This window comes from Molossus molossus, unplaced genomic scaffold (genome assembly GCF_014108415.1).
Source record: "Molossus molossus isolate mMolMol1 unplaced genomic scaffold, mMolMol1.p scaffold_m16_p_4, whole genome shotgun sequence".
Classification (NCBI taxonomy): Eukaryota; Metazoa; Chordata; class Mammalia; order Chiroptera; family Molossidae; genus Molossus; species Molossus molossus.
Genome location: NW_023425377.1, coordinates 15,771,953 through 16,348,668, shown reverse-complemented (window position 1 = coordinate 16,348,668; position 576,716 = coordinate 15,771,953). Strand labels below are relative to the sequence as shown.

General features: G+C 43.4%; 1 protein-coding gene across 3 annotated transcripts; it reads right to left on the bottom strand.

The window, feature by feature from the left end:
* Positions 1-164,491: 164,491 nt before the first annotated feature.
* On the bottom strand, positions 164,492-541,631 carry EBF1 (EBF transcription factor 1). Of its 3 annotated transcripts, none has more exons than XM_036282000.1 (16): positions 541,204-541,631; positions 538,884-539,040; positions 538,262-538,325; positions 537,547-537,602; positions 526,901-526,974; positions 516,649-516,717; positions 304,910-304,991; positions 288,777-288,918; positions 262,637-262,767; positions 243,369-243,495; positions 197,351-197,439; positions 179,604-179,669; positions 178,500-178,677; positions 177,748-177,927; positions 174,149-174,343; positions 164,492-166,733 (listed from the first exon to the last, which is right to left on the bottom strand). In XM_036282000.1, exons 1-16 carry the CDS (start codon positions 541,335-541,337, stop codon positions 166,702-166,704), a joined length of 1,776 nt encoding a protein of 591 aa, XP_036137893.1. In that variant the 5' UTR covers positions 541,338-541,631; the 3' UTR covers positions 164,492-166,701. The 3 variants fall into 3 exon arrangements, with proteins under 3 accessions (XP_036137893.1, XP_036137892.1, XP_036137894.1); XM_036281999.1 differs by having other exon boundaries at positions 262,637-262,770; positions 541,204-541,364; XM_036282001.1 differs by having other exon boundaries at positions 288,801-288,918; positions 541,204-541,364.
* Positions 541,632-576,716: the final 35,085 nt, after the last annotated feature.

Here is a 576,716-nt window from a genome sequence, read left to right as displayed (position 1 = left end):
TTCCTGGACAAGTATTCTCCATCATTCCTAGGTATGGAAATTACTGGTACTAAGAATACCTGTCATTTTAGTCACTGTATCCCCAGCTCCTAAAACAATGCCTATTATGTAGTTGGCACTCCATAAATATTTGTTGAAGAAATGAATAGATGCCAAGTGTGCATTTATATCCCTAACCAGCTGGCCTTATCCTTCTTTGAGCTCCTAGCTCCTAACACAGTACATGATTTTGGTCCATCTAAACAACCAATGTGAGCTATTTCTGTAATTCCTGCATAGATGGGCCGTGGTGAACCGTAAATCATAAAGAGGAGCAGCCCAAGGCTAAGTTTTCCTTTGGGGTCACACGAGGGCAATGGATGCTGTGAAGGAGTGGGGGAGAATCAGTTATCCCCGCTCCTTAAGGTCCCAGTGTTACCTTGGCTGGCAGTACTGTCCCATGGTTCATCGGGATTTCCTCCCTAGGACCCCCTCCCTGACTTAACCTCTGCTGTGCAGTGAGATCCTATTCATGTACCCACTTCCACTTTTCATCTCAGGCAATATTTGCATGTTGGCAGAAACTTTACCCGTGCATGGCTTTTGTCCAGAGAAGAAGTCCTGGTAGTGGGGACCTCAGAGATTACAACAAGCCAGCAGTAGAGATATGTTATGCTTTTACTTAAATCCCGTCAATGTAGCATCGTCCCGTTCTACCAACACAAAGAGAGAGTCATTTCCTCAGTCACTGTGGTGGTAGTTCTGTTATTGGAGGGAGAAGAGACTCTCACGGAAGAAACCAGACTAACCTAATTAAAAAAAAAAGCAAGCTCTTAAAGAACCCCTTAAGCTGCCCCCCTTCCCTTCCACCACTGTTTCAAATCAGTATTCTTAGTAGCTTCATTTCAGAAGAGTTCCACCATTCTTACGATTTTTTATGAGGAAAAGTAATCCCACTTGGGGAAAAAAAAAAAGGAAATGTAGCTAGTATATTTGAAGAGTATATTTTATTTATTGAGTTTTTTTAAACATACATTTTTTAACAGAATTTTTGTGGAGGTTATGTGTAGGTGGTATCAGCCCTTGTGTGCAGCATGGAAATGAGGGCAGTTTTCCTCATTCAGGATGGCAGTCGCTGACGAGCGGAATTCAGTGCATGTGGTTTTCCTTTGTGTGATGCTTACATGTGGAGCATTAACAGTTTTTATGTACATGTCATGCTCCGTGTCCCCTTATGTGGCTCTGGAAGGAGCTCTGGTCCCAGGGGCAGGAGCTGCGGGGTTTAATCCAGGCTCTGTCTCAAACTTTCCTGGAGGCCTTGGGCAAATCAATAGATGTTTCAAAACTTCAGTTTCCTAGTTTAAAAGAAAAAAAAGATATTGTTGTAGTTTACAGAATGAAAGCAATGGAGTTTGAACATCTTGGATTCCAGCTATACTCTTACAAGCTACGGGATCCTGAGAAACTCATTTAACATCCCTGATCCCTTTATAAAGCCGAGATAATGACAGCAGCTATCTGACAAGTTTACATATTAAGAGACATCATCTTTGGACTCCTGCCTCAAGGTTGACTCTAACAGAGTATGGCAGGTAAAAACTTCCACTATAAAACTGGAGAGAAAAGGGATAAATTACAAAACCCCACTTTGGAAAACAAAGAGCTATAGAAGCAACAGGAACTACATTTAAAAAAACCCCACAAAAAACAAAAGCCAAAAAAGGAAGATCTCTTTGTAGGAAATCTAATCATCCCTAGTAGTTTTCTTAACTGGAGGCGTTTATAAATTGTAGGATTAGCCTAAGGATTGGATTTAAACCAAATTGAAGGATTTTATGGAGGAGAGATAAATTAGCAGAGGTTTTGGCAGTTGAGAGCTGACAAGATAAATTAGAAAATAGAGGATCTCCAAATGCAAGGGAAGCTTGCTGAATTCTAGGAAGATGTGGGAGACGGGGGGCTGGGTGAGAAAGGAAAATTGAAAACTCCCACACTCTTGCTGGGAGTTGTTTTTGTAATCAGTTATGATAGTTTATCTGGAGCTCAGAGGATTCCCAGGATGTGGACCTTTAAGTTTTAAAACCAAAAGAGTTTCAGGCAAATACAAATGAATGTGGACCTTTATGTTTTAAAACCAAAAGAATTTCAGGCAAATACAAATGATTTGGAGTTTAGGAGAAAAAGTCCCACTGGGGGTGGGGGTGGGGTGACAAAAAATAGGCAACCAATCTCTTGCTCAAGATATTTGCTAAATATTTAATTTGCATAAGGTGTAGAGCTAAAGAACTAGATTTGAAATATGCAAAGATTACACTTTCAGAGTTGAGGAGATTGAGACATCAAAGTTCCCAAAAGTCTAAGAGGACCATGCCTGAGGAGCCAAAGATGGAATAAGTCTTAACTAAAACAACAACCCCATCACAACTGAACTGATCTCTGACAGAATTATAGTGATCAGCTTCTCTTGTCTGTCAACCAGAGGAAAGTAGAACCCCTCTTGGTAGAGAATATTGTATGGAGATTCTAAGGTTTCTCTCAATGTTTAGTACATAATTAAAATTACTAGAAAGAAAAGAGGCAAGGAATGTGAGCAATAATCAAGAAAAAACAACCAATAGAAATAGACCTGCAGATAATCTAGGTATTGGAGTTTGCAGATAAGGAGTTTAAAGTAGCTATGAGTAATATGCTAAGAATAATAGATGGGAAAATTGTCAAAATAGATGAAAATATGAAAAATATTTGAAATTCAACCAAGAATTATAGTATATAAAAATAATCAAACGGATATCCTAGAACTGCAAAACAATATACAAACAAGTGTCTGGACATAGTAGAAGACATAATATCAAAGACTGGTTAATAGACAATATCAAAATTGAAGCATAAAGGGAAAAAAAATGGAAAGAACAAAAGCCATATGGCAACAATAAAAGGATATAATACATTTTAGAGTTCCAAAAAGATAGAAAACATTGAGGCAGAAGCAAATATTTGAAGATAATGGTCAATAACTTCCAAAACTGATAAAAACTGTTAACCCACAGATTAAAGAAGCTCAATGAACTTTAAGTAGGATAAAAGCAAACTACATAGGCAAATCTTATTTAAGCTGTTAAAAATTAAAAACCAGGAAAATCATAAAAAACATCTAGAAGAAAAAAACATATTACTGTCAAAGAAGAAATAACTACATTAAAAAAGAATTATTGGAGCCAGAAGACAACAAAATTATATCGTTAAAGTGATGAGAGGAAAACACATTTGCCAATCAGTATTTCTATACCTAACAAAAATATTCTTCAATAATGAATGAGAAAGAAAGACCTTTTTAGACAAACTAAATATGAGAGAATTCACTATAAGCAAATAGACATTACAAAAAGTATTGTAGGAAAATATTCAGGCTGAAAGAAGATGATGCCTAGTAAAAGTAGGGGAAATGAAGAGCACTAAAAAGGTAAATAGATGGGTAAATGTAAACAAATATTAACTGCTTTGAGCAACAATAATAAAACAGTCTTGTGGTGTTTATAATATCATAAAGATAAAAAGACATATGTCAATAATGGCACACAGGGTAGAAGGACAAAAATGTTGTGAAACTAATGTTTCTTTTGTTATTTAGGAAGTAGTCACAGTACTGACTTGGCATAGTCTATTAAATTCAGGGTTGCATATTGAAATCTCTAAGATAATTACTAAAAATAAAATACAACCATATACAACTTTAAAAGGTAACCAAGAAGAAAATATTGAATTAAAAAAAAATACTTGAGGAATCCAAAGAAAGCAGGAATACAGAAATATAGGATATATGTGAAAAAAGAAAAAAGAAACTAAGTCAGTGGGTATCATAGTTACACTCAAGGTAAGTGAATTAAATACACTTTAAAAAATGAATTTTTTATAAAGACCTGACCCTATACCATTTATAAGAGATACAAGTTAAATATAAAATCACAGATATGTAGAAAGTAAAAGGATAGAAAGAAGGTGTATCATAAAAATAGTAACACAGAAATGTTGGTATGGCTCTATTTACATTGAGCAGAATATCTTACTGGAATATAACAATTACTTAAGTTGTTAGCTCAAGTTATTAAGAGAGAGAAATGTTATAAAAATCAGAAATCTAATGATTTGGGATTTTATAACACCAAATTATAAAACTCTTAAAATTTTGTACTATTTCTTTCAAGCTACTTTTCAGAATCTACCACAAAAATTTTGTTTTATTTGCTCACGTAAAATTTTTAACTGATTATATGCATGTTGTCATGACACACATCACAATTAAACCAAGGCTATATATGTGCATAAATATTTTCAACTTGGATTCCCTTAAATGTACCAGGGAGGGCTATGAAGTACCAACATGTTTAAAATTCAGGCAGCTGTGAAATACCAGAATTTAGAGTGTTAATCTTTTTATTTATTTATTATTGTTGGAAGTATTACAGATGTCTCCCTTTTTTTCCCATTGACCTCCTCCTTCCTGCCCTCCCCCCTCCCCCCACTTTCCCCAACCTAATGTCTGTGTCCATTAGTTGTGCATATATGCATATAAGTTCTTTGGTTTATCTCTTCTCACCCTTCCCATCCCCCACCCCTCTGAGGTTTGTTAGTCTATTCTCTGTTTCCATGATGCTGTATCTCTTTTGGTTGACAGCTCATTTTGTTCATTATGTTCCATAAATAAGTGAGATCTTGATTAAATCCTCTATGTCCATAGACAGTGAAACTTAAAACCATAAGAGAGTTTAGATCTCTGCAGGCATTTGCTTATTTAACAAATGAAGGAAAGATAACCCACAAAGAGTAAAAAGGAGAAAGGGTAGATCCATGGCCTCCTGATTCATTGTCCAATATTCTTTTAACTTCAGTATCCTGAAGACCTCTATAAAGCTCATTTAATAAGTATTTTTGAACATTCACTGTATGAAAGGCACAGATACCATTACTGGGTATAAAATAAAAGCAAGACCCTGCCATCAATAGGCTAGCTGCAGTCTAACAGAACAAAGACCTTACATTTAAATAAAATTATTATTATTTTATAAATCATTTAACGAGTGAAACACGTAGGGAACTCTTAAAAGGGTAGGATTCAACCTAATGTCATTTTCATGAAAGACTCCCAAGGAAGGGGATCAGAGTTCACCAGGAAAAGAAGAGAGAGAAGAATAATATTCCGGGAAAGAAGAGGAAGTGTGATGAGTGAGAAAGGAAGGAGTTTGGAACCTTGGGGCCTGGTGGAAAGGCACTGTAGCTGGAGTCCAGAGAACGTGTGCATGTGGGAAGGAAACTCAGGAAGAGAGGTAAAACATGACTTGAGATTGTGGGGTAGAAATTATGGACCAGATCACGGAGAACCGTATAGGGATTGCTAAGGATCTTGGAACTTACTTGGAGAACAATTAGGTACCACTAAAGAAGATGAAGTGTTCAGATTTATGATGGTTAAAAAAAAAAGAACTCTGATTTTCAAGTCTAAATGTAAGATTCACGAGGACAGAGACAATATTTTTCTGGTACACCATCAAATCCTTGAACCCTAGAGTGCCCGCACATGGACACTCAATAAATATTTGGTAAAAGAATGCAAGGTGGATGGATGGATGGAGGGATGGAAGGATGGAAGAAAGGATGGAGGGATGGAAGGAGGGATGGAGGAGAGGAATAATATGGAAAATTGGTTGAGGAAGAGTATAGTGACTGTCCAGGTAAAAGATAAAGTTTATTAAACCAGGTAGGAGTAGGTTTAAAGAAAGATCTTAAATTCTCCAATGGACATTTTCGGCCTTTCTGCAGAGAGCAAAGTGAACACAGTCCAATCTCTCTTTGAAGGCTGAGGAATTGATGGGGGCTAAGCGTACCCCAGCAGAACCATTTGCAAAGAAAATCAAGGTGCTTATCTAATTAATTTATTTTGGAGTGAGGTGCCTGTCCTTGTTATCACTCTGTTCACTTAAAATTTTTGGTTTTTCTTCTCATAAATTACCATAGTTCATGATTCTAAGATGTAAGTATTTTCACAACTTAACGTCTCAGAAATCGGGATATGTCTTACTGTTGGTAGTGCCGGCCTGGAGCAGCTGCAAGCGGGTGGTTTACCTGGGGTTCCGGGGCCAGCAGTGGGCGAGTGAACAAGGAAGGAGAGAGTGGCAGGACGAGGTAGTGTTTTGAATGGCCAAGGGCGTAGGTACCCCGTGACTCACCCTGGACCTTCTGTAAAGAGCCTTCTAAGATGTCCCTCAGAATCATCTGCTTGAGGACATTGTCCACTGTTGCTTGTCGGTTGCCCCACGGGGCATGACCTCCCTATACCTTCCATCGTGATATGCAAGTACCCAAACCACAGGCATCTCACACTGCAGCGTCGGAGAAACTCTGAGCATAAAGCAAGAAAGAAATTGGCCAGAGACTGAACAGAATGGTTGCATGTCACGTGGTGTACCAGAGCCATCTGTGGTTTATGGTTTAACTGTGGTTGTTTTGTTCTTTCTTAGCACTATGTACAATAATGTTGTCTCTTATAATTGACGACACCTTAGATTGAATGGGACATGGTAGACCATTGACCTTGCTAAGAGTAATCTTGTCGAGGTGAGATGTGAATAAGCAACCTTTGCAAAACTAAATTAAGCTATGGGTGTCTACAAGGCAGAGCTTACAATCCTTCTATCTCTTGGATCCTTAACTATATCCCTATCCCTAACCCCTCTATCCTTACCCCTCATTGGAACTGTACAAGAAAGTTTCACAGGAAAAGAACAAGTACAATGATAGACTGATATTCTGTCTTAGAGTGGTATGGGGGAGCAGTTTTCATGTTTATTCTTAAAGGCTTGAATCCTTTTTTTAAACAAAGTACAGTGATACCTCGGTTCTCGAACATAATTCGTTCCAGGAGGACGGTCGAGAACCGAATTGTTCGAGAACCGAAGCAATGAAACCCAATAGGAAAGCGTGACTCCACAAAGCGTGACTCTCTCTCTGCACTCACACTGATGACGCAAGCAAGGCGCGCTGGGCCGAATGAACGCCATTCGGCTCAACTCGGCTCATCTCGGAAGTTCGAGTTCCAAATATTTGTTCGGATTCCGAGACAAAAGTTTCTCGAATCTCCTGGTCGAATACCGATTTGGTCGAAAACCGAGGCGTTCGAGAACTGAGGTATCACTGTATTTTCCAGAACTCTATGTCTGCTCAAAATAGATACAAAGAGAGATGTACTGGTCGAAGCAGGATTTGAGGGGTCCCAGGACCCCACAGCTAACATGATGCCTTATCCCCTCTGTGGACCCTTAGAGTTCCAGCAACAGGATGAGGAACCTGTGATTCATGGGAAACTTGCTCCCCCAACCCTCAGGTCATTTACTTAGTGTCCATATACTCTTATTTTAGACACAAGTATAATAGGTTTGATTATTTGATTTTCTAGCTTATAACAGATTTATAAGCAATAAATGACAGAGAAGGGATAGCTGTTCAAGGCTGGCACAGAATTGAAACTGAAAGCTAGGATTTTAACTGCAAAACTGCAGAAAGCAGCTTTTTTTTTTTTAAAGGACAATATTCAGGAATATTTAGCATGTGAGCAATAATCTAACCCACCTTCATAGTTTGTGAAGGTGTCCGAGTACTAGTGGGAACACGGAGGAGATATTTAGGACTGTAAGATTTTATCACATCCTCTACTTGGTATAATTCTTTAAGTACCCAAGTATAGAATATGTAATCATTTTTACCAAAAACAGCTTAATTCAAATAGATTTCATATACAACTTGTCAAGTTTTGGCTAGGCAGAACATTTGCGTATTAGTATTCTTTCATCACTAAGTGGTAGATAGTGCAACTAAAACTACTCTACAGAGAAAGGCGGTAGTTGAAAGTCAGAAAGCTTCAGGTGGAGTTTGATCTAGTAGCTTCCTCATGTTATCTAGGACCTGATTTCTTTCTGTTCTGTTTTGCTTTCCATGTTTCCTGTTGGGCTGGCCCACTTCATCACAAGATGGTTGGTTGGTTCCTCAGTCATGTCAATAGTGGTGGGGAGGAGGGCACTGAAGGGAGGGAGAGAGAAAGGAGTTAGTTTTTCTTCCTCAATCTTTAAGAAAGAGTTCTCAGTCAGACTGGGAAAACACAGTTCACGTGCCCATTCTTGATATAATAATTGTAGCAGTAGGGATGAAATTATATTAATTATTTTGGCAGTCAGGGTCCACCTCTTAAGCTAAAGATGGTGTTAAGTCCCATGGTGACATACACGGAGAAATAGATGCCCGGGGTGGTAAAGGACCATCACCACACTATTGCTTCTCAAGCTAAGTATGGATCAATCGGACTCTAAGCTGGCAAAACCAGAAAGCATCTCTCTCTCTTGTTCGTCACCATAGCCCCAGCATGAGGTGCACGGCCTACCCTCAGAGAACCTTAATCAATATTTATTTGTTGCTGAATGAACAAATGAATTTTTTTCTGTTTGGAGAAATGCACAATTTAATTGCTGTGCCTCTTGCTGCTCCCTGGTTGCCACTGTAGAAGCATCATGATCGCACAGAAGCATTTTCTCCTGAGATGTTTAGCACTGTTTCCAGAGCAAAGAGGATGAAATCGTTTGGCATAAGGCAAGATTAAGTCGATCGCTTATTCTCCTGATTATGGGTATCTAAAGGAAGATAGAGGAGACAGAGAAGGGAAGAGGAGGGAGAGAAAGAGAAGGAGAGAAGAAAATAAAAGGAAGGAAGCAAAAAATAAAGGAAGAGAAGGAAAGAGGAAGAAAGGAAGGGAAAAAGGAAAGAGGGAAGGGAGGGAGGAAGGAAGGAAGCTATAACTAGAGTCTGGTCCCAGGACAAAGGTACTTTGAGATGGTGGTTATTCTATGACATCATTTCGCTAAATGTGTGTCTCATATGTGTTTTTTTTTTTCTTCCTTGATAGAGTAAATGTCAAGCCTTGTTTGAGGCTTTGCAATTTACTGAACAGCTATGAGAATGTGGATAGCAAGTTATAAATCACCCAGTCACTTGGGTGTGGATAAAAGTCTTTAGCCAAATACCTGAGTGTCCACTTCATAATGGGAAAAATAAGGCTATTTGAAAACACGACCCAGACCCAAACTATAGTGCTTTTTTCTTTCTTTCTTTCTTTCTTAGAAGACTGCCTGACATGTTTATATGCACATATTAGAATTGTATCCAAGGGGAAAGAAAAACAATTGACTTTCTGACTTTATAGTCTGTCATTGACTTTTAGGGTATTTCATGAAATGAAGTAATAACTTCAAGATCAAGGGCATTTTCCTTTGGGTCTTCATCAATTATTTCACTTTCTCTTGGCAAAGGCCTCCACCCAGTTCTTCCGAAATATCAACCACCGGGCTGACACTGCACTGGAAAATCTTACTCTCTCTCTCTCTGCCTTCCTGAATGTGTGTTTCGTGCATTAAATTGTTTTAATCACTTCAGTTTTTGCTAGAATTTGGCAATTGGTACATTGCTGCATTGTGTGTTCCCAATTTAATGCTTTTAGAACGTACTCAAGTAAGTTCCAATACACTTAGTCATTGCTATTCAAATGGGAGAACCATATTTCAAGGGACAGAGCTCAGGGAGAGAGATGAGGTGAGTAGTGGGTAATAAGAGAAAACCATCTATCAAGACACATTGGAGGCTGAAACAGATGGTGAGGAAAGGCCCCCAAGTCCACTCCCCCTGGCCTCCGAGGGCCTATCAGTTTTATTTCCAGCAAACATACACCTTGGCTGGCTTCCCCTTATAGCTTCTGGCTGATCTTTCCTATTTTAAGTTCTTGGAGAAGCAGGAAACTAACTTGTTTCTCAGACCCAAACTCATGAAAAAGGCAGCCCCGTGGGGAGAATAAAGGCCGATCTCAGGAGCCCAAGCAGGTGCTGACATGTGTAGAGGGAGGGTTGGCTGAGCACCCATCCTTGGCACTGGTTTCCGATGGGTGTTAATAGAGCCAGGACAAAGGAACAGTTGAAGGCAGAGACACTTGCAGTAGATACAGCTTGTCTTCTTCACCCCACTTTTATGACCCTCCAGGTGCCCAGGCATTCTGTGACCCCATGAAGACTCGAGTTTCAATGTTGAACTTCTCTCTTTCTTTGGGAACTTTACCCAGCTTTTAGCATCCAAGTTCTCATATATAAAGTGGACAGGATGATACTGACTTCTCAAGAATGGTGTGTGGTTTACACAAGACAATGTGTGTAAGGAACCTCACAGAGCCAGCGGTTCTCTCCATCCTGGCCTTTCTTACAAGGTCTGGGGAGTTAACAATGAGCTTAAAAGCAGGGGCTGGGTCCGGCCAGTGTGGCTCAGTGGTTGAGCATTGACCCATGCACCAAGAGGCCGCCGGTTCAATTCCTGGTCAGGGCACATGCCCAGGTTGTGGGCCTGATCCCCAGTGGGGGGCATGCAGGAGGCGGCCAATCAATGTTCTCTCTCATCGATGTTTCTATCTCTCTCTCCCTCTCATTTCCTCTCTCTCTAAAATCAATACAGGAAAAAAAATTTTAAAGAGGGGGTGGGCATCCATAACTGGGTTCTAGGACCCAAAGTTTGAAAAGTAACCCTCAGCAGCACGTAGACTAAAACTGGAGCGATGCGGAGCAGCAGGGCCCCGCGCAAGGCTGACATGCAGACTCGTGATGCGTTCCATATTTTAAAAAGAGGAAAAAAAGTCATCCCGCAGGCAACTCAGCAATTTGTATCAAATCAGCAGTGTGAGTCATCAGAGCAATGCCATTTTTAGGAACTTGTCCTCAAGAGACATTCACCTAAGTGTGCACCCACATCCCATTGTCTATACTGACAAAGAATCACAAACCACCTGGATGACCACCCGAGGCCCCTGGCTAAATGGGGTACATCCACAGAGTGAAATAGCATCAGCGTCTAGAAAGGATGTGGTAATCCTATTGTTATGGATGCTAACATTTGTCTGTGTCCCGTGGTAAATTAAAAAATGAGCTTACAAGTCAGCATGCACTTACAAGTCAGTGTGCTTGCAGATGTGAATGTATCGGTAGCTGTATCCATACCCGTAGTTATGCAGATTCAGAGGATACAGAGATATTTGAAAGAATGTGAAACAGGATTTTTTACATTGTTTTATCTCTGAAGAGTGACATAGGAGGGCAGATTCTGCTTTTGTCTTTGTACTTTTCTACCCTGTGTGATTTTTTACAAAACAATGGTCTGCCCTGGCTGGTTTGGCTCAGCAGTTAGAGCATCGGCCTGTGGACCAATGAGTTGCGGGTTCAATTCCGGTCAAGGGCACGTACCTCGGTTGCGATTCCTCCCCGGCCCTGGTTGGGGTGGTGCGGGAGGCAGCCACTCAGTGTGTCTCTCTCATGTCAATGGTTCTCTCTCTCTCTCTCTCTCTCTTTCTTCTCTCTCTCCCTCTCACTCTGTCTGAACAAAAGTGGAAAAATGTCCTTGGGTGAGGATTAAAAAATAAAATAAAATAAAATAAAATAAAATAAAATAAAATAAAATAAAATAAAATAAAATAAAATAAAAAGCAATGGACCTATGCCGTATTTATCCCAAATTCTAAGGCTATGTGTCCCCCGAACATTTCTGTGCCAGTTTGAAACCCTGAACAGAGAGATTTCTATCTCAGTCTGCGCTGAACTGCTGTAATGACCTAGTAGCTGATTGTTTTCCCACTAGACTGAAATCTCCAAGATCAGGGTTTCCCCTTTCCCCCAGTCCCCAGTGCCACAAGCCACTGCAAGAGCTGATACTCAGAGAATGTTTTCAGTGTGTAAAGCCAGAGGTCTGGTGACCTGGAAGCTATTCCAGAGTGTCATTGCCGGGCAGTGAGGTCATGCTCGACACCTTCTCCAGAGATGGCTCCTCCTGAAACAAAACCAGAACGGTCTCGGAGGTTTCTTCTATTCCCGACCTTGTCATTCTGAAACTGAACTTGTCCGGCCCTCACAACTCTAACGGAATCAAACACGACAACCTACACAGATCAGCACTGTGGGCTCCCAAATGCTATAAAAATGCAATGTGGGATTACACATTAAAAAACCCAATACCAGCAGCACGAGTGACCCACCGATGGCAACACAGAGAGAGCACATTCCAGTCGGATCGAAATACTTTGAAATCGCCCTTCACCCGCCCCTCCCCTCACCACTGGGCCTTAGTTCCCTGTGGAGTTACCACCAATGCTCAGTTTGGGGTTAAAGCTGGACCTGACCTGGATTTGCTCTGAGTGGCCCATGCCCTAGATTGAAATGTTGAAGGACTTGGAAGGAGACAGTTGCGTTTTCAACAACGGCTTCCCAGCAACTGGGGAATTAATGCCAGCCAGGCAGTGATTTCCCAGTGGTTGGGTTTGTAGCAAACACCTTCAACTTTTATGTGTGGCCTGTTTGAAGTAGAAAATTGTTGTTAGACTCTCCAACGTTGTTTGAGGTGTCACTCATCCTTCCCTTTTGTGTCGGGGCGAGAATGCGAAGCTCAGAGCTGGAACGTGCGGTGCCTAGCACCCCCAGGCAGGTCTCGGGCAGGCCCGGCTGAGCCGGCTCCCAGGGATCACAGGCTGTCAGTGCCTGCGACCCGGATCCACGTGTAGCCTGATGTCCCATACGCCCCTGCAGGAGCTCTGCGCCCCGGGAAGAGGCGGGTCCCGGCCGGCAGCCTGCCATGCAAATGCTCACCTCCAGCCTTTTTATTCAATGTAAAATCTGCACTCCTGGGAGGTCGCTCTTCAGAGAGGCCGCAGCGTGGGCAAAAATAATAACGATAGCAAAGCAATAATAATAGTAATAATAATACCAGCAGCAACCCCTTATTTAGCATTGATTATAAGCCAAACACTTTACATAAAATGGTCTTGTTTGATTGTCTCAATAACCCCATTGGATAGATGCAATATGTCTGTTTTACAGATGAGGCAGTGGAGGCCAAGTGAGGTGAAATGAATTAACCAATTCCTAAGTTGGAATTTGAATCCTGGAGTGTGACTCTAGAACCTGGGCTCTTTGTCATTGTCACCCCCGGGAAAGCACAGCCGGGGGAGCAGATGCCCTCCAGTCCTGCCTCTGCCACCTACTGACTGCGTGATGTTGATCAGGTGTTTTTACCTTAAAGCTAAGGCATCTTCATCTATGAAATGGGTTCATACTGTTCCTCTTCAGGGTTGCTGAGAGAATCAGAGTTAACATATGTCAGATGCCTAACCAATGAATGGTAGCCACTATCATTGACCTCTAGTCATTCATTCTGACCTTTTTTTTTTTTTTTCTAGATCATGCCTCCTCACAGTCATTTCTGGCTTCTTCCTCTTAACCTTGTATTGCTCAGCAGAGGTTTTATATTTATCCCCAGGACAGACAGAAGGGCTATGAGGAGTCCAGAGGCCTAAAGCTTAGGTGTTCCTCTGCCAATAACCCTGGAAGAACCACATATCCCAAGAATAGTGGGCCTAGGGAGACTGGGAGCAATCTGTCTCTCACAGATGTCTACCGGTGTGGGATAAGGTAGCAAATCAATTCCTGGACTTCGAGGTTGGGGTTTAAATTCTGGCTCTTCCATGCTCTTGGGGAAGCAAATAGCTGTTACTGTAACACAGCGCCTTGGTGCCAATTCCAGTGCCTTGCTAGTTTGACAGTCCTATTATAGAGCTTGGGGACCTAAAAATGACACTTCCCAGACTCCCTTGCAGTTAGGGTATCCACAGGAGACGTGAAGGTAGCCTTGGGCAATGGGAGATGGTAGCTATGGTCAGGGGGAGCAGATAGATCTTTGTTGGGAAGGAGACTCTCTCCTCTTCACACAGTGTGGCCTCATTTCCAGTATCCAGCCCCTTGTGTCAGTCATGCTGATTGATGGACAGCGGAAGCCTCTCTTCTGAATGTGTCTGTCCCTGGCTAGTAGGACCCGAACCCAGTTCTCTAGCCCTGTAGGAGTTTCTGTACGATACCTAATATCTTCTAACAAACCTCTCCCCCCTGAACCAGCCATCATGGCTTCTGTTTTTGGCAACCAAGAATCTTGATTGACACCATAGAAATGTTGCCAGTAACTTACCCATTTCCTCTTCTGCCAAACAGTGACAGTAGAAAGACTGCCTCAGGTGAAACCCTGCATGTCAAATACGTATCCCAGTCGGTGATACAGAGGAGAAATCACAGAACTTACAGGATAGCAGCGAGGACAGGCAAGCAAACAGGAAGATGTGACTAGGTGTGCGACAAAGCCAGGGACAGTGGGACTCACACAGAACCTTGAAGCGCAAAGGAAGAGCACCACACACAGGCCGGCTGGTCAGGAAAGGCTTTTTGGAAGAAACAAAACAAAACAAAACAAAACAAAACAAAACAAAACAAAACAAAACAAAAAACAGTGTTTAGGTTGAGACCTGAAATATGACTCTAGGACAGCCCTGGGGAGGGAGGGATGGTGTGGGGGGGCCTGCCCATTGCAGAAGGGAGGAACAGATGATGTGGAGGCCCATAGAGAGGAGACCACGCCTGGCTGGGGAGCTGAGAGCTGTTTGTTGTGACTGGAGTGGAGAGCGCAAGGAAGAGATTAGGACCGGGTGTAGGTAGACACAGCATGAAAAACAGCCTTGAGGGGTTTGGAGTTCACCGGGCTTTTCCCAACATACCCCTTGAAAATCACTAGTTTGTGGCATTCTTAATTTTGCTCCCTCAAGCCACTCTTTTAGAAGACTACAGAAACTCAATCCAACCAGACTAGAAGCTTCCAGAGGGTGGACCATATATTTTATACCTTCCAAAGGCAAATCTTGCCTGTGTAGTGTCTCGACACACAGTTGGCAATTGTACTTGGTGTTAAATAGAGTTTAATGTAGCATGTACTTTTGCCCACAGTGTTTTGTGAAGGAGCAAATGGCTTTCTCTTTGGTAAGGACTTGTGGGTCCCACCCAACACGCATCTGGGCAGTTTGTTCCCTTGAACGAGCATGGACTTGGTGCAGTGAGAGCTGTTTACAAAGTGAAGGGCTTATGGGCAGGCTCCCTCTCTCTTTGACCTTGTTTGTTTTTTCTGTCCAACTATGACATTAATTATTTCCTAACCACTTGAGCTATTTTTTTTAGCCTAGAAATGATGCCATAATTTTGAAAGAGTCATGTGCAGATTTTTTGTTTGTTTTTGTTTTGTATTTGACTCCTAAGACTTGTATTTCATAAGATGGTATGATTGCAGGGGGAGGGCTAGTCTGGAATCACCCAGGCTATTGTCCTGTGGACTTTTGGGGACATCCTGGGAGGACTTTGTAGGTTCCTCAGGAAGAATTTAAACTGAAATTAAGACACATTTGGTGGATACTTAAAATGCTGTCATTTTTGAGGCTAAGTAGAAAGCAAACACTTTGGGCTCTAATAGTGTGCTAGCGCCGGCTCAGAACAGCTTAGGAAAACCAATGATTAAGTACTCAGGAATTTTTCAAGCCTGTTGTCAAACCATGGGTAGCTTGAAATCATCTACGGTGGGAGTATTTACACCATTGAAATTGGCAAATGTTATAAATCAGGGCTTCTTCCTTCCCTTCCCATCTACCCCTCAGAGCTGGCTTCTCTGCACACCACTGGGTCTAGCCCACCTAGAGGAATCGTGGTTTGTATATCCAGACAAAAATCCTCTGCTTAGAAGCACTAGGGGAAAGTATATGATGGTTTAAATTCCATGTGGGCAAGAACCATGTGTGTTTCCTGAGAATACATCCTGTGCCAGAGCATAGCCCAGGGTCTGTGACATAGTAAGTGCTCAGTAAACATTTACTGAATGGATGCAGTACTGGTGGGCTGCTAGGCACCTTTGCAGCAGCATCAGGCCAGCCTGGACCAGTCTCCTATAGGAAGCCTTCCTGAGCCACACATTCTGCAGAGTTGCTCAGGAAACTGGACTGTCACTCTTTCATCATACCGTGTCATTTCCTTTTAAAAGACAATTGTAACTCTACCGGTACATTCGGCAACCACCACCAACTTTAAGCTCTCAGAGGCAGGATTTTTTTGGTTCCATGCTTTTATCATAGCAGATACTCAATAAAATTACACAACTGAAAAAGAAGGATGAATAATAATCTTGGATGAGGGCACGACACTTTGTGGTTTCCAGAGTATTTGATGGGTGTTGTGTGGTTGTTGCCATGATACCCCTGTGCATAGGCAGACGAGAACAAGTAACCTTCCCAGCTGCCAAAACGGTGCCTGGCACGTTGGAGGGACTATTTGTTGACTAGTCATTCCATTTTACAGATGAAGAAACAAGCTTGAGGGAGATACCTGACATCGTTCATTTTTGGATAGTATCCCCTCTACTTACACTATACTGCGTCTGTCAATAGTCCCTTAACTTTTAAAAATGCCTTAATACATATCCTCGCATTGATTTTCATAACAGCTCTATCAGGTTGGCGGTTGTGTTTATTCACGTTGTAGGGGTGATAACACTGTGACACAGAACGTTTTAGAAACATGCTTAGAATATACAAGGACTCAAGGATAAAGCCAGTATTACATCGACGTGTCTAAGAATTCCTGTTTGACGCTAGAGTGTGTACTGTATTGCAGTTAACTCATTCATTCCTTCAGAGGGAGAGAGATCACAGCATGCTAACACAGAGCACTGTGCCATAGCACGCACAGAAACGCGCCCTGAGTGTCGTCATGGGCCCCCCAAGCTGCTTTTCCCGTGAAACACCTGAAAACACGCTGATGATCAGAATCTTTGCTTTGCTCCCTAAGTCACTTGCAGATTCAAGTTGAAGTTTCAAATATAAAATTATAGGAAATTACCTACTTTCTCCTTTGTAAATGGAATTTAGATTTTTTTTTTTTAATCACCTGAGAAGGTGCTGATTCTCCATGAACATGGAACTTCCATGAGTTTTCCTTCCCTCGGACTCTAACATTTCAAAATGGCCACAACACCTCCCGCATGAATCCCGAGAAGGATACGGAATGAAGCATGATGACTTTTAAATTTGTGTTGTAAAACTCCGATGTTATTTCCAGCACAGTGCCTCATTTCCGATGGGAAGCACGCTGCCAGCTCCCCACTCTTTCTGCGGACGATATCCCCAACTCATTTCATGACAGCCACCAGACACCCCTCGCTGCATGCATGATGTCGGTGGGCCATGTGCGGGGAAATCATCTTGGAAATGGGAGCTAGTTCACATTTCTAAAACATGTTTTTTCATTCTTGCCTTTCCCTTTTGACCTTCCTGAGGATGCATGTGGGTGTTAAATTGTTACCAAAGGGAGGGGCTGTTGTAGCTACAGTGGGATCTGCACACACCAAGACACACTTTCCCACACACAGGACTTGGCTCGGTGACACGGTAATGGAATGCTGAGTGGAAAGATGCAGGGTGTGTTTGATCTGCGGAGAAATCCAGCCAGTAGAGCGTCCATCATTTTTATTTAAACAGCCAGATGAGCATTGGAGCTAGAAGGCAACGTGTGCGAGAGGAGTGGGTGTCGCCGGCAAATATTTTCCCTTTGTTTAAAAAATTATTATAAACATCATATAGTCTGTTTATAAACATTTAAATCATAAAAAGCAATATAAAGTGAAAAGTAGAAGTCTCCTTTTTGCCCCATCTCATCTCACTCCTAAGAGTGCCCATTAAATAGTTTGATGTTTGTATGCATAGAATTTTTTTTCCTGTGAGCTCAAGAGCCACGTATTGAGATTCTATAATATGTATTAGTCATCTCATTGGAGGGTGAGAGTTTGGTCCGAAGATGTGTCCTACATAGGTTTTATTCTACAACCTGCATAAAAAAAAAAAAAAAAAATTTGTTCTGGGTATTTTTTAAAAATGTGTTTTTATTGATTTTAGAGAGAAAGGAAGGGAGAGGGAAAGAGAGATGCAAACCTCAATGAGAGAGAACATCGACTGGCTGCCTCCTGCATGTCTACCCTCGGGGATCAAGCCCTCAACCCGGGCATGTGCCCCGACCGGGAATTGAACCGGCAATCTTCTGGTGCACAAGTTAATGTTCAACCACTGTGCCACACCAGCTGGGCTGTTCTAGGTATTTTTTCTGTCTGGGTAGACTTCTAGACGTTGCCCATTCTTTTAAAGGGCTGTATGATGTTTCATTGCATTGACTGTGCCTTATTTATTATTTTTTAAAATGGATCCTCTATTGTTGATCACTTCGATAATTCTAATTGTTCTCTATTTCTCACAGAGTCACTTTGAGTCTCTGTCTTTACACAGTAGAGTTGGATTTCTCTAAGACCGTTTCCTGGGAGTGGGATTGTTGGAGGGAGCAGATTATTAATACTTGTAATTCTAAGGGAGAATGTCTGTGTTTAAAAAAAAGAGAGAAGAATTTTCGTTGAGCGACACACAGAAAGACTTGGTTGCATACAAGACAAGACAAGTTCTAAGATGTGTTCCTATTACAGTGTTCGCAATACTGGGTACTCCCTAGATTAACTTGGGGGAAGAGGAGTTTTCTGAAACAAAGCAGTAACTTTTGTCTAAACATTACCCTGAAAATTACATCAGAATCTCTGATGTTAGAGCTAAAGTGTGTGTACGTATTTTTTAAAGCTCCTTAGGCCAGATTGGGAGCAACTGCTCTAGTGAAAATACCCCCAACACAGTAATGAATATGGCATTGTTGTTGTTCGATGCCTGTTTACATATATATGTCATGCTCAAACACACATGTATGTTTTACATAATTCGGACAATAGGATTTTCTACTTCTTGTTTGACTGCTGGGTACATTTGGCCTTAGTTGCTATCAGCTAGCCTGGAAATATAGCATGTGTCATGGACAGTTCTGCATACAAATAGGGACCAGGAGGATGATCAAAGAGACAAATGAGAACTTTAATGGGGACATGGTGAGAAATCCTAGATGTGATTGAAGAGAAGAGAAAAGGCCCATTAAGCAACTGCGCAGAGTAATTTTTAGACTGAAAAATTGTAGACAGTCCTGTATAAACAGAATCCATATAGGGCATTAACTACCAAGGTAAATGACCCTTTGTCATATTCTCTTACAGTTCTTCAACTTACAGAGTGTGGTTGGCAGATGGTGGTGGGATTCCGGGTATCTGAATACGCGTGTATAGAGGGAGAGAGGTGTCTGGTGCTGGATGGGAGCTGCTACTTAAAAGTACTGTGTACACTTATAATATCTATAATGTCCTTTGAAATATATGAATCCCATCATGTGCATTGTGCTGTGTGACCCTCCCATCAATCTATTATTCAGAAGAAGAAACTGAGGCTGAGAGAGAAGTGATGAGACCAAGACCACAATGGTAGACCATCTCTCTCTACAGGAGAGAGATGGAATAACATTTTATTTCTAATTTATGTCTTAGTTGAATTAGCACCTAGGGTTTCTGATTTCTATTTTATATTCTTTGTGCGAATATACAGATGTCAGCAGGGGTGAACAATAGAGAATGGTGTGGACTGTGGCAATTAGGAAAGAACATATCCTGTCTAAAGGTATTTAAATTTAAAATTTTTAGAATTCCGTGAAAACAACAACAACCCTTGGGCCAGATTCAACAAAAATATGTGACTCGAATTTTAGAAAAATCTAGATTTTGTGTAATTGAAAACTAGCGGAAAGACCTACCTTTGAAGGTGACAGCAATATAGAATTTTTTTAAATTTCAAAAATATATATTAAAACATTTATTTGTAATACTACTTTTCACCAGTATTTTCTTTGTGAGAAGATCTTGACAGTGCTGAGCATGGTTTTGTCAACTCCGGTATTTTCAGGAACATAACTTCAGGGGTGGTCCAGGAATTGCAATTTATTGACTAGAGAAGGAGCACATTATGACCCATTTCATCACAAGTTTGGATTGTTTTCCCAATTAGTCAGTAATCATCTCTCTGAGAAAGCACAGTCCCGTATATTGGGACAAGGAACCAGTAATCAGGGAAGTTCTGGGGACCGGGGCGGGGGGCAGACTGAGGTTGTAAACACCTGGGTAGGCAGAATGATGCGGCATCACCGCAGTCAAAGAGGCAAAGCAGGGAGCCAATGAATGCAGCCTACGCCCAAGGCCTGAACTATGCATTGAGTTATTTTAACCTTATATATAAAGAAAGCACTTTATTTTTTTTTCCCTTAGTATTTTCTCAGCCATCCTGTGAATTCCATGGGGAAGGTAGCATTAGTTCTAATTTTTAGATTAATTGCAGAAAATGGTTCCATAACTGCCCAAGGGTCAGAGTACAACATTATAGCACAGCTGAGACCAGAACTCAGGACTCTGTCCAGAAATCCTTGTCTCTACATCTCATACCTCCTACTGCACACCTGCAGGGGGTGGGGGTGCTATGGTGGGGTCTGCCTGGTACCAAACTCTTCTATAAACAAGACCTGTCTTCAGGTTCACATTTAGGGTGTTGAAGAGGAAGAGGAAGGAACTACTTCAATTCAGCAGGTAGAAAGAAAAATGACAAATGAGCTGAAGTTCTCTGAGTGAGAAGAGAAATTCATTTCTCCCTGACTGTTGGGGAGGAAGGAGGGGAGGGTAACAACATGGGTGTGGGTGTGGACATGGATCTCATATTATGTTGTTAACGAAAGCTGTTTGTAATCTTTGAGACTGTTTCAGGAATGAGATCCATGCCAGAATGCTAGGGGCAAATAAATATTTTAATATTTTTTTTTAAACAGCAAGTTCTGGGAACTATAGACAGAAACTTAATTTTAACTACACTTGACCATAATTCTAGGACAGGCTGTTGACTAGAGAAGCTTTGGAGCCTGAACAAAGATTGTGGTGAATTATGAGAGCAAGCGTTGGTTCACTAACAATGAAGCAGACAAAACTAACCAATTTCCTTTTTTTTTTTTTTTTTTTTAAAGTATTACCACATTGAGAGATCATGGGTCATAAATCAAGTCGATCTGAATTTCAGTAAAAATTTTTTAGAATTGCTTTTTGGAAAATCTGGTGGACTGCATACCAAGTATTCATTTCGATACATTTTTAATTCGTTGAGTAATTAGTGGTCTCAAATGAATCAATGGCCCCCAAATTGGATTCCATTTGGGCTGGACGTTGGACTAGTCACTGCATCAGCATCAATGGTGAAGTTCAGTACGTGCGGTCACTGGGTCCACTCCAATACTATTCAAGTGAAAATGATCTTGGTCAGCCTAGATCTCTGCACTGGTCCCACTTGATTCTACCGTTGACTCAATCCTACTGAGAGTGTTAGCATGTATTTACATAAATATGTGCCTATCACATTTTCAGATGAAGGAAAACCTGAGGGGCCTACTGATAGGATATTATAGAGAATTAATTGATGCATCAAAAATGACTCATACGATTTTAAATGAAAAATAAAAAGAAATACCTGTCTGGGGCAAGCGGAGGGGATGGGCTTCCCAGACTCTGTGTGGAGAGGGAAGAGGTACATGCTATGGGCTCTCAGCCCTTCCAGCCATCCTTAGGTAGCCCAGTGTCTTAAAGCAGAAATCTCAGCGAGCGCTTTCCGCCGAAGGTCAGCTGCATGACCCTGGGCAAAGAGGAAGGATGTTTGGGGAGAAAGCAGCATGGTGGCGAAGAAGAATGATAGAGACGGAAAGAGTACAGGAAGGCAGAAAAAATACAGATTTTAGCAGCTGGCTCAAGTCTGCCATTTTGAAAAAGGAGATTAACTGCACGGAACTTGAGAGAAGTGTTTTATACATTACTGCCTTTCCAAAAACTCATCGTGAGAATGTAACATAATTTCTCAAGAATTTTAGAGTTAAAATGTTACATTTTTGATTGCTACACAGAACCATTGGGCCACGTGGGGTCTCAGCCCAGGTTTATGTTATTATTGCAGGTAACAAAGCTAACTTCCATGAGCGCATGGAAATGGGAGCACCCAGCATTACATCCAGCCCTCATTTCCTCATCTTCTCCTCTTGGACCATCTCTTTCATTTCCGTGAGTTTAGCTACCAAGAAATATACCTGTGACTATTAATCCTTTTGCTCTGTTCCAAACCCCTCTCCTGAGTTCCAGCTGGGAATTCCAACTGTCCACTGGAGACTTAAAATTCCAGCCACCTCAAGCTGAACACATACAATGAGAAAAAAATGATAATTTTATATACTTGGGCGGGAAAGCCGTAGAGAAAGAAGCACTGTTTTTTTAACTGCAAAATGAGAAACCCCAGTAATGAGATCTCTAAGCCTCTTTTTAACTCTAACATTTTACAATAAAACGGGATTGTTTTATTCTTCATTGTTCCGAAAGGGCCAAGGCAAAAGTTGCAAAGAGGCAGGTTTAGATTTCAGGTTAAATACGTAGGACATTTCCAATAGAGCTGTCTCTGAAGAAGTGAGTCCACCATCAGGTGAGGTAATTAATTCAGACCAGCTGTGGAAATACTGTGGGATGGATTTCGCCTTGCAAAGAGTATTATGATGACTACTGATGTCCCTTTGGACTCTAAAAGTTTTATATAAATAAATATGAATATATATGAACATGTATAATTTAAACTTTTTTTCACATAGTTATAATTATGCAAATTTCTCATATTAACCTATCCCCCCTGTATGGTAAATTTTATAAATTCCTATTTATCTCGTTAATTTTTTCCCTTTCTGCAATTAAAAATTATATATACTATATGTTCTATCGCATTAAATCTTTCAGCTACTTTGTTTCTAAATATTTTTACAATTCTACACACCAAAGTAGTTTCTCTTATCAAGTTCATTCCCTCCAAAAGTTACCAGCAGAGTTGTTTTGCGGTCCCTTCTGCAGCCACCTTTGGCACCATGGCGAGGAGGGAAGGACATCGTGCTAACCAGTGCAATCTTGTCCCAAGTAACCTTGGTCACAGGATCTCATTAATCACAATCTATTTTCTATAGCAATGAACTTGTACATTCAATAAAAAGCAATTGCTGTTAGCAAGAGTGAAACCCCAGGAGATGGAGCAGGAGAGCAGTATTTTTTCTACTAGCTAGAAGACCCAAGTTCTGTGGGAAGAAAATACAGTAGAGAAAGTGTAATAGAAAAAATGATACCTTCCTGAGAGAGGGCTCTGGCAGGTAACAGAGCATGTTGGCTGTTGCGGGGGAGGGCGGGGTGTGCTTTCTATGTTTTTTGAGGTAAGGGAAACAGGGATGTTCAGAGCTCTGGTGATTGGTCCAGTTTGTCACATGGCAGCATCTTACCCTAACAGTGCAATGGAAAGCAACCATTATAATAGTAACAACTGGTAGCATTTATTGTATCTACTCTGTGCCACACTGTTTTAAGTATCATGAGTGCTTTATCTCATTTAATCCCCACAATAACTCTCTCAGGTCAATCTTAACATCACCATTTCTCAGGTGAGTGAACCACAGCTTCATGGTTTGTCCATTATCACAGCTAGTAGGTCTCTGACTCCGGGGCCCACACTTCCAGCCAGTTGTTTATATTGCCTTCCAAATCCTGTGCTCCAGTTTATCTCCAGCTACAGAACAGTCATCGGTCACTGGAGAAAAATCACTATTTTAAAAGTCATTATCTCTCTTTGAAATTCAACTGGAGGTTTTACAATTTCAAGTCAAAACTCAAGAACTCACGAAAGGGATTGAAAAATGTCAGTAGGAAGAGACCAGAAAAAGTATAGTTGTGAAACATGGCCTCTGGCCCAAAAGCTTAGAGCCTTGTTAAACCATATGCAGTCTGAGTGGAAACTGGATTTTGTGGTCCAAACTGGAAGAATTCGTAAACAGTTTGAATTGAGCTTTATTAGGGAAATTGTTGTAATGTCCCATAAAGGGCTGTATGGGAATTTGTCCTCTGTACATACTGGCTGGGTAGACATTGGCTGGATGCACTGATGGATCATCTTAGATGATGGGAGGAAAGGTTGTACTTCAGGTTGACTTCAAAGTAGGACTGTACTTCAGGTTGACTCCAAAGCAGGATTTGGATAGGTGTAGAAACTGGAGTGAGGCTTGGAGTTGATTCATTTGCATCTGACTTAGAACAGGGGTGTGAATCTCAGTTTGTCTACTGACTAGCTGTGTACTTTGGGGCAAGTCATTGATTTCTCTACGCATCCTTTTCTTCAACCTTAAATTCATGATTATAATTTTGATTCTGTTGAAAGAATAAAAGGAAGTGCTGTTCCTCCCTAGATCTTGTCATGGCTGAGTTGTCGTCATTCAGGTCTCAGATCATATCAGCTCCTCAGAAAGGACTTCCCAGCCTCCTCGTGTGAGCTCCTCACTCCGGTCCACACCAGTGTCTGTTTCCTTGCCCTGTTTTATATTATTCAGATATTTGTCGTTGTCTGTACCAAACATACTTATATATTTGTTTATATGTTTATTGGCCTGTCTCACTAAATAGAATGGAAGGTTGGGGACTTTGTCTTTTGTTCACAGTCATGTCCCCAGTGCTTAGAACAGTGACCGCCGCAGAGTAGGTGCCCAGTGAATGTTGATCTGATATGTGCTTGAAGGAACGAGCACATGGTAGCCACCATAAAAATGCCAAGAGTCTCTAATTCAGAGCATCATTTGAGGGATTGCAGGAAATGAGAATTTTACAATGTGATTCTGACATGGAACTAGTTTTCAGAAAGATTACATGGTAAAAATTTCCTCTGCCTTCAAGCAACTTTCAGTCTTCAAGGACAGATAATACCACTGCTTTGGGAAAGAAAGAAAAACATCTGCTCCAGTTTGCTCACCGTAGGCCCAAACTTGGATTCTTTCACCCTTCCTGAATTGCAAAGAAAAAAAGAAAGAGCTGCTTTAAAGGAAAGAAGGAGAGAGAGGAATAAGTGTGCGTTAAAACACCCCTCCGCAGCAGTCTGTTAGAATAATGATAAAGAAATAACAATGAAAATGCAGAAGAAACAGATGTATCTGCCAGAAGTTAAATACACATCTGTGAAGAATGCTCTTCTCATATGCAGGGTCAGAAAAATATGTACAAATGTAGCACCTCACTGATTGACAGAGAAACCTCGGTCCTGGCACAGGGACTCTTGTTTTCTTGACAGCACTTTGTTTTAAAGCTGGAGGCAGAGAAACGTCTTATGCATGTCCTTACACTGGAAGGCCTTTTGTTCAGGACACTTATACCATTTGCAGTAATGATGTGCACAGCAGTTTCAGCTGTCTGCATATGCATTTTTATGTTTTTTTATGACAGCTCTGCGTACTGAACTAAAAGGCCATTTAGAACTGTCAGGTACTGACAAGCATTACCCTTTACATTTACAATTCTGTTAGTGTGCGTTGTCAGGTGGGCTCACCAGCCTGCAGAAAAGTGATTTTCTTTGAAACCTATGTATGACTTTAATTTAATACAGCAGCCTCAAAAAAAAAAAAAAAAAAAAAAAAAAAAAAGTAACAAATAATAAAAAAAAATAAAGACAGTGAGCCCAAGAGAGCTTTATTAAGTATTCTTTTTCCATTAATCTCCTACTTTTTTGTTGTTATAACAGCCTTCCCCTTTTCCTCATCTTCTTTCTTCCTCTTCCTCTTCCTTCTTTCCTCTCCATCCTGGTGCTCTGTGGAACCCTTCATGTCATGGAAGGAAGGACGTCAGCCTAGGGAAACGACTTGACCTGCCTGAGCTGAGCTATCTTTTACTTTTCATATGGCCTGAGGTTCATTTTCCGTCGAACCAGTTTTTGAAAGATGTTTGACTCAGCCTAGAGCTGGGCGAATATTCAGGACCTCGATTGGGGGGTGGACGGGCATGGGAAAGCCACTCAGTCCAACTAATGACTTATTCTCTGTTATCACTACCACCTGACTTTGGGAGTCCCTTTCCCTCCCCTGCAAACGCTCACTTCAGCAGTTTCGAGAGCCTGTCCTGTAAAAGAGACTGACACGTGCCCTCGAAGGGGCATGAAAAGCGATGGGAACCGGTGGTCACGCACTGTTGGGTTTCACAGCCCAGCTGGGGTGGCTGGCCATGTGTGCACGAAACAGAAGTTTCAACTCAAACCAGGCTGGACTGAAACGCGGACATGTATGTGCCGACCTGAAACAGACTTTTCAAAATGCCACGAAGCTTCCCCAAGCTCTCTCGCTTGCCTGACTAGGTTTGCCTCAGGGCTGTCGGGAGCCCACGAGAGGTGTAGGTGTAGCGGGGAAGCTGAGTTGCAAACAGGTAGCGGTTTTATAGAGATATTTCTGATAAACTGTTTAAAGGGATCACAGGATAAAAAGGGCTTGAAATCTCTTTCTTGTACCCTAATTTTGTATTCTTTATCTCATAAAGGATTCCCATCTTGTATAAGCCTCAGGTCCCATAATCCTAGACCTGCCTCTGGGGTTCATGAAGTATCAATCCACGTGGTTTGATCATCAAGGTAGATTTTCTTTAAGAGGTTTGTCTTAACTTAGCCCTTAATAAAGCATGGGGTTTAGGCAGGTAGACAGAGGAGGTTGGCCGCCATCAGTGAACAGAGAGCGCATCAGGAACATGTTGATCTATAGGTTCTATTCTGAGGACCTATGTTTTTGACACAGAGACATTTTTTAACTTTCTGAACTGAGACATGCGTGAAGCACAGCATGCACTGATCTTAGGTGTGTGGCTTGATGCATTTTTCTGTACATTAAACCATGGAACCCCACCCAGATCAAGACGTGGTAATGTCCATCTCTCCCGAAGATTGCTGGTTTCTGAGTATGCAATGCATAATCCTTTCTACCAAGTTCTTCAGAAAGGCAGGCCAGCGTACCCGGAGAGGGCTGCATCTGGTGTCAGATCATTCTTTATGTTGACCTACCAACGCCATGGCAGTTCAGAAACAGAATGCCAGCCAGAGGGTGGGGAGTCATCCCCCCACCCCCACCCCGCTTCTTTCTTCATCCGAAGAAGCGGGAACACCCACCCTGACAGCAATGTCCGGCTTTATGTATGAGTGGCCAAAACATGTCGTCTGGTATTTAGATGGCAACTTGGAATTCCATTCGTACCTGCAGGTCCCCCGTTGGGGTCGTAACTTTGGGTTAAGCATGGCCCTTCTGTTAGGTTCTTAGAAAAACCGTATTGGCTGCATTGAGTCTGCGAGGCGCGTCGCATCAAGTTCCAACACCTTTCTTTACATTTGCTACCCAGCAGCTGTCTTCTCTGGCGAAGAGGTGGAATGAGGCCCACAGCTCGTGGAGAAGGGAGGGGAGGAGAGTGCTGATGGGGAGCAGAGAGCATGAGGGGTGCGCCTGAGTCACCGGAGACTCAGCTCCGCCGTCACCCAGGCTGCGAGCCCTTCCCGGAGGAGAAAAGGTAAAAAGGAAAACGAAATCCATACAGTATACTCCCCCTCGGCCCCTCCTCCTCTGTCTCCTCTGAGTCACTAACCTCAGATGCCCTGCGGGAACCAATTACAGTATTCTAATGAGTGCGGTTCCAATAACCGCATTTGGCGGGCGGGTTACCTCCTCTTCCACATGCTGACCGCCGGGGCTCATCTCAGATCCCCTGTCCCAGCGACAGAGCCGCCCGCCTGGTGCCTGCTCCTGGCTGAGCATCTCCGCAGAGTCACGGGGACAGAGGGCCACAAGGGCGGCCATGGGAATACTCCTGTCTGCAGAATGCAGGGGACTCTGGGCCAAGCCTGCAGGGAAATAAACTAACCAGCTTGGGGGCTTCTGACAGACTTGGTGCCCCTGCTCGAAATACTCTTTGGGGACTGAAATGAAAAGTCACTTTTAAAAACAGCCCCGGTGACCTAGATATGCATTTAGAGCAGGGGTGAAGTGCAGTGGTCAGGAGCTTGAGCGTGGGGCTTAGGAAGGCTTACCTGAGATTAACGTCTCTGTCACTGTCTGGCTGCTTGACCCCCAGCAAGTTCCTTCATTCCGGAAATGAGCCTCAACCTCACCATCTGTCAAATGGGAATAATAATCGTCCCTACCTTGTAGGATGGCTGTAAATGTTTAAACACTGATGCATGCAAAATGCTTAGTAATTTTTTCTTGGCTCGCGGGTGAAAATGGACCTATTGTTATTCTAGTACAGCTTGACCTGATAAAGATGGAAAGAAATATAAAGAACATGGATTCTTGTCATTCGCTGGCGAAGCCCTGCTCCTTTTCACTGGCTCTGCCCAAGCCTGGTCCCGGGACTACTCAGCACTATGGTGTTCTCCTCTGTCCTCTGCACCATTACAAAGCGTGGGGTAGCTCTCCATGTATTTGGAGGTAAACTCTCCCAGACATAGCAACTGGGGAAGTGTGTCTTTATTCACGACATACACGCATGTGTGATATGAAAGTATGATGCTGCAGAACATGGCCTTGACCACTTTCTTCCCCAAGTGACGAGGGTGGGGCAGAATGGAGATAATTCCGCATTTAACTCTGAATACTCCTGATTGTCCAGATCTTTTATTTTATTTATTTATTTATTTATTTTTCAATATTTTTTTCTTTATTGATTTTAGAGAGAGAGGAAGGGAGAGGGAGAGAGAGAGAGAAGCATTGATGAGAGAGAACATCGATGGGTCGCCTCCTGCATGTCCCTCACTGGGGATTTGGCCCACAACCTGGGCATGTGCCCTGACCGGGAATCGAATCAACGACCTCTTGGTGCCTGGGTCGATGCTCAGCCAGTGAGCCAAACTGGCCAGGTTGTCCAAATCTTTTAAAACAACACTATATTCTGGCATTTCTTGTGCAGTTAAAAAAAGAAGTCATAAAGATGTGTTTATGTGGATCAAAGTTAAAGGTTGTGGTATGGTTGCGGTTGGGGGTCCTAGAAGTTCTGCATACCTGGCAGCAACCTCACCCCACCACTGAGCCGCTCCACACCTCCTGCTTCTGACCCCCAGAGCAAAACAAGCACCCGCGTCACTCTGCCGCTTGTCACAACTCCTTTCTGTCTTGTGGGTTCACAGGAGACTATGTGACTAAAGCCTCTGACCCTCTACCCACTGATCAAAAGGATTTTGGAATTTTATCGGTCTTTGAGAGATTTTCCAGAGAGAGAGGGAGAGAGATTCTATATTGCTTGCACAGAAACTCCAGATTTACAAACAGAATTTGGAAAGTGACTATTGCTTTTGTACGGTCAGTTGAAAATGCACGGAAACATTTCTTTAACTATTTGGCTCCCTTACCCATGGACACATCTGCTTCCTGCTCGTTAGTCCCAGGAAGGAGACCGGGCGGCAGTATTGGTCAGTGCTGGCCATCAAGGATCAATACCGAATGCAGATCCACGTCTCCAGGGCCAGGCCAAGTCAATGAGGACTAGGAGGGAAGGGTCTGCAGAAATCGGATGGGAACTGCCCACAGCACTTCATCTTTCAGTTTGCAATTTTACATTCAAAGTCGGTGGAGAAATCAGCATTTGTTTTACAGAGTTTGTGTTCCATCTGGCCCTTTAAGTATTTAAGACCACCGGCCTGTGGACGGGAGAGGAGACCAAATCCACAGAGCCTTGGTGTGACTAAGACGGGTGCACTGGGGGTCAGAAGGCTGAGGAGAAGCTGCCGAGCCTGGATGAGTCTCCGAGCCGGCTGGGAGTGAAGCAGAGACTGGCCTCTCCCTTCCCACCCTCCAGTGGCCCTGCCTCCCAGACCCGGCGGCTGTGCACACAGGCTGTTCCCTGAGCCTCCTACACTTTTCCCGATTCATTGCCTCACTGACTCCTGCTCTCCCTTCAGATGTCAGCTCCTAAGTTCCCTGCTTAGGAACATCACCCTTGACCTACACAAATACCCGCCGTTATAAATTGTTCCCCTGTTAACTTTTTTCTCATAGATCCAGATTATTTCCCTTCATAGCACTTATCAGTCACAATTTATAATCACATATTAGTTTGTCAGGTGAATTTATTGAATGTCTGTCTTCCCAAGACTGACTTTCTGAGTACAGGACTCTTAATTGTTTTATCTTCCTGTTTAGTGCTTAGCAGTGCCTGGCATATACTAGATGCTCAATAAATACTTGATAGACGAAAGGATAAATGAGCCAAGCGAATGAATCAATCAATTGCTGTAGGTATTTTACCACAAATGCCTATGTCTTTACTTCCTCTGCTTTATCTCCTTGAAAGATCTTCTTCTTCTCCATTGATCAAATGCTCCTCGGACTCCAAACCCAATAAGTAAACCCAGATGGTGATACTGTTGATGATCTTAAACACCTCTGGACCCTGTACTGAGAATTCGATGACACGTGATCTTATTCAATCTTCAAAACTCTATTGTTATTGTCAAATATCAAAGGGCAGGCACTCAGAGATCTTCCAGGAATGCAACCTGCATGTCAGAGCTGCAGGTGTGCCGGGGTTGGGACCGTGAGGACCGTGGCCTGGCTCTTTGTGACTTGCACGCGGGCTCTCAGGTGCATCTGTGTTTTAAGCCGAAGGCAGTGGCTGCGGCTCCCTCGCTATTGTAATTCTCTGCCGCGCTCTGGGACTGCGGGCTTCTGCCGAGGCGGGAAGAGCAGAGGCAGGTTTGTTATTGCTTTCCTGATGCTCTCGGTTACTCGGTCCTGTGGGGTTATGGGTAGGGAAGAAACCGGGGATGCGGGGTAGCCCTAGCCTATTAAGATATAAGCTGGGTGATGGAGAAAGTAGTTTGATTTGTGAGGCAGTAAAGTCATTATTCTCAGCCCCTCATTCATGCACCCCCACCTCCACCTCTACCACCAGCTCCTCAGTGCAGAGGGAAGGGGCACGGGTTCCTCAGAGAGCAGTCTGCTGTGCATACGCCTGTGGACTGCAGCATCCACACTGAGAGGCCAGCTTCTCATCTCTAGAGTGGACATAAGAATAGTTCGTGCCTGGTCGGTGTGGCTCAGTGGGTGAGCGTCGACCCATGCACCAAGAGGTCGCAGGTGTGATACCTGGTCAGGGCACATGCCCAGGTTGTGGGCCCGATCCCCAGTGGGGGGCATGCAGGAGGCAGCCAGTCGATGCTATCTCTCATTGATGTTTTTATCTCTCTCTCCCTCTCCTCTCTCTCTCTCTCTTTCTAATATCAATAAAGAAGAAGAAGAAAAAAGAATAGTTCACATCTCATAAAGTTTCATGAGGGTTCAGTGAAATAGTGTGTGCCAAACCTTCGCATAGTACCTGGTACAACACCGCAGTTCAACAGGCACTAGTTATTATTTGGGTTGTGTGCTTACCAAATGCCTAACGTCAAGCATCAGCCTAAATTCAAACTCAGATCTGTCGGATTCCTGTATTCTCGGGGAATCACCCCCGATCAATGACAGGACTGTTTGCCTGCACTGTGAGCAGAGACGGGAAAAGGGAAGATTAATTAAGGAAGAGTCGTAGAAAAAGAATTCATTGAATATCGAATGAATGTAATATTAACATACGTAATTACTTCTCAACTTCAGAAGCTATATCAAAGATAAAAATCATGTCAACTTCAATCTTTTTCTCATTGTAGATTCAGACCATTACATTAATGACTAACTTTCTGATCTGTATAATTTTCTTTTGGAAAGAGACCTTTTTTTTTTTTTTTTTTTTGAGCTAAGCGCAGAATCCCAGTCCAAGGCACACCCTGGATGTGAGGGAGGCAGAGGAACCTCTCTGTTGAGGCCACGCCCCTCCCCTCCTACTGCTGTGATTGTCAGTGGGTCCACTCCCTTTGGGAGGAAACAAAGGCAATTAATCACTTGACAGCCAAGCCATGCCTTTGGCTGGGCTGTGCGGTTGGCTCCCAGGACTTCATTGGAAGCTTGGAGCCCAGGGTGAGTGACCCCATCAGTGTCCGTGGTTCAGAGACTGCTGCAGTGATTGTCCGCCACTGGGCACTGGCCTGTGCGTGGAGAAGAGGTCCCCAAGTATCTCGTGACTAGGCCTTTGCTCATTTTAAACACTCCCCCAGCTTCCCCACCGTGGCCACCTGGCCTGAACCTTCACCTGAGTGACCAAGGACAGGATTTGTGGGCACCGTAGTGTGGAGCCCTCCCCCTGGGACGATGCTAGTGCCTCCTCTTGAGAGCGAAGACATGAGAGCGGTCCTGGGCATTTTCACCATACAGGACGGAAGCATGGCACCCTTCTGGGTTCTCCCCCCTTTCGGGACATCAGGGGAGAGTTGGCCAAGGGGGAGGACCCCACATCTCAACGCCATGTTAAGGAGCGGACGTATGTCAGAATCGCTGCCAAACGGAACCAGAAGTTGTGTTTTGTGTTGAAACAATGAACAGAACGGGAGGTAAAGAAGATAGCTGGGTTTTTGGTTTTTTTTTTTCATTTTTATTTTACTTTCTCTTCCCTTTGGGGCTCCTCCCTCCTCCCAACACCCTTGCCTCTCCCTACTTCTTGAGCGTCCAGGCCTGTCGCAGCAGCTGCTCCGAGTCCCCCTTCCCGAAGTCGTGTCTTTTCTCCGCGTTCCTCTGCCCGTGCCCGTGCCAGGTGCGAGCCCTCTGCCTGTCCTCGGGTCCCCTCCTCCTGTTCGCTGACTCAGCCGGCGTAGCGTGGGGACATCACTTTCTCTTTGTTTGTCCGTCCCCCATCACAAAAAGTGCTGACGAGTTGAAGATGGGCCGACGTGTCACTGGGGCCACACAAAGGAAAGTCCACAGAAGACTGCGATGTTCTAGGACGTGGTTTGACCTGGGAGGCAGGAAAAGCAGCTGCAGCGGAGGTTTCTGGGGCAGCCGTGTGACTCCGCTGGGGAGAGGGATGCCCTGAACCCTGAACCCTGAGGTGTTCTGCGCAGAGAAGATAAAGAGTCCTTCCCCCTAAATCAAGTCTATCCCTGACCTGGGGTAACAGTAAAACATGGAGACCCATGTACTGTATGTCCAAATATTGAAGTTATATCTTCAGTTAACTATTAAACTACTTTCTTCTCTGCATTTGACAAATACACCTTTAAAACAGCCCATAAGGCACATTCTAATTCAGAAGTTTGGACTCCTTGGCATTAACATGAGAACACAGACTAAAAGGAGAGCTGACTCCTGTGCCTGGTCCCAGTCCTGTCCCTTCTTTTCATCCACCCAGTGCAGGGCCTCATGGACACGAGAGATACCTTGGTCGTAGTCTGTTACCCCAACAGGCCTCGTGGTACATATATTTCCACAGGCGAACAAACTGGATCAGCCTTCCCAGGTTCTGCAGGCCAGCTCAGTAATCTGGGCAGAAAACTCCAGGGTCCTCGGTTCTAGAGTATGGTCTAGAAAGGGGGTACGGTGTGGGCTCTAGATGGGCACATCCCCATGGCCCTGTGGGCATACGGTGTGGGCTCTAGATGGGCACATCCCCATGGCCCTGTGGGCACGGTTTAAGGAGGCACCTTCTAAAGCTCAGAGCCTGGGGCAGGATTCTTCTTACCCAAGATGAGTGACGGTACCAACCTAAAGGGCAGACAGTCCCTGTGACACGCGTGCATTTGCGAACAAGCGCTTCTCACACGCGTCGGATGCTCTAAGCTGTTTAACTCCAGAGCTTTGACTTAATGGTGGCGAGTGAGTCTTCTGGGCAAAGGGTGGGGAGGCAAATGAGTCACAAGAAGAGAGCTGACTCTTCCCGGGCAGCACTGACCAACACCTGGTGGGCACTTAATAAAGGACGTGCTGCTGGGATCGTAAAGGGTTTCACAGATGAGAGAGTGGCCACTGGCGAAAATGTCAGGTGCTCCCAGTAGATGAGAGAAATTTGGATTGATTTGTAAACTTTAAGAAGAACCTGCCTATTAGAGATGAAGCTAGAACCTGTTTCTGCACCCAAAGCATCCATGGCCGTACCCAGAGTCCAGAGAACATGGGCATGACACTATGGAATCAAATATTTTTAATAGCCTAGTGTTGCTGTTGACGTGGGGGGCAGGACTGTTCCTTGCTGTGGGGACAGGCCCGTGCACCGTAGGGTGTTCGGCTCATGCTTGGCTTCTACCCACGAGATGCCAGTAGCATCGCCCACCCCGGTTGTGTCTCCAGACATGGCCAAGTGTTCCTGGGGAATAGACCGCCCCGGGGTAAGAACCCCTGTTCTGAAAGGATTCATGTCCGGAGAGTGTGGCATCGTCTGCACCCAGCCGCAGTCGCCACCGAGCAGAAATCACAGCAGGCTTCGGTTGCACCCAGATTTATTGCCAAAGGAAAATGGGAGTCGGGGGAAGCCACAGTAGTGTCGTCGTTTGCTTTGTTTCATCAGTCTCTACGGTAGTATAGCAAATGGCGATTTTAAGCTAAAAAGGATGGAAGGAGTAACGACGTCGAAACCTCTTAGAACTCTCCTCATTTCCGTTCCTGGTATTTTTAGTGCTTGGGAAGGACCAGAGTGAATGCGGGAAACGCAGGACGAGATAAACACAGGATGAGAAAGGGGAAGCCAAAGGCATCTCTCGTTCCAGCCTCGTGGAAGCTCTTTTAGGGAATAGAGGAAAGGGGTATGTGACACAGAGGCAGGCCCCCATTTCCGTGGGTGTCCTCTAGGCCTTTTCCTCCTGGTCCTCCTAGCTCTGCTCCTTTGCACAGCAAAACAGGACGTTGGGGCCCAGCAGTATGCTCCTGTGTGCGCGTCACGGGGCTCGGGCCTCGGGAAGTTCCAGCCTGTGTGGCTATGAATGTTAGTTTGTACCCCAAGCCCCCCTCCCCCAGGATGCAATTAGGCATATTTACTTGTGTTGCAAAGGCAAAAATTATCTATGCTTGAGAACACACAATTTTGCCTCTTTCCCACTTTTTTGGAGCAGGAAAGGATTGCTTCTTGCTAAGTGAGCTTCCAGAATCTTTTGTTGTTGAGAATCTAGTTAGTAAAATTAAAGAAGGAGTTAATTAAAACTATATAATAAAGAGCAAGAGCGGGTAGGGAATAGAAGAGCTATATTGACTTTGAATCCATGAGAATGCTTGAGAGAAGAAGAGGAGAGAGAGAGATTTGGGGAAATAGCGGGCATATAGGGGGAGTGTACTATTGGTGGCCCCAAATATTTTTAATTTAAAAAATGTTTTTGGGCAACCTGCTTGGGTGCCTCCCTGCTGCAGGGAGTCTGTCTATTTTTTTTAAGTAAAACTTTCCTTTCGCTTGAAAAAAAAATGTTTTTAACTTAAAATTTTAATTTAAAACATATTTTCATCATATAATAAGACTACTTGGAGTAAATAATGGGCATTCTTTAAAATAAAAGTTTAGCTATAGAATTGAGTTTTTATTTATTTTTTTCTTTATTGATTTTAGAGTGAGAGGAAGGGAGAGAGAGAGAGAGAAACATCAATGAGAGAGATCATCAATTGGCCACCTCTTGCATATCCCTCATTAGGGAGTTGGCCCACAACCTGGGCATGTGCCCTGACCAGGAATCAAACCGGCAACCTCTTGGTGCATGGGTCGACGCTCAACCACTGAGCCACACCGGCCGGGCCAGAATTGAGATTTTAAATTTAAATAACGTGGTGCCAAGACTGAGCCATGTGGGCTCAGGGCTAAGTCATGGGCTACACTTGGAAGTGCCTTGAGTAAGTTCCAGTCAAATTGATCCTCACACCTACTGTGAAGCCACTATCTTATATCTAGTTCCTCTCTTGATCTGGTGCTTTGACAAGCAGCCCAAGGAAAGATTTGTCAATCAGTACGCTATCCACCATATCATTAATTAAATACAAATTAAGTAAATGACTATCGTGATGGTAGCAGGTGTGATTCTGGTGCAACAAACGAGCTCAGTCTTGTCTGTAAATAATGTGTTAATAAGTACATGTGATCACCCACTCAAAAACTAAGTGTGTGTAGTCAGAGGAACCTGGTATTTTCATAACAACAGAACATATTCCAAAATTGTGCATAAGGATTTGTAGAATTTCCCAACCGGATTAGACTGGTGTCTGTAATGGGAATAACTTCGTTAGAACGCCTCCAGTCTTCACAATTTTTGGACATCTCTTAAATAACAGGATTCGGAAAAATGTTTATTACATTTTGTACTTTCCCTGCTAAATCTGATATGGCTCCAGCAATGAACAACACATCTTTCTAACATAATGACTCAGGCTTGGAGTCAACAACACGATTTCAGGAGCAGGCCAGGCAGGTGAGAGAATGCCTTGGTTGGATGCATGCCTCCACCGGGGTTCCGGCCCAATGCCACATTAAAGTCCCTCACGGATCCTTCAAGTGGCCGTGGGAAGGAGCCTTCTGTTTACTTCTGCCTCTGGGTCTGGGGACATGTTATATTCCATTAGCAGCCTCTCTGATTTTTTCATTTAAAGCCCTTCCCTTGCCTTGGATATTGGCTAACATTTTCCACTGGTCAGAAACTTTGTTTATACAGCTGATCAAGTTAACAGTTCATCTCCTCTGCTCTGTAGGCACTCCAATTCTACCGTCATCGTAACTAGGATTGGCTGTTTTACTTGGCAGAATGATTTTGGTAATACAAGATAACCAAATTGGATTGGTGATCGATCAGTTTGTTCAGTACTCATCCCACTAAATCAGACCAACTGGGCTCCAAACGGTTGAACTGTTACTGCTGGAGAGAGACCATGTGAATCAGAGTTTAGAGACCTCAGGGAATTTCATAAAATCTTACTCTGCAACCAGATGATTGCCCCGTAATATAGAATGTACAGCAAAGACCCATCCATTTCAGCGTCTTTTGATGGCAATAGCTAGTTTTCTGTGATGCTTAGATGAGAAATACCACCCTTGGTAAGCATTGCCTTTGCAAACCCCTGGACTCAGGGAGAAGTCCAGAGAAGCCTAAATGCTGCTGCTCCAAATTGGTTAATAGCTGCTCATTTTGCTGTTTTCATTTCTGTGTGAAATGCTGACTTGGAAAGAATTGGAGGCTCATCATAATGTTTGCAGTGATGCACACAGGAGATTGAGTGTTGCTTCCCAGATAAGTAAACCCAGTTTTTAAGAATCTTTTGTTTGAAGGGAAAAGATGAATTAAAAAAAAAAAAAAAAGAACACTTGACAGGGACCTCACAGGTTGTTACAGAAGACGTAATGGAGAATTTATCAATAAACCCTAAAGTGTGGGTGTTGTTGTTGTTTTCGAAAATAGAAATAAAATCCCAAGTGTTAGAGAGGGCTTTGCCACCGGTTTGTTATGTGGCATATAGTATCTCATTTTGCACTTCTTCTCCAGTAGAATAAAAGTACTAATTATGGGCCTAGCTACATCCCCAGAGTTATCATGAGAACTAAGGACGATATTGTAGGTGGAGGCACTTGGTGAAATCTAAAAAGGAATTAAATGCACGAACTGCAAACAATTCTCCCCGAACTGTGAGATGCGTCGATAGTGGAAGAGATGGGCTTCGGCAGTGTTCAGCGGCGCACTTTAGGAAATGAACATCGGACAGTGTTGAACTAGTGAGAAAGACCATCCTTTTCCAGTTCTCGGTCACCCTTTCTGATGCCTAGAAGAGGCAGGTCTTCCTTCGGGGCTAGTCGATCTCCACCACCTCTTGCATACTTGCTTATCTCCCTTTCCTTAAAGAGAGAGCAGACCCCAGGCCCGGAGCCTTGAACAGGCAGCTGGATGTATCTAGCTAGATTTTAATAGCATGGTTTAGTTTTTCTTGCTTGTGTATTTTTATGGTAAACTACTTAATGGCAAGGGTAATGCTTTTCCATTAATAGCAGTCATAGAAAATTTTATTTCCATGCAACTTCATCTAAGTGGGATAAGAAGAGCTATTTTAAAGAAAAATATTAACTAATAGTCAAGTGATAAGCGAATTTGACAAACATTGTGAAAGTGAGATGAACATATTTGAAGTTTGGGAATGTAGGCACTAATCAGCGTACTGCATTGGCCAAGACCTAAAGTGTCTGTCTTCGAGATAGGTAATAGTTAACTCTCCTTACTTTTATTTATTTGTTTGTTTGTTTGTATTCATTTGAGAGAGAGAGAAAGAGGCATCAATTGGTTGTTCCACTTATTCATGTACCCATTGGTTGATTCCTGTATGTGCTGGGAATTGAACCCACAACCTTGGTTTACTGGGATGATGCTCTAACCAACTGAGCTACTCAGCCAGTGCAACAGCTAACTCTTTTTATGTTGCTGTAGTTCAAACCTTACCTTCCTTCAACAATTCTTACGAAGAAACACTGAGGGGAAAAAGGAAGGAAATTGGGACCTTCAGCTGCCATTTTAACTTCAGCTCATAGACCCTTCCATTGAGGGTATCTGGGCACTGGGATCCCACTTGAATCTTCTAAACTTTTCAACATTAAACATTGGCAGTGTTGACTGTGCTGAAGAGACAGCCCCCTCCCCTAGAGTCCAGTTTGTCTCATTAACCGTGGGGAACGAGCCAGGCACAGATATTAACCTGGCACATCCGGACACACACATGTAGTCGATCAACCTCATTCAGAACGGGCTTCAACACTTGGATGAAATACATCCTGTTCCACCCTCTAGGGACCACGTGAATCCACACACAAGTATAATTTTGAAGAAGTTGTGGGTAAGTTAATCCCTTGTGATGACTGTTTTCTCACCATTTTTCTGTTCTCTCTCTCTATCTCTCTCTGTTTCTGTATCTCTCTCTCTCTCTCTCTCTCTCTCTCTCTCTCTCTCTCTCCCTTCCTCCCTCCCGTCTCTCTGTCTCTCTCGATTGAGAAGGAAGTAGAAAAATCTTCAAACAGTTGTGCCAGAACAAGAAGGGCATTCTCTGGCCTGGAAAATTTGTTGGTAGGTTTTAAAAATACTATTTCAGAAAATTTATGGATGAGCTCAATTTAGAAAAAGTGGAGAAAGCACATGATGACATTCAGGCAGCTCGGGAGTCTATTTTTTCCCCCCATATAATGTTGTGCTGAATAAAATCCCAAAGTAATGATTTCCACTTGTTTATAAATAATTCTTGCTTGAAGTGAGGGAGTCAAGAAGAAGAAATTAGAATAAAAACACCACTAGGATCATCTTTATTTCTTTGAAACATGTTCAATTCCAGCCCAGGAAAAATAACTGAACCCCTTATCCCAATATCCAACGCTGCCTCTCTTGTGAACTGTTTTTTTTTGTGTGCTTTTTTTTAATTGGTGTATCTTTTCTGCTATCATTTTCCAGGCTGTGTTTCTATAATTACTGTTGCCGTGTAGGTATTTGACACTTTAATAACGTGTTCTCGCACTTGAAGGAGAACACACCCTCTGTACCATTCTCCTTGCCTGGGTGTGCAGAGCTCAGCGCAGATGTCCGTTGCTGTTACGAAAGGGCTGCGGAGGGCTGGCTTCAGGCGGAGCTGGAGGCGCGCGCCAATGATGTCATATGGTGTCAGTGCCCAGTTAGAACACTAATAGACACGCTTTTTTTTATGATTTTTAATTTTTTTTGGTTTTAATTATTCCCATGCATACTTCAGTGTTCTCATTATGGAAAGCCAGAATTAGAATTGCTCCCCCCACCCCTTTTTGGCTTAAACTGGACAGGGAATTTTTTTTATAGTCTGATGTTAGGAGTATCAGGAATATCTTAAAACAAACAAATAAAACGAAACACAACAAAACCTCTCCTAAAGCCTAATCACTAATGACTGAACGTATATTTATTGATGTCTGGTGTGCCATGGGTTTCCAATACATTTGTATTGCAAGAATTAATTGAATAAATAAACTAACACTACGTTTCTATTTTGTTGCTGCTGTGGTTCAGTTCAATTCGATGCCTTTTTCTATGTCTTAGGACCTGGGACCATTTATATTTATGGTACCTGAAGGAGATGAAATAGTGGCTCATTTGCAAGATGGCTATTTAATCTTTTAACGTTGGTGTTCTTCCCACATTATTGTTGTCGTGAGTTTAACTTATGTAGAGACAGTGGACCTAAAGTTTTTGGAGATTTTATTTTTGGGTTGTTTGATTGACTAGAACAGGGGCCAGCCAACGTGGTCCCACATGCCAACGAAACCTGCTCCATGTTTTTGTAAATAAAGCTTTATTAGAATACAGCCACGCCTGTTAGTTTACGAGACTTTGGGCTCCACCGTAACGAGGTTGAGCGGTCACTTCAGAGACCAGATAGCCTGCCAAGCCACTATGTGGTCTTTCACAGAAACAATTAGCTGACCCTTGGACTAGAGTAAAGGGAGTTTTAGAGGTATATATGGAGTTAGAATACTGTCGCATCCCTCAATTCTATTTAAGGTGTTTGTTCAAAGTTTGCCTTTCTGTTGACTCAAAGATAGATGTGTTTGCCTTTATAAAGCCTTAATATAGCATGGAAGATAGTAAGATATCAGTTTATGAATATTAATTAACCTTACTCCCATGTTCAGTAGTAATGAAAGTAATAATAATTGTGACACTACACAGCCTTTTGTGACAGAGGATCATCTTTCCCTGACTGGTGAGGTACAATCTGCACTCATACAAGTCACCGACCACCCTGTGCATCGCCAGGAGACCAAATGTATGAATGTCGCAAAGGAAGTCAGTTTGTACCTGCCTTTCCCCAGATGGCTCCATTTCCAATAGCAGCACCAAAGGGACTCAGGAAGATTTGGAAATTGCCTTGTTTCCCGGAGCTCAGTACAAAGACTGCATAGACAGCGTGGCACTGCCCGGGAAGAAGAGCAAAGTGTGGTGGTCACCATGGGACCGCCCGTCACAGACCTGCTGGCTGACGGCGAGCTCAGCTCTGGGAGGGGCGGTCGTGTGGAGGAGGGTGCCTCAGTTTTGTCCGTTGCTCCCCAGCCATGACGCTCAGGCTGTGTGATGCCTCTGGGCAAGGGAGTCTGAATCCTCATGGCGGCATCTTCAACCTTGTGGAGTGCATCACGTAGGCACAGCCCTGGAAAGAAAGGACAGGAATTTGGTCAAAGTAGCCAGCACCTCATTCAAGAAAAGAGAGTCATGATTAATGACCATCTTCTCTGTGTCTATTATATGCCAAGCTCCGACCTAATTAAATCTGCCTCATAACTAATAATGGCAGCTCATTGAGTCCTCCCCACAATCCAGCAGTATATGGTTATCCACATTTGAAGAAGTGGAAACTGAGGCTCAGAGAGGTTAAGTAATTAGGCCAAGGTGACACAGCTGGTAAGTGGCAGAGTAAGAATTAGGCTCTAAAGACATTGTTCTTTAAAATGCAACATGAGGGATTTTTGCAGAGGATTGGGTTTCATGAGTGGATGACGTCATTTGACCCCTGACCTGGAGTTGTTCAATATAAAAACCACCTCTTCAAGGAAGTTATATTAGACGACCTCAAGCAGAAAGAATGTTTGCTGTGTTAAGTCTAGGTGCATTCTCCCCGTCTACCTGACTCGGCTGTCCTGGGACACCGGCTGTGCCCCAGGGTGTGATGAGCCTTGCCCACCAGGAGTCGGCCTGACCTCCTGACCGAGAAGCACAGACTGGACTGCCTGCTTTTGACTATGCAAGAGCTCAGGTCAGGGGAGCATGTTCAGCAATTTCCAGCTTTTCAAATGATGCTACAGCAGCCCCAGGTCTCTGACCCAAATGCAAGACTTCCTAAGCCTCTTCAAAGCTCTCCCTGAAAACCTGTGGGTCTGCTCCCCCCGCCAGCTGTAGGGAATGTTGGCAGGGCATCTGAAGGGGGAAGGGAATTAGAATTATAAGTGCTCCAGGCCAGGGGAAAACATACATGCATCATGTGTTAGACGGACATGCACGCATCATACACACTTCACGCACATCACGTGTTAGATGGACAGGCACTCCCACATACATGTTAGATGGACACTCACATCACACACGCACACATCATGTGTTAGATGGATACACATGCATGAGCTATGTGGACATGCACACATCACGTGTAAGATGGACACATGTACACGTGTTAGATGGACACACACACACATACACACTCCACGTTAGATGTAGGAGATGGAGCACTGGCCTTGGAGCGTGAGTTCACAGAGCGGGCAGTGCGCACAATATCCCACAAGGCTGTGGCCTGTGGCTCGTTCCTTGATCTTCAGGCCTCTTACCTATATCCTGGGTCTTGGGAAAGATTTTCAGAAGAGCGCCCAGAATCTTTTTGGGTTTCTGGGAGAAATCATAAAGGAAGCTGGTGATTTTCCTTTGAAAATCTCCTAATCTCCAGGATTGAGATTTTTTTCCAGAAGGAAGGGACACAGGCCGTCCCTCCCCAAATCATTACCATTATGTATCACAATGCACAGTGACCCTTATCAGCAATGAGTAGCCCATATTTAAAGATCACTCTGTGCCAGGCAGTGCGCCCAACGTCTTCCATGCATCGTCTTACTCAATCATCCCAAAGACACTCGGAGTGAAGCACCATTGTTCTGTTCATGTTAGAGAGACTTTTTGAGGCCCAGGCTGCACTGGCCAGCACAGCGGTCACACGTGCCTTTTGAGCACCTCAGATACGCCGTGAATGTAAAATATACACAGGATTTCGAAGACTTAGTACAAAAGGGAAAAAAAGAATGCAAAATAGCTTATTAATACATTTTTAATATCAGTTACTTATTGAAAGGAGAACATATTGACAATATCCGATTAAACAAAATAGATTATTACAATTACTTTTTTATTTACTTTTCCTAATGTGGCTACTAGGAAGTTAGAAATAACGTGGGCATCCCACGTGTGTGGTGTGTGCTCTGATGCTACTGGACAGCTCTGGTCCAGGGCAGAGCTCCGCACACCACAGGCCTCGGGCCCGGCTCAGCCCACGGCCTGGTCCTGTAGGGCTTACAAGCTAAGCACGATGGAATGATGGTTACATTTCTAAGAGTTGTAAAATTAAAATAAAAACAATACATGACAGAGACTGTAGGTGGCCTGCAAAGCTGAAAGTATGTGCTCCCAGCCCTTTACAGAAGAGGCTTGCTGGCTGACTCCCGGCCTGGATAACTAAGTGACGGACAGGCCTCGAGCCCAGCACCCCCGGCGCCCCGGTCCGAGCTTGATCCGCTCAGAACACCAGCTGTGCACCAGATGCCAGACACTGCATGAAGTCTGTAGACACACTGCCTCATTTAATCCTGAGATTAAGTAATATTAATGAATAATTTTACTAATAATGTTATAATATTGCATAAGATTAGTAATGTTATTATATGCGTTACACAGATGAGCAAGTCTAAGCTAATAGAGATTCAATAACACAGCTGATCGGTGATGGGATTTGGGTTAATATCCACTTCTCGCTGAACGGTACAACTGTAGGCCCCTTGATACGCCATTCAGTCAGGGCCGCCTCATCATTGACCAGAGCTGATGCCAACTCCCTGAGTGTTCCGTCGGCGGTGGTTTGGTCTTCCCCGGCATAATCTAATCTCGGGATCCACAAACTATGGCCCGTCGGTCAGATTTGATTCCACTGTGTGTTGTTCGGTTGTTTGTTGTTATCAATAAAGTTGTACTGGAACACAACCCTGCTCTTTGTTTACACATTGTCTGTGGGTGGTTTCTATACTAGGAATTGACTGATTGCAGCAGAAACCACGCATCCCAGAAAGACAAAACACTTACAATTTGGGCCCTTACAAAGAAAGTCTGTGGACCCCTCATCTAACTGGCTTAGGACTGGGGCCACATTTGACCTGCAGTGCAGTGCCAGGCACAGTGTGAGCTTGGCAAGGGCCCATTAAGGTGGAGTGAGGGAGGGAGTGATGGACAGGCCGGGGGAGCACACTTTCCCCTCTCCCTCCGAGCCCAGAGCCCGCCGCCTCGTGAGTGCAGAGCCCTCAGCACCCTGAGGCGTTGCCATCTCTGATCGCTGGGGTTGGGATTCTCCATATGCTTTCCCCACTTCCTTCCCAAATACTTACTTGACCAGGAACATGTGGATTAGATTTCACTTAAAATACACAGGGACTTTAAAATGAGAGGAAAACATGTTTGGCAAAAGCGACGATGCTTTGCAAACCACCTGAGGCGTTCTCGTGTTCGCACCGGAGCCGAGTGCCACTGTGTGCCACTGTCCGCCACGGAGAAATGTTTCCACCAAGCCCCCACGGTTTCAGGGCAATGGGGACTCTTCACACTCATGTGAGACCAACAGGGGTGTTGGCCCCACGGTGGCTTGGGGAGGGAGCTGGCAACCCGCCGGATGGGAAACCAGCGTGGCGATTCAGGAACACTCGGGGAGGCCACGGCAGGAAGCGGTCCACGGGCTGCCGTGTGCCATCTCCAAACCGGGTAGTAGCAGCTGCCGCGACCGAGTTTCCTATGTGCCCGGCACGTTTCTCAGTACCTTCTGCCCTTCAGCTCAATTACTTTTCCCAACAACTATGTGACAGGGGTCCTGTTACCGTCTGCATTTCAGTCCGAGGAAACTGAGAAGTAAGCAGCTGCCTCATTTCCCCCAAGGCCACACCACTCGGAAGTGGCAGAGCCAGGCTGAAACCTGGACCCGGGACGAGCTAACTCCAAGGCCTGTGCCCGCTGTTCTTACTCTGCACCGGACGGTCCGTAAGTCCCACCAGCTGTGTTTCCCACGCCTCGGGAGCTGTAACCGTGCTGGGCACCTGGTACTCCCTCGGGAATTACTCATTTCCTAATTTATAGATTTAAAAAAAATATGTATTTAAACCTACTGTATGCCAGGCACCGTGGTAGGTGACAGGCATTCAGTGGTGATCTAAGACAGATGGTTAGAAATAAAAGTGATTAATAAGAAAAAGAAGGCACACCAGATGTCTCTGTGTCGCGAGGGTTGCAAACGCATGGACGTCCTGTGCTCTTTCTTCCCTTTGCTGGGCCTTACGGGGCGGACAGCTGACGTTGCTGTCTTCTTCCTCACCCTCGCTCTGCCCCTCTCCCCCTCTCCAAAAAGTCCCAGCCTCAGAAACAGGCTACATATTGTGAAAAGGATTCCTTAAACCACAGGAGTGATGTAACTTTAGGCCTGTTTCTTCTCTCTCACACACACATAATATTGGATATGAGTGAGATTTTTAAAAATTGGTTTTCAAATGTGATGAAAAGGGTGTCCTTTTCACCAGAACAAAACAACTCCTAACACTGAAGCCTCCTTCCTGATATGGTTGGTTTCCAACGATGAGGAAATCGGTGCCTGGGGCCACAGCCTCCGACCGAGTGCAGGGACAGAGGGGAGCCGTGGATACAAAGCCCTTCGAGGTGCAGAACGAGGCTGGAGGGTCCCGGTGGGCCCCGGAGGCTGCAGCTCGAGACGCGGCCTGTATTTGGATGGGCAACAGCCCAGAGGGCTCGCTCGCAATCCAGCTGATATGACAGGGTTTTTGCCATGGAAAGTGTTCGCATTGGAGCGTTTCTCAGCTAGTCACTGGCCATCAATTACTTAAGAGTCAGATCTTGGCCAGAGGCCCCCGTTCCACAAAGTGTGTCATTCTGTGTTCACAGAAATGGAGTTTACAGTCCTGCCGCTAAATTAAAACTGGTGCTTCCAAATTAAAAGCAGACAGGACAGATGTGCAGGGAAGAAACGGAGACTCACATCTTTTGTGAATCAGCTAATCACGGTGCCAGAACTTGAAATCAGCTTTTCCTGTAGAGGCTTCAACTGCACCACACCTATGTAAACCGCATTAAATGAGGTGGAATTAACATTTTACCAGAGATTTCTCTCATGCTGCCATCTGGAGAAGGATGAAGGGCTCGGTGAAGCCCTGGATCCCAAGGACTCTGCAACGTGGGAACACGGGGTCGGCACCTGGGGGTGACCACATCTCGTCTGTCCCCCCATCGAGCAATTTGGAGCCATTTAGGCCATGAGAGAGTGGATGAAAAGCACCTGGAGACAGGCGGGCCACTCCTAGTGACAGAGGGCTCAAGCAGGACCCCGCAGCTTTGGGCTCTAGTCCTCAGGAGACTGCCCTGTTAATCTATCTGCGATGGAAACATTAGCTTTAATTTATCGAGCACTTAGTATATAAAATTTGAAAACCTTCACTATGATCATGAGACGCCTGCTTAAAAGCCTTCAGTCACTTCCCATTGCCCTAGCGACAGAAACCAGTGTCCTCTTTTGGGTCCCTAAGGCCTTTAGGTCTGATCCCCCTCGTCACCAGAGGCCACTTCTCCTGCTATCTCCACGTTCCAGACACGTTGAGTTTCCTCCACGTGCCATGTTCTCGTCCACTTCTACATGTTCCCTCTCTGCATGTTTTCCCGGCACCTTCCATTTTTAACATCTTTATTGATAAATAATTCACATGCCATAGAGTCACCCATTTAAAGTGTATAATTCAGTGGTTTCTAGTATATTCACAAAGTTGTGCAAACGTCACCTCAATATACTTTAAAACATTTTTGTCACCCCCCCCCGAAAAGAAATTCCTTGTCCATTAGTAATCATTTCACAATCCCCCCAACCTCCTCCTACCTCCAGCCTTTGGCAATCACCAATGTACTTTGTGACTCTATTCTGCTTTCTGTTGTGAGCATTTCATGCAAATAGAATTACCAGTATGTGGTGTGTGTGTGTGTGTGTGTGCGTGTGTGTGTGTGTGTGTGTGTATTTCATTACTTACCATTTTTTTCAAGGTTCATCCATGTTGTACTATATATTCATGTTTTGTTCTTACTGTCAAATAATATTCCATTGTATGAAAATACCACATTTTGTTTTCTAGTTAATCAGTTGATGGAAGTTTGAGTTATCTCCCCTTTTTGGCTGTTATGAATAAGGTTACTGTGAACCTTCACATACAAGCTTTTGGGTGGATATGTTTTCACCCTTGGGCATATACATAGGAGCGGAATTGCTGTGTCATACTGTAACTCTGCATTTACCATTCTGAGGCAACCATCATTTTTTTGACCCAGGTTTAATTACTACTCATTTTTAAGCCTCAACAAAAGTATAATTTCCTCACAGAGGAATTCCTATTCCTTCATTCCCTCCTGAGTGGGATGCTTCAGTTATATACCTTGCATAACTTACTGTATATTTTCCTTCATTGTCTATCCTCATTAGTTGTTATATTTAATGGCATAATGATTTTATATATGTTTGTCTCTCCTACTAGACTATGTTAGATGGCTTTTTTAGCTCATCACTGCATCCCCAGAGCTTATGCAAAGGCACTGTGGTAGCCTTCAAGATGGCCTCCAATGGTCCTACCTCCTGGTATTCAGACATTCATACTCTTATGTAATACAGTCCCCTTAAAGGTGACTTCTTTCGACAAATAGAATAAGGTCCAACAGACAGTATTTTATTTGAAGAGCTAGTCTCTCTCATCACTTTCTCTGGGGGACAATAGTTGTTGCCTCATGAGAACACCATCCAGAAACCCACTTGGCAAAGAACCAGGGTCTCTTTCCAAAAGCCATGTGAGTGAATCATCTTGGACACATCTTGGAATCATCTTGACAGGTCTACCAGTCCCAGGCAAGCCTTCAGATGACTGCAACCCAGTCCATGTCTTAATGGCAACCTCATTAAGAATCCTGAACCCAAACCACGCCAGATAATTTCTTGAATTCCTAACCCATAGGAACTGCGAGATGATCAATGTTTACTATTTTAAGCTCATAAGTTTAGAAAGGGTAGTTTATTACACAGCAATAGAAAATGGGTATATGTATAGTGGCTGGAACATATGAAGAGGTCAGTAAATGATGAATGAATGAATGAATGAATGAATGAATAAATGAATACCTTAGGTTTCTCAAAAGTAAAAATATTAAGGCCTTTCAGATGTAACACTCTAAATGTGAACTCATCATCTTCCCCACAAACCTGCTCTTCCTCGTGTTCTTTTCTCAGTGATGGATGTCACCAGATCCAAGGCAGAAGTCTGCTCATCTCTTACCCTCTCTTTGCTCCTACATCATTCATGTTTAGCCCCTCTTTTCTTTTTCCGGGGTCATACCCTCCTCACTGACTTTCCTCCCTCTACTTCTGCATCAACTCTTTATTTTATTTTATTTTATTTTTGTTACAGATGTCTCTCCTTTCTTCCCCCACTGCATCAACTCTTTAAAAATAAGCCAACTTATTTTTCATGACCCTCATTCACAACCAAACCAACAAACCCTGCTTGCCCAGTCCTCCCTGATGCAGTGTATGCTTTTCTCTGGAACGTCTAGATTTCATCACCCTCCACTGGTGTCTTTAGCAAATAAGCTTCCTCTCTTCCTGGAGCCCATCATGACTTTCCATCTGCTGTTCCCTTTACTGGAACACTCTTCTCTCCACCATCCCTTGAAATGGCAAACTCCCAATTCTACAGAAGAAAGAAAGGAAGAAAGACTTTGAAAAGCTCCGCTTATTGAACACTTCCTAGATTTAAGTGTTTGTGCCAGAATCTCATTTAATGCCCATGTCGGCCCTAAATGGTACAATGCTGACCTGTCTTTTACTGGTGAGGAAACTGGGGGCCAAAGAAATGAGAAATAAAATCAGACCCATGTGACACTAAATTAGAAAAAAAAATAACCACAAAACACACCACCCTTCCACCTGGCACAGTACTTGCCTCACCCTCCAAGGGAAGGGAATCTTTAGCCGTTCTGAGGCCTGAAGCAAGATGAGTCTCCAGCCCAGACAGTGTGGCTCAGGGGATTGAGCATCATCCATGGACAGAGAGGTCCAGGTTCAGTTCCTGGTCAGGGCACAAAACTGGGTTATGGGCTTGATCCCCAGTAGGGGGCGTGCAGGAGGCAGCCGATTGATGTTCTCTCTCACACCGATGTTTCTCTCTCTTCCTTTTGCTCTAAAAATCAATAAAAACATATTTTTGAAATATCGTTTAAGAAGATGAGGGATCCACTACATAGACCCCTACCATTTCATTTTCAGCATTTTGCTGTCTAATTATTGACTTATTTTTGACATTTTTTTCATTGAGATGAAGTTTATGTAGGATACAACAAACCCCTTAAAAGCACACGACTCAGTGACATGGAACACATTCACAATGTTGTACAACCATCACTTCCACCAAGGTCTAACATACAGGGTGGGGCAAATGCAGGTTTACAGCTGTGAGTATGCGAAACAGAGTTAATTCTTGCATTATTATTTATTATTATTGTATTATTTGCCCTACGGACAACCATCAACCTACTTTCGCCCCACCCTGTATATGAATTTATTTTAGACCTTGAGTGCACAGAGCCGACTTAGTTCTGCTTCTCTGTTTAAGGCACATTAACAGCATCATCAGGGCAGGGCTCTGTCTTTAAATCACTTATTTATGATTCTCTTTTATGCCCCATCCTGGAAGCCCTGCCCCTCCCCCATCACACTAACATGTCTGATGATTATCTCATTGTGTACTCATGCCTTGTTTTATAAAACCCTCATGCATTTTCCAACTTTGATCTTCCTTTTCCCCCCTCAACATTAAAGAGGAAGCTTGACTTTTGTAGAAAAAATGTACTAAATAGTCAAGAATCCTTTGTTCTAAACCAGGGGTCTTCAAACTATGGCCCGAGGACCAAATCCAGCCCTCAGCCTGCTCTGTAGATAAAGTCTATTGGAAGACAGCCATGGTCGTAGGCTCATGTGTTGTCCGTGGCTGTTTTCCCTCCAGAAGGGGAGAGTTGAGTTGTGGCACACACCTGCCATCTTGCCCTTTATCGAGAAGGGTGGCCACGCCCTGCTCGAACCCACAGTCTGTCACCTGGAACTCTTTGTCTAATAAGTAGGCAAATCTTTCCACCTCCTGGGCCTTGATGTCTAGTTCCTAAAACTGAGGCCATGGTACGACAGCTATCGTTTTTAGTTCTCTTTTTAATTTGCTATTTTACTTTCTCTCTGCCCTATGCAGTAGCACCCATTTTTCAAACAGAACATGGATGGAAGACCCAGCGTGGGAAACACAAAGGTGAACGAGCTGGGAGCAGCAGGTTCTGCTTGGCTGGCCTCCCTCACCTGTGTCTCCGTTAGCCTCTGACATGCCCGGGCCCTGGCGACCTCAGAGAAAACCAACCCACCTTGGGGATACTTTCAAGGCCAATGCCCTCTGTGGCATCCTGCTGTTGTGTGGTCATATGGAAAGTGATCGGTTTGGGAATGAGTTTAAATTCCAACTCCAACATTTGCTGTGTGGCTTGGGCCAGTCACTTCAACCTCTCTGAGCCTCAGTGTCCTCATCTACATAAGACCATGGGGATAAACAATCTTTTTTAAAAAAAAATTTTATTTCCTTTATTGATTTTAGAGAGAGAGGAGGGGGGGGGGAGAGAGAGAAACATCGATGAGAGAGAACATGGATTGGCTGCCTCCTGCATGCCCCCCACTGGGGATCAAGCCCACAACCTGGGCATGTGTCCTGACTGGGAATTGAACCGGTGACCTCTTAGTGCATGGGTCGATGCTCAACCACTGAGCCACAGTGGCCAGACAGGATAAACGATCTTGACATCACAGGCTGACTGTGAGGGTTTAAGGTGATATTTCTAAAATACCTGCCACAGGAGTTCGCACTCAATGGATGGGAGCTACAAAACATAAAGAATGCTACCACGCAAGGGAATCTACTTGATGCCTTCTTCATGTGTGTGTGTTGGCCTGGGATCCTCACTTAGAGTTTAAGTTCCTGGAGTTCAGTGATCATTTGACTCAATGCTTTTTGGATATTGCCACTGAGATGGGAAAGATCAGCCTTTGTTTTTGGATGGAAGTCTGCTATTTATGTGCTGGGACTTCAAAATACGTCCCCTGTGGCTGGATGAGTGCTTGACCTCCACCATCTAAGATAGTGCCTCTTCCTCCATAGGCTGTCCCAGACAGGAAGAACAGGCTAAGCCATTGTTTTCTGCAAGGGTTCAGCTGTAGTTATAGTTTTAAATCTATAAAGTTTAAGTCATTGAAGGAAAAAAGCATAAACAAGGCTTAGGAAAGGCCTACCCTGTGTTCACTTGCAAGAATACACAGAAGTCAACCTCAGAGAGGGGGAAGGGCTCTTGACAGGGAGTCACCCTGAGTTGAGTCTGCCCTCCTTTCATACAGGCGTTGCAGCTCGAGGCAGACCCCTAACCTCTCCATACTTCAGTTTGCTCATCCGAACAAGGCTGAGAATTCGGACTGAGCTCCCAGGGTCATTGTGAGCATCAATGCCTGGTCCATGACCTGGCACAGGGCGGGCACTCAAAGCTTCCTAGATGAATCAGTACAGTGTCACAATCGATATGAAGAGATCACTTAGAATTATCATGTGACACTGAATCTGTTACTTGGTGGAATGCCATAGTAAGAGGCATCAGTGAACTGGGCATCCACTTGAGGGTCCTGGGTACCCTGGGGCACTGGAAGAGAAAAAGGAAATGCAGAAAGGTAGGGACTCATTGATAAAGGTGAGAGACAAGCTACGAAGAGAACCTGGAACTGACCACAGATCATGGTCGTAAGTGACCAGTGGTTTGATCGAGTCAGAATTACACTGCGTCAAGCACGACGGGCATTGAGTCAAAGTTATGCCATCGCCAGAGCACACAGCGGCACTCACCAGTGCCGGGAACCGTGCTAAGCATCTGTACACATTGTCATTTAATCTTTTTACAACAGTGGAATTCAGGCACTTAGCCACATTTACAGTAATAACTGTTTCTGGGAGAGAGAGGTGCACGGCCCCAGCTCCGGTGGGTGGAAATCCTGTGAGCCTCGTCTGTTCCCAGGAGGTAAGAGCCACGCCGCTCCCTTCACCTTCTTTTTCACTGACTGCCACCACGACCTGGACAGCCACAGGTGCGCAGGGCAAGGCCCGGTCCCAGGTCCCCGCGTTTCCTGACCGAGAAGAAACCCTTCCCCCTGTGTGAGTGAGAAATCGACTTCTGTTCTACCACTACACTTAGCTGCTGCTTGCAGAGGGGATGGATAGTTGAGAAGCGAGGAACGTGCCCATGATCACAAAACTCAGACCTGGCAGAAGCATGATTCAAACCCAGGGCTGTCTGGTTTCACGGTCTGTGGACGTGACCACTGTTCTTTGCACTCTGCTTTGCAGCGTTGGTCCAGGCTGATCTGCACTGAGCACCGTGCGCCCTTCCCTGGTTTCCCACTCACTGTCCACACACAGAACGTGGCTTTGCAGCCACCGTGCGGGTGTGGGAGCAGGCTGGCCGGCCTGTGCTCACGTCCCCGTTCACAGGGAGGCCGCAGATGCTCTGGCCGGACAGCAGCACAGCCTTTCCTCCGGCAGCACTTGCCACCACCGAGCTCCCGTGTGCAGGGCCTGCGGAGCTCAGACTGCCGGGGGCGGTCCCTGGAGAGACCAGGAGTCCCGCTATCGACAGGCGGATTGACTTGCCAAAGCACAGTGTCGGAGCCTCAGGGCACTCTCTGACTCATTTCCTTCCGCAGTCTATAATGCTGCCAGGGTTTAGAGAGACAACGGAAAGTCAGGCACAGCCCTACCCGGCTGGGTAACCAGGAGCGGACCTTGGCTCAAAGGGAAAGAAACTAAAGAGATGACAACAGTAGGTAACATCTGGGGGCACGTGGACCAGGCCGTTGACGCCGCTCGGCGGGCATCACGTCATGGACTTCTCACTGCAGAGCCCAGGGAGGGGTCTGATCTGATTTTATAGGGCAGAAAACTGAGATTCAGAGCCCTCAGGTGACCTATCCAAAGCCAGAGGTCTTGGAGTTTGAAATTATATTGGATTCCTCTGGCTCCAGGAATCTTAATTTGCTGGACTCTTTCAATGTTGGTTTGCATGGTCAATGCTTGTCTATGCGGGTTCACTGGACAGTTTTGCCATAATGAAGAGTCTGCTGGGGTTCTTACCTCGCACAGAGCGTAGGTAGATGTTCATTTATTTCATCCTCACGGAAGCTTTGTGAGGTAGGGAGCATGTCTCTCATGTCCTAGTCAAGAACACAGGGACGTACCCGACGTCACCCAGTGAGCGGCAGAGGCAGGATTGAAAACCCGGCTGTTCTGAAACTTGGTTGGATATCTTCCAGTGACCCCAGCCTCCCTTCGTGGGAACCCAAGATTGTTAAGTGGCCAAGAAACACGCTTAGACGTGGGGCCACCTTGGACCTGCGTCCTCGCTCACAGCTCAAGAGCCGTGAGCACCTGTAACTATACAAAGTCTTTCTGAGCTCAGGTTTCCTTCGCCTTAAAGCGGGAAGAACAACAGCAACGCCCACCTCAGGGTTATTGTGAGGATCTGGTGTAGGTAAAGCGGTGTTCGATGGATAGACGCTATTGTTTTGCCTGGACTATAAGATCGCTTCCTCTGGCTGTTCCGATCTGAGAAGATGGCCTGGAAACAGCCCATCCTGGCGAGGGCGGCGCCTGAGACCCCTACAGCTCCTGTGTGTTTCATCCTTGAGGTTTCCAGGGAGCCGAACTGTGCTCGGTGCCAACTGTGTGGGAGAGAGCACCAGCGGGCTCCCTCTGCTCCAGCTCCTGGCCCCTCGGGAGGACAGGGCAGGTCCGGGCTGCGTTCGAGACCCTACCTGCCCACGATGGTCCACGGTCCAGGCCTGCGGGAGCCCGGGAGCTGCTGTCCCTGTCAGCAGCTTCGGCTGCTTCCCTGATAACAGTGTTATTCTCTCTGGTCTTCTGGGAGTCCCACCAGCATCATTAATCAAAGCACCGCCTTGCTTACTCGCACTGAAGTATCCTCACCGCCTCATCAATCATAAAAGCAGCAAAGGGTACGCTTTGGATTTCTAAGGGAAGCTCCAGACAGCACCAGAGGGAAAGAAGTGTGGGGGCGGGGGAGCTTAATTATCAGCTGGTCCTTGGCCCATCACTCACGCTGGAAATGTCTTTACAGCTTTATTTGGGTTGCGTCTCTTTTTAAATCCCAGTAAACAGCCGTTAAGCTGAAAACCCTCATTGCTCGGCACAGGGAGCCCCACTGGTTTTCGAGCTATTATTTTAATAAGGCCTATTTTACAATTAAGGCACCATGGGCTTTAAATTACATATAAAATAAAATGTGGAAATTGAAGCATTAAGTGTGTGACGGCCGTTAGAGAAACAGCAGGCAACTCTTTGTGGTAAAATGCTGTCTGGTGTAAAGCGGACGGAACGGAAGGCTGGGTTATGTGCACCATGATAATAAACACACACGCAAACACACGCACACACACGCACACACACGCGCACACACGCACACACCCAAGAAAGTCCTGCTCGCTCTTCTCCAGGAAGGATGTGGGGGCATGCCTGAAGGGGCCTAAATACTAACAACAACAATAATAATAATGCTACGCATAGTATTAATACCAGCAGCTAACTCTCCGGCACGTACCGGAATATGCCCCGCACCACTGAGAACTTTCTCACGCACTGTGTCATCCTCTCAACAGGTGTGAGAGGGAGGTGCCGTTCTTGTCCACATGACGAAGAAGGAAATGGCAGCTTGGAGTGGGGGTGACCTCCCCGAAGCTTCCGTGCTGGCCCGGGACAGGGCCCGGAGTGAAACCCAGGTCCACCTCACGCCGGACCCCGTGGTCGTCGTCACTCTGCTTCAAGCCCAGACCTTCTGTCCTAGCAACTCACATTTTTGACCGTCGATTCTGGGCACTGGGCAGTTGGCAGACGAAAGCAGCCTGGGCCTTGCCCTGTGGCGTTGGCTATTCAGCAGCAGGTGCAAAGGACAAAAGGAACCGTTGTGCGTGGGTGTGTGGCCGGGTACACGGTGTCGCCGGGGACAGCGGGCTGTGGTGTTGGGGAGAAGGCGGGAAGAGCTCTGAGAGGAGGCGGTGTCGACGCTAAAGCAAAGGACTGAGGACGGAGGAGGACCCACTGTGGGGTGAGCCACGGCCTGCGGCACAGCCTGGCAGCCGGTAGCAGGGAGCTGAGGGAGACAGTGAGGCTGGGGGTCGTGAGAGGAGAAGGGGAGGAGAAGGAGGCGAGCGGGGTCCGCCCGATCTGACAGCATAAGGAGAAGGCTTTATTCTAAGTCTTGGGAGAGGCCAGGCAAGGGAGACTCAGGCTCCAATTCCAAACGCACTACTGGGGCCGCTAGTGGACGGAGGGGGAGTAAGGAGACAGGTCAGGAGGTTCCTGCAGTAGCCACGGAGGCCCAGCGAGCCTTCCCTGGAGGTGGAGTCGGGGTGTGTTCCAGCCTTGTTTTGGAGGTCGAAAGAGCAGGGCAGAGTCAAGCACCCAAGCCCCGCAGTTGCCATCGGACTCTGTGGTACTGTCATCTGGTCCCTGTCCTCTCAGAGGAGTTCTGTCCATCCCTCGAGCAAAGCTTCATGTTCCAACTGTCTGCCCCCCTTCCTGCAGTCTCCATGGATTTGCTAAAGAGCTTTTCGGGTCTTGCCAGCCACCAACTCCTCCCTCTGGTTAAAAACAAACAAACACCAAACATGTGTGTTGAAGCTCCCACCCAGGCCTGCCGCCCTCCCATGGCTGGCAGTTGAGTGCGGAGAGGTTCAAAGGTTTGGAGGGTTCTTCTGCATGGAAGTCAGACCTGCGAGTGTGGACAGCTGTCAGCAGAGGGTGATGCCACACACACTCGTGTGTCTTTGCAGAGCATCGGAGCCCATGGGCAGGAGGCTTCCACAGAACAGAACCTCGGGTGAGCAGGGGCATCTTCCCCAGGGTCCAGGGATACTATGGTGCCAGTCCCTTATCCCCACCCAGAAATGAACCTCCTCTTCGAAGAACAGAGGGCGTGACCAGCTGTGTCATAGACTTGGAAGCTCGTCACTTTATGCCCACAGAATCCAGCTCCTGGGTGGTACTGAGTCAAATTCATTAACATCCGACAGCTGTGCAGTGGCTTATGGAAAATGACTTGTAGCTTCATGTCTGATTCCCAGCTGGCACGGCCACGAGGGGTCCTGGGGTGCGGTGAAGGACGTTCGGAAAGGGGCGGGCCTCTCGCGCGCTGCATCCCAGCGCTCACAGCACGGGGGAGCTCGGAACCTTCACTGCGGGGGTCTCTCCCGAGCCCTGGAAGTATGTCGGGAAGATTCTCAGCCTGGGGAGTTGTTGGCGAGGTTCGCCTTCCGTAGGCTGCATCTTCCATTTTCTGAGAACTGATTCTCTCACCCCTCCACCCACGTGCTTCCTGTGGGACAGACCTCATCTCTGCCCTGGCTTCAGCTAGTGGAAGACCAGTCAGACTCCCTGGCCTAGGAAAATGGAAATGAGATCGAGGTCTCAGTGGGGCTGGGCTCTTGAACAGAGGGACTAGAATCTCACCAGCTGGGGAAATCAGGTTTTGCCTCAGGTAGCGCTCGGGACATTCTGTTTCCCGCAGCAGACGAGGCCCAGACCCCGGTGGCTGAGCACCATGAGTGTGCGTTTCTCCTTCATGCAGCAGGGGTGCCACAGGGCCTTCGGGTCACCAGAGCAAGAAAAGAGAGGGTCACAAGGGATGTTTTTCAGGGTCAGACCTTACTTCACTTCTATGATCATTCCACTGGCCAGGATGAAATGAGATGGTCCAAACACAACGACACGAGACGGAGAATCGGAGGACATGCAGTCTTTGCAGGAAATGTGAGTGAGCAGGTATCATTGCTTCAGCACATACATGCACCTGCAAACAAAGCAAGCCTGTCCCCGCAGAGAGGAGGAAACAAAGTAACTCCATGCTACAAACAGCACCCCTATCATGAGCTCCCATTGTGGCCGGAGGTAGCTCAAGGGGCCAGGTCAGGCCCAAGTCCTCACAAGGATAAAAAGATGAAGTTCATAAATGACCTTGAGGACACAGGTGCTCTGGTGCTGTGGGGGTTTGTCGGCTCAGGTTTGAAACGATGAAAGTTTTTACACCCGCAGCTGAGAAAGCACCCTCCGACGCGATCACGGGCTTGTTGGAAAGAGCATCCTGTCCTTTTGTAAAGGTCGTGTTCTTTTGCGTTTCAGACGAAGGCTTGTGGAGCAGGAAGGAAGCCCGAGTCCGGGAGCAGAGCAAAGGAGACAGGTGCACCAGGGCAGTTCTCTGCACAGGGGGAACGCGTGGCGTCCTGGGTGTTGATTTCACTGGCGTCAGGAGAACCTCACAGGCTCCTTCCGCTCCTCCCTGACACCTGATCCTGAGAACTTCGTTTATCCCTGTGGCCTCCATCTTTGCAAATCTCCCCACCTCATCTCGCACGCGGAATTCCAGGGCTGTGCTTCCTGGCAGTCCCCAGGCCCACTCCCGTCTGTCTCTTTCTGACCTGCTACACCGATCGCTCTCCCCCAATGCGCCTGGCCTCTCTTCCTCATGGAAAATTCCTCTTTTCTCTAGCCTCCTTCAAAGCCTTCCTGGCGTGGCCAAAGATGATCACTCCTGGGACACCTTCACCTCCGTTACTGCTCTGTCTTGTGACTATGCTTCTCCGTCAGCCTCCCCTGCACCTGCCCACTTCCCAAACCTCGGCCTGGGCGCTCCTTGAAGGCAGGGTTTGCGTCTTACCTGTAGTCCAACGCTTGGGGAATGATCAACTATCCAACACACAGGAAGTGCTCAATTAAAAAAAAATTGATTACATAAATGAACGAGCAAATGAATGAATGAATGAAACTGTAAAACTAGTTACCTCTAAGAAGGATCATCAGTCATGTCTTAGCAAATATGTAAGTAAGTGTGAATCAATTGTTTTGAGCTTTTGGATTCATGAAGGTAGTTTTTGTTACTGCTGCTAGAAACATTTATTCTCTCTCTCTCTCTCTCTCTCTCGCTCTCTCTCTCTCTCTTTCTCTTTCTCTTTCTCTCTGTCTCTGCCCCATGGATTGCTCTGGCTTTCAGACCCTCCTCTGACCTGTCAGAATCTACTAGCTCCAACTTAAAACTGTTCTACTCTCCTTTGCAGGACTGTTGACTGTTGTCTCTTGCTCCTAAACATGCACACACAAACTCACTGACATACCTAACAGTGTTAGAACACTAATTTCATTAGGAAAGGACCACACTTGTCATGACCATCAGCTCCCGAGTGCCTAGGACAGTGTCTGGCACATAGTAGTATCTCAATAAATACTTGCTGAATAAATAAAAAAATTAACAAATTAGTAAATATGTCAAAGAATAAAGTAGCCCGGGGTTCAGATAGCATTTTCCCTCTGTTATGAGTGGGCGATAAATTGGTTTTATCTCCATTAAAACTCGAATCAGTCGGGCCACTCTGTCGAGAAGAATTCAGGTTGAGTTCAGCGGGAAAAGAGGACTGTGATTGATTAGTTATGTCTGTCTGTGGGAAAGGAGGAGAAAGTGGTGATGCATCTTTCATTCCTGAACTAGAGACAAGTCCGGGTAATACATAAGTAATACTTGATTTTGTGGTTTTAGGCTGCAGAAATCCGTGTAAAGTGGTAAGAAATAAAGCCTGGGATGATGAGAATCTTGAAACAGATCACCTTGAGAGCTTCTCTGCGATCTTCATTAGTGCCTTTTATCAAATATTTTCAGTATTTCTTCTGCTAAATCCACGGTAGGATCGCATCTGCTCTGGCCGCTTCAAACTGGGTGTGATCATAAGACTTGCATTGTCCGGCCAGTGTGGCTCAGTGGTTGAGCGTCGACCCAGGCACCAAGAGGTCACCAGTTCGATTCCCAGTCAGGGCACATGCCCAGGTTGTGGGCTCAAGTCGGGGGCATGCAGGAGGTGGCCAGTTGATGTTCTCTCTCATTGAAGTTTCTATCTCGCTCTCCCTCTCACTTCCTCTCTCTCTCAAATCAATAAAGAAAAAAAAATTATAGAAAAGACTTGCCTTGGCCAAGGAAATGTGAATGGAGGTGGCCCCCTTTGTGCAAAAGCCTCTAAGGACCAAGGTATGGTTTGCGTTTCTTGGCCTCTCCTATAGCAACCAACTCCAGATGGTAGGTCCTCTTTAGCTTGAATCCCTGACTGAAGATAGCATGGAGCGGGGCGGTCTCCAGCTGACCTGCTGTCCACATAGAGCACGAACAAGAAAGCAGCCTTTGTTAACATTATCAGCCACTGAAATGGTGGGTTTAGTTATTGCTACAGTACAACTGAGCCCTTCCTAACTGATGCATTCTCCAGCTTGGAATTTCTATGTCACAGGGCAGGATAGAGATGAGGCTAGTGGCTAAGGACCAGTTACTTGGCGAAGCACCCCCTTCCCTAAACCAGCTTCTGTTCATCTGAAATATACAGGAAGAGACTCAACAGAGGGAGAAATGAAAGCTCCGCCTCCCAGTGCTCCTCCCCAGTAACCTCGTGCTCCAGCTGAACCAAGCAACGCACCGTTCTCTGTGATCACCCCAGGCTTTCTCGTTTCAAGCCTTCGTGTCCACTGTCCTCCCCCTTAGAAAACCTTCCTGTCGCCTTGTGTCCAAGTTGCCCCGGCTCCCAAGGACCAGCTAAAATGCTGACTCCTTCATATGTATCTTCCCACCAGCTCGGTGTGAAGCGCCTAGGACAGTGTCTGGCACATAGTACTATCTCAATAAATACTTGCTGAATAAATGGAAGAGTCAACGAATCAATAAATATGTAAAAGAATAAAGCAGTCTGGGTTTTAGATAGCATTTTCCCTCTGTTATGAATGGGTGATAAACTGGTTTTATCTTGATTGAAACTCTAGTCTCCCTCTTCCAAACTCTCAGAGTTCTTTCTCATTCTCTCCCTTATTATTCTTTCCATTGTCTAGCATACCCGTTTATCGCACAAGTATGTGAAAGCATAGAGAGGAGGAAGTGGGAAGAGAAGGAAGGAAATTCAGGGAACTGTGTGTGACGCAGTGGAAATAATATTTGCAAATTTGGGGGCTTCCTTCTAAAAACTTCTCATTCTCGTCACCTGTGCGATGCCCACTTTTCCTGTGCCTCAGAGCTGCCTTCTGTTAACAACTCTTCTGATTCGTGAGGGTGGGTTATTGCTCAGGGGAGATGCATTCTCGCTAACAGGTGAAGGGATCTCTGATCCATCCCGTTTAACGTAACGCACACTTCCGTTGGCCTTCCCTTCATCCCTTGGTGGCTCGTGGTGGCAATTCTTGGTCTCCGGGATACACTATTTGAAAAATGATAACCTTAACTTCTTTAATGGCCCCTTTGGAAAGACACAAACCAAATTTCACTGCCCAGTGCAAAATGAAAGTTCTGGGTCTCTTGCTCAAAAGTTATTGAGAACTTCACGACGGCAACAGCAGAGCATGAAACCAAGGGCAAGGCCCTTCCAGCCATGGGCCCAGGTAACCGCACAGGCAACACACCCGTGAAGTCAGCCCCTGTGTGATGCGGGAGGTGAGTTTTCAGTGCCTCCAAGTCCTACAGTGTCAGTGCCAGTCTACTGTAGTTATCTAGAGATCCCCTCCAAACTGGGGGCACCTCCGTCTCCCTCCTCTCGGGTACGAGGCATGTCCTCCCCATTGCAGGAAGGCACTGACCTCCAGGGTTCACTTGTCTCAGGGGTCCGACAAACTACAGGGGTGTTGCCGGCTGGGTTTTGCTCTCTGCAGAGAAAATGGGATGCATTCTAGCATCAAAGCAGTGGCCTTCTTCAGCCTCTTCCAGCTGCCTTTTGAGGTGCTGCTATAGGTTGAATGTTTATGTCCCCCCAGAATGTATAGGTTAAAACCTAATCATCAGAGTGGTGATCATAGGGGGTGATTTGTTCATGAGCGTGGAGTCGTCATGAATGGAACTGGTTTCTTACCAAAGAGACCCCAGAGAGCTCCCCCACCCCTCTGAACTCGGGCCCCCACCAGTGCCTCGGCCGGGATGTCCCAGCCTCCAGAACTGCAGACGTACGTTTCTGTAGATCACAAGCCACTCACTCTGTGGAATCTCGCAGCCCAAATGGACTGAGACTGAGCCCAGGAAGAGCTGTGATTTGTCCTTTTTCCTTTAACAGTTTGCCCGTGTTCACCTGCGGGAGCACTTCCCTGTTTCTTCACAGAGTTGAAACTCGGCCCACATCTCCTAAGAACTGTGGAATTGATGGCCTGCGAGTATGTTTTATTTTATCTTAAAAAAACTTTTTTTGTTCCTACTTAAATCAAAGGGAGGTTGAGAATACGTTTAGCTTATGTTGTCTAACTGCGCTCCAGTTCAATTCCACATCAAGGTAACAGAAAGTGTGGCGTGTTCTCCGGGAGGGCAGGCCAGCAGGGGTCCCCAGCATGGCTCTGCGATGCTCTGTGATCCACTCCCAGCCTTGGAGAGCACTCCGCACAGGGGAGGTCTGGCCTGCTCCTGTTCACATTCCCGGAACACCAAAAGATGGTGACAGGACCTGCGCGTCTTCTTGCTATTGTCCTTGCCCTGCCTTTGACAAAGCGAGCCGGCGAGTTTGGTAAGTGAGTGCACAGGGCAGATGAGGTCAGGGTGGTGGCTTCAGTCCCCATGGGGTCGGGATGCTCTAGTTGGCTGCACTGTTCATTGTCGTCTTGCCTGCAGTGGGTAGACAGCATCCCTTCTTCTGGTGTTTGGGTTGTATCAGTTGTTGGACTTTGTTTATTATCATTCCTGGAACAAACCACGCGCCGATTTTCAACTGGGTGTGCCATACGTGTGCAACTGCGGACCACTGGGACGGCAGTGCGATGGGGCCAGCTCCCAGCCCTTCCCTACCCCGCATTCAGAGATGCAGCCTAGCATCGGCCAGGGTGAGGACATTGACACCACAGAAGTCAGCAAGCACTACAGTCCGGGCCTTGTTTGTTTGTTCTCAGAGAACCAACTTGTCAATCCGTCACACATCTTAGATGAGAGACGTGTGACTCATTTGTTTAATTATTCATCCATTATTTCATCCATGACACAGTCAAATACACTTATTGGTACCTATTTTACCTCCCACACCAGGGCATTTTCAAGAGTAAAGGGGATGCTATTAAGAATTACACCAGGACTTGCCCTGGCCAGTTTGTCTTAGCGGAAGAGTGTCGGCCCATGAAACAATCAGTCGTGGGTTTGATTCTGGCCAAGGGCACGCACCTCAGTTGCGGTTCATCCCTGGCCCTGGTGGGGTCACGTGGGAGGCAACCGAGGTCGATGTATCCCTCTCACGTGAATGTTCCCCCTCCCCCTCTCTCCCTCCCACTCTATCTGAAGATAAATGGAAAAATATCCAGGACAACTGAGGGTAAATGCAGATTGTCTTGGGCCCACTGTGTGTTGCCTCCAGGCATTGTGCTCATCATCGGGAACACAACAATCAGACAAGAGACATGTCTCCATCCTTCTCACATTACAGCCTAGTGGGCTAAAAGAATCTATCAACAGACAGCATTGCTTACTGCTTTGTCTCTCATGAATAAAATCAAGAGGTTTAAATCGAATACTATACGGACAGCTATGTAAAAAACTGGCTTTGTCTTACTCATCTAACTTCAAGAAATTTTGTGTGGCGACTACATAATTGGACTGTCTTACAAAACAAACCACCCAAACACAACCATGTTCGACCAGGTCACTCTGAGGCTGTTGTCACGGGAACACTCAAGTCCTGAGGGTACTTGGAAGAGCTTTGACGATAGTCAGTTTGCATCCTTATGATGCTGATTTACCTTTTGAAATGGACCGAAAGTTGTTTGGCATTAAGTGTGATGAAGGAAGGAAGTGACCAAGCCGGAGAGAACACTTTGTGTGAAAACAGGGTGGAATCATAGGTCCTGAGATGAAGTCTCCTGTGTGTTTGGCTCAAGAGGCCAATAGACACCTTACAAAGTGAAGTTGCACTCAATTCATGTGAATAAACAGTCTTAATGATGGAAATCACCCCAAGAGCTGTTGGCCGCATCTGACACGGTTCGGGTATCGGAGAGAAGAAATGCTGGTGGTCTGATGTCACAGACCCACAGGACGCTTACTGCTGATCTAGTGCAAGCATTGAGACGGCTAATCAAGTCAAATGCCCTATGGCTAATCCTAAAAGGTTGCCAGGGAGAGAGAGCCACCGCTGGCTTACTGATCTTTAGAAGGTGCTGCTCCTCACACAAATTCCCACTAGTGGGGGCTGAGCTCCAGCCCGGCTCCTGTCCCCTATCCATTCAATGGACAGAGAGCGATGGGCAGCCGGGGGAGTCACGGGACCCCTCTTTCCTTGGAAGGTACGGCCTGGCAGGGAGGGAGCGGCTTTGTCACACAACTCACCGATGAAAGGATGGCTTCCACCTGTACTGAATGCCTCAGGAGGAAAGCACAGGGCTCTGAGACAGAGATCAGCCTCCGGAGGGAGACAGGTTCGAGCCAGCACCTGATGGGAAGTCACTGGTCAGAGGGACAGGACAAACAATGTGTGGGAAGAAGGCAGCCTGTGCCGAAACCCAGAGGCTCACGCTAGGATCAGGGAATTATTCTGATTGGGGTCTCACATCACCAAAGTCCTCTTCTGGTGAGAGGGGAAAGGGGAAAGGTCAAGTCTAGAGGCCAGGTGTCTTGACTCGTATCTCCTTCAGCACATTTCCCAGCACCTTCTTGTCACTCCTTGAATTCCAGGTGTGTCCGGAGTATGTAGAGAACCTAAGAGCTGGGGTGATCAACAGGTGTTGCCCTCGAGGTTAGAATTTGGTGCTTGTACACACATATATACATATAGAAGCACATATGCATATACACATATGAATAAACACACACTTCTATTTACATATACATACACAGAGGTATGGCCATGCACGAACACACCTGTATGTATTTCCGTTGTTATTTGTAAGTGTGGCTCTTTATCTACATTATATGAGGCAGCAGGTAGAATACTAGAAAGAGCACTGACTTCACCCCATCCCTATCGGCACGAATCTCTACGTCGCTCCACGCCTCCGCTTTCTTACGTGTAAAATAGGAACAAACGACAAGTCTCACAGTCCGAATCATGCATTGGTTCTAGCGAGGGGCCCATCAGATGGTCACTATGAACGCATTGCGAACACAGGATACATTCTCATATTGTTCTGAAGCAGCCCGAAAGGTAGACGATGCTTAGAGAGGCCTCTCGGGCAGTGAAACTAGGACTTTGCCGCATTCTTTGGCTGTTACTCTGAAAATTCTTCATCTCCACGTGGCCACAGGATGCAAGGTTCAGAGATCCAGCACCACGAGCACGGCCCACCGGGCCAGGCCCAGAGCCTTCCAGGCGGTGCTCAGGGTCGTGAGCTACAGAATCAGGAAAATCTGGAAGGGCTGTCCCAGCTTCATTACTTCCCAGCTCTGTTGCCCTTAGAAAAGCTGTTGAGTCTCCCTGAGCCTCATTTCCCTCATTTGTAAAACAGAGATACTAATGTTTCGCCCAGACTCGTGGGGAGGAGAGACTGTTTCTGGAGCCCCCGGGCTCCCGTCCGATGGCAGGAAGCCCCGCAGGCTGCAGGTGGCAGGGCGGTGCTTTGCTCCCAGCGTCGGCCCCATGCACCGAAAACCCAGAAGTCTCAAGCATGTGTCTGGACGTCACGCGTCTGTCATTCTGCGAACCTGAAAGACTTTTGGGGGGTTCTATTTATATTTTCAGCCTGTCTCATGTCGTCTTGGGGCTGACTCCATCATTTGTTCATTCAACAAACATTTATTGAGCACCTACTAGGTGCCAGACAGCGTTCTAGGCCCACGTCCCTGATCCTAGGCACCATGACCAAGAGAAACAAACCGCCGCTCTGGCAGGGGAAGACAGACAATTCACGATGACCACGGCACATTAGTGACTTCTGCAGTGTGTCTGAAAGTGATCGACAGTGCTGTGGGGAATGAAAGATCAATGCAGTGGTCCAATGGTCACAGGTTTTCATTATGCGAGGTGAGTTCTAAAGACCTGCTCACAACACACTTGGCCATACGGCATGGTGCACTTCGAAGTGTGTTAAGAGAGCGGGTCTCATGCTGAGGGCTCTTACCACACAAAGCAAACAAGACCAAAGGGGCACGAGGCGGTGATGGTGTCATGGGTGTTTGCACAAGTCCAAAGTCATCAAACTGTGCACATTAAATATGTACAGTGTTTTGTATCTCAATTATATATATACATAATGTATTTTATATTACATTTATATAAAATAAATATACCAGTTATATATAACATTGTTTTAAAGGAGTAGTGTATTGTTATCAGGAATGCCGAGGGTAGGGCGACAGGTGTACCTTTTGTACCTTTATTTGGAGTGGTCAGCGTGATCGGAAAGAGACCGTCTCAGCAAAGACCTACGGAAGGTGAGGGAGGGAGCCGGGTGGAGGGAGGGGCAGAGAGACTCCAGGCAGAGGGAGCAGGAGCATGGCTGGCATGGCTGGCACGGCTGGAGGGAGAATAAGGAAGTCAGTGGTTGCAGCGGGGTGAGGAGAGGAGGTTCAAGAGTTAATGGAAGGCCCGGTCATTGAGAGCTTTGTCGGCATTGCTTAGGGAGAATGGATTTTACCCTGAATTTATTCATTTGAGAAGTAGGTACTGTATTAGGTTTCTGTTTCACAGATGGCCATGTGCTAGGAGCCATGGCGGCCAGGAAAACGTCAGAGGCAAATAGAAGTAATCTGTCGGTCCCTTTGCTATCGGACAATCAAGGACTACTCTTAATGCATCTTGTTTTCTCTTTTTGGTTTACCTGTTCCATACATACAACCCTTCCTGTGATGGTTGTCAGGACCCAGCAGTGAGAAAAATCAGACAGGGTCCCTAGCCACATGGGCTTTTAGGCTTGCACAGATTCTCCTCGTCTTGCACCACTGACATTTTAGGCATGTGATCTTGTGTTGGGGGTGGGGGCTGTCCTGTGCATTGTAGGGTATTAGCAGCTTCCCTGCCCTTTACCGACTGGATGATAGTCACACCTCTCCCACTGGTGACAACCAAAAATGTCTCCCAACCTTGTAGATGTCCCCGAGTGGGATGGGCGACATCAGTCCCAGACAGGAAAGATGCAGTGGACTTTTGTCCTTATTTTTGGTTGGTAGCAGTGACCTATTTTTTTTTATTTTTTTTATCCTCACCTGAGGACATTTTTTTTTTTTTTGCATTTATCTTCAGATAGAGCGGGAAGGAGAGAGAGAGAGAGAAACATCGATGTGAGAGAGATACATCGATTGGTTGCCACCCACAGAACCCCAACCAGGCCAGGGATGAATTGCAGCTGAGGTACGTGCCCTTAGTGAGAACCGAATCAGGACTCCCTGGTCCGTGGGCCGATGCTCTAACTGCTGAGCCAAACCAGCCAGGGCAGCGAAATCTTTTTTTTAACTTTTTTTCTTTATTGATTTTAGAGAGAGAGAGAGATGGAAACATCGATGAGAGAGAACATTGATTGGCCTCCTCCTGCATGCCCCACAATGGGGATCTGGCTCACAACGTGGGCATGTGCCCTGACCAGTAATCAAACCGGTGACCACTGGAGCCACACCTGCCGGGCTGAGCTAAACCTTTTTTTTCTGCTATTTGGAATCCTCCACCTTATCAGATTTGGAGGCAAGCGGAGTCTGTCTCCTTCTACAGAGTCTGAAAATGCCAGAAACTTGCTGTCCAGAGTCCCCTTGACAGTGAAGGCTTGCACCTTGGTCTGGCCAATCATGCACCTACCCGTGGTTTGTACTCAAAGACAGAGCTGCGAAGAAGCAGGGCCTGTGGAAAGTTCTTTGGTAGTGATGGTGGGCAGAGCAAGATGTAGTTCCCAGGAAAGTAGAGAAGGATAGTCCCCAAGACAGCCCGATCCAGAGCACAGTCCCAGAGCGGAGCTGAGTCCCAGAGGAGGCGCCCGCTGCTCATGCCTTCCTGTGACCAGTTGGGGTCATCTTTCAGGCTGATCGCTTCTGAATGGGGTTCTACTGGTGGCTTACCCTACATCCTTCTGATAAATTCTTTTTCTGCATCAGTCAGTCCCATTTAGTCTCTGTTGCTTGCCACCCAAACTTTGCCTGAGACAGAAGATAAGACACTGAATAATCAGTAGCTGATTTCTGAAGACAGAGACTGAAGGGGTTGGTGCCCACGCCTTGGGCAGAATGAGCTCTTTTTGAGTATTGCCGTTTGAATGTTCTTGTGCATTTTGATATTTCAGCATCCTGCCCTCATGGCCTTTGGGTTTTTTAAGATGAGAAAACAATCAAAAGTCTTAAGTGTTCAGAGACACTGCCTCAAGCTTTTCCCGGAGAGACTAATAATTGGGGGGCAGGTGGCATTTGTCACAGGTGGGGACTTGGGCTGCAAACGGAAGCCTCAGACAGCTCGCCCTCGAATCCCACCCACCACAAGCCCCAAACTTTCCTCATACTTCAAAATGGTGGCAGCAGTTTTTATTAGATTATTCTGGTGGTTGGGTTTGGACCAGTCAGGTGACCTTTATGATCTAAGATCATCTTGGTATCTCTGCTTGTTGATTACTGTGTTTGAATTTGGCCCTTCTTCAACCAGAGTCTGTGAGAGAATTAAATCCTGATGTCTTAACACATCCTTTGTATATAATGAGAGAGAGGAGAGATTTATCAAACGACAAGGATGATAAAAAATAGACATTAAAAGCTAATTCTGAGCACACCCTGTGCCAGGGACTGTTCTAAGTACTGCACAGGCACAATTTTTCTTCGAACCTTCACTTTGATGGTATGAAACAGGCACTATTATTATACCCATTTTATAGATGGGAAAACCGAGTTACTGACTAGTTCCCTAACTTGCCCAAGGTCACACAGTCAGTGATGGGCAGAGCTGGGAGATTAATGATTGATTGATTTAGAAGCACCCAACCTTTCAATAAGGTGATGAAATCTTCTGGTCTTGGAGCTTGAGTTCCAACGCTAGTCTTTCTCCTTACCAGCTATGAGATCTTACTTTTAACTCTAGTTTCTCATTGTTAAAGTAAAAGTAAATAATAGTGTCTAACCTCATAGGGATATGAAAAGATTAAGTGAGTTAGTAAATGTAAAACTTAGAATGATGCATGGCCCTGAGTAAGCATTCAATACATGTTAATTAATATTATTAATATTATTATTAGTTCTCTGTGTGCAATTCAGGCAGACTGATTCCAGAGCCTGTGCTCTAGTTATGACCCTGTATTGTTCTTTGTACTAGACTCTGTGTCCTCAGTTCCTGAATGGAATGACTGCCACATTAAGCAGTCAATAACTACTAGATGAATAAAGGAAGGAACAAGTGCATGAATAGCCCTGGCTGGTTTGGCTCAGCAGTTAGAGTGTTGGCTTGCGGACCAATGAGTCGCAGGTTCTATTCCAGCCAAGGAATCAGTTGCGGTTCGTGCCTGGCCCTGGTGGGGTTGTGTGGGAGGCAACCAGTTGGTGTGGCTCTATCACATCGATGTTTCTCTCTGTCTCTGTCTCTTTCTCTCTCTCTCTCCCTCCCTCCCACTCTATCTGATAATGAGTAGAAAAATATCCTTGGGTGAGGAATAAACAAAAACAAATGCTTGAATAGCTGAATGGGTTAGTGAAGATGCTGAAAACTGGGTCTGATCTCCTGTGTGGAGTTAGCTATCATCAAGGTATTAAGAACTGTGCCTCCCTTCAAAGGAAAGTGACCAGCTTGTCTATGCTGGAGCAAACCACAGGCTTGCGGACCTCCACGCCTCCGGAACACTGGCTCTTCTCACACTTTCTCTTGGCTTCTCCTCTTGTGCCCAACCCCCTCCCGCCCAGCCTGCGCTGTGAATTTCATGGCCATAGCTTATGCCAGTAAAAAGCCTTTCATGTTCTGCTAATGTGGCATTTGTTTGGTAATATGCAGGAGAGAGCATTAAAAATAAATCCAGAAATGGCATCTTATAAATTTGGATTTTCTGTTCTCGTAATTTATAGGAGTTCATGTTAGAGAGCACTGTCTTATGCATAAATACAATTTCTCTGTGAGCTGATGATGGAATTTATATCAAAGGAGTTCGAGCATATACTTCATGAACTCAGCATCCATGATTATAAGCTATTTCATGTATAACTGGAGACAAATGATCTCTCCCCGTTTGTCTTAACTTAAAATGCAGTTGGTTTGCTTGAAAGCATTTCCGAGGCCCGGGGGTGGGGGCAGGGAACCCGAGATTTATACACCTTTAATATAATCAATTCTAAACATATCTTTAGACAAATAATTTAAAAATCTATGCATCATGAAACACCTCTATTAATTTCAGAATACACAGTTTGGTGAATTTTTATGTGATTGTGGGTTTATGTATTTAGGGAGATTTAAAAAAAAAAAAATTCCATCCTCTCTTTCCTTCTTCCTCAGAAAGAAATTTTAACAGGAACGTTTTGAAATAAAATCCCACAAGGAAACAATCCCCTTAGACAATTAAACTGGGAGAAGTTCCCCCGAAGGCAGACCAAAAAAAAATAATAATAACCCAAAAAATAATTGCCGCGCTGGGTTTCTGCTGAGTCTTGGCTGGGCAGAAGCCACGGCGGTGGGCACACACACGTGGAGCGTGCGCACAAACACACACACAGAGCAAGTGCATCCCTCCACGGAGCAGGCTCAGAACACTCTTACGTGGAACCATTAGACCTGCGGCAATGATTTGGAGACTGGAGGCAATATAAAACAACAATCAGGTCATTTACAAGGTTCACCAAATATTAACCTCCTATCCAATTCTCCCCGCAACCTTTCAGAGCCCTAATGTGAATCAGACCAGCTCCCATGTCACTTCCCCATCCTCCGGAATGGGGGTGGCAGCAGTGGGTGAGTGGGGGGAGCTGGTACACACTTGTTAGAAATACTTTAAGGAGCTGTGTTTATACCAAGATAATGATGCGGTTTGTTGTTGTTTCCAGTGCCAGGAAGATTGTTTAATTGCCCTCCCTTTCCTTAGGGGAAACTCAAAGGTTAACTCGTCCAAGAAAGTGGGGTTTGCATTTGCCCCGCAGATAACAGAACTACTCCAGCTGTGGTCCGGGGTGTGGAAACTGTGGTTTGAGGCCAGGTGGCTGAGTGTTTTGGCAGGGAGGCCCGGAGTCGGGGTTTTGTGCTAGGGAACTGCTTGGACGGGAGTCACGCGGATTGCGTGTCATGCCCACTTCGGAGCAAACTCAGACCGTCACAGTTGCGCTCAGATTTGTTTTTAACCTCGTGTCCTAATTATTTTGAGCATTCTAAAGGAGATCCTAGATCAGACCGTGACCTATACTTCTTCACTTCTCATATTTTTAGCAGCCACTTTTGGGCCCTTACCAAGTGCCAGACATCACAGTTGACATGCGCTCTAGTTCTAGTCAATCCTTACAGCCACCCCTGGAGGAGAGTGCTGCTAACACCCTCACGCCACACGAGGACACACCTCTCCCAGGCCGGTCTCACTGGCTGGGAGCTGGGGGCAGGCCTGGCCTGGCCGCCTGTGCTCCGGGGCACCGTGAGCCCTCCGTGTGAAGAGGGCAGTAGCCGTCCACGCCTCGGTACTTCCTGCAGGTTTTTCTCTCCCGTGCCAAGGAGGCAGAGGCGCCGACCTAGTTTGAGCCCTGTCGCAGAGAACCGTCCCGTCAAATCGTCCGTGACCATCAAGACTCAATGGGGGGAAGTCATCCCGAAGGAAGCCCCTCCGTTTGAAACTGGCTTTAATTCATTCTCTTCTTGCTGTGACCAAGTTTTCCTCCCCCCTCTAAAGGCGGATCATACCTTCCAACTGAAGCCCTGGGAGAACGTCAGTGCAACTTCCAGTTTGAAACGAGGCCAGGTGAAGACATCAACAACAGCAACAACAACAACAACTCCGGTCTCTCTGGGTCTCTCTGGAAAGGGTGTTATCACCACTTTACTGGAAGCAGCGGTGACACTTCTTGTCAGTCAAGACCCTTCATCTTGCCATTCATTAGGCTTCTTTGACTGCATTTCTTTCTTTGTGGCGTGGAAGAGGGGGGCCAAATTCTTCAGCACATATAGTGTTAGAATGAACAGTCCTGCTTGAACGTTGGAATGGTGTTTTAACGTGAGGACCGGGGTATGTAGTCAGGAGACCCAATTTTAACAGCAGGGCTGTTATTTTAACAATAGGTTACCAGATCCATTGGGCAATCCGACTAAAAGCCCATATTTATTTCCCTAATTTTATAAACATTTAATAGGTCCTTATTAAACACATCAGCCAGCATGATTTAATAACACAATCAGTCTAGAAGTTTAAGAAAATTGAAAACAGGATTTGAATGTAATGCAGCCACAATTACTGGAGATTATAGGGAATCATTCCCACATGTCTCCAGTGGAGAGCTGCTAATCTCTGTTTGCGTGGAGGTGATTTCCTCTGGAACCCTGCCCAGCCTTCAACAGCACTAGCGCTGAACAAATTAGATTTGAAAGTCCCCAATTTTATGACGAAGGTAATATACTCTGTGAATTTAGAGAAACACTGAGTTCCTATTTTCACTGGCTCTCAAATGCTGGACAGGGACCTTGGTTTCATTTAGTTTGGCTCCACTTGGGATATGGTCATAGGTTTGAAGGGGTCAGCATATGTTTCTGTGTGTCTTTCATAGATACTCCAACTTCCCTCCACCCATACTGCTGAGGTATTTGCATCATGGCTCGATGCATGACGACAGATCTCAGAAATGTACCGCAATTAAACCTGGAAGAGAGCCTGCCGCTTGGGGCCTGGGGACCTGAGCTCCTTCCTCCACACTTTGGAGCCCCAGCCCATTCTCTGTCTTCTGCTTATGGGCCCTCCGCTTGGCTTTACTTATGCTCAGAGAGAGGCGACCTGGTTAAACTAGGCCTAGCTTTTCTCTCTTTCTTAGGCAGCTTCTAGTAAAAGTGTGGATTCTTTGCCAGGAGGCTGGATTTCCTGGCTCTGGGTAAACCAGCAAGGACCAGCAGGCTACAGACAGAAGTTCTAGGGGTTGCGGCATTAGGGGCAACGATGAAAATACGTTCCCTACTAGTCAGACAGTCTCTGCCTTGATGTTCTCTTCCCATCCTGTCTAGTACTTTTCTAGAACTAGAATGACTGCCCATTACTGGGCCTGTACTGTAGGCCTGCACGCTATCGTATTAATGACTCGAAACCTCATCATAACCCCGTATGGTCAGCATCACCACGTACGTTTTACCAGGAAGGAAACAGATTTTGTCAATTCTTACACCTCGCTATGGTCTCAGCAAAGGAAGGGTTCGAAGCCAGAGATCTTTGATTTGCAAAGCTCCTGTTCTTCCTTGTCATTGGGAGCTCGCCTCCGACTTCGGTGAAGATAAGGGCTTGACCGCAAGCCTTGTGTGGGCCTGGAGAGAAAACGCAGGTTTTCCTGATCATCTTCCTACTCAGTCCCGGAGTTCTGGTTTCATTCACTCGGTTTCTCTCTGGCTCTGTCTATTGATGATGATCCTTTTAGCTTTTGAGGAGACAGACGCAGCAAGAGGGGGAAGAACCAAAGGACAAGAGGAAGAGTTTGGGGGCGAAGGTTTAGGAGCAGCGCTCGGCAGATTGCAGAGAACGAGAGGAAATGAGCTTTCAAAGTTCTCGGGTGAAGATTTATTGACCAGCAGCCACGCGCCACGCACTGTTCTGGGCACCTCTCTCGTGTTTCCCTTCATTCTAATCCTCCCAGTTCTGTGAGGGAGCTCTGTCCTGAGTCAATCCTTTCTTACGCACGTGAAGTCATTTGTTCAAAGTCACCCAGCTAGTAAGTGGGATTTACACCCAGGCTTTCGGGGTCCAGCGCCCCCTCACCACTCGGCGGAGGTGGTAGTGTAGCAGGCAGTCCCTTCGGGCGAGGAAAGCAGGGAGGAACTCGCGTCACTCCCAGGTTCATGTGCGTTTGCTGAACTGTATGTGTTTGGCCGTCAGTGGAGTCCTTGCTTACAGACCTCAGTAGCCTTGTCTAAGCAAAGTGGGATGAACACACGCTACTTAGGAGTGTTTGCATCCTGAGCCCACACCCTTCTCCCCACCACACACGCGCGCGCGCGCGCACACACACACACACTCACATTTATGTGATACAACTCACAGCACATACAAATCCATTACTGTATATTAAGGTTATATGTGCTGACTATTAAAATAGAGTGGAATAAAATTAAACCCCTCAGGCAATCAAGAATACCAGAATCCTACATCCCCACCATTCTAGCCAGGGATTTGGTTGCCTGAAGGTCAAAAGTGTGAACACCCAGACTTCTGCTTGTAGACTTTCCCTTTGTCCTTTCCTTCGGGGATTCTGTAGAGTCGACTGCACCAAGCCAAAGGGTCTGCTCTGAACGTGCTGGGCACGGGGGGCCTTGCCTCCTTGCAGATTTGAGGTCACCTCCCACCAAATCCTCAGTGTCACAACACGTGAAGGTTTTCAAAGTGTCCCAAACACCTCCTTTGACTGGGGTCCTTTACACCAACTCTGGAGGCAGCCAGTCTATGGCCTGGCCCCATGAGGGGTCCCATTAATGCCACCATTTCATCAACAGCCGCTCCAGCCCAGAGGTGAGCCTCAGCTCACTCAGAATGTGCTGGGCTTAAGAGAGAACCTCAAAACTCCCCTGAAGTATAGTTTCTGGGCCACGTAGAATTAGCGTCTTCTTTTAAATTTTTACTTTTACTGTGAATGGCTCAAATGGTGTCTAGAGCCATCGCACACGGCAGCCTGAGCATTTAACTACTTATCAAAAGAAATACAAATAAATCCAGTTGAACTCGGAGAACGAATCCAATTAAATAAACAGCAGATTGGCTTTTCCGTTTCCAAAAGACAGTGTCTTCTGGAGTATTGGGCCATTCCATCATATTTTATTTAATCCAAGTTCTCCAGGGCAGACCTCCCACCAAATCCTCAGCGCTCGTTCTAATTAGGTCGTGTTGCTGAGTGGTGGCAGGATGTGACCTCTCCGGACTCCACCCGCCCAACTCCAGTCCTCACCCTGCCAACCACTCGCTCTGTGTCCTTGGGCAAGTTCACTTAATCTCTGTGCACGGGTGTCCCCATCTCTAAAATGGGGACAATAGTGGAATCCACCTCCCAAGGTGGCTGTGAGGATGAAATCAGTTAATTCACGTCAGGCACTTAGAACAGTGCCTGGCAGCTGTTCGGGGTTCAATCAATGTTATCTCCTGTGCCCTTAAGTGGGGAAAGGCCTCAATCAAGATGGACAAGATGTAGATTTGGTTTCAAAACAAATAGCGTCAGTGGAGTGTTACGTAGTGGACCAAGAACGCGGTTCCTGAATCAGCCAAACCCGAGTGTGCGCCCTGGTTCTGCCTTGCTTAGGAGCTGTCATCCAGGTAACTTCTCTGAGCCTCAGTTTCCTCGCTTGAGGAGGACGGCGATGCCTACGTTAGGAGCTCAGCGGATGCAGTGTGCATGGGGCTGCCGTGGGCAGACCAAGCCCGGCCGACAACTCCTGTCCCTGTGTTGTTTCCATTGAGGATGGAGCGCGGGGCCCAGGCCCATCCAGCGTCTGATAGGAACCTGTAAAAATAACATTCCTGTGGCAATTCCCCCTAAAACGCAGTGACCCGAGAACATTTCAAGCGTTTTATTTTCACGTCTGCTCCAATAAATGAAAACAATTTAAAGAAGCAAAATGTCAGGGCCAAAAATTTTCAAAGAGATTTCTTTTTTTTTTTTTCTTTTTTTTTTTTTACCTCTAGCTTGAAAGCAAACAGTAACTTCTAAGCAAGCAAACAAAAGGGCCTTTTATGCATATCTGATTAGCTCATTTCCTTTGATTTGGGGGAGTGATGTCATCGGGGCCCAGCTGTTGGTATGCTGCAAATGATTTCCCTTCCTCGTGTTTCAGCGAGCCATTCCTGCCCCTAATGGAATTACTCTGAGTGGAACCCAGCATTTTTCATGGTTCACCTCCTCTCTCAGCTGATGCCCGGGACGCCTCTGGAAAGAGTGAGGAAGGCAGCGCGGCATCTGGACGCCTGGAGAACAACAATTTCATGTAGACCCTTCTCACGCACGCGCAGCCCTGTGCGCCGTCTCCAGGGCCTTCGCTGCTTCTAGATTCGTCCTAGAAAATATAGTGAGGGCCTGGGGGCGCTGCATGGAAGGGTCCGGGTCCCCAGGAGCAGGCATGGCCCGCCCCTTTGGGCCTCAGCGCTTACCCCCGAGCTGGCATGTTAGTCAACAGGGCAGGCACAGAGCCCTGGCTTCCCGCTCCGCTGGCCCCAGTCCCCGCAGCCCCGCGCCCGTGAGCTCAGTGCCAGAGGCTCTGTGCGCCTGTTCCTTACGGGTCCTCACAAGGAGCACAGGTACGGGGGCCTGTGTGAATACGGGGTACATGGAAAACCGTACTTGACATTCACGTTTGCCGTGAACCTAAAACTGCTCTAAACGGTCGAGTCTGTGGTTAAACCTCTTGAGCACACTCCGTGAGAACGGGCCTGGGAAGGGCTCCGAACCCTCCGTGGCCTGGTAGTTACTACCTGCTGCTTCTCCTTCTCTGGTAGACCAGTCGGTAGCTACAGGGCTAGGCTCTTCTGCTGGCCGAGGGCTTTCCAACCCAGCCACTGCGGACATTCTGGGCCACTGGAGTCTGAGTTGTAGGGGTGGGGGTGTCTATGAAATGTAGGAGCATCTCAGAATCCCTGGTCTTTCTCCACTACATGCCTGTAGCACCCCCCCACACACACACACACACACTCACTCAGTTGTAACAACCAGAAATATCTCTAGACATCGCCAAATGTGTCTCGAGGGACAACATTGCTGCCGGTTGAGACCACTGTGCTAGGTTAGGGAAAAAACACAAATGCGTGCACGCCATGGCTCCCTTCACTGCCACGGTGAAGGGACTCGTCTCTCTAGTACTCAAACCCGTCACTCAGATCGATCTCACGAGCACAGCTGGCTCACCTCACCCCTGCTCCTGACCTCTGGCTCCCACATCGGGAACGCACCAGCTGCCCCCTCCTCTTGCCCCTCCCTTCCTGGCTCCAGCTCCCACCTCCTTCAATAAGAAACCCTCCTGAATTCGTGCGTCCTGGCTCCTCTTCTCTTCCCAGCTCCCAGTTTGCTCAGCACAGCACCTCACTCTGCCTGGGCCCTGGGCCCTGCTTGCCTTAGAGACAAGGGGCTTTAGAGCAGGAAGGGACGATGTAAGTCATGTGACCTGGTGGCCTTCTGGAGCCGAAAGGACTTGTCCAAGGTCACAGTGCTGGTTGATAGCAGACCTGCATTTGTAACCCCTGGAGTGAGTCACCCCAGGAGTTGGTCCCTGGGTCCAGCCTGCGCCTTCGTTCACAAAGCAGCTCCAGTTACAGACTGGGTGGCAGGTGCAGACTCATCGCTCTTCAGAGGTATTCACGAGCTACTGGCCTTCCCAGGGATGCTCAGTCTAAAGACTTTTCTGCTGGGTTCCCTGCTTGCACCAAACCCTATAGTGTAATGGTCAGAGAAATGGTGCAGGAAGCAGTTTTCCAACCCGAACCTACATCAAAATTACCTGGGAAACTTTTTTAAAAACAGACTGCTGGGCCCCACCCTCAGCGTTTCTGATTCTGGGTTGGGGGGGGAGGGGGCTGGCATTCCTAGGCCGTAGTGTCATTGCCGGTCTCAGCTTCACTCAGAGGGCCTGACAGAGAGTGATGAAGAACGTGGACTTCAGAACGAGATAACTCTGGGTTTGAGCTCCTGCCTTACAACATTAGACAAACGACCCAATCTCTCTCAGCCTCAGTTTTCTCATTCGTGAAATCAAGATAATAATAATTAAAAGTGCTCTTAAAAATGTACTATGCTTTTTCATTAAACATGATATCCTTCATTTCTTACCAATTCTCAGCATGTGTTCTGCCCAGAGGTGTGAAAAACGGCCCATTTCCTTCTATGTGTTTAAACCGGGGGCTTAGGAGGAAATCACAGGGGAGCTGAGCTCCAGGGAACGTATTTCGTTTGCTATGAGACTCTGCGGAAATTGCTTGATTTCTCAGCCATTTCTGTAAAATGGGCAAGATGGCCCTTCTCTGACTTTCCTCAACCCCCAGGTCCCATTGGGCAGGTCAGAGGAGAGTCATGAGTGCTTTAAAAAGTGTTACTTGAGCCCTGGTCCATGTGGCTCGGTTGGTTGGGTAACATCCTGTGCACCCAGCTGGATTCCCAGTCAGGGCAAATGCTTGAGTTGTAGGTTCGATCCCCAGTAGGGGGCGTGTGGGAGGCACCCAGTTGATGTTTGTCTCTCACATGGATGCTTCTCTCTCTCTTTATCTCTTTCTCTCTCTCTCTAAAAGTCAATAAAAAATCTTCGTAAAAAAAGCATTACTTGATAATATACTGCTTACTCAAGTTCATTTTTGACTTGGAGGCTCACTGGTGATCACCCTTTGTTTCTTTCCAATTCCTGCATGCTTTCCTTCCAACAGGCACTGGCTCCCTTTCTGCCTTGTCTCTTTTACCTAATTGCTACTTAACTACAAGCAATTTGCTTTGAAACTCACCTGCCTAATGAGTGCTGCCTCGCTGTCTCTTCTCTCCAAGCAGGGTAAACGTTCTTGGAGGAAATGAGCTACGCTTTCCATTTCTTTCGAATTCCCCCCAAGTACCTGGGACCATTCTAGGAACAGTCAACAGACAAAAGTTGGTTGAATATACAGTTTGCATAGTATTGATATCAAAGCTTTAACCAGGACCTGGGAAAATAACTTCCTTCATCTTGTTATTTAAAATATAGGTCTTTTCATCTTCAGTTTGTTGCTTATTGTGTGTTAGGGATTGGTCTCTGACAAAATCCTGACACTTGAATTGAGTGCCAACAGCAGGACTCTAGGGTGACTCTATAAGCCACACACTTCTTTGGTTTTTTTTTATCCTCACCTGAGGCTATCTTTCCATTTATCTTTAGATAGAGTGGGAGGGAGGGAGAGAGAGAGAGAGACATCGATGTGAGAGGGACACATAGACTGGTTGCCTCCCACATGACCCCAACCAGGGCTGGGAACCGAATCACAACGGAGGTACATGCCCTTGACTGGAATCAAATCTGTGACTCTCTGGTCCATGAGCCGATGCTCCAACTGCTGAGTCAAACCATCCAGGGCCTCCTCTGGTATTTTATTAAAAGTTATTTGGGGGGAATCCTAGTCATAGGAAACTGAAACATGGCTGTCTTTCAATCATCATATCACTTAGTGACTAAAATGATAAAAGCATTATGCTGAGTCAGTTGCCCAGTCTTCCCAACTTAAATGGACAAACATTAAACTCTTCAAATAATATAACCCTGAGAGTAACGGGGAGAGGAATGGAAAGGAGGGAGTTGAGAAATGAGATGAGGGCATCTGGTCCTGGGTTGCTCATTGGTGTCCCACTGAAGTGTAGCCATGAAATAAGTAACGGGCCGGATAGAGTACATGAGGTTCAACTAGTATTCTCTCTCTTCCCCAAAGTGCCTTCTTTTAAGAGAACAGTGATTCTCCAAAGACAGGTTTTTCCAGGGTGGAGTTGGGGAGAAGAGAGCCCTGATTCCAGGCATCTGTGGAATCTTCACGGAGTCTGAACTCTTCCGATATTCTGGATGGGATTCCTTGTTTACTTTTTCTTGCTAGTATGTGTCACTTCAGGAACATCAGCCCACCACTTTTCATTGCATTCCCCACTCACTCGTTATTGCCACATCCTCAAAGAGGACTTGGCAGACAAATCTCATTCCACTACCAGCTGTGAGGAATGACGCTCTTCAGTAGGGGGAGTGACCCCTAAAGGAGGCAGCTGGATGGCGGTGACAGAACAGTGGATTTGCAAGGGGTGGCTTGTCTCGCCTGCGATGCCCTTGGGTCCTCAGTTTGGCCCATCAGCTCTCAACCATGGGTCATAACACACATGTACAGATGTCGCTTCAAGACACATGTAGCTAAGCACTGGTGGGTGATTTTGTCTTTATACACTTGAGTGGAGTCAAAGACGTCTTGGGACAAAAGTCACTCTCATGTGTGTGCTAATGTGCTGTCTGGGGTGGGGTTCAATATTTGTACCTACATATGCCTATGGGGGTGACATTGAACGTGTCATGTTGAAAGTGATTTTAAAAGACTGAGAAACATTACATTAGATGTTTGTGTCCCATCCCTGTGGCCTCTGCCGTTCTTTGGGGGATGCAAACGGAGACCATAAAGATAGTTCCCAAGTTCCCAGACCACAGAAAATTGTCTGTACTCAAACCCCTCTTGTGGAGGAAAGGAACGTTTGGAGTGGTCCTTCCTCCTGATGCCTCCATCTTCATTTCCCAGGTGGCGGCTGATTAACTCTCCCATCATACATGTGTCCAGTGTCCAGTAATGGGCAGTCTCTGATGTGTGAACGATTTTAATTGTGGGCCCAGATGTTACTTTCAGGAGTAATTTGTCTGTAATTTGAGGAGGTGGTCTCACACAGATCAATTGAGAAGAAGAAAATTATAGTGACGCGTTGAAAGCAATCACTGCTCAGGACAAAGAGGTGATTGAACTGTTTCTGCCAGGTAGGCAGGATGTCCCATGAATTTAAAAGAAAAGCATGCTGTGAGCACTCCCCTTTGTAAACATCTATGTCAGCCAGACCCTCACCTCTCAGGGCATCAGCAAAGAACCAATCTGAGCCCTCAAGAAGGAAGTGGCTGTGTTTTGTCTGAGATAGGAAACACTTGAAGCTAAGTTCTCCTTCAAATTTTGCCCAAGCCAAACTAAAAATGTTAAGTTGTTGAACTGCAGACATTTGTTCCTAATTTGTTATTTTATTGATGATGATGATGATGATGATGATGATGATGATGATGTTGCTGTATCTGTGGGTTTTTTTGCCACAAATTGACATAGCTCAAATTGCCGTGAGCAGTGGCGCAAAGAAGAAGCTTTCAATAAAGTTGACGGCATCAACGTAGACCAGGGTGGATGTGGCTTTACCTATGGCTTGATGCAGGGCTCAGATGATGTTACCAGGGCCTTGTCTCCTCTCTCCATTTCCCTTGGTGCTTGGCTCCTTTGTTGGGCTCCACACACTCACAGGACGGCCGCAGCAGTCCCTGACCCACATTCTCTGATTTGGTTCCCAGAAGGAAAAATGGAGGGTCTCTTTCCAGGACTCCTAGCCAAAGACCCACTGCTCCGACTGGGTCAAAGGCTCGTCTCCAAGCCAATCCCTTCACTGTGGTCGAGGGTGGAGATGTAGCACAGTGAGGACTTATGCCTACCACATGCACGTGCCTTGCCCCAGAAGTTCATGGGTTAGGAGTTGCTGAAACATACCTATGATAAATATCCACTCACTACTATTGCCATATATTGAGAGCTATGTACCAGACATTATCTTATATTCTCCCCACAGCCTCTCATTCATACATTCATTCAGAAAACATTTGTTGAAGTCCTATTGTAAAGACCAAAAACACATGGCCACCACTCACAGTTTAGAAAGGAATGTATTATGAGGTAGGTAAAAACCATCTACATTTTACAGATGGGACTACTGGGGCTTCCCAGAGAGATTTCCTACAGCCCTACAATTGCTAAACGAGAAATGGAGATCCAAACCCAAATCTTAGTTTCCATAGCTCATGTCCTTAACTGCTATGCCGGTGTAGTTGCTTTGGGGTATAACCTGCGACAGACTAATGTATGTTTACCTCTGACCGTGGCCCCACCCCCATCACAAAGATCATTTCATGATGAAGAGGAGAGTGACAGAATAGAAAAGATTCAAGGAATATGTATCCTCCCATTCTACTCTCTACCCAGGAGTCAATATCAAATTCTTCTGGCTTCTTCATGATAAGTGACTACAGACTGACTGACTAATTTTTGTGAATGTGCTTTCATTTAACACTATGTCTCCTGGATGCTTTAGAAATAAACCAGTTTGATCTCAGATATTTGGTCTTGCGGGAGCAGCTTTGAACTCCTTTGGCAAAGTCAGGATTTTCGATCCTCTCTGGCTGCCAAGAGTTCAGCAGGCTGCCTTACGCTACGCACGGGGAAACGGAAGCTCAGAGAGGTTAGGAGACTTGTCCAAGGTCTCTCAGCTAGTAAGAACTAGAGCAGGAGCTTAAACCACCTATTATTTAAGCTCATACACTAGTTTGCCAAACTGCTGTCATCCTTCATGAGTTTCTGATCATATACTTACCAACTTAATTTCAATATCTACAGTTAACAATGTTTGTCAGTGTTAGTGAGGACATCTTTTTCAGAGGCACATTTCAATAGACATAAAACTACTCGAAGTTTAAAAATCCATAGACAAATCCCCTAAAAATGTCTCCTGTACCATCAACAGCCATGACTGACAGGGAGAAACATGGTCTATGCTAATGGAACTGCCTTACCAGTTAGTTTGTCATAGTTTCAGGACCAAGGCTTCGGCTGAGAGGCGGACAATAGGCAATTTCCGTGGAAAGTTTTTATTTTTTATTTTTTCTTTCCAGGAAGAGACACACGTGTATCAGCTGAATGGGGATGTGGTCATTTTCAGTTCCTTCCCGTCCAGCGCCAGTGTTGACCTTCCCAGTCACAGTCACGTCCCCATGCTCTGCTCACTTCCTGTCTTTGCTTGTGGGTGAAACATACCTGCTACTGAAAGGCGAACCCAACTTTTCAAGCCCCGCAAATGTTTGATGCCTTTTATTGTTTTGCAATTTGCATGCGCTTTTGTGATGTATTTCCTTGGTACCTATCAAACTGCATTATTAGTATTTCTTAAATTTTTTAAAAAATAGTTTTTATTGATTTTTAGAGAGAGAGGAAGAGGGAGAGAGAGATAGAAACATTGATGAGAGAGAAACATCGATTGGCTGCCTCCTGCACACCCCTCACTGGGGATTGAGCCTGAAACACCGGTATGTGCCCTGACTGGGAATCGAACCTGCAAACTCTTGGTACATGGGTCAATGCTCAGCCACTGAGCCACACCGGCCGAGCTCAAACTACATTATTGTTCACATTGAGAAATATCTATTTTGGAGAGAGACTTCAACCATGAAGCTATGGTAACCTTCACTTTATTTTGTTATAATTATGGTTGGCTCCCCATAAATTATTCTACTGGATTTTGAACTTCTGATAAGCTTATAAGCCACTTAAGGAGGAAATTCAGATCCCGAAGTGCATATTTACTCCTGGTTACTTGGGAGGAAGCATTAGGCAAACTACCTAGTACCTCTCTGTTGGAACACAGAGAATAGGAGGAAGGGAAAAGACCTTATTGCATTTGAGCACATTTCTTTACAAAAATTCAGGCTCTTAGAGGCGGCTCATTTGTTTTACCATTTAACAATGAAATTGAGGAAGTCTGTGTTTGTCCTCAGCTATTTTTGGCTGCCATGATGCTCAGGGAGACTGGGGATATTGAATGCTAGTGTGCCTTCTTGAGGGAAAAACTTGGCATGTTTTTGTTTTTCCTCATGAGAGAATCTATCAGATTTCAAAATAACACTTCAACTTTTCCCCAACTCCAAGGTAGAGCATTGACCAGATTACTGATGCCATTGTTCACTCCAGAGAGTTTAGATCCTTTCTCCTGATGTGCTAAACTTCACATGTGCTGCAGTCAGAATCATCTGAGATGCGTTTAACAAATGCTGATGCTCAGGCCCAGGCTGGCCAATCAAATCAGGATCTGTGAGGCTGGACTTCGTGCACACTTTGGGAAGTTCACCAGATGCCTAGTGTGCACGCAGGGTGGAGAAGCCTCTTCCATAGCCCCGGCTCCAGGGTTTTGGTACTGTCCTTATCAGATGAAGCTGGGCAGGTCTGGGGTTGAATCCCTCTCCACTTACCAGCTATGACATAGGGCTATTCGTTTAACATGTCTAAGCCTGAGCTTTTTATCTATAAAATAGAGATGATAATGGCTTCGTGTGGAGTTGTTTCCTTTCTTCCTTCCTTCCTTCCTTCCTTCCTTCCTTCCTTCCTTCCTTCCTTCCTTCCCTCCTTCCTTCCTTCCTTCCTTCCCTCCTTCCTCCCTACCTCCATTTCTTCCTTCTCTTCTCCAGGACTGAAATTATGCAATTCCCAGAGATAGCCATGAACGGATTCATTAAGCCTGGACGGCGACCTTTGAAATAGATGCTGTTATGATGGTTCACTTTACATAGGAGGAAACAGAGCCACTGGAAAGTTGAATAAATATGCTCACATTTACACAATAAGTGACAGAATCGGGATTGAGAAATAAACAAATGTATCTTCCTAATAAGGTTGTTAGAAGGACTAATGAGCTAATGCAGGTAAAACGTTTAACATGGTGGGCTTCCCAAAGGAGTTTCTGGTGCTTAACCTGGTTTTGAATCCCTGTTTTGCTACTGAAAAAATGTCTTTTGTACTCCCCCTACAGCGTGGACTCTAAGTAAATACTGCTCTGTATATCAAGGGCATCTTGCCTTCATTCATATAGTTCTGTTTGCCTCCAAATCAGGTAGTTTTTTGGAGCTCGTCTGAGTCATCTTTGCCTTCCTATTAAGAAAAGTCATATTGATTATCTGCTGGTTGATTAAAATTGATCAGAGAAGTTACTCCAATCCAGCATGCTTTATTAAAGACTTGCAGATCCAAATGCTAACACTCAACTATCTAAACTGAATTAAAGACCCCCCCACACAGAGGATGTTCAGGAGGCTCAAGGGTTTATAAAATACAGGCGTCCCTGCCACTTCGCGCTTTGACTTTTGCGGCTTCACTCTATCGCGGTTTCTTCAAATACATTAAAAAAGTGGATCAAGACAGTGAAAATGATACAGCATGTGCTCGGTTGTCGGAGTCAATTACACACCCCTGTATGACAATTAAAATTAAGATTACTGTACATATGTATTCGAGCACCCCAGGACTCCTTCAGTGCCAGGTGTAACTGCTAGAGTCTGGAACGGATTAACCGCAATAAACGAGGAACGACTGTACTGCAAACTTCCATTTTGAGAAGCCTTCTGAATTTTCAGGTGGCAACCCATTGCCAGATTAATTGAATACCTAGTTAAAGACAAATGATCACAGATCCCTCTGGTAGCCCTAGAACAGTACCTGGGCCCCATTCCAAAGATTCTAATAAAGTGGATCTAAGGAATATGTATCTTCAAAATGCAATGCAAGATAAATAAATCAATACAATGGGATGTTAGTCATAGGAAAGAAGCACATGTTACAAAATTGATGAACCCTGGAAACATTATGCTAAGTGAAATAGTCAGTCACAAACACTACATATTGTATGATTCTATTTATATAAATGCCCTAAATAGGCTAATCTATAGAGACATAAAATGGATTAGTGGTTGTTTAGGGCTGAGAGGTATTGGGGGAAATGGGAATGCTAGCTAGATGATATGGGATTTCTTTTGGGGGTTATGAAAATGTTCTAAATTGATTGCGGTAATGATTGCACAACTCTATGAATACACTAGAAACTGTCAAATTGAATACTTGGGTGAACTGTATGATATGTGAATTACATCACAATAAATCTATTATATTAAAATTAAAAGCAATCCAGATGACACTGCTTTGGTGAAATTTGGGGACCAAATCTCAGCCCCAACTTCAATTAGAATCAGCTGAGGATCTTTCATTAACTACCAGTATCCATCTCCCACCACCAGAGATTCTGCTTCGGTTGAGATGAGAGCACCATTTTTAAAAAGGTTCCCACATGAGTTGAATATGCCCTTTAGGCTGAGAATTTCTGGAATAGGTGAACTTGAAGTTTCCCTCCTCCATTGGGTCGCTGTTAGTGTCTTCCCAAGCATCTAATTCTGTCTTAGTGTTTAAGAGTATAAGCCCTAGATCGTATACCTGCATTGACCAAGCTCTGCTTTTCATAAGCTGTGTGACATTGAGTGAGCTAGTTAACCTCTCTGAGCCTTGATTTCCTCATCTGTAAAACAGAAGTAACGATAGCACCTATCTCATAGAGCTTTTGTGAGGATTAAATGATGTGCGTAAATGATTTAATCTCATGCCTGGCATATAGTAGGAACTTCGTGTGAAAGACGATGATAATGACGATGACGACGACCACACTGACAGTGGTGATGATTCTTCTGCGAGGAGGAGAAATGTAAATTTGGATGCTGGAGGGCTGGGTATTTTATATGATGAACTATGGCCAAAGGCAGATCAAGTTCATATGGAGTGTGTTTTGGTGACAAAGACTGGTGGGTAAATGAGTCAGTGGCAGCGAGAAATACTCTTATTTGAATACTATAGGATTAAAAAATGAACAGCTACATTTTTTTCTCATTGTAATGACCCTGTTATAAGTTGACATTTAGATGGGACTAAGCATAAACATCGTAAGTCTTTCCACTGGCTGTGTTAACCCCACCCCCACAAAAAAAGTTTTTGCTCCTGATGTCTGGGGAAGATGGGGGAAGGCGTCTGAGAAAGTTCTCCATTAGGGGTGGGTATATTTTTAAACTGGCAGTGTTTAAAAATATGAATAGATAGATGATAGATACATGATAGATAGATAGATAGATAGATAGATAGATAGATAGATAGATAGATATAGATAGATAGATAGATATTCAAACCGACATGGAAAGCCACCAAGCATGAGAAAGCAAGATAATTTGAGCCTTCTGGGAGCATGTGGAACAAATAATGACACAAACTTTCAGAGACTTTATTTTCGAACTCCAGAAAACAAGAAAGATTGATGATGCTTAATCTGCCAGAGGGTCAGTTCCCTGCTGGTGCTGTTTTAATCCCCCCCCTTCCCCCCTGGCCCCACACCGACTTAAAAATGAAATCAGAACCCAGTATACTGCTGGTGCACTTCTGGAAGATTTGGCGTTGGCATTGTTTTTCTGACCGGTTTACTGATTAGTGTTTATTCCTAGTCGTCTGTGGCTGGAAACATGACCCAAGGAGGAGGAAGACCAGGGCAACAGCATGCAGTGACATCGTTAGAATTACTCACCATGTTTTCATCAGGCATCACTCAGCCCACCTCCGCCACCACAGCAGATGCCTTCACAAGCCCAGTCCCAGGCACTGGCAACCGGGCAAAGCAGGGCTCCCTTAGCACTTGGCGAGATTCCCGCCCCTTTGCCCGGTATCTGCAGCCCAGTGCTTGGCCAGCAGTGCCGGTGGGACGGGCGGAGGGAATCGGGGTCTGCTGCCTCTGACAGCCATGCTCTGATGTCACCACGGTAGGAAAGAAAGCTGCAGTGAGTAAGGACATGGGCACACTTGGGCACACAGGCAAGGTGTTGGGGGAATATCCAACAGTGCATTTTAAGTGATGATGCCTCTTTGAGTGATTTAACCCTCAGAACTCAGGTTTTCCGAAGATATGTATTCGTTCTTAGTAACGCTGCAAATGTTCATTGAGTACCTACAATGCATCAGCTCCTTTGTGTTAGAAGGAAGGCAGTAGATGAACAAGAGTATGAATTCATTATGCAGACAAATGATTAAAATGCATCTACATCTAAATCAGTGACTTTGTAATAGTCCCTGTTGTTGTGGGCACTTAGGAGAAACTCTTAGACTGGGTTTTACTTTCCCCAATAGATAGGATTACATCATTGCTTACTAAGCCCAAAGCCTAAATATTGCTGACTTTGCTGATTTTGTAGTTCCTTTTTCTGGAAGTATGTCTTTTAATAGTTAATTTTTCTTCTCTCCTTCCAAAAGTAAGAAATTGCTATTCTTAAATTCATTTGGAAAATCATCCATCATCTTATAACCCCAAAACAACCTTTCTTAGCTTGGGGGCATAGAATGGGGAATTTTTAGATCATAAAAAAATATAAATATATATTAATCTTAGCCTAGTAGATCTTCTTAATACAGTACAGATTCAACTGCCTAAAACAAAGACAGAGGCACAGTATTCTAATGGAAGGAGTCTTTTCTTTTTTACTTTAAATTATTTTTTATTTTTCAATTACGGTTGACATACATTATATTAGTTTCAGGTATACAACCCAGCAATTAGTCATTGTATAGTTTGCTAAGTGATCACCCTGATAAATCTAGTACCCACCTGGCACCAGACATAGTTATTACAATATTATTGACCAGATTCCCTACGCTGTACTTCACATCCCTGTGAATGTTCTGTAACTACCAATTTATGCTTCTAAATTCTTTCCCCTTTTTCACCCATCTCCCCAACCTCTTTCCCATCTGGCAACTGTCAAAATGTTCTCTGTATCTGTGAGTCTGTTTCTGTTCTGTTTGTTTGTTTGTTTTGTTTTTCAGATTTCACATAGAGGTGAAATCACATGGCATGTGTCTTGCTTGTCTGATTTATTTCACTCTGCAAAAATACCCTCTGCAAAATAACCCATCCATGTTGTTGCAGATGGCAAGATTTCATTCTTTTTCTTTTAATGGATGAGTCACATTTCTATGAACCACTTCTTCTTTATCCGTCCATCTATTTATTGATGGACACTTAGGTTGCTCCCATTGCTTGGCTATTGTGAATAATGCTGCAATGAATGTATGGATGGATATGCCTTTTCAATTCAGTGTTTTCGGTTTTTTCATATAAATACCCAGAAGTGGAATTGCTGGGTTCTTCTTTGTCTCTCATGATATAGCCTTTGTTTTAAAGTCTATTTTTTGTTTGTTTTCATTTTCATGAAATAGCCTTTTCTATCCCTTTACTTTCAATCTGTATCTTTTGATTTGAAGTGAGACTCTTGCAGACAGCATCTGTACTGGTCTTGTTACCAGGTTAGGAAAGTTTTCCGTCATTATTTTCTCACATAGAAACCTATGTGAGAAAGTTCTTGCTCTCTCTCTTCTCCTTCTGGTACCCCAACGATGCAAATGTTGGTACGCTTGAAATTGTCCCAGAGGCTCCTTATGCTATTCTCGTATTTCGGATTCTTTCTTATTTGTGCTGTTCTGGTTGGGTATTTTCTGTTTCCTTGTCTTCCAAATCTCTGATTGGATCCTCGTCTTCATCTGCTCCGTCATTGATTCCCTATAATGTGTTTTTCATGTCAGTGCATGTATTCCCCATTTCTGACTGTTTTGTTTTTGATTTCCAGGCCCGTTCTTATGTTTCCTATCACTTTAAGTTCTCACTAAGTTCATCTACTCTTCCCTAAGTTCACTGAACATTCTTAGAACCAGTGTTTTGAACTCTGTATCTGGTAGATGGCGAGTCTCCATTTTGTTTAGTTCTTTTTCTGGAAGTTTGTTCTATTCTTTCATTTGGGACATTCCTTTGTCTCCTAATGTTGGCTGCCTCCCTGTGTTCGCTTCTATGTATTAGGTAGAGCTGTCATGTCTCCTGGGCTTGGTAGAGTGGCCCAATGTAGTAGGTGTCCTGTGGGGCCCAGTGGCACAGTCTACCTGATTACCCAAGCTGGGCACTTTGGGTGCTCCCCAGTGTGGACTGTGTCTGCCCTCCTCTCATAGTTGACCCTTGATTGTTGTTGGCACCTCAAACAGAGGGATTACCCCCAGGCCAATCGGCTCAGGGAATTGTATCCACTGTGGAGGATCAGCTGTGCAGGGGTCGACCCCAATGGGCAGGATTTCAGCAAGGCTCTGGTTCTCAATGAGTCCACCCTTTAGTATGTTGCTTGTGAAGGTGGTTGGGTGGTGCTTCATTGTGGTCTGGAGCTGTCCACTGGGTGCACTGGTTCTGGGGCCTCCCAGGAGATGCAGGCCAAGGTCAGCTGCCACTTGTGTCCTGGCTGGGCCACCTGGCGTGAGCTACAAAGCGATCTGCAGATCTATTTGTGCTGGGCTTGGAGGGGCCCAGGAGAGGCCAAGCTGCACACCAAAGCCAGCTGCCACTAGTGCAGGGCCTGGGGCCTCTTAGCAAAAGGTAAGGACATGCCGAGGCCGGTGCTGCCTGTCTGAGAGATTTTAGGAAAAGCCAGAAAATTCATTTCCTCCACATATGTCCCTGGTGCCTTTCGAGCTGCTGTCCCGGGGACGGAGCTCAGAGCGAGTGAGTCCTTTAGCGGGTAAGTCCATGCGAGGGCCCTGTAAGAGGAACACCTGGGATTCCAGCCGCCCTTAGTCTCCCTCAGCCACAGTCCCTGCTGGTCTTCACCGCCAGAAGTTATGGGGACCTCGCTCCTGGTGCTGTTACCCTGGGCTGGGGGACCTGGCATGGGGCGGGGACCCCTTGCTCCTCAGAGGAGATATCACTCCTGGGTTTATCTACCACACATGGGTATGGACCAGCCTGCTCCTCATCTTTGTTCCTCCTACTAGTCTCCACGTGGCTTCTTTTTTCTGTCCTTAGTTGTAGGATTTCTGTTCAGCTAGATTTAAGGAGGTTCTGAATGATGGTTGTTCCATAGTTTAGTTGTAATTTTGATGTGGTTGTGGAAGGATTAGAGTACCGCATTTACCTACATCACCGTCTTGACCAGAACCCCAGTGGAAGGATTCTTCAGGGAATGGTGGTTTCTTCTCCAGGTGAAATCTTCTGCGTTAATTTAACATTTCTGCCAAACTGGTAGGGTATGAGAAAATTAGAAAATGTTAGGGGATGTTTTATTTGATGTTTTACAAGCATGTTTGTTTAGAGGTTCACAAATACCCTTTCACCCATGAAGAGGATCCTAGTGTCTAAGAGAGCTGTAGCTGAGTGGTGAGGATGGGTTTTACTTAGTATTTTTTATCAGGTGTCTTTTATATGCCAGTAATTAGGCGAGGAGACTACAAAGCAGTGTTATGGTTTTTAGTTTGGGGAGCAAAGACCTTAAGCCAGTAATAGTACTCATGGGTACCTGCTATATAGAGAAATATAGATTTTATGAGATCACATCGGAAGGGCCCTAGTTTGTTCTAAGTGATGAAAGAAGTCTTCCATAATCATGCAATGTGAAGGCAAGAGGTTCTCAGTCTGGTTTGTTAGAATGGTCTCCACCATGGACCAATCAGGTTTGGACTTGTATTCCAACTGTTCCACATATCTACCCTGCACCAGGGCCGTTCTGTACCTTGCTGAGATGTTTGGTGCTATGAGTGTGATTACATAGTGAATCTGGAAAAATTAGATACTTATGCAGTCAATTAGCAATCTAACTGAACCTTCCTCAGGAGAGAATGCCACTTCAAGAGATGGTTTGCTGGAGCCCCACCTTCAGCATTTGATGTATGGTATTGCTTTGGACCCAGAGAAAGGGATACCAGGAATTCCAGGACGTAGGCATCAATGGCTACAAAAAGCATCAGATAGGTTCTCTGAGTGGTTGTGGCCAAAAGACGTCTCATAATTTATGCAATGTACACTGGGAGATGTCTGATGTGAAGTCGACAGCTGAAATCGAATGAATAATTCAGCATGCGGATCAATCGCATCATCTCACTTGCTATGTTATTGCTATTTTTACGTAATTGCAAAGTGAAAAATGAATTGATGTCATAAATAAACAACTGTCATTTGATATGAATTAGACCCCAGCATCTTAGGGGTATCCTATTTTCAGGTTCCACTCTGAAGCTTTTTATACAATTAAAAATGTGCCCTTATTAAAATACGGGAAGAAATATCTGCACATGTTGTCTCAGTGCCAATGTTGACAGAAAAATAATCTAGAAGGATGGAGCATCAGATGTCTTCTTCAAAGGCAGTTCTTTGCTGGTCCTGTTCTGGAAGGCATTGCCCATATATGGTATGATGATGCGGTTGTCCATGCCACCAAAACAAAGCCCTAAGCATAATTCCTTACCTGTTAGTTTTTAAAGTAGGTAGATCTGAATGGACACAGTCTAAAATCCTGCTTTCCGACTCCATGTATCTTTCTTTGATTGAGTAAATGATAATTAATAATAGTTCCTTGTCATATTCATTTTATGCCTCTTTATAGAAAAATACAAAATATGTCTGGTCAATCTCGTGTCTTAGGCAGTAACAACTGTCATGACATTGTCGCAATGTTACAACCAGCATTTGTTCATAATGGCACAAAAAAGAATAATTGTGCAATTATTGGCATTTCCATTTATAAAGGTTTTAATCAAAGCCTTGCCTCCCTTGATCAGAAAATCGTTTTTTGAAAGTGTGAACAACATTTGTTTTCTGGGTGTGAAATATAAGATTTCTAAAGTTTAAGCTTACTATAAATACTAGAAACACATAATTATTAGCCTTTGATCAAAAGACAAGCTCTAACTTTGTTTCATTTTGAAAATAGGTGTTATCAATAAAGTTCATGACTCTTCTAGCATATTATCAACTATATCTACCCTTAACAGGATAGTTTTATATCTTTAAACATCTTATCTGTGTAACTCTTTGAACTTCATTTGAACATCTATTAGATCCACACCGGTATTTGCTGTTTTAGAATAGAAATTCGCTCAAGGTCAGATAGGCTATCTGAATAGTGTATCTTGTCTAACAGTATACTAGGTGATGGTAGAAGTAATAGTAGCAAGGCAACTGCAGATTATCTATGATTTAGAGAGCACAGCCTCTTCTCTGTCTTTTCAGATAACCACACTTCTCTTTTGTTCATTCTCAGAATTGAAAGCACAGTGGGATTTTTAAAGCCAAATATAATTTAAAATAAACTCTTGCATCCTCCTTTCCCAGCTAAGATCTGGGAATGGACAAGACCTAAGTTGGAAAGAATTAGACCTTTTGAACTCTTTGGGGGAAAAAGTGTAGAGAGTTTAAAGGCTTCTGATGTTTCTCATCCGGGCTGGCTTTTTATCACTGAGATGCTGGTGTTCTCGACTGTGTCCTTAAATACAATTGAGCATGCTTATGCAGCCAACTGTCATTTCATAGGAAAAATCAAACTCAATTTGGTGAGATTTATGGAGAAGAATGAATCTAATCTGGGGTGGAATTGACAAAGCACAGCAATTAAAACAAATACGACGTGGTGTCCTGCACATACCAATATAACGTCGAAAGATGATGGCTTTTGGAGAAATACAACGGTGTTAGCTCAGAGGTGACAAAACATATTCTGTTTTCCTTCTCTCTTGGTAGAGCGTCCATCCAGAAGGGAAATGCATCTCAATTATGTCCCAGTGATCAGGGAGGACAGACAGCCTTCTGCCAACACTGAATGGCAGAGGATGTCAGTGATACTGACTGAGCAAATTGGATTCTTGGAACTGATAGATTCAACACTGCACATTCAAAGGAATACCATGACTTTGTCAAGTTCATGTTTATCTGATCCTGTATTTGCAGAAGCTTGGTGTTGGTTTTTCTCAGGATCAACCAGAATGATTTTTGAGTTGGATGGATGGATAAATGGACCCATAGCCAGGGAGTCCCTAGCATGTCGCCAATCACCCAGATTGCGCTATGAATGGCGCCCCCTTGCGTAAGAGTGCAGGACCTTCACAAGAGCAGCCCTGAAAGTTACACTCATTTGTATCTTTTCCATTTGTCATTTAGCCAATCACTCAGCCTCCCTCTGTGCAAGAATCCAAAAGGAAAAAAGTGTTTACAGTAAAATTGTTTCCAATCTTAAGGCAACAAAAAAAATTGATCAATATGCCCATTCTACAGATGAGTTCACCCATCGTAGGTGCTCAGTAAGCATTTGTTGGATGCATGATTTCATGCTGTATGTGTTGGTGAAATCTTTCTCCGCGTTTAGCTGTCCTGTGACATCGCGAGTCATATCTGTCATGTTCATCTCTCGACCCTAGGTGCTGGACTCAGAGAGTGGCTAACACTGAGCAGGCATCCAATTAATACTTGCTGAATGAATTTATAAGTTACAAACCATTGCTTAACAAGGTATACGCTACTAGCATTCCTACTTTTCATATGTGGAAACTGAGTTCTAAGAAGGGAAGTGAGGACTGATGTACCCGTCCTCTGGTCTGGCTGCCTGAACTCAGTCAGACCACGAGAGGGTTAAACTCTTGAGCACCTGCCTCTCTTTTGGACCATGTATAACCCATCACTTTTAACAAATTTGTTTGTATTCTTGCACTAAGGGATGCTGAGAGAAATGGCCAGATAAAACTTAACATTTTATTTATCAGAGAGATATCTGGAGTATATGTAAGTAGCCAATTTACAAAGACTGGGAGAGATTTCTCAGTTCTCATCGCTGGGAACCATTGACTACTTCTGAGTAGTCGAATTCTGTTGGTTTTTGTTTTGTTTTGTTTGATCTGGTTTTGTTTTTTGTTTTTTTTTAGGGGGGTTGTTTTGTTTTTATTTTTGAACAGACTTTACATTTTAGGAAAAATTTAGAATCACAGCAAAATGGAGAGGAAGGTATAGAGATTTCCCGTCCCTGCACGTGCACAGGCCTGACCCACTGTCTACATCCCTCACCAGAGAGGGGAGTTTGCTAAACTGAAGGTTCTATGTTGACATGCCATCATCTCTAGCCCAAAGCTTCCATTAGAATTCACTCTTGGTGGTGTACATTCTCCTGGTTGGAACAAATGTATAATGACATGTATCCACCATTATATTATGATACAGAGTTTCATTGCCCTAAAAGTCTTCTGTTCTGCCCAGCTGGAGTGGCTCAGTGGATTGAGTGTCATCCCATGGACTGGGGTTCCAGTCAGATTCCCAGTCAGGGCACATGCCCAGGTTTCAGGCTCCATCCCCAGTGGGGGGCATGCAGGAGGCAGCTGATCAATGTTTCTCTCTCCCATTGATGTATCTATCTCTCTCTCCCTTCCTGTCTCTACAATCAATAAAACATTTTTTAAAAATCCTGTTTTTCATGTATTCATCCCTCCCTCCCCACCCCGAATGACCAGAGTACCACTGATCTTTTTACTGTCTCCATAATTTTGTTTTTCCAGAATGTCATGGGATATGTAGCCTCCTCAAATTAGCTTCTTTCACTTAGTAATACGTATTTAAATTTCCTGCATGTCTTTTCATGTCTTGATCATTCCTTTTTTATTTTTTTGGACTAAATGCACCATACCTTATTCACCCCTTCACCTCCTGATGGACACCTCAGTCACTTCCAAGTTTTGGCAATTATGAGGAAAGCTGATGTAAATGTCTGCGTGCAGGTGTTTGGGTAGACATATGTTTTCCGCTCCTTTGGATAAATCCCAAGCAGTGTGATTGTTGGAGCCTCTAAGAGTAGGTATCATTTTATAGGACTAGTGGGCTTTTTGTCGATGATCAATGTGTATTGTGGAACTGATGGCGATTCCCTTTTTGCTTCGTCCACTGGGGAAGTCAAAGCCAGTGTTGAGGCCAACTTCAGTCAATGCGCATCAGTGTGCTGTTCACTTCTGACACTTTCTAACTCGGTCTTTGTTTTCTCAGGATGTTTTTATTTTTATTTTTTTTACTCTTCCTGCACTTTATCATGCGATCATTACATGTTACAGGCCATCATTAATTTTATAAACCGGAAATAAGAATCTGAGGACTCCAGTAGAGGCGACCGTGTGGGTGGCTAAGAGACTGAGACCTGGTTCCAAAGCCAGCTTAGCTCTGCTATTGACCTAGTTGTGTGACCTTGACTCAGTTTCTCAACCCCCACTTCTTCATTTACAAAACGATGTAATTTCTACCTCAAGGAATTGTTGTCAGATTAAAGGAAATAATCTCTCCCAGAGCCCCAGATACCTAGTACATGTTATTTTATTACTTTTTTGTTTCAGTTGCACCCACCCCTCCTACCCCATTCACCTGCTCAGTGCTCTAGAGGAGGTTCTAGAGGTTCTCGCAAACTCCACACTACTGACATTCGGGGTCCGATCACTCTTTGCTGTGGTATTGTCCTGGGCATTGTAGGATGTTGAGCAGCATCCATGGAGTCTAACCATTAAATACCACTAGCGCCCCCTTAGTTGTGAAAACAAATAAAATGTCTCCAGACATTGCTAAAGGTTCCACGGGGGCAAAATCACCCCCTACTGAGAAGCACTGCCGTAGAAGTCTCCAGTTGTCCTCAGCTCACGGGGGACACTTTCCCTCCAGCGAGTCTGTGTCAGATCACATCTACCCAGACCGATCCACACGTTGTTGGGTTCTTACAGTTCTTCAGTGCAAACGGAGTGGCCCACGTAGAGTCCCATTCTTCACTAATCGAGGAGTAGACGTGTATTGAGCAGCAGCTATGGCTTTTGCCCTGCCTCAAGGGAACCCATGTTTGCAAACCACGAGGACACATCCCGGTGATGCTGAAAGCCGACGACATGCAGACTTGCCCGGCCTGCACGGTACTTCTGGGATAAAAATGCAAGACACACTTTGACACAGAATTTTTTTTCTTGGTGGGGGGTTGACATTCCAACATATGTGAAATTTTACACATTTTACACATAAAATGATAAGTAGGTACAAGTGTAATGAAGCAACAATTGGCAAAGAGTAAATTACATGGAATTAGAAAATGCTGAGAAAAACTAGAATGTATGACAACTGTCAGAGGAAAAAGTGACTCATTTTTCTAGAAACAGGCAGATCTCCTGGTGCACACTGAGGCAGTGATCACTGACAAGGGGGTCCCGGTGAAGTCCGTCCTGATTCCATTTCCATTTTAACGTGGGGCTATCACGTGCTAAGCGATGGGGGATGATGCTTAAAGTAACGGAGCCTGAGTGTTTTCTGTACACAAACTGAGAACTGTGGGGGGGACTGGACAAGGCAAAGAATGTCCCCTTTAATAAAGAAAAACACACTCTGAAAACGAACAAACGAAAACAAGCACGAGCTGTGGACCCCTGCTGATCTTGGGGACTTTTTCCATGACCAGCACTGGAGCAAAAGAAACTCGGACAGAGCCGAATAAGCTTTGGAGGGAGACTTCCAAAACGAATGGCGATGATAGGAAATGTATGAGTTAATGATAGATGGGAGAAAACCTTGGCAGTGTTTCTCCTCCTTTTTATTAAAAAATAAATCAGGGAAACGTGACTGTGGCAAAGCTCTCCTCCCTGCACGCCCCGCTCCGTGTTCCGGGCTACTCGCCCGCACGTCCGTGAAACCACCCCTTTCGTGGGCAATAATTCAGAGTCGTGCTGCATTTATTGTTTCATCGAGATTAATGCTGCTAATCACTGACAGTGTTTCATTGTGAAGGTCTCCTCCTGACCACCACTGTGCTTTATGAAGACCCCGTTTCCAAATCCAAGTGTCTCTCAAGTACGGTGAGCGTGAGTGGGGACTTGTTAGTTTTTCCTTTTATTGGTGACATTGTGGGGTGAGGGGATGGACGATGGCAGGAAAATGAGAGGGAAGACAAACTGCTTTTAGAGGAAGGGCTGGCATTGATGATCTTACATCCAGTGCTACCAGTGAAGTCACACATGACCCACCCTCCCTGCATACAAATCCGTTTGCCCTCAAATCTAAAGAGCTGCACACCCCAGTGCAGGGACTAGGTGAGAAGGCATTAATACAAACCAGAAATTCATCCTCGATGTGTTTTCTGAAGCTCAACTTTGTACAGTCCCACGAAAAACACAAAGATACTTCCCCAGTGTGCATAATAGGGTCATTTTAAGGACACATTTGTTGGACTTCACTCTCTTGGCATCTGGTCAGAGCAGCGAACAAAAGTCATTTGTCTCTTACCTTCTGATCACCCCCGTGGCCCCCCTCCTCACAGCAAATCCCTAGCAAATTCCACTTGTTGAGTGTTCTCCTATTAGCATAGTGGTGTGTTTTAATTTGGAGAAGGAGCATGTGTTTCCTATAAGAAAGTTGTTTTAGGTCTTTAAATGTCTCTGTCAAACACTTTCTTTTTGTTTGGAGAAATAATTACAGATCAGTACTGTTGAAACCAAAACATCAGAGAAATTGCCTGTCCCAGTGTTTCTAATTTGGTGGATGTCTACTCAGTGAATGACAAAAGTTTAGCTTGGCCGAGCCAAGAAAAACACATCCAGTTTGACCATTGCAAATGCTGACTTGGTTAGAAGGGATGACAATCAATGCACTTGGGTTGTTTTCCTCATCTCCCAGCGAAAGAACTTGCCTTCTACAAGGGCACATCTGTTCCTGCAACTCCAGTCATGGCAGATAGCGGGTGAAACTGATGTGGCCCATGGTTGGCTCTGGATGCTATTCCCCCCCTTCTTAGAAGGCATCTCATCTTGGCCCAGAGAAACTCAGGACCAGGATGGTGACATCTCAGCTGATGTCTCCTCCCTGTCAACATGTCAGCCTAGACTTTCTCCAATCCCAGGTCTGGATGTGCTTTTGTCATAACCATCATGGCTTGATTAGCTAAAGTAAGAAATCTATAATTTTGAAAGACTTGCACCTAGTAGCATTTAATAGGTGGCGTATTCATGGGATAAAGCTGGTAGGGATATACACATGCGCACACACATACGTATGTTTACGACACTTTCTTTAGAACAGAGAAGTATAAAGTAGAGCAGGGAGCGGGCCAGAGGGAGGGAGCCGATGGTGAGTTAGGCTTTCCCTGCTTCTCCCAGCACAGTTCCTCCCCTCGCTGGTGTGTCAGAGGATCGAATCCCACATGAGGTTTCATGTCAAGGAAAGTTTCCGTTGCCAAAAATCATAAAAGTTGAAAAACCACTTTCAAGTCACATAATGAAACAGTGAGTGGACTGTGAGACGAACAGTTCAGAGCTGTGCACAACAGCATGGGCGAATCTTAGTACAGTTCCTCTTACAGAAAGTGCAAAATCAGGCAGAACAAGTCTGTTGTTAGAATTCAAGACGGTGGTTATTCATCCTGGGGAACGGAGATTAGAAGAAGGCAGCAGTAAGAGGCAGAGCCTCTGGGGTTCTGGAGACGTTCTGTTTCCTGGTCTCAGCCCTGGCTACATGGGTGTGGTCCGTTTATTAAAATTGATTGAGCATCATATATGTGTACTCTTCATATGTATATTTTCAATAAAAATGGTGAACACATACACACAGCCCCAAATTGACTACTGAGGTAAGATAGACGTCTGTTTCAGAAGTCTGCTGAGATGAGGAAGGTTTAAAGATCTGCTAGGAACAGGAAGGTGGAAAGAAATGTAGAGACTTGGTGGTCTAAAACGAAGGCATGGCTCGCTAGTGCGTATGTGCCTGGGGCTGCGATGTCTGCCCTCTGCATCGAGCCTCTGATATACCCGATCTCGGAGGCCCATTCTCATTCATACTTTTGAACCCCAAACACACATCTTTAAGATCCACAGAAGATGTTCAACAAACATGTGTTGCTCTATGGTTATGTGCTAGACAAATAGGACATTCAAGCAGATTAACACATACACACACACACACATAATCCTCCACTTAAAAATCATGCATTACAATTTTGGCTTATTACAGCAACGATTCGGGAAACAGCCTAAATGTTCCACAATATGAGATTGTTTAATTAATTCAATTATCTTAGATCCATACAATGCTATGCTAACAGTCATTAGAAATGATGTTTCATAAGAATATTTCAAGAACATGTAAAATGCTCCCAGTATGAGTGGTGATAAAACATACTTTACAATGTGCTAGCCAGATACAGTTGACCCTTGAACAACATTGGTAGGAACTGTGCGGGTCCACTTATACACAGATTTTCTAATAACCGTCTGTCCTGTTTTGGTCTGATCCATGGCTGGGAGTCGACGGATGCAGGATGCTGCCTGGATGTACTGATGTATGTACTGATGTATGTACTGATGTATGTACTGATGTATGTACTGATGTATGTACTGATCTATGCTATTTTACACAGGGGACGTAAGCATTTGTGGATTTTGGTATCTGCAGGGGTTCCGGACCCAATCTCCCCCTACTGATGGACAACTGAACTTTTGGGGGGTCAGAAGTTATACATGGATTTTTGGAGGGGTTTGCTCCTAACCCCCATGTTGTTCAAGGGTCGACTGCACAGTTAAAAAAAAAAAGAAAGAAAGAAAAAACAAAACTTGGAAGGATGTGCACCGAGAGGTTATTATCTGGGCATGAGACCATGGGTAGTTTGTATTTCCTTCCTTATGTGAAGTTGCTAAAGTTTTCATTTGGAGCATGTGTGTTGTTTTTTGTAGTAAAGAAAATCTACATTTTTTAAAAAACATGAGGGTCACCTCGTCTAGGAAAGGAAAACATGGTATACATACAAAAGGAGGAATTCACATTCCAGGGGACACAGAAGTGGTGACATTGAATCTTGTGGACACACCGAAGGAGCAAAGATCCAAGGCATCCCCCGTGGTGGGACCCGGCTGAGCTGGACTTCTGGGTCAGCAACAGCAGTGCTTTCTGCTGAGAACCACCTCAGGGATTCCGTACCTTACCCTGCGGCAACCTCCTGATGTGCCGGTGGCGTGTCTCCTTTGCTGCTGCTGTTTGGACGAGACCCTGTTGGTACAGAGAAAATAGCTTACCGTAGATCCCACGACTAGTGAGTTTCACAGCCGGTGTTAGCAACACCCACATCTGTGTGATGCTGACTTGCTTCCCCCCTTCGCCTTCTTCCTTCGAAGCAGAAGCAGATTCAGAAAAGGTTCCTTTTCTTTGTCCTCAGTCAGGGTGTATATTTGGGGGTGGGGAGAGGTGGTGGTGACCAAAAAAATGGAACCAGTCAAGCAAATAGCATTCCCTCCGCCTGAGAGCCTGTTTGCCTTATAGGAAGTTACGGGTCAGGAAAACATGGGAAAGTTCTTTCTCTGTCTAATTCAGCGCAGGAAATCATGACGCAGAGGCTCTGTTGCCTCTTTCAGAATACAGTGTGATGTGACACTTTGGGTCTGACACTTAAACATGCACAGCCCCATTGAGGGGGGTTGTTGATAGCGATCACCTGCTGAACGGTCTGCACTCGGTTACCTGATTGGAGATGCTCTGCTCTCGGGTGGCCGGAGTTCATCCTCCAGGTTTCTACAAGAACGTGCCAGGCCTGTTGGTCAGATACTTTGCTGGAGCTCCAAACCGAAGGGTCTTGAAGAGGTGCAGTGAGTTTATGCAGGTAATAAATCTAAATCCATCAAAAATAAGTTCTTTACCTCTCTGGGGTGGATAATGGGAGAGCTATATACAATGCATTCGCTCTTATGCATCACCCATCTGGAAGAAAACATCAAAACTCTATCCCAGCAATTGTGGCTCAGTGGCCTAAGTGTCATCCTAAGGATGGAGAGGTCCTGGTTCGATTCCTGGTCAGGGCATATGCCTGGGTTGCAGGCTCAATCCCCAGTACAGGAGGCAGCCAATCGATGTTTCTCTCTCACATCAATGTTTCTATCTCTCTCTCCCTTCTTCTCTTACTAAAACAACAACAACAAAAATTTTCAATAAAAACATATTTTTTAAAAAAGAATAAAAGCTCTGAATATTACTAGACCAGTAGTAAATTAGACCAGATCAGATATTACATCTTAACTTGTGTTTAAGAATAAACTTTCAGCTTTATTCCATTGTCAAGGAACCTCTCACGTGTGTTGTCTAGGTAGGCCAGACTGACGCTTTCGTGCCTGTTGTTTACTAAATTGCAATGTCAGAATAATAAATGCTGTGGTTGGAGTATGTGTGAGTCTCATTTCTCTTTGGGAATTCTGTTCTTCAAGGGTTTTCCTCGTCAACATTGCAGATAAAACACTACATCACGCTCTTCAGTGAAAGAGACACTTTCTCCTTCAAGATGCCTGTTCAGCTGTTCCACAGCTGAAGAGCTGGGAAGACTTAAATTGCATTCTTTTTCCTGCCATTAAAAGGGGATGGGGGAAGGAGGGGAGACGAGAAACTTGCATCTGGTTCAATTTCTTTGCCAAATTCTTCATTTAATTGTTTTGTAATTTGAAGAAAACCGCAAATGACAAGATGAAATTGCTAGGAATATAAATACAGAATTTAATTGTTCATGTCAGGATTTCAATTCCCAAACCATGGTAATCCGAGTCAGTTTTCAGACCAACAAACAAGAAAAGCATCGGAGGCTGCCTGTTGAGTTTGCTGAGCCCTCCTGCTCCCACCTCCCCAAGCCTCCCAACCCCTCCCAAGTTCACATGATGTCCTGCGAGTAGGAAGAGAGAAGGAAGAGGGGAAATGGACTCTTCTTACATCTGTGGATTTGATCCCAACAGCTGGGATCCAAGACAAGTGTCCTCAAGTGCAACCATTCCATCCCTGTCCAAAATAAACTAGCACCAAAATGCTGAACACTTCACCGCTCAGCCTCTACAAGTTCAGAGCATCCTTGACAGCAACGAGGTTTCTCCTGAGGAGGTGCCTTTGCTTTGATTTATGACGTAATCTTTCCTAGACCAAGAGGCAACTTAGTCTTGGAATTTTCCAGGATTTCAAATTAGAAAATGTGTGTTACTTTCAGCCACCAAGCCAAGTGTCTTTCTCTTGTTCCATTGCCTGGAATGGTGTTGCCATCTACAGTACATGCTTAATTACTATTTGTTGAATTTATTTGTCTGATGAACATAGAATGAGCCCTAGGATTTCACAGTAGACAAGCTCCTCAATTCCCTATTCTGTGATCTTTTCAAATCTTATGGGTTCTTCAAATTCTAGCCTACTGGATCGGTATCTCATTCCCTCAAAACTCTGGTGTTGCCCTGGCTGGGTGGCTCAGTTGGTTAGAGCATCATCTCAATATGCCAAGGTTGCAGGTTCAGCCTCTAGTCAGGACACATACAGGAATCAACCAATGAGTGCATGGATGGGTGGAGCAGCGGATCAATGTCTCCCCTCTCCCCCTCTCCCCCACTCCCCCCCCCTTCCTCTCTCAAATTAACAACAATAATAACAAAACTCTGGTTTGGGCTACATTAAAATCTAACAAAGTAATTGAGACTAAGATTCTATTGACTTAGAATGGTTTAAATTGCCATCCAATCCAGATAATTTTCTTTATACCAGCCTAATTTGTACTCAGAAATCTGCAGGCCAAGTATAGAACCAAAGGGAGACTATGTTGGGGGTTGGAAGAACCTCTGTACAGTGTCTACAGGCCAGTTGATTGCTTTCTTTGACTCTGAACCTTGAAAGCAGGGATTTGTTTCTAATCTCATTTCAAGAATCTATTTTATAAGATGGTTTGTGGGAGTGATTGGTTATGCTATACAGTGAAGCAATTTACTGTAGATGTATTCATAAAGTCATAGAACAAAAAATGAAATGAGTCACAAGAGAGAAAAATCTAGAGTTACTGAAGTCATGAGCATGATTAGGGAAATATATTATGAAAGGTACTTATTTATCCAGAAGATCCTTGTGAGATTTTAAAGGAAAGTGAATTCTATATACATACTTTAAAATACTTTTGTCAATAACATAATAGATATGACACATTACTTAAAGAGATATCGAAGAGTCTCTCTCTTATATGTATATATTTATGTATGTATGTATGTATGTATACACATTTTTTTGCCTCAAGAAAACTACGTTCACATTTTTTCTCTTTCTGATAATAGTGAAAAATCCAGGTAAATCTTAATTACCCATTCAATGTAGTTATATTAGTGGTTCTCAGTTGTGTTTACATTGAATCCCACTAATCTATCAAAAATCTTGGTTTCCTCATGATGGAGGCAAAAAAAAAAAGACCTTTATTTTTTCTCAGTAAGAAAAATTTTGTTTTGATGGCTGCCCTGTTATGTTTTTCACAAACTTTAACCTTTATTGATATCAAATACTGGAATGAATTTAATACTCAAATAAAAATGTGTTACATATTCTTGAGTTGCACCTTAATGCTTTCAAAGATTTTCTGTAAAATCTCATCATAGGGGTTGTGTATGATAATGTCAGTTTAGTAGTTAAGGTAAGTCAAAGATTACAAACTTTGGTGAGAGGCCACTTTTTTGGTTCTCAGTTCATCGCTGTATACCATTATATTGAGAACCATTGCTTTAAGAGATGTTAAAAACACTTCCTCCATGAAGCCTTTCCATATTAAACCCATTAACCACCCTTCCTGAGAAGTCTTCAGATAGAGAATAGAATTGGTGTACATTTGGTGATATGCTTCCCTGGTGGGGCAGTAGTCATCTTGAAGTGCCTTGATGACCACAGCGCCCTCTACTCTCATGTTATTCCGGAAGCAGCCTGCTCTCTTCTCTTTCCATCGGCTCGGACACCAGCAGCCATTTCTGTAATGAATAACTATATTCTCACTGGCGGATTGGGTCAAAGCTGGGCGTAACATGAACGGTCAAGCAATTCTCTTTTCTAGAAATCTATGGCTAGCACCGAGAGAAAATTGAGTCCAATTTTCTACAATTCAATGTGTAGACTCAAGCTGGGAGAGGCCACATTCAGCCATGTGCGCCATGTGCACCATGTGTACCAGAGATGCAGAGCAAGTGGAGAAGGAAACAGGAACCTAGGGACAAAAGTGAGGAGAAAGGGAGAGATGGAGGGAGTTCCCTTCAACTTCCTTGTTCTAGCTGCAAATCTAATCAATTCCTGCCCTTAATCTCATAATACATTCTATATATCATAATAAATTATTACTTTTTTTTACCTTAACCTAGCCAGGAATCAGTGTTTACTACCTGCCTCCTTCGTGTCCCAGTGAATTTAGGTGGTGTATCTTGGGGAGGTTTAGAAAATATTTTTAGCCTGATCTCCCCCATTTGACTGCATGTTCTTCTTGGACCAGGCGCTAAGCCTCCTGCTTCTTTTGGATGCTCCCATCGCTTGGTTCAGGATCTCTCTTCAGCCTGTGCTGCCAACTGTCCTGTGGGTGAGAGACGGAATTGAGGTTAAGTCTAAGGGATTTCTCTCCACGTCCTAATCTCTCTGGGAACCACCTCAGTGCTTCCCAGCTTCCCAGTTTTCTTGGGGGAGGATTAAAAAACTATCCTCTACTTGATGTTCTCATGCTTCTCACTAATACATTTGTATATGAACATATTATATATAATTTTAACCAGGACATTGGGGGGAATCTTTCGGCGGATATCTTCAGTGCCAGCTGCCAATTTTTGAAGCTTTGATTTGAATGGATTTAGTTACATTATGTATGAAAGCCAGCTTTCATTTATTATAGCTCAGAGTTTATAGTTTGACTTTTAATTGGCTTTAATATTGGTATTTGGAGAAATTGCACCCTTGGCTTTAGAAGACAAGTATTGCAACCCGCCTATCCCTGCTGTCAGCCGTTGACCTTTGACTGCTGTTGTTACCGTGATGCCTACATTTTTTCCAGTGTGTTGGAACTCATGGATTCTGCCTTTTTTTAAAAACTTAGTTCCGTATCTTAAAGCTATTCATTCTCTCTTTAATGAGCAATCGTGTTTAGCAATCTAGATTAGTAATTCTTAAACTGTATAATGCATCAAAATCGCCTGAAGTCTTTATTAAAACACAGTTTTCTGGCTCCCACTCCAGAGTTTCTGATGTCTGAGGTGGGTCCTAATCACTTGTATTTCTTATCTGTTCCAAAGCGATGCTGTTGCTGCCGATAGAGCCTGCAGTTTGAGAAGCGCTGTGTTAGAGCATGAAGAGGTGCTCTTGGCTTTCTTCAGGTGTTACTCAAGTCACCAACTCTTGATCTTCTCCAACCACTAAACTACTAGCATCATTATGCAAAATCCACCTGGCTGAATTTTGTTGAAAATCCTTGGAATTTATTAGGGTTTTCCAGAGAAACAGAACCAATAGGGTGGATATATAGATGGATACAGATGTAGGTGTAGGTATAGGTATAGGTATAGGTATAGGTATAGGTATAGGTGGAGGTGGAGGTGGAGGTGGAGGTGGAGGTGGAGGTGGAGGTGGAGGTGGATATAGATATAGATATAGATATAGATATAGATATAGATATATAGATATATAGATATAAGGAATTGGCTCACGTGATTATGAAGGCGAAGGAGTCCCAAAATCTGCAGTTGGCAGTGTGGATACCCAGGAGAGCCAATAGTATAGTTCTGATTTGAATCTGAAGGCCTGAGAACCAGAAGAGCTGATGGTATATGTTCCAGTCCAAGTGCAAGAGAAAACCAATGTCCCAGCTCAAGCAGTCAAGACAGAAGTAGTTCTCTCTTATTCAGCCTTTTTGTTCTATTCAGGTCTTCAATTGGTTGAATGAAGCCCACCCCCATTGGAGGGGACAATCTGCTTTACTCTATCCATTCAAAAGTTAACCTAGTCCAAAAAACTCAAAGACACAGCCAGAATAATGTTGGGCCAAATGTCTAGGCACCCCATGGTGTGGTCAAGTTGACCCAAAATTCACCATCACAAGAGCCATTGTTTTTGCTTATTTGAGTCTTAAAGTCAGAACTATATGATTCATTCTCAGTAGTACTTCCTACTTGTAGCATTTGATATCATTCAAAATTATAGTTCATGAAAAATATAGTAAGGTAGTTATCAAAATAGAAATCTTTGTATTGAGGAAAAATAAAGAACTGTTTGTTTCTTTCATGATGAAACCAAAACTTCTTGTGTTTATTGTAGACATTGTTATGTTGATTATAACCAATTCAAGGCTGTTATGAGGATTATATCATTGTGCTTCACATGCAATATGCTATATTTTCTTAAATAGGAAAGAAAAGTGTGGAGTTGTTTCTAGTTTATCAGGAATTGCACTAACCCTCAACCTACTATATTTATGACCTTTACCAAGCCATTGTTGAATTGTCTATTTAAATACTTGTATTCCTCATTCCGTGGGGGTGGAGAAGGCTTTTGGGGGTCAAATTATGTTATGAGTGTGAATATCATGGGTGTAATGGAAGACAAAAGGCTGAGTTCCACTGCCTCAAAAGGCCAGTTACCACTTCTCTTCCTTTGGATTTCACCAGCTATGAATAGGAATCATAACTTATTCTGGGTGATCAGTATGTTCCCATCATGGTCATGACAGGGTTGCTGGGCAACATGAAATTACAAGTAATGGGTCTTATCATTATGATAAAAGACTTAGAAGTAGATGGAGTCCCAAGCACTGCAATCTAGAGCCATTACCTTGTCAAAGAGATGATAGACCTGGGATCTGTAAGTTAAGATTGAGGCTAGGGAGATGAAGAATCAGGAAAGTGAATTGGAAGTTGTCAATATCCACATCAGGTAAACTGATGCTGAAGAACATGCGAGGCAATATTCTAGGTGCAGCAGTCAATCCAATTCTAAAGTGAGCAAGAAAGGCTTCAATAAGGTCTAATCATTCACTCACTTACTCATTCATTCACTCACTCATTCATTCATTCAGCAAAGAGGTATTGAGTGTCCTATGTGTCAGGCACTGTACTGAGCAATGGAGATCATGAGATGAACAAGCTAAATATGGTCCTGCCTATCCAGAACTTACATAGTAGCACAGAAGACATGTCAGGAAGGCTCAATAATCCAGTTAATAATTTTATTTTATTTCTGCTGTGATTAGTGAGAAATATAGAAGTTTGGACAGTCAGGATAGTCTTCTGGAGGAAGCAAATCTGTTTAAGTTCAGGCCTAAAGGAATGAGAAGAAATTAGTTTTGGAGGAGAGGGCTGAAGGGAAGAGAAAAATGATGGGAGAGTGCTCCAGGTGGAGGAGACAGCAGGTAAGAAGTGCCTGAGGCAGGAGTAGGAAGGTGGGGGTGAATGGATACACGGGCTGGATTTCAGCCCCATTCACCCCCACAACCAGGAATACCAACACAGAATCATGGGTACTGTATATAATAGAGAATTCATTGTTCTCATTTTACTTGACCTTTCAGTTTTATTTCATACCAGTTTACCACTGCCTTCTTCTTTAAATGCTGTGTGCCCCAGGCTTCCATGACCCCACACTGCATTTATCTTCCTTTCACTTACACTAGTTGTTCCTTCTCGGCTGCCTTCCATTGATGGCATGTCCTGAGGCTTAGTCTTCAGTCCTCTCCTTTATTACTCACATACTCCGTTGGTGATCTTTTTCGGACCCAGGGCTTTGAATTGCAGTATGGTGATGAGGTCTTTATTATTATACCCAGCCCTGACTTCTCCTCTGAGCCCCACGTTCTTGAGTCCTATGACTTACGTGACATCTCTACTTATGTATATAATACACAGCATCTTATACATAGCATGAATCAAACACACCTTTTTATTCCCCCCAAACCTGGCCTGTTCCTCTCCTATCTCCCCGTTTCAGGAAATGGCACTTCATTCATATAGTTGTTTGGGTAAAAAACCTAGGAGTTATATCTGATTCCTCTTTTTTTTTTTCTTTACTCAACAGTCGCTCCATCAGCAAGTCTCATAAACTCTACGTATAAGATATATTTAAAAATTGTAGCACTTCTCATTATCTCTGCTTCTTTTATGTTAGTCCATGTCACCATCACCTTGTATCTGGACAGAGGCAAAGCACTTCCCTGGTCTACCTGCTTCTACCTGTCCTTCAAAATTCATATTCCATGGAAGTCAGAAGATTCTTTTCCTTGCCTATAACTCTAATGAATTCCTATTTCAACCAAAATAAAATCCTTAGCATAGTCTACAATATCACATTTGGTTTGTCCCCTGACGACCTGCCTACAGCTTTCAGCTCCTCCTTTTGTTCTTCTTACCCACTAGGGTCAAGTCACACTGGTGTCTTTCTGTTTATTAAACTCACTGTGCTTATTCCCATCTCAGGGTTTTTAAACCTGCTCTCCTTTCAGGAAACACAGTTCCCCCAAATATGCTGACCCATGTCACCACTCAAACCATTGCTCAGGGAAGTAGCCCCACCCTCCCCATGGTCAAGCACTGTTTCAAGACTTCCTCTCATTCTCTTTGTAGGCTTATCACAATGGGAAATTCTTTGATTTTATTTGTTTGCTTCTCTGCATGTCCTTTAGAATATAAGATTCCTGAAGGCAGAGACTTGGTCTAATTAGTAACTCCAACCCCTAGAAAATTACCTTGCACATAATAGGGGGTCAACAAATAATTAGGAGTGAGTGAAGGATTGAATTTTTGCTACCTGAAATGTTACAATCAAGACTCAATACATTCAATTCCCAGACAAATGAACAGATGAATGTCTATATCATATCTAGATTGTCAAGTATGCAAAAGTAGGTCATTTCTAGGCCTAGGACCATGCCTGTATTGTAAACTTAAGAAAGGGTTGAGAGTACAACTTGTACTACTTGAAGTCAGTAGCTTGTTGGAACGGAGGATATTGAAAAAAACATGGCCTCTTTAGTCAAAGGACCTGGATTTTAATCCAATCTTCAGTTTTTGCTGTGCCAATTTATAAACCTTTCTTACGCTCTATCATTAACTATATGATGGAAATTATGCCATCTGCCTGCAGGTCTGTACTATGAATTAGCCACGTGTACCAAAGTGCATCATAAAATCTGGCACATGGTAGATGTTCAGTAAACCATGTCGGGCATGGCAGTGGTACTGACATGGCTGTCACTGACTGAAGCTAGGGGAGGACTATGTCTAACCTGGTCACTTTTCCTCCTTGCCTGTGCATTTGCTGGTCTTGATTTATATTTTCCATTTCATGGCCCTTCTGTCCCTCAAAGCTTTACTTCAGACTAACTCTCTCATGTCTTTCATCCTATGCTCTAGTCTGTCTCTACATTCTCATCACCTATTCATGGAGGTATACACTCATTTACTTGTACATTCAATATACTCATCAAATATTTATCGAGTGCTTACTTTATGCCAGATTTTAGGCTTCCGCAACAGACAGTACCGCTTGAAGTCATCATACTGAGTCAATCACTTAAGCTCTTATGTAAATAAGGGTCAAGATTAGTGCATTTAAAGGGTAGGAGCCAAGCCTTATGGCTTAGTACCTAGATATAACAAATAATAAATAATAAATATTGAATGACCTGGAAGACTGCCTGGTGTAATAGAGAGTATAGGAGACATGGAGCTAGGTGGACCTGGGTTCCAATCCTGGTGACCTGTGTGACCTCAAACAGATCTCCTCCACTTTCTCTCTCCTCCCAGCAGCACTGCCGCCTTTCTCATGCTCTGTGGTTCAGTTCCGCAACACCTCCTCCAGCATCTTACTCCAGAGTTCTCTGGTCTTCTAGAAGCCGGGCTGTTTTAGCACTTATCACATCTGGGATTATATGTCTGTCTCCACACTCCATTTTTCAGCTCCCCGAGGAATAGGCATCCTCTTTGTGTTTCTAGCTTGTCTGTAACATAGCACAGTAGTCAGTGAATGTCTAACCTGATTCCAGTGACATTTTCTCACCATCCTTTGTGCATTGCCCATTCCGTGTGCACATTCTTCATTTGTCTCAGCATATCGGTTGTTCTAGAAACGTCGCTGAGACGTTTGAGTGTTTGACCTCCCTACCTAAAGTCTCAGCTGTCCAAGGGCAGGGCTGCCATCTTCCCCTCCTGTTTATCGCTCCTGCTGACCTGTGCTCTGCTCCGGGCTGTGTAAATGTCCCCTGCCCATGTTGTTGACTAAGTGTTGAGCAAGTAACTCTCCAAATGTTAAATCCGTTGAGGAGGTCAGCAAAATCCCTATTTTGCCATTTTCCTTGTTCTTTGAGGACAAAAGAATCCCCCTAGACTGACTTCTGTGCTGTTCTCTTGCATCAACCCCAGATGACCTCCTTGAAGGCACAGCCTCTGTAGGTAAAAGGTATTTGTTCTTCTTTATGAATGTCGGTCTCTTGCCATTCATGGTAAATAGACAAGTTCTCAGTCTCTTGACATTCGTAGCAAATAGACAAATCCCTCAGTAAATGACAATGGTCCCAGCATCACATTAAAAACTCATGGGGATAAACACTTAGGGGTAGTTGTGGTTCAGACTCAACTTTCAAAGGCTTTTTAATGTGCTTACCTACCCAAAAAAATGTATACTGTCACTGGTTACAGCTTCAACGGCAGCATTTTTAGAGCTCTCATCTATATTTAAACTTGCCCTTGCTTAGTCAGGAGCTGAGATGTTGCCTGCCAGCACTTCCAAACAGCAAGAGAAACACAGCAGCTTCCCGTGTAGCAGGCACAGCTCACGAGGCCTATTTCTGCGGTGCTCACCACCGCATTGTTTTGCCAGATGAGGCTGACCTCTTGCACCATTGGACTTGCCCCTTCGATCACTTTTCTCCCAATCCTCAACAAACTCAAGGGCCTTGGGCCTCCCAGTGGGTCATTTAAGCAACAATCTATTCATTATTCATTCTTGAATTAACAAATATGTATTGGGTAATTACTGTGACTTGAGCACCGGCTACTATTTCAGAAGTAGATTGGTTTAATGGTAAAAGAGCACAAACTCTTACCAAATTACCTGGGTTCAGGACCCAGATGTCCCATTGATTAGCTGTAGAACTTTGGGGCAGCTTACTTAACCTTTCTGTTCCTCAGTTTGTCTGTTACGCACAGGAGGATAGCTTCTTCGTGACTTGTTGTGAAAATTGAGTTAACATCTAAAGTGCTTAGAACTGGTTAATAAGGGCAGCTGTTAGTATTACTGCTGTCCCTATCCCTGAACAAGGTCCTGGAGATGCAATGATGAACAAACTTGTTAACAATCTTGCTCGGAGCCCTGGCTGGTGTGGCTCAGTTGGTTGAGCATCCTCCCATGCACTGAGAGGTCTCTGGTTTGATTAGCTGATGGATGTTTCTCTCTCTCTCTCATCAATGTTTCTCTCTCTCTCTCTCTCTCTCTCTCTCACCCTCTCCCTCTCCATTACTCTCTCTCTAAAAAAATTTTAAAAAGATTTTTTTAAGTTCTTGCCCTGGCAGGTTTGGCTCAGCAGTTAGAGCATCGGCCTGTGGTCTAGAAAAACCCAGGTTTGGTTCCCACTAAGGGCACGTACCTTGGTTGCAGTTTGTCCCTGGCCCTGGTTGGGTCATGTGGGTGGTAACCACTCGATGTGTCCCTTTCACATCGATGTTTCTCTCTCTCTCTCCCCCTCCCACTTTATCTGAACAAAAAGTGGAAAAGTGTCCTTGGGTGAGGATAAAAAAAAAATTAAGTTCTTGCTTGGGGTCTAATGAGAGAAATTAGTAAAATAAATATGCACTTGATTATAGACAGTAATCACAAGTTGAGATAAGCATATATCAGAAACGAACGCAGGAAAGGAATGTGAGGCTTAGTAACAAAAGAACCCGTCCTGATCGGGAGGATTAAGTCTGTGTTCTACATCATCTGGAAGCGTATACCAAGGTCGCACGGGTGCAGACAGGGAGCGGCAGGCCAGGAGAGAACAGAGCAGAAGAGCTATAAATGGTCTTTCAAGCCATGTTAAAGATTTTAGTCTTTATTCATTTGAGAATAGAAATTGATTGAGGAAATTTATACAGGTGGGGACCTGGTATTTTATTTGTTTGAAACCAGTACTCTGGTTGCATCTTAGAAAATGGATTAGAGAGAGATACCAGAAAATAGATAGGATGAGACTGCTTAAGGGACAATTTTAATGAACCAAGCAGAAGAGGAAGGTTGCTTAGATTACAACAGTGTAGGTAGAAATGGAGATAAATAGACTGGATTCTTCTCATGTTTCCTGGTATCTCCTACCCTTGGAATGCCAGCTGATGGGTGATGGAGCGCTTTATTTTTGTAAACCCTCTACTAGACTCTATTACCAGGTCCCCTAATGGGAGGCACAGGCTACCGACTGACGTTAAAACGTTCAGAAATTATTTGCTAGATGCATGGGATCTTCTGGTAGTGCCGAGAAGCCAAAAAGTAGTAGATACAAAGTCAAGGAGAAGAGAGGGAAGGAAATGTTGAAAGAAATTATGAATTCTGTTGTCATGAAATAAAGATAGATGTGTTCCAACGAAGTGTGTTAGCCATGACTTTTCCGAGGACGGATGAGTTTTATAGGAGGTGCACAGTACTTTGGCACCTCCAGTGGAAAAGTTCATCTTCCTGGACATGGTGAGACTTTGCTCTTGCACGAAAGCAGATCTTGGCTAAAGTTTCACAGGCCTGTGTTGACAGTGTTCAGAGGAAACTTTCAAAGACGGGGGTTTGGAATACGGGGTCTTTGCCAGAGTGTCTTATGTAGGAAGAACACTTGGCATCAGATTAGATCTTCCCATTTACTACCAGGAAATGGAGACAGGATAACAACTCTTACAATACCAGATCCTGAAATGACAAAAGGTAGAAAGGGCAAATAGCTTAAATCTGGTTGAGCACTATTGTCAGCTAGGTTCTTTATTTACGTGGTGCTTGTTCAATATTCATGACAACATTGGGGGTATTTGGTGCTGTCCTTATTATTTATGGAAAAAACTTAAGCTCGGAAGAGTTAAATGACTTGTGCAAGGTGACTAAGCCTAGAAATGCAGATACCATTTGAACCCGCTGCCATGTGGTCTCCACACTCATTCTCTCTACTACCTCTATGTTTATGACATTGTTTGCCCAGTCTTCGTGGCTTACCTGGGCTTCTCTGTAAGGGCTTTCCTCCTCATTCCTCTTTAGAAAACATAAACAGCTCCCTTTGGGAGTGGTGAGAAAGCAAGGCAAGTAAGAAGGGAAATCAACAACCCTACTACTTTTTTGTTCCTCCAGCACCAGAGTTTAAGGCTGCATGACAAAATACTGAAAGAAGGAAGAGAAAGCTATTTTATAAGAAAGCAACAGTGAAATGGGTTGGAAACGTCATCTATGGGTAATATTTCATAGCCTTGAAATTGGTACCAGGTGCTACTTTATGGGGGTCTGATGGATGAATCAAGGGGAGCATTACGCTTTAAATGGGGTACACCATTCCTTTTCTTGCGTTATGGTCTTTACCATGTGTCCCCTATGCCCTCCTGGGCCTAGCTTCATTGTGATAACCTTCTTCTCATCGGGGTCATTACTAGTGGTTTGCTCACTGGGATATTAGTTGGATTATGTGGAGTTGCCAACATTCTCTGGAAGGAACTAACGGTTTGACTCACAGGCAAATGCCATAATCAGATCTCTAACGGCTGTAGCAAGGATGTGTTGGCAAGTTATATTGGAATTCTAGGATGAATTAAAAAATACACATATATTTCATTCCTTGGGTCTGAATTTCAACCCTGGACCCTTTTCTTTTTATCTTTTTTCTGTCCTGTATTAATAAGGAGATATTTTTCTCTTCCTCTGCTTCTATAAATCACATACACAATTTTAGCCTTTTCACTCTCTAATCTGCATTATTGTGGTTGTTTTTAAATCAACTTATTTTTTCAAATTTTTGGTTTCTTCTTAAACATACGAGACATGAAATTGGTAGTAGTTTATTTGCCTGCATGCATTAGTACAAAATCGTAAGTATTCTTCCCGTTTACCATCTAAATATACCTCCCATCAGATGAGTGATATATGTACTACATTAGAGAAATTTCTTATATGGTGAAAAGAGACTAATTTATAGTCCAGGTAGCTGCAGTCATGTTGTTCCCCCTTTCTCACATCTGTCTTTCCATCTGCAAAATGAAAAGACTACTGTGTACCACCTAGAACTGTTATGAGGAATCAGTGAAAAAACCAGTTGTAGCAAAAATGTATTCAGTTCCTCCTGTGTACCAGAGACCAAACCACGCCCTTGACGTACATGTTTTCCTATTTAGTCCTGACAATGATCCGATGAGGGAAAGACTACAATTACTTCTGTTTTATGAATGAAGACTCTAAGGCTTTGAGCTGTTATGTAACATGCCTGAGGTTCTCCTTCATCAAGTGGTAGAGTGAGAATTGACTACACAGCCCGTGCTCCTGACCTCTACACCATCGGTGCACATGGCACCAATAAGTACTCAATAGCCATATACTCCTCCCCCTGATTTTGGAGATACTAACTCATGCTGTTCTATCATGGGTGCTAGATTCTTGCTGGCCAGAGTTGCCTTCTTCTCCCCCATGACCACCAGCGCTATATAATGGAGCTGATGCTCATAGCTATTTGGAGATGACTTCACTGAAGGCTCTAGGATCCCAATGAAATCACCTCTTACACCCCCCTTGAGGAAAATGATTTTTGCATCTCTCTAGTGACTCTGGGACAGGCTGGTTGTAAACAGAAACTACACATGCCTGAAGGACTCACCAGCTTACGGGGTCTGAAAGTATAGTTTCCTAGTTTTCCCTTTAGCCAAAGACTCCAACCTCCGAAACGAAGCCTTTTGTGGATGTTTTCTGTTGCGCACACTTCCAGATGAATTAGGAACTGAGGTTTAGTTTTCATTGGGAAGTGAGGAAAGATTGCATTTGAGTGCTTGGTGTCTGGGGAAGGACAAAGGCCAATACTGAGGTGAGGAAAGGGCATGCCTAGAGGAGACCTTGCTTCTTTCATAATGTTGTATGCATCTCTTCCTTGCTCGGGCTATCTTCACTCACTTGATATAACTAGTTATTAACTAACCTCTTATGTTTTATTATTTGATCTGATGCAAGCTATTGGCCCTCTTCCTAGGAAACCATGCCCATGCAGACACATGAATTGGCACACGGTTACAGGAATTACATGGACCCTCCTAAGAATCTGTGGCCCTTCCCCTAACCAGGTTAATAACTCCATGAGTTAGAGAGACTTGATGAGGTAATCCCCCCAGGGAAAGATGGCAATCTTTTGGGGGATATCTTATATGATATAGAAAACTTGGTGTTGCCCTGGCTGGTTTGGCTCTGTGGTTAGAGTGTCAACCTACAGACCAAGGGGTCGCGGGTTCAATTCCAGTCAAGGGCACGTACCTGGGTTGCAGTTCCATCTCTGGCCCCAGTTGGAGTCGTGCGGGAGGCAACCAATCGATGTGTCTCTCTCACATAGCTGTCTGTCTCTCTCCTCCCTCCCCTTTCTCCCACTCTAAAAAATTAGTGGGAAAATATCCTTGGGTGAGGATTAACAAAACAAAAAACCAACAAACAACAACAACAAACACAGACAACTTGGTGTTTGTTTCTTGGGAAGTGGAGTTGTTAGGAAGCACCCTAAATCAACAGCCTTTTATTAATGAAGGCATTGCGAGAACCCTTGAATGTCTCGCTTTAGACGATACACTGATATTTTATTATAGCATTTACATGAGAAGAAAAGATAAAAAGAGACAGAGAGATAGCCTAGCAATCATCATAATTAAACATAAAAAATCTGACCACTTAAAAATAACTTTCCCCTGTATATTGGTACACAACATAGAAATAATAACAATGGTAAAAGGAAGAACTTAAGTAGCTCTTACAAAGTGCCAGGAATTAGTCCACGTGATTTAACCAATATGTGTGATCTTGTTACCCTTTCCTCCATGAAGACTGTATGAAGGGGGAAATATTTTCTTATTTCTAGATGGACAGAATCCAGGGTGGGAGGGAGATTTAGAAGATTAAAAAGACTGAAGAGTTTGCATTGTTATTATTGAGTTAATTCTCATATTGATAGGGTCCTAAAGGGATCCCCTTAACTGGACACTCAGCAAAGGTGGCCAAGAGTTTATAACTCTTCCAAGCTCATGTCAGTGGTAGTAAGTGGGTTAACCTTCCAGGGCCCAGCCTTTCCAGAGGTATCTTGAGGAGCCAATGCCTTGCTTACCCCATTGTTCTCTAGGAAAACTCTTGTTTTCCACCTCAGTTGGTATGTTGCAAACACTGTCTCCCGGAGACATTGGGGGGCCGTGGGGAATGGAATGTTGCCCATGAGCCAGATGTTTATAAACCTTAGCTCTGAAATGTGGCACAATACCACAAACTGTCAAGTTGTGTAAAAACTAAAGCAAAGACAAAAACAGAATGTAATATTTACCAGATGAGAGTTTCTGTGCGTGTGTGTAATCTTGCTGGAATTTTGGGAGGATCCAACTCTTAGACACTTTAAAATGGGCCTTGTGTCCCACCCCATCCTAACCTCACCCTTCACCCCCACTTTCTCCCTCCTGCACAGGGAAAGGAGAAAGTTACGGAAGTGAAAGTCTTTGTCCCAACAAACAATGAGCTTGATACAGCCCTAGGCTATCAGCTATACATTGAAAGACGTACAAGATGTTTTTTGGCCCATCTCATGAGAGGGTGAGTCCCGAAAATATTATTTCTGGAACAATTTTCAGAAGTAATGCTAAACAGTGGGATGTTGTGTTCTGGCGATTTTTATTCAGCAGCAGTGGTTAAACAGATATGTAAGTTGCATGTTCATTAGCTTGTCCGAAGTTCTAGTGCCCATAAAAACAAAACGAGATTCAGATGAGAATTTCCAGGCATGTGCAAGAAAATCTTTTTCTCTACGAGGATCGATGCGCTTCCAGTGTGTGTGTACTCTGACACGAGCAGCCTGAAGAAACCAACAGAAGATTATCTGTTGAAAGGAATTTAATTTGGAAAGAGTCAGAATGGAAAGAGGGAGGGGAATTTTAAATACATTTGGAACCCACACCTTCTGAAGAAGCATCAGGTTATTTTGGTTGTAACTTGGAAAAGGAGTTTGACAGGTTACATCACGGGTGCTTACCCCCGCTGGGTCTTCTTTCTGTTGAGAAAGGAAATGAGCATCTGAGCCAGTGGCTGCCTTAGGACATGGTCGTGAGTGCTGAGTTTCGGCCCCCAGGCCTGCACTGTCGCCTGTCTTCCATCACAGCTGTCTAGATCAGAGTAGACTCATGAGCCAGTCCCTGGATTAGATGATGACTAATCCAATTCTCTCCTCCTCTTGAAAATCTGAACTAAGAGGCCCAGTCCCTGAGATCAGACAATGGCAGGTCCCTAAATCAAAAGGTCACATTTAGATGGGAATGGAGTGGCCTTTTTAGCCAGTTGCAGAGTGGAGGATTAGCAGAGAAAGCCAATGTGCACAGAGAAGTGGAAAGTTCGGTCAGCTACAGAGAGACAGGGATACAAGAAGACGTTCCCAGGAAGAGAAATGTGGTAAGCGTAGATGCCTAGCAAAGGGATGGTTTTCCACTTCCAATCCATGTGAGGCCCAGAAACAGGTCAGTCTCCTTTGTTGGACCATTTGAGCTAGCTTAGGTAGGGGGTGCCTTTCTGCCACTAGAATTCATGGGGCTCTTTCTTAAGTAGGTACCAGTCTCCAAAAACACTCTGACTGTGACGTTCAGTTCCAGTGCCATAAAACCCAACACCAGAAAAAAAATGGCCAATTATTTCACTTATATTCAAATTAAGAAAATTTAAAGTTAAATGCTTACTTACAGAGACGAGGATTTTGTTGTTGTTTACTTGGCTTCTTTTTTTTTTTTTTTTTTTTTTTTTTTTTAGAAGAGTCTCTTACACCCTTGTGTGATGCTTGGGGTACAAGGAACCGTTGTAAGAGCTGGATTTGCTGGGCAGAGCGTGACTGTGCCTGGCATAAATCTACACATAAAAATTGTGTACGGAATGGAATGTGTGTCATGACACATGAGAGGTGAGAGTAGGGTGGGTTTACAGATAAAACTGCTAATAGCTACATCCCAAGTCTACCGTAGATGGTTGATTTCAATTATTTTTATCCAGCTGTGTTGAAGTAAGTGAAACTGTAAGTGTTAATAGCAAATTAAATGAAATAGATACTGTACATGTGCATTATGGGAACTATAAACTCCGTATCTTTAGCAGAAGATTCTATAGGAGGAGAAAAAGATCCCCATGGTGTGCTAGCGGATAATTTGAAAGAAACTTCCTTACTTTCGAGTCCCGCTCTTGACTAATGGAGGCTCTGATGACAAAAGATCATGCTGCCACTTTGGGAGGTCAAGATTCGAGTTTCAAGTTGCAATTAAAATGGATTTCTGCATCACCAACCCTTCCTACCCCGTATCCAGCATTCCCTTCTCTAACCTGGTCCCTGGATTCCTCATTCTTGATGGGGATGCATAAGTCTTTTTGCAATTTCGCACACACATTAACAATGAATACTGTTGGTTGACGTTTATTATGTGCCGGGACCTTGCAAAGCATTTTATGTTTTATCTCTTTAAGAGTCACAGCCACCCCAGTGATGGACAATTTCCTGATTTCTCTTTTCCGAGTGAGGAAAGTGATGCTCCCCAAGGTCAGGTTACGTGCCCAAAGTCACACACCTGTAAGTAGCAGAGCTGGGACCCCCTTTCCCCCCACCCCCAATCTGACTGCACAGGCCATGTTGTAAACAACTCAGCTCTTCCAATGACACAGTTGTGCGCTTGAATCTTGAAGGAGCCCCTTTTGGGGTCGCCTCTGATATTAGATATTTTCCTGTGAATGACAAGAACCTGCTGTGGATGATCTGAGAAAACTCTAGTTCTCAGCCTGGGCAGTATAATTGTTCACGTGCCCACTGCCATGAGATGATCTTGAGACTATTTTTCTCTATATAAAGACAACGTCACTTCTATAGTATTATCTATGGTGTCACACTGAGTTAACATGTAATAAATACTTTATAATTTTTAACTAAAAAGGCTATTCAACTATATATCCATGAATATACATACCTTTAACCTTGAGGTCGAGACTGTCTTATTGCAAACTCCCATTTCAAGGGGCCTAGGACAGACCTCCTCCTGCTTGCTCCTGTGTGCAAGCAAGTTGCAAACTGTATCGTGCCCTGGCCGGTTTGGCTCAGCAGTTGGAGCATTGGCCTGCGGACCAGAGGGTCCCGGGTTTGGTTCCTGCTAGGGGCACGTACCAAAAAAAAAAAAAAAAAAAAAAAACCAGTATCGTAACACAAATTCCTCTAAACAAACATAGAATACTTTGGATTTACCTGCTTTTCTTTGGGGAGTTTCTTAGGAGAGAGATTTATTTAGAATAAATTGAGGCTATTTTTGGAGACCCACTTTCCTGAGAAACAAAAGTTCTCACATTCTGGTTGCTTCCAGTTCATTTATAACCTTATACTGGTTTTTTGTTTGTTTGTTTGTTTGTTTGTTTGTTTTTTCTCCATTATTATTATCTTAAATGTAATATCAGGATAAAAATTAATCTTTAAAACTTCTCCCTGAAGAAATGAGGTGCAGGGCAGTGGGGAAGAAGGGAGCAGTCCTCACTGAGAGCTGCACACTGGCCTTGGAGGGAAAGCTGGTTACTGTTTGCCCCCCGGCTGGTCCCCGGGAAGACAAAAGGGCATGCGTACTGCATCCTTCTGACTGAGCCTGTTGCTTCTGCTGCTGTGCCCCGAAATAGAAACGGCAGTCACCGTGATGCGAGTAAATATTTGCTTAATATAACAGATTGTTCTATTTGGGCTCCTTGGGCTGTGTGTGTGATTTCTCTTTTTCCCTTTGAAAATAAGCTGACATGGGACATAAAGGAAATGTAATAATGTCCACGGGAAGTATAGTGCGAGGATGACAAAGGAGCCGAAATAGCAGTTAAGGAAAAGAGAAATCATTTGATGTTCCCAAGGTACTATTAATAGGGCTCCAGGCGAGGAAGGGGTGCGTGCCCAGAGCTCTCAGACTCCCTCAGCCCTTCTCCAGCTTTGGGCACCCCTGTTGGATCCCCTTGCCTGGCTGGCGCGGAGTCGAAGCCCACAGGGTTACTCCGCTTGGAAACCCTCTCTCACGCCTGCAGAGAAGGGTGGGGTCAACGAGCGAGGCCGGGAATGGAAGCCACGGCACACCACTCGACCAGGTCCACGGCCAAGGCGCTTACCCCATTCCCCATACGTGCTGAACCCCACCGATCTCGTCTCTCCTCACCTCTTTTTTTTTTTTTTTTCCTGTTTCTTATTTTCTTTCTTCTTCAAAGCGAAAGCTTCATCTGATCTGGCAGAGAATGACAAACCTCCAAAGTGGGCATTTTGTATTCCAAAGACAAATGCTATCCTGGGGGCAGCCAGCCGGGCCTGGATGCACACAGAGAGAGTGATCCAGTTATACTGTGACAATGCCCGGTAAGGGGAGAGCTTGGGAAAGGTCTCCCGTCAATGGCTGCGTGGTTTTCTCTCTTCTGGGGAGAGTCCGAGTCAGCAGGTGGGATTCTCCCCTTGCCCACTACAAAGGCTCGGACATTAGTTAAGATTGCAGACCTCACCCTTATCAGCATGGTCAGAATACAGTAATGCTAGCTCCTCCTTTGTCTTCCCAAACACGAAACCCTGTCCCAGTGAAGGCAATAGGGACCCCTTTGTGATTTCCGGGCCTGGATTGAGTTTAAGACGCTTCTCTGAATGCAAAGCACATTCCAGCCTGGAGCCACCTTACACCCAAGGCCGCCTTGTGTTCGAGTGGGACTCGGGGCCGGGCAGGGGGGAGATTGAAGGTTCCTGCTAAGACTGTTGGAGAGGAAAAGTTTTGCTTTTTATTTTGTTTTTGTTTTATTTGGCCCACCACTCCCTGAATGGCCTTGGAGAGAGCAGGAAGTAGAAGAACAGGGTCCACTTGTTTAAGACACTGGAACAGTGGGCTAGGATGGGCCATGAAACACAGCAACGGGGGGTGTGTGCAGTGCTGTGAAAGCTAGTGTGGAAACACATATTATATCATGTGCAGGGAAGAGAAACAGACCATGAACTATGGTGTATCATACCTCTTTCTTAAAAAAAAAAATAGTATGTCTGTGTGTACTTTGGGGGGAAAAAAAAGATGTCTGTAAGGAAATAGACCAAAATGTTAACAACGGTTGTCTTGGAATGGGAGATTTAGGTGGTTTTACATTTTCTCTCTTTGCTTGTTTATAGTTTCTCCATTTTTTCCGAGCAAGTTCAAGCTTTTACGTATGTATATTTTCATTTGAAATGAAAAAGCTAAAAAGTAAGGTATCAAAGGAAAAATAAATACGCAAAGTCTCCCAAGCTCAGGTCCTGTCCCTGCCTCGTTCCGGCTGGGGACCTGCGACAGCCCCCCTGTGCCAGTCTCACACCCTCCGGTTCCCGCTTACAAACCGGTGATCACAGGGCGGTGAGAATTCAGCGATTTACGACCCATGACCGCGCTTTGGGAAGGGTATTCCTTCTGTGCGTGTGCAGTTGCGCTTACCAATGTTTGGCCTCCTTCTCTGCTGGGAAAGCCGAGTCCTGTCTTAAGAATTTTCTGTAAGCCCGGTGTGGCTCAGTGGTTGAGCATCCACCCATGCACCAAGAGGTCGCCGGTTCAATTCCCAGCCAGGGCACATGCCCAGATTTCGGGCCCAATCCCCAGAGGAGAGCATGCAGGAGGCAGCCAGTCGATGTTCTCTCTCATCGATGTTTCTGTCTCTCTCTCTTCCTTCCTCTCTCTCTATTATCAATAAAAAAGAAAAAAAAAAATTCTGTAAGCCTTGTATGTAGCGTAAGGGGTGGTGGTTGTGTGCTCCCCACGGGAACCCCCGCCTTCCATCTGGTGTGTCCTCTGTGATGGTGGCCGTGGTAGGTGTGTGGAGTTGCCTCCTGCACAGCTAATCCGAGAAAAAATAGGACTGTGTGCAAACAGATCCGAGACAGATCTGTGGCCTCAACGGAGCTCCTGTAACTCAGAGTGAACCACCTGTGAGACCAGGCACAGAACCAGGTGGAACCTCAGCTTCCTCCTGGGAGACCGGGAAAGAGCACAGTCCTCCCTCTGGCTTAGCTCAAGCCCTGGTGAGAGAAGGGTGACGTGGAGCTTAGCGAGCCTGGCACAGAGCGAGGGCTCAGTAAATGCCAGCCGCTGCTGCAATTAATCCACCGAACAGGCCCTGCTCGTGACATTCCGTGCTGATTGGAGGTGACAGTTATTTTTTACAAACTATTCGGTAATAGTGAGAGTAGTTGTAATGTGGATCCATTAATGCCTGGATAGCATGAGAAGGTAACGCCCAACGGGTTGCATTCTTTATGCAAACTTGCTCGTCATTTTGGTTTGAAATGCAACAGACTTGAGCCTCGGGATGGTTTCAAGGCTTGATTATATTCTTCCCAAGAGTGTTTTCTTTGCCCAACCCAAGAGACGTGGGGAGAAAGATCAGAGAGAGCAGGGCTATTGCAGCAATGAATAAATAAGGCTGTAATCTGAAAACTCGTCCCGCCCAGTGCTGCAGGGCTTGCAACTCATTTTATAGCTTTGCCCCGACTGCCATGTCAGGGGCCCGTCATGCCTTGGCATTCACTGCGCGCACTGAGGAAGCAGGGAGGAGGCCAAGAGGCTCCCCTCTGAGCCCGAGAATCCGTTTGGGTCCTGGATCCTCTGTCTCTTAGTGCTCTGTCCCCGTGAAACCTCTCAGCTGTCATAAGAATGATAAACGATATATTTAAAGAGTGTAGCATAATATTTACGTATAATAGATGATGTATTTTTGTTATTATCAACATCACTCCTATCACAAAGCTGAATTAGGACCAGTGGGGAGGAGAGTCCTTCTGCATCCTGTGCTGGACAAAAAGCTCCTAGTGGTGGGCTCCGCTCTGATCACCCGAGTCAGGGGGCTCTAACCCACGTGCTTCGGGGAAAGATGAGAGCAGCCCATGCTGGGTCGCATCACGGTTGTCTGAGCCAGGGAGGCTTAGTCTAAAATTGAGAGGACAAGAGACCTCCTTACAAAGAATAATAATGAGAGTAACAGTAACAGTATTATTTATCATGTATTATATGCCAGACCCCATTCTAAATTCATGGCCAATAGTAAGTTTTTTAACCTTCAAAACAATTATTTAAGGTATAGCATGATCCCCATTTTACAGATAAGTAAATTGGGTCCCAGGGAGGTTAAGAAATTGTCCTAGACACACAGCTAGTAAGTTTGGGAAATGAGCTTCAAAGCTGAGCCATCCTACTCCTATGTCCATGTTCTGCCCCTTTGGGCCACATCCATTTCCAGGGTCTAATGAGGTGGTCAGGAGGAAAGAGAAATTAAACATCCACTATTACTGCAGAAGGTCAAATAGGACCAGCAATAGAAAATTCAGGGAGAGAGAGTTCATCTCAATATAGGGAAGGTTAACAGTCGGCAGTAATTCAAAGATTGGCTATCACGCGAGGTAGTGAGTTTTCTGTTACTAGAAGTATTCAAGTAGTTGTTGGACCACCATCCATAATGGGAAATGTTTGAGGAGATTCTAGTTATCTGGAAAAGGGTTTCACGAAATAAACCTCGAGTCCTCTTACAGCATTGAGATTCTCCTGTGCCAATCCAACACATTGTAGTTGTTAAATAAGAATTCTACTAAATGAATTCACCTACTCCATGAACACATCAAAGATTACTCAACATGTACAAAGCAAAAATGACCTGTTCTTCCAGATTCCTAACATGCTTAGTGACTTTAGATATGTCAGTCAATAATAAAGGTTATCCTCATATTGTGATTTTATATTTGACTGTTGTCTTTGCTATAATTGAACTTTAAAATCCTTGCCCACAGAGATAATGCCTTGCCAAGTATAAATCATGTCCATAGAAACACAATTCTGTCCCAGGTGAATATTCCAGACGCTGCCAAGATGTCTTAGGTCAAAGAGCCATCCTGAATCACTCATTTATGCATTTATCAAAAGTTAACAGTTTTGCTTAAATTCAGCTTTACCATGTGCCAAGAGGAGACATTTTCTATCTGGGAGTTCCCTGAATACTGCTGATCCACAGGGCCACTGTGCACAGACCGGCGGTTCTCAAGTGTGGTCCCTGGTACAGGAGCGTCAGCATCTTCCAGGAGCTTGTTAGAAAAGCAAACCCTCAGGCCCCACCTTAGGCCTGACTCAGAAACTCCGAATCAAGGGTGGGGCCCAACATGTATTAAAAAGTCTTCCAAATAATTCTGCTGCACACCCAGGTTCTGTCCTCTCTAAAAACCAGGCACCCAGATAGGATTCAGCCTAGTAAATTGCGTACGTACACACACACGTACACACACACACTCACACACACACACCACCTTGAATGAGAAAAGGCTCCCTGTCCATGCACCCTTCCCAGCATTCACCCAGTGTGGGAAGGGCAAAGGGTCCGTGGGGTCAGCATCTGGAACAGTAACACCCGATAAGAGGTTCATACCTGCCGGCCCTGCAGGCAGGCCAGGTGTCCCCTCTGATGATGGAATGACACCAAGAATTTTCCTTGTTCTCACAGGGGTTAATGGCAATCTGTGGCTGATTTCCAGGGGACATTCCTGAGCCTCCAAGGACAGCCCTAAGACTTGGGCTGGGAGTCTCTGGACAAACCAAGGAAATAGAAAGTGAAAACAAACATGATCGTTTATTTTCCTAACTTGCCAGTTGCTAACGGAACTTGCTCAACGCACCATGAAATGATTCACTGAGGTCTCTGTACGATTCCCAAGTGCAGCTGGCTAATGTGAAAGAATCTTGTTCTTGGTCTTTCAGGCCGTAGACTCTTCCCGGCCATGCCCCTTTGTAATTTATCGGGAAGGCCCGTGTCTGCTTTGTGCATCAGCACTGGGAAGCCCGCTGTCCACTGGGCACAGCAGATAAGAGGCTCTCGGGGCAAATGAACTGCCATGAATCTAGGACATTCCTCCTCATCTCCGGGGCCTCAACCCCAGCCCAGGTCATCATCCGCACCAATGGAAAACTGCAAATCTCCAAAATAGTTTCCCTGGATATCAACCTTAATTCTCTTCCGTTGGACCTCCACACCCAGCCGGAGGAAATTAAAAAACAGTAACAGCATATCTGATCACGTTAACCATATGCTTACAAGAATATCTTCACTATATCTTCACTTGTATACTTTCAAGAATATCTTCCCACTATCACTAGAATAAAACACACGCTCCTTCTTATGGCCACCAGCCTTGCACGTGGCCTCCCCACGCTGTGGCTCATCCTACAACAGCCACAACGCCCTCCCTCCTTGTTTTCAGTGCATGCCCATTGGTTTGTCCTTTGCCACCTCAGGGCCTTGGGACCATCTGCAGCTCTCACGTCTGCTCTCCCCCCAGCTATGTTCAGTTCATTCTTGGGGTCTCATGGGAGCTGCCCTTCCTCAGGGAACCTTCCCTCAACCCCATGAGGGCTCAGACCCTAGGTCAAGCCCTTCTGTGACCGTCAAAACAGCCCCTGGATGATTCCACATAATCATTACGAGAATGGCAAGAAAGTGAGCAGTGTCATATGTCCTTTCTGCGTGGGACACAGGTTCCCAGAGCAGCGGCACCACGCTCTGGTCACACTGCGCTCACAGCACCTGGCTAGCATGGCGCAGAGAGAGGCCCGTCAGTCCCCGGCACAGCTCGCGGTGGAGAGTGAGCGCTCAGCAGTGGACTGCGTCTCTGTTAGGGTTTGAGATTCCTGGAGTAAGGTAAGTGAAGGGAGAGAGGTGGATGACACCCGGGATAGAGACCATCCCGCACAGAAAAGCTTGAATTCAGACACATTTTTAGGCAAAGGACTCACAGCGCAGAGGCCACCAGATGAAAAGGCATCATTTGAGGGGACCCGCACATGGCGTTACAGCATGAGCTTAGCTTTCCGAATGGGGGGGAAGGAGCAGTGAACACACACACGCGCACGCGTGGAGACAGGACGTTCAGCTGCAGGCACCTTCGCCCAGACACGCCACCCGCAAGGGGCCTGCATCACACAGCGTGATCTGGGTCCAACACAGAGCTGTGTCTGAATCACCTAAGGCAGCGATTTTCAACCTTTTTCATCTCATGGCACCCATAAGCTAATTACTAAAATCTGCGGCCCAGCAAAAAATATATTTTGTGCCAATCTGACAAAAACAAAATCGGTATAATTTTGGTTCATGCATACCAACGTCTATTGTGTTCTCTGTTGTCATGTTCTTATTTGATATTCTAAGAGTGATCAGTACCCTGACTCAATAGTCAGGTATTGCATGTTTTAAAAATTCTTGCGGCGCCCGAGTGTTCCGTGGCACACTGGTTGAGTAAGGGCGGCCAGGGAAGCCCGTTTGTTCTCTCCGCCCCAATTTTTTCTACTTAATACCTCAGTGTCGGAAATTCTACCATTAGGTGGTATTTCTTTGGGATAAAAGTACTGCCCTTTCTATGTAGTCTCTTTAAACAGAAAATGTTCAAGATGACATCTAATTAAGTGTAAAATAACCTGCCTAATATTCTGCATCTTGATCATCTGAGTTGCACACATATATTTATTGCACACATATATTTATTGGTCCATCTGCAGGGAATGCACACTTAAGATTTTTGCATTTATTTTTTGGAAAGTTTACATAAAAAAAAACACTATTGCTGAAATATTTAAGAGAAACTGTGCAAATGTGACTTACTTTGAAATGTGTAAAAGAATAGATGAATTGATGGATAGATAGAGGGATAGATATATGATAAAATCGGAAATAGTAAACATTAATGGTGTAATCTAGATAATCTAGATGGTCTGCAAATTATGTTCACTGTAAAATTACTTCGACTTAGCTGTAGGAAAAGTTTCCCAGTAAATAATGGGGACAAGGAAGAAAACAACCTACCCAAGTTCCTATTAGAGAGCTTCATATCCAGTGGTCACTCAATGGATGGCAGCTGTTCCTTGGTTCGTGAGAGGCCTAGTGGAGTGGTCTCTAGCCTTGGATGCTCTTTAGAATCAATGGGGAAGCTTTTCTGAAGTACAGACGCGTGGGCTCCCTCCCAAAATTCTGATTAAGTTGGTCTAGAACGGAGCCCAGGCATCAGCATTGTTTAGGTTGACCTCAGGTGATCCTTTTAGGCAGACAGGATCCGGGGCCACTCTGGCATGAAGTTGTTGACCATATTGCCTTCCTCCAATGGCTGACTTGAAGGGCACACTTTGCCTAGGGTTGGGCCCAGGCCCCCACAGAGAAAGTAATAGGAGGGAGTTTCTCTACCAACCAAGACCTGAGATCAGACCAGGGCCCACTCACTGGTATAATTCAGCGTTCTGCCTCCCCCCCTACCCAGGCTGTGGCTTCCCTGTGTACGACTCAAGGAGAACAGAAAAGGTAAAAAAATCACATCAGATATAAGATCTTTTATAGTGGTAAAAGACTAAAACAATCCTTGTTATTTTTAACTTTGAAAAACAGATATAATAGCATCCGTGAAGGGGAAAATCTTCTCTTCTGTTAACTTTTATTCACCTTCATTTAATTTTTAAATATGTAGTAAACATGATTGTAAGGCTTCTCATTAACTGGGGTATCTTACAGTCATAATTTTTGATACACAACATTACTTACCAATTAGCCTGTCTTGTTCGTTTAAATTTCTTTGCTCATATTTTAATGGGAGCTAATGATGCCTTTGTTGACTTATTTAATGTTATGTAAATGTGGCTATAAACTGTGAAGGGTTTAAACAGAAGCACTATTTTTGCTTACTCTTCAGATTTTGGAGTGTGTAGAATCCCCAGGAAACACACACATCAACACAATGAATGCAGGGTATGGAGGAGGCCAAATAATAATAGTAATTTTTAACACAAGCAGTGAAGGATGTTTAGAGTGTGAGATTTTTATTTTCCTCTGGGTTAATTGTTTATTTGGGTATAAAGGGAGTTTTAAAGTTAACTTCAGTAAGTTTTTCTTTTGTCTGCTCCCATAATCATGACATTGGCCAATCAAACTCCGTTGTCTAAACTCAGGCAGGTACAGCTGGGCTTAGAAGGGGCTCTGGTTGGGCTTCATGAACCTTGTTCTCAACAAAGTTCCATTGTCTCTTTTGACCAGCACATAAATATTTGAATGAATGAATGAATGAATGAATGAACGGAAACCTTATAATTTCAACATACATATAGATGACTCTTCCAAGACTGTGGCTTCTCAATACTGTGACCTCCCCTTCTCCAACGATCTAGTCCATTCCCCCACCTCAGCCACGTGCTCCTTTTCCGTACTTCAAACTTCGCCATGAGCTGTGACCAAACAGCATTTGATTTCAGTGCTGCGCACCTTACTCTCTTCTCGCCACTTGTTATTTTCCAGCTTACTTTCTCCAGCGTCTCAACTCCAGCCGTCCTTCCACCCCACCAGGGGCCCTGATCCCTGACCCTATCCCTTTTGTCTGTTCTTGACCACCTCAAGTCCTCTGTCCTCCCTCCCAGCTTCAGTTCCTTAGTAAATCATAATCATCGCGGACTGGCCTGCATCCTTGATTCTCTTGCTGAACGTAGCAGGTAAAACCACAACTCTGGTTTAGTCCCACTCTCTTGCTACCCTGCACTCGCACCCCAGCAGCTGAATGTTGGTGGAGGAAATGGTCTCCCCATGCTGAATGGACTCACTTTAGAGCTGTGACCACCAATGTTCCGTGATTCCTTTCGCTGCCAGACTATACTTCTCGTCTATTTGGCTGCCATTCTCTCTTATTACTCACTATGGGTTGAATTGGGTCCCCTGCCCAAATTCATATGTTGATTTCCTAATCCCCAGGACCTCAGCCTGTGTCTCTATTTGGTAACAGGGTTGTTACAGATTAATTCGTGAGCTATGATTAGGTCATGAGGGTGGGCCATAATCCACTATGACTGGTGCTCTTATAAAAAAGGGAAGGTGGGTGGAGACATATCCAGGGAGCACTCCGTGTGACGATGAAGTTCAGAGACTGGAAGGATGCTTCTACCAGCCGCGGAACCCCAAAGATGGCCAGCAAACCACCGGAAACTAGGGGAGAAGCCTGGAGAGGTTCTCCCTCACAGCCCTTGTCACCAAGCCTGCTGACACCCGATCTCCTAGGACTTCGACCTCCGACAGTGTCAGACAATGAGTTGGGTTGTCCAGGCCACCCAGTTTGTGGCACTTTGTTATGCAGATAAATGTCACTCTTATACCGTCTCTAACCTCAACCCTTCCGCGTCTCTTCCCCATCCTCACTCTCGACTGATGACTCTGCTTCATCCTTCACTGGGGAGAACAGAAGCAGCCAGGAGCCCCCCCATACTCAGCTCTCTAGGAGTACCACGAACGTGCTCCTCTCTGCGAAAGCCCGTCTGATGTCCTAGATGCTATCTCCTCACCTCTCTCCTTTCGTCCATTTTTCTCCTCTCTAGTACATCAGTCCTATAGGAATACAAACCTATTAAGAAATTGAAATTCTAACAACGGCTTACAGGCCTTTCCTGATCTGTCTCTCCCGTGGCCTCGCTGACCTCACCTCCGCTCCTCTTGCTCATTCATCTCCAGTTACTCTTCTCAACAGGTGCTCTTCAATGTGCTTGGCCCACTCCCACCCCAGGGCCTTTGTACCAGCTGCCCCTCCGCCAGGAAAACCCTTCTCCCAAGTATCTTCACAGCTAATTCCCGGGAGCATGTTCATCGCACCTTTACTCGAGTCTTCTCTTCCCAGTCAGACCCTGTTGAAGGTTGCAATGGACTCCGGCACAGGTCCTAATCAACTTTGTTGGTCTCTTTTTTACTGCCCCTCCCCCCAGTACTTACCAATTTCTCTTATGAGATGTATTACCCTCCCGGGGCTGTCGTCAAAAAGTACCAGAGACTGAGTGTTTAACCAACAAACATTTATTTTCTCAGTTCTGGCAGCTAGAAGGTCAAGATCCGGTGTCCACAGGTTTGGTTTCTTTTCTTTTCTTTTTTTTTTTTAATCCTCACCCGAGGACATTTTTTCACTTTTTGTTCAGATAGGGAGGGAGAGAGAGAGAGAGAAACATCGATGTGAAAGGGACACATCGAGTGGCTGCCACCCGCACAACCCAACCAGGGCCGGGGACAAACTGCAACTGAGGTACGTGCCCTTAGCGGGAACCGAACCCGGGTCTCTCCGGACCACAGGCCGACGCTCTAACCACTGAGCCAAACCGGCCAGGGCTGTTTGTTTGTTTTAACACTTGGAACTTAGAAGCATCCCTCTCCATAAATGTAATCTAACGGCCGTCCTGACTATATGTATTTTGTTACTCAATGCCTCCTTCCTTTTTGTTTTCACGGTATTGGAGCAGTTGCTAAAGGTCTTCCAGGAGGAACTAGAGCCCAACCTGGTCAGGACGAGAACCAGAGCAGTCTGTGTGCAGTACAGTGCAAAGGACACCGCTACACTGGATGCCAGTATTCACCTAATGAATCGCAATGAAGAAAGGGTTGCTTAGAAAAGACTCTAAGTGACTCAGTTCTCGTGTCTCACTTCCAATGAGAATGGTCTTCAGAACTGTGTTTTGAACACATTATTACAGATTTAAATATTTTAATATTCATTTATTCTAATTTCCCTTTTGATAGGTACCGGCTCCCTGTCTACATTTCATCAGCTCTGACTAGTGACACCACTCTATTTAATATCTTCCTTGGCCAAGTTTCCTGTGAATTGGGAACTAGATTTTCGCTGCTGAAGGAGGTTTCAGCAGCTCCTTTGTGGTTCAACATTCGAAACGCAGATACTGATCTAACACCCTTTCACGAGGAATTACTCAACCTGGAGCTGATGTAAAAGTCCCGGGATATGATCTGTCGGAGATATTGTCAATATCTGCCTGAACTCACAACCTAGCTCCATTTTCAGTTGTGTTTGGAGTTGAAATAGAGATCTCTATTCTTACGTGTCCGTTCGGAGTGTGTTGAGACAGTGGTCATGTCTGCACGCAGGGAAGGAGTCCTGAAAGGGAACGTGGATTTCCCGTGCGGGTAGTGCTGGTCCAGCAAGCACCATCCGCTCTCAAATGACTCCTCCGTGGCCCCGTGAGGCCTGCGTTCCCTCATCTCTGCCAGGTCCAGAATCAAGTCCCCTTTAGCATCCCTGGCGATGCGGATGTCATCTGGGAGGAGTGACTTATGCCCTTTAGGTATGTTAACACATAGGAGTCACGGAGAAAATGGGCGTAGGAATGGGCGGTCTTGATGGAGAAAGGCCATCAGGGACAGAAGCCAGAGGCTTGCTGATAAGGGGGGCATGCGAATGGTCCTACAGGGACCAAAGGCCCAGGAGTGGACACTGAGTTCTTGGGCATGAGGAGTTACTAGTAGACCTGGTGGGAGGGAAATGGAGGGGAGGGGAATTCATGTCCAAGTTTGTCTGTGTCACAACTGTACTAAGGGCCAGTCTTCCTTCCACACGCTTCGTACTAAACATGGGCTTTGCTACCCCAGATGCCCGCTTCACCGCCCTCTCGTCCACACTCAGGACAGCTCGAACGTCAGCGTTTTAGAGAGGCCTTCCCGGCTGCCCCCTAAAATGGCAGTCCCCAAAGTGTGTGTCTTATCTTCGGTTGTCGTTAACAAAACACAATAAACTGGGTGGCTTCCACAGCAGAAATGAATTTGTTCACAGATCCGGAGGCTGGAAGTCGGAGATCAGGGTGTCAGCCCGATGGGTGCTGGCGAGCGCTCTCCCGTTTCCAGATGACTGCCTCGCTGTGTTCTCGTGTGGGGAGATGGAGGCGGGTGGAGGCCGGGAGACAGACGGAGATGGAGGCCACGGAGATGGAGGCCACGGAGATGGAGGCCACGGAGATGGAGGCCACAGAGCTCGTATCTGTCAGAGATGGCTTTAAAACAAAGAGCGTCTTCACCCTGAACTACGACACTGAACTCCCTCAGTACCATGGAGGTCACAGGATTTGAATCTAAAGAATGACTGTGGCTAAGTCTGTGAAGGATTGACCTTTTAGTTCTAAATTCTTTTAGAAGATTCATGAAGCTTCAAGAAGCAAAATGGGAGAGAAGGTGAGTACTGTGGAGCGAGGAAGAGGACGTGGAGTGAGAGAAAGGGACAGAGGAGCTACCAGAGGGGAGAGGGCTGCAGTCACCTTCCAGGACACTCCAGGGGCCATGCCAACACTCACCCTCATGGCTTACGGCGAACCCCGGGCCCTCCGGAGCTTTGCTCCATCTGCCAGGTGGACAGGATGACGCAGTGGGAGAAAGCATTTGTTCTGAGACAGCACACATATAAGTTCTCACTGTGACCCATGTAAGCCATGTGACCATGGGTGAGGTCTTAACTCACTAATCTTTTATCATGTATAAATTAGGGATGATGATACTTCCAAGGTTATTGCGAATGTTAAGTTAAACCATGTCTATGCAGCACTATCCTTGGCATATACGGCGTGGGTGTTCAACAAATTTAGTTTCTCCCTTAACCCTTAAGGACATTAATACACATCTACGTTGAGAGTAGGGACAGAGGATTTAGGCTGAGAGAGGAGAGGGAAGGAGAGGTGGTTTCTCCAGGTTAGTGGTTCCCAACCCTCTAGAGCTGCTGGTGACCCCAAAACTGAGAGAGGACCAGTGATCACTAAGCATTCATTTCTTTGCCCCTGCTCCCAGATGGTCCCTGTTTCCAAGGAGATCTAGAGGGGAGGATGCTTGCTTGATCTATGAGCCAGACACCTGAATCCAGCATCCTCACCGCCCGCTGCAGAACGTCCCTCTCACTCTTCACAGATTTGAATGGAGCTCTGTGACCCTTTGAAGTGATAAGTAAAAATCACGTGTGCCCGAGTGTGTGCTCAGGGGAACTTTTGTCGTAAGCAAGTCAATCTACTTTTTCATGCCCTTCTGGGAGCTTGTGACTCAAAAGTATTAAAGACGCTAATTTTCCACCTATGTCCACCAAGTGATCTCCTACTCTTAACCACCATCCTTGGCTCCATTCTCAACCATCGGCACCACAAACTCAGCACAGCCTCTTCTCCTTGCTGTGCCACTGTCCCTCACTCCGTATAATCTCTTCTGGTTCACGCTTCCACGTTACCCATCCTTTCTCCATCTCCCTCCCCCCAGCATCCGATCAACCACCAGGCCTGGCGGTTCTCTCTGGGAAGTTTTCCTTGAGCTGGTCCCTTTCTCTCTGTCCTAAACACGATTTCCCCAGGGCAGGCCTTTAGCATCTCCCACCCCGAAGTGCACAACAGCCTCCTTCCTAGTCTTTCTGCTTCCGCCCTCAGTCTGTCTTTCCTGTCGGGGCCAGACCCTGCCATCCAAACCACAGGGCCTGGCCACATCTCTACCCTGTTCACACAACTTCCAAGGCTTCTGGGACAAAGGCCTATTTCTTTGCAAGGCAAACAAGACCCTGTCTGGGCCAGCAATCCTCCGTACTTCAGCCCCATTCTTCCCGAGACTCCTAGCCCATGCCATCCTCCAGTTAACTGCGTGACTCAGGGTGACCCCTACACAACTGCTGCTTCGTGCCTTTTGGAATCCTGTCCTTTTTGCTTAGAATGACTGGCCCTCTGTTCTTTCTTCAAGAGTCTGTTTGTTCATCTCCTCCTAGAAGCTCCCCTGACTCCTCACCTGCCACCTTCCTCTCTCTCCACCCGGGTGGACCATGCAGCTTTGAGTTGCCAGGGCTCTCTGTGCACCGGTATTGCCTGGACCAGCCTTAGTATATGAAGTTGTCTATTGCATGTTTATTTTACTTTGTCCTTACCTGGGGACACTTTTTGCATTCATCTTCAGATAGAGTGAGAGGGAGGAAGAGAGAGAGAGAAACATCGACATGAGAGAGACACACTGACTGTTTGCCACCCACACGAAACCAACCAGGGCTGGGGAGAAACTGGAAAATTAAAGTGTTTAATATTTTTAAGTCACAAACTCCCAGAAGGACATGAAAAACTAGATTGACTTGCTTACAACAAACTGAGGTACGTGCCCTTAGCGGGAACCGAACCCCAGTCTCTCTGGACCACAAGCCAACGCTCTAACCGCTGAGCCGAACAGGCCAGGGCTCTATTGCATGTTTGTGCACCCCATGAACGGGTCAGCTCCTAAACAACCTCATCCATCTTATACCCCCGTGCCTGTCACGTGGCCGGCCCTCAGCAGTGCCTGTAGAATTGAAGGTAGGTACATACAAAGAAGGTACTTGTGCTTGGAAGTCATCAGATTTCCATATTTGACAGTGCAGATAAGTGAACTCAAACAGTAGCGTAGTTATGATTTTAATTTATGTACTGATACTTAAAATGTTACATATTTTCTGTTTTTCTATATCTTTTCTTTTTTTTGTGGTATAGAACTTTTTCTTTGTACATTACAGGTAAAGTACAATGCTATATTAGCTTCAGGGGTACCGCCTCATTATTCGACATTTATGTCACTTACAAAGGGATCACCCTGATAAATCTAGTAGCCATCCGACTCTATATAATTATTACAGTATTATTGACTCTGTTCCCTACACTGTACTTTACATCCCCATGACTATTCTGTAACTACCAATTTATACTTCTAAATCCCTTCACCTTTTCACCAACCCCTCAAACTTTCTCCCATCTGACAACCGTGGAAATGTTCTCTGTTTCTGTGAGTCTGTTTCTGTTCTGTGTGTTGGTTCATTTTGTTTCTTAGATTCCACATAGAAGTGAAATCATATGGCATTTGTGTTCCTCTGTCTGGCTCGTTTCACTTAACATAATAGCCTCTAGGTCCTTTCATGTTTCTGCAGATGCCAAGATTTTATTCTTTTTCATGGATGAGTGATATTCCATTGTTGATATGCACCACTCCTTCTTTATCCATTCATCTACTGATGGGCACTTAGGTTGCTTCCATATCTTAGTTATTTATTATAAATAATGTGGCAATAAACATGCAGTTGTACAATATATGTCTTTTTGATTTAATGTTTTGTGTTTCTTTGAATAAATACCCAGAAGTGGAGTTGCTGGGTCTTTGTCTCTTATTATAGCCTTTGTTTTAAAGTCTGTTTTGTCCGGTATAAGTATTGCTACCCCAGCTTTTGTTTTGTTTTGTCTCCATTTTCATGAAATAGCTTTTTGTCTCCCTTTACTTTCAATCTGTGTGTGTCTTTCAATCTGAAGTGAGTCTCTGGTAAACAGCTTATGTAAGGGTCTTGTTTTGTTATCCGTTCAGTCTTCATTTATCTTTTGATTAGAACTTTTAATCCATTTGAAATTAAAGTAATTGTTCATAGAGGCGTATTTATTGCCATTTTGTTATTAATATTTTGGATCTTTATTTTTTCCTCTCTCTTCTTAAAGAAGACCCTTTAACATTTCTTGTAATACTGGTTTGGTGGTGACGAACTTCTTTATCTGTCCTTCAGTTCTAAAGGATAGCTTTGCTGGGTAGAGTAATCTTGATTATAGGTCCTTGCTTTTAAACACTTTGGATATTTCATCGTAGTCCCTTCTGGCCTGCAAAGTCTCTGTTGAGAAATCAACTGAGCTCCCTTGTAGATAACTGATTTTCTCTTGCTGCTTTTAAGATTCTCTCTTTCTTTAACTTTTGACATTTTAATTACAATGTGTTTTGGTGTGGGCTTCTGTGGGTTCATCTTCTTTAGGACTCTCTGTACTTCCTGGGCTTGTCTGTCTGTCTCCTTTACCAGGTTAGGGAAATTTCCTGTCACTGTTTTTTTCAAATCGTTTTTCAATTTCTTGCTCCCTCTCTTCTCCTTCTGGCACCCCCATGATGCAAATGTTGGTACACTTGAAGTTGTCCCAGAGGTTCTTTACACTATCCTCATTTGTTGAATTCTTCTTCTTCCCTTTTTTTTTTCTTGCTGTTCTGATTGGGTGTTTTTTGCTTCCTTATATTCCAAATCTCTGATTTGATCCTCTGCTTCATCTACTCTACTATTGATTCCCTGCCATTTATTTTTCATTTAAATTAGTGTGTCCTTCATTTCTGACTAGTTCTTTTTTACAGTTTCCATGACCTTTTTTATTCTGTTGAATTTCTCACTAAGTTCCCTGAGCAATTTTATAATCATTGTTTTGAACTTTGTATCTGGTAGATGGCTTGTCTCTGTTTTGTTTAGTTCGTTCTTTTTCTGAAGTTTTGTTCTATTCTTTCATTTGGGACATGTTTCTTTGTCTCCCCATTTGGCTGCCTCCCTGCATTTGTTTCTATGTATTAGATAGAGCTGCTACATCTCTGACTTGGTAGAGTGGCCTAATATAGTAGGTGTCCTAAGAGGCCCAGTGGCACAGCCTCCCTGGTCACCTGAGCTGGGTGCTCCAGGTGTACCCCCTGTGTGGGCTGTGTGCACTGTCTGTTGTAATTGAGCCTTGATTGCTGTTGGTGTCACTGGGAGGGGTTGATCCCCCCAGGTGGTAAGCTGTAAGAACCAGCTGCAACTGCAGTGGAGGAGCTGTTGTGTAGGAGCTGACCCCACAGGGCCGAACTCTCTTCAGTGGGGCTTTGGTGCCTGTCAAGTCTTCCCCTTGAGTATGCTACTTGTGGAGGTGGTTGGGTTGTAACCCAGCATGATCTGAAGCTGTCTACTAAGTGCACTGGCTCGGGGGCCTCCCGGGAGGTGCTGGCCAAGGTCAACCACTGCCTCTGTCCTGGCTGGAGCCACCTGGCATGAGCTACAGAGTGATGTGCAGATGGCTGCTACTTGTGCTGGGCTTGGCAGTGCCCAAGAGAGGCCAAGCTGGGAACCGAGGGCAGTTAACACTGGTATCAGGCCTGGGGCCATTTAACAAGAGGTACAGGGTATGCAGAGGCCAGATGCTGCTGGTTTGAGAGATTTTAGAAAAGTCCAAAGCATGAGCCAAGACAGGCTATTTGTATGGAAAAGCCACTGGAAACGGCTTGGGTTGGGCCTGCAAGTTTTGTGGGGCGGGGTCTTCGGGAATCACCAGGGTGGGGTGAACAGTGTGAGCCAGGTTGATGGAGACTCAGATATGGCACCCGCCTGCTGGTTCTGTGGAGGAAGGGCCCCACAAAGGAGCAAAGGAATAATGGCCTCCCCCAGCACTTGTGTCTGAGAGAAAGCTGCCCCTCCAGCCCTCACCCCGATGCTAGACAATCTGCTTCCTCCCCATATGTCCCTGGTGCCTTTGGAGCTGCTGCTCTAGCACTTGAACTCGAGCGAGTGAGTCTAAGTCCACATACGGGTCCACCATCTCACTCAGCCACAGTCCCTGCTGGTTTGCACAGCCAGGAGTTATGGGGCCTTCTCTTCTGGTCATCGGAACCCTGGGCTGGGGGCATGGTATGGGGCTGGGACCCATGCTCCCTAGGGGGCCTCTGCAGCTGAGAAGCCTCCTGATTTTTATCCACCGCACCTGGGCGTGGGACCAGCCCATTCTGATCTCCACCCCTCCCTACCAGTCTCAATGTGTCGTCTTCTGTATACCCTTAGTTAAGGACCTCTGTTCAGCTAGATTTCAGGCAGTTTCGAATGATGATTGTTTTGTAAGGTAGTTGTAATTTTAATGTGGTTGTAAGAGGTTTTGAGTACTGTGTTTACCTACCTAGCCACCTTGACCAGACCTCCTGTTTTCCTAGTTCTTAATACCTGCATTAATATCTTCCACGTACACTGATATGAAATGCAGACATATCTATTAACAAAAACCTCTTTGAGAAATAGCAATCACACGCATACCTCACGAACCAATATCATTCCGTGACATTGCTGGTACCACATTTTGTTCCTTGGCACTTTATACTCAGTAAGAATCTGTTCACATAATTGATAGCAGTCTTCTAGAAATGATATCCCAGGCTCATCTGGACAGGCCAAATTCTGACGTCAAAGCACAATTCTAAATCGGAAGGTGAAAGTTTAGAGTTGGTCTGTGAGATGCTCTCTGAAACCTATATGACCAAGGCATTAGCAGCACTGGACAAAGGTCCACTGTAGAAAAACGATTCTCAATGATGGATGGGCTTTTGGAGAGCCCACGATCCCCAAGATGAACACGCAATTCTATTGGTAGGGCCATCTCACAGAAGGTGTTCACAGTGCTTGTCATATGCTCAAAGGGGATCTCTGATACCCAGTTCATGAGGCATTTAAGAAAGCTCTAGATCCTTTTCATGTGATACCTTGTTCTGTTTATGAGTATTAATCCCGGGTGATGGTGGTGGTGGTGGTGGTGAGGGGATGAGGGGGTGGGTACCAAGTTGAAGCAATCTGTTCTTCATTGACCAGCTTATGGCTCATAAGTGAGTAATCAACATAATCTAAATACTCTAAAATGAAATATTCTTCTGGGCTCAACAAAATGCTTGTTAGGTTGAAACCAATCAGTAGGAAATGACTGGTGTTTGTTAGTGTTTGAGAGGAGAGACCAGATTCTTTGCACATTAGCATTCTGGTTGGTGCCAACATAAACCTCCAGACCTCCAAGTCACAGAATGTGTTATTGTTTTCATATGACTGAATCTGGGACCGCTTGTTAGTCCTATTTCCATCGCTCACTTGAAAAACGGAGCTCCATGTTTCCATAGACTCTGGTGACAGAAGAAGCAAAACAATCCTTCTGCAGGCTGAACACTCAGGGAAGGACATTTTCCCTCCAGTTGGTGGAGTCCTGGCTATTGTTTTCATTTAATCACGGAGTTGGGAGGGACACATGGCCCAAATCCTGATGTGACAGTCATGTAAGCCGAGAAGCTTAACACATGGAGCTCAGCCCACACAGCAAGGGGCCATGCCTGCTTGTGAAGGAAGCTCCCCCAGGGAGACATGATAGTTTGGGCCTGTTGGGCATTATTCTGAGAGTGCCATATGATCTTATTTCTTTAGTATACTCTTTCCTATGTAACATCAATTTTCCAGGACCTCAGAGTATGCTATTTCTGTATGCAGCATCTTTGGATTCTTGGGCTTTAGGAAGAGAAGTGGTAATACAATCTCCCTGTTAAAATAACGGGGCTCTCCGAGTCCCACTGCGCTTCCGGAAATGATGGCTCCAAAGGAACAGGGCCAAGGCTCCAGGCATCTGTCTGCTGCTGCCTTCCCCTTGCCAGCAAGGGAAGCATTGGGTTCAAGCAGAGAAGTCCCCCAAACTAGAGTGTGCACCCCAGCCCTCCACTTGCTAACTGTACCCCTGAGCATGTTGCCTCGCCTCCTTCAGTCTTAGTTGCATCATCTGCAATGTGGTCCAATCAGTCTCTCTGTCTCAGGATAGTGGTGGCAATTACATTTTAAAAAGGCAGAGTGACGTCAGTGAAAATGGAGTTTTTAGACTTTCAAAAATCATCTTCTCCACAAAACGATGAGAAAACTGGCAAAAATGATCAGAGTCCTTTTTTTTTTAGAGCTCTGGAAATTAACCCAAGGCTTATAGTAATCCAGGGAACATTGTTTTTTTTTTGTTTTTTTTTTAATGACAGCATCTCAGCAAGAACTGAGGTTTTGTGGCATTTTAGGTTTTCCTACTCCCAGACCACACCCACCCACCCACCCAGCTCTTCACTGGCCTTGAAGGCCTACAGCCCACATAAATGGTGAAAACCAATGTCCTAGCAGCAACTGCAAAGGACACTCTGACCTTGGAGCGCCTTCAAACCTCATTCCCATTATTTGATTTGTCTGGTGGTTCCCTCGAAGGACCTCCCTTGGGAGGTTGCCTTTTTTTAACCTGAATGGGTGCTTGCCTTGTGGAAAGCCTTTTCTAAAGGGCATTTGCCAAAAACAAATCGAGGTAGTTGATTAACATCATGACTTCCAGAAGAGTCAGATAACAGTTAAACAAGAAGGCTTACCCCTCCTCTACCTACGGAGAAGGAATCAACTGGTACAACCACTTTGGAAAACTATTTGGCAGTATACGTTCAAGTCAAATGTACCATGCCTATGACACAGCAATTCCGTCCCTAGGTACATATCCAACAAATATGTGTGCATATGTTCCCAAAATGACATGTTCTAGAATATTCACAGCAGCACTGTTTATAGTAAACCTAAACTGTGTATAAACACTATTTATACACAAATCCCCATCAAGAGTAGAATGCATAAATTGTGATATGTTCACACAGTGGAATATTCTACAATGAGAATAAACAAACTGTAGCCAGACACAGTAAATTGGAGGTATCATAGACATGTTGTATGGAAGAAACTAGACACAAAAGACTGTATACTGTATGATTTCAATTAAATAAAATTAAAAACAAATAAAACCATTCTTTGCTTTTAAAAGTCATAATAATGCAGTTGGAAAATTGTCAATGCTGGATATGATTTTTTTCCCCTCTAATGACTGGAAGAGGGAGGAGAGGAATTCTGGAGACACAGAAATACTGTTTCTTGACCTGGATGCTGATTACGTAGGTTTATAATTTCTGAAAATGCATCATACCATATACATATGATGTGTGTGCTTTTCTGTATGTGCTTATGCATAGATACTCCATTCAAAAGTCCTTGAATACAAAGAAAAAAGCAAATACAAGAATATCTGTAATCCCATTAACCCCAAATGATTATGGTTAATATTTTAGACTATGTTCCTCTACTCAATGGCTATGCGTATCTATATATGTATTTTTTTCTCTTACAAAAATTATTGCACTATATTTTCTGTTTCATAATCTGCTTTTCTTGTAGCAACAGGCTACAACCGCCTTATTATGTCAATATATAATATTATCACAGGAACATATTCAATCTTGTGACTATAACTCAACAAGTCCCCTATTGTTGGACACGATGGTTGTTTCTAGCTTCGCCTTTTATGTGAATTGCTAAAAAATGAATCATCATATTTGTCTCTATTTTTTTTTTTAATTTTAAGAGTTGAATTGCTGGTGAAGAGGAATAAAATTGTGAAGTTTTTGTTTGTTTGTTTTTTAAAGCCCTAAGTGCATATTTTAAAATCATCCTCTACCAAAGTTGTGCTGAAACTGTACTCCAATCAAATGTTATGGAAGGCCCATTCCCTTGCCAAGACTGGGATTGGGATTGTTGTTCATATTTTCCATTTGACTGGGCCAAATAAATTATATCAATTTATTTTTGTAATTTTTATTACTGCAAGAGTTGAACATTGTTAGCATATGTGCAACAGCCGTTTATATTTCTTATTTTGTGAATTGCATGTTCATGTCCTTTATATATACTTAGAATATCAACCCTTTGTCCACTGTACAGTTCGAGTATATTTTCTTTTTTTTTTTTTTTTATCCTCACCCGAGGACATTTTTCCATTTTTTGTTCAGGTAGAGTGGGAGGGAGAGAGAGGAACAGAGAAAGAGAGAAACATCGATGTGAAAGGAACACATCGAGTGGCTGCCACCCGCATGACCAACCAGGGCCGGGGACAAACTGCAACCGAGGTTCGTGCCCTTAGCGGGAACCGAACCCGGGTCTCTCCAGACCGCAGGCCGACGCTCTAACCGCTGAGCCAAACCGGCCAGGGCTCAAGTATTATTTTCCAATCTGTTGTTTATTTGTTGATTTCTTTATACCATTTTTTGTCATGCAAGCCAAATCTATTATGACTTTGCTATAAAGAATTTATTTATTACACACTTAAATTTCTCATCTGTCTGGACTATACATTGGTATATGGAGTAAAATGAGAATATAACTTTGTTTTCTAGCAAATAACCATTTCTCTTCATTTATTGAATAATCCTTTCTAAGGCTGGCCTATTTTAGGAAGCATTTCCTTTTTTCAAGGACTAAGGAAGAGAAGTTTGAAGATAAGATTAGCAAACCCTAAAATTCAAAGGAGTAGGTCTGTCTGAAGATTTAATATTGTGTTTAACATACTTGAAACATAGTTTTGCTTGTTGGCATTCCAAGTTGATTACAAACTCTTTAGTTCCTTTACTCTTTGTCTGTTTAGGATATTAACTCTTTTCTTCCAGTATATACATCAAACTATGTTTCAACTGACCTCCTTCTTCCTGCTTGAGGCATAGTAACTATTGGCAACATTCCTTGGCTCTGAGTATAGATAAATTTGAACATGCCAAAGCAAATACAGGAAGTCCTATTGTTTATTTCCTTTCAAAATGGAATGCCAGCCATGTGCCAAGTCTGTGCTGGGTGCTGGGCGTACAGTGGCAAAGGAGGCATATTTCATCCTGCCCGCCCTGAATTCACACATGGGCATACTGATATATTGATTGGGTTCTTTCTATTTTTAGCTATAATTGTATTATTTTATCAGATATATGAAGTGCATATATGTACATATGCAGACATATATAATATATAGGAGGTACTGACAACAGTAACACACACTTCTTAGAATTCATAACTAGTTACCACATAACAGGATGAACATGCTGACCATCATGTATTCTCCCAATTTAGGAATATGTTTGAGCACAGCCTTAAAAGTGATCATTATATCCACAGCTTTCTTATTTGTTGATCGTGAATCATAGTCATCAGCTCTTGGTCCAAATCATTCAGTGAAACTATTGGGCTAGGTGCAGCTCCTTTATTGCAAGGTTGGTAATGAAACACAAAGAGAAGGAGGAGGAGATGAAGGGGAAGGCAAAGGCGAGCAGAAGGAGGAGAAAGAGAAACGGAGGAAAAAAGAAAACCTCAAGCTAGGTGTGCAGAAAAGGAGATACACTCATTCACGCAGATGAAACGTTCATCATGGTCAGGCTCGTGGATTCAAATAATACCAGGAATCTATTTTTATTTTATTTTTTCATTTTAGCCCTGTTTTCTTCACCCTTGGCTTTTCTTTCAGACAAAAGCTTCCCAAATGGTAGCAAAGGTGGCTATCACCTGCTCCAGGTTTTAACCTTCTAGCTTGACAATATCCCCAGGAAATAAGAGCACTTCTTTCCCACTAGCCAATGCCCACTGGCCAGCAGGGGCCCCGTGTACATCCCCGCACCAGTCACCGGGGCTGGAGAAGAAAGGGATGCTCCCAGTGGGTGGGTCTGTGCCCTCCCATACCGTGGCCTGGAAGGAGACATGGCATTGGTTCTGTTGATAGTTCTGCTGCCAGGAGGAGGAGGTTTGAGGGCAAAGCACATACCCTAAACATTCAGAATAGTTGAATCGGGTTATCTTGCCTCCCTGTCCCCAAACTGCAAAGTACTACCTATAGTACAGAAGAAGAACAGCTCTCTTATAAAGGGATTTTTGAAAATGACGACTTCTTTCTTGTGAGGAGAGACAGGCCTTCTACTTCCTTCTTAGCTACTAACATTGGGAAACTTGTAACATTGTTTCCTGGCATTTTGTTTTGCCATATGCCACCGACTGTCACATTTCACAAGGTAAGAAACATGTTATTTCTTTGTTTATTTTGTCAGTCCTTGGTATTCTCTGGAGAGATATTATATATCTAAATTTCAGTGGGATAAATTTAATTTGTTTGTCTTATTGTCTCTAGATTCACCTAACTTCTTACTTTTCACAGGCAAAGGTTTTCCTTTTTCCTTACTGGGCTAACAGGTGACTGCCTTAGATTCTGGAAAATACAGATGTCCGAGCCTATCATGTTAGAAGGAAGTTGCCCTAGAAATGTTCTCTCTGGCCCGATCTTGTGTGGAAGTTGCTCTATCAATACAGTTATTCAGCGACTCTGTAGGCCATGGCCTTGTGCTTTGGAGTCTTCTGTCACTCCAGCCCCCTGTGTCTGCAGGTCTCTTCTTATCTTCCCGACAGCAAACACCCAGCTTCGTACAGCAAAAGTTACCTTGCGTGTGTGTATTGTACGTCTGAGGTTGGGGTTTGAAATATTTGTCTTCCCAAGTTATTTGCCTGATTTTTATGGGTTCCCTTCTGGTCAACAATGGGGGTCATTTGGGGCATCCTGCTTATGTTACAGAAGAGGGAAGCAGTGGACCAGCTGGAGGCTTTACTGGGTGAGTCACTGGTGTTTTTATAAAGACATTTGCTTCCTATCACTTAAAGCATAAGGAAGTTTAGATGCTATGCTTTAGGCTTGTTTAAGTTATTCTTATCTTTAGGCTGCCTTATTATGTATTTGTCAGTTATACCCTATGGAAATCCTTCTCAGCCCACTATATAAAAACATCCTACATAGGTATATGGTACTAAGCACGTACAGTTCTCATCACAATGAAACACATTAAAGTCTCCACCAACTACCTGTCTTCTAATTATCTGGCGCTACTTCCCCCGTTTCCAAAGCTTGGTTCCCCAAGGCACACTCCAAGGACCCCTTGTTCTGGAGGATACGATGAGTCTTACCAAACAGGGGTCAGGGCTCCGGGCTCCTTATTCCACATATTTGGAAAAGGCCAGACGAAACCACATTAACCTCTGTTATGTCAAAAGGATCATTATTCCTCAGATCACTCCGCGTGTTTCCCACACTTACGGGAGCGTGAGGCGGGTCTGACCATCTCCTGGACATACCGCCCCGGGAGGTCAGCCTGGGCGGGGCTGAACTGCATGCCCCGATCAACATGCCCTTGATTCGTCCTCACAGCCTGCTCTCTTCCTTCCAGAAGGGCTCCCCCGGCTCCTCCGGGGCATCGGGGAGTGAAAATAGAGCCCCGTGGCTCATAACCTCACAACTGCGTACCGGGGACTCGCCTCTTTTGAAGCCCACAAGCTTCTCCTGGACCGCCTCTAAAAATATGGACTTCGCCTAAAAGATGAGGGCGCAGTCTGTGTAAGCACTGACAGACCTTTAACCCTCACGACTATGCCATTAGATCTGAATTAGTAAACGAGTATTTTGATGAAATCCCATCCTCCTTTGTCTCACCTGTAGGTCATGACCAACCGGAGGGAGAAAATCACTTACAAGATCCACCAGAGATAATTTGGCCCTCATCCCCCTGGTCTTGTGTGGGCGGCAGGGGGTGCTTCGGGTTTTGTCATAGAGTGAATTCTTAATTCAGTCATTTCTTACTGAGAAGAGTTTCTTATATGATCTAAATTGAGATAGGAATTAGGAAAAAGACAAAAACACCTGACATGATTCCTGCCCCCCAGGGGAAGGGAAGACTACAGCCAATGAAGGCTTGGAGCCAATATGAGAGGGCAGACTGTTGAGACCACACTGCCCGCACAGGAGACTCTCAGGGGTTAGTCCAGAATCGCATTGGAGTTTCCAGTTTGTGGAAGTTTGTCAGGACATGCGGGGACGAGGGGACGCCGAGTGGAAGGTCTGACGCACTCACCAGGTCACAGAGTGGTTCCTTCACAGGAGCCCTGCCAAGCTCCAGCCCGAAATAGCCGCCTCGGCCAAGTGACCAGCACGCCTGAACTGGACATGTTAGGGAACTAGCAAACGGGGGCACCGGACCTGAACCGCGAGAATGCCGTCGGGCCAGGGCGTGCTTCTGCAGAGCAAGTGTGGATGGCTGGGAAGAGGGGAAGAGTATCTGGCTTATGTCGTAAAACATGCAAGTGCAAACGGACCCTGAAATGTTAGTAGAGTTAGGAAGTCAGAACTGGGACGTCCCAGCAGAGGGCTGACAGGAAATGAGGGAGGCCTGGACCGGACGAGGCTGACTGTGACCTCGGGAAAGCCCCCGGAGCGCCTCCTCTGACCTCAGGCCAAGTCCATCGAGGCTTCTCCGAGAGAGAGCTCCTGCCCCACCCGGTCCGCACCCCACCTTCCAATGTGCTTCCGCCCCACGGGGTGTGCAGCTCACACACTGCACCCGCGGGTCGTGTCTGAGGGAGGCAGTCGGCACAGTTAGCACCACAGACAGTGCAATCACTATCACACCTTTCACAGATGGCAGTCACGTGTCCACCAGGAACAAGACCAGTGTCTTATTCATTTTGTGACCCATGGAAGTAAGGCATTGTGAAGGAAGAGGTGTCATTTTCTAATGTTCACAAAGGAACCCCATGGCCAGTTGGCAGTGTCTGGGAGCTGAGTGTCCGAATCATGGACACATCCGGGGGGAGCAGCAGCCTGGACTCTGCGGGCTCATCCGAGAACATGAAGGGAAGCGAGAGCAGCCTTTTGCCTTCACGCTCAGGTTGAGAATACTCCTAAAAAGCGTGGGGGATCAAGCACGCTGTGGAGTTATCATGCCTCAATCATCCACGCCACACATGAACAAGCATTCTGTCTCATCTTACCCATTACCATTTCACACGCACCAACCTTGACCCAAATGTGCCTTTCTCCTTCCTTTAAATGTAGCACAACTCCGGCATTCTTCTGTTCTCTGCTTAGGTGACAGGGAACCTCATAGCAAGAGTGACTTCTAGAACTCCGCAGTAGCCTGTTGCCTGCACACCTTTAAATGGACACTTGCTTGTCACCTTACCCTCTGCCAGCAGCTCTGTTTACCACGGGGCACCTTTGCATGGGAGGACCACTGAGCGGGCTCCAGGTCCACTCTCCAAAAGCAGATACACTAAGTGGCCAATCTGACAGGTGATCAAGTTGCCCGGATCTCTCAGATAAATACCTCACACCAGTCTAGAAGAGTCAGCCAGGCCACTGTGCTACAGGCTTTCGGCAGAGACCAGCCACGTCCAGTCTGGCCTGTGCCCCTCTTATATCCTAGATTAGGGGCAGGGCGCATATTGTGAGCCCAGGTTGATATAGATGATAAGGGAAGGTTCTCACCCAAAGCTTTCTTTGAGTCTCATCCACCGCATTTTCGTCATCTCTGAATTCAGTGACTTGTTAAACTAGCTTGATTAAATGTGGGTTTTGTGTGGAATTCAAATCTCAGACGTCTCAACCATGCAGGCACAAAGGATTTCTATGCCTCTTAAATGCAGTGCTATGCTCTCTTGCTTTTTTTATTTTTTTGGTGGGCTCGATTTTTTTCTCCAAATGATGGCTTTATATGCATGTCCATTTTCACCTGTCTATGAAAAATAAAACAACTCCTCAAAGGCTGTAGGAGTCATCTCCTGCAACATGAATCCTGTAAACTTTATAATTTGACACACTGGTTGTTCAGCATTGCTCATTTAGCACATTGGTCTTTGTTCACGTGAAGCCACTTGCGCTGAGAGCTGTCTGGCCCCTGGATCCCAAGACACAGAGGTTCTAGTGCCTTCTGCACAGGAAAATGAGACCCTTCCCGGGAAGAGCTCTGCTGTGAGGGGCTGGGGGACATGGCAGGAATGGGGGGTGCCACCTCTGCAACATGGTCCCTGTGGCTCACCACTCGTGTTCCCAGCCTCTGACACAGGTCCTGCTCTGCTTTCCTGGGTCACTTCTAGCACCGGCTGCTGTCCAGAAACTTCTCCGTTCTCAGTGTCTGGGGGCCTCTGCAGCCAGTCGGAGCCCCTTAACTGCAGGTCTGCGAGCTGATTTGTAATGGTGCTTTCGGGGGTATCCCTCCTGCGTCCTTTACAGTTCCTTTTTACTGCTGGGTGTCCAGGGGCTGAGCTCTCTTCTGGCTCTTGCTTGTTTCTTGTCTACGGGGGGAGTCTGCAGCTGGGACCAAGGAGTCGAGGAGTCTGGGTAAGGTCGTCTCTACGCCAGCTCAAGAATGAAAGTGCAGCAAAGCCACCAGTCCCTGGTGGCGGGAGTCACGCTCACTGATCTAGAGCTCTGGCTGTTAGGTCGTCGCCGTAACTGTTATATACAAATTATCATTTTCCAAGGCATCAAGAGACAACATGTAATTTCCTGTAAACTTCGATCAAATAATTGCACCTTTGATAGTCCTGAACATACCTGAAGACTTTATGGGACTTTAAAAGTCCTTTACTTCCATGAATTTTTAGTTTAATGTGAATGTGTGGAAATTGTTAAGGGAGAGTTTTAATGAATGGGATATTGGTTATAGATAGAGATGTGTAATGTGCTAATTTTCCTAAAGGTATTGATTCTTCCAGATCTCTGGTCTGTTGTGTTTGCGGTCAAGGGCGGTTTGTAGGAGAGAATCCGGGCAGGAAGGAAGAAATTCTGATTTCTCCCCCGAGTTTCAGCATCGTCCAGTTTCAGGCCCTTGCTTTGCCTATCTGGGTCACGCGCATCAAGGCTGTTATTTCGCTGAGTAAACTTGGAGCCACTCCTGTCTTCTGAGGGGGAAATGCAGCATCTTTCTGGAGTTGAAAGGCCTGCTCATGTCCTCGGGAGAAGCCCCCACCAGGCGGGCCTTACAGTTAGTCCCCGGATGGCTTGGCCGCGAGTTACCGTCCCTCTCCAGAAGCCAGACAGGCCTGAGCGTGGACGGAGCCCTCCAGACCCCAGCCCAGCCTTCGGGTGCGTTCCCAGCAAAGCCGGGCGCCTGGCTCCCGTTGGCAGGCTGGGCCGCTGCCGGCAGAGAGGGCTGGGAGAGGGTGTGATTAGCTCTAAATGAAGTTCTGAACCACTGGTACATGAAATGAAACTCTTCTCTTCCTCTTTCTCGCTCCTTCCCCTTTCTTTAACCTGAGCTTCTGATGTAAGTGGCTCTCATTTACTTTCCCCGAGAAAACAAAGCAAAATAAGAGGGGGACCGGCAGAGAGGAAAACAGCCCTGCGCGGGGTGCAGCGCTGCGGCTCCTTCCGCAGCTTCCATGGTGTCAGTGTTAATTCCCAAGCAGTCAAAGCCGCCGCTAATTTATTTACAGAACAATCTCCTTGCCCAGGAGCTGGGCTGGTGAGGCAGCGTTTCCAGGCTCCAGCTTTGTTTGTTGACAGGCTGATTTCCCACAAGGCCATTTCCACCTGTGTTTCTGTTGTTTTTAGTGCATGTCTTCCTTTCTTCTCCCCCGCCACCGCCTCCCCAATGGCTGCTGAAGGCCCCTCTCATCTCCGGTCTCTCTCATCCCCTTTCTCCCTGCAGCCCCAAGGACTCCTGGCAGGCCTTGTAGTCACTCTGCACTTACCCAGAGTCTCTGCTGCAAAAGTCCCAGGGGGCACTGCATTGCTTTCTTTCTTTTTCCCTTTTTTTATTTTTTGTTTCAAGGACAAGATTCAAAAGCGCCTGCTGCACACAGGTTGTAGGGTGCACCCTCAGATGCGCCTTCAAATAGGGGCTGAGCAATTTGAATATTTGTGTTCCTGGAAAGCAGCCTATAAAACTGTCCCCCAAAGCCTATTAAACTCTGCAAAATCGCTCAGCTTTGAGGGCTTCATTACGGAGTCCAATTTGGGGCCGTGGCACCTCTCTGCCACAGGACTCATCTGCAAAGATGCCTACCATTGAAACTGTGGAGTGGCTGGTGTGGCCCCGGCTTGTTGCATATCAGAGGGTGGGAGGGCAGGGGGCCGCTTCCCCTGAGCAGTGCGTGCCTGCCGTGCGCCAGAGCCAGGCAGGCAATAGATTGAGATGTTCAGAGCACATTTCTCATGCGTGCCCGTGTGCCTGCCGCTCTGCCATTTTCTAGCTCATCTGCGGGCAGTGCGGGAAAGGAAGTCATGCTTTAAAGCTAGTGATGGTGCCACACGGGTACAGAGTGGGAAACGGGTATCGGCCAGCGCATCTCCCCGATTCCATATTTGCTGAATCGGTAAGAAAGACTGAGACCAGAAAAGACATCATTGCAGCTACATGACCAGCACCAAATGTCGCCACCTCGGACCTAGGTGGCACTTGATGATTCAATGGCAGAGGTAGACTTTTGCCTGGATAGTGTGACTTGCCCTGATTTCTCAGCCTCGGCATAGTATGTACAAAGCATTTTGTGCATCTTCTTTTGCAACTGTTTTTCTGGATTCAGAGATTTTTTATTAGTTTGTTTGTGTTTAAAAGTGCTGTGTTTAAAACACCCATTTGCAGAAGGAAGGAGGCTGGACGGAAAAGCACAAAGCCGTGTCCACTTGGAACCATGCAGTTATGCCGTGGGGTAATCTGGGAAATTACAAGGTCCTAGAGGCCTAGCAAAGGGAATTTTGTTCTCTTTGGTGGTTGAACAGAGACTCTAAGAATAAGAAGAGTCTAAGAAATGGCCTGTGGTTTCCAGCCCCCGGTAATTATGTAATCTCGACAGAGAAAAAAGAAGTTTCTCTTACTAACAGAATCTGCTTTGCCCTCTCCCTCCCCCGCCCCCAACTCCAGCATCCTCTTTATTCAGACTGTTTTCTCCCAGGTCTCCGAGATCTGTTTGCGTACCAGGGATGTGGGACTCCCCGAGTTGGAAGGTTCAGCCATTTCTTAGTTCTCATTCCTGAGCAATCCGTGACCAAAAGTGCTTCCATTTATTCTGAAAGCGGAAACAATGTCATTCCGTTGCCTGCATGCATAACTCCCAGATGCCTGAAACAATTTTGCTCAAACTTCCTACCAATTCACCTTCAGGCTGAGACTACACAGGGAAAGTCTGGGCCCCAAAGGACAATTTTTTGGAGAAGTCGGGAGCAAAGAGAGGCAGAGCAGAGTGATGAAACTCATCTGACGATTGTCACCTGCCCTCTTTCCATCTCCGGTCTCATTCCTCCTTGTCCCCTGGGGACACCTCGCTTCCCTCTCCTCTCAATAATGTTAGCAGTTCCTCATGCCCTTGCTCGTCCTCTGGGATGAAGCAAAGGTTTTAAACCTGTAAACTGTATACATTTTCTCTAAAACCAACTTGAAACTCAGTCTAAATTGGACGGAGAGGCTTCTGGGGCGGGAGTGGCAGCCGTGAGCCCGGGCTCCTGCGAGGGGGCAGCCGGCGCTGCTGGGGCCGCAGCCTGAAGCGGGCTAGGAGCGCTGATGGCTGGAGACGGGAGTTCTTGTGCATGTGTACATGACCACGGCTCCCCTGCACACCAAGAATGGGGAGGAGGCCAGGTGTTTCCTCCCCCACCCATGAGACATGCAACTCAGAGTCTGTGTTCAGAAGCGGAGCCTCGTAGGAAATCAGCACAGACCCTATGGAAATGGGCTCAGCAGCTCTATGGTCCACACGCTCAGATATGCAAGAATCGGAGCGGGCTCTTTTCCTAACCAAGTTTTGGTTCCGCTTCCCATTCCACTGAGGCGGAGACCGAATCTCCGACAAGTTGGGGTTTCATTAGATCTGCCTCTCCGAGGGTGAGTTTTAGTTCCCAGACCTTTGGGAGGTCAGCTCCCTGACCCTCCATCTGTGTCTTTCCTGAGCTGCTGTGGCCTGTGTGGTCCTCAGATGCAAACCAGGATGGTTGTTTCGGGCTCACCCCTCAGCCCTGCACACTCACCGGTCTGCTCATGCCACCCACAGGGGTGTTGTTCCGGGACCAGATCCCTGGCCAGGGCATGGAAGTCCCCACCGGGCTGCCTAGCCCCTTCTGCCCCATTCTCCACTGGCCGTGCTCTGTCCAGGGGTCTTGGAGCACCCCGAGGAAGCAGAGCTCTTCTTTGGAACCCCCCACATTTCTGCCTCACCTCATTCCCTCCACCTCTCCCTTTCCTCCAGCCCAGAGGAACTTTCTGATCACCAGGGAAAGCCCATCATTCCAGAGCCTCCTTGCCGTACCGATGATGCCGCCCCAAACATTCTGAGTGCCTGCGCCCCTCTGGTTCTCTGAGGCTTTGGAGCACACAAGCCTATGAGAAACTTCCTTTTTCTTTGCTTCGTGTCCTGTCCTGGGCATTTTAAGAATTTGTGACGTGGACTGTTGTGGGGGAATATATACAGAAGGGGAAATCTGGAAGAAAAAGAAGACTATGCAGCTACTATTCACTGAGCTTAATTAACCTATGCTTTTTTTAGAGAGTGTTCAAATAACTTTTCTATCGGGAGTCAGTGACACCAGCGCACCTCGTTAATGCTGGCGACCAGGACCTTCTTACTAAGCTGGTGCCTGCAACAGTCTTTCGGGTCACTCACAGGACCAGTCAGAGTCTGTGAATTATCGCTGTGATTAAAAGTAGGAGCTTTGGAAGAGATAAACCACAGAACTTATATGCATGTATGCGTAACCAGTGGACATAGACAACAATGCCGGGGTGGATTGGGAGGAGGGTGTCAATGGGGGGAAAGAAGAAGCATCTGTAACAAAAATAAATTAGTGAAACAAATCTTTAAAATAAGAAATAAAATAAAAGCATGAGCCTTGGAATCATACTCAGGTCTGTAGTCACCTAACAGCTCAGAGGCTTTAAACAAATTTAAAAACAACTTTTCTACGCTTCCAGGTCTTCATGTAGGAACGGCATTCGTGTTGTTAGGAGGTATCAATGCACTTATATGTGCAAAACACCTAGCACATGGTAAGTATTCATCTTTCCTTTTCCTGTTTGAGTATTCGTTATGTGTCTGTGCATCACCACTGAGCAGATTTCTGCTTCCAAGAGAAGAGCTGTCTGCTCTGCTCAGACAGTTGCATGGAACTCGATGAGGTGGTAACTTAGAGCTAAAATTAAAGGGGGCAGAGAGAGAAATGTTGGTCCTCTCACTGGGTGAGCGGAGAAATTGAGAGGAGGAATGGTAGATGCGTTTTCTAAGTGAATTTGTCTTCAGTCTATAGCCAATATATTTTACGTTGGGAATGATGAAAATCCACGTGGAGCCAGGGGGCCTGTTCAGTAAACTTTGGTGGTTGAACTTCTAATGTTTTTTTCCCTGAGCTCCCTAGAAGCCAGAGTAAAAAGGGAAACACATTATATACTTCACTCGATTAAAAGGGAGAGACATATGAAAAATGTCATGGGTGATGTAAGGGAAGTGAGAACTTCTTTATCACCTTGACTTTACTTTTATGTTTTCAGTCTGTGGACTGGGGAGATTAAAAGAAGTTGGACAGGGAGAGGGAGGAAGGGTAGAGAATTAAGTTTCTCTTTCTAAAATGAATAGAGGCTGGCTCAGAAAAATTCTCCCTAGAGCTAGAGCTTGGTATATACAAGGGAACACACTCACACGAGTGCACACACACAGTGACTAGCTGAGCAGAACCTCAGAAATCTCCCGAACACTTTGGGGGCTCTGGCTTGCCTCCTGACCTCCACCGCAGCCTTCAGCATCTTTGTGCTAGAGGTGGTGCCTCTGGGAATCCCCTGTCCATCAACATGCAGTACCCACGAGTCCTAGGAATCAAGTTATAGCTCTTACCTCTCTTGGGCAGTGCTGTGTCTCAGTGTCTCTATGTAAAATAGTAACCCCTGCTCTTCCGTTCTCAAGATAAGCTCATCTTCATTCCTCCGGCAGATGCTGCCTCGTGGTTCTGTTGTCCCAGGCACCGTAATGTGAGCTAGTGAGCAGAACAGCCGGCGTCGGCATTCGAATGGGAGGTACCAGGAAACAGAGGAATAAAATGATCCGAGCTGGGGCTAAGTACTGAAAGAAAGAAACACACGGGCTTGAGGTAGGGCGCGTCTGGATTGGAAACGCTGGGATTCGGGAGATGCAGGGATAGTCCATTTGAGAAAGTGACCTGTGAGCTAAGACCTAAAGGATAAGAAGGTACCAGACATGCAAAGAGGAAGAAAAAGAGGTCCTCCTGGACAGAGGGACAAGCAGATGCTGAGGGCCGGCTGTGGGAAGAGCTGGCATGTGGCTGGACCATTGAGAGCGAATGGGAGACGGCGGGAGATGAACTGGGAGAGGGGACGAGGCTCTTATCACGGACAGCTTTGTGGCCGGGAGAGCAGGTGTTTCCTTCTGCGGGTTTTAAGATAGGGTATTGCGTGGGCAGATCTGTGATTTAAGAAGCCCACACTCGCTGCTGCTAATGGGGAACAGAATAGGAAGGGACATGGAAAGGCAGTCGGGAAGGGCCAACATCGCTTGACTCCTCCAGGGAGGCTCAGCCCAGCCGGGGGCCGAGCTCGGGGAAGGCGAAGCCTGGGTTTACCTGTGTGCTAACGTCTCCTGATCTTGCCAAGGAATTCTCTCCATATACTACTGGGCACATCATTCAACTGATCTCAAAGATGAGGACCTGCATGGGCTTTCTAAAAATGACTTTTTAATATTTCCTGGATGTTATAGTGTGAGAACTCCTCAAAAAGAAGAGGCCATTTGTCTTTTTTTTTTTCCTATATTGATATTAGAGAGAGAGAGAGAGAGAGAAACATCAATGAGAGAGAACACTGATTGGCCGCCTCCTGCGTGCCCCCCACTGGGGACCGGGCCCACAACCTGGGCATGTGCCCTGACCGCGAATTGAACAGGCGACCTCTTGGTGCCTGGGTCCATGCTCAACCACTGAGCCACACCGGGCTAGGCCCTTTGTCTTTTTATCCCATGCTTCAGCTTTAAAAATCCCCTTGACAGACTTGTTTTCACTGCCCAGAGAGAGAAGCACAGAAGGGGCGTGAGAACAGGGGTGCAGATGGGGCCCAGTGCCGGCTGTGGCTTTGCTGTGTGGCACCAGGTAAGACACTCCCGGCCCTGAGTCCCATCCCGTCTGGCGAATGAGGGCATCGGAACATTCGTGAAGGCCATCCTTTTGGCTCCTGGGGGTCTATGACTCTTTGGTTGTGGGTCAGAGCAAAGACCAAGAAGTTGAGCATGAGCCACTGAGTGTTCTTCTGAGTGTGTACCCGGTGGGAGGTAGCTTAGCGGTTCTCTGACTATGATTTTTCTGACCCTCTCTCTGAAATCCCATTATGAGATTTAACATGTCGAGAACCTTCTTTGGGAGCAGGTCACTTCCAACCCTTTCCTTCCCTCTCCTGAATTCCCCGAACAAGTTGTCCGCGGGCCACGCAGCCATCGCTCTGCGGAGGTGCAGCCTGGGTTCCGCCGCCAGCTCGCCAGCTCCTCCCCGCCTGTGCTAACTAACAGGGCTCCACATGCTAGTTTCTTCCCTCCGAGATCCCTCCAGGATAACATGATCAATGGCATGAGTTCCCTGGCTGTTCCCACGGCCCACAAATCAAGCTCTTAATAGCCCAATAAAATCATGAGATTCAGGGTAAAAAAGTGATTGCATTGCTCAGATGCTAATGAGACACATATATCTGCAACAGCTGATTAAAGACTGTGGAAAGAAGGTCTCGGAACAACATGCGCGGTGGCTAATTTACAAAAGTGTAGAGCATTCCAGATAACAGGACCAGGCACCTTCACTTCAAAGGAAGGTGTCCAAGCGCAGAGATGCTGGGACGCGTGTGATGGAGTGAGGAAGAGCAAGATGGCCGAGTGATTGATTCCCCCCCAGGGACCTTTGTCTGCCAGGTCATAGCCACAAACACACCAGGCTGGAGGCCGAGTGTCTCCAATATATTTCCAGAATGCCCTGTGCAGTTGAAAATAAACAACCCCTAAGTTGTGTGATTACATAATGATAGCCACAGTCATCCACCTGTCTATCAAAGGAGCCCTATTTGGGTTTGAACTCCTTTCCCCTGGGCCCATGGAGCGTGAGCTTGGAGTCTTTGAAATTCCTAGCAGGCCTGGGCTAAGTGCGCTGGGGTGGAACGGAGTCCCTTTGCTTAGTAATCCATTAGCTAATGGGTGTGAGCCTGTCAGTTTTCTATTTATGCCTTAAACTCGGAAGGTTCACCTGCTGTGCGTGAGACGGCACTTGACAAAAAAGAGTGATAGTTGAAATAAAATAAATATCGAGCCTTGCGAGATCTGATGGGTGTTGCATAAAACACAGCGGGCTCCGTGGAAAGGTAAAGGTGAGCCAGCTGCTGCAAGCTGACCCCTGGCGTCCTGGGAAGACGGAGCCAGCAGAACTCTATGTCCAGTCCTGAGGTGCCCACTACAGGAAGGAGAACTGTTTGTTTGAGAGCTGTCTCCTAGCGCTTCCCACCCCCACACAATATTCATTAACCATCTACCTGAGTCTCTTGGGAGATGATCAGTGAATTTCTGAGTCCACCCCTTCAGGGCTCCCTTTTAAATCGAGCTCCTTATGCAAGACCTGACCTACCCAAGGCGCTGCGTGGTCTGGGTCTTGCCATCTATCTGGCCTCGTCTTTCGCTTCTCTTCCCCCTGTTCCAACCACACTGATTCTTTCAGGTAATGGCACATGATATTCGCGCTCTCTTCAATGTTCTTTCTTGACTTAAGGATCCTGCGTGCTAGTTTCTCAGGGGAAGTAGTTATGGATGGCCCGAACATAGGTCTGTGACTGGATGATCTCTGGGTTGCCTGTCGCCCTACGTAGCCTTCCTACAATTTAACCTACTGTCTTTAGTCACATAGATGTCTGATTAAGGTTTGCCCCTCCCACTAGGTGGAAGTCTCCTTGAAGGCAAAGACTACTCTGGTTTCGCTCACCTTGGTTTTTCTAGCACCGGGCATAGTACCTGTTGAATGAATAGACGAACCAGCTCAATCTTGAGAGACCTCTATGGGCAGAAAAAGCAGAGGTACACTGAGGGCTACTGAGAAACTAAGCTTGGCCTTTCTTGGGTCTTACTCCTCATAGTTGAGGTTTATTGTCGGGTGCCTAGTTTTAACCTCATTCATTCCCATCATTATCCCCAATAACTGTTATTTTGCCCTATATCGACAGCCTCACTGACAGTGAAAACACTAGCGATACTGGAATTAGCACCATGGTCCTCTTGCTCATCCTAGTCCAGGCAAGAGGCTTTGTCCCCTGGATTGCTGGCTCTCCTGAGCCATTGCACTTAGACACGATCCCACTCGCTGCCTTTGTCCAGAAATTACTCATTTAGACCTCGTCTTGGCATTCCCACTGGGATGCAACTATCTCAGACCGAAAGTGCTCTTCACACTAATTTTATCAGTATTTTGAAGAATGATTGAAGGCAGAAACTAAATGTCTTCATACTCTCTCCAATGCAATCGCAGCTTGTGAGAACGACAGAATCTTTGCGAAAGGGGGACCTTTCCATCACAGGGCATCTGTGCACCCTTGCTGTGAGCAGGGACAGTTCCAGGGGCTTGGATGGAGCAGTAGGTGAGAATGTCACCAATCCGGAAAGGTGACCCCTCTGGAAAGAGAAAAGGGCTGGGAAAAAAACAGGAAATGGTGGTGTCAGAGGAAGGAGCTGCTTGGATTGGGTGTTCAGTGTCAGGTCCGCGTGGTCCGCATTCTGTCCCAGAAAAGGAATGGCTGAGTCAGCTGTCTCCACACTGATGCTGTCAGACCAAAGCCATTCCGAGTAAGCCCTGCAGCCTTCAGTCACACGGTCTCTGTTCGGATCCCACTGGCCCGGGCAAGTAGCGCGGCTAACCCAGCACCACTGCATCGGGGAACAGACCCACACTCTGCTGCCCCGAAGCAGGTTCTTCCACAGTCGCTCTCATGAAGGGGCGAGGGAAGGCTTTCTCCTCTGCGGTGGTGGACCTTCCCAGCCGGCCCCTGCCTTCCGGTGGCTTGGACAGACTGTCACCTCTCCCAGCCGCCGTCGGTCCAGGATGGCGACACAACTGCCAACACGACTCTCCGAATCTGAGAGGGTTGTTTCCGTGTTGAATTCCAGTGTGTTCTACACACTGAATTCCTACTCATAATTCTTTTCAAAAATGCCTTTCTCTCTCAAGTTCATTTTGGATCTGAATTTGGGCGCCTCGGGCTCTGTGTGAGGCTCTGTGTGATCTCTCTAAACAGACCCTCTTCAGCTGAAGGAATCGGCTTAATCGTTCGTTCATTCTTTATTTTTTTAATTTTTTTATTTTTTTTATCTTTTCAACCCAACCAGGGCCAGGGACAAACTACAACCGAGGTACATGCCCTTAGCAGGAACCGAACCCGGGTCTCTGGACCGCAGGCCGACGCTCCAACCGCTGAGCCAAGCTGGCCAGGGTTCATTCTTTGTTTTTTTTAATGAATTTATTTATTTTTGTTACAGATGTTTCTCCCCCCCTATCCCACCCCAGCACGGCTGTCTATATCCACGGGGTGCGCATATTTGCATATAAGTTCTTTGGTTTATCTCATCTCTTCCCCTCCCTCCTGCTCCGAAGTGTGTCAGTCTGGACCCCCTCTCGTGCCTCGGGGTCTATTCACAAAGGCTGTGGCGGCCACACCCTTGATTCAGACCCTGCTCCTGGCTGTATCTCAACGTCCTTGCCTTGGTTTTGGTCTCAGGCTACACTTTGCTACGGTTTAGGGTGCCTTACTGGAGGGGGAGTCAGAGAGGAAAACCATCATTTTCAACCCCGCGCAGCCCAGGTTTTCTGAGTCCTCTGGAGTCTCCGTTTCGTTTGTACAACAGGCTGCTCCTTTCTGCGCGTCTCCCTTTCACGTAGCAGCTTATCAACGCAGCTACCCATAGCCGGCCCTTCTCGAAATCTGAGTTCAGTAGGCACACGCCTGCCTTTCCCGACATCAGAGGCACTTCTACTAAATGGTTGACCTTTGCTTAGCTCAGGTCACAGTTGTCCTAACCTATCGTTTTCCCACCACAGTTTACACTCAACAATATTCTGTATCCCTTCCAGGTGTACCCACCACTGCCTTTTAAGATAATCTTTTCCAGGTAAGAGCCAAGCCCAGCTTCACCGTCACATGAGGCCCCTGCACGCGTCATGGGAGCGGGGGCTCCATGGGCCACAGCAGGTGCGCGGCCGGCCCGGCCTCAGGGAGATGCGGACGGAGACAGCGCCCCGCTGAGGTCCCTCCCTGGGCTCTCCTCAGCGTGGAATCACACGTTTGCTTGATTCATTTGCTTTTGCACCGGGTGATTACCCATGTCCAGCTCTTCTTACACCAGCTCCGAGGGCAAAGACCAGCATATACCAACCGCTTCGATACCTGAGGGAGTGGGTGCCGCAGGGATAAGTCAGTGCAAGAGAGTGCTCGTTCTGAATACAGTCAGGCTCCTCCCGTCCGCCCATAACTCCGTTCACCCTACGCGAGGTCGCCCAAGGCGTGTCCCTGGACCTGTTGATTTTATAGGTTTTTGAACTCTGGGGGCTTAGCAGGATCATGTGTCAAGAAATGGATGCCAACATATCGGAAGTATTTCTCTACTCGTCCTTGTGCCCCAGGTCCCTGCCTCCACTCGCACCCTCAGCTGCAGTGCCGGGCCCTCGAGTCTGCTTCCCGAGGCACCGGGCAGGGCTCGGAACGTCTCTGTCTGGAGCTGGCGGCTGCTTCTCCGGTACTGACGTGTAGAGAGAGCTGGTTCAGGCACAGGTATCGCTGGGCTCGTGCATCAGCCACCATCACCTCGTGGTTTGATGTGGGGGCGGTGGGGGAAGTTCTCTCTTGGTCAGTGAGGACCCCTTCCCTTGGACTGACCCCCTGGATGTCAGGGTTACAGCAGGGTTTGCTGTTAAGAAAGAGAAAGGATTTGAGCCCTGGCCGGTTTGGCTCAGCGGTTAGAGCGTCGGCCTGCAGTCCAGAGAGACCTGGGTTCGGTTCCCGCTAAGGGCATGTACCTTGGCTGCAGTTTGTCCCCGGCTCTGGTTGGGTCGTGTGGGTGGCGGCCACTCGATGTGTCCCTTTCACATCGATGTTTCTCTCTCTTCCTCTCTCTCCTTCCCGCTCTATCCGAGTAAAAAAAAAAATGGAAAAAATGTCCTCGGGTGAGGATAAAAAACAAAAAAAAGAAAGAGAAAGGACTTGAAAGAATTTTATTTTTTCAAATCAAGAATGTCATTATATGTTGTATATAATATTAAGAAACATGGAACAACCTAATATCTATCCGTTTTCTATCAGTTTAATATATTATTATGAGTAGTATCATATATCTCTGTATCTGTGACCTACGTATCTGTTCACACACACACAGAGGAATCACCGTGTCTAATATTGACACAGTAGCTCATATGTGCCAGACATTGGATGATAACTCAGTGTGTGGCTTTTTAAACATTGTCTTCCTAGATACCTTTAAAAATCAATAGTCTTATTGTCACTTCTTTTGAACAGCTGAGGAACTGAGAATTAGAGAATTTGAGTTTCTTGTTTTGAAGTCATTTTCAGTACATACTGATTATTGGGTTAATCCATTCCATATATACGCTAACTATTGTGTCCATATGTCTAAAATAGATGGCTTTCAAGGTCCAACGGGGACCCTCTGTCCTCACACAAGGCTGGTGAGCTATTCGTTTTCAGCTGGGGATAATTACCCCCCTATACATGACCATTATGAGAATTTAACAAATTTCTCTAAAGTTGGTAGATGATCTCCTCGCATGGGAGAAGGCCCCCAACGGAATGCCAGTCACCATCAGTGCCATCTCCCTGTTGATCTCTACCTGCATCTTCCCGGTCCGCCTTTAGGTTCAGCTCCCGCCCCCGAGGGTGTGCCCCGGGATCCCGTGCTCGTGGGGGGAAGGTGGGGGCTCAGCGTTGGCCTTCCCAGTTGGGCACCCCGCGCTGCGGTGCTGTCTAACACATGAAGTGTGGGGCAGCAGTGTTTGCCTTTGACTCTAGAGAGCAGTATTGGGGGTCCCTGACCTGTGCAACGGCTTTTAAAGGACTGAAGAGAAGCCGAGCAGGACCCTAGAATTCCAGGCCATAAACCCATGGGGCGGGTAGGAATAAAGGTAGAGAGGAGGGGAGGGGCTACCCAGCTGGGAATTGGAATCACCAGGGTAAGGCTCTGCTTGGAGCGCCAGCGATGACCCCAACACTGCTCAGGACGGTTGCACAGACAGAGAAAAGGGGAATGAGGACAGAAAGCAGAAGAAAGGGAGCCGTCAGAAGAGGGAATGAACGGAGGAGGAGGAGCGTGCGATGGTGGAGGAGGCGGGGTCTGAGCAAGGTGAGTGAGAAGAAGTAGAGGAAAGAGAAGTGTAACGGATGCGGCTGTGGACTGGAAATTTAGATTCTTTTTAATCTCCCCAAGGGATCTGAATAAAGAATGCGGTTTGGGTGTTGAAGTAAGCTTAACTTTGTGCAGAGAGATGCTCTCAGATATATTGGGGTTACAGTAGCGTTTATCTTGGTGTGAAATTCTGTGTATGTGATGGTTTGATTCATGTCTGTGTCCTCCTCAGGCACTGGTGGGGGAAGGAAATGGGTCTATTTGGGACACCCTGTTACCCCAGCCCCTAGCGTCGTGCCTGGCACATAGGCAGCCCTCGGTAAGAGCGTCTTGAATAAACAGATGTGGTAGAGAAGATACGGAAGTGGCCTGGTTCTAATTCACCTTCCCTTGTTACCTTCATCCTATGGCCACGACTGTCCTGGCGGAATCCCACCCACATCTGTGTTATTGAGAGAATGTTACCATTTGCCAGCTCCGCTGTGGAGCCGAACAGCGCAGCTCCCTGTGCCAGACATTCCCTGCCGAGAGCCGGCCTCCAGGCCTGGGCTTCAGGACTCTGGGGCTCCGGCGGCCCCTCATCCTTTTTTTTTTTTTTTTTTAATCCTCACCCGAGGATATTTTTCCATTTTTTATATAGACAGAGTGGGAGGGAGAGAGAGGAAGGGAGAGAGAGAAACATCGACGTGAAGGGACACATCGAGTGGCTGCCACCCGCACGACCAACCAGGGCCGGGGACAAACTGCAACCGAGGTACATGCCCTTAGCGGGAACCGAACCCGGGTCTCTCCGGACCGCAGGCCGACGCTCTAACCGCTGAGCCAAACTGGCCAGGGCCGGCCCCTCGTTCTTAATATAAAATGTGGAAATTCTCCAATCAGTGGGGGAAAGCATCTAAGTAGATAAAAATCAGCTCCACTGTAGCATAACTCTCCAGAGAGAAGAGATAAAACTGCTTGATGCTTAAGTTAAAAAAAAATAATAATAACAAAATATTTCCCGTTCCAGAAACTGAATTTCATTCCTGATGTAAATATAGAAGCCTTTGGAGCGGAGGGAGGAGAGCGAAGGGGACCGCAGGGAAGGGCTTCTCCATCAAGCCTCACAACTTCATGGTGGAGAACCCTCCCCACCCCCAGAAACCAACCAGTTCTTTCGTAACAGAACATTGAATTTTACCTTGTCTTTGTCTTCTCCCTCCATCCCCATGTTGTATCAGTCACCAAATTCTGGTGGCTCTGTCCCCGAAATCTCCCTTAAGTGTGATATAACTGACATACGGTACTGTGTCGGTTAAGGCGTGCCTGTTCATCGGCGTGTTGCAGTGTGATGACCACCCTCGCATTAGCTAACGCCTCTCTCAGGTCACATGATCATCATTCCATTTGGCGGTGAGAGTGTTGAAGACCTGGTCTCTCGGCAGCTTTGAGCTCTGTCCTACAGTGTGGTTGGCTAGAATCACAGGGTTGACTATTTCTAACCCCATCTGCTCGCCTCCTGGCCACCCTCCTAGTCCACGCTGTTCCTTCATTCCTTGCCTGGACCATTGCCGCCTAAACTGCCCTCTGTGTCTCTGCCTCTCTGCGGCTCACCCTCCATGGAGCTGCCAGGGCCAGACTTCTCACATGTACGTCCAATCCCCTGTTTGCACTGTCGAAGATGCTCACGACTCGTCCCTGCAGGGACGTCTCCTGTAGCAGATCAGGAGCAGGAATGAAAAGAGCGAGCCCCACACAGCTCTTCACAGTAAACTTGCCACAAAGGGGAGCAGAAGGACGGTGGGCAGAGGGAAGGCAGAGTGGGGTCAGATAGTTTCTTTTGTAAAGATTATATATATTTGTATGCTAATCAGAAAGTCATATTGAGGAAGGAGAAATGGATGATGTCGGGGAGAAAGGATAATTCCGGGAGCAACATTCTTGAGGCTGTGAGTGATGTGAGGCACGGCCCTGGGCAGGGTGTGTTGGGAAGCGTGCATTTGTCTGGCAGGCTGCTTAAAATGAGCTTGCTCATGAGGGCCTTTCTGCAAAGCAAAAGGAGATGGAAAGAAACAAAGCCGATCTATACGTTTTGCATTGAATGTGGGTGCTGCAGAGCAGAGGGTATTTTCTCACGGTGACCTGTGCCATGTCCCCAGAGCATTCCTCTTCCTGTCCGCTAATGTCAGTCATGTTTTCGCATATAGCCAGCTCAGGGGCATTGGCCGTGGCCTTCCACGCCCTGCTTGCCCTCACCTGCTTCGAGAGCTCCTGGCACACCACTCGGCATGCCATCCTCACCGCATTGCTGCTTCTCCCTGGATCCGACGCATCGCCACGACCTTCAGACCGGGCTGTGCAGACATCTCCTTTGGTAACGGGTTTGGGCCAGAAGTCCCAAACTGACCTTCTAGAGCTCATGGACTTTGTTTGCTCAGTGCAGTATTTAGAAAGCACTATTTTTGGGTTGGATGACAACGTTTTAAAAAATGAAAATTTCATGTCAAAAAATCCCCAAACCAGAACCCGACAACAGACCTGGCATTCTTGAAAAGTGAAAGATGGGCATCTCTGGGCCCACATCCCACGTGGGAGCAACTGCCTGGAGAAAGTGAGGTGCTCTGTCTGCTCTGACCTCACTCACCCCCTCCTGTTTAACCAGGACAGCCCCTGCTGTGCCTTAGGCCCAATGGGCAGGAACTATGGTCTGCCTGCTGCATCCTAGCATCCGGGACGGTGCCAAGCACACAGTAGGTGCTCAGTGTGTGTTCGAAATTGAACTTCCCAAGCTCTACAGTCCGTCTTGCGCATGTGCACACTCCACTCACACAGACTGTTCTTGAACGCACCACACCCATGCCCCAAGCTCAGAGCCTCACACCTGCCCTCAGTCCCCCTGCCTAAGGTGCCCTCCCCCTCCCCCTGACCTCATCCTTCACATCTCAGCTCAAATGTTGCTTTCTCTGGAAACCTTCCCCAGCCCCTCAGGCTTTTAAATCAGACCCTACTGTAATACCCTTTCAGAGCACTTGAGACTTTTTCTTCTTTGCTATTGTTGGTTAGTTAGAAAACACATGTGTGGGTGCATGATGTCTGCCTGCCCCACTCAACTGGAAGCTCCATGTGGATGGGGCCACTGTCTCTGGGCTCCCTGTGGAGTCCACCATGCCCTGCCTCGTGCCAGATGCGTTGTAAACCTTCCTGGTGAATGCATGCATGCTTCCGAGAATCAGGCCTCAAGGGAGTGGGAGTCTGCACACAGCGTGGGCCCTGTTGTGTGGAGCACGGCGGGGCACCTGTCTCACCGTTCCAGACAACTTTTATGTGGGTATAGATTTGCCTTGTTGAGATTGTTAGTGTCCTGAGGGCAGATGCCCCTTGTTTATTTTTGTTAACTGTCTGCATCCAATATAGAATTCCAAATATGCATATGGAATGACCAAACTAATCAGCGTAGATTCCCCTTTTTAAGAAAAGGATGGTAACGTCTCTGCTTAATTCGTTCCACTCTGTCATTATCTCAAATTGGGCTCTGTTCCGGAGCAAATGTGTGTCAACAGTGCCCAGCACAACTGTTCGTGATGGTGGTGGTGTGACACCCTATTAGCTCCGACCACCACATCGCTGTTGGTCTACGGCCTATTTGCTGAGTTCTCAAGACATTTTACAAGCATCATTAACCTTATCATGTCCAACAACTGCAAAGCAGGAAAAGCACGGAATGTGCCATGGGGAAGACTTATGATCGCGATGAACGCTCAAGTGAAACAGTTTTACCGGATCACGGACCTACTGGGTGTGTGTGGAAGGCTCGACTCCATGTAAACTTGGTTTTGTCCAACAGGGAAAGCGTCTCATCCACATGGGATTTAACACCGGAGCTCACACAGGTTCTGAGCTCACACGTGCCTCTCCGTCCATGAGCCAGGGCACATAATTAATTGGCCGAAAGGCTCACAGGGATTAATTAGCAGCTGTATGGGAAGAGCGTGGTTCAGACTTGTAGCACCGAGGATGGTGTTCTAGAATGGCCAAGTCTTGGATTCACAGCTCAGTCACAGGGCGGGGTGGGGGGCATTTCATTACTTGCCTGGGGGAATTGTTGGGGCTCTGGGCTCCTCTGTGGGCCAGCCCCGGCACGTGTGTGTCCAGCTGCTGCCAGCAGAGGGCAGCAGTACGCTGTGCGTGTTCAATTTGCATCCCAGATTAGCAAATCCCTGAGGATATACAAAGAAAGTGGGTGTCCCAGGACTACCCTAATTTCTTTTCTCTGGGTGTCAACACTGGTCTGAGTAATAGCAAAGGCAGATCTTTTCCACTATATTGGACTTTGGCTCATCTGAAACATTGAAATGAATACACAACTAGGAGCTGCCATCACAGACAGGAAGAAACTTTAATTAAATATTGTGAAAGTTGAAAAGTTTTTACAGCTTGAATTTTTGCAAAAAAAAAAAAAAATTATAACAATCTCTACAGTAGTTAGGTTCTCTAACAATTGGACTGTACAGTGTGTGTCTATTCAAAAAGTTTGATAAGAAGGTGAAAGGTTAGTAGATTTAGAGATGACTTCGTTAAGCTGCATCTAGTACAATGTGAGGCCAGGGCATGTTATACGATCCAGTCATCCAGAAGCTGTATTTTTCCCCAAAAACTGAAATCTTAATTTAATTCGCTACTTCATTTTCTTCTTAAAGCCATATTCTGTATTTAGGGGAACATTGTTTCCTTGTAAAAGTTTTTGTAGAAGAAAGAAGATCAGAGGGCCAGAATGTCTTTTTCATCTAATCAATACAAATAGAGGCAACAAAACACAAATTAATTTTAAAGGCTCTTTGGACTTTCAAGAAAAGTTCTAACCACTACACATGGCTGACAGACGGGTGGCGTTTGTCGTCAGGGTTTGAGTCGGACACCTTGCCGGCTGACCATTCCTTCACGAACAGTTAAGGGGCTCACCAGACAAAATATGGCTTTAAATTGTATACATCTTCAGACCAGCGCTTACCACACGAATTCAGACAACCTTTCTGAGTACCGAGAAGCAATGCGTCCACCTTGCTTACATTTTCCAGTTTTTTTTATTATTATTAATCATCATTATTATTTCTCACCATGAAAAATCAGCTTTCCTCCCCTCCCTTCCCTCCCACAACTCCCCTCCCCCACCCACCGCAACCCATAAAAATCGCACTCTGACAAGTCTAGTGAAAACCATTGCAAAATCCATATGGGGGCATGCACAGTTGCAGCATTGTTGTAAATTTCTTGCTCTACTAGAAAAAGTTACATTGTCTTAAGGTAACAAAACAGTTCTTTTGTGCTTTTCGATTTCTTTGTTTTTTTTTTTGTTTTTTTTTTTCTTTTTTCTTATAATGTTAGTGATGACTGACAGTTCTGGTGCACAGTTACAATGTACAAGTGAAATGAATATGATTTGCATTGTTAAGGCATCCAATCTGCTGGTTTATATTTATGTGAAAGACAGAGGAAATATACAAGCAGACTTAAGAAAGAATGTTCATTGATTTCTATGAAGTTTCTCCCCCGAATTTAATGCACAAAATGCGTCACTCCAGAGGGAGAGATTCCATGCATATTAATAGAGTAAAACAGCATTAGGGGTTGTTGTTGTTTTTTGTAAGCTTCCAAAGCAAAGGATACATTTTTTTTTCATCTACAGAACTAAATGCTACAAGAATAATATGCTACTATTTTTTTTTTTGCCATATATTGGAAAAAACTTCTTAACTTACAAATAATACAAAAATAGACAATGGCTTTTGGGTGGAAATTTAAAAAAATTGAAGCATGGTTTAAAACAATACTAAAAATAACTATAAATGAAATGTTTAAAAATCACATTGGAACAGCTAATACAACTGTAGGTGACCAAACAAATACGCACTTTTCACATAGCAAACATACACAATAAAATAAACTGGGGTGGGAGGAAAAGGAAGAAGGGGAAAGCAATGTACAAATTCCAAAGATAAATACATTATTTATATGGATATTTTACAAAATCCCCTTTAAAACAGAAATCCTTTTAATTAACTTTGCAAGTATGTGCAAGCTAAAGGTAGTGAGCTTTTTTTTTTTTCCTTTGCAAAATATGCGGTAAAATCTTTTTGTGATATTGAAAAACTGTCTTAAGACATTAAAATGTATAAATAGAACAACAACTTTGGCAAAAAAAAAGTCACAAAAAAAATCTACAGTATTTATAGCTACATACAAAAACACAACAGCAAAGAAAAACATATCAGGCAACTGCATCCTCATAGCTTTGCTGCATCTTTGCGATTCATTCTGATTTTTAAGAACACTTCCCAGATAATGAGAGCAAACACTGCCCTAGAACAGAAAACTTGATGTTTTTGGAAATCTCAACCTACTTCTCCTTTCTCCTAGTTTCCTTTTACTCTTAATTCCAAAGCACTTAACCTATCCGTTTAATCTATTATGTTACAAAGTATCTCCAAGGGAAACTGGGAGGGGGGGGTACCTGCCATCTTGCTTTCTGCTTGGGGATAGGTGTGAAGTCAGCATTTAGGAGGAGTAAACGTTCACCTTGTAAATGGCGGGAGCATAAGAGGGATTTTGGCTTGATAACTGGAGGGCATACTGTGGAATTCCGTGCCTGGACCCTGTTCCATAAAGATTCAAAGGAGATCCCCACACACTGCGTGTGTCATCAAGCTCTCAAGAGGCCATCGGCTTCAGAAGAAGTTGACATAATTAAAAGTGAGAATGATATCAGGTTTAAATATGCAGTTTTAACAATCTGGTCTAGAGGCACTGGATTTTTTAGGTGAAGGGAAAAAAATGTGATCACTTCACATCACTTTTTAACTTTCCAGGCTGCATTTATTTACACAGTTACTTAAGACAACAATACAAAAGAGATAAATAAGCTTGCACTGCTAAGGGGTGGCATGTTAAGTTAGATACTGAAAATGCACGGTCTGAGCTAACTACCATTTGATATGCTTTAAGGCGCAAAAGCCGACTCTTAGTTTTCTCTAAAAAAATCTAACTGGCATTCCTATTCTGTCCCATACAAGCTTTTTTTTTTTTTTCTCTTCTTTTTTCTTTTTTTTTTTTCCACTTTTTTGTAAATATCACCACTTCATTCTCCCTTTACACAGCTTTAAAAACATCATAAATTAAAACATGGGGTCTTATTTATAGTGTCCCTTGTATACAGCTTTATGTTTTATAAAAGACAAATGACCTCAGAGTTAAGCTTAAAAAAAAAAAAAGAAAAAGAAAAAGAAAAGAAAGAAAAAGAAAAAGAGGATTTGCCATTATCAACACAGAATAAATATATCCCCCAAACATCTGGGAGGTACAACTTGAACCAACACCCTGCACGCACAGATCCCTTCCAATTTCAGTATTTGCAAGGTCGGTGATATTGTTTGTTTAAAAATCTGCAGTTATTGGGATTCCTCTTAAAAAGGCCTGAGTTAAAAGTTCCACTCTGGGACTTGTATCAGATTACTCTCTGTAGCAGAATCCAACCTCTTCATTAATAAAATTCTTCAAGGCAATTCTTTCACATGGGAGGAACAATCATGCCAGATATCGCTGTGGAAAGAGAAGACAAAAGTCAATGGTTTTTGCCTCCCAACTTCTCACTGAGGGGAAAAAAAAAAAAAGATGGAAAAAAACACCCACACACCACTTTGCTGGTTGACTATTCGCCACAGTGTGCTCTCATCTTCCCTGGAATGAGGTTTTGTAGAAAATATCCATGTACTTTATTAAGAACGGGAATATACCAGCCTGTGTATGTGTCTTGAACGGAACAGAAGATTCTAAACATCCCTCCGAATCTGATTTCAATTTCAGAACATCACTGGGACGTTGTTGCATAGTTTGAATACCTCTGGGAGAGTCACAGCCCCAAACCTTGCAGAACAGTAAGAACTTTCGATTTGTCACTCCTCTTCTTCTCTCTCCCCTCACTTCCAAAATAGAAAATGAAAACCTGGTCCATCCCAACCGCCAGCACTTTCTACAGAACACCATGGCTCTCTGTGCTCGGTATTGGCTCCGAGACTGATGACTAGAGCAGCTATCTGAGGGCCCCACGCGGGCCCCAGGCCTGGGAGGAGGCAGCGGCCCCGACAGCGGCCCGACAGCAGCTTTGTTCACGGCCTGGGCGGTTGGGAGAGAGCGCAGAGGAGGAGGAGAAAGCAGGTTTGCATGGAACTCCAGAATGTCCCTATACCGCTGCTTCACTCGGGGTTCTAGAATGGTCTGAATCTGCCCTAGAAAACTGTAGCCCGGAAGAGCTGGGTGAGAGGCAGGGAAAGAGGGAAGGCTGTTTGGGGAATCAGAAATCTCTCCAAGTGTTCCGAGTTAGGAGGCCGCGCAGCGTGGCTGGAAGAGCATGGGACCCGACAGACCTCACCCCACGTCTGGTTTCCTGCTCAGCAGTGTGGCCCCCTGGGGTGGTTTCTTGGCTCCTGAGCCAGCCTCTAACTGCATTTTCTAGCTGAGGAGGCAATCGGTGTTTGCAAATGCGGTGCTATCCCTAGGGTTGTTGAAGATTTAGGTGAAATTACATATGGGAAGTGCGTGGCCCAGGTCCAGCTCCCAGGAAAGACCTAACAGAGATTAGCTGCTGTTATTTCTGACCCATCCCTTCTGCTGCTCAACTAGCTGTGTGACCTGGTGTTAGTTGTCTAACTTCTCTGGGCTGTTTCCTCTGATATCCAAAAGGTACCATGCCATGCAGCACATTTCATGTGCTGGTGTGAGGAATAAAGGGTGTCTAAAAGGCAAGGAATACAGTGTGGCAACTTTGAAATACACGGGATGAGAGAGACCTTTGCACTAGAAGCGAGCGGCAGCCATCTTTGGCTCACAGCGATGGCTTAGCATGCTCAAAGTCATTGCTTTCTTTTTATTGGCAATTCTAAATTTAAATTAATGTTCTTGTCAGTGATGACTGCATCTAGGAAGTGACCCTCTTTATTTCCCAAATCTCTTGTCTGGAGGAATGTGCCATTAAAAAAAAAAATTGAACCCCAATTAACACAGATTCTGTAGTAGACACAGGGAGGCGAGGCCGGGTTCAGAGCCCCGAGGGGCTCCCCACACACCTCGTGCTTCCCTTCCCCCACCCATGACATTTTAAATTCAATTAAAAAAATAAGTATTTTGCCAAACACTTTTTCCGTTAATTTTTAAACCCATCTGTATTCACAAGGAAATTTAATCCACATGTTTCTGATTCATTTACACGTAAATCATCCAAATGTTGTTTTGCAAGAGCCGTTTTGCAGGCCAAAAGCTCCTGGAGCCTTTTCCTTAAGCCCTCAAAAGCCATTTTTCTTAGAAACAGGAAGTGTCTCTTGCCAAATGCAGACCAACTTAAACCCCCAAAGATTTGGGATCAGTTGGAAATGCAGTCCCCCTAAGATTCAAATGAGCCCTAGATTTGACTGAAACAGGGCACTCAGTACTTCAATCTGAGCCTTAACTTGAGAATTCAAGATGCTTGTAGCTCCAAAGGTAAGAGGGAGGGGTCCCTGCCTGGTGCCCGCTGTGCCTCCCCAAGGACCTTTCTCCAGGCTGGAAGTGGGTCCAGGTCCCCTTATTAAAGGCAGGCCTTTCTAAGCCTATGGCGAAAGAAGCAAGTCTCCTTTTGCCTTCCACCAAAAAGTACTGTGTGCCTGGCATTAAGGCAGCCCCCCGCAGCATCGCCAGGTAATCGGGCAGTGTCCGCATGATACAGAGCAAAGTAGAAAAACTGACAAGCTTTCTGCTTGTCAGTGGATTCAGCCAACATTGATCATGTGGAGCCTGAAAACACCCCATTTGGATGTCCAGAATCAAAAAAAACAAAATCTAAGCCGAGTTTTGGTACCTGGCCTAATGTGTTAGAATAATTAGATCAAACCTCCACTAGGGCCCCGTTAGGAGCTAAAGCAAGGCTAACTGGTGTGCTAGCCCACAGCTAGCGGCTCTTCCTAACGCAGGCGGTGCAAACGTCAGCGTCCCGAGAGCCCAGGCTGGGACCAAGTGCCCTGAGCAGGCTTGAGGTGACTGCCAAGGACACCCCTTCCTTCTTTAGAGAGACAGTGACTCCCAAATGCTGCCGTGTGGGGATGCCTGCTCCTAGCCATCAGATCTGCGCTGCTTCAAGAGAAGGTAAAGATGTGGATTTACAAAAACAAATAGCTCCATTTATACAGGTTAGCAAATAATTCAAATCAAACATATCTGAGGGTACCTAGCGGCTGGCTCTGGTCTGCACACCGTTCCTGCCTTTGCCTCGCTGACTTCTCTGTGGGTCCAAACACAGCCATGGACCCCTCCCCAGAGGCCCCTCTGTACCTACACCCAGAATTTTGGGTATTACATTGGGGGGGCTATATCTCACCTGCGACTTCCTAAAGTCCAGAGGCAGAACCCTTAGTGATGAGCACGTTTGGGAAAAGATCATCATTTGTGGCCTCCAAGCTGAGACACCTCTAAAGAGGCATTTTCCTAAACAAACTGCAGGGACACTCCCAAAGCTTCTGGGAGCTGTGTTTCTTGTCTCTGTGCTGCAATCCCTGAGATTACTTATGTGGGTGAGAGGGCCGGGTGTCTGAAGCTTGGAATGTTCCAGAAACGCTGCTGGCACGCTGACTTGCCTAAACGGGGCCCGTGACGAGTGCCACGAGGACACGGCACCGTCAGAGAGCCACACGGGCCAAGCTATCACAAGACCGAGGGGACGGCCATCTTCCCTGCGGCAGGGCGACCCTGTCCTGGGACAGCCACTTTCTGCAGGACAGTTTCCATGTTTGGGTAAGAACAAGACAAAACGGGAAGTCTGGCAGCAACAGGGCAGAACGTGGCCTTCCTCGAACCGCTGCAGGGGGAAGAATCAGGAGCTCGCCAAACAGAACGAGGGGAGACCGTACACACATTGAACATGTGCATAAGAGAAAGACAATTCCCCAAGATTCACTAGCAGACGGCGTGCAGAGCTGGGCGGGGCCGGCCAGGCTGAGTTTCAACCAAGCGGGGAAAGAAAGTCAGTATGTGGGTGCTCTGGCCTTTTGTTCTTCATTTTTCACTGCACCGACTGTCAGGGACATGGTTGGGGTTTAAAATCACTACATCAGGGGAGGGTCCCAGGGCATGGTGACAGCCTTCTGGGGACTGCCCCCTCTTGATTGATGCAGTCCTCTGAGGCCTGAAATCACAAAGAATCCCTGCTCCAGGGGGCGCTGGCTTTAGGAGAAGGGGAGGGTGTCTCCATGACAAGGAGCACGCTGGTGACCTATGAGGACAGAAATACCTGGAGTCTAGAATCAGGACTTATCAGTGACTTTTCTCTAGAAAAGAATGGAAGATGTCTCTACATGTTCTCTTTACATCCAAAATGGAGCTGCATTTTCCAAAGTTGTTAATGGGTGTTCCTTGGTCTTAACAGTTGGAAAAGGGTTCTTTGGGGAAAAAAAAACATCAGAAAACGAAATGGAATCTCGTTTGTTTAACTGCAGGACGTGTCAGAACCCTCAGTCACTGAAGTGCACTGTGGATCTCCACGGCAGCCATTCAGTAAGCAACACCTTCTAGATTTGTTTGACCACAATGTTTAATTATTATTTTTTTAACAGTATATTTTGTGAGCCTCCAGAAGTGCTGAAAGTAAGAGTTGCCTTGACCTAAAAAAATTTCTCAAGACATACAGTCAGTGTCAAAGGTTTTACCTGCCTGGGACACAACGGCACTTGGGATCATAGTAGAAACTGTGACGTATAAGATGCATGTAAAGAATGGAGCTTATGACTTCCTGCTAAGGACTTCCTTGTGCAACCTTCTTTGTTTCTCGGCATCTGTGCCCCAGGATGCTGAGGGGCCTACTGGTTACTGCACAAAACTCTCAGGCTCAGCTTTTACTGAATCCTCCACATCCCTGCGCCCGAGGTCCAGGCCAAAGGCAGCCCTCTCTCGGAGGCTCCCTAATCTTTCCGTCTGCACGTCCACAGCATGGTGCCAGCCTCTCCCTGCCTTCTTTACTGTGGTTTTGCATTTCTCTTCCTACAGGGAAAGTTTTTAAGGTCAGGACTGTACAGTCTATGTGCACCTAGCCCAGTGGCTTGAGTACAGTGTGGCCACAGAGCTAAGGGTTACACGGAGCCAGTCTGTCTGGGGTTAGCCGCAGGCTCCCCCTACCTGCCAGTTGTGTAACACTTGTGAGCTACCTTGGCGATACGTCTGTTTCTGCAGCTGTAACACGGGGACAACAAACAGCCTACACTCCAATGGTGGCTGTGACCACTGTCATCTCCATCCTGTGAGACTGTAGTGCTTTTTTCCTGGGGAATAACCAGTTGCAGTCACTAGAGAAGGCTAACAAAGGGGTGCTGGGGCTAGGTGTTTAAGGAGTTGGCTAAACAAACAAAAACAGACTGAGGTACAATTAGAGTGGTAGTTGGAGGTAACAGGCCTTTAAAATACTTAAAGAGCCTAAATGTGTCACCTCTAATCTGTTTCCATGGTCAATTTGCTTAACCAACTCTTCCTTTGTCATTTGTCCTGTCTCAACGATTGGAACCCTGAACTCGGTGGGTCCAAACACTAGGTGTTACTGTGACGATGAAGAGGAGGTGGAGGAACGGAACATGCCCGAGAGTCATCCCTGCAATGCTACAACCCACCTCCATCCTTTCCTATAGAAGTGGGACTCAGAAAGTGAAAGATGAAGTAATTCCTCAGTTCTAGGAGCCCACAGTCAGACTGCCACTTTCCTGGGGGACAGACACCTGAGGCCCTGCCAGGTGAGTGTCGTCGTTGGGACAGGAGCAGCAGGAAGGATGGAATCAGAATGGACTTTAATTTCTCTACTCAGACCTCCTTCACTGCCAACCCCCAAAATAGGGATGTTTGGTCCATGGCAGTGTCGAATAAACCAAAACTACCGGAAAGACTCTAGGGCACGAGCTCAGTCCGAAGGAAAGACAGTGTGTTCCCGAGTGGGCCCGCAGGCCTGAGGGACGCGCCTGGGAATCGGGGGCAGGGGCAGAGGGGAGGCCGGCTGTCCTTCTGGAATCTGTTGGAATCTGCAGACTTGGGTTGGAAGTGCGCTGGGGTTGACATACTCAGACTTTGTCCGTGTCCCTCTCTGGAAGCCATTTCTTCATTACTTATGCACACACATCTCTATGTGACCAAATGCCCCCCGAATCCAGGAGAGTCTAACCCTGGGCAGGGTCCCGATTGCCCGTTCCTCCTCCTCCCTCCCGGGGCAGCAGGCAGACACCTGGCTGCAGGGCTGCTGCCCGCCCCGGAGCCCTGCCTTCTCAGGCACCACGTGTCGCTTCCAACCCCATACACCTTGTTCCTGACGTCACCCTGTTCCACAGAGCTTGTGCCTGGCAGCTCACACACAGCAGACCTTTGCCACCCACGTCACAGTCACCCAGCAGGAGAGCCCCAGCTGCAGTGGAGGAGTCCTGAGGGTGGCAGCACCTTCTCGTTAGCCACACCGAGCCAGGCTGGCATGAATGCGTGGCAGCCCTTTGTGGGGTGGGCCCTTCCTAACACGAATAGTACTGCCTGAGATGTGGGCCCCCAGTCAGAGCCTCTTCCCTGTGAGGAGACGGCTCTGCAGGCAGCTTCTGAGAAACGTCTGGCTGAGCCCTTCTGGAATCAAATTCGCGATGCTTTTGGCTCCATCGGCACCAGCCGTGTGACCTTGCGCAAAGGGGCCTTAATTTCCCCATCTACACCAGGGGCTAGTACTGACCTCACGGGGTTTCCAGGGGAACTGGTGTGAGGGTCTATCAGTGTGACGTGCCCAGCACAGAGTGCATGGGTATAGATGAATATACACAAGACACAGGGCTGAGAAATCCTGAATGAGTCGGCTGCCCTCCATAGGGGCAGGGGAGCCTACCAGTCCCTGAAGGAGGGCTCCGTGGGGAACTGTGTGAGCCAGGGGTTGGCACAGACCCTGCTGGGGGTATAGTCATCCCCTGTGAGCAGGCGTTCTCTCTCTGCATGCCTCAGTTTTACCACCTGAACAATGGAGAGCACAACAGTCCTCGCATTTCATCGGGAAGTTTTGGGGATCAAGTTAGAGCATGCTCAGTCTCCAGCACTTCGCAAATGGTAGCAGGTTAGTCTCCCGATGTCTCTCTGCGCTGCCTGAGGAACTGGACACACCTGTCTGCGCCCCTCTGCCTAGTGAGGTGCCTGGGAGATGGATGGATTTCGGAGCCTGCGTTTGAAACCAGCCCCTGCCGCCCCAGCTGGCGGAGGTCACGCACTGCACCGTGAGTACCTATCGCACCAGCCTGCGGTGGGAGGATGAAGGAGGTCAGCACAGAAGGAAAATGTAAGGAACGGTGGGCCCGTTTTAAAAGTGGGTTTTTCCCCCTCCGTGAACGAAAAGGTCACTTCAGCTCTTGGTGACTCTGCTGTTGTCTATATCCCATGATGGGGAAGAGAATGAACACTCTAGTGGTGTCTGGGTTTCTGGTTGCGGTGGTCAGTCTTGGGCCTTTGGCCTGCGTGCTCTGAGCAGGCCGCCGCTCACCCCCTCCCGTCATCCGCCCCACACACGTTCACTCTGACACAGCCAACAGGAAGGGAAGGTTGAGTGACCTACTTCAGGAGAAGGCCAGTCCCGGGAGAGACCCTGCAGTGGAGAACTTGCTAGAGTCCACAAAAGACTGGTCTGATTATGGCGACCACGGGAAATGAGAGAGGAGAAAAGAGAAACGATGGCGTTAGTAAGCGGAAACAGCATTCTCAAGCAAATCCCGGGCCCGAGCAGAATTGCTGGGGTTGGAAGGAGGGCTGCTCAGGCAACACCAGCACAGGAGGGGTGGGTAGGGCCGAGGAGAGTGACCACGAAAGAACAGAAGAGATGAGGGCAGAGAGAGGCAGGCAGGCCCATGCGGGTCCCCTGGGCAAGAGATGCATCTGCTTCAGGCCCTGGGAGGGTGGAGTCAGGCAGCTGGCTGGCCAGCCTGGGGCCTGGGGCTTACCTTGCAGGCTGTTCCCGTTGGTGCTGGTGCAGGTGGGAGGCGGGGAGGTCTGGGGTCTGACGACCGGTGCGAAAGCACTCTTCTGTTTCACGGCTGAGACCATGTTGGCTGGTGAGAAGGAGAAGATGCCGGAGGAGCTGCTGCAGTTGGAGGGGAGGCTTGTGGAAGAGGCCATGGTGGGGCTGGATGGCACGACTGGGAAGGGCAAGGGGAGAGCAGGAGTCAGCAGCCCTCCTGGCATCCTGACACAAGGTGGCTCAGGCCCGACCGCGACCCCACCTCCCCGCTCAGGCTGGCCCTCCAGCATGAGCCTCCCCCGAGCGCTCAGGAGCTTGTCCACTTTCACCATTGGTACTCGGCACGTGCTACCCTTTGTTGGTGGTGGTGATCCGCTGTGTGTTTACTGTGGGTTTGCTATGTGCCAGGAGACAAAGTGCTCTTGCGAGGGGTAGAGTGGCACAAAAGTGAGCATGTCAACTCTGCAGAGGTGGGGAAGGGAAACCAGAAGCAGCTTCACAGAGGAGGTGTCAGGGATAGCATCCCAGGTGGGGCCTAACCCGAGAGCGCATGGCCACTGCTGGAACGAGAAGTGTGAGGAAGAAGGGAAACAAGGCACTGGCAGCTGCTGGTGAGTGTGTGTGAGTCCCTTCTCCCCAGGAGGTTCTAGTTCCTTAAAGATTGGAATGCTCTTTAATGTCCACAACACAGAGAGAGGTGGGGAGCAGGAGGCAAGGTGGACAGACCACCTCACGCAACATCTGGAGCTAGTGCAGAACTAGTAGTCAATACTCTGAATTCCTCCTGCCCCCCGTGGAATGGAACATAAATGTTTGCGAACTAATAAGCAGTAAGATAGGAGACTTATGCAAATACTCCCAGTCTGGTAGTGGGAGGTGAATCCTCAGTGAGGAGAGCACTGACCTGGGCAGTGCGGACAGAAAGAACACCTAGCTGCTCAGGGGTACGAAAGAGTTTGGGAGATGCACCTTCTCTACCAGCCATGGCCCTCTCTGCCCGGCGTTTCATCTTTTGCTAATAATCTCTTGGTAACTTTAGGGGACAGACATTGTGCACTCTACGTCCTGTACACTGAAAAGTAGCATTTGCATCCACTCACCTTCTAGCTCCGTCATCTCCCGGGGGAAAGCATGAATGCTGCCCAGTGATTCCCAGGCACTTACTTCAAATTCCAGGACTTCCTTCTACTGTATTATTTCTCACACTATGTTATGAACATTATATATTGCTTTATCATGCACAAGAACCTTCACTTCTTAGGCCACTGGCCAAGCAAGCTCAAGTTGGGGCCTATTACATCCTTTTTACACCTGGGCAAAGGGAGCAGGCTGACACTCAAAAAAACAGTTCAGTGACTTGCCCAAGAGCCAGAGCTAGAATGGTGAAGTCAGGAAAACAGGCTCCCCTCTCCTGAGTCCCACGGCCGTTTACGTGGCCTTACCCCGTGGACTTTGGAAAGTTAAAGAAGTGGGAATTCAGTCAGTCATGGTCAGCCACTGCCCTCTGGGGAGGTGACCCCTTGCAATCAGTTCTCAGTGGTACACAATCGAAAGGCAGTGAAGGCTTCATCAAGCAGAACACAGGGCCCCATCCTCAGAGTTTGCAAACATTTTCTAAACTGTACTTTTTCTTTTAATGAGGCCAGCATTTTTATACATCTCTTAGGATTTGTAAATGTGAAAATACGCTCAATAGCAACACCCATTTAAATTGCAAAACTCCTGCACTGGGGTTTGATTTTTAAATATCCCTTGACTTAAAATCCTGTTGGTTCACTGAGGAAGGCAATTCATCTCGCTGGCGAATGCGATCATGATGAGTATTTGGAGGTGGGGGGCTGGGGGGGGGGTGAACAGAGGGAGGGTGAAGTAGAGCCAGGCAGTTCCATGTGTTACAACATTATTAGTTATCAGCCACCACACCAGAACGTGTGCTCACCAGTGGACTGTCTTTTTTTTTTTTTTTTTTAATTCTGTGAGGGATTTTTCAACATGAGTGGTTTATGAATAATTAAGTATTGTGGAGGCAAAAAATTCAAATCAGCTGGGCTTTGTGTTTATTGTTTTATTTGCATTTATGCAGATGAAACTGTCCCATCTGAGAGCCTATTTGAGAATTTAATACTATATTTGTGAGCACGGAGGAAATCAATTAATGGAAATTAAGTGTTCGAACTTACACAGTCTGACAGATGCTATCTCAGGCTGAAGTTGCTTGGTGTCTGCACGGGCCTGAGAAGACAGAGCAATCCAAGCCCTTAAATTGAATTGCTACCATATAGCAATTAGTTTATTGATTTAATTAAGAATGCCACCTTTTAATTTTCAGGTCATGATGGAAACATTTTCTGATTGAGTGGACGGGAGCACACTGAACTGATGGATCTATGAGAGACGGTCTTCCCATGAATCAAGATCTGTGTGGAACGAGCCCCCCACGTTGACCCCTGAGCAGACAGACCTCGTGTAAGCAGATTATTGGGGGGGGGGGGGTTTGAATGTTCAACAAGCTGCTGATTCCAAACAGAGTAGAAACATAGAAACTTAGCGCACGCTGAGCCCAGAAAGCAACAGGCCCTGAGAATTGCTTTCAGAAGTAACTTCTTTCCAAGGATCAGCTCTCTCCACACGTCCACTGTTTTTAGCCGAGACTCTTTTTCCAAAAAAAATCACGAATATTCCTTCATGACACGCCACATCGCCAGTCATTCTCCAAATGTCTAAGTGTTTGGCCACATGCTAGACAACAGTCACCCACACTGTCCACGATGAACCTGAATATTTAGGTAAAAATCCTCGGGGGCGGGGGGGGGACAGGACACACACCACGTGACATTTTACACGTAACCAGTTCGCTGAGGTTCTTTGAAGGTGGTACCAAAAAAAGTTATTAAACGAAACCTCTTTAAGACAGGCACCAAAGAACATTTGTTTTGTGTATGTGCGTACTATTTATTGTGCCAGATTTTTGGGGGAAAAAAGTATTTTTTTCACTGGTTGGTTTTCCTTTTTTTTTTTAAGTACACATCAAACACAAAACTGAAAAATTCCGAGCATTAAATACGCAAATCCCCCCTAGAGCCTCCAGGAGGACCCTGTCCGGCCAGCACACTTTTATCTAGAACTGCGAGATGATAAATCTGTGTTGTTTTAAGCACTAAAAACAAACAAACAAAGGAGTCATATTCCAAAAGGGAGAGAGTTGAAGTTCTAGAACGTGTGACTGTGCTGTTTCCTCTCGTCATTCCACCACTATGCTTAGGACTTAGGTGTACTGAATGTGCCTCTCCTGGGCCAGGCACCAGGACAAGCTCGCTGCATTATTTTACCCAAGCCTCACAGCAACCTGCCCGGGGCCCCCAGCTAGTAACCCGTCTCCACCTGGCTCCAGGCTTGGGTTCTGGTGATGCTATCCTCCTGCTGCTCTGGGGGGAAGAAGGTGAGCAGGGCGGGCAGCCCTGTCTGCTGGAGACAACACCCTACCGGGGTCGCTGCCCGGCAGGGGCACAAGAGACCACCTAGCACGGGCTGAGCTCCCCGCATGAAAACGCACAGACAAGCAGGACACACATCCCTACTTACTGGCATAGGGCGAGTTGGCAGCGGAGCCGTTGAGGAAGGTGGGGGAGCCCCCCAGATTGGACATGGCGGCGGTGCCGTATCCATTCATGCTCGTGGTGACGGAGTTATAGTTGGTCTGCTGGGGGGTGGTGCTGGGCACGTACCCGTGCGGTGACACGCTGCTTGAGTTGCGGGTGAAACCTGAGGGGTGGGGACAAAACCAGGGGTGAGGTGGCGGTCCTGGGAGACTGGGGAAGGGGCCGGTGATTAATGGGTGGGGGTGCGTGGTGCTCGCGCTGTGATTAAAATGGGACGCAAGCAAAAGGCACATTTCTTAGGAGATCATAAATACTTAGCAGGCCGTGAGAAGTGGCAATGCAGGGCCGATAACTCATCTTTTTGGAGCAGAAATAAATCCCCGTCTAGGAGAGGTGCCTTGAAGTTAGCAGGTTCCTGCTCCCCGGGCGCGGAGGAAGTGCAGGGCCCCTCAGAACTTCATCCCCACCCTCTCTGCCATCTGTCCCCCTGGTTTACGGGGAGAAGTCCCGGGCAGGTGGCCGCATGCGGGTGTCCTTCTAGCCCCTCGCCCACATCACCACACATAACAGCTAGAACCAAGATGCTGCCCTAGTATTTGACGCGCACTAACTAGGAATCTCCCCTTTTGGAAAAAACTTTTAAATTAATTGTTTTGTGCCAAATAATTGGGGGGGGGGGTGCAGCTTGAAGTTGGGAAGGGATGGGAGTGGGAGGGAGGAGAGCAGGCTCCTGACCCTGATTGGTGGCCTGCGAGGCCTCGGACACGTTCACGGCCAGCTGTCCGCTGAAGGAGTTCACGCCCATCATTCCTGCGTGGACCGAAGTGTTAGTGAGGGCCGGGAGCTGGCTGTGGTTGCGAGGGACGCTGTACAGGGCCTCTGCGATGTCAGCCGCTCTCTTCAGAATGATCTCCTGCAAAGGAAAAGGAGCGTCCCCGTGAGCTATGCCATCACACCCCCGGGGACACCGGCACTCGGCTGCTCAGGACAGGCCGCGCTCGGCTTCCAGGGTCAGCCGCAGGAACACGGCGCCTGTGTCTGCAGACCTTCGCGTGTCCCCCCACGTCATCACGCCTGTGCTCCACACAGAGGAGCCGGGCTGCTGGAGGTGGAGATCTCGCTGAAGGGGACCCACCTGCTTAACGACAGCCGGGCTGCAGACCAGTTTGTCTGACTTGGGAAGCCCACCAGCAAAGCCTTCCCTCTGTACCACCTCACAGAACATGGGAGCACTATGGGGTTTCCCTTCCCCACCTGGGACACGCGGAACTCGGGGGGCTGCACGCACCACTCACACCTGCTGCAACTCAGCCTCCTGCTGAAGTGAAGGGCAGGTTGTGGATAACCGTCTGTCCCTGACTATCAGTGGGGTGTGTCCCCTGGATATGGACTCAGGTGGCACAATGAAAGGACTGAATAACTTTTCAGACTCAGTACCCTATACGTGGACATGCTCTATGAAATAGAAGCAGACAGTTCCATTCAGAGCTTGTTACACTTTTTAGGAGAAGAAATAGAAACCCCTTTTTCCCTCCTCAATTGATTTGAAAACCCGAGAGGAATAAAATAAAGCACCCGTAACTCTCTTCCTCCGTTATGAAGTCCATTCTCACGGAAGATTTCGTGTTACACAGAGTGCCTTTTCTCGTCAGGAAAACGATCCCGCAGAAAAGGCAATAAAATGTTTTACGAAAGAAGAGAGGGGGACTGAATGGCTTTGCGACGTGTTGTGTCTGAATGACGTCAACTCTGAACTCGTGCAAAGGGCTTTTATAGTCTTCATACTTCCCGCTCCACGAAGGAAGTGGGGGGCTGCAGGTGACCGCTGAGCCCGCTCACCTGGTTGTTGTGTGGCATCCCGTACAGGGCTTCCACCAGGTCCGCGGCCCTCTTGAGTATGACTTCCTGTCAGGAGAGAAGCAGAAACAGTCCCCTGAGTGCAGGCAGGTTCTCCTTATTGTGACCACGTCGCAGCTCTGACCACACTTTGCCAAGGCCACCGCTTGGGGAACCCCCGAATGGTGCTAAATCACCAATTTGTCCCTGTTCACATACATGCTTAATCGAGTCAAAAGGTGAGCATCATTGGTGCTGCAAGATAAAATACATCACTCAGTCGTCTGCCACCAGCAGGATAAAGCGTTCATGTGTTTATTGCTGAATACGATTGTGAGGTCATTTACCAGATGACTACAATCGATGTCATTCAGCGCGTGTTATGAATCCCTAAGATGCGTTTATTTTGCACTTAATTGCTTATTCCAGGAACCATGACCTTATCAGGCAGGTCATTTTCGAGGGATTTCCAATCAATCTTCAGCGACTAGAAGCATGTAGCATTCAACTTCTTTTCTTTATCTCCCTTGTGTGGGACAGTCATGACATAAGGGGGGATGTGGTCAACCCACACACTGAGGCAGTGCACCGTTTCTCAGAGGCCCTCCTCACAAAAGGCTCCTCCTGCCCCCGCCGCGCCCCCTGCGCCAATTTCCATGACTGGCTGAGTCTCCTTTATAGCAATTCCTCTCTATTCCAGCATTGTTTGTCATCTTCCCTATTTGCTCATTCATTCTCTTCCTAGATATATGCTCTGCTCTTCACCCCCGCTGCAGAACATGCATCTCCCTCAAGTAAATGAAACTTGGGCTTCCCAGCTTGCACGCTTGTTTCTAATAACACAGGGCACTCCACCAAGGTGTGCGGGGTGGTCATTTTCTGGTGGTGTTGTTCTAACCAAAAGCAGCCGTTCCCTCTTCATTCTGCCCTAGTTGCCTGCAGACCCATCGATACCAGAATGTGAAAAGGGAAGGTAGCTCGAGACATGTAAAATGCATGATACGCGATACATGAGGCTTATCAGAGAACCAAGCACACAGGCGTGTATGAGCATCATGGGGGACTGGCAAAAAGATAGGTTTACGGGTTCTTTTCCTGCGGGTAAAAGTTTTCCAAAGAAGCTTAACTTTATTTTACACGGTTGATTTCTGCAAGGAGATGCAGCGCTGCTCAATGTTCAGACACTGGAGACGCAGATCAGAAAACAGGGACATAATTGCGTTCACTCCGCCGTCACCATCTCCTCTGCAAAAATTCTGGAAAGCCTTTAGATACATATGAGCACTGCTCAATGTTAAATTTTCCGTAATGTAAGAAAAAATAGTTGTCATGCTGCAGTAACTCCTTAGGACAGATATAATGTCCTAAATTCAAACATGAGAGAAGGTTTTCAGTCCTTAATGAGCATTTATGGTCGCCTTAAGCTGCCAGATCCCCTTTGTAAAACAGCCCAGTTATTTTTCATAGCAGGAGTGAAAAGCATTATAGAATCAATGGGGTTTGAATCAATACATCTGAAATAATTTCTTTATTTTTCTAATGCAAGCTACCAGATAATTCACCACGTTCTGTTTGCAGTATTGTCTGACCACAGCAGTTAATAATTCACTACGGCATGGGCACACTACACCCTATCCCCAGATCAAATTCAGCTTCTCCCGCTCGCACGGAAACCTCGCGGCTTTCTCTGGCTCTCGGGAAAGATGGAAACAAAACAGGATCGAGATAGTTTACTTACTAAGATTTTACTTCTCTGGGTCTAGGCTCATTTATTTCTACAAATAAATATTTATGCCGGTGTTTGGGCTTGGCAGAGAGAGTCTTCTTTTTTCCTTTTTCATTTTGGGGGGCGGGGGATACAAGTCTTCTGTTTGACAAAAGCAAGATGAGGGGCAGTCTCTGTGCTTGTAGACGTCAACCCCCCCAACCCTGTCACTGAGGATGCGGTGCTTCTTAATTTAATTAATTTCTCAGGACCCGCAAGGAGGGGAATTCAAAATAAACTCCAAGATCTTTGAAGTTTTCGTAAACCTGCAAAAATCTCAGCTACATATTTTATGCTATATATATATATATATATATATGCATGCTATATATTTTAAGCTCATATTTTTGGTGCTGAAGTTTTTTAATGACTTGATCCACTTGCATTTTTTTTCTCCTTATTTCACTACTCCGAGCGCTCGTCACCACTCATCCCTTGAAAATGGAACACTCGAACCGGTTCCTAAAGTTGACTCCTCCTTTGATCTGTGATGCTGGGAGGGGCTTTTCAACCAGACGCAGGGCCATCGGTGGGTCCGCAGCCCCGCGCCGCCGCAGACCAGCAGGCTGAAGGAGAGGGAGCCTGGGTTTTCATTGAAGCGATGTCCTGAAATGATACCTCGCCCATTTCAAAACGTCCTTCCCTGACAGGATCAGCTTCGGGGTTTACGGGAGAGCCCACGTTTGGTACTGCTTCACCAGTGTGATTCAGCTTCTATTAGTTATTTCCGCAAATGGGAAGGAGAAAGGAAATGCCTGGTCCTCTATGAGTTAGTGCAAGGGACCTGCAAGGTGCTTGGATTTCGGTGACCAGAAAATTGCTCTCACCTCCATGTCATTATGCTCCCAGTGAACTAGCCCCCAAGCGTGTTTGTGTTGGGGATCTAATATATTGCCTTTCAATCAGAGCTGAGAGCCACTGAACACACGGACAGAACATGACGAGCAGGTCAGGAAAGCAATAAAGATTTTACAGAGCTGTCCAAGGTGCTAAATTTACTCAATAATGGGTTTGGCACCATAGTGTTAACCTCTCATTTACTACCAGTTTGAGGGACTAAATTGAAGTAGCTGACTTCATTTACCTTGAAATGTATATTTTATGACATTATGTAAGTAGATTGAAAGGCACTGCGGTTTTAACAATTTAAAGGCTCAAGCATGTTTAAGATGAAACCTGAATATTTATTGTATATTGCACTTAAAGTATATAGAATGTTAAAATGTATTGATTAAATTTGTAAAAGGCATTATAAAAATGACAGGTAGTATAAAAGATGTATGCCTTTTAAAATCAAATTGATAGTGTATGCTATCTATTCTGTGGTCACAAGTGTAATTTTTTTGCAGTTTTATATGGTAATTTGAAAAATCTGTAATTTCACATTAGGAAATGATTGAGCCTGGGATGGGGGGGGGATTTCCCATAAGGGGAAGAGCGGGATGTTTCATATAATCTTTTGTCTCTGAAACTGTTCAAGTCTTATGTTTTGTGGCATTAGGAAGGAGCATAGTATAAGGATCCTTCCACTCTAATATGCAATTTTAATATTTCTGAAAAGAAAGAGCACTTGACTAGTGCTAATATATAATTTTTCAAGGCGTTTATTTGTCAGGAGAGATTTCCTTTTCTTTCCATAATGTTTAAAACGTCTCCCTGCTTGCAGTTTAAAACACGAGGGTAGAGATTAGATTCTTCCAAGATAATTAATCCTATCTTTGGATTTTAAGAAAATATATTCCACTGGGGAATTAAGAAGACAAATACTAGTATCCTAAATGGTGAAAGTCTCCTTACAGAGCTCACGCTTGTTCTCAATTTCGTCCTGAGTCAGATATTCTTCTTTTCATGGCCTTGGATTTCTGCTCCATTAAAGAAACAGAAAATGTTGGCTCCTTAAAAACATGTTTACTCCTTAGAAACAACAGCTTTTCACTGATCTATTTCCTCTCAAAATCAAAACCTGGTTTCACCTGTCTGGTCATGACCATCGTTTAATAATTATGCGAATGGGGGTCTGAAGAGGAAAAACAAAAAAGATAAATGCTCCTAAATCTGCTCGGAGTTTATGGAAACACTGAGCAGAATGAAGGGCACATGGTGTCCCGAGAAACAGTCCAAGTGTAATTGTTACAGGTTCTACTTATGTTTCAGAGCCTTTCTAATGAAAATGCTGAGTGGGGTACAAATACAAAGGGAAGATTCAGCTTTACTCTGCCTGTGTTGCCACCCAATCAATCAGCAAATAATTTTGGAGCTTCTTGTGGCCGCAGTGGTCATGCTCCACAGTTACTTCCTCTCCTGCCCCTTTAGGGCATGCTGTCTCCCCCGAATCAAGGCGCAGGGTTCTACTGGGATTTCAAAGCTTTCCCCCGCCAGTCTGGTCCTACCCTCTCTAGCCAATCTTATCACCCTGCACATGTGAAACACTGCTGTGCATTCTGGTCTAGCTAATCCTTCCTCGCCTAGGAGTTAAATGGTGGGCTCCTTCCTGTGCCCATAGCTTCTCTCCTCCTGCCTTCCCTTTACTTGGGATGCTGGCTTCGATCTGCGACAATGCCTTCCCTACAGCATAGTGATGGGGGGGGGGGGATAATGACAAAGATAACTGTGGTTTATTGCAAGGGGAACATGGACGCGTCCAGGCTTCAGAGGGCCTCTGGAGGTATTGTCTGTATCACCATTTGGCGGATGAGAAAACTGAGACTCGGAGAGGCCAGCCAGCTTTCTGAGTTCACACATTTGATGAATGGCTGAGCAGGGATTCAACCCCAGGCCCGTTAGGCAGGAGAGCCTGGGCTTTGGAGAATTACGCTATTCTCTCAGAACGAATTTCACCTCCGCTGGTACCCCAGCTCCTAATCGCTCTCATTCTTCTGAAAAATAGTGCTGACTGTACCATCAAGCAGGGCACAGAAGTAAATGCTGTGGGGTCATTCTGCTCTGATCCTAAGTGTGCTAATGTTCGCTCTCCACAGTAGGCTGCAGGTTCTTGAAGGCCAGGGATGTGTCTCCATCTCCTTCTCTAAGCCCCTAGCACAATGTTCACGAAATCGAAGGCCTTGAGAAATTCTTGTTGAAGAGTTTATTCTAAGAGAGTTACCAATTTTTAAAAGTGCCTGCTTAATTTCTAGGATGAAATGACAAAGTCATGTATTTGGCATGGTTTATAAAAGCAAAAGACTTGAATCTGGTGTTCCACTGGGCTCCAGACTTTTCAATCCTATCTATAAATCCTCAGAGGTTAAGTCTTGATCACTATGGGAAATTTTTTATACTTCTTCCTCTTTTTTTAAAAAAAAAAAAAAATGAATTCATTCTTTCTGTCCTTCTGGCTTGTGCTCACATTTTAATTTTGTGATTAATGTAATGAATCATGTTGGGTATGGACACTGTCTTGAGTTATAGGCTGCTAGCGGCATGAGGTTGGTCTCGATGAACACTGGCCTTTTGTTAACTATACTCTAGGCCCTTAGAGATACTTGGGTGTCGGCACACATTTGGGGACCAGGCTCAGCAAGTCTGATATGCAGACCTGGTTAACTCATCTTCCCTCCGTTTCATGACAGAAAAAGCTCTTGGGATTATTTACCTTCCATGGGCATCTTCTCTTCAGCGCCTGACCTCGTGCGTGTGACTAATAAGCTCATATTCACTCTCCACATCTAGCCTTCCAGGGGGTAGGGAAAGATTGTCTCAGACGGAGCCCAGTGACAGACCCAAAGTCAGGTGAGCAGAGAGATGGCCCGAGCTTCCTCTCATTCACACAAGTCAACTCACAAAGCCAGATGAAAACCCACTTACCAACACGACATTCATTTCAAGTTTCAGAATCAGATTTGAAGACTCTGGGAACTCTCTCATAAAATTAAGGTCCAGGGATGCTTCCGTAATTCAGGGGGACAATCTGTGCTTGGCTTTCTGCCCCCTTGAGTGGGAGAGAATGGGCTGCAGGATGCAGGGGAAAACAGAAGCTAAACTACAAGCATCAAAAGCAAGTTGAGTTGGGCGATCCCTGAGACAGAAGAACAGTGCTTCTCTGTCATGACGCCCACTTATCACCAACCTGCTCTGCCGACGCGGTGGCACAAATCTCAGCAACACAAAATAAAGTGGCAGAGTCACTTTGATTTAAAGGTGATAAGCACCTATCAATGAAATCAGCATTGATTTCATCCGCCTCCTCACTCCGGAGTTGACTGTAGGGTCCCCATTTTGAACAGTACGCTCAGCTCACTAACCCTTAGGTTCCAGCCCCCTCCCTGCCTGCTTCTGAGAGTCTGGGTGGCACCACAGACTGGAAATCCAGAAAGCCAAAAAACAACAACAAAAAAACCCGATTGGAATCGCCTGTTCCCCACAGAGCTGGACACACAGAGCAATAAATACTAGTTGTACTGAGCGGTATTTCTGTGGAGGGTAGTTTTATGTCCCAACTTCCTTTGTGTTGATTCAGCCAAATGGAAAATTCCACCGTGGTAGACTTTGCATTCTTAAAAATCACATAATGAAGGCAGTAAGGACAGAGTAAAACAAACCAGAATAATACTTGAGCACTGTTTAGTTTCCGAGCCTCTGAGACATTCCTCACATTTTTCATTTTTCTGGTAATATGAACTCAAAATGGAGCTCACCACAGAGATCATTAGAAGCCTTAAGTGACATGCTTTAAACTCTTTCCTCAGAAGCCCTGTGACTGAGAAGAGTCACTTACACTTAGCATGGATGTAATTAAACATGTTTCTGTTGAAAGGGGCATTCTCATTATGGCTGAGGACCACTTTAGAGTAAATTGAAATGGAAAGGAGGAGCAGAGATGAGGTATAGGTAGCAAGTGGTTATTTCTAGGAAGGCGTAAAACGTCCAGTGTGTAACAGATTTTACAACCTACCTGCATTCTAAAGATTTCAGAGTATTTTATTGTATAAGCACCGTTGGTTGCAACTTACTGAATATTCCAGAGCCCACTCATTGCTCATCATCCTTAAAGCAAAATAAAATTCAAACCTTAATCAAAATGCAGAGAAATCTCCAGAACAAAGGAAGTAAATGTTTGGAAGGGGTTACTGCTATTACTAGAAGAGGCATCGAAAGCATGCTCCTTGAGTCTAAAGTAAATTCAAGGGGTACTTCCAAACCTCCTTCCCTTTTAAAGCTGATTTTACGTTCAGGTTCGATGAGAGCCCTCCTACTTCGCAAACGTATTTATTGCGGATCATCAGGCTGGAGGCGGCCAGTGGCTGTCACCGATGTGCTGTTGAAGACTTCTGACTCACATGGAATTAAAGTCGGTTGTAAGCTAAAGCAGCTATATCAACGTAAGACATGCTAACTTACATGATTGACTTTTACAGTGGAAAGAAAAAGGCTGTTTTCAAGCAGTGTTATTGCCTCAACGGAAAAAAAAAAAAAAATCAATGAAAGTGAAATGAACAAGAGATTTTGTCTGAGTTGCAGTTAATACCACTGAAGAGCTATGGATATTAAAAGGTCAACAAATAAATTAGCCAGAGTGTTATGAAATGAATGATTTGGCTTATAATTTTATTGAGTGAAAATTGTTCGCTGCCTATTAGAGCAGGTAATTTTTATCTGGTGCCTCAATTACTGTTCCGTAAGCAATAATATAGTTGTAAGAGCTGTTGGTTCGATCGCGTGACCTCTCAGGAGCTGGCTAGGACAGCTGACTTTACTGTGATGGATAACTAAGCTTGGTCTCCACGAGGTGCCAAACCTCTCTTTCCTGCAAGGGGATCTCATAAAAGAAACATTACAGCTTGATTCATTTTACCAAAATGTTCGACTTTTCAAGTGTCAGCAGTTAAGTATAAATTGTGAAACCTGGTATTCCTGAGAAGAGTTATGACAATGGCTTCGCCCCCCCCTTTTGGTCTCCTGGCATTCTCTTCGAAATGGTGTCATGGTAATTGGTGAATGGGAGCCTGGGGTGCTCCCCGCCACAAACACAGTGAAAAATGGTGTTTGCACCCTTGTGAACATGACCCGCGTGGAGGTACAGAGCTGAACTCGGTAACCTCTGGCTGGCTCTTCTGATTCCCATCCATTGTACTGGTTTCAGACCCACGCTCTGGGTTAGGTCCTGCTGAGTGGCCTTGGAAATCGGCTTTCTGATCAGGATAAAAGTCTCTGCTTAAAGAGAGGGCTATGGACGGAGGATGCCTTTTTCAGGGGTAGGTTGTAAAGTCGGCACATGAAATCAAAACTGCCTAGAGTCAAAATTACCCTTGAAGATCTTTTAAGTCACCAAGGCCTGGGCTCTCAGAGACACAAAAGCCAAACATGAACTACTCCTGTTCCTCTTTGTCTTTTGGCTGTGGCTCCCCTTTCCTCGGGGCGGAGAAGAAATATCTGGTTTGAAAGTAAAAGGCCCACCGAGTAAACTAAGCGATTTCCTGTCACATGTATGTGTATGTCTGTGCACGTGCATTTGGCACGTGGACACAAATGTGTGTATATATTTATGGTTTGGGACAAGTACGGACATTTAAACTTGAGTAAGTGATATATGCGTGCTAGGACCATGCTGTCCTTTCAAGGTATCTCAGGGAAGCAAACATAGAGTAGTTGTTTTTTGTGCTTGTTACGTTGTTGAACATCACCGGTTATTATGTGGACCTCCCGACAAACGAATCTGTAAAAGGTGCTTCCGAGGCTTTGCGGACGGTCCTGGCTACGACTGCAATGAAAGCCCACTGTCTCCAGCCCACTGGGGCTCAGTGCCCATTATTACAGTGCTTCATTGAGTGTTACTTAAGGCTGGAAATAGTGAGCAAGTCTGAAGACCCCCTAGCGTCTCTGTTTCTAAGGGCATTGGTCTTTAGGAGGAGGAAGAGATTGGATGGTTGGGAGGTAGACATTCATTAGCCCCTGGGCCCTGCGCTGCCTTCTGGAGCTAATACGTAATTATATTCAGTGCTCTTTTAGATGGGGTGTGGCATGAAGTAGGTTCAACTTAGTCCCCCTCATCGAGATCTCAGTGCTAAAAGAGAGCTTGAAAGAGGTCCAAGAATTCAGCTACTGGAGTAATCTGTTATTACGAGTCCCTGCCACAGTGAGTCTGCAGCCAGAGAGAAAAAGAGTTATCTCCGAGGTGGGCATTTTAAATCCTGGCTGCCACTCTGGCCTGGCTCAGCCATTTGTAAGGTACCCTTAGTTTATGCTACCATTTCCCTGGTCCCCCTGGCCAAGTTGAGGGATTATTATTTTTTTTTTTTAAAGACTGCTCTGCAAAATTGCTTTTTTTTCTTAAAATTCTTCTTAATTCTAGGAGGCAGTGTTTAGGATGCTGGCTCTGGAGTCCAGCGGAGTTGGCCCAAACCCATGCTCTGCACTGTGATCGCGTGTCTGTTTCTTGGTCTGGAGAGCAGGGTTCGTACCAGCACCTGGCTCAGCAGACAGACACTGCTCCTTGAGCAACAGCCAGAAGAATACTGATAACCCTCACTTGTTTTCCAGAGAACCTGGACACATTTCACACATATTTAGAGTCAATGTGGATGATATGCTCTGAGCGCTATTTGAAATCCCATTTGCACTGGGGAAGGTTCTGAATGGACAAGTGGTGAAGTCCGGGGAAGGAGGAAACCTCCATTTACCTGCGGCGTCAGCTTCAGCAGGTTACTAGCCCTTTCTGTGTCTCAGTTTCCTCATCTCTAAAGCGGGCATGATACAATAATAACACACAGAATAACCAACTGCCAAATTAGTGAGTTAAAGATAAAATAAATACCCCCCAAAAGAGAGAATTATAACTTTTGTAGGAGTACTGGGATTTTTAACGGAAGCCACAATCTCCCTCGTCAGAAACATGATATGTGTGTGCATACTCCAAACACACACACAATTCTATATATAATTCAGGGGTACGTAGATGCAAGCTACCCTCCCTTGATAAAAGAAGCAGTAGGAGACACCAGGTCCCTCAACTGTGTATATTATCAGAATGGGGAAATGGAATTTGCCTGTAAGTTTTCTGGCAGATAGAGAGGAGAGATGCAGAAAATGTAATGCATTCCATAGTTTATGTTTTGACAAGAGAATGCAGAGACAATTTTTTTTTAAATCAAACACAAGTGTGCTTTGTCTAACAGTCTATTCAATAAAGGGTGTTGGGAAAATTAGACAGATACATGCAAAAAATGAAACTAGACCACCTTCTTACACCATATACAAGAATAAACTCAAATAGATTAAAGAAGTAAACTTAAGATTCGAAACCATAAAACTCCTAGAAGAAAACATAGGCAGTAAAATCTGAGACATTTCTCTTAGCAACATCTTTTTCTGCTATATCTCCTCAGGGAAGGGAAACAAAAGAAAAAATGAACAAATGAAACTGCATCAAACTACAAAGTTTCTGCACAGAAAAAAAACCATCAACACAATGAACAGACAAGGGGTAAATATCCAAGATGTATAAACAACGTACAACTCAACACTGAAAAAACAAACAATCCAATTAAAAAATAGGCGAAGGACCTGAATAGACACCTTTCCAAAGAGGACAAACAGATGACCGACAGACATGTGAAAAATGTTCAGCATTTCTAATCATCAGAGAGATGCAAATTAAAACCACAATGAGATATCACTCACACCTGTCAGAATGGCTGCCATCAATAAACCAACAAACAACAAGTGTTGCCGAGGATGTGGGGAAAGGGGGCCCTCGTGCATTATTAGTGGGAATGCATATTGGTAGAGCCACTGTAGAAAGCAGTGCAGAGTTACAGGCGTCCCCGCCACTTCGTGCTTCGACTTTCATGGCTTCACTCTATCACAGAGGGACGACTGTACCTTAAAAAGTTAAAAATGGAACTGCCTTATGACCCAGTGATTCCACTTCTGGGAATATATCCAAAGAAACCCAAAACACTAATTCAAAAGAATATATGCATCCCTATGTTCGTCATAGTGTTACTTACTGTACACAAGATATAGAAGCAACATAAGTCCCATCAATAGATATGTAGATAAAAAGCAGATGGTACATATATACAATGGAATATTACTCGACCATAAAAAAGAATGAATCTTACCATTTCCATCAACATGGATGGACCTAGAAGGTATTATGCTAAGTGAAATAAGTCAGACCAAGACAGACAAATAGCACATGATTTCATGTCTATGTGGAATCTAAACAACACAATAAAAACAGACTCATAGACACAGACAACAGACTGATGGTGTTGCCAGATGGGAGGGGATTGGGAAGCTAGGTAAAAAAGGTGAAGGGATTAAGAAGTACAGATTGGTAGTTATGAAATAGACATGGGTGGGGGAGGTGTAATAATGTATAGTATAGGGAATATAGTCTATAATATTGAAATAACTATGTATGGTACCAGAACTATGGAGGGGATCACTTTGTAAAGTATATGATTGTCTAACCACTACCCTATGCACCTGAAATGAATACAAAATAATATTGAATATCAACAGGAATAGAAAAATGGAAAAAATTAATTTTTAAAGCATGCTCTGTCAAGAGTTGATTATAACATATGATTTGCTTTTGTGTCTGTATTTTTTGCTGGAGTCCTTTGGATCCTGGATGTGACATTAATAGAGTTTCTTCAAAATGATAAATAAGTCAGTGAATAAGAGAGAAAGTGGCCAGTGTCAGTGTGAAACATGAAGACGCAGGATTTTTATCCTTTTCTGAAACCCTTAGTCATTCCCTTTTCTGCTAACAGGCAGTGCGGTTATGTAAAGACTTCGTATTTGTATTTTCACGGATGAAACTGCAAGTTCTGAATTACCGATAGTCTTTGCATAAAGACTAGAACAATAACAGCGTCATTAGAATACATTGTATACAGCCGACTCCAGTTTCCTTTCGCCCAGCTCTGCATTTATGATAAATCACCGAACATGAACGCTCTTTAGGGAGGGTGGTTTGGGGTCTCGTCTCTCCATTGAGCAAAAACAGTGCTTGTGACTAGAGTCTAGATTTCGATTCTGCAAGTGTACAGTTGAACTGAATAATACTTGGCACAATGCAGTGCGCAACGGAGCCACTAAATGGCTGATTTACTAAATTATTATTAGATGAGCCCTTGCTGTTCCAAATGAAAGTGCAGTCACTCTCTTCCTTCATGGTGTGTTCAAATTGTTCTGTGTTTAAATATTCAGCATGAGGCTAATGTGAACTGATGAACTGAGACTATAAACATTCACTTTCGATACAGACAGAGCAACGAGGATGCAACCTATCACAGGGCCCGCGGAGGTGAAAATGATTTATATGTAAGGATGGTGCTGCCTACTTCCATTACTTCAGGGTGCTCTTCATTAGCATGGTGTTAGAAATGACTAATTCCCACGTACAGGAAGAGCAGGGTAGTGGAGGCTGAGATTTTTCTTGCGCGCCAGTGAAGGAGACGCTTCCAGGAGGATATGCTGCCCGTGCCTCCTCTGAGGCCTGGAGTTTCATTCAGGCTGAGTGTCGTGTCTGCCAGGAGAGCTATGGTTCTGACATTCAGTGTTTCTCTAGACCCACCCAACAGTTCTACAGTCCATCCTCACCCCATCCATCCCTCCGCCATCCCCCTTCCCCACAGTCCGCACCTTCTGCACGGTTCTTCGGGTACCTGCCCTGCCTCTCTCCAGCTTCCTTACTGACCCTGCTGGGATGAAGAGCAGCCCTTTGCTCCTCGGACAAATATGAGTTCTCCTCCGTCCTCCCCTTTGAGGGCAGTTATAGGCACGCACTTAAAATACCGTGATCACTTACAGTAGATTAGAATTTTTTATTGGTGCCGTGTTGCCATAACAACACGAAGACAGCAGATGACTTAAGCTAAGCTTGCAAAGCAAAAGGCTGCTCATCTGGCAGTTAAAATGAATACAGTTCATTTCACAAGTTTCCCATATGGACTCTTAGTGTATGGTAATGAGGAGACCATATGGCGAGAGAAACTGCACTGAGAACAGTCGGCTGAGTGGGAAGCGGGGAGAGAGAGCCCGGCTGAGGGATTCACTCTGGGGTGCGCGCTCTCTGGGTTCAAGGTTTGGCTGAGGTTTGTTTTGGGTTTTGTTTGGGATGGTTGTTTTCCATAGGGGGTTTCGCATTTCTTAATCCATTCCTTAATATTTCGGCTGTGCGAGATGACAAACATCTTGCAGATTTTGCAATATCATTCATCACCGACTGTCAGCAGTGTTTGCAAATCTGACTTGCAAGATCTTTTAAACGCGCTGTTCTTAAAAGGCAACAGTACGAAGTTTTTCGACAAAGTGCAGGAAAATTTAAGCACTTCTGACAAGCAGAAACATTAACAGTAATCATTTTAAAAACACTCGCATCTTTTGCCTGCGTGTTTAGCTGTAAATAATGCTAGAATGTATAAAAGCTTTAAAGTAAAAATGTAATAAATACTTTTTATTACGTTTCATAAAGGATAAAGAACGCTGTGAGCCAGGTACACGTGTTACCTATACACGCGAATGCATGGGGGTGGATAACTCCCACTCCTCACTACTAACCAGATTGGAGACCTAGCGGGACAGCTCTGAAGTCAACCCTGTCCTATACATGCTTCATAAAAGATGAATATAAATGCGTTAGTTAGACACGGTGAGCTAAATTAGAAGGTCAGGCAGGGCTGGGAGGGCTGAAAAATCACATAACCAGTGAGTGTAATTACTCTTTTTTAAGTCTATTAAGTGGTGTTGTTCTATCAAGGCTCAGGGGTATAGGACATGAGGAACAAGATAAAGTAATGTGTATTTATTACTCCCACTGGATCAATTTACCAGATATTTTCAGCTCCATAAAGCAAAATACACAAATGCCGCCTTTGTTACTTTTCTCAAACTGCTTTGTTTTCTCCAAAAGAGGGACTAGCTCCTGGAGGGGAAAAAAAAAAAAACGTGTTTGCCCCGTGGAGGTCCCCAGCCGACCCCTCGGTGGGGAAGTTCGAGTAGGGTGGGGGTGAGGTGTAGGTGAGGAACAGGAGAGTCACTCCAAGGCAGAATTACGTGGGTTTCCAGTTCCGGGGGGAGGAGGGGAACTCTGTGCTGTGGCAACAGTGAGGACCTGGGTTCAAATCTGTTTCCTACTTGCTAGCTGAGACATTGCAGCAAGTCACCAGCCCTCTGGGTATTCTGACGCCTATGAAATGGGGAGCACCTACCTCGCAGGCATTTGTGGCCCCGTTTACTGAAGTCTTGCTAAATGCCAGGGAGATCTCTTTGCAGGAATGATCTCACGCATGCCCAACAGCACCACTGCAGGCAGAGGCTTTAAGAGAAGAGCAAGCCGACGCCGGGAGGGCTGAGTCAAGTGCTCTGGGCAGTGGACCTGGTCTTCAAAATCCACATCTGTCTGCCTGCCTGACAGCCCTCTCTTGGCCTCACTGCCCACCAGAAACCTTGACAAAGCCATGCTGGGCATACAGCAGGCATTCCTGAAACGCTCCCTGCTCCCTGGATCCACTGCTAACTCTGCTGTCACTCACCGCCCTTGCGCTAATGCTCGAGGCCCGCTCCGGAAGGCAACCGGCAAACGGGAAGGGGATGCAGACACCTCTGGCCTTCAGAACAGAGAGCGCTCCTTGCGCAATGTTTCTGGATTGCATTATGCATTTCAGCACCTCAGAGCTTCTGTCTGGCCCCAGTCCCCATCCCCCTCACCTCCACATTATAAGAAAAGTCAACCTTCACCCCGAAGTAGGTCACGTGCTCTCTCCCTCCCTCCAGGATCTAGAGAGGAAGGCGAGTCTGTATGAAACAGAAGAAAACGCTGTGATTTAAAAACCTCAGCCTGCCCTTCCCCGTGTGCAAATGGAAAAGGTAACCAAAAACCATCTAGGGTTAGCCGAAGTATAGCATTTTTAAAATGTGTGTACAGCAACTATCACTAACGGAGATTCCCGCGGACAAAACAATCTACAGAGAAGGATTTGGCTTGTTCCCGTTCTCTGGTCTGGTAAACGGGAGTGATGTCTGCTTCCCCGACTTCCCTCACAAGAGAGGCTCCAATAAAACAAAGCATGTATAAGTGCTTTGAAAAAGCCCCGGCCGGTATACAAAGGCATATTCTTATGGAAAGCTGTCTGCTGGGTCTTTGGAGCAGTTTCATTTGACAGAATATGTGGGTGGTTGTATGAATCTAGCTTTGTCTATTCACAAACACATGGGTTTAATAAAGTGCAGTTTGTTTTGTGAGGTGTGTGGTCCGCCGCTCACTGAAACACTCCTGTTTGACAAACACTGACCATGACTCTGAGAAAGGCGGAGCCCATTTTTATCCCTGAACAATGGACAGCAGAGGATAAACCTCCCGGGTCCACAGGAATACCTCGTGCTGGCTCCATCCGCCACTTCCTGACCCTGCTCTTGAACTCTTCCTCCACCTTTTAACATTCGGAGCCAAGAGGACAGCCGCTCTGGGCTGAGTCACACAGAGAGCTTCCTGGGGTGGGGCCCGGCCAAAGTGCTCGCACGGTCAAGTGTAGATGCTAGCCTCGGAGTGTTTCCTCAACACACAAATCCATTGTGTCCTTGATTACTTGTCCCAAACCCCGGAAAAGGGGGCTGGGAGTTTCACCATCGGGCCACTGGGGACGAAGGGACACGTGCCTGGGCTACTTGTTCAACATTTCTGAACGTGAGAGTCAACCATTAAAATGTTTTGAAAACTAAGCACACAAAACTCAACCCTATCTTCCTACTGTCTTCTTTCTTTACGGAGAAGAAAAGTACTGCCCGGCTTCTCTAGACCTCATCCAGGGGAAACCGAATTTGTTTTCTGTTTTTTAATAAATAGTTACAGAGTGGCCACTGTGGGCCAGACACTGTGCCAAGGGCACCCACGGGCTTACCTCTTTCTATCCTTATGTGATCCCCATGAAGTCGGCACAACTGTAACCCTATTTTAAAGATGAAGAAACTAAGGCACAGAAGAGAAGTCGTAGACTGCCTGCTCCCCGGTGTGAGAATCTCCTGCTCCGCTGAGGTAGAGGGAAGAGGTCTCAGAAGCGAGGGTCCCTCTCCCTCACGGGCAAACTATCCTGGCTACCGTTGGTGGAGTGGGAAGTGATGAGAAGAGGCAACCCCCAAAGAGGGAAATGTTACCATCTCCACTTGACCGAGAAGGGAACGGAGGCACAGAGAGGTAAAGACTTTTACTTAAAAATAAAAAAAATAAATAAAAAGAATTTTGACCCAACCTGCATTGCTAGTCATTGCCCTCTCGCTGAGCCCCGCCCCACCCCACCTCACGGGCCCTCTCCCCAGCCCCTTCAGCAGACTCTAGAGACGGCAAATGTCAAAACTGAAGTGAAGAGGATTCCCCAGTGGAAACAGAGGGCAGAGTCTGGCACGGCACCTGTAGCATGGGCCGTGGGGCGGACACACATTGTTTACATCCCTGTGCCATAGGATTACCACGGAAATGACCGATTATTGCCCCATAGGGAATGCACGGGAGTTAGGGTCCTGCTAGACAGGGGACCCCGAAGGGAAACCTTCCCACCTCACATCTAGGCTCTGGAAGTAGACTGCCATCCACTATTATTACTAGATTATTTAATGCTCACCAAGAATGAATCACGGTGGATGGAATGAAGTGTAAGAGGGGGGCTCCTTTCAAAGACTAGGGTACGGATAGACTGACGCATCACACACCTTCTACCTCGGGTGAAAGGCTTTCGAGTTTTTACCTAGGTGAACTGTACTCGGGGGAAGTAAGGCTACTCTGGGAGGCGGGGGCTGAGACTGACGGCTGTGTGGTTCTTCCCCTGGGGTCTGGGTAGAGGAAAGACGCATCTGCTGGTCCCAGTTCCCCCTCTTTGGCCAGCAGCGCCCCTCCCCCACCCTACTGGCTCCTGGCACTGTGGGGCAGCCTTGTCTTGAACAACGCTGTTCCGGCAGGTGGCTGTGCCTCCCAGGGCAGCAGGGACATAGGTAGAATCTGATGGTGACCTGATCTCCCAGAGAGGTGAGCTGAGCTAGGAAGATGCCAACTTCATTTTTCCAAATGCTTTACGAGGAGAAATAGACCTATCTCTGGACATCCAGGAGCAAAGAGAGAACCTCTCATCTACTTATTTCATTTATAATCGTTTTCACTCGTGTAGGGAATGACATTTCATTTTGCCATCAGTAAACAGTGAATGGTAGCTCAACGACTTCTGTACTTCAAATGTCCTTAGCATTTCACTGTTCCCTCATCTGAGTCCTCACAGAACTCTGGTGGCACCTTTGTTACAATGTTCTTTCTGGCATGTATGGTGTTGGGATCTCTCCCACACAGGTTCCAAGTTCCTTGGGGATAGAGATGGGAATATTCCCAACATTAATAGCAGGTACACAACAGAAGTCAGTAAATGTGAATGTCCTTCTTTCTGCGCTGGCCATCAATGACGTGCTGCTGCATGACATGTGTTACTCTGCCTTGACTTTTTGTTTAATTTCTCACCTCATCTCCCAGTTAAGTGGGATTCCCCTAGAGAGAAGAGGTTCTTTCTCATTTGTCCAGTTGCAAGATCTACCAGTATGTTTTCTTTTGTTCTCCCCTCACCAGGGATGAGTGTGAATTTTCATGGAGGTAGAAAAGCAGTGTTCTTTCTCCCTTGAGAGCTGGGATGATATAGTGATTAATAATCTGCATTTTGGAGCTAGGCTATATTGGTTTGAATCTAGTTTAGCAATTAACAAACACTGTGTGTGTGACCTTGGGCAAATGATTCAAGCTCTCATTGATTGATCATTTTCTCCAAAACAGAGGGTTTTAAGAGGAAGAAATGACATAGTATATGTAAAAATAAATACAATATTACCTGGTACATAAGTGCTTGCTACTATTACTTTGCTTACCTTATAGCACCAGACACACAAAGCCCCCAAATACTGAGTTGCTTATCTATGAACTGATTTTTATCAATGGCAATGTTTCCCACCAATCACCCAAGTCCAAGTTTCCAGAGACCGTAACCCAAAGAGACCGTGTCCCTACCTTTGGCAAACGCTCAGGATCTCCAGGGTGCCGGGGAATGACCTTCTGTAACCTCTGGAAACCATAATCGATGGTGGGTTCATTGAGCGCTGCAATGAAGAAGTCACGCAATTAGAACAATTTCAGGAACTAGAACATGATTTGCAACACTGATGGTGTGGAAATAACCAGGAAGTCTAAAGCTTCATTGATAACCTGTGAATTAGATCGTGAACCGATCAGGCGAATGTTTCCTTTGCTAAGCGTTCCCGCCATCCTCTTCTGCTATTGACCGTGGCAGGGAGGGACTCACCCAGAGACCATGCAGTGGTATTCAATGTGAGGTTTTAGGGTTCACTTTAGTCAGAGGCTGAGGTCAAAATGCTCAAGGGCTTGTCTGAAGATATCCACAGATTACAAAAAGCAGCAGAGATAAAAGTACTTGCTTCGATGTAAAATCTCTAATGGACCTCAGCTGATACAGTATCTTACTCCTTCTGTAGCAATTCAGCCTGCAAGAGTGCGGTGAGGGGCTAAGAGCTAGGCATCGAAAATGACTTTGGTACAGCACCTTCACATCTACAAGGACAGACTGATTCACCCACACCAATATTATCTCAGGAAAAAGACCAGCCTCTATGGAGCCCTGGCTTAGAGAAGCCAGGTCTCCAAGAATTCTTTTAGAAGACTAAAGAGCAAAACTGGAAAAATATCTGGAGACAACAGGCCTTGTTGTACTCATGTTGACTACACTCCTTTCAAAGCATCCTTAAATGAAACACAGTGCAAAGTGAACTGTGGTCTGTCATCCTTAAATTTCCTCTCCAGGACGTGAAATATTCAACCTTCTTCCCGGGACGAGGAAAAGATGACGGCTCCATCCTCGACCCGTCTCCCTCATACCTTCTAAGTAATGGGTAGGTGGGCAGGTTCTTTTTCTCTCTTCTTTTTGAGTGTAACCAGGGTGTTCAACCACATAGTTTCTCCCATACAGAATAAAAAGACAGTCTTTGTGGTTCGGAGATTTAGCTATACATTAAAAAAACAAGTCGTCGCATGCTTTACTTAAAACGAATTTCCATTAACCTAAATTTTAAAAGTAAGATTCCTACGACTACTAACTTTAAAAAACTGTATTAAATTCAAATAGGTCCCAAGGCTAATGGAAGCAATTTGTATACCAACCCAAACTGACTGGCCCACTTTTCAAAATACAGGTATGATAATCTCGCGGTTTTAAAAGGACATTTAAATTGAAAGACTGTGAATTTAGTACATAATTATACCAATAGAACCCTTTAACTTGTCAACTTGTAAATCTAAAAGGCTATCAATCATTGCTAAAGAGGAAATAAACCTTAAAATTCCTTGATTGACAGTGCTTACTTTTTATGTAAGAAAAAAAAAAAAAATAGGGGGAGAAAAAGGCTGCATAATGTGGCCAGAAATCCATTTACAAAAGTACATTGTTTTACATAGGTGAGTAAAAAGCCAATAATTACACCTCCAAAAGACACATAAATCAGAGTAAGTACTTTTTCCTCACTTGTATATTTTAAGTTAAAGTGAACTCGGGTAACTTTTTATTAAAAAGATTTTTCCCCCCAAATGCAATGCTTATTGAAGTTGGTTAATAGAGTAGCATTTTCATTTCAGATAATGTAATCATTTTTGCAAATATGAGATTTAGCCATGTCTCCCTCGCCTTCCAAACAGTAAACTTTCAACCTGTCTCTTGTGGAAATTAACTAAAATTACACCCAGGTGTACCAAATCTCTCTATCTATGCTAGTATGTGAGTTAAGGCACAATATTTATTATTCCTCTCATTTTTATGATTACTTTCTAAACCCTTGAGAAGAATTCTTTTTTCAAATTAGACTTGTAGAGAAAAAAGCCCTACGACTCTTTAGGCAGAGAAGATGTTACTCGTAAAATACATGGGATTTAATCAAGAAATGCATCAGGGTGACAGAAATGAGCGCTTCGGTTTAAGTTCTAGATCTCATCCATCCCCCACCCATCATACTAATTGCCAACAAAGAAGTTTAACCAAAAAAAAAAAAAAAAAAAATTGCTTTAGATAATTAAAGGCATCATTGTAATATCTGAAGACATAATTTAGCATCCTGAAAATTCCAGTTCTTGGTTTTTTCAATCCAAGCCAACAAAATAAGTTGAATTGTTGACCTGCCCCTTCCAAGTTGTCTGCATAGTGAGTTAACTCCTACTGTGTCAAGGAACCGTGGTTACTAATTGAACGACTGTCTGATGTATGGGGAGGGGATGCTGCATTTCTCTGGCCACACAGCCAACACACAGCAAAAAGACTGACACTTAATCTCAGCAATTAGAAGAACCAATTCAAATATCATATGGAACTAATAGCTACAGAGCTGAGGAGAAGTCATTTGGCTGACATGAAGAGTAATTGAATTAGATATATTAAACTCGTGATGCAAAGAAAAATAAGCATCTACTCCCTGGAAGTATTTCATGTTGCAGGAGATATTTCTGCTTGTAAGACAAAGGCTTTTACTTCCCATGTCTTTAAGACTTGCTCTATGCTCATGTCTTCAAATATGTTAATCCGCTCTCAGTTTAGGAATGGAATATGACAACGCCATTGTCCAGCGCTGTGCGTGAAGATAACACTAAAGATGTGCAAGACAAAGCCCTCCTCAGTTCAAAGGTGTCTGATGACTTCTCTGATTGTGTTGACTAGAGAAAAGAATTAAACCAATCACTGAGCAGAACAAAGCATCTGATAAAGACTCTTTAAAACGACGACGACAACAACCTGAAAACAGATGAAATGTCTCTGAAATATAACGTCGTCCTCAGAAGCGATGCCATGGGTGGGGGGAGTATTTACTGACATAATACAAGGCTGGGTTAAAAAGCAGCTACAGGAGCACATGTACAATACAGTTACTCTAAAAACAAACAAACAAACACACATACAAAGAACGAAGAAAGTGTGACTGTGTATAAACTGCCTAAAAGAGGGTCTTTAAATGCTTTTCTTCTCTTTGTTTGCCACAATGAACATACATTATTTTTATAATCAAAGAAAAAGGTTAAGAGCAAGAGATTATTGCCGAGATGGAATTTGACCTGCTTGTATAAAGTAATGACATAAGAAACAGTGCCTTAAAAGGGGTCTGTAGACCCTTTAATAACCTTGCATAGGTTATTACAGACCATAAGAAAAATAAGTAGTATACTTTTGGCCAGTTGTATAAATATGTGACTATTCATAAACTCTCTGAAAATCAACAGAGAAGGTAACGGGAGGAATCATAAAGAATGGGGTATTTATTTCATCAGTGGGGGTAGTTGTACCTTAGGGACATACATCTACCCTGCAAGAATGTAATATAAAGTTAATCCTTCAACAAAGTGACCTCATTGTATTCAAGCACAGGGCTCAGGGGACACCAGTAGAAATGGGGCTAATCAATTTTTTTTCCCCTAAAACTTGGGACAAATCCGAGAATCCAGTAGAGAAAGAAAAAAAAAAAACTTAATTGGGCATAATTAACCACAAATAAAGAAGCATGAGCATTTTAGGTTGAAAAAAGAAAAAGGAAAAGAAAAAAGAAAAAACAGATGAAGCTGTAAATTGCAAAAGGAATGCAACGGTGAGAACGGGGTATGTGGTCCTGACACTGAGTCCCTCTCTGAACAGGGATGGAGAGGGCATCACCCAAACCACGTGGGGATGACACAGAATAAGGGCGGCTCAGAGGTTTAGAAAAAATCCATAGTCCGAAACAAACAAACACCCCCATTTTTAAATGATCAGAATAAAATGGGACCGATATGGGCATTTTAAAAATTCCACAAGATAATAAATCCTCTATTGATTCAATCATCGTTTTTAGTGCCTGCCATGTGTTCAGATGGCATTTGTAGGAATGAACTGTTTTGTGTCACAACACCATACGCCCTTAAAAGTAAACTTTCTGAGAGGTATATTGAATCCAACCCACAAAGCCAGGTGAACTACTTTGATCATAGAGTTGGGACGCAGGGCCAGCTCTCACGACAGGCTGCCCTCGGTCCAGAATCCACCCTCTTGCCTCCGTGACGTGGGTCACCACCTCTGCTTCCGTTCCTGACATGGCCTTCATTAGGGTCTCACTATACTTAATGGGGACACAAGGATTTAAAGAGTGACCAGGCTATTAGGGAGCCACAGACATTTATTTTTTTGTTTTGTTGTCAACACATCATCTGTACACCACATTGTGTGTTTACCACTCCAAATCACGTCTCCTTCTATCACCATTTAGCCGGCTTCCACGCTCCTCCATCTCCCTCCACACACCATGTCTTCCAGTGACCTGTTCGAGCTCAGAGGTAGATACATAGTAGCTGAATAAGCTGAGTAGGACCTTATGGAGCTGTGTCCATATGCTACAGTACGTCTGAAGTTTTCCTACAAACGCATAACAAGAAAGAGCAAATGTTTCTGCAGAGGAGAGTGAGTTTCTGGGCAGCTGTATCAGCGGAGATTACAGGAGGGTCTTCTCACTCACGTGACACTGGCACTGGGTGTCAGCTGGACGCGCGAGATACATGCCCGGGGCTGGCATCTCAGCTCCATCGAAGTCATTTGTTTTCAAAAAGTGAAAGTTAATTAAATGGTAAAAAGAAAAAAAAAAATCAAACCACCTCATCTGGCCATGTGTTGGGATCGCTTATAAATGGCTTTGGGTTCTTTCCCAGTCTCAGCCTCAGACGCGCCTAGAGAGAGTCAGTGACTTTCCATGCAGAGCTCATCTCCTCTGGGCTTCAACCAAGGTCCCGCTCAACACAGAACCGCTCCGGTTACGCAAAACGACTGTTTACGGCGTCTCCATTTCCACGCAGCACGACGTGCTACGTGCAAATAAAATCTAGAATAATACGACCAGATTTTATGCACTCACACTAATGACAAGATTACCCAAACCATTCGAAACATCTGATAATGAGTAAATCCTAACTAAGCGTATATGCAGTTTGGGGCCTTTTCATGCCTTTAGTTTTTGGTGGTGGTTGGTGGGTTTTTTTAATCCACATCAGAAACACATCAAATAAAGAAAATTCTCTTTAAGGGGATTTATTTGCAAATTAAAATCATGTCTTCAAGACGGATATATTCTCAGTACTCTCAGTTATGAAAACTGATTTTTCTCTTTTCAGAGTCTTCTTTTAGAGAAATCACTGCTCTGTCCTTAACTTCGTGAACACTTATTCCTGGGGACAATGGGCTGGGAGGCTGGAGAGCCTGCTCCCAGCATCAGGGGACAGCACTGGGGGCCATTGCGACTGAGGGCAGGGCTCCCTGCTTTTATAGCTGAGCGACTGGCTTAAATGTATTTCTGGGGTTTTCATTTCCTTCTTTAAAGGGCTGTGTGACATGATGTCATTTTGACTGCAAATAAAAAGAAATGCAGATATTATTAGGAAGGTCATATTTACATTCAATTGCCATTTAATGCCCAAACAAATATCTAGACTCTACGCCAAATAATAAATAAAACCTCATAGCAGAGGTAATGATAAAACCAGCACCTGGGTCTCCAACCTTCCCTGGTGACTACTCTCTATTTGAACTAAAGGGGTAACAACAGAGCATTTCCCTTCGAGGCAGATCCGTTCCGGGGCATGAGAGTTATTACATATGTGTTAGGCTGAGCCTTTTGTTCCATAATGGTCTGACCCTCCCACCTCTCCACCCCCGTCACTAAATTAACAACCAGAGGTAAACAATAAAACAGACGTTATCTTCACAAACCTATCTTTAAGATTGACAAAAATAAAGACACCGAAAAAAAATCAACCAGAAGCCTAATCCAGAGCCAGAAATACAGTTCATGAAGAAATCGGCTGCATTTCCAGCCACTGGGCTATTTCATGACTTGCCTAGGGGTTCAGTGCTCAAACGGTATTCAGGGTCATCTCTTCAGCGGAAGAAATCCACTCCCTAAGAAACCCAGCCCCCTTGCGAGTGAAGCCCCTGTTCAGTGTGAAATGCTTCTCCATCCTGGCGCCCTGCCTCGGGAAGCAGCGAGATCCAGGAGAGCTTTGGGAAGAGGCTCACTGAACTGCAGAAAGCTGTAACTGAACCAGAAGGGTGTCAGGATGAAGCCAACATGGGCAGAATTTACCGACAGAGGAGCCAAGGGAACATTTCCAAACTGGCTTTGAACTTGCCCTGACTTCTTATTTGTAGTGTGCAAACCTCTTGATATGTGGCAACAACTATGAGATTCAAAAATCAAGTGAAGGAAGTAATACCTCTCTCAACCGAAGGCACAATCAGTTGGCTTGTGTGGCTAAGTCCTCTTTACAGAGAGTGGAGCCAGAGCACGCAAGTAAAGACGAAGCGAGACGGGGAGCTGGAAAGTGAATGAGAGCCCACGAGGATGAAACGCAGAGACGTTTGGAGAAAGAGATGCTAGACCCTGTGGACTGTCACTTGGAAGGCAAAGAACTTCCGTATGTTTGAAATTAATAACTCTTCCAGAAGCAAAAGCAATCAAGAGCAGGAAGGAAGAATTAAGAGGGACTTTCTTTTGTTTTTCAAAATGGAAATAGCTTTACTGATTTTCTAAATTTAAAAGAAACACATTCTTATTGCATAAAAAAATACAAAAGAAACACAAATAAGGGGAAGGGGATCCATAGTAGCCCTCACTCATATATAATCTCTGTTTATACTAGTATGTATGCTTTCAGACATTTTCACAGTACTGTTATATATCTAGATTATATACATATTTATGTCTACCTCATTCTTTTTAATGGTTGTAGCATATTGTATTATATGGATGGCCATAATTTATGTAACACATCCTCTGTTAAAGAGGATATATGCTTTTCCCCCAAAATTTCACTGATTTAAGAGTGCCATAATCAACAATACAGGAGAAATTCTTGGCTCTAAGAAGACACACATTTCAAGTCTTTGAATACATGTATTTCCTGACTATCCTTTTAAAAATTGTTACCAGTTTATACTTCAACAGGTTACTTTTAAATACATCTGCAAAGAAAAACTAATTTTTAAGATTTCTGCATCTGCATCTGAACTCAAGTTATAAGGACCTCAGAAGGCTTTTAATAGATGTTAAGGATCACAATGATGGCATCTGGAGCTGTCATTTTAAACACACTCTGAGGTCATCTAAGACCCTTTTCCCAGTAATATCAAAGTACTTTAAAGACCCTATCTCACTGATACCTTCAATAGTCTCTTGACATAAGTGTCAAAAATTATTATTTCCAGTTGGAAGGTGAGAAACTGAGGCACAGAAAGACCTGGCTGCATACATCAGAATAGAAGTGTTTTACTTACTATTCCCAGATGACTACTTAAAAAAATATATATTGATGAATCTCAATTTGCAGCATATTGACAAGACCTGCAACCCAATTGATTGAACTGCTCCTTTTTTTACTAAATATCTGAGAAACAGATATCTAGCACAAGGAAGAATCCATGTTCCCAGGCTCCTGACTTCACACAGGTGAACAAGTTGGTTGGCCTGATTTCTTTACCCAAAGCTCAGCATGTCAACGAACAAAAACCTTTTGGGGAGGGCATGTTGGTCTTCTGAACTTGCCCCACAAATGAGAGGGAAACTGTGTTTTCTGTCTTAAGTCCTCCTAGGTCCAAGTAGAACTCTCAAAAGTTGATTTGTCTTTCAGGAAAAATAGACACAAAATGCTCTTGGTAGACATTAAAAGCATACCCCATCCAGTTGGTATTTTCTCAGACCCTTGGTGAGAGGTCATGGGCGGACCTAGAGCATCTCTTTGTCAAGGGACCCCTTTCTTGCCCTGGAGGGTTACACTTTCTCTAAAACAGGAAGTAGGTGAGCATACCCTAATTAGGGAAATGCGTACTGCTCTCTGACAGTAATCAAGTCTATGAGAAAGTTGCCTTATTACTGAGTATGATGTGCTCTGAATAGTGTGGCCTTCCAGAAAACTTAATTTAGATTTCCAAATTTGATGCAAATTTAAAAATAAAATTAAATTCCTCGTGCAAACAAGCTTGAAGATCTCTGTGACCTTTTTTTTTTTTTTTTTTTTTTTTTTTTTGCTTTCCACCTTTTTTCATTTGGATTGTTTTAAAATTTGGGGGTCATATTTGAACAAGAGGATGACTTTCTCTGTGCAATGGACGATGGTGTTTGAGTATCGAAGACCAACTCAGTCTGTTTTTCTTTCTTAATGTTTAAGGATAAATCCATAATTTGTTTCCCTACTGGCATATCTTCTGATATAACAAGAGTCATATTCCTTCTGTAATTGTTCTTCAGATTTCTACCCAAAGAGTTTTTGACAGTAACTGTTATCAAGGGGGTAAAATCACCCAGCCTGTCTGATAAACATGTTTCTGTGTTCCCACCCCGGCGAGTGCTTGACACCGTACTTTTATCATCCCGTGTGTGTTCAGAATGAGCTTAGAACAGCAATTGCCGGGAATAGGCAGGCGATAAACTGCATTGATTTAACACATCTTGTTTTCAATCATGCTTGGGTTTTCTGAGCACGCATTTTTCCTGTACTCTGGCGTGTAGCTTTTATCTGACGAGCTGATCCCTTTTCACTGGAAAATGAAAAGGTCGCACAATAAGACACGGTTTACTGGAACTTGAACACGCACCAGGGAAAGTATTTTAGATAAATACTGTCAGACATAGTGGAGCTGAATTTCAACAACACAATTGCTAAACAACAATACTTATTACTCTCCTAGAGCAAGCTCCCAGCACCTCGGAGCTCTCAGCGGGGAACGGCACCGAGTCGGGCTCCGAGGCTCAGAAAGCCTTCCCTGAGCCTGGCGCTAACCAAGCCCAGTTCTGGGCTGAGGCCCTACTTGTGATTGTTAATATCACAGTTTTATGAGACAACTCAAACCACGTCTCCCACTGTTCAGAATCATTTCGTCTGGACCAGTGGACAGTGTTCAGAAGAGTCGGATAATGAAGTTACAGCAGTGTTCTGCGGACATCAGATTGGGAGGAGGGAAAACTCCCAAGAAAAATTAAACATCAGTGGCTCTGAATAGTCTATAGTACTTGTACCTTGCCGGTCTGGGAGGAGTGAGTGAGTATTTGGTAATATTTGAATGGAGTCAAAAAGAACTTATAACATGTAGGCCATGGAGAGAGCTACAGTGGCCTTGCAGATAAGCTCAGGCATTTTTATCAGCCTGAACTCCAACCTAAATAGCATCTTGATATAAAATAAATGAAGTCGGCCTTCTTCGGTATTGACCCGGCCCAAGTGATTATTATCGCTGTGTATCATTAACCTTAGACTCAGCCAGGAAGTCTCTTCTACCTGAACACTGGAGTCTGGAACCCTTCCCTTCGAGTTCTAACACACATTTTGATTATAATTGTATTCACTGTCCACTCCAGAGCCTCTCAAACGTTCTCTGTTCACAGCACCCTGGGCACCTCAGCCATGTGTTCACGGTGCTTCTAAGCCAAAAGAACGACACCAAGAGGTCCTCTTTATGAGTTATGAACGTCCAAAACAGCTTAGAGTTTATATTCTAACAACTTAGTAGCCATTTGGAAAGAAAAAAAATACAAAGAAATTGAAAGAAAAAATATATAATATTTTATTTCATTCTAAAATAAAACAACTTACTAATGGGGTGTGTGCTGCTGTTGGGTTCTGCCCAACTTCTCCAACCTTGGCATAGGATTGGACAGCATCACCCTCTTTTCTATTATTCCACATTGGTTTTCAAATAACACTTCCTTTTGATGGCAGTAACCGCTGAAAATTCAGCCTCACTAAGCTATGACACCATGAAAAGGAATGCAGTACATTCAATCGAATGTGGAGTTATGAACCAGCTTGAACTAGCAGTTTGTGTGGTATCTGACAGACTTAAAGTATTACTTGTTTCCCTTGAATTTAAAACATCTCATGGCAATCCTGTAAGTTGGCAGGGACACCGTGGTGTGTATGTTTGGGAAACATGGATCCACTCAGAAACAGAGAATTAATTAAGTGCTAAGGAGTTACAAGGATCCATTGTATTCATTCATTGGGTCTTTTCTTCTATTAATAATTATTGTAACAGCAGCAGCAGCAGCTAACACTTCCTAATGATTTACTTTGTGCCAAGAACTTTGCATGGATTAACCCATCTAACCTTTGCCACAAGCCTAAAAGGAAGTACTACTGACATTCCCATTATTCAGAGAAGGAAAGTGAGGCTGTGAGTTAAAGGTCTTGCCTACATCCACAGAGCCAACGAGCGAAAGGCCAGAGATGCAAACCAGGCAGTGTGCCTTCCAAGCCTTGCGCTTAACCGCTTTGCTAGAATAACCAAGAAACCTCCCGAAACGGTCTCTCATAATTTCGGCTTACGGAACTTTCCTAGTGCTTTTCTGGCTCCCCACCTGCCCTTCTATCTGCAGTCTGGTCTAGTCCTTTTCTTTGTTTTACCTCACGCCCCGTGGAAACCTTGGGCTCCTACTCCGGACCTCATTTGACTTCCATTTCTCTAACTGTACACTCTTCTTCCCTTTGTTCCAATCCTCTTAGAGTAAGACCCAGCCAGGCCTGCATCCAGGCTACATCACTGACCAGCGATGTGCCTTTTGGAAAAGTCACTTTCTTTAATTCCTCCTCATCCATAAAGCAAAGATGTGACGGGGTTACTATTTGTACAGTGCTGAGCACATAATACATAGGCCGTTGTTATTACTAAAAATAGGGGCAGATGTGGAAAAGACAGGATTAATTATATGTACTACATATTCCCTGCTTTCAAGGAACTCCAGAATCTAGGGCAGCATGAAGCCGTAAACAGAATTCTAAAACGATGTGATAAATTCAGTGCGAGGATGTAGAATTCTAGGAGAACATCAAATAGGTTTCACGTGTCTTTGGGGCTCAGCCCTTCCTCCCCTACTTACACTAATTTGAAAGAACTCCACTACTTCTGGGTCTCACATACTGCCCTGAAATAGAAATCTATTTGCAGCCGGGCACAACGGTTTTTAAAACAATATAAATTGTATTAAAACAACATAGTTTGGTTAAAACAATATAAAATGGGAAGAGAAATAGGTAGAAGACACATAAAATGGGATTCTTTCCCAGACTTGGGATGTTTTACATGGTTTCACTTATTTGATAAAATTGGAGGCTTGCTGTATACAAGGCTGTATACTTAAGAAGATGAAAAAAGAAAAAAAAGTGTAACACAGGTCTAGTTTCCTCTGCATCCCCAGGTGGAGGTGATTCCATTTGGAAAACTTTCCTAAGCACTGTGAGGTTCCCTTGAGGAGAGCGTAATCCAGTGGGGAGACAGGCCTGTCAGCTAATCAAAAAGAGGAAGAGAAGCATTATGAATGTCCTGATAGTATACTGCACAGAAAAAGGAAAAAACAATCCTTTATAGTGGCTTCAGGGAAGCATTTACCAAAGAGGTCATATTTCAGTGTGATATGTGAGGACAAATAGGATTTTTCAACTGTAAAGGGAGGGAGAAGCATTTCAGGTCAGAGGAACAGCATGGGCTGAGGCATAGATATAAGAGGACATGATGTGTTCAAATAAGGTTGGATATTCCAGTTTGGGGAGAACATAGCCTATAATTGAGTGTAGGGTGTTGAAGAATAACCATGAGTGACAGCGTTGGCCTTGAGGGCCTTGCTAAGAACCCCATCTGGTAGGCAACAAGGAGCTATTTAAGGTTTCCTGCATCATAGGAGTGGCACAATCAGATCTATAGTTCAAAGACATAACCGTAAGAGTCCAATAGAAGATGGATCTGAAAGTCAGTACTATTGCAATAATCCAAATGAAAAATGAAAGACCAACTAATGACGAGGTGGTCATGGAGGAAAAGGGAGATTTTAGAAGCATTTTAGGATAGAATTGACATGACTTCAGGAACGCGTTGGATGTGAAGGGTTAGAAAGAACAGAGGATGACTGACGATTCTGACTTACCTGGCTGGATGGGCAGGGTTGCCATTTAGCAATAAAGGATGCAAGAAGAAAGCTATATATGGAAGGAAAAGGTCATGAGTTCAATTTCAGACATGCTGAATTTTAAATGCCAATAGCACATCCACCTAGAAATGTTTAGCAGACAGTTGGAAATAAAAACCTGAAACTGAGGAAAAAGACCAAGGGAGGAGTTAATGTTACAGGCGATGCCCAGATATAGGTAATAGCTGAAACCACCGGTGTGAGGAGACACCCAGGATGGACAACGCTGTGGGAACACTGACAGGTAAGGAACAGAGAAAGCTTTGGACACAAAAAAGTACAAAGGCAAGTCAAAAAAGGAGAAAGAACACCTGGACAGAACAATGTCACTGAAAGTAAATGGGGGTTTAAAATGAAAGGGGTTTTCCACACCCCCTAGTGTAACTGGGCAGTAAACCAGGAGAGGTCTGAGGAGAAGCTTCCAGGTAGACCATTCCAAGATCGTTAATTCAGAAGACTCCTGAATGCTTTAACCCAGAGGATCAGGATGTCTTCTGTCTCACTCCTAACCTCCATACAAAGATCTGAACACACCAGTGAGTAGCTCTTGTTGGCAAACCTGTTTGCCCAGCCGAAGCTTAGCCAATGACGAGAGGTGTACGAGAGAGTACAGGACACTCAGTCCAGATCAGAGTCAACTCGGTCCCAAGGAAAAGTGTAGAACTCTAGGGATGCTGAGACGAAAGCTAAGATGCCAAGTTCACCTTTAGCTTTGATCAATTCTTCTTAGAGTAGGAGGGGTGAGGAGGAGAGGATTTTCCATGGCTGTTGGTTCCTCCTGTTCCCAATCTCGACACCTCTCTCTTAAGAAGTGTATGGAACCAAGCTGTCCACGCGAGGCACCCTCGATGAGGTTCCACTGCTTCTAACCCACTCTAGATTTGGACTTGTGAACCATGCAGGGCTTGGTCTCCTTGCCACAAAATATTGACAAAATGCATTCGTATATATAACCAGAATTCAATCGTCTCCTTTGGATGCTGGTGGTCTTAATATTAGTCCCTGATGACTTGCAATCAATAGCTGTTTAGTTAAGCAATCCACTTGTTTTGGAGTAACAGTTATTGTGTGGGCAATGGGTATGTGGCCACTTCCGCAATAACCCCATGTCTCCTGACGGAGTGAACATTACAATCACACATTTGTTGTTATTAGCTCATGAGATTCTGGAAACCAATGTTGAAAAGCAAGTAATAAAGCACCACATAAAAAATAATGGTGTAATTACTTCTTGGTCAGGTTAAACCTACTGTGACGATAAAAACCAAAGGGATCAGCAAGCATCATAAGTGGGTTTGCTGTAAATTTGACACTGGTTCTGACCTTCGGCGAGGAAAAGGCTTGAACCTACCCACCTAAGCCAGGTGCACAGAAGGCCCTTTGTGTCACATACCTTTACCTTTACCGAATCTCTGTTTAAAAACACTGCAATGAATTCATCCCAGAAATGCCTATGTCAACACTCAAGAGCCAAAGAGAACGGACCCATCACTAAACTATCAACCCAAAGACTTTCAGATCCCCATCTGAGTTTAGCCCCTACCCCCAAAGAGGAGGATTTAGAAACTCATCAGAGATCGATCACCGTGGTGGCATAATATGTTCTCTCAATGTAGAGGACAAAGAAGAAAGTAGAGGGTCTATTTGGAACATGAGCCACACTGTTGAGGAGGTGAAGGGAAATGCTGGCTATAGCCGTTGATCTCCAAGAAAAGACTGTGTTAATCCACTAATGTAACCTGAAGGAAAACCAGAAAACCAGCCTTCTCTTTCAGGCTGTGATTTTTCACTTCTCACGCCTAATACCTGAGAGGCTACCCGAGTCTATATGAAATATCATGGGGTAAGAGAGAGGCTTAGCCAAAAGTATGCCAGGGACTTTCAAGAATGGCAAGGCACACTCCATATTTAAGGATGACTAACCAGCTTCTCATCATGCTACTTTTGGTTGTCTTCAGCTCTTGTCTTCAGATGTAGTCGATACCTCTGTTTCGCCCTTCTAAGATTTGCAGGTGGTTCTCCTACGGTAGGAGCATCATGAACAGATTTTATGACCGGCTGCTGCTGAAAAATAGCATTAGTCTTCTGACAGGGTAACAGGGGACTAATTTTTACTAATAAAAGTGACTTGTGTTGTAAAATTCTCAACAAGAGCAACTGTCATGGAGATACAAGCACTCTTGTACAGTGATGGTCGTCAGAAAGGGGGGGAGCCTGTTGAAGGGCAAATTGCCTATCTGTGGGTGGAGAGGATGGAACACTAAGTTCAGAGGCTAAATCATCAAGTTCTGAGGCCTCCCCAAAAGTGGGCCCTGTGGCCACACAAACCACTTTAAGAACTCTCCATCTCCCAGTGGGCACTGGCCACAGCAGCCACGCCGGCCTTGTCAAACTGCAGAAATGCCTTCTTGTATTTCCTGCCCTGACTCCTCCAGGCCCTCTTCTTCCTTCTGGAGCTAGAGACAGAAATTCTCCAAACCAAATCTTCCAGTTTCTTTTAAATTAATGGGTGCGATGAAGCAGCTTAACATGAATAATAAATGAGAACAAGGAAGAAGTGGTGACTGTCCTTCCATACTCTCTCTCTACAATCTGCCGGCCCCTATTGGAGGCTGGTGAACTTTAGAGGAAATGAGAAATGCATATTTAACTCCATCTATGGCACTCACTTTGCCCGAGGCCATTGGGTCAGATATTGTTTCTGGGTTTCTCAGAGGGCTGGGACATATCTGCGGGTCAGAGAGACCAGGCTTGATAAACTGCTGACCTAGTCCCAGATGGAAAAATTCTATGATTATATCGGGACAATAGGCACTGTGACCCTTTAAGAGCAAAATCAAACATACTGGATTGCATTTTTCAAAAGCTACCAAAACAACTTTGAGGTAAGAATACATTCTTCTAAGTCTCCTTTCTGACTCTGGAATTAACAACTTGATCTTGATGTGGTCAAAGAGAGGGGCAAGAACACACCCACTCAGTCAACTTCAGATCTTTATTGCTGCAAAGATCCTTCCTTTTACAACAAAACAAAACACCACCAAGCTTTGGAGACCCTAAGAGGTCCCTGTGAGAGCAAACAGCTAGGTAACAGCTGACTCAGAACAAAAGCTGAGAGGGTGAACCCAACCACCAGGTCCCCTGCCTTAGTCCTCCACGAAAGCCTGATTTAAAATAAAAAGGATTGCGTATTGAGAAGTGGTACTCGGCATCTTACTTTTGTTAACTTATCTTTTTTTTCTTCAACTCCCCAAGAGGTAGGTATTCCTATTTCCCGGAGCAGAAAAGTAAGACTGTGTGGGGCTCAGGGGTAGGTAGGCAAAGAGAAGAAATGGGATTAAACCGCATCTACAAACAAGAACATCACACCTACCCTTCTGATGACACCATCTTTATTACAGGATCCATCTCTCATAACTGCTGCTCATTTCAAAGCCTAAAGGCCCGGCCATATTATAAAACGAACTCAAAGTGCAGGGGAGGCCACCAAAGGCTGCGAGGATCCCGAGAGTGTCACAGAGCACGTCTACGAAGCGTCCACGGCGTGTGTGTGTTTGCCAAGGTCTCTTACCTTCTGTTCTAAGAGTTCTGTTTTGGTTTCCCGGGGTTAAAAAACTGTGTGCTCTGACTTTACCTGTTCTTGGAATGGAAACGTGGTAAGAATTCTAATTGGTGCACCGTTAGAATGTTCCAGAGACTGTGCTCAGCACTGTTATATGCCATTAATTCTTAGCTGTGCCTATGAAATCTGCACTGTCATCACCATTTTTACAGATAAAAGAAGACCCTGAGGATGACAGAGAGGTGACGGATCCTGCCCAAATTTTACAGCAGTTAGGAGAACAAGGCTCAGGCTTAGGCCTAGACCTAGGGTTAGGGTTAGGGTTAGGGTTAGGGTTAGGGTTAGGGTTAGTGTTAGGCAATCTGTCTCCAGTGCCCACCCACCTGCTGCCTCACCCTTGGCACTGGACTGCCTCTTGGGAGCATTTAGCTAATACATTGGAAGAATGGTGTGTAATCTTTCCCGTTAGGGCAACACAGCATGAAACAAACAATAGAAGATGCCTCAAGCAAAACTATCCGGCTTCAACTTGAACATATAAATGTATATTCATGTACATCTTATAAAGACTTGATCCCAGTAAGACATAAGTTGAAAAAGGGACACTTTCCAAGATGGATCACACATGAGCCCCAGAACCATTTTCTGTGAGGTGTGTTTGGTGGTGATGTCACCATAAGAAAAAACATTAGAAATGACACACCCTTCTCCATTATCACCTCCCGACTTGTTTAATCTCGCCTGGCAAGTTTTCCTTAATCAACTAACTTGAAAATGGTATGGAACCGTGAGGCAGGTCCGGTAACATTCTGATATGCTTTCTTCATTAACTGCTCATAGCGGCAGAAATGAGAACAAAGCCTCTTCTCCTGGGGAGTCTTTTAACGGAAAAACTCATCTTAATTGAATGCACACATCAGTTAAGTATCTTCGGAGTCACAAAGCATCGATGCCCCATTTTCAGAGTGTCTTCTTTCTGGCCTGTCAAAGGGCTAGCGCTCTCAAGGCTGTGCTTACAGGAACGTGAGACTCAGCAGGATCGTGGAGGGGACAGGAGAGGGAAGGGGGAGTGCATTAAGCACTCATCTTCCCAAGCAAACGAGCATTCTGGGGCTGAGCAGCCAGAACGGCAAATACTGCTGCCCTTGCAAAATTGACATCCCCCCGTCCCCGCTCTGAGTCAATTGCGAGGGACTCCCAGCCAATGCCACTCTGCCCTCTGAATACCAGTTAGGCAGGCTTCAAATGTGCCCACTGAGAGAAGACAAGGCTTGCAAATACAGTCTCGTGGACGGACAGGGATGGTATAATGACAAAAGAGTGGGGGCGGCGGGGAAGGAGAAATTAATGGCATGTTTCTCTCCTGAAATATTTGGCCTTTTTCAAAGTTCCACTTTCCTTTCTCTCTCCAGGAAAAAAAAGGATCTTAGCAAAGGCTTGAGCTGTGCCCCCAAAAGAGTCTTATCAGGTTGTTGCCCCTGGCATGGCAGGTCCCTGTGGAAGAGATCGGAGATTGCCCTTCTGTGTGTGTGTGGGGGGGATGCGTGGGGGGGCAGTAAGCCTCTTGAGAAAGAATTATGCCAGCTGCACCTCTCACGGAGCGTGCAGCCTCTTATAGTCAGGAGGGTGTGAGATTATGTCCCTGATGAGGAAGACTTTTATAATTAGACTCTGTAAAAAGATATGAGTATATTTAAGTTCTTACTGCATGGGGAACTCTTTGGGCTCTATGGAGATTTTTTTTCCTTAATTGTCATGAAAATATTAGAAACCATCAGGAAGATACATTTCCCAAAAGTATGCAATGCCATCTTTTTAAACAGCTTGGTTTTGCTTGTGAAATAAGCTCAGAATCTGATCACGTTCCCCTTGGCCAAGATTTTAAAATCGACGATGACTTACAATTCTGTACACATGGAAAAGAAATTCCTGACTCACTGCAGCCCTGACCTTGGACTTCGGTGTGGAAGGTACCCAATCGGGTCACGTGCATCCCACACCAAGCACTACCGGGTTGGGAGGAAACACTGTGGAAGGCGAGTTCTAGTACACCTGCTAGTCATGCCATTCGTTGTGACATAGGCCAATAAGCTCCCATAGAGTTTAGGGTTTGGAGGAAACAAAATAACAGTATGACACGAGGGAGATAAACACACACTGAATAACAGCAGTTATGAGCTTCCTTTACGTGGCAGGAAGAGTTTCTTGGCTGTGGGAATTGGAATGTTAACACGGGAGGCTGGGCATGGCAATTCTCAGTTTCATTAGGCTGCTGGAATATTCGGAGGCCTGGGAAAGTTCGTTTACATTTCCCACGTCGCTGCCGAAGGAGAGGTGCCACTGACTTGTCCCAATCTGAGTATTAAATGATCTTTCCTCATGACGGCACCAACGCTGAAACTGTAGAGAGAGCCCTTTTATAGTCAGCAATGTGGGGCACTGGGTTCTATTTCCCTTTGGACCATGAGACGGTGGTTAGTGTAACTCCAGTGAATCCAACAGCAATCCTCTATCAAAAATAGTTTCATAAAAGCCAGAGAGAGGCTGAGCATCAAGGAGACACACCCAGTTGTAAACACTCAAAGAGAAACTGAAATCAATTCTGTAAACAACAAGACAAATCTTTTTTTGGGGGGGGTATTAAAGGCCTACATTTTAATATTTAAACAATAGCATATTTAGTGAAATACCAGATCAATTCTTAAAGGGGAGCTGGTCTCAATGGAGTTTATTTGTGGTCATCTGTCCAACGTCCATTAGACGGGGTCCCTGTCTTTAGTAGAGTGGATTCAAATAAATTCTAAGGGAGGAAATAGATTCCATTCTCTCTGTTTACTTTATTACTATTGATTTCTGAATTCCCTCTAATCTCTTTCCCAACTGAGCAGATAATATACATTTAGTACCAAAGGTAATTATCCAAAATGAATCCAGTTTGCAGCTGGGTGATAAAAAGGGGAAGGACACTGATAGATTAAACACTTATACATTAAAAAGTATGGCTGATTATATTAATATATACTAGAGCTTTAATACGCTCACTTTATGGTGAGATAGAATTTCCTAGGCTAATTGTGAGCTCATTCCTACACTCGGACATATTTTATTTCCACCATTTTATATTTTACAGCATTATTTTATAGTGCCAATGCTAAAATAATAAAAACAAAATCATTTCAAAGAATGTTTTTTTTAAAAAGTCTATCTTCTACCAGAGGAAACCATTGAGACATTTTTTAAAAAAACATTTAAGAAGAGTTAGAGCATGCGTTGCCAGAAATGACAATGGTTTTTAAAGTGTCAAAGTTAGAAAAAATAACAAGTCGTGTATCATTTTAAGAGTATATAAAACAACTTCAATATCCAGTAATGGTGGAATGAGAAAGTCAATTTAGAAAATCCACACTGTGGGAGATTATGCAGCCTTTAACATTATGTTGAACATTACGTTTCATGCGTGGGAAAATGCTCAGTAGGCTATGTGGAAAGAGCAGGATATAAAATTGTGCGTATGTACACATGCACAGTATAACCACAGACACGAGGAAATGTTTATATATATTTGTTATACATAGAAAAATATGAATGAAGGATATGAAAATGTTAGCAGCAGTTATCCCCGGATGGCGGGCACTGGATGATGTTTCATTCTACCCATCTTCCTCCAGATTTTCTATGATTAGCATACATTATGTTTATATAGTGTACATGATAACGTCATCACCATGATTATATACTCCTGTAATGGGCTAATGACACAAGTAATGGAGAGATGGACAGATGGACAACTTGGACTGGATGGAAGGTCTGACACACCTTTTATTTGCTCCTGGCTCAAGAGGACCTGAGAGCAGTCATCTGCCAGGGCCTTCGGTGTGGCTTCTCTTTGAAAACCTGCTCGTTTTGCAAGCAGGCTGAGTTTTCTGCAGAGTCCTACCACATGTCAGACACTGGGGATCGACACACTTTTAAGTAGAGCATAGAAGGTGTATGGTTATATAAATATTGAAATACTTGTGGAAGATAGCACAGAGGAGCCGTTAAGATGATGGATTCTGGAGCCAGACGGCCTGCATCCGACCATGGCTTTTCTGTTTACCACTCGACTAACTCTGGCTAATGACTCCAAATCTCCGTGACTCAGTTTATCTGTAATAGCAGCACAACGAAGTACCTACCCCATAGAGATGTTAGGAGGTTAAATGCGTCAATAAAGGGGTGGGCAAAAGTAGGTTTAGAGTTGTATGTGAAACAAAGTTTATTCTTGTATTATTATTTATTAACTATTGTAGCATTTATTATCATTAACATACTTTTGCCCGACCGTGTATTTGCAAAACACTTAGAATAGTGCGGCACATGTAAGTACTTAAAATGTTTGTTAAGAAAAATAAAGTTCTGACTTGTACTCATCAGAACAAGGTTACACATTAAGAAATGGACATGGTCAAAATATTTGTAAACCATCTCAGTGTGCACATGATTTCTGATAAGTTCCTATGTGGCAGGAGTATAATTTTCTGTTGAATTGAAGGCAGTACTCAGAACTGGGATGGTTTTCAATGGTTTTCTGTCCCTATCAAAGGTCCGTCCCTCCATGCACGTCTAGAACCTGGATGATGATGGGGAAGGACACTGGAATGCTTACTCCGTGCCAGGCCTGTTTGGAGGGCTCTGTTTGCTCCTCTCTCCTTAGACTCTAACCTAAGACTCGGAACTAAATAGGTGCTCAATAACTGTTTACTGAATATAAAAACTGAATGAATGGAGCACTTCCCCATGTCTGCATCAAGTTGTCCAGATACAGGCATATTTCCTCTAAGGGAAATATTAAGAACCAGAGTTGAATCATTAAATTTCTCAGGATCTAAAGCTTTTCACTGTTAGAATATGGAGATGATGAGATGACAGTATGAAAAGAGCAGAGGAATGAAAAAACAAAAAACGAGTTAATCTAAGAAAAGTGCTACTCAGCACTTCAAGGATCCTTTTCCCGGGAGCATTAGAAGATGAGACACCAAGACAGCAATGGTAGAATACTGTGTCTCACTGGTTCTCTGTTTTTGTGTGTGTGTGTCTTTTTTTTCCTACTAGGTAGAGCGTGACAAGAGAACGTGACAGCAACTGAACTCAAAGACAATACTTGAAATAACAAAATATAATGGCAAATTTTACTGTAATAAATTTCAGCACTGAGAGAACAACAACTATTTTTAGATACTGTCCCTTGTTGTCTACACATTTCAGTTACTCTTCAGGCATCTCCCCTCTGAACGCACAGGGTAACTTGTAGCATTTTGAGGAGGTCTTGGCTCCAAAGCAACAAAAGAGAAGTGAAATGTCCCATGGTTGTAAAATCTTGATACATTCTCAGTGTCACTTCTTTTAAATGTGGAACTGCTCAAACCACACAGATAATTATAGATAACCAGATTGTAACTGTTTTATTGCTTCTTTTCCCCATAAATTTTAATTTTGGAAAGTTAAGTGAAAAATGTGGTTTCAATTTACTACAAATTGCACACAATTTGGTTTTAACAAGAAAATAGAAAGAAAGGGTATGTTCTTTAAAGTGAATTATGAACCAGGGTTTGTTTTCGCTCGCTCCACACCGCAAGAATAATAAAGCACAAAATTCAGAAAAGATGCCTCACAAAATGGATATCATGAACTGTAGTAAGAAAAGCATAAAGTAATTTTTTTTTTTAATCTAAACATGGTTGAAGCAATCTAACAGGATAATACAATTGAGTGTGTCTTTCTCCTTCTGCTGAAGCAAGCTCCAGTTGAAAAGGAAAGGAAGGAAGAAAGGGAGACAGGAGTCGCAGCTGACAATCGGAAGACACCGTACAACAGGACATCTCTCAGTGAGAAGAGGCTGGGCGCATCCCCATCACTCTCTCTGCCACTGACCACCAAAGAACTGTTACAACAATTAATACTGAAATCACTGGAATGCACACCTAGACACAGAACAAAAGACAAGAAAGAAATGACAGCCGTCTGCTCGCTTCTGGCTATCATCTATGAGTCTGACCAACATGCCTTCTCTTTTCAAGGTAGCGGTCAACAACCAGCCTGTCAGAGACAGGAAACACGTGATGTGTGCCTGCCCCACCAAAGCCACCAGCTGGGATGCAAACGATGAAATCAACCAACCAGCTCTTTTTTTCTCCTTTGTGTCAAACTTTGGGTTGACTGTACTCTTTTAGTCCTTACATTAAGGACTGCTTTCACGTGATTAGCCATGTAGACCATTTCTATGTGTTGGGCAAAACACACTGTTCAGAAAATGAACAATTTCATTAAAACTGTCGATCTCTGTTGAGCGCATTCTCCAAGGCCCATGTTACTTAATAGAACCACCATGGCTTCTTCAAATCTCTACTTCCAATAATGTGTACTTTCAGACGTACTGTGACAACCACACAGATTACCTGCACTGGGTTAGACCACATGGTAACATGAGTACCCGATAGAATGTCGTACCCCGAGGTTTTCTTTTTTGGCCACAATGTGGTAGTTGCTAATATTTTTCTATCTGGGGTTAATGTTGCAAGTAAAGAGTGCCTCTAACCGTAAGAACACTAAGTTCTGACTTAAAAAGGCCCAGCAATAAACTGGGACTTGGCAAACTTGAAGTATTACTCATTGACTAATAATCCCATTAGTCAAAAAACTGCGAATTTCTGGTCAAACGCATTTTTCTTTTCTTTTCTTTTTTTTTTTTTTTACATATTACTGCATGAAGCTCTAACGGAGGTTCACCATCCAGAATGGCTTTGAAAGGCTTCACAATCAACAAGAGGTGATTTAATCCTCGGAATATAAAAGCCGACTTTTCCTGTCCAAAACTCACCGAATCTTTGCCATTCCCCACCTGTAACACTCAGTCTGCAACCCTCGGGCAATGGCTTTTCACTGAGCACAGTGTGTACATGTACCTCAGCCCCAACTGTTCAACTGAAGTGTGGTCAGAACAAAAAGACGGCACAGTGGAAGGGGAGGATTTCATAGCCAAATACTCCAACACTGTAGTAATCGAGGGGAAGGGAATGCACAGAGGGTATCTTCAGAGAGAAGCAAATAAGAAGGCTTGCTCATAAATCAAGGCTGAGGTGTGCTCCATTCATTCATGTATTCTTTTAAAAAGTTACCCATAGAAGCCCCCTCACCTATGTCTCCCACTTCTCAGCCTTGTTTCCAAATCTCTAACATCAGATCAAAAACACCATCCTTACCTGACAAGGACCCTCAGATATTTGGCTCATTGTTATAAGCACGTATGGCTCTCTGAGACAAAGTGTCCAGATAACACCGGGGAAAGGTGTGAACTTGACCCACTTCAAAGCAAGTGAAGTGTCTTGACTCAAAACTGAATTCAAGTGAATGTGCAGGATTTTCCATACCAGGGTGAAGAAAATATAAAAATACCCTAAATACCCTCAAATCTCTCATGGGGGGGGGGGGAGGAGAGGAAGTGATAAGAGGGCAGAAAGGAACAATGCCAATGATGAGGCTGGGAAATTATTTGTGCATGTATTTTGGAAAATTGTGGATATATCCTAATCAAGACATAACAATAAAGGGAGATAATGGACAGGGCACTTTCTCTTATAGTTTCTTATACCATTTTCACATATGACGTCAGCCTATTTTTAAGATGATGGCACTAAATAACAATGGGAGAAACAGAAGACTGGAACACAAAGGAATTTTACACCCTCAGTCACCTGGGCAAAACCCCTCCCTGGCCCGAGCTCCCTGGGCTGGCCTCTTACAGCCATTTACCTAGATTCCTACCAGAGCTTTTTATCATTTGGATTAGCATCCTATGCCAACACAGCCTGCCTTCTATTCATGTTTCTCTGCACCTGATTCATGCTTGTATCCCAAGTACTATGTACCACGCTTTGCACACAGCGGCATTTCATAAAAGGCAGACGATGAAACTCCAGAAAACAAAAGACTTCCTTCTGCTTTAGGAAGCTCACTTTGTTTTTAAAGTCTTAAACCCTTCTTGGGATTAGTTAGTTAGTTACTTAAAGATCTAGAGGCAAGAGAAAGGACAGGGCTTGTGAGGACATTTTGAGATATTTGATGGACCTGGAATTCTCAGATATTTTTTTTTAAGGCTGACTTGTAACAGACCCGGTGCAATGCCTGGCACAAGGCAGGGGCACATCTATCAGCTGAACAAATCCTTCAGGAAAGCAAGGGGGAGGGGGAAGACTTTATGGAAAATGGTTTCCATGGTGAGATGTTGGGAGAATCTCTGTGAAGACTGCTGAGGGAGTTTGGGACAGAGTCTTCAGTACAAGTGAACACAAGTCCCCAAGTATACAAACCACAGTTTGGCGAAAGGTCACCTAACCACCACCTAAGATTCTAAATGAAAGAGCATGGATCAAGAGAGCTGGTGGCTCCCCTATTGAAAAAAGCAGTGTGTGAAATCCATGGGTTTTTGTCTAAGGCTCTCTTCCTGAAATTTCTAACCTGGCCCAGATGTCTGTGGTACTTTAACAGCTTAGAAAACTTAGTAGCAAACCTTAGTAAGTTTTGGAATTGACCCTTAGTAAAAGTTTTGGAATTACTGAGCGTATCATACCCTCCAAGTGGGCTCCCACTGTCTAGTCCTGGTTGAGCCTCTGAAATTTAAGCTCTCCCCCTGGTGGGCTCTTTCCCTTTGGCCAAATCTCAACCACACCTAAACTTTCCCAGCCTCTGGAGGCCAAGTGTTTGGGCAGCCTTCTGACCAAGTGTGAGATGGTTATTTTCTGCTTATGAGATAGGGTTAGAGCCTTTCCCAGGATAATCAGTCTTCTTGACTGGTGACCTGAGGCAGAGGCAGACGAAACTGGGAGATTCCAGATCAATGGAATTGTTTTGTAACAATCTCTGAACTCAAACAAATTTGATTTTTTGGTTTTTGCCCTATTTTTTTTTTTTTTTTATTGAATGATTTACCTCTTCTTTGAATTAGTTTGACTATTTTGCTTGAACTCATTCCTTCTTAAAAATAGTTTCCTGAAGTATAAACATAATAGCTTTCTAATTCTTTTTATTTACCCATCATCAATCCATCCATTCTACATTACTAAACTTTTTACTCTGCCAGGCATTGTGCTTAAGGTGATCAAAATGTAACCTCTATCCTTCCATCTGTCTATTTTTTCATTCCTCACAAAATATAAATAAAAAAATAAGGATGATGAACTAAGTAATAAAGAGGGCAAGTCCAAATAGGAAAACAAGCAGAGTAGAGTACAATGCACGCAAGGGCCAGAATTTGAATGCGCACACCAATTATTAGGAAATTCTGCCACAGATCTGAAATGTAGGCACTTAATGGCCCCTAATTCTTGTGTCCTTGAGGTTGATGTTGGAGACAGACTCATGGATACAGAGAACAGACTGACAGCTGTCAGAGGGGAGGGCACTGGGGGCTGGGTGAGAAGTATGAAAGGATTAAGCAAAGAAAAAAAAGAAGACTGACTCACGGACACAGACAACAGCATGGTGATTACCACAGGGGGGTGAGGGGAGGGGAGGCAGAGGAGGGTAAAGGGGGGATAAATAATGATGAAAGGAGACTTGCCTTGGGGTGGCAAACACACAAAACATTATACAGATGATGTATTGTAGAATTGTATACCTGAAACCTGTATAATTTTATTAACCAATGTCACCCCAATAAATTCAATTAAAGAAAGAAAGAAGAAAAAAGAAAGAAAGAAGGAAGGAAAGAAAGAAAGAAAGAAGGAAGGAAGGAAGGAAGGAAGGAAGGAAGGAAGGAAGGAAGGAAGGAAGGAAGGAAGAGTTGGTGGGATTTTTCTGTAAAAAGCATTACTTCTGCCCTGGCCAGTTTTGCTCACTGGTTAGAGCTTCGGCCCATGGGCTAAGGAGTCTTGGATTCGATTCCAGTCAAGGGCATACACCTCACTTGCATTTTGGTCCCCGACCCTGCTGGAATCATGCAGGAGGCAACCAATCGATGTGTCTCTCTCACATAGATGTTTCTCTCTCTCTCCCCCCCTCCCTCCACTCTAACTGAAGAGGAATGGAAAGACATCCTCTGGTGAGAATTTAAAAAAAAAAAGCATGACTTCTGACCCAGATGCTCAGAAGAGAAGACAAAACCAGGCACTGGTCCCTTCAGGGCTAGACGGTAGCAATGCTCTGCTCCGCCCCCGCCAGAGGCTGCCATGGGGCAGATGGCAAGTCCACAGACCTGCGCACAGAATTTGAAAGCAGGAAGATGCCTCAGTGGCAAGCAGGCCGTCAGAAGGCATGCATCTTATATTCTGTAAAGAGAAGGTGGGATGTACGCTGGGTAACCCTAATCACCGTGACAATGTCACCTTACTGTCTCCCTCCCAGGCTTACCCCGTATTCGCATCTCTGAACATGTATGTGGCCTTCCTTCTACTGCATCAAATAAGACCTCTAACAGCCCTCATTCTAATAGCCGCTAAGGAAAGTATGGGATGGAGTGAAATTTGAGGAAATCAGACCCATTAGATGATAATGTCCGTGAGGGCAGGGCTGTGCCCTTCTTACACGTGGTATCCCTGGTAACTAACATATGGACGGTGATTAGCGCGTATCTGCTGAATGAATGAATGATGCGGGTGCAGTGCGGCATTGCCCGTCACCTTTGTGCCTACATCGAAATGCTCTATGCTCAGCAGACGAGTCTGAAGCCAGTCTGCACTCACATCCGGGGTCGTGACCTGCGTAAGTTCTAACTCCTCTTCGACTCAGTTTCTTTATGTGAAAAGTGGGGGTAATAATAGTCCTATTTCGTAGTTTATTTTTTTTTTTAAGATTAAATGTCTAAAAATACGTCACATACTTAAAACAGTGTGTGGAACACAGAAAGTGCCCTGTAGTGTGAGCAGCACTAGCCATTGTTATTCATTCATGAGAATCAGAAGAGCCATTCCCGTCAACGACAGTTTTTGAGCCAGTACTCTGTGCCAGGCATAGTACTAGGCACTAGAAATACACTGATGAACCAGTTAGATATAGACTGCCAGACCATCAATTCAGAGATTGAGAGCTACTTGATGCCATCAATAAGAACTACCATTTCTTTGATTCCTTAATGTGCACCATTTACAATGTGGTGAATGTTTTACTCATATTATCTATTTTAATCATTACAGCAAGCTAATGAAATGTGTTTATATGTTTATATGTTTATATGTTTATTTCCCCCATTATTCAGATGAGAACAGTGAGGTTTAAGTGGTGAAGGCCAGAGAGCGGGGCTTTCCTTCACTCATTCATTCTTTATCCACTGGCTCATTCACCGTCTCCTGGAGCTACTGTCCTCGAGGCCCTGGGCTGCTGGGAGAGAATTAGGACACACACGAAAAGCACAGACAGCCATACGTTTGTTTTTCAATAATCAGCCTGTCTCAAATTAAAAGAAGCACACAACAGAGAAGGATTATAATAGATTAGCTAGGATATGACATTTATCTTCATGAATTCAGGACAAGAAAAAAACCACCAACAGCTTGTTTTGACAACCTGTTTGCCAATAAGGGGTGAAAAACAATGTTTTAAAACAATTCAAATGTACCTGCCATTTAAAAGCATCAATGGTTTTTTTTTTTAATGAATTATTAGAAAAGTAATCTTAATGTGTGTGTGTGTGTGTGTGTGTGTGTGTGTGTGTGTGTTTAATTCGGGCACTACAAAAGCTAAGTAATCATTGTTGCAATTAATTGCTTTCTTGTTGCTTGCCACTTCCCTTTTGTTGCAAGAAATTAAAGCGTAGAAGCAAATTATACAATATATATTTATTCAAGCTGAGATGACTTGACATCATTTATTGTATTTGTACTTCCCAAACACTGCCTGGTTATTCTTTTACAACTAAAATTCCTTTAGCTCCAAACTGACTTAGCATACTCCCTGCAGTGATACACTTGATAACCGTGACTCAAAGATGCTGAGCTAGAAAGGGCTGAGATAATATGTCACTCCCGTATTTATCACCCCGTTTCTGGAGTCATCCAGCTTCGGAGTGATGACTTCTTTCCATTCTTTGCACTGTTTGGCAACAACATGTCTTGTGAATACCAAAGAACGTTTATAAACATTCTCTTTCCTTGCAGCAGATAAATCTTTAAAATTAAAAGACAAAGTTAAAATGACTCCTGCATTTCACCGACGTCTGCACTAAATGTACCATACATCTTGCAATTTCAGTATTCACAGTTTAAGACTCGGTGATGACTTTCAATCTTACTTTGTGGATAAAGAAGGAGGGGTGCGCTTCGCAGTTTATTGAAAGCTATTTTGGGAGTTAGTGTTGATGTTTAGATGTTTTATTCTTTCTGCTTCTCCTCCATCCCTCTTTATTGACACCAGGCATCAGCTTCTTGTTCCATGGAATTTTTTTTTTCTCTTTTAGAGTCAGAAATGGAGAGACAAATATTATAGAAACAACAATTTCAAGGATCTGGCACAATGACATGGATCAATGCTTATTGAAATTTCAGGAAGCTTGATCTGCTGAGAACATAGTCAGCCGGTATGGCTCATATTTCTGGATAATGATCACAAAGTGGCTGGGGGATGGGGCAGGAGAGGGGAGCTTCTGGGCAAATGACAGCATGTCTCTAGCACTGGGGAATATCCACAGATGCTTAGAAACAAAAACACGTTTGCATGGGTGATGCTGCTTAGGCTCGGAGTAGTCTTCATTGTGTGTTTTCCTAATTCTCCTGCACTGATTCCGACTAAAGAAGCCCTCCTTGCCGTGTTCTGCTCTGCCAGACCAGCCCTCCGAATCCCTCCATAACACTTTCACCAGTCTGCATTCACCTCTGCATTCTGGTTGCTCCCCTCCCCTTACTAGAAATAAGTGTCTTGAGGGCAGGAACCTCACTTTTCTGGGTCACAGAGTCGAGAAGGTGCCTAGAACATATGGGCGCAAGAACTTTCTGATTGAAGTGGAATTTTAAAATGATTATACCTTCTCCTAAAAAAGAAATAGTGTGAGAGCAAAATATACATGAATATTTGAAAATATTAAAAGTATTCGCTCCTTATAGGATCATCTGAAAGTCTACAAAGACCCTGGAATTCCTCAGCGGTGAAATACAGCCTGCAAGGAGTCACTGTGATGATGCCACATTGCTGAGTCGATGAGTCATCTAACATCTTAGAAGTTGTAGGTACATGTATAAATTCATGATTTGCGATCATGAATGTCAAAGTTCCAGGCCATATTAGAAGATTCCGCTCGGGAATAATAATACAACCCTAGTCAAAAGATTGTCTAAAAATATAACAAAATGCCATGTCAAAGCAAAAGCCAACATTTTTCATAGTCCAAAGTGGCATAAATATTTTCAATTTAAGGACTTACAAAGAAAGGCCCCAGATGCAAGCTTCTTCGGCCAAGACAAGAATTCCTTCCCCACAGAGAGCCCATTACACGAGATGGAAAGTCCGCTTGGTCCCCAAATGAACCACACAGCCTTGGAATTGTCATTAGCTACTATCGGGCAATGAAGAACTTATAAAATCGGAGCCAATGTGTTATTAAGACCATGCACAGTGGCTTGAAGGCACTATAGATTTCTGAGCTATTTATTTATTTATTATTATTATTGCGGTCCCGCTCCCCCCGCCCCCGCTGCAACAATCCCAGCTCTGCAGGGCCTGTGTAACAAGGCGATTGTATCTGAGAAATAATGAGCGAAGGAATGCTGTTCTTTCTTTCAGAGCAATCTCAGGTGCGATCTCATACCGTAAAGGACTGGATCAATACTCCCAGCAGCAAACCGCTCGATACCCCCTGAATTATTGCTTCATTTTTCTTCTTATTATAGATGAGTTGTGTTATTATTTTCCCCCAATCGATATTTTACAACCTTTTTTATCCGTTTCTCCATAAATTTTGTGATTACTTTAAACTGGGAATTCCGGTACACTAAATAAGATGCAGTGTCTGAAAGGGATGGGATGTACTGACATGTTTTTTGTTTTTGTTTTTGTTTTACTCTTTAGACACAATGCCTCGTTTAGAGGCACACCGTAATCAATAGCCAAAGCAACGTTTCGTGGAGGAAAGTTTAACATAACCCTGGGCTTGCAAAATAAAAGTGCAAATCCTTTCAAATAGCAGCAGCCCGAACAGCACCAAGCTGAAAAACGCGAACGGAGGCGCGATTGATCAGCACTTTGCATCTGAAATTTCATTCCTAATGCTTCTTCTCCCCTCCAGTTAAAGAGCCAATGCAATCCCCTTAAATTGTTTCTCACAAAGGAGATAACTCTATGCACCTTGGAGAGATTTAATTGGCTTCTCTATAGCTCTCTCCTGCTAAGTGTTTAAAACATCAGCAAATCAAATCATGTAAACTCATACCCTGTTCTGCTGTCGCTTTGCTCCAAGCCTGATTATTTAGATGTTAACATTAGCAGCGCCTACACTTAAGGAAAGAGATCGGGAATATGCTCCCTCCATGAGTTCCGGGATGACTTGAGTTAATTCTATGCTTCCTATGAAATAATGTGTGTTACTTGGCAGAGAATGCTCAGTGGTAACTAAATAATCATTACAGTGCAGCCAGTGGTAATTACATGGTAATTCACATTAACTTCATAATAAGCACTGTATTTTTCACTATATCCATCTCAGAATGAGGCAGAATCATAGTCTTTCATTTCTTTTTAATGCCACCCAAAATAAAAATAAAGTAAAATCATTTTAAGGGCAGGGGCACAGGGAATATAACCCTGGGTGAGTTAAGCTACAGATTTCATTAGAGAAATGCTTAAATCCATTAAGTCTAATTAGACAGGACATCTCAGAATTCACAAACAGTAATTCTAATAAACTCATTAAAATTTTTTTGGTGGCTTCTTTAGAAAATGGAGAATATTATATTATAGGCTGTTATATTACATTAAGATTTTATAATTTTATATGGGCTCCTCTCTTTTTATGTAAAAGCCTGCGAAACTTTATAAGAATAGTTCCACTTAAATCAATGAGTCTTAAACAACAATGTGATTCTTGTAACATGCACTTAATATTGCAATAAACTATGCTAAGTGGTATAGAATAAAATGGGAAGCATTTCATTCTGATTGGCTGAAAGGTATCAGGATATAGGGACTCAATTCCTTATAGCATTGCAGTGCACAATTTATACTCAAACCTCCATTTACGTACATATTATTTAATTTGGGCAATTATGAAGCCCTAAAACCTCTTTTCCATTATAACCTGAGCCTTAGAAGGATTCACACCATGGCTGCATCAGATGTAAGTATATAAAAAAGTATTTTGAGGAGAAGAAATCAGTGGGAACAACTTTAATTGAATACTTACATTAGTGGTTAAATTAGGTCTGTTTTTAAATGAGCTACCCTTAATTAGCTGCAGCTAGGAAAGTGGAATTAATATATTTTACTTTTTACTCCACTCATTACATTTAGCATCAATGGACAACTGGCCTTTTTTTTTTTTTTGCTTTTCACCAACAATTGAGTGCCCTTTTAGGAAGGTCTGAAAAAAAAAATCTTTTATTTGAATTCTAACCCAAATAAGGTTTAAAGCAGAACTCACTCATGAGATCTGCAATTTTTTTTTAATGACAAGGGATATGCCATTGACACAGTGACCCTCCACACCGGCAACCGCAGGCCAGGCCTGACCACACTTCGCACGTTCATTCACTGCCAACCGGTCAGACAGCAGACCCCTCACTGTGCCAGGCATACAGCAGAGACCTCTTCCCAGGCAGGTTTTAATCTTGCCCCTGGTCACCATCATCTTGCAACTCTCTCTCTCTCTCTCGTTGACCCTTCTGATGATGATTTGCCTTCCAAATTCACTAAGGGGAAGGTCACTAAATGTAGCAAAGCCTATCACATCAGTTCCCTCCAGGGAACTGAGGGTTAAACGCAGAGCGGAGGGTCCACAGAGCCCTGTGGCTGAGAGAAAATATCCTCCTCAGTCCCCACAGGTGTAGACACGAGATGTGGCAGGGGGCAGTATAGTAACGGGGACCCCGCCAAGTCCCTCTCTGATCTGGACCTTGGGGAAATGATCCTCCAATCTGGAGGAGGTCTCCCAGAAGCCTGCTGGTGTCTGACCGATGACCTGCTCTTATGCTGGGCCTTGGCAAAAAGAGAGGATGAAGGAAATGTCCTGAAATTGTGTGACTCCACTTCACCAAGAGTGAAAATGGCACCTGAATTTTCTGTTGGACTTTGATTTACTCCCACGTGAAGAAACGCTCCTTCTTTTGTCCACAGAAAGACAAGGAAGTAAACAGATCAGCACAAGAATGTAGGTGACACTTTTTATTTTTTAACAGATCCCATAGTGGAGGGCCAAGGAATCAAACCTACAACCTTACCCTTTCCTTGAGAGTGGACTCAGATTAATGACCTGAAATCATTCAAGAGGAGCCTGCTAAATGACCATGGTGATGTTGGGTGAATGACTTTCGTGTACATGCGAGAATGTGATGTCTTTCTATATTGCGTATTTGGAAGTCCATTGACAAAACAGTCAGTAGATCCATTTACATATGATTTCTTCTGGTTCTGCATAAAAATTATTCGTGTGTCGGTCTGAGAAAGCTTCAGCTGTCTCCTCTACACAACGGGAAGATTGGTCCGGGCTATCTCCGAGGCCTTTCATCTCTAAAATTCAGACCTTCAGGGGGCTGTTCTCTCTAATCCTTTTTAAATAAGACGTACCACTAACTGAGCACTTACTATATGCCATGCACTGAGCTAAGCTTTTCACATGCATGACCTAATGGCATCCTCTCAGCAAGCATATGAGCTAGTACCACCCCATTGTACAGATAAGGAAACAGAGTCTCAGATTGGTTAAGAAATGAACTGAGCCAGGATTCAAACTGGGGTCTGTCTTGACTCCAGAGGTCTATAGTCACACAGTTTCTTTATAACTAAATGAGCCTACAGGGAATATACACAGCATGGAGATAAGCCTTCTGCTGACAGGCCAAAGAAAAAGAGTCTGGTGTAAAGATCTACCACCAGCTGAATGGCTTTAGCCAAGCTTTCAAACACTGGAGGCCTAGTTTCATCATCGATAAAAATGTCAATAACCTGGGTAACTAGGTTATCTTTAAGGCTCACACTCCATAAATTTATGGCCATTTTTTTCCCAATCATTCCTTCATAGTTTCATCCATTCATTGGTTTGATTGATAAGTACTGAGTATTCCCACTCTGTGTTAGGCACCATACTAGGTACTGAGAATACAGTGAACAGACAGACAGGACTCCCCATGGAGCTTATATTCTCATGAGAGACACAGACTACACACAAGAAAACACAGAAATTATCCATATCATATCAGCTAGTGATAAGTGCTATAAATAACAGTGCTCCATGTAACCCCGGCGTCAATGCCAGAGAGGCAGCCCAAGAGTCTAGAAACCCCCAACCTAATTAATGTCTACAGAAAACTTTAAAAAAAAAAAAAAGGAGTAAAAGTAGTGTAAGTCCATTTTGTAGATTAAAAATATGAGATGCCATAAAGCATAATCAATTATTCAGAGTAATACAGATCTGATGTCAGACCCAACACCACGTGACCTAAAGGACTCTAAATGAACCACTTCACTTCTCTCTAAACCTCATTTCTCACACGTGAAAATGGGGCTAAACATGCTTGTCCTTCCTACCTCACAGGTAAACAAAACATTGAATGGGAAAGACCTGGTCAACTGTAAGACTGCATGTAAGTAAACCTACTTACTCACACAGGTGAAGACGAGACCGGGCACGCAGAGGGGCACCAGCCACGCCTGTCCTTTGGCTCCTGACATGTAACTTTCTGACAAATCCCAGTAATTTTTTAGCTTTGATGCTAATAATTTTATTAAGCAAAATTTCCAATCCTTTAGACAATCTTCCTACGCCCTCTGAACTAACCAATGCGAAGGTTTCCTGTTTCTAGACTTGAAGAAAGTGAAGTGCAAGACCTACAAGCATGCTCACAACCAAGTCTCCAGAGACACTGTCCTCCACCCAAACCTCCCAATAACCGCAAACAGCCTGGCCTCAGTGAATATTTTTGAAAAATCGGTTAACACTAAAAGGAAACGATACACGTGTAGAATGTCCGGGAAAGCTTTATTCTGTGATTACATTTTGACGTTAAACAAAGACCTAAATGAACTCCGTAGTCACTGGGGGCTTGGGACTTCCTGACGCTAACCTCAAGGCCACCCCAGGTGGCTCTGCCCAGCGGGTTAGGCCTTCTACCCGAGAAGTAAAGAAGTGAACCACAGTTTGTGTGACCAGGAAAGAGATGAATAATTACATTTTAGGCTGAAGAGCAGTGGGTACAAGGGGAAGTTTGCTCTTCTTTTGTTTCTGCCCATGATTTAGGGGGTCCCAGCTTCTTCCTACCCCCTCACCACTGACAGAGAGATTGAGCAGAAATTCTCCTGTCTGACATTAATGAAATGTTCCCACCTAAGCTTTCAGGGTCCTGAATAAGATGAGGCCCACTTAAGAGAATGCGTATACTTTTATTCAAGTCAAAAATACTATGTGGTGCCCTGGCCAGTTTGGCTCAGAGGTTACAGCATAGGCCTGCAGTCCAGAGAGACCCGGGTTCAGTTCCCGCTAAGGGCACGTACCTCAGTTGCAGTTTGTCCCCGGTCCTGGTTGGGTCGTGTGGGTGGCAACTACTCGATGTGTCCCTTTCACGTCGATGTTTCTCTCTCTCTCTCTCCCCCTCCCACTCTATCTGAACAAAATATCGAAAAATGTCCTCAGGTGAGGATAAAAAAAAATACTATATGCTAAGGTATAGTGTTTAACTCGTACGAAGGATCGCATACGGCATAGGACCCACGGACAGGAAAGAAAGACGAATGTTCTGAAATATATAGAAAGAATATCCCTCTCAAAACAATAGTTCCCTTGTTATATATTGGAATAATTGTAAAGTCTTATGACAAGGTGCTTTTCCAGTTACCTTATTTTAAACTAAGTACGTTTGGGGCACGAGGCAACTGTGACAGAGAGTGGTTTGGGGACGCCAACAGAGGCCAGCTGAAGAAGTTCGTCACGACAAAAAGGAAGAATCGAGAATGAACATAAATGAAGTCATCTTTCCTAGAGCACTAGCTTCTCACCATTGCAAACAGTCCTCAAAATAAGCCTTTCAAGGATTCGTTTTTAAAACATTGCTCAAAGTGGCTGTGTTTGGAGATTTAAATAAAGCAAAGGGTTACTTATGATTTAGGATAAAATTTCCAGTGAGAACATCACGCACAGACTCGGTGAGAGCTATATCTCAAACAATCTAGAAAATACGACAGGATTAAACAAGGCTCTGGTTCTTTGTGTTGTTTGTTTTTTAATGCTGATGGTGAATATGGCTATAAAGTAGAAAGCATAAAAATGGAAAAAGTTATCCAGTGGGAACTAGGGGCACCAATCCCCAACACAGTCTAAAATCTGAGTATAACTCAAGTGGGCCCTCCACATACGAGGGTTCCCAACCTCGGATCTTTGAAAATACAGTTGGCCCTTGAGCACCACCAATTTGAACTGCACACACACATCCATTTATATAAAAAATCTGCCCAGAAGTGAACCCTCAATGTTCAAACCTGTGTAAATATTGTAAATTATGTATGCGATTTTAAACGTGTAATCAAAATAATACGCAAAATATTAAAGTAGGCATTCGATCATTTATTGCTATCTATAAATATGCACATGGTTAACTTGGCCCTAAAACATAAAAACTTTTCCATTAGGAAGATCATGCTCTATTCTGCCACCTAGATGTGAAAAGGTCTATGAAAGGAGAGATGTGGCTATCCAATGACAGGGGAATGAGGAAGTAAATTATAACGCAGCCATAAGATGGACTATTATATACCCACTAAAATGTATTTAGGGAGAATTTGAACTAACAGATGGAATGTTTATTTTACAACTTAAATTGCCAAACAGGATGCAAAATTGTAGAAACCTACTGTGATTCACGCTGATGAGAGTACACAAAGAAAAATATTAATAGTAGTACTAAAATGTATTAACAGTAATTTCTCATGGGATGGAATAATGGATCTGCTCATACTTGTCTATGTTTTTAACATTTTGCATTATGTGCATAAGGACAGGATTCGGTTAAAATATGCATTATGTGTGTAAGAATATGATTTGGTTAAAATATGTAGCTCCTGTTCTGTCAGATCTGACATGCCTTAGAAATACCCACATTCTACCAGCACCAACACTCATTTGAGGGAGTCACCTTATTCCAAAAATGAATGAGCTCAAGCGGCACCCCAAGAGGTTTTACCACAGTGCACACTCGGTCTCCCTCAACCACTGTCCAAATCCCGGCTCCTCCATTGAGTAACTATGCCACCATGAAGGAGTCATTTCACCTTTCTAAGTTGTCTTGTCTTTAAAATGGGCTGATAATAAAGCCCCAAGTACACAGGCTTTAAATCTCAGAGAAGCAGAGAGGAAGAAGACCGAGAGAGAAGGCATGTGGGGAGAACGTGGAACAGAAGGGGCTACAGGATAAACGTCAAAGGCGGTTGAAAGCCCACTGCAGTCAACAGAGGAGAGAAAAAAGCAGCTCAGAATTGGAGTGGGAACTGCTCATCTCCTGGGGAGGGTGGTTCAGGGAATGGCCTAAATGTACCTACCTACTGTTGTCATTTTGGACTTGATTATGTTTCAGGTGTTACGTTTCAGATATGTTAAGCATTTCAGGTGAGTTCCCATTTTCGTTACAGAAAGTATGGTACTGCTTTACATAGCAAGGGGTAAATTACGGAATTCACTGACTCCCCCCCCCCCCCCCCCCCCCCGAGATGGTTCTGGCTGAAAACAAACGGCTCCACGCTGTAGCTGAACGTACATTTGGGAGCTGGTCCCGGCCTCTGAGACATCAGCCCTCAGAGCTACGTATGCTCACTCAAGTTGAGGATGGCCGATGAATCCCAACCAACGTGCCCGCCAAAGAACATGAGTGTAGGATGAATGACCCCGTGTTGTTGGTTTTCAGGAACAAAAAGAGACAAGGACCCAAATTCAAGGTATTTATACTTAAACACGAAAAAAGGCTTTTTCGCATTATAACTTTATGCTGGGGTGTAAAATGATTATTGAAAACTAAAATTTTGTTTTAAATTCATAAGACCCTGGTGTTTATGATACATTGTTAAGTGAAAACAACAAATTCATGCTTTGTAAGCTATCGCCCTATTTTGGTAATGAGGCAGATATATGCACAGGAAAAGGACAAGCTATATGCCACTAACAATAAAATGAATATCTAATATTTACTGCAGGCTTATGTTTAAAGAACTGTTAGAGATGTGGGCAGTTGTTCTATTTTAATTACTTTCTATTGATGTTTTCAAACTTAGCTAAATCAGTATGTACTACTTTGGCATAAAGAAAGAAAAGAGAGTTTTAATGCTCTAGCGGACGACACATCGTTTAGTTAACAATGAACAGAAAGATGAGCATCCATACCACTGCAAACATGGACAAATAATACAGAAAACAATTCCCATCAAACATCTGGAATAAATCTCAGGAACAGAGAAAAAAAAATTTAGTTTGTCCCCCTTACCCCCCACTACCCCCACTTTCCATCCTAGGATAGCAGAGAAAGTTTCAACATATATAGATTAAAAACTGAAGGGTTAATTTATCATGATACTGGGTTTTTTTAAAAAAAAAGCAAAAACAAAAGACTTAAGAACCTCCAAATAGTTTATTGGCTTAGAAAACCAAATCATGTTATATCATGCTAAACAGATTAGAGGTTCAAGACTTGATAGTATTGTATTACATTGGCAAGAATACATATAAAGCTCAGTTTCTACCTTTATTGTTAATAGCTTTCTAATCCCTGACCAGAAATTTATCGTTTAGAAATGGCAACACATCTTAAAGATTAAAGCCATGTGACAAATAGTTCATGTCCCTTAATAACCAAATCACATGCCTTAGATTGGGGAAGCTTATCTGCCTTTTCCTTCTATACAGTTTCATTGGTAGGAAATACTTTATATCCCTATTACATGAATGATGAATGGGACCGTTGGTTATGGTCTGTTATTTGCTTGGCTGTAGTCAATATGTTTTCTTTGGACAGGGATTTCTGTGATTTATCTCTCTCTCAGCCTTATCACTTATTAACTCTGGGTAGACAGGAAAAAGCCAAGGTTGTATATAAGGCCTAGTGGCCATTTAGACCTCTAATGTCAGTGAAAATATCCCTTTTAATGATCCTGTTACACTAGCTACTCAAGTCCTGATTACACTCCACTCCAAATAGGAAATAAAGGTCATATTTCTTGGAAAGTATGTACATAAAATATGCAAAATAATATGCCTCCTTCAGACCAGCCTTATTCTTTGCAGAAACAGCTTTCATTTTACAGATGTCACAGAAGTACAATGGGTACTTTTAGTGATTCTTGTTGCTGTTTGTCCCTGTTGTGGCTCCCACAGTGTTTCACTTTACAAATGCTGGGAGGTTCGGGGTCACCAATCACATCGACATACACCAGATCAGAAACAATCACATTTTGTGAAAAAATTCCCTTCTGCAGAGAAGAGGCTTGAATCACAAAAGCAAAGAGAATAAACAGTCCCTCTGCCTTGAATTCTTTTCTTTGTGTGTAAATGGCTCATTTGGAGTAATATTCAAGACATGTGGACAGGAGCAGCCTGTTAATTTTTCTTTCTTCCTGGGTCTTTTCCAATTAGGACACCACTAAGGCAGAACTGCTTGCTAGTCAAGGGTTCATTACACAGTCCTCTTTCAGCTGAATCCTAAGTGAAAACGATCTGATAGAAAAAAGAAAACACATTCTTGCCTTCTTTTCCCCAATTCTCCCTGAGTTCGCTTAGTCCTACCTTTACAACAATTAACATATGTAACATATGTGTTGAAACATTTCCATGTCCATTTTTTCATGAATACAAGACCCTTGGAAAGCCCAGAGGAGGAACGGACCATCTATTAAGCTGAGGAAACCAAAACTCAGGTGGACGAAGCCTGCTGTCTCCCTCGCCCCCACATTCCATCCATCTCCTTATCTTGTCCATTTTTCCTCTTAAATGGCTCCTGAATCCTCTCACTTTATTCCATTTCCAGCCATTACCACCCAAATTAAAGTCACCAACTCCCTCTCCCGGATAACTGCCACGGCCTCCTAACAGAGCTACCAACGTTCGTTCTGGCTTCCTGTGCTCCATCCAGCCAGGTTTTCTCCCCTAAATTAAAACGGGGTCATGTCCACAGGTCATTTCTGATATGGCAAGGACTGCCCATTGCTCTTAAGCTGACAACTAACTTCTCTCCATTGCTTGCAAGGCTGCTGTAGGTTTGTCCCCACCCACTGCTGCAGAAATCTCAGTCACGGTTCTCCTCTCTCGATGCTCCGCTCCCTGGAATGTTGACCCTCCCCCGACCTTGCACTGGTTTGCACAGTGGTGAAGCACCTTCCCGGATGCCGCATCCCCTCCCATGCAGCGCCTCCTTGCACGCTTCCTCTGCAACAACACTCACTCTCTTTCCCCAGCCCCGCCGACCCCTGCTCTTCCCCAACTGCCAGGTTAACGCGTACACATCCTTCAAACCCGAGCTCACGCATCTTTACCTGAGAGAAAAATATCTCCAACTGATCAGCTGGTGTTCCTCTGCTATGTCTCGTCTGAAACGGTGTTTCTGTTTTTCTGGGCACTCACCAGGTTTGAGTGAATTTATGAAGGCCCGTTCATATTCCCCCTTAGACAATAAAATCAATGGAAACAGAAACGGTGTCTGGTTTTGCCTGACACTGTTTTAGAAGCCTGCCTAGAACGGGTTTAAAACACCGCCTAGACTAGAACAGGCGATCCACGAACATTTGTGAGATGAGGGAATGAAGTAACAAGAGAAAGCAGTAAGAAAGAATTAGAACCCAGGTCTTTTGATTCCTACTCGAATGTCTAGAAAGAAATAATTTCTTGAATCATATGAAAGCGGGGACATATATGATACCAATAAAAATGTATTCTAATGACCAAACCTTTGGATTTTCAAGAAAAATACTCCATTCTCTGCTTCTCTCTTCTTGTTTCCTGTTGGGGGCGCTCATACTGCAGCTGGCGCTATCAGGAGTGATTTACTTACATCGACCTATCTGCTCTTTAGATGCAAGGACTGTTAAAATATCCTCATTTTACTGATGAAAAAAGTTAGAGTATTTATAATACAGAGTCCCGTCCCATTTTTTTTTTTTTTAGCAGCAACTCCATGCAAAACTTCAAGTGAAAAGGGATAGATTCTTAATTAACAGCTCTTCTTGACATTTTGTGTCATGCAGAGCACAAAAACCAATGAGGACCCATTGATCCTGGGCAATATGTCAATCGGTTATTAGAGGACACCTACTGTGAGTAAGACACTGAGCCAAGGTGCTTCAACACCGTGCAAAACAGTGTAAGATTGGGGAAGGGTAGCTAGCTCTTTCTCCATGCAGCTTGTAGACTTTTTTTGTGATGTGTCTACCTAAGAACAGCTCAAGAGGGCTAAGGTCATAAGGAAGTGAATGACAAATCTGTGGTCTAAACCCATGTGACTAAAAAGATCCAAGTACAGAGACTTCCAGTGGATCAAGATGAGCCATAGGGAACATCCAAGTCACCTAGTCCAGTCGGCTCATTCTACAGTGAGGAAACTGGCATCTGGAACAATTAAGCCACTTGTCCTCAGTCTCATAGCTGGTTAGCAGCAGAGCTGGAGCTAGAACACGGACCTCCTGTCCCCAGCCCAGAGCTCTGTCCTCTCTACCACAGTGGCCAGAGAACACGTCAGCGGGGAAGCAGAGTATGAACTGGATCTTATCGGGGAATTTCCATGTCCAGAGTTGCTCAGTGTGAAGTGAGCTTGAAGCAGAGCGAGGAGACTGGTTTGAGGGGAGCGGAGAAGGCACTAGGCCCAGGGCACAGGGAGCTGGGAGGCCATGCCTGGGGCACTGGGCTACCTCTTCCATACAGTGAGCAAAGAAGGAAGGTTTCTCAGCAGAGTAATGGTAGGAAAGTGGTCTTTTGGAAGCTCAGCCTGGCAATGAACTAGTGTAAGAGGCTAAAGAACATGAGATTCATTATGTGCAAACGCTTCACTTCTCATCTAAAACGGATGAGCGTGTACCCCAGTCTTCACTGGTGGGGGACGCTTCCAAGAACTAAAAACTGAGCTTTCGGACTTGGAAACTCTTGGACCTGGAGTTAAAGCTGATGATAACCTGAACACCTTTGAAGAGGGCTGGGGGTGGGCTGCATCCAGTAGCTGTGACCTCCCGAGGAGGGGAGGGAGTTGGGGACGGAAACGAGCGAACAGGTACGTGCTGTTCCTGGAAAACCAACACCAGAGAACTCGATGAATCAGGGCTGCCTAACTGTAACATGCAGTATTTGAGGCCACTCCTGAGGAAATGGTTATATTCACCTTTATAAATCTATTTCTAGCTACCTTATGTATACATGCTCTTTTTGTTTGTGGTTGATTGGTGTTATCTGCTTCTTTAGTTTTTCTGATGCCTACAGTTTTGTTACTAAAATTCCTAAAGGATATTTCTTAGACTTCTGGGGAAATGCTGGAAAAGATAAACAATACATGTAAAATATTTATAATGAATGAATAATAATAATAATAGTAATAATAATAATAGTCATCAGTTGTTAATGCAAACTACCAATATATGGCCAGCTGCTTCACATAGCTCTCCCGGATACTAACAACAACCCCGCAGGGTGTTATTCCCTTGTAAAGATGAGGGAACTGAGGGTCAGAGCCATCACACTATGTTTCCAAAATAGCCTCTCTAGTAAGCAGTAGAGACTGAGAGTTAGATCTACACCTATCATCTCTTGAACCCAAGGATTAATCACAATGCTCTATTGTCCCCTTGGAAGTGAAGGAGGGGAAAGTGGGGGGAGGAAAATTAAAAGAAGAAAAGGAGGGAGGAAGATAGGAGGGAGGGGAGAGAGGGAGAACACAAGAGGAATGGGGAGGGGGGAAAAGGAAAACTGGAAAGACACAGAACATGTCATCAAGTTTCATAGCAAATTCGACGAAAATGGCCCCTCGACATGCACAGTTATTTTGAGAATAATTTCCAGGAAGAATTTTTTTTCAAAGTTAGTTCTAAGACTAATCCAGAGGGATTTGGTTTAGTCCTTCCACAGGGCCTGGAAGCTTGGTGAATCGTGTTTAGAAAGGGAGAACTTGGACGGTGAAATGATCTGAGGGACCTAACCAAACATCGAGCAGTTAGATGATCACCGCGTAGCTTTCTCCAGCTTTCGGGGAGCAGGCAGTATTCAGCGCTCTGTGCACACCTAAGCTGGCCAAACATCGTCCTGGTGGCCCACTTTTCCAGGTATATTTTCCCTAAAGGTAGCCGCCTCTCCAATGTTCAATAACTGAAATGAAGTAAAAACTGCACTTGGATTTATTCACTTCTTAACAGGAAAACCAGTTCTAAGAACTTTGAAGAAGCAGCTAAAGGCTCCTAAGAGTCTTTTATCAGCTCCAAAGATTACTTAAAGTTTAGCAGGCGAGGTTGCAAGTCTAAAAGACCCAAGTCTCTCAAAGATATCACAATTGCAGGAAAGCAAGCTGGGAGAATAACAAAGGCCTTGGGAAGACCCCCTTCCAGGGCACTGGGGGTTTATGATAGGTTTACTTCCTTCTGGACTGGCTGACCAGAAACCTGATTAGAGAGAGGGCTTTGAAAGCAGTCCTGCGGTTGGAAAGAGTGTTTGTTTCATTCTATTAGAAAACGTGTAGTCTTTAAAATCAGTCTTGCCCTCGATTTCCATAAGAATAACTGGCCACAGTAAATATGACCTGGGACGTGCTGTTGAGCTTGTCTAGTCTGGTCATGTTGGGATTCACTTTGCTCCGCGCTCTGATTGGGCAACACCAGAGACCTGCACATCTGGCAGCTAGCTCTGCTCTCTGATTGGGCAAACACCAGAGACCTGCACATCTGGCAGCTAGCTCTGCACTCTGATTGGGCAAACATGAGACCTGCACATCTGGCAGCTAAGCATTCCTCATGTGTCTCTGGTCTGAAGAACTGAGGGTGGAGAGCTGAGCTCAGAGTCCTCACAAGTGGAGCCAGCTTGCAGGCAATCTGTGTTTAGTCAAATTCTTCCCTCCCTCCCCCAAAAGCCTGCCTTTATTTGCATAGATTAGGCCATGCTGTTCCTGTCTCAGGTTTTTTGGTTTTTATTAAATGATTAAGGATTTTTTGGAGACTTCCACATCTACACACCCAAACCCTCTCACACATGCTCAGAAAATGGCAACAGTGCCTTAGCTTGGGTTGTTATTTTTCAGTCTTAGGATATTTCTTTCTTTCTTTCTTTCTTTTCTAAGGGAAAAATTCCAAGTGACATTCCATTAAAACACAGAAGGGTTGGCCCCCCATCCAGGAGACCAGCTCTCACCTCCTGAAATGCTGCGGATGTTAAAGAAAATGAAGTGTGAGCTTCTGTGGATGGAGAGAGAATAGGAGGAGGGCCATACGTCTGCAATGACCTGAGCCGTTGTTCGGATATAATAATCAGAGGAGGGGTTTTATGACCCAACTCTCTGCCTTTACTAGCAAGCGGTGACAAGCAGAGGGGTAAACTGAGTCAGGCACAGAGCTGGGAGCACCAGCCATGAACAAGTGACCCTCAGTAAGGGTATTTAATGCTAATGATCCAGAGGCCCATGTGTAGTTCACCATTTAACAGATTTCCTTTCATTAGAAATAGTACAATGTCACCGTGACTGTTAACAACCAACTACATCAATGGGGGAAGTTATGCCAGTTTCTTCAAATTTTTCTTTTTTCAACATGGGGAGAGGTTGGACTCTCCTAGAACACTTCTTGTCTATTGCCCACAGTTTGGGGACAGATCAGCCCAGAAGTATTTTTTCATACTTTAACTTTCCTGTACATTTACAAGTGTGCCTTCTCCTCAACTACTTTGCTGGACTTGCGAATCTGCCACTTTTCCCTTTGATCTTAATTCCCCTACGATACGGGGTTTCCAAGATGTGATTTCTTAAATTGATGGCAATTTTTTTAATGGTTAAAAAAAGTTTCCAATAATGATGGTTCCCTAGCTATTTTCTTTTGAGAAGTTAAGTAATTTAATGGAGATGATTTAAAAAAAAAAAAAAAAAATTTATGGCCAGGTGGCCCCAGGGGATATTTGTTGAGCACTGATTAAAAATAATTTCTTCTAAATGAGACCTGACCACAAAATGGAACCATTAATGGGCAGGGACGTTGTCACCAAGGCGGAATCATGCCTGATTGCCTCTTGTCCCTCCCGCCACACACTTTCTTCTTCTTCTTTTTCTTCTCCTTTTCTTGTTCTTAATAGCAGAGCAAAGCAGCAGCTAGCGAGGCCTAAATGTTTTCGGCCAAAAGCAGAGTCCAAACTCCTCAGAGAAAACATTTGGCCTCTGTGGTTTTGTAATATGTTCCAGAACACGGAGTTCAGTGAGGAACATTGTGAAAAACTCCCACCCATCGGAATGACGGTGGGGAATGTTACAGTATCAGAAGTTGCAATTGGTCCTTTTCCTGCAGGCCCATAATGAGGCTTGTAAAAAAAAAAAAAAAAAAAATAGTGCTATGTAGAAGTTCTCATGGGAAAAATGAATGGCAAGAAATCCTAGCTTTAAAAGAAACGGCTAATCTGCTAGTTCGATTGTTCTTCAAAACTTACGCTGAACCAATGAGCCTAATTAAAAACACTTGGCCTACTTCTATAAAGCATCATAGCTTTCTCTATGCTTCGTTTGTATACACCACAGAACTCCAGATAGACTATTATTTTTTCAAGTGCTCACTAACAAAGTGCTGACTTTGTTGGGATGGCTGAGCTAATTTCTTGAACTCAGTGTGAAACCTTAGCTAAACAAAATTGTGGTAATTTTCCTTAATTTGTAAAAGTGATTGGAGTGCAAACAAAATTTTCCTCTTGGGTCAATCCTATAATTTTCAATTAACTAAAACGAATCGTCAGGCAGGCACCAAACCTGCATTTTGTTTAAAGGGCTGGGAGGCATTTCCAAGGGTCAGGATGCATTAATTGTTTTTATAATTTTGAGAGAGAGAGAGAAAGGGAGAGACTAAGAAGCATGGTTGGTTTTGTTCCTAGCATTTAAGTACAAAAGGGAAGATGCTTTGAGGTAAAATGTCACCGTACAATAAAATGTGTCCATTTAATTGCATGGTTCTATTTAGGACATGTTAACAGAGTTATCCCTTCACTGCACTGGCCCTTCATTGAATGAAGACAGAAACGTGGGACCAGTCCCTCAAGACAGCGACACAGGGATGACTGCCACTAAGCAGAGGGCCCAGAACATCACTAGTCCCACTGTGGTCCTTGGATCAGCAGCATCAGCCTCACCCGGGAGCTTGTTAGAAATGCGGAGTCTCAGCTCCCACCCGGAGCTACTGAATACAAACCTGAATTGGAAACAGGTCCCTGGGTATTTGGTTTGCACATTACAATCCAGGGATCTCTTAAAGTACACACTGGGCACTCAGACCACGCACGTGATGTGTTTCCACAGAGAATCCACCTGGTTCTCTCCCTCGATAGGAAGGAGCTCACCTTCACCCTGAAACCCTAGCTTCTTGCCACAAGGCAGGTCCACATGCCAACTGCAGCTTACAGGGGAAAAAACACCAGCCCAGAAGTAAATGTGAAAACTCCCATCGTCTCCAACACAAAGCTATGCCCGGGTTGGAAGAAAGTTGCACTGTTCATTAAAGCACATCCGTCCTCCGTAAACAAACAAACCCAGTGCAGATGATTTAACATCCAGAAAGACTCAGGACTGTCTAGGCCTTGTCCCCTTCCCCGATTTCCCATCTGCTTCTTTAGGAATCCAACCAATTATTTCAACTGATCCTGCCATTCAAAATGGAAACCAGAAGAATTCTTTTTTTTTTTTTTATCCTCACCCGAGGACATTTTTCCATTTTTTGTACAGATAGAGTGGGAGGGAGAGAGAGAGAGAAGAGAGAAACATCGACGTGAAGGGACACATCGAGTGGCTGGCACCCGCACGACCAACCAGGGCCGGGGACAAACTGCAACCGAAGTACGTGCCCTTAGCGGGAACCGAACCCGGGTCTCTCCGGACCGCAGGCCGACGCTCTAACTGCTGAGCCAAACCGGCCAGGGCAGAAGAATTCTTAATAAAATAATAATAATAGCACCAGCTCCTTTGGTCACACATATGGTGAGATAGAGAAAGAAAGCCGGTTTTAACAGAAACTAGATTTAAAAATAAAATACACACTTATACAAAAGGCCCACAAGGGCCAAGGCAGCTCTGTGCTCACCGCCTGCAGTGGTTCTTACCTGTGTAGATGAATCTTCCCGGAGTCCCTTTGCAGAACTGCTTGGATTTGTAGGACAATGTGACTTCTACGACGCCAGGGATGTGCCGAGGAGGGGTCTGCACACGGATGGCGTGAGGAGTAATCAACTAGGAGAGACATTTGGAAGAAAAAAATTGTCACTGCGACATGGAAAGGACTCATTTTGCAACTCTCCTATCAGCTCTCAATAAACAAAGCTTTAAAACACATAATTAACCTGTCAATGTTTAAATACAATCTAGAAGGAGTCTGTATAAAAGACACTGACAACAATATTTACAAGTGCTCTGAGCACAGCCATAACAACTTTATCGGAGTTTTCCTACACGGCAGGCACTCAGCTTCCTGGTTTGAAGAGAGAACCTGGCCTAATGAAATGATTTATCTAGTACAGGATATCCTTTGGAAAATCTCTGTTTGAAGCAGACACCCCACTCGGAGCCGGGCTCCGCCGTGCCTCTCCAGAAGTTGGTGGGTCTGGTGTTTGAATTGAGCCCTTAAACATGTGGAAAACACAGAGGTAGGAAATCACTGAGCCAAAGCACTCTGATTAGCTGCAGAACACACTATGAAATGCCCCTAAAGACCATTTGGTGCATTAACTACCAGAGGCACAATCAAAGGGCTTTAACCTGCCTCCCTGGAATAGCTTATGGATCTGGCAGAACTAAGGACTGTCCATAAAAGGGAAATGGAAGGTCGGGGAGGGGGCTGCAGAATGATCACTGGTCCATTATAGAATGCCACGTGCACAATGAGAAAGTTCATTTCTGAACCCTGTTGGCAATCAGAAGCAGAATTTATTTTTTATTACTCTTATCTTTGTTTATATAACCAAAATGTTATTAGTGGCCATAAAACTGGCATTATCTGGTTCTTTGAAAACTCCAGCCCTGGTATGTGACTGGCTGACCTCTGATGGTGCTGGATTCTATGTATGCTCTCTCTGTGGTATCTGCAATTGCCCACTGCTTGACTCCTCTCACATTCCTTTAGCTCGATATTTGTGGGACTGAGTCGGTATACAGTGGGTTATCTCTTTGTACTGACTGATGTCTGTGCTGTTCTTATGGGTATAACTTGCAAAGGGCTTTTGTTTTCATATGTAATCCAGGCCCAATCCAAGTGTTTTGCACAGGGAATCACAGTGGCACCCTGAGAATCAAGGTGACACCCATGAACACCAGCCCCTGGGTCATGCCTGAGTAAGCTGTCCCAACAGAGTCCTGGGGAAAAAGGATGTGAGAAAGTTGATGTTGCTGAAGTCCACAAGTAACTTCTGTCAAATGCTCTGTCTTGAAACATAAAGAAAAGGCTATCTGCATAAAAGTCATTCTGACTTAGGAATTAGAGATGCATGTCTTCTTCCCCAGAAGGTGTGGTGCTCTAGCTTATGGGCTGGAGATTCACAACAGATACTTCAGTAAAACCATGCTTGTGTGGAACCTCTGGAGACTGGGTTCATTTGCACGGCTGAGTGTTTTGGATGGCTAAGGGTTTACCCGGAAAAGCACACGCAAAAATTATTGACTTCAAATTTTATTCTTTTCACATTGAAATTCTCCCAAACGCATTGTATGTTTTATAAAATAAGCAAAGTATATATAATTTAATTTAGCTTTGATAAATCAAGGTCATCATTCGGAATGCCCCTCATTATATCTTGCTGTAATACAGAAAAGCCCCAAGTGACTTCTGAGGTTCTAAGAGGCTCTTTTCCCATGCAACAAATGGCCCCGGATAGCTATGGTTTTTAAATTAGTTACATTTTATTCCACGTCTTTGTCTTTTTCCTCTTGGTGTCTTCTGCACCTTCTAATCTGCCTTTCTTATTTATAAACATTGAAACCAGGAAATAGAGGTGATTATTGTCAAGAGAGTAAGGAAGAGGCTCTGAGGTCAGTAAAACCGATCTTCTCAAATCAACTGCATGTTTAATCTCAATGGTTCAGAGAGTGCTTTTGCAATGTTGGGAATTAACACTCATTGAGGGTGCTGGAAGGTATCTACTACATTCCTGAAGCCTTTGCATACAAACATCAATTTTGTCAGAGCAATGGCTTTTATTATTACCCCTTTTTTACAGAGGTGTAACAAGATCATCTTTGTGAGAGCAAAAAGTGATACTGGTGTAGTTCATAAGTTATAGACACAAATACGTCCTATCTACTCACAGAGAATAAGTTGTTTATATGGAAACTTTTTCAAAGGAGTTACAAACTGAAATTTTTCAGCTCCAAAGACTGTGTGTGTGTGGTTTTGTGTTTTGTTTTTTATTTTCCTACACTTTTGCTCTACCTATTTTTCATTTACTGCCCGGTCCTCAGCTGTGGTTTTGATGGTTAAAGTCACCATATTGTTATGTTCCAAATAGGTGGTATGCTTCTATTTTTAAGAATTACTTAGGATGTAGAGTAACATTAATTCACAGTAATACTTTGGAGAACTTTCAGACAGTTAGAGAATCCTTCACCTCCCCTCTCTTTTCTCAGGGGAAAATGTTTTAATAGATGGAAAGATATTAATAAATAGATTAGTGAAGATGTCTTTTTAAGTATAAGGGTTTATTACCTATGAGTTGCTACACTGAGGAACAAAATTCATGGGCTCTATGAACTGATTAGATACGACTGTGATGAAACTATGGATTCAAGGGTGGGGTGCTGGCGTGAGGCATCAGGCTCTGAGAACTGAACCAAATTTTCATGTATAATTGCATTTTCATTTCTAGTCACTTGCCCTAACTAAAACAGAGATTTCTTCTTGAAATCACTATGTTTCACAGTGAGGCAGAATATGAATCATCATTAGAAAATAAATTCACGTATGTTTCCCTTTCTGGGGGTGGGGGTGTCAGTCTGGGAACCATCTCTGGCATTGATCATTGATGCATGATATTGATGGCTTTAAGGAAAAATATTTTATCTAACTTCTATCAATTTGAAAGCATGAATTTATTTACTAATAGCTCAAAGAATCATACCATTTATTTCTCAAAAGAATGCCAGTAATCACTTAAAACCAACACTCTCACTGTAACACCTAAGGACATAAGAGTTCAAAAAAGTCTAGTACCCTTAAAATTTTATAAAACAACATCTTAGGGGAAGGACAGGGTCTGGATCTGGAAGTTTAGACCCACAGATACACACACACACACACACACACACACACACACACACACACATACACACCGCGGGATAAACTCCCTACATAGTTCCAGCCTGGTTGAACTAAGGCAGCCTCTCTGAACAACCCAAGGAGGAAGGGCTCTAGAAAGTCTAAATTTTCCAAACTTTCATCATTGGAATACCATAACGGTATGCCACCTGCACAATTATGTACTTAATATTTTAAAGATTACCTTTCTGTTAAAAAAAATTTTTTTTAAACAAGGAAACTTTCTATCACTACCGTAACTAGAAAACTGATAACCCCTGCCAAAATAAGAAGGTATCTTAGATGGTAGTCTTCAAGTTAATTTGCAGTTGTTAAATTTCTAGCTAGATAATGTTGACCGTCTGGGGTTTATTGAAAATAGAGACTAGTATTTGGTGTTACAGACTTACTTGCCCCGACTGAGACTTTCTCTGTTAGCATAAATCAGAAGGATTCAAAGAGAAACAAAAGGAGAGTGACATTCCCACTACTGGATCCGATTCTACATACTGTGTGTGAAATTCAAAGTTGTCTCCTGTGCTACCTGGGACACATGATCCATACTTGGGGAAATACTGTTCTAAGTGATTACAGAAGAGCTACACTCTTTTGACTCAACATCCTTAAAAGACAAATCAAATGAGTTGGGCTAGAAATATATATTCTTTTGAAACTCTGTAGCATCTGACACTCCTTTCTCCTATCTTGGAAGTCTCTGCTTTGACACTAATTATCAGACCGATGACTTGCAGTGTGCCTAATGGTTTACCAAAACATTTTCACAGTCACTGTCTTTGAAACCCACCCTTGTGGGATACATATTCCAGATGAGAAAAGCTGGTGATTGGCAAGTTAACCGAAATTATTTTTAAAAAACTGGGAAGGAAACCAATCTCTTATGCCTGTAAATAAGTGTTTTCCAGACCTCATCTCTTATTCGTCGGCTCCTGTTTTCCTCATCTTCACTCTTCTCCTTCCTGTCAACTTCTTCCCTGTAAAACTATCACAAGTTTTGTTCTGTATTTTCTTCTTGCCTAACATGTCTGGAGTTCATTCATTGACTCAACCACCTCAGCTAAACTCACTTCCAAATGTGCACCTATAGCTTTGATCTGTTCGGCCAGCCACTAAGCTTTTATTAGCAACAGAGTGACAGAATCTCCCCAAACGTGTCTAATTGTCACCTCAATTTCAACATGACCCAAGCTAAATTTATCATCTTACTACCTATCCATGTATTTCTTACCTCTGCATCCCCTTTATCAGTTAAGGGAATGCTATCCTTTGAAACACCCAAAATGGAAAACTTGGGGGGTCACATTTATTTCTCCTCTTCGGTTTTCCTTTTACTCATGTTGATTTTCCCACACTGAACCCCACCGGCTCTTTGCTTCTTCACTTCCTCCTATTCAGGTTCTTACACTTTCTCACTCAGACTATTACACTATTGTAATTGCTTTCTAAATATATTCCCTCTATTTCTAATTTCTCCTCCAGAATTAACTTCTTCGCATACAACCACATCATGTCATTCCCTGGTTCAAACCCTCAACTGCCTCTACTGCCCCTTTACATACAGAATATATTCCAACGCCTTGGTACAACATTCAAGGTGCTCCTCGCCCCGACGTCCGTCTCCCTTGCTAGCCATACTCCCCACTTTGCCTTTAGACATTCCGCAGAGGAGAGCACGTGGATACATAAAAACACCAACCCTGCCTGACATCTTTGCTTTGTTCATGACATTTCTTGCCTAAACACCCCCCTGCACACATTATACTTCTTCTTTAAGACCCTGACCGTATGATGTCTCTTCCAAAAGTTTTACATGATCCTAAGAGTCAGAGTGACCTGCAAAGTTACCTTATTTTCTTTGTGATATAAAGATTTTCCTACAATGTTTCTCCTATTAGGCAGTCTCTGAGATCAGCAACAGGGTCCAATTCCTATGTTTATCCTCTAAAGTATTTAAGTTAATGCCATACATACAGGATATTTCCAAAATATTTCTGCAATAAATACATAACGTAGGTCAGAATTCTACTAGGTGTTTGACTCCATTAGATACAGTAATCCTATCCATTACAGTCCACTGCTCCCAATCTAGTAATATGGAACGCTCATTCTCTAACTTGCTCTTAAAATTAATCATCCACAGGCCAGCACTCAGATCCCTGCATGAGCCACGGCTCAGATTTCATCTAAGTGGTAAAGATCCACTTAGGGTCCATCTAAGGTCCAAAGCTCTGTGGCTCCACTGAGAAGGGAAAAGATAAAATAAAGGAACAAAAAAAGGTTAAGAAAGTAATATTCAAAATATAGCCCACAAAAGATCAATGCTAACTGTTGATTTCTGTGATGGAAGATGTGATTTGTCTTCTCTCACTCTCGTCCTCCTCACACGTGTATATTTGTGTGTTTATTTGTATATATGTGTGCATTTGCACAGCATTTAATAATCACGTAAATAATACTGGAATAAATTCATACATTTTGGGGTACTGCTTTTATTATGAAAACTATTACTAAAGATCAAAAGTAGAATAACCTTCACTTTGTGCAATATGTACTACATGTGATTATGTAAGAATTAGATACATGGCCCTGGCCAGTTTGGCTCAGTGGCTTGAGCGTCAGCCCATAGACCAACAAGTCGCAGGTTCAATTCCGGTCAAGGGCAGGTACCTTGGTTGCGGTTTGTTCCCTGCCCTGGTCAGGGTTGTGCAGGAGGCAACCAATTGATGTGTGTCTCTCACATGGATGTCTCCCTCCCCCTTCCTCCCACTCTATCTAAAGATAAATGGAAAAAATATCCTAAGGTGAGGATTAAAAAAAAGAGAGATATACCTTTGCATGGAAGACATGGAAGGAAAACTAAAAGGAAAATCATCAAAGTATCAAGAGATGGTAAACTTCCAGATAAACTTACAGGTAATTTCATTTCCCTCTGCCTCTCTCTCTGAGTTCTCTACCTTCTCAACAAGAATTCCTCAACGTTTTACGAGGAGAAATAATTTTTAAGTGTGGCATTGCAGTGAAAGAAACACACATGGTCTCTGCAAGGCCCCAAGAGAGGCTGCAGCACAGGACGGGAACACCAGCTGCCGAATTCATGCTCCCTCTGAGCTCCTTGCATGAGCATTTCCTTCTCCAGGTCAGTGTGCAAGAGCAGGAGAGTCCTGCGGTGGTTGGCCAGGTGGGGCACGCTCCCAGGGACCTCAGGGAGCAAACTGAAGCTACTGTGGCTGTGAGGGACACGGGACACGTGAGAGGGGCGGCGGACAGGGCCTGACCTTGACGGAAGTGTGAGAAACAGGTGAGAGGAGCTTTTCTGCAGATGCACAGAAGATTGGACGGTGCGTGGAGGCCGTGCACGGAGATGCACGCAAAAATCTCCAAGAGAGGCAGTCTGCGGAGTCTGGCAGCCCAGAAGAGGGGCATGGGAGAGGAGAACTCTCCAAGTGTTTGTTATAAAAGCCGCTTGCAGAAGTATGACCTGCATGGTCGCATTTTAAAATACATGCTAAAAAACAAAACAAAACATGTAGACTTCTGGAGGAAAGAACAATTGGGAACAACATCCTTCTCTGAGAACCAGTAGCATTGAGTGTCTCTGTCACTCTGGCTCACACTGCATGGGCGGTGGTGATGACCTCCATGGTGACTTCTGCAGCAATGACCTTTGTTGTTTTCTAATTATGTGCCAAGTACTGTGTGAAGCTGTGTCAGTGACGTCTGTCCTCTGGTATTAGGGGCAGGTAGGGGCATTAGCCGGCTCACAGAGGAGGAACATGAGTTAAGAAATACAATCAGGGAACCAGTCTGAAGTGGTCAGCCTGCCTGACTGATGACCGTCCTTAGCTGGCCAAGGCTGTCCCTCCCTGTTACTGCCCATTGTTTTTCCGTAACTGCTGGTTTATGTACTTTCCCCCTACCTCCACCATCGGGAGGAAGGATTGGGTCCTCAGCTTCTCCTACACCCTCCAGCTTCTGGGAACATAACAGGTACTCAAAATAACCTTTCTCATGGGCGAGAGGCTAGCTGAGAAAGATTTCTCTGCAAAACAAAAGAGCCATTCCAAGATAAGCCTTGATGTGTGTTTTCCAACCAGTGGGTCTATATGAAATAAATGCAAATTGAAGTTCCAAGCCACAAAGCCAAAAGAATAACTGGGATTACTAGAAAGCACACCAGTGATTTTTCATTACTGGCCTTAGTATTTAATATTTTAGCCTTAATCACTTTCAACACTAAAGAGTTATTTTTTTATTTTTTTTTAAGTCCAAAACAAGCAAAGACTTAAAGAGAAGAAGTAAAAGGAAAGAAAAATTTCTTCTCTGGAAAATCAATGAACACTAATGACTAGAAAAAGCCTCAAGTGGACGCCGGGACAGTGATTTTAGGGGTTAGCCCCCGGGTCTGGGTTGTGAGGCGAGGCTGGCTCATTCACCCACCGTCACCCTTGGTGCCTCAGTTTACTTCTCTCACACTGCACGGGCTTTTCTGCTCTGTGGGAGTACTTACAATAATGTTCAATATGCTGTGTTTGGGTAGAGCTCTCTAGGGATCCTAAAACACTTTCCAGATTAATTTTTTAATTTATGTATTAATAATTCTCACAGCATTCTCCCTCCTCCTCCATCAGGATAATAATATCCATCTCTTTTGAGATAGGCAGGGGGTGCTGAGTGCTGGACACAGAGCAGACACTTAAATAAGAAAACCGTAACATAAAAGCATAATTAAAGCTTCAAAACCAAATCACCCAAGGATTTTTTAAAGAGACACCACAGTGGTCGTGACCGAACAAGGGAACTTCTTTTCCCTGCACTCTGGAACATTCATCTTTACTTAAAGATGGCGTTTAAAAAAATTTTTTTTTTTTTATCTTCGTGAGTTCCTAAAGGAAGCCGAAAACTCCTCTCTGCGGTGACTGTGGTAGCTGAACCTCCACGTTACATATCCGTCCCCCTGAAGTGGATAGGACACCATCAGGGGACGCCAGCCCTCGGAGGTCCTCCGTGTATTCTGGTTTGTCCCTGATCAGAGTTCTCTGGGTTTCGTAACACGGATGGTTTTGTTCCCAGGAATGGCCTGTCTCAAAGGCAGTGTACGATTTCCCCGGGAACGTGTGAGGGAGCCAATGGGGGCATTTACTGTTTCACAAACATTCTGGTTTCCCGTTGTCCTTTCAACAGAATAACTTTAAACCCATGTTTAGCAAAATATGTTGGGTTACATGGATTCCCAGAGATAAACTCTATGGATGAATGTCAGAGGAGACTTTTGAAAGTCAAGTCTCAGGAATCGAGTTAAACAGGGATTTAAAACCTAGCTTGGGAATAGTTAGCAGTATTTCTTAAACGGTCTGAAACCTCTCACACCGGCATAGACACAGATACACAATAGAGAGATGCAGACAGATTTTCCTATCAATGGCCCGTGTCCCACGACAAGAATATAAGCCCCATGAGGATATAAACTTGGTCTTGCTTGATTTCCCTGCAGCATTTCCAGTTTAACAGGGTCTGGAACTAGTACTCTCAATAAATACAGTGTGGGGGCAAAAGTTGGAAAACACAGAGTTTATTCTTGTATTATTATTTATTAATTGTATTACTTTCCATACGAACAACTGTAACCCTACTCTTGGTCCTCCCTGTGCTTGTTGAACACTGAATGAATAAATGCCATTACCCGCCACCAATAATTAGGATAAAGATTCAATAAAGTCCCTTATCAATCTACCACCCCATTCAAAAATCTTGTTACTCAAGAAAAAAAAAATCGTTTTGCTATGTCTCCACAAACTTCCTTGTAGCCACAGTAAGCATTTGTAAAAAACATACCTCCCAATTCTTCTCCCCCAAATCTAACCAGATCCCTCAGTCAATCCAGTTAACTGCGCGCACACACACACACACACACACACAGAAAAAAGGCAACAAGATCATCTTTCAAAATAACAGATTCGGGAGAGAAAAGAAAAAAAAAAGCTAAAATAAATACATTATACTTCAACTACCTTTGGTTTTGTGGGTTGATGTATTTATTTATTTTTTGGTAATTTGTTTTTTAAATAAACTTTCTTCCCAGCTCTCTTCCCAGGATGTAAGTCTTGAGCCAATTGGGCTCCATGAAAGACTGGACCCCATCCTGACCATCTGGGAGCTGGAAGAGCACTGGTGAGCTCCGAGGTCCAGAGGGTTCCAGCAGGAGGGACTGGGCCCGGCAACGCCAGGCCCTGTGGTTTGCGACTGCACAATGAGCTCTTTCTCAAGGCTTGTTTTTCTAAATTCAGTCAAGAAGGGACATCATTCCTTAATCGGGCCTGGCTTAGGGTCTTGGGTTCCTGCTTGCTGGTTTGAAAATTAAAGTATAAAAGAAAGGCAAAGGCAGATGGCGTTTATGGAAGAGGCTGATTGTTTGTTACCGAAGTAGGTGGTTTGCAGGGCCGAATCGTTGCCTGTGGAATTAGGAAAGAAACGATGAGCACCAAGAGGCTGAGAGATGGGGAAGCAGGGAATGAATTCACCTTTCACCAAGACGTTTAGGATCTTTCAAAGCTCGAAGAAAAGGGCATCAAGATACTAAACAGAGACTCATTCTAGCACGGGGGGAGGGGTGTGTGGTTTAGTTCCTATTTGCATACTGCATACATCAGTACTTGCCTATACATTCAGTCATTCTTCATCTAACACGTCCCTTCAGGAAGTGAGCTGCACAGAAACCCAGAGCCACACCCCTCCGAACACAGCCATTCCAGCGGCTCTCACGAGAAGTCGGCCTCAGACACATCTCACTGTTGTAGAGAGAACATATGGAATATAATTGCCAGCTCCTTCCTGAGGACCCAGGGCCGCTGTCACTGTGAAGAGTCATTAATGTGCGCCCCTGGAACAAAGTTCTTCATCTGCTTCTCGGGGTTTCCATTTCTGCCCTGACATTAAACTGTCACTCTGCTGTCAGTGAGACTGGTCCTCAAAACCTGTCTCTCGTTTGTTCCTTTGCTGCGACTTGGGGGAAAAGATCACATCGTTTGTTAAAAATCACTGTTCTGGGCACCCTAAAGTCCGTTGCGGTATATATTCCTTTTATTTTTGCTGACTTCTGGTGTCATGCCGAATTTGGGAGAGTTGAGGTTATTGTCACACTCTTCTCTGGATGAATGGGGTTTCGCGACATTCTCATTAGATGGTTAAGAGATGGGTCTGGAGGAACATGGATTTTGACTCGAGTTTAAGCTTCGCAAATTGCCAGCCATGGGCCTCTGATCTTCAGTTTCATCATTTGGGAAGGGGGGTGGAGTAGGGAGAGGGGGTCAGCTATGTAATTATGTTATTATAAGGATTCATTGATATAATGCCTGTAATGAATAAGGGGGCGGCCTCACTGGTATCAATCACTTAAAAAGTATTAGTTTTATTACTACTTAATCCTCACCATTACCAACAGATTTACACTAAGGTATTTATGTGCACCCTTACTGCACAATAAATGTATCTAAATATAAACTACCTAACCACACATGCATTGACCAAAACTAAACGGCAGTCTGTCTGTCTGGTACTGACACTTTGGAACATCATTGAGTACAAGAGTTGCCAATAAGGAGCATTTGTTTGAATGAATGGATGAAGTCATTCAACAATATTTTGTATAAATTCATGCCTCTGATGTGCAAGGCTCTGTGCTAGACACTGTAGGAGACTAAGCTGAATCCAGCGTGGATCCTGCCTCTAAAGGTGAGAGCAGCCCTTTAAATAACAATAATGAAAGATTGAAAGGTACAAGGAACTTACTATGGCCATACAGGAATTTAGAAAGAAGAGAGAACATTTAATTCCTGGAGCTGGGAGGGAACACTTCACAGACAAGAGTAGTATTTTGCTGGATCTTAAAGAACAGAAGGATTGGGCACAGGAAGGAGGGAAAAACATTGTGGAAGGTGGAATGGCACAAGCAAGACAAGAGGGCAGAGGTGGGCCCTGGCCGGTTCGGTTTAGCGGTTAGAGCGTCGGCCCGCGGACCAGAGAGACCCGGGTTCGGTTCCCGCTAAGGGCACGTACCTCGGTTGCAGCTTGTCCCTGGCCCCAGTTAGGGTCGTGTGGGTGGCAACCAGTCAATGTGTCTCTCTCACATCAAAGTTTCTCTTTCTTTCCCTCCCTCTCTCCCTCCCGCTCTAACTGAAAATAAATGAAAAACAAAACAAAACAAAAAACACACACACACACAAAATTTTCTCAGGTGAGGATAAAAAAAAAAAGAGTGCAGAGGTGAAAAATCACTGTGGGTCAGTGGAGCAGCTAACAGTGCGACTGGAGCGTAAGTGAAGATGGATAGTGGGCAAAGACGCCGAAAGGGCAGAGCCTGGGGGCGTGCTGGAACCCCAGAGTGGGGAGCTGCGGCTTTAAGGGAAAAAGGCAGGAAGCCTGTGTGAGGAGGACGGCTTCAGTTCCGACCGTCGGGAGCCATTCCAGCAGTGAGCACTGGGCGCACATGTGAAATGAACACAATATACTTGGGAACCATTTTCTTCATGGAAGTCGCATGGCCGCGGTCAGCTGTGAATTCTGTCTTTGATTCATGTCCCAATGAGAGCCCCATCATACTTCTGCGGTTTCTCTTTTCAGGGTACAGGCACATGCGTGGACTCCCTGAATGTGCCATAAACAATGGGCTGCAAATGACATTTTAAAGTCGTGTTTAACTGCCCCATAACTATCCATGTAGAGAATAATTTTCAAGTGCCTTAGTCATTAGAAATAAAAATATAGACTAAAGCATTTTTAGGAATAAGGTGAGCATGGTTGTAACTGTAACTATATTTAAAAGGCCATTAGACTATTTTTAATCTGTTTTTTAATAGGCTGGCTCATTCCGAAATGATTTCCCATAAAAGTAACTTGGGCTTGAAAGGTGTTTTTCAAAGTCACATTCAAAATGTAATGCAACTGATTCAGACTGCTCTTTTTATTCTTTACAAATCCTCTTTATAATTTTGCATTAAAGATCTTCCACTTAATAGGTAATCGATAAGGTTCAATACAGACTTGGCAACCTACATATTTAGGAAAAAGTAGGCAACAATGAATTATTTTAAACCCATGCATTTTAATCAACTTTGAATTGAACTTATATATGTAAGCCTCAACCTGAGTAAAATAAATGACAAGCTATTTACATTCTACCACATTTATATTACAAAATTTTGAAAGAGAAGACATTTGAGAGGGTGTCCTGCTCCACCATTCTTAACTTTCCTTCTGATTTTAGTGAACTTGTTCCTCATGTGTGTTGAGTATAGACGACCACTGTTAGAACGCCAATGCCACGGAGAATTTGGGAACTGTAAGGGAGGCTGTCATGAGGAAGTATTTTTGAAAGCCTGCGGGAGTGTCATGGGCAGACCTGGCGTAGGAGAAAGTGGATGGGGGTGGGGGAGGTCCGTGTCAGGAGCACTGGGCTAGAACCCCAGCACTAAGTAGCTAATGCGTTCCCAGGACAAGTGACTACATGGCTCTGCAGCCTCTTCTCCTCACTTTCAGAATCAAACAGCTGCACCTGACTGGAGCACAGCCTCGGAGCCCTCCAAATGTGCGACTCTCTGCATGTGGTTCGATAAAAACCAGGGCCGGAGAGGCCTGGGGAACTTCGGGGGGAACTTCAATGAGTTAGAGCCACTCACTATTTAATGTCACAGAGGAACGCATGTTGTTTTTTATTTAGAATCCTTTCTCTGATTTACGTGCGCAGATGAGAAAGTAGAAATAGGAAGAAGGAAAGAAGTCAAAAACTGCATTTATAACCCCGTTTTCCAACTTTTGGACCCAAGCAGCAAAATTGCTTCTCAGCCCCCAAACTGCCATTTACCCAACTGCATTCACCTCTCAGTTCCTCTCCACAGTGGCTCCTATTGACCTCTCCCTATTGCTGGGGATGCAGCTGAAGGAAACATTCAAATGGATGAAAAAGACAATATGTACCCCCATGTGAGGCTAATATAGTCAATGCAGGGATGAAATTCTGGGTTCTCCCATCTGAGCTAAGTGGTCCTGGCAATCTTGGAATTTACCTGTCCTACAGAATCACATGACATCTGATGCCAAATGTGCACTAAATATGAGAGAAAGTCCATTCAGAGCCTTGCAGCATTAAAGAATGATGGCTTTAAGTATCCCTGGTCTGATCTGAATAATACTCTGCAAATATTTCAGATGACTCTCTCACTTCTACCCCAGCCCAATCACCTCATGATTGAATTTCATGACTTTATTTCATTAACATGAAATCCAAATGCACAGCCATCACCAAAACATTTTCCTAAAGGTGATCCCTGAGAAAAGGTTCTGTGGTCACTAAAGGTTGGGACATGCCATGTACTACATTTTAGGTCTTCACAGTGCATGTCAATATCTCCAAAGTTCTGCAAGGTCGTAGATCAAGGACCCATTGAATTTATTTGACTCAACACTCCCCAAACTTACTAAGAAAAACCTCCCTTTTTCATCCCCCATGGGCTACCTAATGGTATCCCTAAGAACTGGTATACAATATTCCATAGAACTATCCAGAAAATAAATTAGAGCCACATGGCAGTATAAGTCTCAGGTTTATATCAGATACCAGAATCTGAAATGTAGAGGGGAAAAATATTGACTAAAGACTATCAATAGGGAGATCCAATTTTGTGGCTAATTAAATTGTTTTGATGACTTTCAAAGACTCCTTTGGCAAATAAACATGACATCTGCATATTGCAAGTGTGTTAGCTGTAAAAGTAAAGAACAATAGTGGAAGAAAGGAAGCTACTTTCTACCCATCGTCACTCCCCCTTCTTACTATGAGGGATTCTCAAGGGAGTCAACTTTAGATACAAGGAATTACTAGAATAGTAGCTGATTTCAAAAAGGATTTAGTCTAAACCCATCATTTTCAGATGAGGAAACTGAGGTCCAATGACCAACACTGGCTAAAGTCTGGATGCTCTGATTGGGCAATGGAAGGGCTGCAGTTAGAATCCAGGTCTCCTGAGTGGCTCCTTGCCTACTGCTACCCCATGCAGTCTCCGCCTTTGCCTGGATGATGGTCTGTCCATCCTCTGCTCCTCGCCAATCCCACCACCGTGTTTTCTTTACAGACAGCTTAAACACCTTGAGCTGTATAAATTCTCTGAGAGTTCGGTGATTAAATCAAAGGGTTGTGAGAGACCCATTTGTACATGACAGGACGCTTGATTGGTTATTCAAATAGTCTACTTCTGACTACACCATTCTCTAGAACCTTGCCTTGGATTTGCAACTGCAAATTGAACACTGGATTACATAAGCATATTATGAAACTCTCTAATGTGTTTCATGGGAGCAAGTTGTTTTCCAAATGAAACGCCAGCTTCCACAAAGCCTAATCTTAATCACCCATATAGTACCTAGCCCAGTGTTAGACACCTGGCAGGCAAGCCAGCCAGTACTCACTGCCGAGAAATTAGAGGAATTCAGATATTACAATGATGATTATCTTTACCAACCAGTAGCAGGAATCCCTTCTTCCTCCAAATCACATGTTAGTGGGAAATGAAAAGCAAGCAAGTACATCTCTGATCCAGAAAAACTCAACTCATGCTAAACATGAGTACACATCAACCCTGCTTGTTTTCTGGCATCTATGCATAAAAGTTTACAGTGTGTTTTGTTTTAAGTCTTTTGGGGTGAGGCATGATAAACACACGGGTATCAATAAAATAAGCTGCTTTTTGAAAGGAAAGGAGAAAGGGCAAGAAACAACAAAGGAAAAGTAACAAAGAGGGTGAATCACATTCACAAGAAAGCCACGCTGTTCACCCCATGCCTGGGAGTTCGAAGGAGGCAGCCCTGAGTTAGGAGTGCCACCTTTCTTCTTCCCAACCCTCAGAGGACAATCAGTGAGCTCAACTAAACTACTCATTTGCAAAAGATTGGGTTGGTAGGAGAAGAGCACAGATGAGGGTAAATTAAGCCAGCCCTATTTTCTCTGGCTCTTTTTAAAATTCTTTAGTTAAAAAAAAGACTCCGAATAATAGCTTCGTCTGCTGATCTAAAATGTTGTCTGCTGGTCCTGGCCCAGCAGCCCACTTCCTGAGTGCTTTGGGCTACAGAGTGAGAAAATGGAGAAGCAATCAAAGTTTATTTAAAATAAAAAGACTTAGACTTCAGAGGTAGCATGACCTCAAGAGACCACATGGCCAGGAGACAAAAACTTCAGATAGACAAGGATCTTACTCTAGCAATGAGGTCCCAACAGGTTAACTGTCTTGTCTAAGTCACTTATAAAGACCAAGGAAGCGGCTGTCTTCTGCCCCTAAAACAAGGCACGTATCCTTCATAAGGATAAAATCATCCCACAAGCCAGTGGCTCCAACCTCAGACATACAACTAGAAAGTGGAGGGATCGCTCTGCCCTCTCTGAGTCTCCATATGCCAAGTCCACTTCACCGTAGAAGGTGACAGTAACTGTCAAATACCCCCAGCACAAGGCATTAATGACAGTGGTGGGCATTACACGCTAGTCTGATGTGGTAAAATCCCTGAGTAAAATTTTGGCATAGGCTAAATCATGGGCAGTTAATAAAATGAGCTCTAGAGCTGCATTGTCTGGGTTCCAATCCCATCTCCACCACTTGATAACTAACCGCTTATTTAACGTTCTCAGTAAAATGAGAACGACATGGTAAACAGATGTTACAAGACTTGCATGAGAGCCATACCAAATACTTAGTCCCTGGCAAGAGCTAACCACTCAATGATCGTTAACTAAAATGAGTCAGACCCTGCATTTTTCTATAGGTTTCCCATAAATATCTTCTCTTAAATATTCACAGTATCAAGTTCTCATCCTATCCAATGGCAGCCTACAGAAATGACCCCAAAATTGGTTGCTATTTTTTGCCCCTACCAAAATAAAATGTACTTACTACTACTATCATTATTACCACTATAGTACCACCTGGATTATAGGCAATATTTCATTTGTTTGCTCATTAACCTGGGATTCATTTCCTTTGTAAAAATGTACATTGTAGTTTAAATCCCATCTCTAGCACTACTGGGCTGTGTGGTGTTGGACAGGTTTCTTAACCTCTCTGACTCTCATTTTACTCATATGTTAAATGGGAATAATGAGAGTATCTAACCTAGGGTAATCATGAAGATAATAAATTAATATGTATAAAGTACCTATATGTAATAAATTCTAAGTAACTTTGAGCTATTTCTTAATTTTTCACCATTATGCAATGGATATTTTTTTTTTTTTTTTTTTTGGAATAGTACCAAATGCTCTCCCTGCAGTAAGAGAAAGAAAAAAGCATATCCATGAAATAGCCTGTTTAAAAATCTAAATATATAAATAGTTTAGAATATTAACAAAACAGTTCACTTCTGCAAGGCACATTTTTCTGAATGTCAACAGGCTAAAATCACCTCCTCCATCCGGACACCTAACTGCTGCTAATGCTGCAAGGGATTTAAATCTTCTCCATCATCTGGGAAAGTGCGGGTAGGTTTCCACCAGAAAAGGGTGATAGTGGATTTATGATACAGCCACGAACGAGAGCAGCTTCGGAGGAGCAGGTGCACAAGGAAGGAGCAGGCATCCCTCACTGTTACCTCCCAGCTCGACCCACCTGGGTCCATCCATCGTGAGGACTTCTGTCCACTGAGGCAGGGACAGGGTAGGGACAGAGGAAGGAAGAGGACACCTTACTCAGACTTTCCTTTCTATGGGCTATATCCATTTAGTTATACGGAAACAGGTTCTTTAAAGTAATCTAAGTAAATTCAAGTTAGAATTTAACCTCCCTTATCTATCCCCAAAAGAGGGCAAGAAACTGGGGAACTGAGGGGAGCAGAGGAACCTTGACTGGGAACAAGGTTAGGGTGCACATCAATTATTTCCTGATGGGCGGAAGTCCTCATTCCACAATCAATGTAGTGTACTTGGGCCAATATACGCACAGGGTTTTTGGTTTCTGTTTGGTTTTCGGCACAAGATTGTAAATAAAGTCCAGGTTAAACCACCTTCTTCTTAGAGGGGCGGTAAGACTTACTGTCATTCTGAGCCCCACCTCCCGTTCAAACCTGACACTGACCACAAGGACATGGAGCCAGCAGTCCATTTTCTATGCATCTTCCCCTTTTTCAGTGACCGCGATAAGTCACAAAATGGCAGATAGAAAGGGGTGCGGATACAGCCCACAAGACCTGGGACAGGCTGTGCTACCGTAAACAAAGATGAAGACACCCGGCTGGCAGTCAAACATGCCGTGTCTGTGATGCTTCTAACTTTACAACCCAGTGGTTCTGACAGAGCATTGGGGTGCAGGGGGAGTTCCGTCCACCCTTCATGCCTGGGATGCTCCAACTTGGACAAAAATTAGTCTGGTGGGCTGAGAAGCCCATTCCTGATTCATCTTTACCAACGCTTGGATTCTCTGGCCGGGCACATGCCACTTGTTGGCTGCAAGGGGCTTGCCTGTGGGGTTCCTGGCAGAGAAAAGCGCACAGAGAAGGTTTAAAAGATTCTGCTTTTAAAGATAAACATAATCACCCTGGCCGGTTTGGCTCAGCGGTTAGAGCATCGGCCTGCGGTCCGGAGAGACCTGGGTTCGGTTCCCGCTAAGGGCATGTACTTCGGTTGCAGTTTGTCCCCGGCCCTGGTTGGTCGTGCGGGTGGCAGCCACTTGATGTGTCCCTTCACGTCAATGTTTCTGTCTCTCTCTCCCTTCCTCTCTCTCCCTCCCACTCTATCTGTACAAAAAAAAAAAAGGAAAAATATCCTCGGGTGAGGATTAAAAAAATAATAATTAAAAAAAAATAAAGATAAACATAATCAACTATCACAGTCCTATCTCTGCTTGTCTCGACGGCCCCTCTAAAGAGAAAACACAAAATATGTGGACGGGGTAAGCAGCAGTGGAGAACGAGAAATGGAAATTAAACATCTGAGTTCTAGCTCCAGTTCTGCTGACTGCCTGGTGTGGCCACATGCCTATCCCCTTCGCTCCCAGGCTCTGGCTGGGATGCTGCCTTCAGGGCATGTAACTATGTATCGCTAAGTGTCAGTATCCTTATCAAGAGAAGATACACGCTAAGAAAGAGTCTTTACCTGGTGGTGTAGCGAGAAGATTGAGAGAGATGATTTATGTCAAGAGCCCAGCACAGTGCCTAGCTCATAGAAAGTCTCAATAAAGTTTAATGATTCATCTGACTTCTTGTAAAGCAAGTGGAACAAATGGGCTCTATGATACCTTGTAGCCCTAAGATTGTTTTTATTCTAAGCTTTGGTGACATGAAAGAGAAGAAGTCCTGGGCATGCTGGCTGAGAAATCCAGGCTCAGAATTTAGAAAGCAAAGGCAAGTTCACCCTGGCATCTATATAGCGGTGATGTTTACGTGTTCTAACCTTGAACTAACTAGATTATTGCTGAGCAAGTCAACCGGCACGTTAAAATGATCACGGCACTTGGGAAGCACAGCACAGTCACTTTCATCTGGCTGCAGTGACACCCTGAGACCTGAACATTCCTAGTTCTGGAAAAAGTCTTGGTTCTTCCAGGTTTCCCTGACAAATGGCTCCATTTCTGCTGAGTCACTGAATAAGTCAAGAACCACCTACACCTAAATTATTGCTGTCGTCTGAATAGTGTTCCTTGAAGATGGGCCTACAATAGACGCCACCTACAACTATTTACAGATGACCACCTTGCTAGAGTTTGAACGAGATGTTTCCTACATGTTCCATGACTTTGCGTCTCCTTTCTAACTCCCAATATACAATCAGACCTCCGCAGCACGGCAAGCCCAACAGGACAAATGACCAAACAGAAACTCCCCCAGTGCTCATGGGTCAGAGGATGGAAGTCATTTCAGTGGAGAGCGTTGCCTCCAGGGAGACCCAACTCATCCTTCCTGGTTTCCCAGAGTTCTGGAGACCGGGGCTGGCCCACCCAGAGTGGCACCACTAAATTCTACACACTCTATTAGAAATTCAAGTGTAGACAGTATCTTCCACTAGACCAAGCTATTAGATATTAATGTTCAGAAAACACCTACCTCACTCCAGACCAGCATGGTACCGAATATGACCTGTAACCCATCAAAGAAATTGTCCCCTATGATGATCACAGTCGCGCCTCCCGTCGTCCATCCTTCACTCGGGCTGATGGCTTTGATACAGGGAGTAGCTGCTTTTCAACACACATGAAAAAGAGAAGGAGTCTGCTGTTAGAATCAAACTTTAATGATGGGAGACTTGAGAAAAAGAAAAAAAAAAATCTTTTATCTTTTCACTAACAAAAAGTCCCTCAAGATCTCGGCATTTCCCAGCCGCATTAGGACCTGAAGCCCAAGGGTGCAATTTCAGTTTTTAAAAGCATTCTTTTCACTCTTTCTGTAGAGACATATATTGTATCCAAATTGTTTTCAAACCTGAAATCTTATGAAACAAAACATAGGTGCAATATGCAATTTATGAAATACTAAAGATTATAAATAATGAAAAATGAATGACTTTCTGGAACACACTGGAAACCTTAAGAAGTGCTTCACAATGAAATATACATCCTGAAAAGAAAGCCCATAGATTTTTAGATAAACATTTCGGTCCACTGGGAAGAGAGAGAGAAGGTACGCGCAAAAACTTAATTCTTGCAGAACGCCTCCTGTAACACTAAGATGAGAACATGCTTTGTTGAAAATCATTACGATTTTTTTCATTAAATGTTACGGATTCCATTTTATAGATGCAAGTATGCAGGTCACTCGGGGTGAATTATGTAACCAAACAGCTGAGTCAGGGCTGGACCACAGAACGTCCCCATGACCTTTGTTTTGTCATTCCCAGGCAGACGGCCCTAAAACGGACTTTTTCAGAAGTTCATATCCCTTCTTTTTTCCATTACAAATGGCCCTTGGAGATGGGAAATAATTTGCAAATATTGTAATTCCAAACAGACTGGAGGTGGTTTGCCGGATGAGCATGGTGTACTTTCAAGAGAATTGCCGGGCATAAATGTAATTGCAGGGTCAGGTTTTTGAAATGTTCAGAGGGTACCTTCCTTCCACTGAGGACTTGTAACTCCCCTATGCCACACTGCTTTTCTTGTGATTACTTTTATGAACATGACCAAAGCGAAATTCTTAAGTAAGGAATGTGTTGTGCAAGGAGAGAAAATGAGACCCTCCTTTTTAATAAAAAGTTTATTAAGTATCCAAGATTGACTTTCCAAGTATTGGAGCCAATGAGAGCACCAGTTAATTTTAATGGGGGGAAAAAAACTGGCGAAAAGTTATTGGACTTTGTCAAATTTGGCAAAATGTCTAGCTTTGACTTTTGCAAGAAGAAAGAAAATATGAAGCCCGGCCCAGTGGGACCACCGCTCCCGTGCCGCCACACAAACAAGTAGAGTGGGTCTGATTCTGAGTCAAATTAATCTTATAAAATTGCACAGAGAAATTAGGAAATATCCAAAGCAAACATCGCACGTTGGCTTCACTCATGGTAATGCATTTACAACCCAAACGGGGCAGTCCGGATGCCTTTTCTCTCCTCCACTTTCTCCCAAAACAAAATAATTAGTCAGGAAAATGTAAATGATTCATGACTTGAAAATTCTTGTCCAATTTTTAACACACATAAAGGCTGCGACTCAGGTTCCACAGGCAGAGGACTTTTTCTTGAACAAAATTTTTCTTTAAGGGCAAAAAGGTTCGCATGCATGATCAAGCACTCCAAGAAAGAAATGATAAAATATGGTGTATGACCTCAAGCCATTTATAAGAGAAATAAACTGCATTTAACAACTATGTAAAATTCTTAAAATAAAAGCAGTTTGGAAATATTCTAGGAAATGTCTCAAAATCTTGACTCTTGATTTCTAACTCAGTATATTCGGCTGCTCGAGCGCAGTAGAGAAGGTCTTGCTCTCTCCCTGGACACTCCTGAGAACAGGATATCGGTTTAATTGCACTGATCTTGAGAGTTCTTCCTGATGAGAAAGTGTGGAAACTAGTGGTACCGTTAAAAGCTGGCTGTGTGATTACCTTCATAAATCACAAAATAATTTTGGTGTTTTTATATCTGTATTAGCTTGGGGATTTCTTTTAATTTTAAAAATAATCACACAAGTACGTTTCTTGAGATAAATATGGTCGCGTCCAGGCTTTCTCCTCACTGTAGAGAAGGAGACGGAATGTGCTGGTGTATCTTTGAGAGACTCTCCCGTGGTAAAAATGTTACAACACATCATCGAGACCTGCTGGATTTAGACGTGAGCCCCGCCCTCTTCCCTCCATTTTTATTTGTAGGATACCAAAGGCATGTAAGTGTGTGTGTGCACGCATGTGCGCTTTCAAACATTTCCTAAGAAAAATTATGTCTTCAAATTTTGTGAGCAACTGTCCAGAAACAAAGCCATATGCACCTAGTCAGGAAAGAGAAAGAGCATCAGCTTCCAGAGATAACTTGGTGAGGAGACACTATATGACAGTATCGTATTAGATTTTTGGAGGAAACAATCTTGAAGGAAGTACTCCCAGGAAAAGAATGGCACACCTCACCGCTCCATCCATCCTACCTCAATACTCAACATCAGTCACTGTCCCTGCTTAGAGACTAGATGCCAGTCTTAGAACAGGTTAAGTCATGCAGCCCTTTGTAAGTTTAGACCTCAACCAGTTCCAAAGGTGCTCTTATACATCTGTGTGTCAAAGCAGTCTTGACAGGAAGCTCAACGGTACTTCCCCACAGGGAGTTTGGAAAAGATGTCAGGGAATCATGGGTTGCCCCACTGAGAGAGAGGAATGAGCAAGAGAGGTAACTGGCACTCAGTACCTGGAGGCTAAGGATGTTAAGTATCTAACAATGCCCGGGATAGTCCTCCAACACATAGAACTCTAAAATGTCAATAGTGCAAGGTAGAAAACACTTGGACTACCTAAAATGATCAGCCCCCAGAGCAGGAGCTAAGAACTCACAGATTCCTACAGGCCAAGTCAAGAAACACAAATGAATAAGGCAGTGCAGGGTCTCAGAACAAGCATGAGAGGGACGGCCGCTGACACTCAGAGCTGGGGAAGCAGTGGGGAATGACAGGACCCTGGTGATTTGCTGAACATGTCCCCCGTCTAAAGGTGTCAACTGCTTCTCAGCTCCAGTCATTGGTAACTTCATATAAACACAGGCCCGGGGGGTGGAGGGGGAGCTTTCAAAAAAACGGAAGCCCAGATTTTTATGTGAAATTTCCCAATCTCTAAATGTTGGCAACTAATTCAATAAATTGTGTTGGCTAAACAAAATGTTTCTGGGTAGATTTCACTTGCAGAGTACCATTTTACCTGAGTCACAAATTTGCCAGATTAAAAGCAGCCCAGGAAAAACTCACAAATATGACCAAAACGACAGGTACCCAAAGGCTCACAGCAGTACTGCCAGTAAAATATCCAAGAGTCTAGGTGCCCCAATCAGACAGTGGTTAAATAAACAATGGTACGTCCATACTATAGCCTATTAGCAGTGCCATTAGAATGGATGAAAAAGATTCTATAAACTGACATGGAAAGATGTCAAAATACGTTAGGAATGAAAAAAAGTGATTTGTCATATAGAGAATAGTGTGACCCGTTCTATTTAAAAAATGATATATATGAGCCTGTATGTGCGTAAGTGTGAGTGTGTGCATGTAGTTACGTGTGAACAGGTGTGGTAGACCAAGGTCTGGAAGGATGTACACCAACTGTTGTCAGCGTGTCCATTTGCAAAAGGAAGGTAACTAAAGTAGAAGAAAGAGAACAGGGCAACTATTAAATGTTACTCTATAGACATCTGTAGGGTTTGAATGTTTTCAATGAGCACATATTAAGGTAATACATTATTATGATAAAAAATGAAGTAACAGCAGAGCATTTAATTCTGAGAGATACAGATTGTACTTTTTAAAGCAAATTAATACTTTTTTTTTTTTTTTTACAGCAGTCTGAGCCTCTCCTTCCCTCTTCTTTTTGGGTAAGTTGCCTCCGAGAAAGCTCAGTTTAAAGGATACCCAGGGGGGCGCGGAGGTAGGACAAGGAGAGGTCGTTTTTAATATGGTCACAGAGGATGTATTCAGTGGAATTTGACGGTGAAAAGATTTATAAAAGAGTTCAATCCAGCCCGGGAGTATAATAATCAATACAATTCTATCTCTAAGAAAATATTATGAACTGGAAAAAAGGAGAGGGGGTTTGCATATAAAACCATTTTTATCAGCCGGATCTTCACTTAATTAATACAAAATTCTTCCAATGAATTTTCACACATCCAGGTAACCTGGAGGACTGCTAGCCAATTCCTGGTTCTAAACCCCATTAAAAATAAAAGTTTGCGGGGGGTGGTATTTTTGCCTTTTTTTTTTTTTAACTTCTCCCCCACCCCCAACAGCCACCAAAGTAGAGGAGATTTTCCTTCCTTCAGACTATGACAATAACATGATTACCCCACCACAGTTTAGCATAATGGCTCTGAAATGCTCGTGGCACATTGCAGAGTTAAAGTGGAAATTATTAGGTAGCTCTTCTTTGTTATAATAATGATCACTCCACAAATAAAAGCTCTTCTCCCAAAGGTACTGCAAGGCACAAAATGCTAATTCTGAAGATTATGTGTGCGCTTTTATTAAATATTACTCTGCCCTGTCTGTTGGAGGGCTTCTCTGCTCTGATTGTTTTATGAGTACCATGTTAATGTCATTCCCATCTTGCTAGCAGCAGGCACACATTTTAGCGTTTGTATGAGAGTTGATCAAAGGCCACGTGCTGGGGGAATTGCTGAGAAAACACGGACAAGCGATAAAAATCTAACAGATTAATTGGTTTAAATTTCATTTCAGGGTGTTGAACTTTGGCTCGGGACTCTAATACTACAACCGTGAGTCAGGACCTAATTACCAGATTTCCAATTTGCTTCTGAACAATGGTCGTGATGAGGAGAAGAGAGGGAAGCATGAAGTGGAGGAGGGGGGAGAGAATCGTTCCGTCTCCAGTACATATTTAACAACTAATGTTCTGTGTGCAGACAACTGCACCAGGGGACACTGATGTCACCGGCTCTACCTCCCACGCATTTATATTTCCTCCCAACAGCCACGGAAGGCAGAGGAAACACAGATGCCCTCCGCAGTTTAGAATTTTCTGATTTACAGAATCAATGTTGCAGGATCCCAGTGCCTGCCCACTCGCACTGAAACATCAGACTCTTTATTAGCAAGGTGAATTTATAAGCTGGAATCGCCCCTCCGCCTCCAATAGAAATGATCTATTTCACCGAGAGCGAGCAGGGCCAGGAGAGCCGTGTTTACCTCGGGGTTTATGGTTGGCCTTGGGAATAAGGGTTAATTGAGCTCAGAGGTGCCTGCCCATTGAGGTGACTTAGTGGTGTGTGCAGCAATCAGCAGGGTCCTGGGGCTGCTCTTACTTTTGCCTCTGAAATCTCTTTGTGCTGTGATCAATACCTCACTTGTTTGGGGGAGCTGGATAGAGGATCCAGGTCCAGCATTTATCATCTTGTATCCCCCAAAGGAGGCTTTTGCAACAGTTGATGCCCCGTGCTCGGAGCCTTATTAGAGAGGCGCCGTTGCACTTGTTTTTGTTCTCTTCATTTCTGTATTTAAATTTGCTGGGGAAAAACCACCAAATCAGTTGGTAAAATGCACACATTTAAAAACATTCCAATCCTGTTCTAAATCTCAAGATGAGATCCCACGAATGCAGATATAAGGTTATTTGCCATTTCCACCAAGTGTAGGTATAGGAAAAGGATGTAAACTCTCTTTTCCCAGCATTCTGTCAACCAGAACTCTATGAATGAGCGTTTCCACAGAGCAGGCCACTGGTACTGAGGGCACAGATGAGGTCTGCATCAGCCCTCTCTGGCTTCTGGTAAAGACAGAAAGATGCAATTATGTTAAGTTGATTTTCACTTTCAGAGTGTTGGAACATGGGCAAGGGCACCTGCTGTTTAAATTCCGCATCTACCACTTAGTGTGACCTTGATGCAGTCATTTATCCTCCCTAAGGCATTTCCCCTCTCGACACAGTGGCTTCCCTGGGGGTGCCCACCTCACAGACTTCTGGCAAAATGCAGAAAGTGCCGACTTGTGTTTTGTGCCTGGTAGATAGTACCCTAGCTGCTAGTAAATGACAATTATCGTTATCATCAGCTCCCCATTAACCAGAGTTTATTTATTTACTAGAATGCCCTACAGTCTCATCATTCTGGAGAGTGTAGTTTATTGTAAAACTTCCCTAGGAACTTCCAATCCAGCGCCTCGCTAACGCAGCCTGCTCAATTCACTGAGGAGGCGGAGTTGGCATCGGTCCTTCCAAAGCAGAATGTTTTCCTAAGGCTCTCATTTGCCTGGAATGAATATTCATGGCAATCTTTTCAGAAATGAGGAATTGACTTTCAGTTATTGTCCCAAACTTTGGAGAATTGGCAGAAAATGTTGCGAAACCCATGAGCTCAGTTCATTTCTGCGGGACAGTTGTGACCCCATAAAATCTCCAGCTTTTCTCCCTTGTATCTACTTGATTCTGGGGAAGTTGTGCTTGGAAGCAACTTGTTCCAGAGACAATGGGGACACAAAGTACCCCCCACCCCCCGTCTTGGACTCAGCACACAGATATCTGCTCTTCCTGTTCAATGGAAAGGATGGTTTTTGCTGGGGGGTTTTGAGTGAAATGACTTTCCCGACTGCACATAGCTCAGTAGCACCAACACCTGTGTTCGGTGACCCCGACAACTGGCAGCCACTGGCCAGGAAGGAAGACAGAGTGTGTGCCCTAATGAGAAGACTGGCCCCCCATATTTTCACCATATACAGGAGGCAAATCTATTCTGAGTTCACCTACCTTCCAACCGGATGCCTTAGAAACCAGTAGCAGTTATGGTGTCTGACCTGAACTCTAACACCAGTGTGTGAAAACTTCACTTGCAGAATCCTAGCTTTGCCACAGACTCCTAGTCAGATAATAGACCAAAACACGGGACAGTTTCCTGGCGCAATGGGTAGCAGCAGTCTTTGTAACACTCAGGCTCTTGCTTTAATTTGAGTTCCCAGATTTATTTCTGCCTTCCTTTTTCTTTTTCAGTAATTGCTTCATGCAGTTAAGCATTTTATTGTTTATTAGGGTTTCGGTTTTGTTTTGTTATGGGTCTACATTTATTGCTCTATCCGCTAGCATATCTAGATATTACTTGGCAAAGAATCATATATTATATGTGCAAAGGAGCCTGCCTTTGTCTCTCTGTCTGTCTGTGTGTCTCTCTCTCCGTGTGTGTGTGTGTGTGTGTGTGATGTGTTTGTCATTTTCAAGAGAAATGTAGTTCATGATATAGAGATTTCTCAACTCCAGATGCAATTAACTCTATTAAATATTAAATGAGGAGATCAAGAATTTCAAGTGTTTTTCATCTTTTATTCCAAAGTGATTTCACTTGGCAAGAAAGCCCTTTGCTTTGACAGCATTAATGGCTCTCACAGAAAAAGAGAAAAGGGAAAATTCCTGGTCACGAGATGAAAACACAGATCCAACACCCACTGACATCAAGGCAGGGTTAACCTGGTGGGGATATCTATCTAGGTGTAGCTAAACTTAGCACAATAGCTAAGTTCCAAACTATGCCATTTGCTAAATAATAGACCAAGCCCAAGTTGGATTTACTTCCTCTTTTATGTTGCAGCTTTCTTATTCTATTCTGAATTAGCAAAATTCCTCAACCATCACTGGACATGGCGTCTGAGCAAGGGAAAAACAGAAATCCTGGTGCAACAGTTGTAACTCAAACATTCTACTTTTGGATTTCTGAGTTTGTCTTTCTGAGATCCAGGAACTGGGCAAGTTCACCACACAGAGTTATTTAGCAATTTAGCGGTGAAAAATCTTGACATGTTGATGTACCAATAACTTCTAAACTGCACTTGAAAGACTTGTTGAAGGCTTGATTTAATGACATGCAACACAGCCTTGTTTCATAATATGCAAAAAATTGTGTGTTAAAAACGTGTTGGAATCTCAGAATTTTATAATTCAAGGAAGTGAGAATGTATTGTGCTCTACTTCATGTTTGACCGGCCACATCCTAAACCGAAATGCACAAAACATTAATCCTAGGGCAGCTAACGACATATGTTACTGTCAGCCTTCTTTCTCTCTCTCTCTCTCTCTCTCTCTCGTTCTCTGATTGTCAGCCACACCACTGCAAAGCAGTGGGGGAAATTATCATGGAAGGTGGGAGAATCCTCAACTTGAATTCTTCACGGGGTCCAATTGTGATACTTGTTGCAACAGTAGTAAATTCACTTGCCTCTGATTACACAATAAGTAAATAACCCTTTTCTTCTTGACAAGGAGAACTTGCCATGAACGAAATTATTTTTACCCCAATTCTTCTTATCCTGTTGTAAGCAAAGTTCTGGATATGAAAGTCAAGAAAGAAAGAGAAATGGAAAGAACTTTCCAAAAATGGACACCAAATATTGTATAAAAAGAAACAATTTTTGAGTTAAAAAAAAAAAAAATGCCACTGCTTCTTCAAGAAATACTCAAGCCTCGACTCACAAGCAACCTTTCTGGGCCTGGAAAATCATAAAGGCAAACACGAGCAAGCCTAGTGGGAGATGTGTGACGCGCATCTTGGCTGGAGTCATATTTTTAACAGGCCTTGAATGTGTGTGCCGGATTACCCAGATGGTCATACAGGAATCGGCCTGATAGGATTAAACCTTTATGCTGAACTCTGCTCCATCTGTTCGCCAAGGTTTGTCTCTCCGTATCTGAATATGAATTTTTAGCCTCCTTGGGCCTTAGAGCTTAACTGAATTCAGCATTAAATAATAGATGCACGCAGATAATTTGACATTTCATTAGTTAGTCTCAGTTGAGATCAGCGTGTTCTTTTTTTTTCTAGAACACATTTTGGTGAAGAAGGTCCCTGAGAAGGAATTTAGAAGGGTGCAGGATCTACTTTGGTGGTGGAGGTTGCTGAAGGGCTTCATCTTTCTCCTAGTGAATTCTAGGACTCATCTGACTCACTGTCGTAATAGGGGTTTGCATTGGTGTTTGCCCACAGAGAGAGAAAAGGAAGACCTGGCATCCTGTCTGCAGAATCTGACAGTAAGAGCAGATGACATATAACTCTGACTAAGTGAATGATTGAAGCAGAATATGTTCATGTGTGTTTTGTTCTTTTTTCTTCCCCATTACAAGAGAATTGGTATTAGTCATCATTTGACAAAATTAGCTACAATAGCAGTTTCCATCATTTTCCTTAGGCTTTCTATATTTGAAGAAGGCCTTTTGTGGGGGAGGGGTGTAATTCAGAGCTTCATCTGGAATGAAACAGGCTGATATTAGTTTTGCCCTCCTGTGCACATATCCCTGGAAGCAGTGACGTTACTTATTTATTAGCTGGACACGTTGGCTTGGGGCGAGTTTCCAGACACAGGCTGGTAAGTTACCAATAGACCAAGGTCTGGTAGATGGTTCTGGGGTTTCCAACCCTGTGACAAAGGAAGGAAGGGAGGGTTCTGACTTCTGGGCTCAGCAAAGCAGGTCAGTGGCAGACACTTTCAGGCAAACGGCAGGCAAATGGATAAGTTGCATGAAAGAGGGATCCTTCAGAATCCGACTTCGTGGCAGGTTTACGGCGATGTGATCAATGTACGCTTGTGACGGAAACCACAGAGACGGCAGGCAGCCCGTGGAGCCTTGGCTCTAAGAAGAGAGGCTCCCTCTAGCAGCCAGGCAGGCCTCCATTGCCTTTCCACAGTGCCCTTGGCAACCCCGGCTCTTGGCTCTGTGCTATCAGGAAGGACAGGGCTGATCAAGCAGCTCATCGAGAAACTGAGGCTCTCCCCCACACAGGGCTAGTTGCTACATTTATGCACTACCCCTGACTGAAGAGTGAGAGCAGCGAGCAGCAACACTTCCCATTCAAGCTTCAGATGACTTCTGCCTATTGGTAGGAATGGACAGAAAACATCTCGAAAACACATAGCTCCAACTCCTTAAACTGATGAGAATTCTAGTTGGGTAATAAGGGGGGCTTGCCTTTCTGAAGGGAGGTGATGCTGTGTGATGAACCCCATTATAAGTAATCTCTTGTAAAATGCATATGCTCACAGTTCCAGTGTGTATTCTCCACATTTTATTCTAAATAAGGACACCTGACTGGATGTTCCTTAAGTCTGCTTTGCTCAATACAGTAGCCACTAGTGACAAGAGGCTATTAAAATCTAATTTTTAAGTGACTGCATTTTTTTTAAAAAAAGGAAATCATTTTCTCAGTCATATTAGTCATATTTCAAGTGGTCAGTAGCTATATGCGACTAGTGACTATTATATTGAGCAGAACAGAGACAGAACATTTCCATTATTACTGCAGTTCTATTGGACAGTGCTAACCTAAGGACCAAGTTTAAATACCTGAGCCTGTAATTGATAAAGAATAATAAGAGCTACCATTTATGGGGTGCCCTCCATATGCCAGGAACTTTGCTGGGAATAATTACTCTCTAATATCACCAGCAATGATCACAAAATCAAATGCTCATAGGGCCAGACAGGAAGGTAAGTAACTAAAATTGGCAAGGGGCAACACTGTGGGAGAGGTGGGCACTGTGGCTAACTATAAAGTAGATGCCCCACCAAAAGGGACACAACTTCTCAGTTTGATCTAATTGTTGCCATTTGAGAGTGTGGGTCCAGCACTATCAGCTTTTCTGAATGCAAAAGAATGTGAAAATCCAGGTTTTCATCTACAACTTCGTTATTTTTCATTGTAAAGCAACAAATCTATTGTTTCTTTAAGCACCATGCAAACCAATTCTAAACATACCTCAGCTCTGAATTCAGTCCATGATGTGGATCACCAATGTGCAACTTCTATAAATCCTTAGAGGGCCAAGAATCATCTTTTAGTTACGAATTCCTGCCAACTACCTAACTAATACTGCCACGAATGCATCAAACAATAAACACAAACCACAAGCACAGCCAATGCTATTTCTGATTGAGCAAGGCCTCTCCCGGAACAATACAGAAATGCCCAGCTAGCCTTCCTCGGCTATGCAGAAGAATTTCTAAAAGCAGTTTGGGAGACGAGGTCCCTAATCCTGAAGGATTTCTATTGTCATCATGCGAGACAGCATAGATAGTGACTTTTTAAGGGAACTGTGTTTTGAATGTGAGCAGCATCTCAAAATCACCCTTGCCCAACCTTTAGCAATGCACAACTCCTGCTTTGTGCCTTTCAGAATAGTAACGCTTATATTTCTCTCCACGATCGAGGCTGCCGCTGCTAGTGTAGTTGAGTGAACTTTTATTATGGAGAGCCTTATCGTTTGGAGCCAGTTTCCTCTCCTCCCTGACACATTCAGTGACAGTGCACTCCAGTGTTTGTTACAACACAGATGTTTCCGTGGTGATGATCGGTGACGTCACGAGCACCGAAATGTGTATCATCAAATTTATCCAGACGGAGCTGCAAAGAACAGTGGGAACTCCGCTTCCATCTGAACTTCATGAGGACTGACTCAGCTTCCTCAAAATGTACTCTTTGGGGTTCAGGCTGTTCAATCTGGGCAGCAAAGAGCAAACGCTCACACTTGCCTGTTTGTGATTCATTTCGCTATTGGATTTAATTATGTGCAAAGTCTCCTCTACATATCCAAACCCAGATTAACCTTCCTCAGAGACCAGCTTTCAAAACGTTACTGCACTGCTCAGAACTTTCTGGTGTTTCCCATTAGCCTCCATGATCAAGTCCACCCTCCTGAGTCCGGCCAGTTCTCCCTTCCAACCTCATTCCCCACCCCTCCCAGCGTGGAGGCAGGACTCGGCAGCCGTTAAGACCCCTGGCTCTGGCCTCAGCTCGCATTCCAGCTCCACCATGCATGCGCTTGGGTGAATTATTTTCCTTAAGCCTCCATTTCTACCACTTTAACTGGACATGTAATTATAAGAGAACCCACCTCATGAGGTTGTGGTGAGGTGTGCACGAGTGAACCTGTGTGTACAGAGCTCAGCACAGAGTATGCAAGGAATACGTGTAAGAGAGAATGAAGGAGATGAGAAGCTGCAGGAGGAGGAGGAAGATGGGGAAGAAGAAAATGAAGATGATGATGACAAGGTCTCCAAACATACTTCGCACATCCCCACCATTTCTTTTCCAGGAAGGTGATGGCACTCACTTCCACCCAAACAGTATTTGCTGAAAAGACTGATCTTTTATGTGAAGCTGTTTCCTTCCATCCCCATCTACAAAGCACTTGCCCTTCACTGAACCTCTTCATGTTTTCCCATTCATCTGCCACCCACTGCACTTTTCCTTGAACGTTTATCCTGATATATGTATGCATGTGTGTGTATGGCTGGGCATATATGCATATGCCAATTAACCCTTTCAGGCAGGGACCTCATTCATTCACAAACTGGATAGACAGTACTCTGCACTTAACCAATACCTGACAATTAATTAGCATTGTTACATTTTCAAAGGGCTTGCTCATACATTATCTCAATTATTCTTTTTTTTTTTAAATCCTCACCCGAGCATATTTTTCTGTTTATCTTCAGATAGAGTGGGAGGGAGATAGTGTGTGTGTGTGGGGGGGGAAACATTGATGTGAGAGGGACATATCAACTGGTTGCCTCCTGCACGACCACGACCAGGGGTCAAACCGCAACCGAGGTATGTGCCCTTGGCTGGAATCAAACCTGAGACTCATTGGTCAGCGGGCCGATGCTCTACCACTGAGCCAAACCGGCCAGGGTGAGTCAATTATTCTTAATATCAACCCCGAGTTGTAGGTAAACACACATTATTCTAAATTCTACTTTACAAATGAGGTAACTGGATCTCAGAGACTCCCTTGAACCTGAGACTTTGAGAATTCACAATGGTTGATAAAGTCAAATATTTAAAACACCCAAACTACCCTTAAATTGTGGCATTTAAAATTTCTGCTCAGTTTGGCTAAAATATTCACTTTAATCATATAAACACAGCCAACGTCCCATAAACTCTTAGTTGTGCAATTCCTTGTTCCCAAGATAGAGGGTGGATATTTATTAACTTTACAGAATATTACTACTCTGTTTCCAAGTTATTTTCCCCCTAAGACTCAGCCCCATGTATGAATTATAGTAAAATCTCTCTCTACCTTCTTCCATTTCCAACTTCAAAAAATGGCATCCTAATATAATACCGCAGGTGCCAATTTAAACATAGGAACACAGAAAACACAGCCAGACGTCCAGGCTGAGAAGCCTTCATATTGTTACAAGTTGGACTGCTAAACACACCAGTTTTGAACATCTAATACAAGTGATAGCAGCAACTATGAGAACGTACATTTTTAAAGTGTAGAGTAGTTCCCCTTAACTTTCATTCTCGATCTGGCCATTAGCCACCTCAGTGGTGTTCATTATAGAATTGTGCACATATAAAAAATAATAAAAGTTGACTGATGAAATAGGTTATCATAAAACAGTACCTTACTAACATTTTCCCCAACCCTTTCTTTGGGGATGGATTCCACAGGCTTTAGCTAACCAAATCAAGAAGAGTTTCTAGGATTTTGCCAAAGTTGAAAGGTAGAGGAATCTGAGGTATGACTTTATAGATTTGTTGCACGTAATAGTTACTGGAAGAACACAGCTGGTTTGATGATTCAGCCAGAAGATTTTAGCAAAGAATGACCCAAACTCTATTTTCCTCCTCTACACAGAAATGATAAAATGCATTGGAACTGCTGGGACACAATCCATCACCCATCACCCCACACGTGATGGCCCGGAAAGCATCCGCCTCGGGCCCAGCACACAGCAGGTGCCATAGTATTGGCTTCCCACCTGAGCTCAAAAGAGAAGTAGACAAAGAATAATAAGGAATTAGAGAACATTCTCAATTTGTACCAGCCCCATTAAATGTAATCATTCTTCTAAATAACATCTAAAGTCTACTGCTATTAGTATGTGCTTCATGGAAGTTCCTCTTTTGAAATTTTTATGACTTTGCCCCAAGGTCAATGAAAGGAACCGACGTGTTGTGAAGAGGCCCCAACCTGACACCGTCTGTGCCTCAGTTCCCTGTGTTCTCCGGCAGCATGTCTCCCCAGAGGGTGACGAATGTGGGTTTGAATGACTGGTGTCCTGCTGACTACAACTGTCTGCTAAATAAGCCAGCGACACAGGAGCATATGTTCGCATATAAAATATTGATTAATTTCACAGATTGGGATAAAAATATATTAGTACTTGGGTTCTGCTTTCATGCTTAGTCGTTAGATAAGTATTTGGCCAATTCAGATCTATTTCTGTGCCCTGTGGGCTCGAGAGTGTTACTTTTGTGTTTCACTTTTCCTTCTCTGGTTACCGTCTGGTTTCCCATGTCTGTTCGAGCCTCTGTTATGACTGACCAGCAGCATACGTTTAATGAGGATTTTAATTACCAGGTCATCTTCCAGCCAACTTGCCTGAGGCAGGCTGGCAGAAAAGTCCTACAATCCATGCCTCAGACTTTCTCTTGCTCCTCTCCAGATAGCTCTCTCTCCTCTCTCTCTCTCTTCTTTTTTTTTTTTCCTGAGGATGCTAAAATCATGCTGATGGCATCATATTCATCTGATAAGGATGATGATCACCTAATTTCTATAAAGTTTCATTTCTGTCCACTGAGTATTTCAAGTTGCAGGGCTGGCACAGGGAGATTGAGATGGGGTGCCTGATAGCGTGACGTGATACCAGGATTTTTTATCTTAACCCAGAAAAGCACCTTCCCGTATATCACTGCACATGCCAATGAGTGTTCCCTGGGGCTTTAGCACAGATCTGGCTTTTCAATTTGCCTTTGAGTAACGTCGTCAATTTGCTTCAATTGAAGCAGGAATTGTATTACGTGATCAAATAGCAGGAGAATTTCTCTCCACCTCTGAAGTCCAATGCAAGGGGATTAGCATTGACCACACAGTGGAAAAGAACAGTGGAGCTGACCGCCTGGGGTCAGCTGCCCGGAGGTCCCACTGCTGCAGATGCGAAACCTCCACTTCTCTGGCCACAGCCGCCTCGGAAGGATGGTCTCAGTTTCCCTCTTCTGCTGAATGAAGAGAACAGTAGTGCCCTCCTATGGTGGTTGAGAGCATTAAAAGAGATGATACTAAGTGCACAGCACCGAACCTGATGGTCGTAAATGCTCAAAGGCTGCTCTCCAAAGAGCAGAGTCATCAGCACTCCAAACACGGGTCTAAAGCTAGCATTTTACTCGGCAGAGAGTTCTGTGAGCCTGTGATTAAGAAAATACATGGACTCCGTATCTCCAAGTAAAAGAGAAACCAACCTGAGAGAAATGTCCACATTTGTTTTCTGGAAAATGGATGTCAGACCCGGCACGCCTTCCCAGTCAGCCCTTCCCCAAGCTTCTACTGCTTTGTCCTCACGTAGCACTGTGGACATGCTTTTCCTTCTGCCTGAAAAGCGCCTTCCTCTTTGCTTGAGGAAATGGCATTCGTTTTTGTTGTAACTGTTCAAAGTGTCCCTCATTCTTTAGTCCTGGCTGAGTGCTCCCGTTGAGAGCTCTCTTAGCAGTCTGTATTTCTCCTTTATGGTGCTTATCATCATTACACTTTACACAAGTCTATGTGCAATTCTTTGCTTCATAGCAACACACAAATGCACACACACAGCTAAATACTTCATAGTGTCCACAACGGTCCCTGCTCTGTGTTCACTTCTAAACAGAAGCATGATCAGAGTTGTTAAGAGATTAAGGAACTAAACAGAGTAGCGTCAACATTAAGAAGTCTTCCAGCGGTTATTAGCCATCACCACTACACCCTCACTGGGCTTCCGCGGTGGATAAGCAGTGGCCCCACGGAATCCGGTTTCTGAGGCTGATCTGGCCCCCCGTCCAGCTGCAGACACTCCATTCTTTGGGGGGTTAAAATTAGCATCAGTAAACTCCCCCTGCAGTGGGCTCTCATTATGCAAGGGCCCAGGTGGATCTTGCTGACAGATGTTAAGGTTAGAAGGAAGGGTAGCAGCCAGATGAGAAAACAGAGCCACCCCTTCCGGAGGTACCAGCACTTCCTGACTTTAGGCCTGGCTGGTTCCTGCCTGCCCCACCCCTCCCCCATGCACCAGTTTCAACACAGTTGCTGCTCTTTCTGTCATTTGAACTCAAATTCTATCTCAGAAACTGATGGGCGATCCCGCCCCTGACAACACAATGTCCGCTTGTTGGTGTCCAGCTGGTTCCGGGTGTATTATCCCAACGCCTGCCTGGGTGGGCCCACTGCTCTCTCCCTCGTCTCAACTCCTCCTGTCTGCACTCATCTCTCCTCCCTAACATGCAGATACTACCTGTTTAAAAATAAAAACAGAGTTAACAGCTTGGAAGACTTTTTTATTTAAATAATGCTCACCCAAGGATATGTTTTTCATTGATGAGAGGGAGAGAGAGAGAGAGAGAAAAACATCAATGTGAAAGAGAAATATCAATTAGCTGCCTCACACATGCCCCCGACTGGGCATCAAACCTGCTACCTGGGTATGTACCCTGACCAGGGATCAAACCCACGACCCTTCCGTGCACAGGACAACACTCTAACCACTGACCAACACTGCCAGGGCAGGAGACGTTTCGATTTTTAAAATCCTATGAGGATATTAAGTCTGTTCTAATGGTAACCTGAACAACGTCTATTTTCTTTTAAATAACAATATTTGACTTAAATAAAATACTTTTTTTCCCTGGGTCCTACTGTTTCCTGGTATCTTGAAAGAATTATTACTTCTCCCAACCCTTAACAACTCTAAGACGGCATTTTCCAAACTTCAATCCTGGCTTTGCTGCATCTCAGTCCCACTTAGATTATGACATTATTCAGTCACAACTCTGTTTAGATGGACTTACTTTCTGTCTTGCCCCAAGCAATAATAGCTGTGAGATCATGACTTTGAAGTAGTTTGTATTTTTTTTTTTTTTTGCTTATGCATTTAAATAGATAAATACATTTTTAAATTTTGTAAAAACATGTCCCCAGTTCACATACGATGTGGGAAATTGCGTCGAAAAGCTCACTGCTCACTTCAAGTGGATGCGGCAGGACAGCCGCTCAGCGGAGTTCAGACAGGACGTCAGCTGAGAGTCACCCTCGGCCCAAGTGGCCTAGGCAGGCCTCCTGGAACTCCCCGTGAACCTCCTGCAGAAACGCCCATGGGGAAGGGGAGGTGGCCTTAGAGCTGTTCTGTGGGACGACCATCACCTTGGGGGCGACTCATCAAGGCAGTGCGTGTGTGGCATCTCCAGAGACAGACTGTCACAGAATCATCAGGGTCCAAGCAGCAGGTCCTCAGGGCCGAAAGGGCACTGCCAAGCCCCCACCCCTTTAATAGATGAGGAAACCGAGGCCCAAAGAAATCAAAGTACATACTTGAGGTCAGGTAGTGAGGTGGTGGCCGTACTGTTTTTATTTATTCCTGCGGGTATAACTGAAAATGTCCAACCACAGATGCTTCCGACCCACTCCGAGCCACACTGCCCCGAAATAGCTCAACTTCAGAATATTTGTGACCCGTACAGAGACGTTCCCATTGGCACGTTCGCCTCATCTCAGGCAAGTGCGTAGAAAGAGGCCCTTGGCTTGGACAATCCAGTAGGCAAATACGCACAGCTGGAACTATGATGCCTTTGTCACCAAATGTAAAAGATTGGGCTTTTAATATATCTGCCATTTCATTTTTTAGCCAAAATATAAGCAGAAAGCACCACTCTCCCTCCCCCCCACCACCCCATTCTCCACATACTTTGTGCTTATTAAAATAAGTTAGGTGTGACTCATTTATTAGGTCACACGAAATACCAAATACTGAAAGTTTCCCACAGTTGATGGGTTTCTCAAGAAATTCGTATAAGAAAACAGCCTCCCCAAATCCCTACCAGTTTCCCGTGTTGGGTGTAGCATGAAGCTTAGTCACCATTCAGTACGTGAACAAGGATGTTGCTGGTATTGTAACACCTAACCCGCAACCTCACGTTTTCTCATGGTCTCCTTTGTCTCTACCTTGCATACGTGCCAGGAAGCCCATATGGTCGACATATGATTTCCACGGAGATGAGTTAGAAGATCCTTGCAAATAAATAAAACATTACCAGGCTCCTTCTTACCTTGCCAGCCCCAAAGACAACATACCAGTCATGAAATAAAATCAGCATTTTCTTGCCCTGGCCAGTTTGGCTCAGCAGCTGGAGTGTCAGCCCACGGACCAAAGAGTCGCGGGTTCAATTCTGGTCAAGGGCACGGACCTCAGTTGTGCTTCAACCTCTGGCCCTGGTGGGTCATGAGGGAGGCAGCCAGTTGATGTGTCTCTCTCACATTGATGCTTCTCTCGCTCGCTCTCTATCTCTTTCCTACTCTATCTGAGGAGAAATGAAAAAATTATCCCTGGGTAAGGATTTTTTTTTTTAAATCAGTATTTTCTTCATTTGACTAGTACAATGTGGTATAGCCATGGGAAAAATAGGTTATTGAAGGAAAATGAACTATAAGGTAAACACGAATATACACAGTAGGCCCGTTAAAAAATAAAAAGAGATGCTCTAGGCTAGCTTTTGAAAGGTCTGTTTAAGATGCCAGCATAACCGCCCTCCTTGTACTGAAAACAACAGGAGATGGAGAGAACTGAAGCATCATGCTCAGAGCAAGTGGCAGGGGGTACAGACTCCGAAGTCCGGCTCCCCGAGCTTGAACCTGACATTTACCACTTATTTGCTGTGCATCTCTGGGCAAGTTACAAACGTCTCTGTTGCCTCGGTTTCGTCATCTTACAGAAGGGTGCCACAGCAGATGTGTGCCCGCCTAATAAAGGTGCAATGAGAATCTAGTGTCGTCCTGGCCGGTTTGGCTCAGCGGTTGGAGCATCAGCCTGCGGTACAGAGAGACCCAGGTTCGGTTCCCGCTAAGGGCATGTACCTCGGTTGCAGTTTGTCCCCGGCCCTGGTTGGTTGTGCGGGTGGCAGCCACTCGATGTGTCCCTTCACGTCGATGTTTCTCTCTCTCTCTCTTCCTCTCTCTCCCTCCCACTCTATCTGAACAAAAAATGGAAAAATGTCCTCGGGTGAGGATAAAAAACAAAAAAGAGAATCTAGTGTCATCATTCGTAGTACTGCTATTACCCAGGGCTGTGTGGTTAGTACACCTGTGGTCCAGGCCCAGGTCCAATTCTGATCCGTTTTGTGGCTTTGGATACATTACTGACCCTCTCTAGAGTCCAGTTTACTCATTTGTAAAATGGGGATAATTATTACAGCTCATTAGATTTAGAAGGATTTGATAAGACGACATAAGAAAATGATCACCACAGTGCTAGCAGGTAATAAATGCTCCATAAATGTTGGTTGACATTAGTCTAAAATAACAATAATAGCAATAATAACAACAACCCAGATTACTACGTGCCCTGAACATTAAGCCATGTGGCAAAGTCTCTACAAGTTCAAAAAGAAGTCAATAGGTAACCTCTTTCTAAGCTAATTATGGAAAAAAATTTAAAAAGTGAATCAAGAAGTCAAAACCACCTAGAAAAAGAGCTCTCAAATGTCTGACTTTCTTCCTAGTTCGGACACATGCACTATTGATAGAATGAGAAGTGATCAGGGGGACGGCTTCAAGGCACAGCCAAGTCCCTGGTGAGCATCCAGCGGCTGGCAGAGAAGGGCCAAGTTATAAGCAACTCAGAGCAATCTTGCCCTGGGCTTTCATGACACAGGAGCAGTTCATGTAATTGAAACTGAGTTCGTCAAGGCCCCGCTTAGTCGGTCCCCCACACCATTTCACAACTGCTACCGAGCAGGGCCTGAGCACATCCCGTGGGCCTGCGTGACCTGGCCCTGGGCAGCCACCCCTGCCTCATCTCCTGCCATCCTCCCGGGGGCTGGGAGTCGCAGGAGCCATCCCAGCCCCTTTTGGTACCTTGAGCTCACGCAAGCGAAATAGCCTTTGTATATGCTGCTCTCTCTGCCTGGAAGTTTGCTTCTGCCCTTGCCTGGTGTAAAATGTATTCATCTCTTGAGTGTTGGCATTAATGTGATTTCTTCTTAGAAAGTCTTCCCTGATACCTCACTCCTCCTCACTCCTTTCGTGGCCCCTCTTTTATGCACAGCTCGAGTGAGTTCATCGTCAGAGTTGCTTGATATCTTCTCCTGTGTTTACATCAACTCTGTGAGGACAGGACTGTACCTGCCTTGCACTGCGGTGCCCAGCTTAGTGTCTAGCGTGTAACGACTGCTTAGTATGAATGAACAGAGGAAGGAAGGGTTTGGAGCCCACCATACTGACACCTTATTTCTTGGCTGAAGATCCAAAGAAAGAGCTAAACTGGGAACAGCCAGGGGATTTCTCTGTCCTCCTGAGGTCCTGTTTGTCCCAAGGCATCTCCCGCAGTAGGTGCCAGACTAGGAAAGGTGTGTCTGTACTTCAGTTCAGAGCACCCCAAAAACAGGCATGCTAAAAGGAGGTCTAAAGATGACCCAGCCCAGGGCTCATCGAAAACTTACAAAACCGAGGCCACTGAAGTAAAGTGACCTCCCCAGAGTCACACGGCTAGTTAGTAGCCGTCAGGACCAGAATCCCGCTCTCTGGTCAGGCAGCTTGATGCTGCCTCTCATAAATCCAACTGAGATTTACTGGCTACTTCTTAGGGCCTCGTTATACAGCAGGGGGAAGACGAGGCTCTCCTTTCTGCCGGAAGCTCTATGCTGTCTCCCAAGGAGTAATCTCCCCAAGCCCGATCCATCTTTCTCCACATGTCCATAAAACAACAAATTTAAGGGCAGCTGGGCACCCGGAGGCAAAGGGGCTGGACACCCAACGGAAGCAAACACTGCTTCTGTCCAGAGCAAAGGGATTAAAGAAGGTCAAATGGTAAAGAGCAGGAATAACAGCACTTTGCCAGGGACAGCTGGCAGGGCACTCCAGAGGAAAGGTCAGAGCTGGCTGGTGGCGGGGAGCTCAGATTCCGTTTCTCTAATGCCACAATCACGGCAAGGGGAAGGCCCGTGGTTCTAGCACCCCCCTTCCTTCCACACAGTGTTTTCCGTTTGACCGAACCCCACTCTTGTTTTGGGATGATTTATTTTGAGATCCTGGCACGTTTATAGTTCACATCTCGATCTGTATAACTACTTTGAAGGGAAATTAAATGTGTTCGTATCTGATGCCCACAAAAACTAAATGTCCATCATTTTCCATTTTCATTTATTTATTTATTTCTATTTATCTTCAGGTAGAGAGAGAGGGAGAGAAAAAGAGAGAGAGAGAAACATCAACGTGAGAGAGACACATCGACTGGTTGCCTCCCGCACGACCCCGACCAGAGCCAGGGACGAACTGCAACCGAGGTACATGCCGTTGGCTGGAATCGAACCCGCAACTCACTGATCCGCGGGCCGACGTTCTAGTGCTGAGCCAAACCGGCCAGGGCCATTTGCCATTTTTAAAAAGCAAGGGTGTTTTAAAGCATCTACAGTTGAGCCAAGAAACCAGGGAAGACCACAGGTCAGAACTCATGAACATTAAAATGTTCATCTTCTAAAAACTCTTCATTAATCATAGTTCTACTGACTTTTCAAATAAATAGGACGATGGTACACATTCATAGTAATAACAAATACCCTTAAATCTGAAGAACACCAGGTTGGGGCCTGAACCCCAGTCTGGGAAGGGGCACCTTCCGGTGGCAGGCTGAGCTTGCGACCCGCTAGATCTCCCCAGTCATCAGGGAAGGTCCTCCAACAGTCACGGGGGGGGGGGGGGGGGGGGATGGAAGGAAGAAAAAAGGAGGAAGGGAAAAAAAACATATGCACATCAAAAATTTTTTAAAAGTCCCCTAAAAAAAAGGAGCATTTAAACTGCTTGTCAGACGGCTTCCTGACAAAGCCACTGGAGTGTATTCACAGGCATTTGCATAAACGCTGCCATGAGTTCACCACAGCTGCTAGCGCTAATGGTACATAAAGTAATTCAGTCACTTCTGCCGGCATTCTGTGTCAGAATGATGAGCGCCAGCTCTTCGCCTTGGTGCATATTAGATCATTAGATAATAAAGTGTTAGCGCATGCAAGCTGACAGGGTCCCTGCACTATAGCTTTGTGAGGGCACCACACTTTGCCACCGGGGGAAAAAATAAAGAAACTGATGCCACAATTGGCCTTGAACCCAAGTAAATACAACCTGGAACTCAGGAGAACAAGGACAATACTAACACTCCCCAAGCCCTTTGGAGATCCCCAGCACACAGTCCCAGAATGTGCCCAGGTGACCAGAAGACAAGGGTGGGCACACAAGCCAGAGCTGAGCATCATCAAGGGTGGCGACAATTCCGTGTCTTTGGCCCTATGCCTATGCTTTTTCAAAAATCAGAATCCTGAAAGCAGTTACTCTTGGAGGCTGCTTCTATCTCTAGCCGTACATCTTCCATAAAGCTATTGCTTAAAGAGGAAACCCCACTAGCTTAAACTCTCCCATAAATACTCAGCCAAAGAAAATCTCAGTATTTATGAATGAAGAAGAAGGAGGATGAGAGCAATTACCATGAGCTTCAGCGTGCAGGGATTCACCCTCTTTGGATCACACTGGATTCTAGGAAATAAATTTGCCTTTGTCAACTCTCCTACTTGAAATACAGGGATCGTTATTTGAGCACAAAGGTGGTGAGTCTGTGGGTCCCACAGGAGACTGTGTGAATGTAAAGCATGGTCTCTATTTCTCTCATACACAGAAAGATTGAGCCACGAAAGGGAACTTTCCTCCAACTGTCTGACACGCAGGATATAAATAGAGAGGTGCAGAGTAGCTCAAAATAATTCAGGCTACCTGTAAATGAGATGGTAAAAAACCCAGAATGAGGGAAAACAAAGACTCCTAAGGTCACCTAAGAGTCAAAAATTCATAGTAGTCTCACTGTGCAGTAGCTGGTGGGGGTGTGAGAGTGGAGGGACCTGGAGTGTGTGTGGTGGGGGGGGATCCTTTAAGCCCTAAAAAGGGCAATTTCAAATAGGATTTTTCACTTGTAAGATAAAGTATCACCATGTCCCAAATCAAGGTGAATTAGCATCACAGGTCCACTCCCACACATCACCAATGACAGCGTCCAGAGTCATCCTTTTCAGAGTAGGTATTTCTGTGCCTGTCAACTTGAAGTGTCTACACGCATGGGTGGTTGGGAGCGGTTGGTTGATTCATTCTACAGAGAAGCCGATTTCCACGTTACTGTTATTACTAAGAACCTTAAGGAAGCGCCCACCCTTTCCATCTTCTGGAGAGAAGAGAGCGAAGGCTGTGAAGAGAGAGAGGCCCTCTAGCTGAAGGAGGTAGGACTTACCCACATTTCTAATGATTAACCATTACCAAACAGTGAATGGTCATCATTTTCTTGAATAATATGCTAATAAAAACATGGTCATTTGTGGACTGGTAAACCAGAGCAGAGGATAAAATGTTGTATTTAAAATTTCGAATAGCCCTGGCTGGGCAGCTCAGTTGGTTGGAGCGTCATCCCCCATACACCAAAAGGTTGTGGGTTTGATCCCTGGTTGGGGCACATCCAGGAGGCAACCGATTGATGTTTCTCTTACATCAATGTCTCTCTCTCTCTCTCTTTCTCTCTCAAAATCAATAAAAACATATCCTCAGAAAACTTAGAATAATGTGATGTCGCAACTGAAATATTAATATGTACACCTAGAAGGGAGAATATTTGAGCTGGGCGGGAAGGAAGCAGAGAGATTGCGAATTGTTAAGCCCATGTCTATACTCCTCCTAAGTGACTTTTCTCCCCTTTTTCTCTCTTCAGGGTTTAACATTTTTGTAACTAGTTACCAACAATGAAAAATTAGGAGTGTTTTCATTCTTGCCAGAAAGGAACATCTGGCCCCACTGGGCTTTCACTCCCCTTGGTGACAACAGCCTGGGGCTGGGGCAGCAGAGCATGAACTTGCCTTGTTCTGCAGTCTCCACCCAGCCTACTTCCCCTATGTATGTGACCAACCCCCAGCCAAGGTACAGATTTTTATACCACCTCCCCTCCCCCGCCCTGACAATCATCACATTTGTTTTGTCAAGAAGGGAACTAAGGATCCCAAAAGGTAAGGTGACTTGTCCAAGGTCACACCGAGGGTAGAGGTGAAACTACAAATTGAATTTAGGTTTCCTGACTCCAACTGTAAAACCCTTTGCAGTGCATCATGATGCAAAATGATGTTTCTGACTTCCATGCCCAGAGGGGTCCCTTCCGTCTGGTCGTGTCTTGTTGCTGTGTGTTCGGTTTCTTCGGTGGAGGGATGACTGCCTGGCATCGTGTGCTCTCTCCCCTGCTTCCCAGGGGCAGGAATGGGAGCCGAGTGAGGTCTGCACTGGGAGCACATTTTGAAACTGTGAATCCATGACCGGCACTTTTCAAAGTGACAGTCAAGTGCATTCGACAAGACAATAACGAATAACTAACCAATCACAGTCAAAAACAAGACTTCGGCTTCTAAGCCAGTGCTCTCCAAATTGTGCCTACTGAGTATTACCTATCTTTGTTTGTTTTACCTGAATATCTTCAGTCACACAATGCCTTAAGTGACTCCAAAGGTATTAAGAAGGCAATAATACTATAAAGTGAGGATCAGAATAATTTTAAGTACAGAAATGGAACTGTGAATGTAATCATGAGCAAGTGTTTCAAATGGCCTCCTGCAGAAAGTAATATCCATCCATCTCAGCACTAATGAAACCATAAAGAAACAGCTTTTGAAAGATGATGGTTTACCTTAAAAAGACTGTAAAACTGGATGTGGTGAAGAATCCCTTCTAAGAGTGTTACATCTGGCTAATTAATAAAAAGCACAGTTTGTGTATTCCTTAAGTACAGAAAAAAAAGTCAAGCAAAAAGAATGATGATAGTGGTATGTTTGTTAAATTGGGATGCTGGCAGGGAAGGGAGTTTTCTACCTTGTGGACTATCTCATGGACTGCTCAAGGCCCATGGAAAAATCAGGCCTTCAGGTGTTAATTTGTATGGTAATGTTTTTACAAAGAATCCTGCTGACCTAGAAAACTGGAAAGTAAAGTAGGGAAATGAGTTGAGAGTTTAATTTGAGGAGATTGGTGAAAATCTAGCATGGTGATTGGTATCCAATAAACTCAGTCACAGTTTCTTGGGTGGATGGATGAAAGATGAGTGTATGCATGGATGGATGGATGGAGGAAGGATGACAGACGAATGAAAAGATAGGTGGATGAGTAGATGGATGGACAGACGGACAGACAGGTGGATGGATGATAAGACGAATGAATGTATGAAAACATGAGCGGATGATGGACAGATGGATGGATGGATGATGCACTATCCAAATGTGATAATGGACAAATTGACAGATGGAAGGTTGGACTAATATGTTACATATACATGTAGTGCTGAAACATGCAGACATATATTCAATCGGACCATGGTTCCTCTGAGTGGCATTCGCATTTCTTTCTTCAAATTTTTATCTGGTTTCCTTCAGTCCTCTCAAAAGCACAACTGAGTGGCCATAAAATCAAGACAAATGTGATTTCTCCCCACCAAAGTCTACCTACAGAAAGCAGGCTCTACCGTGTGGTGATGAGGGGAGGGGCCTGCACAGTGTCCGGGAGAAACATTTCATTTGGGCTGCATATTCAGAAAGTACCTCCCACCCCAGACTTTGGACTTTGTCTCCAAATGAAGTTCAATATGTGGTCACAGAGATACACCAACAGGATTGTACAGAGGATGGAGTTCCTCACACAATTTAGTCAATTGTAAGCTCAAAATGTGTCATGATTTTCGTTACCCTGCTTTGGCCTGTGTTTGTCAGCCCCATGGAAGCTTAAAATAAAGCAGTGGTCCAGGTCTCCCTCTGTCTCTCAACAAAAAGGAAAGATACATCAGCCATTCCCAGGGTAGAAAACTGTGCAACAGGAAAAGGACGCGATACAACGAGATCTTCCTGTCTTTAACTGCTCAGCATCAATATTCTTCAACAGGACAGAGGCCATTTGAAAAGGGGTAGAAAATGCGGTGGAGTTGGGAGAAAGAAACCAAATAAATTCACAGTTAAAGTAGCAATGCCAACCAATGAAAATGATTCGCCTACCATGTTCCAGATAAGAGGGCGTACCTTCCGAGGGGTCAAGCCTCCGAGCCCTCCGCCCATGCTTGGAGTTATTATGGACAAACATGTTATCAGAGACTGCCAGGACATGGCCATCCACATTGACTGTCGTAGACACCACGACCTGGAGACAGAGGAGAGAAATGAATGAACATTTTAATATAAAAGCATGGAGGGTAATAAACTCAAGTTAAATAAATAACAGCTGGGAGCTGAAGAAAATTGCATAGCTATTTCACATAATAACTGGTGCTTATGCTGTACAAGTCTAACAAGAGGAGCTATTGATGAGTGGGTCTTTGGCATGGAACGCTTTTGATGCAGTTTTAAGTAAAATTGCACAGTTTATAGTTATACAGCAGAAGGTACACTGTTAACCATAATTTTAACAAGAGGATCTTTATTAGCATATTTTTTTTTTTACACAAGGGTGGTTGTGTTTCACCTAAATTACCCTTCAGCTTAGACACTGAAGCAGATATCACAGTTGATCATGCAAATAAAAAATCTTTTGAATCTTTAAAATATCCCCCTCTGCCCCCACCCCCTTCCCCTGTGTCAGGGTTAAGAGGATAGAGAAATGAAAAAGAGAGGCCTCGGGGAGAACTGGGATGCGCGTTCTCTCCTGGCTGTCTTTCTGGGGGTTCTTGTACCTTTTTCCTTCCCATATCCATTCAGTTACTCAGACCAAAGCCCCCCTTGCCACCTTCGCCACCACTTCCCCTCCCCCCAAAAAATCTCTGCTCAGTAAGAGTCTTAGATTTGTGTTTCAAAGCCCCCAGAATGGTGGCACTGGTCCAGGGTCCGATTCACATACCCCGGCCACCTCATAAACTGACTCTGAACTCAGTTTGCCAGAAGAGACATAGGAAAAGGTGTTTTCTCAGAGAATTTTGCCTAAAACAATGAGGAGAAATGACCTACACTTCTCCTTATATTAAATGGGGAAGAGGATTAAAACTGAAACCCACAGAGATATGTTTATTCATGCGACCTCTTACAACCAAATATAATAATTGTCTATAATTGCAGCTTCAGCTCCCACCTCGTGCTTTGACATGGCAAACAGCAATCAGCCAGTTCCCGTTTAATCCACCTATTATGTTGACTAATTAACTTTGCTCGACAGTTTATTTCTTCCTCCATTATCAGCCCCTGTCAGCCGCAAGCACCCTGCAGCATAGGGGGGACCTCAGGCTCTTTGATTGATCACCGATAGATTGACATGCAGATTAATTTAATTAGAATCACCTCACTTGAGAAATGAAAGACAATGGCAAGAGGGCTAATAGATCTGCTCTCATAATGAGGCGAACCTCCAGAGCCAAGGCTGAGGATTTCTGATTTATTTTGCTCAATTCCCCAGTTGCTTGGAAAGACTCGAGCTTGAATTGTTCTTGGTTTGGAGAGGCATTAGCCTCTGAAGAGGTGAACCGCTTTACCAGGATTGGCACACACTGAGGCCTCGGTTTCTGGGGAAGCCTTTTCTCCAAGTTGGCCAAAGGGGGCACTGAGTTCTGAAGTCTTGGGCAATGCCAGTTTCGACACCTGAGTTGGGCAGAGGGGAAAGTGCTGGGCCTTGGCCTGTAGCTGCAAACTGGGGGCCCTGCCTGGCAAGGTGGCCCCCTCTGTGGACCCTTACCCCCACCAATGGCTGCCAAACTGAAACGTTCCACTGTTCCCCACTTGGACCTAAAAGTACCCTGACAGAACACGGCCGGGTTCCTTTCCCCCTGCCCCAAATATGGCAACAAACGGCAGCTCCCCATAGAATCATGGGGTTGGGTTGATCTGATGGATGCTTTTCCTTCTAGGCCCTCACCTCTGCCCACCTGAGGCCCTACTCCTTATCCCAAGTCCTGGTCTCTCTCAGGTCCTGATGCACAAGTGACATCCTGCTTCCCAGGAATGACTGCAGGGAGGGCTTCCATGGGCTCCCCTAACTCTACCCACGGGGCCCTCACCTTGACTCCCAGCAGGAGCTGGGCCATTCCCTGACTTTCTTTTAAACTCTAGTTTATTAAATTGCAAAGTAAACAATTGAGAGCATTCTCTGTAGTCCCCATGAAACCCAAAATTCCAGCGAGGGCAAGTCATTCATGGGAGGAGGTAAGGCTGAACGAGCAGTTTGCAGAGTGGTTTTTCTCTTCATTCATGATTGACCAACCAGATCTGACACAGACTACAGCTTATGGGCATGTCTCATCAATTGTAGCCTACTTTAAAAGAAGGAGGAGGAGGAGGAGGAATAGGAGAAGAAAATGGTCCATTCTTTTCTTTTCAAATAATAGTATGTGTGGAGGCAGTGTCTATATTATTTGAGGCAACGGAAATGCGCTTTTCTTTTTAGTTAGGGAGATGCCTCCGCGGGACATCTGCAATTATATAACTGAGCTGGGTCTTTCAAAGAAATTTTGATTTACTACGAGACCACAATTGAGTGGTCACTGGAGTCGTTAGCTGAAGAAACTATAAAAGGAATCCAAAACGGTAACTGTTTCCAGTGCCAGGAAATACAGAAAGTGGTTATTCTAGATGTCTGTCTTAAGAGAGAAAAAAAAAAAAAAGCCATGTTGATTCACCATGCACCTGTAAGAAAATGCACCACAGGCTTAAAGCTTAAAATATTCAGTATCGTTTAAAGACATTTTCGTCTAATCCTTACCTTGGACAAAAATGACAAAAACTGTTAAGGAAAAAAAAAAATACTACATCTCTATGTCTTTTTCTTGGAAAGAGAAGGATCACTAACACCACAGGTGTGATAAACTCATTTCATGGAAACATTAATTAAAATTGGAGAAAGATAACACAGAGATTCCTCATGCTTTTCATTTCTGGGAAATAAACACCCAATATGTTCCTCGGAAACTCATGACACAACACATTTTAACTTTCCTCTCCCCAAAATAATTTCCCTCATTCCACTTTGGAGATGATCAAGATATATTTTAAGTAAAATATATGCTTAAATTAATCCGCAGAGCAAGTTGTAAATTTTTAAAAATCTAACTGTGAAATGCAAAAAGGCACTGAAGTGTCCTTTAAACACAGGCCCATGGTAGGAGGGAAAAGGGCCTTTACAGTTTAACACAAGATTAATGAGGTGCTGACACATTCATGCAGGCAAGGGGACAGACGGGCCTGCCAAATCTTCAACCTTCCCAAATTTTGTCAACAAAGCACAGCTTGAATTTGGGACAGATAAACATGGAAAATGATTTTACGTTTGGACTCGACCACCCTTTCCCTCTCTACCCACTTCAGCATCCTCCTGCCCAGGGAAAGTCATGAAGGGAGTATGAGGAACAGGTATATTGAGAATTTTAGGATATCTGTCAGAATGACATCTTTAGTCTCTAGAATGGCCCTGTCCAATACAGTAGCCACACATATGGCTACTTAAATTTAAACCATTTCAGTACAATTTAAAATTCCATTGCTCCTGAGCCTCCACGGTTGCATTTCAGGTGGTCAGTAGTCACATGCTGCTAGAGGGCAGATACAGAACAAGTCCATCATTGCAGAATGTTCTGTTGGGCAATGTTGCTGTAGAATGTTTTTGAAATAAATTGTTCCAATTTATTCACCAGGATGCCTGAATTATCTCTTGAAATAAGTATTAGTCTCAGCGGACATGTTCAGGGTTGTATATAGTATTTTTTTGGAATCAAATTTCTACTGGGGGAGGGGCCTAACTTTTTAATATAGCAATCCAGAGACATGCAGCTGAACACCCAGCCTGTTCCCTGGTCATTTCTGTCAGGGTTCAGCCTTCAGGTGAAGGTATTCAGTGTGAGGAAATACAAAGGGCAGAAGAGCAGTCTGCAGCTACCCATGGACTTTGGAAATTTTACACCGATGTTTTCAATTTCGTGGCACATCTCAGTAGTTCAGAATCTTCTCTGCTATCTTCTGGACCTAGAGACCCCTAAAGCTTATTATTCTTACTACTGACCCTCCTCTAGTTAGAACTGAAAAAAAATTCAACACAAAATGTTTTGTTCTTGATGCCCAAGCCTTCCTGGTTCATGTGACTTTGACCAGGTTAACTTAACCTCTCGGAGCCCCATTGTCCCCGAATCTCACATGGAAATAAGCATAGCAGCTAACTCACAAGGTAACTGTGAGGCTGACATTATGTAAAGTGCCTAGTGTGGTCCCTGGTTCATACTGAGCACTCAAAGACTGTTACCAACAGTACTTGGAGAGCTATTGCTTGAGAAGACGTTGGTGATGCTCAAAAGAAAGAAAAGTTCTTGAGGACATGCTGGGCTGATAATCCAAGACCTCTCGTTTGCCATAACGAGGACCCAGAACAAACGGTTATTTTAAATAAAAATATCCAGAAATTATTTCTTCTGTGTTCACAGCTTTATCAGTCTAACAATGAAAGAATTCGAAAGACCTCTGTGCTCACAACACATAATTAGATAATTTAGGCCTCTTGGGAATTGCAAATCTCACTGATTTTTTTTGCAATTTTGCTTTCTAGAACTCATCCGTATCAGCCTGTTACATGCTGGGCTTGAAACTAAATGAAATGGTACTGCTTTGAGAACAGGCTGTAAATTACACAGCGGATCAATTCCGGCTAGCATTCATGTATTTCACAGGGATGAGGGTTCTCTGGAAGTTCCACTGTTGGCTCGTATTTCTTCTCTGTCTTTCCTCAGGCTGCCCCTCTTCCCTTCGTACCACGCAGGAGACCGTGGATGTCCCAACTACATTACGTAAGATTCATGAGGCCTGATATCTGTCTCATGAGCAGATTTTTAAAGAGACACAAGCACCTGAATTCAGTCATGGATGGAAGGTCACATTAACAGAAGTAACAGCTCATGTGGGAGGAAGGGTTATGACCAAAGCCACCCAAAGAGTTGAGATCTGTATCTTTAAACATTTCTACAACAAATATGAAATCGGGGAAAAGATCAGACCATAAAATACCTTTAATATGTGAATTTAGAATATCTTGGTAGTAAGCACCTCCCTCCACAGCAATCACCACCACTTGAGAAAGTTCATTTTAAAGAATTATTTTTAAAAATTATAAATTTGGCTTTCAATGATGATATATGGGAACTCGGTGCAAGGGAATTAATGCTAAAGTTGGTCTTTACGTGGTTTCCTTATCTCTGGGTTTAGCTTATTCTATGTTTGCATTCATTTAGGGACCCTAATATAAGGCATTAAATGCATTGGCTTTAAGTACATGAAATAAAAAGGCATTAAGCAACATTTCATGGACTAATACTCAGCAATAAAAAGAAACAAACTATTCATACACCTGGATGACTCTCCAGAGAATAACACCAAGTGAAAGAAGCCAATACCAAAGGTTACATATTGCATGTTACGGGCTGAATTGTGTTCCCCCAGCAAAAACTTTCGTATATTGAAGTCCTAACACCCAGTGCCTCAGAATGTGAATATATTTGGAAGCAGCGTCTTTAGAGAGATTACGTTAAAATGAGTCCTTCAGGTGAGCCCTACAATCTGAGTGGCATCCTTCTAAGAAGAAGAAATGTGGACACACAGAGAGACCTCAGGGGTGTGAGTGCAGACAGGAAAGACCACGTGAGGACACAGTGAGAAGGCGGCTGTCTGCAAGCCAAGGGCAAACCAACCTGCTCACACCTTGAACTCGGACTTCTAGCCTCCCAAACTGTAAGAAAATAAATGTCAATGTTTAAGCCACCCAGTCTGTGGTATTTTTTATGGCAGCTATAGCGAACTAATACACTACATGATTCCATTTCCCTAGCGTTCCCGAAATAACATTTTAGAAATGGAGAACAGATTTGTTTTTGCCAAGAGTTAGGAACAGAGGGAAGGGGCATGTGGCCGCCATTAAAGGATAATAGAGGGATCCTTGTGGTGATGGGGATGCACCTTGATGGTGGCCATAGATACACAGACCTACACATCATGAAATTTCACAGAACTCAAAGCACATACACACAAATGACTACAAGCAAAACTAGAGAAATCTGAGTACGATGGGTGAATGTATCAATGTTCATATCCTGTATGACTATTATATAGTACAATGTAATATTGTACTATCTTTTTGCAAAATATTACTATTGAGGATGAGGTAAAGGGTACACAGGGTCACTCTATATTATTTCACACAGCTGCGTGTGAACCTACAATTATATCAATAAAACTTTAATTAATAAATGGCATCAGCAATCAAGATGTCTTTCAACAGAAGAAAGGAGGTACAAAACTGGTCATCTACTAAGGGAATAGTATACAGCAATGAAAAGAACTGAGCTGTCAAGCCATGCAAAGACATTGAGAAACCTTAAACATATGTTGCTAAATGAGTGAAGCCAATCTGGAAAGACTATGATTCCAACTGTATGACATTCTGGAAAAGGCAAAACTGTGGTGAGAGTATAAAGGTCAGTCGCTGTCAGGCGTTTGGGAAGTGGGAAAGAAGGATGAACAGGCACCCCACAGGGGATCTTAGGACAGTAAAACATTCTGGATGATACTTTAATGAAGGATATATAACATCCTGCATTTGTCCAAATCCATAGATTATATAACATAAAGAGTGAATCCTAGTATAAACTATAGACTTTTGTTAACAATAACATATCAATATTAGTACATCAACTGTAACAAATGTATTACACTAATCAAAGATGTTAATAGGAAAAAAACAGGGGAGGGGGAACTGAGGGAGTCTGTGGGAACTTGCTGTACTTCCCCCTCAGTTCTTACAACCCTAAAACTGCTCTGCAAAATAAAGTCTATTCCATCGAACTTCTACCCTCTACCCCACACAGCCCACATTCTCCACCCTGGCTGTCTGCTGAACCACTCATTAGAAAGTCCTCGAATGTTAGTCACAAGAGATGAGCCAATCGAGTGGCTTCCAGCTAAGAGTTTTCAAAGACAGTTATGGGGACAACACTGCAGAGAGGGAATCCTGAATTCGCCCACAGCAAGGCTGCCTACGAGAGCACTCAGTAATTTTCCTTTGTTGACATGGGATTAGATCATCTCCATATGGAAAGCCTGGTTATCTCATGCACAGGAGACGCTCTGAACTGGGAGTTTCACGTGGCTTCAATTACTTTAAAATAGAGAGGGCGAAACTTACTCCATGAAGGCCATTAGATTGAAAAATATGTCATCACATAAGGTTCACAAGCCAAAACGACAAAAGAAATCCTCAGTAGTTATGACACTGCCAATTTGCCCAACACTTCCTTTTACAGATAGAAAAACTGAGGCCCAAGAGGTTTGAAAACATCCTCAAGGTCACAGGGCAAAGGAACAGCAGAGGCAAGCCCGAAGGGAAACTTCCCGACTTGGGGTCCAGTTCTCACCCACAACAGCCTCTGGCCTCTCAATACACTCTCCTGCTTTAAGCACCCCCACCCCCCGCCACTCTCTGGATATCTATCTTCCAGTACACGTCTCTAGTGACTCCGCGACTGACTACAATTTAAAGTATTATTTACATAAAAATGGGCTGCAGCACTAAGGTCTTCATTAACTTTGTCCTTCCACATACCCTTCACTAATCTGGAAGGAGATACTCTCTAAAACCTGCCTGATTGCTAGTTTCTGTCTGGTTGAAAGATCCCAAATAACTCATTAAAAATTATGGAGGACGCATGAACCTACAGGATGTCACGGAGGGAAACCGCTGGAGTGAGAAACGGAATTAAATCCACACTTTAAGGCTCAAGGCAAAACCCTCTCTTCTTTTAACAGTAAGCCCAGGATAGATATTTCTAAATCCTCAGATACTTATGGGAAACGAATTTGGATCTTCGGAAACTAGACGCGGTTTCTGTCTCCCAAACTGTGACACACGCTACACGTGAGAAGTTCCTCAGTGGTCCGCGCCGGGTTTTTCTCCTGCTGGATCGGGAGCCCCTTGAACTGGTGCCCCCCATGCATGTGTTCCCACTGGCCGCTTTAAGCAGCCACGAGCCCAAACATGCAGAATCGCCACGGGCGCTCTCTACCAGTGGGTGGAGGCACATGGATGTTGAAATTGGAAGCAGGAAAACAGCGTATTGGTCAACGACTCAAATTCCAGGGTCAGACAGTCCTGAGTTGGAATCCCAAAGTTATCACTTACTAGTCTGTACCCTTTACATGAGTCACTTAATCACAGGAATAAGGTGTGAGCCTACTATGTGCCAGGCGCTATTCCATGTAACGGACAAGCCGCATGAACAAGACAGATAACGTATTTGCCCACAACAGGGTTTTCAGGCAATAAGTAAATAAACAATGAAAGCAAATTTTGGAATGTGAAAAATTCTAAGAAAATAAAAAAATGGGGAGGTGGTGATATCTCAGTGGGAGCTATTTTTGATTGAGGGATTAAGGATGGCCTCTCTGGGGAGGGGGCATTTTAGCTGAACCCCGAGTAATAAGTATCCAGCCAATCAACGGAGTGAGAGAATTTCCCAGGGAGACAAAATAGCCTTTACGGAGATCCTGAGGCAGGAATGAGGTCAGTGTATTCGGGAAAGAGAAATAAAGGAAGACCACTGTGCTTTTTGGAGCAAAGTAAGCAGGGAAAGAGTGATAGAAAAAAATAAGAAAGAGAATCCATGTAAAACACTTAGTACTGCAGTGTCTCAAACATAATAAGAGCTCTTTAAAAATTACAATGTAAAAAAGAGAAAGTGTATAACAATACCATTTGTTGGAAAGTCTCAATAAGTATCAGCATCCTCAGAACCAATATCCATTGGCAACACTGGTCAAACACTTTTATATCTATCTGTTCATGCATTGTACATTTTTTCAGTAATGACTGTACTTGATGTAGGGATGTATTTCCTCTGTGCAAAGCTCCCACTCCACACATCCAGCTCATAAGTTCCCTCCCCACTGATGTACATTTTCTGCCCAGCCCCAGCATAAGGCTCATGCCAAGACACATATTTGCCCAATAAACCGTAATGGTTTAATAGATCAGGTTGAAACTCCACCATTTGTAGTTACCATGTTATGTAAATTAATCCTGGATTCTGAAACTATCATTAGAACTGCTTTCAGTATAATTAATCAGCGTGGTGCATCTTGAAATGACTCTGTATGAACAGTGATTGCAGCTCGGGCCCCTAGCATTCTGTTGGTAAAGAATTTAATTGCGAAATGTGCTGTTTGTCAAAACAATACGAGGCAGGGGGTGGGGGACAGTGGGAGAGAAAGAAAACAGATGAGACTATTTCCTTCTTTATTTAAGTGCCTTCCAAGCCGACCGAAAGTGTAGAGGTTGGGCATGTATTTTAAGAATCCTCTAGCCCTGGCTGGTTTGATTCAGTAGTTAGAGCGTCAGCCCGCGGACCAGAGAGTCCCGGGTTCGGTTCCCACTAAGGGCACGTACCTCGGTTGCAGTTTGTCCCTGGCCCTGGTTGGCAACCAGTTGATGTGTCTCTCCCACATCAATGTTTCTCTCTCTCTCTCTTCCTCCCTCTCTCCCTCCCGCTCTACCTGAAGATAAATGCAAAAATGACCTCGGGTGAGGATAAAAACAAACAAATAAGAATCCTCTAATGATACCCTATGACATATGGATTCTGAGCCTCTGTGGGTTTCTGAGTAAATAACAAGGATCCTCCAACATGTTTAGAATTCACAAAAAAAGGGGAAGAGGGGCACAGAATTGCCTTTTAATGTCACCTCCCATATCATCATTTTAAAGAGAACACGCATTTTTGGTGGGATCTGGGGATGAAGAACCTGGTGGTTTCTCCTCGTATTTTCTATCCCTCACTCTAAATGACTCACAAGCGAAGGATGACTATTCAGCTTCTCAGATAAACATAAATTTGAGGCTTCTCTCCGCTCAGAAAATTCTTCTGGCTCTTCTCAGGATGATTTATCCTTATCCTTTCGCTCTGAGCACAGATATTACCTGCTCAGTAGCTTTCCCTGGTCCCCTCCTTTCAAGCAGGTTCCCATCGCCCATCTCACACTGTTATTTTCTCTCAATATCCTGTTTCATTTCCTTTATTGCAATAATTACAGATTTTAATGATTTGCAATTATTAGTTTGTACTTCTTGTGGAAGCCGATGGTGACTGTTCTGTGTACATCCATTTTCTCATCTTCCTAGGCTGTCCAACCAGACATTTGCAGACCTCTCTTGCTATTACACATGGCCATGTGACAGACTTCTAGACAGTGAATGTCAGCAAATCTGACAAGGATCATTTCTTAGCCCTCTCTATGCCCCCTGTGGCCTTCAGCTGGGTGGGCGGAGAAAACTAGGTCCTAAAGGATCGTAGACACACAAAACTAAGAGAGCCCAGGTCCCCACATCACTTCCTGGACAAGATCCACTCACTAACAGGAACACCTGCCTTAAACCATTATGTGAGCAAGAAATAACCTTTTGTTGTACGTGAGCCATTATGTATTCTTTGGTCTATTTGTTACAGCAGCTAGTATTATCCTAAGTAATACACCCCACCTAGAATACAAGTTTCATTAGGACAAACACTCTGTCTTTCTTGTTCATCACACTATACTCACCACCTACCACATCCATAAATACTACTGAGTGCACGCACGCATGAATGAATGAACATGTCTTACATTTATATTCATATGTAGTCACAAAGCTAATATTGATACATAGATATAGATTTATAGCCTATGGGAAAACTTTGTTGAAGAGATGAGATGGATTTGGAAATATACACTTTACTTCACAGCCTTCGGGCATTACACTGTCTACTGTGATGACAGCTAGTACCCAATTCTTGTTCCTCCCCTCACCATCCTCATCCCGCCAGCCCCAACAAGAGGAGCTACTGATAAGGACTTTAATCTTAACCCTGAATTGTCTAGCTCCTGTCAGTTAAAGACCAGCCCTGTGACATGGCATTAACACAGTCCTGTGCCATTAGCATCTTTTTAGTGTCAAGATGAAGAAACAGGCTCATGTAGTCACAGTGACTTTCTCCCTGTCATGTGCTGTTTCCATCCCTAGCTTACCCCACCTTCCTTCCCCTCACCTCCCTGCATCCACTAGACTGAATGAAGCCTGTCTCCACTGTTGTATTTAAGCGAGTTTGTCACCCTAACCACTGCCTGGGGAATTAAAACAAAAACAAACAAACAAACAAATGTCCATTGTGAATTAGAAAAAAATAAAAATAGAAAAGATTGTACCAGATCTTCTACAAGGTTTATTTCATACTGCCTTCAAGTACGAGCATAGTCGAGCTCTGCGGAGTGATTAATTTCTTGAAGACGCGGAGGTCACACTAATTGACATGACCTGTGTAATTAAGCAGTCTCTGTTTACACACCAGAAGCCCGGCCGCTGCGAGGCTGCGTCTGCCTGACAGAATGTCTTTACGTGTCAAGAGATCAACCACCTTCCTTATGTCCTCAGTCACCTACACGGGCCCCTGACCGCTGTTCAGAGGCGACACGCTCAGCATGGCTGGGGGAAGGTCAGGCTGGCCTGGGACGCACGCAAAACAGGGTGCGAGGGAACATGCATCCGTGACCACTGGAAAGAGCCCACTTATATCATGTAACTGGGAAAGGCTCAGTGAGGCGGAAAGAGGAAACCGGTTTTCTCAGGCCAAAGCCACTCTCTCACCCCCTCAGAGGCAACAGCAACAATCAATGTGCTATGAGAAAAACGATAGAAATGGTAAGACTTGTTCCCAGGAAGTGTCCCACACTGTCTCCATGACACATCTCTCAGTCAAGATAGCTGCAGGGCAGACTCATCTTCCCCTCTTGGTTACCTCCTAAGATCTGGGAACTTTGGTAGGATTTCTTAACAGAGTTCTCTGAGATGCCACTGTACTCTGAGGGGCCACGTTACCTGGGCTCCACCTAGGGAAGGGGTCTTTCTCGCCGGAGAGAACTGACCTAAACCTCCATCGCCTAAGTGGAGCTCAGACAGTCTTCTGAGCACTAGCTTCTTTTTCTGGAGTTCACCCAATTACAAACTGACTTTGTTTCTGTTTAGAAACCAGGCTCAAGTTCCTCCCCTTATACACAACTCTGCCTTCTGCTTGGCAAATGCTGGTGGTGTTCCGGTGCTCATCTAGATGTTATCTTCAGGTGCTAGCAGGGCAAACACTTCCTCTGGAAACCCCTCCTGAGTCTTCCCGAGATCCCAGCACATCTTCATGCGTAGCCACTGTGACCCTGAGATGTCGAGAGACTTCCTCGTTGCCTCACTACGTACCTGCTGACAGACTCTGGACAAGTTCTTTATGGTTCTACAATGTTAGATGACATCTGAGTCAGACTGGCTGGGTTCAATCATTGCCTCACTACTTAGTAGAAGTATGACATTGGGCAACTTGCTTAACTTCTCTAAGCCTTCGTTTTCTAAAACGGAAATAATCCCTACTTACATATTCCCAAGACAGATATTGTGATGATAAAAATAATAACTCATGAAAATACTTAGCATAATATCTCTCACATAAGTACCCAAGAAATGTTAGCTTTATCATCATCATCATCATTATGGCCAATGGCCATAGAGGTACATTAAAGTACATGTGGGGACACGTATAATTATATACATGTATATGGAACACACTGAGTATAGACATAAACATAAACAGTCATCTCCTCAGCACTTAATGCAATTAGGAATAAACCAAGACAGGAAGCACGGGAAGAGAGGCCAGCTTGGGATAGAGGCACAACAGAAAAAAATAAGGAGTATGATAATTGAGTTTGGGGCTCAATGAGTTGAAGTTCCTGGAAATACCCAGCAGGCAGCTGGTGGCTAGGTCTGAATTGGGATGTCAGGTCTCAGGAAAGCTGACTCAAGAGTTCTCAGTGCCCAAAAAGTGGTTAAGATTCTGGGGGCGGAGAAGAGATTTAGAGATCCTACCCAGTGAGAAAAGTTCTGAATCTCAAAAGGAAATTTAGGGAACACCAACATTAACAGGAGAGCAGACAAAGAACATCTCTTGGAAGAGGCTAAGAATGAATGAATGTTGGTATGAAATCCAAGGAAAAAGATGTATTCAAGAAGGGCGGAGTGGCTACCAGCATGAAACGATGCAGAAAAACATAGGAAACAGTCATGAAAGAAACAAGACTAGAGAAACTGAAAAGGTTGAGTAAGGATATTTGAAGTTTTACTTGAATCCTGCTGAGGCAACTCATCCATTCTCTGATTGCATAAACATCCATGTGCCTACATGCATAAGATCATGTGCTAATTGTACATGATAATTCATGAAATATGTAAGCGTATACAGATGCAAAACAAAATGAGTCAGCCTTCACTCTGTCATAGGCTCCCTCAGTCCCCTCCCGGGAATGAACGAGTGGGTGATGGGAACAAAGCAGGTTAAATCTGAGATGCAATTTGTCATTGCTGATATAAAGAGATATGGCTCGTCTTCAACCCAAACACTGACTCTGTGGTGGCCAAGCTGACTACCCCTATCGAGAGTTGGAGAATCATCAGAAAGGGCATTGCCAGGGTTCAGAATAATCATATGCATTTGAAGGACAGTATGGACCGGTGTTGGGCAGCTCTCATGTCTAGTCAAAGTGTGCACTCTTTGACATGGAAGCACTGTCACCAAGAAGAGTCTGCCAGAGGTCATCAAGTGTAGGACTGAACCAGTGATTCTCAACCAGGGGCAATTTTGCACCCCCACCCCAACCAGAGGACATTTGACCGGGTCTGAAGACAGTGGTTTCTTGGTTTGGCATGACTGGGGGAGGGGAGTGTCTCTGCTGGCACCTAGTGGTAAAGGCCAGTGACAACTGCTAAACATCCTATAATCACAGGACAAATCATCCCCCACCCCCTCCCTGCAAAGGATTATCCAGTCTAAAATGTGAGTTGTGCCCAGATTGGAGAAACCTTGTACTGAAATAAGGACCCAGCTTTAGTTTTTTGCAAGAATTTTCTCCAAAGGCTTATATTTTTATTTTATCATTTGCAAATTACTTATGCATGAAAAATGTTGTCTTTAATATGTTGTAAAATAAGCAGAATCATCATTTTTACTCCATTTTAGAGTAAGGAAACTGAGGCTTTCCAGAAATCCAATTCATACCTCCTCATCTCAGTAGCCCTTCTACTACAAAAAAAAAAAAAAGAGTAACGCTTTTGTCTGCAAAAGTAACACTTTCTAGACTCAAAAATAACAGACTGAGTTGGTTTCTCATCTCACATAAGAGCTACATTTCTGTAATTCAAAGCTTTCGGACATTTTACTGGCAGGTCCTATGAGGGCAAACAAGCTCTCAGAAGTCTTATACAAATGTTCTTTCAGGTTACAATTGTCACCAAGATCTATCTCTAGTTCTGCTTCCCTGAGAGGCACAGCAGCGCTGATCCTGGTTTTCATAAGCATCAGACATGTCTGTTAGACATGAACTGGTTCATGCCTGGATACGCCTTGTTTCTAACCCAAGCTGGCTCAAACGAGATGCATGGCTCATCTCAAGGCCAAAGCAAGCTGCAAAGCAGTTTAAACTAAAGCACAACCTCGTGTTTTAAGACATTTAGCAACACACACCTAGTGGTACTATATGTGTTGTTTCATCCCCAAAGCTGACGCCAACTCAACGCAAAAAGTCCTATGTGGGAAGGAGAGTGCCCAAGTCTACCAACTTGGGGTCAGAATCTAGCCAGGAAAAACGTTTTCTGGGAGACTGGGAATCTAAGGATTCGCCCCATTCTTCTCTGTCCGGACAAAAGTTGGTAGGGACAAAATGATTTTAGAGAAATGCTTCAGAATCTCTGGAGAGAACGTCTTCTTTCCACTGAATTTGTTCTTTCATGAGACCAATAAGTCTCACCCCTTTAAAAAATAATCATCTTGGAGACTAAGAAATCTTGACATTCAAAAAGCAATGCTCAGAATCATCCCTTCCTTTTCTCCTTCAGAGACGGTGCAGCTAAAAATTTTCGATCTCTACTTAAAGCTGACTATACCCAAGAGCATACTATCAGCACCATACAGACTGTATGGGCATACCTCTCTTGGTCATGACTGATGGGGACATCAACACTGACTATGTAAATGAGTTAGCCACAAACTTAGACAGAGGGCAAGATGAGGGCACCTTGCTACTCAAGTGTGGTTATGGCATTGGCATCACTTGGGAGCTTGTTAGAAATGGAGAATTTCCACCCCTTACTCCAGACCTCAATTAGAATTTTAACAAGATCCCCAGGGGATTCTTGACACTTTCCAGTTTGAGAAGCACCTATCTAGAACTTAACCACCTTTACTAAAATCCAACTACCATTCTGTGTCTTGGAAGCTAAGACATTTGCTTTCACATCTTTTTCCTCATTATGTGAGGTTAGCATACCTCTCATGCTTTCGATGGTGGCAGATCTGATGGATGCTTGAGGACATTCCCGAAACGGAACTGTCACCCATGTCAGTCTAGAAATGCCCTGCTTCTTAAGGGATCCATTATTTTTTTTTTTAAGATAACTCATTTTCTTTAACATTATTATTTTTCTTTATTGATTTGAGAGAGAGAGAAAGGGAGAGGGAGAGAGATAGAAACATCGAGGAGAGAGAACATTGACTGGCCTCCTCCCACAAGCCCCCCCACTGGGGATCAGGCCCACATCCTGGGCATGTGCCCTGACCAGGAATCGAACCGGCAACCTCTTGGTGCATGGGTCAATGCTCAAACACTGAGCAACACTGGCTGAGCAAGGGCTCCATTTTTAATGTTAATGACTACTAGTAATTTCCAAGAATGGAAGAACAGAGAGAAAGGAAGGAAAAAGGTAGTGAATTTTAAAAGCAGAACAAAGCTCTTATGTACCAGTTTTCTAGAGGCAAACCTTCAGGCAAAGAATTCCTTGTTTCTGTGTACTTCACTTAACCTGCAGTGGTTTAGGCCTGAGTCCATTCTGGAAGCCAGACTCGGCTCAACCAGCAAACACAGGAGGCATGGTCCCAATTCCTCTCTAATAAAAATAACAACGCCTAGAGGACAGAGACCTGGGGGACCAGCAGCCTCACCTGCTCTCCACGCTGGGGAAACAACTACACTCTATGTCTTCTCCTGCCGCAGATTTGTTTTTAACCCTTTCCTGATATTCATGTTGTTACTGAGATTTTAGAAAGACAAGGCAGACCCACCTGGAATCTCCGCATGTCACGTGGGTTTCCGGCATTCTTTAGGCAATTTTGGTTACATTTGAGGAAAAATTTCAAGAAGAACCTGTGAAGAAACAAATGATCATGGTTAGCATTTCGGTCCTGAGACAGAGGGGAAAAGTAGTGAGCTGCTTCTGGGGGGCGCGTTCTCGGCACGTTTTCTGAAATATTCAGAACGGTGTTAGCATCAGTCTTTTGTTGAGAGCTTTAGCCTTTGCTTTGCATCCAAGCTGGAAGGGGCCGCTCTCATACTGCCAGCAGATCCCACAAAAGAATTAAACCCCCAAGGAAGTATTTTTACACAGACAGAGAGAAAGTCTTCACAGTGATTTAAGGTAGGTTCCAACTGGGTATAATTGCCGGAGAATCACTCCTGGTCCCTAATAACATGTAATTTAAGCCTTGTAAATTCACAGCTTATGAACTAGCAAAACACATGCTGGATGACCGTAAGGAGACAAGAAACATTTTTTTTATCTTCGCATCTCCAAATAAAATATCCTAATTTGTAGTGCCCGTGAGAAGTAGGTAAGGTGCACATACTGACTCCAGTCCTTCGACTTCTCAACGATTTCCTGTATGTGAGACCCATGGGCCTTCCTTGCTAGGGTGACCAACGGTCCCAATTTGCCAGGAACAATCTCAGTTTGCACCTGCTGTATTAGCATCAGTATTAACAGTACCCACTGTAACTTGCAAACGTGCCCTGTTATGGATGATAAAGTCACCCTCTAGCTTTCTAAGTCATTTGCTAGTTGGCAGTTGTTGGTTCAAGTTCATGAGGTAAAGGAAGCAGATGTCAAAGGTGCCCTTCCCGGGCATGCATGCACGTTGGCCACTTGATGTTTGCACCTGCCCAGGTTTGGGGAAAGAAGCATTTCAAAAGACACCTAAAGTTCTTCATTCCCTTTCAGTTTTAGGCCTGTGGATTTCAGACCCGAATCATTTCCAGAAAATATCAGAATGCATTAAAATGCCAGTCAGTGAAATTCTTGTAGGAATTTTCCCTTCTTCGACTTTCCCCCACTTCAAGTCTACACTGGAATAAATCCCCACCTTGATACACATACTGCGTGAAAAACTATCACACCAGGATGCCTGTCTCAAATCAACTCTGAGCATGGAGTCTATCAATGAAATAAGACCGGGGTCCTCTGTAATGAGAGCACAACACAGAGACACACCGAGTTTAGCTGATTTCTGCCTATTAAACTGATACAAGTCCCAGAACATCTCCCTCCAACCTGGTCTCTCAGCATCTGCCCAGAGGGAAGCATGGCATGGGAATAACTTTAAAGAGAGACAATAACTTTGTCAACCAAAAGAGTAACATTGAAACATGTCAGCACCTTCCTGAAATGGCTCTTTCAACATCATGCAACATTCAACTGCCTGTCAGTAAGGGCAGCCTTCTGAATAACGCTGCCCTACCTCCGCGTTCTCTCCAAAGAGGCCAAAGTTTATCAAGCTTGTGTGTGAGACAAATGGCTCATGGGACACGGCCGGAGCCCAACTGTGCAAAATGAAATCTGGCTCTGGCACCCCTACCCCAGTACCAAGAGCGACACTGTCGTTCCCTCGGGGAATTGGCTGCTCCTGACCCGTGTCCCTTTCCACTGGGTAGACTTGGGAAAGAACGGGGGTTTGAGGGAGTGGTCACAACCCTAAGGCTCCTGCATTGTCCCTCTCCTCTGAGCTCTCAGAAGGCAAGTGCTGGGTGGCCCTCGTGGTCACACGTGGCTTCCAGAAAGTGCTGACGGTGGCAGAGATCAGGATAATGAATGTGCCCTCTTGCTGGGGTTCAAGCCTACATCCAAAGACACCTGAAATGGGAAAACTGAATGCTTCTTTCAAGCACAGCTACTAGGAAGAGCGTATCTGAAAGCCACCCCAAGCCCCAGGAGGCGGCTGATGACCACTAAGTTGACAGGGACAGTTGGTGTGATATGGTGGAAAAGCCACGGCCTCTACAAGTATCCACAATGGTGTTCATATCCCGGTTCTGACAAGCACTGCTGTGTGACTTTAAGTAAGTAGCTGAGCTTCTCTGAGCCACACTGTCTTTATCTATAAATTGGGTAGAGTGACAGTCCCTACTTTATAAGCCAATTGTGAAAATGAGCTGCGATGATGTATTACGCCCGGCACGTGGTAAGCATGGTGACGGTGCAATTAACAACAACAATGGTGTCATGTATTGGGTGTTTGCCTCATGCCTATCACAGGGCTAAAACCTTCATATACAGGGTGGGGCAGAAGTAGGTTTACAGTTGTGAGTACGTGAAACACAGAGTTCACTCTTGTATTATTATTTATTGATTATCGCATTATTTTCCAAAGAAACTGTAAACCTGCTTCTGCTCCACCCTGTACATTTTCCCATTTAATCCTCCTCGATAACCTTTGCCATTAATCCCATTTTATAGTTGAGGAAACCGAGGTTCAGAGAAGTGAAGTAACTTGCCCCAAGGTTATTAAGTGTGAATCGAGAACTCAAATTTGGACGGAGCCTGTGCTCTTACCCATGATGCTAGAGTAGCTTTAGCGATAATACAAGTAGCGCAGCATTGATAGGAATACTACCTGCACCATCAACAGCCACTGCAAACCCCCTAGCAATTGTACGAATAAGAGTACACCTGAGTAACTGCACTAGCGAGAGGAGTTGCTAGCATCATCATCTCTGCCCCGGCAGTGAACACTGCGGAAGGAGCCGGCCCTGCCGCTCTGTCTCCCTCCCGGCTACCCAGGGTCCATAGTATTTGCCGCCTGTGTGTGTTTAAGCCATTTGAGCCCAGAGCCGACAGCCAGATTCAGGTTGTGTTAGAAGGAGCTGTCAGCACACCCTCTGGCATCTTCAAGTCAGACAACTGCTAGCCACCGTGAGGGGGTCCATCTGGTGCCAGAATGGATTTTGAAAGACAGGCAAACAGGACGCCAGCTCTGCCAGAGAGAAACAGAATCAAGGGAGCGGGACCTGCCTCCAGCATGAGCAGGGCGAGGCGCCTGTCAGCAGCCCGTCCTTAGCACACGAGCTATGCGGGGCGCACACCGGATCCCCGTCACCCTAAGCTGCCCTGTCACTCGGGTGCTGGCAGAAGCTCCACAGAGGATCGCTTGCTGAAATTGAAGGCTTGACCATCTGTCGTGGGGGAGAGACAGCGTCAACTGGTGCCCGGGGCCTAGAGCACAAGCCCTTATGTGGCAAAGACACTGTGAAGGGCCTATTCTTCTGGGGAAAGCCAGCCCTACCCTAGGGGGAGCCGCAGAAATTCTTTCAAAGTTTTCCCCTAAGTAGATGCCAAGTGTCTGACCCGTTGGATCGCACTTCCTTAAAGGAACCAAGAGGAGTGAGAAGCAGGAGTTAAAAATATCCCGCACCTAGAGACAGAGTTAGACCTGGCACAGCCATGCGGGGGATGGTGTTTATCGGGCGGCTTTCAAGGCATTTGCAAAGCCCGGGACACGTCTGCTGGCCCACGGAGAGGGTCTCAGATTCCGAGGGGGCTTTTAACAAAGCGGAGGTTATTGTAACTGAGAACCTCACTTTTGTCTGACGAATTACCCCCGTTTGTGTGGCGGGTGTGTTTGATAAAGTGTGTCAGGAGCAGAGTGTGGCAGCCTTACCCCAACCGTGGGAAACTGACCTGCAGCAGGACAAAGCCCCCATTGACCCTGTACAGTTCCAAAGGGTTCCATAAACTCCAGGAAAGAGCCCAACCAGGACCCAACTCCAGTCTTTTCGGGGTGGGGGCCACGGTGGTGAGAAACCTGACACTTGATCATTAACTTTCAATGCGAATAATGTCATCTTGTGTTCATACAGTGTGTTATACTATTCAAAGCACATACATCCCCAGGATCTCGCTGAACCCGCTCAGAAGTCCTATACATCAGGCATGCCACAAATTATCAACCCATTCAAAGGGCAAGAAAACTAAGACTCACTGAAGTTAAAATTCTTATCTGCAGTTAAAACTAAACTAATACTTTACACTGCTAAAAGGACTCATTATGGTACGCATTTTCTCCACGAATTACAGGACTTAATAAGTGACCTTATTAATCACTTAGTCTAATTTCCTCATTGTGCATATACGAAAATTGATAGGGGTCAGGAGCCATGACAACAAGCACATAGTTTCATTAGTCATGAGAGCTAGAAATAGCATCCACATGTCCTGACTTCTAGTTGTATGATTTTTCCAATATAATGTTAGCTTTTTCAAAAGTCAACCCAATAAGAGCGCCACACTTGAGATAGGGAACTTTTTAGTCTACTACCCCAATTAGGAAAGGGACAGTCATAAAGCCAAGTGTGACATCGCATTAAGAAGTTGTGTTTAGGTTCATCAGTCAGGCTAACGTAAGACATCAGCCCATCATTGAACATTAACTGAACCGAACACTCACTGGTAGAACAAAATTGTGTATTCAATGATTTACTGATATCACATTATACCAACCGACAGATATTCAGTATACTGAGTAGCTTCCGTGTGACTAGCACAGTGCTGGACACCAGAGGCCCCTGAAGGCTTTCCCAAAAGGAAAATTCGTTGAATTAGCCAATAGGATCTGACTCATCTATATAAGAATGTCAAATAACAAAAAGCCAATTCTCTATACCTGGCACATGGCATGGGATTCAGCACCCAGCGGGTTTCCGGTAAATATTTGTTCAACTAAACAGAACCCGGGACCTCTACAATACAGACACTGGGTAAATTTCGACAATTCCCTTGAGCCTTCCTCAGTGGCCTCATTAAAATGTGGAAATAACAGTCTCTCTCTCCCAGGACCACTGTGTGGTTTTCATCATGATTCTAGCTTCACTATTGAATTAATTGTGGGACTTTAAATTATTTTACCTCTTGGTGCCTCAATTTTCACACCTGTAAAATGGGGGGAAATCACAGAGCCTACTTCAGAGAGCTATTGAGAATGCAATGAACATCGTAGGTAGAGTGGTTAAATAGTAATTGGCATAGAAAAAGCTATAATTATTTTCATCATCATTTATCCCTGCCAATGCTTACCACCTAGCACTTGGAGATGTTGAGATTTTTTTTTACGTTAAAAAATAAATATTCCTCTCTCATTGAATGTTAAGGTTAAGAAAGGAAACCAAGATCTACGTGGCCAATGCAAACTGTACGTTTCATTGAATGACCTACAAAAAGGAAGGAGGAAGCAGAAACCAAGGAGAGACGATAATGACTACAGCAGCTTGATCCAATGGCCAGGACACACATAAAGAAGAGAGGTAGCTGCTTAAATCATGGAGAACTCCAGCTAGTCACAACTGAAGGGCACACACAGTAAAACCGTCCATTAAGCAACAGCTTGTACATCATTAATTATTATGCAAAGCATTGTAATAGATCTGAGCTGAGCAGGTTGAGTTTTTACCTCTCCCACCCAAATTCTGAAAAATCACGTTTGGATGTTTTCAGCTGCTCTCCTAATGTCCTGGCTGGAAAAGAACAGCATCAAGGCACACCTAAACCAAGACATAAAACCCCTATTTGCAGTCTTCAGGCTCCCCGAAAGTTCCTCTGACTGATGCCTGCAGATGGTTATGTGGCAGACGATCCTTCCCAAAGATATTCAGGACACAGAGACTCGCTCTGACCCGATGCAGGAAACAGCTGTGTGCAGAGCACTGTGGGGTCCCCTCTGTGTGAAGTTCAAGCTGCCCCCACACAGGCACTCACTGGAGGGTAGAGAGGAAAATGCCTCATGATTCAAAGGGCCTCTTTCTATGAAATGCATTACTATCTTTGCTTTAACAATGAAGCACAGACCTGTCTGCCTCCAAGACCAAATCAACTGCCCAGGTATAACCAAGGAAGCTTATCCAGGAGTACAGGAACTCTCCCAAATTGAAAACATTTAACCAGAACGCAGCATGTCTACCCAGGACCACCCGAGCTGCCAGGGGCTACTTCAGGAAAACCATCAGTGCCCACGGCAGCCCTCCGAGGAGAGGTAAACAAGAGTCCGTGGCCACTGCCATGAAAAATAATAGGTCTCCCTTGGAAACAGGGGAGCTAACACAGCTAGAAAGAGAAAACTCTATTTTCAGTGTCAACACTTTTTGGGTTCCTGGTACACAGACGTGGTAGAGTACACTTCATCCATGTGAAAAGATGATACACATAAGTCTGCCCAAATCCCACAGATGTCACAGGCGGGCTGTGTGAGGGCAAAGGTTGCTCACCGCCAGGCTGGCCGTCCCTCTTGATATTATAAGGCACTCCTGAGAGAGGACCTGCCTTGACTCAAACCCTAGACGTTATGATTCAGAGGAAGAGAGGGAAGAAAGGGGAAGAAATGAGATCGTGGTGGGGATTCTACACAGTTACAGCGAATCCCCTCCTCCTTCCCACAGTGGAAAGTGGAAGGATACCAAGTGGTGGTACTATCTTGGGGATCCCAGGGGGCAGCATGTGGCTGCCCCTATTATTGGCCACTGACTTCAAGGAGTTTACCTTTTCCCCTGGCCAAGGTACCTAAGATCTTGGGCATTTCTGGAAAGTGTTCTCAGCCTGAAGGGATGAACATGATCAACTTGAAAAGCATTCATGACCTCAGAGCTCAGAGTTTGGCCTTGATAAAAGAACATAATTATAATTAGAGGCAAGAATTTACCAAAAAAAAAAAAAAAGGTGTTGGGATAGCAATAACAACAGATCAAAGAATTTAAAAATAGTTTTGAGAAAAAGGACCCACTGCGAATAGAAGTCTGTCTAAAAGATGGGAGAAGGCTGCAGGACAGTGAGCAGAGAGGGGGAGGACAAGTACCTTGTGGCCAGTAGGGAAACATAAATGGCAATTCTTTCGAAATAACAAGGAGAAGGGAAGGCAGAGCCAGGGTGTTGCAGCTTAAGGTCGACTGCTGCGAGGTTCGACTGGAAATTAACTGAGAAAGTCTGACACATCCAAAGCACCGGAGGCTTGTGTGTGGTGGAGAAGGCATTTCTCTGCAGAGATACTCTTTCACGAAGATCACTCAAATGCCAAGTGTTTCTTGCCACAATGTATTAAGGTACAAACACTGGCCCTTGGCAGACATTTGGAATCATCCTAATAGTTGGATATGTAGCAGGAATGGAGAAGACAACAAACCCAAGGGCTGGTCCATTTTTCTCAGGGCTGGGGACAAAGTGAGGACATGTGTGCCTTAAACTGTTTCCATTCCAAGCAACATGATCTGCAAGAAACCACATGACACAGAGCTCCTGCCAGTGCGTGGGTAGGGTTTGAGACAGGCATCAGGCCTCAGAACTCGGGGTCACTGGCGCGAACCCTTCCCCACACTGCAATGAGGTGAGTGCAGTGGTAATTCTGCTTCACGGACAGTGACCCACCCCGCAAAACACCAGGTAGGAGGAGCCGCAACATCTCAACACAGTAGTTACTAGAGCAAACACGTGAGCATACCATGTGCAAGGCCCTGTTCCAAGTCTTTATTTACATGTATTATTTCATTCATAAGGGCTGTATTTCACTGTGACCCTTTGAAGTACTATCTTTATTCTCATTTTATAGATAACTATTCTGAGAAGTTATATAACTTGCCCAGGGTTTCCTATCTAGTAGGTGGTAGAACTGGGATTTGAATGTAGGCACTCAGGCTCCAAAGCCTGCTGCATCCATCAAACTCATTCCTTTGCATGGTATGTGTATTCTACTAGGAGAGTATGGCCATTGACCATATCTGGCTTTACACTTATCACCACCAAATTTGTTCATAATTAGAGCTAAAGTTAGCATAAACATTTCTGATACTGTCACCAGAATATTCCCAAATATAAATTTTAACATGTTCCAATTTTGCTGATGACTCTCGCCTATTTCAAATGTATTTTAACCGTAATGAAAGCCCAGTGGGTGGGTCTGGTCACAGAGCCAAACCAAATTTGGAGAATGACGGGCCAAAGCAAAACCAATGTGATACGGGTCTCTCGGGAGGTGTCAATGGAAATCAGCCTAAGGATTTAGTTATACTATGTATTTAGCAGTTACATAAGGCACTATCTTTGAAAGTCTTTCTTGCAGATAGAAAGCCACAAGTTGAATGGAAGGTTTTTAATAACCCCTCTGTTTAATACGCACATGTTTAAGATTTTAAAGCATATTCATTTAGAATCTGATGTGAGAATTTCACTTTTCCTCCTACAGACTCAAAAGGTTTCAGTATTAATTTGCCCCGTGAAGGTGATACATGCCAGAAAGACAACAGAAAGTTCAAATCCACAGTAAGTGAAACATGTGGGTTTTTTCTGGACACTCACCTCACCATATTTTTCCTCAAGACTTTATAAAGTATCAACATTCCGTGTCATTCACTTACTCAACCAATAATACCCGCAGAGAACCTAAAATGTACCACATTTTCTCCCCTAACACCAGTTGTACTACCATCACTGTGACTTAGGCCCAAGTCTTTGTCCAAAAGAAAAGTGGAAGAGAAAGAAAGCACTTAAAATCGAACTTTCGGGAAAACTCTTTAATTCTGAGGATGACAGGGTAGTTCAGTAATTGCCAAGTAAGGTTGAATATTAATCTGTTGTGGGTATTCCGGCAGCGGCTGGACCTGGGAATCTTTCAAAGTCCCGAACAACATCAAGATTATATATTTCCGGGCAGTTTGGTCCCTTACTTTTTTCATTCTAGCTTTTTTTTTTTTTTTTTGCTTCAGTGACATAGAGTTACACCCTGTGCCCTGAACACGAAGCTTCCTTCCTGCCTTCGCCACAGGCTCCATTCCTGGGTCTCCCGCATCCCCTAACCTTCTTGGCCCTCCAGGTGCAGCGCAAAGGCACTGTGCCCAGGAAGCCTCCCAAGTGCCCCAGCTAGAGTGGATCACTTCCTCCTCCACTCTTACATCCATGTCACCCTGGCCCTTACCCCTTGCACTCCAGCTCCCCGAGTAATCATCTGCCTTCTCCGTGGCACCACAGACATGTTTAAAGGGGCTTTCTATTCACCACAGCACCTTGTACAATTGTATAAGAAAAAGAGTAAATAGCTGACTTATACTGACTGTAAATATTTTTTAAATATTTTTTCTTTATTAATTTTAAAGAGAGAGAGAAACATGGATGAGAGAGAACATCGACTGGCCGCCTCCTGCACGCCCCCCACTGGGGATGGGGCCCACAACCTGGGCATGTGCCCTGACTGGGAATCAAACCTGGTGACCTCTTGGTGCCTGGGACAATGCTCAACCACTGAGCCACACCGGCAGGCCCGACTATAAATATTAATGGCAGTTAACTTTAAATGATAGCACAAAAATTACTCTTTCCACTTTTCTATATTTTCTGAATTTTCTCTAAATAGATTTTACTTTAAGAAAAAATTTTATTGTTGTAAAAACGGAAGTATTATTCAGCAAAGAAACATTTTGCGACAGATAATGAATGTCTCTGTCAGTCTTTATGCTCTAAGATTTGCCAGTTAATTTAAACGAGAACAGTTAAAAGCTATCCATCTCACGCTCTGTAAATGGAGATCATTTATTAGTTTCACATACATATAATTCATAAAAGAGTATCCACTGGGCAGATTCCACGCCATTGGTGTCCTCGATTTCCTCCTTAACAATTCCTCAATGTCCAAGTTGCAAATATCATGTCTAGGTTAAACTTGCCATTGTTTTTCAAACATGTGATCATAACCCAAAGGGACAAAAGGCCACATGACAAATATATGAAATGGATGTCCTCTCTCCAAAATTCTACAGACCCTTCTGATGACTTGGTTGAAACCCAGTGCCAAAAGCTCTTGATGGTTTGCCATTTCCTGGTTCAGCTCATTCCCTCAAGCCATCCGTGTCTTCCTCAGTCCATCCCTCATTCAGTATGTAGTCACTAAGCACCACAACCTGCCGAGCACAGGCACGGCTTCCTCCGGTCCCGTGGGACTCCGGCTGCCTGAGCCAGAATTACCTGGACGCGTGTTCGGTACAATGGGTTAGGAGTAAGGTACTCGGACATTTTGATGCACACTGAACCTTAAGAATGAATATCTAATTTATGTCCAAGAAATCAACAGTCCTGTCGTACCTTGCAATCATTGTAATGATCAAGTTTTGTGCCAGAAATGGTGAACTGCAGAGAAGGGATGGTCATCGAATCGTGTCACTGAGATTTGGTGCACAAACATATGTCACATCACCTCTGAACCAGAAGGAAACTTAAATTCTCTCACCCATCCCACCTCATCCTCACCATGAGCCACAAAGAAAGGAAGGAGTTTCCTGGTGGCCAAAGAATGTTGCTATTTGACAAATTTTTGCTTCAAGGAAAAGAAACAAGCTCATTTCTCGATCCAAAAAGAAAGAAAAGAGATATCAGCTGGAGAAGTTTTTCCTCCAAAAGAAAAGCAAGGCATCTTGCTAAGGATGAAAATTATTTTGAAACCTACTTAAATCATCACCACCCTTTTAAAAATCTCACTCCATCTGTCTGTTCCCTTTCCTAGATACATCCTCCCTAACCCAACCTCAGTGCCATGCTTAGCCTCCCGTCCTCCGGGCTCACGCACCACTGGGGATAATGAATTTAATTTGAGCAATGGCTTTCCTCGAAAAATGCCCACTGCGTTCCAACACGCCACCCGAGCAGAGTTCAGACAAAAACAAGTGACTCCTTGATTTGGATTTAAAGCTCAGGATCAGCTCCAAATAAAAATGGCCATTGAGCCTCATACCCACAGAGCAATGACAATAATCTCATGAACTCCAAATTATTCCAGCTTCTATTATGGGTGATCCAATAAGTCTGTGTGTTCTAGTCCATAAAAATATAAGGAGAAATTTATCATTTTAAAACCATAATGCAAAATAGACTCTGACACTTTATTAAGCACTATTTCTCATGATATCATAAGGGTGCTGATGGAAAATGAAACCAAAGCAATATTGTCGACGAACAATGACATAATTTAGACTTTCTGAGGTGCTCTACAGCCCCCGGGTCACACTCCCTTGCCCTTCCCTGCCCCCGCCCTACATGTCCCTCTTAAACAGCTTCAGTTTAAAAGCAGAAACAAGGGAAACAAAACTCCAAAGAGGCTTTTATTTCCTCATGACAACTGGTTAATAAAACAAAGAATGCTAGAATGAGGCGATAATTTAAATTCATCTAGTCCAGATATTCTTACCCTGGAGTTTATGAATGGTCTACACGGGGTTCTTGAAGACCTCAACATGGTATCCGAATTTTTGTGTGCCATCTTTTTTTCTGTTGAATGAGTCCACAGTTTTCACAAGATTGTGGAAGGAGTCGGAGTTGACTGCCCAGAATCCATTTTCCTCACTTTGTAACAGTCCTTCTCTGTCCTTTGGGAGGACTTCCTGGCTCTCACCCAGGAGTGCTCGTATTCGTGGCATGAACTCATTCCACACTCGGCCAGATGGCACCTGTGAGCCAGGCCTGGCCAGTTGCAGCATCACAACCCCTCACTCCGTAACTGCTTTCGAGTTGGGCATCTGACCCAAGTTAGGCCAACGAGGCCCAATTCAAGCTACCTGCAGGATTTTGTTTGAGTGGCTAAAACCAGAGATGGACTCCATTCTGCTTGAGTTGAACCTGGAAAATGTGAGGCTGAGTTTGCTGGAAAATTCTGTTCTTAAAGATGAATCCATAATAGAGTATAACCCACTAGTATCCCACCTAACAGAGACCACAGGACAAGGAAACTCTGATCGGTGGGGAGGAGAGACGGTATAGGGAGCTCATGTCATACAATGCCCTACAAGAAAGGTGGAGCTAAGTGGAGATGGAGAGGTGGACAGAATGATGAAGCTGAGAAGGTAGCAGAAGGGAGAATCCTAAAATAGGATATGTGTAAAAACAGAGAGAATATTCTATTCTATTGAACCCTGATCATTTTCAGGCTATAAAACTTCAATATCCTTCTCTCAAGTCACCATTATTGATATATACATAGATAGACAGATAAGAAATAGGTAGATAGGTAAATAGATAGATAGGAAATAGGTAGGTAGGTAGGTATATAGATAGGAAATAGGTAGGTAGGTAGGTAGATAGATAGGAAATAGGTAGGTAGGTAGGTAGGTAGGTATATAGATAGGAAATAGGTAGGTAGGTAGGTAGGTAGGTAGATAGATAAGAAATAGGTAGGTAGGTACGTAGGTAGATAGATAGGAAATAGGTAGGTAGGTAGGTAGATAGATATCCAGGCAGGGAACATCAAAGGTTGAACTAGGCTGCATGTAAAACCACAGACAGTACTAGACACTGTATCAGATGAAGAATGAATGTCTAGACCACAAGGGACAGCTTAGCTTCAACTCTTCTCCAGCGAACTGGGGAAACACGGGGACAGTGTCGCCACAGCTTCCAATTTCAAGAGAATCTGAACATTCCTATCATTAAGGGTGAGCTCTGTCGGTCCTCCAGACCAAACAAAGCTGGGAGAGGGTCCCGGTCTGCATCTGTCGCTCTAAGCTGGAATCACCAAAGCAGCAGCAACTCACTTGTCTGTGAGGTGAGAGCAGGGCTTCTTTGTGTCCATTTTTAAATTTGAAAAAAATAATAAAAGAAGAACCCACGGAGCTCCATTAAATGGGACTCCTCTCATTAAAAAAAATCATTAAAAGTAGTTCTTGTGTTAGATGTGATGGCGTGTTTTCTTTTGTTCTGTTATTTTGGGGAATCCCTGTCACCTGGGTCCAGGTATAGTCAAGCTAGATCTTCTCCCAGACCTTTGGCAGCTGACATGTTGGGTGAAGGGAGAAGCTAGAAAAGCATCTGCTCCCAGAAGCAAGAGAGAAGGTGATGTATCTTTACCAGTACAAGACTGTCCACAGGCAGCGGGTACGGACCGAGGAAACCTCTTATGCCCACCTGTGTGCAGCTGGATTTCCTAGGGCACGTCATTCAATCAGAAGAAATAAGTTTCAGTAGCATTTTACGACCAATTAACCATGCAGGAAACAAAACATCTGATTTGGTGCCTTCCTCCAGCTCTGAAGAGTCTGTGCCAGCAATTCAGGGCTTGATGAACGAAGACACCATTAACCCAGTACTTTCTTGCATTTAATGGGAGGATACGTGAATCGGGCCTGGCCTCCCTGGTATTGGAATCACTCGTTTTCACATAGAAAACTCCCATTTCATTCAGCACATGCCAGGCACTGGGCAGTTACAAGAATCATTCCATTGAATCCTTACATACCCCATTAGTTAGGTCCTATTAATAGTCCCATTTCAGAGATGAATACAGTGAGGCCAGAAAGGTTGGTAAAAGAGCCCCAGGTCTCATACACACCGTGAGTAGCAGAACCAGGACCTGAGGCCAGGATATAGTTCACAACAGAGAGCAAGACTGTAGAGTAGGTCTCACTGTTTACCCTTGGATCCAGTTAAAAGTGCAACTGTGTGACAATAGTGGGCTTCTGTCATTTGGGGGGGAAGACCCCTCGGGTGGAAAATAAGGGTTCAAACGTGTGCTAGGTTCTATTAGCAATAATTAGTCACTAAATCAATAATTAAAAAGTAACAGGCTATCCTTTTGAAACTATGCTTTACTTTTTCTAACTCTTTTCAACTGATCTATAAAAAAATCTCTTGAAGGGTGTTTCAGGGGTGGGCTGGATCGCACCCATTTGATGAATGATTCAACTGAGGTTCAAAGGAGCTCTCAAGGAACCCAGGTCCTTGCGGTACTGGGCGTGCAGCAATCAACATGCACTCTTACCTGTTTTAATATTTTAGTGCCCCCTTTGCCCCCAAACCACCCCTTTCCTTCTCCTACTCCTGTGACCTTTCCTCCACCCTGCGCCCCCAAGCTCATGCTGCGTCCACAGTGAGCCACTTTTCCTGGCAATGCTTCCTCTTCCCCTCTCCCCTCCTTCTCACCCGAACAACTAACCATTAATCAAGGCCAAGTTCAAATATCACCTGCACTAGGACACTGCCCTGACTCTCCCAAAGAAGTGCCCCCAAATTCTCTCCCCGGAGCTCTCACCATAATTCCAATGCTGCAAACCATCCAGTGTCGTGTCTCTGTGGCCCTAACGTAAGTTCCACTCATTCACAAGGACATAATTTTTATAAGATTAAAATCTCGAAGACCAGACTGTCACCAGCATTCTGAGTGTAATCTTTTTGATGCTGTTAATCGTTGTACGTGAATCCTGCACTGGGCTATTTATACTCTTTGAATCGCTCACATTTCTTCCCTTAGGAACTAAACATAAAAGCAAGCATAAGTGCTTTTGTGCCTCCAGTGAGACAGTCCATTCACCAACAGTCTCATGATGATGTTGGTCGTGGTTTTCTGTACTAAACACGGAGAGGGGGAGAAAAAATCCACTTAACTCTGATTTCTTGCTTTTTGCCAGAAAGCATTATAAGTTGCTTCTTAGTCTCACCTAGTGGAAGGGTCAGTGTTTTAGCTGAGATTGTGACAAGCCTCTCCAGAATTAGAGTACTTTATTATCACATTAGTACTGAAAAAGTCACATAATTAACAGGATTTATCCTCATTTACTCTGTAAAAGCACTAATATTCCATCTCTCTGCCTCTGTTTAATTACTCTCCTTAACACAACTTTTTTTTCCAAATTGACCCTTCCTGGGCTTATCTACAGAAATGTGTTAAAACTTTTTCTCCCTCCACTCCACTTAAATTGCTAGACTTTATTCATTTGAATGAGCATAAAAGGCAAACCGGGGTCTGTCACAGTTCGCACAATGCCTTTGAATTAGCAGGCATAATGGTGTCATACTTTTGTGGAGAACCCCTGTTCAGAGCAAGCGATGACAGCCACCAGAATTACCATTAATTGTAATACGACACTGGCATTTCACTGGGTGCTAGCTAGTGGTAAACCAACATTGTTCAGGTGCCTCAGAAATTCAGAAGCTGAGACACCTCAATTCTTTCAAGAGAAGAGCAGACCCGCCTGACACATGCTACCTTCTCAGGTAATGTTTCTTCAAACTTGTTTGCTCAAGAGGATGGGAGGAGCATGTGCGAGCACACACATGCACATGCATTTACACGCACATGTGCACAAGCACACACACCTCTCAAAATAAAGTCACCATTAGATAACAAAGTCATCAATAAATAACAAATCTGGAAGGCAATCAGCTTGCTCTTTTTCTCTCCTGATTTTTTTTCTTTTGGACAGCATAGAATTGTAAAGAAACCAAGGCTTACACCCAAACAGTGTGGCTCAGTGGTTGAGCATCAACCCATGCACCAAGAGGTCACCGGTTCGATCCCCTGTATGAGCACATGCCCAGGTTGTGGGCCTGATCCCCAATGGGGGGCATGCAGGAGGTGGCCAATCGAGGCTTAAATGAAAAACATTTAGTAGAGTCAGAATTTCGGCTCCCCTTTTTCTGAAACATGAATCAAAATGTGTGTTTTAGTATTTTATGTTGAGATGGTCCACAGCCTGGTCCATATGGTGGGGGGGGGGGGGCGGCGAGGAAAGGAGATCTTTGGCTTAAACTGAGCTTTTAAAATCACTCATTGATTTTGAAGGGGAGGTAAACCCTTCCTGATGAGGTCAGGGGTGGGACTGGTGAGTGACATGAGACAATGGACCAAATGAGCAGTTGCCCTGGTTCCTCAGAGGGTGAGCTCCAGACATAGAAGATACTGGCTTCTGCTGCCTGGGCCGCGCTGGTGGCCTGAGAGACATCCACAGCAATTGTCTTTCCCCTTCTCTGTCTATCGAGGGAAGAATCCACCCACTCCATTTTCCCTACAAGTGACACATCTCAGTTCAGTGTGAAAAAACAGCAAATGAGAGGTCTTTCTCCTCTGTCCTCCACTTCATCCAAGTGACAGGCAGGAAACTCTATTGGTCTTGATCCCAAAACAGAATATTTTGTGAGCCTGCAAACATCACGTGGCCCACGTTCACCGGGAAATAAGAGCCCTCTCCAACCTCTAAGCTTTAGTCCAATCATTCCTTTGGCCTACAGGGCCTTTCTTCCTGTCTTCAAGTCCTTCTGTCCATCCAGTTCTGGCGAAGATTCTTCCTCTTCCAATAAGGGTACTTAGATTGTCCCATTTGGAGTTAATGTCTTGCTCTTTCTTACACCTAAGGCATTCAGGATCTGTGAGTGTCTTACCAAGGTCATCTTATACTTAGGTTATCTATGCAGAAGTCTGATGGGTTCACTTGGCTGTGCACACCTGAAGGGATCATTAGGGTTGATGCTTTGCCTAATCACAGTGACCACACTTAGGGCTATTCCTAGCTGAAATTCACTAATTCATTTTTCCCTCCAAAGATGCCCTTCACTTAACCTTTGGTCAAACGCCTCCCCATTCCCTGAAAGTTTGTTATTTCCCATTTCCAAGCCTCTGTACATACTGTTCCCACTGCCTGGAATTTTGTTTACTTCAAGGAAATCAAATCCATTCTTCAAGGCCAATGCCAAAGCCTCCTTGATCACGTTGGCCAAAATAGCACTATCTAAATTCCCACAGCCTTGGTTTATACCATACTGGTCCCTTACCACTTTGTCATTGTTTATCTGCATTTACGTTTCTTATCTGACTATAAGCATCTCACTGGAGGGATCATATTTTTTAATATGTTTTTATTGATATTTTAGAGAGAGAGAGAGAGAGAAACATGGATGTGAGAGAGAAACGTCGATCAGCTGCCTCCTGCATGCCCCCTACTGGGGATCGAGCCCACAACCCGGGCATGTGCCCTGACCGGGAATTAAACTGGGACCTCTTAGTCCATGGGACAATGTGCAATCCACTGACCCACACTGGTCAGGTGGGACCATATTATTTATACAATCCAGTTTCTTTAACAGTGCTCAGTAGAATCTTGTTTGTGCATCACATATATCAACCGTATAGTGGTAAAGGGACATGGATCAAATTTTTTACTTTGGGGTCTTCAGAGAAATAAGCCAAGTACTGATTAATAAACTCCTACAGTACTGGCAATAATACTTCTACTTCTGCTACTATCATGATAATATCATCACAATTACTATTATTTTTGTTCTTATTAGCGTTACTATTATTTGAGTGCTTACTATGTGCAAGATAATTTGCTGAGCACTTTTCTGACACTATTTCATTTAATCCTCACAAGCAGCTACGGTAGCAACTATTAAGCTCGACAGTGTTAGTAGTCCATTTGCCTGAGGTCACAAACCACGTGTGAGAATCTGGATTCAAATCGAGGTCCAACGAGGCCAAAGTTCACGTTCTGGTTCCCTGCACAATACGTATCTAACTTATCACTATTCAGAGGGCGAGAGGTGGTTTTTCCCTGCCTGCCTACTCACCCTGGCTCTCAGCTACAGGACTGAGGATCTGGAGTCGGTGTGGAAACAAGCCACCATCGTGTGGAAAGGAATCAGCTCCCCTGGTACCCACTGGCAGTGGGTTGGCCACCATCTTGGTGTGTTCCTCTTTGGTGCAACTGAGCACTTCTCACTTTCAGAAGAACAGGAAAAATCCTCTCAGAGACTCTTGTTGTCTTTTTTTTTTCCTCACCCGAGGACATTTTTCCATTTTTTGTTCAGGTAGAGTGGGAGGGAGAGAGAGGAACAGAGAGAGAGAGAGAAACATCGATGTGAAAGGAACACATCGAGTGGCTGCCACCCGCAAAACTGACCAGGGCCGGGGACAAACTGCAACTGAGGTACGTGCCCTTAGCGGGAACCGAACCCGGGTCTCTCAGGACCACAGGCCGACACTCTAACCGCTGAACCAAACGGGCCAGGGCCTCTCAGAGACTCTTGAATCCCACACTGCCGTACTGTGGGACTGCCATCCAGTCCACATGGTCAGCTTGCACTTTAAAAGGGTAGTTGCTTCGTGCTTTGCAGTATAGACATTTCTAATCGCTCAGTTGCCTGTTCCTGCTCCCCTTCGGTCCCAGCCCATGGAGCAGTCTGTTTCATGGCAGGCATGGCTCAGGGCACAGACACCTTTGCCCCAGAGCCCTGGCACGCCCATCATTACATCACCTCCAATGCCCCGCACAGAGGCGAACTCGGGGCCTCACCCTCAGCTGTTCCACCATGTCAGCATCGCAGGCAGCGAGATGCATTCCAGAGCCGGGTGGATTAACCTCCCAGATGACACCCAGTTTTAGCTTCAGCCCCCCTAAATCCTCAACAAAAACTGTAACATCCAGCTCTCATTTGGGACCTTAACTGCAAATCCCCTCTCTTCTCATGCACACACTAAAGGGACAAGTCAAATCAATTGGAACCTTTTCTAGTCCCTCGGCCCTGAAGCTTCCTGCGGGATTCAAGGTAACGGGTAAGAACTTCCATCATCATGAGCCCCACTTACAGGCAAGGAAAAGAAAAAAAGAAACCGGAGGGTGGGGAGAAACATCATTAATGCCATGGGTGGGAATTTCTGAAAATATTTGAAGCACCATCAATCACTTATGGAAATAAAGCCAACCTGCTGGTATGTTAAAAACAGCAGGAACCGAAGTCAGACTCAATTCTTCGAGCCTTGTTGATCAGCGGCTGATCCCTGCCATGAGAACAGATCCTCTTTTCACTCAAGTGAGGATCTGCAGGGGCATTTTCAAAAGTAAATAAATGGCCACCGAGAACAAAAAAAGATCAGTAAAGAACTGAGTCTCTCAAGAACATCCCTGACAAAATAAACCCCGTGTTTATGTATACTCCCTCAAATGGCCTGCGCCAGAAGACTTTCCTGCAACTTAAAACCAACTGCTCAGGAGTTGAGAGAAATGTCCGGAATTAGCTTAGTCAAATGCTGCCTTAAATAAATTCTCCTAACAAGACATGAGGGCCAAAGCAGTTTCGTTGGGCCTGACCAATTCCCACTTTTTTGCCATCACACATCACACAATCTTTGGAGGGGGGCATCTGAAATGTAGACACCTCTTTAAAATTCCAGTTGGCATATTTAAAAATAGTGCCTAGCTTTTTTTTCTGACTGTAAGTGTTGACTTCTTGTTTAAAAAAAGTTAAAATACTCAAAAGAAATAAATAAACAAAAACCACCTACATCTCTTCTCCCAGTCTTCTCGTGTATATACAAATTTTATAATGACATACAGATTTTTATCCTTTTTTTTTTTTTTTTTTTTTTGGTGTATGTTAAGCAATTTTCAAAATATGATTTATTTTACTCCATATCATTTTATCACATATAGTAGACAGTCAACAAATCTTCTATTATTTGATTACTTTCAAGTTTCTGCTATTATAAATAATGCTTTGGTGAACACCTTTGTGCATACAATTTTATCCTCATATCTGAATATTTCCTTAAAATTGTTTACTTAAGACAAGAATTCTCAGGTCAAAGTGCCATATTGTTTGAGAGTGAGTTTAAGACAGCTTGATTTGAAAATGTTGACATGAGTCAAGGTAACTTGAGATTCAGCCAAAGTAGGTTGAGGAAACGCCAAAAAGTACCCTCTTTGTGCTCAAGGGTACAGGGGTTTGGATAGCTTGGGACCCAGAGCATCCATGTTTATAAAAAACTAACTAATTAAACACAGTGAGTAGATTGCATATCCACAAACCCAATCTGTCTTCACCTGCAGCCACAGACGGCACCCCTGACAACACAGTCGTCACCTTGAGTGACACTCCATCCCAAGCGGAGGCGCCTGAGAGAAGCTCTCCATGTGCCCCCAGGCTGCTCTCCCTGTGCCCACTACAGGCTGAGAAAAGGACGTAAGCTCAGCAAAGCAAGTCACATACTGGACACGGCCAGGGTCTCCATCGTGTCCATGCTACCACCAAGATGTCATGTCCAAGAGGAGGGAGAGAGAAAGTCCATTTTAAGAGATCCCTGCTCAAAGGCCGAATGGAGTCATGTCATGCCTGAGAAGTTGCATTCTTTGTCAAGTTGGCATAGTATTGTGAGCTGATGCTTTAGAGAAGACTCAAAGCAAGTGACCTAGAATATGATGATCATTTTCTTAAGATCTGCCCTGGAAACTGTCCTGTAAGACCACCCGGTCAGAACAGCAGTCCTCTGCAGGACTAACATTTTCCAACAAGTGAATTCCACAGACCCTTCCTCGAACTCCTGACAATATTATGTTTACAACTGATATGGCCTCCAATTTGTAAATGAGCGGTTCTCACTGTCTCATGGAACAAGGGTCACCATTTATGATCTTGGTCCCCAATAACCTAGTCAGCTACCCCTCATCCCACACCCCTGTGCTCCTTTATGCTAAAGAACTTGGCATTTTCTAAACCTCTGGGCTCTCACAGACCTCCTCAAGTGCTATTTCTTCCTCCTGACATGGCCCCTCAGCCTGCCCACTCTTGATCGAGAAGAATCCCCTACACTTCAAGAATCATCACAAGCGCCACCTTCTCCTTCTGAGAAGCCTTCCCAAGTTCTTCCAGGCAGACATGGGGTCTCTCAGCTCAGGTTTCCCATGGCACTCCTCCAGAAAGATATCTGCCATCACTTTGTGACTCTATTTGCTGATCACCCCAAATAGAGAGTGATATCCTTGAAGATAAGAACCATCTCTGTATCCTCAGGCCTGGGATAGAGTTTATAAATATCTGCTTAATTCTGAAAGAACTGGCATGTAGGTAGCATAATAAAATAATGTAGGTGGCATGATACAATGCTACCTCCAACTAAGAGATAACGGAGAAGCCAAAATAAATGAACTGAGGGCACCAAGAGCCCCCAAGACATTGAGCTGCAAACTGTGTGCGCAGAGCCTCATGGCTTATTGTAAAGGACTGTATGCGGGAATGTTTGCAAAGCCAAACTGCACTAATGAGTAACACCCAGAGCTTTATACTGCGTGGCGATCATCTTCATTTTTTCATGAAATAGGAAATATCATCTGTGATCATTAACACAAGTTCTGTAAGATCTCATTGGTATAATCCAATTTTTCCTTTGGTGCGTGCATTCTAAACACATTTCCCATAAATGATGTCAAATCTCATGCTAATACCCATAAACTCCAAGTTAAATGGCAGCAGATATGCCGAATTCCCACAGAGGTCCCAAGGGAGCAAATCAAACCCATTAGCTCAGGGGTTATCTTAGATTTGAAGACTACTGGTTCTAAACCAACCAAGAGCTGGTAATGAGGTCTTATAAAATCTCAAACCTTCTCTTGTTTTTCTGATAAAGCAAAGAAACATAGGGAACTCCTGAAACACGGGCTCAAGGGCTGCACAAATGAGCGAGCGATATAGGGTTCTCCAGGGTAGCTTCCTCCCAAAGAGAATCCCCTCCCCAGGCCCCGACAGAGGGCTGCTCTGGCGGCTCCGCGCCCATCGCCCATCGTGGGAACTGGAGATGGAGTGCAGAAGACAGAAAGCTCCCTCCAGCCTGGACTTGACATTCTAGTGAGGGAGAAAGACAAAAAGCAAGTAAGAAAATCCCACAAGTAAACAAGACTATGTCAGTTACTGATTAGAGCTTTTGGAAGAGAAAAGATTGCAGATGGCAAGTGATTGCTGGTAGAAATTAAAAGGGTGGTCAGAGAAGTTCCTGGAAACGATCTTTTGGCTGAGACCCGGAAGACAAGGAGGAGCCAGCCATGCCACAGTCCAGGGGAAGAGCATCCCCGCCGCGCGAGGGCCGGCCTAAGTGGTGTGAAGGGTCCCAGAGGGAGGCAGGCAGGCTCATTCAGGCTGTGGCAGAAAGGGTCCCATCATGAGGAGGTAGTTCTTCCCATCCCAATGGATCGCTCTGTGATGAAACTCCCTCTTCCAGAGAATGAAAGTCCGCCCCCTGTCATTCACCTTCCGAAACTGCAGCTTTTGCTTGAGTCCAGACAGCAACAGTCCTCCTCTATCCCCAAGATAACCCTTACGTAATATAAAGTGGCCACGTTATCTTCCCAGGCCTCCTTTCCAGGATAAGCAAACCTTATTCTTCTGCCACCTCAGTTCAGGATTTCCAGATGCTTCGCCATCCTGTTTACACTTTTCCAAATATTCTCTAATCAGACAACACCCCTCCTGAATTATGTCATCAGAACCGAGCAGGCCCCCAAGATGTTAGAGGCAGTCCTAGCAGGTTGGTGAAGATATAAAGTCAGACAAGCGAGGTTCCAATCTGGGCTCTACCACTTATCAGCCATGTGATCGTAAGCATATCACTTAACCTCTCTAGCCTCTGTCTTCTCATCTGTGAAATGGGAATTATAACACCCACCTCGGAGGAATACTGTGAGGATTAAATAAGAGAACACGTGTGAAGGGCAAAGGGTCCTGAATGGCATGTAGTAAATGCTCAATAAAGTTTAGCTACTACTATTACTACTGGTTATTACTACTATCATTATTATTATATGACCTCAGTCATTCTCCATGTTAGTCTAAATCTATATTTGCTCACATGGAAGATAAATGTACATTTTTGTTTTGCTTTGTTTTGTTGTGTTGGCAGTAGTGGGGTCCCAGGAATGGGTTGAAATTAGGAACCATGTAAATGGACACTGAACTTCCCTCCCCCCAGGTCTTGTGTATGTAATACAATAGCCCAAATCTGACCACAGTGACAGAGAAAAATCAATAAAGAGTTAAACCACAAAACTGGGATGCATCCAGACTCTAGTTACTATAGAAAATAGAGCCAGGCTCATATGACGTAGGTAATGCTGTGTATACTGAACAAGGTTTGATGATCACCTTCCTGGGAGCTAGAAATGAGTCTCATCTGTCTTTTCAGTCTTCAACAGAGTCCACACACCAGTCCTCAACAAATACTGATAAGAGTGAAGGAAGGGGAAGTCAGCTGGGAAAGTCGGTTAGAGGTCTGTTGCGCTTTCTAGGATCATATCTGATGATGAAGCTCACACAATGTTAGCTCTCAAAGGTACCCGGATGAAATATATCCTAGGCCCGGGAACAGAGGCTCAGAAAGGTGCAGGGACTTGCTCAAGGCCACACAGCTAACAGGTATCAACACTTTATCTCTTCCCTGGAAACCATCCTGAGCAAACTAGTCCCAGACCCGAGTCCCAGACAGGTTCTCTGTCCTCCTTCAAAGTCTCCTGGCAGAAATGTCCTATTAGGCAGAAGAGAGGCAGAGTCCCCCATTCCAAGGCCTGTGTCCCGAGTGCGTTGGAACTCGGATTCCTTAGGGAGTAGAACGTCAGGGCTGGCATCCCAGAGCGGCATAAATCTCTCACCTAAGGAACATCATCATTTTTCTCTTGTCACAACCTTCCCAGCCTAATATTTGACAGCTCTGATTGGGTACTGTCCAAACATTTATTAAAACATTTTAAATGATGAATATATTCAATTATTACTATTAATGCAGCTAATACTGACTAATGAGGGGGAAACGCAAGAGCTGGTGTCCTGCAATTCATTACCCCTGCCTTGTCAACAATTCAAAGCCCAAAACCTAATCATCCATACCGGGCCCTGTTATATTTCACACGTCACTTTTAATAAGTCACTCAGTGCCTATAAATTAATGTAACATGTCGGCGTTTATGAGTGTGGCTTTGCCGCTGTTAACAAATGATGTTCTGCCTAGTCTACAACAGCTAGGGAGTGACGAATGATGGAAGATGATTTCTTTCCAAACTATAAACTATACGCTAGGGACTCTAGTAATACATATATGTATATATGTATATATTATATGCATACATACACCACACACACACGGTCACATGTTACATGCATCTGAGCACACACAGACATACCTGCATGAACTGACAGAGCACGCCACCACAGGCACACATGCGGAATACATACGGTGGACAATTGGTGGTGAAGAGCTATGTAATAACCACCTGCACTTTCCTCTCTAAAAGATGAAACATGCATCCCTGTATGTACCATGACACGACCACAACTGCAGTCAATGTCCATTTCAAATTTCTTCTACGTTCTAGTCTTTTGCTCCCGGCAAGATTTCAGGACAACCTGATATCCTGACTGTTAATGAAGGCCTAGTGGTGGTGATGAAGAGAGAAGGGTTGACATGATGTCCAAAACACCAGCCGTTAAAAGGAGGGTTGACATTTTTATGGTAAAAGTGATGGTCCCTGTGGCTTGGGATAGAAGAGGGTACTCATATGCTTCCAAACAGACTGGGAGTTTTTAACCCCTCCTAAGCTATGACTTCGTATGTCACAAAGTAATTAGTGTATAAGTTGGGTGCACCTTGACCTCCATACTCTCAAGACTCAAGAAGAGAGATGATACTTCTTCAACTGTCACTGTGCCCAGGTCAGAGGTGGCTGCAGCACTACGAGAGCTGGGTGTCCCCACACCTGGGATGGACACTACACAGGGACAGAACTCCAGGGGCAAAGGTGGCCCAGGATTCTTGGGAGAGTGTCTACATTCAAGGCCGAAGCTCAGGGGGCTGAGGTTTTGAGGACAACTCTCTCCACTTGCCTTGATTTCGGAAAAACATAACTCCATTTTTCAGAATGTGACAAAAGTTCCATGTGGTTAGATGTTTTTCTTACTACCATTTTCTTTCTCTTTCCTATCCCATCTTAATGCCAGAAACCAATTGCTATCATAGACATTAACATGAAAAAAATGTTAAAACTATATATTTAAAAGTTTGGAATGGGTCCTACAGGGTCCTTACTATGCCCCCTCTTTGACAGGTTTTCAAACCAGTAGCTCTGGCAGTCCATTTTCACCTATTTTTTTTTTCTACTTGTCTACTAAATTCAGAAGATACACCATTACCTGTTTATATAAAACCTATAAAAAAATTTTTAATGTCCCCCTGAAGATTGTATATCTATATCTGGGACTTCTCTACGTAGCTTTGTCACAAGGATTAGCTCCGATACAGTGGCCAAGATGTAAAGTACAGTTGTTTAAGAAACAGACCAACAAAAATGGCTTCAATAAATCTTTTGCCACGCTCCCCATCCTACCATTAAATTAATATGAATAGTTGAGAGCTTTGATTGAAATGCCGGAACAAAGATTCATGTTTATAAACCCAGAGTGTGTCAAGACTTGAATTCTGCATGTGGCTGAGAGCATAGCTCTCCTGATCTATGTCCAAGAAACATGAAAGAGTTAAACATGCTGCTTCTTTGTTCCTTAAAATCATCACTCCGACATTTAAAGGAAACTATGATAAGCACTGCAAACGTGTTTGCATTGTGCGTTTATTAGAAAAGGATTTGAGTTGCCCTTGGCCCGGCGGGGACCACACTGCCCAACTTGTTCTCCTGGGGTCTGTGAATGCCTAGCTCAAGTACCAACACCCTTCACATGCCCTCAAAGAGCAGAGAGAAACTGGCAGTGGTGCCAGGCACTGCTCTTCTTGGTATTTGAGAATTGGGAAATGTCTCACGCTCAAGAAAATGGTTTCAAAGGACAGTCTGGGGTCACATACCACACAGCCCCCTGGAAAGGCTAGTGGACCAGTGACTTGGTGCCCCAGTCTCTTGGTGTTTGCACAATTTGGGGCAAAAACAAAAAAAAGATGCTGAAAATGCTGCACAACAAGCAAAAGCCATGCCCATACCTTGTTGGGGGTGGGAGGACGGGGGTGGGGGGTGGGGGTAGGATGGCATAAACAAAACTTGAAACCATTTCAACGTGTGTGATGTTGAAAGCATTCACTTGTAACCTACTCTCGAAAAGATTCAAAATGACTTCATAAAGCCAACTCTCAGTCACGGAAGGAGGCTTGAGGTCCCCTTGACAAAGAGGGGCCAGGAAAGACAAGAAGGATACGTGTCCTTTTCGTTCAGGAGTCTGAAGGGAGGCATTCGACTTTTTCTCCTTCTAGGGCTGGTGTCTTTTGGAGTGTGTCAGAAGAAAAAGTGGAAGGCACTAGAACTCTGGGCACTGTGTAGAACAAAATGCAGAGTGCTGTCTGCTCTAGTTGCTCTATAAAGATATCAACCCAGGAGGAGACAGCTGAAAAGCGCTTTTCCCGCAGAGGCCTTCCCAAGTGCAGCAGAGTCCCCCTGGGAATCGTGACAATCTGCATAACAATGTGCTGCTGCTTATCAGGGACCCAAGGCCGGGTCCCCTCAGAGAAACCAGCACAGGGTTCAGTTCAGCCCACTGTAGAAAAGGGGATTGTAGGTCAGTTTGTAGGGGCTGAGAAGGGAGGACTCTCCTACTATCAGCATAGCTTGACCAAAGGAAATCAACGAGACCTTCCTAGTTGCCGTATCAGTGGTGGTGGTGGTGTTTTTCAACTTTGGCACAGGTCCTCATACTCACTCCCCATATGCTCTCCCCCCAAATTTTTATTCTGTGTTTTGCTTTTACCTTTGGGGAACCACCCAACTCCAAAGTTTCCCCATTCCCTGTTCACTTCACCATCCTGCTTTTTCATCCAGGCCAGTGACTTGGAATTACGCCTGAATTATTTTCTCTGTGGATAAAAGCAGCAGCAGTTCTGTTCTTTAAAAGTCCATTAGACAGAACTAGCACCAAGGGGTGAACATTTCATCAAGCAGATTTCTGCTCAACAGAAGGAAAGAACCCTCTAATGGTGAGAGATGGGATGCCTCGCGAGACAATGGGTTCCCCGTGGCTGCACACGTTCAAGGACAGACCAGGCCCCACTTGGCAGAAACACCAGAGAAGCGAGGTGCTCGTCTAGCTGCTCATTAACTTCCCTTCAAGTCATATATGAGGCTAAAGCCATCAGAAGCTCAGAGAGTTTTAACTTCTGACGTGCAGATTGTTGCAGAAAACAGACTAAGATATCAGAATCAAATATCAAGTACTTAGGAAAAAAACAAAAACAAAATAATGTTCTAAACACATTTTAACCTCCTTGGAAAAAGGCCATAGAACTGCATTAGCACAACTGTTGCTGTTAGGAAAATTGCATAATAAGATACAGAACAATGAGAACAGAAAAAGAAATAGCAAAGAATCACTCTGACCCATGGCCACGTGACTGTGGAAAGTGTCCAACAAGCAGTCTTGTTTATGTTTAAGACGAGGTATAGAGGTACCTGGTGGTACTGCTTCTGTGGCTTTCCAAAACATAGAATGTGGGCTGATAAATTTTTTAAAAAATACTTTGCAACTCAATTCTGTTGCCAAAACAGACTTTAACAAGTAGCCAGGAGGGACACAGTCATCCCAGACTCACGATGGCCTTAAGCTTCCTTTGACTTCAGACAGGACGCGCCCTTATCTACCCCTAAAGAATGGTTTTGGTCTTCTCTGATTTGAGGGAAAGAAGACTGTAAGACATTTACATCTGAATTTTAATTTTAAAACCTGTTTAGCACACAATTCGCTCTTGGCAAGTGAACTGTGACAAGCTCCTAAGAACTCTACATGTATCCCCAGTGTACAGTCGTAGGCCTTGACTCTGCAGGATACACAGAGCAGATGAAATAGCAATCTCATTTCATCTTCAATCACATTTTACTTTTCTGTGTGTATATTTTTACAGAAATATTAGTTCATCGGAGCCTTAGCATCAATTCAAATACAATGAATAAGTGCTATTATGAAAGGCAAGGTGTTGTCTCTGGGCATAGGCCAGAGTCCCCCAGAGCACATCCTCTGTAGATAACAAGACGAGCTCATATTTTGGCTTTACTGAGACATTTAGCTTGTCCAAGGCTCTTGGACACGCTAGAGAATGACATTAATTTCCTACACTCTTATCAACGTTCGTCTCTAAGATCCATTGCCATTTACAAAAACCTGAGCCCTAAAAGCCCTCATTCATCAATGGTAGTCAGTTTCACCCCTCGCATTGTCTTACAATGGTCAAAAGGGGACTCCTGTGACTTCAGAAAAAGTTTTCATCAATACAGTTAGTAAGAGAAGAAAACTGAACAGAACCCCATTGAGTTAGTGGAACATTTTACTGTCTAAAGGGAAAAGCTGAGTTGCATAGAAAATGCACCCCTTCACTCCCTCCATCACCTCAGCTTCCACAACCTCTTTCTGCCCATCACGCAACCCCACAGTGCTCTTTGGCTGTACTGAATCCCCCATTTTCTAGAATGATTCACCACTGCTATGGCATTACCATCGTGCTCCCTGAACTCCAGCCATTCATAAGAACACTCTCACCATTCCTGCCACTGGGCCATAATACCTATACTATGCATTCACTATTTTATGGATATTACTCCCAATACACTGATTTTTAAATGACACTTTCCATGTACTACTATGAACGAAAACCAATGCCACTTGCTTTAGATCAGAGGGAAGCAATACACACAGGAGTCAAGGAAACAAAATTTTAAAGTTCCCTAAATTTTGGCAAAATCCTATTTCCTGCCAAGGCATAGTTATTGTAAAGGGAGATGAACCAAGGAGGAGAGAGCACCAAGCTGGGATCTTGGCCTAATGGGAAGGACTAAAAGAAATTTAAATGGAATTATTTCCATATTACCGGATTCAGTGTTATCTAAGAGCACACGAAGGTACCACTTAAAAATCTTCTGCCTGCCCATTTCAGTCATGTCCGCACTACCCCCGAACACTGTCATACCCCGAGAAACAGTGAGCGGGTCGCCACAGGAGTAGGAAGGGAGATGGAAAAGATGGATCAGTCTTGGGAGAGGAGATGGAGGAAGGTGTGTTAAATGATTTGTATAGAGTTGGAAGTTCCTTAAACCAGCAGAAAATTCATGAGTTACCGTGGGGGCAGGAGAAAACTAAAATATATCAGCAGCAGGTTATGAGCTGTCATGAATTTTTCTGTCTGTTTCCCCCCTTTAAACATGGGAAATAATAGCGAAGTGCCAGAAAAGCATCCTCTGTGGTGAAGGTGGCTTTTGATCTTGATTAACATTAGCATGTACTTTTGAAACTAAATAATACAAAAAGGAAAAAAGAGATACAACTCAAAAGAGTATAGTCCTACCCTAGAATACATTTTGAAACAGTATGATGTATGTGGAATAGAGATCGAGTTGGCAGAAAAGGGAAAGGAGCATTAGGAAGGCAAAATAAACAGGTGCAGAGAAACTGTCACATACTGAATTGAGACTCAGTATTTAATTAGGGCCAGCAAGCTTGAAAGCCTCCTTGGTAAATGTCTATCTAAACCAACCACGTGTTGGTTAACACTGAGACATACAAACTGATCAATAGTACAAAACAAAAGGGCTCAGGTATGCATGTAGACTCATACATCATTTCAATAAATTATGCTGTGTGTAAAGACAAGTTGTTCTTTTTTTTTTTTAAGAACAATCATTCTAGGATCAAGAGCTAAATCATTTCAGCCACATCTTGATTTCTGCAAAACTCGGCAGGAATTATGAGACTTAACAGCATCCTGACAATTAGCATATTATAAATACAAAAATGATATATTAAAGGGAGAGGAGGGGGAAAAAAAGGCCAGCATTTTACACCTACAGTAATATAATTCCACTACTTAATGCAAAGTAACAGGCCTCAGAGTGTTTGGGCTCCTCTCGTATGGTGTTATCTTCTCTATCAGTAAATGAGACTATTCGAACAGTACAACCTATAAATAATTCAAGGCCTGAGATGGCAATTATAGAACCATGCACAACTAGCATGAATATTTTATGAAGGCTAAAACAGCCCTCAGAATGAATCATGGAGAGATGAACACACACACACACACACACACACACACACACACACACGGCAGTTTGGGCCAAATTGTATTCCAAGACAAGGCTTCTCTTTGATCCCCAGCATACCTTTATTTTACAGAAACAGCGCCCACAGTTATATATTTTTCCTTTCTTGAATTTATTTCTTAAAATCCAAACACAGAGGAATGGATTTGCCAAAAGGGTAGAAGAGCTTGAAAATAAGAAAGAAGGACAAGCCATTTTTAACCCAAACTTGTGCAGAGAATTCCGAGTGATGTTTTTCAGCCTCTCCAAATGGACCTGACAGAAAGTATAGAATTCCAATGCATCAAAATTGAAACTGAAACCAGTATCACTTCTTTATGACTCAAGCAAGAACACATCCTACTTGAAAAGTTCCCTGCATAAATAAGCTTTTATTTCTAATTATTCCTGGAGGAATACCTGTAATCTCTACTTTCAATCCATTTATATAGACAAAACAAATAATACTGAGACATAAGCCTGAGCAAACAAGGTACTATATTTAAAGGAGTAGCCCAGATGTCACACTTGACTAGGAAATGAGCAACATCGTAAGTCCTGAGCTGTTTCTGTAACCGAAGGATGTGTGCAACTAGGGGGAAAAATGAAATCATATGAATTCATGTCCTGATTTCTCTGTGCCATGTACTTGCACTATTTGAATAAGAGTTAATATTCATTTGAATGTTGCAGAGATTAGCATTCATCTTTTTCACTCGTCTCTTATTTACACATACCCAGATCAAATCCATGTGGTCAGAGAAAACTCGACTGGCTTCCTCAAGTCCATTTGACCATAATCTGTGTTATTGATCACAACCTAAAACTTTTCAGATGTTTCTCAGTTCCTTCATAAAGAGCTCTAGCTTTATGATACTTTTGGCATAATAATGTGCATTTTTCAACTGGTTACAACCAAAAAAATCTTTAGAACTCAGGGTCTTAATACAGGAAAGAACCCCAAGATGTCATCTGGTCCAATTCTTTTATTTTACAGATGAGAAAGTTTACAGGCTAAAAAAATATTCCATGGCATACTCGATATTACACATGACTAACTAAAACAATAGAATCAATAATAAAATATAATAATACTAGCAACACTAAAAATCTGTAACAACTTTAGACATTTAAGAAGAGCTTGCAATAAGGCAGGCACCCTGCTTTGCAGGTGCTCTCTCCTTTCGTCATCCCAATGCTCTGTTAGGTGCTATTATTGTCTCCAAAGATGAGGAAACAGAGGCTTAGAGAGGTTGTATCTCCTACCCTTAATCCCATGACCCTTCCCATCTGCCATACTCTCTGGGGAGCTAAGTAAGAAGTCTTTCCTTAAACCTCAGCTAGTAGACACTTTTAATACACTGATTTTTACTGAAGACCTCCTAAATGTGAGACACACTGCTTTCCACTTCACTGGGCCTGCTGCTTTATTGGACCTCCAACAGCAAAAAAATAAAAAATAAAGAAGGAGGCTCCTACCAAGCCCTTTCCATAGATGTTTCGTTATTCAGTTTTCAAAGTTCTGAGCCACGACCACTGGGTGCACCTCTCGCAGTGGGTCTGAGTCATGAACATACCTCGGGCATCTCTAAAGCCCGCGGCAACCAGTTGGGGCATGGAGTGGCAGGCTAGTATTGTGATTTGATAGCCCTCTTTTGGTTGTGTTAATACAAAGGAAATAAAAATGAAGATGATTCTTCCTTTCTCTGCTTATACCCAGCTTTGGATTCTAACGTCAGGAGGATAACACATGCAGGTCCTTTTTACACAAGTGCACTAATCTGGTATAAACAGAATGATCCTGTTTGGTATTTTCTTTTAGGTGCTCACTCCAAAATATGCATGACGTGAGACCACAAAGTCTGAGAAATACCCTGTTGGAGTGCAAGCGTATACAACTAAGTAGACCGATTGGCGTTGGGCGTGTTTCCTTTAAGCCTGTCCTGCAGCCACCTCCCTTCCCACCGCACCCAGATTTCACCCCAGAGCATCCATCCCGCAGCTCCAACCCCAGCTTGAGAAGGTGCTCAGCAAGGGAACCAAGTCACTGAAGGGAAACCGATCTCCAGACCCTTCCTTCTTTTCTTCCTGTAGACTCTGGGAGGCTGGAGCGTCATTTATTATTTACATGCACTTGAATGGGTTAATGTCTTCTTTTCCTTATTTTGACAACCATGTTTGTCTTCTGAAAAGGCTAGCAGAGGCGCAGCGAGCACCGGAGTGGTAACACATGGGCGGTATCTCGGCAAACTGTCTCTCATACTCGCACAGGCATCTCAGCCAAGATCAACACCACGCGTTTGATTGTCTTCATCGTGAATTGACAGCTTAGTTATCTCCATGGAAGAACTTTTTAAGCCCTGTGGTCACCCAGGTAACTTCGGAGGCATTCGGCTGACTGTTCAAAAAATATTATTATAGCTTGATAAGAAATAGAGACTAAATTATGTCATTCCTGTTAGGTCGTTCTCCCTTTACAGAGACATTCTGGTGACCTTGAGTTATGACAATGACCGAATACTACAAACACACGCGCACACCCCCTCCTGATTCAACTGAAGCTCTCTTGGAAGACCTCTGTAGACCTAACACTAGGCTGAGAGCGCAAAGTTTTGTGACGGTGCACGCTTTTCACGGATTCCCTTCCCAACACTGCTCAGGAAGCCTCGTTCACATAATTAGGAAAGAAGTCATTTCCATTTGCCATATCTTGCTATGGAAATAATAGCTCCTGATGCCTGTGAAACCAGCAAGAAACAGAACACAAATGCCAACTCCTGAGTCATGCCGGAAAAGAGCATGACCCTGCGTGGCCGCTGTAAGGGACAAAAACCAAGTGCTACCGTCAGGCTGCCCTTCCAGCGGGATGGCTGCTGCTCCTGGAGAAGTTTCAGTAAATCTGCAAGTAGAAAATGACCCAGATAGCCTAACGAATTGGGTATGCAAATGCAAAATCTAAAAAGTATTTTCACGAGTCATAAATCACCTGTAATTTTTGCAACTAACAGCAGTGAGACTATTGACCTGCTATGGCGTGGGGACAGATCAATATTTATAACTATCAGCAAAAGAACCTGTAAATGAGCATGAGAAATTGACATGGGCAGAGGGAGGAGGGAAGAGCGAGGTTTATTGGATAGATTGGAGTGATTTCTGATTACAGAGCCTCCAGAGTCAAATCTGTTGCCCCACTTCTTTGAGAAAACATGTCTAATTAAGACACTAGTTTCTGGCGATATGACTTCCACACCACAGCAGCAACAATAGAAAATATTTATTGAGCCCTTACTGTGGGCCAGGTGTCCTGTCAAACGCTTTATTTCGTTTCAGTTCATTATCTCACTGCATCCCCACAGCCACCCCATGATGTAGGCTTATAACTTTTCCATTGACGACACCGAAGCTCAGACCAGCTCCGTACTCTGCCCAAGATCCCATGTTTCTACCATTAGTCCGCTTCAATTTCTCCACCTCTTCCTAACGTCCAATACATAGAAAAAGGAAGTAGATTCCCATCATTGCAAGTTTGAAGCTCAAACTCCCAGTTTTTTTCTGTCCAATCTGTGTCATTGCTCACTCCTTCCTGGTTCCTACCATCCACTCTGCCTTACTGTTATCGGACGCGTCCCTTCTGTCGCCCAAAGGTTGTGCGCACACGTGTCTGGCGTAGGACGGGTGGTCTGGACACTGTGAACCCGGGCACTGCAATGTTATCAGTGATCCCTATGATGAACGTAGAAACCGGAGGCACCTTGCATGTCTCGATGTGGCAAAATGGGATTCAGTCCTACGCAATGTTTGTAAGCAAGGCCGCCCCCGGGAGCGAGTGTGCCGGCCAAGGTGAGTGTGGCAGAGCCGCTGCCTCACGAGAGAGGAAAGCTCACATGGAAGCCCCCTTCTATATTTCCCCCCGAGTGTTCGGGAATGTCCGGAAGGAGAGCAGGGAGCAAATATTACAGAGACTTGTGAGAAGAAGCGATGCAGAGAAGAACGGCGTGTGGAAGGCAAGACTGGGAAAAATAACATCACGTTCAAAAGTTGCAGGGAGTTTATTAGCGACGAGAGTAAACACAGAGAGGAGGACAAGCCAGCATCCGATCAGCCCCCGTGCCGCAATGTGTCGTGATTATGAATAACCCCTGTGGTCTCTAAAAGACGAGGACAGAGATCCGGCCATGTGCCTTCTTCTCTCCCTCTCTCCTGAAGCAGGCTTTCTGGAACATGAGGGCAGGACGGGCAGTCAGAGACTCCCCAGGGCCGTCACCTCACTTTACACAAGAGGAGATGAAGGTGCAGACGGGTTAAATGACTGTCCCCAAATCGCACAACTAATTAGTGGCAGGGAGCCCAGCCGCCACAAGAACCCTGTTGACTCCTTGCTCTGCATACTTTTGAAACCGCCACCGCCTTTGGGGGGTTCTAGATACACACTTCCAAAGCACGCCCCAACTCTAGGTGCCCTGAGAAGGGACAGAGGAGAGTGTGTGGTCACCCTCAGGCCTCAGACACACACACGCAGGCCCTCGTCACGCTGCCCCGCCATCCACGCCTTGCTCCCAATCCTGATAAATAACCCACTGCATGTGAGGAATGGGTGAGGACACCATGAAAGCTAAAAGTTCACGATTTTCAAATGAGGACGGTTCGTTGGAAACGTGGAGGGAAGAAAAGGTGGAAGGATTTGTTCTCAATCTGGCTGTAAAGACGATCAGGTAAGACACACTGTACTACGCACACACACTCGAATATTCCCACGCTCGCATGCCCGGTGCCATATTAACATGTGTACATATTTGTTCAACAGGATCCTTCAAAGTCCTCTCCCTTAGAGTCATTTTCAGACACGTCTCAAACACGAGGCAGATCAAAACGCAATATACAAAGTCAGGTAATGTCCCCAGCTTCAAATTAAAATAGCTAACCGGCCAACAGATGGCAGCTACAGCGAGTCGCTTGCCGATTTAAATAAGAACGGCAGTCACTTAGACGCGTTTTTCTAGCCTGAAGTTGACTGCTCCACGAAATCCACTTCAGAGCCCAGTTGTTTGCGCTATGAAAGGGAAATTACAGAAAAACAAAAATGCCTCCTTTGTTCCTGGAACCTGGGGTGATTCACAAGCATGGACATCCCCAGGTCTTCTGACTTTAAATCACTAAGGTGGAAATGTCACTCACCCAGGAGGTTATTGATTAAAATAAAGAACAGAAATGTTGTCTGCATGGCATATCAACCTCACTTCTGCTGACAATGTTAACATCATTTAGATACTGAAAGGGATGAAGAAGAAAAGAAGGGAGGGGGAAAAAAATAGCAGAGAGAGGAAGGTTCAGAACAGTCACAGACTGGGAATAAATAACACAAAGAAGCTTTCTGGCCTGAGGACAGAGGCAGAGGTTGGCATTATTTTACATTAGAAACACTTCGTATTCAAAACGGTAATTGATAGCAGTGAAGTGTTGGGGGAAAGAGCCACTTGCGTGCAGGCAGCCTGCCCTGCCAATCAAACTCAACCTTCCTTTGAATGAATAAAAGCTTCATTGCCCTATTATGCTGATACAGTCAGACAGGACTAAAGTAGCCTGTTTGTCAAGTTTATGTGCACTGCCCCAAGCTACTTAGATTCTGACGCTGAAATCTTCCCTCAAAATCAGCTGTGATTTGGGGATGCAGTTCTCTTTTTTACCCATGCAGTGTGAATTCTGCTCTGGAGTTGCCCACGACTGTCCTAGGTGGGCGAGGGGACCTATTCCAAGGAGGGCATTTGGCCACCTTTTGTTTAGAATCGCAGTGATGAAGAGTTCTGCACACAGTCGGTGCGTGCTGTGAGCTGTCTGAAGCCTGCAGACATTTGCCAGACGTACTCCCAGCTCTACAGGAAGTCGGTACAGAGGAGTCTCCCCATTTCTTGTCATCAGAGACTTGGGGTCAACAGCACAAAACCTTGCCTGCGAATAACTACTGAGGGATCAATACAAACTGAAGGGCCTGGGGGGATTTTTGCTTCCCAGGTCCCGGGGTTCCTTCTCTGTCTCCAACAGCACATCAGTGCTTCGGGTGCAGGAAGAACTAACTGGAAGGTTGCTAGCAGCCCCCAGTACCAGCAAGGCAGGGACCCAGAGAGGGTCTTTAGGCATTGAGGGCGGCAGGAGCTCAGGAGAGCTGAAACCGAACCCTTGACTACATAGGTCTGCGTGCTTTTGATGTTCCAGTTACTTTTGCTTAAAAATGCACATGACAAAACTGCTTTGTATTTGCAAAAAGGGAGTCGTAGGTACAATGAACATGCAATTGGGCTGGAAATAGATTTATCAGGCTTCAAGGATTATTGTTTGCCGAGCGATGGTACACACATTACTATTTCACAGTTCAGCTATGACATTATTAACCTACTGTGCAAGGATTTTATTGCCAGATTGGTCCATTTATCAAAAATAAGAGAAACTCAAAACCCCATAAGGAAGTTAACATTTCAGGCAGGCTTGGCTTTCACTTAATGCCATTAATCTATCTATTTACACAAGAGCAAGAAATGTTCATTTAGTAACGTCTCTCCGTTTGGGATAAAAGCTGCGAGACAGTCCTGGATGCAGGCATGTGAATGCCATGCTCATTGTCACAGGAAAAATAAATGTTTTCTTCTTAAAATGAGTTCGAAGTCCCCAGAGCCTGCCATATATTCCGGGTTGCCATGTGCTAGAAGCTCGGTGTCCAACCAGGAAAGGGCAAAGTCTAAGTATCGGAACGTTTAGATGCCCAAGCTGCAGAGCGGTGTGGAGGGAGGTGGACACCCCTAATTATTTTTGTGACAACACACAAGATGAAAATACACCAAGTTTCTTGAAGGGAAAAAAGAAATCTCATCCAACCTTATCACAACAATGAGCCGTTAGAATAAAAAAGGACAGGAAAGTGATGGCAAACAACTCAATAATTCATAGAGATGCAATTGATTTTGGACTACAAAGATAGTGGTCTTTTGACATATCTTCTCCAATAGGAGGTTTCAATAACACAGGGATATTCATGGAGCAATACCCGCGACCGTGTTACACATCGGCGAGCACCCAGCACTACATGTGCACCCGCGATGTCGCATCACCCTGGTGCTCGTGTGTGAACCTACACTGCACGGTTAGACATTTACTTACTTGTGGGTAAAGACACGGGCCTGGGAAAAAAGGAGGGGGCCAAAGGACGGTTTCTAGTTTTCAATCTTTCTTTTGTTTCCTCCTATGATTTTTTTTTTTTTTTTTGCTTTATTATTTCTTTATGGAAGACAAGACATTCTCCAAGACCATAAAATGCCAGCAACCACTAACATTGATCCTATCAATCTTTTTTTTCTTCAAAATAGATACATAATGTTGGAAAAAGTAAAGGAAGGCCATCCAAGAGAGGGACACATTTTTTTGTTTGTACATATGTATATGTGTGTATGTACATGTATTTGCTCATATACATATATGAATGAATATACACACAAATTTCAAAAATGCATGTCCCTTTCTTTTGCAACAGCCTCCCTTCACTTTAATATGTATATTACATATTGTATATATAATATGTATATTAGACATATACACACACATGCATCAGTATAAATAAACACAAAGCTACATGGATAGTTAATAAAGCATTCAGCAAGCCCTACCAAGCTCTTCCTATAGAAAAGTCACTGTGCTTGGCCAAGTGGTAAGTATTCCATAAATGGTAGCCTTGAATCAGTACCAGGAACTGTGCTGAGTGTCTTACAAAATTACTGTATTCAATCTTCATAACAACCCCACAAGAGTAGTTAGCCCCCTTTTACGAACGGGGAAGCTGAGGCTTGGGCGGGTTATGCCGCTGGCTCCGGTCGCTCAGCTGATAAGCCGCAGAGCGTGGGTTCTGCCTGCTTCTAGAGTCTGTGCCCTTCCTCCACTGCTGGTAACCACCATGCAAGGAACTAGGCAGGACCCACGATAAAGAAGTGGCCCCTGCCCAGGAAGCTCCCAGTCCAGTAGGGGAGCCACATGCACAGTTAACCAACGAGGCAGAAACCAGCAACACCATCTCAACAGGATGAAAAGTCACGGAACCCCTGGCGAGCTCAGCACCGACGTGGAAGTCGAAAGGTCTTTCTGGACCTTTCTTTCCTCAAGGACACACCTACCACAACAGAGACACAAATGTCCTGCACCTTTGAAATTGTCTGGTGTGACGTTGTTATTTCTTAACAGTCCCTCCCCTAAGTGCTTAAGTCACTGCCGTAGTATTTTCAGAGGTTTCTTTTGGTTCATGGAACAGAATAGCTACAATGATACTGCATCAAGTTGTATCCATTGCCATTATTATCTTAGCAAAATACAGGAAGTGAGGTAACATCCACATTTTGGGCTGATCAAGCTGGCCGGATGGTGGTCCTACTGGCTCTGTGATAGGGAGATGATCAGACAATAACACACCTCCAGGGGTGTTGCGAGGAGAGAAATGGCACACATAATAATTACCGTCACCATACTATCTGAGGTTTATTGAGCACCTGTTATGGGCCAGGCACTAGGCTAGCACTCTGCCCACGTCTGCTCATCCAATCCTGACACTACTCTGTGGGGAGATACTGGCTCCTTTACAGATTAGAAAACGAGGTCTGGGCAACTCACATGCCTCACTACTGAGTGGCAGAACCAGGACTCAAACCCAGCTCTGCCAAGCTGCAAAGTCTAGGTTCTTAACCATTATTCTCTGCCACAGTGCTCTGTATCTTTTTTTATTCTTCGCTTCCTAGCATAGTAAAATGTCAGAACTATGCGATTGAATCTAGTGGGTTTGCTATGCAAAGTACCCACTGAAGCAATTCTCCACCTGTGCCCTCCCCATGACTCCCCAACCCCCACTCAGAGCACAGTTTTAAGGAGGTTGTTCTATGGCAGGAGGAAGAAAGGAAACAGGCCTGGGAACCTGGCCTTGCTGGCAACAATCAGTGTGAATGGAAAGGTGTGTTACTGCCTGTGCCCAAGTCTCCGTCCTAATCCTTGAAAGGGACCCATCAAAGCCTTCCTTCTAGATTATCTGCAAGGACATAGCTGTTACCTACACAGCCTGTTAGAAGAAAAGTCATAATTTGAGCTACTTGGGTCATCAGCATGTCACACTGGTAAAGCAGTATGGACCAGCGGCTCAACCACACAGTTTAGAAACCCAACAGACATGTATGGCGTTGGCAATCAAATGCTGGGCTGAAGCCAGACGCCCCGTGTCTTCCAGGAATACTCATCAATAACTGACAAATTCCACGCTATTTCCGAAGTACAACATTCCAAGTTAGACGGATGGGCATTTGCTTTGCATTGGTGCATTCGAGTCCAAAGGATCCTCAAACGCGGTCCTTAGATGAAAATATTTCTGTACAGATTTTGGCATAAAGGAGGGTGTTCACCACGGGGGACGCCATTCCCAAAGCCTATGCCAAACTTGAGCTAACTTAAAAGATATTTCTGTCCCTCTTTCAAACGTCTACATAAGGCAGTGCTGCTTAACTACGAGAAGGTTAATATTTCAGCATCGGAATAGCCGCTTTTGGAAAATTTATATCTATTTTCATTACAAAACATACATAGTATGGAATTTTCTCTTTACAAAAGAAGACTTCTTATTTCAAAGGGGGACACCATAGATGTAGAAACCTCTTTCTACATCTACACCATAGATGGAGATCCCAATTTCAAATATTCAGCCTCATTCTGACACACTGGCTGGCAACAACAAGTTAGTATTAATAAACACTTTTTCCCCCAATGGTTGAGAAAAGTAAGGGCTTCTGTCTGTTCTCCGATCACTTTTTTTAGACTTAGACCACCAGTCCCCAGTTTGATTTGAAAAATATAGTCACTAAAACAAATAGGTGTATAGGAGGTCTGCTAAGTGTTAACAGTTAAAGCAAAATTATATAAAATCTCTGATCCTAAAAATAAGCCACAAAATTTACCACAATTTCATTTCCCGAGACTTCAAAAATAGGTTTCAATGTATACACAGTTTCTTCAGAAACAGCCATTGTACCTATTGAAGTATACTTGTTCTTGAAGTATACACGTTGCTACAAAGTTCTTGGGTAGCGAGCTTTCTGCTAGGTTCAGCTCTAGAATGTCCTGTTTATCAGAAGTAGCTTTAACCTAATTTTCATACATAATATCTTATTTAGATCACTATCCCTATATATGTTTTTCCAGATTGCTCTGAGGAAAAGCTTGGGGGAAGTTACTGTTTAAAATGACCACCTTCGGGACCACTTCCTATCTTCATTCCCAGCCAGCTCCTCTGTGGTTAGAAGCTTCTTTTACAGTCCTCTATTTCTTTTTGCTCTAACCTGGTATTCTAGAAGTGATTTCCACTCCATTTTATATCACCTAGTAGGATTCACTTCCGTGGGAGATTGGGTTATGAAACAATATATTTAAAGCATTTCATGTTTATGATTCAAAGGGGAAGAAAAATCTAACCTTGCCCTCTGAAAAGTTTGCCAACACATTTCCAGGGTCCAAGGTGAGGAATTATTTCTGTTTTGCCTCAGTATGAATTACAAAATTCAAATGATTAACCTCACTGCTGGGCTCTCTGTTTCCAGGGGAAATGGAAGAAAGGATGAGTTCTCTGCTCAAATCCCTAAATCAGGCCGCATGGAGGCGAGCTGGCAGGTGAGGGCTCAGCAGAAGTCACATCTTTTGTCATCAAAACCTTACAAATTATTTATTTGATCTGGAAAGAGAGCCACAAAAGGCAACACACACTGACAGCTTGACAGGTACTACTTCCGAGTTCTTTTTCCATTTTTTTTTTTTTTCTTGTTGGTGAAGAAATAAAAGAGGCTCTTAAAATGCACCCCTCGTGTTTTTTTTTTCTTCTGTGTGTGTGTGTGTGTGTGCATGTTGTCTATGGAGAGCGTGCAATCAATGCCAGAGTTAAAATTAAAATATCAGGGTATGGACTATGGCTCCCGTGTACCATGGCTCATAAAACGTAAGCGGGCCCAATTGTTCTCAGAAAAGGTTGTGTACATTCCTAAGGGGCAAGAATGTGAACCAAGTCCATAGTCATAAAAGTAATAAATCTGCATAGCTCGAGAAAGTTTTCACACCCAATGTGCTAAATTTGTTCATTGGTTTGGCAGAAAACATTTTCTATGACTATATGTTTTCAATTTAAAATTTATACCTCCACCAGATCCCAATAAAAATTAACGAATTATATTAAAGACATGGAACTGGTACTGGTATGTTTTGAAGAAAAAAGTAAGCCGTTGGGAAAAAAGATAAACAAAAGGGTTAGATTTCTCTCGATATATGAATTTGCTCCTATGTTTTCCTACTACTCCCCCTTCATTTCTCCCATAATATAACTCTGCTCTGGCCTCTACCATCCCAACAACACTTACCACCTCCATCTGTGAACCTAAGATTCTCTTTATCCTTCTTCCTCTCCCCTGACCCCCTTATTTTCCTCCTGCTCCCCTACTCTTCAATAGATGTAACCTTCTCCTAACCAACTCAAGCTGAATTTTCCTCCCTCTATTTCCCCCACCAATATGTTAAATATTCTCTTTCTTTAATTCAAACCTTTAATGCAATATGCCTGGACCCTGGAAGGCACTCAATAAATGTTGAATGAACCACTAGTATGTGAATCAATAGATGGGGGGGGGTATTTGCAAACAGAATACGACTGAAAAGGATGGACCCAAAAATTCTGCTAAAGACAATATTTAAGCCAAGGTTTTTGGTGGGAACAGCCGAAGGGATTCACATTGGCATTCTACTTTGATTTTTTTCCTAAGGTAAAAATTTTAAAATGAATTTGTCCAAGTGTAGCGCTTTCTCTATTGCCTGATGTTGTATACGGGGGAAGTGGGAGAGATTCTCAAACATGTTGGTAAAGATGAGTAAAAAGCTTGAGAATAAGTGTGCTGACGGGCAATGATGATGAGAACAGTTTTAACCTCTGCCATCCCTAATTCATTAGTAAACCTCGGCCACGGAAGACTCCTCGAATTCAGAGCTGAAAGCTCAGTTACTTGCTCAAACTCTCCCATTTTGCAGATTCAAGACCCACAGGGATCAAGGGAATTTGTGAAAAGACACAAAGTGAGCTCTCGTTGGAGCCAAAGCAAAAATGTAGGTCTTCTCTACTCGCTTTTTCTACTTTTCTTCTGTTAATTGGATGTAATAATATTGTATTCCTCGGGCTGTTGTGAGAACGAATAGAATGGAAATCTATATGTTAGATGCAAAAGAACTTTGCAAAGCAAAAGCTGTCACACAGGGATGTTATAAGGGATCAAACAATATGGGCTTTTTCCCCAAATGTTAAATGTCTTTAATTTTTGAATTGTTTAATCCCTGCTGTTCTGGCCACAAGGCCTTTTTTCAGTGTACCAATTACGTTTTCCTACAAGGAAAGACGAAGATTGTCACCATTTACTCATTAATTTAAAAGCCCTATCCCCATATTTCACACCAAAACAAATAACCACCAGCCACTACAGCATGCCTCTCAGAACCATGCAAACCTCTCAACAGGCACCTGAGAGTCTTTTGATTTTGATTTTCAAGGCACAGGCTTTTCTCCAGTCTAAAACATGGGACTCCGATAGCATTACCTCGCATACCTCAGACAGTTCTTTCTCATTGTTACAAATGGAGACAAGAGCTGAAGACAGCATTACAGTAATTTCCTCCGGGTTACTGTATATTCAACACTCCTATTTACACTTCCCATTTCATCTGCCGCCTTTGTTTGATTGTTGTTGTTGTTTATTGTTGTTGTTCCTCCCACCCCCACCACCCTGCTGCTAAGCCTAGCACCAAACAGATGAGAGTTTTATATTCTGCAGCTGAGATTGTGCCATTTTCTCTCGACTTGGGGATGGGTCACTCATGAAGGTGTAGGTTTTCTGTTTAACATTTAAAAATAAAACTTAACAAACTTTGATGGCATTCATTCTGCCCTCCTTTTAGCCAAGTCTTCATAACATCATTTACTGTCATTTACTATCGATGTTCTCTCTCTGCATCCTGGGCTAGCGTCTATCTCATCATGGGCATTCAAAGGGCCACGTTTCGTTTTCTTCCCCTTGCCTGAAATGTTTGAGACAAGTAAAAACCTTGAATCTTGAGCACAAGACAGACTTTTTATCCATTCAGGAAGCAAGTCCACAAAACAAACTAGTACATTTCTTTTCCATGAAAGAATCGCCGACTCTGAAGTCAGAAAGCATTAAAGCTCATGATTTCCCGTTGCACATACTCAGTTCTAGGTTCATGTTTGCTTTTGTTTGAGCACAATAGTTTCTGATTGGGGGAAGTGGAGTGGCATTCTTTAAACCCATGTCTCCCTCTTGCCACTGCTTTCTGGACTTTAAGATACCATCCTGTATTTTGCTAACTTCTGACGTTAGAAGACTCAGGGCAGTGAAACCGATTTCAGTAGGAATTGCATCCCTGTAAGTGTGGGAAAGAACTCATCTGCTTGTGGTAGCAAAATCCTCTTCCCTTCCTACTGATACATATGTGTTTCCCCTAGCATTCACTTCTTTGCAAGCAAAATATAAATGTTCTGAGCAGCTCTTCCCTGTGCTAAAGCACCGCCATTGTCAAAGCCACTCCTTTCCCAGGTCCCAATTTGGGGCTCATTTTTTTTTCAATTTAATTTTTTTTCTTTATTGATTTTAAAGAAAGAGGAAGGGAAGAGAGAGAGAGACAGAAACATCAATGAGGGAACATCAATTGGCTGCCTCCTGCATGCCCCCCACTGGGGATTGGGCCCTCAACCAGAGCATGAGTCCTGACCAAGAATCAAACTGGTGACCTCTTGGTGCAGGGGTCAACACTCAACCACTGAGCCACACTGGCCGGTCTGGGTTCATCTTTAGTTCTGATAGCTTTCCCTCCTAGAATCAGCTAAATAGTGTGTGTGTGTGTGCACATGCACTTGTGTGTGTTTGTATGTGTCTATATATGCGTAAACATGCATGAACATGCATATATATATGTATGTACATTATATGTGTGTTGGTGTGCATGTCGGTTTATGTGTGTGGATGTGCACATTGTATGCACACACAATAATTACCTACTCTTGGCTCAGTAAATTCTTCTTGACAATGTCTTGAGTATTCAACTCTCTCCTACTTCTATAGCTTTCCAATTCCTAGGGACTAAGACTCTTTTCTGGGATTTCACTTTTCATCCTTCTCACCTCGTTGAAAAACAAGTGAGTCAAAGGCTAATATGGGCTTTATTTTTATTTGATTTTAAATATTTATTTTTGCCAACTGGTTACTGTTCAATCAAAAGCTCACCTTATTTTGTACATAAGCCAATATAGCCTTTATTGATTTCATCCACAATATCATGTGCAACATTCCAAGGAATACTGTCTCCCAAAAATCTTTCCGCCATTTTATTTCTAAACACACACACACACACACTTAGTGCTTCCTGATACATTTAATATTTTGTTCAACAATATTCCCTTCTCCCATCTACATACCATAAAATTCAGCATGAGTAATAAATATCATTTTGCGATATGACAGGGAAGAAAGGAAAAAGTTGGGGTGGGGGGAATCAACAGACCACTTGGAACTTGGCCAGGACTGGAGTCTGTTTCCTGGGTGCATAAACAAGCTCTCCAAATTCCCCATTCTGATCAATCCTTGTGATACAACTTTTATTGATAAGACCATTAAAAAAGAAAAGAAAAAGGAAAAAAAAAATAGTGCACTCAACTTCTAGTCTTTATGATCCTTGATTTCAAGTCATAACAATTTTGTTCCCTCAGCATTTATTCCAAGGTCCCCTTTCCCTCCATTTTTTCTAAACCCTACTTTATACGTAAGGTTATGCCTTTGGTTTTATTTCTACCAGCCTGACACTTCTCTTCTTTACTGATCTTTTCTAAGCATTTTATGTCCCACAATATTTATTCTTCTCCCCCACACACCATTCATTTTCATTACTCTTCCATGATTTGGCTATACCCTTCATGTCTGAAATAGAGAATGCCTGAACTTCTTTGAAAATCCACATGTCAAAACATAATAAAAATGTTTTCATGGTTACATTGTTTTAAGAGAAATGAATGGCCTGCTCAACTGCCAATTCCAAATTTATATTCAATTTTGGGAATATATATTATTAAGCCTTTTTCCTCTGTCCCTGGTTATAAAAGACTCGACTCTGGTCTCGCATGGCTGGGATTAGGAGTTAAGGCATTCCTTATAAATCAGTGTAATCTTTACAACAGGGCATTGCAGTATTGAGAATTCCTGTCTGTACTGTGCATTTTCAATTATGTTACATGTTTCTACTTAGTAAGCCAGCTTAATTCTACGCTGTGTCACAATATTAGAACATGTCCAGGTTGGAAAAAAGAGCAATCTTACTTCTCTTGTAAGTTGTTTAGCCTTTGGCACTTATAAATCCCCCCAAAACACTGGGGAAATCCCTTTTCTTTGCTTTTAATATGTCTTTAGATTTATTACTTGAAGAATCTGCTCACTTAATCCTTTGCTGAGGCCAAGGTTCGTCAGCATTCTAATAAAGGTTCTACAAAAGGGAGGAAGGAAACAGAATCACAAAATCAGGTGTCCAAAGAAGGTTTCAGGCTTACAGCACATTTCCAGTGTATTCTCTACAAGAAAGACAGGCATAGGCAGGAGGCTTTAAATTACTCTGCATAAATCCAGCGCCATTTATCTTGGGCTTTATTCCTAGACAGTTCAGGCAGGGCGGGCAGCGGGACAGAACCCGAAGGGCCCTTCGGGGACCAAATTACCGTTTCAAAATGGGGCTTGTGTTCCAGGTGTAGGACAATATCATCTGAGAAATGTTGCAGAGATTTGGTGTTGTTCAAAAAGCTCTGTTAAAACATTTTAAACGACCGAGGCTGTGTCATTTTTAATAAGGGGTGGGGGAGTGAGAAGCTTCATTTAAAATGTATTTTAAGCAGTTCTGACCAAAATATTAACAAACTATAGAAATGATTCCTGAAAGTATAGTCTTCAAAATATTAAAAGTCCTATGAATGACCAAAGGGAAAAAAAGTTACTAATAAAAAATTAACATGTTATCTAAATGCCACTTCCAAGTTCCTGGCAAAAGTGGTAGGGTTGGCAGAGTACTCACAATAATGAAGCAATCATTAAACTTCCCCATACAATTCTGATGCAAAAATATAATGCTGAGGGAATATGTTTTATTTGAATTAAATCTGATTTCTGTTCTTTATCCAAGCTTGAGTTAAGAAAAATGGTACTTCATTTTTTAATTTGGTCCTTGAAAATTATCTATATTCACAACTATAAGAAAATATAGGATGGAGGGCAGAGAAATAGAAAGTAAAATTCTCCTAACACCTATATATGATTTTATCCCTTTCCATCTTCCTCTTTTTTTTTTTTTGGCCCATAGCTCTTGAATTTATCCTGGGTTAAAGCAAGAGACAGATTGTTCCCCATGACACCGAGAAGGTCCCCAGGCAAAAAGCACCACCAGCTCCTCCCTTTCTATAGTTATTTATGGCATCTGAACAGTGACCCGTCCTTTAAAGCCCAAACCTGGTATCACCTCCTCCATGGTCTCAGTGCAGGATTAGTTGTTCTTTCAACTTCACACAGAAGAGCAGAGAGTGTGGTGGAAAGGACATGAGACCTCTGCCATTTACTGTGTCAGAAGGGCAGATCATCCAACTCCCTGAATTTTCATTCCCTCGAGTATAAAACAGAGCTCACACCCGCCCTACCACTTTCAATGGACTTTTGCAACCGTCAGATGAGCTAATGCATATGAAAGCATCATCAAGTACAAGTCCCTCCACGTATCTATATCCACAGCCCTTTACCTGAACTTTTAAGGAACCAGATGTTTCATAATTCAGAGTTCTTTAGGTTTTAGAAAAATACGGCACATACACTATACATACTGTATATTAAGTAACACTTCATCACTGAAATGTATGAATAGGAACATTAAAAGGAATTTAAAAAGATTATCATGATAACCAGAATCAATTTCAGTATGTAAGAACCTTGTCCAAATTCCCTCATTTGCCAGGTGAAGAGAATGGATTGTCATTTTCCTTTATAGGACTCTAAACATCAATAATAAGTCAGATGCCAGTAGGAAATGTTAGTCATCAACATTATTCATTGAGCATTTGCTATCAGCAAAGTACTCTTCTTTGCATTCTACAAGTATAAAAAGGCAGTAAAAAATATTTGGGGAGTGTTGTATAATAATGATAATTAAATTAATAATAAAGCAATTAACATTTACTGAGTGCTTGCTATGTACCCTCAGTATTTCATATTCATTATCTCATTTAGCACTCATAACAGCCCCAAATATCATGCCCAATCTTCAGATGGGTAGACTGGGGCTTAAAGAAGCAAAGTCACCCACCCAGGTCAGGGATTGAAGACAGTGCCGTCATTCCAGTGGAGGATTATCAATGGATAAGATACTTTCTGAGAGGAGAACAGTGAGCAATTCAAATAAGAAGGCATGACCTAGCCAAGGGAGATTTTGAAGACTGCTAGCCTAAACTACCTGACCTCTAACCTGGATCCCTCGAGACAGAGGTAGAAACCTCTCCCAGTCTGTAAACATATCTGAAGTTCAAGTTCCCCAACCAGCTGTTGACATGCAGCTCCCAAGTTCCAAAAATAAAATTCCCGAGATCAGCCGCATTATGCTTTTGGAACTATTGACGTGCATTTTTGATGCAGCAAAAATAAGAGAGGCAAAGAAGAGGAAGAGGTTCAAAGAAGATGGGAAAGAAGAGTAAACTTCCAACTTACTCTGCACCACAGGTAACAAGCGAAAAAATAATAAAGGCAAAGGTAGATTGAACAAGGAAAGATCCTTTAGATACAAGACAACAAAAAGAAATAATAATACTATTTACCCTTCACAAAGGCAACTTTCAGATCACTTGCAGCTACAATAAAATCTTAATCATTTGAATATGCAGAACTTTTGAGGAATATGGTGAAATCCTATGTGAAGACCAGATCACAGAATATTCATTTATCTACTTCTCAATACTATTTACTATCTTGATAGGAAGTAGGTTATTTTCTTCATCTCCTACAGATGAGATAGTGAGCATCCAGAGGGCTGTCCATACTTTGTTCAATCTCCTTAGTCTTTATACACATTTCTGAAAGACTGACTATTCACTAAATATTTTATTCAATAATAATAGTCATAACTGCCACTTGATGACTCATAATGTCTCAAGTGCTGGCTGTTTTCATAATTCACTTAATCTTATTTAAGAAAGTGTTATTACCCACAATTTCCTGATGAAGACATCAAAGCTTAAGAAGCCTGATTTGTTCAAGACCACACAGCTAGGTGGCAGAAGCTGGGACTTAAACTGTATGATTTCAAAGTTCTTGTTCTTCTGATGTTGTACACATGTGTTGTACATGTTTACATGGATAGGGTATATTGGATGTAACATGGATGGTTGCTTTGTTTTCCATAATCTCACCACCTTCTTTCATTACTCCATCAAAACTGTCTCTGTAGCCAAAATGACTCTAAAAAGCTCTTTAAAACCTTTTGGAGAAAAAAAACAAAGGTTTTCTATTTTTGATATCCCATTTCTTTTGTTAGGAGATCAGGAGCAAACTGGATGTCTCCCCTTCTACCCCACCTACCCAGGGGGCTCCACTAGAGGTTCAGAGATGTGCCCAAGGTCATATAGCCAAGCAGTAATGGAAGGAGAGCTGGAATTTGGGTTCCTTGACCTCGGCCTGAGTTACATTTAACTCAAGAGACATGCTGAGCAGTTCGTTTGTATTTATTAAGGATCTATTAGCCACTCAGTACTACTATGGGACAAATAAAACCATCCGTGTTCTCATTGAGTTCAAGAGAAGAGCTAATACACACATAAAATTAATAAATGAACTGCTCAAGCTGACCATGTTAGTCACATGCAACAGAATTTCAGAAGAGTCATCATTCGATGGTGGGAAAACCACTGAATCTTGTAGAGCCACCAGATTTAGCTTCAGGTGCAAGTTCTGCCACAGTTTCCATGGCTGTTTTGACCAAGTCTCTTACAAACTTCCTTCTATTACACAATTAGCTGCGGAAAGGAGAATGATTCCGTCTCAACCAGCCAAGAGTGGGGAGCTTCGGCAACAGAAAATGGGGAATAACAGTCCCTGCTCTGATGAGGGCGAGGTGATGCACAAAGGTGACAGCCAATGTGCCCAGTGTGACTGACAAAACCTTCCTATGACTATGTGCCATTGTGAGGTCATCACTAATCCTGAGACTGTGTAAAAAGGAGTATGTTGCCAGAGTCCAGTTCCCCAGAAGACTCTAATCTCTTGCTATTTAAAGACCATGACTTTTAAGATTACCCTTGGTCTTTGAAACATTTTTTTTTAATATCACAAAATGGTGGTATTATTATAGAAAGTATATAATCAGCTGCTGAACACCAGAGACATCATGTTGGATCTGAACAGCCCCTGGTCCTTATTCACAGCTCCAGGTGTTCGTCCTTTAGCAATATTTCCATCGGCAACCGTTTCACATGATTGCTAAACACAACATCCGACATAAGAATTTCTGACGCTGACAGAAAAGTGCCTGCCACTTATTACACTGGCTCAGAAGTCACTTATTAGGTCAAACGTGCTCAAGTCCTTGAAGCATCTGAAATGAATCATCAACCAGAATCAGCAGCTCTTTCACCACTGAGCCTTGAGGCATTTGCCCCAATCTGGAAATAGGGTATTTCTTTTAATTTTCCTAAGGTAGTGCCCCCCCACCCCCCACTACCCAATATCAGAGGTTTTCCTAACTGGGACATTTGTTAGCCTTAAAAATCTAGGAGACAATTTTGACTATACGTTGACGTCACATTTGTGTTTCTCCACCTCTGCTCTTCTCAAAGCCTCAGACTTCCCACGGCTACTGTTACATTCAATGCGATTGTCAGCCCCGCGTTAAGCAGGAGATTCTCTCTTGTCTCTCAGGAACCTACATTTTCTGTTGGAGAAGCACCTCAACTCAGCAGAAGTTGCTATACAATGTAACAGTGCGTTTCAGGAAGGACCCAAGTTGCAGGGCAGTGAGACCAAAGAACACTCCTGAGATGAAGCTTCAAACAGCCCCTCCCCAGTGACACCCTAACCTGCTTACAGTGAACAGTGACAACACGACGTCAGTTCCAGATTCCCTCGTCATTCTCCTAATGAATGCAGAACTACCAGCAGCTAACCCTTTAGACACAGGCAATATAATTCTCCTGATACTGTTGAATGCAGATAACCTTCTCTCAGTTCTCGAGTTCCACAACCCTGTATCTGAATAATTATGTGAGATTAAAAATGACGTGTTAAACTATTCCAACAGGTGCCTCTTTAAAATTGAAATAATTTATGTCTTACATGCGCCCAGGAAGTACTGCAGCTCTTTGTAAGTTAAAGCACATACACTGGTATAAAAACATAATACAGCCCTGGACAGGTTGGTTCAGCACTTAGAGCGTTGGCCTGTGGTCCAGAGAGTCCCGGGTTCGGTTCCCGCTAAGGGCACATACCTCAGTTGCAGTTTGTCCCCAGCCCGGTTGGGGTCGTGTGGGTGGCAACCAGCTGATGTCTCTCTCTCACATCGATGTTTCTCTCTCTCTTTTCCCCCCTCTCTCCCTGCTGCTCTAACCAGAGATAAATGCAAAAAATGTCCTCGAGGGAGGATAAAAAAAAACAAATCATAATACACAACCATTTCCTGGCACTGAGAACATGCCCTAACTGAAACTGTCCTGGACGCCTATGGCTTTAGCATAAAACATGTATGTCAGCATAAGAGACAATGCTACTATGTTTACCCTGTTGCTTTTTTTTTTTTTTTTTTTTTTTACATGTTTACCATGTCAGTCTATCTGTCAGGGAGCAATTAGGAGGCAGAAAGACATTCCTGAATGGTAGGAATCACGTGAAGCAGTAATCTCATCCGGAATTTAATAGTCCTTTCGGTGTGTGTGAATTTGATCATTCTCCTGTTATGAGAGCCGTATGCACAGACCCTTGATTGCTTCTGCAATGGAAAAAGAAGAGGATATCCCTCTGAATCCCAATGATCTGCTTTGGCCAAAATCAGACACCAAAGCTGTTAATAGGAAGAACACTTGCAATACCGGAAACCCTGTAATGTAAGGACCAGTGCGGTTGGTTAGAAAATCTCCATACGCTCCCAAGTTCACAGAAGACGGCAGTTCCCACTGATAACTACACAGCTAAGCCTCTTCATCCATCCTATTCAGACTAAAGAATAAGGATGGGATATTTAATGGGATGATTTCCTATACATTCTGGGTGGTCAGAACCATCTGTTTTAGGACTGCCTTTTCCATGAGGAAGGTGTGGTTTTGTGGGCAAACTATTAATCCCCTTCCCCATGCCACCCCCCAGGCCATGTCACACAATTAAAAACTGTGAGTGGGAGAAGATGGATTGCTCATTGCCCTCCCACTCTGTGGTCCTTCTTTTGGATGGCATCATCGGACCCAGATGACAAGCCGGGAGGCAAGAGGCTTCCAGCAGCAGCATCTGGCCCTGTGGCAGATGGTCAGGCCCTCAGGTTCCCAGCTTGGGTTCTCTCCAGATGTGTCTCATGCTTCTTCTGTTTGAGAGCTGCCTCCTTCCTCGGCAGGGCATTTTCACACGAAGTCATTTTGGACCCGAAGAATTGGCAGGTTCGTTTCGAAGAAGAGGATCTCATGTTTTTCACTCTGGGGTTATATTTTACACAAAAATGTGTGGATCCAAACACCTATGTGAATATAGCATCAGGTCCATCTCCCTGCAGACCTGGGATGCTGGGCTGGAAGGTGTAGAAACAAATCATATCCTTACTCCTCCATCCCTTTCTACTCCAACTGTTTCTTTACTATTGAAAGCACATTTTAATTAACACTCAGGGACGCTCAGAAGGGGACACAATGAGAAAAGAACTGTCAGCTGGGATGAGAGAGAACTTTCTGGGTGATGACCTGAACATGGGGCCTGGGACTTGAAGCAGGCACACAATCTTTCGTTTCTGCAACAAGACAGCTAACACCTATTCCCCATCTACCCCTAACTACTGTCTGGACCTGGACTTAGTCCCCAGTCACTGCCTCAGCGTAGATGGCCCTTGAAGCCCAGCACCAGGTGACTGCTCCCAAGTTTGGGTGATAAAAACAATAACCACAGAAATCTCTATTGTAATAGTAACTGACATTTATTGGACACGAGGCACTATGCTAGGTACTTTACATGCCTTAGTAACTGAATCATCATTTCATTCCTATGAATCTACCTATTCTACAGAGGAGGAAAGTAGAGAGAAGTAAGGTTCCACAAGTAGTAATCAGACCATGGGACTCGAACCCTGTGATCCCAAAGCCTGTGTTCTTCCCATTATACCACTGCACCTCTCCAGGTGCCATTCACAGTACATCATAAAGAAGTTAGGAGCCAAACTCACCTGTCAACTAGATCATGAAAAGTTCTAGAATCTTTACACTGGAAATAAATCTTTACACTTAGTCTCCAAAGTAAACCTTACAATGATGTGAGACTGTCCCTCAGATCTCGCTTCTAATCCTCTTCTAATGACATACTCCCTGCCCTCAAGGGTGGTCTGTGCTACTACTCCTTGACTACTGAACCAGAAGTGTCTCAAATAATCAGACTCAAGTTCAACTTCCTTGTTAGCTTCCAACATTTGGAGCTGGTTCTTGCTCTTGGGAGTAACACAGAACACCTCTTTCTCTCTCATACGTCTCATGGGACACCCATTCTCTGGTCTCCACTGGGTTGATTATAATATAAATACTGCTAGTTCTCTGTAATATTCCTCACACTCACCTAGCACCACTAAAACGTATCATCTGAAAACTTAGCTGGCTTATTTTTTTAATTTGCTTTATATCTGTCTGCATCCACTAGGATTTAAGCCCACAAGAGCAGGAATATTGTTTGTCTTGTTCATGGCTATATTAGGTAGATAGCCAACAATAAATGAATAAATGTATCTGCATCTTCTGGCTCAAGTGAATTCACAGATTCATTCAATCATCTGTTCATTCATTCTTTCAACATCCAACACTTACTAAGCACAATCACTAATTATATGCCAGGAAGAGCAATACCTATAATCAGCCAACATTTACCATTATACTAATAACCATAGCTAGCATTCACTAAGAATTTACCAAACATATATTAGCTATACAATGCAGATGTGCCTTTAACCACCTTTTTAGAGATATGAAAACCAAGGTTCGGAGAGGTAGGACTTACCCAGATTTACACTAACATTAAGTAAGGAAGAAGACAAATTAGTCGGTGACCCAGGTATGAAGAAGAAATGCTGTCAGTGAGGAAAACAGCCCTTTCAGTGAGGAAGGCTGTCATGTGGGATTGTGATTATAACCCACAAAGCTCCCCTTCCCCACGTCAGCTCATTCACTTACAAATAAGGAGGTCGCTCACTGCCTGTATGCACACAGCTTTCTGCATCATCCTTGGGGTAGTTACCCTCCCCCATTCCTTCGTGTCTCTTTTCTCTTTCCTCTTCAAATGCTCAGTGTGTCTGGGTCACGATGAGTTTCCTCCACTAGCCGGCATCAATTAACAGTTTCACATCAGCCCAGCAACGGCCTCTCTTTCTGGCTTCTCCAAAGGGGAGGCCCTTGATCAGGGGGTGTGGAAAGCCCTGGCAGTGGGGGGCCCTCATGCTCTGTCCTCCTTGTCACAAGCCTGGAAGACCACAGGCTGTGAACTCCTGTTTGGTGGATCTCTTTCCCTTTTGCTCTTTTTCACTTAAAATATATGCAGTCTGCTAACTTTCCAGCCATTAGCGGTGGCTGATTAATTTTCAAAGCGAGTTTAGTTTTAAGCTACTTCTACAAATAGACACTTTATTGAGTTGAACAGTCAAGAAAGGATTGCTTTTTAATTGTATTTGATCCGAAGACAATCAGCGGCTTCACAGTCTCACCTCCCGTGTCCTCTGATTAATTACAAGCACTAGCCCCGTCTCCACTTGTGTTGACAGAGCACTTCATGATTTTCCACACTCTTCTGCACTGAGTTCTGATGTCCTCCTTCCCCACACTCTGTGAGGTAAACCGAGCAGGTGGTATTATCTCCACTTGACAAGGTGAGACACAGGCTCAGGCTGTCCTCAGATAAAGGAGCCCGTCTCAAAGGAAGGCAACCAACACCCAAATCCTTGACTCCTAGTCCATCTTCCTTGTTCATGGGCCACACCACCAAATCAAAGGGAGAAAACCAGTTTGGTGCTTAAGAACTCATATTGCTGATCTGAGTTCAAATCCCTCTGCAGCCATTTGAGCCTGTTTTCACATCTGCAAAACAGGAAACATATTGGTACCTACTCCCAGTGCCTACTCAAGAGTGGGGAGAAGGATTCAAGGAGGTAAACCACGCACAGTTTAGGGCAGAGACTGCCACACAGTAGGGCCTCAGCTCCATGAGCTACCATCTACATCTCAGCCCGGGACTAAAGGCTGTCCATCAAAGCATATTTGTTTTGCCCTATTTTGGACCTTAAATTACAAAGCAGAAATCACAAGCTCTGAGCCTATGGCCTTTGTTTTATTTGGGATACAAATCTTTTTTGTTTGTTTATTTGTTTGTTTGTTTGTTTGTTTTTAGTGAGTAGCATTTAAAAATTGGGGGATTTTGTAGAAAAATCAAGATTTCCCAAGTTTCTTGGGAAAAGGAGGCATTTCAGCAGCCTTCGTTCCACAGTCTTATATGGCAACAATTAGCTCAGCGGAGACTTGCAGCTGTGGACAGAACACATGCTCACCACTTTACCCCAGTCCCCACCACTCCCTAATGCCTGTCTCAAACCTCACCACTCAACTCACTCATATCAGGCAGCATTTAAATGTGCCTGTTCTCCAGCACTAAGACAACATGGGCCCTGCTGCAGGAGCTGCGGTAGCATGCCCTGCAGCCAGAAGGATGAGCTGCACCAGCGTGCAGTGTGAATTCTCATATTAACCAGAGTACCTCAGTGCACTCTCTTTATCACCCCAGCTTCTCACGGGACAATCTGCATGGAAGAAAGAAAAACATTCAGCCCATTTTGCTAGCAGAAAACTTTACCTGAAATCAAACTGGAATAAGCTGAAACCAAATGAGGATGACAGAGTCAGGCCCAGAGTGATAACTTTTACTTTCTGTAAAACGCTTCCAATTTGCACCTATTCGCATAAACATTTCTGCCGTGTGACTCCAAACTGCCCTCGAAATATATTTGGTTACTTCGTAATCAAATCTGCTTATGCCATAAAATGCCCTAGCTCCTATGTGTGTTTTGTTTTTTTTAAGCCAGAATTAAGGTATATTGACTATTACCGGGAAATTAAAGGGACGTGCACTCTCTTAATCATGAGATGAGTTGATTAAACAGGCAGTTTGTTTGAGAGTTTGGACAGTGGCATCTTGGCATCGAGGTATAACTGGGTGAGGATTAAGTCATTTCTCAGCTTTCCTTGGCAGAGTCTTTTATTATTTACAATATTTACTTCAGGGAAATCTTGGCCTGTGCCTTATTTTTATCTTGCTGAGAAATGGGCCCATGAATGCGTATCACCTTCCGAACAAAGCCAAATGCCGTGGTACTAATCTGGTTCATGAAGTGTGTAATTCAGTTCCTTTGCACAGAAGCAACATTTGTCTTCTGCTTTTATTAAACTGCCATAAAACAATTTTTCTTGCTCATTATTGAAATATGCAACGCCAGGACTAGGGCAAAGGGGATTTAATGACTAAAGTTCTAAAGGCAAAATAATGACACTTCCTCTCTGTTCTGCTGTTTGCCGCCGGAAAAATGAAGAAAACAAGGAACCTGTAAGGAAACCTTTGCCCTTTTCCCATTTAGTGGGCAGCAGGAAGGATACAGGAACACAGAGGACGGAGCAACATACAGCAGTCGTTTTTATGAGATTATTTCCATGAAACACATGCCTTCATCAAAAGGAGCTATTTATAAATTGCTCCTGGTTGACTTTTTATTTCACCCAAGCATTTCTTGTCTCTTTGAGGTTAGCAGCATAGAGACTTCACCACGGACCTATGCAGGTCCCAGCTTTGGCCCCAGGAGGAGAGAGGGGTAAGGGCAGAATTAATTTGGAACATGCCTCCCTCCAAAGCTTCCCTCTTTGGCAGTCTGGGCATTGTTTCATGTTCATCCTGCACCAGAACCTGGGAGTGACAGTTTCCCTGTCCCACCTGTGACAGACTGCTGGCCTGACCGTCCAGTCTCAGTGATGCAGAAGGAAGTCGAGTCCACTCTGGGTAACACAGAGGTAGCATTTCAGAAACCAATCACACACAGAAAAGTATTCTGTTTCCAAACTATTTTACACAAAAATAACTCCAAATCCAGTTTAGCAAGACGTGTCACCAAAAAGACGCTGTCACCTACCTGAACATGCTTAGTATTTGTCTCATGCTGGAGGAGGCGTGGGGTGCAGGGGAAGAGGAGAAAGAGTGTGCTCACACCACACACCTGACGTGGAGCAAACACTGTGCTCTGCCCTTGGCCATGTGACCTGGCACCTGCCCTATGAGGACAGGACTGCTATCATCCCCACTGTACAAATGAGGACAACGACAGAGAGAGCAAGGAGCTTGCTCAACCTCATGGAGCTAGGAAGAAACAGTCTGAGTTTATGCTACTGAAAAGTTTGCTATTTGATCATGCATTGTGTAGCATTTGATTGGGTTCTATCTTGAAAGGGTTTCTAGGGCATCGTGGGAAATTCCAAGAAATAGAGAAGACACAGTCATGGCCCTCCCGTCCCTTATCATGAGCAGGGGAGATGATGCTGACTCATACTAAACAGAAACTGAGTGCAGGCTCCTCTCACAAGACTCTAACCTCTTAGGATGGAGGGACTCATGTATTCAGATGATACTGATGAGCATCTGTGGATGAAGATTGTTTAGGACTCATGGACACTCTGGGTTTGAGACTCTTGATGCTAAAACCAAGAAAGCCACAGGAAAACAGGGTACCCTAAAAGTAACTGTGGCTACAAACCAAGGGTACAATAGTGAGCTAGATGGAAATCACCCCTACCTTCAGCCAGCAGTCCATCTAAATGGGACCCAGACAGGTAAACAGTGGGGTACCTGGGACCCGGAGGGAAGCATGGTACAGACTGATAGCACAGGTGTGCAAGATGCTGGCCAATATGGTTCTCCGTGGTCTAGAAAGTCATCCAAATAAACAAAATCAGAACCACAAAAAGTTTTTTTTGCAGGATTGCAAATATATATTTACCAATGAAGTAAAAACGATAAGGCCAAAATTAAGCAGCTTACAAATGAAAATAATGTCTATGTATTTTCAACTATTATTAAATGTTCCAGTGACATTTAGTCAATTTGTAACACATTTGCCCATCTATGACACATCCTCTGTAAGACTAAATAAATTGAAAAAGCAAAATTTTCTGAACATAAGCAAGAGTTTAGGAAGTTCATATTACACCAAACCTTTCAAAGCTCATGGGTCTCCTGGTTCCATTCAATGAATTGTTGAGTAATCAATATCATTTGTTATTTTAAATGCATAAGAGTGGAATCAATTCTCCTTCTCTACCACTATCACCCAAAACTGCATCTTTTGAGCAATTACCACCTTACAGTAACAATTAATGTCAACAATTTAAAAACATAACAAATGCTCAGAGTGGAACCAACCAAGACCAGCATAATCATCCCCCTGTTCTCAATGCCTTTATCAGGATGCAGTAGGCTCTAGAAATCCCATCAGTGCAAACCCCTCCCCACACCGCTATAATAAGTTAAATAATTGAGAAATTAAAAGCCACACTGACTTTTTTCAAAAGTGTGAGTGAGTAGTTGCAGAAAAAGGAATCCAAGGAACATTAACAAAATGAGATGCTAATCTTTGCCCCAACACCCTTTTGACAGACGATTACTGAGCTGGAGTTGGGCCACTGATAACCAACGCCCAAATCCTGCAGAACTGTGTCCGTGGACACTGTGTGGCTCTTCTCACTAGCCCCATCTTTACTTATATTGCACATTACCTTGTACACTTGCCAATTATTTCCAAAATTACTGGGGTGTCTCTCTCTCTCACACACACACACACAGCATATATCTTTATGCTCAAACGAATCATTTTTGTACATTTGGTCCATATCTGTGTGCATCTATACAGATTTACACATACATAATCTCTGTTCACAAAAGGTAGTCACAGATACATGACCGTAACATGATACCTTGGCCCATGGTGTTAATATGTTAGCATTGTTTTGACAAAAACAAATCCCCGCCTAAGCTCTCATCTCTTTTCCTATGGCGCTGCTCTGCACCAGTCACTTCCGGTCGCCTTGAATTAACCATGCTGGGTCCTGGGGAAAGGAAACAACTTCGCCACAAACACATCATACATTCCGAGCAGGTCACTTCCGCTCTGGCCGTTCCAACTTCGTTTTAAATATGGTGAAGAGGCCTCAAGAAATGCAGATTTATATCCAAAGAGATGTGTCTGCATCTCCAAACACAAATCATGTTAATCGGGCGTTCCGGCCTAGGCCAGGAAGAGGTGGTGTGATCATTCTCAGGAAGCCTCGGTGACTGGCAGCAACTCCCACTGAGCACCAGCACTGGTGGGCTCTTTGGCACCATGCAGAATGCATGCTTCCCTCCTCTTAACTAAAGGCTGCTCCACACTCTACCTGTCCAGCAGGGCCCTGGTCAAGCTGTTCCGCTTGCCATGCATCAATGCCACTTTGTTCAGACCGACTGGCTCTCTCCACAGTGACCCTCCTGCCGTCTGTATTATTTAAAGGAGATTTATGGTTGGGTGTCTCGTGTTGTGAAACACGAGCTGTGACCCTCAGGCTGGGAAGCCAGCAGGGAAAAACATTAATATTATGGCACAGGGGAACATAAAACTCACAGAGCAGCAGCGAGAAAGAAGAACGGAAATGTATGGATGTGTCATACACTGCATCGCTCGCTTGAATTTCCCCTCTGGCGGAACCTCCAAATAGGCTTAGACGAGGGGGACAGTGTTTTTTTCTTTTGTTTGTTTTGTTTCTTTTCTTGTGCTTTTGTTTTAGAAGACAGAGAAACGAATGCCAAAGAAGGGCTAATGGGGAAAATAATACCCCCGTGTACTAGACCACCAAGAATCCTGGTTGCATATGAAAAAAGATCACTTCATTTTATGGCCATTAGGGCCATTCGAAGTTATGCATACTAAATTAAAGGCAATCAAAACCCATGTCTCCGGGCACACTCTGACCCTTGGTAGGGTCTGGAAGAATTCACCCCTCTTCTGACACCTTGCTCTCAGCATGAATGGTACCACTGGTCATTAGGAGGGTGTTGGCAGTTCCAGATCAGGTAGGCAGCAAGGGAAAGACCAGAGCCAGAAGGCAGAGCACATTTTAGGAGTTCTAATACGATCGGACATATATTTCCTGGTTTCCCAATTGCGTATATTTGAAATGAAGAGGCATTACCATCCTAGCTGAGCTGTGAGATAAGGCTGACCTTTCATTACTGACTCGAACACCAGCCAGAAACAATGGATTTGCCCCTCTATGGTCTCAGTGTCCTAATCTGTAAAGTGGAAATAAAGTGTCACCATTTTGATCAGAAACAGGCCACCCACCAAGAAGTGGTTCGTCCAAAGATAAACTATTCCAGCACCCAATGTAATGACAGCTAAAAAATGCCTTTCGTGCGTTGGTCTATCTTTCAAAAAAGCCTAACCTTCTGTCAACATTTCTCTTTAAAAAGACACTTTTAGATTCCATTAATAGTACTTCCAAACTTGTGGAACAAGGCACAATTGAATCCTAAACATACCTCTTGCATGGGAAACATTTCAAGAACTATGAGCTTCAATTACTTTGTTGAGATTAGATCCTACCCTAAAGAAACAGTATGTTTAATCTCTGCAGCAAACATGAGTTTTTAAAACTATGTGTTTTATTCAGATGCGAGATCCTTTGCTCAATGAAAAATTAACTGATGCATGCCCTCAGACTAATCTCAGAAATACCTGGTAATCTTTTTTCTAATCTTTGAATATTTCTCAGAGCAAATGGCCTGTAGGGTTTATGGGAAGACCTGGCAACTGGGAGCCCCTTTTCTCTAGATGTGCATCACAGTAATTTGTGCAGGATCTTGGAAAGGACTGGAATGCCCCAGACAAAGGCTGAAGTTTGTTGTGGTGAATCAATAGGAAATTGTAAATTCCAATTTGTGGCCCCAAAAGGAAGCACGGCTGTTCTCAAGTAATTTATAAAATTCTATTTTCAATTAGCTCCTGCTGATCTAGTTTTCCATTCAAAAGATAAATCAATCCCCAATATTTTAAAGTAGTGTGCGTATGTGGGGGGGGGAGCTGAAGCGGGTGCTTACAGCCCCCAGGAGAGAATGTCTTTGTCCTGAGGAACTGTAGCTGTAGCATCTCCCAGGAAACTTTCTTCAATGAGTCACCTGTCTGAATGGGGAAGTTCTATAAAACTCCTCTCTCTCATTAAATCACTGAATGTGGAAACTAAACGTAACACCCACTTTATACAAAATGTCCGACCCTCGTTTCATGTACTCGTTTAATGTTCGATCTTGCTCATTTATCTTTGTGTGTTTTGTGCCCAGCTCAGTACAACTCACTAAAGCTGTCGGCTCCCAAGAGGCCAGAGACATGACCATTTAATTCTGTCTCTAACCAGCCTGGCAGTCCACTAGTTACAACAAGATGATGAATGAAAAGTGTTTGACAAAGATAGAGATTTTATTAAATCGTGTATAATCCTCGGGATGGAGAGGGAAAGAAGTAAAGACAACCCATCATTTTTTCCATTTCTCCTAAAACCAACCTGCAATCCATAACTACCACAACCTGAAGAAGCCATGCATTTCAGCTATGAAAGCGTAGAGAGTAAGTAGATCATCTCACTCACTCCGTCCCTCTGTGCCCAGGGCTGGGCGTGCCCCAAGTCGGACAGTATCCCTACTATTCCTGCTGCAGTCCTCTGCTGCAACCACAGGAGCAGAGAATCTCAGCACTCACTCCACGTGCCCAGCTTGGCAGCTAAAATGTAACTATTAAGCAACACTAATATTAGATTAGATGATGCTGTCATCCCATTGTTATCCAATTTACTCTACGCTGACATCGTATGAAGTGGTTCTGCATCAATAATGGTTGATAAATAGAGCCGTACCTGAACTCGACTGCCATTTCCATATGCTTTCACAGACGGGAACTGCTCTCTCTTCATTGCTCCAAGTTCATGTCTTCAGTGGGTTAGCAATGACAGTTTCACCTCCAGAGTCTATTTGACTATAAGGAACCCATTCACAGAAGGACCGAGATATTTGGTTGAAAAGCACCTGCTGTTGGCTCAGGGCTCACCTCAGGAGTCTGGGCTGTACATGTTTTTTTTTGGGGGGGGGAGTGTTCTTCCCCATGGATCCTTGTGGATCGACACACAGAGATCTCATTTGTGCATAAACACTGCCCATTTCATAAGCTACTGTTTTCATCAACAGATCCCAGTGACTTACTTGCCTCGCCAAACTTCAAATTCCAGAATTTAGTTAATTCTTAGCATTCCTATAATCTAGAGCTTTTCCCATTAAAATCTGATGTTACATAAAGGTATAGTCTTGAACTACTTTTTAATTACTTTGCAAGTCTTATCTCCCTAAGAGTACTATATATTGTAAAGCAGTATATGCCTTCAAAATAGGCTTGATCACAAAAATCACCTGAGAATGTTCAAATATATAGACTCTCGAGCCCCATCCCAGATCTACTGAATTGGAATCTGTGAGTAAAAGGGCCTAGAAGTATGTAATTTTGACTACACCTGAGTGCTTCTGATGAACAGCAGAGTTTGAGAAACAGATGGGTGTTAGGGGATTTTTAAAACAGCCCCCGGAAAAATAGCAGGGCAAATAGTAGCTCCATTTTACAGATATAAAAGAGATGGGGCTCAGAGGGGTTAGTCCCTTCCACTAGGCTTGACTCTTCATTAGCTCTACGTCCTGTTTTGTTTTGTTTTTTTTATCCTCACCCAAGGACATTTTTCCATTTTTTGTTCACATAGAGTGGGAGGAAGAGAGAGGGAGAGGGAAAGGGAGAGGGAGGGAGGGAGGGAGGGAGGGAGGGAGAGAGAGAGAGAGAAACATTGATGTGAAAGGAGCACTTGCCACCTGCACAACCAACCAGGGCCGGGGACAAACTACAACCGAGGTACGCGCCCTTAGCGGGAACCGAACCCGGGTCTCTCTAGACCGCAGAGCAACGCTCTAACTGCTGAGCCAAACTGGCCAGAGTTCTACCTCATGTTTATACATGCCTTACATTCTCCTCCTTCTCTCTCTTCATCAACCTCCATCAGATAGTATGTAGCACTCTGCAGATGACCTAGAAGTTACTCTTGCAGATAGTATGGGTGCTGACTGCAAGAGCAATCCCTGAGAAATGTCTCCCACTCGTTTCCAGAGGATGCTTGGCATATGCACCCACTCTCCACTCCTGGCTCACATTCTGATCTAATCAACATCCGTTCAAGAGAACCTCCCTCTACTGAGGAATTAATCACCAGAAATACTGCACATGAGGATATAATATACAAAATATCTGTATAATACAGCTTCGTAAGCAATTATCCTATACCACTGGGTCACATTATGCAACTTAATATTTCCCATAACAAAAGTAGAGTTATGGGATTTTTTTAATGCATATGTTGTTAAGTTTTACTTTAATCATTTGCGGCATTCTTTTATATTATTTTACTATTGCATGTCAGTAATCAGTAACAATTAAATTTTTTAAAACTTGCATTGAAAATTCACTCTCATCAGAAACAGGATTAAGACTGGAGCTTTCATGGTTTTAGAGCTGAACAAAGTGTAGGAAAAGATGTTACACGGGGGGGAAATTTCCCTCGCCTCAACACACACCAGTGGGCTTGAATGATTTCTGAGAATTTTCCATCAGTGTTTTCTAAAATAGCCTTTGGTGGTCTGTTCTGTCGGTGTCGCTCCTAGTAATTCTAGCAGGAATGACAGTACCCCAACGAGAAGAAACAGGGTACTGCGTGCTCCCACTGAGATTTGGGGAGAGCTTGTGTAAACAACCAAAGCATTGATTGGACTTTTACATATTGCCTGGGAGGAGGGAGAGGTGGAAAGGGACCTCAGTATGGGTTTGGCAAGGCAGCGAGCCGGCCCTCAGTCTTTGCCTCTCGGTCACCTCCCAAGGACACAGCGCCTATTCAGAATTCGAGTTCGCGGAGGCTTTTCAATCAATAACATATGGCCACGAAAGCCCTAGTGCTATACAAACAGACTGAAATAAATATGCTCAGCAAATAGAATATCTGTATGTGAAACAACAAAGCTTTTAGTTTAACGGCAGAAAAATGAAAAAACAAGTCTACTCGAAACCAGCCTAAATGAGCAACCAGTTATTCTACGTGAGTTTTTGTAGATGAATGAGCTGGCAAATGCTGTACTCAAATCACTGAGACTCGATATCAATAATTCCTAAGGATCGGAGGCAAAACTCAGCAGAAACAACTTGCTGGGGCTGGGGGCTCACACCCTCTCTTTCCCTACGAGGCTTGATGCTAGGAACGCTGGGACAGACCAGTTGTTTAAAAAGCCAAGTGGCTCCTACCACACCAGCTTGTTAGCCTTTATCTTACACACATTTTTTTTCCCCTCCCAGATTCATGATCTCAGATTAGGTAGGTGGTGAGGGCGGCTCTAAATATACTTTCCTGTTACCCGAGACCTGGATCAGGGAAGGTGCTTATTAATATCATGGAGATATGATTTTTAATGATCTCTGAAAACAGCCTATATGGTGTGAATAATGGCACTGTCTCATTGCATGCGTGGTTTGTGCTTTTGTCTCAGACAGGTTCATTTTTCACTGGAGGGGAAAGGTTCATGCCGCACGAGGGGGGTAACCAGTTGATGTTACAAGGCTGACTATTAGGCCCCTTGCTGTTCCACATGTCACAGGGAAGGACTCCAGCCGGCAACCTTAATGCCTACTTCAGCATCTTGAAGAAATTAATGAACACAGCTTCTATGGCAAAACATTTCAATCAACCCTTACCAGCTGTGCCTACATTTAAGAAAAAGAAAAGGCGGAAGGGGGGGATGCCCAGGTTTATCAAAAAAGTTTCTTGGAAAGATCAACCGTGGTCTTGGCTGTGTTCGGGGCCGTGGGAGGTGGGGAAAGGAAGAGCAGAAGGAAGAAGGAAGAAGGGTGCCAGTACCCGGTGCCAAAAGATGTGTTCTGGCCCCTGTGTTTGTTGAACAAATTAAGCACGTTCTGGTTTTTCACCTGCTGAAGTAGCAGCAGTGCATATGGCCTAGAAGTTAAAAATAAGGAAATATGCATACATTACCATACTTAATGGACGACCCTCTCCATTTAATATGCAAATTTCTTGAAATATTACTGAATGCCGTCTGTTCTAAATGAATAAATTTGAATTGCAATTAGAATAATCCTTTATAATTAATGAAAACTGTCAATTTTAGTTCATAAGTAATTTGATTAACAGGATGATGGGACACTTATCAAGTTCACTGGACTGCTAGGGTATGAGAAAGCTGACAGTGAAAATGGGGCGGGCCAGGCACTTGGGCTCCACCAGAGTATTATCCTAAATTATTGATAACACAAGCTAATGAACTTCAGAAAGTGAACTCTGGGGCCTCATTTAAAGGGACAGCACCAGAGGGCGAAGGGCAGCCCGAGATGAAGATCTTTTCCGAAAGCATCTTTGCTGGTATTTTTGGATCATAGGAAAATAAATGTTTAGAAATGCCAGGGCAAAGGAAAACATTGGCTCACAACACAAATTTACCGATTCCAGCTGTTGCTGGAACAAAAGGAAACAATAGTCCGAGGATAATGTAAGAAGAGACAATGCAAAAACATGTGGAATGAAGTTGATGGTAATGCATCACAGACGCGGGGTACAGCCATGGCAGTGGGGCCGTCCCGTTTCCCTTCATTGTTTCTTCCTTCAGATAGACCAGGAACAAGAACTTTATAACTGCTGTTAATTGGACATTTAATATAAAGCAACTGGGGGAGGGGAGGCTCCTTGGAGTCACACATGGAACTCTTAGTTACAAACACTCAGAACACAGCGTGGCCCTTGTCCAAGTAGGTGCTCAGAGCATCCTCCCTGGGGAGAAAAGGAGGTAGGGAAGAGGGTTAATGTCACTGTTGGCATTCTTCCTTGTTGTTGTTCATGAACATGAAGACTGAGTAAGTAGAAACAAGAAAAGGAGCTTTGGAATAAACTTCTTTTTTATCTCTCCCAGAAATAAATTCCAAAACTCACTGCGAAAGGACCAGTTGTGTGGGGGCTTTCATCCCCACCGCAGGTGAGAAGGTTAATTAAGAACCTTCGGGTGGGAGTCTCTGAAGAGCAGGGTCTGGTTCTCTGCACCCTGTCAGACTTGCTCTGTTATGCCTTCCACACCTGCAGCCCCTGACAAGCAGAGGTGTCTTCCTTGCTAACAGAGAGAGCTCCAAATTCAGTTGATGTTGGCAGAATGGAACCACATCACGGTTCTTGACTTCCATCTAGTTCTCCTACACCCACCGAGAAGTGCCTTATTTCCAAGAACGGGATCATCTATGCAAAAGACCCCTTAACCCCGCAACGCTGGTCAGAATCACGTGGTGATGACCCTGTCACAGTTATCTCAACATCATCATGGAATAATTTTTCAAAAATATTACTAGTCATAAGAGTGTGTCATTAAAAGGCATGCAGTGAGCACTTCTGGGAAAATACTAGGGACGTAGCGATCTCATTTCCATCCTGATGGGCCACCAATACCATGACTTCATTGGCTTCAGTAGAAAAACTAAATAAAATAAACCCATCACATGATGGTGATAAAAATAGCACCTACAATGTATGGGAAAATTATTTTAAATGCCAGACACTGTGCAAAGTTCTTTAAGTCATTAAATACTTAAAGTAACCCTGGAAGTGCTTATTATAGCCATGTGACAGGTGAATAAACCAAGGCTCAGAAAGATTAGGCACCTTGCTCAAGGAAGGAATCACAACCAGGGTCAGGACTTGAACGCCAGGTCTGTCTGTCTCTGGAGCCAAGCTGTGGACCTCAAATGCATTCTAAGCTGATTTCCATCTCATCACAGTGTGCTTAGATGCTGGGCATACTTAATTATGTACAGTTTCCCTCACTTTTCCAACACATTTTGTGTCCTTGCTCTGGACCACCATGACTACTCAGTTATCCATGCCAGTCCCAAGCCAGCTCAGCGGGTACACATTTCAAGTCACTGTCTCCCCGCTTGTGTGGAACAAACAGGTCATAAACGTCCTTCACTCTGCAAAGTGTGCCCCAAACAACTCTTTAGCATGCTCTGCCTCCCACAAAGTGTCTCCTGAAATCCATATATTTACAGCTCAGTTAGAGCACCACTGGGGAAGGCTCTTTCCTGGGATTCTGCCCCAGACCCCCACTCTGCACTGTCCTAACTAGCCAACCTCGGCCCTGGGAGATCTGTAATAAAAGCTGTTAGCTCTTTGACACTCAATAAAAGGAACAAACAAGAAACCAATGATGTTCTTGGTTATTAAGCTCCCTATTAGACCTAAATAAAATTAAGCAGCTGGTGGCCCTATGTTGCCACAAAAGTAATATTAAAAACTCTCTTTGAGCCATTTAGATCCTTTGTATGTACACTCAAAGCCTCAAGTGCCCTCATTCTTCCCAGCAGTACAAGCAATTTCTTTCCTCCCCACTCCCACTAGTCTTTCACATGCTTCTGGCACCAGAGGACTTCTTTGTTTTTCTCTATAACCTACCACCATCTGCAAATCCCCGAGGCAATAACGAGAAAGACCTACCTGGATACTAACCCCACTGTCTATGGGAGCAGGGAGGTCTTCCAGAGACCTTCCAGCTCAATGTTTCTCAAGGGTGTGTGCACACCACTGGCTTTAGTGATATGCTTTTATATGTTAGTGGCTCTATAGCTATTTTCATGAATATTAGGAAAAAACAAAACAAAACTAAGTAGCACATTAAACTTTGGATTTCACAGATAGTATTGCTTAGTTCAACCCCTAAATAAATATTTAGGTAAGGAACAGCGGATAGATTTCTCTTATGACAAAGACAAATATAGGGAAAATGATACTCTGAGTGGTCCTCGTCTACAGCAAAAGTCACAAAGGTGTTCTGTGAAGGACGTAACGGACAGAACTTCCAGAAAAACAGATCTAGTACAAACGCCCCCTTTTCCTCCGGGGTTAACCCGCAGCTCAGATAGGTGCAGACCCGGCAGCCAAGTAGAGGCTGAAGCTGGAGCTCGGATGACCTTGCGAGGTGCTCTTTCCTTGATCCGGGACCCAGGCTTTCATCAAAGTTCACTTTAGGAAGGATGTGAACTCCAAGAACCCTGCAGCGCTGCTCCGGGGCCCCTGAGATAAAGGGAAAGAGCACAATAAACGGGACTCTATTCCCCTTCTGCTTGGGGGATCAGTGTCTGATTCCATTTACAGAAAGAGTTTTGCATACGGTCTTTACAAGGATTCCACTGACGCAATGAGAAGTCTCCAAATGACTGGAAGCTCCTAAAGTTGGTCTTCTCACACCATTCAGCCTTGCTCACGGGATGCAAAGTGGTCTCCATCAGCACGGTCCAGCTGCTCCCAAAATATGGTTCAAGGACCACTGATGCTAGAATCTCCTGGAGTGGGTAGGTAGGGTGTGGTAATCTGTTTCCATTCAAATTCCTGGCCCCACCCAGGAGTTTATAGAAACAGACTCTCTGGGAGTGAAGTCCAATCATTTGCATTTTTAACCAGCTTCCTAGGTGACTGCACTGTGAACTAAGACTTAAGAACCAGTACACTGGAATGATTCATGACCAGCATGGCTAACAGAGAGAGATTAAAAGAAGGAACACAAATAAGAGATTAAAGAGGTTTCCGCTAAGAGAGAAAGACTGAGAAACTGAGATTTAACAATGTACTGAACCTTCAGTGGAATACTGCCTTTATAGTGAAGCCCCCTTATGATAAAGGTATCTTAGTATTTATGTAGTTAAACCCATCTCTCACCACACAGCCCCATCCCCACACTTAACCCTTTTTTTTTTTTTTCTACAAGGACTTCCTTTTTAAAAAGAATGCTGTAGCCACTGGGGTTATGACTTACTTACCAGGTACCCAAAGGATCATCCTGTGTGCTGGGTGAGGCAGTACACCAAAATGAAGACAAGCCACTGCTCAACAGGAAGTTTCACTTTAGTGCAAAGTGAGCACATGCATTTAAAAATGCACACTTTCTCCAAACTTAAGTTAAGGGTGGGCTTGTATATAAAAATTATGAGCTGATAGAGTTTGTGTGGCCTTTTAGCTCACACATTCATTACCAATGGAGCCAACTCTCCCAATGTACCATGGCTTAGAGTTCGTTGCAAATGGATGTTGAAAATCTCATTCGGTGAAAGAAGAGAATTTTTTTTTTCTTGGTAATGCAGCTCTGAATTCAGACTCCATCTGTTCACCACTTGTCGGTCTTGCAAGGATGTGCAGACATCCTCTAATGCTGACATGGGTGGCCACCTCCCAAAGAGCAAGAAATAAACCTGCTTTCATTAACTGTTGGCGTTTATGAGGATCTTATAATAAAATTAGATTTTTTTTTTAAGTGGCAGTTTAGAATAATAGCAACCTTGTAGAGAAACAAGGTAGTCATGTGACTTGGGTGGCATGTGGTCTATGTAGCCGGGGGGACACGTAAGAAGGTTCCTATCTCATAGACATGGACATAGTCAACCTCATGTGAGGGGCCAGTGAGAACAACCTGTGTCTACCAGACTTGGACCTGTAACATGGACATCACCATATAATGTGTGGCAAAGAACAGAGAAACAAACACGCCAACCAGGGAAGCAGATCTTCCTTCAACCTGGAGGATGAAAAGTTACAAAGTGTCAATGTTCAGAGACAATGTATTCCAACAAGGGTGCTCCTCTCTCAGAACAGAATGCCAGTGAACTGGGGAGAAGTGTTGAAACAGGCTGGTTAGTAGCATGTGTGGGGACAAAAAAAAATGGGAATGTTCTAGAAGCAAGGACAATAGGGCTTCATTCATGTATCAAACATCCACCACAGGCATCCATTGTCTCGTTTAATCCTCACAAAAAACACATTATGGTAGGTACTCTTACCCTAATTTACAGATAGGAATATGAAGTTTATCAAGAAGATTAAGCAACTTGCCAATTGAAGAGGAATTTCAAGACAGGACTGATTTCTAAGCCACGTTTTCTGCCATATAAACTGGCATCTTTGAAAATGTTCTCTAAATTCCTCGTAATGAAAATAATAATAGCCACAGTTTTCCAACTATGTGCGTGTGTGTTTGTGTGTGTGTGTGTGTGTGTGTGTGTGTGTGTATACACACTCACACATGACTTCACGTTATCTTCTTAACCACCCTGTCAGGTGTTATTATGATTCTTATGTCATAAACGAGGACAGTGGAACCAAGAGGAGTTGTCACATGCTCAAGTGTGACTAACCAAACTGAGATCTACGCCTAGGTCAGTCTGATTCCCTGGGCTTCCCCACCACCCTAGTCTGTCTTTTCCTAGGAGTGAGATCTTTCCTTTCCATTCCTTTCAACTGGAGATGAAGGTAAGCCAGAACCTTAAACTTCAACTGTAAAGATGCTGAAACCACCCTCTCCCTCCCTGCCTTCAAGCACTCCTGTTTCATAACCTGGACACGCGGTGGGCCTTGCCAGTCAATGTCCGCTGTGGAAAGTGGTGATGCAAAAGCCGTGGGCAAACCCTTCCCCAAAGCCACTGGGAGTCCTGGGAGCCCATTCCAGCTGGTGCACCTGCCTGCCCACTTCGTGCTAATACAGGGTGGTCCACTGGGAGGACTCACGTCCACCTGACGACAGAACTGGAGAGAACGCCGTGGATACCGGGGTCCTTGTGTTTTAATTTGCCTAAAAATCTGTGTGTTGTTAAAACAAATGTAGAAATTAGCCATATGGGAACCGAGCTTGGGTGCATATCTTCATCTGTTGCCACATTTGGGGGGAAGCATACAGAATCATTGCAGTGTTTAGGCTGAGAGAGAGGAAGAAAAGTCTGCTTGGAAGCAAACTAATACCAAACACATGTTTATGCTTCTGACCTACCAATATGGTAACTAATGATGGCTCTGCAAATAAACTTGGGAAAATAACTGGATGACTGCAGAGGGGAGAACCCCAGCCAGGGCGATGAGCTTCATTTCACCTACTTTCACCCTTAATTCTTAACAGGACAGCCAGCGTAAATACTATACAGCGTGCCTAAATAGATGAAATCTATGCCTTATTCTGAATTCAAATCTTAGACCCAGTGCATGTAATACAGGGTCTTAATAGCTTTCCAAACCCTCATTTGGCCTCAGTTATACAACCAGCTGACACTGAAAATAATTAATGCCCTTTAGGACTCGCATCTGCTCCGATGGTTCCAAGTCAAGGTTTTTAATTGGGCTATTTTGGCATTTGGAGACAATGGCAAGGTGAAATAACCTTTCTTTAATATTTTTGAGGTCAGCAGATAGTCCTGCCAAAGGTCATCCTTCAGGTTCACAAATGAGTCATTTGTATCACCTAATGCAATCTGTGACTTGCAAATTGCACTGGGATGTGTTAGCGCGCATTAATTAGTCCACGTGATGAATACTGAATTCATCATTACTAGCCAGAGCTTGTAGAGATGTGCCAATACTTGTTTCGGTGGTTTGTGGTTGCTTATTTTTATTTTACACTCCACTTCCAACCCTAGTCTGAGATCTTCAGCACCCCAAGCTCGGTAATTGGCGTGCCCGAGTTAACCCTCTCCCTGTGACGTAGCTGGGTCCTGGAAAAACGATGCCCTAGCATAAAAACATTGCAAAGCAGGAAGTAACCACAATCTCCCTGTCTTTGGTCTGTTTAGTCTGTGCAACTCAGCATCAAAAGATGATTCTTCTTCTCCCTTGTGATCCATAGCATTCCTAACTGAGCGAGAGAGAGAAAGAGAGAGGGAGAGCGAGAGGAAGAGAAAGAAAGAAACCCATGTTTCAAACACCTTGCTCAGAGCAGGGCCGAGTAGCACAGTTGCACTGGGCCCTCTCAGCTGCTTGGCAGTTACTGCCTATAATGAAGGCATTATTAATTTCAGTTTCAGGGGATAGGAAGTCAGGATGTGGACACTGTATGGCTATACCATCTGTGCAGTTGACATATATTGATTCATACCTTCTTCCCATCTGTCTTTGACACTGTGCAGTAACAGAGGTCATAAGCTTCCCTTTCCTGGAATTCCCCCCAAAAGCAACTTTCCACCCACTAGCCTCACAATGATTGTCTTTGGTTGAGACTGTGCACTTCTAAGGAAAACTGGTGGCAGGATATCTGCATCTGTCATCTCCCAGGTAGGTCCCTTTGACCCACCGTAACAATAACCGGCCACATCAAAAGGTTGGTGTATGAAAACAATGGCTCTTCCCCTTTGCTTTGAGATAGTCAGGGAGTCAGGCATTTAAAATGGATCTTGCAGTTCTCCAGAGTTTTGTAAATAACACAAAGAAGTAACGTATCACTCTAGAAATCAGCACGTTTGTTTTATACAGAAAGGTACAGTCGCCAGTTAAGTTACACATGGCAAATCTAAGGGTTCGGAGAAGTCGATGCACAGGAAGTTTGGAAGCTGAAAACCAGCCGGTGGCCCATCTTGGTCTACATGAAAGATACTAGGAGAAAAATTAACTCTCCAGTTAATAGGATATTTGCATGTGTTATGTTTAGTAGACATTTAAAAAGAGAGAGAGAGAGAGAGAACTATCTGTTCCTCTTCTTGTCACCCCAGAAGTGAGGAAGCCTGATCCAGGTATCCGAAGGATTCTATTTCAAGGACCATCCTTTATTGTATTTTCATGTTTTTTCTAACTACTCTCTGTCCAGGTGGAATTGGTACACAAATAACTGAATTCACAACAGATTTTTCCAGGATTCAAGTGCCCACTTCTGTCTCCAAAGTAAGGAGTAAGTGGCTAATTGCAGCCCAAGTGCTCGGCTGAGCCTACAATTAGCCAATTAGGTCGTCTCTATTTGGGGGAGCGACAATTTGAATGCAGAAAACCTCTCCATGGAGCCCTGAGGTCTTTGTCACAGACTCCAGAAGCCCCCAGGAGGAGTGTCAGGGGCCTCTCCATCAACACAGAGCTGGGCTGCTCAGAACCAGAGAACTCTTCTTTATCAGTTTTTTCTATAGCTCTAAAAATCTCCAGGTCCAGGTAAAAACTATTGCACAACCCTCCCAGTGGGAAAATATTTTTTTTTTAAATATTTTAACAGGTGCCTGTAATCCTTCACATTCTAAACAAAGTAAATGTCCAACTCTGCCTCATCCATAAAAATCTCCTCTCTCCCCTTTTCATAAAATTATAAATTAAAACTTCTCTGACATGTTCAGCCCATATTCAACGCTGAAAATAAATCCATCTTTCAGTTATTCCTGAGAGAGTATTGCAGCTTTCAAAATATTTTAAGGAAATTTCCCTTGCTTTGGAGGGTGGATCACAGATGACTGAGCCAATTTGATTTCAAAACAGGAAATTTTGTTTTCATTAAACTGTGTAGCTCTGTTGAGCTTCTGCAATACTGGGAAAGAAATAATAGTGTTTGGTTGGGTCAGGGACAGGATTTGAAAATAGCCACATTATACTAAAGGGATATATACTATTAGCTCCTTTGAGTTGGCTCTAGAGAAAAAAGCAGTAAATCAAAAGGAACAGTGGACAAGTAACACCTTTTCTGGGTCTCACATTTTCCCCATGTATATGACCAGGACTGGCTTCGTTCACTTTAAGATCCCTTTCAGATGCAAATCTCCACGAGTCTGATATAAAACACTCACATTTCATGAACTAGTGATAGACCAGTCTAGCCCCGGCCCCTGGCAAGTTAAGAAAGATTCAAATCAATGGCCTCTGAGTTCAAATCCCAACTGGCATGGCTTATCATCTCTGCTTCTTTCTTTCAGCCCTGTTGGCTTCAGCATCATTTTAATATCATACTTGAAATTAAGTTCACACAGTGTTGTGCCGTTTTAATTGCTTGTTGTTTTAAGCACTTGAGACTTTCCCCACAGCCCAGATGTGTCATTTACAAAACACTGTCCCTTGTGAGAATTACAAGATAAAATCATATGTTCTTAGTTATCTAACTTTCCCCCCCAACTTTCCCCTACCGGGTTTGCCCTGGGGCCCAGGGAGCCCATGAACATCTGCTCTGCCCCATGTTGGGTGAATAAACAATGGGTGGAGGAGACAGGTCATTGGTTGGACTGGAGCTTCATGTCATGGCAGCTCTTCTGCCTCCTCACTGTGAATGCTCACTACCTTCCTCGTGCAGCGGCCCTGCAGAGACAAAGGTGATTGTAAACGTGGTTTACCTCGTGTCTCTAAACCTGTGAGACTTTCAGTGTGTTGCTAGAGCATATCGTAAGACCCTGACCAGAGACGCATCTGTGCACAACGCATCAACACAAACATGGGAAGCAGAGAGTAAATCCTTCTCTCCTTCCACCAGCTACAGCAGAATGGTCCAGTAGCACCGTTCTGTTTCATCTGCCATTCTGCTCGTAGCATCCAGAAGAATCATTTAAAAATGATCAACTGAATCATGCCCCCCTCCTCTCCTTCCCTCCAATGGTTTCCATTGCTCTTAGAATGAAATCCACACCCTTTCCCCTGACCTAGTTCCTACCTCCTTCTCATGCCATTCTTGCCCAGTTTTCTTCTGTTCCTGAAATCACTAAACTCATTGCCAGCTCTGGGCCTTTGCACATGCTGTTCTCACTACTTGAAATATTCCTCCCCATCCCTAGCTCATGGCATGGTCAGCTCTATCTTGCCAGTCGGATTTCAGCTCAGAGGTCATCTTTCCAGAAAGGACATCTTCGCCCCATCCAAAGTAACTGCCACCCTTGGCCATTGTCTAACTCTCTCTTACCTCAGCTGCTTTATTCTCCTCAAAGCACATTTTGCTGTTGTCTTGTTCATTGTCCAGCTACCACCCTCTGGAAGGCAAGGGCAATCGGAACCAGGGACCTCTCCTGTCTTATTCACCACTCCATTGCCAGGAATAAAGTAAACATATATTGAATACACAAATATTTACTGAATAAATAATGTATAATTGCATAAACGAATGAAAAAATAAAAATGTTAAAACAAGGGGTTCTTAACTGGGGTTCATGGACACCTGGGCTTTAAGACGTCCTTAATCTGTCAAATTACTTGTAAAAGTTGCCTCTGGGTATTTTTCAGGTGAGACGTTCCACACTTTCATCAGATTCTCAAAGGGTCCATGACTGCTAAAAGATAAGACAGACTGTGGTAGAAATTATTAGAAGAGGACCCCTAATTTCTTGTTGATCACAGAACTGTCCTATATTTCCTGGCTTCCTGAGGGGCCATGCAACTAATTCTGACCAATGGGATGTGCAAAGAAATGGTAAGTGTAACTTCCTCAAGCATCTTAAGAGGAAAGGAGCTGCCCTTCTTCTCCCCTCCTCTTTCTACAGGCTGGGATGTGGAGGTAAAGGCTGGAGCTGCAGCAGCCACATTTGACCAATAAGAAACTGAGGCCATGTACAGAACAGCAACAAAATAGGAGCCAGAGACCCAACACCATGGAGCACCACCTAGCCCTGGACTTCCTAAATAGGAAAAAATAAATAAACTTCTGTATTAAGCTTTTGTTATTTGATGGTGGGGAAGAGGGTAATGGGTAGAAGTGAGAGGGTATTTACTGGCAACCTAATTAATTCTAATTAATTATCCCACCATTTGCAAAGTAAGAGAAGATAATGTTCTTAGAAGGGAATTGGTATGCTAATACATGTGAGCAGACACTATTCAATATATTATTCTCAGTAATCACCTGTCCAGGAACAAAGTTTGATGGAATAGAGAAATAAGAAAAAGAATTCAAATGGTCCAAGAGGAATTTCTTTCCATAAGCCCCAAATTTGAAGGCTTACTAGAACGCAAAATCATGAACACAAACAGCACTTGTTTGATACATTTTATTTAAACTGCCACCATTAAAATGTAACGCTAATATAAGTTGCATTTCTAAGAACAACCACAAAAAATTCTTTCCGTAACTATTTTTCTACAAAAATAATGAAGCCAACCTAACACCTATTTGTTTGCATCACAGCAACTGTACCAAGCACTGGAGCTCATTTTTATTCAGGTCTACCTAAAGCAAATGACGGTGCTTTTGTTATATAAATGCATCCATATGGTGTTGAAATTTAATCTTAATTTTTACATATTGGTTCTGAAGGAAGTAGTGACATCACCATACAAATTAGGATTATTGTATTAAAATGTTCCAATCCTGTGTATTATGAGAAATAACTATCATAGTTCAATTAAATTATTGACCCACAGCAATGAAAATATCCAGGGTTTATTGTGCATTATCTGTGTATAATAGATTGTTTAATAAATTTGGCCATAGAGACTTGAGTAATTTATTAATTGCGACCCAATCAATACAACCACAAACGGAGGATATTATTTACAAAGTGATGAGCCAGTGGGAAGGCGAGCCCTCCTTTTGGGGCAAGGAGGAATGAGAAGTAAAGTAATCCAGATCTCTTGGCTGCCTCCCTCCACCCAAACCTCCAGTGGGTTCCCGGAAGCTGCACTCCCTCGAGGCAGTGTCATCAGAGGCTGGGGTGAGAGGATGGAAAGATTCACAGCTATAATACCTTGGGCAAGTTCCTGTACTTCTTTGCTTTTCCATCCTCCTCAACTGTAAACATGTAAAAGGGGCAGTACTAGTTCTCATCTGTAGGGCTAGGTGAGCATTGAAAGGGATAACTTCGCCGTGGCTGGCAAATAGCAAGCGCTCACCGTCAGTTACCATCACTGTTATTATCGTCATTGTTTTCCTCTGTTTTTTTCCCTAACTGGATTTCCTACAGTGAACTCAAGAGATTTCCTGATCTTAGTTTTAGTGCACAAGTCTGACAGCAGTGCCACCCATTTGTCCCTTCTGTCCCCTGGAGCCCCTGATGATACCTTGAATACAGGACTTTCCTCATGCACGCAAGCTGGACTTGAGCAGGAGGGTGAGTCTCTGTGCACTGACTGGTACACAGCTCACCGTTTTTTGAAAGCATCACTACCCATGCTGATAACACAGGAATTAAATGGCTTGCAAACAAGAAAGAAATGCCTTGGTACCTCAATACCAGTAGGCACAGCCCATATTACGCTAAATGCCACTCTGGGTCTTTCCCAGAAAACACTAGCAGCCAAGTTCCCAGAGGCAGCCTGCACCCCATAGATAAGATGAGGCCAAAAAAAAAAATTGCACTGGACGAGATGGATGGCACTGCTGGCTGGCGTTTAGCTAACAGTAAGCACGGCTATCACTTACTGATCACTTACTATGTTCCAGGCACTGTTCTGAGCACTTTGTACACATTCTCTTATTTAATTCTTGTGACAAATCACATGAGAGCATCACCATTATTATTCTGTCTTTACAGTTGTGGGAACTCCAGCTCAGAGGATTTAAATAGCTTGCCTAAAGTCACGCACAGCTAGAAAATTGTAGATCTCAGCTTCATACTCAGCCAGCCTAACCGAAACTTATTTCTTACAATACTAGACGGTGATGTTCTAGGAAGTTGTTCTGAGCATTTAAACATTCATGGACCCTACTATCGTCCATCAGAAGCCTCTGATGGGAATTTACAGAGGAATCCCATAACGGTTCATTAAGATCTCAGGATGTCAGACACACGGGGCTTCGGATCCCAGGTCTGCCCCTTCCAAACCTGATCTCACTTAGACTCATTCTTTCTCCTTTCTCATCTATAAAATGGGGGTGATGACGGAGCCTGCTTCACAGACTTGTGAAGACTGAATGATATGAGTGAATAATGTGCTTAGCTCACTCCAGGGCACATACTAAGTGCTCAATAAATAACCGCCTTGATTCATTATCCTCTCCCTCCTTTAGAGACACATTATTTTAAAATAAAAATAGAGGCCCTGCTACTTATCATACCCAGGCTTGAAACCCTCCCCCTCACATCTGGATGATAAAATGTAATTCTTATGGAAAAAGATGATTTTTCGGCACAACGTTCCCTATCTGCAATTACATCAAAATCACATTAATTGAGCTATAACACTGTCAGGCTCAGCAGCTGGAAAGCGCATCCATACATTCTAAAGAGAAGGCCATTAATTCAGCTCTCTACAGTGTGGCAATGAAATCGGGATGTCCGTCCTCCGGCGTGATTTACTGTCTTTCAAGCTGCTTAAGTGGGAACCTCTACAAAAAGATTTAAGTTAAGTGACTCTTGTGCTGCTCTCAAGCTCATTTATTATTGAATTAAGTTTTCATTTCGTTTAAAGGGGATAAAGAAATATAGTTTTACTTGAAACAAGGTAAAAACATTTAAAAGAAATCAGCTATTATGATCCTGGAAGCTAGTTTATATATTTCTGCAAATGATCTCGCTCTGCTGAAAAGCCAAATTTAGACTCATAAATATTACTAATATGCATCTTATTGGAGACTTTTGCATGAGAGCTCATCTTGACTTTTCATACTTTATCACTCCTCTCTTTAAAAAAAAAAAATTTTTTTTTTTAATTCATAGCAATGAATGGGTTAGAGAAAACCCAGGCAAATATCAACATGCATTTTTTAAAAATCTAAATTTTCTTTACGACGTGGAGGGAAACACAGAGGGAGAGGAGACCAACAGGCGGAGAGAGAGATGTGTTACAGGTTATCGGTGTGCGGCAGAAAAATCAACATACAGTATCAAAAGGTTTCCAGCATCTTGGTCCACAGATGAATTCCATGTGGCAGGCAAATAGAGAATAATCCTCTGCTCATGGAGGAAACCCAACTTTGGTGCCTAAGTTATCAGCCTTTGCATTAGGCACTGGACTACAAAGCCCCTTTAGAATGATTAATCCTGTCTATCCACTGTCTAGATCAAAGAGATGGTTTATTTGCATATAATGGTTCTTCTCAAACTCATGCAAAACAACTAAGAGTAATGTTCCCTATACCAAGAAGACCCGAAAGAACTAAGCACTTCTGAACAAACTATATATTTTTAAAAATCTGCTAGGACCCCTATAATGGTGTCATTTACACTCCAGTCACATGTGTCTACAACACAAGACCCTTCATAATTAGGTATATACACTATACCAGCTCACTGCCTAATTAGCAAATTATGTTGAAAATAGCATCCTGCTAATTAACGGTTATTATGGCATTTCTGAAGCTGAGGCTTTAATTATCACCAACTTAATGCTTGTGTACAGAGAAAAAAAAAAAAAGCCCCCTCTTTTTTATTAAATGATCAATAAGTGCAAGAGATTATTATAAGGCAAATCTGCTGACAGCTGATTAATTTGTTTGATGCAAAGTTGCTGTGTGTTTCATATTATTTTATTGGAGTTGCAGGAAAAAGGTACATAATTTGGTTTCATTAGCAACCTCTGCGATTTATCACTAGAAAACGCACCCCCCCCCCTTTTCTGTTGTTGTTTGTTCAATTCCCTCTGTGTTTTTGCCTGTACCAGCATCAAAGTCAAGAGCAGGAAGTTTTAATTAAGTGACACTAATGAGGTCGTTGAAAATGATACTTCAGCAATTCAGCATGCTGTTAAATGTGTTTATTCTATAATGTCATCAAAGGTGATTGTTTTCCCTCCTAACAGATAAAATTCATTACCATAAGCATTGTACTTTTGAGTGTTAGAAATGCGAAGTGCAAGTTAGTCAGGTGTATCTGTTTCTTTTCTTTTTTTTCTTTTGCTGCCAATTCAAATCACTGGACCTAAAACAAAACTTTAGTAAACAAGGCTCACTCTGTTTTGTTTTCTTTTTGTAAGTCTCTCCTGTTTAGAAATTAACAGACCCTGCCAGTGAGAAACTGAACAAAAACAAGCATGCAAATGACTAATCAAGGAAAGCTGGAATCAGAGGGAGTTTTGAGGGCTGAAAAGATGCTCCTCCAGTCTGGCCATTGTGTCACTGGAAGCTGCTAACACAGAGCTGCACCCCTCGGGGCTGCATGCCTAGGTAGCCCCACTGCCCACTGCACAGGCTACACGGCTATGTGATTCAGCATTTGATGTGAACTAGAATGAGGACATTCTGGATACTTTTTCATTTAAAATGGTTCCAGCCTCCCAGATACAATTAAGGCATGACCTACTTTAGGAAATTATCACATCATGAATTTCCAAGTTTCCTACGAAACAAAAAATGATTTTTCACATTTCTTAGAGGTCTAAAGGGGGAAGCAATCAAATGGTTCCATTTTACAGATCGGAAAAACTGAGCGGGGTCATTTATCCCCGGCCAGAGGCACAGCAGACAGAGAAAACCCCAATTCCCCTTCCTCTTAAGTCATACCCGCCTCTGCAATTCAAAATATTCGCTCTTGGCTTTTTTAGGTTACTCAATCAATAACTCATTTTCATATCTCATACAAATTTAAAAGGCCTACAATGTTTCTGTTTCTCTTTGAATGTGACCGCCATTAATGACAAACCCGTCATCAAAACGGCTGGTCTCATAGCCTACCTGTTTAGACAAGTGATGAGCTCCCACACAAAGCTTCCCACTTCGAGAGTTCGTTTTTAACACCAAAGGAAACCCACTCTGACCCACTGTGTTTCATAACGTTTCTTCCAACAGTGCGGCGAATTCACAGCAAATGAAAGAGTCCCTGCACTTCTTCACCAACTGATAGCCACAGATCAGGACAAATAGATGTTTCAGGGACTTTTTCCAGACACTTGTCTTAACTCCTGTGACAGAACAATGAAAATTAAAAATTGCTTTCCTCCCTCCCTATATCCCTGGTTGGGCTGGTTGTATCTTGGGGCAGGGGGCCAGATTAGATGACCTCCTGGAATTTTCCAGGGCACTCTCAAAAGTCACCACCAAAATTATTAGCCAACTCCCTAAAACATCTCAAGAAAATGAAATATTCAGTTTTGTGGGGCCAATCAAACTTTGACTTAATGTATCACTTTTCAACCAGTCAGCTGCAGGGGAACCTCAAAATGCTGCCGTAGCACATGGAAGTCAAGCGGTCGCCAGCTTTTTACTGGAGGGTTGAGCGTAGGGGGGAAACACATTAACATGGCTCAGGAGTATTACCAAGATGGTGCAAGTTCTGAACCCCTCGCTAAGGTGCACCCGTGAGCCACAAGGACGTACTGCGAGAGGCCGGGGGGCTGCTGACACCGTGCAAGGCTGCAGAGTGACGGCAGCTTCACGGCAGCATTGAGTTAAAATGTTCCTAATTCTGCACATGCGAACTGAGAAAAGGACATTTCTAGAAGAACCAGGATGCCTTTGCCAATTTGGTTAACTGTCTGGAATTTGAACTTCAGCTCTCTTTGTGGTTTTCCCCCTTAACTTTAGCAATCACCCAAATGCTGCTTAATAAAATGGCAAAGATGTCAATAAATATTAGCATCGGTGCCGGTCAGGATACAGGGAGGGGGGCGCTCTCACCCCGTAGTTGGGGAAGGGGTGGCAAGCCTCTCTGCAAAGCACTTTGGTATCGCATCAAGAGTTTAAAAACATTCATATTCTTTCATTCTATAATTGCACTTCTAGGAATCTATCATGAGAAAATCAGAGACGTTCATCAAAGCACTATTGATAATAATGAAAAATTAAAAGCTTAAATGTCCAACATTGGCAGATTGGCTAAATCAATGATGATCTATCCACATGATGTACTATTACGTAGTCAGTAAAAACATGTTCGAAAAATACATATGAATAAATATAACAATTACAAAGAAGAGGGCTGAAGATGTAACATTAGGCATGATAAATAACTAGATAGATAGATAGATAGATAGATAGATAGATAGATAGATAGATAGATACAGATATTATGTCCCCACATCTACAAATTTCAATACATCTATTTATGTCAGCATTAAAAACCGGTAGAAAACAGATACCAAAGTGCAAACAGCGATTATCTCTAGAAGGTGAAATGAAAGGTAATTTGAATGTTTGTCTTTATACTTTGTAAAAATTATTCATTAAAAGTATTAAAATGATAAAATAGTTCAATAGTATTAAAGTATCTTTTTTAGAATGCACAAGATGTCTTAGGAATTTTATATAATGGTATAATTTATAATTAAGTATTCCTTTATATCTTACAACATCATCAGTCCAAATATTTTTTTCTCTATGAACCTCATAACTGTTCAGCCCCACGAAGCCCTGAGAATACCGCAATGCCCGGAATTACTACTAGGAGGCTCTCAGCACAGTGCTCCTAGATCACGCCTTTAAAAGATGCCTTCATGCCTTGCAGACACCGTCGTACCGGAACGCTGGAGCCCACCCATGGTGAACCCCATCGTGTCCTTCGACATCGCTGTCAGTGGCAAGCCCCTGGGCAGCATCACCTTCGAGCGGTTTGCGGACAAAGTTCCAAAGACGGCGGAAAACTTTCGTGCTTTGAGCACTGGGAAGAAAGGATTTGGTTATAAAGGTTCCTCCTTTCGCAGAATTGTTCTGGGATTTATGTGCCAGGGTGGTGACTTCACACACCATAATGGCACAGGCGGCAAGTCCATCTATGGGGAGAAATTTGATGATGAGAATTTCATCCTGAAGCACCCGGGTCCTGGCATCTTGTCCATGGCAAATGCTGGACCCAACACAGACGGTTCCGAGTTTTTCATCTGCACTGCCAAGACGGAGTGGTTGCGTGGCAAAAAGGCCACCACTGCTGACTGTGGACAACTCTCATAAATTTAACTTGTGTTTTATCTTAACTCCCAGACCATTCCTTCTGCAGCTCAGGAGAGCACACTCTCACCCCCATCTGCTTGGAATGTTCTATAATACTCATGCTCTTGCCATAGTTCACCGAGTTCCATTTTTTTTTTTTTTTTTACTCTTTCCAAGCATAGCTGGGTTGCAGAGTTGTGAATATGAAATAAAAACTAAACAATTGTAAAAAAAAAAAAAAAAAAAAAAAAAAAAGATGCCTTCATGTCTCATAATTACAGTGAGAATCTCAGTTCCACAGTTTCCTGAAGACCTGTACAAGCAAGAAAACCCCACCTGAAGTCCCTGGGAATTTCATAGCACTACCTATAAAACACAGGTATTTTCTTTAAAGGTGTCTATTTTACGGAATGACAGACGCTTTTTTTCTTTGATTCCTTGGAACTTCTGAAGTCACTTTCCAGTTAGGTTAAATGAGTTTGTTGGGCTCAAGACATGTGTAGCTAATTTCATTTTTGGTTGTTGGCTTTTCTTGATCAGTGAACAACTGTCAATATATACATCTGGGTATTGTTTAAATCTTGAAAAATAAAAATTCAAGGCACAGAAGGAAAAATGTTTTTATACTTAATTAAACTTTTTCACCAAGAGTATTTTCTAAAATATGTTTGAAAATGTTTTCCACTCAAGAAAAGAGGGGTGAGTTCAGCTGCAAACGTACCACAATAGGCAACTATCATCCTTCAGAGGGATGACATAATTGCAACAAATTAAGAAAAAATCAAGACATGGAGAGAGGTTCACAACAAATCACCTTGTCAGCTGGAGATGAGGGGATCGATAAATTGCCTAACATTTCCCAATCACATTTGTAATACAACTGGATTTATTTGGGCTTTGGGGATGCTCAGAAAAATAACAGATTTCTCCCTACTGGAGAGTAAATAAAATACATTTAAACTAATCATGAAATAATTCATAAATTGTTCATTTATTTGTCTTAACCTTTCCAAGAATGAGGAAGATGATGGAGAGCAGAGGAGCCAGACCAAGGCTTGCACCTTTGTCTTGTTGTGTCTTGTTGCATACTTGTCACTTTAGGCAAGTGACTTAACTTCTCCAAGCCAGTCATTCCTAACCTGTGCATGGTTTTTCTCAAAGTGTGTTGAAAAGCTAAGTAACCTATCAGAGAGCTGCAGACCTAGTAGGTGCTCAATTAGGGGAGTGGGAGGTCATTTCACTTTCAAGTAAACACACAAAAGCAAATAAATGGAATTTGTTCATACCCCCAGAGGAAAGGATCTCAATGAATGAACACATTGGCAGCATAAACCTTTTAAGAAACACAGCATCTCCTTTATTTTCCACCCATGTGGAAGGACAATCTGTAGTAATGTCACAAAGTTTCAATTACTCTTTCTGTGTGTTGCTCTCCTATTGAATAACACACACACACACACACACACAATGTCCTTGTTCAGTGTCTACCACATTGATGAAAACTGAATATAGAACCACAGGACGTTTTTGTCATGTCCAATACACACAGACCAATGATAACACATGCATGTGTGTTAGGTGTATGAGTGTGCATACCAAATGACCACCAAGTGATGAGGATGACACAGATTCTCATGAATGGCTTTTGGGTGCTGACTCACACGTAGAAACATGAATCATTTATGTGCATACTAGCTCCCTCCTTCATTCATTTATTCAACCTCTGCAATGCCAGTACAGAACAGTGCACTACACACACACGAGCAACCCTACCATTGCCAGACTGAATTGGCTTCTTAATGTTACCTAGAGGACTAGATGACATGCTACTCTGTAGAGATACAAGGAGAGGTAATTTAGAAGACAGGGGAAAACAGAATGGGCAGTGTCAAATACTGGGAAAGAGTGCAGATACTGGCATCCAACTTGAATTTGAATCTCTACAAGTTATTGCATCTCCCGAGGCCCCAGTGAACGTGGTGGGCTGCTGTAGGGACCAAATGAGATCATGCATGTAGAGTGTTTATGCCATTGCCAGAGGAAGCAAAAGTAGCACCTAGCGCCTGGCCCTGAGTGAAATGCTTTATGGACATGACTGTACTCATAACAAGTCTACAAGGTAGATACTATTATTATCCCCATTTTACAGAAGGAAACAGACTTGTCAAGGTTCATTGGCCCAAGACCCAGTAGGGAAGTGGTAGAGGGGATGACTCTCAGGAAGGCTGGCTCCAGAGCCCGAGCTGATAAAAGGCTACACAATACTTTTTTAACCCATTAGAGTAAAAATCTATTTAATCTATTGAAAAGAAAAGCTTATAGTTGTGTTACCTTGAGAAATGATGGACCCAGTTTTTTCCTGGCATCAAGGAAGGTGCCTGGGCAGGTCCATGCCCTTCATCCAGTTCCCTGGCCCCCGCTGCTCCTCTGCCCAAGAGAAGAGGAGGAGGAGGAGGACACCAGAGGGAATGTAGAGGCCACAGCTGGCTGGAGGACATGCTCCAAGGTCGCAGTGAAGGTGAAAACAGAGAGCATAGCCCATGTGCACCAAGGAGCTGAGGACACATTCCAGAGACATGACAAATGTGCTGCATGCAGCACAGCCACCCGCTTCCAGAGCCTCCCGGGAGTCCTGGGCACAGGTGGCACTGCCCCACTCCTGGATTAGCACAGAGAACCCAGGGCAGGCCAGCTGGTGGAGCATCCAATACCCACTGCTGCAGGCTCTGGCTGCACCACACACACACACACACACACACACACACACACGCACTTGTGCAAAAAAGATTAAGCAGGAGTGAAACCAGGTCCCCCTTAAAAGGCTTTAATAAAAGGAGCCACAGACACAAAATGGCAAACTAACACAAATACTGCCTTCCCTTTAGCGACTGTTAAAAATGATCACACACCTCATCACTCTAATTAGCCATTTATACCACAGAATAAACTCTCACCCCCTAAAGTATAAAATGTACGAGAGGTGGTGGCTGTGTATTCATTTTAAACGAACAGGTAATGAACACCAACTGAGTATAGAAGATACTATCAACAGCATACCAAAAATCCACCAAATCCTCAAAGGTTTTCCAAATATGCAGGTGATTCACGTTTCATCTTTAGTCAGCTGTCTTTGTACTGGATGGCCATTTTCCTCTGCCCCCTCAACCCCAGTAGGATCTGGTCAAGCAGATGGACTGATTAGGTGTACATGATGCTTCTGGATGATTTAAAAACAGAACAGGAAAGGGAAAGGCTGGTTTCCCACCCTCCGCCAGACACCACCAGCGACAGATACAATCTGCGCGCCCCAGAGTGTCTGAAAGCACAGAACGCCTGGCCGATCCCATTCTTGCTTTTTGTCAATACCGGCACAGGGAAGGCGGCACGGGGCATAATATGAAAATGGTCTTTGATTTGCCACCTCATGAACCACCTTTCCTGTCTCACTTTCCCATCTCGGTTTCCATAAACGAATGATCACTGTATGCGGCACACCTGATAGAAGGAACCTCAGCCCCACCACCTTCCAGCTGTGTGATTCACGTTCGCTGCTTTGTATCCTTGACACCTGGTTTCCTCCTCGGTAAATGGAGATGATGCTAGTACTTACGGCGTTGTAAGGAGTTAATGAGATACACATAGAAAGTGCTCAGCCCACTGCCTGGCGCATATCAGTGCTCCATACAGTTATGACTGGGAACCTACCGCACTGAAGGCCCGTGCTAGGCCCTGTGGGGGACAGCAGATGAGCCGGGCAATGATCTTCCCAAGTGCAAGGACTCACCTGCACACTGGGCTTGGTAATGTACTTCGAGTCACTCCTGCTGCACACTCCTCCAAGCACTTTTCCACTCCGGCATGTGGGCGGGGAACTCCTCGAGGGCACGAATTTTGTCTCGGGGTTTTCATTCTGTCGGCCTTCCGCTCACCCAGTGTGCACTACAATCTCATAAGCAGAGTAGGCACCAGATCAATGTGTGCCGAACGGGTAAAGGTAGAAAACAGGGAGCCGGAAGTGCCGCAAACGCAGGCGCCGCAAAAGGGCTTTGGCAATGTTCAGAGGAAGGAGCAATGACTTTGATCTGGTTGTACCAAAGTGGGGGTGGGGTGATCAAAGAAGGTGTCTTGGAGGAGTGAACCCAAAAGCTTGGCCTTGGGGAGTAGGCTGGACTTAGTGAGGCTGATAGAGGAAGGTCGTTCTGATCACCTAAATATGTGCCTTCTGTAGTACAATGAAATGCAGGTGCATGGATGTCAGAGGACTGGGGTGGGGTGGGGGGTCCCTAGAGTCAAACTCACTTTTCTCTGAAGTGCCCGGAGTCCTCTCACAGGGGGTTCACAACAGCTCTGTCTTTCTAAAAGATTTTTATTTTCCACCCAACCTGGGGTAGCATCATTGAGAACATCTACCATATGAAAGATTAATCAAGACTATAGTTAGGAAGCCGAGAATTCATTCTGGGCCCTTCAGTGCCCCTGAAAGAAATAAGCAAATTGGACAGAAATCAAAGCAGGGAAGCCAGGAGGATTAAAGAGAGCAGCTGCAGGAGCTACTTATAAGGGTTCCCGCAGCACCAGCCAGGAATAAGCAAAGCTCAGGGACAACAAAAAGGACCGACGATCAAATGCTCTCCCCAAGCAAGGGTGTAGGCACACCGATGAAGGGAAAGAATTGCTCGGGGTCACACAAAGGGGTAGAGCAGAGAAGGATGAGATGTAATTACAGAAAGGAAAACTTGGGCTGAATATCAGGGCCACCTTCTTAAGAGAAGGCGCGATTCAAGGGTGGAATGGCTCCCCCAGGGCGGCGGTGGAAGCCCCATCACTTGCGGTGCATAAAGCCACTGGACAGAGAGCAGGGAGAGAGTGTGAGAAACCATCGCCCCTCACAGGGGGTGGGACAGGTGACCTCGCGGGGCTGCATGGCTCCACACTTCAATGACACGCCAAGATGTATTTCATCCGGCCCCCACCGGTGAAAGCCTAAAGCATTGCTCCCACACACACACACACCCCTTTTGCCATTGTGCTTTCTCAACACACCACTCAAGAAACAGTCCCATTCACTTCAAGAGACCCTCCAGGGCTCCTTGCTGCCAGCAAGAGGCTTGAGAATAATCTCGCCCTGGACCTCGTGTGTTCTCACTTAAAGGCAAAACGTAGCTTTGAAGGATTTTAACTCTGGCTCCAGTTTCCTTAGTCTTGGCTCCTGGAAATGGGATATTTTCATTTTGTGTTGTGTGACACCCTTTAAGTCATTAACCTTACTCGGAAAGGAAAAAGCTAATATAAGGCTGTGATATTTTAATATAGTCTCCAAATTGATCGCATGACTGTCCTTTGCTTCCGGAGGAGAGCTCAATATTTCTAGCATGGGCTATAATGCCCACAATGACCTCCGCAGCCTCACCGTGCACCTCCTCCTCTCCCCTCTGCCCCAGCATTATAAGCCTTTAGGGGTTCCCAAACAACCTGTGTTCCCTCCTCCTGAAGGATTTGTCCTTGTTCCCTTTGTCCCAAACACTCTCATGCTTTTTCCATCTACATCACTCTATTCATCTGCTTAAGTTGCCATAACAAAATACCACAATTTAGGATGGATTAAACAAAAGAAACGTATTCCTCACAGTTCTGGAAGTTGGGAAGTCCAAGATCAGGGTGCTAGTGTGGTTGGGTTCTGGTAAGAACCCTTTTGTACATCATTTGAACCTAATCACCTCCCAAAAACTCCACCTCCACATTGGGGATTCAGGTTTCAATGTGTGGATTTGAAGGGGATTTGGGGCCCCTTGTCTCAGAAATTGTCTAACAAATTGCCATCTTGGAAATCCATCCTTAGATCTATGGAGCCCAGGATATACAACAACCAACCTAATCAAAGCCCTGAATTATGGAGTCTGAATATTGTAATTCATAATTCTGAGAGCTTTTCAAGCACCAAATCCTCAGGTCTGCTGTGAATATGCTGGCATGCCCTCTTCTCATCCCCTCCATTAAGGACTTAGCCGAGGAGTTTCCTTAGTCCCCTTCCAACTTCTAGACCTCATGCCCCATTCACCTGGTGGTCAGCTGCAGCGCCTGACCTTGCCTGGTGCCTTCTGGGAGGCATTCTCTTGCCCCCACTCTATTTAGCAGAATTGTCAGCTGCAGTCTTCACCGGTGAGAGCGCCTCTAGGCCACCACCAAACTGTGGTGTAGTCATGGCACCTGGAAATTGTCCAGGATGTTTATCCAACCCACTCACCTGCTAAAACCAAAAGGGAGGATTCGTCAAAGAATGGGAGGTCCTACATCAGATGGGGGTGAGTCAAGGGAGGAGTAACAGCTGCAACAGCATCCACTGTCATTTGCAGAACTACAGGATCCCAGGCCACTTAAGCCCATTTCCTCTTTAATTTTCTGAAACTCCAGTGTTATTAGCCAATGTAAAAGACCAGAAAACAAAAACCTAGAGAGGTAAAAAGATTTCCCCTAGACCAGACATCTGGTAAGTGCTGGAGTAGGGGTTTGAACATAGGTTTGGCTGACTCCAGAGCCCAGGAACCCAACCAATATGCTCTGCTATTTGGTTGCTGTATTTCTTGGAATATTCTTGGGGAGACAAAGTCCGGCTGTTTATTAACAGGGCACTCTTACTCCAGCCTTTTGTAAGAGTAGGGGATAAAATGTGCTCTTCCCACAGAGCTAGTCTTCTGCCCCCTGCTGGTCAGATGGGGGTTGGACTCCAACGGGAAGTGAATCCAGTTGAGGGGGCTTCCCTGTGGACTAACCATGGTATTAAACCACTTCAGATGAAAGAAAAGCCTATGGATGCATCGAACCAATTATTATAATCATTGTCTGTGTAACATTTGGGTAAGAGACAATCCCTGATAGTTTCTCATGAGAAGTTATGTCTGTCTGACTGAGTACATTTTAATTGAAAATGTCAACGATCATTAGGGTGAAGCTCTCACCTCAAGAAGAGACAAAACTGAAAACAATCATCTGTTGCTGCTTACAATCAGCTCTCTTGGGGTGGACACAAAACAAAAAGGATGAGCATATGGTACTTGGGGCTTTTGGTAAGCTGTTCAAGCACCAAATCCTCAGGTCTGCTGTGTGTGTGTGTGTGTGTGTGTGTGTGTGTGTGTGTGTGTGTGTTTGAGAGAGAGAAAGAGAGAGAGAGAGAATGATAATGTGAGGGGTTGGATCCATGCAGTGAAGACTGGACTGGTCATATCAAGAACATGTACGAAGGCAATGAACCTCCTCTGGAGAATGTCTTCTTGAGCCATTCTCCTTGGCTATTCTGAGGCAAAGCAACCAAGGAAATAGAACCACCTGTTTGTACTGTGAGTGTCTAAGGAGGATGCTCATTCATCTTGTCTCCATGGTCTTCCTCCTGCTCCCACAGACACACACATCCACACACCACGCTCACCCAAACACACTGTGCTCACCTGCGTTCATACATTATCAGTGGCTTCCACTGAATTATCCAAAGTCAGCTGCTCCTCCCCAAGGATTCAAAGATGCGCTAAGAGTCTTGGAGCCTTGGTGTATTTTCAAATAATTCCAGATTATATTTCTCTAGTATTTTTTGAGGTAACAAAAAGCATGTGACTATTAGAGAAAAGATGCATTTTATAAATATGGAAATTCTTTTTTACTACCAATATTGAAAACAAGAAAGAAAGAAGTGGGTAGAAATTTCAGATATTAACACACAGCTCATGTAGGGGATTGCTCTGAAAAACTGTGCTCTATAAAACAGAATATATATACCCTGCTATATAAAATGCTTTCTTCACATTGTGAAGCACTGTCCTGATATATCACCAAATTTAGCACTGTGTCACTGTGTTTATGAAATTCCTATCTAGTAATATACAAGGTACAGCAAACATGGAATCATGAACTAGTTGTCAAAGGCTCTTGCTCTAGACCAGACCACAGGCAGTACAATTCCTAATGGCCATTTTGCAAGCTTCCCCGCCCCAGAAGAACAAAGACCAAACTTCCCACCACAGAACTGGCCAGACAAGAAATGCAACTGGACGTCAGGAACCAAAGGAGCACCCAACTGCACTCCCGCTTCCTATAGACCCCACCTCCTGCCCAAACCCACCAACCAAGACCCCACAACCCACTGAGTGACAAAAGCTGCCCGCTGGTGGTTGCATTTAAGGATGAAATTCCAGTTCCCAGGGGCTGCCATCATCGACCCAATACCCCATGGCTCGGTGCTGTGTAGCCCTTCCCCTTGGATATCCTCATCTCCCAGCCTCTTTTCTTTAAATAGACCCAATTTTTCTATATTCTCCATCTGAGATTGCTATTTAGCATGCCCTTGCCCTGTGAACCACCTACATTCGAATCCTAGCTATACCACTGAAGATTCATGTAAACTTGGGCGAGTTATCCCACCTCTTCAAGCCTCATAACCTGGTGTATAAATTGGGAGCAACAGCAATACCCAGAACCCCACAGGGGAAAGAGCACCTAGCACAGTGTTTGACACATGGTAAGCCCTCAATAAATGAGAGTTGTTATTCAGCTTCTGTGGACACTAGAACTGGGTAAGTGGGAACAGATTACCAGTTATCACAAATTTCAAACAGGGATGTTAATTTTATAGACGAGGAAACAAGGAAGAAGTGAAGGTTTTGAAGGAGTGGTATGATAAAAAGGCCTCCAAGGAAGCTCAGACCAGTGGGGGTTAATATACTATAAGGGAGAAATGAGGGGTGCTGTAGCCACCTAGAAAGTCTGCGACGATCCAAGGCTAGCCCCATAAAGCTCTGGCTGAGAATGGAGGAAGACACAAAGGAAAGGGCCTTTCCAAGAATGTTTTTAAAGGAGGATGAAGAGAAAGAGGAAGGGAGGAGAGGAGAAAGGAGAAATGAGAGAGGAGAAGAAGAGGGAAGGAAGGAAGGAGGGAGGAAGGGGAAAAGCCTGCTCTAGGTGGAAGACTAGAATGACTAATCATGAGTCACAGATGAGTCCAGGGCAGTCATCTGAACAGTGAATTTCCCACCTTACTACATGAATGCAGGATGGCCAGAATGACATCCCCCAGTCTTCATTCTAATTAGAGAGTCTTGAGAAATCTTTCAGGGCTAACTTCCAGAGTCCAGAAATTTCCTGATGTCCCTTTATTCAAAAAACTGCTCTGTTGGAGCCTACAACCTAGCTGTATAGACAGCTACGAAACAATGGACACAGAAACAGTTATTCATTCCAATTGTGCGATGTGGTGTAAATGGCATCCCTGATCAGATCCAAATCCCTACAGCAAAGCTTCTAAACAGAACAGTTCCCTTACAGAATCCAAATACAAGACCTCCTACCTAACCTCCAGAATCAACCCAGCTTCTAGAATCAGGGGAGGCCAGCGGAGTGGATTTAACATAAGAATGTGCTTGTGCCTATTCCAAGTAGTTGCCTGGGAAAACCTTGAACCATCCTGAAATCTCTGTTCTGCTGAAACAGAAAGCAGAACAGGAAGGCAGAACCAGACTAGAATGGGGTTCAAGGGGGTGGGGGGTGCACTAGAATATTCTACACAACCAAATTGCTGTAAGTTATGGTCAATCGAGTCCCTTAGAATCACTTCTCTCGTGATCTACAAAAATAGAGTAAGAAAATTTGGCAAACTCAGCATAGGAAGCACCTGACAGTCACCTCCACTCCTACCTCTTTCTTGTACCAGGACAGACGTCACTGCTTTGTCATAGCATTCTTTGCTTCCTATACGCCTCAACAGACACTCCAGGCAGCCACTAACGATGGATTGGTGTGAGCAGGCGAGGCAAAACGTATTTTAAATGTGTCAGTGATAACCTACGATTTCCGAATTTGGGAGGCAAGCAGAAGGACTGCGGCCGACAGTCAAGGATGTGTATCATGTCAGAGCAGAGCTGATCATGAAAGCAGAGGGGGAATGAGACTCATTGCCCTCATCTGCAGACACGTGGGGCACTTGTTTAAAAGCCCTTCTCCGAAGAGCTAGAGCTTCCTTACTCCAACCTTTGCCTATAAAACACTAGTTTTCTCAGTATTTTTCTCTAGAACTGCAACGTGAAAAATATTAGCATATACTGAAGAATCTGTAGTGTGATCCTTAAAAGAAATAAATCCTTCATTCCTAGAGGGTGGGTGCGATCCTGAGAACTATTCACGAGCCAACAGTGAAGGGCTGCTGTGACGGGGGTCAGGTAGGGGGTGCAGGACAGGGTCAGACATCACCAACATTCTGTCCGGGTGGAGCCCTCCTTCCCCCTGTGCTCAGGGTTTCTGGATTCTTCTCTTACACTTGCTTGCCTCTGGGGTATCAGGCCTGAGGGCAGACCAATGGCAGCGTCTGCTTAGCCAAAGAACAGGAAGGTGTTTTACTACGAGATATAAATAGAGCAACAAAGTCTCCACGGAGGAATATGAGGGGTATTAGACAAGTATACAGAATCAGGGCCAAAACTACTTAAAATGGCTCTCCAAAATACAAGTCTTTCAGAGATTGCTTGCCGGGTGTGTTATTTTTATCTATTCCGCTGGGGTTCAGCATGGCCTAGAATCCCAGCTTGAAAGGGAAGAACAAATTTTGCACTACCTGCTATCTCTCCATATTCACAGTGCTCACCAGAAACCTGGGTGTGGACACCCTTGACACAAACAAAGGACAATTAAAGCCTGCGAGCGGCCCAGTCTGAACTCCGCCAGAGCCAAATGGACCCTCCATGGCTCCCTTGAGTCTCAAGCCCTGCCCGCCCCACAGCTCTGCCTTTGACTGACATGTGGCATTCTTGTCTTGATGGACAGAGAAGCCAAGCTCTTGAAGGTTATCAACATCAGAAAATGTCATGTCTGAATATGCTTCAGCCAGACCTTCCTCCCCCACCTTCATTTCCTGCCTCCTGGCCCTCAGTTTATTTTAATTATATGATGAAAACTCTCAAGTATGGAATGACTGCCTGCTGTATCACACAAGTCCTTAATTGTACTCTGGACTTGGATTGTGGCATTTTATCACCCTGCAATAGTAAAAGGCACATTTGCAACAGGAGTAGGTCATGGAATATTTTCTGGAAATGCCAATGGATTTCAAGACCCCTCCTTTTTTTAGACTAGACATTTGTGATTTCATCTGTGTGTACAGGAGTAATTTCCATCTCCTCTCTTATACTTTTTCCTACTCTCCTTATAATCTTATACAAATTCCCCAATTTATTCTTTATATTGATGAATATCCTACTCCATAATCACTTGTCCCTGATTAATCCACAAAAAGCATTTAAGCAGATTTCATATTTACATGACCATGGTTCCTACACCATGATGCTGTGCCCATTTATCATGCTTCCTGCTCCTTTAAAACATGCTCACCAGCAAAAGGACAGATCACAACAAAGAAATTATGTTCAGGTTTTTCCCAAAAGAGGCCACCTCAGCTAGTAAGATAATTTCATAGAAGACAAAAATATGACCCCTGTGCCACCTAGACACGACCAGACTGGGACTTCGGTTCAGATGTCTATGCGTGCCCCTCTCAACAAACACAGGCCGTCCCCATTGCATGTGTTCACTGAATGAGTCTTCCCAGCCACAGTGTGCTCCAACTGAAATGTACCCTATCTGTATTTAACCAAGAACTTCCACGCTGTACTGGCCACATGTTGAATTCTCATCCCCTACTTCACAAGAAGAACAAATTATCTTCTGGTAACCACCATCCCCTAGCTCAACCCAAACCTCCAGGAAGAAGGGTTCATGCATTCAGTGGTTTATGGCATGTTCCCCACAGCAATATTTTTCACCTGATAGATTTGTATCACTTCTAAGCAATTCCCAGAGGTGCCTGCTCACAGATGGTTCCCTAATACTGCTAAGTAAAGTGAAAGGTTTTAGGCTAACTTCCACAGAGGCAGTGGGCTAAGGAGAAATGGATTAGCAATGCTTTTCTCTTCCTTGGCTCAAAGGTCTCTAATTAACACTCATGAAACTGGCTTCTCTTGGCACTCCCTTGGATGTTACTCACTTCAGGACTTGAGAAGAAGCAAGGTTTTATGTAACAACCTCATTCATTAATCCTTAGTGAACACACTCAAGAAAATGTGACCCAGGCCAGGCTACAGGCCCAGAATCGGTGGCTGATGAAGAATAGCATCCTGGTGTTCATACTTCTATTTCCTAGCACAACTTCGGCCCAGGCAACGGTTTCACTGTATTTCCCACTGACATCTGCTGGTGCCTGGCCTTTATGGAACCAAAAAAGAGCTACATGTAAAAAGTGCCCAGCTCAGTGTCTTGCAAAGATGAGAAGCTCAATGAACATTATTTTGAGGTCTGAAAAGAAATATAGATAGCTTAAGATATTCAGATATTGATGAAATTGGCATTGATCTGAGGACCATGCAGAAAGCAATAGAGAGTATTTCCCTGGTGGCCTGAGAGAAAACCTTTAAGTGTGACCATCTTTGTTTTTGTTTTTTTTTTAATCCTCAGCTGAGGATATTCATCTATCTTTAGCGGGAACCGAACCCGGGTACTGGTATTTTTTTTTTTTTTATCCTCACCCGAGGACATTTTTCCATTTTTTGTACAGATAGAGTGGGAGGGAGAGAGAGGAAGAGAGAGAGAGAAACATCGACGTGAAAGGGACACATCGAGTGGCTGCCACCCGCACAACCAACCAGGGCCGGGGACAAACTGCAACCGAGGTACATGCCCTTAGCGGGAACCGAACCTGGGTCTCTCCGGACCGCAGGCCGATGCTCTAACCGCTGAGCCAAACCGGCCAGGGCTATTCATCTATCTTTAGATAGAGTGGGAGGGAGGGAGAGAGAGGGACAAGAGACACATCAACACGAGAGGGACACATTGACTGGTTGCCTCCTGCATGACCCTGACCAGGGCCAGGGATGAACCACAACTGAGGTACATGCCCTTGACTGGAATCAAACTCGTGACTCTTTGGTCCGAGGGCTGACGCTGAACCAAACCAGCCAGGGCACAAATGTGACAACTTTGATTATGGGAGAGGAAAAGCCGGCAAAGGAGTGGTGAGTCATCTGAGATCTTATCATGGCTGAATACCACGGGAGTGTGTCGAGTTAATTTGCTAGAGTTTGTCCAAAAGTCAGCTTTCCTGACCACTCTAATGCATGGTAACTCCCACCTCAAACCCTACCACGAGGGAGAGACCAGGCAGGTATGATGTCCAAAGGGGGATTCCTCCAGGGTACTTAGCCCCAACCAACTGTTGCCATGTGGGGATGGCAGCCCTGGTTTACTAGACTTTCTCTGACTTTTCGAGAGACGATGGAAATTTGGAAATGTATATAAATCTCCCAATGTTTAAATATTAGTTCAAATTTAAAAAGAGAAAAGTCCAAGCCAAACAATACACGTCTGATCGTGGGCTGAACTCGGTGCATGGTTTGCCATTTTGCAATCCCTGAACGGTTTGGTACACGTGTCACGGACTTCTACACCACTTTTGCCTTATTTCACTTTTCACTTAGCAGGATGTGACTTCCTTTATTGACTATGAACACGTTTGCCCCTGACACACTTTTGGCTGGGTGGGCCTGCGACGCCATGCATTTACTAACCAGGGACTCTATTATATATTCCCTTGATGAACCATGACTGCAAACAGATGAAATATGTCCCATAAGAGCCTATGCAAAGGCAAGAGAGAACACTTGGGGTCAACTCGAGTGAATACTCCTCCTTCTCTTTTCCGTTCTTTCTCCTTCCTGGCAGGTACATGTTCATAATGGCGAGTTCTCAGTCCATCGCTAAGTATATCCATGGCACAGTAAAATCATCATGGACCAGACGTGGGAATAGTCTAATTCCCCGTCTCTCCGATCATGCACAGACTCAAGGGGGTCTTCTTCCCGTCAATGTGAGTTCATAAACGCCATTACTAGTAATGGGAGTCAAATGCAAAATATGACTGAGTAGGCCCCAGTGCATGAAATATATTCTCAACCACAAGGACAAGCTGCCACACAGCTCAGTGCCTTGTGCTAAATTAGGGGCTGAGGATTCTCTGATTGGGACCAAGATGGTGATAATGACAAATAAAAAGGAAAAGCCAGTCCCTGTTCCCTGCTTATCCACTACCAGGACTCTGCTTGACTTACAGGTCGGAGACAATGAGGAGCTTTGAAGCTCGGAAACAGAGACAGGGAGCAGAAAGATGCAAACTCACAGCCTTGCGGGGGAATTAATGAAACACAACTAAACCAGTCCAACACCGCTGCCCTTTCGTCCTCCCACCCACTAAAAGACACTGTTAAAAACCCACCAGCTTTTATTAGCAGAAACAAACGAAGTCGACTACTGAGCACTCAGGAGTTTTTCATCCTGAAAGTCCAGGATGGCTTTGGCATAATAAAGGTCATATCTCCTAACCACGGTAATGTTCACAGAGCAACCTGAGCTCCAGGCAAGGGCCAGGCCTGCTTCTCAGTATTCCCCTGTAGAAGGTGTTGCCGATTACACGATCACATTTCAAAGGGCTCCTTACAGTAAATAGGAAAGAAAGGAAAAAAGAGACCCAGGGCCTTTTGTTAGTCAAAAAGCTAGGGAAAGGCGATAATTAACCCATTTTTGTAGAGAAATCATTTGGACAAAAGTCAAGGGATTTACCACCCTGTCAATTGTTAAGTCTAGATAAGGACATTATATTCCACTGCACAAAGGGTGACTGAGATGGTGAATGGAAAGTAGGCCACTACTACGACTCCACCTCACATCTGAAAAGAGGACTTTTTTTTGTCCTCCTAGTGCAGGGATGAACTAAAGGATTTTTTCCGCCCTTGCACTAAAAACATAACTTCAGAGCCTGGCTTTTGCATTTTGTTAAATATTCAAAGGTATTGTGCAATTAGCATGTCATTAATGAATAATTAATTACAGCTAAAGCAGCCTTCAGATTTTTGCAGTTAAATTATTTAAACAGCAAACATAACAATACAATGCAATGCGAGTTTTGTTATTGCATTATTTGAAAGGAACAGCAATATTACTTTTCATTAGTTGCAAGAATTATTTGCAACAAAAGCTGTTTTCATTTTTTTTTTTTTCTTTCTTAAAAGTTGCTTCGTGTGCCCTAAAAGGGAAAATTAATTCAATTCAGATTAGATTTCCTAAGAATTAATTAGCTACAAATATCTGAAAACTGCGGCTAGGGATACAAGGCTTAGATATCTGAAATTAAAAGAAAAAAGTCCACCTATTTAAACCTGTCCTTTAAAAGGACTCCAGCACAAAAGTACCTTCTTCTAGATATTTGGTTACACTTCTGAAAAAGGCAACCCCTTAAAAATCCTTTTGTTTTATTTTCTTAAGCAAGTCAGTATTCCAACATTACCCCCAGCAAATAGTCAAGACTTAAAGAAAATGTAATATGTTGCTACTTGCAGACATACATCGCTAGTAAGACGTGAGTTTATATTTATAAGCTGCACATCTGGGATCAGTTGACTTATCCATCTGCTAACTACACCAGTAAACAATATGTCTAGGACCGTCAAATCCTTGCATCCATCACAAATTCCTGCTTTAATTGTGTGTTTACGTGTCAAACCTCTGCTTAAGTATATTTTAAGACTGTTTTAAGCATTTGTAATTGTTCCTTTCTTCTTCATATTAACTCCAACACGTTTTATTTGCCCTTATGACAGACCATGCTTTTGCAAGTCTCATAGATAATATAAATGCCAGAGATCATCCGGCCAAGAAAGAGGCAGCAGAAACAGAGGCTGAGGGCTTGAACTTGGTCTGAAGAGCATGGACCTCTTTCACAGAAGCTGGTGCCTAGAGTCACAAGTTCCAATCTCTGCAGTGCTAAGTTTGATGCTCTGTTCGGAACTCAGAAAATAGATAATTATGTATGTCCTTTTTGAAATGTCCTTCTTTTCTCTTAATTACTCTGCTACCAGACTGCATGCAAGAGATCCTCTATAACTGAGAATTATGTAAGGGGTGGGGATTTCCAAGGCAGTGGGGGAGTGCATGAGCTGGTGGCCAAGGTTTAGAAGTGTTGAGGAGCCCAAAAGTCAAAGGAGAACGTAATCTATGGCCTTGCTGGATGTTTAATCCATGGTTTCATACACATGCTGAAAGCACAGGCTTGAAAAATACATACATACATAAATAAAAGTTCTGAAAGACGCCTTCCATAATTAGGGAGAATAATATGCACAGTGCTCTGCCCTAAGGGGGGATTTTAGTCTGTTTTTTCCAACCTGGCTTTTACATTATATGTATAGCAGGATGTCAAATGTTCACACAACCTTGTTAAACCACTTTTTTAGGGAACTGAAAGTCTTATGTGTCTATGTATTATTGTGCTGATGCAAATAGTCTGACTTTTCTATGAGATTCACCATCATTTTCTCAGGGCCCACGATATTCTCGCAGGGCCCAGGCTCTCAGTGGAGGTTTAGGTCCATGATCGGCTGACACGGGTGGGGATGCAAGCTGAAGAGCCACGCCAAAGCCAGAAACTCGCTCTGGCACCGTCCGGTTCGCCGACAGCAGGGTGGCCGGCAGTTCACCCGGGCCGAGGAGGCTGTGGCTTGTCAAAGACATTAATATCCAAATGGGCCAGCAACAGTGCGAAATGTACTCACAGGCCGTGCAAACACACAGTCCAGACTCACTGAATTAAACTGCGCCCAGTTTATAATTAATTTGCTTTTAAAAGTCATGCCATGAGAACAAATGCATGATCCATTTGCAACGAATTATTATTCTTAGGGGCTCCCCTACTTAGTAATGCTTCTAGAAGCAATTGAAGTGCCCAGTGGTGTTGGCTACTAACCTAAGGAGGGGTTGAGAATTGGGGGGTAGATTCAAGAAAGTTTAACTTTTCTGTCCACCGATTGGGATCTGGTAGCAGTGTAGTAGGTGGTGTGGTCCCTTGGCCTCCCTGACCTCAAATGCCAGCCTCACTGTGACTGAGATGCTAATATTAGAAACACCGTCCTCTCAATGAGGCACTGTCCCTTCTAGACACCATCTTTTAAGTGCAAATACTCACAGAAAGGGTAAAACAGTAGGAGACCAAGGCAGTCATGTTTCCTGTGAATCTGTTTCTCAGTTTTGTTTTGTTTTTCTAGCTCTTCAGGAGTCACAGCCCTGAGTCTATGGCAAAAGGAAAGAAAATCATGTAAAGGGCAGTGGGTGGGCGGTAATCCTGAAACTTCACATGGAGTATTATGTACCAAGAACATTTTTTCCTGCAATCTCAGGAGGAAAAATAAACTTACCACAAAGTAGCTGCAGAGTCCAAGATTTAAGTAAATGAGCCTTAAGACTCATAGGTACTGAATGGCTGAGGCAGGATTCAAACCCAGGACTAACTCAACAGCCTACAGCCTTAGCACTCAGCTTTCATATCACCCAGAGCCAGACCTCACGCTGTCTCTGTGCAGGACAGAGAGGCCAGAATGGGACTTGAAGTGTGACTGCTTTTTAAACAAATTGGAACTGCACATCAAAATGAATCCCACCCCATCCCCATCTGCGGCTTTGGGAGACTTTGCTTGAGCGCATCTATAGTTCTTCTTCTGGGCAGAATTCTGGGTTCACTTTTCAGTTCCCTGACAGGCACACATCACTTCTGATCCAAAATAGTGTTAATAGGCTGATGTCTTATACCAGACTTGGCACCAAATTACTGCTGACTGTTTCCGAAACTCAGATCAATCCCCAAAAAGCAGAAGTGTGCCTCCATTGAGGACAGCCATAAGAAGACCCTGCAGTTCAACGCACAGCTGGGGGGAAGAGAAGCCCCCAAAACACACTCAGTGAAGGCATTGAAGAAGGAGGGATAACTGGGGTCGTAGTGGTCATTCATTTGTTCCTGCAGCAAATGTTGATTTGTTATCAATTCCTGCTTACACATGCCAGACACCGCATTAAATTAATACATGAATATAAACTTGTGTGTGTGAGTGTGTGTGTGTTTAGGATTTAGAAGCATGTCCAAGGTCACAACGATAATTAACGACAAAGCCAAGATTTAAACCCAGGTCGAACTCTATCATACCCACTCCATCCATGATACGATTCCACCAACAAAACAGTGCTTGCGAGGGGCGTGGCTGTGGCATTTCACAGGCCCTTCTATCAAATCCTAGGCTGCACTTTCTTTCACTGAGTTGTAGCCTCATGGTCTCGGAGCGGAATGAGAACATCTACCTCTGGAAGGACATCTGTGCCGTTAAAATGAGGAGAAATGTGAAAGATGTTCAAGAGGCTCTTTGCTACTAGAGTCCAAAACTGGAATTTTAACTGGAAGCTTAATTGCAGGACTTATCTTTAAAATGAGTGTGTGTACACACACACACACACACACACCCCACATCTCCTAGATAATCTGCCCACACCAGCCACTGAAAACTTGTTTCAAATCATGACCTTAAGTCTTCCAAGTTATTTACAAGCATCCAAATGATCACTGATTCTTTGAAAGAGACAATGCCTACTAAAAGTGCACAGTCTTGAGCAAAGATTTCAATGGGATGAACAAGAACAGAGGTTCCAGGTGTTAAGCACACGCTGTCACTGCCATGCCCTCCAACACCTACACTGCTTGTACTAGTGAAACACACTAGCGGTTCCCAAACACTGCATGAGCTCCCCGTGCCGTGCTCTCTGCTGAGTGTTTTACAGGCAATATGTCATTTACTCTTCATAAGCACCCTGTGGGTTAGATGTCCTTAGTTCTGCTTTACAGTTGAGAAAACTCAGCCTTTGACAGTTTAAACATTGCACAAATAGCCAAGTGGACCATAGAAAAAGTATTTTGCAATGCTAAGTGCCACGGTGAATGCAAGAGAGTATGAGATATTGATCCTTTCCATCAAGGACCAAGAACTGACATTGCAAAGTTCAAGACACATATGAAAAGCACATTGATGAGGCAGACGTAAACAGGAAGTCCCAGGACGAGAATCACGTCTGTCTAGTTGCAGGTTGGGTCTCCAAGGCCTACCCAATATCTGGCCTACAGGACGTGGTGAATAAACAATTGGCAATGCAGAAAGCAGCACGTGTCAAGTAAGTGCATGAGAATCCCCGGAACCCATCTCCTGAGCATTTAGTTAACTTACTTAAAGGAACAAGTGATCCTGACACTGCATCTACCACCTGGAAGCCCCCTGACCAAAGGTGCTTTGGTGCAGAATGAACCCCTCTGTGACGCACGTGCCTCTAATTTTCATCCGATTGGGGCACCGGGGACCTAGAAAGCTTAATCAGAAAGTCTCCATTTCTCTTTGTCCATATTCGGCCACGGATGTTTCCTCTGCCAAACATTTCATAGTCACCTTAAAGCCAAACACTGTTTTTCAAGGGAAGTGACTGGCAAACAGCCATCACCTCGGATGCAGAAAAAATACCAACATCACTCCCAGGCTTAACTGCCTTCAAGGAGACCCTCGACTGAAGGAGTCTTTACAATCAATCTGATTTTTTTTTTCCACTCCCCTTCTGTGGAAGTATCTTTTACACAAGGCTAAAAGGGGGAAAATAAGAAGGAAAAGGCAAAGAAAAAGAAAACCTGCTTTAAACATGAAAAATTCCAATCTTGCCTTTGTGAAAAGCCTCCCAGCCCCAGTCAGGGCCCCTCCCCCTTTATCCAGCCTCTGTGTTTCCAGGCAAAGGGGTTAGAAAGCTGTTGAAAAACATTCTCCTGCTGCATTGAGACTGACATCTGACAGGGCTCTGTAGTGTCCTAACTTGGGGGAATTTAAATGACAAGGTTGGCTTTAGAAGGAAGGGATCCTCTTTTACAATAGAACAGCATGGTTGCTTCAAGGTAGAGGGGAAAAGAGGAAGAATCAAAGTTTTCTGCAAATCCCCAGCGGTGCCATTGACCTGTCAGAAGGTAGTGACCCACTCCTGTTAATCCATGCAAATCAGATGCCTCCAATTTGTGTTGCTGATTGGACTACCACACCTTTAAATTCAGGAAGCAGCTTTACAGCGAGGTTCCTATCACAGAGTTCAGTTCACCTCTCATTTTTTTCTTCTTCAAAAACACGGTGACAGCTGACTTCCTTCCCGCCCTGCCCTTGCTCAGTGAGGGAAGACCGTCTGATGGTTTCCTGATTAGCATCAAGGCAAAAGCAGCGTGTTTTTCATAGACTAACGCTATTACCTAAATTACAGGCCTGTTGCTCTCAGCATTCCCCCCACAGACAGGTTAATACACACATCCCACTGGTATTATGACTCTGCTAACAGTCACCCAATCATTTTTATAACACAGGGGGGTAAAGACCTGGTAGTCCCTGGAATAAGCTTTGGATCCAGATGAGAAAATCTTATAAAAGCAGAAAAGCTGTTTTCAAACCATCCCATTCAAAACTTAACAACACCCCCTAGGTTCAATGCCATGCGCCATTCGCATTTTAAACCACTGAGTAATTTCAGGCAGAAATGTTCAGAAACAGTGAAAGGCTGGTATTTTCAGTAGCAAGAACAAATTGGCCAGTGTGAGTCCCAGATCACGCAAATTGTCCCGCAATCATTATGAACTGGTTATTTATACGATGTAAATGGCCAGAATTTTTGCTCACCTTATCAAAAACCTAAGGGATCGGGGTGGGGGTAGGGGTATTTAAAAGGACTTTAGGAAAATGTCATTTCCTAAAACCTGGAAAATTACTCTCTTAAAGAAACCCTGAATGATTAACATGAATGAATAATAGATAAGGGTAATAACCATTCTGGCTATATTTTTAAAAATTACTATTACCAAAAGCAAAAAAAAAAAAAAAAAAAAAAAAAAAGATAAAATATACAGAAATAAATTGCATAAATAATTATAAAGAAAAACTCTACTTAAGGCTGTGAAAGACTTGAGTAAATGTATATATGTGTATTCGTTCAAGGAAGGCTCAACATAGGATAGATGTCAAGATCTCCAGACTTTAATACAATTTTATTTGATATCTTAAAAATTTACTATAACCTAGAAAATGATTCTCTGGTTAATATGTAAGAATAAATAAGCAATAATGGTTATGAAAATGAAAGGGGTTGTAATGTTAAAACACACAGCTACAGAAACCAAAAGTGTGCGCTGACGGAATCAGATGCACATTCCGATCGACGGAACAGAGTGAAAGCCAGGTGCCGCGTCCTTAGTTGGGGCGGATGTGCAAACTGGCACAACAGACTCAAGAGCTGAAAGCAGTTTTATCTGGGAAGTACCAGATCGACCCTCCTGGGTGTGCCAAAGGGAGAGCCTTTTAACTGATTAAAAAAGAGGGGGGGGGGGGCCTGAACTGAAGAAAAAGAAAGAAGTGTGGGGGATTAGGGCAGCAGCTATTTACCAATCAGCATGGAAGCATTTTAAGGGTTAATAAAGAAATGTCTAAGAGACTTAAGTACACTATAATTTTAAATCTGAGTGTGAAAAAATTAAAATGGAGACACCAACAAAAACCAGAGAAAACCATTTGAAAGACACACAGGAGAAGAAGAAGAAAAAAAGATAGGTTCTGTGGTGGCTTTAAAGCAGGTCCCTACACTCTAAGAGGTGCTGCTTTGGGAGGTGGGGCCTCGCTCTCCCTCCTGCATGTGGGCTGGGCTCAGGGACAATGCTTCTCAAAAGTCAAGTATGGCAGAAGTGTGGTGTGTGACTTCCATGACCGGGTCAGGAAAGGCATTCCATTTTCCTGCTCGCTCTCTCCAATCACGCAGTCTGGAAGGGCCGGCCACCATGGCAGGGGACACCCAAGCAGCCCTAGAAAGACCCGGGAGCAAGAAACGGGGCCTCCCACCCCTTGACTGCCTTGTTAATGCACATCTAGGAAGCTGATACCTTCGGCCCCAGTCAAGCCTTCAGATGACTGTGGCTGTTCTCGAATTCCTGCGAATAATAAAGTTTATTGTTTTACACCTAAGCAAAAATTCATGAGAAAAAGATAAGAAAAACAAAGACAAGGAATAAGCAGTTCACAAACAAAATTAAATATGTAAATGACCAAAAAAAAGAAAAGAAAAAACTTCAACCTCAGCAATGAGTACAAAACGCAAATTAAAATAGAAAGTAAATATCACCTGATTAAGTTGACCGATGTTTGTACATGAGGAAGTTCTGGAGAGGATTGCCAATAAACTGGAATCTCTAAAAATGGCAGTGGGGGTGTAAATAGGTAGAATCTTTTTGGAGGGCAATTTAGTAACATATACCAGAAGTCTTTAAAATATTCCTATCCTTTAATTCAAAGATTATACTTAGAGAAATTTAACCTAAAGAAAAACTACCAAACTGCAACCCAAAGATTCATACACAAGGTGGCTCATTGCTCCATTTTAACAAGCACAAAAACACTGAAAACAGGATAAATGTTCCACAACAAGGGAATCGTTAAATAAGTGATATCCATAGAATGTAACGCTGGGCATTTTTTTAAATTATGAGATACATTAAAATATTCACAATATATTAAATACAAAGAAACAAGATACAAAACAGTATAATTCAATTTTGTAAATACACAGTTTTAATACATACATAGAAGATAGTCTGAACAAATCACAGAAAATGTTAAGAGATTTTTTTCAAGTCTTTGTAAAAGAGGTCATTTTTGGTTTTTTTGGTCTATATTCTCTCACATTTTCTACAAAGAACATATGATTCTCCTTTAATTAAAATTTTTTTAAGTTTAGAATCATTTTAGGAGGAAAAGATAAATAACACACACCTATCACTCAGTAAAATGCCCATCTCTGGAGGGCATTTCTATTTAAAAAATAATTATCTGTTTGTCTAGGTGTCAGAGAGAGACAGATAAAGAGAGAGAGAAAGAGGAAGAAAGAAAAATGAAAGCCCTAAATCCTAGAAAGTCTTTTTCCAGATGGAACAGAAAAACCTTGATATCTTTTGCATAAACCTGAGTGGTTAGCACAAATGCACTAATCTTGTTTGCTTATGCCTTGCATCTGTGCCGACACACAGACCGATTAACCATCTTTTCATACAAATGCTGAAGGTTGCCAGTTGTGACAGATTTGAACTAATGTTGATGGTAGCACGGGCTTGGTGTAAGTGATTTGATAAAGCCAGTGGCAGCTTGAGGGGCGGTATGCCTCCAAATATGTAAACAACACTGTCAACAACCAGCCCACCTCATACACGGAACCCCCTTCTCAGATGGGTGGAAAACAAAATGGGCATCTCTGAGGTACAGTCCTATAAGTCCCAAACAAAACAAAAGATCACACTGAACTCAGAGCTCCTGATTCAAGAGCCTCTGAGACCAGGCCAGGTGAAGCTGCTGGGAGCAGGGAGGCTGGAGCAACCACAGACCATACCCCGTCTAAAGGGCCACCGTGTGCAGCGGCCAGACAGAACGCTTCCCCACGCCAAATAGGATCACAGCTGCCAGCGTGCAACTTTGAGTGCGCGCTCCTAGGAAAATGTTTTGTTCCAGAATCATGAAGACCAGAGGGTCACGACAGCCAAGCATTGTTTTATCAGCCCACGACTTACCATATGCTATTCACTCTCCTCAGTTAACTGGCATTACTTTCCACACTGAACTTAGAATAGGATAAAAAGCAAGCACCTCTTAAAGCCCATGTGGGAACTTACAGAATCGGATAAAGAATAACGAAGTAGAAGTCCAAGGACCATGTATGTACACATCCCGTCGGGGGGACAACCTAGGTTCATCACTGTGATCTCTGCCTCCACTGGTTTCATCGGATTGTGAGTAAGTCCCATTCTGACACAAGAGACCCACAATTCTATAACTTAGGAACATAACTCAGAGTCATCCAAGAGTTAGTTCTCGTCTAACCCAACTTCCTATCCTTCCCATATCACATCTCCTTCATCAGCCTATTATTTACCAAGAAAGACAAAGAAATAATTTTCCATCAGAAAGTTGAAAAAAATTCACAAACTGCTCCATTTCCCTGGCATTTTGGCCAATTAAGATTCGATTACAATAATGTGTCTCTTTAACTTCTTGGTGGCCCACAGGGTGTATTTTCATTTGCGGACTGTGGCAGTTCGGAATGAATGATATGCGCTAAAGAATATTCTGCTCCAAGGTCTGTTCTGTCCCTGGACAATTACAGTATTCCACTCGATCTGAATTTGTAAAGAAAGGTTTTGAGTCTTAAAAATGTCTAGAGGTTTACCGCAGAAAACCAAGATGTCCAGCAGGTCCGCAATGATGCTCTGCTGCTAACTTTCACAGGATGGTAATATCAGGTTCCTTTGAAAGTTTCATCTCTTACATCAGATTACAGCAAGAATATCTTTAGAACTGACCACTAGGACATACCACAGCTCCAGCTTAAAGAATACTTCACAATTCATGGCAAAAGCGTCTTTTCTCCAACTGAAAAACTACTTTCCAACCTCTTCTTTTGATTATGGGTCTCTACCGACATGCAAACATATTCCAGAGCAAGGTGGACTCTCCCTGGAACACCAACAGAGACCCAGTGCTCCTGGAGAAGGCGGTCGACTGCTTTCTATTATACTAAGGTGGCAAAAAAACAAAGATATTGGACCGAGACAGTAAAGCTTGATTAAAAAGGCACCTGCCAGCTATTCATGAAAGACCATCTATGACAGAATAGCTAACCGAAGAATGTTAGAACACTTCCCTCTGCACAATTTGTAAGAGTGAAAATTCTCATCAGGGTTTGTTTCTCTCTTTCCTTCCTTCAAGGTGTGTTGATTCCCTCCCTTGAACCAGACATAGGACTTAGAAATAGGAATACAACAGACAACCATAACATGTTCCCTGCCTTCGGGGAGCTCACTGGTGGGGGATGAGGGTATCACCATGCAACGTGGGAAGTCCTGTGTGGTGGGGGGATACATACTGCATCCTAAGTGGGTGGGGCTAAGAAGGCTTCTTGGAGGAGCTACTGCTGAATTTAATCCTGAGATAAGTTAGAAATAGCCAGATGAAAAAAGTGGAGGCAAGGAGAAGGCTCTGAAGGACATACGAGTTTATCAAGAAAAACAGGTGCAAAGACACAAGCCACCTCACAGGGCAGGGCGAGAGGCAGTGGACGGCGGCCCAGTGCAAGCAAGGCAGAGATTAAGAGCAAGGAGGCCAAGAAGCACAGCGTACGCACTGCTAAAAAGCTTGGACTTTTATCTCCGGGACAGTGAGGAGCCAGGCTATCCAAGTGACAGTCTTAAGCAAGAGAATGATGTCAGAAAGGTTTTAGAAAGATCATTCTAGCTGCTGTGTAGACAACAGATTGAGTAGGGTCGAGACTGGAGGCCAAGAGATAACTGAAACATGACTGTAGTCATCTGCGTGAGAGACAGTGGCGAACTCAGCCAGACAAGTGCAGTAAAAGGGGAGGGGGGAGCCCATGACAGCTGAGAGGGTCCAGAGGCAGGCAGGGCTTCAACCTATTAGGGTACCTTTAAGTCCAACATTCTCAGACTAAGTAAGAGTTCCCCAACCTCAGAAATACCACCCAGTTGCCAAGCCCAAGGATCTTCTCTAAGCTTGACAGCACCCTAAAAACGGATACCTAATCCTTTCAATTCCTCGAACAGGTGGGGGTCCACCAATAACCAAGTGCCCTGATTTTTATTATTTCCTTTTTGGCGAGACCAGTCAGCACAGTAGAGTGTTTACTCTGAAATAACAACTTTCCATTTTTTTGCTACACACATGGCATGACATCTGCCTACAAGTAAAAAAGAAGATAAATTTTCAAGTGGTGGAAACACAAGAGATGTAAGAATATACTTCCCATTTGTCAAACAGATCTGACTTCAGTACACTGCGATGTCTTAAGACACGGCACGTTGAACAAATAATCCAACGTGTCAAGATGTTTGGTCACCAGACTAGAGATGCCACGTTGTTTATAAAAATAGCACCGGACTATGAGTCAGAAATTTGGGGTTTTAGCTCTGGCTTATCCCTAACGAGTTGTGTGATCTTTGTGTCCCTTGCCTTGAAATGAGGGAGACAGGAGATACAGCCTTGAAGATTCTTGTCCTGCCGTGGCTGGGTGGCTCAGCTGGTTGGAGCTTCATCCCATACACCAAAAGTCTGCGGGTTCGACTCCTAGTTAGGGCACATACCTAGGCGTCAGGTTTGATCCCTGGTTCGGGGCACATACAGGAGGCAGCTGATAGTTTCTCACCTCAATGTCTGTCTGCCTGCCTATCTATCTATCTATCTATCTATCTATCTATCTATCTATCTATCTATCATCTCTCCCTTCCTCTCTCTATAGAATCAATAAAAACATATCCTTGGGTGAGGGTTTAAAAAATATTCTTTTCAATTCCAAGATTTTAGGACCCACCTCCAAGTTATAAAGTGGTTTCATGTGGTTTTTGTTGTTTTTTAACAGCAGCCGTAAGATTCCCTGCAGCAGAGTTTGAAATTCTCCAGTCCCCTTTGCAGCCAAGGCAATCCCCTCACATCTTTTGTACATATTATTTGTTTAAAGAAAGGTCATTAAAGAAAAAAAAGAAAAAGTATGTAAACTTGTGCTCAATGGATTTGCATATTTTCTTAACGATCCCAACTGTGGTCTTGTGCTCCTCCAGGAAGATTAATACCATCCAGAAGTTTAGGGTTTAACGCAGAGTCAAGATCGCTCTGCAGCTCGGGATCTCTGCGATGGTTTTTAAAAGCCTATCCGGTGAAAACGCAGCACGTGCTGGGTTTATCCCAACCTCCGAAGCCTTCTGTGGCATTTGAGTTTATAACAGCTTTTGTAAATGTTGATGTAAGATTGGGGATTAAAGTAGGAACACACCACCTGTCTTGAAGTTGACATAAATGTTATAAAACAGGATGCTACACTTTTTTCTAATCCTTATCTCTAACCAGACCCATATGTAAATTTCACATAGTAGTATTTAGTAGCATAATTAATCCCTACTTTATGTTATGAGTAATATTTCCTATTCCCGACCCTGTAACGTCCTTTAAGAAGATCCATGTTCCAATTAGACTAGCCCATCGGCATTCTTTTAATGAGCAGATTAATCATTCAGATGGGTACAACGGTGTCATCACAGGTTTTAAATATGATAATCTACATTCTAATGGTGCTGCGAAGCCTTGGCTTAGAGCAAAAAAGGTAGACAAAACTGGTGCGAGTTTCATTTTGTTCTCTATCTGGGACAAGGCAGGACACGAGACACCTTGAATAATGCGAAGGGGCAGATTTAGGAAAGTGATCATAATTCAGTTACGACAATTATTTCTAGGAAAGTCACACATGTGGGGTCCCGGAAGCACGTGTTGGTATGTTCAACTTTGACGCGAGGGAAATTTTTCATATTTTCTTAACCAAAAAACAGCTTTTCCTTTAGAATTCTACTCCCAACCTTGCCTTCTGAGAAAGGGCATAGAAAGGGAACTTCCAAATGAGAGCAGTTTTGAAATAAAGGTAATTTTTCTCGGGTCTGACTCAAATTGATCAAAAGGTTCCCCCACAGAGATATGAAAGGGAAAAAAGTCTTTTCAATTTGATGGCTACCTTTTCACATAGGCTTACAGAAAACTACTTACTTTTCAGTGCCTTCATTTCTCCTCTTCACAAAAGCAGCATTATAGCCAAATCTCCGAGAGCATCAGGGCTCTCGGCAATACGGGACATAACCATTGAAAAATAGGCTTACAGAGAGAACTATCGATAAACTGGAATTCACTATAAATTATTTGCCCTGACAAAAAATATCCTTAGAAGGCAATTAACAGGCCCAATAAACTCAAACTAAACACGCTCTCTTTTCTGCATCTCTTAGGTTTTATTATCATTGCCCTGAAACCAAGTTCACCTTTGAATTGTTACACTGATATCCTGCTTCCCTCATCTTAGTGAAATAGCCCCCCCCCCAAAGACAGGCACCTGACTCAGTCCTGAAAATGTTGTCCAAATCATCTTCTTGGACAAGCAAGTCATGGTTCCATTTTTTAATACAAATAGCTAAAGGCTGAATGATCTGAATCTATCTACAGCAAGGGTTAGCTGTCAAGAAATCTCCAAAGAGACCATCCGCTGACTTGAGCAGAGAATGAAGAATAGTAACTTAGGGCAGATGTCAAGTATATGATAAGGAACAGAATGAGATGGTGCTGCTAATATGCTCAGGGTAACCCCAAGTTCATCAGTGGCATCTGTAATAACAACCCAAGTTTCAGGATCTACACAGATAAAAAGCCCTTTCAGGAAATAGGACATTTAGAGGGAAGTACTTGGATGGGGGTGGGAACACGGCTCCACTGCTCTTTGGTGGTAGCTCCGTACACCCCATTTAACAAATGCACACTGCACACCTAGAGGAGTAGACAGCGTAGCCACCGTGGTGCGGGGGAGGCACCGATCCCCTCCTGTTCTTTCACAGAGCTCAATTTCTGTTTGGAAGTACAAGAATGGAAAGTATTATTGTTTCAGAAGTGCTGAACTAAATATAACTTTCTTAAGTTGTAGATCAGAATCAATATGTATCTTTACTGTAAAATGAAGCCTTTGTCTGTGGAACACAAATTGAGTGTTCGCTCCCATCAAGGTCCTTGGTCTAGGACAAACTTCCTCTTCGATGCCAGCCCACACCCACCTCCTCTCCCTTCAGTAATTTCCATCAAAATCTGCTCTTAAGAGACTCGTACATGGAAAAGTAAGTGCTGGGTGTGTGTGTTCGGAAGGGGGGAGAGTTATGTATTTGGTCAGAAGCCAAAGAGTCAACATGAGGATTTCAAACAGCAGCAAGATTGGGAAGAACATTTTGGATAGGGAAAGAATGGTCAAGGTGGTTTGGGGAAGGAGGAGGTCCCTTTCCCAATATCCTAGATTTATCACTTGAGAAGCTTTCTCAAGACCCTTGTTAACCCTGCTTCTTGCACATGAAGTCACCACCATGAGAAAACATCAATTCAGTGAGTTTCTTCCCAGGATAGATTCTGAGAAAACTAGAAAAGGGATAATTTTCAAAACTCAGAAATTTCAAAAGGTTTGTGAACAAACTGTACACTGATGCTGCTAAGAATGAAGGCTTGGCGTCTGTCCATGGGGGAAAAGACTTAAAAATCTAGAAGACTTTCCCTGAAATGTGGCTTACAAGTACGACTCAAACATGCTTGTCTTTTCTCCAATAGGTTTATCTCATCCCCGTTAAGTACCACATCATGGAGAAACACATGTCAACAACGACAAATAATTGCAAAAAAATAATTATAAATTAGTTCTAGATGTCTAAGTCAGTGCGATTCATTTAATGCTTCCACTGCGATCCTAGTCCAAGAAGAGTTAATCAAGCATAGCAGCTTCCTAATCAGAACAGTGAACTAATGATCCTGTTTCTGAGTAATACCAGTCAGATCAAGCTCTCAAAAGGTAGTTAACATCACTTTGGTGGAAAGCAATGACAAGTGCAAGTCCTAGTAGGGGTAATGCATCATTCATGCCCCCTCTCATTCTGACATTTTAACGTTATCTTGTTTTACTGTGTCGGCCTAACACTGCCACTGCTGGCAAATTAAACTGTGAACTTACAAAGTGGGTGGCAATAAATACAAATTATGAGAGTTCAAAAGATGTCCCTGGAGGTGCACTGCTAGACACAGAACGTCTCTGGCTTTTCTGTCACATAGCAATAGAAGAGAGACAAAGTAGAACAGGCGTTTTTGGAAACAGAAAAAAAGAGAGAGAAAGAATTAGCTAGCTGATGATAAAAGTGGGATGAAAACGAAAAGAAAACACATCTTTTAAACCTCATTTGAGGACGAGCACACCAATGAAAAATGGAAGAGAGCCAGAAAAGCTATATAAACATCAAAGGTCTTATTATATACTGGTCTCTTACGTAAAAGAGTTCAAAAACCTATTTTGAAATTGAGTAGGATATTTATAAATTATCAAAAATAACAAGCAGGTATTCTGGGTAAAATTTATAATGAGAAAATAGACATTGACGCCATGAGTCTTGGTCATCATATAAAAGCTGTTGCTAAATGAAGTCTGAACCACAGTCCCCACCTCCCCTCCGAGTCCAACAAAGAAAGGAAATGAGAGACAGAGAGAATTCGTTTCTTATAAGCAATTTGGGGTAGACTAGGATGGATGCCATAGAAAATGTAAATATCAAGAGTTCCCCAGGAGGCAGTTGTAGGCCAAGAAAGAAGGCTCTCAAGAGTCCGTTTCTGCAGGAATTCCATGTGCTTTTCTGGTCAAGGCATCTTCAAGGGTTAATGGGCAACATTGGGGGAAAGAGAACAAAAATTAAAATGTCTCTGCAAAGTCTGATGGGGGCTCTGCCAACTTAACATGCCTACCGTGAAAGTCAGAAACCTACCTCGAACAAAAAAAACCTGCCCCTTTTAGGCACATGGAAAAAAGACCAAACACGTACAACAGGAGATTAGATTTTTTAATATCGGCCAACATTGAGACTTTTGCTCCCAATTTGGTCTAGTTCCACTAATGAATCTTATAAAATATTTTATCTGCCTATTCCATGCCCACAAACCACTCACAGGAGACCGGGAAATCACCCTTTCTTCCAGAGCGCAGATATCAGTTGGGCCATATGCAACAGCGGTCTGTTTATTTTTCCCATAAACCACCGGTTTCATAGAAACTCATTAGCATCACCTGTGTTAATTACACTAGCAAACCAATCAACAGCTCCTTCTTAATTAGGTTTTCTTTATTAAAGCCGGAAATTGCCAAGGAGACAAAAGTCACCTGGGGAAATTATGTGAAAAGGAGTGTTTATGCCAAATTACACACTAAAATAATAATAAAATAGCCCAGTTTGTTTACAGGAAAAGGAAACAATATTAATATTCAAGGTCACTGGCACACTCCTTATTAATCATTCTCGTTATATTAAATTGTGATCATTTCTGCTTCAAGAGGGTTGGGTTATAGAAAGTCTTTGTACTCGAAGTTGACTCACATCAGATTTTAATGGCTGTGGTCAGCGATTATGACTTGCTTATTCCATAAACACAAGCACCCAGGGGTTAAAGCAGTTAATACTAATTTCATGAGCTCATGTCCCAACTGTAACTCAAAATCCCATATGTCTGTTAGTAAACCTAGAAAGGCATATAAAAATCTACTATGAAAGAAAAAGACACACATGTGACTCTTGGAATTTGCAATTCTCCTATAGAGAAAGGAAAAAAGACTTCCAAGTCTGCTCCTCTCACTTCCAAGAACCTTTCAGCGGAGGGGGGTGGTCACAGCACTGAGAATACAAAAGCTGCTTTTAGAAGGCGATCCTTTCCCCAAGGTTAGACTTATAGGGAGCTTCCCCGGGGACATTTAAACGAAGCCTGGCCAAAGAACCAGAAAGTAGATTGCAGGGAGCTTCCTGCTCTGCTTGTGTGGAGGTGGAGAGGGAGGGGTGATGCTGGGTGACCTAATAGGTCTTTTCATCTTCAATTGACTATAATGCTAAGTACATTTATTGTGGACTCATAGTCTATCTTCGGAATAATGAAATCTGGGCACGCCCATCAAAGAGTGGGGATAACGATGCTTAACATGATTCTTGCAAGAAGAATGAGTTCCTATGTAGGAATTACTTCGATGATGGAAAGCACTGAGTGAGTGATATTTGTTTTTAGTCCCATTGGTCCTGGGAAATTGCCTGTCCAAAAAGGCCTGTTAATTTCTGACTCCCTGTGGCCAGTCAAATGAGTGATTGTAAAAAGTCAACTAGAGTTGGGAGCTGGACCTCTAAGAAAAGCAAGCAACCATCAATGAAAACACTTTTCAGCATCAAAGCCCCAGGACCCAACAGCATGAGCTCTCCATGGCTGCTCTCTCAGGGTCTTCTTTTCTTTTGCCTGGGTAACCACACACCTCCCACCTCAGGTCAAAGCCGAAAGAGGCTCACTCACAGTGCTTGATGAATATTCACTGGAAATCAAGAGGGAAAGTTTGCCCCACGCCTCACAAGGACTTCTTTGTTTTCTCGAACAAATGCCATAGAAGGGTATTATCAAGGAGAAGACCAAAAGACCAGGAGCAAAGACATCACAAATGGTCTCAAAGCCTGAGACCGCAAATAACAAGAAGATTTTTGTTCTGGCCTCTAGAAAGCCCAGTGAACCAACACCCATTTGGTGTTGCCTTCAAGGGCTAAAACTGAAGGTGCTCTCTCACCTCCACCTTGTAGAAGTGCAGAGTCCGGAGTGCATGCTTTGGAATTGCTCTGTCGTGTTGACAGATTACTATCAAAGATTAATATCAAAGGAATACAGCTCGGATGCTAGAAAGGGAAATAGCATAAGGGCCCTTACACATGGATCACCAGGTATTTAGACATGAATAGCAAAGACTGTCTTCTTCTTGATCATCTTGCAAATTGCCACAATGATTTTTAACCTTCCTTTCAGAGGTCTCACTGGCTTCTCTAGAGAATGAAACTTCAGTTTACACAAAAGCTAAGGTGTCCACACCGAGTCTCCATGACTGACTGATGACCTTTGTGGAGAGGTGCTTATCAGGATAGGCTATTGTCTCGCTTGCCCACCTCAATCTGCATTTCCAGCTGCTCCTTCTCCCTCCCTTCTCATTCACCCTCCCAGCTGGATACCCTGTCACTGGAGCCTCAACTGAGTTTATTTCATTAGCCCTTACAGCACAGGCACTGCATATCTGGGTACTCAATTGTCACATAACTAGACAGACAGTTCGGACAGAATTTTAGCAATGGGGTTATCAGAGCGGCTCTTCCGTGGGTGAAAAGGATTTCTTCCAAATCGAATCTTTATGAATCGAGGTCCGTTTAAAAATCCTGTTGGTGGACCGGACACAGAAGCCTTTCTAAAAAAAACTGTATTTTAAGTTACAGTGGTTTTAGGGTTTCATTGAGGAAATGTCAGGAGAGATGAAATACTCAAAGCATTGCTAGAAATGTTTCCCTTTGGTTTAGGGTTTACCTGCTTCCTGGGTGGACATCTTCCTCACGTTGCCCCGAACCCTTCTCGTCTGTTTGCTTTTTACCTCCAATGGCTGGATTCCTCTCATGCAGACTAAAGACCCACGATCTTTATAGGACCCACAGGGCCCCCAAGTGTCCCCATCATTTCTGACAGTATCACCTACTACTCTCTGCCTTGCTTGCTCTGTTCCGATCACTCTGTCCTCCTCACTGCCTCACTGGTCCCCCAGCCCATGAAGCACGCTCGTCCCTTAGGGCCTCCCCTCCCTGCTGGGTCTGCCCTCCCTTTACTTCCTCTAGATACCTGCTCACTCCCGCTGCTCCTTCGGGTCTTTGCTCAATTACCAACATATCAGTGGGGCTTTTTCTGGCTACTTCATTTCCAAGAACAACCCTGACCCCATCCCAAATGGTCTTTTTCCCAATTTTCTGAATTATTTTCCACAGAATTTATCACCAGCTGAAGTCCTATATATTTTACTTCTTTACTGCCTGTCTCCCCTACCCCCCCTACCCCCCCGCCACTAAAATGTAAGCTCCATGAGGGCAGGGATTTGTCTAATGATTTCATTAATTCTGAATCCCCAGTGCCTGGATCCTATGGGTACTCAATAAATATTTGTTGAAAGAACAAAGGGATGGGAAGGGAAGAGAAGGGGATGGGAGGGGAGGGGAGGGGAGGGGAGGGGAGGGGAGGGGAGGGGAGGGGAGGGGAGGGGAGGGGAGGGGAGGGGAGGGGAGGGGAGGGGAGGGGAGGGGAGGGATTCTATTCATACCCTCTTGCTGCATCCTTTCTTTCATTTCTCCTTCCATTCTTTTTTTTGCCCTCTTCCCCCCCATTTACCCTCTCTAGAATATTTTTCTGTATCCTGCCATTCCAATCTGACCCCTTTGACCTGCTTAACCCTTACTCTTCCTTTACCACTGTCTCAGGCATTGCCCTGGCCTCTCTAACAAGGTCGAACTCCTGCATACACTCCTCCTCTACCTCCATTAGGCAGTCCCAGCAAATCACTAAATATTTGGTGTCCTCTCTTGTATAAACTTGTCACATTATAGGTACCACATTTATGTGTATGATTTTTTAAATTGATGTCTGAGTTGCAGGCCCCCAAACCCACCAACTTTATAAGTTCCATAAGAACAGGACCCTATTATCATTACACCCCAAGTTACTAGCTAGCACACAAAGAGCACGCAATAACTAAGTATTTGCTGGTCGGACATAAACATTCATTCATATACGATACTTAGATAAGTGCCCCATAAAAGCCAAATAACTCCTAATAATAGTAGTGGTAGTAGTAGCCATGGTGATTGTCACTGTTGGCATATACAATGTCATATTTTAATTCTCACCATGTCTCCCTATCTCAGCCAGCACTCTTAATTATTTGCTACCACCTTGCACTCTGAGAAACCTGCAGACACCCAGATCTAAGAACTTAAACCCATCGTATTCCTAATGCACTTTGCTGGTGTCCCCCTTCATCCATGCCTCCATAAGAATTCACCACCTCTAACGTGTCTACAGGTCTACATGCTCTCACCGTCATAAATGCAGCTTCTTCTCTTTACGGCTGTAATTTCTAGCACATATTCAGTGGCATAGTCAATAAAATTAATTTTAGTGGCATATGCAGTAAAGGCTTGAATAAACCAGCAAGTACTCTGACTGACTTCAAGCCCTCTGTGATGACCTGGCAACCTGTGATTCAGAGAACCCAATGAGAGCAAAGCCTTGTCTTTTAACTTTCAAAGGCATGCGGGCTTGAGGAAGAGCTGGCAAATTACCCAACTCTTTGATAACATGGTGACAGTCTCAAGGAAGGATAGTCAGCAGTTCTGATCACTCACATGCTGGAGTTTCTCAATTGCCTTTTGAGAGGCATTCCAAGAATCCTCCACTCTGAACTATCTAGTTTTTATGATCCATCTACATTTCAATTGTTTTGCATAATTTTTTCAAGTTTATTGGTAAGAAAAACATTCCTCGTTGGAAATATACACAGCTCTGAGATGGGTTTTTTGGTAGACGATTTCTTGAATACACACACACACATATTATCTCCCTGATAGGCAATAATGGTTCTTTAAGGAGCTGTCATGATCAATCGTCAAGATACATATTTAGAACACTTTTTAAAATGTGTGTATTACAAAAATGTTTTAAAATAAAAACTATTTACCCAAAAGACTATAATGGTTCTGAAGAGTATTTTGTAAATCCATATTTGAGACTTTAAGGGAAAAAGAAAAGATTTCTCTCTGACCCGGGAGATCATAAAGACTTCATTGAAGCCATTAACATTTATTGTCTCTCAAGGGCTAAAAATGTTGCTGGGAACATGTTTCCAGGTTAGAGGGGGGGGGGAAAAAACACAGTCCATTCTTCTAACAAAGGGTCTTGGATGCATCTCTCTATCCTGCCCCAAAGGCTGACAGACACAAGTCCATTATACTAACTAATGGCACACTTAGAAGAAAATGCCATCCAGAAGATGTTAGCCCAGGGACCTTGACTAATGGGTACTGTCTAATGTTCGAAGACCCCATCAGCTCTGGTCACTGATGAGACGTTCTAAGAGTAGTACATTAAAACCTTGGTGGAGAGAGTCATTGTGGGAAATCTGATAGGATGAATTGGATATTTGAGGAGAAAACATCTTTATCCTTTTTGTCTCAAGCCTGATTCAGGAGAAAGGAGATGACTAATAATCTCATGTAAAAACCTAGTCTCCTACACCTTCTGCATCACCTTCCACAAACCTGACCAAAGACAACACATGTTTGAATAAGAGCCCTTAGCCTTTGCATTGCATTTTTATTGTAAGCTCTGTTTACCAAGGCAGGGAAATGGGATGTTTTCTGGTTAATAGCAAAAAATTCCATTCACTTCAATGCTACACTGGAAATTTCCTTGAGAGTTGCAAGGATTTGGAGAATGGCAGAAAATACACTGACTCTGTCCTCAGCCTGTGAAGGCTATATAGTGCCTTCATGTTCTTTTTCAACTCTTTTTAACAAGAGACTTCTAGTTTTTTAAAGAAAGAAGAAAAGACTTGAGGGATAAGATGAGAGAGAAAGAGAATGAACAAGAAAGGAAAGAATAAAAGGAAGGAAGATTGAAAGACACCAGTAATATAATACACTAAGTGCCGGCCTGAAGCAAAATGTCAACAGTCAACCTGTAACAGAAACCCAGAATGGAAAGACTGAGAGACTTAAACAGCCATATGAGAAACACTACTGGACATAAACAGTTAGGAGGGAAGCTGAACAGGGGCTCACGCTGACACTTCCTTCATTATAATTTTTTTTTTTTTTTTAGTCCACTTTCACCACCTTTATTCACTCTTTTATACTGTAGAGTTCACAAATCTCTACTGGGCTTCCTAAAAAAAACGTTACCTGCCAGGTCTGAACAGCCAGCTGGATTTCATCAGGACAGCCATGCACCCCGTACAGGCGAAAGGAGGTCAGAGATGATTCGACTTGGTTTTACACCAAAGGAAGTTAAGTCCCTAATATTTAATGAAATGAGTAGATTTCCCTTCTTACACCTGAAATAACCTGCCCAATATACTGTCTCTGCAAGCAAACAGGCACAGCGAGGCACCCCTTCAAAGCCAAACTTTCATTTATTGTCAAGACAGAATCCAATTGTTCCTTTTTATGTAACACATGAGTTAGGCTGACCTAGCCATTCCTACACAGCAAAGCACTGGTTCATTGTGTTGGCTTCATTCCCTTTCCTGTGATGTGACAAAAAAAATCTAAATACTCAAGGGCTCCTAAGCCCCTTGATGAGAGTACTTAGCTCACATCAATGGTAATGGGACTTAAACCTAGGCATTTTAGGCAGAATGAATGTTTTTGTTGGGAACTTTTCCCCTTTTTCCCTCTTTTCCCCCTCCCCAAGCTTGATTTCACACCAGCTATGTTCCCAAACCCATAATAAATCACTAGGAATGTAAAATACACTACACTCCCCTTCTCATGTAGGCCTGGGTCATTTATCATCCTGTGGATTTCAAAAAGATGGTAGTGTTTTTATTGCAAAGGCCTTGTCATTACAGAAACTAGAAAAGAAAGTATTGATCACAATTAGATCATATATTAGCAGCTCCTGATGCCTGGGCTGCTGAGGATTTCAACCTAGACTACTCTCCCCTCTGTTAAATTTCTGGACAGCAATTTCTTTCATGTTAGAATAACTAGTATAAACCCATAAAATGTAACCTAAAAATGTAATTATAATTGCCATGCCAAAAGCAAGCCAATCAATATCTTTGAGATTCTAATAGTTTCAAGCACTATTACCTTAACGGTCTCACATCACAGTACTGATTAAAGAAACATTTTGTCTTTTTATCTGTATGGAATGGGCAGCATAATCACTGGAGCAGAGAGGGCTAAAATATTTATTAGTGAGTATACATCTTGGTTCAGGCGGTGAATGTCAATTTAGGTGTGGAAAGTTACAACACGGCTCAGCTCAATCCATTTGCAGCTTCTTCCAGTGTTCCTGGGTGGCCATCCCATGCAGAGGAGGAGATCTTAACATCTGCCCCTCCGCCCAGATGAACTCCTCCTGCAGATTTTCTAGAAAGAAGCTCTTCTCAGGAGCTCTCAAACTGGTCGTAAATTGACAGCGACTACCCCGGAACCAGTGTCAACCAACAGACAAGCCTGAAAGGAGAGGAGCTGAGTGACCAGGAAGCATGAAGTGAGGCCGACCTGACAGCAGCCAGTTCTCCAAACCACCTTCCCTGTCCAGCAAAGCAGACAAGCCAACAAAACTCTGCATTGTCACTTTATTGATTTTAATAAATGCAATGGAAAACATGTGCATCAAAACCTATCCTTTTCCCACCGAAGACATCATCTACAATGTATATCATGAAAATCACCTATCATGACATTCTAGCCAATGGCCAAAGGTAGAATTAGAAGGTTCACGCAAAAAAGTTTCTCCAAGCTAGGCACTGAATAATATTTCATTTGCCAAACTATGCAGTCGAATTGTACAGATTTGGGATATATGAAATATAAAAAGATTTAAAAATGAACAGCACACTCCTGATCATTTTCTCTGAACGGTGAAAGTGTATTTTCTCCCAATTCATTGAGCAGGAAGACAATTTAGTGTCCAATCAGTTGAGAAGTATCAGCAGCATGGTCAAATAAAAATTTCCTACCATGTGATGTGCACAGTTAATTTTACAATTAAACTTATCTGGGTAATGTGCGTTTCCAGAGCTAGATACAGAACGGGGGGCAGAATCTGCTTCGTTTAGGGAAACAGACTCTGTGATTTGGTAAAAACACAACAGCGGGGCGCTCCCAGGGGTCCGCTGAGAAAAAGCATGCATTCTGACTCTTCCCCGCTTCGTAAGTGAACAGGGGACCAGGCCCCCATTCCTCCTGCCTTAGGAAAGGAGAAGAGAGGAGAGACACACACCGAGGCTAAAGGGATAGAGAACGGGTGATGCCGGCTCCAAAATTAGGCGAGAATGCCAACCCTGTCATCCGGGAATGGCCTGCACTGCCTGCCCATGGGTTAACTGGCATTTCTAATACTTTTCACCTAGCCTGCCTTGACAGATGCCTAACCTTAGCTACTGAGTGGAGACAGGATGATGGGTCTTGGCCATACAGGGGGAAAATTTTTGATGCTTCTCACTTATGACATGATTGATTTTCTTTCAGCGGCCCTTCACTTTGGGAAGTGGCGAGGGCTGGCTCACTGAGCCCGGTGCGCCCTGACCCCCGACACGCCGCCGCTGTGAGGCTGGAAACCGATGACGGCAGAAACCTAAAAAATCAATAGGCCCTGTCAGTCAGGGGCGAGGCGGACGTCTTTTAAAAACCCAATCACGACATGTATTTGCTGCATGGTGCAGACCTACTGCACACTGGAGGATACGCTGAATTTCCCCTTCCCCTTCCTTATTTATTTATTCGGCTCTGCTCTGCACTTCACGTTTTACCTCCTTTTGCAGGGGGGGGGGGGGCATCTTCATCTCTCAGGCAGCAAGGGAACAGGCAGCAAACCATGTGGTAAGGTTGGTGCTTCATGATATTAACGAAAAATTCCCTGGAAACTATTTGAATAGTATGAAATAAATAGAGCACCTTGCAGCTGCCAACATAAACAGTGACATCATTTTTTTTTTTTTTTTTTTTACATTATCTGGAAAGAATTTAGATATAAGACTTTTAAGTCTAAAAACACATGAGGGTGAAGCTGTTGAATAGACGTGGTTCAGGGAAGAGTATTGTTTAATTTTTCATTTGGGGTTCCTTTAAGGTGAAAGAATGGAGGGGGACTCTCTCTCTCTCTCTCTCTCTCTCTCTCTAGTTCTCTGCTGGGAAAAAGCCGTGTGAAGGACCCTCAGTTTCCAGGCAGGGTCAGTGTAGTCTTCCCCATTCAGTGTGGAAGAATTATCAAATATGCATCCTTTCTCTGGGTGACAGACAATGCAAAAGATGGCATTTAGCTTCTTTGTGATCTGGGGAGGGGGCGCGGATAAATATCAACTATGACAAGCCGAAAAGATAAGAGAAATACCATCCACTGGAATGCTTCCACACAGAGAAAGAAGTCCCACAGTCACACAAAAAGGAGGAGGAAGGAAGTGGAAAGGGTTTGGAGACTCGATAAAAACAGGGAAGGATACGATTAGGTACAATTAAAATGTATGGGGTGAGAGCTACATGCGAGTATATTTCAGAATTTCTGTGACACGCTTTTCTTCTTTTTTTTTTCCAGAGAAATAGATGGGTATATTATGCATCATCCTAAAACCCACCAAGGTAAATATCATATATTAAAGAGAAAACAAATAAATAAAATCTGTGCCTGAATTCCCAAACTAAGCCCAATTAAAGGTTTCTTTATGGCTGTAAACCTGACAAGCTACAATTTCCCCCTGTTGCAGTGGGTGTGTGTGTTTTAATGTAATATTAATGAGCCAGGATGGAGGGTCATAAAAAGTGATAGGTTTTTGCGATGGTAAATTATAAATCGGTATTGATTTTTCCCGGCACTAATGCAGCCAGCTTATTGTAAGACACCACAGGCAAAGTGCACTTTATCAGATTAGACTGGGGCCGGTATCAAATATACATGAGAATAAGGATGCATTTGTGAGTTAGACTAGACTTTTCTTCCCTAACAATGCATGAAATTTTTAAGAAAAAAAAAAAAAAAACGGACAAGGATACTGGGAAATTCAACATTTTTTTCCAAAGCACAAATTTCCAGAATTGTTGGGACAATTTATTTCAAAATAAATAGAAGGCAGCAACAATACAAATAAAATTATAAGTAATTTTCTTTAAAGGCTGGTCTAAGTTTCCATTATTAAATTTGTAGTTTAGGACTTGCCAACAACCCTAGGGCATGCTTCTGGTCTCCCCACTGTGTCCCCTCTCCGGGTGTAGTATCATTCTTTTCTCTCTGTCCATCAGTTACTGGGGTGGACCACAGTGGAAAAGAAAAGTGTTATTTTTTCAAATGACTGAGGTTCCTCTCCATTGGTATTTTATAGTCAGAAGGACTTCATTAGACACTTCAGTGGAGATTTCAGCTATCAAGAGAAAAGAAGAGCCAACGAGACAATAAGAACGGGAGAAAGAAAAGAAATTGATTGGATCCCGTTTCCCTCGACAAAGATGTTATTAGTTGTCCTCTCTCCAAACATGGGTCAGCTTCTGAGTCCCTCTTATGTCAACAGAGAAGAAAGTTTGCACCCGAGCGTGTGTTTGCCTTTTGTGCTTTGGAGAGACTTGTCCACCAGCTTTGTTGGGACTGCTAGCAGCCCTGTTTCCAAAGACTTCCCCACTTCGTCCTGAGAACTGCTTGCACACTGCACCAGAACCTGCCGCTTCCCCAGCACAAAGGCTGCACGCCCGCCACGTGACAGCAAGCCGTGCCCAGCTCCGAGGAGGCCGGTCTCAGCCAAGACTCCTTGGTCTGTCTCCATGGCGCGAACAGGAATTGGAAACCAGCATGCTCACCCCTAAAATAGTCTTTTTTAAGAAGTCGGGGAGAACATGTGTTTATTGACAGTTCATTAACAAACATCAACCCCCCTGCAAGCTGTTTACTATGGAATGTAGTGAAGTGCAGAAGTGTGAATATAAATAACTAACAAAGGAAGAACGGAGAGAAAACATCTCGGGGCTGTCGCCTTCTAATGCGTTTCGAATCTGTTTTCTTTTTCTGCTGGAAACATGATGCTCCTGAAGGCATATCCTTGGCACCCAGGACAGTAAACACAATAGGTGTTTGGATACTGGTTTCGAGAACATTAAACAAAACTCTGAAAAACCGGAGCATGTCATTTCTTCTCATTTTTTCCTCCTCGCCTAAATCAAGAGAGTTAAACAATTTTTTTTCTAAAAAGAAAAAATAAGCTAGTAAGTTCCATGGTAATTAGGTTAAGGCTATATAATATTATTGCTTATTTCTAAAATATGAAGGATGTCAAAGCTGCAGGAAAAGTTCACAGAAACCAGGCCCCAATCTCAAGGAGCGTAAAATCTAAGTTAGGGGTAGGCAAAATTGGCAAAGGGCATATACTATTCAATAAGGTGTTTCTCATTTGTTACATCAATACTCAAAGTGGACCATATTGAGTAAGGGTAGCTAACTATTTCCAAATGTTTAAAAAAAAAAATCTTACTACAATATCCTTGCATCAGAATGACTCCTGCAATTACAGAAACAAGGAAAAAATGTTTTGAGACAAGAACAAATCAGGTAAAACCTAATAAAGCCAAAAGGAAATTAGAAAAATAGAAGGCTGTTTTCATGGGAGTTTAATCTTTTCACTGAAAAGTGATCTTTATTATACGTCAAATCAACATCTTAAAGTTCTTTTTTATGAAGTTATGAAAGTGAAAGCATACATTCTTTACCTATGGTAATTTAACATTATTAGGGATGCCAAAACCCTCATTTACATTTTTCATAAAATCATGCAGAAGTTCTCACTGCTTTAGGAGTAAAGCTAATAAACAAATACATAAATTAGTGTATTTTAATTAAATGTTATCCCATGAAGTAATATTATACACCACTGTCTAATACAAGAACAACTTTCTCACTTAAAATCCAGTACAATATTAAAATATTAGAACTCATTAAAAATTAATTTTAAAATACAAATGTTCAAGTACTCCAAGTTCTGTATTTTTAAAGGTTTTATATTGTTGTACATATGAAATAATCCCTAAGCTTCTAGAAAAATAGTGTAAAATTCTAAGATTTTGCAGAACTGCACTGATGGACTTAGAAATGTGGCCACTGTTTTGTTTTAAATATTTCATCAAAACAGTGTTGCTAGAATCTTACAATAAATCAAGAGACACATATAGCAAAAAAATAAGATTAAATAATGACTTCAAGTCATTATTATAAAGATGCCATGTGATTATATCATTTAAAAATTATATCCAATTCACTAAATCAGAATCTACTTAAGTGCCTACTGTGTACCCAAAAAGAACTATAGATGTAGGACTTAACTGTCAAATTAAGGCTTGGGGAAGAGGACTCAGAATAAGTTACTAGCAGCCTAGACTGAACCACAAACCAATTGAAACTCTGTAATAAACATAAATCGGTTTTGGAACATGCGTAGAAATGTCTTTAGAAATTCTAGGTCAAATAGATAAGTGCCCTGAGACAATGAACTAATACATGCAAATCAATTGACATTTATTAAATAAATATTAGCTGCTACAGTTTTTACTAAGTATCATTTGCACAGTAAGGCAAGATCAAAGGTGCAGTTGACCAAAGCTTAAAATCACAGATGGAGAGGATGTACTTGGGTATACATAGATAGATTTTCTCAAGTTAACGATCATTTCTTGAGAGACTATTTATTGTATGTCAGACACTGTGTTAGGTGGTGAGAATGCAAAGATTAACAAGATTAAACTAAGCTACCTGAGAGCCATACTTGGTCTGCTTTATTTATTGTTATATCTCCAGATCCTAGCATAGAAACTGACACATTGCAGATGCTCGATAAATATTTGTCGCACAAATGAATTAATAACCAAACAAAAATCCCCATGACAAGGCATTCACAGTCTAATTCCTTTTGCCATACCTAGATTTTTCCATCACAAATCCAGCTTGCTCTCTTTGAAAACGTCTCCCTAGATAAAAGTAATTTAATAAAATAGCCATAATCCCTTGATTCGAATACTATAATCCAGTTGGTATTTAAGAGAAAGGATAGATTTTGTGGTCTGAATAGCGTCAAACTTCCACCCAGCATCCTATGTATAAAGCTCTTAATTTAACAAGCATTAGCCTGGAAGGAAATTCAAGACAAATGCTGTGTGACATGGGGCTGGATCTTTGCAGGACCTGTCATCCGTGACACGGGGCCCTAAAGGCCACACTTCATCTAAGAGGGCTGGATATACATCCTGGAGTCCCTGTGCTCTCAAGCCCAGGACAGAGTTCTTATCAGGAAAATATCAGCGTTTCATTTCCATCAAATTACTGCGACGGCCCAGAAGGTGGAAAATAGCACAAGGGTTCCCTTTGGCACCAAGCCTTTCAAAAGCCCCATCTTTCATTTGGTTAAAATTCTTAGTGACCTAAAAACATGAAAGAAGAAAGGAAGAATAGGTCCCAAGGAAGCATGGAGGGGTTTTTACGTATGTAAGTGTGTTTGGAAGAGGCACATTCGCTTAGCAAGCTCTCTGAAAGGAAGACTGTCTTGTTCTTTCCAATGCAACTCATTTATAATACCATCTGCACTCATGGACACAAGAGGCATCTTTTCCAACATTGGTGGAATGTTCTCCGCAGTAGTATTGATTGCACAGTGATGGGAAACTATAGGACAAACCTGAACTAATTAAGCAATAAGCTCAAAGATGACCTACCTTCAATACTATTTAAAGGTACATTTAATTATTGCATGGATGCAACGACATGTAGAGGAACACACCATTTAGGTAAACGTATCAAAGAATATTGACCCAATGACTGAGACTCCCTATCAGCTGTAATGTCTCCAAAAAAATCAAAGGAAATATGAAGCAGTTATTTCAGTTTGGAAAGTGAACACTACCAAGTGAGTGGAGATAGGGGTATGGAGGGAGGAGGCAATGACCACACCAGAGATAATAAATAGGTTTCAGGCCCAGGATAGGTCATTATCATAAGTACTTGAGAGTATTTTAGTACTTTATCTGGGCAGAATCTCAGAGAGAGAGAGAGAGAGAGAAAGTGTGTGTGTTTTGACCAAATAAAGAAAATAAAACTGTCTTTTCGAATGGAAATTCAGTAATAAAAAATCGAATTAAAATGCTGGTTTTTGTTACAATGTTTGAGTCCTTTAGTTAGCAGCTGATTTCCCATGAATCTCATAAATATCCAACTCTTACTTGGAATCCCAAAAGAAAAGGTAAAAGACCTACAGAAAGCCTTTAGAGACTCAAGCTCCTCTAAATTCAGCTGATGGCTTTAGTTGGGACCACAGTCTACAGAGGGTGCTGACAACAATATCGGAGTGGCAGAGTCATCGATGTTCATATTCCCTCTGGTTTGAAAACTGATTTCTATGCTTCTGTTCCCGATGATGGTCAGGTGTCTAATTTCTGTTCTCTAGGTTTCTCAAGTCTCTTGTCCGATGACCTGAGTTTAAATGTTATTTTTCTTTTTTGTGGGGTCCTGACCTTTTTTTAGAGTATTTTTTCTTATAAGCCCCACCATCGCTTTTTTTAAGGCCAAGAAAGCAGTACCAATAATATATTCAGGCCAATTTTAATGGTTCAAGCACACGACCATTAAAGAACATTGAACCACATAGTGAAAAGGTCCGTTTCTCTTCAATTTTCTATGTTGTTCTGATGAAGCCAGTGAGAGAGTCTTGGTTTGGTGCTAGCATTTCTTGAACACCTGACGCTTGCCAATCTCCACATTTAGCAGAGTCACGGGCAGGCACCAGCATCTAGCTCCAAACATTACAACACTGCTTTCTTTTCATCACATGTATCCTGTGGTCAACCTCCCATTTACTGCAGGTGAGGCTGAACTGCCACCTACTGCAGCAGCCTAGCATCTCCTTTTTAAATAAATCCAAGTTTAAAGAGTGAGTGGACGTCAATAGATTTATTTTTTTAAATAGTACAGATAGTAGAAGAAGATGGCAAAAACCAAGCAAGTATTGTGGGAATGATATTTACAAGGACCCCCAGGCAAGAAAGAAAGCACCCTGAGCTGAGCAGACAACCTGGGTTTTTAGTGATGGTTCTGCCACTAGCCAGCTTTGCAACCGAGTGGAGATCACTGATCATCACTTCTCCTGACCATAAAGCGAAGGCATTAGATCACCGTTTCAACCTGACTGTGCGCTGCAGTGATCTGGGGCTGGGGCGGGGGGGTGGGGGGGTCTCTTAGACAATGCCGATGCCTGGGCTCTACCCCAGAGCAATTAATTCAGAATGTCTACAGCAGGGAATGGACACCAGTATTTGTTGTCAAGATTCTTGGGAAATCCTAATGTCAGTCAGGGATGAGAACCACTGGGAGAGACAACTTCTAAAATCTTCTGAATCCTAATATTCCACTAAAAAGGATATAAGGCAAGCAAACGTCTGTTTTCACCCCCTCTTCTCTCCTTTTTGTCCTTTTCTTTTCAAACCTTCCCTCACTTTCCTTCAAAGTTCTGGAACCCAATGCGCTTTCTGAAGTTTGCAGCTCCCAAATCACCTTTATCCACAAAGCCATGAATGCACTGTTTTTCCTTCGTCTTGTATCAGTAATAAAGCCATTAAAACAGAAGCATCAGAGTCGAAAGTCAGGAATCCCAGACAGACAACCCAGATTCCTAACTCCTAGTCCCGTGTCTGGGAGAAGGAAAGGAAGAGAATGGTACAGTTCCTTGACTTGGATGCCAGTGCGCTCATGAAGTGCAGGTCCTGAATCAGGTGCAGGTGGGACTGTGGAGCCAGGCTCCTGGGAGATGTGCAGACTGCAGGGCCCGGAGCACTAGCTCCCGAGCTGGTGTTCTCCACATGCCACTTAAGCCCCTTCATCAATAACCACTTACCCCAGGAATGGCATCTCAGCAAAGCCATTCCGATCAGCCCCGCTCTTCCGTCCAGCATGGCCCTCGGGTCAGGGGACAGTGGTGTGATAAATGCCCAGCCGCGGGCTGCACTGTCTCTCCAGGCCCGTCTCCTTCCCCAGCTTAATTAAGACACAACATGTTTCCCGTTCCTCTCTCCCCCCTCTCTGGTTTTCTTTGTCATCTCTCCCCTCCTTGGTCTGCATGAGGGGCTGCCCTCTATTTCATGGTATGGTAGATGCATGTGAATGCTGGTAAGTCCTGTATAAAATTAGGAACAGGTACAATTTCAGGACCAGATTTTATTTTCATAGAAGAGTCACTTCTATCTCTTCCCCTAGCTTTCCCAGGCTGATGGGTGGTTATCAGGCAGGGGGCTCAAACTCTAATGCCTATAGGAACCATGGGAGCATTGCGCGCGCGCGCGCGCACACACACACACACACACACACACACACACACACACACACCCCTGCATAAAGACAGCAGCTATAATCAGCAAAACACACACACACACACACACACACACACACACACACACACACACACACACACACACACACACCCCTGCATAAAGACAGCAGCTATAATCAGCAAAACAGGATTGCCAGGCAGGCAAGTAAGTCCATGGTTACATATTCTCTACTTGTCAAAGAATAGCCAAATACACAGATTTGAATGTAAAATCCTCTAATTTTATAATGTTGGCATCTAATCCTAATTAAAAATATATTATATTCCTCAGACCAAACCAAATGCATCTGAAAACTAAATTAAGTCAGGGAGCCATTGATGTGGGGACTTTTGTAAGATGGGGGGCGGGGGGCAGGAAAGCAAATTATTAAGAATTTAATCTCTCTAGTTTCCTTGGATTTGCCATAATTGTAGGACCCTTGTCTGGACCTCAGTTTAGCAAGACAATCACTCACCATTGATTAATAATGATTATCATTACTATTTTTTATATCTTTTCATATGTACTTTTGCTGAACACCCTTATGAAAAGGGTACAGTTATCACTACCATTGCCCAGTATGAAATCTGAGGCTCAGAGACTCAATAATTCACTTGGATCACACAGCTGCGGAGTGTTAGACACATTTAAAGCTGAGGCTGTCTGGTTCCAGTTCCCACATTTCTTTTTTTTTTTTTTTCTTTTTAGTACGTGCCCCCAGCGGGAACTGAACCCAGGGCTCTCTGGTCCGCAGGCCGACACTCCAACCACTGAGCCAAACCGGCCAGGGCAGTTCCCACATTTCTAACCCTGCACTGACAATGTACTTCCCATCCTGAAACTAAAAGTTCTGGAGAAATATCATGGGGCTATTGCAGAGCTAAAGCAGACAGGTTTTCAGTAAAATCCAGGCTTTTCACATATCAACGATGTGCCCTTGGGCAAACTAGTTTACTTTTCTGAGCCTCCCTTTCTTCTGCAAAATGGAAACAGCATCAGTATTTCCCATATAGGCTAGTGGGTGAGCATTACAGGAGACAGTTATGTAAAGGCTCAGCATTGTGCCTGGAGGATGATAAACACTGGATGAAGTTGGGCAACTATTATTATTTTTAAATTTTTCTTTACTGAGTCATCACGCCTCATATTCAGCCCTCTACCCTAAAGGCACAGAATCTTAATAGTCCCTTGGGCTTTAAGAACACTTTCAACTTTTTAAAACCTTTTAACATCCATTATTTCATTTGATCCTCCCAAGAATCTGATGAAGTAGGTGGGGCAGAGATGACCTCATAGACAGATGAGAGAATGAAGAAGGCACAGAGGGGCTGAGAAGGCTTCCAAAGTCACACAGCTAAACATAAGCTCCGTAAGCCTGAGCTTTCTTCTGTTACCAGACATTCAAGGAAGAGGTTGGCAAGAAGACAACACAAAGCAGAAACACTATATGTGTCCTTGGGTGCCTGGAAACTTAATGGGGGTTGTGACACAGCTAACTGCCCAAGAGAAAAAATTACATCTATGAGAACACTTCTGAAGCAATGTAAATGAGTTGAAATTACCATACTGCAAATCACGTGGGTAAATACATATAGAAAATGATTACTAGAAGCAATTTAGTAATTTAGCATAGCAAAGCTTGAATAGTGAAATATGAAGAACTTCCTAAAGGAGGACAGCAAGAGGGGTGGGGCCCCGTCTGCGCATGCTTCAAACACGCTAGAATTAGGAATGGTGTCTCCACGCCTCATGGAAATGGCATTTCAGGGAAAGCACATCATTTTCCCCAACTCTCTCTCTAGAGCACATCTTGCAACATAGACGACTATTTTCAGCATCTAGCACATTATCTGACTCATAGTAGGTGTTCGTAGTAGGTGGAATGAATGAATGAACAAATGAACGAACGAACGAACGAACAAATGAATGAATGAATGAATGAATGAATACTTCTGCTCAGAAAGATGGAAAAAGCTGTGAGCCCATTTGCAGTGGACCTGGCTCATTCTCATAGATAACTGTTATTTTTTTTTGCCCAAACCATCTCTTCATAATTGTACTATTCCTTTAGTGAACTATCCCGGCCCATTAGGACATTTGGAGGCAGGGGGACCCAGACCTTTGGCTGGCACCAGCCTGAGAGACCATTGCATCCTATGACCCAGATCCCCAAGGCTGCTTTACATCCTCACTTTCCTACCACCTAGCTACTCAACTCTTCTTACGACTTTTAAGCTTACCATTTATTTCTCTAATAAACCCCTTTCTTTTTGCTTAAGTTGTCAAGAATCAATTTTTATGGCTTGTAACCAAAGTTCCATCTGCCTTGGAAGTGAGCAATGTGATGGATAAGGTTGCTACTGGATCAGCTGATGCAATCCCAAGAGGCTTTAAATAGGTCCCATTGTTCTTCTGAATCTGTCTCCCAGAACATATCAGTAACAATATAAATACAGAGAAGAAGTGCATGGTCTGTTATGGTTGCCCCTACTGATGCAGGAGAGAGATCCCTGTTTCAATATTTTGCTCCATTTCTCTCCTTTTGGCTTAGAATTGGACAAAATAGAGCCAATAGAGTGACACAGAGAAAAAGAAAAATAATAATAATTCCTCAAAGATCTTTTTCCCCTTTGCCCCATTCAGCAGCTGGCATCTCCAGTTGAACCAGCCTCTACACAATTCCGATAGAAAGTCCTCTGGCAGTCACTGGTCTTGGACACCACAGGCTCAGGCTCTCTTCTCTGCCCCAGAGAAAGTGCTGAAACATCCTACAGATCCCAGCTGCTTCTGGCGTCTGAGGAACACCAAGACCAAGAGACTTGATGACTTCCTGGCTCTCTCCCATACCCAATAAATCCTCCCATCCACCCCAACACCTAACTGAGCCTCCGATATCACAGTAGCTGAACCTCCTGTGCCAGCAAGATTGGGGAAGGAGGGCTTTCTGCAAAGCCTCCTCTTCAATCCCCATTGCAGAGAGCTGGGCTTCTTGCTTGTTAATCAAGTACACAGTTGGGCCTGAACGCAGATCACTGCTTCTATGCCAAATGATGGGCAATTTCTTATCAGACTGGAGAGCAGACACAAACCTCTTCATGTCAGATGATGGAGACAAATGGTCGTGAGGCTCTGGGAAACCTTCAAACTAAGCGCTTAGTCACGGTGATCACTGTAATCCGCCACCAATTAAAACCAAATGCAGGCATCCCTGGGATCAAGGCTGGGTGCAAACCTCTTCACTGAAGTCCCCCTCCCTTTGTGCAGCTCCAAACCCAGCTCATGGCCATGAGAGCAGAGTGGCTGTGAGCACCAAGAACAGAGGACGGCAGTAACTACTTCAAAAATTCTGCTCAGGATGCTGGAAGGGTCTGTGAGAGGTCAAGTGCCTATCATAGCCATTCATTTATGTGCTCATTCATTCCAGGCATATTAATTTATTATAACAGTATTCAAGACATGCTATAGGTCACTCCTTCCTTCATTCAAGGCAACACCTGTTGACTACCTGGGTGGCTGTGCTAAGGGCCATGGCACACTATATCTATGCCATGTTCTAGATGGCACAGCCCTTGAGGAGCGTACAGTCTTCGCAGAGGGATTAAAACACAGAAAAACAACTACAAAGTAAGGTCGAAAGTGATGAGTGTCAACAAAAACCAACAGAACTGCAGAGACGCCATCAAAGAGGGTGATTAAGAGACGGATGAAGCAGCTTCCAGGAGGAAGCAAAATATGAACTTCAGAAATGATTTTCAATATGGGGTGGAGATCTAAGGGGTGCAAAGTGCAGGTAGGATAGTAGAAAGTACATCGTCAGGAACATTGGCTAAGGGTGCTCTTCTGCTGGAGTGGAGCACGTTGTGGGGACGTCGCAGGTTAATCAGGCTCAGGATTCCTGTCAGGAGGCCTTGAGACACGATGCGGCCATCCTGGCTCTGTGAAGCTAGCCCAAGTCTCTTTGTTGGAAAGAGGACTAATCAGAAGTGCTCTGTAAAGATTTCCCTGGCTGCAGTTGGAGGAGATCAGAGGAGAAAACTCTTTAAGCAGAATAACAAGTTAGAAGGTTACTGTAACAAGGCAAGACTGAACTACGGTTGGGAAACAAAAGAATGGTCACGTGAAGACTGGCTCTACCTGAAATGTCACTTGTTCAATCCTGGAATATAGCACCAGGCTTGGCTTTGAGAGGCAATGGGATTCCCTACAGAAACGGGCTGAGTCCCAATGTCTAGTTTCTAGCCCTAACTCAAACACTAGCTGTGCGATTTCAAGTAAGTCCCTTAACCTCCCTGGGCCTTGTTCTCTTTGTCACTATTCATAGTGACACCTAATGGGAAATACTGTTAGGATGAGCAGACGTGAATGTGTTTTCATTTTTCTGTAAGAACTATTAAAAACATAGACTAATAAGAGCATTGCACTGTTTCTGTAAGGTGGTCCTTCAAGGATCTGTATTTTCCAGGCTTCTATGTCAGAGATAATCTAACTCTGGACAAGGACTAATCTCAATGAAACCCATCACTCTCGTTTCCTCAGCCCCAATGAGCCAGATGATAACAAGAGCCAATGAAATGTATGAGAACTCCTTAAAATATCTCAACACTGAGCCTTAGGACCTGCTAAATGCCTCTATGTCCAGTCATTACAGAAAGATCAGCTGAGTGATAATGTCAGAGTGGGAGGGGAGCAATGCATCTCAGTGCTGCTATCTAATATCTGCGTAAGCCCGAGGAGTTTACTGCTGAACCTTAGTTTCTCCATCTGTAAAATAGGGTTAATCATCTCCTAGGAACAGATACAAGTATTAAATAAATATGTACATAGAGCACAGTGCCTGGCACGTGGTAAGTACTTGATAAATAGTGGCCATTATTCACCATTATTTTTATTATTGCTGACATCACAGGCATTGTTTCATTAATTTCAAACTATAATATTTTGCATATCCACTCTAGCATACCAGATGGCTGCTTAAAAATATCTGAATTGCTGCTTATAAAAACAGCTTGAGACATTCCATTGAGTAAGTCACTGGTTTGTTTTTTAAGTTGAAAAATCTCATATTTTATGGAAGAGATGCCTTTGTCGAGATAGTCGTTTTAACCACATGCTTTGCCACTGCTTCTTGACAAAATGTTTTTCAAGAAAAGAAAAAGTACACACACACACAATTGTTCTGTTGTCAAGAAAATATATCAAGACTGAGATGCAAACATGGCCAAAAGATGACAGCATTTGGCAGGCCTAAAAATGTGTGTCATCTGAAAAGTATTTGTGCAAAAGCAGAAAATAAACGACTCAATATTTTAGACACTTTGGGTGATTAAGGCAATTCATTAGGTTTTAGTTTAAAATGTCCTTGGAGGAAATTTACCTTCCCCAACCAAGCTGGTTTTATCCTTCTGCATATAAATTTAAACTGTTTAAGTTTTATCTGTATTACCTCGGAGTTTTTGGCCTTTGCAAGGTTTCCCCGCCCCTCCCCACCTACCCAATTCACCCCCTCGAATGTTTTTGCAACACATTTTAAATTAAAAGCATTTACTAGCTCTGAGACCTTGAGCAATGTACTCACTTCCCAAGTCTCAGTTTCCTCTTCTTTTAAACAGTTGGGGCGGGGTATGGGTGAGGGAGAATAACCCGGCCTGGCTCACCACATGGGCTGAGACAGAATGGATCTGAAAAATCTTTTTGTTAATGGTAAAGCCATTTCTCAACATTTTCCTGACAGAACCCTTAAATAAATCCTTGTAAGGGCAAAAAGGTGTCCCTTTTGCCTAAATGCAAGTAACTGTGTTGATTTTATACAGAAGCAGAGGCCAAAATGCTCCCAAATGGCTTTCCTTAATGATTTTTTTCATCAGAATTAAAGAAATGTATGCCCTTTCGAAACTATTTATGAATGTGTATCTTGTGAAGTTATAAATACATTTAGATCCATTTCTCTTCCTTTCTTATAAAGACATTGATGTGTTTTTTCTGACATGCCTCATGAACTCAGTCAATCACAAGTCTTTCTTAATGGAAACCACATGTCTGCCCAGAACTGTGTAATTATAATGCTAGGATTCTTGGCACTGCCAGGAAAAGGGGCATTGTCAAACCAATTAAAGTTTATTTACTTACATACCATTTCTGGATCAGAATGTTCTTTCTTTTATGCTGATGCTGAGAAAATATATATCTCATCAAGTTGTTGTAAATGTTTTTTTTGGACAGATTTACGTTTCTTACCAATTATGTTCCTGGTTTTCAGTTCCTTTGCATGTAAGTAAAAATTTCTTTAAAAAGACATCTGGGAACAGCATCATGAGATGTTCTGTAAATAAGACTTTGCACATTTTACACTGAAATTACTGTGCTTGTCTACTGTGCTGCTGAAATGTAATTTTATAGGATTTATCTCCACTAAGGAGTATATTAAGAGCCCCGCTGTTTCCTTCAGACTTCTTAGGGATTGAGCATGGCCTGCAAAGGGGTCTGGACTTGGTATCTGGCTCAGCTACTGAATCGATGGATTATCAAGAGAGAAAAAAAAGTTTCTTAAAGTCTCAGTACTTTTTGGCTGAATAATACGAAAAATTCTATTCACAGAAATAACAGCGATAATGGGAAGTGCCATGGTTACTTTGGAAAGCAGTGGAATTAATATTTGGAAGGAGACACCAAGCTAAATGGCCTTGAACAAGACCGTTGACCACTCTGAGCCTTCTTTTCTGGTCTGTGAAATGGGACTAATGGGACTTATCCTATGAGCCTCAAAGGATTGCTTTGAACTTGAAATAATGACAAAGCACCTTGAAATGTGCAAAGCAAGTCCCACTGCCACTCTCTCTGACTCTATTCAGCCTAAGTCAGAATCATAATCACAAACCAGCAAAAGCAAAACTGAGGAACAAATTCAGGTCATGACCAGAACCAAGAGATTAAGAGATTAAACAAACCAGACTGAAAATCTCAAATTCCAGTCCAACGAGGGAGAAAGGGGCCAGTCAAGGAAAGTAAGCGTGTTCTAGGTAAGTAAGTAGGCACACACATAATGGATGTACCAATGACCGCCTCCCTCCACTATTATCACAGAAGAGAAATGACTGATTTATTGTCAAGGCAGATGGAAAGATGGGGTACGTTACTTGGGTTCCCTTCTCATTCTGATACTGGTTCCAACACTTCTCAGGAAGAAGGACAGATAGAAGCCTCAGGTAAGCCATTCAAACCTTTGTTGGGATAGGTTTACCAATCCTGCAGGTACGTGTCTTTCAGAGAGAGGACAACATGAGCTACGTCTCTTATCTCTTGGGGCCACCAAATTAAATGACTGTGAGAGTCCTCTTTCATTTCCACCAAGGAGAAACCAACGGGAAACTTCAACAACATGAGCAGACCCCAATATTCGATGGGATGAATGGACAATCTGATTCCACATATCATTCGGTTATTCTTGTAGAGTGGCTTCCCCCAAACCCAACAGTTAAACCAGCATTATTAGCCTCTTTAAACTCTTGCCCTTAGAGTCAAAGGAGCATCATCTTACAAAGTCCACCACAAAAATCTGAACATGCCTTGTTGCAGGGGGCTGTGCTAACACAACCACAAGCCAAAGAGTAACACAACCTATTGAGAGTGTTCCCTTGCACCGGGGTCTACTCTGCTAGTGAGGACTCTGGGAAGATCCTTTGAGTTAAGTGCCATATTTATTGGAATTCTATGTCTGAAGTTTTATCTTCTTCCACATTTATATCCTATCAGCTTGATGCTTCATAATGAGAATGACTGATCTTGCATTACCATTTTACATTTCATCATTTGAATGGTTATTTTATCAGAAATTCACTGCCACCTCAAAATCCCAAATACACCATTACATTAAGAGACCCAGTAAGGCAAAAAACACAGTTTTGCTCAAACTAATAAAGCAGAAAATTCATGAATGACTCTTTTTATTAGGTAAAAATTCTTTGCTCTAGATAGTGCTAACTAATAAGTTCCCTAGTTCATTTTGATTTTTGAACATTCAAACTAACAATGCGGAAAATTTCGGGTTGATTCTTTTCATCGTGCAAAAATCCTTAACAAGAAAGCAAGTTCTTTTTGTTTATTTTAATTTTTGAAAATTCATTCTGGATTTAACATTTCAGAAATCCATCAATTAGATGACAGACACTCTCTGGTCTCCAGCAACACACTCAGGGCAGACAAAGCGCTCTGGTAGACAAATAGCCATTGATTAAGAGAAGTCATGCCTGTGGTTGGTTATCCCTCTGCATTGTCCTGCAAGGCATCCCCCTATATTCTGGCTAAGCTTTTAAGAAAAGCAGCTGCCTCGGAGATTCTCTCCACCTTGATGGCAGAATTTGGGGAATGGGGGCAAGTGGTATAAAATTGAAGACCCAATGTTCTCTTTTCTGCTTCTCCCAACAGCCTACTGTCCTTGGATTCTTACACAAAGATGGTGTAAAATAATCTGAACCTAGGTATCAATGGCATCTTCCTAGGGTCATATTTTATTTAGCAAGAGACTAAGATTCAATGTGGAAGAGGGGAAAGTTTTAGGCACAGTCGCAGCTCAGTGATGGAGCGGACTCCAGATATGTTTGGCTTAGACCTGCTGGGAATGTGGCAGCGGGCATGCAAGCAACAGAAGAGTTCTGTGACTGAGAATCTCCAAGTCCCTCTGAGGCTTGTGAGTCTAAACGATCTCCCAAGTGCAGAGAAAGCTTTCAGCACCCCTCAGCATGGTGCCAAGGAGAGAGCTTACAATGGGCATCAGATGGGCAGTGGTATGACTCCAGGATCTGCCATTGGCGAAGCTCTGTGAGCTTGGATATAATCTTCAACCTCTCCGACCTTCTTGCAGGACTGTCACAAGGATGAATTAGATAGTTAAAGAAGAAACCCAGCACCCTGCCTGGCACAGGGTAGCTGAATGATAAAATCTTAGTTCCCTCCCACTTCATATCCCAAGGCACAGACATTTTATATTACTCCACCTATGGGTAGGGCAGCCTGAGTCTGAAACTATGAGCTAAGAGAAATGATCTCACCTTTGACCAGAGACACGCAATGCAATTTTGTCGCATGATGCATAGAGACTCCCAAAATGTGTTAACTCGAACCTACTGGATTCCAGAGGTGTAGTGATGGGTCAAGTACAGCAACAAAGAGGATTTAGCCTCCCTGAGGATCTCAGCCTGGCTTCTGGCAGTCTGGCCTCCAGCCCTCGGCTCTAACAGATTCTGGGCCCCAAATCCAACTTTAATTTATTGGTGACCTCATGGCTTTCGGGAGTATTACACAGGACTTATCTGGAACAGGCTCCCTCTTACGCCCTTTCTTTTATTGAATAAATCTGATGATCATGCTGATTTCTTGGACCTTTTTATCTAGAAAGGAATTTTTCTGGAAGTACTTAGTATTTATTAATCAAATCAAGAAAAAGATACTTGGGACTTTATAACTTATAAGTCATTTCTTGATATACTTCCTGATGAATTAATGATGGTTTTGTTATAAGTTTTCATAAAGTATTTTAATTAACTCTCATTTTATAGGTTAATGACAAAAATTATTTAGATTCGGAAAGTTGTGATTTTTATCTTTGACCCCCCAGAATGTGGGGTTTTCTTTCACTTTCTCCAAATCTGCTTTCTAAAAACTTTCAATATGTGAGCTTATTCTTAACTACTTTGAATTTCTGAGGTAGTGAGGGGGCCAAGGACATGGGGAAATTATGGAAAGTGAGGCAAATTTTCATATTTCTCCCCAAAACTTGCATATTTAGTAAGTCTGCTAAAATAGCCTTATAGGAACTGTACATCTCTATAATTATTACTGTGTTTCTAGTTTAAAGGCAAAAAATGCAAAGAATTATGACACTCAAGCCCATCCCTCATAAAAGCAGGCTCACATACCACATAGCTAATTGTGTCAAAGCTCATAAAAGCAGGCTCACATACCACATAGCTAATTGTGTCAAAGCCATAAGACAAACTTTAAATGAAATACGTTGTAGCTCCTCTTTTGATGAATACTCCTTCATAACGGCCTGGAAGGCCAGATTTGATTTGAGAATTCTTAAATTCATCAAAGTTCCACTCAAGATCTTCGTAGCACAGGGAAGCCAGGCCAGCACATGCTGCCCCCTCCTCCTCCCAACTCTGGCTCAGATCAGGGGCCCTGCACACACATGAACATTCCTGCCCTCACATCAAGTCTCCTTCCTCATCCTCTATAAACAGCCCTTCATCTACCCACTCAAACTAGGCTGCACACACCAGGACTCCCTGGGAAGGTAGACCCAGGTGAGAGACCCACATGGGCTTTGTAAGTAAACTCGGGGCCTTTGGGACATCAAATTCCTAAGTGCCAACTCTGAGTATGATCTCAAAGGTGCACAGGTGCCAGGTGGTCCCATGGACCTCTCAACTCAGAGAGAGGAGTATGGCTGGGGGAAGGCCAGACGGGGGCCCCCTAAAGACCAGAGTAGAGCCCTGGCCGGTTTGGCTCAGCGGTTGGAGCGTCAGCCTGCGGTACAGAGAGACCCGGGTTCGGTTCCCGCTAAGGGCATGTACCTCGGTTGCAGTTTGTCCCCGACCCTGGTTGGTCGTGCGGGTGGCAGCCACTTGATGTGTCCCTTCACATCGATGTTTCTCTCTCTCTCTCTTCCTCTCTCTCCCTCCTGCTCTATCTGAACAAAAAATGGAAAAATGTCCTCGGGTGAGGATGATACCAAAAAAAAAAAAATTAAGACCAGAGTAGAGTACTGCTGGACATTCAGCCACATTTTGACTCAAAGGGCACAATGGGCATTCTGTATAGGTTAGTATTAAGAATTTTGCCATTTCCAATTCTCTAAAACAGCGGTTCTCAACCTGTGGGTCGCGACCCCTTTGGGGTCGAATGACCCTTTCACAGGGGTCGCCAAAGACATAACAGTAGCAAAATTAAAGTTATGCAGTAGCAACTAAAATAATTTTATGATTGGGGGTCACCACAACACAAGAAACTGCATTAAATGATGACGGCATTAGGAAGGTTGAGAACCACTGCAAAAGTTGTTGATCCATATACCTAGTGTTGCTCGCCCTCCATCTATTTCTCAGTTCCTCAAAATCGAGATTTGACCTACTAGGGGTGTTTTTCACCTTTGCACATGCTGTTCCTTCTGCTGTAAATGACCTCACCTTCCCACCATCTCCTTCCCCTGCTAACTCCTCCTCATGCTGAAATATGTAACTCAAGGCAGCCACCTCCTCTAGGACACCTTTGTGACTTCGTTTCCCATTGCTTGGGATAGCCACTCCCCTCCTCTGTGATACCCAAGTATCCTTTTTTGCATTTTATCCTCTTTTCTCTACATATCCCATTAAATTACAATTATTACCTTCCCCTCCCCCCAATTCTGAGCTTCTCTGACTACTTATTTATATTTGTATTCCAGAGCCAAACACCCAACACATGCTCGCTAAAATGAACTAGACCCAATCCATGGTGGTCTCTTCGCAAATGCAACCTTCTCCAAAATACTACCCACTTTCATGCTCTAGCCCCAAACCCTGCTTTATTTTCTTTATAACATTAGCTACTCAACCTTATATTACAAATGTACTTCCCCGACTAGGAGGAGAGTTCCATAAGGGCAGACACTTTGTTGATATTATTGACTACTGAGTCCACGGTACCTAGAATAGTCAGGCATTCAAGACATAATGTTGGTAAGTAAACGAATGCACTATTTCAGCTTCCTCAAACTTCAACCTTTTGTAGATCATTTTGCCAATCCAATCTACCTACTGCCATTATTATCCTTACTTGATAATTGTACTTTTCGCTGATTCACTATTTCATTTAAGTAAAATTATTTTCAAAGAAATAATTGAAGACAATAATAAAAATAGGGATTTGATGATTAAACTGAAAATATCTGCGTGTCTCCTAAACTCATGTCGTTGTACGGGCCCTTGCTGGTACATTCGCTGGCATCTTAGCACACTTCGTGAAACGCTGTTGACTTCATCAAACAGACCTTCGATTCCCCATTTGTGCCAGAGAGCAAAGTATATTATGCACGCTTTTCACCTATTACTGAAAAATACCCACAACCTGAAAAATGTCGTGCCTGCATCCTAAGCATTTCTCTGTCATGGAAGCTTCAAAGGCTCAGCCCAAATACCACGCTTCTCAGATTGCAGTGAGAGTGAACCTCAAGAACATACAAGAGTTTTTCTGTTTCGTTTTCTCTTTGAAAGAAAAAAAAAATTCTCACAGAAAAAGAAACAGAATGAAAGCCCCATATTGACAGCTCTTACCCAGAGGCTCGACTCTGAGATTGATCTATCTGTGTTGCAGCCTGAGACAGAGACGATTTCTGAGTCTGTGTAACGCCCCCTAAATAGGAAATAGGGCCAATAGTCATTGCGAACAATGGAGAGAGAGCTTTAAAAAACAGGAGTACTTATGATCAGTTTCCATAAAAATCTCAAGTTTTCGTCACTTCAAAAAAAAAAAAAAAATGAGTCCTCTTCTTCAAGAACCTTTCAAGGTTAGTTGCTAGGTGTAGTTTTTAGAAAATTCTTGCCATCTAGTTAAAGAACTGGTCTTTAGACAGTCTCTTGCTTGGCTACGAGGGAACATGAGATGTTTTCATGTTACAGAAAAGAAAAATTTTTCAAGCATTCATGAGAAATTGGTGGTTTTTTGCCTCTTAAAATGCTGTGACTATACACAAATATTTTAAATCAATTCCAAGTAGCTAGTCTTCAGGATTATAAACAGAGCATCAGTATGTTCCAATGTTGACATGGGAAAAGTGAAAACTCAAGTTCAGCAGTCACTGAGGGCTTCAAAAGTATGCTATCTGCTGATCCACAGATTTTTTTTCTTCCTTATATGAAATGAAGCACAAAGATTTAATAAGAAATAAAAACCTACCAACATTTTATTTGCCATTACAGACACATATATGAAAATGTTGTTATAAGAATAACAATATCCAACTCTTTCTTGACTTTTGGCTACCCTACTGCTTGCTTTTACTGTTGTTTTGCTACAGAAAGTTATTTGTACATCAGCAGCCTTTTTGAGAGATAGTATTACGTACAGCAGTTCTCAGATGTTGTTCCACGGAACCCTAAAGGTCACTGAGCCTCTTTTAGGAGATGCATCAGGTCAAAACTATTTTCCTAATAAAACTACTGTGCTGACATTTGTACGAAGATGCAAAAGCAATGATGGACAAAGCAATGATGATATCTCACTGAGAATAAGTCAATGGCACCAAAATGTATTTAGCAATCATTAGATTCTTCACCACCATGAACTCACAGTAAACACAACCAAGGACAAACATGGGCACACACACCCAACATACAAAACCATTTCACTTAAGAATGTTCTTGCCCTGGCCAGTTTGGCTCAGCGGTTAGAACGTCGGCCTGCGGTCCAGAGAGACCCGGGCTTGGTTCCTGCTAAGGGCATGTACCTTGGTTGCAGTTTGTCCCCGGCCCTGGTTGGGTCGTGCAGGTGGCAACCACTCGATGTGTCCCTTTCACATCGATGTTTCTCTCTCTCCCTCCCTCCCTCCCACTATCTGAACAAAAAATGGAAAAATGTCCTCAGGTGAGGATAAAAAAAAAAGGGAAATAAGAATGTTCTTGATGAAGTAGTAAAAAGTATTAATTTTATTAAACTTTATTAAAATACTAATTTTATAACATCTTTACCCTTCTTGTGACTTTTTAATATTATGGGAAATAACAAAACTTTCTGCAGAGGTAACAATTATGCACAGGTAAGGTACTTCTGCAATTGTTGGAACTGTAAGCTGAACTAGTCCTTTTGGTTTTTCAAAACCTCATTTTTACCTGCAGACACAACTGACAAACAGTGCTTATTCAGACTTGAATAACTTCTGGTGAACATCCTCTCACAAATGAGCAAAATGAGACTGTCACTTGAAGGAAAACAATTGACAGTCATGTGTTACCAATGATAAAACTCAAGCTCTTATGTGAAAATTGGAATGTTGGAAAATTTGTATTCACCACTATGAGCTTGGCAGCTTCCAATTAACTTCTCTGATGAGATTTATTGTGATATTAACGAATATACATTTCTAATATTGTAGAATAAAATGTTATATGACTCAGTGAATCAATATTTTCTAAATAATCAATGCATGATGTTGCAAAGCCATGATAAATAAAAGGTCCATTCAAAGTGAAAGATGTACCGATAGATTTTAATATAAAGAGTACCAAAAGTTCCTTGATATGGTTTCAAATTCAACACTGTAACTAACTTCTAAAAAACTACCACTTGCTGAGTTTTGATGTAGTATCAAAGAAGAATATTCAGTTACCTAAAAAACACTATTAAAACACTCCTTTCCCCCAACCTCATGTATTTATAAAGCTGTATTTTCTTCATATACATTAGCCAAAATAAAATATATCAACCTAATGCAGAAGCAAATATGAGAATCCTGTCTTCTATTAAACCAGACATTGACAAGATTTGTAAAATGTAAAACAATACCACTCTTCTCACTAAATTTTTTGTTTCATAAAATAAAGTTATTTCTTATTTTATAAAGTGATATGTTAACATGTGATGGATTTGCTACTGTCGTTTTTGAATGAGTAAGAAATATTTTTTTTAAGACTTGATGTCACATGGATTCTACCACAATTTATTTATTTTTTGGTATGTGCCCCTAGCGGGAACCAAACCCGGGACTCTCTGGTCCACAGGCCAATGCTCCAACCACTGAGCAAAACCGGCCAGGGCATGAATGAGTAAGAAATATTTTTTTTTAATTTCCCATTTGTATTTGTAATACAGTGAATATGGATAGATATGAGCCACATAAACAAAAGGTCTTTGAATTCTCAATAATTTTTAAGAGTGTAAAGGGGTCCTGAGGCCAAAAGGTTTGAAAAGCATTGGTGTAGCATTGAAGAGACTAGAATCTGTAGCTAAGAGAAATCTTCAAAGTGTAGCTCAGTATTCAAAGTCTGTATGGCGTCCTGCCCAAGTCAGTTCATCTCTCTAAACCTCAGTTTCCTTATCTGTAAAAGTTCAACATTCCCCCCACCTCATAGGGCTATTATGAGAATTGCATGAAGTAACAGCTAAGTAATTAAGTAATTACTGTTCTTAACACGTTATAAATTCTTAATAATTACTAGCAGCTGATGTCACCTTCATCTTGTCCTTGTTGGCCAACTTATTAAGTTGACACAGGTCAGAGCTGTTCAGATTTTGAAAGGTAAGTTGTCCCCAAAAGAGAGATGAGGGTGACCTCCACTCATGGGTGATAATATGGACACATGGCTGTTTGGTCTAAGTCATAATTTACCAAATATTGCCTGACACAGTGACTCACCAGGACCTAGCTTTCTTCTTACCGCCTGGTACTAGAGAAAAGTGGGAACCAGGGAAGGGAGAAAATTCTATCACTTCCTGAGGCCACGAAAGTCATTTTCATTATCAATCACCAGCTCAAACCTGTGAGTGTGCGTGTGTGTGTATGTGTGTGTGTGTGTGTGTACATGCATGTGTGTTTCTTTAACCCAAGGTGGATGCTCAGAGTAGAGTACGTCCATTCTTATCAACTGACTTTTGTGATAGTCTCAGGATTCAAAGGCAGTCGACGTACATAATCTTTGAAACTTTTTGCATGGTCTTGGGGAAAGACAAAGCCCTGTAGAATGAGGGGAGATAAAATACCCCCTCCCCATTTTTTCTCTCATTTCCCATTTACTCTCTAAGTTCTGTGAGATAGGTACACAAACTACCAAGATAATCATTTCCCAATTTTCCCCTGTTATTTTTTTCCATAATTTGAAAACATAAAGCTCTTTCCACTGACTGCCTCTCTAATTCTTCTTTCTATTCTTGTTCCAGCGCAAAAAAGAATTTTGCCAACGAAAGTGCTCTAAACAGCCATGCCCTCGCTGAAAAAGGCAATATGCCGTCAGCCTGACATATACCTCGCTTTTCCGCTCATTGTCAACTCTGTGATTGATGGTGTAGTTCATTAATGTGGGACGATTGTCAGCTTTTCCTGAATAAATATAAAAAGAAACAAAGAAATCCCCACCCTTTTCAAGCCAGAGTGAATTATTTCCTATTTTCCAAGCTTAGGTTTAAGGATCCATAGGACATTCATTTCAAAGTAAATAATGAAACATACCTTTTAATGGAAGAAAGTTTAGCTTGGGTTCAGGGCTGAAATATTTTATAAATAGTTTATGTATATTTTATATAGTAAAATGTATATATAAGAGGAGGAAGGAATGCGATTCGAAAGGATGAAGCAATCTGGGCACCTAAAACTCTAGTAACTTTGAAGCAGTATTTCATCTTTAGTATACGTAGGCATGTAAAATGCAAGAAATTATCACCTTTGGAAATCTGTAAAGTAAAAATGATCTGTCATGCTAAACGGCACGTAACAAGATTCACCAGGAAAGAAAGCGGCGGAGTAGATGGATAGTGAGAGGAACATGGCTGGATAAGAAAGTTGATTAATCTCAGTCCACATCAAAAGGAAGTTTCATGGAAACAACCAAAATAGATTTTCCTTTCGATTTCTTCACTCATAATGTAAGTCGGGAATGTTTCCATTGCCAGACGCATTTACATATACAAGCTGGTGAAAGGTACGATGGCTACATCTTCGTCACATTTGCCATTTTATCAGGAGGTATTGCCTCTGTCCCTTTTCTCTGTACTGACATCCTTATCTTTCTTCCTGTGGGACCTGTCCTGACTGGGTCTTTGCTAACTCTATAAGTCACAAGATCAACAAACACAGGCGGGTGTCTCTGGCTTTTAGCTTTGGTGTACAACAAGCAACAACCGAAACAAAAACATCCTTGTACATATGGTGCTCACAAGTGAATGAGCACACAGCATCTCACTCTGGATATTCTGTTCCTGTACAGATTTTCTTGCGTGGTAAGATGCTAATGACAATAATAATTTATTCTGAAGATGTGCTAAGTTTCTTGAGTCGAATTGTGAAGTATTTTGAATACCACTGGAAGGCATGGGAAACTGAGAACTGTCCAGTCTGATCATAATAAAAGGTGAGTATTAAGGATTAAGCAGCAGATCCCACAGAATTTCATCTTAGAAAGACAGCTTGCCTGTCTATGGTGTGTTCCAGGAGCACATAGGCAGGGCTGTTTTTTCAGGGTGTTCTAATGCCAAATAAGGTTGGTAAAGGGACTTGAACCCTAACAACTGTCCCAGTTACTGAGCACTGACCACATGCCAGGAACTGTGCTAGGCACAGTCTTCTCAATCAGTACATGTTCCAACTCTGTTAGGTCTTTACTCTCATTTGGAAGATGAGGCCGACGGGGGCTGATTACACAAGTGGCTTATTCAAGATCACCTATGAGTAAGTGGTATGGCCAGGATGTTCACCCAGCCCTGTCTGACTCCAGAGCCAGAACTGTGAACCACTACAGTACGTGGCTTCTGATTAAGTCTGAAATGTTGGGAGAGTTTCTAGCAAGGAAAAGAACAATCTCCACTGGGCTTTAAAATGCTTCTTAAAGTGATATATATCCATTTGATTTCTCATTTCCCCCACACCCTACCCACATGAAGTCAGCAGAACAGATACTACTATGTTCATTTTACAGGTGAGGAAAAGCAAGTACAGAATGGTTAAAAGCACTGTCTCAGGATTCAAACAGCCACGACTGGAAGAGCTGGGACCAGAATTTAGGTCTTTACAGTACACCATTACTTTACTATGAAGAGGCAAACCAAAAAAAAAAAAAACAACACACAGACAAATAAATCATGGAAGCCTATCAAAGTCTCTTAGAGAAAAGGTAATTGTTGTTGCCACATCTCATTTTGCAACTGCTTAGCTTATCATACAGTAAACACCATGTTTCCCTACCAGCTACTAAGTGCTTAGGGATTCTCCAGACCTACTGTAGTCATTTGTCTCAGTGGCTTCTGTCGATGGGCCTCCGGAAATCTCAGAATGAGGAAGGCTGCGCGTCCTGAGAAGCTTGAGGTGGAAATGGCAAAGCTGCTTAAGATCAACATAATGGGAAACTCTTCCAGTACGTAGCCAGCCAGCAATATATCCGTCCGTACTTCTTAAATAGTCACAGCAACACTTCCAGCATGTCACAGAATAATAAAAATCAGTTGTGGGAAATGGAGAATTTTACAGAGGGACAAGAGTGCCCGCCTACAAACTCCAGGCTTTCTGTGTCACAGGGACCCAGACACTACAGTGCGACGGCTCCCATAGGCCCCCAGCAAATTAAGACAGATGTATTTTCTGGAATCTATCAGGGTCAGGCCTTGACATTCATTCAGATTACCCCACAAAGGAGGAAATAATCCACAAGAGCTGTAAATTTCTCAATCAAATCTCATAAGTGTCCTTAACTGATAACACCACTCGCCTTTGGAATTTTACGGTGCCGGAGAATAAAATTTCACCTATCACCTCTTTGACTTCAAGAGCCCAACTCACAGTAGTTCAGTGTGTGTGCCCCTCTCCTCAATATTATCAGCAGGGCCAGTGTGTGTGCACTCTCTGCTTCTTAAAGATGTGTTGAGTTATGGGCCAAAGAGGAATATAATGAAGCAACGCTGATAATGTACATACAATGAATTTATTCTGTATTCCAAAGGACTCTTTCTGCCTATTTTCTCCCCAGCAAATTGAAAATTATATTTGTAACCTGATTTTAAAGCACTCTGAATGTGCATTTCTCGGAGCTATTAACCGAGTTTGGGTAGCGTTTTATATTTCTTTCCTGTACATTTATTATGGGACACACGAGAGAGAAGAAATTAAAGATCAAGGAATATCAGGATTGTGCATGCTTTTGTCTCTTCTGCATACAAGAAAATAGAACGTCTCCTTTTTTAAATATAAAACATTAAAATAACTATGAAGATAGAATACAGTGGTGTCTTAACCTTTTATAGGCTGAGGACCCTGGTGAGAATTTGATAAAAGCCCCTCCATTGGAAAATGCCTATTCTTAAGTAAAAAATGTTCCATCCATTTTAAAAGTTTCACTGCCCGCACCCACTGAAATGCAGTCTTATTTTTTGTCTAAAGGTTAAGAATCCCTGAATCATGCTCCCCAACACCATGAACGCTCCCTTCACCTAACTGACTTGTCCTCGGTGCTAACAGCTAGAGAAGGCATTCACGGTTTAAAACTGCTGTTTAAATTCTACTGGAACCCACACCTCCTGACCTGTCTCTTCCGCTCTTCTTCACTGGATGTGCTACTCGGTGTATGCGTGATTACTTAAAGGAGAAATGAATTAGAAACACTGTTGAGAGATCCGCTTTGCATCTCTGCCATTTAAGACACAGACCTGCAGAGAGAGGGGCTTCACCATCAAGAGAAAACAGTATGGCCCTGGCCGGTTTGGCTCAGCGGTTAGAGCGTCAGCCTGCGGTCCTGAGAGACCCGGGTTCGGTTCCCGCTAAGGGTACATACCTCGGTTGCAGTTTGTCCCCGGCCCTGGTCAGTCGTGTGGGTGGCAGCCACTCGATGTGTTCCTTTCATGTCGATGTTTCTCTCTCTCTCTCTCTGTTCCTCTCTCTCCCTCCCACTCTACCTGAATAAAAAATGGAAAAATGTCCTCAGGTGAGGATAAAAAAAAACAAAAAACAGTATGCCTTCTCGGGGCAGTGAAACTGAAGGGTCACACTTCCAAGAGATAAGTGGAAGCCAAGCTCTTTGGGGAGCTGGGTGACACCACAAATGAACTGTGCGATGATTTCCACTGGGGAGTGTAGTGGGGCTGACACCGTGAGTCCTTCAGCATTGTCCCAGGGTGGAGACGACTGTGTCCATTTCTACAATCTAATTTTACAATAGATTAACTTGGAAAGGCTGAATGGTACAGAGGCAGTGTGGGGCATATGAGTGGAACCGACCAATTTGGTCATTAGTGAATGCAGCACTTTTATTCCTCTCTTAGAGAAAGAAATACATCAAGAGCCATAATGGCCAAATCACAAAGCAACCAGAGATTCCATTCCAGGTAATTCCACATTTAATGCTGCCCAGAAGTTAAGTTTGCAATTTCACAGACTCATACAATCACAGTCTGCCAAAAAAATTTTAAAAGCCCGTCTTGGGTTCTCCGTGGTGATGAAATTAAAATACAGAATCAGTGTGTCAGACTTATACCCAGCTAAGCCCAGCTAAACCCAATGCATAAGAAAGTTGGGTTCCTCAACAAAGCAGGAAAACAACTACAATTTCTATTCTCTATGAACAGAAGGTTTCTATTTAACTTGTTCTCTGCCTTCTCAAGCCGTAGAAATGGGTCTGTCTTGCAGAGTTCTATTTTTAAAAACTCTTCCTATTTACATACGCTTTACTTCTCAAAAGAATGTCACCTTCCTATTAATGCAACACTTAACAAAGACAGTGTCAGAAACATGCCACTGGTGGGGGCTTTGTTTCTCACTCGCCATGTTTTGATTGGGATCTGTGTTAATTCATGTGCCCTCACTGTGAGACAACTAAAAATTATCATTGTCAATACAGTTTCCTAACAATCCCAGAATCCAGGCAATTAGATATAAATAAGTCATTGTCGGCATAATAAAGAGTGTTGTCTAATGCCTCAGATGCATTAAAAAACAGCTGGAAAGGGAAGGGAGGGAGCCCAGAGAGAAAGCAGACCCACAACTTCTTTATGGGGTCCAAGTAAAAGGAAAAACTTCGTATGCCTAAATAAAGACACCAAAAAATAAATAAATAAACACGCTTGGAAAATCATTATCCAATATACTTTGAAGCCAATTCCTAAAAACAGCTTTTCTGAAATGCTTTCAGATGACTGTTTATATGTTAAAATCAACATTTAAATTGTGCTACAAAGCTTATTGTGCACTACATAAGCAGTTCTAAGACCTCTAGAACAACACAGCTTTGGGTCTAATCCACTGAAAACACACCCTCTGCACATGAAAATTTTGTTCGCTTTGGTTGGGGAAAAGTGAGGAATGTGCCTGTCTCCAAGTTAGAAGAAGGTCAAGAAAGCATTTTTAAAATATACTCCTCCACGAATGACCAAGTAGCCAGGGCCCCTTCGTGCACCTGAGAGGTTTGCCAGCCAAGATGCAGATCAATTCCTGAAAGAGGCATTCATACCTTAAATATGCATTTATGCTCCCCCCAAAATGCCCAGTTCCAACTTTTTTTTTTTTTTCAAACATAGGAGTTCAGAAATGAGTGGAGTTGGAAACACGTAAGTTGGGCTTGCTTAAACCAATAGTAAGTCTCATACGATGTTAAGGAAAGAAAAACCTTAGCCATCAGATATATGACAAATGTTAGCATTGATTCTGCAGGTCACTCTCTCTGAATTGCAAAGTAATTCTCTACCACGACATTCAATGAGGACAACGATCCATTTCATGGTGATACAGGAGATACATTTTATTCTGTAATCTGTAAGAACTGCTTCATGTTCACAGCTTTTCAGAACAGTATTTCACCTAACCGTCCGAACAAGTCATTAGATTTCCACATATAAGACTAAGGGATTATTTCTACTTTTAAAAGTAGTACCAACCAAAATTAAAATAAAATAAGATCTGGTATTATAAGAAATCAGACTTTCAACCCCGGAATTCTATCTACATCTAGGAAGGTAGCCTAAGACTACCATCAGAACAGCAGTAAGATGTTCATCACAGTGACATTTATGGCTGTGAAAAACTAGAAATGACCTAAATATCCAATAATGAGGGACTGGTTAATGAGATATTAAATCATCATTAAAATAGTATCCAAAAAATGCCTATAGGAGAAAAATTCTCATGACACCCTATTAATTAGAAGTTACAGGACTTGAAGCTGTATACACAGATGATCAGGTTTTATTTGTTTGTAATAAAGCACACTCCTCAGTTTAGGGTACATAATAATCACTGAAATCCATTATACACACACACACACACACACACACATTTTGTTCTAAGAAAATTAAAAGAAAGAATGTGTCAAATGTATATCTCTGGGTAGTGGCACTCATGAGTTACATTTTAAACTTTTCCATATATTCCAAGTTTCCTACAATATGGAATGTTAGCAAAAGGGCACTAAAAGAAGTCAAAATGGCTTTTATGAGTTTAAATTCCAATTAACATGATCTCTTTTAGACTTAAAGAATGTCAGATACCAGGAGTAGAAGGTGACTTCCACACTGGGTGCCAGGCTGCCCCAGAGGTCTTAGGGCCACTGGCTTGAGGAGGCAGTCCTAGCCTATGGAAGGCTACCGCAGGCTCATGTTCTCCTGATCAGCAGCAGCTTTGCTTTTATTTACTCTCTCTATATTTTTTAATTTGCTGTCAAGTCAAACCTTGTCAATATATAAGTGAGGAAGCCACCACCGAGAAAAGTTAAGGGTCTTGCCTAGAGTCACACAGCCTGCTAATGGACGATCTCAGATTAGAACTCAAATATTGTTTATTGTTTATTTTATTTTATCTTATTTTTCCATCACCATTTATTTCCTCTATGCCCTCTTCCACCTCCACCCACCCCTTTTCCCACCCCCCACACCATAATCACACTGCTGTCCATGTCCATGAGAGAACTCAAATATCCTAATTCAGATTATCCTATGTCCACGATGTGGTTCTATCTGTCCAAGGAAGAGCATATGTTTATAACTAACTGATTCATAGCGGTAAGAGACCCACACAGAATCACCCAAAATTTCTTGCACGGCACCCCAACCCTCATCCCATGACTATAAAACTTGAAAAAGGAGCCCTGTTTTAAAAACGCCACTGGAAACTAGTTGAGAATAAAATATCAAACTTCCTTTACTATGTCAGTCTTGGTCTTCAAGTATCTTCTTTGAAAATGATCACTTGACTTGTTAACCTGTAGAGTAATAATTCATAGCACAAATATGAAAAAGATGGCTGATCTATTGAGGACATCTTCCTGTCATCCATGAGATAGCCATTTTATACATCCCATGGAAAACTAGCAGAAAAATAGTTTAAGGATTAAACAGTACATGATGTTAGTACAGCTAACACTTGCTTTTCCATGCAAAAGAAACATGTGGGAAACCTCAAAATCATTTTTCATCTTTGAGTAATTTGTGGTTGGGTTTTTCAAATACATCAGAACTTACTCCCATTGCAAGTGTTTTACTTAATCAAAGTCTAAAATTTAGGTAGTCTTCAAAAACCAAAATACCAAATACAGATATATTTAGATACTCAGTTAACGCTGGAATCCTATTTAATGATGCTAACTGGTGAGCAGGTAAGTATATGGTCCAAAAGAGTCAAGTCTAATGACTAAAACAAGATTGAAGACATGCCAGGGAAGAGCATGAGCAAATTTTCAGTAAGGCATCTGACCAAAAAAAGTCATGATAAAACCTGGGGGATGAATGTGTGTGGATGAGTGGGTGGACAGACACAAAGACAGGAAATACAGTTTTTAGGATTCGACTCTATAAATAACCTTGTCAAGAGAAGTTACCAAAATCTCCATTTGCAAATGCAAAACCACTCTCTGATGTTACAACACCTTCAATATTCTCCCTGCCTATTATTGCACGATTATTTCTTCGTGTCTTCTATTGTTTCAAAATTATTTCACTTTTTGCAAGCAAAGAGGAAATGCTCTACACTAGGTTTAAAACCCCGGAAAATACTCCCCAGAAGCATGACTAGTTTGCATCTTTTGGACAGCCAAGATCAAAGTGACTTAAAATGTTTATTTTTAAAGTAAACCATTTACACTGATCTTTGAAAACCCCCTTTTACCCTTTAAGAACTGTACGTGTCTCCACAACCTTTTGAGAGACATACTCAAAGTCTCACTCTCTGTCCAAGACGGCACTATTGGGATTGTCTCTCCTGACTTACCTAACACAGTCTCAATGTCAGCTCCATGCAGAGTAGAGTGGACCTAAAGGAGGGCAGAAAATGTGTAAGGCTAGACCTCGAGCATAAAGGCTACCATGAGCCCAGGAAAGGTTAAAAAAAAGGGGGGGGGCTGCAAAGAAACAATACTGAGGTAGGAATCCTAAACACCATTTCTCGGGATCACTTAAGACGGTAACCTTCATGGCTCTCCAAATTCTGTTTACAGAGAAGGAAGTTACAACTTCAAGTCCAGTTCTTTCCAAATTATAGACACACACCATAAAACAGTGCATCGCAAATGCCACAAGGGCTCTGGGGGAGGGAGCGCCTTTCCTTTTCAAATCTGGAGGATGATTTGAATTGCATCAGGGTCACTGTATCTGGGGGAGAGTTCCCAGCCCCCTGACTTTATTTCGCATCTCAAATACAACCCTTCTTTTATGAAAACCCAGCTTAAATATTAATGTGTGTTTTCTTAAGGAAGTGGAAGGCAAATCAACTTCCTGGTACCCAGGGTATCTGATTTCTAAAATGGTCTAGCGCTGATTGTCACAGCTCCGCCAGATGTGAGGGGTGACGCTCTGTAGAAACGGAAAGGCCGGCTTTCGGGCTCACTGCTGTGCGGGTCCCACGCCTCCCTGAGCTGCATCCTCCGACAGTATATTTTTGTTAGCTGGCTGCCGGAAGCCCTCCACTGCCTGGTTGTTTTGTGATCCTATAAGGACCTTCCCAGCCCTGCTGTCAGCCCAGACATTAAGAGTGTGTTTGTGTTGGTAAGTTCGGGAGGCTGGTTAAAATAATAAGTCTTCTCATCAGCACCCCTGCTTCGGCAGAATGGAGGCGGGTGGGGTTCAAGGGCCAGGCTCCCAAGTTTGGGAAAAAACCTATTTTGAGAAACCTTTGTTCTATACTCTCTTGTTTACCTCCTGCACCAAGAAACAATGTCTTTTGTTACCACCCCACCCCCCTTTCTGTGACTGCTGAGTTTGTTTACTGACATTTTCAATACCAGGCAATACAAAGAGTTATTTCCTCATATTAATTCCAAATGTCACAAAGGACAAAATTTGGTTCCAAAGAAGCCTGTCTAACTAGATAAGATGCCCCCAGTTAGGAAAAAAAAACATAATAAAAATACATCTTGCTCCTTAATGTGGACCACCTAACCTTAAGGATCGTCCTCTGCCCTTCTCGCTGTGTGATTCGAAAGCTGCCTCCAACCAGGCCAGGCTGGGCCACACCCACCCTAGTTTCTGCTTAGAGACGTGTGGTTTGAAGACCATTCAGCTCCCTTGTTAACCAGAGTCCACAATGCCCACCAAGTAACTGGTAAGCTTTTTTTAACAAGAAAAAAAAGTTGTTTATCAGTAGGTCCTATAACTTACCAGAGGATGATCCATAGATCATTTAGAGACTTTTAAATTCCTTCCTTCCACAGATAGTTGTTGCGCACCAAGCCAATCACAGGGGACATGGTGGCGAGCCGAAGCAGACACAGTCTCCCCATCCACCCAGCCTTCACTGAGCTTAAGACTCAAGGAGGAGGCAGATGAGAATCAAAGGGTCACCTAAAAAAGCATGTCATTACAGCCCACTGTGGGCATTCTGGGGGAAGGGGCCCATGTATGAGAGTAAAAACCAAGAGGCCTGACCAACGTGGGGGCTGAGAGAAGCTTTCCTGGAAGTGGGGTCGAAGGATGAAGAGCAGGTAATAAGCAAGGGAGTGGGAAGAACTCCAGGCAGAGGAATCAAACGGTAGAAGAGTCCCAAGGTCACAGGGAGAGTAAGTGTGGGCTGAGGGCTGAGAATGCTGGGCCAGCGAGCCGGGCAGATCAGACCACCAGGCCCTTGCCGGCACTGTGGACTGAATGCAGGGGGATGACACTGAAGGATTTTAGCTTAGCATTCAGTGCACCCCTATCTCCTGCAACACTCATCAAGATCTGGTCCAAACTACAGACAGAACACTCTGTACCATGCACATCTCCCAATCAAAGGTTCTGATTCTTTTTTTATATTTTAATTACAGTTGATATTCAATATTGCATTAGGTTCCGGTGTACAGCATAGTGGTTAAACATTTACATACCTTACAAAATGATCCCCCGATAAGTCTAGTACCCACCTGACACCATACTTAGTTACTGTATGACTATATTCCCTGTGCTGTACTTATATCCCCATGACTATTTTGCAACTGCCAATTTTGGTTCTTAATCTCTCAAAGGTGTTCAATTTTAATGCTAGTTTTCGGAGTTTCAAAAAAGAGTACAAGCCTCTGGTTTAAAAGGTATGCCTCTCTTTTAAGCCAATCTTATATAGTGACAACCTGGATGGATACAGATACAGATGTAAATTTCAGAATTAATCCCTTCCTTTAAAAAGTCCTAAAATTATTTTAAATGATGGCTACATTAACACTTGGCTTTCCAAGCACAAAATGTAAATAAAATTCAGTTCTACAAGAAAAATAGACTACCTGGAAGAGTATCAACAGAAAGAGAAAAGAAAACCAAATTATCATCTTCCATGATTTCTTCTCCAAATCTTTTAGGATTCATGATCACCAAATCTTACCACCTCAGGTGAGGAAAAAAGAACATATATTGAACTAAAATTACATGGTAGCCAAGAAATTCACAAGCATTGTTTAATAGTGAAATAGAACATGAGGGAGAAAACAAGCATCTTTTTCCCGTGACTATATTACTATATACAATAAAATGAACAGAAATAAGAAAAGATTAGTCATGTTATAATTAAAAATAGCTATGACGTATTGGACACTATCCTTGGAGTTAGGGTCTGCTATCATTATCATTTTATTTTACAGATAAATCAAGAGGAGCCTAAGAGATCTATCCAAGGTCACTGTGGTAACCAAAGTCTATTGCTGACCCCATGCATCTGTATTCTCCATCATGTGAATAACATCTTTAATATTTATCTAAACATGTAACTGCCCAGAATAAAAGCTCTATTTCCTAGACTCCCTTACAGCTCAGTAACCACATGACCAAGTTCTGGCCAATGAGAAGCAAGCAGAATGCTGTATGCAAAATCCAGTGTGTTAAGACATGGACTCTGTCCTACCCCCTCCTTCCTTCATTCTGCTACTACCAGGCTTTTGGGACATTGGATATTGTCTGTGGATATTGGACAGCAGAAATGAGGCCACCATCCAGATGGTGGAAGAATGTGGTGGAGGGAGCTGACTTGAGGACTTGGTGGAGCCGAGCCTCCCCACAGCCCTGGCTGCTTACCTCCAGGCTTCATGTATGTGAAAGTAATGAACTTCTTTCTTATTTAGGCCACTGTGCTGTTTGGGTTTGGGGGTGGGGGTTCAAGGCACAGATTCCCTCACAGCTAAATCTAACCATGGCTATTGTGGTCACATAGAGAAAAGCATGATACTCTGAGTAAATTATTTAACCCCTTGATTTCCTGATATATAAAACAGGACAAGTAATACCAATCTCGTGTTGTGTGCCTCACATGAGCTATGATGTAACTGTAATGTTTAGCACAGTCCCGGACATATAGTAAGCCCTCAGAAAATGTTAGCTTACTGCCCCATAACTGGCACCACTGGACGTTGCAGGGGCTTCTCTTAGAGCTGATCTTGAAGCTCTCTCTAGAGATAACAGGAATATGGATGGCTTAATATGGAGCCAGCACCTGGGGGGAGCTGTAATATCTGTGGGGCTCTGATCACAGGCAGCTGAGGGATCCAGCTGTTTGACCATTCACACTGCCTTCTGCTCCCATCTTTACTTCCAAAGGATGTCTCCCCTAACTGGCCAGCCCTCCACTCCCTAACTTCAGGAACTGCCTAAGCTTCAGGGAGTTTTCTCCCCACCCCACCAATCCTTACATTATGAACACACATTATTCTGCAAGCAGTGGGCACAGGGGCTATTGATGGCACATCTTTTGTGTCCAACCACCGGGGGTCAGGCACTAAGAACTCGTACACATATTAGAGGGGTTACTTCTCAGCCAGCAAGTCGTGTCCTAACATTAGCATGGAAGGCAACAATCACACACAGTCCAAATTACCCTTGAAAATCACTTACATCATCATTAAGCACCACACATTTGTGTCTACAACCCACTAAAAATTGAGAACCACCGAGCTGAAGTAAACAAAAGTCTCTGTGCTCATATCTGGGCATGCAAATTCTTCTGCCTTTAGGAAAATACAGGTCACCAGATATGTTTTACGAGGTCAGAATTAAATGAGATAATCCGTACAGAACCTAGCACCCAGCAGGTGGAACAGTATTTCCTGGATAAGGATCTGGTTCTTACTCAATTCAATCCGAAAACACATCATTTTCTGAAAAGCTGGAGAGAACTGAGCAGGGCTTCCCCCCTTGCAAGTCGGCATTTCCACTTTTGGCCCCACTGACCAACCACCACCCCTGGAGAGTTCTAAACTATTTGAATCAGTTAAAATGTGAGCATGGCGTGACTCCCACAATGCCAATGACAGCTTACCCTCACCTTGGGCAGAGTCAAAGTGTTTGCTCTTTTGTCCAACATAAACAAGATTTTAAGCAACCTTAAGGCAAACAAAAGAAATGCGGTTCCCAGGAGTTCAGCATTTCTTCTGAAGAGCCCAGGTACCAAGGGCTCGGTGCCCATGTCTGGGATGCCAGATGTCAGTGTCACCACTTCTGGAGCTCAGGCAGGGACAGCTGGGTGCACACCTGCCAGCCAACCAAAACCTGAGCTGGAGGCATGAGATCCATTTTTAGCTCTATCTTTGGCTCAAAACTGATCCGGCTGGAGGACTCGCCAAAAGGGCAGACCTTTCTAGACCTCTAGGTGGCCCTGAGGAGGAAGAAGGACACGCCAGTGGATACGTTTGTGGACCATCACCCACACAAAAGCACAAGCATACTCAGGGACTGCCTTTAGAGGGAATGCTCACCTCAAACTCTCCAGAGCAGCATGTCCACTAGAAATGTAATGCAAATCACAAGTGTCATTTTAAATTTCCTGGCAGCTGCCTTTTTAAAATAGTGAAAATAACCACATAAATTAATTTTAATAAAGACGTTGTATAGAATCCAACATATCCACAATATTATCGTTTCAACATGTGATCAGTATTTCTAAAGTATTGATATATCCTACAATCTTCAAAACCCAGTGTTTTTTTTTTTTTACACTTACTGATATCTCAATTCAAACTGGCCATTTTTTGTAAGTGGTCAGTAGCCACATCCAGGGAGGGGCTACCATATTGGACAGTGTAGCTCTCAAAGAAAGATGGCCAACTTGCAACCCACAGGCTAATTTGGTTTGGGCTTTGATTTGTTTTTAATTAGTTGCTATCATTTAAAATCAGATTTCACAATAAAATACCCGTTTCTGGCTTCTGTTGAAAGGTCATGTCTGGCAACCGTGGGTTCCAGTGCCCCACTAGCAACAAGCAGGTGGGGTGAGAAGTGACGGCAACACCTCCCTTCAAAAGGAGCATTCCACCTGCCAATTGCCACAGTCCTGATCAGTCCCCACTGCCTCAGGTCCTTAGATTTCCTGCACGACCATACCCCAGCTGGCAGAATAAACAGCTCAGCCACAACCTATGGAGATAATATCAGAGCTATCGGCTTGTTTAATGTGGTGAATTTTGAAAAAGAAATGTATTTATGTATTTGTACTTTATTTGTTTTCCTCCCACTTACCACTTATATTACCATGAACCCCGAATTTAAATGGGGTCACATACACGCAGAAGAAACAAATCCGTGCCTATTGCTTCAGGAAAGGGCAGAAATCAGCCTGGGGAAGAAGGTGATCCTGTTTACTGTTTTTCAAATAACTGAAGACAGAAGGCTGAGAAGCATTAGAACACCTTGTTATTCAAATATATCTCTAAAAGGACCCTGCTCTCTGAAAACATGAGCATATATAAACATAGTTCTCTGTGTGGTGTTTATTTCCCTGCATGCAGCTAATCACCCCACCGGTCTCCTCTCTGTGGCTCACTGTTTCTCTGAGACCTGTTTCCTCTTTCCGTGACCCCTTGTCAAGACCTGGCACAGGGGCCATGGCCCCACCCAGCCCCTCTCACCTCCAGCCCCACCTACTTTTTCCTCTCTCTCTCTCTCACACTGCAGATTTAAGAGTCTTCCACTACTCCTCCTGGATTCTTGTTTTCTCTTCCCATCAAAACCATCCAGGGATATCTAGATCTAACCCAAGGTCTCAACTGAAGGCTCAAGTCATTTCATCAGCTACCCCACTGGTTCTGTCACATCAGGCTGATAACAACATGAACAACACAACAGTAATAATATAGTGGCTCCAACTGTGATGTGGTCATTAGCTTCTAAAGTCAGTGTATATGATAAAAATTACGTACAGTCAAAATAGTGTTTGGAAATCCCACAGAGGGTGTGGTACATATGTGTTTACAACCATATACATTAATGTCTGTACTTTATACAAAGCCTGATTATCAGCAGTCCTACACCTAGAACGCACTCAGAGACATGTACACAGTGAGTGGAATGAAGAATATTATTTAAACTGTTCTTTTCTTCTTGGCATTCTTTTCTCTTTATTTATTTTTTTGTTGTTCAATTACACAGTTGAAATGAGAATGCACAATGAAAATCACTGTGATAATAATTTTATGATACCAGCGACTAAGCACTGAAATGTACTGAACCCCAATCACTTTATAAATATCCTATTACCATCTTCACAAAAACTGTAGGATGCAGGAATCATTCTTTTTGTCCTCATTTTATAGAAACTGGCTTGGAGTGGTCAAATATCGTGCCCCAAATCTCGCAGCTAGTACGTAGTGGGGTCAGCAGCGACCCCAGTCTGTCAAAGGATCCCCCCCTTTCAATAATAAAGCCGTGATCCCCAGCTTCACACCTCCTGTCTTCTGACTGCAGACGGGAAATACATCTGTAATTCCCATCACGTGAATCTGAGCATTCGCCCTCCTCCTCCCCGCAAGACAAGCCACACCACGTCTTCGACCTGTCCTGTGTTCCCATTTCTCCAAACATTTCTGTCTTCTCCAATCAGTGAAAATCCAGTAAGTGTTTACAGATGGCGAGTGTTTAGTACCCAAAGTTCAGAAGACACCCAAACCAACCACAATTCCCACGACCAGAGAAAAGTTTTCAAATGTTTATTATTTAGAGTTTACTGGGAGGGGGGCCAGGTCTCTCCCTTCTCTCTCAAGACTCCATGAGAAAGCAACTTTAGCAACCACCACATAATTTACATTTTCCCATTTTCTTCTGTAAAAAAATTATAAATCTCTGTATAATTTCCCACAACATTTAACAGGAGAATATTGAGACTAAGAAATGTCTTATGGATATAAATGTCATGCTCCCATAACTATGTCACATTCTATAACTAAATAATCCCCTAGACTTTTCTGTGGATCTGCATACCAGTACTGTAAATACAACTGAAAAAATATAAGTAATAATTTATGAAAACTAATTTGCATTTCCAAATATAAAATGTGTAAAATCCAACTAATTAGCAAGAGTGAGGGCTGAGGTGTTTCTATAGCAACTATAAAAACGCTAAATTATTTTTTTCTCCAAAGTGTTTTATATCTGCCTCATTAATGTTTGTTTTTCCCATTTGTTTTGTGGATATTTCCAAAGTGAAAGGTTTCAAAGACTGCAGAGATGCTCTGCTTTGTTGCAAAGTTGAAGAAGAGGTTTCTCTCTGAAAGTGTTTCGTGTGCCAACAGCGATGTGCATGAAACTGTACTTGGTGGAGGTTCTTTCATGCCAGTGGCTCCTCTTTGTTCCTAGTTCCACCTAAATTTCCTTTTCTCTTACTGCCCTGGGTTTTCTCGTGCATCTCTGCTAAAGAGCCATTAACTAAGGTCAGTTTTTCATCTTTCATCCTCAGCTGCCACCCGGTAATTCCCAGGAGCGCCTGCCCCAGGCAGGCAGTGTCCACCCAGCTGGTGGTGAAGAGCCACTGGGACCACCTGGCGGAGCCTGGACAGTGACCTCCAGCCCTGGCTCTACTTCCCCCACCTGAAATTGAGGTAGATGGAAATGGCTTATATTTAACATTCTCTGTAAGTCCTTCCTTTTCCAGGTTTTTAGTCCCCTCACCAAAAAAACAAACAAACAAACAAAAAATAGCCCCATCTTAAACTTATGGCCTACAGTTCCCATGAGGCAACTTTTTTTTTAGTGGCCTTTGAGCTGTTCTTGTTTATGACTTTTCAAAACATTAGTAACAATATTATTTCTTATGCCTGTACCTTAACTTATTTACTCATTCTCTACTTTTAAAAGATATTATAAATACTGTTGTAATGAACACAGTCGTAAATAAATTTTTTTCCATTAGGCCAGATTCCCATATGTGTAATTTTGGGGTTAGAGTATTAGTATTGTTAAGTCTCTTGATGCTATATGTTTGAAAATCCCTCCTCTGAACAGCTACGGTTTACTGTTGTTGTTTTATTACAGTTTTAATTTAACTATTTTGTACTTGTTTCAGGGTTGTACAGCACAGCAGCTTAATGTTCATCTAGGTTACAAAGTATTCCCTCCAATAATCCAAGTGCCCACCGGGCACCATAGATAGTTATTACAATGTTGTTGACTATCTTCTCTATGATTTACCTTACATCCCTTTGAGGCAGCAATTCTTAACCTTGGATCAAATAATTAATTGATGGGCTTCAAAAGGACCATGCATTCCTTGAACTCCTTGCAAACAAATGTTTATTTCAATGGAAAGATGCATGGCTTGAATTGCTACTCGAGGCTCTAAGCTCCTGGAGAATAGGACAATGTCTCCGTCATTTGTGTCCCTCCCGGCACTTGGCAGGACAAGGCTCTACCGTAAACCAGCAGTCCTTCATGGGGTCCCCCAAGCACCCCTGCAGACTTCATGCTGTTCTCACTACCACCTCCCTACAGTTCCGTGGTGCTACAAATCTACCTCATATATTTTATCCCTTCTTAAACTTCTCTCTACTCAGCCAGCACTATGAAATCACACTGGACAAATTCATCTTTTTTGTTCCTTTATCCCTTACAACTTGATTACAAACTCCTTGAGGCAAGAAGCTTGTCTGATAGGACTGTCCTCTCCCTCCTAAATGCCTAGTACAGTGGAACTCACAAAGTGATGCTCAATAAATATATCCGACCAAGGTAAACTACAACAGTAATTAACAAAAATTATTTAATTATATTTATGTAATTAATGAATACAATAGGAAGAAGAAACACATATACAGCATATGTATAATATATATGAATATTCTTAATATGGCAACCACCTTGTTCTTACTTGCAAATGACCTTTGACTCCTGCCTGAGAAGACAGGCTCCTCTATGTTTTTTAGCCTTTTTTCTCTTGTGCCCCTGGTGTTACTAATTCATGCCATGTCCACTACTCAAGTTCAGTAGCAACTTGGCATTTATTCCCAAATTCCTCCTTGCAACTTCCTTGCTTTAGTAAATTGAAATTGAAGACTCCAATGCTCAATTATTCTGTAAAATCGTGTCCCACTATTTGACTGGGTGTTGGGAGAGCTGAAATATCTTAAGAGCTTAAGAGTTAACAGTGCTATCAACCTTGAAGGAGATGCACATAGTCTTTCCCCCAAATAAAGGGCAATCATACCCATGGGGGAGTGGGGTTAATGTGTGCGGAAGATTATAATTGGCTCTTATTTCTTAAATACTTGGGTTCCAAACAGGATTCTCTTCCAACTCTCTAATTCCCTAAATTCTGCCGAGTTCCAAACAGAACAACACAGAACAATGGAAGTAACTCTGACTTGTGGGTCTACCTGGCCAAGTGGAGCCAGGCAAAAGAATGCCGTCACACACCGTTCTTGAACACAGATAATCCTGCATGTGAGCCCACAGGCGTGCGTGCGTGCGTGCGCGTGTGTGTGCAGACAAGCAGGCTTTGCCCAAGAAATACCCAGCTCCACTTAACTCTAAGCCAAGTTTAATCCAACACTAATTCCCAGTCTTTCTGATGGGTGTTATTTATACCTTCTGTAGCACGCGGCATCACGTCGAAATGATCATGAACAATAAGGATATCCTTGAAGGACTGCACCGTTGACAAAGAGCATATACTACAACCAACCCAGCTGGAAGGGATTCACTTAAAATGCCCCTTTAGCAATCGCTGTAATAATTTAATACCATTAGTCTCCGTCTCAACTGTAAATGGCCTTAATGGACCCCGCAGTGTTCCTTCAGATTATATACCGATATTGGGGCACAGCTTTCATGCTCACATTACCGCCGCTAATTGTAAAGCCCTTGTGTTGGATACACTCGAGTGTTGCAATAAGCGTCTTCGGTTAACTTCTTAAGGGCACAGCTTTAAAAGGAGCATTTGTCAGCACGATAAAAAGGCAAGAAAACGTTTCATCTGGTTTCAACGTCGAGGGGGATCCTGAAAAGTCTGACTGCCTCGCTCCTTACGTCTTTGCAACAAGCGCTGTTGCTTCAAAACTTATTAGCAGGCATCTCCTCAAAGGATTTATTTTGATAGTTCATGAATGTGTTGTCACACAGCATAATTAAAGCTTACAGAACTATTATCAAAACACAGAGGAAATGTGCTCAGGGAGGCTGATGGCTACCCGGCCGCCTGTGTCTGCGCTTCCCACAGGATGTGCGCTGACTGACCAGCTGGCTTCCAAGTTCTGACACTAGGCATATGGAGGAAAGTGAGGCCTCGGGGTAAAGAGCGCAGGCAGGCTTCAGTGAGCAATCAATTACAAGTAACAGCCAGCCCCTCGTGGTGACTGTATATATTCCCACCATCACACACTGCCAGCTTGCCTCTATTTTGAATGCAATAAAACTTGTAGGGAGCCGACTCATGTGAAACTCTTAAAGATATATGGTAGGGATTAACCATAAAAACACTAATTAAGGATGGGCTGAGGAATTAGGGGACAGGCAAAAAGGCTCTCTGCTTCGCAGTCTGTATATAATGAAGGGAAGAGACGGAACACAGTCTTTTCTGTTTTCTGAAGGCTGGCCATCGGTATGAAGGTAGAGTCTGCTTGGGCAATGCAATGTCACGTGCTCCTCCAAGTGACTCCTCACCTCGGTGGTATTCAGAGAGCGACAGATGGGCAGAGAACAAAAGGACAGAGCGTGGAAGCACGTTTGTATTCAAAGTGTCTCTTTTTTAGCATTTGACTCAAAACCTTTTTTGTAATTCACTGCATAAAATATTTTTTAAAAATTGTGAAATTAAACAGCTCTATTTCCAAAATGTCCCTGAATTTGGACCTTGCCTTTCCAGCTCTTCCCTCAGTATCGTCAAGTTCCTGGACTTAGTTCTTTGCTTCGGGAATTGTGAAAGATGGGGGTCAATTGCCGTCGTAAAAATCTATGCTTCACTTGTACAAAACAGAACTCTTAAGCGAATATTAATTTTTTGTCTATATTTGTGTCAGAATTTTCACACACAAAACTAAATACTGAGTTTGTGCAATTCACTTTATGCAAATAACTCTAGACAAAAGAAGAGAATGGAGAGCTTACCGAGTGCTGGTTATATCATGGGATATGACAGGGACATGGTAAGTACAGTTCTAAAAACACTACAAAGCAGGAATTATGCCTAGTGTATAGAAAAGGAAGTTGAGGCTGAACCAAATAAAGCCTTCCAACTGGTGAGGAAAATGCTAAAACTCAAACCCAGTTCTGTCTGATACCCAAGCTACGCTGTTTTCATAAGTCTTCCCATTGCCCTTCTGCCTCGAGGTGATAACCGTGAAGCTCGCTGTGTCGTGGGTCCTAAAAGCATATTCTCAAGGAGTTAACACCTTTGATCCAGAGAAGCCCTACCTACATCCTATTATATTTGTAAAGTTACAAACGTGCATAATTTGGAACATGCAGCCCGTGATAGAAAAAGATTGGGTTTGTTTACTTTTTACATTAGCTTGCCTTTTACTAACAAAAACAAAACCCTAGTAGCTAGTTCCCAAGCCTCCCACTCTGTTCAGATGTATAAGGGAAGCCAGAAGCATCCTAAAAGAACAGTCATAACTATCTTGCTTACCACGAAATAGCAAGAACTGTGACAGAGAGAGCCCACTGATAGGAAATCAACCCATGTAAAAATAATCAGGCCTTGCTGTCTAAATAAAACCATCCTTGGTTAAATGTGGAGTTGGGGGAAAGAGTGGGAAATGGGTGAGGGGAGGGACAGCCATCTGAGAAGTATGCATGTTTTCTTCACAAGTCACAGCTTTATGAGTCTGTTCCTTTGGAATCAAAATTCTTTCTTTAGATTGCTGCTAGGATTACTCAAGCAAGGAAAGACTAATTGCCAGTGAAAATGGTGGCTGAAGTTAATGAATTTATTTCCTAGAATGGGAAAGCCAACAGTATTCAGACAAAAATCTCCGTGACTTGGGCCACGTCCATTGCTGAGATCCCAGGACCCTACACACTCTACAAGCCAGTTTCTGAAGTTCCAAATGCTCAACAAATCCAAGCATAGAAGCCACTAAGGTCATTTGTCATAGACTTCTAATTGCTGACTGGAAGACATGTCCTGAGAACAGAAACCTCACTTTCACAAACTTTACTGGTTCTACAGTTGACAACCCAAGACAATAAAATGATAACTCATAGCTTAACTAACACACTTACCGGAACATCTTAGAGTAACTATGCAGTTTTTCCAATGTTATAGCCTTTGCTTGATATATTTTTGGAATTTGTCTTTGGCAAATACAGTCCTACTGCAAATAAAATCAAACAAAACATTCAGTATTCATACTTTATAATCTAATGCAACAAAGAAAAATCATCCAAGTTGACCACCTGCTTGACTCCTAAAGCCGGCGTGGCTCTTTTTAAACACAGCCCCCAAAGATGAAGACTTGTTGCTATCAAGGATACTCAAAACAATATGCTTCAAGTTCAAGGGCAAACAAGGTTGAAAGTAATGAAATAAGCTGATGGCTCCCCTAAAAGAGCAATTATTCACTTGGATGTGTAAGTGGGGGTGTTCTTCTTTAAAAAATAAATACATCATATGACTCCTTGTACTCATGCTTTAGAGAATCACATCTAAATGAGACTGATAAAGAGAGGCTCACAGGTCAGCTAGAATGGTCGGTTACCAACCACTTACAACGGAGTCAGAACCTGGTGTTTACACACCAACGTAAGTAAAAAGCCCCACCTTGCCTGTTCCTGAGGCCTTGCTGTGGCCAAGAGCAAGTGTCTGAGGTTGTGAAGAAATTTGAGCTACATGCTTCTCAAGTCCTCGCATTACTTATGGGACATGTACAGAAGAATCTACAGAATCCTTTGGCCACCAGAGTCATGCATTTCCTGGGTCTGCTAGGCAAATTCAGCCCACACAGAAGGCATCTATCTGACCTCTCCTTCCAAGTCAGAGGTCAAAGGGGACTGAAAGTGAATTACCTCTTTGGTGGTTTATAACGACCTTCCCTCGACATCATGTGCTAAGCTATACACTGACTCTGCTCTTCTTATATTTTACACTCTGACTGATGTTAGAGAATTCTCCCAGAAAGAAAGCGATTAAGTGATTTCCAGAGAGGAAAAAGGGTTGTTGAAGTCTCCAAGCAAGCATGCCAGATGCCCAGGGAAATAATCTGGGATGTTCCCATGCAGAATTCTACAACTATTGCCCAAGAATGTGTTATGATTTTTGTTTTTCCTGCACAGTGTATATATGACATGACATGCTTTTATTTATTGGAGCTGATTTACCCACACTGCTTTATTGTTGACCAGCTTTTATTTCTTCCTTAACCTTATTAACCCTTGCTAGTATTTGACAGCTTAACACCCTCCATCACTCTGCAACGTTCACCCTGAGAACCGACGTGGAACTAATAGCAGGTTTTTTATTTCCAATCTTTGAGGTCACAAGCAGCTGCCCTAGCCTGAACCCTGAAAGATTTTTCTGTAGGTAGTTCTCTTTCAACGGGTCATCTCCTTAATGTATTTCTACAGGTCTGCCTGGATGTTTGAAATAAGATGTGACTCCTGCTAACTTTAGTCAACACCAAATACACTTTGGAAGAGGAGGAATAAGTTTTACCTTTGGAAAAATGGCCTGAGCAATTCAAGTGAAACAACTTGGTAATTCTCTTCTTGGGTGTTTTATCACTTTTCAAGTTACATCCAAATAGTGTCCATATGGGGACACCTCGACAAAATCCACCAGTGAAACAAACTCACAAACTTCTATTACCTGGTGTAAGAGTGAATGAAATGGAGCTTGGTGGGCGAGATTTCCTAGCTCTGTTTTTCAGCCTGGATTGATTAACTCTAATAAATTCAGGGAGGTGATTTCAGATGATGCCCATCAAGCTAGATCTTACAGCCCAGTTGTTTATTATTTCACACTGCCCGGGGCTCAGTCTTTGACATTCACCACCCAAAAAGGTCATGAAGTCAAATTCTACAGCCAGATTTAGTATGTATTTTGATGAGCAGGCTCCTGTGTTAATGAAGACTAGTTTTCTTGTCATTGAAACTCGGGGGAGAAAAATTCCAAGTTGAACACCAATATCCCCAAATCAGGAAAATCACACTTTTAAATGTCCATGTCGGTGTAAGGACATTTTAGACCACAGGGAAGAAAGAGGACATAGAGGAAAGTCAGTCAGTGGTAACAAACCAAGCACACATAAAAGTTAACAACTGTGGGTGCAAAAATAACATTTCCCACAGGCAAAGATGGGAAAACCTGAACCAACAGCCACCCGAGTCCACGGCTCAAATGCTTCCTTAACGAGGACCCCTAGGCTGGCCACCACTGTTTTCACCACCCCAAAGATGCCCCAGGCCTTTGTTCCCTGGCACAAAAAAGGCCTGGAAGCTGGACTCTCAGTCCTCTCTGCTCTGTACAAGTCAGAACTAGAAGACTTAGAAGCCATCTACATTCTCAAACTTTTCTTCTCCCTTAGCTTAGTGCAACCTGAGATATTTACATCAATGACATCAGATTAGCAATTTTTTTTTTTTTTTAGAACTTCTACCTGAAAAGAAAATAGCATGAGAGACAAGAACAGGGTCAGTGCCATGTTATTTTCTAAATAACCAAACTTTTCTTTCTCTGCCCCTCACACTCCCTGTGTCTCTAAGTTAAAAGGGAAAAAATTGGCATCTGTCTACAGCACATAGAAATTCCCATGGGGGAGTCAATAAAACAAAAAGTGAAGAGAATGAAGGGATAGGGTCATTTGGTTTGGGCCCTGTCTAATTTCCATTAACCCCACCCAGTTGGCTTTTCTGGCCTCAGGCATCTAACTGGACCATTAGGGCATATTCTCATGACCATGACGTCCAGGATCCATTTGTTTCCGCCATTAGAAAACAGGAAGAGGGTATTCCAGCAGGGCCAGTGCCACTGTCCACGTAGACAGGACTCCCAATCCTTACTATTGGTTAAACACACGGATATTATGCTCACTCACTCTGAAGACCTGAATTCTTCTCAGAGAGGTACCAAATTCCTCCTCCTATTAATCTGAGGTTTATCTTAGACCAGGCCCAGACCCCATCACTTCCCCATTAACCCTATTCCACCAAGTCACCTCTGAAATAATGTTTTTGTTTTTTTTTTTGGTATGTGCCCCTAGTGGGAACTGAACCCGGGACTCTCTGGTCCACAGGCCGACGCTCCAACCGCTGAGCCAAACCGGCCAGGGCTGAAATAATGTTTCTTTAGGAAGCCTCCTCAGACCACTGCTCATTCCCACATTGGGTTAGGCTGCCCTGACATACCCTCTCCTTGTTTAACGTTCAACATTCAATCATTATTTACTGTCATTCTCCCCCACACTACCAGACCTGTGTTTTTCAGACTGTAGCATGCAAAATAATCTACAGGGAGTTTGTCAAAAATGTAACTCCTCAGTCATCTGTTCCCAGAAACTCTGATTCGGAAAGAGGCTTGGAAATCTTTATTTGGCCAAAGTGATTCATACACAGGTGACCCTCAGATAAGCACTGTCCCGAAGTTTGCCCTGTGAGGGTAGAGTTCACATCTTAATCACCGTCATTTCCCCACTACTCAGTGCTGGGCCTGGCATGTGGCTGGCATTGGATAAACACTGAATTGAAACAAGGATATTATGATTCTGTTTCCTCCCCTCTAGTGCTCTTTCCCAGCCCTGACACATCAGCAGGGTAGACCATCACTGAATCTTACATGGATATTTGTAGCTCCTGAGTTGTACAAAGTACTTTCAAGGTTGTCATGCCCAGGGTTCCCCAACTCATATGGATCTTTCATTTACTCTCTTTTGGACAAATGAACCTCAGCCCATTCCTTTTCCAAATAAAGCTTACAAGGGAAAAACTGACATGAACTTGGCAAATACGGGTTTCTATTATTAAAAGCAGGTTGACGTTGGGACTTTGTGCAGTTGCTTTCTACTTTATGAAGTGTCTCTATTTTAAGTGTGTGGATAGTGCTTGAAAAATCCCAGCAGGCTCTAGATGAGACAGGATCATCCTCATTAATACTAATGGGAGCTGAGCTCCCACACTAAAGAGGAACACATCCTTTGAGTCAAACCTAGTAGGTGGCAGGATGGGAACAGGAAGACCTGGGGTGGGGGGGGAATGAGAGAACAACCCTTAATTTCATTCTATCCAAGAGTTTGGTGACATAATAGGGAGAGAAAAACCAATTAAGATGGCCAGTTATAAAAATAGTCATGGGAATGTAAAGTACAGGGCAGGGAATATAGTCAATAATATCGTAATAGGTATGGACGGTACCAGGTGGGTACTAGACTTATTGGGGTGATCACCTCATAAGGTACATAAATGTTTAATCACTATGCTGTACACCTGAAACTAATATAGTATTGTAGGTCAACTGTAAAAAAAAATGAATTAATAAAAAAAAAACAGAAAAAATAAATGATGGCAGCTGTAAGAAAAAGAGATCTCTTGCCCTTTGAGACGACATGGAGGGACCTGGAGAGTATTATGCAAAGCAAAATAAGCCAGTCAGAGAAAGACAAGTACCATATGATCTCACTTATTTGTGGACCATAATGAACAAAATAAGCTGTCAACCAAAAGAGATCCAGAGTCATGAAAGTAGGAAACAGACTGACAAACCTCAGAGGGATGGGGGGGGGGGGGGGAGAGGTAGGAAGAGATAAACCAAAGAACATATATGCATATATGCACAACCAATGGACACAGACATTAGGTTGGGGAAGGCAGGAGGGGGGTGGGAGTGGGAAGGAGGGGGTCAATGGGGAAGAAAGAGGGACATCTGTAATACTTTCAACAACAACACAACAAAAGATGGACTCCTAGGCTAGGAAAGTCTAAGCTTCTGAAAAGATGCCATCAATATTCTAAGTAATTGAAATAGTACCATATTAGGGTAGGAGATGAAACACTTATTCACTCATCAATTATTTATTTAGCATATATAGGCTGGAATGGAATGATGAACAAGAAGAATAAAGTATCTCTTCACATTGAATCATCATTCCACGGGTGCAGTGAGAGAATCATACAATTGACAAGGAAACGCAGAAGATATCCAAGGAGAGCAGGGGCCTCATCTGGGTTGCTCACTACTATATCCCCTACACCAAGCACGGTAGTGTGGATGCAATAAACATTTGTTGAAGGATGAATGGAGGGTTGAATGGATAAATGGATGGCTAGATGTAAGGATGGGAGGGAAGGTGGGAGAAAAAGTGAACAAGGAAGGCTTCTCTGAGAAGGTGACATGGGAGCTAAAAAGCAAGAAAGAGGCAGTCATGAATGTTCTGGAAGGAAAGTTCCAGAAAGAAGAAAGAGCAAGTTCCCAGGGCATTAACAGGTTCGGCCTGTCAGAAGGAGGCCAGTGAGGCTCAAGTGTGGTGGAGGCAGCCTGGGCAACAGCAACCGTGTCAGGGTTGGAGACCGGGGCCCATGGTGAGGACCGACGATGGAAAATAGTAAGGAGCTGTGTGATGGTAACTTTGTCCATCCAACTGCATTTCCAGAACCTACACCAAGCACAGTAGTGCTTGAAAATACAAAGGTTTTTTTTTTTTTTACCCCAAGATGGGTTAGACAGAATTTTATAAAAATCAAATCTTAGGTATTTGTTTCGCAAACAAAATGGAAGAATCAATCACATGTGTTTCGCCACCTTAAAATATGTACGTCATTTTTGATAGCTATTATCTTTGTGATACAAAGTTTAAACAAACTGATAATAAAATTACTCAGACTCAAATAAGGAAATCCTCAATGAGAAGAAAACAGAGAAGTTACCAAAAAAGGGCATGTATATAATAAATGCACACATACCACACTGCAAATAGTACATGTCCAACCACACTGGTAATAAGAGAAGTGTACACTTAAGACCAATTTTCATCTACTAAATGAGGAAAAAGTAAATTTAATGATAATATACAATATTGGCAAAGAGTTAGAGAAACTAGTACTCTCACAAAAAAACAGACTTGAGCACTGGGAACTCAAGCTGTTGGGAAACCATCTGATGTTATGCATTGAGAGCCATGAAAATGCTTATAATGTCTGAAGAGGTAATTCCTCTTCTGAGATTTATCACAAGGCTTTCCTACGAAGTCCTGGGGTTCTGCAGAGGTGCATCAAGGCCCCTGGAGATTATTATGAAAGGGAAAGAAGGGGTGTAGGTACTCTACCCCATGACACACAGTTATGTTTTATGTACTCAGGGTCTTGAATATATAAGAGTTTACGGAAAAAGGAAGTGCTGGTATTTAATTTTTTTAAAAAGACTATTATCACCCTGGCCAGTTTGGCTCAGCAATTGGAGCGTTGGCCTGTGGACCAGAGCGTCCCAGGTTCAGTTCCCACTAGGGGCACATACCAAAAAAAAATAAAAATTAAAAATAAAAAAAGACTATTACCTTAAAGAAATAACTCAAATTATAAAAATAACTACAAACATGAATATGTGCATCAGTATTATTTATAATAGTAAAAAATGAAAAGAACTTAATTTTCAATAGTAGGAAAATAACTTATTATTCATTCAATATGAGCTATATAAAGACATGAAAAATTATATGTATAACATAATATCAGAATCATTATATGTATAACTACATAACTATATATAATTGGAATTTTTAAAAAAAATACAAAATTGTGGTTATACCATAACATGGTAAACATGTACATGAATTAAAAATGCAGTGAGTATGGTTGGATTGTGGGGTTTTGTTTTTCTTATTTCTATCCTAATTTTTCTGTAATCTAGTTAAATTTCTTTTATAACCTATTAAAGAAAAATATGTCTAAAAATAACCTTGATGGCCAGGGGCCCATGTATTAACTATTCATCGCTGTGTCCCAGCATCAAGCAAAGGAGCTGGCAGAGAAGAGAAACTCCACAAAAACTGGTTGACTAAATAGAACTATTTTTTAATTAGCATCTGATCATGAATGAAGCCGTAGCGAGAGGCAAGGGGAGTTCTTCTGGAGGAGCCAGAGCAAGGCTTCATGCAGGAGGGCCAGGACGGAAAGACAGCCAGGCAGGAGGAGCAGGGAGGTCAGAACCTGGAGGCTGAGCAAGCCGAGCCAAGTGCCTGGACAAAGGAAGAAGTCCGGGTTGCAGATGCATCAGGCACCTGGAGGACCTTCAAGGAACAGAAGACTGAAAAGGTGGTTTGAGCCCACAGGCCAAATCCTCTCGGCTTTACTTGGGAGGCGGAGGGCTCCCACGATGTTCGCGAGCAGAAATGACATGATCAGAGCTGGCCTTGATGAAGACTAACGTGGCTGGAGTGTGCTCAGTGGACTGGACATAGTGCTGTGGGCTGTGAAGATAATAGGGCCCAGGAGCCCAGATGGAAGTCCACTAGATCTTGGGTTGACCCAGGGTAGGAGCTGTAGAGTGGATAGACAAGGACTACTGAATGGGAAGGGACTATATGCAGAACTCTCCAACAACACGCCTGGAACCCATGAAGACACACAATCTGTCCTTAAGAAATCCGTACATTTCACGGAATCAGCAGCGCCCTCCTCCCCTCCCCACCCCAAGCAGGCTTTCTTTCGGCCCGGCCCGAGCATGCATGTGCACATCCAACAATTAACGGCGCATCGTTGCTAACGTTTGTTTATTAGCAGTCTCAAATGTTTCCTGTGCTATATAAAGTTTACCTTCGACCTCCACTGGGGAAGTGAAGGGTGGAGCAGGGAGAAGGGGAGGAGAAATCTGTGGCGGACTTACTAGCATACCATCTCCAGTTCTAAAATAATGCATTAACTCTGAAGCCCAAATCAGAAGGTTGCAAACTCACATAAAGCACCGGTGATTTAGAGCTCCCCGCTCTACACAGTTCAGCAATTCATGGAATGTAAAAATACATGGAAACCACAACACAGCAGGAATCTGGCTGCGCTGCTGGCAGAGACCCCGTTTCCCACACAGGCCCTAAATCTGACCCAGCGATGAAACTTTTAAAATTTGTAAAAATAGAACAGTTGGGAAATCTTGGCCACTTTTAGTTAAAATAAAAAACAAAACCTCCATATTTGTGGGTGCAGTTGAAAATCCTCCCTTACTCCTCCCCTCTTTGAAGAAATTTTCATGGTTAAAGAAAAAAAATTTTTTTTTTTCTCAAATGTCGAACTGTGTTTTCCTTTTAGGTTACCTGGCGAATACATACCGGGATGCTCTAGAATATGGAGATTTTTTTTTGGTTTAGAATCCCCACCAAGACCAGTCCCAAAATGTCCTGTCAACATCAATGGGTATGACAAATATCCTCACTTAATTTTCTGAAGAAGAATAGTAGTATGGCTACCACTTATTTATATATTATGTGCCAGAATCATAACCTATAATCCTATAATCCTCCATCCACAATGCTGTGAAGATAGGTGCTATTACCCTCACTGTACAAATTAAAGAAACAAAATAAGTTAATGTGGCCGAGTACATGTGGTGGTCAGTATTCAAACACAGGACCATTTTATTCCAAAGTCCAGCCTCTTTCCATTATATTTAATAAATTCCCCTCATTTACCCAAAACAGCAATATTTAGACATCAAGATATACCACTAGTTCCTTGATCAACTTTTATTTCGTTTCCCTGGCCTGCATTTCTAGCCTCTTAAACAAATCTCTTATCTATTTGTTATTATTCTTGAACATGTGCAATGTCTGTGCCTAATGGCAGAGCCTATGTTAAATTATAGAATGATTTAATTCGGGGGAGAGAGGGGGATGTATCGCTTACACCAATTCAGTCTTTTGAAACATTTCACTATTATTTATTTTGGAATTGCCATGAACAGTATTATGACACAGGCTTCCTTAAAATTTAGCATTCACAATTAGCACTTGAAATGAGTAGATCCAGAGAAATGCATTGTGTTCAGTGCTTAAAACCAAATTATCTCAAGAGGCTATCTAGAGCTCTTGAGTCGTTTTGTTAACTACATTCTCCATTTAACTGCGCCCCACACAGACAGAAGGGACTGAAAGGAGACTAGGACTAAAAATTTTACTTAAAAAAATTTTTTTTAATATTCTGTTCCTTCTCTCTTTCCCTCCCAGAGGTTCTCCACCCTCCCACATCCGCCCTACCCCCAAACTAAATATAGAGACCAAACACCAAAACCAGAATTTGAAAATTCCCAAAGTGCTAATCAGAAAATCATTTTAACACGGACCCACGAAACTGAGCGCAATGCTCAAGGACACATGAGCAGCGACTTGGAAGACGGGAAAGTGGGCACACCTGGACTGCTCGGGAGGCCCTGCACACATGGAGCCCACTTTGCTGCCGTCTCTTCCTTCCACTTCACAGCACAGGAAAGGCCGCTTCTGAGTATAACGCCAGAGCCCCAGCTTTTCCTACCATTAATCGTAGGTTAGATCCTGGATACAGAAATGTTAAAGGATCAACAAACATCAAGTTAGCACTGAACTCAAATGAATTTTTTTTTCCCTTTCCCTTTTATTGAAGGGAAAGAGGAAAAAAAAAAAAAAAAAGCCTCACATGGCTTCCTTTTCTTGACCTACAACAAATTCCATTAAATTTCAAAAACAATGCTTTGAGATGCTGGAGGATGCCGACAGGAAACTGAAGAAAGACTTTGCACAAAAGTTAAAAACGTCTTTTTCGGAGGGAGGGCGGTGGCGAGGAAGGGTTGAATCTTGACAGTGAGAGTTCATGGATGTCGTGTAGTTGTGGTTGGGATGTATAAGCACATCATAAAGGATTTACTATTTAGTCAGAGTAAAAGAAATACGCAAATGCCGATAAATAAGTAATGTTTACCCCAAAGTTCAGAAATCCGCAAAATGCCTTACAGATTAAATTCCATCATATGTTCAAGTTACTTGAAATCAGCATTTTTGGAATGATTATCAGGCATCTGTCCATGGTTGATTCATCTTTAAGACTGAAAAAGTCTTCTTCCTACCCACCCCTTCGTTTCTCAGGACACTTAATTTATGAGTGTTTGGCATCACAGCATCAGTTTCCAAAAATGGTGTAACAAAATTGGGCTTAGATGTCACCATTAATAAGTCTGTTGTTATAAAGTTTAGTGTTTGCAATGAAAACCAGGTTTGTGTCTGTATCTCACCATTATCCATAAAGTTTGGGGCCATTTTGAAACTTGACTCAAATTTGAGATTACAAAATGGCTTCAAACTGATATCCAGCAGCGATTTTATCAGGCTTCTTTGGGGGAGCACTCAAACAGTGCTTTTTTATCCTGACTCACTGGCCCCCAACATGCAACATGGGTTAACCTTGATTGCAAAATCAAGAAACAAAGATACAGGCCTATTGTGCAATAATCAGCCCACATTTCAATGAATAAGTAATATTTCTCACAAACCCAAGTTAGATAGTGGATTTATTTAACCTCTTGGGGTCAGGTAATAAATACTAAGTGAATTATTCAGCCCAATGGCTAATCAATACAATTCCATGATATATTTTTTGTGTTTCATAAAAGGTTGTACACTAAAGGCAGTGAGCAATTATGGAAATTGGGCCAGAGCGCCTCTCAATTCCTCTCTGGCTTGAAACCCCAGCAGGCCACCTTGACAGCAAATCGATTAGTGCTCCAGTGAAGCGGCTCAGTGACCTCTGACCCGCTTCCAGCGTGGCCTGACAGAGGAGAGAGTATTTTATATTTATTTTATTGAATTAACTCCATCTTGCCTGTTCCAACGCTTTACACATATTAGGCAGCAAGCTACAAGCTACTTCATTGTCGTTGTTTTCCATCGCTCTTGCTAAGCAAACCCCACCCCTTACCCTGCAGATTCCTTTGTCCTGGTTTTCCTTTCACTTTTGGCCTCAATATAGGATTTCAATCCACCCTGAGTCTCCTGATGGAACTCCAGGTAATAAAAACCAAGAGTAAAGCACATAATCCTCCCACAGTATGGTTCCTACCCACCTGGTCCACTCAGAACAGTGCCCTATCACCACTTTTTCCCCCTCATAAAAAACAAAAACCACTCAATAAGACCCAGCTCAACACGAAGCTCTTTAGAAAACACACGCAAGAGAACATCAAGAATTGAAGGTATTTCTTACTGGAAAATCAAAAACTAGAAGCCTTAGGTACTTCTCTATTTTTGTTGCTTAATTATATTATTGGCTTGTTGAAGCCATCAAAGACAGAAAGCAAGCCAGCTGAATTTAGGGCACTGTTTCATCAAGGGAGCAATAAATACAAAGACTCATCAAACATCAACTGAAAGCTTATGAGAAAGGGAAAATTCCCAAATCACCAAAAAAAATTTTAGCTGTACTTCTGCTGTATGGAGCATCAGTTTAAAAAAACAAAAAAAACCACCAAAATAAACAAGGAGAAACTGAGAGTTCCAAGTCAGAAAATCCAGTTGGCAGCTCTAGGTATTAAACAATACCAAAGGTTAAACTATCCGCAGAAATTTGATGCTATAAATCACAGGAGTGAAGGATCTTAGACCATATTTGAAGGAAGCCATAGAGAACTATGGTTTAGTATATAGACTCTGAAGTTAAACTACCTGGATTCAAATTCCAGTTTTTCTGCTAACTAGATACAGATTTTGTACAAGCCCCTTAGCCTCTCTTAGCTTTAATCTTCCTCATTTATCCATAAGGATGACCACATGGTCTTGTATGCAATAAGAAATGTTGGCTATCATTATTATTTAACCAGACCCCCAATATTTTTATAAGTTGGAAAGAAGGAATTTTTCAGTCTTATTTTATAAGTGGGGGAACTGAAGTATGTGAAGGATCAGAATATCCTCAAATAAGATAGTCTCAAAATCTCTCTCTTGGGTTTGGACAACCTTGAATTTTACCATTAAAGATTCAGTCTTTGGGTTGATCGCCCCAAAGATCTAAAATAGAAGTTGTCCTCCTTTTCCCTCTCCCCCAACAGTGGTGGAGATCATGAAACCATCATGTCACCTTGCTCTCTGGTCAGAAGAGACTTGGGCCCTGGGGAGCACTTGCCTCATGAGTGCAGAATGAGGAATGAAACTAAAAAAGAAAACTGAGGAAAGCAACTAAGAACAGAAGGATTCCAGAGTTGTGTTTCAACTGCTCCCTCATCTTATCCACAATTAGCCAGCACTTCCAGATACCCTGCTTCTAATAGGAAGGAAGCTAGGCTCATCACCTTAATCTTCCAGCTTCCTTAGCAATGAGCACCACTGTCTCCTTCCTACCTGTCACATCAGATACCCTTAGATCTTTCAGCAAAAGAGGACTGGAGTCCAAATGACAAGAGATGCCGGCTGCCGAGGCTATTTTTGAGGAATTTCTCACAGTTTGGGGGGAAAATGGGAACAAAGTGTATCTTAATTTTGCCCCTCATCCTTCATTGTCATTTACTTGCTGCCCTGGAATTCATGATCTTTTCTTGTCTTAGTAGTTCTTTCTCCCTTGACCCATGTCCCACCAACCACCATCCCTTTTGGTAGAGAGAAAGGTAGACTCACCTTCCTCTTCCTCTTCCTCTGACCTGCACACTTCATGACAAAAAGTCAAACAACCATGGGAAGCAGTGGAGGAAAACATACCCACCACGACCTTCTCTTCTTAGCACTATGTATCTGCCCAGATATTTCACACTTTTAGAGCCAATGAAAAAAAAAAAAATTTGTATATATCTTCCAATCAAGATGGACCTACCTAATCATGCCAAAAAGAGATATCAAGACTCAGTGTCAAAAAAACTTTAAATCAAACACAGTGGTGGCTCTAGAAGATCAATATGAGTCTATGGCATGGTTATGTTGGGGCATATGCGGTAAAGAAAGTTGGCAAACTTGTCTAGAAGCTAAGCTCCACAGCAAGCAAGTAGTGTAACGTAGAGTGTATGTTTATTTGAGAAGGCCTGGGAGGAACTGATAGAGACTAAGGGAGGGAAACCAAGATGCTACCGCTAAGCCATACCTTGGTAGTGTCAAAGACCTAGTGATATTTGGTTTGTTTGGAGTTGCAATGTTCACCTTGCTCTAGTGCTTGTGCACCTAATTGCCTGTGAAAGTCTGACACTCAGCAGTGACTCTTACCAGGAAGGGAAATGGAATTGGGTAGAAAGTGATCCTGATTCAGATGCTGACTAGCTGTATGACCTTGGGCAAGTCGCCTCTTCTCTGGACCCTCATCTATAAAATGGAGAGGCTATTTCCTTTCCATAAACATTATGTGATTCAAAGTGGTTTGTTTATCTGAATGTGTGAGAAGCCTGAGATGGAATGTTTACTTCCTTTGGAAAATTGAAATTTAACAGCCAAAGGAATCTTTTTTTTTCCTCTGAAGAAATAAAAAGAAATCCATTTACTCAATCTGCTAACCCCAAAACCAAAACAATAAGAGTCCCTGGTTTAAATGACTTGGCCAAGACGTCCGCAAATGCCCGCTCATAAGTCTTCCCTGGGTCTTTTTGCAAAATGGCAAAGCATATTCTTTCTAGTCCCACAAAAAAAGAAACTCTCTCACACCTTTGTAAAATTCTATGCATTAAACCATAAATTATTCTTCCCCTTTCAGAATCTATGCAAAAGTGATTACCTTAGTCGTTTTTCAATATTACTTTCATACTTGGAAAATGCATTTTCAAAAAGTTATTTATTTTTCGCTGCCTGTCAGGTTGTTATATTGTACTAGTTAAAATAAAACTACTATATAAACCACTGTGTACTTTTACACGCATTACATTTTCCTGCAAATGCTGTGAAGCAGGATTTTCACGGGCACCAGGTATATTTATTTTAAATATTACAGTATACTTTATCTTAGCACCACTCCAGACCTTAAGAACTAGGAAAGCCCGTTGCTAAAGTAACTTAGCTATTAAATAACTTTCTTATTGAAGTTCCTCATTTCAAAAGAAAAATTATTTAAATATTAAAAGCGGTTTCACCGTGAAACTTAAAACCAACTCATACTATTATTCCTTCTCAAGAGCTTTTAGAATAACTAAAAATGTCCCTTTGGATTTGAATCATACCCGCCGAGAAGCAAGAACTGGGCAGGGAGTAAAACATGTAAAGCATAAAATATCGAATGAGTGCGACCCAGCATTTCTAATAATGAGACCCACAGGTTCTTGGTGAACATGGTTTAGTTCAAAATATTTCCTGCAGTAGCTCCAAAAGATGACAGAACCAAACAAAAGCTGGGCTTGAGGCAATCCTAAATTGTGTGCCTAAAACTGTTTTCTGCTCAAACAGAATATTAACCATTCTCTAAAGGACCATGGATTTCTTGAAAAGGCCACCCCAGTTAAAGACGACAGGGGACATGTATCCAGGGGCTTTCGTCAGCCTTTGTATTTTTGACCTTGGGAGTCAGTGATGGGTGAGGGGCACTTGCTGCAGGATCACCCCCAAAACAAAGCTGACCCTTGCCTGAAACAGAAGGAACTATGGCTGCATACCGGCCCCTCACAGGGCTTGGAAAATGCTGCTCTCCAGTCCTCTCTGGGACTGAGAGGCAGAAAGAGGAAATGCTTAAATATTTAATAAACGATTCTGCAAAGGCTTTTGAGTCCTAGCATGAAGAGTTTGAAAGCACTAGCTACTTAATGTTCACTGAGGATGTGACCAAAATGGCTAGCTACGTAGGATCCAGAGTGCAGGCGACTCAAGAAACACATTTCTTTTCCTTTTTCTTCTTCTGAAACTGCGTTGGCAGTAGCCTATCTTGAAATCTTTCAGAATTGCTTTAATCTTTCATTTTAGTTTCATCTCAAGCCACAAGGAATGTCCACCCTCAGTGCCCTGGAGTTCACAGGCGGCGAGTCCTTGAACAGCGAGAGCATACTCTGAGAGAGGCAGGGAGCAAGAGTGGAGAAAAGAAAGCAAGGATACACCACATGTATTTTTAATACCGCCAAATTTAGCTAAAATGTGCTCCCTGGTAGTGCTTTTAACTAACAAGCAGGCAATATATTGCACTGTAAAATGTTTTATTTTAACACCTTACAGTTTTTAGCTCTGTGGCTGTTGCAGGTATATCCATTAAAAGCAACACAGACCATAAATCAGAATTCCATACTTTTTCACAGCATATGAATCTATTCTCCTGCTGGTAAGAACACAGCTTTCATTGATGCCAGTGGGGGTGACATATACATATACAGGGGAGAATAGACCATTCCATACACGTGAATTTATGCTTTTAGACAGGTGGCTGTATGTAGACAAGAGACACCAATAAACAGATTTTATTGGAGCTGTTTAGAAACAGATTCAGTGCTACATATCTATGGAGGAACCATCGTCCTTTTCAAAGGGAAATACAGAGGCAAACACTTGCCAGAGTTATGACCTACAAGTGCATTACCCCGCAATGTGGCACCCATCCTCACACACATCCATAGTTATTTGAACTGAACTTGACCAATCTTCAATGCTTTAATAAGCTAATAGTACTTCTGAAATTACACTTATGTTGAATCAAATTGCAATATCCCCTATTGCTGCCAGGAAAACATAAAAAAACACCGCACGGCAGAAAGCAAATATTAACTTGTTAGTACTCTGTTAATATATGCATATACCTACACCAACACACGGTAAAGATTCTCCAAAGAACAGGTTTTTCATGAAGCATACATCTTTTAGATCGCCACCAAAGCAAATAAGACACTGGCTTACAGAATATACTTCTCAGGTTTAAAAATAAGCACTAAAATAGTCTGAGTTGCATATAAATTGTGTGTGGTTATTTTCAATTTTTCTGGGGTTTTTTAAATATTTACCTTGATTTTCTTTTTGCATTTTAGCCACTTCCAAAAAAGGAACCCAACAATAAAGCAAGTTGCAAACACAGATGTAGAAAATATTTTTTTTAAATATGCAGCCTAAATTTTCATAATTTACAATAGATATTCACACCTGTACAAAAGGGGTTGACATTCAGCATATGTATCGAGCTGTGTGTGATGAACAGAGGGCTTTTACCAGAATAAAATACCTATTTCCAGAGAAATCCATAAACTAGAAACAAACCAGTTCCCATCTTCAGCACCTCCCTGTACTTCGCTTTAAAGAGAGCTTCCTAAAAGATATGAGAAGGGTCAGTTCACTTGTATTTACTGTACCAAATACTGCTTATGATTGACAGTTATGTCCATCTGTTGCAGGGACATAAAGGCCATGACAATTTACTCACATTTGCTTGCATGGCTATGGTAGAAGGAACCGCAAAATACTAATCTATCCGAAAGAGAAAAAAATTAGAGAGTGGCACAGTGGGATTTATGAATGAGGGTGCTTTGGCTGCAAAGCTTTCTCATTATAGCCCTCAGCCACCACAAAACTGCAGTGTAATTGGAAGGGAAGTTTTTCCCATGCAAAGACGCTTGCTGTTGGCACCAACCCATCAGAGATGGCACGTTGGCATGAAGGGATGAACACCTGCAGCCAGCCTCTCCCCCTCCCTGGGCCCTGGACCATGCCTGCACCCTCTCCTCACCAAGGGACCTGGATCTGTGAAGAGCACAGGTCACAGAGGCACAGACTGCGGGACTTTAGAAGTCATTTCATCCACTTGATTTAGAGGTGAGGAAAGTGAAGGCTAGAAAAGCAAACTAGACAAGTCTCAGTTGCACAGCCAAAGGCAAAGGCAAAGCCTGGACCAGAACTCAGCACTCCTCCTGCACCCAAGCGAGTCCCTCCCCCTCCATACATCTGAACGCTGACCCAATTTTAGAGTTTATTTACCTAAAACATGATCAACCAGTTTAAATGTTATCCCAAATGTCATTCTGGTTGGGAAACAATCAACTTCCTCCAAACCAGCTTAGACATATTACTGTTTTCCCAAAGGAAAAAAAAAAATGTTTTTTTCTTTGTGTGTATGTATATCTGTGTGTATTTGTTTTTTGGTCCCCCAGCAACAAAAACTGAATTGAAACTAAAAATAATTAACATCTTTTTGGCTTTCCTAAAAAAAAAAAAAAAATCTATCTTCTAAATAGAATTGTATCATAGGTCTCATATTTAATAATATGTTAAATTTCAATAAGACTAAGTCCTTAGGTTCTATAAGGGGTTCTCAGCTTTTATTTATTATTGTGTTTCATAGCATAAGTGTTTATACATATACTAGTTTTATATAGCAAATATGAACAATAGAAAAATTAAAAGTTAAACAAGATGTCATGATAGGGAGCTGCTTTAGGTTAGGTGGCCAGGAAAAGCCTCTTTTAAAAGATCTCTCTGGCCCGGCTGATGTGGCTCAGTGGTTGAGCGTCGACCAATGCGCCAAGAGGTTGCCGGTTCGATTCCTGGTCAGGGCGCATGCTCAGGTTGTGGGCTTGATTCCCAGTGGGGGGCATGCAGGAGGCGGTCAGTGTTCTCTCTCATCGATGTTTCTCTCTTTCTCTCTCTCCCTCTTCCTTCCTCTCTCGCTAAAATCAATAAAGAATAAATAAATAAATAAATAATCTCTCTGGAAATCATAGATGAAAAAAATAATAGTAAGCACCTACCATCTAATTGAACCAGGTATGTAAAGAATTACTCCAGGTATGTTGTATTATTCCTACAACACAAAACAATCCAGCAGGATGGATGTTGCTTTCCCTATTTTGCACATTTAAAAAACTATGTTTTAAAAGGATGAGATTATTTGTCCAATGTCACATGGCTAGTGAATGGACAGGAGGTTTAAGACCCTGGTCCATCTGATTCCAGAGTCCATGATATTTCTATTCTACCACTCTGACTAAAAGGAGCATGCAGACAGAGATTTGCTCTGGGTTTGATCATTACTTCCCTGGGAGCACGTTCCCTGATCCCCTCCGTCAGTCAGTTCTTTTTTCCCTGATGTATGCTCTCAAATCTTCCTCCTGCACGTGCCTTCATAGCACCTAACATCATTGTGATCTTGCCTTTATTTATGTGATTATTTGAACGACTGTCTTTCCCACTCCACTGTAAAGTCTATGCAAGGTCTAAGCAGTCTTTGCTGGCACACAGTAGGTATTCACTGAATGAATGAATGAATGAATGAATGAATGAGCAAGCCACTGCTTCAGACTTACCTTTGCGATAATTCAACACAAAATACATAGCCAGGAGAACCCAAGTTGCTATCACTGTCTTATTGTCCTAGCCAGATCTGATAACAACCGCAATTTAGATTCAAATTATGTCTTTCATTTAAACATCTCAAAAGCAAGATAAAAATAAACAGCTGGAAATAGCTAACAAAAAAAAAAAAAAAAAGGAGAGGGAGAAAGACCAAAATAAGTTTAGCACTCTGCCAAAGGTCTTGATGGTAGCAACAAAACCATAAATGTCTCACGCACTTCATACGTCACCAGGGCTTGCAGATGGAAATGATATCAGATCCATTCTCCGCTTCTGCTTCAGCTCACCAAGACGTGGCTCCAGGAAAAGGGGATGTGATTTCTCCTGCTTTCTATCATTCTGAGTCCTCTATTAACCAGCACTTGTGCGGTCACAGTACAGTGATAAATGATGGTCATAATTATGACCCTAATTCACAACAAGTCACCAAGGTATCCTCTGTATCACAGAAAAATTACATCAGGTAAGAAGTCCTTCGAGAATAGACACCACGTTATACAATTCTCCCAGGGGCTTTATACAACACATCATTGTCGAATAAAACTATGTTGATCATAATAACTATGTTACTGTATCTGAAAATGACATTCTGTGTAGACCATAGGAAGAAATTATCTCCTAACCAGAATATTTAGCTACATAGAATATCCTGTTGTGTTTGTTTAGAGAAAATTAGGTCATCCTAAGTAGAAAGTGATGACTATCTAAGGATATTTGGTCCCACCCTCTTATTTAATAAGAAATTACTGTCTTGGGACTTATAAAGAGCTGTAAGTTAATCAAGGTATTATGGTTGGTGTTGTCACTGTTGTTGTTTTAAATATACCAGAAACTACTGTCTGGATATTTAAATTTTGATATAATAAAACAAAGTAAAACTCTAAAGAGAAGTTTGGTTTGTTTTCACAAGAGAATCATACTGGGGTACAGGAGATGGAGGACATTTACAGAATTAGCCCAGACTTATGACAAATACAAATTCACGGCATGTTTAACATACAAACTAATCATTCTCCTTCTTTCCCAAAGTATATCATGTGGGAGAAAATATATGTGAACATGTACATTACCACAGAGAGTACCCTTTTAATATAAAAGTTTAAAGCAAAATTATATTATTCTATATAATCCCTGAGATTTTTACCTATCAGTTTTTATTTATTCAGTAACACTAGGTGTTAATTAAGCACTATAACATAAAGACCATAATGATTAAAATATTTCTTTATCTCATCTATACCATATCTCTTTTCTCACATTCATTTGTATGTGCATATTTCTAAAGTAACTTCTGCCAGGATTATAAGGAAATTAGTTAATTTTCTAAAAACCAAACCACAGGAAAAAAATATATAATGTACCAGAGCTAAAAACAAAGACTCAAATGAAGGAGAAAACATTAAATAATCTTAGACCTTACAAAATACAGTTAATCCTTTGAATAACTGTATAAATATTTGAGTGACTTTTATTTATGTTTTCTTTCTTTTTATTATAGAGATAGACTTTATAAAGTAGTCCTCTTTAAAAATGAGAAAAAAGAAACTGTGGTTTATTATTTAACTTCCGAAAAGCCAACATCAAAGGTTACACTTTTGGCCTTCAAGATCAGATCATTTGTAATTTTTTATTATTATTATTTTAAATTTTTATGTGGAGAAGAGTCAGAGATCTCAAGAATTCTTATCTGGAGGCGTCTCTTAGCCAAGCTGAGTTGATGGGAATTACTCTTTTTTGCCAAAATCCAAAGCTGTATACATTCCCTCCCTCCCTCTTCATCTCTCTCCTCTGCATGTCACCCCCCCAAATTCTGATTCAAAATGAAAATATTTTTATTCTTCTTTTTCTCCCTGTATTTAAAGAGAAGGAAAAAAAGAGTCCAAGCTGTATTATAAGTGTGAGGCTACAATTTCATTACATAAAAGAAATTATCTGAAACTCCCAAGTTTATTTAACAAACCGACAGTGTTTATTTAGAATTAGGGTGAGGGGTGCCTCTTATTTGCATATGTTATCCTGTGAATTTACTACATGCATAATTTTAAGGTGCTTAATGAGTGATTCAAATAGAAATGGAATTAAGTTGCAGACAATGACAGTAATGAAACTCAGGGACAATGGAACAGGATGCAAGCCCAAAGCTGTTCAGCTTAATCAAATTGTGCATCCTACAATCCAATTTCTATTGAAACAGCAGCAGCTTGAGATAAAGTTGTCATAAAGTCTTATCAAGGTTAGACAAGATAATATAAACATTAAGAAACCATATTTAGCCTGGCAGGTGTGGTTTAGTGGATTGAGTGTCATCCCATGGACTGAGAAAGAGGTCCCAGTTCAATTCCCAGTCAGGGCCCATGACTGAGTTGCGGGCTCAATCCCCGGTAGGGGGCATGCAGGAGGCAGCCAATCGATATGTCTCTCTCACATCAATGTTTCTCTCTCCCTTCCTCTCTCTAAAAAAATATATATCTATATATAGATATGTGTGTGTGTGTGTGTGTGTGTGTGTGTGTGTGTATGCTATTTTAAAAAGACAAACTATATTTAGATGATTTTGATTCTCCTATCTTCCCACCCCTTTTTGGAAAGGTGGTATGCCTTGATTCTCTTCTCCCTTACCTCCCCACAGCTACTCTGACCCTTTGTTCACTGCCCACTTCCCTCTATTTCTGACACTAGTACTGACTGAGACTTCATCATCTCTAGGCCTTACTATCACAGTACCTTCCTAACTTGGTCTCCTTCCCTCTGGGCAACACCCTCTACAGCTCTGTTCATCCCTCTGTTCATATCACTTCTTCCTAGCTTTCCCTGACCCCATACAGAATTTGCCAGTCCTTGATACGGGTGCTCCTTGATACTCTAGCACGCCATCTAACATCTTATTGGTTAGCTTTCTGTGTGTGTATGTCTGTACCTCTCAGTGGTACAATCACTTGAAGACAGAAAAATCCTGTTTCACTAGAATGTGATCAACAGGGTATCCCACAAAGGAGACCCTCAATATTCTCATTAAATTGAATCCATTAGCTTTATTGTGGAATTTAACTATTCACTTAACTGTGCTGAGTTGTCCATGATGACAAGAATCCTGCTTATTAAAACACGCTTCTATACCTTAAGTAGAATGTGTAAGAGTCATTGGCCTAATGGAGAGGAGGATGGAAAGAGGCTCAAAGTGGGCTAAAATATCATTTCAAAATTCCTTTCTTCAAGGACCATGTTAGCTCAGACAGGAACAGGACAAAATCATCTCCACACAGCACAAGCTAAATTCCCCAGCACCCAATAATTCATCCAAAAGATATTTACTGAGCACCTACTAAGTGTCAGCCCCTATGCTAGGTAGGAATAAAATAGTAAACAAATAGCCAGAGACCCTGGCCTCAGTGAGGTTACAACACACCATTCTGGGAACTGATTCAGCTAGTGAAGGTTAGTGAAGGTGTCTCTGAGAGTTGAAAGAAGGGCAGCTAGAATCTGATGGATGAGGTGAACTTAAATTAACAAAGACAGGAGGGAGCATCCGTGACATAAGCAACAGGAATAGCACATGAATTTGGACTTTATCCTACAAGTTATAAGAAGCCACTGGTGGGTTTTATGCTAGGGAAGGACACTGTGAAATTTGAATTCTGAAAGGCTTCCTCTGGCTCCTGTGTGTAAACCAGTGGATTCTAGAGAAGCTAAGTGGATGCAGAGACAGCAACCTGGAGTTATGGCAGGAGTTGGGGTGGACAAGAACATGTAGGCATGTGGATGGTGCAAAGAAAACAGAGTAGAGAGATACTGGCTGTGGGGTAGGAGATAGAAGGAAGCAACAAGGACAATTCTCAATTTCCTACAGCTGGAAGGATACAGAAATCTGTACGTAATATGAGGAATCTGACCTGGTTTGGGAACCATAATTGAGAGTTCACGTTTGGACATCAAGTTCCTCAACATGGATTTTATGTCCCCAACTCCCAACCCTTTATGTCAAATTAGCCCCTACAAAAGAAAACCCCTATCTCTTATCATGGCCTTCAGGGCCCTTCACACACTGGTCCCCACCTTCCTCCCAGCCTCCTTTCACACCACCGGTTGCCATAAACTCCATGTACTGCTATTTCCCTCCCTCGGCATTATCTCCTTCCCAAACTTGCTTTCTGATCCTTGCTAGAAACAAACAACATCTAATGGAGCCATCCACCCCAGAACTGTCTGTATTTAAGCTGAAGATATGGAGCTCAGATCAGGTCTCATTCATCTTTAGATTACCTGGAACTGTCAAAAGATAGGCATCATGCTTTCCATATTGTGGTACCACATTTTCCAAAGCAAAATCACAACAGCAGGTCTAACAACATGAACACACTTAGAGAAAGCAGACGAATCTCCAGACACACCATAAGCACTCACCAAATATTTATTGTGTATGAATTTTGTGTGCTTACTGACTGATTCAACAACGAATCACTGAATGCCTACTATGCCCATGCACACAGCAGGTACTCAATAAAGAACAAAGAATGAACTCTCCAGTAACAAAGCTTCCCTCCCTATAGGCACTTCATACTCAGGTTCCATAACAAATGCCTCTAGGACCTGCCTCCCATCTCTGTAGTCTACTCTGATTTCAGCCACCTACCTCACCCTGACCGCAGGTCACCATAAGAAGGCTTCCTTCCATGGCATGCCAACTCTGTAGGAGCTGCCTGGCTTGCATTCAAGCACAGGTTATGAGGATCAAGGTGTCAATGCACCCACAGACAACCCTCAACCCACGGGGGAGAAGAGCCTAGGAATAAATGCTCCAGCCTCTTGTCCTTCAGGAGCATAATTCTAGGAGGTATATTTCAGTCCGCCTCTTAGGAGATCCCAATAGGATTGAGCGCCCATTGCCTAAGCAGTGACTTTTGATAATGCATCATCATCTCAATGTTTCTTCCTTGCCTGTTCTCACTCTCCTCAGCTCCTGCTTCCTCGGACCATGCCCACATAAACTACCCACATCCAAATCCCTCTGGAAGTTCTACTTTCAGGAGAATTTCAAATGTAGGTAGCTTCTAACTGAAAGCAGCCATTTCAGTCTCCACGAGATACTCTAACTTTCACTCTGGCTAATGAATTCCACACTGACACCGGGGGAGGGCTATTCAGAAACTTCCAGTTCTGTTGTTCTATGAGGATATCCAAGAAATGCTGCAGAGCAAACCTCACATAGTAAGGGCTAAATGCATATCTTGTCAATTAAGTCCTGGTAAAAATCCAGTTTCTTCACTATAAAAAAGGAGGTGATGTATGGGGCTTCCCAAATTATTGGTTTTGTCACACCTCTCCCTCACATTCTTCAGACTTTGATTGGGTGTTAGAACATATTTCTCAATATAGTAAATGCTATGTAAACTTCCTAAAATGATCCCAGAACAGTAAAGAAAGAAGAAGAAAAAAAAGCTTCTGATTTAAACATACTCAGCTATCCATTAGCATGACAAAGTCTGCATTTTATTTAGACATTGCCATTAATAATGAAATGATGTATGATTTCCACTCCTGCCACTCTTCCTTCCTTGCACAATCAATTATACATTTAAGAAAATACTTAGTGGGTAGAAGGCTTCTCTAATTAAGCATCACTTGAGGGAGCCTGTGAGATTCTTAAAACCAGAAAAGATCACTCAAACATACAAGACGGCAGAGGGGGGGGGAATCCACTCAAATTATTTGAGGCTTGATTAGAAAAATACAACATCCATGCATTCTGAAGTGCCACATAAGGAAAAACTCACACATACATTTTTTTTAACCCAATAGAGACTCTGAGGTAAACTAAATATTCTGTAAAGTGTAAATTCTTTCTTTCTTTGTTCCAGCTAAGATGCTAAAACTAACTTGAAATTAGATCTTTTGGGTGAGACTCAGCCCCCAGAATTGCTGTCCCTTAGACAAAACAGTCTTCTCTGTCAAAATCATTGAAGATTTAGGATAGTTGGTGCTTGGGAATTCTGGAAAATATCCAACATGAGAATCAAACAGAAACAGCTAGCATAAGATTTCCCAGGAGGCAAAACGAGGATGGTTTTTCTCACTAAAATTATTACATATCACATCCTGTTGTCAGAAGGGATGCTTATCTTGGGATAATCTCCAGTCCGCATTTTGCATCCTGGTTGTCCTAGAAAACTCACTCTCTCCAACGCACCACAGCAGATTCACTCAATTTGGCAAGTCCTAACTCTTTCTCTTTCTCTCCCTCTAGAGGCAGAAAATGAAGTACTAAATAAGGCTTGATTCCAAGGCATTAAGAAATAAAACTTGGGATAAGCCGCTCAATGGGAACAGAAAGCAGGCCTTGAAAGAAGGCGAGGAGTGTGTCCAGAAAGTTGCACAGAGGAGAAACAAGGCCCAGGGGCAGAAAGGGGTGGGGAGACAAAGGTGATGTACAGAGCACTGGCTCCCCCCTTCTGTCTCCATCTCCTTCCCTGCACTCTCCTCTGTACCCTCTCCCTCTCTCCCACGTAATTGGTTTCTCCTCCTCCTTTCCCTTCCTCTCTCTCTCCCACCCCCTATCCCCCACTGCTCTGTGACTCTGAATCCTTGTCGCTCTCTTTCTCGCTCTTGTTCTCGCTCTTGCCTTTCATTTCCTGTATCTCTCCAGGACATGGATCCTCCTGCTCCTGGATCTGGTCCCCCTCCTGCCCTGAGGACTCCTCCCAGAATGGGCTCCACACATGGTACCAGGTTCCCAGAGACAGCAGATGTCCCAGGACACTGGCCTTCAGCACCCCTCCTTTCCCCAGCATCCCTTTCCCCAGTGCCCTCGGGCCCTGCAAGACTCAGACCCAGCTCTCAAACCTTGGGCAAACTGCACTGGGGCAAGAGTGACTTTCTCCCCATGTGTCAAAACCAGATTTTTAAAATACTTACGCATGAACTCACTTCTAGTGATTGTCTACTTGCCTCCTGCCACTGTTCCTCCTACCAGCCTGTTCCTTCCTGGGCCGGGAGCCCTGGACCCCAGCAGGGCTCAGAAGCCTCCAGAAAGAAAGTCTGAAACTCCGAGCAAGAAAGACGTCCCCCCAGGGAGGTGGGAGAGGGGACAAGCCTGGGCCCCTGTGCCCTTTTTAATTCCACATTCTGGCAAAAAAGAAAACCTCAGGTCTGACTTTAGAGCCTTTGACACATAATTGGTAGCCAATTTTCCTAAGTGGTGAGTCAATTTTCTGCTTGTGAAATGTAACTTTACCCTGGTGCACACCAGGCCCCAGGGTTTTCAATGTGGCTTAACAGCAATTATATGAATGTTAGGCAGGGGGGAAGTGTTAAAGTCCCTGCATTTACATTTTTTCATGTTTTTACCTCTTAAAGGGATAGAAGACTGTCTCCTATCCAACAAACCCACGAAAAACCCACCCAAAGACAGACACAGGATTTCCTGAGAAAGAAAGGTATTTTCAAGTGCCCACACCACAGAGGGCTCTTTTTTTTTTTTTTTTTTTTTTAATTCTCTCAAGTATTGGGACAAGTAGTGAGATGTAATGAGAAGGCCCATACCAGTTAGGGGTCAGGGTATCCTTTGCCTAAATCCCCTCCAGCTATTTTCTTTGCTTCCCCCCCTCCCCCTCCCCTGCTCCCATCCAAACAAACGCAAGCGGGTGGCGGGTGCTGGGCCCCTCGCACGCAGCTCCCCCTGCACCCCAGGCAGCCCGACGGCTCCCCCGTCCACATGTGCGACTCATGTTTCGGCTTTCACTGGCGACAAACTGGAGCCGGGGCCTTTCCGTTTCGGAGGAACTCGCTACGTATCGCTAACAACAACACAAACACCGGCGGCCCCTGTTCTGTGCTCCGCTGCCCACAGTGCGCTCGGCACCAGGCTGGATTTATAGCAAGGAGCCCCGACTGTAAGAGGTAATTCATGAGTCCCCACAATGCCACTACTGAGCGGCACGGAGGGGGGGAAGACACATCCGTGCTCCCGCTCTGCTGGCCGCCCTCCGGGCCCATCACCAGCAGCACAACACGTGCAGTTTGTCCTCATTCATTTCCTTCTAATTTTTTTCTACTATTGGCGGGGGAGGGAGTAATCTCCACCACCTTCCTTTTATCATAATTTGTTAAAACTCAACAGACTTAAAATATGTGTAGTCATTAATAATGGCAATAGAAAAGTCATACCACATTCCTGTTTACACAAACCTACCTAGCGCGCGCACACACACACACTCAGGCTCACAATGCACTCACATACAAAAAATATTATATCACTGTTATGAACTTTCCTGGACGATTTAGTGTGTTTGCTTCAGAAAAAACACAGTAATTTTAGTAAAACCAAATCTGATTTGGGAAGCATCTCCTATGAATGAAGTTTTGGGAAAATGGGAAAGAAAACAAAGTAATGGACGTTAAAAATCATTTGACAGGGGGGAAATAATGCAATCTAAAAATTCCATCAAAAAAAGAAGAGATCCTATGTCATGTAGACATAGGTGTATTGCTTTGCAGCCCCAGAAAAGCTCCTATCTCAACTCAAAGAAGAAAATATTGCATGTGAAAGCTACCCTTTGGACTATCAGATGCAATTCCAAAAGATATAGGAAAAAAACCTCACAGCAAAAATACACACATGAAACTTTGTACCAGATTCTGAATTAAAAGTAGGCCTGTCAGGTCTCATGAATGCCTTTCTGGCCTGTGGTTACAAGGTTCCACGTTCAGCCTTCAGCAAATCAGTTTGGGGTTTCTCTAAATCTGAGCCATAGCCTGTCAAGATGATCCTTTGCAACACCAGCCTTTTAAATCCCACGTCTTTCTTTTTCTTCCTAACTCTCAGACAAATTGTCTTCAAGTTCCTGCTTAGGTCAGCCATTTCAAGCTGGAATTAAGAGATGGGCAGGTCCTTTACCCTGAGAATTTGGAGCTACAACCCTTCAGAAGAGGCCCGGGGAAGGATAATTGCTTTAGCGAAGCTCACTGCCCCCTCAGTGGTCCATGAGACCCTGCTGAGCATGGCTGCTTACCTTTGGCAGTAACCCAGGGCAGGTTCAGGAAACCATTCCGTGTTCCTGCCCTTAGCCTTGTGTCAATGAAGCCTGGCACATCTTTTTTTGTGGTTGTAATTTAAATGAGACAACCAACTGCACAGCTGTCTCGGTCAAATTATGCAGGGCCATGTGGCCTTTCTTCCATCTTGAAAAAGTCCGGGGCACCTCTGACCATGTTTGAGGGAAGCCCAGGGGAGCAATGACCAACAAAAGGAATAACGATTATGCCAGCAAAGGATGGAAATTTGCCTAAATGAATATGTTAAAGGCTGTGCTCAGAAAATGGAAATGTTAGTTTTTCAACAGAGGCAGAATGATGTCAGGAGTAAGACCCTGATCTTTGGGGCCCAAAACAGGAGAACTGGAGTTCCAGCTTCACCACATAGTAGCTCTGGTGACCGTGGGCAATTTACTGAACCTCTCAGAGCCCCAATTTCCTCATCTATAAAATGGGGGGAAATAAGAATACTCCCTACATAGAGTTACTGCAAAGATTAAATGAGAGCATACTGCCCTGGCCGGTTTGGCTCAGCAGTTGGAGCTTCGGCCTGCGGACCAGAGAGTCCCGGGTTCGGTTCCCGCTGGAGGCACATATCAACAACAACAACAAAAATGACAGCATACTTAGCAAATATGTGGCACAATAAGAGTTAGCTATTATGATACCATCATCATCATCACCAGTCATTACAACAATAACACAGAATATGTAAAAGCCAAGGCCAGTCGTGACACCAGTGATCTCTACCCTAGGAAAAGACTATTTTTACTTTGCCTCTAGCCTCGTGTTTTACACATTATAGAACTACAGGCTTGCCAAACTTCAAGGGAAACTGACGTGACTGAAGTTTCTATAATCCACATTTTCCTTTACTCTGTTTATACTGCATGCAGTGTTTCAACATCCCTCTCTCCCCCTCCTCTCTAACACACACACAGTCTCACCCCAGACGCAGGAGTATGAATGTCAGCATATACATGGATGCATACTACACCAATACTAGCCAGCAGATATTCGGAGAGAAAATGAGCGCTCACACCTCAGAATGAAAGGAACCAGAATTATTAACTTTATTTTGACAACTCTATTTGATGACACTCAATTAGGAATTGCATGGCAAAAATAAACTCTTTAAAATACTGAAAGCATGACCCATTGTATCTTTGTTCCTAGGGGCCTTTTAAAAGCTGAGGTTAAATTATAATCAGATGGCAAAAGGATAAGGACCTCACCTCAGGGCACTTACTTGGGATAAATGACCAGTTCTTGTCCATGTTGGAAGGAATTGTTGGCCCAAAGCACCATGGGGCCACTGACCCCTTGCTGGTCATTAATCGTTACCGAATTCCCTGGAACCAAGGTCATTATCGCTAATATAAACTTAAATAAAAATTCCAGAGACATATGGATTTCTTTTAATAGTTGGTCTTATTTCTTTTGGTTTTTATAGGGCATTACTATAGAATTAATGTTCTATACATTAGCTCTGTAGTTGGTTTGTCTTAACACTTGATCCTGCTTAAAGTAAAGGTTTATTAGACATAAAATAAGAAATGAAGGAAAGCAAACGAAAAACAGGAAATCCTGAGAGGGCCTATTCTGTACCTGGAATTCGCAGAAAGTCATTATCCAGAGGACTCACAAATGTGTTTCCTTGGGGACCTATCAAATATTATTATGTTTATGTGCAAAGATTTAAGAATTTCAAATTTTAAAAAATATGTATCCTGGACAAAGTTTTGTTTTTCAGTCTCTCATCTGTGCACATGACAAAAGAAAAAAAAATGTTTGTGAGACTCTAGTTTCTTTAGGCTTAAGGGATAGACACTGTATCCTCACACACAGGCACAGGGCAGCAGCAGAGCATACTATCTCTTAGCTTCCTTCGAAAGAAACTCAGAGTTATTTGGCCTTAAAGGGAATTGTCCACCCCCGAAAGTACAGATGCAAAATAGACATGCTGACACTGATCTATTATTTAATGAGCACATTCTATGTACAACACAGTGTGTATCTTCATGTATCAACATTTAGACTGCTTCATCTGGAAGACAAGTCTAAACCAGAGGAGTCTGGTGAGCCAGCTCCGGGGGCCACATAGGTAGCTTCTGCTGACGGCCTTTTGGGGTTACTGTCTCCCGTGGCTGAATGTTATAAGCCTGCAATTTTCCTTTTTACTGATCCCTTCCCCATCGTGCCCAAGTTATGCTACCAGTAAATTTAAATATACCAACTCAATTGGTCTTGTAAGATACATCATCTAATGACTCCATCCAGTAGCCCCTGCCTTAAGGTAATCCCAGCAATAGATGTGCACTGTGCTTGCTGCCTTACCCTCTTATTACCGAGCTGATACCTGGTAATAGGAGTGAAAGTTGGTGGAGAATATTGCTGGTTGTTCCATTCTAACTGTGAGGCTGCTATTTACCACATAATACCTGCTGCCCAAACAATGTTTAATAATAGGCTATTGTGCAATGTTAGATATAAGAGGTGACCAGATTTATAGGAGTATAGAGTATTAAAATCATTGAGAGAGATGGAACCTTAAAGATCCTAGGCATCCAATTCTCTCATTTTACAAATGGGGAAACTGAAACCCAGGGAAGTTAAGAGACTTGCCGAGGCTCACATATCTAAATAATGGCGGAGGCTGTATTGAAAACCAGGTCTCCTGTGTCCCCGTTCAGCATTCTACACCAGGTTGCTTCTCGTTTTCATTATAACTAAAAACTCCAACTTCAGCATGAGCGAGTTAACTTATTAGGCCTATAATAGAACCAAAGCATGCTCTCTCCTTCGCAGAAGGATACTCTCAAATTTGAGTTCCTAATGGAGGAAACAGTAACATAAAGATTGAAAATTAGCATCGTAGGACATTAACCTACACTGAATCTGATGTATAATGAATTACTTCAGATGTTATGTTGGGAGTGAGGCAGGGGGCCAGGGGATGGCAGGGGAAAGATGAATGATTCAGTCAAATTGGTGGTGATTTGGAAAAAAGAGATTCTCACCAAATGCAATTTCCTTAATAAGTGAGTGCCCTGGACGTGCCTCAAGCTACCTCTAGGGCAGTCCCCATTCAGCGACAGGGACTACAGTGCATTTCATACAGGAGATGCCTCTTGAACATTGAGTGAATAAAGTAACATGCTGGCTCCTTTGTTTCTCCTATTTGAGGTCAATGAAATCAGCGGGTGGCTGTCCTCACCGCCTCTGTGGAAGGCAAACAATGGTCCCAAACAGGAGCCTACCTTATCATGAAACAATTTGTTATAGGTTTAGTAAAATTAATGTTTCTGAGTTCCGACATCCAAATACTTGGGAGCACAAGGAAAATCACCTTGTTGAATGGTTTGTGATCACTTTGGCAAGAGGAAAAGAGAAAAGGAGAAAATACACACATTTTAAATTTCATCTTATTTAAACTAAGTCGTTAGGCCTAAATGACCAGGCAGTGGATAAAGGAGAGAAAGGCAGCTCTTGGCTACATGTAGTCCCGTAGTTGAACCAAGAGGGAGAGTCTAAAATTTTCCCATATCAACCCAATCATTTTAGGCAGGCCAGAAAGGCATATAATTCAGAAGCTGAGATATTTGTAGCTTCCTCCTTTCCCCCATATCCCAAAAAAGTACCAAATATGCTAATTACTCACCCCTCCTTCCAGCTTACCAGCCAAATGCCCCTTTGTGTTTTGGACTCGCTCCCCTGCAGTTCATTTGGAGACTATGCCAGGGGCTACTCTCTCTTCGGCACCTTCGGCACCTTCACGGGGCTGCTGCTTCTCCTTGGCAGTTCCAAGGGTGTGAGAAGCTGCTCAGACAGCACGGTGCACAAAGGCGATTTTGAGCGGGGAGGTGGGGGGTTCAATGCTCTCTTCCCCCATTCGCTGTGATTTCTTCAGAATTATATTCTACAACAGCGCCTCCTTTCCTTTATAATTATTTCTGGAAAGGACAGTTGATTACATTCGTTTAGGTTTAAATATAAGATAATCGTTGTAAATTAGGACTTACTTTGAAACTGGCCAAGTTCAATATTTATATATGTCAGTGCCTTCCAGAGAAAGATAATAGTCAGAGACAACGGCTCATGATGAGACGTCTCAGACAGAAAGGACGTCTTTGAAAATCCTACTGGAAGATGACTACGGACGAAGTGGCTCTGACCAACAGAAACAAAAGTTACTACTTTTTGCACAGCGTTATGACATAAGATGAACAAGCACAGTTGCAAATGATTGAAACATGGGAGCTTTGGAAACTAAATTAACACTTTATGATGGGGTATTCTGTAGCTTCCTCCTCCCCACGTTATCATTTCTTAATCATTTAACACGTATGTGTGGTGCATCATCCTGGGCCTTGATGGAGATAGGGAGCTCATGGGTTTCCCTGGAACCAAAATCCAGAAAAATACAAGTTGTACCTTTCCCTGAGGCTGATATCTCACAGGTGACAATGAAGAGCAGAGGGGGACCCAGGGGGACCCAGGTGGCCCAAAGTAGTAGCAGAAAAGCCACTGGAATCAGAGCCAGGAACTTGGCTTAAAGTCCTGGCTCTGAGGCAAATTAGATCTTTGGGACCATGACCGAGTTTAACTTGACCTCAGCTTCCTCATCTGTAAAAAGAAGGGACTGCACTGAAACTTCCGACGGTCCTTTCAGCTCAAATGGAAACCTGGTCTCTTCCTGCAAGAACCTAGATTCCTCCGAAAACTTGCCCTTGAGACCTAGACAGGTTAATTATTAGCTTCTTGGAGCTAAATTATTCATTCTCCATAACCACGAAATGGGTACAAAACCCCCTTCCTATTTGTCATGGGATCTAACACAATGTAGGTCACAGAGCTCTGTAAACTGAAAAGAGCTAAATCCATGTAAAATCTATTTCATTCCTTCAAAGAGGTAGATGAGTGATAGAATTAAAGTGTTAGCCTTCCCAAAGTTAGTGTGTCTGAGTAAAGATCCAAGACTCTTAGCTAAAGAGATGGAACGTAACAGTAGAAGTCTAAGCATCAGCCAGAGTTGAGTGGGAAAACCTTTCCTACATTCTGAAGAGATACCCAAATATTCCTTATTGTTTTTAAACCTGCCTGTTTAATTAAATCTCATTAAGACTTTTCTGGTAGAGCTCCCAGACTTGCCCAAACTACAGAAATATCTAACTGGGGGGAAGAGAGAGTCAGTAAGTAGATGTTTTGTTAATGAATAAAAATCCCATGTTTTGCCCCGGCTGGTTTGGTTTAGCAGTTAGAGCTTGGCCCGAGGACCCAAGAGTCGCGGGTTCGATTCCGGTCAAGGGCACGTACCTCAGTTGCAATTTGGTCCCTGGCCCTGGTCAGTCGATGTGTATCTCTTTCCCCACCCTCTCCTTCCCACTCTATCTGAAGATAACAATGGTAAAAAAGTATCCTCAGGTGAGGATTTAAAAAAAAGATCCCATGTTTCATTCCCATTGCTTTAGGCCCATCAGCAGAAGCACAAAGCTAGCTTAATAAACCCTAAGGATGTGAAAAATTCACTGTGATGGGGCGTACCTGAGAAGTCCCCAGCTGAAGGGAACCCTTGGGACCAGGTCCACCCACGGCCCTGTCTTGAAACCAGACAGATGAAGCTGTCTGCTAAAAAAATCGAGATTCCCTTTCACTTTTCCACAATCACCAAGTTGTTTGTGGGAGGCCCCCGGACTCATTTATAACTGAGAGAACAAGAGAAGCTGCCTTCAAACTCCAGTTTCAATAGGCCCGAGAGCCTTCTGGAAACCCAAAGCTACGGCACCATTTGCTGTCCCCAGAGAATATGAACAGCAGATAAAACTAATCCAACCCAGTGGAAAGAAGGGTCACCGTAAAGCTCGGGCCAATTTTTTTTAGCAACCTTCAGCCACTGCCACAACTTTCCCTTCTCTGTCATTTCTGCGTACCTTGGAACTTCGATTAGTAATTCATATCCTTGTTCTAAATTCCCACCTGAGCGAGCCTGTGAGGAATACTTGTACGTCTGAGTCAGCGACCTTCCAAGCAGTTATGGGGAAAGGACTGAGGCAGAGTTCTTTCTTCAACCTTTGGGGGCTGCATGTCTGGCTTATATGAGTTGCTAGCCCTCGTGACTCCAAATCCCCAGAGGTGGACACTCCAAGGACATGGCTGCTCCCACCAAGGTAGCCACCATTTCAGTGACGCCTCCTTCAACAGTCTTACTCCTGATTTCTGCAATATCTAGATGGCAACTGAGGCCCAAAGGGTGCTCGAAAATACCTGTAAAAGTTTGCCAACACCACCGTGTCTGGGAAACAGAAATTCCCAGGTAGTCTCCTCTGGGCAGTAGAGAGAAAGAAAAAGGCTTGGGGAGAAGCGAAACAGAAATATAATGTAACACAGTATCCTGAAATTCATTATACCAAATTTCCATGACATAGCAAAGAATGGAAGCTAATTCTGCCTTGATTATTCTGGGTATGTCGTTATTAATGTTGCAGAAGTATTTTTAAGCCACTGTCTATCAGTAATTTAATGAAAGGCAAAGCTAACAATTTAAAAATAATGTTGAGGATCCCATGATTTGAAAGAAACTACTATTCATAAACTAAACAGCACTCTAAATAAGGGAAATTACCACTGTTCTGAGAATTATCAGGAAGAGTACTGAAACTCTAATGCTGCCACCCATATATAAGAAATTATTCAAGGATGCATTTTAGTAATTCTGAATTTTAATTTAACCCTTTGAAACATTAATCAAACCATGGCTAATTATAGGAATTAAGGAATTAAACGATGGAATCTTCTAAAAGATATTATTTAAAAGGCAGTTTATACAATTACTTGTATAGATGTTTGCTTTAAAGAGGAAAACAGTTCTACTGTAATGAAAAGGGTCTTAGAAAATTAAATTAACAAGGGGGGACCAGGCTGATATGAAACTAAATTAGCATCAAATGCAAATTACAGGGTACTTAATGGTAGAAACAGGTGCAGAGAAGAACCCTAAATGAGATAAATGAATAAAACATCCCTCTCCACAAATGTGGAAGCTGACACAAAGTCAATGATATGAATAATTCAGCAGCCTCCACACTGCTGTTGAGGTCAGTCTGCCTTGACCTTTGAAACAGGAAGTAAAATTCAGTTCAAATTTGAGTGACTGGAAATATAACAGTTATTTGTTTTTTATATTAAAAACCCCACAAAATTTCTTAAATACAGGTACAGGAAATATGCAATAGAATTTCAGTAGGAACTAAAAAGACAGTACATAATCAAAGCAGTTGATAAACAAAGAAAAATAATAATAAAATTTTACTCAAACCACTTTTCAATAAGAAAATCCTTAAAATAAAAATAAGTTAAAGCATATAAACCAATCTCAGCTTATTTATCAAACTACCTGTGAAAATAAAGTTTGAAATTTTTACCCTTTGTTCAAATTACTTTATTGTGTTAATGTCGCTGTATAAAAGCACATTAAAGTAAAAAATTAACCACACATTTTTATTAATGCAAAGTAATTGTTCATATTTGTAAAACAAATTTTGATTTAACTAGATTTTTTAAAAATCTTTATGAAGCTGCCCTTTTTCTTTAATCCTTCAAATCCTGATTTAATAAATGTTGTGGCCCCTAAATTAGCTTATCGTATAAAAATGCAACCCAGGCTCTAAAAACAAACTAAATATCTACTGTGGTTTTATGTGTCTTTTATGCTTCTTTTCCTCCCTTGCATGCCTCAGAAGTATTTTGTACAGTCAACTAGTGAAAGTACTTCCCTCATATCAAATTGAATTCAGTGCTGCGGGAGATTAACATGGTGTGACAACAGACCAATTTCTGTAAGCCAGAAAGACAGCAGAATACATATGGTGATCACCCTCGTCCTTATTTTACAGGATGGCATCAAAGATGTTTGATAATAGTAGTTATCTCTGTCCTCCAATTGGTTCTATTAATGGGACCCACAACTTGGCTACCTACTTTTCATCTCTCTACTGTGCTTGTCAAATGAAAGATCATGTTGAAAGATGAGCTTAATTTTATTTTGTGGATTTGGAGAGGGTTAAAGCTACACACACATACACACCAGCCACCTAGGAGAGAGCCATGGTAAACTAGGTCTACGATATAATTACCATAGGAACAAGTTTGAGAAATGCTCCTTATAAACCCAAGTGTTTGGCAGAGGCAAAATGGAAGGTGCAGAGTATGTGTTTTTTTTAATTATTATTATTATTATCATATCGGCTAAATCACTCCTCACTCGACATTTAATAAAAGGTGCTAGACCAAACACTGCTGATTTGGGGCTTGGCGTAATGACTGACCTGAGCGAAGGTTTGTGTACAAAGTGGCTCCCCATTAAATAGGGCTCTGTGGGACCAGCTGGTTCTCATTTTGAAACAACCGGTTTCTCTATCCCCAAGTGCTAAAGAAAATAATCCCTGCGATCTATGACTACACACTTTCACAGAGGCAGCAATGAGAATTTGATTGTGGAGATAATTAAAGTCATTCCTGGAACTTCCAAGAAATAAAAGGCAGGCGGGAGGGAGGGTCGAAGGAAAGAATATTCAAGAATAGTGTTTAAAATTAAACTATGACAAATCATTCCGAGTTCAGAAGAGGGAGGAGGAACCCCCACCCTTCACGGAATCTAGTTGAATCAGCTTTGTTTTCTTCTCCACTAAGGGGTGGGGGACTTCAGGGGGAGGCCCGAGATGCCATTTAGTCAGGGCCACAGCACCCTCGTGTCCGGCTTGGATCCCCATGTCCAGCTTGGACATGGCTGAGAAATCCAAACACAGCCTGAGAAATTCCTTGTCACTGATGACACATCACAATGAGATTTTTAAAGTTTCAGTCTTAAATAAAATAGCCAAGGAGGAATCTATCCGGATCCTTTAATAGACAGTCATTCCAGGTTGATCGGAAACGCTGAAACTGTTTTAACACTAAGAAAAAGCAAAGAAGGTATCAGACTTTCGAAGGCACTGTGTTTTGTTTCTGTTTTAATGTTCTTCTATAGGAACCTTCACTCAGATAGCCTCAGTGACATTCGACTAAACCCATGTGCCCTGCACCATTGCAGATTTCACGGGCTTGGGGCGGGGGAGGACACTAAAATGTGTGTAATCTGCCTGTCTGCACTATCTGCCTGTAACAGGAAGAAGAGATGGGCTCAATGAGTATGATTTGAGGCCTCTCAATTAACCTGATTAGTTCAGCACATTGCCCTCATGAATGACACCTTATCTGGAAAATGAGGGAGAACTTCCTTCCTTGAGTCGAGGCAGGAGCCCCCTTCAGCCACAAAGATGAAGCCTATCAAATGTAAGCAGCCTCTGCTTCTCCTCCCCTTTCCCAGCTCGAAGGTCAGAGAGACCAGCAGCCTCAGAGCCTGATTGGATTTTGTGTCCTAAGAACAGGAGGCAAGCTCCCATCTGCCCAGGTGGCCTTGGAGAAGGCTGGGAAAAGGGATGCCCTGTGGGCAACCTCAAGCCTCTTTTTTCAGAGTCAACCAGGCACATGATGGGATTGGCAGGGGGGTTGGGGGGGGAGGAACAGAGAGAGGGGGGAGGAACAGAGAGAGAGGGGAGGGGGGGAGAGAGAGAGAGAGAGAGAGAGAATATGAGAATTCATTAACCCTTTAATCACCAGAGTAGCATGTCAATGTATATCTGCCTAGAAGAAAAAAATGGTGAATTCTCAAGTCTTCCAACATTATGTAAAACAAAGGCACTGTTGAAACATCTGTTACCCTCACGCTGATTTCGCGTTTGATAGAATAATGGGAGATCACCAAGTTGCCATACAAAAATAAAGCTTTCCCCAAACTCCCTGAAATCAGCCTGCTTGCAGAAGATGGTGTGTGTGTGTGTGTGTGTGTGTGTGTGTGTGTGTGTGTGTGTGTGTGTGTGTGTGTTTTAATTCACATTGTCCTTTGTAATAAACATACCAGTTACCAGAATATATTCTTGAAAATGTGCTTTGTGAGAATGTCAACAGCAGGGTTTTTCCCTTACTTGTCTCTTCTATGATTTACTTGATCAATTAAACAGTTAGGCAATGAGAGGATTTGCATGGTAATCGTGTGAAGATTAACATTTTTAAGTGTAACAAATTTAATATCTTATCTTACATTTTCCGTTTCTCATCATTCTTTAATGGCAGTGCCTTCTTTCTCACTTTATTGTGTAGTTATAACAAGCCTGTCTTTACCCAGAGAGATGAGACCACCAGACTCAACAAACGAACTGCATTTCTGGCTTCTTTCACTCTTTCTCCCATTTCACAAAAACAGACTCTAAGCACCCTTTGCACAGGAGCGAGGAGCTGGGCTGCATGCTGGGGATCCAGCAGCATCACTGCCCTCTGGGGCACGCAGTCTACCTCCTAACGAGTTTATCTGCCTCAGGAATACCAGAGGGAACTACAATTGGAATTTCATAACTGGAAAGAGCCCCTGAGATCTCTTTATTCCAGCCCTTATTTTAAAAATAATAGCCACCTCCTACCGAATATGCTTGATGTGCCAGGGACTGTGCTAAATGCTCTCCATGCGTTATCTATTTATTCCTCCCTGTAACCCTATAAAGCAGGAACTTCTACTCTTATCCCAGCCTTAAAAATGAAGAAACTGGGGCTTAGGGAAGTTAAATGATGCGCCTGCAGCCCCACGGTGAAGAGCCGGGATTTGATCCGAGGTGGTCTGACTCCACAGCCTGTGGTCTTTTAACCATGTGTAGACAGACTGCCTTGGAGGGGCGAAATAAAGCCCTGAGTTTGCCCAAGTTCAATACCGCCGGGTAAGAGCTAAGAGCCCAGGGATAGTTTTCCTCTGCATCATGATCCCTATTTAAACAGCATGCCTCTATTTCTTTTTTTCCTCAAATCAATATATTCTTTGTTTACACTTACTATTCCCATTTCTTTTCAACTCTGAGGACTGAGAGCTCTGTGAGGGCAGGAACCATGTGTTTTAGTTACTGTTCTATCTCCAACCCTGAAAACAGTGCACAGCTTATAGTGCATCAATAAATATGTGTGCAAAGAGAAAAAAATGAGTGACTCATCCAAGGGGCTGAGCTACCGTGATAAACTTCGGTGAGTCAATTTTGATGGCAAGAAAGGTCCGTGGCAATCATCACATTAACAATAACAATCCATATGCGATATTTTATACTTCAATTGCAAGAGCTACTTAATTTCAAGTACTCAATATGTGCCAAGCCCAGTGCTAGGTATTTTAACCCTCACAACTCTTCAAAATAGAAATGTTTTTCCCATTTTAAAGATGGGAAAACTGAGTCCCCTGAGGCTCAGGTCCTGGTAAGTAGCAGTGGAAGGATTTGATCCATCAGTCCGTGGACTCCAAAATCTATGCCTTTTCCATAATATTCTGCCCTCTCCTAGATGTCTCACTGAAATGCAGTGGCTCACTCATCAAATTAAATGAGGACAGATGAACTCAAACACTGCACCAGCCATGGGCACAACAATTTATATGTCACATTATTTTTTAACCCCAAAAGTTAAGTGCAAGACCTACTAAGAAAACTGTTTAGGTAAACACATTTAGAGTCAAACGTGGAAAGGATGAATGTAGATACCAAGAAAAAGAAATAAGACTGTATGAAATACTGAAAAACAGTAGTTATTTTTTATTGGGCAATTGAGAAAGAAAAAAGAATCAGGCTGAGAGCTAAGAGATAAAGGTCCTAACTCCTTGCTTTGTCACTTTGCAAGTATCATTTAATGTAAATAACTATTAATTCACAAAGGTTAGAGATTTTGTTTTTATTTTAAGGTGCTCCTAAGTCAGGATTCTGGTGCTGGTCAGAGAGAACTTTTCAAGGCCAGAAACACTCCCAATTCCTATAGCCGCAGAAAGAAGGATTCAATTTTTTAAAGATATCTTGAGATTAGAATATGGCTTTAAGATAATACCAAGATCATGCAGAGAAACATGGATTTTCTACACTGTAATAGCTTCAGAGATAACCAGGTTAACTCTTAACCAACTTTCTTTTCTAAAAAAAAAAAACTTTCAAATAAATAAAACAGAGACTTCTCATTTGTCATCTTTGTTTTTGTCTTTGTAGTGTGCGTGTGTGTCTGTGTGTTTATATGTGAGAGTAACCAAACCTGATGTAGGTCCAAGGCTCTTCAAACTAACTTTCCATTTTGTGAGGGACTTTTATCAATAGTGCATTCAAGACTATGAAAAAATGATATTTTAAGATATTACTAACAGATCAGAATGATAATTAATGGGAAGCATGTTTAAAAACTAGGGGTAAATCCCAATAGTTTATTTATTGAACAATAATAAATAAATTGCAAGTAGCATGATTGTCTGATCTTCAGATAGGGTAAAAAAAAAAAAAAGCTTTGGTCAAATCATTGTTTCTTTGGAAAGGTAGATAAGGGAACCTCTGACCATGAAAAGTTATCTCCACAACCTTTACATGAACCAAAATTCAAAAATCGTACTCAAACCCTGCACAATATGTACAGTAACCATGTCCAGCTTAAAAACGCCCAGGCACAATGTGATTATCATTTTCTCTTTTTACCCCCCTGCCCTGGACACGAAAGTGTTAAAGAAAACAACGGAAGAACAAGTAAGTGTACAGGGTAGGATTTACTGGCATTTACTTTTAATCTATGGCCCTTCACTCTGTAGCTTATCGGGCCTCTGTCAGTCCTTTTTCCTCCTTTATATTTCATGAGGAGCCCCCCATGCTGCTCCTGAGAGACAGAGCCCAAGTGTCTATAAGCTTTTTGTCAGGTAAAAAGAGAAGAAAAAGGAAAGGAACAAGAGGAAAAGCAAAGCTAAGAGGCATCTATTAGATGTCACCAGGCCTTTGTATTCATGTCAATGATTCAGGATTAGAGTATTTGAAATAATCTTATTGAGAGGAATCAAAAGGCCCAGCGAGTGAGAGGCTGCTCTGTAGCACATGGCAAAGGCATGAACACTATCTTATTAAAGATGTGTTGGCTAACACTGTTACTTTATATTATATCACCAAACTACTGTGCCTCAAACAGTTCGCGGGATGGTCCAGTCACCAAGGGCCATTTTGGAGGCTATTGTGTGGGAATCGAGCTGTCGAATTTGCCAGCTTGTCCAGTTAAGTCATTACAAGTAGGGTTTGGAGACGAGTTCGGAACTGGAACCCAGCACTTCACCTTCAAAAAAAAATTCCCAAAGCACACCACTCTGTTCCTACTGGAAGTGGGGTTTAGATGATGTGGATCAAATGCCAATGGCCTTCTCTTCCTCAGAATCAGTTTCATTACGTTTCTGTCATTTACCATATGTGACCCCTGCCTCGCATGGAAATATGCAGTTTTGTTGTTTTGTTTGGTGGTGTTTTTTGTTTGGGTTTGTTTGGAGGGGGGCTCGACTCTCCTCCACATGAAGCGTGCGTGTGCGTGCACACACACACACAAACCCACACACGCAGCTTCACACTTCAGCAGGATTAAGGCAATTAAAATTCTATTACAATAAGTACTGTAACATTAAAACCTTCATTTGCTTCTGGACAAAGGCTTGTAACTGGAGAAAGAGTTTGGGAGGGAGATTTATCTCCATCTACCCACACCTTTAAAGGCAGTGAGCAACCAAAGACAAGCCTGTACTGTTCACCATATTTCATTGATTGCAATTGGAGTATTTAGGTCACTTTTATATTGTCCTGGGCAGTATATGATTACACTGTTTGCATAGAGAGGGATGGGCTGTGGGCAAGGGAGGGTGGAAGAATTAGTTGTCTATTTCAAATAGTACCTAACACAATTTAAAATGACCAAAATACCATCTCTTTATATGCAGGAACCTCTAAGCAGAGGTTTTAAAATTTGGTCAATTTTTATTAGAGTTTGGTCAGGTGCTGGCAGTAGGGAGAAACGAGAGAGATCTATCAATGAAGAGTTGTACTTGAGAGGGTTTTTTTTTTCCCATTCTAAGCAGCTTCTTTTAGAAAAGTAAAAGCATATTTAATACAGTGATATATTCTCATCACAGACGGATGGTGTGAAGTTGCCGGATGACACACAGGGGACTTTGTACTGCTTTTCTGTATTTCTCTAGAACCATTACAAAAGCAAAGTTATGACGACGTGGGGTTAAATTAAAAAAAAACAAAACCCCACACCATGAGCTGACACCCAGGCCAGTTACACATATACACTGCTGATTCTCTGAATCTCTGTTAAATACATTTCTTGGAAGTTGCTGCCATTATTTCCTTTACAGGAAAACCACTGTTGTTCATTATACAGTGTCTGCAGTAGTGTTATGCCATGTAAAAGTACTTTGCATTATGATATATTGTCAGCATATTTGAAATGCATTTTAATGTATCCTGGTTGTGTATTTGGGCATAGCTGATAGCAAATGGGATATAGACTGCTATTAGCTTATTGTATTTGTTATTTTCTTATCATGGCAACAAACTGCAGAGAAATGTACAGGGCTCATCTCATATTCAGAATGGTATTATCTGATATGTGATAAAATTTAGAATGATACTCGCTCACATAAGTCTCATTCCTAATAATCGCATATGAATTCCCACTGAGGAAACAAACGTTTAAATACACTACAGTTAATAAACAACCATAAATTCATGCTCAGTGTTGACGCTGGCTTGTCACTTTTGGGAAAACGCAACCTCCCAAACCAGTGAAGAGGACAGTAATTATCCTGCGTGGGGCAATTTTAAAAGGGGAATTCCTCCTCCTTTTACTTTAACCCAGCATTTAAGGTTAGAAAATAAGGTGGTTTAAAGGCTTATCAGAACTCCAAGAAATGCATTTACACCTCTGGTTTTTCACACCCCAGACAGTCATTTGTGTATCTTACAGAGGAATTATGTTTAGTGGTTGGTGCTTCTAAAAACTGGATGAAGACCAAAATATTAAGAGTTGAAAGGTCAATGAAATGAAGCCAAGAAACTCTGTCTAAAAGCCTCATTTACAACTTTAATAGGAGTACACGTTTATGTTCATGTAAGCGGAGGACTTTATTTTTACAGAAGATAAAAAAGAAAAAATTGTTAGTGAATTTTGGGATTTACATCTGTTAATAAAAGACAGAAGGAAGTCATTTATTTTTGAAGGGCCTCGATGCCTTCATAATCCTATGATTGTAAATATAGGAATTAGAATATACCCCATGCTGCTCAATAGTTGGGGGAAAAAACTCACATAATTATATCCTGATTCTAAAGTTTTACTATTATTTTCCAATTATTAAATAAACATACATATTATATAACTACATCAAGATCAATGTAATCGATAAATTAGCTTGGTAATAACACTGCACTTTTCTAAAAACTCCTATCCCAGCATTTCCATCTCTTAGATGAAGACTAGAGCTTAGGTAAAACTGGTTCTTCACACAACCCTGCCATGGTTGGGCTCTTCTACTCAGAGGATACACGTCCTGTAACATGAACAGGTAAAATAAGCATTCTAATATTCTCGCTCCTGAACATTTCATTTCAGCCAATAATCATAAAACAACCCCAATTACTGTTACCTAAATGAAAGTGATCTAGATATGGAAGATCGTTGAAAAATACTGATAGATAGATATGCTTGTTGTTTCTTTTTCTTTTTAGGTGACTCTTGAGTAAGTGGAAGAATAGTAATTCCAAACAGACTAGGTCTCTCATGCTATGAAATTTGTATACATATATTTTTTATGTTGCGTCTCAAACATAGATGTAAGAATTTGTATAAATGTGAAAAAAAAAAATCTGTTAAGGTTACAACAAGCAAACCCAAAATCTTCCAAGGTATCTTAGTTGACAGTCTTTAAAAAAATCTATGATTTAAATATTGGCTGTGAAAAACTCAAAACTTGCAAGTTACCTGAGCAACATATCCCGAAAGGGCTACATCTAAATTCACACGAGACAGGAGAAGGTAATTTGAGGAAGAATTTCATTCTTTATTATTTCTATTTTTAAAAATTCACTGTTAACTGCTCAGGATCCACAGCACAAGGAAATAAAGAATTGGGCTCTTATTTTTTCCCTTTACTTAGTCGTCTAACTATTTCATCAATCACACTGATCCTAAATTGAAATAACAAACACACAAATATTGAATCATCCCCTATCCTGCTCTACTGAAAATAAGTGACACAAATCTGGCGGGAAATTTTAGGGCTCAATGTGGAAGGAATCCTCCAGTATAATTTGGAGAAAGAAATGTTTTTGTAAGACCAGCTGTATTCATCCATGTCATTGCTCAAAGATAGTTTAGTGAGTCAAGGGTAGGAAAATAAACAGTTTTGTGAAGCAAATCAAGAAATCGATGGTAATCCTAACAACTAGATGCAGAATGACATTCTGCACATTTAATATATTCAGTTCAAGCATTTATAAGGAAGTTTTTTCCACATAGAAAATGGGACCTTTTTTTTTTTTCTCACAGATTCAGAAAAACTGGGTTCCAAATTCAGACTACCCTATGTGACTTTTGTCATTATCATCTTTTCTGATTCTTACAAAGTAAACCTAATTAAGAACCTCCCTCATTAGTCTTCCAGAAAAATTAGCACAGCTTATGCTAATTACTCCTGCAAAATTTAATAAACTCGTTGAAATGGGAATAGTCTAATGAGGTTTTATTTATTGAACTTAGATAACTCCAAGGGAAAAGGTTAGGACACAAGGATATCCAATGTGGTAATAAAACTACAATTTATTCAATTTCTAAACACGAATTTTATTGCAAACCTTTTAAATTCAAATATGAGTTACTGTGTGAATATGTTAAATCAATCTCCCCCGTAATTCAATAACTGCAAGTCATTTTTTGCTTTTTACTTTAACAATAATTACTACACATAGCCCTTTACCTCAATAATGAAATTTGCTGTTATTAGTTCCTGGTCATCAGCTATTAAGCATAATGCATTTGACTTTTCCCATGTCTACACAGCCCAAATATCTGGATCATTGGGCACAGCCTGGGTTTTATCATTCTTAATCAAGCTATTTGGCATCAGGCAGAAATATAACCTGGCAGTCACCTCCAGATGCACACTTCCTACATTTGCAGGAATTTTCCAACAGACTTTTTGGAAGTGACTCGGCAAATTGTCACAATTGTAAAAAGAGTCATTTTTCTTACTCTGTTGCATGCTATTATAAAAGAATGAAGTAGAAACCCATTTTCTAAATCACAGTGTGCTACTGCTGATTTTGTTAATTTCACTTTTTCGGATAGACTATGCCAAGCTGATGTCCCCAAATCACTGGCAGCAAATAATACAGCCAAAATCCAACACAGAAATAGCTTACCCTGCACCACTGCCGTAGGACCAGAAAGCCTCTTCTATCTACCCTATAAATAGTTTTCCTGAATAACCACTGCTAAAAGTCAGGGTTTTTTTGTTTTGTTTTTTTTAGCAGTGTTCTTCCAAAATCCAAAGGACAAGCAAAGGGAGCTAAAAATTATTGCTGCCCAAAAGGTAACTGCATGTTAAAACTATGCTAAATCCTAACACAATGATTGCCTATACCCTCAGCTCTATAATTACATATTGTATGCATCTTGTAGAAACAGTTACTACTGCTAGGCCCCATAACCTATTTTTACAAAATATGCAAGGATTCCCATCCGTAAATCTGAAAACAAACCAAATCCTAAGCATGTAACACAGATATTATGCAATCAGTAATATAGAATCAAATTGGCAACTATGAAATTCAAACACTGTTGCCTTCATTTTTTTTTTTTCCTTTGCAGCAATTTTATGGAATTGAAAAATCTTTTCTATTTTGCCCTTCCTTGTGTAAGTTCTTTTCTTGTTGTTATTCTTTCTTTCGTCGTTAAAAATGGAAGTTTCACCTATCAGCATAGACAAGACTGGCGCTTTTAAAACCTTTGGCAGACTGAAGGGCAAATAAATTCTGAAAACTCGAATGCAAATAAGAATAGCTAAATGGGGTTTTGCATATCAGCTGGCATCACTGCTTAAAGAGACAGTTCACAGGAGACAGTGGCTGTTTTAACATTCTCCTCTCTTAAGAGACCAACACTGGCTACACACTGTTTTCTACTTTGTCAAACCAAAAAGGAAAAAAAAAAAAAATGAAAAGGATAAATGTCATGAGTAATATCTCTAAAGCCACCAACAGTATAAAGTGCATACTTATTTTGCCTAAATTGTTTGAACTACCCCAGCCAAGAGAAGGTTTTAAGTACCCTACTGGGACAGATGTAAGGCGGCAACAATAGAAGCCACACTAATGCAATCCAGGTAACACAATCCTGTTTCAAAAACACGGGCCGGGCTAATTACAGTGCTGCTGAGTCAAGTTTCTTATGCCATCGCAACCCACAGGGACAGGTCAAAATCAAATGTTATTCAAACCACAGTCATATCAACCTTCTATATCAGAGTCACGGCTTAAAACCAAACGAACTTAAAAGCTTAACCCATTCACAAGCAAAAAAAGTGTTTTCATGGAGGGTGGCAAGGCAAGGTTCTTGTCATCGTCTAAACCAAAAGGAACTGCGTAGCAGAACAAAATGCTTATAGTTTCAAAGTTTCGGGGACTATTTGGGCTGGTCCTTTCATCAGAACACTTTCTGTTTAATGGATGAGTAAGAAGAACTTGCTTAAAATAATAAGTGGTATTTTAAAGAGATGTATTTAAGTGAAACAAACAGCCTAAAGGTTATATTTATTTATTTTTTTTATATCTTATTTGGAGATTTATCTTCCGTTTCAGGGAGAAGAAAAAAAAAAAAAAACTACGCCAATGGCAGGCCTGCTCCCGCAGACAGACAGGCCATTCTAATTCTACAGGCAGCACACAACCTCATGACACCTTAAACATTTACCTGTGTCAACTTTGATTCAAGCATATTAATGTTTATTTATCAGGCAAAACTGTATGTTGTTGGTGAATATTAGTGAGAGATACTTAATTAAAATATCTGATTGAAATGTGAGCTTCGTAAAGCCACTAGGCAATCAAAATTGGGCTTCAACCTGAAGAGCCACAAGTCAAAATCAACAACGGATGTTCTGTCATACATCAGTTAACTGAAAAATGATAAATAAGTCCCTAAAAAGTAGAAATTTGGAAAGACAGATAAGGGGGGATGTCAAAAATCTGTATTACCAAACCCCAAAAGGGACTTCTGCTCAGCTGTGGGTTTCTTCAGGGAGAGACCAGTCAGTCTGACTTGCAGCTCCTTCCCAGCGAGTACAGGGCAACAGCTCTTTCCCTAGCTGACAACCGACAGAATCTACAAAGCTTCCAGGCCATTTAACTCTCAATGAGTAGTGCTACGTAACAAATGGTTTATCAGACATGTTTCCATACAATGAATTTCAATAATTAAAATGTAAAATGAATATTTGGAATGCGACTTCACATAATATGTGCACATACCGACTTGAAATTGCACTGAACAGCTAAAACAGATTTATTGTTCTACAGTGATTTACTCGGTCATGTCAGATTAGTAATATGGATCTGTTTAAAAACACGATAATTAAGACAAGCAGGATAAATTAATCAACTTACAATACAGTAGGAGCTACCATCAAACCCAGGAAATAACAGTAGAAAATCTTGGTTCACAGATCTCTTTAAAACTGCTTTTATGCATAAATAAAACCTTAAAATGTAGATGGATTACATCCAACAGAACTACTGTAGCTAAAAGTGATAATGATTCAAACATTTTTCAAATAAAAGTTAAATATTTATAAGCACCCAACCACATTTCATAAATCACAAACTATTATTATTTTATTTCTGAAGCTTCCTGGCACAGCATGAGGACTGAGCCACAGAAAGTCAGGAAAGAAAAAAAATATATATTCCTTTAGGAGCATGAATCAGACACAAAACCGGAGCAATCCAAGAAAACAGTCCTCCAAAGAACATTCCATATGGCTTTCCCAGGAACTGCAATGGCTCGGCGCGGATTAAGTCATGACCAACAGGCAAATTTCGGCGAGCATTCCTAACCCTCGCCCATGAGCGACACCAGGCAGGTGTTTCATTATAATGAGAACAAGAATCCAGTGAAAGTAGAGTGGTCCCTACCTGTCAATTATCACTGGATCTGAGGGAGTCTCATTTCGGTTGCCACAGCTTTTCTTGTCACAACAGCGGCTATGGAGTAAAAGCGAGAGGATTTAGTACAACTGTTATAATGTACAATCACCATTTAGGCAGACAGAAGGTTCGAATTGCTGGGCTGCAAATGCTAGAATTAACACAAAGCCATACCTGGCAATCAACAGATCCCTGGGACAGAAATTTCTATTTGGGTCACCTATGGGTTAATGGCCAGGCTTAACCTCTCCCTGCACAAAGAAGAGGGAGAAAAGGGGACTCTCCAGGAGCCAGGACTGACAGCCCTAAGGTGGGGTCTCCCCATCACTGCCCGCGGTATTGGAAGAGTTCACTGTGAAATGCATTATTATTACATCTACCCAATGAGAATATTCAGGGTTGTGGGTGGCTCAACCGTTCTTCCCTCAAGATCACACTCATTGTGTGGAACACGTCAATAATGAGGTATGAGTGATTTCTCCCCCTGCAGTCATTTGGTTAAACGGATTCCTTCTCCTTTCTTTTTTATGGGAGACATTTGCTTCCAGCACAGGCTTTCCAAAATCCTCACGCTGTCCATGTTTGCTTCCGAACCATCTTCATGAGGATAAAATAATTAAGACAAACAAGAAACAAGATAAAAGGAAGTGGAGTTCAGCACATCCTCTGGCTTCTCTGCCCTGCGCTGGCTGCCATTTAAGTTTTCTGCAAGCACCAGGGACCGCTGATCGAAGGGCTCGCGTAGCCCTGACCGTGGATGCTCTTTATTAGGTCAGAAAAAGCAGCCATGGGCAAAAAAAAGCACCCACTATCCAAATCCCACCCCAGCTGTGGCCTAAGACTGTCAGGGTTTCTTGTTGTTGTTGTTGTTCTTTTTTATTTGTTTTTACTGAGATGTTTCCAAAGGGTAAAAAATTATGTTTTTTGAAAATTACCCATGATTGATGGAAATCTATCCATCTGAGACTTGTTTGCAAATAAAACATGTGTCCACTGGGCAGTCTACACCCAGGGGCACACTACAAAAGCAAATATTTGATCAGTCAAGGAGGTGAGGAAATTGTCCAGGGTTATATATTGCTATGCACCACAAATAATAGGAAGTTTTCTCACTCTTTCTTACACAGGCACTCACGAGTGAACACACACACACACACACACACACACGAGGCTTAATGAATCATAGAGCCTAAATTTAGAGCTGCTGGAGGGAACCAAACACTGAACTTCACTTTCAGGACCCAGAAATATACTTCTGCATAGGGAGTCTTTCACCAAAGTTGGGAAGTCTCTTTCCTGGCGGGAACTATATCCCTGAGAAGAGAATCGGCTTCCAAATTTGGTGCGAATCCTGTTTGTCTCTCATATGTTCAGAAAGCAATAGTAAGAATTGTATCGCCTTTGCCAAAGCTCCAGCTAACAGCCACTCCACCACCTAGAGTCTTTGCCTTTTGATTCAGAGGGAATTATTTCCTCCAGGCCCGAGTTCTGCAATGCCAGTACTCTGGGGATAGAAAGCCCAGCGTGTCCCAATGCATCAGAGATACATGAAGGAACAAGAAATGAGAAGTACAGTAGTTGGGATGAATGCAAAATAAGCTAAAAACTCAACTTCACCATCCCTGAATTCTGATGCGCTACACCTACACTTCAAGGGCAGAAGACACAGTGGTTAAGAACACTGGCTCTGGAATCCGACAGAGCCACCTGTGTCACCTTGAGTGAGGTACTCCCCCTCACAGAGCCTTACTTCCCTCATTTGTAAAACGGAACAACTATTGGACCCACCTCTACGTGAGGAGGTGCAAAATCACTGCAATAAGTCGGTAAAGCCGGGCTCCAAGACTGGACATACTAAGTGCTGGGATCACTGCCACACCCAGCTCCTGCCTCCCCCAGCCCCTCCTCCACGTCTGAGCAAGGCTGCCCTGTGCTCTGCAGAGGCAGCCAGTCTCCTAACACAGCCACCGCCAGAGCCCAAGGACCCCTTTACCCAGGGAGAAAACCACTGAATGGGATGGCCTATTTCTCCTTTCTGTTTTCCACTTTCTTTCTTTTTTCCAAACAGAGAGTGGGTAATGCAAGTCCCCAGTGGCCACACCCACATCAAGGTCCTGCCCAGACTAAAGCCCCCAGGGACTCCTCCAGCTTGCATGATGAGGACTGTGTTGTAGAACCTACATCTCAAACGTTTCTGATTCTCTCCCTCTGCACTGCCACCACCCTGTCCAAGACACTTTCCTTTCTCTATGGACTCCTGCAGTGGCCTCCCCCTTGGCCTCGCTGCCTCCACTCTGTACTCCCTGCAACAGCCTGAGTGATCTTTCAAAACGTCAATGGGACAGTGTCACCTCACTGCCCAAGACCTTTTAATGCCTTCCCATAGCACTCAGAATAATCTATGGCATGACATGATACCAGACCACCTCCCAGTCTCCTGACACTCTCCAACTCGCCAAGCCGTAGCCTCTCGGGCAGTTTCTCTCTGACATGGTACGCTCAGTCTGACCCCCCAGGCCGGGGCAGGCGCCCCACCTCTCTGCTCCCCCTTCCACTGCCCCCGAGTCAGTCAGCCCCTGGTCCCCCTTCAGCCTCTAGGCTCTTTCCTCAGAGAGGCGGGTCCTGACGCCTGCCCTTAATCGAAGTTAGGTTTCCTCTGTTTTTCCTTTCCTGGCACTTAACGCAATGCAAATTACATTCATATATATATATTTGTGTGTGTGTTTTGCTATCATTTTCCTTCCACACTCCTCCCTCATCAACCTATATCTTTCATAAAGGAAGAAACTGTCCATTTTACCTAAGGGGTAGCATAAGGCCTAGAATAGAAGAGAGAAACTCAAATATTGGATTGATTGATTGATTGATTGATTGAATACAATGTATTGGGGAGGAATACAATCCAAGAAATGAGAAAGGTGACAGATAAAGAATTCCAAGCTGACCCTCTGGGCAGGCACCCTGGTGAAAAGAAGGGTCACTCCCACCCCACACTAGGCCAGAGATTCGTCCTTTGACTTCAGCACTGTCCCCATCTCCTTAAAATAAAAATACCTTCGAGAGAAGCCAGAGGAATTGAAGAATAACACACATAAGAACCATCCCTCTGTGCTGTGCCCCAAGGGACCCAGGGGAGCAAGCAGATTTGAAGATCAGGAGTAAAGAAGGAAGGACAGACTAGGAATAAAATGGGGGAATGAAGGAAAGAGAAAAGAGAATTGAGGGGCTGCTAGAGGTCACATAACACTTATAAAACAACTTTAGGCAAAGGTTCCTGTCTCCCAGGTCATGTCACTGCATCCCATAGTCATCATTCCCAAAATGAGGTAGTTGGGCTTTGCTCTGCACCTGGGGTGGTGACAAAACAGTGTCTATGGTAGGAGCCCAATTTAGCGCTATATATATATATATATATATATATATATATATGCAAATATGTGTGTGTGTGTGTGTGTGTAAAGTATGTACAAGTATATATGGAATTCTATGCAGCATTAAAAAAGAATGAAGGTGGGGCTCTGGCCACTGTGCTCAGTGGTTAGAGCCTCAGCCCATATACCGAAGGGTTTTGGGTTCAATTCCTGGTCAAGGACACGTACGTACCTGAGTTGCAGTTTCGATCTCCTCCTGGTTGTAGGAGGCAACTAATCGATGTGGCTTTCTCACATCAATGTTTCTCTTTCTCTCTCCCCCTCCCTTCTACTGTCTTTAAAACAATAAATAAATAAATAAATAAATGAAAAAAATATCCTCGGATAAGGATTAACAACAACAACAAAAGCATGAAGCCTGGCCAGTGTGGCTCAGTGGTTGAACATCGACCCAAGCACCAGGAGGTCACCAGGTTTGATTCCCCTTCAGGGCACATGCCCAGGTTGTGGGCCAGATCCCCAGTAGGGGGCATGCAGGAGGCGGCCAATCAATGTTCTCTCTCATCAATGTTTCTATCTCTCTCCCCCTCTCCCTTCCTCTCTCTCTACAATCAATAAAAAAAAGAAAAAGATTTTTTAATTTAAAAAAAAGAATGAAGGTGGATTAAAGCACTATCATGAAAAGAAGTCTACATTATTGTGAACTGAGAAAACCAAGTTGCAAAATAGTATGTATGGTATGGTCCTATTTTGGAGAGAAAAGTGTGAACGAGAGAAAGGAAGGGAGAAAAGAGGGAGAAAGGGAAGGAGGGAGGGAGGAAGGGAGGGAGGGAGGGAGGGAGGGAGGGAGGGAGGGAGGGAGGGAGGGAGGGAGGGAGGAAGGCTTTGTCACAAGCACCCTCACTTCACTTAAATCTTTGTACAAAGTTGCGGCCTTAGAAAGGCTTCCCTGACTACCCAGAGCTCTCTAGCCCCTAATTTTGCTTCACTTTTCTTCCTAGCACTCCCCACATTACATTTTATATTTATTTGTCTTCTTTATTGTCTGACACTCACACTAGAATATAAACCCCACAAGGAGAGGATCTTAGACTTTTTTTATTCACCTTCATATCCCCAGCAACCAGAACAGATCCTGGCATACTCTAGGCACCTTGGAAAATGTTTTTTGAATAAATGAGTAGACATTTCAAAGCCTTAACCTATAAGGAGTGAGATAAGAGTGGGAAAGAATGAAGGGTATAAATATCATTTTAAAACATCTTCACTCTTCCGCTTTGTACTGCATTATTACTTTCCCATTGAAAGATTAAACATCAACTGTCAGCAGGAGAAATAAGGTCTTCCCTTAGACTGAGCTGACATTGGTCCCCCTGAAGCTCCCTAGCTCTAACCCCAGCACCAAGCAAAACAAAGACCTGTCCTTCCATGACTGTGTCCTGTCCACACGAGTCCTCTGTGCTCTGAGCTGAACATCCCCTAGTTTCTTCCCCTGAATTCAGAAAAACCCAGAAAGGTGGGCACCAACCTCTACCAAGCACAAGATGGACAGTAACCAAGGTTGGCTGAAAAGAGCACAGATCCCCTTATATTTAAGGCAGAAGAAGGCTCAGGATGAAATAGTACAGTAGGTGGGACAACGGACCCAAAAGCATTTCAAAGAGAAACCTACCATGGCACTGAAAGAACTCACAGGAATAGTTATCTCCTCATTACTGTGTGACTGGTGGGTCGTCATCTATTTACAAAGGTGTTTCTTAGGCTCCTCCCTGTGTGTCAGGCACTGTACCAGGCACAGACCTGGTATTGGCTCCCTACAGTGGGCATCTATAGTGTGGGAAGGTTTGGAGTTTCCTAATTTGTTTTGTCACAGGGCAAGACTCCCACTATTTCATGTCCCTTCTCAACCTGCAACCCAACTGCCAGGAGAGCAAGGTGGCCTGTCACAGGAGTGATACCCAGCACCTGGCGTCATAAATATACCATGGACTCGAAACCGCAGCCCTTTCCCCAGCAGGCTTGTGTACCTCATGGACAATTCTGCACACCCAGGGAAGGGCAAACTCATGAGCCTGCTTAGCAGCCTGACACAGGTGGCGTTTTCCAGTGAGCTGACACACAGCTCCATAAATCACGGCAAGAACCGGCTACATGTTTCCTAGTCATGGGACCCACAGATGCTCATCTTAGGAACATGCAACTTCTTCCTTTAACTAGAGGCTCTCTGCACTGGAGAAAAACACCACACCAATCTCTAAGCTTTACAATAAAAAGTAAAATATCTTGTCTAGTTAGCCTAAGTGGCTGGAGAATGAGATAGAGGAATTATCTGAAGAGTCTGATTAATAGTTGTAAGGATAAGTTCATTCTTTCCTTCAGTTTAACTACATTGTCAATTTTCCCCATTCTCTTAAAAAAAAGAAGAAGAAAAGGCTTGCTCCATCTTGTTTCTTGAGTTAGTTTCTTTGCTGTCCTACTTTCTCCTTGCCAGAGTCTCCATCAATTCTGGCCATTTAACCCCATAAAAACTGGCTTCATTCACCAGTGACCTTTTGCTGTTATTCTGTCTCCGTGTCCATCTGAGCTCCCTGGCACTTATACGGATAGCGCCCCTCTCGGAAACACCCTTCTTTTATGTCTATGCCCTGAATCTCAATGTTCTTTTTCCTAATTCTCGAGCACACCCTCCCTCCTTGCTACATGTGATTATTCCCCAAGAATGTATACAAGGACTCCTCTCTCTATTCTCCCACCCTTGTCAACCCCTTGTAAGCCCATAGCTTCAAATCTCACCTCTGGGAAGAAACCTCTGAAGGTGGTTGTCTTTGACCCTGACTCTCTCCCCAGCTCCAGGCCACAGGGCCACCCACCTGCAGACCTCTCCATAGAGAAATCCTACCTGGACCACCAACAAACAGACCAAACACTTCTTCACACATTCTCTAAAATCCCCATCCTCTCTCACCCTCCTCCCCATCGCTGTAGCTACTACCTGCCTACATGTATGTCCTGCCTTCTCTGAACAGCCACAGCCCTTTGCCTCAGCCTCATCACAGTCAACCCTTTCTATAGTGCAGTCTAGTTACATGCCGACAGGTCTGATCTAATCTGTCAGCTCTCCTACTGCGGGACTCAGTCCTTTATGGCTCAGCATCCCACAGTGCTTTGCACACAGTAGGTGCTAACAGAATGAATGAAAACATCCTTAACCACCACATCTACAAATGTTTGTGTAGCACTTCACTTCCTTTCGAAGTTTCTGATCAATCCTTCACTCTGAACAGCTATGTACCAGGTACCTACCTAGACATTGAATATTGCTGCTATGGCTTCTATTACTATTTATGCTTTTATTAATATTAATATTAATACTAATACTACTGCTACTACTACAAGTAACAATAATTGACATTTAGTACTTTCTATGTGTCAGGCACCATGATAAGCATTTATGGGGATTATAGCATTTAATCTTAACAACTCCTATGAGATAATATTTCGCCCCATTTCACACATGAACAACTGAGGCACAGAGGAAACTTGAGTAACTGCCCTGCCTTCAAGCCCTTAGTCCAGCATGGAAGATAAGCCCTGGGCCCACAGTTATCCTGTGCTGAGTGCTGTAAAGAAAAAGTACAGGACAGAACAGAAATGCCTAACAAGGGGATGCAATTCAGGACAAGGCCAGGGATGTTTTCCCGAAGCAACTATGCTGAAGTGGGGATCTGAAGGACAAAATCAGAATAAGTCAGCAAAAGAGGAAGGAAGAAGAGGCCAGATCAGTGGAGAGGCTAACCCTGAGAACTAAGCCATGGCCCCACAAGAAGCCAGCCACTGACAATGGGAAGAGGTCCCTCTCCTCAACAGAGCACCCCCCCCCCAAACCCGCCCTGTGCACTGCAAAGAGAGAAAATCTACTTCAGCCCACCTGGGAGGCTGGGAACTGGGTTCACCTATCAAGCATCGTTTCTAATTTCAATTACATTCAAACACAAGATTTATAATCAAATTCCTTATGGACTCCAGCTTAAAAAAAAAAATCCTTCATGGGGCCATATTATTTTAAGACCTTAACCACCAGGTATTAGCAAAATGTAATGATAGATTCCAATTTACCAAAAATGTAGGAACTCTCCCAGAATTCCACAGAAAGAGCTCTATGCCACCAAGTCAAAGGGGTTTTGTCTCAAAGAGTGGCAATAACTATAATCCAATGGTGGCAAGTCCTTTAGTCAGCTCACGCCACAGGGTTGTCCTCACAACAGAATGAAATAGATGTCTGAAATCTGCAACTACCTAAGACACAACTTCTTTTCTTTTCTCTTTCTTTCTTCCTTTCTTTCTTTCTGTTTTTTTTTTTTTTTTTTTCCTTTTCCTGCAACAAAACAGAATCATCCCAAGCCTTTTCCTGCTGATGTAAATTCTGTGTCTCCTTTACTATTGCTCCAACGTTACTATAAATATATAGCTTTTGTGACATAAATGCAAAGTTTTATTGTGCCGTTAGCCTTGATAGAAAGCACAGCGGAAAGTTGTTTAGAAATTAAATATCTAAAACATGCTATTTTAAAATCCAGGGCCCTCACTATTTCATGTCTGCAATGAAGAAATTTCATCTTGGGGAGAGCAAGCTGTCTTTCATACCATATGGCTAATGGTGGTGCATAGCAATTAGCCAGGCTGATTAATGGTGAACAGACTCTAATTTTATGCTTATAATTGAGCCTGCATTTGCACCCCTGGTGCAAATTCAGCACATCCCAACTTCCACTTACAACAGGCAAGAAATCAAGAGAAATAGGATGGTGTGGAAAGTGAGATTTTTTTTTCCTAAAGCCCCCTAAAGAGCATCAGATTTGCAATTTAAAAGACTGTTAGCCACACAATAGATGACAGGTTTGTGTAATAGGGTCATGGCAGCCTGGTAAACAAACAGTACCCCTTACACATCTATAGGCAGCCAGGAAAACCATAATCTGTAACATTAACAGGATGACATTTTGAATGTGGCTTTCCCCTCTCAGCCATGCAGTGCAAACATCATCATTTGCCTTCAGTAGCTTAAGAATTTTATTTTTGCTATTTTTATGTTTCTGAAAAATAGAAAGAGCATCAGCAGTAAAGCACAGCAACCAGCATAATAAAATACTTTGGACCAATGAATTTTAAGAACAAGAAAAATATAAACTGCATTAATAGAGGGTAGGCTTGTGTGTGAAAGGCATAATATATCTTTAAGTATTTCAAAAACAGAATTATTTCTAGCAGAGTCCAAACATGTGCAGATCTGAGATGCAAATCTATAATATATAGATATTAGTTGGCCTATTGGTTGAGATCCATCTTCCTGTCTGTCTCCTATTTTGCTAGAATCACATGTAAGAGAACATTGAAAATTCATTCTAATGACATGCTAATTGTGGGAAGATAAAATACGATCTGAAAAATAGTAATACAAAGGAGGTCATTTTTAAGTGCTTTTAAAAATGATTTTACTCATTTAATTCTGAAGAGTGCAACTCAGCTTTAATCGTACTATTATTGTATACAATATAATGCTAATTTTTGCCTAATAGTATCATCTAAAAAAATCTACAACCATATTTTTGGCTTTTGCTACTGCTTTAAAGTTAGAATTTTAAAAAAAAGCAACCTGTTTTTGGAATAATTAACAAGTCTTAAAATCACTGAAGCGAAAACTTGTGAAACTCCTGTACATTTTAGAATAATGTATTAGAAGTATATTTTTAAAAAAAGAAAAAGGGAAATTTTTAGATTAAACAAGTTAATATTTGAGATTTCAGTAAGGAAACACATTAAACCTGTTCTAATTCATTTCCAGCTGTAGAGTTTTAAGACTGATTTCCCCACAAGTCCATGAGGAGCAAATAAAGCCCACCCAGGCTGAAGCCCTAACAGGATTGGTCAGTAATAGTCAGGAGCCAAGCATGCTTGAGCCAAGCCTGAATGGCTAACAAAGCAATTAGTAGCCTTTTTCTGATGCATAGTGGCATCTTCATGCTTTATCCAATTACTCAGAATATTCTGGGAGCAAAGTACCAGTGTTATTTTATGAAGAATAAAAATCCAAACTGCAAATTAAAAGGTGATCCTTCTCTGGTCTGCTCTCACACGTGTAGAGGACTGGCTGAGATTGTGGAACTGAATGTGGTCTGAGTGCCTGTTTTCAAATGTAGCTTCAGTCAGCTATTAGGCAAAAATAAAGACACTCATTGTGGATGATATAAACTTTTATAGCTTTCCGGGACTCATCTTTGCTATCCTTCCAAAAGCTCACTACCCCTCAGAAATATTAGCTATGTTGTCCTAGTTATATATGGGGTAACTAAGAGGAAGAGATCAGAGTCAAGTGGGAAAATGAAAGAAAATCCACACTCAGTTTAAGAAGGAATGCTGTCTTCGTAGAGACGTCCTATTTTTAAGTGGGAGAATTAAAAAGGGGAACTATACCTTAAGTCTTATCAAACAGAGGCTTCTGCTGACATCAATAGAACTCTTACTCATTTTACTAGCAATGCGGTTGAGTGCATATATTAGCACTAAAAGGGTTATATTGTATTTTTTCAATTGAAAGGAAGAAGGGGAGGGTACTGCTTTGTGCCCATTAACAGTGTGATATCAAAATGGAAACATATGTCTTACAGGATGGACTCTAATAAATAATTGAGAACCACTCTGATGCCCGACAATTTAGTAGCAAATACATCTATTGGTTCTTTTTAGATCGTCCAATAGAAGCAAGATAAATGTGTAACCCCCCCTCCCAAATCAACCTGAGTTCACCTAGATTTGAGATACAAATCATCTTCTCTTTGCTAATTAAAGGAAGAAAACAAAGTATCTCTTACCTGCACATGATCTCATGTGTGAGCAAAACTCGGCACATTTCTGGGTTCTTGTCTTGGCCTTCATACACTATGGCCTGTAAACAAAGGCAGGATTTGAGCTGAGAATGGAACCAAGTAGCAGAGAGCAAACTATCACAGTTGAGTTCTTGAACACTTCACTACTGCTGCGGGCCAACTAGCTTTCAGGAGCCTACAGCCTCCCTGGGCTGATTATTTCAAGATATTTTGTTCAAGATCAACCCAAGTAGAGTAGAAGGGGCAATGCTGCACTTTGGCCTGTCAAACCATCTTTCATGGCACACATCTTAGCATCGATGTGTGGGGTGGGTGTCTGTCATCAAGGCAACAACAATTCTCCTCTCATTTCAGAATAAAATTAATCTAATCCATGATAAGGGGAAAACCCAGCAGGTGTAGCAGACTGAGAATCTATTGATTGAAAATATAGAAAAGTACATGGATTTGTATGTATTTGCCACCTCACTGTACTGCTTCCAGCCCCAACATATCGTGTTCTAGAAGTGAGCAGAAAACAAGTGGAGGTAAGATCAATGAGTCCAATCACTCACTGTCTCCTCAGAGATGATTCATCAATCAGGGGAAACCCTTCTTTCCACCAGCAGGCTGAAAACATGTGCTCTCCAGGGTGTACACCCACCCAAACAGTAATGTTCACCAGCATATGTGTGGGCTTAAGCCACAGAGCCATCTCCCTAAACTAAGAAGAATTACATCTGACTCTCAAAATCTGGAGTCCCAAACCACCTCACCAGCCAAGATGTTTCTGTCTGTTTTCGGTAATGTGTGTACAAACATTTTGCTTAAGATCACTAGGAAATTTCCCTGAGAACTCGGCTTCCTGGAAGAGCTACATGTTAATATCTGAGCCAAAGAAAAACTCACAGCTATTGGTAGAGCAGTGCTCGGCATTGTGGTATATTTTAACTAACTTAACACTGTATCACTGCAGACTACTAATATAACACAGCTTCACATTGTTAATAAAATTACTTTCACACATTCACATAACCTTCAATTGCTTGGTGATAAAACTACTTAAATTAACCAGGGAGTATACTTATTTAGCACATGCAGATGCTCCAGTAACTAACTTGTAGTTAGTTGGCTCTAATGTGCTTTGTTTATGAACCTGGGACTTTTAAAGCCTATAAATGATGAGGAAAGCTTAAGACATTGTATGTGGAGACCCTTGAGCATGCTCTGGTTAAAATATCTAACTCCATTACAAAACAAAAATAGCAACACATTTTAAAATGACAAAAGCACCTGCATAAAAAGAAAGCATTTCTCGCCCTGGCCAGTTTGGCTCAGTGGTTGGAGCTTCGGCCTGTGGACCAGAGAGTCCAGGGTTTGGTTTCCTCTAGGGACACATACCACCCCCCCCCCCCAAAAGAAGAAAACATTTCTCTACCATTGGCCCATCAAAATGATGTTTTTGTGTTTAGCCTATCCCTTTATAAGGTTTCACTTTGACATAATTTTAGCCTTACAGAAAAGTTGCAAGAATATATAAGAAGTCAAGATACTCTTTACCCAGACTCCTCAAATGTTTACATTTTACTAAATTTGCTCTATTCTTTTCTCTCTATTCTTCCCTGAACCATTCAGTAAACTGCAGACACACCCTAAATACTTCAGCATGTATTTCCTTAAAACAAGGAATTCTCTTATATAACCAGGGTACAATGATCTGAATCAGAAAGATAACATTGATACAAGACAATAATCTAATCTACAGACCTTATTCAGATTCACCAATTACCTAATAATGTCCTAATAGCAAAAAAAAAAAAAAAAAAAAATCCAATACCAATCATTACATTCAGTTGTTATGTCTCCAATGTGGAATATTCCAGAGCCTTTGCATTTCATGATATTAAAATTGTTGAAGAATACAGGCCAGTTCTTTTGTGGAACATCCTCAGCGTTTGTCTAATGTTTCCTCAGACTAAGATTATACAACTCAGGGCCAGAATGCCACAGACGTGGTGCTGAGTTCTCAGTGTATCGAATCTCACTGTCAGCCACTTCCACTACTTGCAATAAACTCTGACCATTTGGTTGAGGTGGTGCCTGTCGTCCACCGGAGATCATCAGTCAGACTTCCACACCTTATGTAACTCACAACTGTTCTGGGAAGACAATCTAGATGATGCTGATGTGCCATCATCCCTCAAATTTGCATCCTCTAGTTATGGCATGCATTGATGATTCTTTCCTGTATTTGTCAAGGAACTTTTCAAACACCTGAGAGGTTGCTGTACTCGAGAAAAATACATTAAGTGAATCAAAAACATTGTGAAACCCGAAAAATTATAGCTGCCTGCTTTATTTACTGCAATCACTGCTGGAGAACCAAAGAACCACTGTAAATAACTGATACGATCTCATGCCCAGGGCTAAAAAATTCTGATCGCTCATTTCTGTGAAATCCTATTATCACTAAGTTTAGTATGTTCTCTTAATAACCCTGATAACCTCTGTTTCAACTTTATTTATTTATTTTTTTGTCATGCTAAACCAATACAAATAACTTGGTAAATAAATTCACAGGTATTGGTGGGGTTTTCCCCTCAAGCAAAAAAAAAAAAAAAAAATTGTTTTTGGTTCTTTTAGGGAAGAGGGAGTATCAGTTCCATCAGACCTTCTTATTTTGATTATTTCTAGATGACATATATGATTTTTACTGAGGCTGCCAGTCCCATTAACATCAGTGGGCCCATGATGATATTCAATTAAAGATATGCTGCAAAAATGCACATGACACCCCAAACGGTCAATAATCCATGAACTCCCAGGAAGGCCATGCTCTCCGCTGTGGGGACAGAACATCATTTGCTAAAGTTCCGGGGTCTCCGTAATACATCTCTCTACCAAATGCCAAATTGCCACTTGGCCTCTGGCAACAGAGTCAAAATGGAGAATCTTTCTCCAAATCAAGCATAGAAAAATAGAAGCATGAGTTTGGATTTGCTCAGACGTCGTTAGGAACTCTGGGGAGAAATGAAGCATGAAGTTTCTGCTGTCTCTTTCCTTGGGGCCTCAACAGAACAATATTTTTCAGCACCTAAACACAGAGAAAAAAGCGCTTGCTGCTTCTGTGACTTCTGAAATAAAAGCAAGTGAAACAGGGAGTGTTCTCACTGTCCTGGGAGTAGAGCGAAAATAGAGTAAACTGGAACCTCCGTGTAACAGGGTTAGCTGTGGAGTGGAACTCAGTCAAAGACAGATTCACCTCCAAACTCACCTAAGGCAGTTTTTGTTATTAAAAAAGGCTTGTTAAAATACACACACACACACACACACACACACACACACTCTCTCTCTCTCTCTTTCTGTGTGTGTGTGTGTGTGTGTGTGTGTGTGTGTGTGTTTCTCTCTCTTATGAAAAGGTATGGGCCAAGAAATCAACAGTCTAATGAGATCCAACACAGGGAAACATGATAAACTCATTTTGGTAAATATCTCTAAGGCAGAGCGTCAACAATAAAACAGACTTTTAAAAATGCCACCAAGATCACCCTCCAGCTTATACATGCAAATGATAGCCACACATTAGCTCTCTACCATCTATAGTTAGTACATACACCAAAATTGGTTCCTAGTTCAGCAAATCAGGACTTTAAGCTTAAAAGAAAAGGGATCCTTTAACACCAACTTAGGAAGAAGTTTGTGCTTTTCTTCCTAATTTAAATATGTGCCTCTGTGGGGTGTGAGGAAAGCCCATTGAGGCTGGATCAGCTGGGAGATCACAGAAGCATGTAAACAGCATTGACTATTTTAAGTGAAACCATTTTAATAGACAGCTGGTTTAGGGCCCAAACAATGGAACACCAAGAAGAAGGCTTATTTTCATCCTGCACAGTAAATCATGTGTCTGCTCCTGTGAGAAAGGTAGTCTGCTGTGAGAGCAACAAAGACAACAGTGGTTTAAATAAATCAATGTGTTTATCGGGAGTGAGGATGGGAGGAGGCCTGTTACAGAGATGGGCGAAGAGGGGAAGAGAAGGCATGGAAAATATATTATTTAAATAAGTGAACTGATGGACAAGCAAGTTGAAGTTTTAAGCTAAGAAACAAACAAACAAAAAAAATACAATATCAAGTAGAAAACAATGTTTACATTAATCCTGCCAATGACAAATAAGTGCCTTAAGGTGGCAGAAATGGAAGAAAAGTAAAAGAATAAACAGAATTAACTTCATCTCAACTTTAAAAACCTGGCAAAATTGACAAACAAGTTGTCAAAACTTGACATATTTGGAGCAGATTTATTTTTCTGATATACTAGCCTCCCTTTTTTTTAATGTCCTCCTCTATTAAGCAGAAAGAAAATATGCAATTATTTTTAATACTTTCAAATTGAGAGGTTTTTTTTTCCCAGAATAATGTTTTATAATTCACAAAAATCCTTATGCAGAAGGTTTACCATGAAAGGATAAAATGCCATCAATTTCAAATGCCCAATTATAAATTAACCTATAACATCTTTGAAAAGAAATAAATCAATCAATAGTGAAAATCTGCCTTGGTTGCCACTGTTTTAGAAGACATCTTGTAAAGTGTGATTCATTCCTGCTTTTCTGAAATATCACTGGGTTTTAAAAGTTAATTGAAACTTACTGTGGATAAAGACCACACAGTAAAATGAAAAATACACGGTGAACATACACCAGGATCACACTTCAATAGGATGCCAAAGGAAATACAGAGAATTAAGCATGGCTTTCTTTGTTTACTTTTCTAATAGTTTTAACTCTTTGTGTTCCTTGCCAGAAGAAAGAGAGTGAGGAGAGTATTTTGACTCTGGTTTGTCAAAATCCAAAGGATTTTAGAAACAAAACGTTTTCATTAGTCCTTTTGGTTTACAACCAAACAATAGGAGATTTGTCACCATTCGTTGAGAGAGAGGGGGAGAGAGAGAGAGAAAGGTAGGTTATCTATAACTAATAAAAATTCCTAATTTCCATTTAAATCAAAAGAGTAACCTTGAAAATGTTACTCTTTTTTTCCAGATACAAAATAAAATGCCAAACCTAACATTTTATCTTAAAGAATCAGTTGATTAAAAAAAAAAAAATCAGTTCATGAATGTACAAAGTACCTCCTTCAACTAGAAGTGAAACGTCCTCTAAATACAAACTGTCAACAAGGCTTTGGTAGTAAATTACCAAGAATTGAAACTAATAAAAAAATAATAATACGAACACCTACAATATCAACAGACTGTGATATGAATCATTACATTTGACCACCAAGTTCTACTGCTTGACATTTAAAAAAAAAAAGTGCTAGCTAATGTGATCCTAGAAATTTCCAGAAGGTGAAGGAGCCCCAGTTAGAAATTAATGTGTGCCAAAGAAAACACTGCAAATCTGACATTTCATAAACAATTGTGTCAAACAGCAATCCAACATTAATAGTGGGATAAAATAAAAAAGTATTTTGCTTCAATTAGCAGCTTGGCTACTGGTGAACAAATTACAAAGATGAATTTCAGCTCAGCAGCTAAGCAGGCCGTTTTCAGGACTGAATTAGCAAAGTTGCAAAAGAATGATATCATGTTCAGTATGCTGTTTAGTTACATCACAGCCTGAATAAAGAGAGAATGTGTACCAAAGGCCGTTAGCTTTAGAATGCATCTTTTATGTCTCAAAGAAATAAAATCCCTTATATTATTCAAACACTAAGATAAAAACTGAATCATTCTAACAACCCCATCTTATAAAAGATATTTAACTCATATGATAACTACACTTACATCTACATTAGGAGATTCAACTGGCTTTGTCAACCCAATGGGACAATAATAATAACAATATAATAAAAGCAGCTAATTTATTAAGCACTTAATGTGTGCCCGTCACTATTCTAAGCACTTTACACGTATGAGTTCCTATAATTCTCACAACAGAGCTTCGAGGGAGGTGCTCCTATTATTTCCATTAGTTTGATTCCAAGTGCTTACATATTCTAATTACCCACTAAGACAAAATTATTCTTGTTCAACAACTATATAAACAATTCACCAACATCCAAACCCTCCTTCCTGCCTCTCAGCAATATAAGTAAAGGCATAAGAACTGTCTATTGGTGTAGTCACACAAGTTCAATAAATGCATCCCTACTAATATGTTCGTTTTTAATGCTGTTCAAACATTCACATGGAAACAGCTCTAGCGTAAATATCCCCGAACAAATGGCTGTATATTATCCAGGAGGGAGCAGTTGGACCGCCAGACTGGGGAAGTACTAGGCCATCTGGCTCCGGCAATCTCTCCAAAACCATCAGCTTTGTTTTCACCCCCAGACTCCAAACAACACATTTTCCACTGTGATGAGTTTACATTTTCCCAAACACGGGTCCTGATCATGCATAAAAATTCCAAACTTCTTCATTCCTCTATGTGCAAGGAAATTTAAATCACCTGCATTTTTGACATGTAACCAAAGGAGAGAGAAAGCTGCTGAAATATGGCTCCTAAATAAAATCTTGCTCTGTGCTAGTTTGTTTGTTTCCCCCAAATACATGAAAGAACCTCTCTGCTGGCCTAGTGAATTCCTTTGGAACTTATTGATATACTAAAAATGTGTTTATCTACCAATAAAGAACCATGAACTGAAAGGGTTGTTAATCAAATCTACGTAGCTGTGGCAGGATATAATGAAACAATCAATAGGGAAAAATGCACTTGCATCAATAACTTAAAGTACCGGGAACATCAAAACAAATATATAAAGATTAGTTGGAAAGAGAAATATGACAGTATTTCTGATTATTGTACCTTGGACCTCCCACTGTGCTGGGACCTTTTAGAGTGGCCTCATCACATCACCTGCCTTTAAACCCATACATTCAAGGATTATGTGGCTATTATTTTCCCCCTTCCAAAAAAAAAAGCTTTTGTTTGGGGGAGCAGAGAGTGTTTTGTTTTTGATAACTTTATAAAATTTGGTACTCTTTGAATTATAAAAATGTCTCTTTTTTAAAAAAAAAGCAAGGTGTTTGGAGGGAAGATACGTTAAAGGCTTTTTCAACTATTGCAAGATAAATAACTCACTGAAGCAATCACAGAACGTAATCGTATTTCAAATACTACATGAAAATCTGAAATGAGGCACATGAAACCTCAGACCTCCCCCACTAGGTTCATTTGAGCTTCTGCAGTAGATACTGTTTCTGGATGCAACAGCCATACACTTCTGGATCCTACAGGCCTTTTTGCATGCTCACTAATGGAATACCAAAAACAGCAATGACACAAAAACAACCTATTTTTAGTCCAGCTAAACTTGGTTTTGAACAACCCTTCCCAAAAGCAAGCCTCTTATTTTCTAGTTGGTGGATGAATTTTTAAAATATCATTATATCCTGTGTGTTTCATAACAGAGGCAGAGGGATAAGGGGGCTCAGATCCTTACACATTCACTTCTAATGAAGCTTCATCTTTCTGGTAGAGTCCAAAATTAAGAGTCATTACCCAAAATAGTGTGATGAGACACTCTGAAAAGGTGTGAAATACTGTGTCATACTAATATATCTTGGTTCAGTACATTTCTTTTTGATCTCAATGATTCTAACTCCACCCAAAATCAGGAACATTCTATGAAAATATGGAGAACACAGCTAGTTTGGATTTTGCTTGCCAAAGATTCCCTTTGAGTTTTAACCCCATCTAGTGAGTCAACGGTATGACATCACACACAACGTTGTTCAGAGAATTATTTAAACCTTTTTTCAGGTCACTCCCCACCAAAATATAGAATTGCTGGATCTCTGATTTGAAAAATGTTACAGTAAACAAGCAGCTAAGGGAAGACTTGAACAGAGGCTATGTATTCACTCTGAAATTTATGTTATTCGAACTCATCACATCACTGAAACTATTCTGGTCTGTATTCTAAGTATCAAAAGCCTGAGTCTCTCTAGAAGAATATTTCTGGAAGTGGCAGGGGTGGTGGTAAAGATATAACCATTTAATCAATCGGCTTATATCAAGCCTAACTTCTGATTGAAGGGGTTACTGAATATTTAACTGAGACCAAAAATTTTTTAAATTTTCATCAGACTTGCTAGTTAAATTATCATAGAATAATTCAAGCTAAATGAAAATCCACTGTTTTACTCATCAAGGCAAAAATATAATTATGTCACAGCTAAGGAAAGTTACGCTTCTTCAAACTGATCTGCTTTTTAAAGACTTGTATTAATTGTGTACACAAGAAGCTAACCTACTTCTCAAACTCTTACAGCACATAATCCACAAACATGCAACCAGAGAATGGGCAGGGATTGCCTTTCAAAGTGAAAGCTACACAGAGGCATTAGGCAATTATTATGAAAGCAAACAGGTATGACTCGAAAAATATCTTTTTTTTTATATTTGTAGACTAAATTCAGAGAATTATTTAAACCTTTTTTCAGGTCACTCCCCACCAAAATATAGAATTGTATACATTTATAATTTTGACTTCCAGTGAGATAGCATATTATGGCAAATGACTTTCTCATACCTGTTATTGTTAAAAATAAACAGTACCTTGTTCCAGTGCCTCCCCCAACGCACTCACACACAACTGGTAGAATTTATGATACCAAGAGGTCAAAGGATGCCTTAAACTGTAGTTTTTCTTAAGCTCTATGACCTTGTTAGTAAAATGATATTTGATGTATTGCTTTATAAAAATCTTAAAAGAGCTTTATAAAAATATAAAAGGTTATTCTCCCACCATATGAAAGTGTGCAAAGTCAGTTCATTTCATAGAGAGAAAATCCAGTTTTGGTAGCATTTTTGGGGTAAGGGGTCTAAAATAGTTTTGAGAGAAGTTAATCACTTCAAACATATCCTAATTTTGTGCTCCATACAACTGTTGCTTTCACAGTGCTGCCTATAACTTACTATTGAAGTGGTCAATGTTACACAAGCAGACAGATCTTTTATACTGGTTTGTGGGGATTTTTTTATCTTTTAAGAAGTAAATTCTAATAAATACATATGGAATATGTATTAGAGTTCATACTTTTCCCCACCCTCTTCCATCTTTTCTTTCTTGTGATGAGCACAGCAGAAAAGGATATCCAGGGTATCAAAGACAATTTTTTAAAACAGAGCATCACTTAAGACATTTTTGTTTTGATATCATTTTTTAAACTGTTTCTGAAATCAGGCTTTTGTGTTTCTGCTTGGCAAGAAAATTTTTAACAAAATACAATGTGTCCAATTGAACAGGAGTTATCCTATATAATAATCAAAACCAGTTTTTTTTAAATGATCAACATTAAATGTATAAATGTAGATTTACTCTGAACAATCAACTAAGAAATAAATAGATCTTCCAGAAAGTCCAATTTTTTGGCAAATATTTGAAATAGATTTCAGAATATACTTCTTATTTCAAAACTATTTTTCATACCCTCATGTTTTTTACTTGGTTCAAAATGAAATTATGAGAGTAATAATCAAAATTAGCTGTTATTAAAATTATTCTTGCTGACAGATTTTAAAACTTCCAACAGCTTAATGATATGCATTTTGTACAACGTATTTAAGCCATGGCTTATCTAAAAACAAATTTTAAATATGTATGTATACCTTATTTGAACCTTCCAAACCAGTATCAATGAAAGAATATCACCTCCCTTATTTTAAAGGGAATATTTTTTTAATTACAATCAAGCAAATAAGTTTTAACCCTCTTATTAAATTGATAGTTGGTACACAACAGATAACTTTTCTCTGTTCTGATTTCTTTCCCCCACCCAATAAACCTGTCTTCTCTTTTTCTGTGACTAAGTTCTCCAACTACCTAACCAGCTACTTAATTCTGAAACTAAACTTTTTCTTAAAATTTAAAAGAAAAGAAAGGGGAAAAAGAGCTCCTGTGCTTCATTAAAACATCAGGCCTCTTTTCTGACTGGGTTCATAATTATATCTTTTAAACCATAACTCAACCTTAATGTATACTGCTTGACTCAACGCCTGTTGGGGAGTTTAAGAAAATGCTCTTATGTACCTTTAAGAACACAAGCTCACTCATGCTGCCTGGCTTCTTGCCAAACTCTGAGGCAAAAGCAGGAGGATTTTTGCAAACTATCCTCTAACAATTGTCGCTCCCTCTTCCAACACACCACCACCACCACCACTACCACCTCCTTTTTAAAAATCTGTGAAGTGGATCATCTGCTCTCAGCCCATCTCAGCATTCCTGGAGAAACTGCCTTTGCCTCCACCCACTCCCTCCACCTTGGAAGGCCAAGGTGGTTTGGGTTTCACACGTTTGGCCCACTCTACACCAGTGTCCGGGCACCTTTGGTGCCCCCTTAGGCTCCTGGCCATGTTAAGGAAAGTTGAGCCCGTATTCTCCCCACTCAGCACCCGGTTGTCATGATGCACAAGGTCTGAGTTTCCCTGAGAAGGAGCCGTCGAGCCATCTTTCCCATGCGGCGGGCACAAGTGCACGTACGGATGGGCACTTGGAAGGCTGAGCTGACAGCCCTGTCGGCAGTCAGCCCTGGCGTTGAGAGTTCGAATCTCAACCCTCTCGCTATGGAGTAGCCACCTTTTTGACTCCCCTAAATTTTGCGGCCCTAGAGTACCCCTGCGGCGCGAAATTAAGAAACTTACTTGTTTTGTCATGGAGTCAATGAGGCGCACGTAGAAATCCTGTTCAGTCCTTATCCCTGGGAGAGTGGGGGAGGGAATAGGGGAACAAGGAGAATTAAGTGAGAGAAGATCTGCACGAAAACAAACAAACAAACAAACAAAGTATAGGGTTCCAAGGCTCAGGGAATTCCAACTGTCCCGGAAAAGCACAGCCAGGACCCCATGGGCTTCCCCAGTGTCCAAAAACGGGCCTCTGGCCTAGCCTTAGCGCTCTTGCAAACCAGCCCCCCAGCACCGCAGCGGGGAATGGGGCTGAAGCCCCACCTGGCTACTCTCCTTTCCCAAGGCGGGAGCCCCTGTCTGTGCACGCTCTCCCCGAGCCATCAAGGACCAGTTCGCTCTAGCCCCCTGAACCCAAGAGACTTTGGGCCTGGAGTCTGGGCTGAGCGGAGGAAACCGGCCTTAGAAAGGAGAGGAAGAAAAAAAGCGGCCCAATGAGGGCGGAGGAGCCACACCTGGTCCCAGGTAAGCACAGGCCCTACACGGCCGTCCACGGGCCACTCAAGGGCTCCCCAGGTGAAACCTCATCGGGCGAAACTCAAGTGAGGCCGGTCTACCCCAAGGATGGTGGACAACGACTGAGTTCTGCTGGCGCTCTCGTCCACCTGGAGCTACCCGCGCCCCCTGCCCTCTCCCTGAGCCCCAGGGTGCCGGCGCGGACTGACCGGGGCCTCACCATTGCTGTAGAGGAGCTGCAGCCGGTAGTGAATCCCGTTATTGGTCTTTTCGCTGTTGGCTTCCTGGGTTGCATCAGGACGCAAAGACACAAGAGACGCAGGAGAGAGGTCGGCGTGAGCTCGTGGACCGATTTCGAGGCAACTTTCCCATCCGGGCCCCTGGCCGGGGAGCCGGACAGGCCCGGGAACAGCAGAAACTGCGGCCAACTTGTGATCCCTCTGCCGCCCCCCATCCCGACCCTTACTGTTCCCTCTTCCCTTCCAGACAATTCCGTGGGGCGCTCACAGGCGATCCCCATCCCCTGGAGCTCGGGCCTGGGCCAGCAGAGGCAGGAGCCACGCGTGGTCCCGCGGGCAAGGGCGGGTTCATCCCGGGCGCCCTTGACTCTGGAGTGTGAAGCCGGGCTCGCCTCTCTCCAGCTCTGGGGGCTCCGCGCAAACTTTTGTGGAGCAGAACCTCACGGACAAGGAGCCGGGGTTCGCCCAGGACGGGAAGTGGCTTGGGAGACCCCGAGCAGGAGTGTTATGGATGCTTTGCACTGGCGGAGGAGCGCGCCTCCCGAAGCGCCTGGGCCTGCTACCCTGCCGGGGGCGAGGGGCAGCGGCGCTGTGCCCACTTACTTTTTCCTTCTCCACGAACCCCACAAAGGCTGTCCTCTCGATCTCCACGGGCTGGCCCTGTCTGTCGTAGAGGGCCAGGACGAAGTGGAAGAAGTTGGATTTCCTCAGATTGGAAGGCGGCTGCTTCTCAAAGTGAGCCCGGGCCAGACCCACCCCGCTGCGGCCAAAGACGCAGAGTTAGACGGCTAAACGGGACACCGACCCGCGACCCCTTGTCACCCGTACACACGCGCCTCCTCTGACCCCCAAACGCCTAGTGGGCGCCCTCCACGCCGTCTCAGGCGCCCCGGGCCCACCCGACGGCGGGATTTGCGTGTTCTCGCGTGTCCTGTCCTCCACGCGGAGCACAGGGCGCGCCCCCCGAACTCCTAGAAGCGCTGTGAAAGTTTTGTTTGGGTTTTGCGCAGGAGGTAAATTGTTGTTAAGAATTTACTCCGACCTGACGCGCGCTGCGTGGGGAGAAAGGAACGTGGCCGTGGAGGAGGTGAACCCGCGTTCACGGAATAGAGCCGTCCGTTGACAACTTAGAGGGAGAGGGCATGGGAATGGGTTCCCGCCACCCCCTCTAGTCTCCCGTCTCAGTTCCATGGGCTGGTGAGAAGGGATGGGGAACATGCTCAGCTTCTCGCTGCTGCAACCATCCTCCAGAAAACCTCATGCGCCCTGCCAGCCGAGGGTGCCTGGCCTTGGGAAGCCACATGCCCCCCGCCCTCCATAAAGCATGTGGAGAAAAGGGATCTAAGGGTGGAACTCAGAGCTGTCAGGGGTGGTCACTGTGGGAAAGGGAACTGGGGGTGTTTGTTTTTTTTTTTAAAGACTTGTCCTGACAAACTTTCGCTGTTTCGCAGAAATCCTCACACTCAATCTAGAAATCCCATGGACTAGAGCTGCCAGCTGAGCGCGCCCACCGGGGGGCTAGAGGCTGGGGCGCCAGGGTCGCGGGGCGGCGGCCACTGACAGCTCGACCTGCCCAACACAAGCGCGCGCGCTCACACACACGTGTCACACACACACTCACACAACACACACACACTTTCACTTCAAGCCCGGTAACCCAACTCACTCTCACTACCTACCACCCCCATCTTTATACACAGTGGGGATGGAAACAGTGTTAGCGACACTTGTCCGCAGCCCAGAGAAAATAAGGATGATGTAATTAGTCATCTTCCTTCTTCCCCTTCCGCCCTCTCTGAGTCCGATAAGGCCTGGGGCCGCCAGATATCCCATTCCCTGAAGCCCAGCTGATGGCCTGGGGGTGGAGGGGAAAGACCATTTCTCACTTGGGACCAGAAGTCCCAGAAAGAGTGCTGAGGGTGCCTAAGAAAGTTTCCCCCGTCAATCTCCAAGGGCAGTGCCTCCAGGCAACACAGTCCAGCATCCCAGAAGCCAAGAGTGGAAGAGGGGCTAGAAGGGGCCATGGAGACGGAGGGTGGAGAAGACTTTTTGGGATATGTCAGAATTAAAGTTGGGAGTTGCTGTTCTCTGGGATGGACCGAGAGGAACTGAGAGGAGAGATAAGAGAAGATTGTGGGGCAAAATGAAGAGGAGAAAAAGGGGGTGGGGAGGTAAGGGATGGAGAAAAAGGAGGGAGGAGTGAACAAAGAAGAAGAAGGAAAGAATAAAGAAAGGGAGGAAGGAAGAGGGAAGGGAAAAGAGAAAAGGAAAGGAAGTAAAGAAGGAGGAAGAAAGACGGGAGAAAGGAAGGAAGAAAAGGAAAGAAAAGGGAGTAGGAATGAAGGAAAAGAAAAGTTTTAAAATGAAGGAAGAAAAAAGGAAGGAGGAAGGAAAGGAAGAACGAAGGAAGGAGAAAGGAAAAGAAGAAAGGAAAAGAGAGAAAGAAAAGAAAAGAAAGAAAGGAAAGGAAGAAAGAAAGAAAGAAAGAAAGAAAGAAAGAAAGAAAGAAAGAAAGAAAGAAAGAAAGAAAGAAAGAAAGAGGAAGGGAGGAAGGAAGGAAGGAAGGAAGGAGAAAAGAAAGAGCCGGCCAGAAAAGAAAAGGCAGTCATAAAAACACAGATATCCAACATCATGCTGGTGAGACGCCTCTCTCCTCTTATGGCTTAAAACAAAATGAAAACAGTCACAGACCAGGCAGGGAAAGTGCCGGCAAAGCGTGGGCTCCTCGCAGGGAGCTCCCTGCCCTCCGGCCTCAGGCGACTAAGGCAGCACGACTAGGGAGCGCGGAGCCCCGGCGGCGAGCATAGCGGAGCGGCGGACGCACGAATGCGGCCAGGCCCCGCGGCGGCCGCCGCCGCCACTGCCTCCCGGCTCCTCTGCTCGCGGCTCGCCTTCCCGGCCGCGGTCCCCGAGCGGTACCCACCTCTGCGCCGCCGTGTTGGCGTCCAGCACCCCGGCGCCCTGCATCCACGTCCGCACCGCGTTCATGCCGCTGCCCAGCGGCTCTTCCTTCATGCTGCTTCCACTCCGTTGGATGCTTTCCTGAATCCCAAACATGAAAACAACCTTTTCTTGTGGAAAATCTCCTCCCCCTTGAAAATATTAAAAAAAAAAAAAAAAAAAAAAAAAAAGGGAAAGAAAAACGCCAGCCAGAGATTTTTTTTTTTTTTTTTTTTGAGACGATGAACTCGCGCTAGAAGATCAAGGCGGGCTAGAAAGCAAATTTTTAAAAAATGTAAACCGTCGCTCAAAATTGAGCGATAACCCGAAAAAAAGGGGGGGGCAGAAAAAAAAAGAAGGGAAAATCCAACGAAAAGACCAAAATAAAAAAAAAATGAGATGTATGCTTGGCTGTTGGGGGTTGTTTGGTTGGTTAATTTTTGGTTTGGGTGCTTTTTTTTTCTGCTCTTTTTTTTTTTTTCTGCTTTTTTTTTTTTATTCTTTTTTTTTTTTTTTTTTTTTTTTTTTGGTAATGATCACAGGCCGGTGGAGGGCAGGAGGGGCTGGAGTTTCCTTTTGCAGAGGTACCCTTCACTTGAAGAAGCAGGAAGAAAAAAAAAAGCCCTGATGGCAATTTAAGAAACAATAGAGTCAACTCGCGCTGCCGGCTTTGCTACTTCAAGTGTCATTTTCCACAACCAGGCAAGTTTTTTTCCTCTCTTTCTTTTTTTTTCCTCCTTCTCTTCCAACCAAAGATGTTTCTTTCCTTCAGTGCGTATAGATGAGGACGCTGGTTTCCGTAGACAGATACACCAGAGAGGGAGATTGGGGTGGGGGGAAGGGGGGAGAAAGAGGGAGAGAGGAAGGGGGGAAGGGAGAGAGAGAGAGAAGGAGAGGAGAGGGAGAAAGAGAGAGGGGTGGACCCTGCTGGATGGAGATTCTGTTTTCTCCTTGCTAAAATAGAAGTGATTTGCAGGCTTTCCCTATGGAATCCAGTTTGACTCTCCCCAGAGCTAAACACAGGCACACTAACCCCAAAGGGAGGAGGCGGGGCCCGCGCCTCGCAGGCCCGCCCCTTCATTTGCATAACGTCATTCTTCCGCCTCGCCGCAGCCAATCGCAGCTCCGAAGCCTGCTGGCTCGCAATGCGGGACCACGCTCCCTCATTAACATCTTTCTCCCGGCGGCTCAGGGGAGCCGGCCAAAGTTCCTCGCAAAGTGGCGAGCGAAGGATCGCTGAGCTCAGGCGTCTGAGCTGGGGAGAAGCGGGGCTGAGCAGGGCAGTCAGGCTGGAGAAAAGGGACAGAAAGAAGGGGAAGGGGATATTCTTCTCAGGGGTTTTAGCTGGGGTCTGCATCCTGGACGTTGCGGTCCGTTTAGCATCCTCGCCGCTCCCTGAGCGCACTCGAGGCGCACAGGCTGCGCCCTCCCAGGGCCGCTGCGGCGTCCTGCTTCGCTGTTCTGGGACGTCGGGGGCAAAAGTGGAGACGGGAGATCCCGGGCAGAAAAAGCAGGACGCGCGTCCCAGGTGCCCACCTCTTCGCTTTGAGGAGGGGGTGGTGGGGTGGAAAATGGGTGCTGAGATCCAGGTTGGGAGCTCGCGGAGGGCACTGCCTTCACGCTGGGAGGGGTGTGGGAGACCCGGGCTCTGCCCCTAGTCTGGCCTCTTCTCACTTAGCTTTGAGACCGCAGGCGTTAGAGGCACTGTCCTCCTGTGCGGAGGTATCTCCGGTAATCCGCGGATTTGTAACCGGTGGAATGAATGCTTTCACTTGATCTGTATCAGGATGTGTTTTAAATTTTTCTTAGATTCGATCCCCAGCCCCTCACTCCCACCCCTAAAGAAGTTTTCCTTTAGAGTAACTACCAAAGTAAAAACAACGCCTCTGATTAGTTGTTTATTTGGTGTAGGGTTTCTCTCATCCTCATTCTCTATGTTAAAATGGGGGGTGGGGGTGGAGGGAGGACAAACCCTACCCAACTTCTGCCCCAACAGTATGTCAAGAGAGAAATCGAGGAAAGACGGAAGGAAGAAATGGTCTCCTACCTCAGACCTTTGGCATAGATGCTGTGGCTGGCAAAGAAAATAGCTAGATATTTCTGGGTAATGTGCCCCATCATATTTTAGCAGGTTGTAACCTCTAATAAGCACATGGTGAACTTCTGTTTCATTGCCCTCAAAGGAACTCCCTGACTGCAGCCAAATCTGCTAAGGACTCCTTCGGGGAAATTCTTTGCCAGAAATCCAGGTCCCCTTTCTGCTGGCCTTGCTTGGCCCTTTGATTTAGGAAGCTCGTCGGGTCAGTGATGGAAAAGTACACATGCCCATGTTGAATGGAATGGAGACAGGCAGGAGTTATGCTTTGTACTCTTGGCAGAGCAGGAAAGTGGGAGCCACTTCCTGATTCCCAAACTAGATGAAAGACTGTGTTCCAGGCCTGTGGGTACATGGCCACTGTCCTCAAACACTGCTTTATCTCTTATGCACAAAGCCTCCCAGCTCTCATACCATTTAATCAGGATTACTAACATGCTAATCACCATGATTCATACCATCTCCCCCAAGACACTCCTGAAGAGATCTGTCTGATCCATTAGGATTCTCACAACATCTACCAGAGTTCCTGGCACACAGTAGGTGCTCAAGAGGGATATGTTGACGCAGAGAACTGAAGGATTATAGGTTTGTGGGGAGGAGAAAGAGGAAGATGAACCTTCTTAATCTCTATAGAGTTTAAATGCACAATTGAAACTGGGCCTGCTGAAAACTTCCCAAAGCTCCAAGCTTAACCTCAAGGCCCTAAAGGTCTCCAAGAGCCAATCTCTTCCCGTGCCTGCTCTGAGGGGATCCTTCAAGGGAGAGGGACCACGAAGCAGAGGCCACCATCCTATCACTGAGTCCCAGATAGACCTGGCCTAGACCAGGCCTCCCTCTCCTTATTTGCCTGAGCCTCCATTTTACTCTGTAGTAAATAGTATGCAGGACTCCAGGTTGAGTCTGGTGAGGTCCACACCCCAGTGATAGGGAATACACAATGGGGGACAAGATCACTGCCAAAGTGAGGTGGCAAAGGTGCCAGGGAAAAGAGAGATCCAGCTACTCTGAGGGCCAGGATCAGTGTGATTTCTGGGGAGACAAGGAGCATATAGAAGCTCTCTGCAAATGATGTGTTTGTTGAGGGACCTGAAGCTGCCTGATTCAAAAGAGAAATTGGCCCAGAGAAAGAAATTTTCAGCAACCCAATTCCTGCCCCAGAGCCAGTAATCTCCAAGAACTAAATAATAGGGAGCAGTCTCCACATCTGCCAGGCCATAGAAGGAGGGAAAATAGGGAGCAGGAATCTTTTGATAAGACTAATTCTCTTTGGCTGTGTTGGTGCAGCAGGTACCTCACCTGGGAAGGTGAGTGTACTTTATTTTAATCTAGCAGACTCTATCCATACCTTTTCTTCTGGTGTCCTTGTGCTGTCAACCTGGCTTTCTCACCCAGTAATAAATGTTTAAGTAAGAAGGAAACTAGAGAGAAGGCAGAAAAGAAACAGAGAGACAACACCCAGGCCAGCAGAGCCTTAGCTTTTGGTGAATATCCTCTAGTGAATATTGAACTTGCAACTGCAATTTTAAACTTTGAAAAATCCCTTCAACACTTTTCAATCTTCCCTCATGTAAGGTTAGCACCGCCTCCAGAAGGCACAGCATGGGGGTGGAAGTGCGGGAGTCTGTAAAGTATATCCTGAGACTAGTTTCACTTTTTTACATTACAGCCACATCTCTGGTGAGGAGAGAGATTTGTACGTGTAGCCTTGCCCAATAGTAGTAACACCCAATACCCAACCCCACACATCAGCCTAATCATATGGGTCAGTGGGATAGACATGCAGATTTCCAGGTCTTGTCCAGATCTGCAGAATTAGGGAGGAAGAACGTGGGGGGGGGGGGAGGAGCGAACCTTTGCATGAGAAAAATATACAGCAAAATGGGTTTATACGTGGAAGGAGCAATTGGAAAGGCTTGATATTTCCCCTAGACTTAATTCTCCAGCTGAGCTTCTCAGAGTTTCTTGTGGTGGAAGTGAACATCCTCCCAACTCCTCCCTCTCAATTGCTCCAAACTTAGATAGGGGTGCCCAGCTCTCCATTCTCCCCAGCTGGAGGAATGCAAACCACCACCACCACCCCCAACTCCGAACTTTGAAAACTTCTCATTCTTGGCTCTCCCAACCCTTTTAAGGCACAGGGAAATCAATTCCCTTCTTTGACAGGCAACAGTCGACACGGAAACTTCCGGGGGGGGGTGTGCAGGTGGAAACACCGCCCCCCCCCCCCAAAAAAAGATTAGAGGCAAGGTAACTACAGCCGAACTAGGACTGGTGGGGAGGTCCGGGAAAAGAGGGATCTTCTCTGCTCGTCTGCCCCCAGGAGGCCAGACTTCAGACTTCTCACTTAGAAAATTCCCTCGATCTCCGTTTCCCTTATGAAGACGCGCCCCCAAAGGGGGCCGCCTGTCCCGGGAAATGTCCACTTCCTTTTGCTGCTAGCCAGAGACCGCCCAGAGCGAGACCGGAGAAAGATGCCTCCTTTGATGCTGAGAAGAAGGCAAAAGGAAAGATGGGGGCGATGAAGGTCAAGGCGCAGAGTCCCTCCAAACGCTGCGGGCTCCAAAGGCGTCGACTGGCCGGGGGTGGACAGAGACCAAGGCGCTGACCGCAGGAGAGGGATAGGAGTCGGTGGCAGCCCGAAGCCCTGGGAAAGTGAGGACCTGAGGGTGACGCAGCTCCGCAGGGGCGTCTGAGAGGCACCTAGACAACAACGGGACCGCGGAGCAACAGGGTCCGGTGGCCCAAGGTCAAATCTCTGCCCGGCCCCGGCCCCGGCCCCCGCCCCGCCCCCGCCCCCGCCCCCGCCCCTCTAAGACCGCTACCCACTGCCCTTGCGGGGCACGTAGGAGCGGCAGGCCAGGGTTACACCGGAAATCCGTCCGTTCTCCCCCCTTCTCTCAGTCATCTCTGGCAAGTGGCAAAGGAAGGGAGCATTTGTCCGACCTGATCCCAATTGTCGACTCCCAGTGCTGCAGAGGGGGTCCCCTTTGCTCACTCTCTCTGCCCGACACCTCCAGCCCCTGGGAGCGCGCCTCTCCCCTAGTGCAGACGGAGGAATCGAGGCCCAAGGACTGACAAGGATTCCCACGGGCATCTCTGAGGTAGTGAGCAAGCAGACAGTGCCGAGAGAGATCCACCCGGGGCCTGGGCGCTCTTAATCTGCCTTGGATGAGGGTTTGGGTTCGAACAAAACTTTCCTGGAGCGAACCTGACGACTCTCTCGGGTTTCCCCTGGGCGGTCCCCAGATAATAATAGATCTAATTTATTGAAGGCTTTACCGACATAAACTCACTGAATTCCCACAATAGACCTAGAAGGCAGGTAAGATCACTCCCGTTTTACAGGTGAGGAAACTGACACCCTGTGATTAAAATGAATCAACCTGTTCACGGCCACACTGCTAATAAAGCCGCCGCACAGAAATAATCCAGAGCCTGTGCCCTTAACCTTGGCTCCAAACCACCCACTCAGCGGCTGTGCCAATCTCCCGAATTCGCCTGGTGCTTGCCCCCTAACACTCACAGATCCCTTCAGCTCTCAAGCCCCCGATGGCAAAAAGGAGTTTGGGTGCAAGTAGCCTCCTGAGGGCAAGCAGCAGATGGGAGAGAGGAAGGGAAAAGGTTGTGCAAAGTTTTAATTAGAGAACTGGATGCGCACCCCTGCGGTCAGGTACAGACGTATGTCCCTCCTGGCCTCCAGAGGCGCCAGGGTTGTGCCAGCTCCAGACCTGGCCACATTTGCTGCGTGAACCTGTCTTCCCCTTCTCCCACTCCTAGTTGAGGTTTTCGAGTTCCAGGAGCAGGCCAAGTCCCCTAATTGAAATAGACTTAACACAAGGCTTTTGGGAGATGCCTGCTCACCCATCAGAGAACAGAAATTGAACATCTGTGGATGTGCTTTAATGGGGGAAGATCATATGGCCTTGGCGTGACCATAAATAGCTAAAAACTAAAGTTATTCTGAGCCGAGAGAATATAGTTGAGGGCACTGCCAGAAAGGATGTCCCACCCGAGGCTGTCACAAGGCTCCACCATACCTCACTCAGGCCCTTCCCCACAGTCCTCCAACCTGCGTGGTTGGTGAATGACCAGGGAAGGGCCCTCCCTTGCTCCCCCGGGGACGAAGGCTCCAGGGTGGGAGGAGAGACCTCCCTGCTGTTTGGAAATTAGCATTCCTTGAATAACGAAAACCCCTTTGCAAGAAACGAAGGCCAGCGACGATTTGGAGGGGAAGGGAGAGAGGAGTAGCAGGCCTGTTTGCTTGTGGGGAAGTGGAAGAACAGAGGGGAATTGAGCACACAAGTTCGAGGTACCCAGGTCACAATTCCCTGGAATTTGCGTTCCGCTCACTGCGTGGAGGTCTTTGTTAGCTACCGAGATGTGAGATGCGTGTGATGTGAGTGTGCAAATATGCTTGTATGAACGAAGAGTAGCTGCATATTTGTGGACGCGTGCAGTATGAGTGAGTGCCGGTGAGTCACAGCGCGCACTTGGGTGCGTGTGGGCATGTGCTTGAGGAGGATTGTTGCACACAAGTGTGAATATACGTGTGTATGTGTAGAGTCTCACGTGGCTTGTTTATGTGAGTGGGTGTGTATGTGCAGAAATACATGTGTGTGCGCAAAGTATCGTACACGTGTGGGTGAGCCTGAGCTCACATGTTTCGTGTGTGTCCATGTGTGCATGTGAAATGCAGCAAAGAAGTCTCTAAAATCTCAGGTCCGGTCAAAGGCAAGGCGCAGGTAGGGCGCAGACTGATCGCCTAAGGGCCTGTGTCGAACTGTTGGTCCTTCCGCCGGCAGGTAGCCGGAAGCCAACCTGCCCGGAGGCGGCGAGTTAGCGCCCTGCTCTGCTCCAGGCGGGCGAGGGGGATTCCCACGGGCGCCCCATAGATTACTGAGAGGGAGCTCTCAATGATCCCTGCTGGACAGTTCCGCGCTCTTAATTGTTCCACGCAGTTTCTGACTATTGATACCGTGTGTCCTAAAGGAGACCGCTTCCAGGTTATTTGCTTATTATCTTTATCACTGTCATTATTTGGTGGCTGTATGAAGACCGTGCCAAACCCACCAACATAGCCCTGCCCCGCCTCTTGGAAGCCGCCCTAGGCCAGCGGTGACCCGCGGGCGCGCGAATCTTCTCCTTTCGTGGAGCCACAGCGCCACCTCGCGACCTCCCAGCGTTTCACTTCGCAGGAGCCTCCAGGTTCCCTAAACGCGCCTGCTGCCACCTTCCCGCTGTACCCTGGGTCTTGAGGCTGGAATGCTGATACCCTTCCCAACCTGGAAAAGTTCCGCTCCCCTTACAGGCTCACCTCTTTTGTGAAACTTCTACAAACCCCTTCTAGGCAGTCACTCGTGCCTTCTCTGATTTCCCTAGTGCTCATAACACATTGGACAGAAAGTGTTTAAATTCTCTCCTCCCCAATCAGGAGCTCCTCAACAATGACTATTGTTGCTTATGGTAAGGACAATCCAAATCATAACAATAAAAACCTAAGCATTTACTGAACACATACTATGGAGCATCATATGCAATATATTGGGCTAAGCACTTTTCTTTCCTTCTTTCTTTTTTTCTTTCTTTCTTTCTATATCCATCTTTATTGTTGAAAGTATTACAGATGTCCCTCCTTTTTTCTCTCCATTGATATCCCCCTCCCGGCTCCCACCCCACTCCCTGCCTTCACCACATTTTTGTCTGTGTCCATTAGTTATGCTTACATGCATATAAGTTCTTGGACTTTTCTCTTCCCACACAATTTCCTTTCTTATCTCATTTCATTTTTCCAGATAAACCATGACGTAAGCACCCATATATCTTCCCAGTTTGCAGATGAGGCTAGAGAGTTCTTGTCCAAGGTCGCATTGTTGTACCCCACCCACGTTTGCTTGTCTGATGCCAGAGTTCACTTTTCTTAAATTCTGTGCAGACTTATTCAGCTTTATATTCACAGGCTTTAAGACAGGACCAGGCACAGAGTGGGCATTCATAGACTTATGAATAAATGAATCACTGCCAATAAAATTCTTTCTTGTCTGAGAGATCTGGGCTAGAAAAAATACTGCAATTATCAGATACCTTGATTAAAATATTACCACAATGATTTATCCCCAAAGAGTATTTCATTACTAACTACAATTTCCTCATTTGTGAAAGTAAGTTTGTTGTGAGGATTAAATGAGGAAAAGTTGTGAAGTACTTGATATAGCCTCTCATACTGTGGTCAATACTCAAAGGTTACTGGGAAATAATTATTAATGATAGTTTAAAAAACTGAAGCACAAAACTGACTTACCCCTACCCACATAGAATTCACTGTACCTCTGTATAAAATGATCTCACCGTTATATCTTCATTTTCATCTTGGACATAAAATATGTAATAAAATATGTTTGGTTTATTGTGTTTGTGGTGTTAATGTTAACCTTGCTCTGTTATAAAATTTTAAGGGGCGGGGGTGGGGAGATATAATTAAACAGTAAATCAGCGGACGTTGACTCTCGCCCTTTGTAGATTTTTACCAAGAAAGATTTAAAGAAATACTGTACAAATGCTTATTATTTTGGAAAGTACAAAACTCTATTTTTTAATTTAGGGGACATTCTGAGCTAGTTGGAGTTTTTCCCTCTTGAAGCTCTTTGTTCCTAGTAATGTGCAAAGAGTTTAAAAATATGTATAAGCAAATGATTATACCCAAATAAAAGAAACAAATGAGGGTTGTTTAAACATTTTCCAGACCTTCAGACATTTCCCCAAAAGGCTATGTTTTAAAGGTTCAGGGTCTCTTTTTAGAGTGACCCATTAAACAATTACTCCTATTAGCAATTGAAATGAAAACAAACTTTTCTGTTGGATCCGGCTATAACTTTCCTACTAGCAAATTATTTTAGAAAGACCATTGACTAGTATAGTCATGTCATAAAGAAGTGATTTCTCCTTGGAGAAATGAGTCTAATAAAATCCACAAAAAAAGTATAAATAAGCCATCCCATTTAGTTGGCCCATAATGAATTTCTAGAAACGTCATCTCAGCCAGCCCCAATTTGGTTTACTTCAGTTGTATCTGTTTCCCATTCTATGCAATACTTCTGTAGAAAAATGAAGAAATGAATTCTGAAAATTTTACCTGCAGCAAATTAATGTGTTAAACGATTTTATTGTAGAGCTGACAGATATTTTATTATCCTGATTGGAGATTTGATTTGTATAACTGGTATGAGGCACTGGCTTTTTGATGTTTGGGGGAGAAGTCTGTTTTTTTCGTTTTTCTTCCTAGAATGGTAGTCATTAGAGATGTTCACCAAAGTCGATGTTTCTTCTTCCAGGTGCATAGTCAGACTGAAGTATTCTGATCCCCCTGCCTTTAGAAGTGACCCTGTGATTTGCTTTGACAAATGAGAAATTAGCAGAAGTAGTATGTATCATTTATAGGCAGAAACTTTGAAAGCAAGTGTGCAATTCACCAAATCCCTGTCCCCATACCACAGATGCAGGTGACCCCAGATGGAGTTTCCTTCCAACTGCGCTCTGCAAAGATCATGTGGAGTGGAGACCCTTCAAGCCTAAAATGGACATTTTGCATAAATGGGAAATAATCTTTCCTAACTGTAAGTCCCTGAGCATAACAGAGCCTCTCCTGACAAATAAGCCTAGGAAGGTAACTCATCTTTCCTTTTCTTTTGATGGACAGTGTGCAAATTCTTCTCCTGGAGAAAAAAAAAAAAGTAGATTTCCACATCTAATTAAGTAGAATAATTAGATAATAAAATTATTCCATCTGAAACCTTTTTCTTGTTTTCTTGCTCAAGTCAAACATTTCCTGTGGGTCAAAATACTATTTAGAAAACTCTGAAATGGGGAAAACAACTGAATTTTAGAAATGCTGAGAAGGAATCTCAAAATCATTGCTGGACTTCTACAAGAATTTTCAGTGAGCCCTTTTTGCCTATTTGCAGGCACACAAGGAAGGGAATTTCATGGGCACAGATTAGAAAAGATTTTATTAACAGTTATATGGAGGAAATATTTCTCCCTCCATTGTGTTCATGTCTATAATTTCAGGTTGGTGAAGGAGAAGAACACTTGGCTATTCAACTTGTGCTTAAGGAAGACAATCTAGGGCAAGGCCTTTAACTGTTCTAGATCCCACTTTCTTCATCTGGAAAATAAGAGCATCAGACAAAATCGGGGTGCCATTCAGTTCTATCTGCAAAGCAAGAATTCTGAGTTATTTGGGTGATAACAGTTTGAGAGTCAATGCTACAGTATAAGATTCTCTGTTTTTCTATCCTCAGCACTATTTTGTGAAACACTTGAAATTTTTCCACACGGATCCCGGCTTAAAACAACTGCTTCTTAGGCAAGATACATAGTTCTTCTCTTCAATCTCAATTTTTTTTTTTTTTTTTTTTAATGTGGGAATCTGCTAGAAAAGTGAGCCATATAGATTTGGGGTCATGTAAAATGCTTTGTCATTTTCCAGTCAAGAGGAAAACTTTGCTTTTTTATTGGAGAACCACTCTCTTCAGGTTTCATTATCAGATCACCGAAGGAACTTGCTTGTGAATTTTCAGGAAATTTTGTGAGAAAATATTGATTGTGTGCCAAGTGTCGTGGGGTGAAATGATTATTATGTGTTCTTTCTCCTTAGTGCAGCATGACTGATGGCCAGAAACAATACTAGTACCTTCATTTGTATAATCATTCACAATTGGCAAAGAGTTATTGCTTTGACTCCTCAACAGACTGTGCAACTGACATCTCTCCCCCATTTCACAGGGGAGGAGCTGAGGTTTAGATCTGCTTATGCCACGGGGCTGGTAAGCAGCAGGGTTTGGCTGTAACCCAAAAGCCACGGATTCCTGTGAAATGAAGAAAGCTCTCTGCAACTTGACTAGGAAAGAGAAAGTGTCGAAACCAGGCCACAGGGCGCTCCTTCACAGAGAGATGCAGGTTACTTCTTGCTGCAGGCATGATAGCCGATTCCTGGTTTCTCTCTCCTCTGGGCACCCCAAAAGATTATAGTTCTCTCCTTGAAGTTAGGTGTGGACATCAGACTTACTTGAGCCAGAGCATTTTACTTAGAAGTCAGAAAACCCCCAGAGTACTCATTCCCCTCAGCCAGAAGAATTACTGAAGGTAGATCCATCAGTTTGGGGACTGCTGTCAGGATCATGATAAGCAGAGCTCTTTACCCATATGCAACTGATTTAATGCCAGCAAGTGGGATTGCTTGTTACTGCAGCTTAACTTAGTCTATCCTGACTGGTACAGTTTCCTAATTCAAATTTAAGTCTTTGTGGGATGGACTCTTATAAACTTGAGTCTTATACACATACCTTTTAAGGAAAACATTTCCCCTGTACCTCTCTCATGTTTTTATTTGAATTAATTTTACTATCTTTTTAAATATGTATAAGCATAAAACTAGGTATACATTCTTCATGTATATAATGTTTAAACAACTGTGAAACCAAATGTCAAAGTTAACGAAAAAGAAAAATGCCACACAACCAAAGAGTTATAAATAAACAATGATAAAATGTGCTGGGTGGCACTGTTTTGTGGAAACTACATTACCACTCAAATGTCAACATGATTCTGAATTCGATAAAATAGGTTCTTTGGGGCATGTCTATAGAATGATGTCCTGGGTGATGTCTCAATTGTCCTACCACTTCTACTTTTTCTGAACTGCCACAAAGCATTCCTCAATTCCTGTGGAATAGGAAAAGTTTAAAGAAGCCATTTTACTTTCAGATCAGCCTCTGTCCCTTTGTCATCAGCCTGTGACCATCAAAAATCACTACTGGCACCAAGAAACACAAACTAAAATTGGAGCTTGGAAATTTTGTGTTAGCACTCAGTTATAAGGTAACTACCCAGCTAAGCTTGACTATGCTTAACTTTTTAAAATTATGATGGAAATGAAAGCCCTAAGTTTTTAAATTCCTATCAAAATCTAGGAATCTTCCCACTTTCAAAAATATATTTCCAATGCCATGAAACTATACACTTAAAAATAGCCTAAATGGCACATGTTATGTGTACTTTACCACAATTTAAAATCTTTTTCAGAAAGAAGAACACAGGCTTCAAAGCAACAGGTTCTGACTATCAAATCTTCACTCCACTATTCTGATGCTGGACAATCTTGAGGCAAGTTGCTTAACCTCTCTGAACCTCAGGCACATCATCTGCACAGTAGGACTGTGTTTATCTTAAACGATTGTCTTGAAGAACACAGAGGATAGAATGAATGGAAGAGTCTAGCGGAATACTAGTCTGTGGAGAACAGCGATGTGTTTTCCTCTGGGCCATTTCTCAGCTTCCCTAGCAGCCAGGTATAGCTACATGGCTGAGATCTGGCCAACAAAACGCAGGCGGAATTGATGGAAGACGAAGTTCATAAAAACCTCCCATATAATCTTCCGCTCTTCTTCCCAGTCTGTGGGCTGAATCAGAGAATCCAAGACAAGGCTAGTGCAGGACTTAGCAAACCTTTCCTGCAAAAATTCTGATAGTTGATATTTTAGGGTTTGTGGGCCACACAGTCTGTCGCAAGTACTCCACTGTGCCACTGTAGCATGAGAACAGCTACAAACACCAGGTGATAGTAATAAATGGGCGTGGCAGTGTTCCAATAAAACTTTATTTACAAAAAAATATTTACAAGAACATCCCCTGGCTGGTGTTCCCAGTGGTTAGAGCGTCAGCCCTTGCACTGAAGGGTCACGGATTTGATTCCTGGTCAAGGTCATGCACGTACCTGGGTTTCAGGTTGGATCCCCTGCCCTGGACAAGGCACATTTGGGAGGCAACCAATGGATGTGTCTCTCTCAGATTAATGTTTCTCTCCCTATCTCTCTCTCTCTCTCTTCCCCCCTCCGTCCCTCCCTTTCACTCTCTCTAAAAATCAATGGAAAAAATATCCTCTAGTAAGGATTAACAACAACAACAAAAGTTTTAAAAGAACGGTAGGTCAGATTGAGCCCACGAGCCATAGTTTGCTGACCCTGCTCTAGGATGTGTGGGACTCACAGGTGGAAGGACCATGGGTCACTCCATGACCGCATGAGGAAACGGACATTACACAAGCAACAAACAAACTTCTCTCATGTTACGTCATTGAGATTTTACGGCTATTTTGGTATTAACCTACTCTGATATTGTTGGAGGAGGTCATTGAGAGAACGTGACCTCAGATGAACTTGACCCCAGGCAATCCGAGGCTCCTGACTGCCCCTCTGTCTTTGAAATGTTCCCACAAGTTCCCTCGTAGAGCCTTCCCAGTGCATGTTGGTGAACTAAATAAAACAGTATCTGTAAATAATGATGTGTATGGAGAACTTAATAAATGCAACACCTATGACATTCTAAGTTGTCCTGGTCCCCTCTCTCCAACCCACTACCCTATTCCTTGACGTATATGTGGGTCGTTGTGTGCCCCATCCCAGGGAATCAAAGACACATATTTGGAAGACAGTTTGCTTAGCTAACCTGAGCAGAGCTTGGTTAACTGGCTCATTTAATGTAAAAAGGTTGTTCTCTTACAGCAAGTGTCCAGACCTATTGTGAAATCAGCTTTGGGTTATTGCTCAGCAACTCTGGGACAGCTCGTCACATGTAGATACACCAGTACCAGCGCTGCTTTGGTACTTTTTACCCTCAGGGAGCCTGAGACCCAGAGGGGTTAAAGCACTTTTCCAAAATCATACACTGCAACCCAGGAAACCTAGGCCTGCCTGAGTCCCAAGCAGCACACTACTGTTGGCTTCTGACACCTCTGTCATCTTTCCCACCTCCCTTACTTGAAATGTATTTGTTGGGGAACAATTAACCTCAGGATGAGTAATTTCTCAGCATTCTGTGTGAGTTTCAAATTTTCCCATTACAGGAGGAAATGAGAAAAATATGTCCTAGATAACACAGAGAAAAATGCTTCATTGTCTTAATTGCCTTTCTATTTCAATCAAGAAAGGCATTTAATTATTTCTGAACTACATTCAAGACTCTCTCTCAAGAATATTCCTTTCCCCAGGTGAGTTAACCAAATCTGTGCAGACAGTTCCTCAACTCTCAATATTAATAGCCAACATGTATTGAGCACTTTTTATATGCCAATGACTATTGGAATCCTTTCCATTTATGATCTCATTGATTCCTTACAGTAAGTCTGTGAAATGGAAACAGTCATTTTTTTCTCCTCTAACAAATGGGGAAACCAAGGCACAGAGAGGCGTGCGTTTGATGAAGTCCCAAAGGCAGTAAGTGGTAAGGTTGGCATTTAATCCCAGGCCACCCCCTGAGGCCACGCCCCTTCAGTCAGCACCCTGCTCAGCTGACTCTGAGTACATGTGCAAAACCAGTGTGGAAGGATCGCCTACGATGACTTGAGTCAGCTACTCACAAGTCCTGCAGAACCTCGAGGCTCTGGAATTGGAGGTGGGTCATCAAGAAGCTATGGAGCTCCCTCCATGCTGTCTCAAAAGGGGAGAGAGCCTTCCATTTTACAGCTGCATGGTGTTCCATTGTGTACATGTACCACAGCTTTTTTATCCACTCATCTACTGATGGACACTTGGGCTGTTTCCAGATCTTAGCTATTGTCAATAGTGCTGCTATGAACATAGGGGTGCATATATTCTTTCTGACTGGTGTTTAGGCTTCTTAGGTTATATTCCTAGAAGTGGGTTAAATGATAGTTTCATTTTTAATTTTTTGAGGAAACTCCATACTGTTTTCCTTAGTGGCTGCATCAGTCTGCATTCCCACCAGCAGTGTACCAGGGTTCCCTTTTCTCCACACCCTCTCTAGTGCTTGCCATTTCCTGATGGTAGTCACTTATATGTGGAATCTAATGAACAAAATATACTGACAAACAAAATAGACCCAGAGACATGGAAGCAGTGAACAGACTAAATAATCTCAGAGATAAACCAAAGAACGTATGTGCATCTATGCGTAACCAATGGATGGACACATAGTGGGGTGAAGGCTCGGGGGGTGCCAGGTGTGGCATGGAGGTGGTTCATGGGGGAAAAGAGGGGACATCTGTAATACTTTCAACAATAAAGATTAATAGTTTAAAGAGAAGCTATGGAGTCAGGGTGGGGGCGAGGTTTCTTTTAGATTCTCACCCAGACTCAGGAAAGAAGTCCTTGCAGCTGAGCACCAGTACCAGGTCCCTGGAAGACCTACGACAGGTTCACTCCGTGCTACTCTGACTGCATCATCGATGTCGAAAATCACAGGGAAAGGAAATAACTTCTGTCATGAGTATTTTACGGCCATTATTCTTACCTCAGTTGAGTTTTTAGAGAATGAAGAACAATCAATTCAGTATTTATACTCTAAAATGTCATGGTATCAACACGTGTGTTGTCTGGGTAAGAAAAAGAAAGTATTTGCTTGTGTGATGAACCATACCTTTAAAAAAGCATATACTATAAACAGAATAGAGACTGGGTTTTGAAATGTGTGGGCCACATCAGTAGGGAAGTTCAGGATAATAGGTAAGCTCAATACAGTAAGAGTATACTTGTGTTTCCAGATCAAATATTTTATCATTTTGATTTTAAAGTATTTAGTCTTTACAGTAGTCTTAACTTTAATAGCATCATTATTTTTAAATATTTAAATAAAATATTCTATTTCATTAATTTGAAAGGGTATATATATAACAGCCTCTAGCCCTAATAAACAAGGGCAATCATTGATCCTTTTTTTTTTTTTTTTTCCATTTTTCTTTTTGTTCAGGTAGAGTGGGAGGGAGAGAGAGGAACAGAGAGAGAGAAACATTGACATGAAGGGAACACATCGAGTGGCTGCCACCCGCACGACTAACCAGGGCCGGGGACAAACTGCAACCGAGGTACGCACTCTTAGCAGGAACTGAACCCGGGTCTCTCAGGACCGCAGGCCGACGCTCTAACCGCTGAGCCAAAACGGCCAGGGCAATCATTGATCCTTTAATTGTGTCTTTGAAGGCTTCTATTCATAAGTCTGACCCTTCGTTCAAATAAATCTATTTTATCTCCAGGAAATATGTTAACACTGAAAAAGACTATATATGCTCAGCTTCTTACTTTAAGATTTGTGGAAATCGTGCAGCACTGAGACATGCAAGCAGTTGTCATGTCATGAGGACTTGAACTGTAGCCTTAAACACCCGGAATTAGGTAAGACATCGAAGCAAAGCTGACATTCTCTTCCTCCCCTTTGCACTGGTCCCTGGCCGTGTGCACAGCACTTGCCAGCCACTGAAGCCCCCAAATGCCCTTGTGTACGGAGGAGACCAAGACAACTTGGACATGTTTTAGTCTCACAAGAAACTAAAAGCAGTAACACTGAGCTCCGAGTTTCTGATGGTGGCAGCTGCGTCATTCAAATCAAACACACCCTGTTCTCCCCGCTCCCCAACATACACACACTGGCTTAAATCTTTTTGAAATCTGAGGACCAGAGAGCCAAAACAACAGTGAGGGCTTCCCAGGACAGGTTTTGGACAAAGACCTGCAACCAGAGAGATACGTGGACATTGGACACGAACGCACTCGTCCCCCGAAGCATTGCTGGCTATTGTCCACTCGGGCTTCTCCACAGGGTCCTTGGGGGGATGGGGACAGCAAAGGTCGGGGCTCAACTCCTATCCACAGCGAAAATTTTTAGGAGACCTCTTCACAATAAACTGGGATTCCAGAGAGTTACATTTTCTTTTTCTTTTTTCTTTTTTTTTTTTTGCATTTATTTTTACATAGAGCAGGAGGGAGAAAGGGAGGAAGAAAGAGAGCAACATCAACATGAGAGAGACACATTGAGTGACTGCCACCCACACGACCCCAGCCGGGGCCGGGGACAAAATACAAGGCACATGCCCTCAGCGGGAACTGAACCCGGGACTCTCTGGTCCGCGGGCCAGAGCTCTAACCGTTGAGCAACCTGGCCAGGGCTACATCCTCATCGTCAGGCCAATGTCAGCCTTACTATTGCTTTTGCCAATGTAGGAGGCCTTTTGGCCCCAGGCACCCTCAGGAAGATTGGTGATCGGACTAGGAGGCCCAGGTACTCACAGCCTGAGTTGGCGAAGGGACCTCAAACTGTGGGATGGTTTAAGGCGGTTCCCTCTGCTAGTGTACCCAGAAACCTAACCGAGAAAACCCAAGCTTCTCAGGGGGCAGGCATACCTCGGCCAGGCCTTGGTACCCTACAAACAATCTCACAAGGGCCAGTAGGGAAGGGAAGCAGTCAAAGATCAGCAAGAACAGAAGGCAACACCATTACATCGTGAGGTTCAGCAGAACCAACAGAAAGCAGAAACACAACAGTACTCTCTCAGACTCGGAAAGTATCGGACATTCACAGGGACCAGGGCCTAGAACGTCAATAGATTTTTTTAGGTGGAGGACATAATTCAACCCATAAATAATGTAACAAAAATTGTAGAACTATGGTATGTTATTTCCAAGCCAGCAGAAGGAATGAATCGAATCATTGTGAATGCTCAAGTTGAAAAGTAATATTGATACCAAAACCTAGTAGGACCAAGATAAGAAAGGAGGATTGCAGGCTGCTGTTTTTTATGAACACAGGTTTTTTAAAAAGCTAAAGAGAATAGTAACAGATTGAATTTACAGTATAAAAAGATAACATCTCATGAACAAGTAGATTTTAGTCCTTGATTTTGAGGTTGATGTAACATGAAAATCAAGTAATATAATTTGCCACAAGAGTCGAAAAATCATATTATCATCATCATGACAGACAAAGATAGTAATTGATAAAGATAGTAATAGTACCTACCTCCTACTATGTGATGATACTGTGGTGATAAAATGAATCTATAGAGAACAGTTAGAACAATGCTTGATACACAGCTAACATGCAGGAAAATGTTATCTATTATCACTATTTATAAACTCTAACAGGCATTTCACACACATACACAAAAGATATCTACATGACCAACGTATAGAATAGAAAGTGCTTGCCCTCATTAGGACTCAGGCAAATACAAAATAAAACCAGGACAAGACACTACTACACCAATCAAATAGGCAAATTTTAAAAGTCTGAAATGCCACAGGTTGCCTAATACATACAGGAACTCATAAACTGTACAATCATTTTGAAAAGCAGTCTGGTATAGCGACACAATTTGTTTACTCTGTTATCCAGAAATTCCACTCTTAAGTATATACTCTACAGAAAGGCATGCTAAGCCAACCTAACATTCCAGAAATAAATCCTACTTAGTCAGAGTACATAATTTTTTTTATATGTTGCTAAATTCAACTAGCTAATATTTTGTTAAGAATTTCTGTATCTATGTCCATGAGGAAAATTTTTCTGTAGTTTTTGTTTGTTTGTTTTAGTGAGATCTTGGCTTTTGGTGACAGGATAAGAGTAGCCTCAAACATGAGTTTAGAAGTCTTTTTTCCTGCTCTAGTTTTAAGTTTGTGAAGGATTGATATGATTTCTTCTTTAAATATTTTATAGAATGTCCGGCTGCTGTGGTTCAGTGGTTGAGCATCAGCCCATGCACCAGGAGGAGGTCGCCGGTTCGATTCCCAGTCAGGGCACATGCCCAGGTTGTGGGCCAGATCCCCAGTGGGGGGCATGCAGGAGGCGGCCAATTATGTTCTCGATCATCGATGTTTCTGTCTCTCCCTCTCACTTCCTCTCTCTCTAAAATCAATAAAGGAAAAACATTTTTTTTTAAATATTTTATAGAATTTACCAATAAAAAATAATCGAGTTCTGGACTTTTCTCTGTGGGAATATTTTAAATTGATAATTCCATTTCTGTACTTCTTTTTTTTTAAAGGGTGGGGCACTGTACTTATACAAGTGTAGTGACAAGTGTTGAAATCTTGTGCTCACCAAGCAGGCTTTTTCCCCTTTTAAAAATTGTGATAAAATATACACAACATAAAATGTATCATGTTAATGATTTTAAAGTGTATACAGTTCATTAGTGTTAAGTATATTCACACTGTTGTGCAACCAATTTTTCACCTCGTAAAATGGAAACTCTCCACCCATTAAAAGACAACAGTTTTGTGGTATGCTTTTGGTCAATTTCCAGAGCACTGAAATGGTTGTTTTTGAAGTTTTGACCAACTTAGTTATTTTTTAAGGATAAGATTTGTCCACCTGCCCTGGCTGGTTTGGCTCAGCGGTTGGAGCATCAGCCTGTGGACCAGAGAGACCCGGGTTTGGTTCCTGCTAAGGGCACGTACCTCGGTTGCAGTTTGTCCCCGTCCTGTTGGGGTCGTGTGGGTGGCAACCACTCGATGTGTCTCTCTCACATCGATGTTTCTCTCTCCCCACCCCGCTCCTGCTCTACCTGAAGATAAATGCAAAAAAAAAAAAAAAAAAAAAAGATTTGTCAACCTTCTCACTCCATCATACCAGAAGTTAGAAGTCTAAACACATAACCTTGATTAAAATAATCAAGGTGCAGAGGAGTCATCCAGTATTATTCCATTTATATCTAGTTCTCAGTTCAGGCAAGACCAAAATACCTGGGCTGGGGCTGAGTAATACTATGAAGAAATGAAAGTGAATGACTGTCACATAAGTGAGGACAGTTACCTTGTTGAGGAGAAAAGGGGTTGTGGCTGGAAATAGATACACAGAGTACTGGGATGGTTTCTGGGGGCCAATACTAAGTTACTTCTTCACCTAGGTGGTGGTTAACAAAAGTTCACTTATAAGCATTTCTTAAACAGTTAAGTGTGTGTGTGTGTGTGTGTGTGTTCATACACGTATATATGGTTTCACAGGTACATATGTATACCAAAACTTATTGCATACTACACTTTAAATATGTACAGTTTATTACATATAAATTATACCTTAATAAAGCTTTTGAAAATAGTTCAAGATAAAATATTTGTCCCACTCTCTTTGGAAAATAGGTTGGGCAACCCTACAATTAACTCCACCGATTGGTTCAAATACCTCATCAAGAGCTTCTTGGGGAACCAGTGTGGCCCATGTCTCTGGTAGTCATGGTCATTCTCTTAGTAAGTTCAGTGAACACATGTTTTCTGGTCATTCCTCCTTTCTAGAAGAACATCCCATTTTCCTCGTGAGGAGTTATCTCTCTCCTACTGTGGAGCCTTGACTTAACAATAACCCTGGACAAAGGGGGCCAAGCCATGACTTGGAACTAGCAAGTGGACTTCCTCCCTCAGAACCCTCTTCTCTGCAGTGGTTGGAGGATGGAGTTGGGGAACATGCAAAGCTGATGCCCCCTAGTGGTTGTTTCAGTTAGCGCCTTTTTATTTCTGTGTAGAAGGCATGGGGCTGGCTGGGATTCTACTGCATAACATTTTGAAAAAAGGCAAGAAATCTCAACTGCTTAGACCAAGATTTGGGGTTTGCAGGGAGTTTAAAGTCTCCCCAAATAGTCCCTTGAAGTCACTACTGGGTAACTTCTAAAGACATTGCTCAAGAGCACCTGCTACCTAAAATCCAGTCGATGTGGTTTCTGACCCTGCAGAGCTTGGTTCTTGGGCTGTTTTTTGTTTGTTTGTTTGTTTGTTTGTTTGTTTTATTCCATGAGCCACCCTTTCTGGTTTAACTTACCCAGAGTTAGCGTCTATCACTTGCACCACGGAAGGCGGATTCAGTGGGGACCTGAGCACCAGATGGGATGAGAGATCTTTAAAGCCTCTTTTGGTGCTGTAGTCCTAAGATAAGCACAAATATAATTAGGCCTCTCTCATTGGAATCAATAGTTATAGATGTGCTGGGAAGACAATACTTGGCTCAGTATCTCAAACAGACATGTTGGCTCTAGTGGTTGGAGGATGGAGTAAAACAATGAAATAAAGTATAATTTACAGCCCTGGGGATATACTTGGGATATAGTTCCAGAAATGGGCTCAAACTACACTTACTGGTGATACTCAGCAAACCTCGGAAGGAGACTCTGCCAAAGTACCATCATTCATTAAGACTGATGTCAACACATAATAAAATGATTGAGTGGATGCTGGGGGCCTGGAATCTGTAAACATAAAGAGAATAATGAAATCATAAACATTAATCAGCATTAGGAACAAATGGGGCATGAGGGAACCCGAAGAATTCTCTAGCAAATCTCAAGTAAGTCTCTCACCAAAAAAAAAGAAAAAGAAAAAAAAAAAAAATCATGTTTCACATTTGATTTCTATTAGTATATTTAGTGCAGTTTGTGAAATCTCATATCTGCTCAGCCTGGTTTGAATCTCAGCATACTCACAGTGATGAACATTGAGAAAAGAAAACAAGAAACAAACAAAAACTGGGGGTTTTTACTCTGAATTGGGGTAGGTGAGTGACAAGAGTATAGTTCTATTGAATTTGATATTTTTAAAAAGTTTCAATTGATTCATAGTCAACCTTCTATGCAAATTTCTTCTGACATCTCTTTAGATCGTTTTACTGCAGATAGAATCAGTGTGCCATGCAAGACAAAAAATATTCTGTTTTGTTGAACAGTGAAACTGACCTCTCAGCTTTTGGGCTTCTAATGGCAAATTAAATCCTTCTTGCCAAGAAAAGGAAATTATGAAAAAATAACTATAGCACAGAAAATAATTGGTGTATTGATCTTTATGCATTTCCTGTTTCCTTAACTTATAATGGCTTTTCTAAATTTCAACACAGGCATTAAGAAAACAAAACATATTTGATGGAAATTCTTGGCTTTCCCCCTTTTAAATTGTTTGGCAACATTGGATAGCTAAGAAATTGTCTGGGTTTTTATAAAATGCCCTATGCTAATTGTGGCCAGCAAATTAGTAATGATAACAGATTATACAAAGCAGGAAAAAGCTACATTAACGTTAGGGAGTAAAACTTGCAATTAGATGGCTCAGATTTCAATGTCTTCACTCTGAATCTCTGAAGAATGAAGAAAAAAACCTCTGCACCAAAATTGAAGGGGACCAGTTTTCTGATTGTGTCCTAGGGGATTTGGATAAAGCTCAAGCAATTTGAAGCATCCCCTCAGGTTGTACTCAGCAGAATTCCTGACCTCTGCCACATCCTATCTATCACAAGCCTTTATCAGGAGAAGATGCCAAATCACAAGCCATTTGGTGGCATATAATTGCTTCGACGTTGACAGTACAGGGATATATATCATCTCCTCTGTTTAAAAGGGAGTGAGTGGTTTAAATGGAAGAAGACTGAATATAAAAGCAAATTTAAATATGCACTAAAGGGAGTTAAAACGGTGCTAAACTGAAAGGAATAACAAAATAAAATGAAAGCTTAGATATATATTGAAGAAAAAGATTAATATTCTATAATTTCTAATCACACTATTTCTGGTCTATTAGAAATATTGAAGAATCAAGAGTTAAAAGAAAGAAAAGAATGGAAGAAAGGGAAGGTGAGAGGGAATAATACAGTTTAGAATAGCTTCTGAAAGCATTGGACTGGTTTAGACGGTATGAAGTATTGTGCTTGGTTTTGTAGGTAAAGACTTAAATAATACTAAACCACACAGACAGAAAGGTCTTCCATTCTCAGTCTCAATTCTTTTGCTTAAATCAAGAGGAAAGTGTCAGGGTTAGTCTGTCTTTGGCTTCTCTTTAACACCTCCCTTCAAAAAGAAAATAAAGAATATTATCCTAAGCGAAACAAGTCAATCAGAGAAAGACAAATATTACATGATCTCACTTATTTGTGGAATATAATGTACAAAACAAGCTGATGAAGAAAACAGACCCAGAGACATAGAAGTAGGGTACAGACGGACAAACCTCAGAAGGGGGGGGCTGGGGGGAGGGAAGAGATAAACCACAGAACTTATATGCATGTATGCATAACCATGGACATGGACAACAATACTGGGGGGGGGGCAGGATTGGGGGGAGGGTGTCAATGGGGGAAAAGGGGGAAACATCTGTAACAAAAATTAATTAATAAAAAATAAAAAGTAGCCCTGGCCAGTTTGGCTAAGCTGTTGAGCGTCAGCCTGTGGACCAGAGAGTCGCGGGTTCGGTTCCTGCTAGGGGCACATACCACAAAAAAAAATAATAATAATAATAAATAAATAAATAAATAATAAAAAAGCAAGCCACAGTCTCTGAGCCTTTGGCAGACAATGGCATCTAGCTCCGGTTTAATTATATTATGTTGTTTTTATTATATTTATTTTTATGGTTACCTTCCATTTATGGCAAGCAGACTGGTTTCCATTTGTGATTCACCTATATTTTTTATTTACATTCATTTATTCATTTATTTATTTATTTTATTTTTTTATCCTCACCCGAGGACATTTTTCCATTTTTTTGTTCAGATAGAGTGGGAGGGAGAGAGAAAGAGAGAAACATCGACGTGAAAGGGACACATCCAGTGGCTGCCACCCACACGACCCAACCAGGGCCGGGGACAAACTGCAACTGACGTACGTGCCCTTAGCGGGAACTGAACCCGGGTCTCTCTGGACCGCAGGCCGACGCTCTAACCGCTGAGCCAAACCGGCCAGGGCTATTTACATTTTTTTTTAAACTGAGTCAACATAAAGATAAACATTAGCTAAATTAGAGTGCAGAGTGAATAAACAAAGAGAAATAATAGTGGGTCCAACGTGGTTGGGCAAAATTATAAAGGGCAACAATCATAGACTGTCAGAGCTAAAGGAGACTAGGAGCAGGCAATCCAAATCTCATTTTACACTCGAGGAGACCAAGGCCCAGAGACAGGGTGGAAATGACCAAGAATTGAATTGACGTTACACATTTCTGATGCCTGAGACAGGCATTCATTTAAGCCGGCTGCCTCTTCTATCATTGCTTTTACCATTATTTTACTTGTGGCTTCTCAAAAGCTATATGTGTTGGACTTGGCTAAATGTGTCCAGTCTGCAAAGTTGTCAAAATAAAGAGGCAAGCCACTCAGGAATTGATCTTCTTTACTAAAACAGAGCAAACTACTGCAACTTGTAAAACCACAGTGTCATCTAGTGGTTTTCCTCGATACTGCGACTTTTGATGCAACCCTTGCTTTGAGCAAGTTTGTCATTAAAAAGCAAACATAACTTATTTGTGTAATATAATGAACATAACAGTCTGAGGATATAGGGTAGACCCAGAGACGTGGAAGTAGGGTAAAGACTGACAACCCTCAGAAGAGGGGGTGGTGGGGGAGGGAAGAGATAAACCACAGAACTTATTTGCATGTACACATAACCAATGGACACGGACAACAAAGTAGGGGACCGGTTGGGGGGGATAGGGAGGAAGGTGTCAATGGGGAAAAAAAGGAGAAACATCTGTAACAAAAATAAAATTAAATTTAAAAAAGCAAACATTATTTTGTCCACTATCCCTCAGTTTGAGTTTGTCTATTTCTTCATAAATAGATTTTTAACAGGAATTCCACCTAAATGAGGTTGTGCCTTTCCTTGGCAAGTCACATCAAGAAGCAGGTGATACTGGTTTGTCCCATTATTGATGATGTTAACTTTGACTACTAAACTAATGGGGTGTGTGCCAGGTTTACTCTCTGTAAAGTTACTGTCCTTTTCTTTCTAATTAATATAGTATTTGCGGAACAATATTTTGAAGCTATATAAATATCTTTTTCCTCTTAACTTTTATTTGCTAGTTTTACTATACATTAATAACTCTTGCCTGGGTGAACACTTTGCGAAGTATATGATTGTCTAACCACGACCTGTACACCTGAAACTAATACAAAATAATATGAAAACACAAAAGTGATAAACTGGAAAATTAATAATTTTTGCTTAAATCAATTATTACTATAATGGTTGCAAAATGGTAATTCTCTAATTCTGTCTTTCCTTTCTACATTTTTATTAGTTATCATATTACTGAAAGAAGAGCCTTCCCTATTTTACTTATTTTGGTTTGTATTTATTAATATGGACTCATGAATTCTTACATCTATAACATACTGTACATAATCTATATTATTCATAGTTGTCATCTTTTGCTATTTACTTCTCTTCAAAAATATAAATGTCATGAATGTAAAATAATATATATTTATGAGGAATTATTCCAGATTAAGGAATCTGAAGAGAGTAACAACTCAATGTAATGCATAAACCTGGATTTGATTCTGTCTGGGTGTGGGGGAAGGAGTTGTAAACAGCTAGAAAGGACATTATTGGGATAATTGGTAAAATTTGACTCTTTTGAATTAGATATTGTGGATTAAATAATGATACTGTATCAGTGTTAAATTTTCTGTCTTGATCATTTTACTGTGATTATGTAAAATGAAAATATTAGAAAAAACACACTCAAATATTTAGGGATAAAGCAGCATTATGGCTGCAGCTTATTCTGGAGTGGTTCAAAAATTATGTGTGTGCATATGTGTGTGTGCATGTGTGTGTGTGTGTGTGTGTGTGTGTGTTGAGAGAAAAAATAAGCATATGATGCAAATGTTAACAACTGGTGAATCAGGGTGTAGGGTACACAGCGGTTCTTTGCAACTACTCTAGCAACATTTTTGTAAATTTGAATTGATATCAAAATAGAAGTTACCAAAAAAAGAAAAAATACGGTTTTAAGGAATTTTTTTAAAGTCTTATTTATTTTAAAAAACAAATGAAGCCCTGGCCAGTTTTTCTCAGTGGTTAGAGCATCAGCCCCTCAGACCAAAAAGTCTCAAGTTTGATTCCCAGTCAAGGGCACAGTACCTTGGTTGCAGGTTTGATCCCCGGGTCGTGTAGGAGACAACCAATGGATGTGTCTCTCACATCGATGTTTCTCTCTCTCTATCTAAAAAAAAAAATCAATGGAAAAATATCCTTGAGTGAGGATTAAAAACAAAACAAACAGCCCTGGCTGGTTTGGCTCAGCAGTTAGAGCATCGGCCTGTGGACCAGAGAGTCCGGGTTTGGTTCCTGCTAAGGGCATGTACCTCGGTTGCAGTTGGTCCCCGGCCCTGGTTGGCGTTGTGTGGGTGGCAGCCACTCGATGTGTCTCTCTCACATCAATGTTTCTCTCTCTCTTCCCCCCTCTCTCCCTCCCACTCTATCTAAAGATAAATGCAAAAATGTCCTTGGGTGAGGATTAAAAAAAAGACACGTGAGAAATATGGAAGCGTCAAATAAAATACATCATATCATTAAAAACAAACAAAAAACAAATGAAAAAAATAGCAAAATAAATAGATAAACTTACACCTAGAGGCTTGAGAATTTCCAAGTCCCAGCTAACTTTCTTTTCATGGCTACGCGCAGTTTGAGATAGAGCTCCACCCTTTTCGTTAGGGAATTACCATGCTAGTCAGGGAAATCTATTATCCATTACTAGTTTCAATTCCCCCGATGTCTGAAGAATTCCTCAAAGGCACACATATTTCCATAAAAGCTCACACATTTAATATTGCACACAAAAGACTCTTATCTAGCTTGGGTTCTGGCATTGAACTCAACCAACCAGCGGTGATTACCCTTAATTTGGAATAGAATAAGCTGTCTCTGGAAAAAAAAAAAAAAAAATGCTCTACACTATCGTTCCCTTCATCTCCTATGAACAGCACGTGGAGTGGAGTGGGATCCCAGAGGGGGTGACTCGCTGGGTGTGGGGGACCTTGGTGTGAGCGCTGTACAGAGAGAACACTAAAATAAAAAAATGATCTCGGGGTTTGGAAGCATCGTTCTGGAACTAAATAGCTGCCTGGTCTATGAGGCTAATTTCTGTAACCACTGTGAACCTTGGTGTCTTGCCTGCAGAATCAGGGCTATTTTGAGTGGGTCTTCTGGGTCTGGCGCTGTACATGGTGACTGTACTCTAGGTCCTGAGCCAAGCGTGGTGGACGGTGGAGAGCAGATAACATGTAACTGCTGAAGCATCTTCATCTCTTACCAGGTCTCCGGCATCCACTCTGGTTCTCCATCCAGTGTTTTCCACACAGCAGAGCAGCAGCACAAATTTCAGCTCAAAGTCCAAACTTCCTAAGGTGGGGCCCCAGCCCCGTTGTGACCTCATGGCCTGGTCCCCGAGTCTCTCTCTGTAGCCTCTCTCGCGAGGTCCAGCCCCACCTTTGTCTCCCGCACTCCCTGAGCTCTAGTGCTTTTCGATAGACTTGGAATGACAAACATGCTCAACACCGCCAAGGTCCAGTATGGTAGTGACCAGCCATGCGTGGCTAGTGAGTGCTTGCATGTGGCGAATGTGACTGAGAAACGCAGTTTTTAAGTTTTAAATTTTATTTAAATTTCAATAGCCCTATGTGGCTAGTGGCTACCCTATCGGACAGAGCAGGCACCTCAAACCTCTCTAGTTTCCCAACCAGCCATCCTTTCTCATCCCTGGGTCTTTGCCCTTGCTGCTCCCTCTCATTGGAGACCTTTTCTTCATCCTAATGTGTCTCAGGCTACACGTCCTCTGTTCTGGGCTTTCGTAGGGTAGGAGGTGTATACACTCTGCCACTGATGAACTTGCAACCACGAGCCTTTCCTGGTGCAGGGAAGGCCCTATTTCAGTTACGCCTTTTGCTCTCCATGGACAGGTGTGCAAGGCGCTTTTTCTCTGCCCGTGGCTGTTCATTAATCCGGTGGGTGGAGGGCATCACTGGATGGCTATGATCCGTCCTATTAATGTGCTTTGTTTGGCTTTCACAACATTTAAAAAATGAGTCAACATATTCCATGGAAGAGACTTCACTAAAAAGATGGATTCTTGGATGTTCTGGGACATGTGGCCACAATGGCCCTGTATTCACTTCTGCTCAGTAATCACCAGCTAGACTTGTTTTGACAGGGTGGTCACTAGCTGCGTGGGGCTATTTAAATTAAAGTAATACCAATTAAATTTAAAATGCAGCTTCTCGGTCTCAGTAGCCACATTTCAAACGCTCAGTAGCCACACACGGCTCATGGCTACCATGTTGGTCAGGGCACACGCAGAGCTCTCCTGAGCACCACGTTCTGGGGGGGAGCGGGGAGGGCGGCCTCCTACAGCTGTGTGTGCTCCAGGCCTGCCAGTCCCCAGGTGGCCCACTCTGGCCCTCGACATCACTGACCTGAGCCCCATAGGCTTTTGAATTTGAGAACCTGGTCTACCATATACTTTTGCAGTTTTGGAAAACACCATTAACCCTACTCCATCAGGAAGGTATAAAAGAAGTAAGAGCTGGAAGTGATCCGAAAAGTGGATATGAAAGTAGGGATAATGAACCTGGAAAGTGTGTGTATGTGTGTGTGTGTGTGTGCATGTGTATATATGTGCGTGTGTGTGCGTGTATGTGTGTAGGTATTTGTGTGGGTGTATGCTTGCATGTGTGTATATGTGCCTGTGTGCGCGCATGTATGTGTTTGTGTGTGCATGTGTGTATATGTGTTTGTGTGTGTACATGTGTATATGTATAGGTGTGTGTGTACATGTGTGTGTGTGTGTGTGTTACAAGCAAGCAAGAAGCAAACCATGGCTGGGAAGAGCTACTCATTTGCAATCAATATTCAGCAAAAGGTGAGCAAATGCAGCTGACCTGACCTCCAGGAGTCATAGGTAACATACATGATTGGGTTTGGGTAAGGCCTGGTGAACTAGGGGTTAAAGGTGGGGTAGATACCAGTTTAAGAAGCAGGAGCCCCTGGGAATGGGCTCAGAGCTCTGATTTTTCCTGAAAACCCAAGAATCTTGATTTTTAATGTGAAATCTCACTTTTAGTTCAATTTTTTTTTTTTTATCCTCACCCGAGGACACTTTTCCATTTTTTGTTCAGATAGAGTGGGAGGGAGAGAGAGGGAGAGAGAGAGAGAGAGAGAGAGAGAGAGAGAGAGAGAGAGAGAGAGAGAGAGAAACATCGACGTGAAGGGACACATCGAGTGGCTGCCACCCGCACAACCCAACCAGGGCCGGGGACAAACTGCAACTGAGGTACGCACCCTTAACAGGAATCGAACCCGGGTCTCTCTGGACCGCAGACCAATGCTCTAACTGCTGAGCCAAACTGGCCAGGGCAGCTCAAATTTTTTTTAGAAACACTGTCCAAGCAAAGCAAAACAAGTTTGGCAGTCCAATTCAGGCTCCCAGTGCCAGTTGGCCAAGTCTGAGCCCATAGGAGCAGTGCAGCAGAGATCAACTCGCCTGGCGCTGATTCAAGAGAAGATTGGGTGTTGAGGAAAATTGGGGGGAAAAGACTGCTACAACCCAAGGACCCTGGATGCCAGGGTCCCAGACCCATCAAATCTACCTGCAGAGCATTAAAGTGACAGAGCTACAGAGCGCTGATCCCTGGGACACTCTTGCTTCCCAGACTCTGCCAGCCAAGGTCTCCGCCAGCCCAGGGGCCTCCAGTGTGCAGTGGAGTATGACAACCTCTAGACTAGGGGACTCGCTCTGGTTCCAAGAACCTGTCTCCTCAGTGTTGATAAAGCTGGTTTTGGGTGGGAAAATATATGTCTCATCGAAGGCAAGAAGAGCATTTCAATTTTACATATTGAATATTTTCTCAAATTTGGTGGAAAATGAATCCAGGGGCAACAAACTTCAGCCCTTCCTTAGTCAGTTTGGACTTAGGAACAATGGACTTCACAAAAGCACAGGTCAAGTGGAGAAGTCAGGCTCCCTATCAAGGACCTCATCACACTTTATTCTTGTTTAATTTTGCATCTTCTGAATGTTTGATGGGGGCTCTGTGCGGGCAGGAACTGTGACTTGCATTGAGCCCGTGTCAGGTGTGTAGCAGTTACTTACAAAACATGTGTCGATCAGAGGCCATGGGGACATGGGAGGGCAAGCTAGTTGGGGACAGGGAGGAGGTGGGGTGGGATACTGATTGAAGCTGTTTCTACAACACTACGCAGAATGGAGAAAACATCAGTTGTCCATGTCAAAGGGTAGAGTGGGAGTCTGAAGGAGATCACCGTGGGGGCTACTGAATGAATGAAACCTGCAAAGTACCCAGCACACAGACATCTACAGGAAGTACTCCCTAAATTTTTTTTTTTTTTTTTTTTTATCCTCACCGGAGGACATTTTTCTATTTTTTGTTCAGGTAGAGTGGGAGGGAGAGAGAGGAACAGAGAGAGAGAGAAACATCGATGTGAAAGGAACACATCGAGTGGCTGCCACCCGCACAACCGACCAGGGCCGGGGACAAACTGCAACCGAGGTACGTGCCCTTGGCGGGAACCGAACCCGGGTCTCTCAGGACCGCAGGCCGACGCTCTAACCGCTGAGCCAAACCGGCCAGGGCGAGTACTCCCTAAATTGTCTTCCCTACCACCTTCACCAATTTTAAGTATAAGAATAAAAAATTCTGGAAAACATGTGTCTGTGAATAGGCACACACTATAATATAAAGATTAAGTAGACTCTGAAGTCAAACCTTCTGGGTTCAAATACTTAACGCTTTGGACTTTGAGCAAGTCATTGAATGCCTCTTTGCCTCAGTTTCCTCATCTGGAAAATGGGGATACTATCTACCTCAACAACTGAGAGTGAGGAGTTATTTTGTGTAAAGAGATAAAAAGAGTACCTGGCCCAAGGAAAAAAGGATGTGAGGCTACTTGTCAGTGTATGAAAATATGGATCATGAGCTCTGTTAACTAGAACACAGGGTTATACTTAGGATTGAACCATTAAGGGAAAGGACGGGAAGACAGTCCCCCAGTTCTGACTCCGATTAGCTCTTTAAATACATAGTGGCCGTCACTACAAGGACTGGGTAATTCAGGGAGAATAATTATGCACACACTGACCCCCTCCCCCCCATGCGAGGGGCGGTTGGTGGGGACCCTCCAAGTCCACGTCTTATAATAGTGTGTTACTAATTGTACCTTCATATTGAATACTAAATGTATCACACTGCTAGATCTCTGAAGGCTGGTTTATTTCCAAAATTCTATGGTTCTTTCATTATTTATGCTTGTGGGAGGAAAAGAAACTGACAATATTGTACCTTCAAATATAAATAGTTTCAGACATTTTTGGGTGGTTAATCAACCAAAGAGTTTGGTCAACGAGGCCAGATCTCACACATGCACCTGCACAGACGTGCCCGCCAGGCTTTGCTGCCTCTCTGCAGAAGCCCTGCAAGCTGTTAGATCTGCTGCCATCCTTCCCACAGACGTTCCTGCGAGGCAAACGTCTTCATGTGTATTTCTCCTCTAAGAATCTTCTTCCATAAAACCAATAGTTCCCAAAACCAGGAACCCTGCCCTCACCAAAATAGCAGGGATATTTACTCTAGATCAAAGGTGCTCACCTTTCAACGGGATCAGACTCATCTGCAAAACTTGTGAAAAGGTAACAGGTGCTCGGTCTCCACCCCAAACCTACCCAATCGGAATCTGTGGGGCTGGGCACAGGCTTCTGTCTTTGACAAGATTCCCACGTCCATTAAAGATGGAGAAGCACTGGCCTGAGGTCATACAACAGTTTGGTGTCATCAGAGTGTAACATTCAAACCTAGACCCAAACTGAAAATAGATTCAAATGAAAGACTAGGTCATATTATTTTCTTGAACTGAATGACTATAATGAGAGAAAAGTAAAAATATAGAGATCGTACACTTTCACAAATGAACATCGAATTTATCCACATTGCTTCTGGTTCTCTTAGATTGTTCACTTTGATCAATACAGAATATTTGGACTATACAGTTTCATTAAAGGAGATGCCAAATTTGCCAGGTAATCACAGCATCACTATGGGAACAGAAGAGTTTGATAATAGCCATTTGATTTGCAAGAGCAGGTCATGGTGGGGAGAGGATCCAGGGTGAATTAGAAAGTAGCCCACTCAGCTCACCCCAGCTCCTGCCGACTGTTGCCAGGCAGGAACGAGGAACCTTGTACAGTCAGCTCTTCTGATTTTCCGAGTAGCTGGAAAATGCAGTTTGTATTTATAAGCTTGCAATTTTTAAGTGTTTGGGAACCAATTCAAATGTTTTTTAAAACACTGACCCCAAACCATAGAACAAAGCAAAGTTCATCAGCCCATAAAACCAAATCAAAACACACGCACAGAAAGTACTTCATCTATAGCTGGCACGTGTTGTCATGCTCTCTGCCTCCAGCACTCACAAAATTCCCTGCCCTTTTTGAACTTCAGGGTGTGTACGAGGAGCCACAAACTAAGTTCATTTATTCACTCAGTAGATTCTCAGAGAGCTCCTGCCCTGTGCCAGGCTCTGGGAACAGAGAGTAAACCCAACATTAGTTAAGTTTAATATTTGCATAGCACATAAAAATATATGAGGCGCATCGCTCAGTCAGTGGTAAAGATGAATACAGATGAGCAAAATCTTGAGCAGAATAATTTTAATAAACCTCAGAGATCATTTTTTCAGATGAGGCTGAAGCCCAGAAAAACAAAGGCTGGCCAAGGATCACACAGCATGAAAGGGGGTAGAAAGTATAGCCCAGAGCTCCTGCCGGTAGTCAAGGCTCCTCCTCCCACTGCCTCGTTCCCTAAATCCAAGGGGGCTGATCAAGTCTTGTTAAAGGAAATTTAGCAGGCGTGATGCCACTCAGAGAAATGACTTCAGTTTGGCAAGTTCTCATCTGGAAAGTAATAGGATATTCCATCTCGAAGTGGCTCAGAACTTCTTCTACATTCATGGAGATTATTTCCAGCGAGTCAGAAGCCATACCTTAGAATATATAAACCAATAGAAAAGCAAAGCGTTGCTTGTATCTATTAAGAATTGAAATTAAGGATCAAACAGTCAACATTCCTTTAAAAATAGATTAGAAAAAGAACCCCAATGTCAGAGTTGCTAAGAGGAAGGAAAATAAAGAGGATGCCAGAGACGTGGCTGATAATAGCAGGGTTTGCTGTCTTCACTGGGAACGTCTTACCTTGACTTTCAACCTCTCCACATGAGGCATCCGACTGTCGAAACCGCTGGAGAGAAAGGAATTATGTTCCTGAGTGGCCACAAGAATGAGTAGTTCCATAAGCAGCTCCTAGTATTTTTTATTATTTTTTAAGCAATTACTACGTGTAGGACGTAAGCCTATTTTTAAAGTCACAGCATTTTCTGTCTTCAAAGGTGGAAGAAGGAGGTGTGCCTTAACTGAATTGCCCAATTGTTTGGAATGTATCTGAATTTCAGAAACCAAATAATAGGCAGTCAGCTTTAAAAAGGGAAGTGGGAACACTCTCAGTGGGTGGGCGTGCTTCTCCATGGGGAGAGTTCTGCTATCACCAAATATAAAAATAACTCGAAAAGCCTAATTCCAAAAGTGAGACTAGGGATGGTTTTTGTTCCTTTTAAATACTTGTCGACTAAGGAGCAGTGTTGAAAAAAAGCATTTTTTAAAAATTATATGGCATTAGAAAAAAGACTTGAAACTTTGTAATCCCTACTTTCAACTTGCTGTGTTCTGAAATTTTTCAATTGTAGAATCTATTTAAAATCTCTATTTTTATGAAAGCCAGAGTAGAAGCAACTGGAGTGTAAAGGTAATTTTTAAAGGTTTTTTTTTTTCAAAATTGGCTTCTTATTAATACTTAAATCTCTAAGGCACTTGTCCCATTATCACAGACATAGAAAAAGCCCGCCCTCTCTCCTAAACTTGAAAAATGCAGAATTTTTCCTTTTCTATTAATTATATTCCCAGTTGAACACAACGTCTAAACCTTTTGGGAAAGCAGTGTTCAAGGTAAATGGTTGTGAAAACATGGCATACTTCAGAGAAAACACGAAGGCCCTGAGGGACTTCCGGGAGGTCCCAGGTTTGAAAATCAGACCTCTAGAGATACGCCGTGCAAACAGCATGATTTAGATTGCTAGCACTAGTTTCTACAATGAAAAGCAACACAAACTGAAAATACAGATAACTAGTATGAGGGTTGAGATTGTTTCGTACTAACTTTGATGTCCAAGTTCACAAGGGGAGGAAAAGTTTTTCCGAGAAAAGTGATCATGGGTGAAAAATACATACAGTCCGAAAAACACAGCCCTTTCCCTTGGCCGTGACCTTTGTAAGTGGACAGGAAAAGTGGCCTAAAAAGGGCCCAGAAGGAATATGCTATTTTCCCACTTAATTTGACCAAGCATACTAGAAGGAAAATCTAATCTAATTTTATTGTTTTCTCTTCTGTAGTACCAACTAGGTGGTTAAACTTTGTCTTCTTAGGTCCAAAGTCTGGCAGTGAGTCGAAAACTATTGTAAAAGCAGCTGGAAAACAGAAATTTGAAAGACAGAGGGCACTACACAATGCTACGGTACCAGCATAGAACAAGAGACAAATTAAGTCAGAAGTTCTCAACCAGCATATTTTGAACCATTGACGGCTATGCTCCCAAATTGTAATTCATGTGTGTAAATAAAATTACATGTTGCTTCAACTGAGAGGTGGCAGTCACCAGAACAGGAGGAACACTTCCACACCCTCCTGTTTGGGTGGGGCCACAGTTCTGGCCACGGGGTGATGAACGGAAGGGACATGCGGCCACCGCTGGGAGGAGCATGTACTTGCTACAGTAGAGCCTCCCAGAGCCCTTTCCCTGGGCCGTGACCCTCAGGAAGGTTCAAGATAGTGGCTGTTCCATCAGCCTAGATCCCTGAGTGTGTGCCCCAAAGCAGACAGACACATATGCAATGTGTGTGAGACATAAACCTTTGTTGTCTTAAAGACACTGAGACTCGCGACTGAAACAAAAGGATACACACTGATAGACTGTTATCTGTCCACCAGGATGCTGAGCAGGGAGGATCCTGTGACTTGGCAAGTAGAGCTGGGGACTCCGTGTCATTAGGAGGTAAAGAAGAGTAGTATAATGTGAAAGTTGGTGCTAAAGAAGTCTCTACTTTTATTAAAACACCTGAACACTTTTCCTTAGGTCTACATGAGAGTCCTTTGGTCAGTAGTGTTAACAGTGCTGAAGGCTGGCCAAGTTCCATGCCAGAAATGATTTCAACTGCATCTGCCATTTTAATTCCTTCAAACAAGATACCAAAAAGTCTAATATTTGAATGTGTACCATTTACCCGAAGGCTGAAAATCAGTTTTAAATCAGAGATCGCGGCTAGGTCTTGGACAACGGCCTGACCACCACTAGAGGGAGCCACCTGCTGTTTTGTGGTCTAACCTGGCTCACCCAAGGATGGTGGGAGACTTCGAGCTCCACCAGGGAGAAATACATTTTGGTCTAGCCACTTTTCATCTAAATGAGAAGCTGTGCTGGCATCAAGCTAGTTGGACAAGATCACCCAGAAAGCTCTGAAATGCACACTCTCGGGCTCCCCCAAAGCTGATTCAGTAAGTCTGAAGTGGGGTTTTTTAAAGTGTACTTTTTTCAAAAAGCTCCCCCGATGCTCTGTTGCAGTGCGGGCTGTGCTATCACTATGTAGATTGCTAAGAACTAGCCCCTTTTCAAGCAGAAAGTTTTGTCATCTACAGGGCATTTTAGACAGGGATCAAGATTAAAAGAAACAACCCTAAGA

Coding starts and splice junctions, on each gene's coding strand:
- EBF1 (XM_036281999.1), bottom strand. CDS start 541,337: ATGTTTGGGATTCAGGAAAGCATCCAACGGAGTGGAAGCAGCATGAAG. Junction 537,603..538,261: donor GCAGCTCCTCTACAGCAATG/GTGAGGCCCCGG, acceptor CCACTCTCCCAG/GGATAAGGACTGAACAGGAT. Junction 178,678..179,603: donor GGATGCCACACAACAACCAG/GTGAGCGGGCTC, acceptor TTTCCTTTGCAG/GAGATCATTCTGAAGAGAGC.